At 40.2% G+C, this 528,195-nt stretch overlaps 1 protein-coding gene and 2 long non-coding RNA genes across 32 annotated transcripts; 2 read left to right on the forward strand and 1 right to left on the reverse strand.

Moving 5' to 3' along the window:
* Positions 1-40,044: 40,044 nt before the first annotated feature.
* Positions 40,045-41,678, forward strand: LOC130164755 (uncharacterized). The gene is made up of 2 exons (XR_008826655.1): positions 40,045-40,456; positions 40,823-41,678. It is a non-coding gene; the product is annotated as an uncharacterized LOC130164755 (long non-coding RNA).
* Positions 41,679-44,438: 2,760 nt separating this feature from the next.
* On the forward strand, positions 44,439-46,476 carry LOC130164718 (uncharacterized). The gene is made up of 4 exons (XR_008826650.1): positions 44,439-44,564; positions 45,168-45,282; positions 45,455-45,551; positions 45,719-46,476. It is a non-coding gene; the product is annotated as an uncharacterized LOC130164718 (long non-coding RNA).
* Positions 46,477-74,823: 28,347 nt separating this feature from the next.
* LOC130164064 (receptor-type tyrosine-protein phosphatase delta-like) lies at positions 74,824-430,672 on the reverse strand. Of its 30 annotated transcripts, none has more exons than XM_056368462.1 (45): positions 430,505-430,672; positions 430,221-430,333; positions 430,053-430,088; positions 327,779-327,802; positions 291,120-291,192; positions 287,418-287,527; positions 277,636-277,679; positions 258,837-258,884; positions 226,897-226,934; positions 171,562-171,747; positions 147,264-147,409; positions 145,118-145,259; positions 125,210-125,398; positions 124,017-124,025; positions 123,259-123,276; positions 121,148-121,258; positions 119,867-119,878; positions 116,241-116,510; positions 114,479-115,060; positions 113,828-113,973; positions 112,999-113,143; positions 111,055-111,360; positions 109,965-110,158; positions 109,554-109,580; positions 108,983-109,100; positions 107,955-108,539; positions 107,416-107,513; positions 107,025-107,281; positions 105,751-105,844; positions 103,623-103,832; positions 102,402-102,562; positions 99,464-99,576; positions 97,398-97,439; positions 96,727-96,824; positions 93,517-93,640; positions 90,562-90,737; positions 87,897-88,016; positions 87,627-87,781; positions 81,929-82,214; positions 80,751-80,929; positions 80,369-80,495; positions 80,046-80,171; positions 79,146-79,300; positions 78,725-78,860; positions 74,824-78,178 (listed from the first exon to the last, which is right to left on the reverse strand). In XM_056368462.1, the coding sequence occupies exons 10-45, from the start codon at positions 171,662-171,664 to the stop codon at positions 78,110-78,112; spliced, it is 5,829 nt and encodes a 1,942-aa protein (XP_056224437.1). In that variant the 5' UTR covers positions 171,665-171,747; positions 226,897-226,934; positions 258,837-258,884; positions 277,636-277,679; positions 287,418-287,527; positions 291,120-291,192; positions 327,779-327,802; positions 430,053-430,088; positions 430,221-430,333; positions 430,505-430,672; the 3' UTR covers positions 74,824-78,109. The 30 variants fall into 30 exon arrangements, with proteins under 30 accessions (XP_056224437.1, XP_056224435.1, XP_056224438.1 ...); XM_056368460.1 differs by having other exon boundaries at positions 107,416-107,516; XM_056368463.1 differs by lacking the exon at positions 124,017-124,025 and having other exon boundaries at positions 107,416-107,516.
* Between the last annotated feature and the right edge of the window lie 97,523 nt (positions 430,673-528,195).

Below are 528,195 nucleotides of genomic sequence, written 5' to 3' on the forward strand. Positions count from 1 at the left end.
ATCTTTGCATTTTGGAGCATGCTCTTTGAATAACTTAATCATATTCCTTGGCATGAGAGACCTGCAATGTTTAGTCTAAAAAAGAAGTAATACTATTTTGCTGTTAAAGGAAGGCAGCAGCTTTCACTCATGAGCTATAATAGAATGGCTACTGTTGGTACTTCTCTTTAGTATTATATAGTACATGATTTTTTGGGAGATTGTGACTTTCTCCTGTTTTCAATACCTCATCCATTGCTTTTGGCTGCTGTTGGATATTATTGATACAGACTAGTCGTGCGTTGCTAGAAACTGAAATAAAGGGCAGTTTGCGGGTCCAAGTTGACATCCACAGTGTTCTGCCAAACCTGCAGTATTGAAACAAACAGTTTAAGGTACCATTTCCTTCCTCTACAATTCTTTTAAACATGTTCACCTTTTTTGTTGTCTGCTCAAACTATTAAACAGGTTGTATTCTTCTCTGTTCCTGCTATTTTTTGTAAACAAAATAAATCCACGGAAATTAGGTTTTTTGAACTGCAGCGAAGCTCAGACTCCCGCTAGCCAGTAATTTGTATTTGACAACTCAAGCAAGCAGTCACAAGTGTACTTTGTGTACAGACATTGTAGGAGCAAACTATTGGCCGGCTGAATGTATGGGCTTGGAAGCCAGATGCTTTGCAAGCAATGAGAACATTGTGCTTATGTGCCCTCTGTGGAAGCAAGATAGTGAAAGTGCAAAGAAAAAAGGACAGCAGAAAAGGGTAAGATGGAGGAAAAAGAGTGAATTAAATGAGGTCGAGAAGCAACATATGAACTGAAGCTGGGGAATAAAAGAGGGATCAGTCAAGAGAACAAAAGTCAAGTTAACAAGGTGGGAGTAGAGAAAAATGATAAAAACCAAGGACCAATAGCACACATCCTCAGCTCTTTAAAAATCTATAGTACTCATTACAGCTGGAAGGCAAAAGTTCTCTTGTGCAGCTCGACAGTAAGTTACTATACAATGCATTGTGTGAAGTAAAGAAGAAGTAAGAAAATCACATGAGAATCCTTTATTATGCACCTAAATACCACAAGTACATAGGGAATTACATCTTTGCGGTGTAGTGCAATTAGTTTACGTACCAGAGCCACCCTAGGCTAAGTTGCAGCTTGTTTTGAAGGTTGTGTTACCACTGTTCCTAAGGTGGCAAGTTTACACACATTAGTCAACTATAACTTGATTGAATGGTAGACTGAATACATGAATAGTTTTCATTTCCATCAGGCACCGTGGATGCAGCACAGTGTCCAAATTCAATAGGCTGGCTTTGTAATGTTTCTTTGCAAATGCATCACAAATCAAGAAACCATCATGCGCAGATGACGAATGAAAGGATGTTTTGCTGCATTTCCATCTTTACTAGTTGAGGATAGCTGATAGAAAAAAAAAAAAAAATTCATTCACTGTGCTGCTTAAAGGCTACCGGCAGCTACAATTTTTTCCTGTGTGTTACTCAATACATGAGTTAATGTTGTGAATCAATCAAAACACCTTAAATGTCAATATGACATTTCTTTTTATTGGCTCCCTTGCATGACATGCACTTTAGTGATGATTGGACCTTCAAGTGCTTAAAAAATGTATATGAATTTCAACCGCATTATGCAAACCGTCTATATTCTATTTCCTTACTTAGAGAAAGAAAGTGGTGACGTGTCATTCGCTACGGCAGCAGTACACCTTTTTCGTGAGCCCAGTCGCGGGATGTAGACACTGCATACTCTCATTTGCACCCCGACTGACGTGCACAAAGGCCAAGAAAGACTGAACATTTTTTTCCAATAAACTTGCATGTTCACCGGTGTAGTTAGAAGTTTGGTTCATAATAGGGCTGTCTCTTAAAAGGTGATGAGTCGATGCATCGGTCGAGAACACACTGAGTTGACTCGTGTTTTGTCTGCTCTTTGGATGACAGCTTTATCAGCAAGCTAGCAGGGACAGAGACACTCTGTGGTGTGGTAGGATTTCATAACTGAGCTATGACAAAGACGCTACCTTTCATGTCTGTATTTCTGTCTTGTGGCAAAATTAATGCTTTATACTATAGTAGGCCTGCCTGAAATACTAGTGGCTTCAGAGAGTATTCAGACTCTATTCACTGTTTGCACACCTTAATGTGTTGCAGATTTAAGTTTAAATGGAAAAAATGCCATTTTTTCCCATCAATGTATACTCAATAATTCATTATGCTTTGTTGTGGCACTCCAAATTGTAGTCAGGTGCATCTTGTTTGCTTTAATTATCCTTGGGATGTGTCTAGAGTTTGACAGGAGTCCACCTGTGGCAATTTCAGTTGATGGGACATAGTGTAGAAAGGCACACACCTATGTATATAAGGTCCTACAATTCACACTGCATGTCAGGACAAAAATCAAGCCATGAAATCTAACAAACTCTCTGTAGACCTCCACGATAAAATGTTGTGGCAAGGAATAGATCAGTGCAAGGCTATGAAACAGTTTCTAAAGTGTTCCCAAGAGCACAGTGGCCTCGATAATTGTGAAATTAAAGATGTTTGGAACCACCTGGACTTTTCCTAGAGTCTAGTATCAGGCCAAACTGAGCAACCAGCCAAGAAGGAACTTGGTCAGTGAGGTTACCGATAACACAATAGTCGGTCTAACGGAGCCTCAGAAGACCTCTGCAGAGATGGGAGAATCTACCAGAAGGAGGACCATCTCAGCAGCACTTTATCAATCAGGCCTTTATGGTAGAGTGGTTAGACAGAAGCCACTGAGTAAAAGTCATATGACATCCCACTTGGCATTTGGTGCTTAAAAGACTGAGAGCATGAGGAAAAAGATGATGAGACAAAAATTGAACCCCCTGGACAGAACCCCAAACACTGTCTGGCAAACATCAGTTCATCAATAACTGGCTAATACCATCCCTACGGAGAAGTGAGGTGGTGGCGGCATCATGCTGTTGGGGGGGAGGGGCTTCTCAGCAGCATTGACAGGGAGACTGGCCAGAAATGAGGGAAGAATGAATGCAGCCAAACAGACAATGCTGGAGTAGCTTCGGGACAAGTCTGTCTGTCCTTGAGTGTCCCAGCCAAAGCCCAGACTTAAACCCTATAAAACATCTGTGGAGAGGCCTGAAGATTGCAGCTCAAATGCTTCCCGTCCAGTGTGATGGAGCTTGAGAGCATTGTAGTGTGAACACCACAATTTAGAATTTGCTCTTGTCTAAAGGGGGCACCAGTCCTCAGGGAGGACAACAATGAATTACTTCATTGATTAATGTGATCAGAAGCCATGACTTCTCGATTCAATGGATCTCGAGTCTCTACTTCAAAAGAACACAACAGGACAACGATTGAGTGCAAATAAAGCAGTTTATTAACTAATCCAGGGTTTTTCCTGCATAGAGAATTGTGAGGCCTACTTGTTTTCCATTTACATCCGAAATTGCCAAAAAAGAAGAATACGAACGCGCTGGATTTTCTGCCTGCAGAAGGAGGCGGCGACCTGATTTTGCTGCTTTTCAAATAAGTGAATATTATCTTTTACACCTAAGCACACCCAGCTTCTTGAAAAGTTTCCCTAAATTAACGTTATATCCTATTGTAGCGCCTTCAGGGTCAATCAACAGTAATAATAAGACACTAACATCTATCTAGGTCCGATGAGCAGTTGTCTTGAATAATTCAGGGAGTGAATTATTGTATAGTTGAACAGCGACAATTTATTGCCTCAAACTGTATACACAGTGATACACACACTGTAATTCTTTTGAAAAGAATGGAAAATAACAAATAAAATAAATAATCAAAAAAAAGGAAATCAACAGAAATAGTCTATTATGGAAGTGGAAACCTCCAATGAAATGTCCTTCAGTCTATTTGTTGTTCGTTTAATCCACAGGTACTCCTTGTGATTAAAGAGCTCAAGAGTTCAGTTCAAAGTTGTTTGTGTAATATCTGTTCCAAGTGTTCACTACTATTACTACTACTACCCGGGTAGGATAAATAGTGTTTGTGTATCTTATCTGTAACCCATGGACTGGGTATAACTTTAAATCAGATGTCCTCTGTGGGCAGTTCCTACGGTTGGCCAACACCGTTTCTCCAACCGTCCACAGGGTCACGGGCTGGGCTCGCCATCTTTAATTCTATCTGGTCACAAAAAAACCAACCTACACAGATAGTGCAGGATAATAAGTTATTCGGTTCTCTTTATGTATCTTAGATGAGATCTCATTAAATTCTTTTCTCTCACAGAATACCATACACCATATAACCAACAATTAAGGGTATACCTGTACTACAATAACCTTATTTTAACAACTAGTAATTTTAACATGAAGCATTTACCATGAATTGTCTTTTTAACTTAATGATAAATTATTTACAATGAATTTCCTTCTGCCACATCAACATTTATATTCTTACTGTAACATATTACTTATTATACATTTCTTACGGCAAAACAATTACTATTTTAACATTCGACTAAATTATCTCCTGTACTCTTACATTTTTATGCACCATTTTAATGTAGTTTTAACTCAATCATGAATATTAACTAAATTATACCTTATGATTTTCTTAGTATGTACTTTTAACAACTAAAATCAGTTAAATTACCATTAAATGGCATTACAAAGCATTAAAGTAAACAATCCAATTCAACCATAGCCGAATGATAGTATTGTAAGAAAACAACGTAATTGTCCTTTAAAGTTTAGACACAGTGTTAGTCACTCCGTTAACAAGAGCTAGCAATTAGCTTATCCATTAGCAATTAGCGGTTATCGTTTAGCCGCTAGCGATCTTTTCAGATCATAAATATAATGATACACTTGCACCGAAGCATTTAATAAACATTCAATCACATGTGACAATCACCGGTTGGTTTTTATGAGAGATATCTTGACTCATCTGCAATTTTAATGCAACTTCTTACACCATGCTAACAACAAAATGCTAGTATACACTGTGGCAACTCACCGGAGTTTCTCAATAATATTAACGGGACAGAAGCTGTTTCCCTCTCGTTCACAGTTGGACTTCTATTGAAAGAGCATCTTATTAGCGTTGTTACAGGGACATTAATTTGACTTTGATGACTATTTTGCGGTGTTTCATACCAGGAATTGCTTATTTATTATCCGCCTGCTCGCACGTCTGCGGTGTTGAGAGAGCTGCTGCGGTGAAAAGAAAGAGGTCACGTAGCCCCTTCAAAATAACAGGTGTATCAATGTATAAGCGCCCCCCTGTGGGAACAATATGTAATTACACCTCTAAACCACATATATGGGTTTTGTAGCCCTAAAATCCATGTGGGGGTTACACTATCATGTATGTTTTTTGTTTTTTTTGCAGAAATGTCTCAATTCACCGATTATTTTGAAAAGAGTTCGCGAGGAGGATAATTGTGAGCAAAGGTGAAACAGTGCAGAGTGCAGACTTCATGAGTTCTTCTAATATGGGGAAAAAAATTCATTACTTAGTTACTGACGAGATACGGTTAATTTGTCAGGACAAGTGGAACACACACACACACACACACACACACACACACACACACACACTATGGTTATACAGCTAATTATCACTACTTCTACCAATGAGATTTGATGATTGAATATTGTCATTTTTTCGACATCAACCCAGTCATGAGCAGAATGTTAAGACTGGCCTACTGTGAGTTTGTGATGTAGCTGGAGACCCTTGGCTGGAGCCCAGGTGGCTGAGGTTGCTGTGGTAACCTTGGTGACGCGGGATCTAGGTGGATTCTCCTGGAGGCTGTGTCCTGTTATCATGGAGATGGATTTTGCCAGTGTCTCAGCTAATCAGCTCTGGTGGAGTTTGCCAGGAGACTTTCTGTCTCAGGCACTCTTGATTTCTGGTAGGCTTCTCTGCAGGCGGTCATGGGCAGATGTGTTACCTGCCGGCGTCTCTGGCGGGTTGATGCGAAATAAACTAATGCACTTCACTTTGGCTGGATAACAAAAAGGAAAATGTGATAATATTTAAAAAGTTACAAAATTACTCTGAGGCACTAATGTTGTTTTGGTTCAGCTGGTCTTGACTTGGTGTATAAAGATAGAGATCGTGCGTGTAGACAAAAAGAAAGTTATTTGGAGCATGTGACAAAGACAGAATAAAGGACGTGGGCATAACATATAAAAATGGCTAAGAGTAAAGAGTTTGGAGCTACAGAGCTATGTGTGAATTGATCACAACTGTTTTATCCCCTGGGGGCTGTAGCACGTTTCAAGGGTTTCACCTGCCTTCTCCTGTGTTTCAACTTGGAGAAGAGAGTAATTTTCCACAGAACTTTTGAATAGTTTAATTCTAGAGTTAACCTATAAACTCGCACATCCGTCTACCACCATGACCATAAAACATTAAATGAAATAACATATAAGCCTAATGGCACTAATAATGACAGACAGGAATAATACAAATGTGGATTTCAAATTACATCTTTTAAAACCTGAAATTAATAATAACACAAGTGCTTAACTGATCAAATAATATAAGAAACATTTCCTAAAGCAAACAGTCTAATGTGGATTACACAGCAGTTCTTTGAGTATAATAGTAATAATATTGACATTCTGGATGTCATGTAGTGTGTGTTACCTTGTGTGAAGGCTGCATTTGTTGATCCTCTGGAGCTGACCCTTTGACCCCATGGTCTGTGTATCCCTCCTACACGCTAAAAGCATGGTCTATCAGTGAGAGAAAGATCCTTTGTCTCTGCTTCCTATCAATTTGATAATTTGATGGTGGGAAGAGTAACAAAGTGTCAATTTTGGGTCCATAACTCTGTATGTCCTTACAATGAACTTGTTTAACGGCTTGTGACTAATACCAAGCCAGGTATATCAGCTAAAGCATCATCCAGGAATATATAGACATATATACTTTATATATATAATGGGATAAACTGCCCAAATCCAGGTGTGCTGCCAAATGGGCTGCCAGAGGGGTGCTCAGTTTTAGCCACAATAAAACAGTGTTTTACACTGTTTACTAGGATGTAGTGTTATCAGTTTGTCATCTTCAAAGTCAAAGTGTTTTGGACACAAGTCTCATCTATAAATAAAGTACTTGGTGTACAGGCAATTAGACTTGTTCTTAGTTGCCCAAAGATACAGATATTAATTTCACATTTCACAGGGCATTGACAATGTCTTCAAGAAAGTCAGTCCACTTTAACAAGCTTTGAGATAGGGGGACAGTAAAGTATCAGATGTTCTTTAGTGCCTTAAATTTTAATTAAAAATACTCGACAATAGGTTCTGGTAACAAAGTTTTCAAAATAACAATATTACATCCTACTCGAATCCTTTTAATTTGTGTGCCCATTGTGAGTTAGGAGTGTCAGTGCTCCTTGCTCCTCTTTTGGCTTTATTTAGAGCTTGTGTATACAGTATACTACTACATACGACTACACACATAAACAGAAGGCAGACACAATTTTGTATGTAGACAAATAAATACAACCACCAAAGTTTCCCAAGATGAATCAACAACTCTTTGACATTCACTGAATTATTTTCAGTACACAGTGTATGCAATGGGTATACTTTGATGTTAATTGATACCTTATCAAAAATGTAGCATTGAAATAATTAAAATATATATGTATATATAAAGTATAAAATATATGGCAAACTGTGAATATTATTCACACACTTTGAGTCCTATTCCTAAAAATCGTTCAACACTATGCATTCCTGATCCAGGAATTCAAATCTCATGTCCTTCCAGTCAAATCCTAATGATTCACTGACTGATTATTCTTCAGGCTCTCATACCTGGCTGGAGTCTGTCCCATCATCATCTTTTTTCTTTAATAGCAATTCATATGATTAATTGAATCTATTTTTGTTTTACATCACAGGTGACATGGTATGGCCGCTTATCAGTTTTCCGTCATTAGGTGGTGGGACTTGACAATGGGTCTGCTGGCTTAGGTTGACATGACTTATCGAGATAATATATGGCCTCCGGGTTTCAGGTTCAGAATCTTTCCCCAAAGGTAATATTTCTTCATTTTTGCTGCCATGGTTGGTCCGACAGTCTACGGGGTCTCCACTCTAAACTGCAACGCTATCCCACTGGGCCGCAAAGCCACTAAAGACCTGATCAGTAATTTTTTTTACCCATAGATTAGTTATATTCGCACATTTGTGAGAGTGTTAAGAATTGTACGTGTTTATGAAGTTATATAGACCTGGGTAAGACTTATATTTAAAAAAGCTGTAAAACCTTCAACAACACCTGAATTTAATAATAACATTGATTATAATGTTGTCTTCGTGCTACTATGTGTATCTATAGACATATCAATTTTTGTAATAGGGTGATTCTCTCATTTACATTTTAATATCAGATTTTGCATTTTAAAATGATCTGTTTTGGCATTTTTCACTTTCAACAGGCAAGTCACTTTCATTATATTGAAAAGCGCTAAAGTGGAGACACTTGAGCCTTGTGCTTTTACCTGTAATGAATAAACCTGACAGCAGGATCAGACTTTATACTCCCTTTGTACTGATGGCCTAGAAGTTGTCCCCGCACCAGCTCAAAGACCTCGTGACGAGCCTTGTCGAAGCCAAGGTACAAACTGACTGTGAGATTAGCCAGACATGACATGCCAGGGAAGGTGGGGAAGCGGGTGATAATGCCTTCAGCAGCAGCCTGGGTCAGCTCAGTGCCAGGATAGAGCTTTGCAGGACTGGCATCCCTTACATTCTGCACAGAGATGCCAGGTACCTGTGGGACAGGTGATTTGCAACCAGTGTCACTTCTTCACTTTGTATTTAGCGAGGGCTGTCTGATATAATGCAACATAAAGTAATGCATCGCAAAAGTCGGAGGCAGTAATTGGTGAGAGACAATTTCTTGCCATCCCACCTGTTTTTGATTTAGTTTTGCTCTGTGGGTGGGTGGATAGAGAGATGTAGCTTGAGCCATTGCATGCACACTCGTGTTTGCCTGTAAGCCTGGGTTGTGTCTTCCAGCCTCACACGACTTTCCATACAGAAACTGTAACATCTATCAGGTCCAAATGAATTCTATCCATTTATTTTCCAAGACCTCCTTCAAACATAACCTGCACGTGTGATGGTGTGAAACCTGTCATGTAACAGGTGAAAAATGACTGTGTTGCCAGCTCACATAATGCAGTGAGGTTTTTGAAAGCTTTCGCATGAACGTTGTATGCCATACAAGGTGTGTTTACCAGACCGCAAATAATTCAAATGGATGGTGCACTGCATAGAAAAGCTCAAGTGAGCAGGACTTCATTTTGTGAGCCATTTCACCACATCACTCAACATTATTCTTTACATTGCCTGCATGCGTAGCCATGTGACAGGTACCTTTCAGATGTCTTGCTGTGACATAAATACAGGTATTAGTGATGAGATGCTCATGATACGATACAAAGAACATTTTTTCTGTTTGATGACAAGTTGTATTTTCTTCTCTCCCCCTCCCTACACACACAATAACATTCATCCTAAATTTTCAGCCTCATTACTAAAATAATACTGACATGTCAGGTCTTTGCAGCCTTCTTCAGTTGTATTTTTTTTCATGTATAACTTTAACAAACCTGTAATGCTATCCAGGATCCCATAAGCTATAACTACATCTTGAATCTGATCTTGACCCTGAAAAATTGGTGTTTTATTTTGAATTAAAGGGTCTTATGATACATAATATTTTGTGCTTTCCAACTATAGCACACCCTCATCTGTTCCATGTAAAGATTTAGCCACAAACAAGATACAAGCTTCAGGGTCAGGAATTAAGTCAGAAAACCACACAGACCATACATTATGCATTAAGATCTCCCATGCTTCTTGGAGCGAAGATTCATTCACAGCTGCATTTCTGCAGAAACTAGATCTGCTTTTCTCTCGGTATAGAGCGAGTTAGGTGGTTGGTTGGGTAATGAGACAGATGGGCAACACAGATTGCTGACATTAGCCTGCTCTTGCTCTAGATCATGATTCCTCATCAAGCTAATCATTTATCAGAAGAGTCCATCTTGTTTTTTGGAGGGGGTAGAAGACAAGCTGTGCAGCCTTGGCTGTTTCACCAGTTGACCACATGGAAAAATGGCGTCATGGAGCGTGTTGAAATGACAAAACATTAGGGGTCTTTCGCAAATGCTGCATTGACTGAACACATCCTAGCATACTTTGGAGCTCAAGAAAGGTGGCCTCTTTTGAAATGTTTTCCTAATTTCTTGTTATACTTTTCCATGTCAAGTACACTGTTGCACTTGTGTTTAGTTTTTATCGCATTTCTTTTTTTATTACTAATAAGGATGAATTTAAATTAAAAAATAATGACCACAAAAAAAAACATTTGATCATTACCAGTTAACAAGGCCATACCAGAGGTGCATTGCAAATTTCTATAGACATGTGGGTATACAAGTCATAATACAAACATAATGAAGTATTAAGTGGGAGAAAACAGATGAGGAATATGTTTTTTGACAAATTACTGCTGTGGCAAAGAGTATGCATATGGTTAATGTACAATGAGGCACAATGTCCACAAAGGTGGATAATATACTGCATGTTGGTGTTTAATTGACTGTTACTTAGCTCTACTCCATCTAATTAATGTTGTTATGCCTGTCAAGTTTCTTTCCTCACATGACATACGCAGTTTACTGTAACGGTGGCAGATTATAATATTTACAATGCTCAAAACTCATTATTTGATACAGTGGGGTCTTGATTTCATACAGGGGTAGACAAGAGCAGGTTCTTGAATTTTAGAGGGTGACTGTCAATTTTAGCAACTGATATGACTGTTGCTAGCCAACTTCCTGAATATCTTAAGCTCTGTGTGTTGGTAAACCTGCAAAAAAGTCTTCAGTATGCAATTGATACAGACGGTACATGTACACATGGATGACAAATGAAAGGAAAAACCAACAAAGTGTCTTTGTAAGGTGTTGGGCCATCACTCATTCAGTGTGATCACATCCTACATTGACATTCTCAGTCATTTGAGGGAAAGTTGCTCTTTTGTTTTTCCTTACATATCACACTAATGCACAAGCGTCAGAGACATCAAACATGTGCTGTCGACCACACATTCCCGATCTACTTACTGATGTCTTCCCCATAGATCTTAATGCAGATTTCACCTCAGTCAACTGCTCCTATTGACACACCAGCCAGTCTTTGTGAATGAAGCTCCTGCCATATTTACCCAAAAATGAACCCTCTGTCAAAGTCACTTAGATCTTTTCCTTTTGCCATCTTGATACAAAATCAGAATCAACTGGGCCTGCTAAGCATTTTTACAGATGATGCTACAGAGCATGATTGGATGTTAATTGCTTAATTGTACTATGCAGGGCGCATGTGCGGAAGCATCTACACTTGAGCCAAGGGTAAATTGAGTGAATTTGATTTTAAGCTACCTGAAGTACACGTAAATAAATAGTTTGGTTCTGTGAAAATTGTTAGTATGGATTTTGTGGCAAGAGACCTCAAAATACTTCATATACAGTGGCATGGAAAAACTCAACTTTGACAGTTTTAATTCGCCATCATAACTTAAACACTCGCTGTGATTGCTTTTGTTAATTTTATACCTCTCTGTAGCATGCTTTCAGAAACAGTTGTTCTGAACAAATATTCAGCAGTCTCCCTGGACTCAAAATGGATTATGTATCGCCACCACCTACAAGCATGCTGGTTTCTCCACTGGATAAGCAATGTGGTACAGTCAGTCAAAGCATATTTTGTCAAGCATAAAATATAAAGAGGGTTTTTGGTCCAGAAGCCACTTCTTTCTAGGCATGAGCACAGTGTACAGTTTATTGGGTAGGAGAGCAAATATAATAATAAAAAACATGATTTTAAGATTGACAGCACTGTAGTATCAGCAGGCTATTCAACATTTTGTATTTAAAATGAACACTATGTCATCAAAGTTATTTGAATGGGCCCCATTCTCTGGATACTGCATATCCAGAGTACACATCTGTGTAGAGTGCACATCCAATCTCTTTACTGCATTCACTGAATCTGAACTGAATACACCACACAGCAAAGTCTTCATATTTCTTGCAATACACCATCAGGCCTGACATATTGGCCTGCTCTGTGCCACCCATCTGTTCACAGCTGGGCATAGTGGAGGCAGCCAGTGCAGGCCGTAGTCAGTGCCACAGGGGTAGAGGACTGGAAAGGGGGGGACTGCTTTAATGAGAGGCATCCACACAGCCTCCCTATCTACGGAAATATAACAGAAAGCAAACCAGTGTTTCCCATCTCTTTTCATGACCTAGTGGGAGATGAATGGCTTCATTTTCTTTTGCCCTCGGTTAAAGTGGCATCTTGTCCACTCATTGCCCCTCTCACCAACTGATGTTGGGAGAATAAGGAGAAACATGCTGGTCACATGCCAGGGATAGAAAGAGATATCTTTTTATATGTCAACAGAAAGACACATGAGCAAAGCAGGCAACATAAAGGCTTGCAGGCAAATTGGATTTGAGTAATGACTCACTCTGTCATGGCACACAGATATGTGAAATGAGAACCCAGGACTTTACCACACTATGGCAAACTATAGCGGAACAGGGTAGTCAAAACAAAGCTGGATTATTTAGTTTGGTATTTGTCTCAGTGTCTGGAACCTCAGGCTTGAGGGTGAATGTCTTTTTGGTCCTTTGTGTTGCACATTGCAATGATTAATTAGTCGCTCAAATAATGCATTAGCTCCCTGACTCCATGAACATGAACTTTTTCAATAGGTTTGTTTTTTCTGCAGCCATCACTTTAAAAAGATGTAACATTATGGTAAATGTAAACTAAAAATAGACTGGTTTTCTTGTTACCTTTGAATTCAAAGCATTTCAGTTTTCTTTTTTTTCCTTTTTATAACGTCAATGGATACCACCACAGCCTAGGGGAGAAAGTTGCAGATCCTGGCAGCGTTAGGACATGGACAAACAGAATTTAGGATTAAAGAGACTCGCTAGCTTAATGTCAGGCTGGATAAACTGACTTGTATACCAGAGGAGAAAGAAATTGTTTGTTAAAAACAAAGACAACAAAGACAAACCATAGCTCACTATATCAGTTATAAGCTTTAATTTCAAAGCTTAGTCTTGCTTAAATTACTGTACAGTTTATGACTTGACTTTTCTTTTTTTAGCTTTTCTATGTGTTTTGGCCAAATGGCACTTGTCGTGGACCACTGTGCCATCAGGTCCAACAACAGTGTTTTAATTGCATCTGTTTATATCCATATTAATTTTGTTTGGAGGTTGGCCAAAGTGATGTGGTGAAATATAGGGAATCACTAACTCAAGTAGAGGTATATGCTTGCAGGAGTGTGGGTAAACAAGAACATAAATTACATCACTTAATCAGAAAATAAATCCTAAAATGCAATAAATGTCACTGACTGGTGCTAAAGAACGTAAACGTATCTGAGGGGGGAACAGTTTTTAATGATAAACCAGTTCCTGTCAGATCCTTATGAAAAATACGAAAAATCTAAAGTGTAATTTTTCTTTGCTGCAGGTAAATTATTTATTCTAACTGCAACAGTAAATGTTAGACTCTGCAGTTTCTGATGATTCCCAACACTACTAATGGGAAAGTTCAGTAAACATTGCATCCTCTAAATAGGTCGAAGGGCTGAACTCATCTCATTTGCATGATCTCATATTGTTCACTTAGATTAAGGACCCTGACCTAACCCCCACCCCAACCTTTTTCATTCAAGTAGCACTGGCTGAGAGTGATGAAGTGGTGGCCATTTCCACATAACAGAGAAAATGGGAAACCTCCTCAGATGCTATCATGGACTGAGTTATTAAGTGCACTGCCACTCCAGAGGAAAAGACGAGATTAATTTTCACATTGAGTGTGGTGTAACTCAGGTAGTTATGCAACTAATCGGATTTCAATCATGCCCTGGAATATTGTTGTGGCATTTAAAGATACAAGGAGCCACCATCCCTCTAACCTCTGTCACCTAACAAAATACTGTGCATTCCTTTAGCATTATCAGCAACTTCTATTAGATACTGTGAGCATGTCCCCTTGGTATTTTTGAAATTGTATGTTTTTAAACTATGTACCTAAAATACTGCAGCACTTGGCTTTAAATAAATATGGAAAATGCATTTGAGTAAAGGGTAATAAGGAGTCACACTATGCTAAAACAGTTTAGACTGAGTAGATACAGAATAGTAACTACTTGGGAAGGGGCTTCATTGTCAGTGGCAGCCCTGTGAAAGTTGCCAGCATTGATTAGTCATAATCACCTCCAACCACACAAAGGAGAATAAATGGCAAAAGCTCCTTACTTCATCACTCCTTTTCTGTCTGTAGCAAACAGCCTTCTAATCCAATTATGGTCACACCATGCTCAAGGAATCTTGCCTGAAATCAGCCTTTGTTGTTTCATTCATAAAGGAGCTGCCTTTACTTAATCAATGTTAGTACCATATTTCTAGTGCCTCTAATACATGATTGGATGAATCATTTTGTAGGATTGTGCTGTAATTTAGATGCAGATAATAGACTATATTGACAATTTCAATCTAGTAGTAGCACCGATAGTAGAAAATATAGGTGTTATATTGGTGGGCAGACGGTTAAAAGACATATTTACCAATGTTTACCACTGTTTTTTGTTAATGCAAATTCGCTTCAATCTGTTTCAATATAAAACTTAAAATTGCACCATCATCCTGCAGGGGTTGATGTTGATCTCGGTTTGAAAATTGTCTATTTTGAAAATGTATTTGTGTTATGACCTGTATGGATAGACTTAAAAAAAATTTAAGGAGGTATGAGCACAAACATAGTGGCCACAGTAGTGCACTGTTTAATCCTCCACACCAAAAACTAGTCACCTTTTTTTTATTACCAGATTTGAAAGTGAAAGGTTCTGCTAAACAGAGGACCAAAAAACTCATATAGTGAAGGCGATTTAATTCCTTTAAAGGTTTGTTACTCAGCCCATGATAGTGTTGTCAGTGTCATATGACAGTATACAGTCATAGTTATAGGGGTAAGTATCTTCCCTTTTTGATACGAATCTAGACACATGGCCCACAATGGAATACAGAAATGGTAGAGACATTTGCAAGATGTTGCATTTGTAACAATAGAATAAATATTATAAAACATATGAATTACATAAATATGATAAATACTGTATTGAACAGTTAAAGATGACAAGGACAAAACCTTTCTGTAAATTTATATTTGTGACATTACTGTTATCAAAATGTTTTTTTAAGGTTACATGATTGTTAAATAAAATTAGCTTAAGGAAAGTTACGATAGAGCACATTTTGCTTTTAATCAAGTAAAGATTATTTATGCTTTTAGACATCTGTTTCCTTAAGGGATGTGTAGTTATATTTTCAAATAGATTTACTAGGGGGTGTCTTTGATACACCAAATAAGTGTGACAAAAACTGTATTCCTCACATTCCATTGGATATTATGTTTATTAAATACAACTGCCATTATCAGCTATTTTAATCTGGCCAAGGTGTTTAAATTATTTATTATAATTATAAAGTCTGTTGGGACCCCATATGCTTCCCCTCTCTGGAGCTAAATCAAGAAAGTTGAGACATTTCCTTTGAAGGACACTGCTCTGTCTGTCGCAGTCTCTTCCTCTGCTGGTGTTTTATCTTGACTGTCTCTGCCTACAGTGTGCTCACAGAAGTGTTCAAAAATCATCCCTAGGCAAGAAGTTTTACTCTAGGGAAGAAAGTAAATTATCACAGTGTCTGTTCATATTTCACTTTGAGGTATAGTTGAGACAAAAATACTTAGGATTTTCAATGAAGTGCACTAAGAAGTTGTCTTTATGAGTAATGATGGTCTAATTAGTAATACAGCAAAACTGTACATCCAACATAATTGTAATGCACTGCATAAGTGCATAAGTGCAAATAGCATCGAGTATGTTGACTCTTGACAGTGTGAATGGAAATTTAAGAAATGGCCCATTCAAACGGATGCGAATAGTTAGCTTCGAGTAGTGTGGCTTGAGGTGTGTGATCATCTTGCAAATTGTTTTAATTGAACCAATGCTTAACTTCTATAATATGGAAAAAAATATGCATGCGGCAGATTAACAATGTAGTAGTATTTATAATTCTCATCTGATGTGCAAATGCTGATAATTTTTCAATGGATAAATCATCATAGTTTGCCTACTACAAGGGAAGCATGAATATATTTTTTACACCTTAGACAGAGATAAGAGCTAAGGACACAAGTTAAAAAGAAATCGTTTGGGGGACTGAAAGCATTTAAAGTACTCTACGTAATTTTAATAAATTGATGGATTCATTAATGTAAATTGTACATTCACCTTGCCCGTAGAAAAGCCAGGGAACGGGATACTCTTCTATTGCAGCTGATAAGATGAGCTGTATTTTAACATAAAAATCCTGCATAATTTCCACATTATATTTAGAACCCCAGTTATCTTTGTCCAAAATGCTCAATGGAATCAGCCAATGATGGTGTGCTCTAAAACTGTGGCTTTGTGGTTTGGTGAGCCAGCTATTGTAGCACCATTCCCTTCATATGAGACCACACAACACAAGACTCAAGATGTATTTCTCTTAAACCTGTCATGCATCGTCTGAAAGGGGTCTTTGTGTTTAGATTTGTACTTAGATGCACACAACTTTAATCATCATATTGACAGATGGAAAGATCCCTGGATCAAATGAATAGCTGACCAGCCAATGGCACTCTTTCAGTCTTTTTCTTTTTCCTCTAAGGAACTGCCATTTGAGGAGAAGTATTGGGTAATGTTACACAGGAGCTTACAGCTACAACACATCGCAACAGCAATATAAGAAAATGCTGCACCAAAAGTGGCTGTAGTACTGCACTGGCCACTGTTTTTTATTTAAATTGAAGTAATTTTGGTAGATTTTTCATTTACAGTAATCTTCCAGAGATCATCTCATCTATCAGTCAAGTTTCAGTCAAGGGTGAAACAGTCCTTTACATAGAAATCCCAGCTGAGGCTCCATCCATTTTTAGATCACTGAAGATTGACTTCAGTTGAAGGGCAAGGTGCAAGTGCAGAATTTCAGTATTTACTTATCTCAAAGTGATTGCCAAGCACATGCCAAGGGGAAACGATGTCATTTTGAAAGACACATACACAAGTAAACAGAAACATTTCATGTATGAATAAACTGTAAGTAAAACTCATGGCTCTTCTTCCTATCTTGCTTCTCCAATGTATTTTTTTTCCTTTAGTATAAAATTTCTCTCTGCTCAAAGCTGAATGTTAGCTAATTATTTTTGTTATCTTTCACTATGGCTAGAGGCCCTATCAGACTTATATGCATGCAGTACAGATAAGGGCTTATTGGCAGAGAGAAGCGGACGATTTTTAATCATAAATACAGACAGCTCTGCTCATCAAAGTAGCACTGTCTGTAGTTTGTCTAATCTGGTCTGTCCAAGCTCACCCCACTTCCTATGTTTTACTAACATGATTTTATTTCTTCCCTACTCCTACCCTTCCTCTGTCACTCTTTTTTCTACTTTATTCTCCAGTATTTTTACATTTGTATGTTATTACCAGCACAGATTCATGTAAATGCTGTCTGTGTGTAGATGGTAGCTCCCCAGAAAAGACCGGTTCTTACCGGTATTCTAGTACCAGTTTCGGGTTGTTCGCCCCACCCTATTAAAATGGTTTGTGTGGCTGGCATTTAATCTAAGAATGCACAGGAAGCAACTGGCCTCATATTTCGTGGACGATGAAAAGAACCTTTCAAAAGTATTTCATAAATTCTTAACGGCTTTCAAGTTTTTTTAGGCTTTCTTGTTGTGTTGGAGGTCAGATTAGGTTGGCTTTGTCTGTATTTCAAAGCATGTCTGTGAGAGATGGCAAAAGGTACAGTGAAAACATACGTGAGGGAAAACAAGAAGCTGCTCAACTTTCATTGAACTTTCAGCCACCATTAAATACCATAAATAATAAAGCAATAATCACACTAACAAAACAGTAACACTTGTGTTCATCACCAAATGTCATCCTGCAGGCCTTGTTTTACTGCTTATTAAAGCTGCCGTTGCTAATGTTTGAACCAAAGAGCCAAAGACCCTTTCAATCTGCAGGTGTGGGATGCTGTGCTATTCCTACAAAAAGCCTGATGAAGTTGTTGGCCAGTGGAAGGTGCTTTTATATTATCATCAAATTAAGGGACTTTCAAAGTTGACCTGATAAGGCTTGTTTCCACTGACTTTCATTATGTAAAAATGAACCTGGCAAGCTTTTGCAAGTTGCACATAAAAGTGGTCATGGGGCTTAAACACACAACACAAGTTGTGATAAAATTATTAAACCAAGAATTTTCTTCAAAATGTTATCTCTTAAAAAGTTTATTTTCTTGATCGTTACATGCACTATTTTACATACATTACATCCCTGATTACACAAATGAATGACTGATGGCATCGGCAATAACTTTTTCCTCGCCTAAATGTAATCAACTGGAGGGAAAGCTCCCTCTTTATGATTAGATATCTAGACACCTCAGCTAAAATTTACATTCTCTGCTGAATATTGACTCTAGCTGGAAGAGATTATTTCTCAGTTAAGCCAAAGAACTCAACAGTATTTTATTTCATTTTTCTTCCTTCCTGTCTTACCTTTTTATAGCAGCTTTATGCTGTCCCTGGAGGGCATGATCATCAAACTTAGTCATCAGTTACATTGAAATATCCACATAACATTGTAGAGTACACCCACATGCAGTGTTGTTCAAAGTATATTCTGTTTGGTTAGTTACATGTAGTAATTGGTATTTTAGTCTTGTTTATGTGTTTATGCTCGATGCAACAAATGCATACATTTTGCTTTAATGCTGTTTTAGTAAATTAATGATTTCAGGATATATGATTGGAGGAGAATGATATAGAAACAGAAGGGGGCAGCCTTTATGGTCTATTATCATGTATTATTGGCTGAATTTTACAAATTTGAAACAAATATTTTAAGTAGTTCCGAATTATTGTGCGCCACAGGCAGGTCTTAGACATGCAGAGTGAGCAATAAGAGTTTTGAATTTAGAAATTGTGTATTTTGTTGTGGAAAGCACAGACTACTGAAAAATCTGTGGCATATAAAAATGATTTGATGTCGATGTCACAACAACTAGAGACCATCTTGCGATCACATCAGCCGTGACGCCCGTCAACATGCTGACGTTCTGCCCTAAGAGCACCCAGTAGTCAGTAGTACATTATCACATGGGCACTGGGTACTCATGGGTCAGACCACACCCATCTTTGAACTATGCTTTCATTTTACACACCAGTAATGTATTGTGACTGTATCCTGCATGACTGATACAGTGTTATGTGCAGTAAGTTGGAAGTAATACGTTTTGGTGTTCTTAGGTTTCTTAATATATTTAATTCTTAGTTTGTGGATTTCAATACTTTTGATATTTCATCTTTTGCCATGTGTCCATTAAGATCTGGCTACAGACAACAGCTGAAAATGATCCCTCTTGGTTGTCTCTTTCCATGTGACAGTTATTTTCTGTTCATGCTGTAAATGGGCACAGTCCGTATATGATAGACTAATGTTTGTTGTAAACTGTGGGTGCTGATAGCAGCCTGGTCAGGCAGATAGGACGGATAGCATACTGTAGGCCTGTTGGTGTCAAAACTTGTCAGTGTGCCTGGGTTTTCTTTTCTGTCTGTGCTGATGCTGACATTAGGACGAACAGTGCTGTGAATGCAGACACTCTTTCTTGGCTTGTATCTGCACAATGTAATTGTTGTCTCGCCAGCTGTCATCACTGTTGTTGACTGTAGTTCTCTGTGTGTTGGCTTTTACGGGGGGCAGCAGCTCCTGTCTCATTTTACTTGTGGTTCTGAGCAGATTTGTCTTATTGGCAATTAGTTTCTTGGCCAGGGAAAGTGACGTAAAAAATTGTCCATCATGACATTCCTTCCTTTGTCTGTGAAGCAAGATATGAGATGCATCACCACACAGTTTTTGATCAGTAGAGCAGGGTCTCTCTGTGTAAAGGAAATGTGTTCAGCGTGTATGTGGTGTCCAAAACTTGATGCCAAATTGTTTTTTCTTGCAGTGTACTGGGTGAATTGGCATCGACATGTCATTTGGCATAACTGTTCATCAACGGTTATGTTTCTTTCTGGCTTGAACCATCCAATGTGCTTCTGCACAATTTGTTCCAAGTGATTCTCTTGTTATATCTCTGTCAAAATACACAAAAGTGTGACTTAACATTGTCCCCTTTGACATATGGCAGATCAGAGTCTTTTGACCAGTGGCTTTCTTTAACCATATCCAGCACAGTTCTGGAAGGCAGCCACTGCACACTAGGGTTGCACGGTATACCGGTACCAGTATAGTACCGCGATACTAGAGTTTTGAAAATGGTACTATACCAGCATTTAAAAACAAACGGTACTTTTATTTCATTTTATTGAATGCAAATGAATTGGTAAATTGGAGCCTGTCTCTTTAAGCACAGCGAGGCCAGCGAGTGTGACGTAGTTGCCCGAGCGGATGTAAGCCGCCTCCCACGCGCACTCGCATGTTTAGACTGAGGAGGAGAGAGAAACGACAAGTCACGTCTTAGACAGACGGAGCGGGTTGAAGAAAATACAGTAGATAGAGATGGCAGCTGCAGAAAAAACCGTACTTGTCGACAAAATGGGGGCCCGAGGTACGGTGTGGAAATATTTCGGGTTCAAACCGAACGATAAAGGCGAGCCACTGAACCCAGAGGCACCGCAGTGCAAGCGGTGCTACAAAGTGTGTCTCGCAAAAGCAGGCAACACTTCAAACCTGTCGAAACATTTAAAGGACAACCATGCGGACTTGTTCCGAGACTTCAGTCAAGAACGACAGGTGATAATGTTGTTCACCAGTTCACTGCACTGTAATGTCAATGAAAGAAGTACAAAGCCCCTCCCAGCCCGGTAGTAAACCTACAGTAGCCTGCAAACAGAGAGCTAAAACATGTCCATGGTTAATAAATACATTGAAAAATATATTTTTAAAAATTAAATTACATTCTTTAAATATTTAAATAACCCATTAAGGCAATACATAATATAATGAAATATTTTTTACAAAAAGTATCGAAAAGTATCGAAATACATATTGGTATCGGTATTGAAACTGAAATTTGGTATCGTGACAACCCTACTGCACACAATATGTACCCAGCTAATGGGGATAGAGTTCACAGTCAAGTTTCATGTTAGTAAAGTGTAGTGAGCTATAGCAAAGAAAAACAGTACAGCAGTCTGTGAGGTGTGTTGGTATATCCATGGTGCAAAGGCAAAGAAAACTGCTGGGTCTCTGCTGCTGTTTAGATAACCCACATGTACCACATTATCCTCCTAGGACCTGGCGTCCACATATGTGGACCTCACATTTTGGGTTCTCTAGACCACAATACTAACTTTTTCTCAACAAGGGTCTGGTGACCACATATGAGGATATTATACTGCCACTCAGTAATCGAAATTTAAAACTAATGTCCTCATATGTGGACATCATTTTTCTCAGGTCCCAATCAGCCTATATAGCAAAGAATAGAGCTCGGGTCTTAGGAGGTTAATGTTGTATTTTTTGCAAGATCTTTGCTACCACTTGAAAAATTAACAACAAAATTAACATTTCATTGTTGTTTCATTGATCTGACTGTAAGTATTGACACCTTTCATCAAGAAACAGGGAGGTTTTTCCTTTGTAACTGAGTGAATCAAATTCTGTCTCTACAGTAGCATGATGTACTGTAAGAAATATGATTGTGTTTTCACTTTGTTCTTTTATTTCATCTGAAGGCAATTTCAGTGTTGCAGTGAGGTTGGTAAATCACTCAAACATAATATAACTGTTGCACTTTATCTGCATGTGCAGTTTTCCAGTTTTTCATCTGATCACATGCTAAAATTTGTCTCTTTTGTTATGAGTTTTGTGTCTGGATGTGTATGGATGACGTAGAAGAATAAAGATTGGAAGGGTACTCTGTTCGCTGTGTATGATCTGAAGCATTTTTTTCATATCAGTAATATTCAATAATTGATGATGGTGAGTTGTCTAAATTTATTCCATAGCCCTGTACCTTGGTCTTTATTTGGGGCATGTCTACTTAGTGGAATATCTGTGAGTGGGCGGGTGAAATATTTGGAAAAGAGGGATTTAGGAGATACAGTGAGCTTGAGTATGGAAGAAAGGCCATTTGAAATGTAGACAACGTTTAAATGCTTATATTTTATCGGGCTTGAATACATTGTTAATGTTTGTGAGGGTCATATTGGGAATTGGCAGGATGATTATTCACTTGTCACAACAGTTGTATGGAGCTGGATGGGAGGGACAATGAATAAATAATCTTAAAAAACAAAAGCTTAACATGGGGTGTATGTTGGATGTGTAGTTTTCAGAGAAAGGACAGTCCTTGAAAATTAAAGAATTTTGACACACAGTAAGCAATTATAAGCATGCTGTGGTTCATGCTCAAAATAAGGAGTTGTCGGAAATTGTTTAGTTTAGGAACCCCTATTAGCTCTACATCTTGAGGCAAAAGTATTAACTATGATGGTAGTGATGTTGTAGTGCGTGAACTCCTGCTCACCTTCCTTCCTGTCACTAAAAACCTATTCATTGGCAGCGGGTGCAGATAGGACCTGCACACACACTCCCACACTCTCACACTCATCTATGGCTCCCGTGGATCCGCTGGAATTGGTAATGACACGATCCATCTCTAACCCATTTCCAATTCAGCTCTGGGAAATGAGATAGGATGGTAATGGAATCTCATTGATCTGAGTTTGCTCTCATGTTTATAGTCCATAAGTGTGGAAGTCATTTCTAATGTTCTTTCCCGCATTGGAGCTTTTTGCATGCTACCATATTTGAGATACGTAGGCTCCCATCAGCTATAGAGTTTATAGCAAACTGTATCTATAAATAATAATTTATTATATCATTTATAATTAATATTCAGGCACAGGTAAAATGCTAATTGTGTTCTCGAGCATACAAGCTGTTTAATCACTCATAACAATTAGGTCATACTGTGGTGTTATTATATTTTATATTGCAAAACACTTGGATCTGCATCGTAGAATCAAAAAGTACATCACAATTTCAAGTTAACCCCGTAAATTGTTCATTTATTGTGAGCAGTACATAGACATAGCAGAGCATTGCAGTGTAGATTTATGAAAGTTTGTGTCCTCTCTCAGTTCAAGATGAGAAAGCTCTATTTAGATGCAACGAAAAGTCAACGTTTGGTCCCAAGCAGTCATTGGATGACTTCCATGACTGATGTTTGCTGTGACAAGCAGAAACTCACTCACAATTTTCTCACATTGTCCTCCAGATCTCTCAGGTCTGCTCCTGCTTCTGTATATTCAGAATCACACAACGAAGAACAAGCGGAAAATTTTTACCCAAGTTGAAATGTTTTTAACTGAAGTGATGTGAAATCCATACAGTGGCTTCAGAAAGTATCCAAGGTATCCCGAAACAAATTATGGTGCTGTTGATTTAATTGTAAAAATTTGAATCATGAATTTCCCGTAGGGCATAAATAAAGTATCTATCTATCTATCTATCTATCTATCTATCTATCTATCTATCTATCTATCTATCTATCTATCTATCTATCTATCTATCTATCTATCTAAATTTTGGAGCTTGGAGTCTTCTTGGGTAAGTCTCTACAAGCTTTGCACACCTGGATTTAGGCAGTTTATCCCATTCATTTTGGCAGCTCCTCTCAAGCTCTGTCAGATTGGATGGGAAGCGTCTGTGAACTGTCATCTTGAGGTCTCTCCACAGACGTTCTATGGGGTTTAAGTTGGGAATTTGGCTGGGCCACTCAAGGACAGTCAGAGACTTGTGCCGAAGCCTTTCCAGTGTTGTCTTGACTGCATGCTTCAGGTCATGTCTTGCTGAAAGATTGTATGAACTGTGGAGCAGGTTTTATTCAAGGACCTCTCTGTATTTGGCTGCATTCATCCTTACCTCATTTCTGACCAGTCCCCCTGCTGCTGAGAAGCACCTCATAGCATGATGGTGTCAACATGCTTCACCATAGGGATGGTATTGGCCAGGTGATGAGTAATGCCTGGTGTTTGCCAGAAATAGTGTTTGGAGTTTTGCCCAAAGAGCTCAGTTTTTGTCTCATCAGACCAGAGAATCTCTTTCCTCTTACTCTCTGAGTTCTTTAACTGCCATTTGGTGAATTCCAAGTGAGCTGTCATATGCATTTTACGCAAAGTGGCTTCTGTGTACCCACTCTACTATAGAAGCCTGATTGATGGAGTGCTGCTGAGATGTTCATCCTTCCGGCAGGTTCTCCCATCTCTGCAGAGGACTTCTGAAGCTCTGTTAGTGACCGATGGGTTGTTGCCTTTCCTGTGGCAATTTTTTTAAATTAAATCTACAGCAAAAAAAATGTACAAAAAGAGTCTGAATACCTTCTGAAGTCACTGTGTACCAAATCTGTGTCTGCTCTCAGTTGACATCTTTACATTAAATTGTGCATCAAGCAGTCAAGATATTAATCACTGTCACGTTAAAAAAAATTGCAGTCAATGACAGCATTCACCACATTTTGACGCAGTGAGAAAAACTATTACAAAACTAAGTACTCCACCACTCCAACATTTTATTGCAGTTGATAAGAAAGTGTAAAGTCAATTAACTGAGATGCATTTTGGCAGAATTTCCAGACACTGAATGCCAAATACATACAGTGCATTTGGAAAGTCTTCAGACACCTTCAATTTTATGTGCAGCCTTCTGCTAAAATAAAAAATAAAGATCAGTTTTCCGCCATCAGTCTACACTCAATACCCCATAATGACAAAGCAAAAAAATCTTATGTTAGAAATCTTATTAAAGATTTATCAAATTTATTAAAGAAGGAAAAACTGCTACCTTTGCTATGACACTTGAAATTTAGCCTTCCATTTCTCTTAATGGTCTTTGAGATGTTTCCACACTGGTTGGAGTCCACTTGTGGTCAAATCAACTGATTGGACATGATTTGGCAAGGCACACACCTGTCTATATAAGATCTCGCATATCACAGCAAACATGCCTCAAGCCATGACGTCAAAGGAGACAGGATTGTGTTGAGGTACAGATCTGGGAAAAAAAAATTCTGCTGCACTGGATATTTATGTCTGTGATATTTCAGTTTTTCCTTTTTAATAAATTTGCAGAATGTCTAAATTTCTATTTTCCCTTTGTCATTATAGGCTATTGTAGCTTGATGAGGGAAAAGGGTTTTGAACACTTTCTGAATTCACTGTAAATGTTTATAGGGTGATAATACAAGTATGGAGTAGAGCATAAAATAATCAGAATCCCTGTGACCTGCTTCAAAGTCAGTTGCACCAGAAGATGAGCTGGCCTTTTCAGTTATAAAATCATGTGATTGTGTGATAAGGAAAGTCCTATTACTCTGGATGTTTGGTTCTCCCTCCAGATCAATCCAACCACTGTCTTCAAAGATGCTCGACACACACATACACACACACACATACGCACGCGCACACACGCATGCATGCACGCACACACACACACACACACACACACACACACACACACACACACGCGCGCACACACACACACGCTTGTACTCACATATGCACACAATGTGCCCTTACATTATCTACCTTACCCTCTACTTGCTGCAGTCCAAAAATTATAACACAATGGAATCCGACAGCACATTCAGTAATTCCAGCAACTATTTTACATACTCATCCACTTCATATTCTTGGTGAATACGGTTGGGCTGACTGTGCAAGACCCCAGCAATATGGCTTCCCATTACATCACAAAGTGTCAAGTGAAGTGTGAAATTAACTGATGCGATGACATGTCAAGATTGCTTACCGAACATGAAGAGTGAAGAGAATGGTCTGCATCAATCCATAGATAGTGTAGTCTACACATTGCATCCATTTCAGCAAAAAGGTGAATATGGTATAAAACCATGAAAACCATGTGGGTATAGGGGTTGACCTTTTATAGTACTGGAAATGTGTTAACACTGTCTGGTAGTCCCTGTCTCAGTTGTCTTTCATACAATTAATGAAAAATGCCAGTTGGAAGTCTGTTCCATTTTCTGTTGTGGTACAGGGAGCTTGAGTCAGTGTGTTTGTACACAGATTCCATTGTTTACTCCACTGTGGCCACCTTTTGGCTGTTTAGTTTGGTGTTGTTTGGCTGAGTGTATTATATATTCTTTCCAACCAATACTGCAATAACAGCACAACACTTTGCAAACCTACATAGAAACAGAATTACTCCAGAGAGCAGCATTAAAAAATAACAAAACCTAACATGTTGACAATTGTTTTGTTATGACAAATCAGTTTCGCATTCTGCAGTGCAGTGTAATTTAAAATAGACAAAATCTGCTGGCTGTGTGCGCCTGCCACTCAGATACACACATAGGCACAGCATCCCCTGATAAGTGCGATGTGTGGTCCTTTTGTGGTTCAAACCAATTTGTATACAAAGAGATAAGTGTGTTCAAATGGGGTCCATTGGCAGATTTGAAGGGGAAAATGCTGGGACATACCCAAGAGATTCAAGGGCAGATGAACATTCTCAGACTGTCTCAAAACCTTGTACTTGTTAATGGTGGCATAGGGAGAGTTGAATTTTCGATGCAGAATACTGTAATTATTCAACTGGTCACTTGAGGCACTGTCCTAGTCACGGTTCCTTGCTTTAGGGTTGAAGCATCCTGACTCCCTTTAGTGTCTTTGATCAGAACATCATGACCACTGCTGCTTTCGCTTTACTGCACTGCAGTTTTTCTTTCTTCTGTTAATATTTATCCTCCATTTCTTTTTATCTCAGAGGCAGGTAATTTGCTGTATCTCATCATCTTCATTTCTTTAAATTTTTGTATTTGGGTTATATGAAAAAAAAATGGAAAAATAAATATCCACAATTTTATTTCAGATTTGCATGATGACAGACCAGGCTTTTTATATTGACCATGGTGACATAAGGTATGCAAATGTAAAATGTGTAATAGGGTTGCACGGTATACCGGTACCAGTATAGTACCGCGATACTAGAGTTTTGAAAACGGTACTATACTAGCATTTAAAAACAAACGGTACTATTTATTTTATTGAATGCAAATGAATTGGTAAATTGGAGCCTGTCTCTTTAAGCACAGCGAGGCCAGCGAGTGTGACGTAGTTGCCCGAGAGGATGTAAGCCGCCTCCCACGCGCACTCGCATGTTTAGACTGAGGAGGAGAGAGAAACGACAAGTCGCGTCTTAGACAGACGGAGCGGGTTGAAGAAAATACAGTAGATAGAGATGGCATCTGCAGAAAATCCCGTACTTGTGGTTAAAATGGGGCCCCAAGTTCGGTGTGGAAATATTTCGGGTTCAAACCGAACGATAAAGGCGAGCCACTGAACCCGGAAGCACCGCAGTGCAAGCGATGCTACAAAGTGTGTCTCGCAAAAGCAGCCAACACTTCAAACCTGTCGAAACATTTAAAGGACAACCATGCGGACTTGTTCCGAGACTTCAGTCAAGAACGACAGGTGATAATGTTGTTCACCTGTTCACTGCACTGTAATGTCAATGAAAGAAGTACAAAGCCCCTCCCAGCCCAGTAGTAAACCTACAGTAGCCTGCAAACAGAGAGCTAAAACATGTCCATGGTTAATAAATACATTAAAAAATATATTTTTAAAAATGTAATTACATTCTTTAAATATTTAAATAACCCATTAAGGCAATACATAATATAATGAAATATTTTTTACAAAAAGTATCGAAAAGTATCGAAAAGTATCGAAATACATATTGGTATCGGTATCGAAACAGAAATTTGGTATCGTGACAACCCTAATGTGTAATGACGTGTTACCACTAGTTAGTTAGTGACAGTCATCATTGCATAAACAATGGGATGAATCTCAACACTAGGCAACAATGACACATTGAAATCAAGATGCCTTCACGACCCACATCATTTGTTTAGACCTAGTTTAATGGAATACAAAGACATCCAGATTGTTCACATCTGAACAACATTGCCACAGTCTTGTGGAGTGAGTTAACTGTGTGAGCGTATTGATCCTGTTATGTTCAAGAGCTAAAGGTTAATGTGTTGTCTATTGATCTGAATAAAGCGCTTTACTTAAATCCACGGACATTGTGCTCAATAAAGCCCTGCGGGTGCTGTTTGCACCTTTGGCTCGTTTTAGCTTTAACTGCCTTTTTGGATCCAGCACATAGCCCAGGGGAAGCTACTGCTGACTTCATACATTACCTCACAACGCTAGATGTAGTCAGATGCTAGTGTGCATAAAAAAATATAAAAAAACATTGTGCTACCTGGTAAATAAAGGTTGCAAATATGTGTAATGCTTTTATATATTGATGACCATCAATTAAAACTGAATATAAATTTGTGTTAAGAAAAATAAAGTAATAAAATAAAAATAAAAAATTCAAATGAAAGACGGCAACCATGACGCTGCAGTTTTTCATTAGATCTCTTTCTAATTCTAGTGGCAAAGACCTTGACATTAAAAATGGTCATTGAACCAAGGGTACAGCCAGCACCAGCCAGCCCTTGTAATAATAAAAGCTGCATAAAATAAGATTTTATTTGGGTTTGAATGCATGGGTATTGACGTAGTTAGTGGCTATTCTTGTGTGAAGCATTCATTTGTGAAGTATTTGTGCTCATGTTTTCTTGCCTAAGGCAAGCCACTGCTATGTTGCTTGAGGTCATGGCAAAGGCACAAGGTTTCTCGCTTTAAGGTCTTTGAATATTAGTCATACTGTAAATACACAATGATGAAGTACTGTGTGTATGGATAAGACTAATATTGCACTGACCTATGATGCTAAATGTGATCCTTGACTCACCAAAGCTGCATATTACATTATTCTTTCAGTACTGCATTGGAGGATACAGAATTTCTGATATATTTGAAGGGATTTCTTGGCTGTTGTGAAATATGAAATTGACCAAACCAAAACATCAAGCTGCAAGAAAATCTATAAAATCAGTAAATCCAGTGAATAGATGATGGCGTAGGATGTTAAAACTGTTATCACAGAAAACTGTCAAGAATACAACATTCAGATTGAGTTCTCTGTGGGCCTCTTTTCCCTATTACAGAAATGAATGGTTTCAATATCTGTGCAATGGTGTGTTAAGAACGAACGGAATATCATTAACAGGAAAAGAGGCTATTAAAACATTTTATTTCTCTGAAGGCTTGGAAGTGAATCCTGCCACTGAGCAGAACTATTTTTGTTTACAGAAGTCATGGCATATTCACACCCCAACAACTGATCATAATTGAGATTATCATATTAAGTACTTGCAGATATGATTTCATTAGGAAGTGTCTTGGATGAAAGAACAATATAAATTCTGTTGAATAAGGTAGCTGAGATGCAAGTTTGACGCCAATTCCCCAACCCAGGTAGTAATGAGTGAGAAGTATAGACACACTAGAACCAACATTTTGCCAGAAGTGACTATACACTGCATATCCAAAAAGTTTCTGATAACCATATAGCTAAACAACACTTGAACTAATTCCCATCTGCCAGTTAATGGTTTAGAATATGGAACTTCTATCCTTCTGTGATAAACAGTTATTTTGGTTACATTACATGCACAGTAAAAAGTATCACATGTTTAGAAATATCACTGCCAAATAATACCATAAAAACATCCCTCACAGAAGATGGTGATGGCTAAAAAGTGATGGCAAAAATTAAGAAATATTTGTGATGGTAAAAAGGTTCCTTGAGGAATTTTTGACCTGTAGTAGTGTTATGGAGCTGTCTACACACACGGGTTATGCAATACAGAGTCCTACCAATTGTGTCACAGTATTCCACTGGTCAATAAGTCGGGATAACACACCTAAGTATGCTGTATGCTGTACACTGTAATGCGTCAACAAAAACAGGGAAGAAGAATGCTAGTCAGCATGTAAAATACTTAAAAATCTACTTTGTAAATGTTTTATGAAGGAGGAAATACACCCTTTTTTTTTTACTTCGAAGATACACTCAATGGGTTTTGGTGAACACAACTTTTTTATTTTGCAGAGTATCTTTAAAAACACTGGTAGTGTAAAGTTTTGGTGTAAGATTGCGATTCCCCTATCAGTACAAACTTATGCTTCAAGTCACCTGTGTATAGAACAAAGCATAGGACCGAATGAAGGGAGAAAAGAAAAAATCATATAAACATACAAAATAATGAAAGTTACAGACAAGGGGGGAGGAGAGAAAAGATGGAGCCTCAGTGACAATACATTAAATATCATCTGTAATTAAATGAGCTAGATTCCTTTTAAACATATGACCAGGGTACAGGACATACAGTTGAGTCAAAATTATACATTTCAAAAAGTAATTTCTAGTCTTTTCTCTTTCCTTTTTTCAGGTGTGCGCCCTGTGCCCAAAAATGAGTCTTTCAACTTTCTCACTCTACCCAAATAGTCGAGGTACAGGCCCTACATTTTATAGAATAACAAAGGTTTGTCCTTCAAAGCTGAAGAGAACCTCAAACGGAATATACTTTAAAGAAGGTGCTTTATTTGTAAGCCATAGACCCAAAGTAGGTTTTGGAATTCCATGCAATAAGATGTGCAGTAGATGCATACCCAAAAAATTCTGTTAGCTCCCACTTGAAGAGAACATTGAAAGATTTTCTCCATCTGCTTGAAAACCTCAGACCGGAAGTGCTGAATATGTGGACTTCTCATAAAGTAATTAACAAAACTGATTTATTCTTCTGGAGTGATAGAAAGCAGATGTAATATTTTGAATTGCCCTTCCCAAGCAGAGTTGCATGCTATATCGTGAGTGTGTTCACATAGATCTGTCCAGACTGCTGGATCAATAGCAAACCCAAAATCAACTTCCCACATCCTTTAAGTTTTATCTGCACTATCCAGAAGGACAACCAATTCTAAGCCACAGTTATGGTTGACCTTCTGGAGTTTCTCCCTTCTCCACACAGGATCTCTGGAGCTCAGCCAGAGTGACCATCGGGCTCTTGGTCACCTCTCATATCAAGGCCCTTCTCCCTGATTGTTCAGTTTTACTTGGTGGCCAACTCTAGGAAGAGTCATGGTTGTTCCACACTTCTTCTGTTTAAGAATTATCAAGGTCAGGTTACTCTAGGTATTGACTGAACTTACTTACAAACTTCTACATTCTTTGCCTCTCAATATCAACTCTAAGGAAGTTTAAACTGTCTGTAATTCACATGGTGGGGATGAGTTTTCTCAGCTGTAAGTCATGCAGTACTAATTCAAGTTCCCTCTGCTCCTCCCTGCTTCTCCTCTTCTGATCAGCTGTATATGATTGTCATGCCACAAATGTACCTTTGCTTTATCCCATAATAGGTTGGGTGTTTTCTTTGAAAAGGTGTTCAATTTGCTCTTTTAGGAATTTCGTTGGCGTCACAGGCCAGAACAGAGCTAAATCTCTATGAATTGTTTTGGTGAAACATATTGGAGACACTTATCTCTATAAAGACAGCTGCATGATCTGAGATAATATCACCAATAGCACAGCTAGGCCTTCTCTGCAGGGATGCCTCAGAGACTAACATTAAATCAATTTTGTTACTGGACTTGTGAACTGTTGTGAAAAACGTAGGCTATATCATCTGGATGTATTACTTGTATGTATTGGCCAATCCAAATTCACTGCACTGTGTCTGATATTGCTCTGGCTCTGCTTGATATAGTGTTCTTTGATGGAGGAGACTTATCTAATTGGGAAGGGAAATAGCAGTTAAAGTCTCTCACAATAATTTCCAGAGAGTGAGTGAATTAAAATCTTTTGACCGTACTGACTGAAAATAAACTTGCATTAAATAAACTTCCTGTCCATAGAGTCCTTATAACATCTCTGCCTGCTTTATCAGAGATGGTCTGTACCCCAAAAAGTTGAAAATACTATACTTATGAACTAAAATGACTACCACTCTACTTTACCATATACCTATCCCACCCACTTGTTTAGTTTAGACTTAATAATAATAACATAATAACTTGTGGCCAAGAGTTAATTTGGCTTTGTATGCCAAAAATATATGGTCATTCTCTGAAGCACCCATGTAAATAGAAAAATTGAGCTGCATGATTGGCTGTCCTCTGAATCTGATATGCATGTCTCAAGTATTTTGGGATTTGATTTTGGCAATGCTAGCTGAAAATGCCTTGAGTGTCTGCATAACAGGTTTAATATTCTTGTCAAAAAATCCTCAACTCCTCTGAGGATTGTCATTATCCGATGAAATAACTGTTTAGTTTTGCAAGTGTAAGCTTTCTTGACTGGTTGACTTGCTTTGTCCTTGCACTAATACAAAACTAAAAACAAATTTGAAGTTGCTAATAATACTAATATTCCACTGGTCTTTTGGAGCACAATAGCCAAGTTGGTACTTAGCGATATGTGTTAATTATTAAACTCAACTAAACTCATTTTGTTTGAATAAAGAGGTCTTTTTCTTTAATGCCATGGGCAACCGCAATCTGCTTTAATGCTGCACACGATGCGAGTAGTTTTACACATAACAGCAGGGCACAGAAAAGTTGGTTACCTTGTTGATTTGGAGCTGTGCAGCATGTCGCCTGCAGCTCTTTATCCTGCAGCTCTTTATCCTACAGCTCACTGTGGCTGCTCCTTCTTGTTCTATTACTGTCTGCAATATTTAAAACTCATCCTCTGTCAGAAAAAACGCTGAAATTTCTCTTAGCACCAAACTGTTTTGACAAATACATTGTGTTCCCTGTGGCTTCTTCACAATGGAATCCTGTGTTTCACCATTTGAATGCCTTTAATGGGAAGCAGCAGCAGTGCGATGTTTTGTTTGCATTTGCAGTAATTTAATACAGCACTGATATGATATAAAGAGAATGAACAGTAAACAGTGAGGCTGTTATCAATGAGATAAAGTCAGACTGGATTATATGCATGGTTGTCTCCTGTGAATCCCTTGTGCATGTGAAGGCAACTTGAATCCAGTGTAGAAATGACGGACTCTGCCACCAAGAATGAAAACATCTATATAGATCTATATATATCTATAGAGATAACTACTGAATATAAATACAGTGAGTGGCTGTTGCAAAAAGAAATGCTGAATAGTATCAGAGATGGGATTTTAGTTCATGAAAATTTTGAGGATTATGACTTTAAAGATAATAGGGAGAAGTAAGTATTATAAATCTGTTGTTAAAGTAGTGCAAGATTTCTGTCTTAAAATTATGGTAGTAAACATTTCCTTTTGACGTGAAGATTATAAGCTCTTATAATGAACCTCCATGAAGCATAATTGGTGAAATCTTTCCTTTTTTTGTTTCATGTGGGAGGGAATGGTAAACCAAGAGAATCGGTAAACCAGAATACATTATCATCCTGAGTAGGTGGTGAAAACCCCTGTCTCTCATGTTATTATGAGACAGAGAAAAACACCTGTTGCTGAAATCAGCGAGGCTTGCAATTTAATTTTATCAGCCCACAAACAATCACTCATTAGGTAGCTGGAATGATGATGGGACCCAGTCAGCTGTGACGCTCTGCATTCTAGACCTCTCCACATAACAAGAGACCTCTTTTTACATGGGGGAGGAACCTGCTCAGCTGAATCATCTTTGGCAGGGGCACCCTTGTGGCAACAACACTGATTATTCACAGCTAATGTCATGGTTTTTAATCTTTTTAATACCTACTGAAAAAATGAAGCAAATATATGTCCAACATTGGAATTTCCAAATTAATTAACTCAGCACTTACCATTTAATCAAACAAACAGGCATTTAAAATGAACTCAGTAGGCCAACTGTTTTGCAGACAGATACTGTATAAATGCATGGCTCTCTGTTATAATGCACCTTGCTCACCCAAATGGGGATTTGCTTTCGGCTGATTGGCAGATGTTTAACAACTGGGGACCAAAGTTCAAATCTAATATAGTAGAACTCAACACTGTGTGAATAACAAAGAGGGGGGATGTTTAGCACTGTGGCTCAATGTGAAATTTTGTTTACGTACTTTGTGTATACATTCATCCAACAATACAGTTCATATTGCTTAGCTGACATCACAACAGCCTGGCTTGTGAGGACTTGTTTGGATTTTCTTTTCCTCCATTCATCTTATGAGTCACCAAACAGGACTGTATTTTGGTGTTAATGAGTTTGCACCTATCAGGGAAGCCTTTTAACCATTTTTGCTATGTCACAGACCTCCAAATGCTCGTTGACATTAATAGACAACAATACAGCTCGTTCCAAACAAAACCTCAGACACTTTAAAGCACAACGTATATTTCTGTGACAGGGGAAGAAAAATAACATGTGTTCCCAATTTAATTAGAACCACTGATCAGTGCATATGATATTAAAATCATCCAACATCCCCTAGACAAATAAATCCCTTCTAAATTGGGCTTTAGACTCACCCACTGTTTCGAAGTGCGGCCTGTCTCAGTGTAATATCTTCCTGCACTAGTCTGACTTGACACTCACAAAAAGACAGCTGCGTGTCCTTTGAATCCACTGAAAAACACGAGTGCACACAAACACCAAAGCAGGGCCTGTCAGTTCCCTTTTAGTTACTTGTGGCAGCAAAATAAATACATGAGCTCTCCGTAATCTTAGCAAGTTGACTTGCCTGCTTTCTCCCTCACACACACAAACACTCAACCCTCCCTGAAATGAATCTACACTGCTTTTTCAGCAAAACCGTGGAGCCAGCCTGAGCAAACTGTCTGGAACATTTAAACTGCCAATATTGTGCCCTTGAAATTCTTGGGATATATTGAAGCAATAGAATAAAAATGCGAAATTTGCCTATTTAACAAGCCGTATTTATAGATTTATTTTAAACATAATTTTGTTGAACTAAGAAGAGATACATATAATGAATGTGTAATGAATATGACAACTGATGAAAATGAGAAACGGAGGATATGAGCAGAATATTACAAATAATAATAATAAATAATAATCTTTAAGATATTAGAATAAAAAATAAAAAAAAATCCCAAAAATTATTAGAGTAATTACTTTTTTGTGTATTTTCTTTATTTGTTAAGAGTGTTGCATTGAGCTCTACACCCATTAGTTTGAGGCTGCTCCTATAAGCATTTCTTTTACATTGGTCATTATGTTAAGTGTTGATTTAAAAAGGTTGTCATTTATATAATAATTAATACCTGATTAAAGATGCCCTGTGGAGTTTGAAAAAAAAAATTAATGTTTATTTTCAGTATTCGTGTGTATCTTTGCAATTTAATGAATGTGCTGACTGCATTTCCTTCCACATAAAACATTTATAAAGCCAATTTATTAAAAAAAGAAGGTAAAATTGTGTATTCAGTGTTTCCCTTATATGCATTCAGCAGTGGCCATCCGCTGCTCTAATTTCAGATGGTTCATAAATATTCACGAAACATAACGACGGCAGCTTGCGCTTTCTACACTGCACGCAGCTGACTGGGGATAGTATGAAACGAAGGGGACCCTACTACACACCCACAAACAAATACACAGTAAATCTCACCATTGAGCAGTGCAACATAAGCTGTTAGTGAGTGCATCTGCAACAGCTGGCCAATTCACTTAGGAAAGCAGCGTACGCTGTCAAGGAAGACCTTTCCTGATCTAACTTCTTTGGCATAGGTATTAGAAATACAACGTAAGTACAAGAGTTGACGTTAACAAAGTGAACATTTTTGAATGTTCATGCAAAGCTAAATGGTTACTAGTTAATCCTGTTTGGCCATGCTTTAACACTGCTGTGTAGCCTATTCTGTACACTGACATTGTACCTGCACATTTCACACAAATTAGTCTGGTTGGATGTCTAATCAGTCATCTTTTAATGTGTACATGAATGCACATTTAATTGCATTAATTGCTTAAGAGGCCAATAGCTGCCCACTATAATTAAAGGCCTGACCAAAGATCTTAGCATCACAACCTGAATTTGGCTTGAGATTGTTCTGAAAGGATTTTTAAATGCAATAATGACTGGTTTAGTTTTTAAACTAACTGCAATGGAATCAGAGTAGATTTTTGTAACTAATTGAATTTGATCTTTAGAAATAGACTGACCGGCAACATGTAATTTTAAAAACCTGACCGTGTCATGTACAGGAACTGGTGAGATTTTCTTGGGTTTTATATTACGGTTCACTTGGGTATAATGTCATGATCAGTAAACACTTTTTTTCATTTGGATGCACATTGATTTATTATTCATCTACAACCCCCCCCCCCCACACACACACACACACACACACACACGCACACACGCAAAATAATATTATTAGTGTGAGTTAGGGTCAGGATTTTAATACACCATTTTCCACGCATGAACCTCTGTAGTCGAGAACCACCATCAAATTCAGTCTATGATGCACGATAGTCACAACAGTCACAGTCTGTCTTCTAAAATCCATTGTATTTTCAATTGTCCCCGCCGATCATCACAAAAGAGGCAGGCTACAGTGTGGCTGTGTGGTAGTAAATTGAAAGTGTAATTTCTAACAATATGGGGGCCCAGTGGTAGAGATGCGATTGCCTTGTCTAGATTTCTGAGCAAATGTGAAATAAAAATGGATGTTCCATTCCAAATAAATAAGATGGGAATAATAGTGGGCAAATAACATTCGCCTGAGGTTAGCAAGGCCTCATTGGGCACACCATTTGGAAAAGGGACACTTGAACCATTTGCTTTTTATTGCCTCCATACTTTTGACAGTATATTTGCTATCTCATCTTAAAATTAATTGGAAAATAATGTGCAGTTGAGTCAGCGAAGTTAGTTTTACTTGACAGCATAGGATAACATTATACCTACACTTTAATTCTATATTTGAAGACATAATAGATTAAATTAATGGTGCTTTTGTGGTATCATTATTTGTTTACTGTAACAGAAAGTTAGTGTGGATATTTCATCAGTTTGTTTTTAAATTGCTTTATATAAAAGAAGAAAACATTAACTCCTGTAACTGCAACTTGATCTGTGATACTTCATTTACCCCCTTGAAAACTATACTTCATGCACTGCATAGTCTGTGCCATTTTTAAGACTGTTTCTACAAGTCGCCTTTCAAAAACGAAAGGAAAATACTGATTCGTGTGTGTGTGTATTACATAGACTCAGATAAATTTATGAATTTAGCTGTTAATCAACACGACATTAATATAAGTGATATGAGCATAACAAAATTTGAAAAAATAGTTCTACCATTCTTCTTTGACCCCTTTAGATATGTATTTACTTTTGTAACAATAGATAATGTCTGTCATACACAGACTTACTTCTCTGAAATAGGCTCCACACAAACTACATTTGCTCAAGTATTGTATTTCACAGTATGAAAAGAGTAATGATAGCAAATGAAGGGATCATCTCCTTTGCAATGATGGAATGAGTTAAGGTAAGCCACAATGGTGGCCATGAAAGCTAAAACAATTCGCTCCATGGTCAGCATGTGGCAAAGGAAGCAAAGGTTATTAATATAATGATGTAATTGGCACAAAAAAGACAAAAAGCAAAACCTGTAGAGTGAAGCAGTGCTGGAACCTAAAATGAAAAGAATTTTGAAACAAAAACTACTGTAAGTATTACTAGCTGGCATTTATTGTATCCATTAAGGTTTAATATTGTGTTACTGATACTACATGTACATGACAGTGACAGGCAGCTTTAGTGTCAGTTTTGCATGTTACATAACTCATGTAAAAAAATAGATGACTCAAAGTGCATTAATATTCTATCCGGTGATCCTAATAGTTTCCCCAATAGTTGTTAAGTAGTATTTAGTATTTGTGTAATATATATATCATACCATACTAGGGTTGTCACGATACCAAATTTCTGTTTCGATACCGATACCAATATGTATTTCGATACTTTTCGATACTTTTTGTAAAAAATATTTCATTATATTATGTATTGCCTTAATGGGTTATTTAAATATTTAAAGAATGTAATTTAATTTTTAAAAATATATTTTTTAATGTATTTATTAACCATGGACATGTTTTAGCTCTCTGTTTGCAGGCTACTGTAGGTTTACTACCGGGCTGGGAGGGGCTTTGTACTTCTTTCATTGACATTACAGTGCAGTGAACAGGTGAACAACATTATCACCTGTCGTTCTTGACTGAAGTCTCGGAACAAGTCCGCATGGTTGTCCTTTAAATGTTTCGACAGGTTTGAAGTGTTGGCTCCTTCTGCGAGACACACTTTGTAGCACCGCTTGCACCGCGGTGCCTCTGGGTTCAGTGGCTCGCCTTTATCGTTCGGTTTGAACCCGAAATATTTCCACACCGAACTTCGGGCCCCCATTTTGACCACAAGTACGGGCTTTTCTGCAGCTGCCATCTCTATCTACGGTATATTCTTCAACCCGCTCCGTCTGTCTAAGCCGCGACTTGTCGTTTCTCTCTCCTCCTCAGTCTAAACATGCGAGTGCGCGTGGGACGCGGCTTACATCCTCTTGGGCAACTACGTCACACTCGCTGGCCTCGCTGTGCTTAAAGAGACAGGCTCCAATTTACCAATTCATTTGCATTCAATAAAATGAAATAAAAGTACCGTTTGTTTTTAAATGCCGGTATAGTACCGTTTTCAAAACTCTAGTATCGCGGTACTATACTGGTACTGGTATACCGTGCAACCCTATACCATACTGTGTTTACATGTTGTAACCCTTTCAGAAAGCATATCTGCTTAACTGCCAATGACTGTCCAATGCGTGCTTTAGTTTTTAGATGTGATTGCCTGCTGCAATATTTGTCAAAGTCTGGTTATCATTGCTTCATAATAGATAGATAGATATTTTATTCATCCCCTAGGGGAAATTCATGAATTAATGCAGTTGTGAATAGTGAAGGGGCAGGTCTACATCTGTCTACATCTGACTACATCTACATCTGATCTTTCACTACTTTGCACAGTCCAAACAACTCAGTCTCCTGGTGCAATTTCCTGTTTTTCTCTAGTATATACTTTTGAGGTCACTTTAAGACAGTGTGTGAGACAGTAACATATTTATAATTAAATCCCAGGCTTTAGTCACTAGCCACTTGGGGCAGTTACATTATATTGCTGTCAGTAATCCTCTCAATATGATGTCAAATATGACGTCTTTGTGTAATGACAAACTTTTGAAAATTTAATATCAATGTGTGCTCATTTAAAAGCACCCACAGGTAAGACTTTTTATGGGAGGTGTGGGACACAGGAAGTGAACTGCTACAATGCCCTGAAGTCACATGCTTGAATTCATCCCAGAGATTGATATCTCTATTAGAGGGGAGATGAAGGGGTGAATTATGATACAGGAAATAGAGCATGTATACAGTTATTGTTGGGAATCAGCAAACTGAGTCTGTTTTTATAAGTATTAAATTAGTACTCTCAACTTCTTTGATGGCTTGAAGAACTGTTCTCTTTGTATTATTTCAAAGTGAAATATTTTTTTGGACTGCATACACTGCCCAAGTCATAGTTTGTAACTGGGTGTTTGTTAGTACTTTACATACACAGGCGTTTGTGTGTATTTCCATGTCTGTAGAAATCATGATATTCTGTTGCCATGATCTTCACTAAATTGAAACATTAAATGTACTGTAGATTTAAGAGGACAGTAGGATTGAAGGAAAGGAGAACATGACAGTATGTTTATATTGCGTCGTAGAATCTCGGTACAACAAACATGCGCTATTTTTGTATTTATTGTTATATATTTTTTAATGACCTTACAGTTTAGATAGATTCTACTAAAATACTTTCTTTCAACTGCCAAAACACTGAGTCTGTAGATTGAAAAATATTTTCAAGATTGATAAACTGCAGTTATTACCCACTGCAATGACCCTTTTCAAAGGAACATCTCGGGGTGTCACTCTCAATTAACATCTGTCCTCTTGATGCCACTGACAAGTTGTCACCCAAGGGAGAGGAAGTTGGTAAAGGAAGAAAATGGTTCTGTCCTCGCTCGCCCTCAAGGATCAAAAATGCTACTGACTGTTTTTTTTTGTTTTTTTTGTTTTTTTCACAGAGCAAACAGGCAATGTTTCCCTCCCCCTGTCCTCAGCCAGATAGCCCTGAGGCTGCCAGAAGGGGAGCCATTGATTATTTAGCTCACAAGATGGACTTTGTGATGTTGAGAGTGAACATATAGCATGGGAAAAGACTCTCACTAGAAAGATACATGTTTACCTCTTGGGTGTGATCCATTAAATATGGTGCTTTGATGGTGTCAGCTCAACAGCCTCCACTCCAGTCCTCCTGAAGTCAATCACAGCTTTCCAGACACAACAGCGGGGGACATGCTTTTCTGGGTAAGAGAACTGGAGTTGAGATAAATTATAGCTGAGTTAAATAAGAAAGCTTTACAATTAGCTTATTAGTATTTCGGCTTGGGTAAGAAGACATTTGTCTTTCTTATATTTGTGTACAATACTATGGACACCCTGTATCATGAGCCCCAAGTCTGACAAGCACAGAGAGCTTCAGTGCTTCACTGCCTAGAGGCAAGTGAAAACCCTGTTATTACTCTGGAGAAAGTATATATTTTTGAGCTTTTTCTGCTCTCAGCTTTTACACAAGGAAGACTAATTGATCCCTGCAGATGGCAGACAAGGCAATAGGTCATAAAGCCCAGCCACTTTGCTTTCTCACAACTTGCTATCACTTTCCTCCCAAAGTGTCATCAGCAACAGCCAGGGAAAAACTCGGGACATAATTTGAGGCCATACATCTTGGCAGACGGCTACTTTTGTCATCGTAAGTGGACTTCCAAGAAGAAAACACCAAGAGCCAGTTGTGAAGTTCTGACTGAGAACATCCCTCTTGGAGAGAGGGCATGTGAAAAACAAAACTGCTTCACCCCTATAAAAAGATTACATGCACCTTTTTAGATTTTACAGAAAACAGTAAAATCGTATTGCCAGCATCATCATAAAAAGCCTTTGATTGTCTTATGCAATTCAATTTTTAGCATTACTCTATCCTTTTTGTTGTACATCCAAGACGGAACAGAATGCATTTGTTGTTTGAAGTGAGCAGAGGGAAAAGAGGAGAAAGTAAGAAATTGTTTAAGTAGTACTTTTCTCACTCCAGCAGATTAAAGCAGAAGCGTGTTGGCAGTCAGTTGACATGTTATCAACATTTCTTGTGAGAACTTCATTTCATACTTTTTCAGGGACCTGCTGATAAGGGTTTGAGTTTCAAAGACAATCATTGATGGGACGGGATGATGATGAGAGAAGGGATGGAGATAGAAGGGAAGGATATCACACACACATAGCACATAGTATTCAAAGTGCATTGCTGATGTGACGAGGGATTAGCATTTCTTGCTGTCATAGTAACAGTATGTTACATGCATGTTGTTCATTGCAGCCCTGCTTTAAGGGCTCCTGGTTATCACACTGAAAAATGTAATCGAGATGATGACTCGATGTAGATGTCAAGTTCAGAACATGTTACTTTTTCCGCATCATTTCCATGTGGGGGTATGTCAATCATAGTAAAATCTTTGTCACACAAAATAATCTGAAAGGGTGCCTGAGAATTTTTTTTTTTTACTTTATTCACGGTTTGTACGTTATACATCCTTTGAACCTATCCTGCTAGTGGAGGATCAATAAATGGCAGTTATGTTTTATTTCCTTGTGTGATATTGCAGACATCCCCATGAACTAACTGATTTCATGGAAAATCAACATTTTGATTATTATACCTTGTGTTCACTCCGTCCAACCTTGCTATGCAATCATATCCCCCATTACTGTATATAAAAGCATTTCCATAGAGACTACATTCCTTCCATAAAGACTTCTTGGACAATATGACTTAAGGCCAGCCATAATTGTAGGTTGTGGTCGCTAAACGGTCTGGCACTGTGTGTGATTTCTCAGATGAAATTGTACCTCTGTGTGCTGTCTGAGGTAAGGACTTGGCTTTTTAACTGCAGGAAAAAGATGCTATGTTTTATGTATCTATTGACTATTAGCATCCATGCTCAGGTACCAGTTTTCCTTTCCTCGAACATGCTAAGTCAAAATATATATTTAAAAAAAAAAAAAAGTTCCACACATATCTATTACTATTTTAAATCAAAACTCCTATAAGCAATATATTTATATTAACAATTGATCAAATGACTGTATATCTGAGAGGAGTTGCTTGTAGTGACATACCCACAAAGTGGCAACTCGCCAGTTTCTCTTGGCTCTGTGGACCACTTTAGCATCTTTCTGCACATTGTTTTACAGCCTGCATGTAATTGTTGTCACCGCTCTCATCGACCATGTTTTCAGCCTCACCAGGCAGCTGTTTTCAGCAAAAAAACATTGATAAACCTACTGTACACTACCTGCTCAGCACTGAACAACAAAGAGACGAACTCGATGACGAGCTGGTGGAGCCTTTAGCTGCTGAAGAGCCAGACACAGTATTTCCTTGAGGAGTTGCTGGAGAGCTACATTTGTCTGCTTGCCTGAAACACAACTCCAAACAAATCCCCATGCTGCTTCATGTCTGCTTGATGTGTAAAAAGCCAATTGTTTGCTAACACGTTTGCAATGTCAGTTTTATGAAGTGACAATGTTTGGCTTACAGATTATTGTGCTGCCCACAAGTGGCCAGAAAATCAATTAATGCAGGTTTAGGGTTGTTGGTGTGGAGAGTAGGACAGAAGAGCATCTCCATACTTCTTCATGTCAATATGTGGTTTATTGTGTGTGCAGTATGCACCATGGAGAATATTAAAGTAAGCCAATGCATTACTAGACATATTTATGAGACTAACCAGCCCGATGTTTCACCAGAGCAATATTCTGTTGAACAGAGAACAGAGGATCCTATGTTCTCCAATTTTAACTTACACTCTCTGAGAGAGGAAGTAATATGGAATTTGCATTTGTTTTCTTCCATACTTTCAAAGAACACTATCAAGCCTGAGCTCTGAAAAGGCGCTCAGCTGTTGAAACATCAACTACAATTCAGAGCAGCAGTCTCCTGTGCTGTTGGACTCAGATAATTCAGTCATTGCATTCCCCCCCCTCCATCAGTCTCATCCTTTCCCTTTCTCATGCACTATTTCTCTCTCCATCCATCTCTCTCCCTCTCACCCTTGTCATTTCTCTCTTTCTTTCACCAAGGCCTTGGAGGGTTCTGCAATTATGTTTGGGGCGCTCAGAAAAGGGGATCACTCCAGTGAAATAAATCGCTCCATAACAGCTGCGGTGAAATGGCGCTAATTGCCGATTGATTTGAAGCAGAGGCAGCAGATATCTGCAATGCAGAGCCGCATCTGCCACACTCTCCTCATCAGTCCCCTCTCTGATTATCTATTGTTCAGGCTGTTTACTTTGTAGTGATGAGTGGTAAATGGCAGGTTAAGGAAGCTAAGGGGGCCAGACACCAAATTGGGTCCCTCTCAAAAAGACGGAGTGTAAAATTAGACATAATTAACACACCCCTTAGGCAGATTCTCCAAACCTCATGGAGATGGTAGAGATGCAAATTAGCTATAAAGATACACACTTTATATACAAAAACAGTGATTAAACAGCCTTTCATGTACAGAGGCTACAGCCTGTCTTGATTGAGAGCAAATCAACCACAGAACAACTCATTTTACTTTTCAGGACTCAGGATTTTTTTTGTTGCATTAAGCACCATGCCAAACAGCAAAGAAAGAAAGCACCACTAAGTTGAAAGCTTTGCCTTTGTAATCACACAGTAAGAATCTTTATCACTGTGTTCTCTTTTAAAAAGCATTACAGTCCAGTTAGGCATGGAATATGCAGTGATGCAATAAAGCACTGACTAGACTTAAAGGGGACATATTATGCAAAATGCACTTTTCCATGGTTTTCTATCAGTAGTATGTGTCCCTGGCATGTCTACGAACCCCCCAAACATGAGAAAAGTCCATCCTCTCCGTCTTTTGCTTTCTCCACCTTTCAAGAAATGTGTGCTCAAACGGGCGAATTGGAGATTTTCCCCTGATGTCGTCAAGAAGGGCGATGCCACCTCCCCCCGGGTGGGTGACACTCCCCGAGCTAGGTGTGTGTTCCGCCCACTGAGTCCGTGTTGCAGACGGTATCGTTACTTCCCTCGCGAACACTAGCTTTCGGTAGAACAATGTCGAAGGTACGAGCGAAACACAGTAGTTGCTTTGTTGTTGGCTGCACAAACCAACACAGAAGTCTTTTTTTAATCCCTACGCCCGTGGATCTGAAGACCCGGTGGATTAATTTTATTTTTGATGGAAATGTACCCGCTCCAACTCCGAAAGTGTTGTACGTGTGTGCTAACCATTTCACCTCGGACTGCTTTCTCAACAAGGGCCAGTACAATGCAGGATTTGCTACAAGTCTCAAGATAAAGCTTGGATCAGTACCGACTGTCCGTGACCCAACTTTGAACTTGGGAGCTGTAAGTTTTACCATTTTACGTTGCTTTACTGTATGTTCACGAGAGCCTGTTGCGTGTGTTGTTAGCATGGCAGCTAATGTGGCTAACGTTTAGCGTCGTCGACACGCAGCCGGGTATAGCGGGGTACAGATTGTATGTAATTCTTCTGCTTGGTATCGCCGTGTGACATTGATTAGAGCCACCCTGTTAAATGTATTATACTTTAAAGGCTTTTTAGCTGTCTGTAAAGTCGAGCCGGCAAAATTCGGACTAAAAATAGGCTCTGTAGTGATTAGCATAGGTGTCCGGGCTTGTTTATTAGTGCTGTGAAAGTTATTTGTGAGAGTCATGCCTTATGATGGCCGTTTTAAAGTTTATATCATGTTTACAGATACAGTGCCTGTAGGGAATATCTAGATAAGCGCAGAGTTAAGGGGATATGTCCAAGGGTATAGTCTGTAATACACATTTTTTGCATTTTGCACATATAGTGAGCTATTTGCAGCATTTACAAGCTATTGACAACCCAATTTACACATATTTGAGTGCATTTGTTGTTATCATTTTTGCACTGCTTGCAACTGTTGCCATAACTACTGCCTCTGTTTCCTCTGTTCATGCCAGCACATCAAGTGCATCTATACAGCTTCCTGCAACAAGGGATGTTGCATGCCTGACTGACCCACTGTAGGCACACAGTTATCCTTGAAGACTCTTCAGCCTCACATCAGAAGTACAGGTCTGTAGCCATCTGAAGTGCATCTACTTTTGATAAACCTAACAGTCATTTATCAGTCTTGGAATAATGTGCAGGTAAATGAAGCTGTGGTTACTTAGAACTTGTTAGATTGTGTAGGCTAAGGTTTCTGTCAACATTAACATCTTTGATTTTCTCTTTACTGTACCTCCAGACTCTACCTGGCTGCCACGTACTACAATGAAAATGCTGACCGACCACAAGCCCAAACAAAAGAAGGAGAACCACTGTTCAAGGTCCAATTTCCAAAGGTGTGTTATATTATTTTATTTTTCAACAAAAAAATGTTTTGTACACATTGTATTAAGTATTGCACGTATAATGTTATGACAGTTCCATCAACAACAAAATACAGTAAAGAAAATGTCAGGAGGTAGTTAGAAACAGACTTTCAGTCATTGTTTTGTAAAAAACACAGAAGCTGCTTTGGCCATCCCCATCCCAGAGGACCTCACTGCACAGTTTGAGCGGCCTGAGAGGAGAAGGAGGAGGTCATATCCAGCTCTGTGTCCCGGTTCTATCATGGGGCAGTCTAAAACCCACGTACTGGCATGTGGCGTCAGGAAACTCGGCATGGATGCGCAGGATCACGCAGGCTGGAATGACGACCCAGATTCTGCGACCAAGGAAGCCCCAGCACCAGCTCACAAAGCTCCTATAGGCTAGATACCTGTACTGACTAAAACAACTGGACAGGGCATTTAGTCTTGCAAACATATATCTATGATGTGTCTCACAAATTTTTTTATGGATCCAGTGAATCCTACAGTGCCTCATTTGATGTAAATAAATACTTGATTGTTACTAAAGAAATGACTCCTCTGAATTCATATATTATATGCACACTATCTGCTGATAGAAGAACTTTACAAATCAAAGAGCAGCTAAACTAATTCATTTGAGGGTGTGTTACTCTATTTGTGGTGTGTTATTACCATTGTAAAATAATGTGCACTGAAGTAAAACAAGACTGCCTAACATCTTTTATTTAGATTGAAACTATGTTTTAACAAAGAAGCAAAACGTACTGGTGTATTCCTCTCAACCATAAAGGACCGTAGTCAGCGCGGTACATGTTGCAGGGATTGTGGAGGGAGTACACATTGAGGCAGAGCAGCTCCAACCCAGGACGGTCTACCATACATGGTAAATCTTTGTCGATCTCCCATAGCCGTCTGGTAACCTACAGTGAATTGCAAATGGTAAATGCTATGGTTTATTATTAATGTAATGTAATCAAAACAAATTAGTGATTAGTTTGTCCAGTGAGAATGCTACCTGTGGTATCTCCTAGCAGCAGATATTCTCAGCTTCTGTGGGCATGGTTGCACAGTTTCCACAGGAGCACCTATCCAAAATATAGAGAAAAATGGTAACATTCACCAAAATATAAAGCTTATGAAATTAAAACACTGACAGGCAGTGGAGCTAAGGTGGGTAAGAAGTAAGCTTGGCTACATATCAAGCGCATATAACATAGGTAATTTATAACATGTCACTTATTGCATATAATGTGGAGCTTGACAACAGTGTAGTGTAGAAAACTGCACAGTTTAATCTTTAACTAAAGATTACTGTTGCTGTCAGACATGTTTATGCTGATTTACAGCTTTCATTGTAATACACAAAATAAATTTACTACATAAAGGAAGATGTCATGATGAGCATCTCTGCTCAAAACATGGAGAAAAATTATTTACTTTACATTTTTTTATTTACAGCATCTATTAAAATATCTGACTAGTACTGACATTGAACCTGTAGCAGTCCACATACAACAAACATTTTCAGACTGTAAAAGTATATCTAAGGAGGCATGACAGATAACTACATTACACAATTCACAATAGTGCTTATTTACCAAAAGAGCTCCCAGTAATGACAGACAGTAACAGTTAGCATTAGCTACCTAGCTACATGTTAGTAACTGTGTGCCGGCACTCATCAACAAACTGAAAATGTAATGTCAAAATACACAAAATTGGTTACCAACCATTCAGAAACGTCCTGCTGCAGTTGTAGAGTTTGAACTTCTTCAGCAGCCTCTCCCTCTGGGTCAGATTCTGGATAAAAGTCGTGTGGTTGAACCAAATCGCTACCGACGCCAGGTCGCCTGTCACGGTCACCGTAAACATTAGATTAGAGCATGGTGCCAGAAGCCCAAACGGCAGCCCCTTCCGAAGAGGGGCGTGGTCAGGCGCAGCTCATTTGCATTTAAAGCTACAGACACAGAAACAGCCTGTTCTGAACAGGGCTGAAAAAGAGGGGTTTACAGGCATGCTGAAATTGTAGCGTTAACGCTATATTTAATGATTTACTCTCGTTGAAATGGGGCACCAGTCCTCTAGGAGGACAACAATGAATTACTTCATTGCCAAATTTATCAATCTCATATCGGAAGCCATGACTTCTCGATTCAATGGATCTCCAGTCTCTACGTCAAAAGAATACAACAGGACAACAACTGGGTGTAAATAAAGGAGTTTATTTAACTAAACTACTATGTACAGAGTAAATGCAAGGTGTAATAATCATAAAGATGAAAATAATAATGAAATGAGCAGTGTGATGAGTTGGCAATGGTGGGAGAGAATATGTTATGGCTATACACAATGGCTATACAGCTAATGATACTACATCTACGAATTATGTTTGATAATTAAATATTGCTATATTTCGGCATCAACCCAGTCATGAGCAGAGTGTTAAGACCGGCCTACTGTGAGTTGCGCTGTAGCTGGAGACCCTCGGCTGGAACCCAGGCGGCTGTGGTTGCCGTGGTAACTCTGGAGACGCGGGATCGAGGTGGATTCTCCTGGAGGCCGTGTTCCGTTATCACGATGAGGGATTCTGCCGTTGTCTCAGCGGTTCAGCTCTGGTGGAGTTTGCCAGGAGACTTTCTGTCTCGGGCACTCTTGATTTCTGCTCGGCTTCTCTGCAGGCGGTCGTGCAGAATTTATCTGCTGGCGTCTCTTGCGGGTTGATGCGAAATAAACTCTAATGCTCTTCACTTTGGTTGGATAACTTTAGAGGAGACTGGTGTTGACCAGATGACTCTAAAGTTGTCAAAATCTTCAAAAAGGAAAACTTGATGATGATTTAAAGTTACAAAATTACTCTGAGGCACTTCTGTTGCTTTGGTTCAGTTGGTCTTGACTTGGCTTATAAAAATAAAAGATCGCGCATGTAGATAAAAATCATGTTACTTGTAGCTTGTGGCAAAGAAAAATAAAAGACGCGAAAAGTGCAAAAATGACTAAGAGCCATGAGTTTGTGGCGAGCAGCTTAGAGCTAAGAGTTTACATGGCTACAGAGCCGGGCTTTGAGCCGGGACTCTGAGCTTTGAGCAAAGTTCTCAGCTTCTAGTTTCTGCATCGTTTCTCGCTTCTCGCATCTTCTTGTCGTCCTGATTTAGGCTTAGGCCTGGTTTTGGCTTCTGAACAGGCTTAGGATAGGCTTAGAAATAGGCAATAGGCTTAGAAAATAAGCAATAGGCTTAGAAAATAGGCCTAGAAAAAAAGGCATAGGTTTAGAAATAGGCTTAGAAAATAGGCCTTTTTGGCTTCTTGGCTTCTTGGCCATGTGTGAATTGTTCACGACTGTTTTATCCCCTGGGGGCTGGCGCATGTTTCAGGGGCGTTACCCATCTTCTCCTGTGTTTCCACTTTGAGAAGAGAGTAATTTTCCACTGAATTTTGGAATAATTTAAATCTAGAGTTTACTTATAAACTTGCACATCCTTCTTCCACCATGACCACAAAACATTAAATGAAATAACATAAAACTACTTGCACTAATAATGGCAGAGAGGAGTAATAGGAGTGTTGATTTCATATTACATCCTTCAAACCTGGAATTAATTATGATACAAGTGGTTAATTGATCAAACAACAATATAAACATTTCCCAAAGCTAATAATCTATACATATGGATTACACAGCAGTTCTTCGACTGTAATAATAATAATATGCACATTCTGGAGGTCATGTATTGTGTTACCTTGTGTGAAGGATGCTGACAGTATGGTCACATGAAGGACCTTGTCTTAAAATCTACATGTTACATTTCAAACATTCTATGGGATAGAAGTTTGGGATTAAACTATTACATAGGAACATCTCATGAGTTAGAGAACAGTTAGATATTTAATTTTACATTCATCCTTTGATCTGTGTCTGTGAAGAGTGTTCTGCTGGTCACTACCCAGGATTGGAATGTGGGTTGTAGTTTATGACTCTTATCTAGAGAGGGACAGAGGAAGAGAGGTTGGTGTGTGTGTGCGTGTGTGTGTGTGTGTTCATGCATGGCACAGACAGGCCAGGATTCACACCTTAGTGTTAATCAGTCCTTTTTGTTGTTACTTCTCCTATACAAGAAACAATCAAATATCACTTCTCCAGTTATCTGGTGTCCATTGGTTGATCCTCTTGAGCTGACCCTTTGATCTTTGGTCTGGTTCTGTGTCGTTCAGCCATGCTAACAGCATGGTCTGTTTGTGGAAGAGGGGTCCTTTGTCTCTGTTTCCTATCGATCTGATAGTTTGATGGTGGAAAGAGTCGCAAAGTGTCAATTGTGAGTCCGTAACTCTGCATGTCCTCATAATGAACTTCCTTAATGGCTTGTGACTGATGCCAGGCCACGTATGTACGCTACAAAATATAGGATCGGAGTGGATTTTTTAGCAAGAAGCTTCAAAGACATGCTTTGGGGACCTCTGAGACTTATTCAAACTTGTTGAAAAGGAGCATAATATGTCCCCTTTAATGTGACAGGTGACAAATTCATCCACTTCAGTATCTGAAACAAACAGCTTCTGACATAGATATGAGCCACCCGGATTAATGGTATGCCGTTCACGTGAAACTTCAGGCTCTGTGGGTGTCACTCTGCAATGGTGCAGCTGTTTGTTTGGCCTTCTACTCAACAAATATTGCTGTCAAATATTTGATTTAAGTGCTTTTTCAGCAAGTACATTTTGACACCATGGATGTCACTTTCTCTCTGCAGTTTATAATGAAGCATCTCGGGCACAGGTTAAATTGTAGATCTTGGTACCTGTCAAATACAAGAAACCTAGTCAGTGTTATTCAGAACATAACCGCTCAAATGCCAATTTTAACCCAATTTCGGAAATGCAATCTTATTTGAGGAACAGGAATATTTTAGAAATGAGAAAGAAACAAAAAAAGAAAAACTTGAAGCAAAATTAAGCTTGAAAACTGTAGAACTTTCTTGGAGCAGAGTTGATTGAAATTTGGATCATTTTTGAAAGCCTCCAGTTTTGTGTTGATTGAACAACAGGCTTTGTGTTAGCCATGCTGAACTGCAAAGAATGGTTCCCTCATAAAGATCATATTGTTGAGTATGACATAACTTAAATATAGAAATAAGTACTGCATATCTGAAAGTCGTAGTAAAGTAGTCATATCTAAAAAGCTTGGAACAAAAAGGGCAATACTCAAAATGTCACTAGGAAATAAAACAATACAAGTGCATGGATTGTACTGTCATTGAATTGTGGAACAGCATTACAAGATAATGTATCATTTTTAGTTTATGGATTTCAGCTTGAGGATGTGGGAAACGTGTTAAAAAGGAAAAAAGTTCAGTTTAATTGTACTTTCAACATGTTGCCACTTGAGACAATATTTCATGAGGCTTGCATTTACGATGAGTGTGCAAAGTTTCAAGTCTACCCAATTTACTGTCTCATGTGAAATTGGGTGTGGAGAAAAAGAAAAACACACAAAAAACAAACAAATATGGGTTTAGCCCTGGAAGTACTGTGACGGAAAATATAAAATTTTTTCTTCAGATCATTGATAGAGTGCACATTCTCAAATTGATTTGTCATTGTAAACATGAACCATGGAGAAAGCAAAGGAGCACGATCAGTAATTACTGACGCTACACACAATATTTTCCTGCTTGACATTAAATAGATTCAATCTTATGCTTAACAGTGGGTTGAGAAAATACTTGTAAATAAGTTCATTTCATCTGGAGTTGATTGGCAAATGCCACCAGTCTCACAATGTGTTGATTATACATTACCATTTTTATATTGAACTTTCATCATAAAAATGTGTTTTATTAAGTGAGCTCATAACGGGAGTGCATTGTGGATCACGGCCCCCCGCTGAGCAGATTGTCTTTTCACAGCAGGTCCACTGCCATTTGCTACGAACTCTTGGAAATGACATCATTACACCTCAATTTTGTGATTCATGTTAGTTCGTAGGCGGTGAGATATCCCATTTCCGCAAAATTGGGTACTGTCTCCCCAAAATGTTTTTGGTAATCTTTTTTATGATTCACATTGTCATCAGAATTTAAAGTGAAATGTCGCCTCTGCTCCGACTTAGGCAAAGGGGGGTTTCTTAAGTGCTGATGTCTGGTTTGAGTAAAGAAGTTTATCCCAGAAGAAAATGCAGAGCAACAAAGCTGTTATGCAAAAAAGTGTGTTGGCGCTTGTCACCTTGACAGACTGTAGGTATACAGCCCACACTAGCTTCAGAAATAACATAATTCATGCAGTCTAGGTAGACAATTAGGTGAAATTATGATAATTATAATCAGGGGTTCAGGTTTTTCATGGTGAGGGGTTTCATGTATTGTGTCATGTTGTGGGCATGTGTGTAGTCTTAGAAAAGAATAACTTTTGAACCAAAATGGCTGCCACACTCCACAGAGATTAAACTTAGTACATAGTCAAAATTTTTATATTCTACAATAATGAGAAAATCATTACTTAATCATCTCATGGCCAGCATTTTGTTGGGTGGAAAGATCAGGTGACAGCAACATCAACATGAAACCAGTAAGAGAAATTTATAAGAATAATTCAACAGTGAAGAGTTGTGGCCAGCCCTTTAAACTTCATAGAGTGGCCCTCCTTGTCATTTTTACATTTTGTTTCTTGTACGGATTAAACAAACAAGATATAAAGTGTTGCTAGTGGCTAAATATGATGATGATATCAAAGTGGTATCTGTCTTCTCATTTGACTAGCAGCAAGAAGGCAAACAAGCGTATATCTCAAATGCTGTCTAAGTTCAAATAATTCAATTATTATTATGAAATATACCATATTTTAGTGGGGCTTTTGACTCTTTGCTCTGGCAACCTCATCGTAACAAGTTGATGAATTCATTTTTTTACACTGCAGGTTTTTAAGATTACAAAATACTAAACAGTATGAAGACTACTAATAATGTTTTACATGGTTACAAGTCATGTCAATGGATAGTGTGTTATTTGCAACAAAACCCTTTATACTTAAAAATATGAAGTGCTGAGGTTCACAATGAACCTTCAGTAGCAGGGTCTTTGTTTCAGAGTGCCACCCTGGCACTGAATGATTCATTTTTTCCTTGTTGCCAGAACAGCCCTGGATCTTGGTTTGATCCCACACAGCTTCTCCCATTACGTAAGTGTGTCCCCACCACTGGCCAAATCCGAGGACAGTGTGGTCACGCGGTAATAGTCCCTCATATAACCAAAGTGCTATGATGTCAACATAATCACATTGTTTGTACAGTAACCACCATTTGGAGGGCTGTACTGTTAGGTCAGTCCTTCCCTATTTATGGGGCTTTCTATGTGAGAAAATGAATGATGGCACGCTATATCCTTTATTCTGCCAAATGTGCCCTGCTTCTGTAGATTCAATAGTTTCACACACACACCCTCAACTTTTCATCACTAATGACCTCATGCTGAATTTGCGACAAGCTCCATCTCTCAGAAATAGGCTAATTTTAGACCACCCACAAAGTGTACACACAGGCACCCACAAAACCTAAATGTTCACCAGACATGATGCAATGCAACTGCAGAACTGAACACAAGAAATGTGGGAATTCATTCACACAATAGGCCCAAGGCCCAAGTTTCACCCTTTACAATCTTGACACTCTTATGGCTCATGAGAGGCAGAGCCACTGAATTGGCGCGCCGCTTATGAGAAAAAGACAAACGTCCTGTGGAGAGCATTGAGACTGGAGCTCCTGTTTTCATTACTTTGGTTTATCGGCTCAATAGTCACCTCCTTTCTCCCAGTGCTAAATGTCCCCTTGATTTGCTCTGCTCGTGCCTGCACCTGAAACAATTCATTAAAAATGAATGAGAAGAAAGCAAAACACTGAGGGCTGGGAGATGAGAGGAAGCAATAGACAGAAAGGGGAAGTGAAAAAGACTGTAACAGCTGCAGTCTGGAAACAGATAAAGATTATATGACTAAGATATTCAAAGTAATGTTTTCAAGTGCATAGATCTCTATTCGAACCTGTTCTATCATTTTATAGCTACATTTGCCTAATCTTGACTGTCGTATCAGTATTTGTTCCTTGTGCTTGAAGTCCGACCTTTGTGGTTTTAACATTTAAAATCTTACTTTTATGTTTGTCCATATACATTTTTAATGAATTTAGACAGTTGTTATCCCATGTGTATACATCCCTATTTTAGTTTCTTTGAGGAACTGACAGGCGGTTCAAATCACAACTGCTGACCCTTATTTAGAGTTTATTTATCCCACAGCTGTTTCTGTCATTGAAAAGAGAACAAATCCAAAGTACATTTTCAGACATTTTAGAGGGCGAAGTGATATCATTTCTCCAGTTAGTTCATAACTTCCCATTTGGTCAAAATAACCTATACTTAATAGTTCCACAATGAATTTTTGATGCTCATGTACCATTAAGCAATCACTGTGGGTGTTTTTGAGAATTTATGGTTACATACTGTATAAGTGCTATTACACTCTGCCCGGGTATTAGGGTTTACAAGTATTATTCCAGAAAGGATGATTCATGGAAAATCATACAAAAAATAAGTCTTTCTCACTTTGAAGTTGGCTTTCCATGTTGTTGAGCTCCTGAAGTTGATGTGGCAGAAAGTGTTTACTTTTGAACTGGCCACTTGTTGATTTTGTGTAATGCTTTCCTTTAAATGTCCTTTGTGTTGGTTCCCTCTAAGAAACCTTGAAAGAAACCACCAAAGCAGTCATTTTGATGCCCTGGGAGCACCATGATGAAACATTTTCACTGCTGTTTAACTTTGATCTAACATACGTAAATAGTTAAAGAAAACACATATGGACAGTGGTTATTTTAGTGTCACTAAGTCAGCCATAGTAAAACAAGATCCCCTGTGTTTACATGAATAAGCCTTCGATTTCATATGAGCAACAATGCATTTCCAGCTCTATCAGATCTATTTTCGTTTTTGTTTATCTTTCCCAATTTGCATCATTATGAGGGAGAAAAAAGTCTATAGTAGAGTTTGAATAGCTCCATAATGAGGAGGAGGAATCAATCATCCCTTCAAAGTAGGCCCGCTGCAGCAATGAGAATATAAATTCACACTCATAAATTCCACACTTTTAGGTCCCCACATCCTTCTTAATGTCTCTAGAGTTTACTGCGGCCTTGTGTGTGATACTCGACTGTCGATGGCCTGGTTGATTTAGGGTTGGTTATTCCCTTCCTGTTGGGAAGTAATGGTAGAGATATCCAAGTTAGCCTTCCCTATGTGAGCTATAAAAATGCTGTAATTGCTGTGTTAATTTTGGGCCAAGCACAAAAGGATGTTCTGCCAATCCATCCAACTATCAATCTACCCATCATCTCAAGATTTGGCGTTTGGCGTGTGTGAACCATTATTACATATGCCACATAATTGGGCATAATTAAAAGGAAGCGTAAGTACTGTAATTAATGTCAGTTGTCAAGCTCTTAAAGGCAGGCAGAGGATAACGTTTCCCTGTGGCGTGAGCAAGAAGACATTTGGATGCAGGAGGCTTCTGATTGATATCACCTGACCTTTCTGCACACATAAATGATGCAGATAGTCATCGAAAATCACTTTCACCATTTGTTAAAGATAAACAGCCAACCTCACAAGCCAAGAATGTTCTTAGTCTTTTATTTTTGTTTTTGTATTTTGTATCTCTATAGATTATTTATTGTTGTGTGTTAAATGTAGGTAATAGTGGCCAAACTGCGGAAAATGTGTCATTTATATCAAATGACTGTGGAACCCCTCCCCTGACCACTGATTGTCTGGTCATAGCTTAATAAGTGTAACTAGGTACGGCCGGCATCTCTAGCTCTGGGTTTCTCCACATGCTGAGGCAGTGTGCATGATGCTGTATTAAGGGTGATACTCAGTATAGAGCACAAAGAGATTGAGGGATGGTGTCTATATGGTGGTGTCAATACTTCTGTATTGCATCCAAATGAACTTATCTTACATTTTTCCCTATCCAACACAACTACAATCCTAGGGCTAACTAGCTCTGCAGTACAAAATCAATGCTGCTCCTTTATTTCCATGTCTTCTGCATGAATCATTAACTGGTGAGGATGCTACCTTTTTGCCTCGGGCTTTACAGTGTTAGTAACTTTATTTTAAATACATTGACTTTATATTTGTCTCTCATGAGCGTTAAAGTCATCCATGTCTGCTTTACATGAAAGGTTATAGACAGCATAGAATGAATCTTTCTGCCTGCAGAAGTCCTTTTGTACCAACAATGGCTTGGTTAAATTACTTAAATGGTGAAAATTTAAAGCTACAGGAAAACATATGGTGCCTGTTGTTTGTATTCGTGGCCATGACCTGCAGGAGGCCAAAGCAAATAGGAAAGTTTGAAATATGCAATGCCAAAAATAAGTAGGGAGCAAGCAGCAGGAAATCTGTCTAATGTGGAACATGCTTTCAGCGCTCTTTTTATTTTTTCATCTAACTCTGTTGACCCTTGCCATATGAGATATATGAGATGTGAAACGACATTGATGATGCTGGGTTAACTGGGATCAAAAGTTTCAGGAATTTTTTGGAGCTATGAATGAGATGATATTATTGATGTACACTTTCCAACAATAATCTGGGTGTTGTTGATTCAATGTTGGCAATGATATTCCAATATGTCAGGCCAATCAAGATTAAAGCACATGCAGGAAATCCATGTTGAATAACATGAGTTTAGTTTTGATTATTGCTGAAATTACCTTATGGTTAATCTTACCTCTTATGGGTGGCCTTTTAATGTATTCAGGTGGAGAGAATGAGAAAGGAAAAAAAAAACAGGATCTCCCAGTCAGGACCTCCCCCTCTCTAAAGAGTCTAGTTGTACTGCTTGATGTATTAAATGTATATCCACATACAGTACAGCGACTACTCTCTGAGGAACTAAAGCTATACCAGAAGAATATTTGGAGCACATGTCAGACTGATACTTGGAGTGACCTCTCTCCCACACCAAGTTTATTTCCCCAAGCCACCTGCCTCATCCAGTGTGGGAATACAATGCTGGATAGCACTTTCTACTGTACCACGAAACAGCCACAGTAGTAAATCATTTGATGACCTAATGCAGGATGAGAAGAGGCAACATCCTTTTTTTCCCCCTATACCACATGGGATCTATTTCCTCTCAACATTAATAATACTCTGGAGCATTAAAGCATGCAGCAAAAGCAGATGTATTCTTCCCCAGGCTGATTCAACTTGTAAGCATTTCCTCTTCCAAACCCCCCTCCCCAGTCCTGAGGCAAAGCATGATTACCCGATTTTAATGAGATTTTTAATGTGATTTTTTTTTTTTTTTTCTATTCCTGCAAGACAATCCAGCTCCCCTATGTACATACAGTGCTTAATTTTTGCAGTCTGATGGTATGTTAAGAGAACACATGTTGATGTTTTTGCTTCCCACGCTACTTTCTTTTTGATTGTGTAGGCCAGAGTTCTGCCTCTTACTTTTTATGTTTGCATAATGTTGATAAATTTCTCATTCCTGGGAAAGGAAATTAAGCAGTTCCGCAGATGATTGCTCCATGTCAATTTGAACAGTTTACACACCCGTACAGACATGTGTGATCATTAATTTACCTCATTAATATTTACTGCAATTAATATATTCAGTGGCATAGGTGTTCACCAGGTGACAAATAGGAATCTTTTGGTCTTTTCATTGTGTAATTCAGTATTATGTCTGTCTGCTTTTGAGTGCGATTTGTGTCGCTCCTGCAAATGAAAACTTCAGAAACTACTAATTTTGACGCTTGAACTGATTGTGCCAGGATAACTAACTATTTATTTTGCTGCATATCTCTCTAGATTTTTTATTACTTAATATTTTGGATGGAGCTGAGAAGATAAGGTAATTTCTACGCCACACTGCTTAACAGTCTCCCCTGGCTTTCATCACAACTAAATCATATTTCTGTTGCATACACTAAACACCAAATATGATCAATAATTGATAAGGCGTGGATTTTATTTTTTCCAATTATTTATGCTTACTTACAAATGAGATATTATCTTCATTTATTCCGCATAAAATTGCACAGTGAGAACACCACACAACTCTAGTTATGTACTCATCTTTCACCCGCAAGTGTCTGTACTGTGGACTGCAGGAAATATTCTCTCAAGTGTGGCTAAAGTAGAGAAGCCGGGTTTTATCAACTATAATAAAAAGTACACACCGAGGGATAAACATCTCTTAGGTTCATTGATCAGATGAAATCCCTCAGATATATAGCACCTAATGAAGTTGAAAATGGTGGGATTTTGTTGGAAACCTTCCACTAAATCCTCTTTGTTCTAGACGTGCAAACTACTAAATTCTTTATATCTGTCTGGTGTGATGGTCACACTGATTCAGGCAAACAGAAGGCCCCCACAATTACAGTTACTTTTGCATGGAATAATTTGTTAAAGTTTTTGTTTGAAAAATCTTGTGAACTAATTTTCTTTGATTGTTTTATGCATTTGAATTCCTCTGTGAATAAACAACTGTGTTTTTTCCCCCTCAGCTCTCTGCGCACAGGTGATGACCCTTAATTGAGCAATACAATCTAAGCCATTCTTCTTCGTATATTTTTGCATTACATTTGTATCATTCTGTTGAGCTAATTACCTCTCTATAGAGAACAGAGGCAATTGTGAGTGCAGCTCTGTACTGCTCATTTACTTGCTCTTACATGACTAGTAAAAACTGCCAGGTAGAAGGGATAATGACGATATGTCAAAATTGTTAGCACTTGTTTCATAGCATGTCTAACGTCATCGATGAGTCACTGGGCAATGTGGACCACAGCCTATTCTATGGTAGGGCCATGGAAATGTCATCTAGGTAGAGAAAAAAAATTCTGGCATCTTAGCAACTAACAGTCGAGATAATGAGGTACTGTATATTGTATTAATTTTTTGAATTTGTCATCCTTTGAGAGATACCCTGACCAATCCCTGTAGGACTATTCTGGAGTTTGGGGCTTTTTTCATCCTTGGATATTTTGTTGTTTAATTAATATTTTTTTAATGAGGAAGCAACACTCATAGGGCTCATTGGGCATATTCTGACTGTAGTCGTGCAAGCAGATTTTCAGTTTGTACAGATGTGCAAAGATAAGTGTTTCTGAAGGTTACAGGAACTGTTGGAGTAGCCAGCCAGTCTGACATTCACACCAACTTCATGGCGTGATTGTTGTGTGTAGGTGAGAAAATGAGCAGGGTTTGAACTTCTCTCTCTGACTTTCTTTTCATTTGTGAGGCAGCTATTTCTGTCAACACTATGAGTACTTCCTAGGAGGGACCGTCTCAAAATGGACAGTGTTATCCCAATATTTAAATGATATTGCACCCACCCCCTCTCTTCGACCACCAGCTATTCACCCCACCTTGGAGTGTTACTGGTTGGAACAGTTATAAACACTTTCGATTTTCACCATCAAGCTGTTGTTAGGACAGTGGTCTTTCAACCAGACTACCATGTTTGTGTAATACAAAGCCCCGTGCAGTGGTGTCTGTTGGGCTGCCAAGAATGTGTTTGCTTTAAGCCTTTCAGGATCGTACTTGCCCCAACTTTTGCTCCCCTCTTTTATTCCCCAGTCTCCATTCCTCGACAGTGGGGTCATGGTGCTCTTTAAGCATGTCATCCCAAATAACGGTGAGAGATGACAGACCCTTGGCTTCCTACTCGCATGCTTGCTTTATATTTGGACAAGATCATGACATCATAGGGCAGAAAGCCTGGTTTCCGCACCGAAATTATCCTCCCTCTCAGTTTACCTTTACTAGTTCCCACTGCATCGACAGCAGCTGTTCTCAGTCCATTTTTGAATAAAACCCAAGACTTCCTGTATTTCTTTTTAGACTGATGGTGACCATATGCTTGGACAACAACCAGAGCAATAAAAGTCACAGGATTTGAATTTATTTTCTTGAGATACTTCATCAATCAACTCTAATATGGTAGGATAGAGCAGGTGCTAAAAGCCACAATACACTACATCATGCAATTTGGAGGAGTCGAGAGCGAGCATGAACAAACAAAAGTCCAAGTCCAAATCTCTTTAGTAGAACATTTAATATTAACATAGAAGGAGGAAGCCCAGGGTATGATACTGATATTTTGTGGGCACTCATTTACACTGGATTGAGGAGCGGGTTTGAAAATGCCGTGACAAAATCAGGACAGAGTGGCTGAGCCAAAAGCACATGAACATGTATAACAGTAAGGTATTCTAAAAATAAATAATTGCCAAACTGACTAAGATAAAAAATAACAGTAATTTAAGCCATATTTGGATGGAACAAGTATTATCTGGGTACTTCATGTGATGTAGGAATTTGGCCCTTATGTCTGTGTTTTGTATGATGACTTCAGATGGGATATATTTCTTTATTTATTTTTTCCTAAGATTATGGATGATCAAATCATAAGATAATATAAAATACAGTCATCTCCAATAAGTTATACTGAACCCTTAAATGTTCCCATTAACTCTTTACATTTCAAGAACTTTTCTTGTTTGATTGATTTGAGCTGGCTTCTTTTCCAACCAGACAAGTTTCTCCTATGTGCTTCCAAAATGCAATCAGAGCTCTTAGTAATTTATATGGGAGCTTACGTAATTCTCCGCCCAGATGAGAAACAAAACATGCATAAAAACCAAGGAATCCTTGTAGTAAATGTACCTTTTAAAATGATCACTATAAATACAATAGAATACAATAATAAAAATAATGTGTATAACCTTGCAATTGGCAAATCTGTTCCGAATGGTGTTTTGGTTGATGAATCAAGCTTACATACTGAGCAGTATGTTGACATGGTTGGCAAATCTGTATGTGTCAATGGCTGGCCACCAAACTGACTTCTGTCAATAAAGAACTGGGGTTAAGTCTTCTGTTGCTTTTTTCAGGGGGATTTAAGCAAAACAAATTGCTGCCAAGATGGTTGAAGAGTGACAACATTGCAGTAGGGAGAAAAGGGGATGAAGGGAGGGATGTATAAGAAAGATTTGAGTAGGAGAAGTAGTGACAAGGCTGCCCATTAGGTCCATTGGTGCATTGGAAGGGTCGTGAGTGAGTGTATGTGTGTGTGTGTGTGTGTATCAGCTTTTATATGATTATGACACGTGAAATAAGCCATCCTTTGTTACGTTTATCCGTGACTTTACTCAACACACTGCATGAGTTGGTGCCAAAGTACTTTGGTTAAATTTTAATTAGGGGACATTTTTAAATGAGAGAATAAAATCCTCAACAAAAAACGCCCAGCCTGTTTAAGTTTTCGAGATGTTTTAAAAAGTTTCTGAAAGTGAGAGGGACGGGAGGAATGAGACAAGGATTGTGATGACTCCTGAGTAAAGATTTGACATGTTACATAGAGAATGGGTTTCTTTCTCCGGAGCTGGGAGCCACTGTAGCAAATGAACTAAGAAGCCATCATTTATTTTCTCTCTAAATCCCACTCACTGTTTCTGCTCCACTAACCTCCATTCCTTGCTCATGTACAAGACGTAAGCAGTCACATGCTCGTAACTGCAGGAATAATATTTACATTATATAGTCAGCTCTGTTTAGCGAGATTTAATTGTTGGTCATGTAATTTCATATGTATATAATTCTGAAATCTTGCTCAGAAATCTGCATACACAAAGCAGGTTTAGGTGCATAAGGGTTTTTCAGCCCTATCCCACAGTGAGGGGGGAAAAAAGACAAGTTTCTTTGCCACAGAGGATTTCCGGGAGCTGTCATTGTGGCCCTGAGACAGCTCTGAATTTATCTGCAGGCTGTCAGTGGAATTAATACAGATAAGGTAAAAATATGACAAAAGTTTGAAAGTCTGTAGTCGAAAGGAAGCTCTCTCACTGCCTCGTTATATTAAAGAATAAGGCCAAAAGGGGGAAAATATATCTCTAATGGGTTGCATTTGGAGGCTTACAGAGTTTGGACGACACCCAAAGCCAATTATATCTGTGCTTTGTCCAAACTTAATCGGCACCCAGAGGTCTTTGAGCTTTTACATTTAATATTATAACACACTACAAAAAGTGTTTGTCGTGACACAGTACCCGTGTCCCTGCTTGTCTTTTGATGGGAGTGGGCCACTAGATGTTGGGCTTTTTTTTTTCTTCTTCTTTTTCTGTCATGTTAACAACTTGAGGCTCTTCCGGGTTTAATGCTGCATTAAAATGACTGTCAAGTTAAGGAGTGAAAGCATTTCAATTCAGATGGTAAAGTCAACATCTCATTCCCAAAACTGATTACTTAGGTTCAATTTTAAATCCAAAATAACTCAAAATAATGCAAGCCAAATGTTTGTGTCCCAGCAATCTGAAATATTTATTTTTAAATTGTGAGAAAAATATTTTGAAATATGTTTATTTAAGTGGGAGTGGGAGTACTGAAGTGCTCATCACCACTGAAATAATTGGCATTATATTTGAACACGTGGCTCACAGCAAAGAAAGACTGTCGACGTTTCTCCTGAAGGGAGTTTTGGTGTTTGCTTAAGCACATAATCCAAACATCCCTTTTAAGTTCCTTGGTTGTTCTAGATAAATGAGATTGTTATGTCTGTAACCTCAAGCTTTTTGCTCATAGTATGTAAGTTAAAGTGTATGAATTGACATTATCACTTCCTGTCAACCGATCTGTAAATGCAATGCTCTGTCTCAGTCATTAACCCTGTTGTTTAAAAAACATAACACATTTCAGCAGTGAATTGTGAATTTATGATATGTAGATCTATTTTAGCCCTTCACATCAGTTGTCTAAAATGTAACAAAACTTGATCTGAATCTTATGATCCGAAATGCCAGTGGTTACTTTAGTCACCATGTAGGTAGAAGAGCAGCTTATTTTTGAATATGAAATAGGTTCCCGAATGTGACAGATGTCATTGGGTATTCAGCAAAACGTTTCACATCATGGTGTTACAAAGTCTGACTGTTCCTACAGCTTCTATGCTGCTTCTTTGCATACTTCTGGAAACATTTAACTGGCTCATCTGTTCTGGGAGTAACATAATCCAATATCTGGGTGGAATTGCTACCGTAATCTTCACAGTGTTGCGCTAAGAAGACATGACATCACTTTCAAGTTCTCATTGTTGGCAATAATTCAGTTCCTACAAGATGATCTGATAGTTCTTTGTGTTGTTCATCTGGCTCTGCATGTTAACATGAAGACTTTCTCTCCTTTTTTGGCTCAAAAATATATATACTTTTAACTTTAATATACATCTACTTATAAATACTTTAAAGGCAGGATATTATCTTCCTGAAGCAAAGCAATGGACACATTTTTCTCAAAGAAAGCATTCCTTAATCCATATTATATATCTCTCAGCCCTCGGATGGCGTGTTCAGAGGAGGAGGAATTGCCAAAAAAAACTATAAAATCAAATCCTATTAAAGCGCAATAAACAAGAAGACAGTAATCCATCCCACGCGTGCCTCTGCCAACTCTTAGCCAGGGCTCTCTTCGTAAAACACTGGCTACAGTTGTACAGAGTATTTACCCGTTACTTGCCCACTCATTCTCATCAGTGTAAATTAACTGTAATGTAGGTGTTTACCTACTGCAAAGTGGGCTTGATGCTTTCAGACAGAGCTAGAGGTGCTCGATTTTTAGTATGTCGTTATTGAGAGGGGAGGGGTTCATTAGCTTTATTATGAACTAGCCATATCACTTCTGTATATTCATGAAAAACATATTTTATGTATGAGATTGTTTTGGGATGCAGGCAGGTAAAGAACAGCAGCATGTGTATGTTTTGATGTTATAAGACAGCAGTGAAATGTTTCTAATTTTAAGTTAGAAAAAATAATATAGTAGTTATAATAGAAAAAAACAATATTTTACTTTAAGAGATAAATAGCCATTTAGCACCCCATGCTTGCGTCAACAGCATACTGTAACACAGGGTTATATTGATGAGCCTCTGCAGCTTTTGTTGGATTTTCAATAACAGTTGGGTGAGCTGGTGTGAGGTGCAGAAGGACCATCAGAGGTCTTTACCTTGACAGCTGCCCTTCTCAGTGAAATCACTATTGGTGCTGTATCACTATGGCAGCATTTAAGGCTGACCTCATATTCAGGATCCAATGACTCAGCATTATTATAACTGCAAAGTGGTCTTCCAGCAGGGTAACCCCATAGTGGACAAGAGGAAAGCTACCAATCCCATCTCATACGCATTAAGTTAATTGACTTTATGAAGAGAAACCAACCCTATATTGAGTGGATTTGTATCCATATCTGAGTTATGGTTTACATAAACTAAGAAGGGTTCTTTTGAGAGGTTATTTGCTGTGTAGTTATCAAACAACTGCTGCAAAATGTGTTTGACTGTCAACGCAATGAAGGCTGCTTGATGGTAAATATGTCTTTAAACTGTATGCTTTAGCTATAGATTGTGTAACCACTGTTATATTGGTTAATTGGACTGAGTAATTACAGAATTATTTGTATGTTGCCCAAATTAATATACTTTGCTGTTTGTGACAATATATTTTTCTTCATACATATGTTTTACAGTCTGGATACATATCTATACAAGCACAGATCATATGAGAAAAGCCGTATATTATAGGGCCAGTCTTGAGGTGTAGGATAATTGCATCTGTCATTGTGTCTTACATGGCTTCGCACACCATCTTGTCTTGGCACTTAAATTGCTGCTATTGGTGATGGTCATTCACTCGCCTTATTGAATGTATAGACATGCCACAAGAACTCTATTCAAGTGGTCCACAGAAATGTATCACTGTTATCACTCTGCACACCTGCAAAATAACCTATTAGTGTTGTCCACTTTCGTTTAATAGGTTTGTTTTGGACTGAGAGATTGTACCTGGCTCTACTTTATGGATAACATAAGGTTCTGAAGTGCACATTTTATGTAAATATATAGAAGATTCTGACTACTTCTGGATAAGTGCCATGTTGTCTCTTTTACAATCAACTACCTAGCTAGATGCCAACCACCTACAGGAAAATGACGGACTCAACTATTTTATTTGACTTTTTGCACAGCAGAAATGCACAGAGAGACTTTCTCTGCCATGTAAGCTATCTTACTTTATCTCATCTTAAGTGTAAATATTACACAATCTGACAAAAGAGCACACAAAACAGAGAGCCATCAAGTTGGCCGACTGAAAGGTATTTGTCACAGATGATATTTTCCACCAGCAGATATATCAGCCCATGATATCCACTGTCACTAGCTAAAATTTCCACCTTGTAAACAATTTTCAGATGAGAGCTATTTAAAATGAGCTCTTTCTGTTTAAAATTTCAAAGAATGCCATCAAATTGCATGACACAGCAAAAAGCTATCACAGCTATTTAAACAGTGAAGTGTTTTTTATAGAACTGAACCAAATAGGTTTTTATTTAGAACTGAAAGCAGCTCTACCAGCCCTCTGTTCTAACCTGGTAAATTAATAGGAATTTACAGTACATTCAGAAATTTTCCATTTTTTCACATTTTGTTATTTAGCATAAGCCTGCAACATAGCAATGTGAAAAAAACTGAATGGGTCTGAACGCTTTCTGAATGGACTGTACCTCTATTGTTGGAAGACTCTGATAGTAAGGGAAAAAAAGGCTAAGCAGTTTACCAAAAAAGATAGTTGCCACTTTTGAGTTTTAGACTGAATATTGTTGTTTAACGGGGAAATTGAAAGCTAAGAGCAGTGTGAAATTGGGAATTGGTATTTGCTTCAGAAATAGAGGAAGTACTTTCATGCTGTCCAGGATAAAACTAACTCTGATCCTTCCTTGTGAAAGTCTTGTGAAAGCACTAAAGCCTTCAACATCTGCTGGATACGCTGTAAACATGGTGAATGAGACCTGTTTAAGGTAGTCATTTTTGTTCCATGCCTTGACAAGAGAATAATAGCTCTTGTGTATACTTAAAAGGGGGAAATTGTGCTTCCGTATCAGTGTAACTTCAGTGCAGCTCACATCATTTTATTTCCCTCTCTCAGGTTCAGCGTTAATTCACGGTTACAACTGTCACACTGACACATTTCAATTACAGTGACAATTACACTGATAGAAACAGAGGGAGGAAGAGAGCGAAGAATGTGGGAGCTGTACAATTCAACTCACACCGCCTTAACGTGGAGTGTAGAAAAGGCTAACGTGTGTGTTCATCAGTGTGTTTGCAAGTTTGCACATAAATTTAATGAATTGAGACTACTGCTGCTTTTAATTGTGAATTCTTAATGTGATGGCCCAATGTAAAGTAATTATGTAGCCAACAGCCTCCACCTTGCTGTCTCAGCGTCATAAATAAACTAGATGGTAGGTTTTTAGAATCAGCATCACCATGGGGTGGGGTACGCAAACACACACACTCACAAACACATGCATACACAATCAAACGAGGCCTGCAATGATAGCCAGATTCCTCATCATCACTACGATGAGTGAAGCTTCTGCTGTACCCAGACATTAACCCGCATGCATCTACAATTTTCTCAGGCTGACACTTCAATTAGGCTAATCCTGCCTGCATACAAAATGCTGCACTCCCCTCCTCTCTGAACCAACGTTGCTGGAGACATGCCATGTTCATGTGCTTTTTTGCCCGCTCTGCATCACAAGTAGAGGAGCTTTTTCAGTGATGGAGGAGAGAATCCAGAACGATCGGTTCCACTTCCAGGCAGAAACACAAGAGGAGAGATGCAGGGAAGCAGAAAGAGGGGGAGGGAGGAAGAGAAAATGGTGGGCGGTTGAAGAAGGCCAAAAAAAGACAAAGTAGCCCTGCTGTGTGTTTCCTGCATTCATATATCCCACAGGCACATAGAAGACATGGAGGAAGCCTTTGGAAGCCTCCAGTCCAAGCTGTTGATATAATAAACAACTCTGTGGTGTTCCTACAGAGACGTCCACTGTCCTGGTTGGGGGTCTTAATTGTTTCAGTTGCGGTAAGGCACTTGAAAAAGGACTGTGAGAACAAAATAGTCCCAATTAGCAAGACAGGCAAACTTGAAAATTTGATCAACTACCCTGCCAGTATATGACAATGTTGATTTGTGTTTGCATGTGGTTTAACTGGAGTTGCACTTGACTGCAATTGAAATTGTCTTTGTGAATTATGTGGTATTGAGAGGGACAATACACATGTTGAAAAACCTTAATATAAAATTAGTTTACTAATGGTTCATGTCCATAATTGCTTGCAAAGACGTCTGATAAAATGTATTCCCGAAACACGGAGCAGTAGTAGCACTGAGCTTCATGTTGGGGAGGGATATTTTTGTCATTTGACTGGATGACTGCTGATTGCATGGCACTGTAACCCAGATGTAATAGACTCAACTTGGCATCTGAATTTGCCGAGACTGATTTGAGTGATACATAACATACAGTATTTATAACATGATTGCCAGTGGGTATGGCTGTGATGTTATGAATGCTAACAAGCAATGGCCTGAGAAAATGTCACAGATGGATCAGCAGCAGTTGGAGGAAGATCCACAAATATGTCCATCTGATTTAAGGTGATTTCTGCCATGTCAAGGCATGCAACATGTCAAGACAGTGGGAAAATGAGAGACAGTTTTGAGGACGGAATAAATTGTGTACCGATGCCATGCCATGATTTTGAATGTTTGTGTTAAAAATAGGATTTAAGTAAAGTTACAGAGTTCAGGAGAAGTCGCTATATTCCACCATTTTGTTTTCTCGTACTATACAGAACAGAGAAACACAGTTATTACCCACCAAGGTTGTATTCACTAATAATTTGGTTACAACTCCATGGCAAACATGACAAAGTAATCGCAACCATAGAATGCTGCTAAAATGCTAAAAAGATGGAGGCTAGGAGACTGTTTTTGTTTTGTATCACCTGTCACTCTATACTCTCAAGTGACCAAAGCTGTCAGCACTACATGGACACCCTGCCCCCACGTCCCCTTTATTTTACTCCCTCCATCGTTCCCTCTCTGGTATCTCTCCTCCCTGAGGCGGTACACTAGGACATCTAGGCCACCAGTGGGAATACAGTAGTTAATCTCTGCTAGTTAAATGCTCTTGTATGGCCCTGAGCAGTAGCAGTCAACCATCTCCTCGTTTCTGCTATACTCCCTCTCTGAGGAATCTGTTCAGGCCTATTTTAATGTATTTCATGGTAAAAAAGAAAACCTTATTTCAAGGTAATATTTAATATTTTTAAACTGAATTGATAGTTTGATTGGAAGTGTCAGTTTGTTTGTGGCTTCAGGGTTTCTAAGAAAAGAAAAAACAAGAAACAGTGCTTTCCCAGGGTGTAGCGGAGCACGTCATTTTTTCAGTGTAATTCCATTCTCTATCTGCCATCGTTTCTCATTTTACAAAGCGTAACATAGTTTTTCATGTGTCAATCACAATGTCCAGCAGGAATCCTCACACTCATTGTCGTGCACTTAATGGTTTACCACTTTTCGTGTCACAATACATTGATCGCCCCACACATAAACCATAGGCTAGCAGATGAAGGTACCACTAAATGTTTTTTAAATGATAACAATTTCTCTGCTTCAGTAGCCTCAGGTGGGAATCCCTGCCTCGCACAGAAAATGTAATCTGCCTCCGACTGCGCTGAAGGCCGGCGACTTTTAGCCTTGGCCTTCAATAGAGAATATGCTTTAACAACCTCTCTGGTGTAGGGCAAAAGAACTATTACCACTGTGATAGCAGTTGCAAGCGATGAAAGGTTGACTCAGTAGTCCTCTTGAATCAGCACTTTAAATTGAGTACATTTTGTCCACTATTCAGAGTGCTCAGAATTGCTAATGAATTGGCAAAGTTTGAAAAATATTAGCAAATGTATTGATGTCATCATGTTTTGATCATGGGGTGAAGCATTAAACTGAACTGTGTTGCGAATCCAAGTCTCAGGGGCCCAGGAAAACATACCAAACAATTCTGAATTATTCCTCATTACATCACTATACGTGCCTTTTTTGTAGCTCCTGCGGTTGAACATATCACTGCCTGACTCCAAGACTCTGCAGGACAACATGACAGCTTCATATTATCCCTGATAAAGTTTTATCCAATGTCAAAAGCAAAAGTACTGTGAACAAGACATTGGGAAAAAAAGATGGACAATATGAAAGCCTCGCTGTGTACGAGGAGCCCCCTAAAAGCACTCTTGCTGTGAAAAAAAATAGTTCCTTTGAGCAGAACTGTCTTCACTTTCAGCTGAAATTATATACACCCTGACAGTGAAATGACTACCAGCTGGTGAAGAGAAAAAAAAGGGGTTAAAGAAATATTTAATTTCATGACAGCTCTTTTTAATTACAACCCCCCCACCCCCACCACCACCTCCAACTCCTCTACAGTGTTGCATTAAAGTTTGAACTTACACTTCCTCCACGTTTTTCCCATTATATGCAGGAAGCTGAATTTTCCCATTACAGTGAGTTAGTCACAGCCACTTTCAGTTAGCGGAGCTGCCATATGCGGAAGAGTTTTATCATCAGAATGTATTATGTAAGATTGACTGCAGGGTGGTGTGCAAAAAAAAAAAAAAAAAAGGAAACTCTTGCTATCAGCTCCTGGGTCTAAAATGGAAGAATCCTGTGCAGGGGTGGTCACGGGGCTAGAACCATTCAAATGGGCCAAGAGTGCTGATGCGTCCTATTTACCTTGTGGTAATGGATTTGTTTGTGGCCCAAACCCCCCTCCTGTCTCGAAGGAATATTGGGGGCTTAGCTCCATTCACTTTCTGCTGCCCTGGCCATTTATTTTGATTAGGGAATGAAGTCTTCCACACAGCCATACCCAGAATAATTGACATTGTGTCCTCTGAGGTCACAAAATATATACCCTTAGTACTTATCCCTTGGTGAAGTGGCAGTGTATGAAAAGATTGCAGCTGAGCACCAAACTGAAGGTGCATTATTGCTTTAGGTTGCAACAAAAACCTGTCGGGGAGCTCGTAAATTAAATTTCCTGTTCTGTTTTTTTTTCCCAGCTTGACAGGATAATTGATGTGTGCTGTGAACTTCCAATTGGCTTCAACTAGCCTATATATTTTGTATTTCTCTTTTGTTGTCAATCAGCTGTAAAAGGCCACTGGGGACACCACTATTTTTTATTTTTTTTTATTTTAGGTCATATTGGAAAATAATAAATAGCTCATCATTATTTAAGAACTTTGAACTTACTTAAGTTTTAATACAAAAATGGCAAATGGCAGAATGGCAATTCCCTGGTTCTAACTTAAAGAATGTGATTTTTATTTCCTGGTTTTCTTAGTCTTCTAATAGTGAACTAAATATCTTTTGAAAATCTTTTGAAACAAGACATTTGTGTCTAGCTTGTTGCAAGTGCATTTTTTTACTCTTTGCTTACATGACATACAACTGATCATGAATCGAAATAAACATCAGTTGCAGCTGTAGAGGTAATGTTGGTAAATGTTTTGCTGCTCTCACAGGGGAGATGTATATAGGAATGTTTTTGTAGATGTTCATGTTGTTGCTCAAATGCATGTATGCATTCTCAACAGCCAACTTAATTATCATCTCATTGTCTAACTAGAAACTTAAGAGTTTTAGTTACAAGATTGAATGCCCCCCCCCCCCACACACACACACACACACACACATACACACATACACACACACCACATTCAGAGATTAGTTCCTAAAAGTGCCCTGATGCATGTCCACTCCCAGATGAAGCCAAACAGGAATGAAGAGTGCAGAGGCAGAGAGAGAAGGGGAAGCAGATGGTCGGCCTACAGAGGTTCTGATCACAGGGATATTGGCAAGATGCTGAGCTGGAGAAATTAACCTTCAGAGGTTTTTACACTGCGGCAACTGTTGGCTCATGCTGGATCCGTCTCTAGCCCTCCCTCACTATCTCTTGTCGTTTCTCCAGTCAACCTTTTCGCTGAAGTCGTCTCTGTTCTATCCCTCTCCATTTCCATCAATTATTATCTCCCTATTTTCTCTCCACCTTGTTTTACTTGGTCACTCACTTGAAGAAACCCTCTCTCTTAAGTTAGCTAGTAATAATGGCCACTTCAGAGACAAACGAAAACACACTGATAAAGGCATTCTTTTAACAGCCTTATGTGTTTGTCCTCCTTTCCTTTCCTTTGCTGTTGCGGTGGTAACTTAAGGTCAAACCTTCCCTTTGTTTCTGAAGTAGCTCTAATGCGATGTGCAGACAAAGTCAATGTAGCGTTGGCAGCAGTGTCAGCTCTTATCTGGGTTTGTCATCATTGAACTGGGGGCTCGCTGGATTGAGGATTCCCATATGGATCATCATCATCATCCTGCTGCAGGGCATGGTGCCTGTCTTTCTGCTGCACAACAGCCTCCACCGTTCTGCCGGTATAAGGCCCCTGGGTTGTGCTTGCTCGCAGACCCATAGCTGTCCATTAAATTTGCAGCACACAGTCGCTCCACTTGTTCTGCATTGTGCCTTCAGTCCAGTCAAGCCAAGAATCCGGGAAGTGCAATGTATGTTTACTCAGCTGCTTAGCTCTCAAGTTTAATATTAGCTTTGCTGGCAGCCAGCTGTGACTGTGAATTGGTGACAAGGGTGTGAGCTCTGCCCTTAACAAGAATATGAAATCACTGCTAAGATTTTTGCACTTGACATTGTAAACTCTAAACTGCTACAATATGGTATATATTCATGACGAAACTAATTTGGCTTTAGTTCACCCAGCAATTGACATTGGTATTTTTTTCCACTGCACCTGAAAATGTTATTGTGAGGCAAGCATTTGAATTTCAGTCCAAATTACAGGCCACTGAAGGAAGCTGTGGTCCTCGATATCACTGTGATCATTCTATTTATTTATTTTCGAGGTGTGGAAGGAGCTGTTTTTTAAATGCTGTAGAAAGAGCTTCAAATAAGAAACAAGGCCCTCTCCTGTTATCTTACAAATTCAAAATATGTTGCATCAAAGGACTGTAAATAGCACAACATTTTACATTTGTTGGAAGTGCAAATGTGTTTGATGCAAAATCTTATGAAGTTATGAATGAGATAAGACATAATAGCGATCCATGAATACAAATGAGGGGGTGAAAGAAAAAAATCTTATCTTCAGAATCAATTCAGATTCGAAAGAATTATTTTTTAATGATGTAATGCTGATGGTAAAGCAAAAGAAAAAAAAAATCACCTCAAGGGCACCTCATATAATGAAGCATTATCTATTATTTTATTATTATTCAGCTATCCACAGCAATGTCAGTATGAAGATAGATACACGCAGAACAAGATTCATGATTTAAAACTTTATCGAAAATTGGTCATAACCTGATCCACGAGTTGGTGAAGTGAGAGGTGATTGTTTATCAATGTAAGAACAGGGCAACAAAAAAGCAGTTAGGTGGTGGATGCTGTGAGTGTCAGGCTTCTTGATCAAAGTCACCTGTCAGCATAATTGATTTCTTTGAATAAGCAGTAATGTAATTATTTTTGCTGTTCAAGAAAATTGGGAGAAGGTTTTCTTCTCTCAGTGCTGAAAGAATAAAAAGAAATGTCTCATTCTTGAATCCCACTCACCATTGTTGACAACAGAGCCGCTCTGCTCCCCAGCTCTCATTTGGACATGTTTCATCAAATTTAGAATGTGGAAAATAAAGCATTAGGGGAGCAGAGCAAGCTGTCATTGTTTAAGGGGGGAAAAGGGATAAATGAGAAATGGCTTGTGCGCAGTGTTGTGACTGGCTGGTTGGTTTCATAATTCTGCAAAAACTGCTGAGAGACGAAGACAGAACATCTGCTCCGCACATCTGAAGTGCAGTCTTCGGTGAAAAATAAAACCTGATGACAGTAGGAGTTGCTTATTTTGTTGTATTCTTGTCTGGTCTGAAGCAAACATCTGCACCGGCATGATTGCTCAAGGAATTTCTAAATTCATTGTGGCCAATTTTCATCAGCTTGTCAGATCCAAGATGAAGCAATAAGTGCTCTTGCCACGCAGTAATCTGTGAACGTTTTCCTACGTGTCATATGCAATTGTGTAAACACAGTAATATTATACTCTAGTATTCAGTGGAGTCTGTCTATAACCTGCTTACATTTTGTTGTCTGCTGTCTCTTCGTCTTTCTTGGTATTTTCTTCTTGGGCAGTCATGCCATGAACACATGATATCAGGGAGTGAGAGTAAATGCAGATAACATGCATGTATCTTGAAACAAAAAACAAGAAGTGTCAAATATCAGTATACTACATACATTATGTAAGGCGCTTCATGAACATTTCCTTTAAGGGACACTCAAATTGCTTGCTTTGGCAGATACAATACTTGAATTAAGTTGCATGTTCAGTTTGAGGTTTAATTTTAGGAAAACAAATATCAGCCAGCATACAACAGATCACATCCTCACTGCACATCATCTCTGTAGTTGTTGTAGTATGTCATTGTTTTTGACACATAATTTCCAACAATCCACAACAGCAGTTTCTGTCTAAGACAGGTACTTGATGTTTATTACATTTCATCACAACTGTGATCTGCTATTGTGGACTAACATTTTGCAAAGCTTGTTATACATCAAAACTTTCCATGGTAGGAATAATGTTTCTCAAGCTCGGTGTCATACCTGACAACATCTGTCATTTGTTGTCATGAGGGATGATGTTTTCTAATTGACTGCATGGATAGTTTTCTGAATTCTGAATAACTTCTCCAGGCAAGCAGTTATTGACTTCCAAAGTGTTCCCCAGCTGTCATGCAGCTTAATATTGTTTTTAAATAAATCATTTTTTGTTCATGCAGTTCTCTCACTTCAGGCACTTTATTGTACTTTGAATATGGAATTTTAGGCTGTTGTTGTTTTTAGTTAGAGTAACATGTAGCCAGATTAAGAATAGATTATGTGTTCTTTTTCAGTAACCTCTGAAAAAGAATGACAATAAGTATATTATCATAGACAATGTAAAAATTAATAATTGAAAGTACAAAGTCCTAGCTATATTGAATTGCAATGGCCTGACTTCTTACATGTATATTTTGGAAAAACAGCAGAAAGCAGGAGTCTTTTTTAGTCACAAAGCAAATGTGCAGATAGATTTTCTTGTTATAAATATTTATGTTTCATATGGTAATACTAACAGTTATATCTTTGTGATGATGCTGTCATGATAACCAATTGTCCTCACCGTGTGACAATGCGTCCAGGATAGAGGCACAGTTGTTGCCAGTAATATAGACAGTGTAAATCCCAATTTATTCCGAGCAGCAGTTACTCATTTTGTTACTTGAGTGTTATATGTCCTACACAAGTTGTGTAGTTTAATAAGCAGCATATTAGCAGCCCAACAGCAGCACCTCAGTGTCTGAGCAGTTATGTGGGTCACCTGTGTTTTTGGCAGCATTCACTGTAGTTACTGTATACATGTGAAATGAAAGAAAAAAAGCTTAAAAATATGCCTTAAGCAACAACTACATATGTAAAGCACATGTTTTGTAGTGAGCTGTACTGCTTTAAATAGAAGCATTATTTTGCATAAATACATTTGTGGAGATGGTACTGGCTCTTTATATTTTTAATTTGTATGCATACTGTGTGTGTGTGTGTGTGTGTGTGTGTGTGTGTGTGTGTATGTGTGTATATATGTGTGTATAAATGTGTATGACTTTATATTGGTACATATTTCATTTACCAATGATAATGATATACATTACCAGAGAAGATGCATCTCCCCCAATAGTTTTTATCCAAACCAGTACATGTCTAGTCTATACATTCAATCATAATATTAAACACATTTAATATGATTCATGGTTGTGACCTCACTTGTGGTCAATGGTTTTACACATCTTATACTTTTATATAGTGAATACATAAACAGTAGATGAGAGGCAGAAACAAACAGCAAGAAACTGTAAAACTGTGTAACTGCACTTATTACGATTGAACTGTGGTTTTAATTCTGAGTCACAGCACCACATGACTTTGTCACTAGGGTGAACAAAATCTGTGTTAAAAAACAAGGCAGCTTTGAAAACATTGCACTTCATCTGTCAAAGGTTCCCCTGATGATTCATTGTGGCTGACATCAGTGACAGAAAAACCAGAGCGATGGAAATCTATTCAAATGTGGTGAGGCTCAATTTCCCCTTTCATGAGAGAACTGTGGATAATATGTTGGCCCCAGACCAGTAGGGGGTAAAATAGCTTCATCAGTCTTTTCGAGTCAAAGTGAGGTGGAGGGAAACAAGTGAAACGCCGATGCATAACACTGACATTTTTTAATAGAATTCATTTATAACAAATGGAACTTGTGTCAGCAAAGAACTGATTTTCATACAGACTTCTTTCGCCACCAATGGTAACCTAAGTAAGAAAATAAAAAGCACTCCTTTCATTCAGAAAAAGAAACATTTTACGCTTACAACTAATCAGAGGTAATTGTATGATCTTTTTAACAAGCCATTTTTTTTACAATTTCATTATTTAATTTTTCAGTCTATGCATCCAAACGAGAGATAGATAGAGAGAGCAGAGAACACAACGTTTATTTCTGTTAATGACACTCCAAGCTTGAATGGCAAAGCCACAAGAACAGATGGTTGTGGGACAGATTTTTCTGAAGTCATCTGCTGGAGTAACCATGGCATCAGAATGGATGCTCTTTTTCGCCACAAACTTTTTTTTGTCTTTTTCAAGAGTTGATACCTTTTTTTGTGTTATTTACATACACACAAAGTGAACGTTTAAGGAGATTTTTTTATAGATGGGTTCAAGTAATATATTATTGGGTTTAGAATCAATAGGGCAGTGCATAGTACAAAGATAGAGAAAGTGCAAATCTTCCTACCAGGCCAGCTTTGGCCATTCTGCAATGTTTCACCATGCATACGAAAAATCAATAAAAACAAAAAAAAAAGAGGAAAAACTGAGATGAGAAAATAAACATGTTCCGAGACTTGAACATAATGTAACATTAGCCACCATGAGGTTAAATAATAGCACTTATATCTCAAAATTATGACAAAAGTAATCCGTTAAGCAGTGGACAAAAATAAAACACATAGCTGCTTGAGTTAACAAGGGAAAGAAAGCACCTGGAATGCACATCCACAAAGCCATCAAAGAGGGTACAGAGAAGTTAACGATGCTGCTCAACATAAAGACTGAAACATAACCAAACTAAACCCTTAGTGTCTAACTGTTATGTCATAAAAAAGACATGGCACACTGGATTGTCAGGATAACAGAACCAATATTTTGTTTGGAGTTTATATTTCTCTATATATGCTCTCGGTAGTGACACACATGAAGTTGATAATTCAAACCTAAGGCATGAAGAAGAAACCCTTCGGTGATGACCTGTGCATTAGGCATTCTTTTTGACCAAATCAGTTTTTACCGTAGATTGACAAAGCATTTTAAGATCTGAATACGCTGTACTTTACTGTCGTAAAATCTGATCATAGTCACAATAGGTTAAAAGCTCATTAACTTTATGTTGGGCCTTGACACATGTACTATATGGACTTTTACCTCATCCGCTTTAGTTCTGAGACCAATATTCTGTTATCTCATCCCCAGCTGCATGTTAGAACATTTTAAATAATATGCATTGTAGCTATTGTGTATTCTTGACTGTTTTCTGTAGAGGTCAGTGATATATAAAGTATTTTATTCTAATTCACTCAGCCACAATAAGGCCACTGAAAATGAAAAATATGAGCTTTGAAATGTTCTTATTTGCATATATAATCTCATCATGTGACAAATGAATACTAAAGGTAAATAAACTATACAATTACAATTACATTTACACTAAATGCCTAGATTACTATAAGGATACATTTATATGTTAAATGAAACATTATAAAAACAGGCATAAATATAAGGCACTCTAAATGCAAAAGGAAAAGAAAAATGCCATTACCATCGAATGCTTTAAAGAACCACAAGAAAGTGATGTCTTTGTACCTTGCCCTATTGTGTGGCGCGAGCGGTGAGTGCGGCTGTGTGACCCCTCTGCCTCTAATTACAGACCGTATGAAGGTTTGAAAAAAATGCACCAGTGATGCTTTGACTGGCATCTGACATTCCCACTCCCACACGTAACTTGCGGGGGGAACAGCAATGTCATGAGTGAATAACATATCCACATAAAACCCTATCTAAAAACACACATATTTATTGCACAAGAAAAGATGCACTGAATCAGAATACAATTTTGTCCTACTGATGTGCATTCCAGTGAAAAATATCTTCATTTCCCCCATAGCACACAACTCTCAATTTGGAAGCTTTCATAGACATTCCATATTTTATATACTTTTTACTCATAAATTATGTACTTTATCAATATATTTAGAATGTTTATGGTTTAATATATATTTTACATATATTTGACAATCTGTACCATATATTCATATATCTATATAACTTATCCAATTCATCAGGTTCTCTCTTATCATCATTCTAACATGGAAGAACTAAGATAATCGGTAGCAGCAACTTCATACTTTGCTCATCCCTGTTGATTCCACAAAGCCCCAGTTTATCTTATGGGAGTAATTAAGTTACCATGTATGTGATCATGGACAAAAACAAACAGAAAAATCAAGACCAAAAAATAACTCTTGGACAAAGTTAGATTTTGGTAGTGTGAATTCCGTTCTGTGCACTAAGTGCAACAAAATGAGGGGAAAAAACTAATAAACAAAATAATTAAAAAAAAAAGCAAAGAGATTCTCTGCAAAACAGCACATACGTCAGAACAGTTCTACAGCTTTAAAAAAAATTAACATTTACGTAAATACATTTTATCACTTTTTTCCAAGTGATAAATTTGTGTAAAAAAAGGAAATTCACACAGTTCAAAAAAAGCACATCAGCTGTATAATAAAGTACTAAAAAACTAAATCAATAATTTTTATTTATTTCATAGATCATTCTAACTTTACCTTCTCCCAAAATTTAGATGATGAACATTGTGACAGGAAAAGGGGTATTTATTCATTATTACTTTAAGTCTGTCCTGCTGTTGTGGACCAAGCATTGTCTTCTTTTTCGATGGGTTGTCTGTGTGTACTTGATTGTGAAACAGATTTTTTTTCTCTTTACAATGTGCATCAAGTTTTTTTCCCCCGCAATTCTGTGTGCCTCCAATGCCTCTCGTAATGGTTCATAATCACTGATGCATTTCTGACGATGTCATTATTGTTCATTTTACTTTTTTGTTGTGTTGGTTTCATTCAGTTATATGAGCCCCAAAATGAATCCTTGAAGCAAAAGAGAAAGGTAATTCCATACGATGCCTCAACAGTCAGGATTCCCTCACTTTGTCTCAAGGCGAGGTTTTCTTGGGGTTGGGAAATACTTGGTCCTCCAGGAATCATCTTTTTCATTTTTTGACATGTCTCACATCCAACACTTAATGAGTTGTTAGCAAGGAGTTAAGGAGTACTTTCTCAAGCAGGAATTTATGGCTCAGAAGAGAGGCTCACTGGGTTTTCTTTCCAAAGGGCCCTCTGCTTTTTTCTTCCAATACTGGGTCTTTTACGTTGCATAGTGATCAAAGCTTCCCAGGTACTCCAAGCCAGCTCTGTAGCAGAACTGGTATTGATCCTGGAAACAAAGAAGAGAAGTCTTTAGATGGACTGCCTGTGTAGCATCTTGATACTGAATCTTCTGTATCACTTTTTGGTCCGTTGCGCTTCAATCACAACTGTTACCAGTGTATATACAAGAGCCACATGAAATGTGTGAGCTGTCATTAATATTAAAACTAACTAACTATTAGAACTGAAACATTTTCGACAGAAGTGCAGTTTCAGAGGTGTGTGAGAACACATTGGCCAGTCTTTCTGGAATGGTGAGATGAAATTGCAGATGAGAGAAGATAAAACTACTCTAGATTGGCTTAGCTACTAAATAAATCATAGTCTTTAACAGAGACCTGCTTTAGTTAATCTGTTTGGCTCAAGAGGAAACTTGGAATCTCACCAGACCTTTCAGGCAAATGGAGTACACCATCAAAATTAATATCATAGTAACTGAATCCATGTGTAGTCTGTAGTGTCACAAAACCTAAAGTAGCTTCATTACTACCTCAGTACAGTTTGCGAGTTAGGTTTTCTTTGCAAGTGCAGTGCAGTGGAAAAAATGTCTCACCTCTGTCTGCACCATAGCTGGTCTCTGTGTCCGTAACATTTTCACTGTCTGAAAGATGTCTACTACCCCCTCGTATCTCATTCGTTCCAAGACGATGCTGAGGGTGATGAAAACTCCAGTTCTACCAACGCCCGCGCTGTGCAAGAGAGATCAACAGGGCAGCAATGTCAATGTTGAGGCCATAGAAATTAGATAATTATAAAAATTGTTTTCTCTAAATCAAAACAGTCTACCAGTATGCTAATTTGATGTATGTGTACATGATTTCTGTTTTTCCTTTGCTGTTGATGGAAAATAGTCTTTTTTTTTTTTTTTTTTTTTTTTTAAAACATTTGCAGCTCAAGAGATATATGCATTTAGTTTAATTTGCTGCAGAATGTAACTGATATAATTAACAGAGTTATACCAGTTGGTCACTTACCTACAATGGACTGAGATAGGCCCATCTTGGCCAAACTGCTCTTTTGTTTTATGTACTTGGCCAATGAAATCGATGAAGCCCTCTCCTGATTTTGGCACTCCTTGTTCAGGCCAGTCTGTGAACTGAAACTGCCTTACTGTCCGTGACTGTCCATCCTGGAAAAACAGGATGGGAAAAATAGAAAGAATGTACAAATTGGACATCACTCAGAAATATGGAAAATTGGCAACAAAAAACTGAAATCAAACAGTCTGAGTTATTTTGCAGACAGTGAACCAATGGCAGTTCTTTCCATGACCATCTCCATCATAATGATTCACGCCTTTGTGGGTTTTACAGTGCAAGAGAGCATTCTTGAAAAAATCTGGGAGCGCAGGTGCCAAGTTTAAAGCATCAGAGAAAAATGTTTTGTCATTAGAGTTATTAGAGAGCCTGTCATTTTACCTGAATGTATTAAACATGAACACTAAAGATGCTAATTCCTTTGATGTGCTACCCTCGACAGGGTGCTTGGAGAATCGACTTTGAGGGTGTGCATTACTTAAGTGATATTGTATCCTCTTGATAAGGAAAGCAATCCCATTGACGAAACAGTGTAACATGCACTACAAAGGGAGCCTGCACTATTTATCTGTGTAAGCCTTTGATGGAATTAAAAACTCTGGCAGCTGACTGCTGCCGGCACCACATTTGTTTTTACACATTGACATGTGTCATAAGTCCTACAAATATATATTTATGCTGATGTTACACTTAGGGCCATAGTTTGGTATAAACAAATATTTGATAGAATGCCAAAATTCTGATCTAATAACTACTGCACTGTTAAATCAAGTCAGTGTGTTCAGTACATTCAGAAATGTTACATGAAACATGTTCTGTGAAACTATGTCTGCTTACCCTGGCATCAGTCACTTTGAACTCTCTCAGGATATACTGGGGCATGTTATACTCGGCCATGGGGTCCACCACAAAGTACTGGTATCTGGCCGACCTTTCCGCTGGCCAGTACTGGTGGCATTTTTCCTGTAGGGAGTGAAAAATAGAATACCACAGTGAGTCACAGCATTCCCTTCAAACATGAGCTTCATTCCCAGAAATCTTGTCATTGTAATCTCATGGCTGAATCTATGTATTGTACTTCATACAAGGTTTTTGTAATAACATGTTCCCTCTGTGTTGTGTTGCCAGACAAACAGATAAGAAAATAAGCACATGCATACCCTGCCCATTTCTCTAAGCTTGGTGAGCATAACGACGATGGTGGAGTTGTGCTCCCAGAGCATTCTCCAGAAATCCTCTGTGGTCTCTGCCAATGGTCCCTGCGTGGCAATATAGGCTTTCTGTTGCCTATGGGAATGCAATAACACGTGATGGAAAAAGTGTGATACTATTATCATAGAAATACATTTGAACTTCCACTATTAATGGTTTGAAGATTAAATACAGATGTAAACAGAGCCATATTTGCAATGATTGACAGAAAACATGGCATTGGCTCTTGTCTCGTATAAATCCACTGAGACTAAATCAATATTATGAATATGCAGTATTATATACTGTTGATCTGATTAGCAATGGGTGTCAGAATACTTGAGCACTTACCTGTACCCATCAATGAAACTGGCATTGATGTAGTCAGAGCCCTCAACTCCTCGAATGGGCTGAAGACACACTCGTGTGGACTCGTATGGCATTATGTTAACAAGGCGGTTCTTGAACTTGTTGCAGGGGAGATTGGCACTGATGAATCGTGATGTGTGGGCTTTAGTGTTAGCTAAACGCTGCATGGGAGAAAGAGAAGAATAAATAAGCATACTGCTGCCAGGTTAGGAGCACTGACATTTTGGTGTTTCTTTGTTTCCCTGGCGTCAGACTGTGTTTGACACTAAAGGTGGATCGTACATGATAAAGATCAGAAAACTATGAACAATCGCATGCCTTGAGAGTAGGGAAGAATCCTAAGTATAATAAACTGAACATAGCGGGTGATGAAATCCACACTATAATGGCTCATAGTGTACTGTGGTTATATGCTATTTCACCTAACCATAAAGTATGGAAATGGCATCAAAGTGATTACTATCACAGCTTGCCTTTGCTCGGAAAAAAATGGCATTTTATGATGAACAGACAGGGAAATGGATACCTAAGCGAGTCTGGGGTGGACAGAAGTGCCAAGTAATCTAACCTGCTTATCATCATCCACTGGAATCAGCATCCTTCACAGAGCAAGGAAGTAGGTGCGTGACAAGCAAGGCAATACCATGCATACAGCACCGCCACAGACTGCAATGGGCTGAATAAGGTTGGTGGAGCCTCTCATTGTTAATGCGGAGTGTATTGCTCAAGTCCCTCTGGCAACTGTTCTGTGGCTGGGAAAACCTATGTTTGGCGTTTTCATGTAAACCGAGACCCTGTTACCAAAGGAAGGGGAGCTATGGGAAGGGGGAAACAGAAAGGGGAAATTTATCCTATGTTGTATTACACAAGTGAGTGAACTAAAGGGAATAGAGAGGAAACCACAGGCCCCATGCTGTCTGGTGAGCCTAATGGTAAGTGGAAGAGTTTGGCCATTCTCTGTACGACTTCCATTCTGTGACATTGGGGCCTGCGTGTGACTTGGGACAAAGGGTGCCAGTGGGATGCTTGTAAATTCTTGCTACATATGGAAAGTTGCTTCTTTAAAACTTTACATCAGGTGTGGTTTGCAATATTCAGATTACATTGTGAAAAATTAAAGCAAAAAACATTGCTTTTTAGAATAAGTACACAGTTTGTACCTTGAACTCAAGTTCCATGCCGGTGACATTCTCTCCACCCTCTATCTGCGTCAGTTTCTGGATGTAGGCGTATAGGTTTCTGGCGGGCACTTCGGTGGTGCCGCAGTTGACGGCCTCCTGGAGTGCGTCATGTATGAAGACATACTGGTCCTCTGTCTGCACCATGTAGTTGCGCTGGGCACGCATTAGCGTTACATGCCCGTAGATGTCCACAGTCTTCTCGTGCTTGATACGTTCCAGCATGGCATCAATCACGATGAAGCAGCCTGTCCGTCCCACCCCAGCACTGTAATTAAACACAAGATCAATAAGGAATATGAATGGGATTGTATTCTCAGTTGTAGCTTTAAAAGAGAGGCTAGTTCCAAATTTTATAGAAAAACAGATGTATAGAAAGGTCCCTAATTTGACATGTTTGTGCTTCTGTATCATAACCTCTGCAAATCTTATGTGTCCGACTATATTTGATCCCCAGTGACAGACATGAAGGGCGGTTCATGTAAGGGGTTTGACGAATTCACTTTCTCCCAGTGATGAGGCAAAAAGGTAAACTCTTTGTGCCAAGTTTGCCACTGTAGGACAGACCATTTGGCTTGGTGTGTAATTAAATCTGAAGTGGCACTGTGTGGAGAAGAGGGCTTGGCAGTCAAAGCCTTCAGTGGGCTCACTGCTGGCTTAGCAATCTAGTCTCTTCCCTCTAGACCCCACCTGTGCTCTCCAACCCATCAGGGCTAATCACTTATGCAACAGCAACATTTAACCTTTATGTCATAGTTCCGAAAAGTGCCACTACAACAAATGCACACACAAATGTGGATACACAGTCGCAATTTTGAGAGCATGATTTTTTGAGGGCTTCGTTAATGTGCTGCGCAACTTCTGAGAAGTGCAGCTGACTTCAATTAATGCCATTAGATTAGCACAGTGCACCTAAATGGCATAAGAGCTTTAGAAGAGGCACTGAAAGGCAGGTCTCTTCATTAAGATTCACATCGGCAGATTTTTACATTAGTGAGAAAAATGCACAAGTGAAAAAGCACTCTGACAAAGAGAGGAGATGTTTTACTGTTTCTCTTTGACCTCTCCTTGCAGGCCAGCTTGAGACATGTGGTATAAATTTAGCCCTCTTTTGCAGACTGCTGACGAATTAAGAAAGCTCACCCTTGCACATTACATGTTTTAATAGCACAAGCCTCAGCACAGATGTTTTCTCATGACAATTTATTTACCATGGGGTGACAGGGTGGTGCTAAATCTTGTTTGTTAACTCTCCTCCCGCAAAACATGGCATTGACAAGACAACTCCTTGCACTCCAAAGTAAATAGGTTATTCAATCCATTAAGCTGACATGCCTACGAGGTGCGAGACATGCTCTCGTGCCTCCTCCTTCTGATGAAGCATTTGTTTTTCATTTGTTCTGAGCAACAGGGAAAGGTTTGAGAAGGAAAACTCAAGAGGGAGTAAAGTTAGTCCCTCAGGGACAAGTCTGGTTAATGTGCCATGCTGCACTGGAACTGTGCTGCGAATGGAATAAAGAAACATATAGGAGTCATTGGCTTTAACAAATGATCTGATGATCACTTTCAAAATGGCTGACATTGGCTGAATGAAACTTAACTCTTTTGTTTTGACAAAACTCTTCACAGCTTTAGGTCGGATTCCAAAATGTGCATGTGAGTGCAAGAGAGAATCGGGCAGCAAAGAAATGTGAAAATGTCTAAGGGATATTTGAAGAATGAATCACTTCCAGGTTTGAGAACACCTCAGCCCTTGGGCGGGCAATACAGAAAGTAGAAGAGATTTCTCCCGTTACCCCAGCTGCTTCCAATCTGAAAACATTTTACAGTGCAGACCTGAATGTGGGAGAGTGATGACCTGCGAGAGAGTAAGTGACAGGGTGACAGCACTGAGCTAGAGAGATGGAGACAGAGGAAGATGAGGAATGGGGGAGAGAGGTGTGGAGAAGGAAGGTAGAGTTGTGTGGAGAGAGATGCTGCAAGTTATCTAGAAGTTGTCGTTCTCAAGTTAGTTTTCTAAAAGACTGAGCTGCAGGAATATATATTAACCAAAAATTTTTCAAAAATGTAAGACCGGAAAAGGCTAGAAACATGTGTAATACTCCTTTTATTGACAAGTTATGGTGTGTGTAGTGGGGTGAGGTGGTGCAGAAAGCCGTCAGTACATTTGGCAGTTGAAGGGGAGCTGGCGAACTGCACTAATGACCTGACACTGCCTTTTCAGCCAGTCAAGACCAGCTGCTTTGGACATCGACACACATTAAGTGTCAGACTAATTTGCTTTCCAGGAGTTTAGGGAATGGGAGAAAAAGTGCAGTGTAAAATACAGCTGCAATGAGTACCGAGAAGATAAAGCATGAACAGCAGTGAAAGCAATTACATATGTATTGTTACCAAATCTCTTGCTGTCAGCTAACCTGTCACCATTTCCCTACTCTGCTTATTGAACACACATAGACTCACCAGGATCACTGCATAACTGCTAATGGAGTCAATAATAATTTTAGTCTTTTGCGTGTGTGAATACTTTTCAAAATGTGGTAAGTAAACTTGGAGGTATGGAATTGTTTTTTCAAACAGGCTTGCCCCAGTTAGTGCACTTTTTAGGTTTAGCCACTTTCCTTAAGAAACCCCCTGAGAATGTTGTCTGCTGATCTTTGTCCGTTGTGAGATGGCAACAGCAGTGGAAGTATTTGTCTTGCATGCACATATGCTATGAGAGAGGTGGCGTTTTGTGACAGTGCTCCTGTCCCTTTCCTTCCCTGTATTTCAATCAAAAAAGTTTAAGCCTCTGGAAGAGCATTTCAACTCTTTAAGGTTTGATGAAAATTTGGAGGTTTGATTTTTCCACCAGCCATGTATTGGGTTCCCCCCCGGTACTACAGCCTTGGTGAAGCTAGGCTTTTTTGCTGTATCAGGTCTTTGATGTTGATGATGGGGCGGCCAGTGTTTGAACATGACTTAAATCTTTTATTGTAGGAAAAGCATTGCTGCATTGACGGCTATGTGTTGAAAGGAAGTGTCTGTTGAACCTCTGAACCTCTGTCTAGACACTCAATATTGCTGGCATGTCTATTGAAATGTGTGAAATTACTCTTGAAATGTAATCCAGTCTGCTGTTGTATGTCAGTATGGACAACAGACAATGGCCTTTTGCCAGCATGCTAGTTGTTTGCATTTGTCTTCAGCAACAAATGTAAGTGAAAAGCATTAGCCAAAAAGAATACATGCTGCATTATTTGCCACCTACCGCAATAATACACAGTAAAGAGAAGAAAAACGAGGAAATATAACTTGGCTTTCAGTTGAATTCTTTGAAACTGTGGGTTGTTCTATCAAAAGTTTCCCTTCCAAGTTCAATGATATCCATGACATTCAATCATGTCCCTTTGACCTCCTCTGTGACCTCACAACGCCTGGGTAGCCCTTTAGCTGGAAGAGCAAAATGCTCCCTGACCTGTGGGTTAGTGAAAACAGTAGGAACTAGGAAATCATGAAACATGCTATAATGTCCCTGAGAGGCCAATTTCACAAAATGTACTGTGATCTCACCTTGTGAGAAGTGCTTTGTGGAGGAAACATATGAATGCATTTTGATAACTTCTCTAATAGATAACTCCTGTGGAGGGATGCATTAGCCACCCACTAAACTAAATGTTTAGAAAGTCCCATAAGCAAGTTCACAAAATGCTCTGATTTCTGCTTGTATGAAAATTTCTGAGCCTTAATCTAAGTTCACAGTTAGCTTTCTGGCACTTTGTGATCAATTCTCTGGCTTACAAGGAAAATTTTCACTGATACAAGAGAAAAAAACGATGAACGAATGATTCTTTTGACAAATTGGAGCAATTTAAGTTTGTACTACGACAAATGAAATACAAAACTCTTCTTATAACTCTTGCTGTGTGAATTGCTGAACATTGGAAAAATCTCATGCTGTAACCTAAAATGTCACATCTAAAATGTAAAGCTAAAGTCTGAGTAAGAGATGGTTCACCTGCTATTTTTTTGTCTGCATCATCAAAATGTGAAGATTAAAGAATTGTTATTGAACTCCAGTGGCGTGTGGGACACACAAGTGATTCAGGGAAATTTTGCAATAGGTTGAGTCACTTTTTGTTTGAGAGATGGATGTAGTTTATAGATGCCTGTCTGATGTTCTTCATTTTACAGTGCAAAATCCCCATGCTGCTGTGTCTATGTGGATTAAAATGGGTAAAATGAGGGGTGGTTAGATGTAAGGATCTGGGTGTCCCATTAGTCAGGAGATAATGGTATGGTGCCTATGATAAAATAACAAGTTTATAATTAGTGACTTAGAGAGCATGGAAATTATGTACAGTTTATTTTGAAATGTTCTAACTTTAAGCTCATAAGCCTTCACAGAAAACAAAAATAAGCAATCGAGGGCTCTGGATTTGTTTTATGTCTTTATGGTCTTTACATAAAGCATGTACATATGTGGTAAGCAATTTTTGGCACACCATCTGATTAATCAATCACTCAAGAGACTGTACCATGCTGTTAATTATGGACAGCAAAGGCTTTTTCATTTAGCTTTTGTTTAGTCCTTTCTGCATGTGCATAAACAGCTTCAGCAAAATAAAAATCTGTGTTGATTTTTATTGTACAAAATATCTTTATCTACAAAATATCTCTGCCTAAGCACTTACCACTCAGAATATTATTTTATAAGTGAGTAAATATAAAAGATGGCTCTATTTAAAATTGTGGTCAAACATGAAGAGAGGAAATGCCTCTTAAGGGATTTGTAGCTTGGAAATGACTGTATCTGATAGGGAGCCAGAGGAATTAAAACCTCCCATCTGCAGAGTGACATTAATTCCTGCATTCTGCTTCATTGTAAAAGTCAGGATTTTCAATTTGAAGCGATTTGGCAACTAGCTCTAATTAACTTCAGCATGTGGTAATTCTAATTCTCCAGTAATCCCCCTTCCCTTTTTGTCACTTTCTGACACAAGTTTGTATCTCTTACACTCGCTATTGCCGTTTCTTCATTTTTGCTGTCTTTTTTTTTCCCTTTCAGTCACTTGCTTTCTCTGTGCAGAGTCTCTGATGACTTCCTGAGTTGAGAGGAGCCAGAAGTCTGTCTTATATCTTTGTTCCTCTCTGTTGAGAGTCTGGCCGCATATGTAGCTGAGGGAAGTGAAGTTGGCATGAAAGTGAAAGTTATTTGTTTCAGATGCAATAACCCAAGGGATAAGCCAAGGACTTGTGGGCTGCTGATGTGCGACATGTTAGTGGTGTAGCAAGGAAGACGACAGGTCTGCGTGTGTTTATGTGTCAGTGTGTGGGAGGAGACGTTTGAGTTTGCTGAGGGCAATGACACTGGTATTCCTTGTGCTGTGATGTTGAAAACACCTTTAGATTTAAAGTGCCTTCTGTGAAAGCTAGTGGGCTGATTTGTTTGGGCTACAGTGGGCCGTAGTTTAATTCCTATCAAATACTCTCCTTTAGCCAGTATTTTTGCCTCTGTTTCATATCTGATCGCTTTCAAAAATATTTATTATTAGTACACAGATGACTCAGATATAAACCTCTAAATAACCATGAATGTATTATGCTTTTCCATATGTATTCATATATTCATTACAGCAAATGGAGAGAAAAATCAATTTCATGCTTCAGGATGTTTTTGTGAAACTATGTTGTTTCTTACCTGCAGTGTACCACCATGGGCCCTGCATCTGGAGGATTACAAGCTTTCACCCGTCTCAGGAAGGCCAGGAATGGAGTGGGGTGCTCCGGTACCCCGTGGTCTGGCCAGGCTGTGAACTGGAACTGCCTCACCTCTCTCTTCTCACTGGAGCCATTCTGAATATGGAGATGGAGAGAGGTTAGTGACCACCATGTCTAACCTCAACTACTTGACAGTTGTTACATTGCCCAAGTGGCTACTGTCGAAAAACAGCATCCAAATGCCTCTTACTTTAAAAAGTGCAAATGTCCTGACACAGTATGTAGCCAGCTCTACTGTGTCTAGCAGTGTCACTTGGATGAGACCGTAGGTTTCTGTCCCTCTGGTGGGCCAGTATTGATCACATTTCACCTGTAATAGAGATAAATATCACATTTCAGAATTTTTTTAAAACCTTCATTTGAGGTGTATTGACATAGTTTAAATGTTCTTTGTAACATTGCCCTGCTTCAAGGTTCACACGGCTATACTCACATATATTTAGTCAAATAGTGGTAAAATAAATACACAAATTCTCCTCATTCCTGCTGACTGGGTTTGATTTTATAATCAATTAAATGGCATGAGATGTTTGTATGGAGCCGACGGTGCTATTAATTGTCCTGACACACTATAATTACAAAGGTAACAACAGTTTCCAATCATATTACGGTCTCAGCTTTATTGCTACTCGAGTGTACAGCTTTGTTTCACAGTGAATGGCCAATAAAACACTGTTCCATTATAGCATTACTGCTTAGCTGACAAAGGGAAGCACTATTGGTGTTGGGGCGGAAATAACTGGGTTTCAATTCAGTTGTTTTTTTTTTTTTCATATCGTCTGTTAGAACTGATGCAGTTTTAGATTTTAGCAGTATGTTCAGCACAATCAGAATATCAGCTGGACACCGGTCTGAAATATCTGTAGTGTAGTTTCCACTAATTTCATTTCCTCAGCAGCTCGTACAACATGGGACACAAAGAGCAATGAAGTGATTGTGACAACAGGAGTAATGAAATGATTCATAACAGCATTTACTTGCAAATGCTCAAGCTTTACATATGCAAAACGTGCAAAGAGAGCCTGAGTGGTTCCCAGCAAATGATAGAACTGATAAATATGAAAGATAGGAGTTGGTAGACGAAACAAAAAAACATTATGAACTACAAATGTAAAACAACATAATGGTATGGCAGGATCGGGGGGTGGGGTGTCTTGCAGGAAGCCTTCACTGCAGAGCCAAGAAGCATATATCACAAAGCATCTATGGAGAGAAACTGACACCTGGCAGCATGGATCACATTTAGTTGTAGAATCATGCATTTTACAGTGCCTGTAATATTGAAAAACAGCCAAAGGATCTTATTTGCTTTGCAGATTGTAAGGATACAGAGTGAAAGCTGCTCTCTGGATTGAGTCAGCAACCCAGTTAACACTGTGCCAAGCTCTTAGAAAAGGCATACAAGTGTGAAGGTCACTAGCTTCTGAAGCCATTGCCAGCTTTCATGTGCTCAGTCAAACACTGTAAGATGTGCCAGCGAGGGAGAGAGGAAGTGCGTTTTGACCATGTCCACCTTAGGAGTAGTGAGTGCATACAGCTGGGCAATGTAGCTATTCAGTCTGAGTCTTTTTATCAGTGATTGTAATCCAGTGCCTTCAGCAGTGCTTGGCTAATGAAGTAAGCCACTAATCAGTCATGACTAAACAATGACGGAGTGTGTTGTTGTAAAGAGGGGACAGAGTAAAGTGTGCATCAGAATGCAACCTGGCTTTTCCTGGAGAATAAATATGAAGAGGGCCAAGGTGCAACATACTGTACAAAAAAAAAAAAAAGACAAAGAGGACAAGGGCGTCAAACGGATCATGTCACTGATGGGTGAGAAGAGTTGGAGGACTCTTTAATGCAAAATTTCACTGTCAAAGGAAGAATGGAAAAATTACGTAATTGGCTGAAAGTTTGAAAGTTTCGGTTGATATGAAAATGTCTTCCTTGACTTTGCTCAGGTGGTCAATTTCCGTGTTTGTGGCTGAACCACAGCAACCCCTATAAGTGTGAATGCTGCTGACTGACTGAGTGAACAGCTGAGTGTTGAAGTTACACCATTGGTCAGCCAAATTCCACATAACATTACAACACTAGCTGGCCAGCCGAGTGTTGGAGTTTTCCCCTTGGGTTCTTTCAAAATGATTTGGATCAAACAGGTATTGTTGCCAGCTGAGCACCTTTTATTACTATATTAACCAACTTTTTTTTTTCAAAGCAGCACCTAACAACAAATCTAGCAACTTCTTGGTCAAACTTTAGCTACCTTTCGTAGAAGAGAGTCACCAGTATCACCCACACCCGTCTATGCTGCATGGCAGCTGACGTGCGTGAGCTTCAAACTTGCACTCTGAGTGATAATTTTTCAAGTAAATATAACCAAAATTACAGCATATCTGTTGTCTTTAACTTATGTGTATGATGATTTTGTCAGACAACGTTATTTGAAAATCAGGATTTTCACAGTGCAGGGCATGGGCTGTGTTTCAGGCAGTATTTCTCCCTTTTCTGTTGTCTGTCAACAGAAACAGAAAAACAAGTAAGTGGGAACAGCTGTATTAAAACGCTGTGTATGTGAGCACAGAGAGTGGGAGAGAAGCTAAACGATAAACAACTGAAACCGGCTGTCACCAGGCAGAATGCAACTAACCTATGACGTAGTCCAGCAATATACTAGGTTTTGACTTAGTCTTGTTATGAGTTGGGGTTAAACATTTCAAAGCTCAAAATAAAACAAATGTACCCACATTTCAGTTTAATTTCATCTGATTCTTGTAGTGTTCTCTATTTAATAGAGAACACTACACTGTTGTGTTCTCTATTTAATAGAGAACACAACATAATAAGGCTTTTTCTGTATTTCTGTCACTTACCCTGGACCTCTCCTCCAGTTTGGTCATCATGACAATGATAGCACTCCTCTGTTCCCAGATCATCCTCCAGAAGTCACCAAATGTCTCTGGCAGCGATCCTTGGGTGGCAATGTAGGCATTCTGCTTTCTGTAGCCATCAATGTAGTTTGAATTGATATAGTCACTTCCAGGGATACCTATGAAGAGACAAGTTGTGACATGAGTTGTCAAGCTGAGTTAATATGGTTAAAAACAAAAAAAAAAACAAAAAAAAAACCCTAATAACATGATACCACATTCAGCCCTACATAAGAATCAGATGACACTGTTAGGCTATTCTCTGTGTTTCCTGTCAGTTAAGCCAACATTTTCTGTAAGTATTAAATGGAAGTACCATAAAGCAGTCACATTTGGAACCAGCGTTACAGTCCATTAGGATTTGTGTTTGCTATCAGCAACACATTTAAATCCACAGTTTTTGTGTCCCTCTTCCATATCTGCAACTGACTTACAGATAAAGCTTGGTCTGTTAAAGTCTATCACCTCACATGGAGAAAAACAAACCAACACAAAACTAGCAAAACAATTTCCCCCCTTCCCCCCGCACTCCTCCTTCTCTTTGCTTATATTAAATGAAAGGCACAGCAGCCTTTTCGAATCCGGGGGAAAGAGACAGAGCTGACAGCTAGTCAATGCTTTAGGACTGGCAGTTTAGGGGCTCCATGCACACATGGTCGACCAAGATAAGTCTCATCTGCATGGATGCCACGTCCCAGAGAATCCCCTCACTCCAACTGCTTCCTCTCCCCCCTGTCCCCCAGACTGCCTTTTACTCCCAGGTAACTTATTCAACATAAAAAAGCAAAGAAAAAGGAATATGAACACATTCAAAAACCCACCCACATAATTTTTTTTTGCTCTCCCCCACCCTCTCTTTTTTGCCGTTGAAGTTGTCCACACAGCCAGGCAGTTGTATATTTCCTTGATGGACAAGGGATAAATACAATTAAGCCCAGTGTGTTTTCAAATTGAAAAGAAAAAGCCAAAAGAGACATTACTGTGGTTTAATGAGAATGAGGCATGTTGTTTAATGCATATTTGCAAATGGATTTTGCCTTTATGCTTTCTGTCACTCAGGATTTGTATAAATTTTCTGTCAGTATGCTCATTAAGAAATAAACATCGCTACATTGTTGTTCATTGCTCAGTCTTCGTAAAAAATAAATAAATAAATAACTAAAAAAAGCAAAGGAATTTCAAAGAAAATACAGAGAGATTTTAGGGCGCAATAGTGTAATTCTGATAATGATGATGATTCTTAGTAGCAGTAGTGGTACTACTAATAGTATATTCATTTCAAGACATTGCAATTGCAAGCAGATAACAACACACTTTCTCAGATTCCTACACTGTCTGACTACAGAACATATTTATAAAGTTGTCACATTAGATCTTGATTAGATTTTCTTAATAAATGACTTCTTTGTAGAACAGGGTGTGAATGTCTCAAGTGTAGCTCTTGTCTTTGAATAAGAAAAGACCCGTGACAGCTTCCACACTAAATATAGAACAATGGAAAAATTAGTGACTTTAATGTTCTAAAAATAACATAGAATTCATGGAATTTGGAGGGAATGCGATCATACTGACAAAAATTAATACATTTTCTAATTGAAATTAGAAACTGTACAATTTAGCCAAATGAAGGGTAAACTAAGTTTTAGGGATTAACTTTAGATAGCAGTTTAATCCGGCTAAGCCCTTGTTTTGTGTGGTCAGGCAACTTGGCAAGAGGTTCCTTGTCAAAAGTAGAGCAAATGCAGTGATGTCCCGACCATTAAAGTCCACAAATGTTCTCGAGCATCAGAGCGCTTGTATCCCAAACATTCTGCTGATCCATCCCCGCATCAATAAATTCTGAAAGTAGCTGTCTTCAAATTCTGATGTCAAATCCCAAATCCCTTTTTATTCAAAGAACTCAATCAAAGTAAACAATAGAGGCATTGCTTGCCAAAAGGCTTTGTTTAAGCTTAGAAGGAAAAGAGGAAGTCCCTCATGTCCCCCTGGCTGAGATCTACTCACTTGCTACAGCACAAAGACTCCAGTGTGTTTGTGCAGATGTGTTTATATGCCTGGCTAATGGAGTTCCATCAACACTCAAGCTGTGTGTTGTTTCTGAGAGACTGCAAAAAAGGCTCTCTAAGTCTTTATCTATCTGTTTTTGTCACATTAGCCATTTACTACTTTTGTTTATATTATTCTGTGCCCTCCATGGGAGCAGCTCAATGGAAATGGTTAATTAATAGTTGTGTGTGTATGTGCAATTGTGTTATCATTGAATAAACTGGTTAAGGAGCCAACAATTAACTAGCCATTTCAAAATGGCCTTTCACTTCTTAGAAGCTGTACTATACAGGACAACACATCTTAAGTGTGCCAAAGACTCTGACTGTCCTGGTTCATGTCAGGTCGACAATGGGTTGGTGTGAAATTGTGAAAATACAAATTTGTCTATCAAGCTGCAAGGTTAGGCCCTGATATTCAGAGCACTACAACCACATCTTGAATGAGTTTATTCCATGTAATGCACAAACAAGTAATGTGTATAGAGTGTGCTGCCCTGTTTTTGTATCTTCTAGTGTGCTCACTGCCCTGGTTTGAAGATATAAATTACACTCAATTTAAAGGAACAGATGTTGGTGAAACTTGGCATCCTGGCATCGCTCATTGTAGAGATTGATTTATCTGATTGGTTGCCTCGGTACTTGAAAAGGGAATTGTTTGTTTTTGTAAATAATGTCTTTCTTTACAAGCACCTTAGGCATGAAAGGAAGTAGTAGTCTGACATGCTTGTGTAGGAATATCATTTAAAAGTAGAGTGTGGTTGCGCTCCTGAGGTCTTAAAGATACGGTTGTACTGGCTGTCTGTAGAATCGATACAGCAGTTGGGAGGGAAGATGCTGGTGGGCGGCATACCGTCAATAGCAGAGAGCAAGACTCTGGAATGGTCGTAGGCAATCACGTTGGCATATCTGTTCTTTGGCTTGTTAACCTCCAGGTTAGAGTGCTCCCATGTGAACTGCTGACCAGGGTCGATGGACTGTAAGAGAAAAAAAATTGTCATTATTACAATAAAATATTTTGTGCTATAGGCACATTTTACAGCAGTTGATAGCCAAGGCTGAATTTAGCTCTTTGTGCAAGATCAATATCCGAAAGCTCACTGAAATGTGCCTTTGAACACAGAGCTCACATTGGAAGTGAAAATGAAAATATTGTAGTTTACTAATGTTTAGATACAAACTCAAGCCCATACTTTTGTCCCTAAATCTATTTTTGCATGTATTTGCACTGATGGCACATTTGCTGGAGAGACAAAGCTACACATAATTTGAATGTTGTGTTCATGTCATGCGTAATATTAATTTCTAGTGCTGCTGTTGGATCGTTTCATGTGTACACAACAGAAAACATAAATGGAAAACAGAGATTGTAAACTATTGATAAAATTTTGCTGTATTGGGTTTATCTTGGCTGTTTAGTTTCCCTTCGAGGTCAAATAATGTCAGGTTGGGACTACCCTTTTAGAGCTTTACATCTTCACCAAGTGAGAAGAATAAAATTGCACAAAATCATAACATGAATTTACAATCATTCAGTATGCTTTTTTGCAGTTAACACACCATCTCTCTAAGTTGGCCACAGTAGTGCAATATCAAGAAGCTCCTCAACCTTCCATTTTTTAAATTTTTTTTTTTAAAGGAAATGGCTTTTCACTTTAAACACACCAAATGTCAAGTCTCTTAAAGTAAGTTTTGATGATGAAATGTGTCAAATTCTTGATATACAAGAGTCCCAAGGAAATTATAATTTTTTGGACTGAAAGCTGATTTAGTTGATGAAAAGTCTAACCCAGGCTTGTATTTTTCTCAGTTAATTTAAGAAGAATCTGCTCTGGCCTCTGAGCATCTTGTGGAAAATGGGGTGTCAGCCAACACTGGAATCTAAGTTGTCTCTTTTGATCTTCAAATCTCAAGTTGACAAAAAGTCAAAGAATATTTTGTGGAGCAAATTTGACTTGAGTGAATAGTTTACTTTTAAGAACTATGGGAACTGTTTACATGAAATAAGTGCATATAAAGTATTAGATTTCCAAAAAGATACATCAGAATCAGTCACAGAGGAAAAGCCCATGTTCTATCGACTTTGCTCATTTGATCAATCGGACTTTATGGCAAATGCTAGAATACCACACTTGAGAATAGTTTAACAGCATTAGCTATCCAAGTCCCCTTTTGGCTTTGTAAAGCAGAGATCGATAATGGTCCCTCATCCCAATAAATGAACTATAAAACATAATATCACAAAGGGAAAACACAAAGACATGAAAGATGGCATTTCATTTCATATTACAGGGAAAATATTGTGCCTGTGTTTTTAATGGGCACAGGTTGCTTTTATGTGTTAATCTCCACTGAAAGTAGACGAAACCAATGTGCAATAGAACAGACTGCAATTAACAGCCACATTAGGACAATGCCCTGTCTTATAATCTAGATAGATCTGAGTATGATCCTGCTTTTATGGCTTATTTAGAATAATTTATCTGAACAATAAATGCATGGAAATTATCTTTATTATTCACTATCAGACCAGTTTAATGATGTCAAACTTTAGATTACTTCTACCACCATGGAAGGAAAGACATTAGACAAGACATTTCAGCCCTGAGTTCATCTGCAGAAATCACCTAAAGCAGCAGTATGGGAGAAGGCGTACCACTGGCTGAGTATGTTACTTTATCAAAATATGTTGAAACAGTGGGCTGCATCATTGCTCATAATAAAAATCTTTATTTTATTGTACTCTCAAAATTACTTTCCACTGCTCTTGAATAAGCACAATGAAATTGGAATTCGGTGTACTTAAGCTGCAATAATGATTGGGCAGCTTGGCAGGGACCCATATGGTGACCTCATAGATTTTGGAGCCGTTGCAGGAACCACAGAGCGGCTGTTCCTATCTCATACAATACTGCAGAAAACACCCCTTGTTTGCATAGTTTTTCAGGCCCCACGGGTGTTCTTCAAACATAAGTTCATCTACAACGCAATTCCAATATAAACATTAACGTTGCCTGACTACAACCAACAAGGTTTTGAAGGCACTTAAATTGTAAGGACTTTTAAATTTGAAGGTCTAATCACACCACACATAAATACTACTAACACCTTTGTTCAGGGGTGTATTTTTATTCTGATAGTGGCCATGCAGTCTGGAGTGAGACCTCAGCTTAAGTGTAGACATAAATTAACTAGCTGTGTCAGTAAAACGTAGCCTTTGAAATTTTCAGAGTAGTAGTGCATTAGTCACACTAGCAGTTAAGCATTATGTTTCTCAAGGATAAACAATACTGAATATCGTTCTGTGTATAATATACTGTTTCATCCAACACATCTGTACTGCTAGTTGTAGGGTTGCTTCTAGGTGTTGATAGCAGCGTTCACCATATTGACCTCCGTTATGGTCACAGTATATTAACTGATAAACACTGATTTCATCCTTTAAATACTAGTATGATTCATTCGGATATTCTTTCTTTGTGCAGGTTTGGCTTCACATTGCCATTTTTACTTGGTTTAGTCATATACAGCCTTTTCACAGCAGACATTTGGACTCGTCACAGCGAGAAAAGAACAAGTGTAACTAATAACATTAATGATGGCCTGTTTTCCTTTTAACTGTCACAGTAAGTCATGTCAATGAGCCAGCAGGCACAATAACAGGGCCCTGGAACTGAAAGTGGAATGTAGCCATTATTGGTGTTATTAATCACACCTGTTTGTTTCCTGCTATGAACTGTCAAACAGCCTGAAGTCAAAAAGGTATACTGGCTAATTTGAAATCTCTGCGTTATTCTAATGAAGATGATATTTTTATGAAAGTAATTCCTAACTCCCCCTGTTGGGCTCTCATCCACCAAACCCAGTTGACACATTGTTAACACGCTTGGACAGCAATGTGGTTGGCATGGGTATGCAATGATAGGATTCAGGCTTCCAGGAAAATACCATTAAATGCAAGACTGTGGTCTTTGCCCAGCATGCTAAATAATGACTAATTTGAAATCATAGTTACTTGCTACAACATTTATCACAATCAACTCTGGGATCTGCTGCCGCTTACCTCATATTCCTGTGAAAACTTAAGGTTGTCATTGGCTTTCAGCCGCTCCAGATGATCTGCCAGGTCCATGATCGGGATTGGAGGGTGGCTTGCCATACCTGTCAATAAGATGGTCTGAGGGTCAGTCACCAGTCTTGTAACAAGCCATCACCCAAGCACAAGCCAACAGTGAATCATTAGATAAGCAGAATGTGTGTTTAACAGGGGGAATGGAAGAGTGGATCTTGTTAGGCTAGGTTGTTCACTCAAAGCAGTGGCCATGCTCATAAAGAGGATATGGACACAGAAGCCAATGAGAAGTCATCGAGCACACTTGCCCCATTGGGACTCTCCCTATTGAGAGAGAAGAAAGTTATTCACACAGAAAGCTGCTGCGGTGTGTAGTTAGCATGACAGGAAGACACAGACGCAAACATCCCAAAAAACAAACAAACAAAAAACATTCAAAATGTTAAGCCAGATGTTGACGTCTGCTTTGAGTGATGACATGTTTTCAAGCTGTCATTTCAAACTCCGCCTCCTGTGATGACATAGCATTACACCAGATGGATTAGGTGGAGATGGGAATACAAGACTAGGCAGAAAAAAAGGAGAAGAAGGGAATTGAAGCTAAAAAAAAAAAAAAAAATCAAAAACAAATCATGTCAAATGCATAATCGAGACCAACTAACTTGACAAATGGAGGTTACTGGGGTGACTGGACGCACCTGAACCTGTGGAGGAAACGGCGGTGTAATTAAGTACATTGCAGACGTCACAGAGCAATGTGATGACTATTTTTTTTCACAAACAGAAGGTAGAAATTGAAATGTGACAAGAAGTAGTTGAATGATTATGTGTACTCTAAATGGGACATTCATTAGTAACATACAAATCATCATGCTCAAAGCTTGGCTATGCCACCATGCTTATTTCATAGAAATAAGAAAGCGTACAGGGAATAAAAAGTCCTAGCAGCACAAATCAAAAGCGAACAACCATGGGATATTCATTGTCATTCCTTTTAACCCGAGGATTCTGACATGGTGTTGTACTACTTGGATTGGAGTATAAAGTTTCATCCGCAGTTAAGTTCACTTGACTTTGAAAATGTGGAATTGACATTGTTCAATATTGGGTGGTAGTTAAGGTATACGCGTCATCAGCATCTTTAAGAGCTTAGATGTAGGGAAAAGATCAAAAGTGTGCTGTTCTACAACCAAAGATCTGTGACTTAAGAATTCAGGTGCCATTTTGACACACCAGTCGGCTGAAAGTATCCCTCTCCAACAATGAGGTGATATCATTTTGGTTGCAGACACAAGTGGGCATTAGCTAATGGAAGCTGTACCTCGTTTTCCCACCCACTCTCATGTCTCTCTGAAAGACGGCAAAGGGTGTATCTATTGCAGGCCACTACTCAAAATCCATTTCCACCACTGGGGGACAATGAAAGTACCATTTCCAACACGCCATCGCTCAAACATCAAGCATCCTTAAGATGAAAATGTCCATTGAGGGGTAAAGAGGTGAAAGGAAGGGTAGAGAGAGTCGGGGAGAGAGGTGGTCTAATGTAGAAGTGCTTCAGGACTTAAGAGAAAGTGGTCACGTCGTCGGAAAAAAAATGTTTGGTCCTTTTTGAGCAGTGAAATAGACAAGATACCAGCTCTCAGAAGGGCTGATGTGGGGGGGGGGGGGGGGGGGGGGGGGGGGTGATGGCTTGAGAGGCAGATGAAATAGTGGGAGGATTGTTGAGATCACTCTGAGCCAAAAGGAAAAATACCCTGTGCCAGGATGAAACAGCCAGTAATGGTCCTAACATCACTGAAGAGCTTTCATAAATATGCATAATCTTTTTTCAAAAATGAGCCTGCAGAGATAATTCATCCTCCTTTCATACTAGCTGACCTGAAAAATATGGCTTTGATATTACAACATTATTCGCAGATTCTGAACACCTGTCCCAAAGCAATCGGTGCTAGAAGAACTCAAACGGCAGTTAAGTATGTCTCTGTTGGTCTCTCTCAGGAGCAAAGATGCATACCACCTCTTCAGGTGATGCATGAACTGTGACTCCCCAATCGTGTAACGATTACATCACTGAGCCAAGGCGTGACCACTGACCACCACTCACCTCAGCACTAAAGGTCACAGCGAGTAAACACTAGTGTTTACAACTTGTCACCACTTTTTCATGGTTATGTATTGGCTTCCTCAAAAAAAAAAAAAAAAACAACATTTTGCATTTCCCTCTCCTCCCACAACCCTGCATCCTGGGACCTTAAGCGGCAGGATACTGTCCAAGCAGGACTGTACTATTCTGAGTAAGCATGACAAGTCCTGATGACCTGGATAACCCAGGTGCAGAGGAAGATGACAGCTGCCATGAAACTGTCAAGCTTGCATTTCTGCCTCTTCATTTTCCACTGATAGGTTTCTCTAGGGAGGACACTGTCAGTTTTGACCTGCTGTACCTTCTCTAAGCACCTATCCACTGTCTACCTGCAAACTGCCTGCCTTTATTGTGCCACTCTCACCGCAAAGATGATGCGAACTCTGTAGGTCGTTATTGTATTATGTTTCAGTGTCAGCAGTGGTTGCAAATGTGGAAACAATGAATGCTACAAAACTGATTGTATATTTCTTTTTCCTTAAAGTAAGCAATAATTAGCATTGGCGACCATTTCCAGAATGCATATTCAGTTATAAATTCACAGTGAATGACATAGCAGTTACTGGCTTCATTTCGAGTACTTACCAGGCGTTTGGAAGTTGAGACGTCGAAGCTCAACAGGGTCAGTGGGATGATGCAGTGGCATTTCCTTGCTGTTGGGGAGACTGCCTTTCCTAGCTTCAGATTCTGCTCTTTTTCTGCAGAATAAACAGTAAATTATTTTTGATGATTTATTTTTGTGTTTTGTGCACAAAACCCTTAATTCTTACTGTATAACCGCAAAGTGTGCCTTCTGGTCTTAATGAATAATGAAGGCAGAAATATAATTAGGAAGGTGACAGGAGTACATTCTTACAGTACATTAGGCTACAGGGGGTGGACTAAATAACATCATCACTTCACAATATAATGCAATCCAATACTGTTGCCCTTAGCTCTTAACTACTACCTTTGTAAAGCCTGTATTGTTCACTTTTCAATGGTTGTGTCAGTAAGTACTAAGGGGCTATTGTACTTTCTGTATTTGCATTATGTTGGATTCTTATTCTTTGTTCCACTCCCTTTTATTTTGTGTTTAAGTATTTTGAATGCATAGAAAGTCTTTTTCACATTTTTAATGTACAACAGTGTCACCTCAGGTGATTTGTTCATTCATACCACACTGGTTGTAGGAGGTCACTAGTAATTGCAGCATTTTATAATGGGAAGATGATTCAGTCATTATATGGCATTGTGAATTCAGGGTTTATTGGTAGGAAAAGTCAAACCATTTGTGCTTTGATTTCCAAATAAATGCCGGCTGACAGCTGTCATAGAAACAGTGTCACATTGCTAATAGTAAGCAACATGTGTTTAACACATGTTCATTCTGATTCCGCACATTGCATGATTTCACGAATGACCTCAACTCCAGTGGGCGATCAGTTTCCATATGTTTAGATATCATATGTACAGTCTGGGGAGAAAAAGAGGTTGAAAGGGAGTTAGTTTCTCTTTAATTCTTTCTCATTCTTACCTGTCTGGTTTGCTGCTCCATTGGTCAGCAAGGAAAGAAATATCGACACAACATTAGGTGATAAGACCTTAGGCTTTAATGGAGAGTTCCAGAAACTTTCTTCAGAGTAAGTGAATGACTGACGATGTAAGAGTCAAATGATACCAATCATATCTGTTTTACTTTGTGTGCAAGATTAGTGATGCTTCACTTCCAAGATTATACTCAATTATGCCGCCTTGGGGCTCTTTGTTTCAAATACTAGTTTCCCAGGTGCATCCAAGATTTGTACATTGTATCTCTGCTATTTCAAGCAGTTTCAGCTGATTGCTTCTTGTTCAAGCATAAAAGTCATCTCTTGACTCCTAATTGCTGTGGCGGTTTTTTTCCGGCAAATAAGCCTACCACCGATGCATTTATTAAAATTAAGAATTCTGCATGTTTAAGATTTATGCATGTGATATTATAAATGCAAACAACATGTGGGATCATAATTTTTAGTCAAACATGTATGTTTTTACCCTTTTATTTAAAATATACCTGAACTTATTAGTCTGGTAGCAATAAACGGATGTGACTTCAATTATTCTAAGTGTAGGTGTGCAGTTTACTCAGATTTATGCTTGTCTCTGATGAAGATAGCAATTGTTATCCCCATGTCTTTTCCTAGAGCTAAGCATCACATGGTTGTTGCCCTTTGTTTGGCACAAGAGCAACATTCTGTCACATAAAAATTGATCTCGACAAGAGAAATATCTCCTGGTTATGCACTGAATGTTCCCTAACGTGGCAGTGACACTGGCTTGGTAGTCGATGTGTAAATCTGCCTGCCACAAATGGAAATACTAAAGCCCTCCGCACACACAATCTTTGTGCAGTTTTAATTCACCTTTTTTATTATCAAAACAGAGTAAGACAGAGCTAGAATAAAGTAGTATGCATAAACCTGACATTACTCTGTTTTTTTTTTTTTTTACTTCTCAGTATTTGTACTGATTATAGCTTGCGCTGACTCTTCAATTACTAATCTTGCATTCCCAAAATTACTTCTTGAGGACCACTGTGAAATTCTGCTTAGAACTGGATATTTGATTAAATGAACTTTGCCTTATATAATAGGTGAGAACTGACAAGATGGCAAAGGACAGAATGAAATCTGTGTGTAGATGTGTGCACAAGTGTGTCCTGGCAAAGCAGGAGGGCAGCATAAGGTCAGAGTCAGGATTGAGAGCCGAGTTCCCTTGTGGAATGAGTAGTATTGAAAGGGGAGGGGTTGGGGTGGCTGGGATGCTGGCCCAGGCCTCAGGGCCTCTTTAAAGCTGCACACACATGCAGTGACATGCAGCAGATAGTCAAAGCTCTGCCCTCCTACGCTTGACTGATGAGCAGTGACAGCGCAAGGTCTGGCTACCACTAGGGGGTTTCAGACAAAAAAGACTGTTTTGATTCGGTGTGAAAGCACACTACCGCAAGTGTTTTCAACTGTTTTACATGTGTGTGTGAGTGTGTATTTGTGTGTGCAGGGGGTAGATGGATGTGTCTGATTAACTTTCAGTCAACGCACATGTCTGTATGAAGGATTGTGGTAGTTGGGTAGCTGTGTGCCTGGATTTACTCATTTGAGATTTAGAGTGTGTTTGTGAGGGTCATGGATAGCCTGAAGATCAATGTGCCTCAGGGTTTAAGTTAAAATCTTACATTTAGTGTCTGCATTCAAATATGCTAAGTAAATTTGTGCACAGTAGCGTGTTGGTTTCATCAATGTTAAATAAATAAAGTGAATGGTCATACACGAATGTTGAGTGGCTATACATGACATGAATTTTAAATGCACATATATAAGTAATAATGTGTATATAGTGCATTTCTTGCACCGTCTCCTTGGAATGACTGTGTGCCAGTTTTGTATGTACAGTATTTATTATAAGTATTTAAGTGTTATGGTAGTTGTCCCATCTGAGGTGGATTACTGCGCATTTGTTAGACTGAAAAATCCCTTGTGTGTAGACCATCCTTTCATGTCCTTACCTCTTGTAGAGGAGGATGGCAATGACAATGCATATGATGAAGACGACTGCTAGCACAGGTCCCACCACCCAGATGAGGCCTTCTTCCTCATCGATGATTGGCTGGGGGTCAATGTCCGCTGAAACAACTGGATCAGAGTAGGGGCTGGTGGCATACATGATCTGAGCCAGGGAGAAGCAAATCAGTGATTAATATTCTGTCATGAAATCTGTGTCAAATTTTTTTTTTTCAGCCATCATATTCTACTATACGTATTCGACATCATGCTGCTCCTTTTCAAGTTGATATTATCTATCATCTGGTAATTATGAAAGACATTTTCTTGCCAGTGTATCACGTTGTGCCTTTGACATAGGCAATAACTGATCTTCACTGTAAGTTACATGAAGGAACAGTAGATCCACTCATATTTGGGATTATTCAAAGAATTACTACAAGACGTCATTTAACTTGCCCCCATTACATAGCAAATCTAACAAGACTCTGACAAACACAGCATGACCAACAATACAAATTAAAAGCCAATTCAAAGTTTTACTGTGTAAAATCTGCTAAGCTGCAGTTTGACCAATCAGAATTATCTTCACTATCTGCTCCTATGCAGGAACCTTGATTGGACCATTTCACATTCTAAGAGAAGATAAAAAAAAATGGTCTTGTGGGAAGAAAATATATGCTTCAGTGGGCAAATTAGAGAGATTTCCCTCCGTCTATCATTATCGTTTTTGCTCTACCTGAACTCAGGGTTAGTGGAGAGTGTGTGAGGCAGCACTATAGACCCTGCAGCTCATCAAATCCATCATCTCGCCTTTAGCTGCCTAATCATGTGGCTTTCAGGTCTTCCATCCAGACGGACTCATGAACACATACACACTAGCTGCAGCAGTGGAGATAAGGTGGACGGCACGTAGGACGCAATTAAAGAGGAGCCGTGTTATCGAGGTGTTCTTGCGATCGGCTAAGGTCTTAAGGGGTTTCTCTCCCTGAGGCAGCATGGGTCAGCTGCAGCTTTAAGTTTTTAAGTCAAAGCCTCACAAGGGCTGAGAGTAACACATCTGACCAGAACCAACTCTGACCCTCTGCAAAGATGTAGTGGATTTAACCCTCTGTGCCTATTAACATGTATAGTTGTTAGCACAAAGAACATGATATCACTATCAAGGGATATGCCATATGGATAAAACTGAGACATTACACGTGTGTGAGATAGAGCAGACTCACGTTTTCAGACATTTCCAGAACAGCAAGCACAAAGAAGATGTATTCCTGGCCATTCTGGAGTTGCTTATTTTCAAAGTCCCCGTAGATCTTGCCATCTCCCAAGGTGAAGTCTTTAGGCAGGACTTTGTAGTAGGCAGCAATATAGGCTTTGGGTTCTGCCTGCCTGCGGAACCGAAGGCCTCTGCTAGTTCGGTTTATCTCCTTCAGCAACTACAGTGAGGAGTAAGAAGCAGATAGTTGATAACGGATAGGGACACATTCCAGCACACACATGAAAACACATCTACACCAACCAGATCTGTCTATGTAGATTTTTTTTTCTTCTGATTGCTGAGCTGAAAATGCTGATTGCAAAAAGCAGAACATTACAGAAAAGATCAATGACTTATTTCATCTGTTTTTAGACTACAAAAGACTGTTAGATTAAAAGATTGTTTGGCTTTCCAGCATATAAAACAGCAGAGGATTATCCAACAGCTTCAAACAGTTAAAAAGACTGAATTCATTTAAAACTTTCACAGCTCAATTATTTTTTCTTGTTGATACAATCAAAAAATATTTTTGCTTAAACATGCAGACAAATATAATTTGGGGATCATTTTTGTTTGGATTTGATTATTAGTGTACAAATGTGCATTTTTCTGATTCATTGTTTAGTAAATATGAAGGAAAGATGTGCACAGTGAGGATAAATCAAATATCATGTCAATAAATTTGGTTACCAACTTATATACAAGCTATATCTTCAAAATTAAAATACCACGATGTTAGTGACAGATGTTACTCAAAAAATTAAACACTCAAATGCGAGTCTTCAAAGAAAATTATGACATATCACACCACTGTTGTAATTAATGTTCAAGCTCAAAATAACACTGTTGCTCCCCCAACCAAAACAACAATAATAATACTTATAGGCTGAAAGAAACACATTAAGTGTGTCCTTCATACAAGTCGGTATCATCCGTCTTTAAACTTCCAGTACAAAGTGTGGATCATAATTATGCTAATCAAGCCTGGCTAGTTGTTTGGGCATCTGATTACCTATCTCTGACTTGTGTGCACGAATGAGTGTGTGTAAATGCATGTGCGCGCTGCATGCGCCTGTCATTCACATCAGAGTGTGTGCGTTCTTGTGTGTGCTCTGTTTTGGCTGCTGGGCTGTTGGTGCTGCCCGATAATGTCTTCAATCATCTCTCCTGTCAACACAGCTAAATCTAGCTGCCCTTGGGAAAAGTTGTGAAAAGGTGAGTGCCAATATTGACAAACAAATAAATTCTGACAGAGGGGTGAATTTTGGACAATCGGTCAAGGCTCCAGACATGGGCCTGTAGGCATGAGCTGTAAACCCAATGGCAGATGAGACATGGTGTGTTTTCTTTTAGCCTCCTAGACATGTGATATATTGTGATGTTTGTACAATAGAAATAAATACTTTAAGAATTTCAAATTGAAGTAACCTGAAGGGGAATAGCGCTTTAGAATTCTCAATTCTTTGTACATTTCTAGGAAAGAGATTGCTGCAGTGTGTAGAAACATTAGCTCACTACAACTGACACTGCATGTGAAGGAATACCTTAAATGTAATCAAAGCTTATAATACATACCGATAAAAACTTTAGTTTTCTTACGCATTTAATAATGCATGCAATGCACAGAAGCTCCTGAATTGTCTCAACTGGCTTAATATAAAAGTTGTCAAGTGTTTTGTGCATACGCAGTAGCACTAGCTTTGCTTGCAATGAGAAGAGACGTGAAGGCCTGATGCAGCTCTTCAGGTAATTACCACAGACACAAAGAGGAGGAGGAGGAGGTGGGGATGGGGGTTGAGTTTGCAGTGCACTTGATGGCTACTTCATGTTCTCATTTCCATATGAACAGTGCTCTCTGCAGCTATTTGCGTCAATCAGTGAGACTCATCTCCTGTTCCTCCTGCCCTCAACTGCCTCAACTAGTTTTTTTCAGTTTTGAGAAAAGAAACGCGTGATATGAGAACACAGGTATGCTGTTAAGAAGCTGGGTACAATAACTTAGTAACAGAACAATAACAGGAATTTTACATGGTATACTTTTAGTATTCTTTCCTGCTAACCTGAGTCATCATAATCAGCTCATCCTTTAAACCTACCTCCTCCAAATTCATCTCATCGGGATTGTCCCAGGGTTTGAAAAACTTGCCAGTGCGCTGCTTCTTCAGAGGTACTACAACAATGTAATATCCCCTGCAAAATAAAATTTACAATAATATTGACATTAACAACAAGGTCAAATATCACTGCTATCTCTCCAAAAGACTCATATCCATCAGCTGTATTTGCAAGTCAGTTGTCACTGTTTTCTGGACAAACTCTATTTGACAGTAAGAATAAAATACAGCATTGCACAGTGCCCATACTGTCTGCTTGCATTATAGAGAGGTCTGTTTACCTAAAACCAATGAAAAAAGACATAATTGTGCCATTAGCATGTCCTGATTTTTTTATTACTCGATTAGGACCATTTTCTTCTATGTTTTCTGTGCAGTTTAAGCAGATTCAGAAGTCAGACAATACAGTCACCTAACTAGGCCCCCTTGTGGGTTAATTAAGAGACCTCTGTGAATGCAGAAAAGATACAGAATTAGAGGGATTTTCATCCCTTCATCAGGGTGGCAAGAGAGATAACGGCCTCTGCCAGAGTTGGGCTTCCTGGTTGGGCACTGCACTAGCTAGCGTTAGCCAGGAAGGCAGTGTGGCAGGCTAATGGGAAACTAATTAGCTTAAGCTCTGGCATGGGAGACAGTGGGCCTAGTGCATCCAGAAAGATCAAAAAACCCAAGATGGGTTTGAAGCGTCACTCTACAATCGGATGTGCTCCTTGGCCTTCTGACAACCCTGGGCTTTGTTGAAAGGCTATAAGAGACTTTATAGGGCTTAGAGCAGTGTGCTTAAATGAGTTGGGCTGCTTCAGTGTGTAATGACTGAGGTGAAGTGGATATTACACTGAAATGTAGGGATGAATATAAATGACTCTGTAAGAATTGCTCCTGACAAGGTCAGCTATCAAGTTAACTTGTTTATTTCCATCCACAATGCATTAGTACATAATAATAATCAGTAATATGGACAATTGATGTCTTTATAAGTCAAATCATATTATGCTTTATTTTTGCGACAAGATTTGGTTTGTTGAATTCCACAGCCTACAATATTGTTATCCTGCGTGACTTTGAATATAGTAACATAGCTAATAATAATACAAATAAATAAAAAAATATATACAAAAACAGTGCAATGATTTGACTGACAAAATGCAAGTGGACCTGAGTGCTTCTCAACTGATGACTCCACTCATCAATGTTTAGGGGGCAGCGCTAATTGCAGGCAATTCAAAATCAACTTTAGTTTGATTATCGGCACTCACCTTACTCTCTCAGATGTTTCCACTGATGGTAGCTCCACAGTCACCATACCGTCTGAGTTGGTCTTGCCGATCAGGTACGGTTTTGTGCGAAGGATGTCTGGGGCCGTCATGGTGGACACACGGTGCTGCAGTCCTCCAGCGCTGTTGCCACGGTTGGTCAGGAGGAAGGAGTACTGGGTCTCAGGTTGAAGACCCGTGATTAGCTTCTGCGTTAGTTTCCCATCCACCTCTACACTCTGGCCATTATCGTAGAGGATCTGTATGCAAATGAGTTGGTGTTTCATGTATACACTGATGTCCCAATTCTAAATGTTGTCTGAATATTGTTGTGTCACAGTAATGTGCACCTCAATACATGTGCAAATGTTATATTTATCTACGATGTGCTTACAGTGAAAGGTTGAGCTGGGTTGTAGGTGTCTGGGATTTCCCAGGTCAGCCACACTGATGTCTTCATGGCAGCTTTCACGTGAAAATTTTTTGCAAACACTGCTAAAAGAAAGGGGGAGCAGGTGATTTAGACACAAAACATCCCTTTTTTTTTGTCTACACCAATGGTCCCACACCAGTGCTTACCTGAGAATGTCTCCTTCAAAACCAGGCTGAAATCACTACTACACTGAACTCAACACTGTCTTCTTACCTTCTTACCAACACCAACTCTTAAGTTAATGACTGAGCTTTGTTTGACTGACAAGACACAAAGAGACACACATACTTACTTATGTGAGTTTCTTAAATCATGCTTATTTTATGGAGACTAAAGGTAGGGCAACATGTTAATACCAGAGTCCTCTGGTTGATTCCATACTTTTTCAACTTCTGCCATTTGAGGCTTTCTGAGGTAGCTGCTGTGGTTGGAAAGGGCTGCGCAGGCAAAGGCTGATTTTAAAAGGGGAAGGGCTAAAAAGGTTCAGGGACTGATCCTACCTTGATCCAAAGGCTGTGTCCTGAATTGGACACTTGGGCTATAGGGACCAGAGCCCTTGCTGGTGAAGGCACACATTTTAATATCATAAGTGGTATCTGCCTTAAGGCCATCCAGCATGACTGTTTCCGGGCCGGTGATGAAGAGTTCTGAGGGACTGCGGGGGCTGTTGATGTCCTTATACTGCAGAGCGTATTTCACTATTTGGCCGTTTCTCTCTGCCAGCAAAACAGGTTGCCAGCTAACCTGTATGGTGGAGGTGGTGGCACCCTCTGCTGTAATGCTCTGAGGGTAGCCACTTGGGACATCCTCATTTGTGGTGACTTCCTTGATTGTCTCTTCACCAAATCCGACCTTGTTGCGTGCAGAAAGGCGGAAAGTGTATGAGGCTCCCTTATGGATCTCTTTGGTAGTGTAGTGGTTCTCTCGCTCAGGGAACTCAATGACTGTCAGTGGTTCCACGTCATTGCGGCCAAAACGGAGGCGATAGCCTTGTAGGGGCCCGTGGGTTAAAGCTGGGGGATGCCACTGGAGGAGAGCGGTGCCCATGTTGGTTGTGCTGACCATTAGCCGGGGTTTTTCAGGAACTAAGCACCAATGGAGAAAGGGACAACTTGTTATGGATGTGAATAACCATGTTTCCATCTCATCATATTTGTAAAAGGCAGGCATTTAGTATCAGTTGATCTCTGAGTGTCTTTTAATGCAGCTTAACGCTGTAAAAAGACATGAGCAAAAGAGCTGAACAGGGCTGTCCTTTTTTTCTTGCCTTTCTTTCACACTCTCTCTACATTTGCTATTACTTTAAAAGTGCTTTCAGCCGTGCCATGTCATACCAGTGGGTAAGAGTTGCACTAAACGAGACAGCAATTAGCTGCTTTCACTCTTTTCACGCTCGGTGACAAGAATATTTGCCTGGTGCTTTTTTTTCATTTGATGCAGTGTATTGCTTTACAAAGCAAAAATGCATTTTTATATGAACATATCGTATATTAGCAGAGAACCACAGGAGATTTGTCAGCAACGTTACCTGCGCCAGTGGTGGTGATCAGTTTGGGCTTGCTGCGTGCCCCATCACCCTTTGTTGTGTAGGCTGCCACTGTGACTGAATACGTGGTCTCAGCTTGCAGCTCTGTGATGATCATTACCTGTAAAGATGCAGGACTTGAGTTGCAGGACACTCACTTTCTGATTTGCAGATATAAGCAAGCAGAAGGATACAACTGGCATGTGATGGCATAATCAGCACAAATGACACGACAGACACATTCTCTCAGCATATACTTAAAATTGAGTGGACAAGGATTGTGCTCATAAGCTTTAGTTAATATATAACTTGGTTTCTCTGTGTAATATAATAGTTAAATCAGGAAACACTTATGGAATTCAAACATTTCAGTTTAATTTGAATTTTCTCTGAACAAACTGTTAGTCAAGGAGTTCCATCTGCAGTTTTTAAGGTAAATGTCCAAAGATAGGGTTCAAGCTATTGTTAAAAATTAGGTCATAAACTCCTATTTCCCAAAAGACACATGCCATTCATGCAGAAGATGAAAGCAGAGGAAAACAAGATCAGAATTTTGTCAAGTTTAGCTACTCACATGTTCAGTTGAATCATCATATTCCCACTGATTATGATATCAGAATATGGAGAGAAAAGAGAAAATAGATAAGGCCAGGCACAGACACTACTTGCTGGTAAGAAAATATAAACACAGTTTGTCTGCAATCAATGAATAAATCTGTTGGTTGATAAAAAAAAACAAAAAAACAATTATAGTAAAAGTAGCAATAATCATAATCATACATTGACTTGTGATTTTACAGTAGAATTAAATTTAGTGACAAAACAGTTACTATTTTGCACAATTCAATTATTGATATGTCATGATGAAATATAGCTTTTTCCACTCCAAATGAAAGTCTTTGTTGTTGCACATGTAAAGGTGAAAGAGAGAAAACAATACTGTGTGTCTGAGAGAAGAAGTGGCTGGCTGAGTAGGGTGTTGTACCTGGGCATCATCAATCAGGATGTCCTTGATGACTGGCTGTCCTGTGGGCTCCCCATTAACCATCCTGACATAGTGCACCTGGTACCCTCGGATCTGACCGTGCTGCTTGGTGGGCATCGGTGAGCGCCAGATCACTTTAATTGATGAGGAGTTGACAGCCTCCACCTCAACTTTACGAGGTGGCCCACTAGGAACTGGAGGAACACCATGGGATAGAAGAAAAAAGGTCAAATTTATAGAGAACCCCTCACCCTCTTTTTAAATCTTGCCCAGAGTCGTGGCGCAAAATGCTGCAGTGACAAAAAAAATCACAAAAGTGCAGCAAACTGCAACAAGCACTGCATGACATCAATATTTCAACAATGGTAAGGGGAAAAAACAACAGCAAAAAAGGTCTGACAACTGACCTAATCTTTAAACATTAAAAATGGGTAGAGTGGATTTTAAAAACATGGAATAAAAATGTGTTTTGCCAAAATAGAAAAGTGAAGCCAAAGGGGGGCTTCAAGTGATTGAAATGCTTGAAGCACTACAAGAATTTTGGCTATGGAGCAAGGAAAAATAAATAAAAAAAATGATTCAATCACATGAGGGGAGAGAAAAAAAAAATAAAAAAATGGCCTTCAAAAAATTCTTCCACCTTTTTGTTATTCCCACTGTCCAGAACTTGTCCTTTTGCCAAGTTCCCAAAAAAGTGAGTTACATAAAAACGCTGCTGTACAAAAAAACTGCACAGAATATTTCAAAGTTTCAAAATTGACAGTTGGGACTGGAAGTTGGAGGCCAGCAGTTGAAAATGCCATACCATGTGTTGAAATTGAGCAGCTTTGGGGTGGAAAAAAAAAAAAAAAAAAAAAAAAAAGCCAAAAAAGGGGCTTTCGGAAAGTGAGTCACAGTTTTTTGGTTAAAAAATGTATAGTCCAAAATGGCTAAAAGTATCAAGTGGCGACAGTCATATTAGAAGCAGGCAGAGAAGGGTAGAAAAGAAGAGGGAATTGTAGATATAGGCGAGGTTGTTAGTATTTGTCGGGGTAGGTTAAGAGGGGTAGACTGGATTTGCAGCTGGGGCTTTGTTTTAGCGAACACATACCATCCTCCTCTGTGCGGACGAGCTCTGGCAGACTTTCTGGTCCTGCTCCGACATCTGTATGAGCAATGACCGTCACGCGGTACTCTGTCCATTTTTCCAAGTTTTCCAAAAGGTACTGGGAGATTTCCGGAGGGATGCTGGAGATTTGCTGAGTAGTTGTATCCTCCCCTTCAATCGCAGCGTATCGGATGGTGTATTGTGTTATGATTCCATTTTGTAATTCCACTGGGGGTGGCCGCCAACTTACCAGGATGCTGGTGGAGCTGGGGCTATGGCACTTGACTTCCTGAGGTGGGCCCGAGGGTTCTGGTAGGTTGGTTGGATTTTGGAGCAGGTGCAGGTTTTGTTTCGTGTGTTTTTTTTTTTTTTGGTTTTGGTTTGGTCAGGCCATTCATTGAGTTGGATATTTGTTTTAAAGAAGTTGCAGTTTTTGTTTTGATCAGGGTGATGATGGTAGAATTGACCAAACAAGGGAAAAAAAGAAGAGGAAAACAAAATGACACAAAATAAGGAAAAATCACAAGGACTCATGGATAAATGGAATACTTTAAATCAATGAAACATCACAAATAAAGATGAAACAAAAGGCAAAGACTAACACAAAAGTGTATACACTGATGATGAATGGAAGGTGTTGACTGGAAAAAGGACAGCTTTACCATATGTAACCTACCTTTGTCATGAAAAAACAATAACAAAGGGAAACAAAAATCATATATCCTAATATATTATTTCTTTAGTTTTAAATGAAAACCGAAACAGATTTCAAAGTACTTAGAAATGTAGTAATAACTAAGACAAATTTGGCAAGCAGTTACCATCAATCCAAAAACATAAAGGTTGATGTTTGAAGTAGTTTAAAATAGAAAAATGTTGTTTTTGTCACCAACCTTTCCGAAGCCTGTTGGTTTGTGGTAAAAGCCTGATTGTACAACAGAGAACTTCCCAAGGAGACATGACTGATTTATTAGATTCTGATAACATTGGCATGCACTTTTTAATTAAGTTCATCATTTACCTCAAAGGCAGAGTTTTGAAATTCAGAGCTTTTATACCCACCTGGTCTCTGCCCTCGTCTCTTAGACACCTCAGATTTATGTTTTGATGTGCAAAGTCCGTATTTATCTGACAGGTAATCAAAACGACTGAAAACAAACTTCACTGGATTCAGTTAAACTTTGTAATAAATGACACAATCTCACTTGTCTATTTCAAATTTTTACATAAATCTGAGGTCTTTTGGGTGGAAATGTCCCTAACTACAAAGACAATACTTGCTTTGAGCTTTCTATGATATTGTTACTCCACAACTTTCTTGATTCTAATTTGAATTGAGTGTGAACATCACATCAGTGCCCGTTCTTTAAAGAAATGGGAACGTCCCTTTGACGTCCAGAGATGTGGTTTTTTGGCAGTGTAGCTACATAGAAAGCTCAGCCTCAAAAATTTTCTATTCTTATTTTCGGCCAACATGCAATGTCAAGAGACAAGGCTTCCTAAAGGCCAAACATGCCATTTCCCTCATAAAAAAACTGTTGGGTAATGCAGATGTGGGCATTCACATAAATAATTCAAGGCTTTGGCACTCATTTAAGGCAAGACTGTTTTTGCACAACAAAGGTGGGGAGGGCTACCACTTATAACCTTGTCTCCTGACTTCACAGGAAAGCCTGGGTACACTGTCCATGCAACCTTTTCAAAATGAATTCTGCATGGTCAGGTAGACTTCATAACACTTATTTTCTATTTCAAATATTTACACCTCTGCTATTTTCAAATGCATCAACCCCTTTAATGAAAAACCTTATTCTATCTGTGTTCAGGACTGTCCTGACATTTTTGTCACTTTTTGGATTTTGCAGCGCACGTAAAATTTGGAATGCATTTGAAAATGTTTTCCTTCCCAAACATTGTGAACTCTGTCAGATAAGGAAGAAGACCTACGTGTCTGTGGAGTTTCTGCAGAGATCTCATTGGTGTAAGCTCCAACTCCATGTTTGCTACGAGCAGCCAGCCGGAAAGTATAAGTAGTGAAGGGCTTCAAGTCCTTCAGCAGGTATGTTGTTGTCGGCTCAAAACTGATACGTTTCTGTGAAAAAAAGTTTCGTATTGTCAGTTTTTCCATGAAAACAGGGAGTTCCAGATAATAAAAGTGATGAATATAAACATGTTGCCCTTTCAGATATAAAAAAGGAGAGAAAGAAATTGAGGGTACAGAGGATCACATTCAACTGCCAGAACTGAGATGAGATGTTAGTGCATATCATTAGAATGAGTGACAATATTTAGAAGACTTTATTTTGACAAGTTACATGGTGAACTGTATTTTACATACACTTCCTTTAAGGTTAGTGTCTGACCAAAGTCAGAGAGTTTAAAAAAGAATAATAGTTAAATGATTGTTATAACACCAAAAAAATAGATTGGCAGCCATATTGCTGCATGTATTGCAGTGCAATGCATTATTTGCCTTATATGTTGTCATAGTGTAAAAACTAACAAATGTATCATATCTAATATAGTGTTCATATTGTATTACTATAAATCCAACTAGTTATGATGAATGATTGTTCATATATATTTACACAAACTGTGTAGATATGATAGGTAAACATTTAGCATCAAGTTAATGCATACACATTACAAAATTGTTCAGAATAGAACAACTTGGATGATCTGTTAAGCAAGCAAGAAAAACAGTCTCATAATTGTATAACACTACATTAAAAACAATAACAGTAATATAATGCACAATAAGTCAGACAATCATTACCTCCTCCTTGTCGTCCCTCTTCCTATACATAAGTTCATATCCTGTGATTTGGTTTTCCTGTCCCGTCTGTGCCGGGGCGATCCATGAAAGTAAAATGCTTGTTTCTGATTTGGCTTCTCCCTTAAAGTCGGTTGGTTGGGAGGGAACTGGAATTAAACCGAAGAGATAAATTCATTTCTCCACACATCTTGCACTATTCATTATAATTACAGTCATGCACTTTGTGGTAAGAGTTATTGCCACAAGATCCAGATCAAGTTGTATTTCAGAAGACGCAGTCATTTCAGCCTCATTAGCACAGTGCAGACACACAGTACACAGTTACTTCATGCTGAAAAAAATATCTGACTTTTTCATAAGAACTAAATAACAAGACTTTTGAATTTCTTGTTCTTAGTTAACTATTCTCATAAACTATTTTCACTCTTGAGGAAGCCAGTTGAAGTGTTTGTTGACAGCCTGGAGATGTTTGTGTGTTTACAGCTCTGGTTCTCAATTGTAACCCCCTAATGAGAATCCATGACTAAAAAATTGAGCTGAAAAATTGTTTGTGACTCTCCCAGTTAAACTTTGAATTTGTTCAGTTTGTATTTTATATATTTTTTGTATTGTTAGTTTGGTTCTTGTCTGACAAAAACAAACCATTCTCACCTCCTGTCTTAGCGATGATTTGAAGGTCTGGAGAAAGGGGTCCATCACCAACTGAGGTGTAGGCCAGAACCTTAATGTAGTAGGTCTTATTGGGGATCAGGCCCTGGATGGTTACGAAGTTCGACCCCCGCACAATCTGCTTTTCCCAGAGGTTGACGTGCTGGCTGGAATCCATGGTGTAGTAGACTCGGTAGCCCATGATCTGCCCGTTAGCCTCCTCTGGCTCATCCCAGTGGATAACAGCTGTGGTGGTGCTCAGCATGTGACCTCTGACCTGCCTTGGTGCCGTGCTGGGTGCCTGCTCAGCTGTTTTGGCCTCGATGCTCTCGCTGGGTGGCCCTCGCCCGATGTTGTTGACAGCCACCACCCGGAACTCGTAGTCCGAGTATGGGCTGAGACCCCCCACGCTATACCGAGTGGTGGCTACACCATCGATCTCCTTGTACGAATCCTCCGAGTACTTGGACTTGTGTTGGATTATGTAGTAGGACACTGGCTCAGGATTGCCAGAGTCCCAAGTCAATGTTATGCTGGTGGCTGTGCGCTCTGTCACCACAGGAATACCAGGAGCCTTGGGCAATGCTGTGATGATAATTATTACATAAATATTAATAAAAATGCAAATTATACTGCAAACATTACAAAGTTATACCTCTGTAGAGTAATTTATGTTATAGTCCATAAAGACTTTATTTTAATTTGTTGATGGTTGAATAATATTGATGACATTCATTTACCAGCCCACTGCACTCGATACTGATGATATACCGTGTATCTGGAGTCATAAGAGACTCGTACGATGTGTTCTTTCTATTAGTCAGGTGGATAGTCTTACTAATATTTCACTTTCTTAGTTTACATTTGTAAAAAAAAAAAAAAATAAAAAAAAAAAAAAAAAAAGGTTTAATATTGAGTAATTTGTGAGATTAAAGCTGTGCATACCCCATGTTCAGCAGCTGGGAATGCTGGTGTCGTTAATCTCAGATTTCCCAGTGTTTATCACTTAAATAATTTAACAGGTAAATTTATTGCTTTAATTCCCCACGCCACGGCACATGGCAAAAGATATCAGGGCAATAGATTGTCTTTATATGCCATCTGAAGTGCGCTTGTGGGAGAGCTTGCTGCCAGACTGCTATATTGTGACTAATATCTGTATGTTATGTCTAGGAAAAACAACACTGTGTGTATGTGGGTCTGTCCCTTGTGTGCATGTGAACACGGCGACACCAGTCTGGGATATCTTTCTGGTACGCCGCAGTGTAGATATGATTACACCCAGATAAGTACCATGCCTACAGAGGACACCAAACAATACTCACTACGTTTCACACCCCCCTCACACCCCCTCGTCCCCACCTCTCGCTAACAGAAATGGTGAGCTTGTGGCTCTGTAGCTCTCTGGCTGAGAGATAAGCACTTCACTATATTCTCAATCTGGCATCTAATGCACTGAGGCTGGTGCCAGGGCTTGTCTAAAGCTTCAAGGAATCCTCTACAGATGACTTATCGTAGCAGTGAGGTAAATAACTTTCTTTAAAGCACTGCCAGTATTCTCTGCTTGGATAGTTTACCCTTAACATATACCAGCTGCAAACTGCAGTATATATTTTTAACTCCTTGCAGAATTAACATACATATTAAGAAAACTGCTGCAGGTGAACTCCTAATATGAAGTGCTCCTCCTGGTTTCTATATCTATTACAGAAGCATGACATTTCAGTCTTTAATTATGAAAAAGAAGAATAAAAAGCAGCCCTACCTTTGACTGTTATCTGTGCCACAGCCTCTATCACCCCCAGGGTTGACATGGCCACACAGGTGTAGTTGGCTGACTGCCGGACGTCTGTAAGCTCCAAGACGTTTCGTCCAATAGGCATGTCGTCCTCGGGTGTGAGGTCTTCAGCACCCAGCATCCACTTGACATATGGCATGGGAGAACCCACTGCCACACATGTGATATTGACACTGCCGCCTGGCATGATCTCATTGTCTGTAGGTGGAATGGAGAATCGTGGTGGCACCCGACGCACTGAAAAAGACATGACATAGTGTGAAAAACAAGCAGAAAATGGAACAACTGAATACAAACTGAAATATTCTGTATTCTCTGTTGCCAAAAGAAAAGAAATTGATCATTTTACATTTACGCTTATAATATAAGAATATTAACAAAATATTAAAGGTTTAATAGTAGCATAAAAATTAAGTCTTTCTAGATAGATAATTTATGATCATTTGATGGAGGTTAAGAAAACACATTTTTAACACATTTGATCCAAGACTTAGATATTTCGATGGCAAATGGGTTAACACCAACACGAGCACCATGCACAAAATACTGTGTCACCATCGGTACAGATATACAGAACTGCACAAAGTGCTGGAGAGTCGACAGCACTCCACAGTTGTATGCAAAGAAACAACTTTTAGGCTGCGTACTTCCAGCTGATGTGAGATAATGTGCCGCATCACATTCTCACATCACACAAACATAGATAATATTATTGAGAAGTCGCACACGCAACAAAGGGGTGTTTTTCTGTGATTTTCAGGCTTAGTTCAAAGTGGAAACTAGGGCTGTCAAATGTTATGCATTCACACTTTGAATCAGCTGTAGAGAAAAAAAAACACACACACATTAAACATGTTTCCCTGTCCTGCCTTTTGGTTCTATGCCTATTATAGAGCAATACTCCTGAAGTACTTTGTAGCCTATGTGCGGTCATGCAAGATTACATGCCTGCTATTTTTTGTGCCAGCCTACCTTTAATGTAAACAATGGCATGAAAATGGATAAGAAAGGTACACTTTTATAAGTGGCTTTAGACTTTAGAACTTTGCCAGATAGCTCAGAGGATAACAGTAAAATTGTAGACTTTCTTTATGCTTCAATGATGAATGAGAGGTCTTTAGTTTATCACAAGAGGACCAATTATTCTGGCACTTAAAGCATTAACTTGTCTCGCCATGCTACATTCATTCTATGATTGCACAAATCAATCCATGCCTGTGAATGAATTCAAATCAAGAACATTAAATTATGCTAATTCAAATTATTTCAGCAGGACTGTAGGCTTTTAAATGCAGTTTAAGAAAAAGCGCTGAAAGAGGTCTTTCAGATTGAGATTTCTGAAATTCAAATTTACCTTTACCAAGGAACAAGTGTCACATGTCAAGAATTTCTAAGAATTTCTACCAACGTCATGTGTCTTATAGGAAGGAGGAGATAAGATGCTCATCTGCTGCTAATCTGATAAAAGCTTTTCGAGACTCAAAGTAATTTAATGATTTATGTACAGTACACATACAGTAATCATTTTGCACACAAGAAAAAAAGATCCGGAGCAATCTGGAGCAATTACTGAAATGATACACTTGATCCTTACTGCTGAGTCTTAGTTAAACCAAAATTTTTGTTATGTAATATTACTTGTGATTAAGAGCTTTTGCTGATATTTTTCATTAAGCTTCAAAATATAATCACTGGATTCAAACTGCATATCATTTGACAGCTCTAGTAGATACACATTCCAAAAAATAAAAAATAAAAAATTCTGATAAACAAAAAATACAAGGCAAAAAATTTCAAAGAAAGTGTTACACTTTTGAGTGAACTTAAATTTAAAACATCCATAATGCACATGGACGGCTTCAATGCCTTTTAGAGGAGAGCAAGAGTCCGTCATGCATACGAGAACAATATGTGACTTTGCGAGGCGACCATGTAAGGGAGTCAGGGGGGAAGAGGGCTGCAGGGGCAAAATAAATAGTAATAGGGTCAGGAGGAAGATGTTTTTTGCATAGTTTAAACGAAACTCTTCGTCGAAAGGCTTAGTCTTAGTGTTACATAGCTGTAAATGTGGCTAAGACAAGCTAAAGGTCCTAGGAGAACTGAAAACTCTGAGAGAAGAAGGCAACAACATCCTAGGATAAAAGGTAGACGAATAGACAGAAAAAGAAAAATCAAGAAAATACATTATGTCTCTTCAGGTTTTACTGATTGTCTGGTATACAAAATATTCATGGACAGTTAATATGGATAAGTGAGGGGCTTAGACATAAGGGAAACAAACAAGGACTTTGATGTTCTAAAACATCTGGAACATCAGGATTGAAAGTCAGTGTTACTGCCCATGGTATTTGAAAGAGATTACTTTTAACTTGGGCTCGATTACTTGTTAAATTCTCTAATGAACCTTGAAGACAACAGTAAAGTAATATGTCACTTTTAAAAGTCTAGCTACTTGTATCTGTTGCCTGTTACTTGACCCTGCTTTGTAAACAGTCGTGTGACTCTAAACTAGTTATTTGTGCAGGTATTTGCTAGATTTGACTGCAACATTGGGACGTGCTTCCTGCTGCCTGCTACTTATTCACAAAGCCCATTCTGTTGAGCAGACTGCAGCTCTCCAGAGAGGAAATCTAGGGGAACTGCTTGCATTATTAAATACAACGTTTCTCTCACTTAATATTTAATTAATAACCAATTGGATCACGCTCCCCACAGACATAATATTATCCCGCTCATTTCAATATCATTACATTTGTCAAGTCGCATGGATAACGCTCTAAATGCATCATTCTTTCATGACTTCCTGCAATGTAAGATCCTCGTCAGAGGAAGTACATAATCTCTGAGGGCAAGGTTGTTTTTATAGCTTGGTGCTTGACTTTAGTGCCAATTACAACAAAGGATGGATTATGCTTTAAGATATTTATTCGATTGGAGTGAGAGCTAATTTGAGCAGAAAATTTGAGTGTAGTGATGCTTAAATAGCTTTATGGAGAGGTAGATTCAGCAGGCTTATGAAGCAGCTCTGCAGCTATGCAGAACAGCAGTTGTAACAGATGCCCATAGAAATCAAGTACATTGTTCTGGTCGGTTTTGTGGGCCACATTACTATTATTTTATTTCTTAAAAAATGTATTATTTTATTACTCTTTTATTCATTTTCTTATGCCATTGACCTGTTGTGTTGTTAATCATCAGAGAAACCAAGCAGGAACACTGACAGGGTAAGGGCTGGGGAAAGGGGACGAACTAGCTCAAGCATTAACAGGTGACCATGCAAATAGACTCTCAGACAGATGCAAATATTGTCCCTGCCACCCCACCTCAAAGATGCAAACATGCACCACCTGTTGGACAGTCAAGCATTCTGACAAGGACCAGGGGCATTCTTAATGGGAACATGAACATTGAATGTGCGACAAAGATAGAAATGATATCAGTAGATTAAAAAAAAAGAAAAGAAAAAATATATAAAGGCCACGATAATACATCTGTATTTTAACTTGAATGTCTGTAAGAGGCTTTTTTTTTATGGAAAACAAGTGAACTTATTTCTGTTTTGTGTTGTGCTCAAAAAGTAAAAACACACCAACCTTCTCGCAGCTCTGAGGGATGTAGGGAATTTGATGCAGAACAAAATGAAATAAGGAAAGGAGAAAAACAAGGGAAACACAGAGAGTAAAAAGGCCATGTTGTAGGTGTTCAGAAGCTACTTAAACAATTCGAAGGACCTTATGTCTCTAAAGAGCAGGGAGCCCCATGTATCTCCTTGGCACCCATGTTACAAAGCAAAAGTCTGACCTGTCAGAGCTCAAACATTTTGAAGAAAGAATATTTACTTTTAACATAAATTCTGCCCAAGCCATGTGGTTAGCTTATGATCATAATTAAAATGGATGTATTTTACATTTGTATACATTATGTTATTGGGGAACTGGATGATAACTGATTATAGTAAAAGCTAACCACAGGACTGAAGAGCATTGCAAAATTTATATGAAAATTTTGAAAAAAATTATATGAAAATTTTATATTGGCTACACATATGCATTTATAGAGAACTTATTTAAGATAATACTGAAAGAGTGACAAATCAAATGAAGCCTGGACTGATATATGCAAGAAAAAGTGAGCAGCAGGATTAACAACAGTTGCACCAATGCACCAAATATTTAGAATTTAAAAGAATGAAAGATCAAAACCTCTGTGAAAAGAAAAGATTACTAAAAGAAATCCACTGCTCCACTTTACCTATATTATATTCTGTTTACTAAAATCATAAAGCCATACATTTCTAATACTGTATAGGAACAAAAAGCTGAGACAAGCTAATTTTAGAATAATGAAATTCCCTCTGTAGTAAAATTATTTTATACCAATTTTAACTCTTGAGTTTTTTTTTTTTTTTTTTATTGTCAGTAACAAAGGTAGTCAGATTAAAGGTGTCCTTCCAATGTTGATCAATAGGGAGGAACAAAGGCCAGAGAGGATCTGTTCACTGCTGGGGAAAGAGTTGGGACTGATGGAGGAGGGCTCTCCAACCCTTTACCACCTCCGACAGTTGGGTTTGAAAGGCAATTAGTAGATAAACACAGCAAGCATTGTAGTCATTGGTGTTAGACTCAGGATAATCAACAGAAAGGACGAGAAACACATAACAGAGCAGATACTGTAGGTTCAAAACAGTGCAGGTAAGTCAAGTGCAAAAAAGAGAACAAAAAAAAATCAAAAGCAAAGCATACTTACAATTGCCTCACAGGCTACAGCCCCTGCAGACTTATTGGCTCTTATAAAGATTTCTCATGAATTTTAAAGAGAAGGTTAATATTATGTTTGATAGAATCATGCCAGTGTTGTTGACACTTTTTTCCTACCTCTGACATATAGATTTGCTGGGGCAGAGTAGCGGGTTCCATCGTTGTTGGTTGCCACACATTCATACTTGCCCTGGTCAGACTCTTCACTCTGCTCTATCTGGAGGGCTCCTGGTTGGGAATAGCAAATGGGGTAGCAGAATATGTTTGGTTAAAATAATGTTGTTCACATCACATTCACAAGCAAAAAGAAAAAGAAAAGAACTTGTTTGACCTCAGGGACGCCAACATCAGCCCCCTTCATTTCTAGTTTTGCTTTGTCCTTTAAAGCTTCAGTAGTTGGGCATTTTGAGAAAAGTCGTAATTACACAATATCCAATAAATTGCATGAATGCAATACTACATTCTTGTATCTGTTAATATAAACTGTATTTTAAAGTTTATCCCCCATCATTATCACAGCCTGATCCATTGGCTGAGGTAAAATGGAGACTGTGATATCCTACTATGGGTGAGGGATCGTTTCAAATGGTAAGCATGCAAGACACTGCAATACAAATATGTTGTTCCTCTTAACAGGCCTAAAGTAACAACAAGGGAAAAGAAAATAATACATTGTCAACCAAATCCAAAAGAAAAGAAAAGAAAAACACCTAAGTTATATTCTATCTATAGTACATTTACCTTGTTGTTGACTTCTTTAGTGAAAAAGGCTGATTATGTTTAAGGCTACAGGGTCTAAAAAGACACTCATCATAGTGCCAATATCAAAAAAATGTCATAATTTCACTTTGAAGAATAGGGGCAAGCCCTTCAATATACAACATGTCACTGGACTGGTCAATATGGGGATGGGTGATACCGCTTCAGGGAAACATGGATCAAACAAAAGAGGTTTACAGTATAAGAAAGCAGCATAACAAGGGAGGACAATTGAAAGAAAGAAATTTAGGTATGAATTTTAGCATATTCAATCACAGATCAAGTGTAATATTCGCCTAGCAGAATAATTTTGGACTTCATCTAGGTGAAGTTACTTTCAAAAAAATGCAGCGCATACAAAAAATTGAAAAATGCTGCTCATATATGTGGAAAAATTTTAATTGAAGTATTATGTAAGGCAAAACCAACATATAACCCTCTGTAACAAAAGTTTGACATGCAAATCTTAGCAAGAAATGTATGTCGGCACAACTTACAACCTTCTGACAACCCTTAGCTGAAAAATAAAATGCAATTGTATTAGAAGACAAAATTCAAAATATCAGCCTGAGCCGACAAGAAAGTAACCAACCACTGCTTTAGCTTGTGAAAGCTACAAAAGACACCCATAAAAATCCACCAATGGGATCAGCAGTGTGGTGTCACATGACCCAGGGAAAAATGGCTTTAAGCATCAACAATTCTCCAGCTCCATGTCACACGGCAAAAATGAGCCAATCAGGTCCTCGCCAGACTCTACTGTTTGCCTTCCCCAAACCCTGAAGAAAAAAAGTCAAAAAGTAAAATATTCTCCAAACCCAAGAAAAGTAAGAAAAATAGGTGAAAGAGAAAAAAAGCACCGTAGAAACTTTATCAAAAAAGTGGTTGTTTGGGCTTTTTTGTAGAGGTACAGGAGAGGAAAGCAAATAGAAGAAATGGAAAAAAAAATAGTTTGCAAAGATAGGAAGAATTCTTTGGGAGAAAAAAGCAGAGTAGAGGCAATGTTGTCTTCAGCATGCCTGCGTGATTCCACAGCATCTGTGCATATTTTTAGTGCTGAACAAGAACAGCTAAGGGGGAAAAATGCTTGGTTGTTTTAGTTGGACAAAAAGAGGGACACATGATTCGCTATGGCCAAAAAGAAAACAAAAATGAACGGAAAAATATAGTTTAAAAAATAATTGTCATTGGATATGCTTATTTGAGCCAGGGCAAGCATATCACAACTGAGCTAAACAGGCTCTTGAAACCAGAATACAAAGGAGTAAATAAAGCATAGACAAAAAAGATGGAATACAAATTTAGTCAACGAAACAGGACAAATAAGAAGGAAGGTCCATATGAACATAATGGGATTTGGTCTTGGTAAACAGGACAAAAATGGAGGTGATTCAAGTGAATGGATGGGTTGACAGCAAGAATGAATTTGTATTATTTTCATTCTGTGAACGTCAGTTCAGCACTCTTACCTCTTATTGGTGTACCACCTGGGTGGATAATATGAATGCAAATAAGATTAGAAAGAAGAAGCATTAGTACGAGTAGATAGAGGCTGGGGGCTTTGGAAGAAGAATCAAATTAGATTTAACAGGGTACGTAAATAAAGGTACTAGAGGAAAGAGAAAGGAGAGAGAAAGAGAATAAGAACTTTTCTGTACTCTACTGGCAAAGAAAGACAGGATTCATCATAGAAAAATCAATAGGTCAGAGAGAAGAACTTGTACATTGATGTACCACGGGGAAGTGCCATTTTGGAAGTGGCAATGGCTTCTGAAGACCATCTACTGGAGGGAAAGACTTTGAGGACTTTGTGTATGATATTAAGAGCAGACTTGAGATCTCTTTGCTTGACCTGAGCTGGTCACCTCCCTAAAATTCTTGAAACCTCAAACCTATGGTGCTGGTGTTAAAATTAAATAAGTGAGTAAGTGGTGAGTCAGTGAGTGAGTAACAATCATGTGAGGACAGGTAATTACCCAGGTCTGTTGGCTATATGACAATGCTTAGCTAAGGTTTTGTGATTATATCTCTGGATAAAGGTGATACTGTAGCTGACAGTGGTGGGACACTTGAACAACGTGGGGTGTGAGGGAAGAGTGTGTGTGCCTCAAGTAGTAGCCCTGAAACTAAACTATCTGTTAGTAAAATGCATGCCATGCATTTTAATAGTTGTTGGAAACATGGAAATTAGTGGGGGGTGATGTGTGCTTTAGAGCTAAGCACTTACCAAAGGATTCTGTAGATTTAAAAATATAGAGAGAAGAAAGACAGCATAAGAATATGATTATATTAAGTAGTATATTAAGTAAGTTTAGTTAACAAGGTTTTGTTAATGCTATATCAACTCTAGGTGAATCAAAGTCGCACATTAGAAATAAGGGTTAATTCTACACAATTCTGTTGAAAACAAGTCAGCAAGGAAGTAAGGTTAACAAGACCATTTAACAAAGGACAGCTGTGAAATCTGTGAAGACAGGTGGTCAAACATACAAGACTTAAACTTTACAAGTAGTTGTGCTAATGTGTTGCCATTAGCTGGCACATAAAGCTGAAAAGCTATGATTTATGTAACAATTTTAGAAAATAGAATAACCTCTTTGTATTGAGATATTGAAATCAAACTTGGGATATTCGGGTGAATGGATATATTAGGGTATGTCACAGGCAAATAAAAACAAAGATGGTATCTACACATTAAAGCAAGGGCTGTAAGTTCAAAGAATCAAGGGATAAGGGAAAAGCCTTATGAAGTTTTACGCACTACTGTGGCTGATTATTCTCCAGAAATAAATTCTTCTTTAACCTGAAGAAAGCTCTTATACAAAGCAAATATTTGTTCAAAGGAGTTTTAAAGATCCCTCTTTTGAAAGTAAAATTTCAACAAATGCACACGATTGATGATTAATTTACTTTTCTGCATGTCACCTATTTTAAAATCATGTGCACTCCTTTGCAGATTCTGAATGAAGCCAAATGTTGAATATTAATTGTTAAAAAAACATAATAAATGAAGAGAATGGATCCAAAAAAATACTGCACCAATGCAGTGGAAAAGAAATCAACACAAAACAGCAAAAGAAGTCATTGTAAAAAGTCACAGCAGTGGGCAATGAGGGCAGAAGTTAGGGCGGAAGCCAGCAAACACAGAGGGGAAACAATCCCAACAGCCCATGACAACACTGGAAGACAAAGGGAGACGCACATACAGACAACACACACCGGGGCGTACAGAGCGTAGAGGACAGGAAATAGTAGAAACAATGCCATTACCTACAAAATTAAAGCCAAATGAGAAGTTAAATTATGGGAGGAAGAAGAAGATGAAAGAACAGAGGAGACAACAGGGAGAGCAGATCAGATAGAGGAAAACAAGAAAGAAGACTCCCTTTTGTAATTAAGTTTTCAGCAGAGGAAACCTACCTGATCTGAGCTGTTTAATGCGTCCATTGTTGTTGGTGGTGTTGACAGGGAGGAAGTCTTTAAACCAGGAGATGTCTGGGTCTGGGTTGCCACTGGCGGCACAGAGCATGGTGGCAGTGCGTGTTCGCTCCACCACTTTCAATTGTGGGCCCATGTCTATGGTGGGGAAACCAGGGGGCAGTTGGTCCTCTGGAAATAGATTAGACATTGTAGCAGAGTTAAGACTGTGTGCAAGATAGTGTTCCTCCTCAAACCCTGTGTTAGTGAGGAGGGAGAGCCAATGGAACTTGTAGTCATAAGACTGCAGGATAACAGAATGAGTGAAAGCTAAAGCAAACAGGAGAGAGACAATACAATTTTGGCCATATGTAGAGGTAAGTGTGTAAGAGCAAAGAGAAATTAGAGTAGCAGAATAGGAATTTTTTTGTTACACTATTAACTCTGTCAATAAAGCAAAAATTATTTCCAAAGTCATTTTCATTTAAAAATTTTTTCCCTACCCGCGTTTGGTGTTGACAAGGACAAAATGGACAAAAAGTGAAAATGGACAAAAACATTACAAGAGACGTGTTAAGTATCTTTAAGTAAAAGGAATGATTAAAGGAAAAGTTCGATATACCGTGGCTTCAGAAAGTATGAAGACCCCTTCACTTTTTTCACACTTTAATAGGTTTTAGATTTAATTGTAAATTAATCTACACTTGATGACTCGTATGGACAAAATGAAAATGTGTTTTTAGAAATTTTCGAAAATGTATGAAAAATCTAATCATTTACAGAAATATTGAGATCCTTAATTCAGTACTTTGTAGAAAGCCCTTTGGCAGCAATTATAGCTTGGAGTTTTTTTGGTAAATCTCCACAAGCTTTGCACACCTGGATTTGGGAAGTTTATCCCATTCTTTCTGGCAGATCCTCTCAACCTCCATCACACTGGATGGGAAGTGTTGTGAGGTCTCTCCACAGATGTTCTTTGGGGTTTAAGTCTGGGCTTTGGATAGGCCACTCAAGGACAGACAGGGACTTGTTCTGACGCTACCCCAGTGTTGTCTTGGCTAAATGCTATGGGTTATTACTGTGCTGAAAGGTGAACCATCAAACAGTCTTGGGTCGTGTGCATTCTGGAGCAGGTTCTATTCAAGGACTTCTCTACATATGTAAGTGTAAGTGCTGCTGAGAATCACCCCCATAGCATGATGTTGCCACCATCATGCTTCACCATATAGGGATGTTATTAGCCAGGTGATGAGCAGTGTCTGGTGTCTGCAGTTCTGCCCAAATGGTTCAGTTTTTCAGACCAAAGAATCTTTTTCCTCATGCGCTCTTAGTCCTTTTAATTCCATTTGGCAAACTCCAAGTGAGCTGTCATATGCATTTTACTCAAAGTGGCTTCTGTCTAGACACTCTACCACAAAGCGCTGCGGAGATGGTTGTCCTTCATGGATGGTTGGCAGGTTCTCCCATCTCTGCAGAGGCTATCTATTAGAGTGACCTCCCTAACCAAGGCCATTTGCTTCAAGGCTTGGCCAAGGCCCTTGACCCTTGCTCAGTTTGGCCAGACAATTGACTCTAGGAATAGTCCTGGTTGTTCCAAACTTATTCCATTTCATTATTATTGAGGCCCCTGTGCTCCTGGGAACACTCAAAGCTTTAGAAAATGGTTTTATACTCTTACTTTGATCCTTGTCACAATTTTATTGTGGTGAACTATAGAGAGTTCATTGGATTTCATGGCTTTGTTTTTGTCCTGACAATGCACTGAATTGTGGGACCAATTCACACTGCAGGTGTGTACCTTTCAATTCAAGTTTCCAGTCAATTCAGTTTGCCACAGGTGGACTCGAATCAAGTTTAGACACAACTCAGAGATAGTTAAAGCAAACATGTTGCACCTGACTACAATTTGGAGTGCCATAGCAAAGGGTCTAAATAGTTTTGTAACTGAGAATTCTAATTTTTTTCTTCATTGTTTTTCTTTATTTTTAATGTGAAGGAGTCTAAATACTTTGGAGCCACTGCATGTTTATTTGATTTCTTTCACAACGAAACAGCTACACTCATGTCTGTCCATTAATTATCAATGAACCTGGTTATCTTAACTTAGCATAAAGACTGGAAGCCAGTATGGATTTAACAAACAAGATATAACAGGAGCTTCAGGGGTGCTGGTAGGCTAGCTGCCCTGCTCTATTTCATGTCTTTATGCTAAGCTAAGCAAATTGTTTTCTGGTGTTAGCTTCATATTTTACAGACAGATATGAGAACCGTCGCCTATTGATCTTCCTATCTAACTCTCGATAAGAAAGCAAATAAGCTTATTTTCCAAAATGTCAAACTCTGCCTTTAATTATAGAAAGGAAGGAACAGTAGCTACACTGGCTACACATGTATTCAAGAGAGGTGGAGCTTTGATGTTCTTTGATGGTGGCAGGTGGCAGGTGGCTTTGCTGTGTTGTATAAGCTGTCTTGTTCCTGCCTGTGTCTCAACTTACTGACTGAACAAGGGCGGGCTTCATCTTGCTGCCGTTTGAGATGTGAAAGAAGATAACTTACACTGCTCTTTGCTCCAAACATGTTCTTTTAGCAAAACAAAGAAAATCAAAGCCTAGAGCAGCTTTGTCTGAAGCTCACTGCTCTGAACAGGAAGTATTTTTGGCTTGCAGTAAATGATGATCTTTGAGAGGGTGCAGAGTGGAGTATTCCGTACACCATATAAACCCCATATGCAAAATGTCTGCCTCTGCGCAATGCTAGCTAAGTGTTAATCTCCAAAACAAGACCTGCTTATTCTGAATGCCAATGAGGTTTATGTGCACCTTTAAGTTTTCCTTCCCCTGCTGTGATATGGCTAATTAGTGTCTTCCGTTGCTCTTGTAAACGGCACCTTTTTGGAAACACTTTCTTCATTAAATTTTCATGAGGAGACATCAGTCTGGAAACAGCTTTGAGATGCCATAGCCTGCACACAGCCAAACGACAATCATGGCCTCATTCCAACAACGCTTTTGGGTATCTGGCATGAGAAACCACCTCAATGGATAAATCTTCTCCGAAATAGACGGTATTACAAATGAGTGACTTCAGACTGAACTGCAAAACTTTCCAATGCAACTCTGTGTCCCTGTCTGAACTAAAATGTTTTGACAGTGATGGAAGTGCATTGTTTGTGGCATGTTTTAAAACAGCCAATCATCCAGAAACATTATCTTAAGCTTTCACAAATTGGCTCAATGAATTCCAATCCTCATTTTCTGGGCAGGTGTGTGCTGTTAGTTATATCATCTTGGCCCATGCATCCTTGTACACTTCATCACTGTAAGTCCTTGAAATTGCGTGCAATATATTATGTATGCTATAGTTATTCCTTTTAGTGGCCATTAAGGTAATGAGAGATGCTCTCTCTTTACTCTTGCTTAAAGTTTGTTGGTCCCTGGCACTATGTTTGCCTGTTGTAAAATTGATGCGCTGCTCATTAAAACAATAACTACTTAGTGATTTGACCTCAGTCAGACAGTGGCCATATTTAGTTAACGTCTTAGTTAAAGTAGGAGAGTTAAGCTGGAGGACAGAATTGATTCTCAGATAAAACATTTAGAAGTTACACAAATGTGTCTTTTGTTTTCTTGTAAACTTATTCTCACCACTGTCTAAACCGTAGTTACATGGTTCAGAATACAGTCTATTCTTTTAATTTTGGATGTTGATGTAATACACTGCAAGAAATGGTAAGTATGCACATTAAAAAGGAAAATCTGATTATAGTCTGAATAAAGTGCAAATGAACACTCAAAAGTGTATTGTATTCATCATTCACATGAACATGAATTGCCATTTCTGTGTTTTTTAAATCAACACACATTTGAAGAGTGCTCAGATATTCACACATACAGTATGTGACACATTTTTAAATGTAGTGACAAAGTACATTTCACAAAGGAAACACACTATATGAAGAATATTGCAAGAATAACAACAAAAGAAGGAGAAAAAGGGTTGATTGTAACCACTTATCTATTATAAAAGCGCCACATTAACAACTACCAAGAAATGAGGGAACATTCTAATGTGAGGAACTTCACTTTCAAAGGTGCTCATTCAAATGGAGAAAGACAGGGAGGAGGAGAAAAGAATTAATTGTACAAGGTAGCTCCTGTCCAAGCTCCCTTCAGCCTGTTCAAGGTCGAACAGACAATTAGTCGATTCTACAGTGAGTCAAAAGTATACCTGATCAAACACAATAGCCAGAAGCAAGCCGAGGAGCATGGATGTGTGTTGAATATAGTAATTGGATGTGACAATCCATGCAAACTAAAAAGCAACTCCTGTGAAATTGCAATGTATTGTAAAACAAAGTGCTCAATAGATCATAATTTAGCTCTTTTAAGTCAGAATTGTTCTCATCCTGCAATATGAAATGTCCCTGTTTATTCAGCTCTTAGAGGGTGCAGGACAATATTCATTTTGAATAGTAAATGTTGAAGCCTTGGTCAACATGATATCTTTTCAAAATAAGAATCCAGTATAATGTTAGGGCAGTAATACCAAAGTATTTATGTCTGATTTACATAAACTACAGTATGAGTCACAAAAATTTTGAATAACATAAAAATGAGGATGGGTCAAGTGTGCAAAGGGCGCTTTAACCAAACCCATCTTCCTACTCCAGTAGAATGTGTGTGTTACATGATACTAGTCCGTAATTCCAGTGCAGGCAGCTGATATGACTCCAGGCAGTGCATTTAAAATTAATGATCTGTTACAAAGGTTTCTGGCCTTTTCAATGCATTCTTGCTTAGCCCAGAAATGTAATTTATAGCTGCTTACAGATGGAGCACTCATGCTCATCTAGAATGGCCACAAAGTCATGACATCAACTGCGAGGTATCTAAAAACTTTTCTCTCATACAATTTGAGATTAAGATACAAAAAGAGAATAATTCTCAAGATTCTTGCAACTCTCAGCTAAAACCTAATTTGCTTCAGAAACTGAATTACCATTGTGATAATAAATTGAGGAGCGGAATTTAACACATTTGCTAGCTTGTGCCGTGATTAACAGCTCATGTCAACAGAGCTGCTGCAGCATTTTCCTTACAAGAGACCAAAATTAAATCAGATTAATCACCATTTAATTTGAGCCACAACATATTTGTTGCACGTTTTTGGAGAAGTTGGGTTATTGGCAAACTATAAACTGTAGAGAATGAAATAATTAATCAACCAAGGGGCCGAGCAGCTACAGGTTTTTCCTATGTGCTATGTTTGCAATTCCGCAAATAGTCATGAGCTTGTTTTGTTACTTGTGGTTACATAAATTATCAGCAAGGAGGTAATTCATTTTTCTGAGCTGAATTCTAACAGGACTGGAAATTGGAAAAGTTGTGTTAGGGTTAATATGCTATATGTATCAGGTTTCCCACAGATCCTTGATATCCTTGAGAGTTTGTGAATTTGAGACAAAAATAGGCCTTGAAAGATTTTTTGGTATACATTTTTTGATATAAATAGACATGGGTCATTGAAATTGAATTGACTTAAATTGACATGTTTTCTCTTCAACTCGTAAACAAGTCTCTGTCTTACGTATACAATACTATGTTGTTTGTCTGTGCTGTGTTAGAGAAGGCAAGAGACCACAGTAGTCTGCCATCACTGTCACACAGCACAACTGGAAGTGTATTATCTGTGACTTTCTGTATAACATGCTAGTTCTCATTATAAAATTATTTGTGTTGTAACAGTAAGTAACCTTGAGCTGTGTCTCTAGCTATGCCCAGTTGGATCTCTAAATTTGAAGGAATTAGGCATTGAAAGTCCTTTAAATGTCCTTGAAATTTGACGTTTAAGATGATGTGGGAACCCTAGTTGTATGCAAAGCTACCCTGTACAATATCTGAAAGTCAAAGCTGAGAGGTGAAATTAAAAAAAAAAAAAAAAAGGGTTTTACAGATTTCCTCCACTTCCTTTCCTTACCTCGCTGAGAACTGCAATCTCAAGGACAGTCTAAGACAAGGGCAGTTTCTGCTTTACAGACCCATACTGTATATTCAACAATGGATCTACACACTAAATGAGATGGAAGGGAGAGAAATGCTGAAGTCACCTTCTAGAGAAGTGCTGAGCACTGGTGCTTGATATAAAAAGACTCCCAATGACAATTTGCACACATTAGCCACTACCAGGCTATCAGGCTGTATGAGTGTGTGGTGCCAAGTATGGGAGGGGTATAAAAAGGACATTGGCTCAAAAAGTACCCGAGTGAGCAGATTTTTGCTGGAGACATAAGGCCACTGGATGTAAACTCAACCCATTAGCAGATTATATCTATTGATCATTCATACAAAATATGAGCAAGAGTGAAATCACATTTGCGGTGTATGACAGTGGCCAATTCACTTTCTAAAATGTTGCTTAAATGCAGCATAAATTCAGCGCAATTTGTCGTCCTGCTGCAGTCACTGCCAGTATACACACACACACTCACACCCTCTGTTCAAAGTGAATTTCTCACCTGCTGCGGTGTAATGATTTGGGCAACAAACTCAAGTGATGTCCTCCTTGTTTAGGCTCTAATTAAATAAGCCTAATTGAGTCTCAACAGATAAAGGTACCATTCAGTTGTGAACAGTTAGTGTTTACATTTTTGCTCAGTTAGTGCTGCAGCTAGGCACTTGTGTGTATGAAGTAAGAGATGATGTTTACAAGGTATTACATTACTAATGCAGTTACATCTATGGAGTGGAATTCATTAGAGACAGGGGAGCCAGACAGGAAACTTTAGGCCAGGGTGTTTGCTTGAGTTTGACATATGCTCAAATAAAGACAGCTGTGTGATACTGGCTCCTGACATCCAAATTAAAAGCCTGTTTGTTTCTCCTGCATAGCACCTACACATGGTCAACAGAATCATAAGCACGCCTTTTCTCTCACTCTTTTGTTTGTTGACTGATAAACTGTACACACAGCACTGGTTTTCTCCAAAGCAATTTTTTGCGGTGAGATGTTGTTTCCAGATATTGACACTCTGTTAACACTGTTTGTACTTAAGCTAACAGCTTTACAGCTTTAAGTAGAGTGGGTTTGACAGTTTATACATACAATATGTGTTGATATTTGCAAAATGGGCTGTTGGGATGTAAAAGTGCAATAAAATATTCTAAAAGTAATTCGGAAGTTAACGCAAAAGAAATGCAATGGTCAGGAAATTAAGAGTAAATCTCATTCTGGAGTCTCATTGATTAGGTGAGCTGTATATGCTGTTTTGTCACTGAAATCCTATTTGGCTCCTACATTATTCAGTAACTACAAAATAATTTGAGAGGAAAATGAGCATTTGTTGCACTGGACTTTCCAAGTGAAGCCATAAAAACATAAACCTTTCCGGTCACATTCTGTCTTAAATTCTGTGGTTGCTGCACAAGGATTGGATTTGGTCTGACCCTTTTCTTCCCAAGCGGAACAAGGCTTTTCACCCTGCGGTTGAGGTTATTCTTTTGGGAAAATCCCTGCAGGCCATAATAAGATATATTTGTTGGACGTATTTGAGTGGATACAATCTCTTCAAAGAGGCTGTCACAGGTCACTTGTGGTGGCAGCGTAGTGGAGAAAAGTGTGTGTCAAGACGTATTGTTGTTTGAGAATCCCTCTCCAGACAAAGATGCTGGATTATGGAAGTGTGGGAATTTGGGGCAGATGTCTTCAAGTATGACACTTTTAGAATTTACACTCCTTTTTCTTCTGCCTTAAAGATTATTTTTGCACAGTTTAGGAATAAATCTGATTCTCACCACTCCTCCCCAGATAAGATTTCAGCCAGTACAAAATAAAATACAAAAAAAAACAAGCCACAAAACATTACCCATGGAGTGTGACAGCATGTGCTTATTTTTCTCCGCAGCCTGAGCCAAAGCCATTTTTTCCCACCACACCATAGCATATAATTCGAAGTTGAGGGACACTGATTAAAGCTCTTTCCACGCTCAAAAATCCAGCATAAGTGAGAAAGAAGATAGGGGAATTTAGCAGGGTTAGGGTGCTAATCATGTTAATCATACAGCACTCTTACTGCTCACAAGGACATCATTTGGAATTGACTTGTTTCATGGCTTGCTAACGCATTAGCTGGCCTAGACTGAATTAGGACTTAGCGTTTGATAAAGTAGTAAGAGGTGATTAATAAGGAAAAGATTTCAATGGCTACTATTTAAGGTGAAAGATGAAAGACTTGAAGGGGTAAGGTATACTGTACACATTTACATGACTGCAAACCAGAATTTGGGGTTATAATGAGTCCATCGTTTGTGCAGGGTTGGTGTCAAGTGTCCTCATGAACATTTGGTCTTCGTGGCAAAACCTTTTCTTCTCCTTTTTTCAAAATGAGTTTGTTGATTTGGAGCACATTAGCGTGGAAAACATTGTCCGGTGTAATTTGTTTACAGTTCTCTAAAAATTTGCTGCAAGCCTAGTTAATACATCCGTTCAGAGACGACCTGAATCCTCTTCAACAAAATGTTCTGTTCGGCTACTGTTCAACTGACGTATTCATTTTTTTTTTCCTTTGGCATGGGAGAGGGAACTGTTAATTATGCTTTTGTTTTCACACAAACAAAATTACTCAACCAAACGTAAGAGCTCTTGATTAACAAAGGCAGGCAGTAATTCCATTTTGTGCCAATTCTATGACGGCATCTGCTCTATTTTTCTCTTTCCCCCTCTCTAATGTTTCACCACTTTCACCCACATCATTGTTGATTTCCTTGCTCTACTTACAAGGTACACCTTACAATGTGGTAAAAAGGTGTACTTTTACAATCTAGCACCTCGTGATTGACGGGTTTTAAATCTGAGCCCACCCTTTGCTTTATCAGCTACCTGCAGCTTGGTTAAACTATCTAAAACTTGGACACAGACTGAGTTTCTTTACACAACACTCCATCCATCATTCTGCCCATAAACTTTAGCAGAGGTGAAACTTGTCCCCACATTAATTTTTGACCATGGGACTAGGACATTGTTATATTTTGTCTAGCTTGTATTTTTCAAACTTTTGTTTATATTGACTTAATTTACTGTTAAATTACTATTTTAGTAAGATGGTTATATTCTTTTTAGTCTTAGTTTCCACTTATGATATTGCCTCCCACAGAAGCTACGTAGACCCAGACCTGGATTAGTTGCTAGGCTCTTTTTTTTTTTTTTTTATAAGCACCACTGCACACATGCCTGGACATTGTTGTTAGCATATAGATGTCTCAGCAGTGCCTTGGGTCAAATACTTGGAATAGTTAAGAAGCAAGTGAAAGGGATGACCCTGAACATTAAGTGCGTGAGGTATCATTCGTGAGTGGCAGGTAAAGCCATAGATTTAGAGAGCATCAAGTTAGACAAGCATGCAGAGTGTATAAGCACATGTGCATCACTGCTGAGAGAAAAAAAGACGAATTGAGATGTCTGAATTTTCTCTAAATGGCCTCAGAGAATCCAAACCCTGTATTTATCCTATTGATACATCCCAGTGCTGTTTGGCACATATGTTGTCCAGTCTAAATAAGATTAGGTTTTCCCCTAGAGCTTCCTTTGAGCCAGATTTCCCAAATAAGCCTCCTGGCACCTGCAATGGGTAGATATTGCTCAAGTAATCCAATAATGGAAAACAAAATGCAGCACACTTCCGTCTAATAAAGCACACAGTAGTTTGCGGTGAATATCACCTTCCTGGGTCGTTTTTTAAGGCTTCACAGACTAGTGAACTCTGAGTCAACCCTCAAATTGGTTTAAAACATGGCATGTATTCGGACTGATATGTGGGTTTTTTGTGATTGCCCAGACTGGAAAAGACTCCTGAGGAGCTCAAATTTGAGAGAATGTCCCAATTATATGCCTGGGGCCATAGATCTTTATGTTCCAAAGCCTTAAATGAACTGTTTTGAGAATTTGTTAAGTGGCCAGGCATGACTGCCTTCAAGTTTAGGTTTACAAATGTGTCTGTACAGGACTTGCAGGTCAGAATTAATCCTGTTGTATCTAGCTGAGCGCTAGAGAGTTTACATTTGTTGTGAAAGGCCATGATCCATTTATCTCAACTAAGCATACTAATGTATGTTTCAATCTTCATAGTAAAATCAGTGAAGTGGTTAACTTAGCAAGAGAATTCTGTCAGCAATCCTCCTAATTTTGTGCGAGTGTCTGTATGTGTCAAGAAACAGAGAGAAAAGACGTTTACACAAAACCTCGTAGATCTCAGGTTGTGTGATGAAAAACTGTCACGGCTGTTCAAATGACTGCAACTCAGTTTACCCTCACTAGGGCTTTCAGAAAACTAGAACATCAGTGACATATTTTTACTGATGTGGTCTTGTATACTGCACTTAGAGCGGTGAAAAATAAGGTACTTTAGAAAAACTGAACAGTAAAAGTGTTGATGGTTTGAGGAAAATATGCTTCACTTTAGTTCATTAGTTGATTCTACAGGTATAGAGCTTGCTAATGAATATTACTGTGAATGGGCTACAGTTGGCTCAAACAGCTAATTCCAATTTACTATAATAGAGTTTTAAGAGGAACAGGCACACTCCAACACAAAGTGGCATTAAGTCTCCCTATCTTGGTGCCTCTAAAAGGTAGTTCAGTAATTTGCTGAACAAATGCAGTCTCTTTGGGAATACTCCTAAAACCTGAGGGCAGACAACGAGGGACCATCTAGTATCCACTAAAATTTTATTTTACCCTCGCTGCCTGAAGGAGCGAAATAGGAATGGACTGTGAAATACTATCCAGTGTGTTCCTTTTCTGTGATGACGAACGTTGGAACAAAATATTGGAGGAGGAAGGTGAAGGTGCAGAAAACTCTCTTAACCCGAGGTTCATGGCACTCTGTCTCGGTGAAAAATAGCATCCTGTCCCCCTTTGCCCTGCGCTGATTGTTTCTCCCATAAATCCCCTTTGAGATTGTATAATTAATTGAATGCTGCTTATTTGTCATTAACAACCCTCGCCTAATGCCTGAGATTATGAGGAAACCATTGTAGAATCAATCTATTAATCATCAGGCTTTTTTTTCCTCCAGAAAAACCTTCACAGATGAACAATCTGACACTGGAGAACTAGTTGTAAAACTCTAAGTCAACATATTGGTGTCATGGTGTAATATTTCATAAAATGGTATGACTTTTTTTGAACAATTGAAAACTTGAGAAGAGTAAAACAATAAACATTTCCTTTGTTGATAACACAATACTTAATGCAATGGGGAAAATAAGCACTTTTCACAATTCGTGTCTCACCCTGAAAGATAGAATGCACACCTGCAATTTTCATGTATCGCAACAAAGGGAGGAGCCATATTGTTGACATTCTTGTGATGCTTTTGAGATTGATTTCTGGAGTGTCCACTACTCCTTTGAGGACTGTATTGGAAAGCCTTACACTTGCATGAAGGGAGCTTCCATTTGGTTGGAATTTGGGTAGAATTTGATAGAAAGTGGTGGGCAAACTGTATCCAGGTCAGAAATGGCTGGAGTTCTGCTTTAAAAAAGACTTTGCCTTGTGTTCCTCCAAGCCTGCTATCCCCTACAGACATTTTTTATGGCCATTGCTGCTGGGGCAGATTGGATCAGCCAAGCAGAGGGCATGCAACAGAGATGTACGCCTCTTCTGGCAAGGCACCTCAACTCTCCCTAGGCCCCATGTCATTCATAAACATGACGGATTAGCTATGATATTCCTCCATTTACAACATAAGCGAAGGGAGTGGGAGGAAGAGAATGAAAGCAGAGAGAGAGTGTTAGTGTCGGATGCCCCTTAGGGGTAGTGCTAAAATGGATGGGTAAAGAGGGAGATGAAAAGGAGAGATGAAGCAGGAAGGGCGGAGAGTGGGCCTTTCTGTAAAGGCCTGGCTGGGCAGGCAGCAAGGCAGGCAGAAAGCCAGGCACAAAGCTCCATTTACGCTCAGATGCGCCCCCCCCCCCCCCCCCCCCCCCCCACAACCACTTCTTGCTTTACAGGCTACACGTCAGCTCAGCCAGATGTACTGTTCTGAGTAAAGATCACCTACGGGGAAGGTGAAGAGGGAGAGATTTCAAGACCTCTTCCACCTACAATCATGTGTTTTTGCCACACTGCCATCGTCTTTTGCGTTGCCTTACTCACTGACTTCATCTGCGTGGATCCAGTCGCGGCTCATCTGAGACTTAAAAAGATGCTTGATGTTAAAGACTCTCCCTCGATCTGTCTTTGTCTGTCTCCCGCCTTCTTTCCCTTCTGTCCCTCACCCTCCCTCTTCAGGATTTCACTTTGCATATTCCATTTGCTAGTTGTTACCTTGAGCAATGATTCCATTTACTTCCGAAAACAGTGTCCCATTTATTTAGAGTTGGGGAAGGAAGAAGGAAAAAAAAGAAAACTTCTGCTCTTGTCTCCTTATCTGCCATCAGCATTTCTTCTGTTATTATTAGGAATATTCAAAGGAGGAGGGAGAAAACTATTTTACGATGCTGTGAGCTATTTGCCAAACACAAAGCTAACATGGATGTCACTTATTCTCCTCAAAATGCACCTTAGAAAGCCTCTCTGTTTTTTTCATGTTTTTCTTAACAGTCCATCAACCCTTATCTGATTCTCTTGAGTGCATTAAGCATTCACAAATAAAGAGGACATGGCAGGGAATATATAAACAACAACACACTTCTCCTGAGAGACGCCTCCATTCTCACCGACACTCCTGTCACGTTGAAGCATATACTGCCAGACATCTGTTCTCTTTTTATATTTCAGACTTATTCTTTGTCTATTTACCCTCTTACCGCCCACTTGGGATGACTCTATGATGCTTGATGTTTCAAAGTTTAATGAAGTATATGTTTGTGTTTCATGAACATGTCACCATTTTTCTTTATGTAAAATTAAACTATTTAGGTTGATTCATTTCTTTTGTCTATGCAGAGGGCAGCTGACAAAGGCGACGGCCAGAAGCAAGAGCCAGCAGGGGCCCAGGAGAGTATCAGCAACCAGGTGAGTGTTTCTACCAGGCAGGAAAAAAGACAGAAGGCAAAACTGTGAGACATTGAGCTGCTTCATTAACGTTTATGTACTATACAGAAGCGTGCAGGTCAGTTTGATCAAATGGGTGTTTCTAATATGTTGGCCTGGATTGTCACATGACAAAAAAACATTTTTAAAAATCAGTTTTTAAAGAAATCTGTTTAGGCAATGTTAGAAAACCTGTTCAAAAAAACGACTGTACGGGGACTGTCGATGTGTATATGTGGAGGTGTGTATTATTTCACGATGAAGAAAACATCCCATCAGCTGTCAGAATGCTCACATAAAATCCTCTGAGCTTAAATCACTCTTAGCATTTTGTGCATGACTGTGCCATATATCTTTATGGGTCATGTCCCGGGACTTTTCCATTTGATCATGGTATCATCAGACTCAGACAAGTACTCAAGGAGACGTGCGGTATAAATGTCTGAGGAAACCGTCTTCATGCAAGTTCATGTTTTCCCTGAGAAAGGGAAAACCTAGCACCAGCCATTTCAATAATTTATATAGCTAAAAGCTTGTTACAGGAGCGGGGACTATAGAGATTATTCATGCTTGCTAACATCCTGCGCAGAGGACCTCGTGGCTCTCAAAGAGCCCTAATGGAAAACGGGGTTATATCAAGCTTTTCAAATTTAGAAGACAGGCATTCTACCCAAAAGTGACTGTGGGTGACGATGGGTGTCACAGCAGGCAGTGGGTGGCATTATTTTATTATGGAAATTACTATATTGAGGCCACATGTTTTGAGATTTGACAGCTGGGTTTGAAGCAGATGAAACTTGCGATGAAAATATGTAAGGTTTTGTCTCCCTTTCCCTTCATGCAGCCATAAAACATCTAATTAGCCACTGAACTCATCTTTGCTGTACTGAATGTAATAATGTATAGACAACTAATTACACCCAAAAATCAATTCTTGCCACATTTTTTTTTCTCTCAGTCCAAAGTTGTTTGGTCATAATTAGTGAGCAGCCTTACCCAGCTTGAAAAGTTTCTCAAGATCATTAGATGCATTAGGGATGACCCTGCAGTACCCAATTAATCTAGTAGAAAATGACTTGAGTGCAGCTAAGATCAAAGCTACTAACATTAGCACCCCTCGACTACCTGGCTCCGACTTATACACTCCTCATTTTATGACCTTATGTCCCATCAAGCCCGGCGAATGGAGTATTCCTTAATAAAAAATTGCTACGTGGTTCATCATGTACTGAGCACAAATTCAGATACAAGTTTATTCAGCTAAAAGAAAACATAAATGGTAAAATAAAATAAAATAAAATATTTGTTCATATGACCAGCGTAAAACATATATTTGCTCAAATGTGAACATGATGAACTAAGATGGTGAACTTGGTAAACCTTATATCTTCTAAATAGAAGCTTGTTGGAATTATCATTGCGAGCATGTTTACGTACTGATATTAGCATTTATCTCAAAGCACAAGTGCAGTCTCACAGAAGCGCTGGTGTGGCTGTAGACTGGCGGTCTTGTTAACTTTTGCATAGCAAGCAATTTATTCAACGACAAATTGCTAAATTGTATTTACTGTATATGTATGTGTACATTTATAAATGATCACACCAAATATTTTGTTTAGCAAAGAAACATTTTTCAAATGTTTAACCTTCTTTACCATATTTTTTTTAATTTACTGTTCCAGTTTATTTCTACACAATGTGAGAAACAATTTGCATTTTGAAATCACTGAGCACCTAATTACGCTGCCAGCACTGTGAGGTCACTGTGGAGAACAATGGCATCTAAGACCACTGAAGGGAAGAAAACATACACCTCATTTGTCTGAATCAATAATTATTAATTTAGGAGGCAGTGTTTACTTTTATTAAAACAAATACAGAGTCACAACATGTAAAGTGTTATCTATCATGTTCAGAGTGCAGTTCAAGTATCTTTGTAGTTCCAGGAGATGTTTCTCACACGCTATGCAGACTGTAAAGTCTAACATCCATCTTTTTGTCAGCAGTTTTGTCTTGAATCATCCTGCATACTATATAGATACTGATATAAGTGGGTGTATGGTTGGTTGTGTTTTCTGTTTTCTATTAAAGTTTTTTCTATTTTAGAGAAGAAATCAGTTTTTGGTGACAGTCAATTTCATCTTTTTAATTACAATAATGAATAACTTGTCATCATGTGCTCCATTTTTGTGAAGTATGAGAGAGTGAAGTTGGGAATTGAGAGGAGAGTTGCATCAAGCCAAACAATAATTCTGTCTATGAATATTTTATGAAACATCTAAGAAAATAATTGATAGTCTGTGAAGGTGGTTGCCGTCAGTCACTATTTGTCTCGGCATGCTGCGGTGAGAGGTTTCTCAGTTTCTGAGAAAAATGCGCTGCAAAGAACACTTAATGACTACTTCTTCACATGGAAAATGTGAGTAGAACTAGTAGATAGTGACAAGGGAAGACAAGTTTGATAGTTCAACATATTGTAAAAGGATGAATCAGTATCAACTGTGCCTCGTAGAGGACCAGCCATTTTGGTTATACAATTCCTTTAGACATAAAAATGCTGTTCCAACAAGTTCGGAGGATCCGTTTTGTGTTTACGAAAAGAGTTAAGCTCCTACAGTGAGTCAGCATGTTTCTACGGCACCATTTCTTTGAGGAAAAATGTATTTTTCTAACAAAATTGAGTGTTCCATGTGGCAGTGCAGGTCTTGCCATTTATAGAGCACCCGCCAGTAAACCAGAGAATTGTATGGTAGCTGCCAGCCCCCTACTCTCCTTTTCGCAAGCCAGTGATCACAAGCACAGTAATTTTACAATGGTCACTTGCTTCATCCCCACTGCATCCCTTGCTCCGACAGTCCGAGACAGCTGACACAGCATTTATCTTTCTAGGCAATTTGAGCACACGGACCAGCTTTTGTTCATCGCTCACTCTGTTCTTGTTAAAAGGAAGGCATTATATATTTAGAAAATGGTGCAGAAGAAGAACACAGATGACAGTGGGTAGCATTAAAGCATTAAATTTTTAGTTAGTTTTATCAGTCACTTCTCACACTTTTCTGCAGGTTTTTTGCTATGCAGGCAGGTCCAGGCAGTTTACGTTGACCAGTATTTTATGGACATCAGTTAACTATGCTTAGAATATAAATAACGCAGCTGTGGAAACAATTTTTCTCATAACAGTGACAAATAGCTGAGTGCATACATTGTCTATGAAAAATTACTTATCATGTAGCAGCCCTTTCATTGTATGTGGAAAGATCTGTCTCGGCTACACGGCTTTGACCGTGCAACTGCACCATTCCATACAAATGGAAATGATGCATTCTGTTTTTCCGTCACAGGAGAGTGGCTTCCCATTTTCCACTCCCACTGTCAAGTTGTGCACAGCTGCATAAGTTTGCACGCTTGTGTGTGGGGCACAGGAAATGGCTGTTGACAGCATAATGGGAGTATGAGGATGCAATATAAATCCTTAATCATGCCTGAATCATGAACTGCAGCACTTAAATGCACACATCATTCTGCTGCAAATACTCTCCTGGCAGAGAGTCTAGACTCTCTGAGTTGTTTTGGCTATATTTTCAATAATTTTTATTCTTTACTTATCGTTTAAAGAGTACGCAAAATTTCTGCACTGTACCAACATTATCTAGTGATAGACATTCAGACATTTTTATATGCAAATAGAATAGAATTGATAAATTAGGTCGAAAACCACTTGACTGAAATCGTATTCCTTCCATGACACTCAAAATGTGCTGTTTCTTCATCTTCTCAATCGTTTTCTGTCTTTCTCAATTACCAAACAAATAGAGACAACCTTAATTAAAAGACATGAGTCGCATATGAGTTGGGTCATCTCATAGTTAAAAGACCAGTGTATAGAATTTAGGGGGATCTATTGGCAGAAATGGAATATAATATTCATAATTATGTGTATTATTGTATGATCACCAGAAATTACGAACTGTGTTTTTGTTAGCTTTTAATAAGCCCTTCATATCTAGAAAGGGAGAGGGTCTTCTTCCTAGGAGCCCGCCATGTTTCAACAGTAGCCCAGACCGGACACACCAAACACTGGCTCTAAAGAAGGCCTTTTGTGTTTTTATGTTACCTGAAGGACACTGTAGGTTCTCCTACACATTTGGAAAAGTAGGGATGAGGGGAGGGGTATTCAATAGGTTGCTAACTGCAACTTCACCGCTAGATGCTATTAAATCTTACAAAAAAACAAAACAAAAAAAAGTAAATAAGAAAACCTGTACCTCATGTCGTGGCTTGGCAGATTTGACTTGGAACATCATTATGTTTCAGGATTCGCCTTTCATGCAAATTGCTTCTCTAAGCCTGGAAGTTCATTACTAATGGTGCTTCCCATCAAGTTGGAGGCCCATCCGAATACTAATATCCCTAGTACTTTGGATTTGTCACCTCAAGTCCCCTCTCCTCGTAGCATGGCAATTACAACAATGTGCTTTCCCTTCATGGAATTAGGCATCACTCCCTGTGGCGAACTTCCCACAACAGATGCTTTGCAGTCGTTTCCACAGACCATTGGAGCCCAAATGAACTAAACGAACAGACACTTTATATGTATTAGGTTTGGTGTAGTAGCACTTATCTTTGTTTTCTTATTTATTTATCTGTCTAATCTTGCATCAAACACTTGTGTGCAATTTTAGTTTTTCTCCACTAAAAGGACTGAAGGTGGAGAGAAATCATTTTTGCTGCTCAAGATGACAGATCACACTTAAAAAAATAAAAAATAAAAAAAGGCAGGAGCATTTTTCAACTAAAGTTTATGATGAGTAGCAAAACAGCAGTGCTGCATTTACGGTACTGTATTGTAAATAATATATGATGCGTCCTTGAGGTAACCTGGTTTAACCTGGTGTTACCTCAAGTTGCTCGTACAGGTCGCTACTCTCACAGTGCAGTGTGCCAGCTTTCGACTTCCTGAGAGTCGAAGGCGTCCTTGTGTCTTTGAATAAGGGAGGAAATTGGTAATTATGGATTTCTACAACTTGAAGTCATAACTGCTGAAGAAAAGACCTGAAGTGTTAACTCAAATTATAGTTAGAGTTATCTTAACACAGTAATCCTTGATGCCATTGTTTGTGTCTACCACTGTGCCATCATTTTATTTTTATTTATATTTGAGTTTATTTTCATCTTACTTGCTTTGCTATGACTGCTGTTACTGCTGTGCATAACAATATTTCCTTGGTAAGACTTAACAGACACCAGGTGCCTAGCAAATGCAAATGCTCAAACTGGGTATAGGTTGAATCCCTGTTGTGTCATAGCATGTGTTGACAGAGGGTAGTGAAATGAACATATGTTTATTTACAAATCTTGCAGATTATTGCCTGAATCATTCACAATGCCAATATTTTTGATTTCTAAGTATCCACAGGAGGAAATGCGACTACAGGGAGCACACCTTTTTATTTGCACCAAAGCTGAGAAAGAAAAAGCTTTATTCCTGTTTTTCTATTTTTTTTTTTTTTTTGGTCCGTGATAGTCCCCAGCTCACCTTCAATACATTGATGGGAAAGGAGAGTGAGCAGAAGAGCAAAATGGAAATGGTAATAAACATGCTAATGCTAGGCCGTGGAGCCGGGAAGAGCAGCTTCTTCCCGTCCCTCGGCTATCTGTTGGTGTGTGTGTGTGAGTGTGTGCGCGCGTGTGTGTGTAAAGGGGAAATACAGAGATAGAGACAGAGCGAAAGGAAAGATGAAATGTGCACAATACTGCATGTTAGAGCACACACACACACACAAATACACACACTTTGTGCTTCAGAGTAAACAGGAGAGAGCTGCATGTGAACGTGCCACCTTTCTCTTTCAATCGGCCTCTGGAGACAGTGCAAAGGGCCTTTTGTTGGCTCATTGGTGAGATAAGAAGCAGGGGAGGGGGGGGGTTTCAGAGACTCGCAGAGCCAGCTTTTTTTCTATAGGATGGAAGCACCCCTCTCAATAGGAACTCATTTGCCATGTTGTGTAATTGTGGTACATAATGGAGCACACCTCATTCAGGCAGCCCAAGGCTTTTTTCTAAAGCCATTTTCTCTTTTCACAGCCAAACAAGTCATGTTTTAGAGAGATATTATGCAGCCTTTTGAGCTCAGGGCCACCACATATTTGCCTTTAGAATGGAATGTTGTGTGTAATCAAGATAAAATTTTGCTCAGTGCTTATTATAAAACAGCCACTGTCACGGTCAACTTGATATTTGTCATCTGACTTTTATTCTCACCGCTCGCTGGAAGTAAACAAACTGGCTGACCTTTCCAGCCTGGATTGTTAAACGTGTGTGTAGATGAGTGCTGGGTATTAACAGCCACTGGTCACTAGGAGATATTGGCCTTGACGCAACCTGAGACTAGAATACTACCATAAACAATATATTGTATGCTTGTTAATTACATGAGAATATGCTGCTTTATTTTCTTCATAGTCAAATGGATATCAAAGCTGAAGTGCAGAGATGAAAAATGACTGATTTGAAAATTATTGCTGAGCTTTTCCATTTAACCACTGCAGGCTAGGAATGGATGGCTATTTGCATAATTTAACTGGCATCTTAATTATTGTGTCAGGAATCTGTATGCAAATGACTTAAGTCACTTAGAAATGGAAACTTACTTGGCTAAATGGCTAATGGACTAAATCTTATCAAGTTAGAATACACAACGTGACTGTAACCGGAGTCTCTAATTGGATTTGACTGTGCAGTGTGACAGTGAGAAACAAAGAAAAGAGGACAGGACAGACAAAAAACAAGTAAATGCAAGCTTACCTGGTTAGCTGGGAGAAAAAGGGCATGTTAGTGTTGTGTGGTGCATTTTTTCTTTTGAGGTTTCTGAGAAGGACCTACCACGTAAAACAGTGAGTCTGGTGGTAGCGCTCGTCTCTCCAACACTGTTGGAGGCGACGCATTCATATATGGCTTCATCTCGTGGCGTGCGCAATGGCTGAATTCTTAGCACTGAACCAGAGCCGTCATCGAACTCAATCACCTGCAGGTGCGAGAGACAGGATATGTTAAAGGAGATTTTTTTGTTCACAATGGGTGAGGGACCTTCAGCAGAGAAAAAAAAAACACATAAAGAACAATAAAACAAAACTATTGAGGACATTTGGCTAACAACACTGATGGTGACTGACACAAGGTGCTTCCTATGACATAAACAGAAGTTGCTGCCTACCTTTGCATTGAACCCTAGTGATTTTGTGTTGATTTGTGGATATTGTGGTTATATTCTAAACAAGTGCAAAGAGTAACATCAGGATCTGTGCTGTATTTGAATGCTTATACAGTGGATAATATGTAAGTACTGAGCATATTTGCTTTTTTATTTTTTATTTTTAGCTTAATTGTCGTAGACATGTACTAGATCCATTTGTCATGTGTTCACATGTGCTGTCTTCTAGTACATGAACTAGATCTGATGTGTAATTTAACTTTGTGCATTAATTGGTAAAATAATTGATGCGGCTGACTAACTTTAAGAATGGGGAAAGTTACCTTGATCAAAAATTTTTTTCTCGGATATCGGCTTGTGGAGTAAAATTTAAATCTGAATATGTCCCACTCTTAAAGTTAACACACTATCCCTTGAAAAATGCATCACACTGGATTGTGTCAATGGGACAGAAACAAGCACAAACAGTTAAAGGTGGCTTGATAAACGGTTACGGACAGTTGTACCATGGGGTGAGATAGTGGTACAAAAGACAGGACCGACTGTATTGGATGAACGACACATAAAATGCTCACAAACAGGTGTTTGTCGTAGCTTATTCAGCTATTTTTGCATGCTACATGTTGTATACTCACTGAGTTTAGAAAGCCCTGTGTCATAACTCAATCTCTTTTAAGCATAGAGGTAGATTTCAATAAAGATAGGCCTGAGACCTCTGCTTCACACACACTCGTACACACCACCACACACACACACAAACATACACACACGCACAATCACACAGAGGCCTAGGAACATTTTTAAAGTTCACAATATATCTGTGCAGGTGTTAGTTGACAGTAAACTTCAACATTTCATTGGCCAAGCTACAGCGGTGTTGGCATTCAAGCTGACAGCAGGTGATGAAAAAACAGCCTCCTTTTTTAGTCAAAGCTGAAGAGCGAATTAGAAAGGAAGTTGCGAGCGTTCGAAAAGGAAATGGGTTTTTGTTAGAAGATGAGGCTGCAGTACATGATTGAATGGGTAAGGAATGGTGGCAGCCAGAAAGCCCAGTGAGGCAACGAGTGAATGAAAATTAGTGTGTTAGCATTCACCACAACGTGCAATGCAAACGCGATGAACTCTGATAAGATTAGATTTCTGTGGGCATGAGAAGCAAATAAGAGGCGGGAAGAGGTCTCCAAGCTCTGTTAAGCCATTGCCACTGTGCAGTAGCAAGCAAATATGGCATCTCAAGCAGAGGAAAAAAAAGAAAGTGACACCATTATAGTCCCGAGGAGTGACACAGAAATTAATAGAAATCTTATCAGTGTTCTGCGATGATGTTATTTCTCATGGGTATTGAGCCCAAGTGCAGATTAAAGCTGACCAGAAATCAAAGCTTCAGCCAAAATAAGGAGGGTAGGACATGCATTTAGATAAAGATGCCACGAAGCAAAAGGATATTGCGACGTGAAAGTGCTACTTCCCCCTTCGCTTTGCATAAAGCTGGCAAATGTGGCATGATGCTAATGTAGGTATCTGGGTCACACCACAAGTTTTTTTTTTTCTTCTTCCATCCAATTGCTCTTTTCTTGTCTTTTAATTAATTACAAATCTGTCTCACGATTTTTTGTATACTTGCTCATTAAAACTCATGCATCTTTAAAAGGCTGGCCAGCATGATTATTAGAGCCTGCTAATGCATGGTGGCATGTCAGGGCGAAAAGCAAATGAGCGAGGCTTGGCGCAATGGATTATGTGCAGGCAGAGCCAAAAGCAGTGCTGAGGCATTCTCATTTTGTCGAGCATTTTACATCAGAACAATAGACCTAATACCTCAAATCTCTGGTTGCTGACTTTCTTCCCCTTCTTGTTCCACACAATCTTCGGCCGTGGATCTCCTGTAGCTTGGCAGATGAAGGATGCCACGCCTCCTTGCACGCCTGTTTGGTCATTGGGGGTTCTTAAAAACTTTGGTGGTGCTGGAGAGAGACAGAAACAGAATAAAAGATAACAAAAATAGTTAGTGAGCAAGCTAAGCATTGCAGACAGAGCAATTAATCTCTCTTATCAAGCCACACGCTAGAAAGTAACAAAGTTGCAGATTTCAGCATGTGGCTGTTAAGAGGATTGTCTTGGAGGTCAAGACAAGAGATTGTACTGACTTTATTGTGCGAGTGGAAACAGATGATCAGTAGCTGAGATCAGAAGTAAAAGGACAGAGGTCTTGGGAGCAGAATGTACAAAGCATTTTATCTTGACCCTGGAAGTCTTTCTAAAGAACTCTGAAATCTCCCTGAAGAATATTCAGTGATAAACAGGCTGGCTTTTAGGGATGAATTCTTTCTGGCAAATTTGTTGGAATTTTGTGCTAAGAAAAAAGAGGTAAAGGTTAATGGTTGAGAGGGGGAGAAAAAGATAATATAACTGATGGATTTGTTCTGAAATGTGGCAAGTTTTGGTTTTGGTGTCAGTTGTTTAGACTGAAAATGAGAAGTGGTTGGGTCGAAGCTGCAGACCTCTCTTTTAAAAAAAAAAAAAAGAAAAAAAGAAAGTGTCTTCCCTCTGTGACAGTAACAAGTGTTATTGTGGTCACTGTCATATTGTCAGGAGAAAATCAGTAAATGTATACTGGGGTACAGAAACTGTTCATATACAAGTTATTTTGTTCACACAGCCTTCAAAGAAGGCTGTGAACGAAATTCAAATTTTTAACCGTTATGCTTTGTAATATGTAATTAGGTATTTCAATTGCTAGTGAGAAAAAGACTTTGAAATTTTACTGGATGGAAAAAATGTTTAAAGTGATGGGGAAAAAAAGTTTAGATCACTCAGTACCTTCTTATAATTTTCTTAACTTTCTTATAAGGACAATTGTGTCTGAACCTGGACCTTACGTGTCATTCAACATAGAAGGCATCTATTTTAACAAGCTGTTACCCATCACATTGTTCACATGCTGTGCCACTGGCACAGGCCAACAGTTTCTGAAAAACAGGAGCTTTTCGGTTCAGTAGCAGAAAACACTTAATCTCCAGAAGACCACAATTGGAGCAGTGGTTGTACCCCACGTAAATGGGACACGCACCTGATAAGGTCCTTGCAATGCTCTGATTGGTGATGTAAGCATTCTGTTGCTCCTAATTGGTCCCTCAATTCAGCACAACAAGTCAAGTGTAAAGGCAGTGAGGATAAAAATGCTAAAAATGCTGGGGAGTGGAGGTGAGGGAATAGCAGAGTGGAACAGTGTTTGCTTTGTGTGGATGGCATGGACGTTCCCTTCTACTGTGATGATTTCACAACACTTTACAATAGCATTTGTTCAGCCTGTGATCTCCACATCAGGGAAGAACTCTGCATCCCCGTTTCTTCAGTTTCCTGCAGTTTGAATTTTAGAGTAACAATTTGTTAACTAAAATTACTCCCCAATATAATTCAGTCTTTTAACTTTTTAACTCAATTCCAAGAATTGAGCTCTGTTTTGCCTTTTTTCCCCTCTAGGACAATCAGTTCCTGCACACGAGCTGACGTTTCTATTACATTTGCCAAAAATCAAATGATCACATGAAAGTGATTAGTAATCAAAGGAACCCGTCTCTTCCTGATGAGATTTTGATTGTGAGATTTACATTCCAGCTTTATCGTGATGATCAAGGCTTATAATTTCAGTAGCAATAATGTCATAGTGCTAAGTCAGACCCCCCTAGTGTTTTCCTCTGAAGCTTGAGTGCCAGCTTCAGCGGGAGGTGTAGCTCCATCTGTCCCCCTGCGGAGCAACTGTTTGCCTTTTATCAATCACTTCAGCAGGCCATTAGTGGCCACACAGCTGCAGTAATGCCAACCGTCTGAATCACCTCATCTGTGTGTGTGAGAATGTGTGATTGTGCTTGTTCGCGTGCCTGCCTGTGTGCAGGCTGACTCCCCCTCCCAGATTTTACTGCCCAGTAGCAGTGGCGGCAGCACTGTGAGCGAGGGACAAATTAACCTGCAGGATTCGTGGAGAGGTGACATAAGATGTGTGGTCAGCAATCAAAAGGGCGAACAGATAAACAGGCAAGCAGCTGGGCTTCCACTGGGCAAATGAGTCTGGGAAATCACCTGATTGCCTCATGACATGCACAGTTTTGTGCACATACACACATTAACACACACACACACACACACACACACACACACAATTCCTAGTATCTCTCTCGTTCACCGTCTGACAGCTCCGACAGGTGGGCAGCAGAGTTGACACTGTGTAATTTGTACACGGCAAAAAGCACCATTATATCTGCATTTGCACCTTATCTCATTGACTTGGCTGGGGTGTGGTGCACATTGGCATCCAGCCAAGAAGGTGCTGATGGGTAATTGATATGCTATTGGGGCTGTTTTCGCTCCGGGGCCATCCATTACGGCTCAGTGCGTCTCCCGGCGCCGGCTGTGATTGACTGCTACGACATGTACAGGAGATCAGCACTGGAGGTGAGGGGAAGGAGGTGGATTGGGGGTGGGGGGGTGGGATTCATCGCACAATGTGGAGTGATTGAGGCGTGACATGGAGGTAATGGTGTTTTCACAGACATGGCCGCTGATATCACCATCATACCCCCATTTTAGGTCTGCCGCTGACAAACATCCATTTTGGTAGACTCCTCGTATGGCTTCAGGTAGACAGAGACTGATTGAAACCTTGGTTTTCTCAGAACAGTGCCATGACTAGCACCTTGACAACAACTAAAAGATACGGTCTATGAACAAACATTGTGCAAACTCATTCACTACAAAGAAACCTTTCACCATGAAGCTGTGATTTTTGTTGGCAAATCTACCAAAGTCTTTGTCTTTTACAGCATCATGCCATCACAACAGTAAATTGCTTGTCTGATTGGGAATTGTTTACCCATTGATCATGTTATTTTTCTCATGAAAATATTTTAATTAACATGGAAAGTAAAGATGCACTATTCACTAAATCATACACACTGAATCTGAACCACCCATTAAAAGCTCTTGTTACATCTGCTGCATGTTGGCATCTCCTTTGAGAGGTAACCGTAATCTGCATGAATTAATACAGTGGCTAGGCACCTCTTAATCCACTGCTAAACTGTTGCCAGAAAACAAATGAGAAGTGTAAAGCCTGTCACAAGCTAAAAGGTTAGTGACATGGGCCTGTGCCTGCTCTCCCTTGAGGTCATTATGTAACCTTTTTCCTATTTGCTGCCACTGCAAAGGAAGAAGCTCTCCATAGCATCCCACTGGTCTGTTTTTCATGGATCAATGCCATGCTAATAATTGGCAGACTGAAAGCCTTTACTGTTCTCAAGAACACCCATCTCCACAGGGATGAGGGGGCAGACTGTAATTGTATATTTTTTAATGGATAGACATATATGGAAATGGAAGTTTTCAACAATGTGGGTGGTACAAATACAGATCCTGAAAGTTATTGCTGTGCTACTACTGTATCCTTATCACTTTGGCCCTTTTTGAGTTCTTATTCTTTTTTAAGCATTTAAATAAAGTTGTCGAATGAATCAATCAAATACCATTATATCACTGCGCAACATTGTACTGGTCCATGATCAGCCTCTTGCACATGCAGCCGTTCTGCTAGTTAGCTAGACTTGTTACATTCAGGATCAGGGCCATAACCGAATAAATGTGCGATATCATTACAATATCAGAAGGTAAAAAAGTAAGTGTTTAAGGTCAGGCAGTTGTGTTTTTGGACTTCTACTGAAAAAGAAAAACCCAATGAAATCTCCAGGCACACCTCTATTACGTATGTCAAAGACAGAATTGTCCAACACAAAGCCAATGATACCGGACCTAAGAGGAGCAGGGAAATGGCTGTTGGCCTACACACTGCTGTGCTACACTGGGCCTCAATAAAGCTGCTGTGGTCAAGGTCTGTTTGGAGAGGCAGCATCATGACACACACTAATTAAAAAAACTACAAGGTTTTCACCTTGACTTTGCATACCCATGTTTTGGTATTTGTTTGGTTGAATCATTGGTGAATTAAAAGCCTCTGCTATGTAGAGAGTGTTGTTTGAGTACCTGTCGCAGGGCCAGATTAAGTCAAGTGGACTGCATGTAACTGCATGCTGGGGCTAATGATATATTTTTTTCTGTCGTCATTCTGAACTGAAAGGACACTTGGGTTCAGAGCATCTTGCGGATCTGCATTCATTACAAGTTTGTTTGATATTGGCTTAACTCACAGCCAAACATTGCATTTAAAAACTGTTCTCAAGGAGATCAGAGTCTGGGTTTCATTCATAATGGCCAAAACATTTCAAGTCATCAGGACTCTGCCATAGACTAAAGTTTGATCTGCCAAGCCATTAAAGAGTATGAATCAAAGAGTGGAGAGAAGAACATTAATAAACCGACTTTCAGTTGGAACCTCTATTCGGCACAGACACCAGTCCAAGACGGCTCGGTTTTCACAATTATACTGACTGACATATTCAATTTCATTTGCATGAAAGGGGCCATTTCCTCTCTGAATCTTTAACTTGCAGGGTGAGGTGGGGTTGTGGAGGGCGATAATTAATCCTAACACATTGGGTGTCACTCTGCAAATACCCTGCTCCATTTTGGACATACGGGTGGAAGAAAAGAGCATTTAAAGATGCCATTAACCTCATTCAACATCTTTAAATCCCCAGCATATCAATTCTATGATATTGATGAATTGTCACAATGGCAGCAAGTGGCACAAATTGGACTGAAAGGGTGGCTAATGTTGGGAGAGGGCAAAAGTGTTGCATCTAGTATAGTGCAGGTGCCATGGACATTTGACTTTATGGAATCCTTTAAGTATTCTGAAAGTCCATTGCAGAAATATCATTATCATAGTATTTGAATAAAGAAAAGTACAGAGAGATGGTTTTGTTGGTGATTGTCAATGCAGTTGTGTATGTGTGGTTTATAAAGCAACACCCTCTCTATGGATTAATTAACTGTCTATACACTGTTCAGAAACATCTGACCCCATGCCAAAAAGAAAACAGACTGTAGTTCTGCAGACACACAAACACAGAGATAAACAATGCAAAAAAAATATGAGGAAAAAAGAGAGAGAAGATAAACCACACATACCAATCAATGGAACAAACACGAGCATAAACCATTTTCTTGGGGCACTACACAGCTCTCTATCTGCAGCATTATGATAAAAATTTGTCTTTTGTAATGCAGAGGAAACAAACTCCACATTGTATGTGCTCACAAAGGGTCTAGGCAGAAAGACAGAAAAGGAATTGGAGCTTAATTAGAACTGTTGGCTGATTTGCATTGCATGCTCATCGGTAATCTTGCCTTAAATGGAAACTGAAATTCTTATTGCAATTAGTGATTACTTGAAAAGGGATATGGCCCCCGAATGATTGTTAATTACTGGATCAGGAATAGTACATTAATTCACTGCAGAGGTTTTAATGCAGTGCAATGATGGGGACCCGCTCTTCCATCAATATTGTGCTGCTTGTCACACATAATGAAGTTCATAATACAAGCCTTCTCCCACACTGCTCCCCCTTCCCAACTGCTTAAATGTGCTCTCTAAGCAAAATTCATAAGTCATTATGTAAAACTAATTCAATAGAATATACAAGAATGCAGCTTAATGACACATTAATACTGAGACTGCATATGGATAGTAGGGCTGCAGGTCCATTTTATGATCGGGTCAGGGTCTCTTATTTGGCTCATAAGCTGCAGAGAGTCTCCCTTGAATAAATAAATGCATTTCATCACTTAACAACATTGCTTCAAAGGCAGGAAAACTACAGCATTCATTATAATGCACAACTCACCAGTGTATTCTCCTTGCCAAATATTCAGCCCAATGACTAAGGTTGCAAAAATCATATTCCAAAGGGACTTTCTTAACCCCAGTCAATGTGTATTACTCATGCTCAGTGGCACTGCAATGCAAGGTCTCAGCTTCTGGCTATAGCTCTGCAGGAGTTAGGCCACTTTTGCACAGACAACAGCAACAGCTTCAAAAAGAATGGTTAATGCTCCTGTCCCACATTCAATGCACTGACAGATTCTCTGACAAGACGGGAGGATGGGGAGAAAAAGGCTCTAGAGGTGCACAAGTACAACCTATCATGCACATGTGCACGCATTCTCAGCCACACAGTCCCACGGGTGTTAGAATATTCTCGCTGGATGGAGGGAACATTGCAAATGGGCGAACAACATTAATAAATTGGAGAGTGTGGGACAATAGAAAATTCTGGAAGGTTCCATTAAATAAATATAAAGGGTTATTTATGGAACAGTGCTGAGCTTCTTAGCCTGTGTTTCATGGGATAAGATGGAAGCTGAAAGGCTTCCTTATTCAATTATCATTGTAGATTCATAAAGGCAAAAACCTTTCAGATCTCCAATGGCAGCTACATCAGTGATATGGTCTCTTCAGTGGTTTATTACAATGTTTGCAGAGGAAAACTTGTACCCTCTCTACCTCTCTCTCTCTCTTCCTGTGTCTGTCTCTCTACCAGACACGCACACGCACGCACACACACACACACACACACACACACACACACACCAACCAGCGACCGCCATCTCCCACGGGACACATTAGCGAGGTAGAAGGATCCAGTTTGTCACTTAATAAAACGGCCCACTCAAACAGATGGCTTTGTTCAAACGGCCCCCAACGCTTTAAAAGCTGGAACTGAATCGTTGCTGTGGCAAATCAGACACATGAAAGCCCACCTCCCTTTGCGGTGGAAACCAAACAGAAGGAAACATATAAATATTGAATTGCGCCACTGTTGGCGCAAGACCGTGCGCCCGAGGGTAAAAAAAAAAAAAAAAAAAAACTGAAAAGAAGGGGGAATTAGGTGGAAAACACTAGACCCTCCTGTCGGAAATTCTGAACATCTGGGCTGAGGTTGTCAAACGCTGATGCAAAATAATACAGAGGCTTTACTTTCAATAAGACTTCATTTTCATCTCCTCTCATTCATTACTTGTTCATTTGTGTATGAATACACAAATCTGGAGCCAATTCGTGTGTGACCATTTGAGGAAAAAACAGTCGAGCAAGAAGTATGAAATTTGGATTTGTTTGTCTTGTTTGTTTTTCCTCCAACGTCTGGAAAAAAGAAAGAACACAGATAAGTAATTCTAATTGTGCAGGCTTACTCTGTTTGGTAGTCAGCACAGTCTATTTGCAAAAAGTTAATTATCTGATAGGATAGGCAGTGGCAGCCACTAACACAGAAAGCCATTCGTTCATTCTGTTATCCACTCAGCAATGGAACGATTTATTAAATGGCAGTGCTGCAGCAAAATGGCCAGTAGTTATCATGCTGGGGCTGCACAGACTTGAAAAGATGTTAAAAATGGCAGAAGTGATAAACAGTCTTTGGCCATGTCAGCTTACTGCCAATGTAATGACGTGTAGATACTAAGAGAACATGATTTTGTATGATTCTCATGCTTCTACCACACATGTGACGTCCATGTTATGTGAGATTGATAAGAAAATATCACCATGACAGCACGTGCAGATGACAATCTCCAAAGCTGCCAGCGTTCCGCTACATGTATTATAAATCAAAAGATACGAATGGGAAAAGTGGAATGGAAAATCAAATAAGCAACATATTCAACTTGTTCTATTCACCATGCTTGGGCCTGTCCTATTTCTTTATAGCATAAACTTCACTTAATTGTCTTTGCCCTCAACCACGGAGCGGAAAAGCTTGCCTCATATTTGTCTCAGTAGGAGCAGAGATGGATTATGTAGCAAATCATTCCAGGGATTCGACATTGTATATTTAAACAGACTCTAATTTTATGGATAAGTAGTGCCAAGCCATTTCCGATAGATGCCAGTTGTCAGGCCATAAGAAGTGACACATTCCCTGCACTGTTTTCTCAGGCGCTCACAGGCAAACTAGCTCATGCTCCAGCAATCCTGCTTGATGACAACTGGCTTCCTTTCAGCAGCTCAGATATCCTGCAAAAGTTCCTAAGTTCAGTAAACCAGGTTACACCTAAATCAAGCTTTTTTGGGAAAAATAAATTGTCCTTTAATTCTAATTTTTCCACGTCTACTGTACATCCAAACATCCGAATTAAAATGCAGTTTGCCAGAACCCCAGAAAGAGGAATATGTCTGCGCAGTTTTCTTTGCCACCAGCTGTAGTCATGGCTATCCTCAAAACAAAATCCTATTACAAAGAATATGCAGGGGAGGTACCTCACTCAAGGACCAAAGTGACCTTTCACAGGCCACTAATTTTATGCAGCAGTGAAGGAAAGTATTGCATATAAAAGAGGAAGAAAAATGGTAGTAATTGAAACATTTTTTCAGTAAAAATCACCTTTTCCTTTTTGAAGCCAATAATGAGTTAGAGTAGCATAGAGACATTCTGGAAACTCTCAATGACACACTACTATTCAGTAGAAGTCAGATCAGTATTCTACAGCTTTGACACTATACATGAAGCTGCTAACTTTAAATGCTGGATAAACAGATACAAATGCAGTAATTATATATGTTTAATGACTGAAGCGGTACAGTAGCGTAATTTCCTAATCACAATGCGCATATACACTCTCTGCTCATAATGCTGTCGATTCACAATTTGCCAGCTGCTCCCTGGTTAATGTGATTTTGTTAAAGTCAAAGTTTCATAAAAGCATTAATTAATAAGAATTAAATTATTTTTTGTGGTCAAAATATTGCCTCTCAGCTACTGCATTTGATATAATATAAGTCAAAATGCCACATAATTGTCACAATTAATTACATTTAAATTATTATTCTCATTGTCAGTCTTTTAATTATATTTTAATTAGTTTGTTTTACATTAAATGAGTGACATGCAATACTGCAGGATAACACATTAGCTGTGTATTAGTGGGTTGTTTTTGTCAACTACACATTATTAATATGTCTCCAACTAAACCACATGCAGTAAATCTAAGTTGAGGTCTTTGAATTCTTAATTGCAAACCCCTGAAGAAAACAGTTCAGTTTGTGTGTGGCTATGTCTTTGAAGAGCTACAGATGGGAAACAAATGAGGGCGGGTGGTATCGGGGTCAGACTGGCGTATGGGGGTTTTCACTTGGAAACAAACAATGCAGTGTCACCCCAGGAGCAAAAAACAACAACCCTCAGGGGACATAATTAAAATAATCCAGTGAAATTAAGTGCTTCAGATCACTTTTGAAAGGTTCTTTCTTGATGTGTGTGGATGTGGGGATGATTCATCGGGAGATGAGTAGAAGTGTATCGAGGATGACTGTGTTAGTGCTGTGTCTGTTTACAGTGTGTGGGTGTTTCTAGATACTCTGGCTTTTGAGACACATTTTAAGGTGTATTCATTATATGCATTAACCTGTAAAGAAATGTTCCATAGCATCACATAGCTGATGCCAAGAGCTTTAACTTTTTTTTGAAAATAGGCTCAACTTTCCATTGAAATCCATATTTTAGTTATATAAACTAAAATACAATTGCATTAACCTTGGAAATAATATCAGACTGAAAATCTGTCAAAACTACAGATGGCTATTTGGATTGCTATATGAGAGGCAACTCACAACTCAAAAGCTGATGGCTTCATGAAAATCTTAGTTATTATGAAGTATATAAAAAAGTACTGCTCAGAATTCATGTATAGTATATATTTCCAGCTGTGTTTCCATGAGCAATTTAATTGAATATTGTGTCATTTCACAGAGGCTACATGGAAAAAAAGGGGGTAGATCTCTAAAGATGAGGATCCTCTTTAGGGTACAAGGCTGTTGGTGGCCTTTGGACTGATGGAGTTTATTACGCTTCTCTTCTTAGTCTTTTTCACCCATTGCCAAACTGAGCCTCAGTTGACAGAGTGAGAGTGTACACAAAGGCGTTGGCCTCAAGTGCAAATGTTTGCCAGCAGTAATGGGCTCTAGTCCACCGGGCACGTAAATGTGTGTGGTTCTTATGTGTGTATTAAGTGTATGTATATAAGCATGTGAAATGTGAAGAGAAACACTGTACATACAACATTTAATTGTGGGTCTAGACATTGCACTTGTGTATTTGTGAGGGGAAAGTGTCGTACTGATCATAAATTTGCTAGTGAAGGAACAAATTTCCCTGTAAAAATATAAAGACCTATTGATCTACAATTCCTTTTTCACAGTTGCCTGGATTATTCTAAAAGCACAACTGTGAGTAATGGCTGAGGCTATTGGTTTTTAATGTGGAGTAGTGAAACTGTGAGGGAGAGAGTAAAAAGCCAATGACATTGTCACAAAATGCCACAAGGTACTATTGTCCTCAGTAAGTAATGACTTCATCCGTTTTCTCACATAGATTAAAGGTTAAATAGTAAGACAGCACATTGACTCGGCATGATTGTTAACTTCATGAATATTCTACGAAATCTAGTGCACTTAAGCACATAAAGTGAACACAATGTGACTGATTTTTCAACTTGAGGAGAGTCAAACTGATAGAGAGGTAGTCGTAACTAGTTGTGAAATAAGTGTGCTTTGTTATCAGAATAATAACACAAATAGAACTCAAATAAGGTTATAAAGTCAAGTTTGCAAACTCTATCCACAAATTACCTAGATGAACACAGCCTTCTTCATGCGAGGACAACCTTAATGTGGTATGTAGATTAGTTTCTGTGAACACTTACCTGTAACTCTATCTAAAAAAGTCCCTACATCACTTCAACATATTGTACATCTTGTGGAGTCAGAAATTGTCTGTTTTATCCACGTATTCATCCCATCCCATCCCATTTTGTATAGTAATGATCGTACATTAGGAAATTGATATTATTACAATATAACTTGAATGAACATGAATCCCATCCAATGTGGTACATTTTTACCATTGAGAATCCCATAAAGGAAGTTAATACAGTACAGAAAAAAGCAGCATAATGTACTTTAGTGAAAACTAAAATAAATTTACAATTTCACCATGATTATGGTTTAACGTAAAGGGATTTTAAATCCTACATCTGTGTAATGAATTGGTTAATAGCAGAAGATTTAAGTTTATAGGAGAGTTCTCCTTGATGTGTTTTTGGAGCAGATACTTTGACTCTGGAGCATGTAAGGTGAATCTGCTGTCATTAATCATTCCACAGGTGCAGGAGCATTGTCAGAACCCATACGTCCCTTTGCCATTTCAACCTGAGAGGAAAGTGGAATGGTAGGGAGGCAACAGGGTGGGGGTAGGGAGGGTTGGGTGAACACGTCCATAAAAAACAATTTCCCTTCCCCTTCTTCTTCTACACTGAATTTGTCAGGAGGGGGAACCAAGTCCAGATTAATTAGATTCCATTTTGTGGTCATCTTCGTTTTTTCCTCCTTCCATGACTCTTTTCTTTTTCTTTGTGTTGCCTACAGTCCTTACAGCCATCCCGGCACCATTTATCACGTTGCCATCTCGACAGTGCCTTCCCCCTTCCTTGCTGGGAAGCCATTAGAGCATCTCTGCATCGTGGCAGCCAGATTGCATTCCGGTCCCCACTCGCGACATTTATCATCTTTTGTCCTAACTTTTTATCTGCCCCTGCCCTGTGTGAAGCCCTATCTGCAATGCCCACTATAATGAAACTCTAGGAGGTGAAGCTCAAGTAAATAACCTAATTAAACCTAGCAAACAGGGACAAAGGTGAAAAATGCACAAAAGGCCTTTTGTGAGAATGCCAGTGGAGGAACACTCACAGATGGTAGTGAGGAAGTCGAAGCAGTGATGTGGCACAATGCCCATACCACCTTCTCATCTCAGTATTTATAGTACTCCTAGTGGTTCTGTTGTTTTGTCCAAAGATGTCCTCTTTACGTGATTTGGAACAACATAATATGACAGTTTATATTTATTCTGACAAAGCACTGATTATACATCAAGAAAAGAGCAATGTAAGAAAATTAATACTACGACAGGGAAATATCTCTGTGATAAGGCCCAAACATTGAATAATGGACACTAAGAGAAAATCTATTCTTCCTTCTCACTCCCTTTCAGTCCTTTCTAATTCTTAAGCAAAAGTAGAGCCAACTCTGATTGGTCTCATTAGGGACAAAATGAAGAATGCCAAGCGTCATAATTATCGGCACAGCGCTGCAAACAGTATCGAGTCGATACAGCAAAATGTCAGGAGGGCATTAGTGGCCAATTATTAATCCATATCAAGCTGGGGTGGACAATTTAATTATCATCTAATCGATATTTCCAGATCTTGTACAGATGTAGAGCAGTGACCGGGTGGATAGATCTGCTTTCTGAGAAGCCCTGTGTAGGGACAAAAAAAAAAAGAGGCAGCTGGGAGCAGTATCAGGGCTGCAGTAAACAGGAACGTGCTTGTCTGCATGCATGACCAAGGGCACACTCTACAGCTTCCTGAAGTGATGGACACCAGCTCCGCTGTAACTGAATACATTATGGCAAGTATAAAAGAGCCAGATACTGTGCCTAAGCTGAAAAACTTTCTTCTCTCCTGTAGTTAAAAAATTTCCTGGGGACCCAGGAGTGCCTCGGATGCACTAGATGTTTTAGTCCCAGTGTGTGGCTACTTTGACTTTGATTTTTGCTCATTAACTGGCTCAAACCCAAATTTTGTTCTCTTTTTGTAACGCTGTCACCATAAGCAACCTTGACCAAAGATATGATTCTCTGCTCATTATAACCCGGTGCTTCTTGAACTTTGTCATTTACTTGCAAGCTTCAGAAAGCCAGTGCATGATGCAGGAGTGGTGTATTGATGAAATGGGGCTACAAAAAGATGCAGTTATTTGTGTAGCTTTTATTAGCAACTTGCTGTAATATTCTATCATTGGCAGTAATATTGCTTACTTTCAGTTGGTACTCTCTCTGTTCTCAATGCAGCCTGAATAATTACACTCATTGTACCTGAAACAAACTATCTCAAATAATGTCAGTCAAGCCTTTGTGTGAGTGATGAAACAAAATGAATGCTGTGTAACGGGCCCTTGTGGATTTCAAAGACGCCACACAAAGAGGCATGGGAAAACAAAAGTGGCTGTCTTCCATGAGATAGCAGTCATCTTGAGATAAGAATACCCTCTCATGATTCTGTTTTGCTTTTTTGTTTGCTATTATTGTGACTCCCATCTCCATCCCTGAATCACTTTAGTCACTATGCATCCAATTGATTACTACTAAATCGCCTGGACCTGGGTTATTTTCACTGCTTATTGCCTTACTGTGTGTTGCAATGGATTACGATTTTAACAGAAGATTGCATTTTCAGCTCAGTTTTTCCTATCCAGAGCACAGTATAGACCTGCATTATTCTTCAATTTTTTCCCCAATAATGCTTCAGTTTGCATTTGCTATAATAATAATAATGATGATGATGATGCGAACGACACCACCAGCCAATAGTAAAACAACCAAAGTGCTTCCCGTCGTGCACACAAATAAAAACTCTTAATTCATGTAGCCTTGCAATGTTGACTCCCCGCTTTGATGGAAGTTGGTTGAAGTTAAATTTAATGACTAATACTTTCTAGATAAAAGTTGACATTTTTCATTGTGTGTGACAAGAGACTTGAAATAAGATCAAAATGTGACATTCAATCCCAACTGCAATCTCTTTAATCTGTTTACCTTTGACTTTCATTACCAAATTTCAGATCCTTAAAAAAGGGTTGAGATCATTTCATAAGATGTCAGGAACCTAATCATATCTGTAGGATTAAAGTTGTAGGCTCCAGGATTACTTTTTGGAAATTATCTTTGAGCTCTGGAAAAAAAAAAAGAAAAAAAGATGAGTTGTGACTAAGCAGTGAAGAAACATAAAAGAAACCCCTGGAACCCATATTAGCTTTGCCTTTCCTTCATTTGTATCACCTCATCTGGTTTGAATGCCTTTGAAAGTCAGTCCATCCATTCTTGTAGTTAATCTCCATCTAAGCTCTTTCTCTCCCATGTTTCACTGTCTTTTCTATCTACTTACAACTAATCTGTCAGTGTCGCATAGTGTATTGAGATTCCAGGTCTATGGCAGTATACACACTGATTGTTGGTCATATTTTGATTGTGTTCATTTATTTTATTTTCGAGGTGTCTTATCAATAACTGTGACTGTCTTCTCTTTCATTTGTATACTATAAATGTAGCACATTACTGAGGCAGACATCATGGAATACTTATTTTTAGCATAGGTCAAAGTGGATTTTCAAGACCATCTGATCAGTGGTGCTCTTTGGCAGTAATGGAGAATGAAAGCATATTATTACAGATATGCCATATTGTCCATCTCTTGTTCCATTAGGTGTTCAGTGTGTGTGTGGAGAACAGTACTATTTTTAGACATATATATACTTCTCAAACTATGGATTTATATACAACCATGCATTGCTGCTACCGCTAGCATACATGCTGTATGCCTGAGGATCACGTCACTTAGTGTATGTGGGATTGTGTAGAATAAAATGGATGTACTTGCATGTGCACACAGGTTTGTGTACACTATCCACACATGCAAAATTATTATTATTATTATTATTATTCAACATACAAATCTCTTAAATCATAATGATTTTAATTTGTTGTCATTATCTTCTGATCTATGTGCATTTCAAAGCAAATCCATTGCTTGAGAATGAGATTTGAGATAAACCTGTATTTGATGCAGGATGAGAGCAATTTGTAGTAACAGCAGTCTCCCGAACACTTACAAGTATCTTATCTAATCATGTTTAACCAGGCCATTCAGTAGCCCTTTGCACCTGGTAACTGAGTAATGTCTCTTGGGCGTTTCCATTCGCTTCCCACTGGAGTTGGCCTAATTTGACCAAAGACACAAATAAGGCTGTCCCCGTGGGATTTAATGGCAAAACTACAGCTTATCCTTTCCGTGGACATCTCTCCTTGAATAATCACAACGGGGGAAAAGAGCAGCCAATTACATTGCTCGGTGTAATGAGAGGCAACAGATCATGCGGTGTGAAATTTCTGTCTTACCCAGGCAGTGGCACGAAGGAGAGTGACAGACTGAGAAGGAATCTCTGTGAGACTCTCTGATCATGTGTTAATTTTTCCCCTCTCTGAAGGGCATGAGGAAAAGAGTAGGAAAATCTTATTTGGAAGGTGTACTTAAAGAAATCCATGTAGGCATAAATCCTGACATCATCAAGTCTACTCAAAAGCCTTCTTCCCTCTTTCCCCCACGCCAACATCTGCACTCTCTTGAACTAACTATCAGACTGAGGGAGAAATAAAAGTGCGGAGATGAGTAGAATAACAGAGGACTGCATAAGGAGTGAATAAGATCAGTCCTAAAAAGACAAAAATCTTGTGATGAAATATGCCGGACTGCGTGTTCACCTTCACAGCGTCTTTAAGATTCGAAGGGAGGGAGGAAAACCAGATAAGGTATTGCCTTTTGAGGCAAATGACCACTCCATCCCGAATTCTGCTGTCTCAGTTCCTGTCTGTTGTACATTAATTATCTACACTTAACTTGAAATATCCTTCATCATGACTCAAGTGATGGAGGGGATTGTGGTAATTAATTAGTTGATGAGAGGATGATGAATGACATGAAAGATGGTACCAAGGGAGTATTAAAGCTAAGGAGAAACAGACTGTTCATGGATGTTATGATGGATGCTGTATAAACACCTCGTAAATGTCCAGGGACCCTTCAGTAACTGTGTGTGTATGTGGGAGAATGCATATTCCATGTTCCACGGTGTGATGGGATGGGCACTTAGAGAGCTGCACCATTAGAAACAAGGGCTTGGCTCAGTATCAACTGGAAAAGCCTATGGGTCTGGCTGTGGCGTGAGAGCACTTTCACCTCTCAACGGAGGCTTTCATTCTCATTTGCCATAACTAATACACCACACTAAAGCTGTGTGTCACAATAAATCTCGGCTCCTCAAATGGCATGACTCACTTGATGGCACAGAGAAGCCAAAGAGGGAGCGAGCATAAGTTGCAGAGTGTGTGAGAGTAAGTGCGCAAGAGAGTGAGTTAATGAGTGAGCGAGCAAGCAAACAAACAAGTGAGAGGGCGGAGTGACAGAGAAGAGTGACAGATGTAGTGTGTGAGAGAGTGTTAGGTGAGAAAGACAGCTCTCCAAAGACGGACTTTGAGCACTCACTCCATCACTCCGCCGAATGTAAATCAGCTGTGACAAGAGGAGCTTAGGGCATAAAGATTCCCAATCGGCATCAGCATTGGAGAGTGCTGTAGGTAAGAAGGTGGGGTTGTAAGCTTTCTCGCTGGGATTGAGAGATTGCCCTGAAGCACTCCATGGAGATGAATGGTTTAGTCCATTAACCCCACTGCAGAATCTCAACATACCCCACAGGCACACAAATGTGCTGTGCTGAGATCAGTGCAATGTGTCGCACTCTTAAGACCCCTGGTGTGAGACCAAAGCTCTGGCCCAGGGCCAGGTGTTAACCACACACGCACAACCACACACACTCACAGATGCATAAATTCAGAGGTAGCAAGGGTTCAAAAACACTTTTATAATGGAACAGTTACGTACTATAAAAGTGCACAAAAACACACTCCCTCCCTCCAAACATGCAGAGCAGAGAGGTAGGATTTTACTCCCTCAAACAAAGTGATGCATTCAGCAATATCCAGGTGGCTCTTATATTTTCAGGAAGATAATGAATTAATAGAAAAAAAAAAAATAATGCTGGCTCTGTCATACTGTACATCTGTCTCTTAGCTCTATAGTTTTAAATTCACTGGTTTTACTTGTGGTATATAGAATACAGACTCACACTGTATCTAAGCGAATGCCATGTGCTTAAGATAGACAGTATGTTTAAAAACCACACAGTGCTGATACTCACTAAAACTGTAATCATGGGTCTGCTTTACTAAGCAAAATCTTACTCTGCAAAATTGATTAATAAGCCATGAAGGTATTGCAGGCAAAGTCATGCTTTAGCCGAACCTGCAGTAAATGACCATTTATTCTGGGATACCTGTGTGCAGAACGTGCTTAATGAGTCAATCCACAGTCGGGAGATAAATCAGCCACCACTGCAAGAAAGCACTACAGACAATTCCCAGTCATTTTGACTTATATTCTAAATCATCATCTCTGACCATACTGTCTGTTTGTATGACTTCCCTATCTTAGGTACATAGGTATAGGCATGTGTAGATGATACGTCCTCTCGCTCTTTGTCGTACACTGCGGTAAAACATCATCAGTGCAGCGAACTCTGATGTATTTCAGACTTGACTGGTCCAGTAATCCCATTGCTGCAGCTACAGCATCAATCTATTAATTGCACTGTCACTGTGGCAATGTCATGAAACACCTGCATTGTTATACAGTTCACTGGCATAGCGTATGGATGGTGATCAGATTTAGTACATATGCCAGCAAGGCTAGAATCATGCCAAGAGTAAGCCCGGCAGATGCAAAACAGCTGGCATTGTGCTCAGCTCACCGGCTGATCCCAGCTTCAAAGGCATGCTACAAGGTACCCTTTGTGTGAGAATGTGCGTGTGAGAGAGAGAGAGACAGTGTAAGTATAGAAACCTAGTCTGGTGCAGTGTTAACATGACCGTCTATTGTTTTTCCGGCGCTTTAAATGCTCATACGACAGATAAGAAGGTGCCAGGCTGGGTGAAATCCATACCCTTTCACAGTATGATAGATCCAGTCATTCAATGTGGAGGTATTCAAATATATGGATTTAGAGAAAGGATTCTGCGATTTTGTTGATTGCTAGTCCAGTGGATTTACACTTCGGTTTATATGGTGCTTTTTGTCTTGTCACTATTCCCACCCTAAGATATGAATGGTACAGAATGGTTAAATTACCCCACCATTTTCAAGTCAATGTGTCTTGGAGACATAAGTGCACTTAGATATAGCATTAGTGGCTTGGGGCTAGCCTTTAATTACCTGCATCTGGGCCTGTACTAAATCTCCATATTGTATGTGATTATCGTCTTTTCTTGTGTGGAGTGGGAGGGTCAGGACTGTGGTGAAAATTGCTTGGCTTTTGTGCGATACTGTGGTCTAAGTGCAAGGCAAAATGACTGCAATCCATAGATGAAGCTAATGGCCTTAAATAACACACTTGAGTGTAGTTGCCAGAGAAATCGGCATTCATGGAGTTAATCATGGGCCTGATACAACCTTTAGACATAATTGCACAGCACATTGTTGACATGGAGTTGGTTCATGCATTCTCAGCCAAAGAAAATGATAATGACTTCTTACTCATTTCGTTCAACCTGCAAGCAAGAAGCATCTTGCATGGCGCTGATAACATTGTTTTATCTCAGATTCCCAGTCTTGTCAGAAGGTCTTCATCCAAACAACTAGATGGTAATTAAGTGCTGGCACACTCAGCCGAAGGTGTTTTCACCATATTTATTTGAAGTGTGAACATGATGCGTACTGTCTCCTCTCTGTAGATGTTGATGCTGGTTTTAAAGATGTACTGTACTAAGGCACATTTTGAAATGAACGAGTGGAGCCAACAATGAGATTTCCACTTGAGCAGTGTCCGGCAGAATGATAAATGAGGTGGTAGACTGTGGGAGGGGATTGCAGTGATTTAAAAGTTGGATCAAAACAGCTACGAGTTCTGCTCAACTCTTGCTTTAATGTCATTTTCTGTGGATACACAAACACGTAAGGTATGTGTTTATTTGTGTGTCTAATTCAATGTGTACCAGGCAGTGTGTGGGGGGGATGTAGGCTGCAGCGCTTAAGAGTACATAGTGTATGTTCATGTGTGTGCATGTACTTGAAATTTGTGTGTGTGTGTGTGTGTGTGTGTGTGTGGTTTGTATGTTAGCACTGTGTGGGTATGAGTGTAAAAGGGAATGGAATAGACTCAATTTAAATCAAATTAGCATGCAGGCAAATTAAGCAGAGGGATTTAATTTGAGCTGTTGTAAAAATGCTAATTCCAGTACAGCCCGGAAGCCCATATGCAAATACAACACTATTTTACAATAATTCATATTAGGCCAGGCATGCATAAAACACACATATTACAGCCTGATGTCATCTGGGGAATAGAGTATCATTAGCTTTTGGACTTGCTACAAGGTGATCCTGTTGAGGGGGTATGTGTGCGTGCGTGTGCATGTATTTGGGATGTATGTATCAACAGTGTAGCTGCTCTATTGCGTTTCATGATAACATTATCGTGTTCATAGGAATGGCAGTGTGTCTGTGTGTGTGTGTGTGTGTGTGTGTGTGTGCATGTGCATGCTTACGTATACTTTTCCATTCCAGCATGCCTCTCCCTGATTGTTTTTTTTTTGTTTTGTACCAATATCCAAAAACCATCAGAGATCGTATTTATGATCATCTGCATTCCAATCCCAAAATATTAGATCCAGATGGCAGATGCTGTTTGATTGTAACAGAGCAATACACACTCTTGGATCATAAAGGTATAACTTGCCTCTGCATATCTTACAGTGAAAAAATGGAAAAAAAAAAGAGAGTTCAATTTTAACTCAGTGACAGAAGAGAGAAAAACTTCTGATTATTGAACAAACATTCAAATGTGACTGTCTTTAAGTAGAGTAATTGTGCCCCCGCCCTACCCCATCGTGCTGTTTTCGCACTGCAATGGCTCAAAAAAGTGCTGCATCAAGAGACGACTTGCTGCTTTTTTTCTCATGTGGTTTATGTTTACTGGCTCCAAAAAGGATTGCACATACATTAAATGCCTGTGGATGCTGTGAGCGAGTGCATGTGTGTGAATGCGTCTGTATATACAGCTGCCTGTAAATATGCGTAAGTGAGAGAAAATAGGTTTGGGTGTTAACATCTCAATGTTTGGAGAGGCTGGAGGAGCCTGTCGATACACATTTGACGTGTTAAAGAGAAGCGTGCTGGTGCGCTGGGATTCGCCATGCCATCAAGCAGCAATGGGAGAAATCAATTAAAACACTATTGAGCCCAGGGTTTGACATGGTCCAGCACAGTGTGTGGTATTGCAGGGGAAGAAGTGCTTTTACATTGCTTTTCCCTACAGATGTAAATCAGCACATTGTCGATCAACATACATTTTTAATTGTATTTTTGATATGTATTTGGCCATAAAAAAAGTCCCACATTAGTGAGCAATTTTTCACTTTTGTAGTTCAGCTCTGGTAATGTACCTCAATCAATAAAGGTTGATGAATGTATACTGTAGCTCAATCATAAAATGAGGCCTGTGGGAAACATCCCAGTCACACACATTGTGAGACACTTTCTAACTTCTAACACCAGGTTTGCTTTTGCCTTACATCTATGTCGGGCTTGTGAAACAAAATCTATCGTGTTAACGAACAGCCAAGTTATTTAGTGCCGTTTTCCCACACCAAAGTTTTAGCCTGCTTCATCCCTGCCCAGGTGGAGATGTTAAATGCTTCCAGCACTCCTCTCATCTTCCGACGCCTCCTCTCTGTATTACTGTTCAGCAAAAAACACAGAGGAATTGTTTGTTGCCTCCCTGCTCTCTCTTGCGCGCTGTCCCCTTGGCTCACCAGGGACAATTATGCCCCTCTTTCAAGCTATTGCCAAGCCCAATTTGCCACACAAATTAAATGGGCTGCATTTGAAGAGCGAGGGGGACAGGGTGAAGGAGAAAACGAGAGAGAGCAACAGAGAGAGAAGGCCAAAGACAAAACAATGACAGAGTGAAAACAAACCAACAGACCAAACAGAGAAACACAGCTACACAATCCTTTTAAGATGATTTTTGAATCCATTATGTTCCTCCCAGCTACATACAGCTCTCATTTGGAAACATTTGCAGAGGGAGCACATTTGGTAGCAATTCATTTAATACATTAACAAAAATGTGTGTTTATTAGGGGCCCTGATTGGCATTTTTCTTGAGAGGGGGCTGCAGTGTCCACTGTGTGGGGTAGCGAGTAGGACTGGCTCCGAGGATCGTGCCATCTGTTGAGCAGGCCGACTCAGCCATTTTCTGCTCTCGCATGTCTCATATCCTCCACCATATCCACAGCCGGAGGCTAGCTCACACCCAAATGGATCCAGAGTGCCAACAGAGGGCAGCTTTCCCTTCGGAAATGCAGTTGGATTTTGGTGCCGAGGGGTTAGTCTGGAGCGGACGAAATTGAGTGGAGGTCTTTTTAGTCCTCAGTGCACACCACATATTGGGAGAGAACCCCAGAGTGTCTGGGCTGCTTATGCATATGCAGCGGCACAGTAGAGGAAATTAAGGAGCTTCTGAGTCGCTGGAAGGGGCTATTGCACTGCTTCCAAACAGCAAGGGGAGAAGGTGGGGAGAAGACAAAGACACAGGCGGAAAAGCAGTGAAAAGAAAAAGCCCAAATAAGAAATGAGGAGAAAATTGGCAAGAGAGTGATTAGCAAGAAAAACAATAGAAGGGAGTTGGGAAGGGGAGGAACAAACACGTGCATTTGGGAGATCAGGGAGTGCAGGAGCAGAATGGAGCAAAGATAAATCCCAGGGCAAATATGCAAGGTCTAAAGTGGTTCTGGCTATGAACAGGTACTTGGTATCGTACCTTGACTACAGACAGGACATGCACCTAATCCCAACCCCCCCACTCCACCCAACCCCCCAAGTCATTAACATACAGCCACTGTGGCTACCTCATGGTAAGTTTGTTTTGGCTTTGAAATGATGAACCAGCACAGCTGTCTAAGTAGAGTATGGGGTAACAGCAGCTGCTAACAGCCAGACAGCTAAAGGAAGGGAATTAATGGGGGGTTTTGGGATGATGGTGAGCACAGAGGCGTCAAGATTTGGGGGCTGCTGACTGCACTTGTGCAGGTCTCTGTTACAGTTGTACTCAAATGTGACTGTGGAATGTCTGGACATGCGAGAGTGGAAGTCTTGTCAAGACAGCTGTCTGAAGGAAGGTTTTGGCAATAGTATGTTTTTTTTTTTCCCTCATCAAATGCTGTTATGTAAATTCACACTAGAGTGTGGAAGATGAGAGTTTCTGCAAAGATAGCTACTAAAGAGCCCCCTCAATGCTAACGTTTATCGACCGTTAATGCCGTTTTGGGAAGGTCCCGTAATTAAATTGTGTCAATAAATCCTGGAGCTGCACATAAAACGGAGGATAAATGGAGAATACATTCCTCCATTTGCCTCTCCCCCGCTGTGAGACATATGTGGCGAGTGGAAGAGAACAAAAACAAAACACATTTGAACAGATTGCAGGGAACATTTCTCAAGCACAAAGTTGAAAATCTCACCCATCAATTTCACTTTGCGTGGCTCTGTTGTATATGACCTTGGGTGAATGATCCCTTCATTCAGAGATATTCAGCTGAACTGAGGGGATTTCAGTCGGTGGAAAGGGAGCAATAAAACTTTTATTCATCCCTCTGTGACTCCAGAGGCTAATGATTCATGGATCTTAGTGTAAAAAAAAAAAAAGAGAGGGTGGCAGAGGGGGGATGCTGTGGTGCAGGACCAGAGCTCAATGAGGTTTGAAAACTGTTGTCACACATCAATGGGCAGGTGTCTGATGTCAAGTAACTCAATTCCAATGACTTCTCATCATGAGATTCTTGGCTGAGGCTTGAGCATTTCTGGTTCACATGATAGTTTCTGCGGCAGAAAAAAAGCTGTTGGAAAATAAGGACTTGAACACATTTTTATATTTTTATGAGCTGAAGAGATGGATCATTGTAAAATATAGGGGTGTGTGTGTGTGTGTGGGGGGGGGGGGGGGGGGGTGTGCGCGTGTGTGCACGCATCCTGAGGTGTGTGTGAGAGGGAGAAACACAAAATGACACTAAGATTACTACTTGCCAACAGCCTTGACTGATGCGGGACCACAACTGGCATATTAGTTGTGATGTCATAAAATCATGCTCGTACACTGCATTCAGAAAGTATTCAGATCCCTTCAATTCTTCACATTTTGTTATGTTGCAGCCTTAGCCTAAAATAAAAATTAAAAATTGTTTTCCCCCTCATCACTCTCCAGTCAATACCCCATAATGACAATGTGAAAAAAGAATTTTAGATTTTTTATTTTTTTTGCTAATTTATTAAGAAGGAAAAACTGACAAATCATATTGACATAAGTACTCAGACCCGTTGCTTAAAAAAATATAGCTCAGGTGCCATTTGTCTTGATCATCTTTGAGATGTTTCTACACCTTGACTGTTAAATTCAATTGATTGAACATGAGTTGGAAAGGCACACACCTGTCTATATGAGGTCTCACGGCTGACAAACCAAACCATGAGGTGGACGTAGCTGCCTGCAGAGCGCAGAGACAGGATTGTGTTGAGGCACAGATCTGGAGAAGGTTGAAAGGACAGTGGGTCCATAATTTTTAAATGGAGGACGTGTGGAAAAACCAGTCCTCTAACTAGACCTGGCTGCCCGGCCAAACTGAGCAATCAGGGGAGAAGGGACTTGGTATGAGAGGTGACCCAGATGGCTGAGCTCCAGAGATCCTGTGTGGAGATTTCAAAAATTTTGTTTTCACTTTGTCATTATGGGGTATTGAATGAAGATTGATAAGGAATGTTTTTTTTTTGGTTTTTTTTTCACTTTTTTTTTTATTTTAGCACAAGACTGTGAGATTACAAAAAGTGAAAAGATTTAAGGGGTCTGAAGACTTTCTTAGTGCATTGTTTGTACACACCTAAAGATCATTTTAAGTTTAACACAAAAAACTTTCCCCCTTCAGCAGATGAATTTGAAAATGGTCTTCTAGTATCAAACTCTACTCAAACATTCAAGTGAAGTAACAACAAGCTCAATTAAATTGGGTTTTTCCTTTTTTTTTTTTTTTTAAAAACTGTATCTAATACAGATTTGGTATTTCCTCCCATTCTTCACAGAGTGGGCTTTAAACGGGAATTAACTTACTAAAACCTTCATTGAATTGAATTTTGAATTTCTTGTATTTAAATACACTTATTTTATTACTTTTGTAAGAGATGAACATCTTATACTGGTAGTGGTAATATCACCCCAGCTTATCAGCAGTGTCATGACACTGAATTATGTAATTATTTTTAGGTTGGTGTTCCATGAAGTATTTATGTGTCTGATGATTAATTAAAAGCAGAAACACAAAACATTCCACCCTTGCCTCCCCGTCCCAACCCAGCAGGACACAACACTTGAGGCCCAAGTGAAAGCCAGCGGTCCACTTACTTTGAGCGTCGGCGAGGTGGAGGAGCAGACCCAGGACAAGCAGCAGCGGCAGCAGCAGCGTGGGTCTGGCTCTGTGCATGGTGGGACAGCTTGGCACCAGCATGCTTTGGCAGCCTCGGTGGCACTGGCTCACAGAGCCCTGTGAGTCAGTCTGGTCTGATTTCTCAGATGCAGGGTATTCACAGCCTATGCAAGGCAAGGAGGGATAGGAAGAGGGAGAGGGAAGGAGGAGGGAGGAAAAAGAGAGAGAGAGAGGGACTGAATGAAACAAAGCTGTTTGGCTCCACGGGTTTTATCTATCCCTGCACATTTCTGACATACCCCCACACAGCCTCGGCTGGAGCTGACAGAGGATAGGAAGAGGCTGATGTGCTCACGGGGTATGTTCTGACAGTTCTCTAAATGGAATAGTCACTTCACACAATGCGTGTGCACGTGTGCATGAGAGGGAGAGAGATAGAGAGAGAGGGAGAAACCACACAGATGAAAGGGTGAACTAATAAGATTTTGTCTTCACAGCTTTGGTCGCGAGCACCAATTAAATACGCTGCATAATAAGAGTACATTTTAAGTCCTCCTCAGATCAGTGTTGATATCTGTTTCACATAAGGAACGCCTGTGTTGCATGTAAGAATAGTCAGGGAATACAGGAAATATTCATAAATGCTGAAAGCCATTTCGTAGCTCTTCAGTTGGGAGTTTAAGCAAATTTGTTCACTTAGAGACGGCTGAGACTTTCTTGAGTATTTTTCTATAAAGTACAATACAGGATATAAATGCTGCCTTTTAGTTACATTGTGATATACACGCTCAATAAACCAATTCATCTGAGGCACATGCTTCTTACACCACATTTAATCCACAGTAGATGCTTTAATAGCTCTAAGTGTCCAAACAAAGTGATGGAGTTGCTTAGCTTCAGCACACACACACAAACATTTTCTCCTTTATCCAGTACTGCTCCAACAACAAATAAAATCTATAAGACAGAGTGGCCAAGTGTTGCCATTCATGTTTAAGTCTTTTATCGAAGGGCCACTACATGGCTGTAAAAATCAATGTGATACAGTGAGCTAGTATTAGCTGCAGACCGGCTCTATCCCTTGTCATCCATTTGCTTAAGCCAGCGCTTGATCCTTAGTGATGGATGCTCTGCAGTAGTCTTCGGCTCGTAGCACGGCTCCCAGATAATCCAAGTGTGTGAGCTTTGATGACATACTGTACCGCTTGTTAGCATGCTAGCAAGTTTGCCTGCATTGTTCTGCAGGATGCTGTTGTTTCAGATGTGGTGACTGGTTTAGGCAGACCAGCACATGGTTTGTGTACCATGACATTTCAGATAGTTTATGTGCCATGAGATCAAACGCACAACATGTCAGATCTCTTGAGGTTTTATAATTCTGCAGTTTTAGGAACTGTCTATTCAGGAGACTGTGCGTATAAATCCTTTTGCTAGAAATAATATTTATTGGACTGTTTATCTGCAGATTTGACCGCCACCCACTAAAAGAAAAAAAAAAAGAAAAACAATCCCCCCTAAGCCCAATCAGTAGGCCCGATGATGACAAAGTACCTCATTTCCCTGTTACCAATCATCCTCTTTCTCGCTCCTAGCTCTCCCTCTTTCATTTCTGTGGGCTGTAAATGGCAGAAAAGACGGGAAGATAGCGCACCTGTCACACTCGATTTGTGCTGGGGGGAGATAGACACGACTACCTGTCTCCAAGCGCCGCGGGGCTAGCAGCAAGCGCAAGAGCGGGGGACGTGTGGCGAAGGGAATCAATTTGAGGCAATCTCATCCCTCGCTCACACCACCTCCAACACACACACACACACACTTCTTACAAACACAGATGCGTATACATATACATACATTTGGGCACGCTAGATATTAGATATTTTCACATGAGTAGTGTTTGTAGCGACTGTGAATTAGATTAGAATCAATTGGACTGGAAAACCCTGAGCAGGGTGTGAATGGATAGAAATGCAGTGTGATCCATACGTGGTGCAGGTACAGCTGTCTGTCCCCTCCAGTTATTGTTTTACGATCTACCCCTCCAAATCTAAGTGATAGCCTTTGAGTTAATTAATGAAGTGTGAATTTCCATAATGACATGACATTAAGCAGCAAACAAGGAACAGTACTCAGCAGCCCTCCCCCTCTCTTTTCATGCCCGTCACACCGGCACACCCATTTACGCACACACCCATTTACACACACACACACACACAAGCTGATAGAGGCAAACAAAACCATCTGTATGTTGTGTAACCACCAGTGAGACAACCAAGAGACCGTGCCATGCGAGTAAATACAAGGAGAAGCTAATGTAAGCACTGCCTCACCCCCCCACCCCACCCCAACCACACATACACCAAAACCTTGATTTATACCAAAATTCAGACGATTCCATATTTGGTGTTGATTTGTGGTGTTGATTTTTACAAGTAAATTGCATTGCAGAATCCTTCCTAATGTGCTGGGGGGGCAAACCACCTGCCAGACCTTGCAGAAAGGCAGCAGTTTGCCAACTGCATTGTTATCTGACAATGGATTTAGCCTAAATACTGCAGCTTTTTTTGTACGAACTCTTTTGTGCATGCATGTGTAATTACATGTATTAGCATGTACATGAGTTCAAATGGTCCTTTCCATTTCCTTTATTCCTCGTAAAAAGACTCCCTCAAAGGCGAAGCCACCTTTGCCCATTTTATCCTCAACATGGCCATTTTGCGTTGCACTCTGCGACTTCACTTTCATATATTTGGTGGCACTGATGCTTTCCATTGAACATTTATTACAATAGAAAGAAAAAACAATCTTGTCTTTCTTCCTGAGCCCCCGGTGGTATTATTGTGTTCCCATTCAGTGGTGCTTCATTCAAAGGATTTTGCTGCTGATAGCAATCATGCATTATTAAACAAAGCCTGACAACATGCACAATGTTAATTAGAAAAGGGGGGAGTGTGTGGCAAGAAAGAGAAAGGGGCTGTTGAGCTGTCTGCTCTCTCTCCTTGCCCATGATCCTTATCAGAAATGTGGAAGAGAAGGAGGGAGGGATGTTTATATTCTCCATAATGGCTGGTCTCTATTCTCATTTGAGCGTGTGTGTTTGGTATTCTGGTCTATTTAGACAAGCAATATTATTAAGAGGAAAAAAACAAAAGAATCAGTCATATTTATCTTATATTCCAGCCATACCGCAATAAACTTGTTATGGGAAAGAATGCAGGCAGAATAGTTATGAGCTCTCCAGAGCAGCAGGTTCACAACATCAGCTTCACGCCAATTGTTTCTTTCCATGTTCACTCACATGTCGTAATATCTTGGCAAACCGAGTACAAATCAGTGGAAAACAAATGCTGACATGAGAATGCTACTGATGGTGCAATTTTTAACCAATTCCAACATGGGTTTGAGCGTAGCACATGTTGTACCACATTATGCTCATCCTTCGTGCAAGTTGACTAATTTCACTGTGGCCAGCTCCAGGGAATTTTAAATGGGGTGTTTTTAATTTCAGGCTCATGCACAAACTGTATTGAGCTTCAAGGAAATAGTGTAGTTACGGTATGTTGTCCTTAACAGACCACAGCAGCCACAAAAATGCCACCAAATCTATTAAGGCCAATCCCTCTGTAATTAGCCCAACACATGCAAGGACAAAGCATGGCAAAACTACTGAGGTTGTGATCCATACTGCCTTGCGTTATAAAAACTTGCCTAGTATCATGCCCAGCCAGGCAGAGCAAATAAGAATTTGTTTCGTTTTATGAGGCAGGACTTGCTATTTCCCTTTGGACTAGCAGAGTAAAGGAATGCAGTAATTACCCCCCACATGCACACTTTCAAAATACAGCTATATGCATGGTTATGGCACTGAGCACGCAGGGTAGGCTGCTGTGTTAGTACTGCAATGATCTCTATGATCCTGCCTTTTGATTTTGCCCCGACGCTGAGAGAGACGGCCCCTGCTTCTGAAGCCCTAGCTCCTGTTGTGAAGTTAAGTAGCAGTGAGTTGACACACGGTGGACAGGAGTCGGGGCTGCAGCTGATGAGAATTCCACCACCTTCCATTTGCTTTTGACATAGTATGTAATTAAACTGTTCTCTCTCCAACATAACACTCTGATGAAGGCGTGATAGTTGACGGTTGCAGAATAAAGTTTGTTATGTTGAAGAGTTATCCGACATCTTTATTTCTGATGAACCTTTATTGAAGTTTACACTCTGTGTGTTCTCAGATAAAGTAACAAAGTACATCATTGTTGATATGCTGTTACATATAAAAATTCCTCATTGTAAGCCTTATAATAATTTTTGCCTAAATTATAACTTAAATATTATTGTTAATCGAGACTCTATCATTTTGGTAGTGTTTTCATTTTATTGTTTTGATGTATCTTCGCTGTATTTTATCAATTTATAAAACGTATTTGACAGTTACCAGGTAAAAAAACCTGCCTGCCATTAATGTGTTATTGCACACACTATCTACTGAATGCCAACGAGGTTACACTGTGGCATATGTGGTTGTGTTATTTATCATACTTGTAAAGCAAATATGTACATAATTTGAACAGGCTGTCTGACTGTCCATAACTGCTATGCTTTAAAATAGTGGGGAGTGAAATTATGAACATTATGTAAAATAATTTAGCTGCACACATTTCTCCTTTATGTAATACCTGTAGGTGTCGTTGACCAGCCCTCTGTTTTGCCCCTTGCCTTTTTCTCTCTTTGAGAATCTGGACAGCACTTGTCATGGCATCGACCTGTTGTCCTGAGAAGGCTCAGAGGAAGGCAGGGACAGGAATAAGATTCAGATGCTTAAGGCCCCAATATCACTTAATTAAGAGAAAAGCACTGTCGAGTGAGAGAGCATACGCTCCAGTTATTCCAACCACAAGGTTAAAGGGCATATAAAAGCACACAGGTTGCTGTGCACTAGTATTTCTCCTAATTCAACAGCATTGAGAACAGCAAAGCATGCCTGCCTGTGACAGGAACCCACTCATGGTGCCCCCAGGATTTTTTTTTAAATATCGTATGACCAGATTTATAAAAATAAGCTCATCAAAGGCACAGCTCCCCACCCACATACATCTACACCCACCCATTTCCTTTTTAAAATCTCCACTTCCTCGTCAGGAGAGGTGAAGTTTGGGTTAAGTCATAATGTATTTTACATGCTAACTGCAGAAATCTTTTATCTTTTTCTGCTGCTCATTCTTTAACCCCGAAGTATTAGGTCTGAGCCTCTCTTCACTGACTAAAGTCCCTTTCTTATGTGTTGTTCTTTTTTCATAACCACTCTTTCCCTTTTTCTCTTGTATACTTTTCCTCTTTTTTCTTTTTTCCTCAACCACTACTTTCTTCTTCTTCTGCCCGCGATGGTGTGATTTAAGACCGAGTGACAAGGCCGTTTCTCACACATCGCTCCCGATCAGCCGGCATGTGTAATACCATCCCTCAAGCTAAGCTAAGCTATGCCCTCGAGTGCAGCCTCCACATGAAAGACCCTGACAACCACACATCAGAGGAGTTTATTTGCTATACTTATTTATTTACTCTTTCCCCCTCCCTTCTTGCCACCCCTGACCTCCCTCAAACAAGCCTCCCACAGTCATAAACTATCCTTTGGGTGGTACCGCCTGACTTTCTGTTTGAGAAAGTCAGGGTTTATAGTTCCGCCTGCAAGCCTGACTAATTTTTGACAAGCAAATGCTGCCAGTGCTGCAGCTGATGTCTTTGGTTATATCTTGTTTTCTTATGAATGAATCACCCAACATGAAACACACAGCAGGAAGCTAATTGGGTCTGATGACATTTGTCTGTCTAATAATTGGTTTAAAAGCACCTGCTGCGGCTTTAGTACAAGGAAGCTATCACAATCCCATCTCAATTGTGTGTCCGTTTCAAATTAGTACCAAGAGATTTCAAAGCCATCCCCCCTTCTTTGTCAGGAAAATGAACTGGGCTTTGAAATGTCACAGCACAAATAGTGTAAAATAACATTTATTCACCTTGCTTGTGAACACTGTCATTAATCAAATGATATTGTTGGGCCTTTTCTTTGATAATTTCCCCACAGCAAGTAAAGGTTACACATCTTCATAGAGCATAAACTTCCGTGAAAATAACTTTGTATTTCAAAAAAAAAAACACAGGTCAAGGAGAATGAGTTTCAATTTGAAAACTGTTACCTTGTTTGGGTGCAAAGAGCAAGGTTGTGTCCTCATGAGAATTCAGCCCACCCAAACTGACCTTGAGCATACACTTCAGTAACTGAAATGACCACGTAGCATCAGCTTGCAAATACTCCTCCTCCTCCCACTTGTTCTGTGTGCTCTTTTTGTTTTCAACAGCCTCTCCTTGACTTTTCTCTCTACCTGGTGTACCTCACCACTTTCATTCTCTCTCTCTCTCTCTCTCTCTCTCTTTCTCTCTCTTCACCCATCTTTCTTTCTCATCTCATTCCTCGCACCACGTTTCCCAGCAGCTGTTGGGTTCAGATGGATGGTCCCCACAGTGCAAGACCCTGACCTGCAGTCTAGTGACTGATTATCCCGGTGCCCTGTTGTGCTGCTCCCTGAACGCATACCAACACAGAGTGCACACATACGCACTCACAAACAAACAAACACACACATGTACACACACACACACACACACACACACACACACACACACACACACACACACACACAAGGTTATGGAGCTATTGGATAAGCTTTAGCGACACTGGGGAGTTTAGAGAGGAAAAAAAGCAAAACACCAAAGCAACATTTTTCATCCTTGTCTGCATGTTTGGATCACCTCCTTTGACCTTGGTGACACTGGTAGACACACTTCCTATTGAACTCTAATTGACAGCACTAATGGCAGCAGATAAAACCACAGCAGAGTACAATCAGCCTTTGGGTAAGCGTGCGAGCTGTGTAAACTATTCAAATGATTGTCGGCTTATTGGGAGACCGTCCCTTGTGCTATGTGTTTGCTTGTCACAGTGTGGGCGGCTTCTATAGTACAAGCATGTGCCACTTGGGTCGTGCTTGACCTTGTGCATCAGCATTTAGTATAAGGAAAGAACTTGTTATCATGCAAACAGGCTGAATCTTGAGGAGTCTATTGTGTCGAGAGCAGAGAGTGTGGCAGGATGGGGGGAAAATGAGAAAAATGGTAGACGCAGCAGCAGCAGCCAACCTGGAATGGCTGGGATTAAATTTACGCCGCATGAACAGGGGAGGGCTAAATCATGTTACATATTATGAACCAGAAAAAAGGAAGGGGGAGTGAGAGGGGGGCGGAGCAGAGGGGTGGAAATATAATGGATAAGGGGAGCAACGAGGCAGAGAGGGAGAGAGGTGGCGAGAGAAAGGAGAGGAGGACAGGGGAAAGTAATGTCGAAGGAGGGAGGGAGAGGAGAGCGCACTGTAGGGTAGAGAGCGGGAGAGGTGGAGGCAGAGGGAGGGAAGCAAGGGAATGTGCCTCACTGCCAGCTTTTCTCACGCTCCGTCTGTGCTTGTACGCCTAACACAGGCAGCGTGAGAGAGGTGGAAGAGAGAGATGAGGGATAGAGCGAGAAAAGGCAGGCGCTGCTTAACAGGAGATGATGGTTGCAAGGCCACTTTGGCAGTCTAAAGGTATTGTTTCCTGAAGGGAAGGAGCTGGAGAGATGACAGCAGGTGAAAGAATGAGAGAATAAGAAACATGCCACATCTAAACCCCATTCACCCTAAAAACCACAAACTAAGGATCAGGTCTGCATCCAATCAAATAGATGCAGCCTGCAACAAACAACTCCTACACATACATGCTCACAAATGTAAACTCAGGCATTCATGTGCACAAATAGACCAATACAAGCAGAGTACAGGCACGCATACCCTTTGCACCACATGCTCCTGGCACTTTGACATCTACCCCCAACACTGCAACGATCTGTGGGAGGATGAATAATCTCACTTCCGTGAGGCACAGAAAATGAGAGAGAGGAAGGAGAGTAAGAGGGAGGTTGTTCCCAGCCTGAGCTCACGTCGTTTTATGGAAAGCTCAGAGCCCTCAAACAGACAAAACAGCATTCCACTGCCACTCGCCGACATGGCAGAAAACATCAGAACAGAGCTCTATTCAAAATAACTGAATAACACAGCACTGGGAATTGTGTTGCCCCCTAATACATATGGCATAAGTCAACAACAATATGCTTCCTTATCTTTTCGAAACAATTGAACACCAAGGTACATTGTGTGGTAGTGACATTTTAGTGGCTTTTGTACACAAGCCAGGCCGTTTGGTATGTAAATGCACTACTTAGGCGTACATGAAGGATGTAAGGAGGCGCTTGGGGCATACACGCTACACTCATAGGGCAGCAAAATAATTAAAATGCCAAGTGTCTCGCATTATCTAAATGCTAATTTGCCTCGATATACCCAGAGCTAAAATGTAATGCCACATTATGGTTTCTGTAGTGCACTAAGGCAATGACGGGCAAATTTCCCTTCAATTAGCCTAGCACACAGTGTGCTATCTTTTACCTAAGGTGATGCAGTGGATGTTTTCACAAGTGCACTCATCATAAGGCCTTAGTGTCAATCCATGTGGATGTCTTAAGTAGTTCTTGCACCTCTGTGTCACTAGTCAAAAGCTAAATTAAAAGGGGACAATGTTGTATGAATTCTATGTGTTATGTCGCTTTTATCAACAGGCTTCAAGCAATGCATAAATGCTATCCCGTTTCACTCTAGCCGAGGAAAAAGTTGGTCAAGCAGTTCTGGGTTTTCACTGTTTTATGGACACTGGTGTTTTTGCCATGACTCTGATTTGAAAAGAAAGCCTGAGTCAACAACTGAAAGAACAGACAGGCAGCATTAGAACCAGCAGCTTATCAAAGGTTTTGCATGAAAATACATCAGTGCCAACAGGGAGGGCAATGGGACAAAAAATATTATCACAGATATGAGATGTTTTTGCTGAATACACAGATAGAGGTGAAATTGTGTTGTTCCTGCTTTTCCATCTATATCCTGATAAGACTGTCAAAGGACATGCTAGGTGGGGATGAACAGCATTTTAGAAAGCTGCTTCAATATTTCAGAGGTTCAAGTATTCTTACTAAAGTTTACTGAGCACTTTGATGTGGGTACTTGCTGATTAATAGATTTGAAAAGCTAAACTTTTTTTATTTCTTGGACGCCCTTGAAAGGTGTTTTAGTCAAGCCAAGCTATTGTTCTCATGAAAGGCAGTGCAGGCTGCTTGTGCAACTCAGTCGAGGGAAAGCAATGGTTCACCCCTAAGGCAAAAGCAACAATTCCCCCTTTGTCGTTTCACTAAGACAAATTCTTGCCATTGCTATGTTAGCAACCAAACAGGAGCAGTTCCCTGTTAGTGATGGTCTACTGTAGCACGTGAACAAGACATTTTATTATGCAGCTGAATACGAATGAATAGGTCCTTTTCTCCAGCCATAGTTTGGAGATTGAAATTCAAATCAAATGCCACCTTCAAACAAATGTCAGTACAGGAAATCAGAACTGTTCTGCCAAAGCTTGGCATCAAGCAACATGCACAGTTTGACATTTGGAACTGATTTTCTCTCCCTCTGTCCTTGTTTCATATAAAATTAACTTGGTAATCGTCACAAAAATGCATATAAACCCACATCACACAAGCGGTCTTTGCTGTTCTCGCTCTACATCTAACACCCTCGTAGAAACCTTTATACAAGCTCCCCAACCCAATACAGTCCACCCCCGAACACTCACAAACATGATTAAGACACTGTCAAGCTTGACATTGCCATCTCCAATGCTGTCAGTGGCCCTCACTGGGAGTTGCTGTTGACTGACTGCCTGGATGTGCCTTATCATTAACAGGGCCGCCTGTGCCACCACAGAGGGGCTTTGATGACAGAAACTAAGGCCCCAGTGCTTGCCCCTCCCACTTTGCCTGCCCAAGTGTCATCTAAATGAGATAGGGCCCAGGAGCTAGGGGATTAGGCACTGCATAATTACCTATTTAAAGACCCTAATTGAGCATTTCATTAAGAGACTGGCACTGAGATTTTGCCAAGGAGGGCACTACAGGGAGAGAGACGTATTTGTCTGTGCATGCATGCGTGTATGCGTGTCTGCATGTGTGCATGTCTGCATGTGTCTGAGTGTGTGTGGGTAGTTGATGGTGTGCATATGCCTTTGTGTGCACTTCAGAACTGCAGCAGACTGTAACCTTGAATTCAAGGGTTACCTTGTTAGCATGGAGGTCCCTGGCTTGCTTTTATGTTTACATTGCACTTAGACTGTTTGGCACATGATCGTACAAGTAAATTAAATCATAATTCACCTTTAGATACTGACTGGTCATAAGTAAACATAGCCACTGTTCCACTGAAGAGGACTCTGCTTTTTCACATGGTTATGCTTCAATAAACAAAATTAAGTTACATATTTAGTTAAAGGTGGTGGTTTCAATTTATGTTAGGTCAGCTGCCCTTGACTGCACTCTGTGAACTGAAAATATGTGACCCCACCCGATGATGACTTTTTTGCTATTAAATCAAAATAAATCTGTTATCTTATTCTCTAACTTACTCGTGATTAACCTTCTCTCTGTGGAGTGGACATTTTCCTTCTGCCCAACAGTGAGAAAATGCAAGGGAAACCAGTTTGTCATTCTGTAGTGCTCGTAATTCATATTTTAATGCAGAATTTTATCATCATTCTTTATTTACTTTAAAAAACAGTGGTTACAGGCAATTTACTATGGCATTCACCCCTTGCTTTAGCCAATGAAAACTTGTTGGGGAGATATGTACAATTCTTGTGTTAATGTAATGCAGATTCTGCTCGAGTTGTTCCAACTTCTATTTTTGGGTAACATTGTCAATGCCAGACAAATAAAGCTTTAAACCAAATGAGAACATTTGAGAAAACTGGGCTCTGCTACACATGATAAAAGGAAAACACTACAAAGCTATAACATTTCCCATCTCTGTGAAGCTAATTGAATCCAATAGAAAGGAAATTTGTGTGCACACATTACCATTTCCTTTAGCCCAATGACAAAAGACAGCAAGCAAGTTAATGCCACTAACATTGTCAGCCGTCAAACTTGTGCTTTCATGACGCCACAGAGTGTCAGCCCCTAGGTTTCCAGTGCCACATCTAAAGCAGTTTTGTCAGACAAGGAATGAGATACAAGAGGGACATGTATAATTATGTGTGGCTTACAGAAACTACGAAGATACAATTATTCATTGTTTTGTTTACAACTGAAATTGAATTTCCAGTGGAGGTTGGATAGTATAAAAAAGAAAATTTCACATGACTTCAAAAGGAGCGTAGTCTTTAAGATCTTCAAAGCTTTTGTGACAAAAAGTACCACCAGCACAGTTTAGAGAGAACTCTGTTCATTTGCCTTAACGGCATTTTACATTTTTGGGTGGCCACAGATTCCTTTGCAATTCCACTACATGACCGCTCTTTGCTCATTTACTCACGCATTTCAGTGCTGGTACATTTGTGAAAGATTCTTAGTTCAGATCATAATTCTAAACTTCCTGATCTGTTCTATGGCAGTGGCTAAATTTAATGAACAGAGGTGGACTCCAGATGACACTGGGGGCCCCTGATCATTTCTCATTACAAACTATTTCAACAGCAATCATCAGAGCAGAATGCTAGACCCAGATACTTCGCTGATGACCAATTTGACCTAATTTCCATGACCCAGCAGGCCGTGACTCTTCTTTGCCCCCTCGTCTCTATATTTGGGTTCACTAGGGACGTTGGCAAGTCACTGGCAGTTGCCTTGCGCATGATTGACTTGTTTGCTAAATGACTAGAATCTGAAGTGGCAACTCTAGCTGGGGGCTATTGGAGTCTTTGGGGCAGACACCAGCTGCTGACTGTTACAGATAAACTGTCCCTCCCTCTGGGGATTCATGTGAGCACTATGGTGGGAATGGTGCTGAAGTCTGGCCAAAGATGCTCAGGGCTGTAATGACACTGAAACATCATGAGTCAGTCAGTGCTGTTCTATCACCAGACTCATTATTCTTCTTTGACATGATGGAGGTTGAAAAGGTTCCTGCACTGGCTGGGAAATGAACCTGGATCTTGTACATGACAGGTGAGGAATTGGTCCCTGAGCCACCAATGATAACAAACTCAAAAGTGAATCCTATGTCTCTTTCAATGTTAACTCATTGTCAGACCACTGCAAAGGCATCAGGAAATTATTCCATCTTTCCATATCACATTGTAAGCTGTCTCGAGTATTTGGCCACCTTAAGTGTCTCACGCGAAGGTGAATCCAAGCCATTTCTTTAACATTAGACACCACCGATGTTCCTAAGTTTGTGTCAGGTGTACAAGGAGCCGCTGCTGTGACTTTAATGTAAGCATGGGTAGGTGGGTAGGTTAGTTAGTGGGTAGAAGGCCTTATCCAAATCTCTCTCTTGAAAAACCATCGTCTAACTCCCTCTCTCCCTTTGTTGCCTTACAATGAAGTTGAACAATGAAGTGCACAATAAGCTGCAGAGTCTGAAATATATTCACTTGCATAAATGGCAGATTGGCAAAGGGTACACAAGAAAGCAAGACACATAATCTCCGAGAGAAAGCCTCTTTGTGCGAGAAAGCGTGCCCATGTGTGTACTCCCTTCCAGTATAAAATTTCGACGGCCTTGTCACTGCTGTGATTGTTGAGTAGAATATAAGCCTGTATGCTCTACGCTTTGAATGCTGAAGATGGGGATTCCTGACTGTACAAAGACTGTCTCAGGACTAAGGCTGTACCTTGTGACTGATTGTAATTGGCTATGGACTTAGACATTTAATTATTGATGCGACCAGTATTCATTTAAATGTTCTGTATTGTCATTGAATTTTGCAAATCCTTTTTTACCCGAGACCATTGTTACATCTCGTGGTTATCCTTCGTTGTTACAAATGCACTTGACCATGTTTTGACCGCATATGCAAGCAAACACCAGGGTGGATTTAGAAAATGTATGCAGAACAGATTTCACACACTTCTCTGCTGCCCTCTTTTAAAATTCTACTCCATTAATGGATTAGTAGGCTAACTTTAAGTATGACATAGTGTAAGAGAGCCAAACTATTGCATAATTCAACATTTGTGTGTGGTCTTGTGCGTGGACAAACTACCTACTGAGCTTGCGAGTTACCCATTTGAAAACACCCACAACAGAGTACCCTCTAAACCAGGCAGTTGCTATTCCAAGGTTCCTCAGTAGTTCTGGCAGCACTGGTGACAGTGGAGCCAATCTAACGGGAGGCCCAATGTGGGTCCTATCAGGCCTCATCTTGGCCTTGCGCATTTCCTATCTCCCCATCTCTTTTGAGGAGACATCCATCTTGATTTCTGCTGAGTGCCAAAAAGAAGGAGTAGGAGAATGAGAGGGAGAGATGGAGAGGGGGATGGAAGAAGGGTGTTCACCTGATAAGGCTGCTGAGAATCACAAGAGAGGATCTCAGGGAGCGTGGCCCCAACATGCTGAAAAGAGGAACTTCATCTTTATCTAATTACCACAGGGCCGTTTTGCCAGGGTAGATAGCATGAGCGATTATGGCGGCTGGTTGGTATCACAGTACTCTCATGCCTTTACAAGCACACGCATTCTCACGCACAAACTCAAGCAGATATGATTAACATTCAAATACACTTCCAGTGACGCAGAGAGGTACAAGCACACACACACACACACACACACACACACACACACACACACACACACACACACACACACATATACACATACATGGGGCCCAGGGCTGAGTGCCATAACAGCCCAATGAAATATATTCAGATTAGAAAGGTGTCGCATTACTCTCCAGCCGGATGATAAATACGCGGTTAGCACCATCATTAATCTTGTACCCCCTCCCCACCTTCCGCCTCCAGACACGGTGATGTAAGGGGAGGGGAGCCAGCATACACTGGATGGAGCTCGTGCCTCAGTTAGGGTTGCAGCGGTGTGGCCGGTGCATGCATGGAGCGCCCGCACCGCCTTGTTCTGCTAGATCTCACAAGCACAAGAGGTCAGGGCAGACTGACTCACTGGGCTGCTTGTAATGTCACTGTTCGTAGTGGCAGGTTGGTGGATTGAACTGAGGTGAGGCTCGTTCTATATTCAGGGATTGTTGCAGAGAAAAACATACAACCCCCCACTCGTTTGTTGCACACATTGTCTCTTTTGTTCTCAAGCTGTCGATGGACGCTCCCTGTCGTTCTCTTTACATCCACCTCTCTGTCCAATTGCCCCAGCCTTCCTCTTTCTTTCTAACTGCACTGCTTTCTGCTGCCTCCCTTCTTTCATCCCTAGGGTTTTCTGACATATTGCCCCGGACAGCATTTCATGGTAAGTGGCCATTGTCTGGCTAATGAGCAGCATGCATAAAACACCAGAGGGCTGAGAAGACAATGACAGACATACACACAGAGACAGAAACACATGCTGGGCACAAGGGTGGATTCACCACCAGTGGCTTAAGCAGCATATTTCTCCTGCAAACACCGGCATGTCCCTCTAGGGAGGCTTCAGACAGACAGTTCAGACAGTGGCACATTGCCCTCAATACAAACACAGCCCTAGGGAGGGGTCAAAGGTCAAGAGCTGAGGAAATTACTTGTGATAAATTGGCGATGGTGCCAATAGTGTTGTGTATATGTGAGTGGGGTCATCCTCCCCTTCCCCTTCACTGGTGTGTTTGATGAAGTGTATATTCTTTGAGCATACAGCCTGTGTCTCCAGCACGCTGAGAGCCAGAGTTTGAGCGGGATCCTCCCACAGATCCTCATTCAAGGGGTGCCTCTTGGGAAAAATGAGGGGGAGCACTTCATTGGATTTGGTTCAAAATGATGACTAAAAATTTTAACGCTCAACTGGAGTGAGACTGAGTCACAGAAGCTAAAGTAGCATTATGTCTTTTTTTAATCATCTATAGTAACATCTGCTCGGATGCTGATATATGGACTGTATACTGTACATTTCCATTATGATAAACTTATAAAGAGGACCTGTTGTTAGTCTATTAACAACTTAGTGAAACAAAACAAAACCTCTTCAAACTACTCAACATCACAGCAGTTTAATTTAAGCTCAGTGAAGCAGACTTGTGTATTTATCATACATTTGTAACATGAACAGGTCCAACCCAATGGCGCACTGCAAACTGTGTCCCTGAAAACTGGTTAGACATTATATTTACAAGATGTTTTGCTGATTCAGAAGTCTTGCAGGAGGAAAGTTGAGTTGATTGAAAATTCACGGCTGATCTCCCATTCCAAGGGCAATTTTGCGAGGGATGTTTTCTCATTGTTGTGAGAAACTTCTGTCCAGACTCCAGCCAGCAGTTGCCATAAATACTTTGGGCCTAATTTTTGCCTTCTCAGATTATGGCCTGTTTTTTTTCTTCTCCTGTCTGCATTCTGTAATAACCAAGACAACAACAGGATGAGTTTCACTCTTGCCAAGACCTTTGAGCTTAACAACAAGCGTACATTGGGACTATTGTGCAAGATGGGCCAATATAAACTCGAGTGTTTCATTGCAAGATGGCTGATTAGCTCTTAAGGGGGTTGTAAAGAATTTGGTGCCTTGGTTTTGGGCTTCACTCATGAGGCGCTTGTTAAATTAGGGTGATGAAAACTATTCTGCACACGCATTGCATACACTGGTATATAAAATGATACTATAATCAAGCACAAATTCCACACAAATATTGTCACGCTCACGCAGTTACCTTGTGTTGAGCCAATTGTGTTACCACATTTTTATTGAATCTCTCAGTCGCCCCCAATCACTCTGTGCTCTATAAAATGCTGGCAAGGGGATTGGGGCTACTATAATGGTGGCTCAATGCAGAAATAAACTTGTTTTACTGCTGCAAACAAAGTGATGTGACCTGGAAAGGTTGTATTTTTTGCTGGGATAATGACTGTATTTTAGAGTCAAGCCTCAGTGTGAACTCTAATTACTTGTCTGGGGCAACTGAGCTACGTTGGTCTCAAGCACTTAGTAATAAAGTCCATATTGGTTCCATGTTTATTAAACACAACATGAATGTCTGGTGAAAGTAGCTTTCCTGAGTAATCATGCTCTGGATTTATTGTTGCTTCAGGTCATTTTTTGTTTGATTATCATCCCATAGGTTTTGATACTGCAGCGTACAGTTCAAGTGCTTGTCCACCACTTCTAAGATACAAAAGTCTATCATGGATATTTTCAACATCTTACAACAATCACAGCAACCACTAAATCATCGTTTGACATGAATCACCAAATCAATGTGTTCATCACCTTGCTGAAGTCAAACTTCACCAACACTGCCACAAGGCTGACAGAGATATTTTTAAGAAAATGTCCTCTGACTTTCCCATTTTATATCATTTCATTATCCACACTCTGCAGAACTGGCTCCCAGTTAACTTAATCACTGTGACACCCATTTCTCATAAATATGCAAATACAATACAGACATCTTGACTACTTTGAGAGTAAAAAGGGACTTGCAAAGACTTGCTGAAGACCCTTTCTCAAATCTTATGTCAAGTCTTTTGAGCACCTCATGTGGGCCACTTTTGTTCAGAAATTGTGAAGTTTCTGGGTTCCCACAGCAACATGTTTTGCCAAAACACAGCATGCTTGCTTGTCACAGTAAATTTAATCATATAAAATGGGAGCACTCTGTGCTGCTCTCATCACTGCCACTTTTTTTTTTTTTTTTTTTTTTTTTTTTGAGTGGTTTTGTTTCCACTGTGGTTAGAATTGAAGCAGATAGAGTGGAGGCACAACAAAGACAGAAAACCATCCCCGCAATCTTAATGAAAATAATATTGTAAAAATGTCACAATGGAGGTCTGGTTATATAGCTAGAAATATAATTTTACACTCAGGTCCTTTGTGTCCTTCTAGACCACTGGCGCACTAGTAAAACAGTACTCCACAGACTGAAAGGCGGCATGGGTTTGTGAGATGGTAGGGAAAAATAAAAGAGACGTGAGGCAGGAAAAGGGGATTTGTAGGGGTATTAAGGCATTGCACGCCTGCTGGCTTGTGCCTTATCCCACCGTACATTCCAGTAGTGCAGTGTGCAAAACTTAACAGTCCTCAGTCAACAGAAAACTTAAGGACTTTGGTAGCCCATATGCAACTAGTGTCCCCTTTGAAGAGGATCATCTCAATCTATTGTCACCTGTCTTGTCTTGCCTCTGTGTATGTGCTTGCATTCCCGCTGATCTACTTAATCTGTGACAGAGGGGCAGAGCTTGTGGACTAACAGCTGGGAAATCTGTGCCCCCTACTGCCCCTGCACTCCTCCTCCTCCTCCTGCCACCCACTCTTTCTCCCTCTCACTGCCCTACCAGGTCGGCCTACTGACGGCTAATAAAAGAAGCGGCCCTTGACTGTTAACAGCTGGGTTCCTGTGATCTAACTCGGCATGCGGCTTGCCAGGGCTTTTTCTCTGGGAGCAGAATAGCAAAACACATAAGAATAGCAGGGGAATCAGGGCAACAAATACAGTATACAGAGAGGATTGAGATGAATGAAAAATAAGGGAGCATAAAAGAGAGAAAAGTGAGAGAACAGACATACTAGCATGCAGTGGTAAGCCAGAGGAAGGGGGCTCAGTGGCTGTCTTGTCCCTGGCTTTTCATGGCCTAACCAGCTAATCAATAGCACAGAGAAACACTATTTCAGTTGGCTCACTGAGCTCTCCGTACAGGAGAAATACTTAGACTGCCAACTCAGTCTTTCTGTTTTTTTTCCCCTCTCTCTCTCTCTCTCTCTCTCTCTACAGTGAGAAACAGCAGTTTTTCTTGTAATATATTTAGCTGATGTACAGGAAGTGATGCATCTCGTGCAGTGGTGAGTGTGCACCTACGCAGGAACCTCAGTTGGACGTTAGAGGGATTGCAGTGAGAGCAGGGAGCAGCTGAAGTATGTCATTGATATTAACGAGAGAGTTTACGTAGCAGGGGATTCAGTGCCTTGAGAGTTTGGTGAATAGAAGAGGTGGTTTTAAAAGAATTCAACAATCAAAATCCTGACAATAAAAAAAGATCAAAATAGCCATCTCATTTATCATTAATTCTTAAAACAAACAAACACTGAGCTGAGTGATTGCAAGAGGCTTTGAGGATTATTTTAGATATAGACCCCACTTTGAAACTAAATTCTTTTGGTCCTGCGGGACAGCTTTGATGCGTCATTGGGAGTGCCGAAGCCGTTGGAAATGGATGAGGTCCTGCTCTCTCTGCTGTTGGCATTCCAATCTCGAGAGAGACGTGAGAGTGGCACCGTTACTCTAAAACAAGGACTCCAGACGGGGTCATGGGTGGGGGCTATGATGTGAGGGAGGCTTAAAATGTGGCAGACTTAAATAGCTGTGCATATGACCCGTCATGCCTGACCTACACTCTCTTATCACACTGCTGCACCATAGATATCTTTTTCTAATTTTGTGTGTGTGTAGTGGGGAAGTATGTGTGTAGTGGGGAAGTTGGTGAGTATGAAAGACGACTCCAGATGCTCCCAGCTGGCTGTTGCCCAGTGAGGCTAATACACTACTGCCTGCCTAATTAGAGCACACACTCACACACACAAGCACAGTCGACCCCTCCTCGCCACTCATGTCCCGCTGTTTCAATGGGTTTATGGTAGGAAGAACATATGCCCCCCCTGTGTTTTATACAGGACACACATGCAGACAGCTAAACAAACAACCAGGGGCTTAATTACCTCATAAGGGAGGCCAGGGGTGAGGGTATAATGAGGTATAATGTAAAAGGATGCACAATGTAACACAGGAAAAAGCAATGCTGTGCTGTAAATGCAACCGGTTTGTGGATTTTTATTAAAGTGTTGACTCTGTAACAAAAATGATCTAGATTGCAAGTGGTGTGGGAGTCTAACTAGCTCTCAATATGTCTCTGTTTCGTGCAAATACACAAACTCACAGGGACCCCCTTGACTTGGCACAATATGGATATGTTGGTTCTCACAGACAGAAAGGATCATGAACTGATTAGCTTCTAATCTTGTAGGCCCTCACTGTGTTAAAACCAGCATCAGCATATTTTTCTTGTCAATCATGACACAAATTGATTCAGGATGCCATATGGACATATGTATGTCTGGATGTGTTGGCCACGCTGACCCTTTCTTTGGGCTGTCAAACAGCAACACTGTACTCCGACAGCAGCAGCACTCCCTCACAACACATCGTGTCAGACGTTCTCCTGCCAGCCTGTCAACGCTGGGCTGTGTGTGGCAGCTTGTCCCCCACCACCCCCCTTTTTTTCCTTTTGTCTTGTTGGCATAAACATATAAAACAGCAATATAAAACAACTCATACCATCTGCAGGCAGAAATCAGTTTCAAGTTAAACCATGAATTTAAAAATCACAAACAGCGTACTTTGTCTTGCTTTCTTCAATTTCTTACTTGCACAACATCTCTGTTATCATGTGTTTCCAAGGGTGTATTTCTCACATAAACCAATCAATAAGCATTAATTTAGTAGACAAGACAGGATTACAATATAGCCATTCACTACATGTACTAAATGTTGCATAGAAGCAGGAATCCAAATAAGGCATGGTGCTTGTCAGTATTTGAACATCGGTTCACAAGTCATGTCTGACCACAAAGCAAGGTCTAAAAGGGTAAATGATAGCCTCAAAACAACTCGCACGGAAACGGAGCCAAATGAGGACATAGAAGAAGGGGGAGGAAGGTTTTGGGCAGTGGAGTAACAGAGAAAGAGATCCCAAGGTCAGTGTTGTGGGGCCTGCTATAGATGAGGGGACAGAGATGGTGTGGACAGATGTCAAAAGTGATAAACGTCAGGCCTGACAAGCTCCAGCTTGGCTATCAGTTACTACTCGGAGCCTGGGGTCGGGCAAGTGCCAAGACAATGCCAACGCCTCTCTGTGACGATCAGTGCCTCCGGAGATTGTGCAAAATGGCTGCCGCCATGCCAACGCATTATTACGAGTCACTGCCTCTGCAATTTTTTTTTCTCAAAGGAAGTGCCATCTGTGAGTGACAGCGGGGCCTCAGCCATTTATTCTGAAGGCAGTAAACAAAGCTGCCATTTTTGCATTTTGAGTGTCTAGATGCTTGCATGTTACCACCGGTGAGGCTGTTTGTTGTCATGAGAGAGATTAAGGGAGGTGTGATGTATATCCTTCTTCCATCTCCATTTTTCTAGTCGAATCCATGCTCTCTTATACGCATTACTCAAGCAGCAGAACAAAATAAATCCTCATTTTCACATTTGAAAGCAGGCTGGACAAAAATCCAATACTCAGGAGAGTGCTTGGTCTTGCTTTAAGCATAACAGCTCATGAGAAGAGAGTGTGTGGGGGGGGGGGGCATTGGAAAATAAATCCATATCAGGCCATTTACTTACATATTCTGTGGTCATTGATGATCTGTCAAACCATTTATTTCAGAGTCTGAACTGCACACCAAAATCATTTTCCAAAGAACTTTCTCTACATCCAAAACAAATAATGAATAACTCACAAATCGATACAGTGTGCTTTATTGAGCTCACATGCTTGACTTGAGTCTGGCACCTGGCCTAATTGTTTTTCATTTGCCAGATATCCTCTTCTCCCCCTCCTTTGTTCTACTTTGTATCAGGCTAAATAATAACAAAAAGGCGCAGACCTCAAATGGTGTGCATATACAGTGTGTTTGTCATGAACCATAGCGCAAAGACTATATCTTTTTTAGGGATAGCAAATCTTCGTTGCACCCTGCCAGCTCCATTTCCAGAGAAGAAAAACAAACCCAATTTTAACAGACTGATTTGACTCTTGAATATATAGAAGCTCAGCAGTGTGAATCAAAAACATCCGGCACCCTCGATCAGTGCCTCTCAATGGGCCTCGGGTTTCTCAATGGAATCACTGTTGGCAATGCCACATCGACCCGGGTCACACCCTGCTGTTCTACTGAGTGGGGCTGAATAAAATCTTTGCACGCAGACTGCGAGCTCGCCAGGGTAGGGTCAACTGCTCTGACCCCCACCGGGACACCAGGCCCCATCTTCCTGAAAAAAATGCCACCAAAAAAGCGTCTGTATCAGCAGGATACCAACAAAATCACTGGAAGAGAGGTTCCGCTAAGCAGTTTTGACAGACAGGGAGACTGGCATTTTATGCAGTATTTGACAGGGACGCATACCCAGCTCTTTGAGGAGGTCTACTTTCAAAGAGAACTGGTCAAAAGCCAAATCAGTTAGCATGTGTAGAGTGTATAAGAAAGGGAAGATCTTGAAATTCAGGATGTGAGAGAGGAACATAGGAAATCAACTGTCTTATTTTAAGTCAAGAGAAACATTATGCCTCCAAGGTACTAGAGAAAAAGCTATACCAACGGGTTGAGGGCCGAGATGAAGCTTCTTTCATTTCCTGCCTTCCTCTCACCTAAGTGAAACTGGGGCATTCCTGTCTGTCTAAGCAGCACTGAACGAACGACTTCCAATCCTCACTGACCCACTCAACTCCAGCGTCTAAGGGTCCCTCTTGGGTCATGGCCTCAGTGTCACATGCCAGTGGACGAGAAAGGGATATTGATTACCAATAAACTCATTAAGAACTAAGAGAAGGACTTTCCACCCAGACACAACAATTTGTTTCTGTCAAAACAAGAGCTTAACAGTCAGATTGCTTTCACCGATTCAGTTTACTCTATGCCCTTTTGAACTCATTGTTTTGCAAATGAGCTAAGGCTCCATGCCGTATCAATAATTTTAATATCAATATCAATATTAACAATTAGGTGATTGGGCTTAATGTAATAGCTTAGTAGTGAAGATAATTAAGTGGCCATAATTCTGATAGTGCTGGCAGTTGTTTCTTGCTTAGGGACATTATGTTACAGCCATTATTTTACAGAATGAGCAATTGATAAAAATGTCATGTATCTGCTCCTGTTGTGCATCTGCTATCCCTGATGTTAGCTGGCAACCAACCACATATCTGTTTCCATCTTCTCTGCATATTAGGTTTAATATGATGTGGAGCTTGCAAGGTTGTGAAATCTGGCACAAGAAAATTAGCATGGTATCTACTGCCTATGTTTATATAAATATACAGGGTCTGTAAATGTTAAGGTTATTTCATTTTCTTCTTTCATATGTATTTATTACCCAACTATATCCCCTCTTATAAGGTTTCTGAAACAATGCAAACCAATAAGATGATTTCTATTTTACACGGTTCAAATTTGATTTGTGACCAAAGAGCGCCCTTTTGTGTCTGCCTTTGAAGCACTGGTTGGGGAACCCTGTTTGCTGTATTTGCGATGCAGGCTATTAGAAACTTCCCCAGCATATCAATGATAAACTGCCAAGTCGTTGCCCCTTTGCACCCGCTATGACACCTCCGCTCTTCAGGCCCTGGAAAGGATGTGCCAGAAGATCGAGATACCAACTCAGGACGTAGACAACTATGGTTATCGCAGCTCTGCCATTAATAAGATCGCCCGGTGGCTTGTGTCCCGAGGTTTACTGGTCTGTGTTATCATGGTTCGGGACAATCTAAAATGAAGCAGCGCTGGAAATATGGCGCCACTGTGACAGGGGGTAAAAATGGGAAGAAATGTGATGGGCCACGGTGTCAGCGTGGTTAATCGAAAATAATGGCCAGCAATTTATAGTTGCCGTCCTGACCAGCACTGGATGTACTGATGCAGGAGATCGAATTTTAATGTGTATAGTCCATCACTTTATACAGGCTACTGATGTTTAGGGCTCCGGCCAAACAGCACATGAATCTATGGACGGAGGTTATCATACAGCAGTAATAAACAGGGCAACACTCGAAAAACACCTCTGTCTGCTGTGTTTGCGTGTTCACAATTTGTGCGTGCGTGCGTGCACATGAAAGAATCTTGTTCGACATTAGGATGGTTTGACAGTCATCTGATTTCCACCTGCGGCCGTTGTAATAAATAAACAATAAAGGCAGAAGGAGGAGGTAGGCTCATGGGAGATGCAAATGAAAGCCACCTGCTGTGTTGTTGAGACCACAGGGAACCATGAGAGCCATCAGTATTTTTCCTCATTTGACAAGAGTCCATCTAATCTCCCTTCCCCACTCGTTCCTCTAACTGCGCTCCCCTGGTGTTAAACACTTGAAATGGATCCTGAGGAAAAAATAAGTCCAGATGTTGTACAGCCCTGCGGCGCTTTGCTTTACAGCACTGGTTTTGTTGTCATTTAATGTACCACAGTCCTCGAATAATTAGAATAACCGCAGCATTTGGGAATGTTTTGTCAAGAAGAACAGATCAAATTGACTATTATTTATCAATACATTTTTAACTTATCAATGAATTGATCTTCAGTTTTATCAAGAAAAAGGGTTTGCTTTACCAAAACCTTTTATAGGTATGTACATGCAAATATTTTCTCTACCGCAGAGGCAAAGCTCAGGCAAATTTCTGCAAACTGGTCAAACTGTAATCACTATTGCCCCTTTCAGACAGTGACCTGGTTAGTCAGTCTAAATGGGCCATCACATGTAATCTGACATGGCTGTGTCTCCCAAACAACAGCTGTAGAAGATTGAAAAAAAGGTTTGCTAAGGTGTGAAAATTTATAATCAAGTTAAATGCTTGCGGTAATTGAACTGTTAATTACTTTTTATCTTAATTACATACTGCACAATTAACCAAAGGCAACCAAAACTATGTCTTGTTATTTTCTCACGTTGCAAACAAAGCACCAGAAATCTATTTTTGCAGTAAGGATGATGTGTGTAATGACTAATGATTGACAGACTGACCTGAAATGGCTCCCAATGCACATGTTTTGTGCATTGGGGGTGCGTTAGTAAGAAAAAGCAAAAAAGGTAGTTATTTGGAAAGATGTTGATGCCACTTTGTTGCAATCTATGCTGTTACCTGACTAAGAGCAGCACTTAACCAAGACATTATGCTTTTTGGGACAATGCATACCTGGAAGGGCCTTAAACAGAGGTGGACTAAGTGACTGCTGCAGGAAAAGCACAAATGGCAAACGGTCTGTGGCAACCAGTGTCGTAGGCCATGGTGTGAGTGTGTGATCTGGTTTCTCTTGTGTCATATAGAAGTCAGCCCAGCTTGACTAATCAGTAAAAGACACTTGCTATGAATGTTATTCAAAAGAGCTTCTGATCAGCAGGTCTACATTGAAATACAGTAATTAGAGATCAGCTGTGACTCATGCTTTTCATTGTTAGGCATTTTATTAAACTCACTCATTAGGCTCAGAGTGTATTTTCGGTTCCCTCCGCTCCAAGCACAAAAACCAAATAACCTCCTATAGGGCATAAGAGGTGGAAATCAGCTGCATACACTGAATCATTTTCTGCATTTCACTCCTGACGTCAGCGCTCTTAATGAAGACAGCGTAGCTCACCGAGTTCTGCACAGCCAGTCTAAAGATTTTATTTCACTGCTTCCACAGCTTGCCTTATTTCACTATGGCTTAATGAGAGTCGTTTGGAATAATAGGCTTCCATTGAACGGAGGCATCTGCATCCACACAGCTCTAAATGAGTGAGCTAATTTCCAAAGATAATCACCTCTCCTGCTGTGTTTTTATGCAGAGATGCTGTAGATTTTTAGCCTCCGATTTAATGAAGTCAAAAATTACCTCCACTCCTCTGGTAAGGTCTACGGAAGCTGAACGTGTCACCAATATTTGTCTTTATATCGTAAAAGAAAGGGTGTTATTTTCACAAACAGCAGTTTAGGAAATGACTAATGTCACTATCCAGGAAAAAAATGTATATTTTAAAATCTGAAATACCGTATTACAGTTTTCTATGGACAAATTTTAAATTAGCACTTTTTTCTGTCATTTCCTCTTCTATTAGCATCACTAAAATATGGCTAAATTTAAATAATCTATACGTTTATTTCCTCAAATTACGCAGTGAGTTTCTAGTTAAACTAAAGAGCAAAAATGAAAAATAGTATTTTAATTTAAATGGGAATGTCCTTCAATTCCACTCCTGTAAAGGATGTTGCTGTAAAGTGTCTGCTGAGGACAGCCATCAGATCCATTAGCTCAGCACATAATCATCAAAACTTTCGTACTGCAAAGAAACCCCTTAGCTTTACTGACTGCTTGAAATATGCCTCTGTCTCCTCTACAGAGAAATTTTGACTTGCCCAACTGAAGCACTTCATGCTGCTGTAGAGACATAAAAAGAACTACAAACGCTTTTTACATGTTTCCAAGAGCAAACAAGTGAGATTTCTTAGGATGCCTGGGTAATGAAGTCCGCTGGGACATTCACAGACACAATTAAAGGATGAAGTGAGCACTCTTTTTCGCTGTCTTTTCTGTCCCCCTGTTTCTTCCTGTCCGCTCTCTCTTGTCTAGTCCCAGTGTGTGTGTGAACGTTATCACCGATGACACAGAAGCTGTGGCGTCATGCAGTCACTGCAGATGGCAGATATATATAAAAAAAAAAAAAAAAAAAAAAGGACAGGAAGGGAGGAATCGCTTACAAACGGCGTAGGCCATTTTGACAGAGAGAAACCCTGGCTTGTCAGAGCAAATGGGAAAGGTCACAAACTGACAATGTAGTGTTGTCCCATTCACTGAACTACACTATCCTTTATTTAACTTCCCACTTTCGCGTCAACTAGCTTGTCTTTAAAAAAAATGTCATGCCCTTTTATTTCTGTAAAGGTTGCACTAGAGACAGCCACAAGCAACAGAGACTGAGCTGTTTATCACATTCACTGTGTATTTATGCAGTTGCGCTGGAGACAAGCTGTCAGTAATTTGGCAACATTTAGAGTACTTTTCCCCCTGTGGCTCTGTTGGAGTGGCCGTTGCACAAATTTATACAATATGAAAGAAACAGCAGCAGAGGTTAATTCCCTGGTGCAGTGTTATGCAGGCTGGCAGTCCAAGCGGAGGAGCAAGACAACAATATGGCTAGCAGCTAGCCACAGCTTTGTGTTTAGCTTATCACAATAGACGGTCGGGAAGGTTTCCAAATAACGGCAGAGGGTGGGAAGATGGGAGAGAGAGCAGGAGGAAGGGGAAGGAAGGGATTGCATTGTAATGTGTTTTCATGGCTACAAAATGAACCTTTCTATAGACTGACACAAAGAGCCCAGGACTGTAAAACAAACAAACACACACACACACACACACACATAAACACACACACACGCACACATACACACACACACGCACACATACACACACACACACACACGCACACACACACACACACACACACACACACACACACACAATCTCTCTCTCTTCTTGGACTGTCACTGGAATGAAAATCAGCTCCGGCAAAAGGAAAATCCATTTGCAATATTAAAAGCTTGAGGGTTGATGGCCAGCATCAACAGCTAAATTGCCATCCATCCACACAGTTTTTTTTTTTTTTTTTTTTTTTTTTTGATGTATATGAGTTTCCTTTTGAGTTAATGCTTTTAAAATTAAACCTACTCTAATTGGTGCCATTTTCCTTGTCTAGACCTGAGGCAAGCCATCAAATATGGATGACAGTTAAAGTTAGTAAGCCATTTCACCGTAAGTCTATATTTCAGTTTCAACTACAGTCACGGTGGTAAGGTCTCAGGTGGTATTTTTCTCCTGAGTTTTCTTCAGAAAAGACCAATCATTTGTGCAACTAAGTTACTTTATAGATGTTTTGTTTTGATGTATTTATTGATGTATTTATCTAAAAATGTGCCTTTTGTCTACCTGGTTATATTTTGTTGCCTTGTCTTTATGTTTCTCCAGAACTGTTCAGTTACCCCTATCTCAACTCGTAGCCCTGCTAATCATGTGCATAATGTATGTGTGTGTGTCTGTTAGCGTCCCTAATTCTAATACCTTTCTTTGCATAATCATATCTGTACATATCCACACATGCCCAACATGCCATCCCATCTAACAGCAAACTTCTTATTAGTCTTTGTGATCTAAGGAACCAATCTAAGCTTACCTGTTGTCTTACATCATGTAACCCAAGTAGCATGTTGTGTTAAACTTTCACAGATTGGAAGAAAGAGAAGGCTGGACCCAAACATTCCAATTCCCACGCACAAACTCTCCCTTTCTTCATGTCAAACACACACAAGGCATGATGGTGTCCTGTTACAGCAATGCAAAAACTCTCCTGGAATGTTTCTTTAGGGTAGATCGACGTGAGAACACATGCAAGGACAAGGTAGGGATAGGTGGAGGATTAAGTGTGGCAGCTAGGGTTACACTGCCCTACACCTGACATGGACTTCCTTGAACAGCATGAGAAATTCAGGGGAAATTCTTTAAAGTTAGAGGTCACAGACATTCTAGTTTACTGTACCCTGCAGGTTTTGGTGATTTCATGATGGCGGATGGTATTCTCCAAACTTCGCACCTGTATGTGAGTGCGGGGTGTGCCATCGAAAATACTCATCATTAAACCAATTACCGGAAAGCTGTAATGTGGTTAGAGTGGATACTGTGTGACAGTACGACACTGTCACACTCCCATGACTTGAGCGGCTCGTGACAATTTCACACTGTGACAAATCTCAACATTAAATCATCATGATGTCGATCCGTGTTACATGTGGAGCGATGAATAACTTGGTGACTTCATGGGGTTTGGTATGTGTAGCTTATTTATGCTATCTATAACTCCAAGCTATTTGTGATATCTTGAGCCATTCTGCATGAACTTCATTTCGGAGTAACCCAAGTCTGCTAAACAGCTCTGGCTAAAACTGCCTTTCTATGTTTAACTGTTGCCATCTCATCTCCCAGTAGATTTGCGTATACACAGGTCCAAATATAGTTAATTGCCAAAAGGGTTCATGGGGCTGTAAAAGTTGGTGGATACTTATGTCTCATAGCCTTATTTGCTGATTTTGTGACTTTTACCAGGCCAATATTCTTGTCTAATGTCTGGATGTCAGAGTAAATGAACGAGACTGTTGGGAAATACATCTTTTAAAAGTTGCCCTAGTAGCACCTGGTACCTAAGGAAATTTAAACACCGGTATTAGTCTATAAATACATTGGTAGGGTCATGTGTGCCATAGTTTTCTAGCCTTACTAAATATAAACAAGGCCTGTCTGTGCAGTGTTATCTATAACAGTGTGATGCAACTCTCCGAAATCCCTCTGAAATAGTTCCTAAAATATACATGAAAAGGGAACGGAAAGATATACCCGTTCTTCTGTGTCGGCTGTTTAAAGACACAAGCACAACCTTCGTCTGTCATCCCTAAAATATCACAACTAGGAATGAAATAAAGGAAGGAAGGAAGAAGGGAAGCAACACTGAATGAAAACAACAAAGACGACTCATACATTGAATGGAGTTGTCAGCACTGCTAGAACCACTGAAGCACATCTGTATGAGCAACATTCCTATTCTAATATAATGTAAAAAATGACAAAATACCAAAAAGTTTCCTCTCAGGTCTTGGCAGGTTTGAAATAGGCAGCACAAGGAAATGCTACAACTCACATTAATGTCTAATACTCGCTCATTTCTTTCCCACACTGAGCTCTGTATTCCCCCCAGGCTACCATTTGCTTTGCAAAATGCATGCATGAAATTCTTGAGACCAGCCTCCCCACGAGTCTAAATAATAGATTACCAACACAGCATCCAGCCTGCGCTATAACTTCAGCCCCAACTGTCTGGCCTCATTAGCGAGAGAAGTGTAAAAGATAGCCAGCTGCTAGCCCAGGTGACGGCACTCAGCTCTGGCCTTTGGCAGTAGTGGCCCACCCTAAAGAGAATATACGGCGTCTCTCAGTGCAATTCATCTTGTAATCCGTCTTAAAGCTGCTAAGCTTCCGTTGATGGCAAATGAATGGAGACCAAAGGCAGGAACGATGGAGACAGAGGGAGAAGAAGGTGAAAGTTTGAGTGAGCAGCACAGGGAGGGGAGAAAAGGACAAAAATGTGGTAGATTCATCTGTGAGGAATGACAGAGGGAAAGACAATTGGTTTGAGCCGTCTGGTCAGAACCAGAGGTGACCTAAGCCATTTTCATCCACTGATTGTCCCCCTTTCTCCCTCCTTCTGCCCCTCCCTCCATCTCTTTTCACTCTCTCTTCTGTGGCTCTATCTCTCTCGCCCTCTCTCTCTCCATGTCGGCTTCCAAATGGCAGTCATTATACCGGACATGAAAAGTCATTTTAGTTCCGCCTGGCTTCTTCAAAGCAGCTAGCTATAATTGCAGATTGAGTAGAGAGAGAATGCCGGGGTTACACAGAATTTAAACATTGACTCCTAACCTTGTAGTGATGCAGGAATTTAAATCTGAGTTCTAAAACGGGAGGGATGCATGAGGAATAATAAAGAACAAATATTTACACTATGCCAATGTCAATCTGTGAGAATTTTCTGCCCTTTTTATACTTTATTCCTCACTTTGCTTGTTAGATAGCCCTACATGTTTAAACAACGCTCTTTGGACATATGGGTGCCAGACTTTGTGAGCAGACTGGAGGTACTGGATCCCATTACAGCACGTGTCACATGAAGAATTATGGCACAAATTGTGAAAACGCTTCCAAATTATGAAAAATCCTACCACTATTAAATGCATTCCTCATTCGTGAAATTGCTAGGTGGCAATGTTACTGGACTTTTTAATGGAATTTTTTCCTCTTTGCCAGCTCCAAAAGAGTCTGAGAAATGCAACTGACCATCAAATACAACTCTCAATCATTTCCTCTATAAGCTTTATTTAAGATAAACATTATTTTATTTTATATTCATTTCATGCAAATAATTTTCTGCATAACTGCTGCAGCAACAAACTGTAATGTTTGGTTTATTCTTAGGGTTAGGGTTATTATACAGTCTTTCACATGGCTGTGTGTGTCTGCACATACTTGCCGTGTGAGCATGCGAGTGTCTGTGAGCTTGTGTGTGTTACAAATTCAGCTCTGAAACAGTTTACAGTCCCTGAGGGTCATATATACGTTGCTCTTTCCCAGTTTACGAGCTAGCCACCAGTCTGAGCTGAGCACCCCTCCCTTGCACTTATCTCTTGCACCCTTCTATTTGGCACAGCAGGTAGCGTAATTGTTCTTGGAAAGAGCCTATCAACTAAAGGCTCTATTTTTGACTTCTCGTCACAAAGACCTTTATCATAATACCCATTTTTGCACGGCTCCAGGCTCTAACCTCAGAGTGCCTCCGAACAAAAGTGTTTCAGCTAAGTCATTCCCTTTTGATGGGGAGGATGGATGGAGAGGGGGTGAGTGAGGTGGGTAGATAGAAAATATAGACTGCAAAATAATTCTTCTGAACGAGACCCTCCCCGCCGTCCACTCCCTCGCCCCCCCAGCCCACGAAACGCAACCCCCACTAGCTCTCTTGCGAACAGAAACAAAACTGTCATACTTTAATTGAAATTCCATCACTTGTGTGGCTGCTATTGTGGAATAATTTGATAAAGCTGTGTGACATGAATGCACAGAGCCGCCCGCCACTTCGATTTCTTCCCCAAGCTTTTATTTCCTCATTCTGCCGGTTATTCAAATGAACCTCAGTGGATTCTGCTCTCAGCCTTTCCAAAAATTAAGATAAGAGGAAATGAGACAATGGGAAGGGCATAAAAAGAAATAATGTTTTGGGTTGCAACAAAATGAAGCCCTTAAAAATATTACCAAGGTACGTTTTTATACCCCATCATTTTGAATCTTGCGATATTTGAAACCAGAATTATTGTTTCATTTGCAGTGTTTCGAGTTCTTCTTATTGCTCCTAACTGTCTCAAAGTGCTAATAGTGGCAGGCTGTTAGTCGCTAGATGGGGAATGATCCAAAATGGAGGTCAAGGACAGTATTCCAGTCTTCTGCCAGTGCCAGTGACCCCGATCCAAATCCATACCAGCATACTCCCTCTCCTGTATGTCTTCACAACTGGCTACAGGCGTTTGGCATCCATCATATCTGCTGAAATCCAATCTGCAAGCAAAGGACAGCTGCGGCAGAAAAGCAGTCCTCCCTTTTTCTGACACATCGGTGTTTCCCCTGTATGCAAAGCCTGGAGGCAGAGCCTCAAGGCGACACGTTCTAACTGTGTTGTACCCAACGCTAAGTTGAACCGTGTTCGAAGTGACACTATGCTTTGTGTATTATAATAGATACAAGTAAATTTCACTGAGGGAGATATGTGTAGTTTAATCAGGATGGAAAGATGTGGAAGGCGGGATTTATTTTCATGATACTTCGTTTTGATGAGACCCATCTGAGACAGAGAGAAAGACAGAAGGATATAGGAAAGGAAAGACGGAGAAAACAATAGTTACAGAAAGAGAAAATAAGAGTAAACAGGAAACAAGAAGCTCAACTACAGTCCTGTGCTCCCTCCACTGCCAGATAATATTTACGCCTCAGCTTTCTGCCCTGACAGTGTGATGGACAGTAGAGGTGATTTTGCCATGGCGTGAAAATAGGCTTCTTATTATTCCAACCCAGTGGCAACTTGAATATCAATAAAAACTGCTAGCGTTCCCCTATGTGTAAAACCAATGCCCCGTAGCGGTGGTTTTTATCAAGCAACCCACCCTTGACGCTAGTTATGCAGTACTAGAGGTTACAGGAGGAAATGCTTGCCAAGTAAATAAGTGAGTGAAGCGATTGAATAGAGGGGAAAAACACAGCGGGACCAGGGCCAAAGTGAACCAAGGGTAAAGTCATGATCACTTCATTATGCTGTGGCGCAGCTCAGTGTTGTGCGAAATCAAACTGCTTTCTCGTTTGTCACAATGCATCAAGCTGGCCACTGTGAAGTGGGTTTGTAGTTGGCTGGGGGCCCCTGACGCACAGGCACACATAGGTTGAAACATGAGGAAGCTAAACCTTAAGATATACAAAATGCATACATACGTATGTTCATGTACAGTGTACAACACACATACCAACATTGATATGACACCTACACCTTGATACCCCCCCCCTGCCTTTTTTTCCCCCTCCAGTATGACCTCTACCAGTCAAACTTCTTTTGCATCCGCCAACCACCCACCCTGCCAGCTAGCCAGCCAGGCTGCCAGTCAGTGGGTAGTTGTTACGGGCCGTTGCTGGCACAAAATAAGGTAGAATACACCCACCTGATTACAGAGGGCAGGCAGTGAGGGGGGTGATTGCTAACAGACCTATTGGCACTCCATCTCCTCCAGTTCCAACACCACGGCGCCTGATAATTGTGGCCTCTATGTTTACGTATCCATTTTTGTAATGTAAGTGTTGATTTCTCATTCCACACTCGTAATAGGGTCCCTGGCCTTGGAATTCCTGAAGTACTGCTCACACACATCGGCACAAGAGTACATACACATACACACTGATAGAAAACAAACTTTTTTTTCCTGCTTCTTTTTTCTGCTCTTGGAAATAAACTGGTGAGTCAGAGCTATTTGGCTGTGCTAAGACAATGGGACTGTGAGGTGCAGGCACACTTGTTTGTGAAAGGGCTTGGCTTTGAGCTGAAGAGGGACTTGGAGAAGGAAATATAAAAGGCTTCTGCAGTCCTTCAAGAATACCTCTGTTACATTAAAGGCAATTCTGTCAATGATCTATTATCTTAACATTTGGCCAACTGTTGTAGCACCGATCGGAAAAATCACATAGACAGGTAAATGTGCATTGGAAAAGTAATACAAATAAAAAGGACACCTGAAAGACATTGTTAACTTCTCTCTAACATTCAGTCATGAAAACACCCCATTGTCCCTCCCAGTCACTGTCAGAAATGTGGGATATGATTCCGAATGTGCTTCAGGCACAAAAAACTGGAGAAAAAGGTAGATCACGGGCACACAAAAATGGCCTAACTCCCTTATAGGCACTTTCTAAGGCGTTATGTCATTTTTCAATTTAATAGCTTGCATGTCATGAATTGTTTGTAACCTTCTTTCTCTCTCTCACTCACTCACACACACACACACACACCTTTTCACAATTTGAATTAAGCTTTTGTTTTTTGTTTTAAAAAAGCTATTATATTTGGGGGACGTAAATATACCACAAGGTGAAGGATGAGGGTTTGAGAGAAGATGGCTGCGCCAGCACCGCTTTTCCATGACTGAGACACTTTGCTCCCTTCAATGACTTTGGATAGCAGCACTTAAATTGAGCACCACCTTGGTGCATATCCATTTTGTCTCTTCTTTTGAGCACTGCTGTCGCAACAGCAAAATTGGAAATCGAATGTGTGGTGACAGCATTAATTGCGCCGTGTCAAAATTGGGCAAGTGCTATTTGTTTGAGCTGGGAACTGTAAAACATGTAATACAGTGGAGGTGCTGGGGTATGCTCTCCTGGAGCGCTTACTGGCTATAACCTGGGAACTGCTTGAGCAAACACATATGCACACCAATTGGCATGCTTAGACAGACACACACACACACACACACACACACACACACACACACACACACACTCTCTCTCTCTCTCTTTCTCTGTCTCTCTCTCTCACTCACTAGCCTTTCAAACACCTCACTACTCCACCTCCTTTTTTTTTTTACATATAACATTGTGCCTTTTTAAAGGCTACACATATGCACACATAGGCACACAAAGGCACATTCAAAACACTTTCATTGAAGCTTTTTACAACATTATACCGGCGAACATGAATTTGAGATTTACAATAGTTTTCTTCATTTTCAAAAACTTCTGAAACCCCTCCCCCTATTTATGTTAAAATTATTTTATACTACTAGTCAAGTTTTTTGTGTTTTTTTGGGGGGTTTTTTTAGTAAAAGAGGGGGGTCTTGGCGTGGTAACTAAGATCCCTTCTTCATGGCTCATAGCCCCTCTCTACTGCATTCCCCTCACTGGCTGGAGAGAATGAGTCCCCTAGTGGACCAACTGGCACACTGAGCACAGGTGGTGTGCACAGCTCCGCTAGAAATAAAGGTTCACTTTCACCTGATTGACAGAATGTCTGCGTGACTGACTGACTGAATCTCTTTTTGCCTCACTGATATTTTGCTGCTTCTTTTTTTTTTTTGTATGTGTGAGCTCTTTAAAAAAGCACAGTCAACTTTAAACCCCGCGAAAATAAAATGTGTTCTAAAAATAAGACAGATGAGATGAGGGATCTCTGGAGAGTCGCAGGTATGCACTTTGAAAATTCTTCACAATCTCCTCTCTGGAAAGGCTTCCACAACTCTAAAAGGGCGCTCTAAATGAACTGTATTTACATGACAGTGCCACAGCTCAAAGTGAGCTTAAAATAACATGCTTGAGCTGGCCGATTCTGTCAATTCTGATAACATACAGGGGAGCAGATAAACTGTAGCCGACTTATATAGCAATTTTAAGGCAATCTGATATACTTATAACGATGTGTGGGGATAATTTAATGTAAAATAAACTGCTTTTGACATTGGTCGCCTCTCACACCTCAATACAAACCGCACACCATGACAAAAACACTCCACCTGCACATTCACAGATGTAGTTTAGGTGCTGCTAATATTCAAAATAGTATTGTAGGGCTTTAGTGGCGTTTTTCATACTGTAGCATAGTGTGGCTCTGAAAGCGCTGCTGTTTCTATTCAAGGTTGCGCGCATTCATAGGCGAATTTCTTAACTATGCCTATAACAATTGTTGACACACAAATAAAACGACCAGGTCCCTAAACACACCAGCCAGAATATAGCCTACATGCATGATGAGATAAAGCCAGTCCAAATATGTGTAACGGATTACAGCTAGGCCGAATATGTTTGAACCAACTTCATGGGGCTCTACGCACACCTGAAATCACTGCGGCAGCGACTTCAGTTCTGACTGTCACAACCTCAAAACTCACAGGCTCGTCAAAACAGTCTTACCTTATCACCATTTTGCGGTCAGTTTGAAACTCAGTGTCTCCTTTTGTCTTTATATAAAGAGAAGTCGAGAGTTTTTACATCCAGTAATGACAGCCGAGTCCCTGGGAAATAAAACAACGTGGAAGAAAGAAATCCGTCCTCAGGTTCTTCTGCTTCTTCTTCTTTTTCCCGTCTGTTCGCTCTTATTTCGTTTCTTTCCGCGAGTTGTCCGCCTCCAATGCATTAATGATCTTCGGGGCGATAGGATGAAAAACACGCACGTGGAGCGTGTGTAATATATTCTCTGGTTTGGGTCTGTCTGTGTTGCGCTCGTTAGATCTTCATTGAATTGAACGTGGCGAGACGGTGGTTGTGTTTGGAGAGTGCGGTGTGGCTGGGACACACAGCCCCTCGCTCACCCTCGCTCGCTCTCTCTCTCTCTCACTCGCTCTCCCTCTCTCTTTCTCTCTCTCTCTCTCCCTCCTTTCTCTCTTACTGTCTCTCTCCTTCTCTCATTCACTGTGTGTCTTGTCTGTCTGTCTGTCTCTTTACGGAGACCAGAGTGCGTACTAAAGCCCCTGGTAGAGAAAAACGGGAGAGAGAGAGAGAGCGAGCGAGAGAGGTGGATGGGTAGAGGGGTGGTTGACGTCACTCAGTGAGGTCCCACTCTCCCAACTCCTGGATCAACTTCCCCCCAAGTCCACTGCAGGAATGTGCACTTGGACATGGCTATTTTAGAGAAAGATTTGTGTTAAAGAGAGACACACTGTGTGTGTGTGTGTGTGTGTGTGTGTGTGTGTGTGTGTGTGTGTGTGTGTGTGTGTGCGTGCGCGCGCGCGCGCGCGCGCGTGTGTGGGTGGGTGTTTGGGTCTGACTTGGTAATTATTTTCAGATGGTAAATTGTGAGAATGTGAGTGCATGTGTGAGACCACAAGTGTCTGTGTATGTTAGTTATTCAACAGCTGTAGACACACTGTAATAGGCCAATATTAGAACAACTTAAACTGGCTTCATGAATATGCATAAGCAACAGAACAAAAAGTAAACTAAAAAATGAAAATAAAAATACCACACTATAAAATATTCAAATACAAGCAATAATCGTATCAAAGAATTAGGCTGTCCATCTAAAATTTATTTAATATAAAAAGTCCTCATTATGCAGATTGGCCTGTGTTAGATTATTATATTACTAGGTAATTATCATTGATGCTGTAATATATAAGCAGTACTTTTAATTTTGTAGTTGGTCAATGTGGAGCTAATTTGAACTTCTTTACATATTTTTAGGAAAATGTATTCTGTAATAATTGATCATACATAAAAACTATAAAGCAGCATAAAATGGAAATACTTAGATATTTGACAGTACTTGACTAAATGTACTCACTTATTTTTACTATGGACAATAGGTACAAACTATAGCTTTCAAATAAATGTAGTACAGTAAAAAAAAATAATGTCTTCCTCTGAAATGTAAGAGTAAAATTATAAAGAATCATAAAATTACAGCTCAAGTAAAGTATAAGTACCTGACAGTTGTACAGTACCTCAGTCAATGAGTACTTAATTACTCTTCACCACCACTGCCCCTGCAGATCAGCTGTGAGGCCTGGCTTGCATAAATGCATCACGGTTAGGCTAAATTTAGCGCAAACTCCATGAAAAATGTCGTCATGTACAATAAGGTCACTATAAACTCATCAAAGAGCCACAGACACACTCTAAATCCCTGTAGGGATATTATATTGATTTTGTTGTCAGACTGTTCTTGAATGTGTGTGCATGCATGTCTATTGGGGTGGCATAGCATCTGCCATTTTGTTTATTTTTTATCAAAGGCATTGCTTCTGTATGTAGAGAAGCTGTCGTCATGCACTGCATTATGTACTCCAAGGTCAGCCCTGTTACAGGAGCAAAGCTGAGCAGTAACCACCATAGTCCACGTGTAATGATCTCACACTTCATGTAACGATTCCAAGACGGATTATTCACATGAATGGTAATGAACAGACAATGTTGCACAATAACATATAAAGGGATAATATTGCTCTGATAAGACAGTCAAGTGCACGGTCCTCTGATGTAGGGCTACAGAAAAATAACAGCAGTGGCCCGGGGAGACAGATGACTATGACCAATTGTGTTTTGAGAAAAGTTGCTTTTGTGGCAGCAACCCAAACCTTCTGATGAACAACCTAGCCCTGCAGACACGAACATCTAACATCCAACAATAGTAGTCTGAGAGACAGAGAGACAGACTACCGCAGTCAGCAGATCTGTTTTCTTACCTGCACTCAGACATGTCATGTATCTGACTGAGTAACTGTGATGGTGATTTATACCTGCAAATTATACAGAGTTCCATTTTCTAAGGGCAGAATTTGATACAGCCTCCGCATGTAGATTTAGTGATGGTGAAAGTGATGGTTTTGTGACAATGAACAATGGAGAAACTTGATGAAATAACTGTTATGTGAACTATTGCCCTCCTCTGCTGGCTATGAGAAAGCATTGTGGGTGTGATAGTTGTGTCTAGAGGCACAAAGTACTGTAGATCACAAATGTCTGCTTATCTGACTTTCAGCACAGCAATTATTTGGAAAATATTCTTACCTATCAGTAGTATAGGCTGAATTGAGGGCAACTGGACTTGGTTTTAGATACTTAAAGACGTTTCATCCAGGAGGCTTCCTCAGTCCTGAACTCGAGAAGAACTGACGAAGCCTCTTGAATGAGAGTTGGTCTTCAGGTATCTAGAACAAAGTCCAGTTGCCCACAATTTGATGCCCTGGACAATCATGACCTGGATGACTGAGAACTATCACAGACAGTATAGGCTGATGGTTGGCATTCTGTTTTGCTTGTGAAGAACATATGCTGTTCCTAGCACATTGTAACATTGAATATCTTGGTTGATAATCCTCATTTTTCATTAAGAAAAGTAGTTTAGTTCTTTAATTGAGGCCTGCTTACATCAACCTTCGATGCCTGACTGCAGGGGGCTTTTAATTTGTAAATCTGTATTCATGATCTCTTGAATATAACTGGATGATGATACAAGTTATTGGATTTACAATGCTGCTCTGCATCTAACCTTGTGCTTTCATATTCTTGGCACCAGGTATAACAATAATACAGCAGCACTTGTTGATAAATGAGGGCAAGGGTAGGATTTATCAAGAGCCTGCCTTGCTGGCTTATTATGGCTGAACTTTGTCGCTCAGCAGGACACGGCAGTCTATAAACCAACTGTCCTTCAGTAAGAAGGATCCAAGACAGAAAAAAGCTGAGTGCCGGGCTGAGATACAGCATTACCACATGCTGCAAGTTTGCCTATTAATACTCTTGACAGTAGGGGGGCATTTATTAAAGTCTCACTTGGCAAATGTTTTCTTTGTTGTAGGACAATGACAGTACATTACAATTATGCGAGCCAACAGTGTTTGATATACTGCCTTGGGCATGTTTACATTCATACATGTGTGGGGTCACGCAAAGTGTAGAACTGATTGACATTTACTATGTAGATACAATGCAAATGCAGCTAAGGATGCTAAAGGTTATACAATATCATTATGCATTTGCTTTGGCTGAATAATGTAGGCAAATCTTTTGATGTATGTGTTTCAATGTGTACCTGCCTACACAGTAAATGTGTGGGGACTAATCTGACTTTACAAAACTGATTAGCATTGAACATTCTCTTTTATTAGTAAATTCTGTGAAATTCTATTTTTTTATTTTATTTTTTGTCTTTTCAATACTGAACAATGGTATTGGGTTGCCTTACAGGCTGCCGGAGAGTAATTTGAATGCCATATTCAGTGATGAGTTTGGTTAGGGTTAATATTTATGTGCTAAATATCCTTGTGAGCATGGATATTTAACGACTGTGCTGTTTATGAGGACAGACATTCATGGTCCCCAGAGGACAAATCCTTATAACTTTGATGATCTCTGATATTTCCTTGCACCACCACCAGAATAAGTTTCACTCATCCTGTGAAATTGCTCAACATTTACTGGATGGATTGGCACAGCATCACGGACATTAATGCCTTCTAGAGGATGAATCCTGTGGCTTTAGCAATCAGCATCACTTTTCCAAAAGGTGCCACCATGAGGCTGAAATCCTCTTCTTTGTAGTGAAATATCTTCTTGCTGAATTTTCCATTAAATTCGGTGTAGATGCTTATGTCCTCCTCAGGATAAATTGAAATAAATTGTGGTGATTTCTTTATGTTTCATCTACTTCCATCATCAAGTCAAAATTTCAGTTTGTGAAATGCTTTGCTTTAAATACCTACAATACCTTATCACATTCCCATCAAACCACATTTGCACTTTCTGTTTAGTTCTAATTAGTAAATGGTAGGATGAATACGCTGAACCAAGATGTTCATCATAGTAAACATTATAGCTGATAAACATCAGAATGGTAGCATTTAGCTCAAAGTACGGCTGTGTTAAAGTACAGCCTCACAGAACTGCTAGCATGGCTGTGGAGTCTTAGACTAGAAGTATTGTATAATGCTTTTTAACACTACAATCTCAGTCCTTGACAAGCCCTTTGTGTGATGGTGGTAGAGTTAGAGGACCTTTTGTACTTAAATGATACATTTTCTCTCAGCTCAGTTTTAAGTGGTGACTTTTTGGACTATCTTAGTTACCGTGTAAAGCAAATCAGTTTATAGATTTGGCAGAATTTCTTTTGACAAGCTGCAGTGTTTATCTCAATGGGGGATAGAACTGCTTCTCAGAGTCATACTTCCCTGTGTATCAGCTTTTAAGTCTCATTCAGAGACGGGTAGAAAATCAATCATTTTGTTCTTTAAGTTGCAAGAAAAGATATTTGCTTTTAGTCCGCGAAGAGGGGTTCTAAGTAATGCTTGTCAGATGAATTTACACTAAGGACTAGGCTCAGACTGGATTTTGTTGCTCGATAGGCTGAGGTCATTGTCCATTGTAACTCAATCCAAAAACTGCCGTATCAGTTTAACACTTGAGATTTGGGTGGGCTGACAGCTACTTTAGGAGGATTTTTTTTTTCATCCACGGACAGCATTTCAATTCCCGTATAAGTTGCGCTGTAGTTCTGATCATGCAATCTATTTACAATTCTGCATACAAAATTGTCAATTGCACATTTAATGATAGACAGACAGACGTGAAAATACAATATCTTTCACTGTCAATCTTCCTATAGCCTGAGGTGCAGGCCTTTTCACCCTTGACAAGTTGCCAGCGCTTAACAAATGACTGTCAGTCAAGTCATTACTCTCGTTTCTGCGACCCAAAGACAACATCATGTATAATACTGTGGAGAAGAGAGACAACTTGTCTGAATCGAAAACAAGGACTGTTGTTTTCAGCTCCTCACGCCCCAGAGTTGATACATTTATAGCCCCCACCTCCCCCACAGCCCCGATCAAGTAAACCAGTCATCGTAAAATTAATTTCCCCATCAAGCGAGACTCACGCTCTTTGGGATAACAATCTATCTTAAGCGGATAAATCTAATCCAATGTGTTGAGACGGATGGAGATTGACTTGTTTATGGCCGCTGCCCAAGCAGTCAAAAAAGGGAGAGAAGGGTGGGGGTAGGTGGGTGGGAGTAGGCTAAGAAATACCAAGGTGATATTAGACACATCTCCAAGGCAAGAAAAATGTAAACCAACACCTAACTCTAGTCGCTGGCCGAGACATCCGATACTTCTCTCCTTCTTAGAACCTGTCAGACATGATGAATGACTAAGCATACAGACTAAGCATACAGTCATACTTTCATAGGCAATTAGCATGTAGTTGAAACTAGGAGAGACTTAATAGTCTCAAAGTTCATCACAGACAAAACACAAGATTTTATGATGTGGTTGAAGTGATTGTAAAGTTTGAGAGTGAGATTGATTGCTCTAATTATGTACATAATGGGGAAGAAGTGGTTAATTCCCTGGTCAGATCCCATACAGCTGTATATGATGCCTTACACAATCAAAGTGATAACATCCATATAATTCACTTAATGACATACATAACTCTGGAACCGTGTCAGCCATATTACATGTCCCCCAGAGCAAAATATAGTAGCACCTCCTGAAGCCCCATTATTAAATGAGCCCTATTTATGTTTCAACATGATCCCCTTGAGAGTTACCTGGGCCTTCGATGGTTGTGTAAGCAACAATCAAAGTTAAAATGTGAGGAAAAAATCCATAGCTATTATGTGAGGCCCAAAAGACTCAGCTAATCTGCTTCATCAGGGCTATGTGGGTGTGGTTTGATTGGATTTGATTGACGATGCAGGCAACGAGCAAACAAACCCCACCATTGTCATCGCATTTTGATTCAAATGTTGCTTTGGTGCACAGAAATATATGACATCAACAACTTTGGCGGAAAATGTTGTGTTCATGTAGGGCCCCATTGCTCATAGTAAAAAGCTGAGTGAGAAAATAGTTTTCCAGCGCCTTTAAATTCACTGCGACATTGCAGTGTTGGACCAGGATAGCTAAACCTGGAGTGAGTCTTGTGGTAATACATTAACTCTTACTGGTGGTGCTGCCAACAGTTTTACGTTAGATATTAACTATATTTGGTGCAGCTGCCTGCAGCCTGGTGTCACAATAGCCACAGAGCTGACTGCACGTACTCTTAAATTCTGGTGAAGCTCTGACTACGTGTTTAGTCCAGTGTGACATTGCTTCAGATTGGAGGAGCTGACTCTCGGCTTATGTTACATGTTTGATTGGTTTTGATTAGCTTTCATGTAGCTTTTGATTAGCGTACCCCACATGGCACTAGTGTGTTAAGTAAACGCCACAGTAGTCAGGCTGTAATGCCAAAGAAGCAGACATGAATTTAGATTGTACTGTCAGGAGACAGCATACAGTATATTACTTGTGTATATCACAGTTTATAATCCACAGTTCAGTGTGAAACAATGCATAATATATTGTCTGGCACAGAAAGGGTAACAAGCATGTCGTCAGTGAGAACACAATGTGCTGTGCTCTGAAGGAGGGCAACTTGAACCCTTACACGACCTGAACAGCTCCGTCTGTCACGGGGCACACCGTGACGAGAGGCACACGCTTACTCATCTGTTCTGAGACTGCTGAGTCATGAGTAGTCAATATCACCTTATTATGATAGCAGAATCTGATTCACAATGAGGCTTGTGGATTGGACCTCGGTTTGATTTAGTTTAGTGTTGGCATGGGGTGCAATGAGCTGAAAAGCAATTAGGTCCATTAAGAGATCAACTGGGATGGCGTGAGCAGCCATGGTGTGCAGCAGCCTGCGCAGAGAGACAAAGAGAGAGATAGAGGTAGCAAGGGAAAGAGGTTTAGACAGATTGAGTCAACTCCTGGCTGACAGTCGCTCTGTAGAACCGAATTCAGGACATCTGCCCAGTGAAATAGCAGAAATTTGTATCTGAATATGGGTGTGTAGTGAATGTAAGTGTAAGTATGCACATGTAAGATAATATTTGTGTGTTTGTGCTTGAAGCACCAGGCTGGCATTGATCCTGTGATAAGCACTAGCCACTTTCCTCCATAAGCGGGAAACAGCCATCACCATGGATACTGTTGGATGCATCAACCATTCTGCTTTGGAGTTACAGTATGTCTTGTTGCCATGTAAAAGTGAAACATCCCAAAACTATGAACATTTGTTCTATGTGCTCTATGTGTACAGTTTATTCTAATCTAGCACTGAAATGTTAAATTGATAAATCTGATTTATATGATTGTAAATTGAAAACATTTGGCCTTTGGACTGCTGGACAGCACAAGCAATTGACAAAAAAAAGTGCATTACCATAGGCATTTGAATTGTGATTGAAATGTTATCTATTTTCTGACATTTTATTTCTCTAAATAGTAAAGAAGTCAGAGAAACAGATGAACAAAAATAATGAATAAAAATAATTGTTGGTTCCAGCCATTTTTACCCCCTAATCAAGTCAAGTCAATTTACAGATGTTATCTCTTAAGTAAACTTCTTTACATGAGTAGTTGTAGTGGACTTTAATATGTCCCAACCTCCACAGGATGGAGAGAGTTGATAACATGAAGTAAATCAATATGAATATTGTAAAGAGTACTGATGTGATAATGTGGCACTGTTAGGATACTTTTGTTTAAGATCCTCCCCCTCACCTTTTTCTTTCCTTTCTGTAATTTTTCCTTCTTGCCTCACTTCAAACAGGTACTTCTGAACAAAAACTATGCACTCTAGCTTTCCCTCCACTCTCTGTCATTGTCTTTTCATTTATTTAAGTCTTCCCTACTCTAAAAGCCTTTTACCTTCCCCTGCGTCATCTTATTCCAGTTGCTCATTTATTTGCCCATTCTCTACTCTACTCTACATCCACTCCTTCTGCTCTCTATCTTTCTGACTTTCCTCACCCAAATTAATAGTGACACATACCTCATCTCTGTTTGTATCTCTTTCTCACTCCCTCTGTCTCTATCCCTCTCTCTTTTAGCAGGTGTAGGCTGGCATCGGGCGTTTACGAGAAGCCTCTCAGCATAGCCGACTGATCACGGCCATTGTTTGCACTGGGTCCTCCATTTTACAGTTCAGTGTTCATGAAAAGGAGCTTTTGCCACTCCTATCTGTCACCCTCTCCACCCCAAAATATACTCTCTCTCTCTCTCTCTCTCTCTCTCTCTCTCTCTCTCTCTCTCTCTCTCTCTCTCTCTCTCTCTCTCTCTCTCTCTCTCTGTCTCTGTCTCTCTCCCCCTCTCTGGCCAGTGATCCCCCACTGACATTTTCACAAGCACACCTTCATCAATTTCACACCTCGGATGCCCTTCTATGCCAGTGTGGAAGGTAGGTGAATTGATGGGTGAGTGCTGACAAAGCTAGCTTAAATTCGAAGTCAGGTAGTGACAAAGTTCTTCAAGTGTAGGACAGGTAGGACACGGAGGGCCATCAATAACTGTCATCAAATCCCACAAAATAAACAACTGCATGGCATCAAGTGGTTCAGTCTATGAAAAACACTGTTTCATAATATACAGTGCAACTATCTGCATCTCGGCTTACGATTTGCTGCCCTCTGTAGTTTGCATCTCATTTATTCCTCCAAAGATGAGTCATGCAATATATGCTATAAATCCAACAATGCAATAAAAGGTGTGATGGAAAAAGCCATCCAGAAGGTAAACATCCTCTCTGCTCGCTTCCTCCCTTTAGTCTTGGGAAATTTGGCCATTCTATCATCAGCCAACTGGTGCATTTATGAGCTGCTAAAGTAATTGGCAGTAGCAGCAAGATCTCAGCTCAGGCAAAGGTAGCACATTCACCTCAACACAGCCTTAAGCTAAATGCTTCATTGAAATAACAGAGAGGAGATGGAAGAGGAGGAGGAGGCGAGTGGAGCAAAAGAGAGTAGCAAGGTGCCTCATTCACTGGCTCAGGGGTTTATGGGATTGCTCCCAGCTGTCACTCTGTGTAGTGAATCCGCAGCACCGTAATATCTTAATTGTTTCAAATTAAATGCTCGTAAAATGGCAAAGGAAATGAGTTTTTCTCTCTGGCTAATCCAAAGCAGCCCCTTGACTTACATCTGGGCCCGCTTTAAGTGAGAGGGGGTTTAAAAAGTGGAATGGCTCCCACATGAGATGGCTATGGATAGGCTGGTGTGGAATTAGTTTTTATAGGTTGTGAACTATGAGCCTATCAATGTGCAAATGTGAATCACGTGTCTCAGAGCATCTCTCCCTCTTTTTTATCACTTTTGTGTCTCCCTAGCATTTTCCCTGTGTCTACATCTTGATCTTTCCTTTCTTTTATTCCTCCTATACATGTGTGCACATTAGTTTATGTGTGTACTTATGTATGTTGATGTGGAGGTTGTATGCACGCAGAGGCTTATAATAATAAACAGTCTAAATATCCTGTGGGGATTCACACATTTAGTCTTCCCCCATCTCCCTCCGGCACTTCTGAGACTCAGCTCATTCCACAGCACATTCAAATCACTCAACCAGCTAAAGCGATCTGAATGACATCAGCCTTGATGTCAAACACACACACACACACACACACATATACGCTCATGCATGCATGCACGCACATATATAATGCACACGCGCATGTTGGCATACATGCAAACACAGACACATCTAAACCCCTTCCCACCTCAGTCACCAAGAATAATCGCTGAACATACTGCTATGTAACAATAGCTCAAACTATACATGCAATTTACACACTAAACATACGCCTTCTGTGTGAACACAGTACGACATGTTTCTCATGGCTTTTCTGAACACAATTCCCAGTCTGAATAGATATCAGAATTTCCCATTAGCCCCTGTTAACTTGACATCTTCCCTTCCATTCTTGTATAAATACAAGCTCAAAATGAAGCCCCTAACAGGCAAATCCAGCAGACAATTATGTGTCATTACGCCTGCAAAGTGGTTTTGTGGTGGGGGCCGTAGGTGGTGGTGACGGTAGGGGCAGTGAAGTCGATTATCGTAAAATGAAACACTAACTGAGAAGGCCTGACACCTCTCCACTTGGAACCAGAGAATGATTGAAAAAAGAAAAGAGAGGAGAAAAAAAAAAACGAAGTGTCATTATGGCCTTGCAATGCAGGGAGTGGCTTTCACTCTACTCAGTGGATGGTGATACAAGAGTGCCGTGGTAAAAGTTAAACTGACAAGTGCTCGAAAAGTTTCTGACACTGCTGCCATCAATAGTGCCATCTGCTGTTAGTAACATCTAGAGGAGAGCAGTGTGTCTACATTTGACAGGAGTAACAGTGTGTTTGTGAACTCATCTGTCATGAAGGTCCAGAGAGTTTGTTATCCTCTTGACTTGCCATTATCATTATTATTATTATATTTACTTAAGAAAAATCTTCATGAAAATGTATCAAATAGCTGAGGTTTAAAAGTTCATTATGACAAAACAATCTCACCTCAAGCTCCACTTAGCTTTCAGTCATATCACATGATCTTTATCAACAGATGGAGTTTTTTACTTACCTTCAAAATGAGGATGTTAAAATGATTTTAAAAAAAAAATAAAAAATTTGGATCAATATTAAAAGAAAAGGAAATTTGAAGAGCTGTTATTCCACGGCACCTGGTGAAATCAATCTGCTGAAGACGATCAACAGTAGAACAGCTATTAAATGGACTTTGAGGTGAGATTGTTTTGCCAATCTAATCAGATAAATTCTAACACTAAGGGCCAAAGTAAGGAACGACCTGAGTACAACTTGTCCTACAAGATTCCTCACTGCTATTTTCTTGATTAGTAGTTTCATTTATTGTACTATTATACTATAATATTTTTGTGCTAAAATACTTAAATGATTGTGTGTGTGACAGCCATCTCTCGCAGTGACAAACCCACAGAGAATCAAACACCCAACTGCACAGGTCCTCCTCGATGTATCGATCACAGTGTAAACTTACAACTGTTTTGCTTGGTCAGCTAAGCTTGAAGAGAGAGAAAATAGAGAGAGAAAAAAAAAGGAATGAGGACCACTGTTGATCTTTCTTAATTAGAAATGCCTATCTTATCTTAGACAAAGTACATGATGATTGCATAATGTTTGTGTATACTGTAAGTATAAATGTTCATATCGTACTGCCCCTTCACTGAATCCATTTTTTTCGTTTTCTCTGCCGTACTCTACATTAAGGTCCATCTTCCACTTCTTATCATTTATTTTACATGCCTGTGTGCTGTGTTGTTTTTAACGTACTGCAGAGTGTTCTCCATCCTTTCCTCTGATGCTTCACATCCCAGCTCTCCCCTCTAATCTCTACACCTGGTTCTTTCATTTTCATCTCTTTCTACTCCTCCCCTACCCTCTCTTCCCTTCTCATTCTGTTTTTCAAGCGTCCTCTTTCCCTTTTCTCCCCCTTGTCATGTCTCTCATCACCTCCACTCCACTTTGGTTTTTTTTCACCTGCACACTGCACAACTTTTCCACCTCCTCTCTGCTCCCTCATGTGCTGTTGGATACTTTCCCACCTTTCCTCTCACATTTTCTGTTTTTCTCCGTGTCTCTCCCTTTTACTATTGTTATTACCTTTTCTGTCCTGTCTGTCTGATTATCTTGTTATCACTGTTCTAGCAGCAAATTCCCTTGACCCAATCCCTTTTCCTTATCCTTACATTTTCCCCTTCAACATCTTATTTCTGTCACTTTGACTTCTTTCTTTGCACCACTTAACCAGCCTATATTTTTCTTCTTTTTCGTCTCCTCTCCTTTAAAATTAGTTGTTCCTATATTTTACACAGGAATATGGCTTATCACTGCCAGTCTCTCGGTCTGTCTCGCTCTCCCCTCTCCTCCTCTCTCTCTCTGCCATGTTTGTGGCCTTTCGCTCTGTGCACATCTAATGGCTGGGGTGTAATCCACTGGCTAATCTGCTGACAGCCTGTGTGACAAGGCATTAGCTTTGTGTCACTGCCTACCATGCTGCTTCTCAGCGTGTGTGTGTCAGAGAGAGAGTCAGAAAAAGAGAGAATAGAAAGAGTCTTTGAATGTTTGTGTGTCGATATGCATATGAAATATGTTTGCAAAACTCAGTGTATATTGTAGCATGTGTGACAGGGAGTAAGTAATGGCTTACATATGTTTGTAGCTCATTGTCAACTGGAAGCATAAAATTAGTACGGTAGCGCCTCACTTTTGCATGACCTTTCACCTTTCCATTTTTCCACTATGTACATCCGATGCTGCCTTTTTTTCCTCTATGAGTGATTGCAGTTTTAATAAGATGCCAGGTCAGAGTGCTAGTGGATGCAGCAAGAGGCAGACTGGGCAAGACAGTTCAAAATAGCCTTCTCAGGGTGTCTCACTGCTCCGTCAGGCATCCAGCCATGTCAAATAGGGCTCAGTTTGTAGCCAAATATTGGATTTTCTATTATTTCCACTATAATAGTTGCAACATAATTGTCTTTCTTTCAGCAGATGCCTTCGTTTCGTTTGGCACCGAAGACGGCTGCTCATATTAGGGCTGCAACTAATGATTACTTTCATTATTGATTAATCTTATGAGAATTTTTTCAATTATCTGATCAATTGTTTAGTCTATACAATGTCAGAAAATGGTGAAAAACAGTTTAGAAACGTACGCTCAGTTTCTTGGATACTGCAGCGATGTCTAACAAAAATTCCAAACCAAAATATAGGGAATTTACATTGATATAAAACAGAGAGGCAGAAAATCATCACATTTAAAAAGCTGGAACCAGCAAATTCCTTTTTTGCTAATTACTTAAACAGTTAATTGATGATCAGAATCTTGTGCTTTTGCATGCAGGCATGATCATGTGTGGGCATGTAACGCCATGCATATCCTGTGGCTTTGCATAAGCTGCACAAAAGTCTGCTTCTTCATCTGAACTACCAGCAGAATTTACCTTGCACTTGCCTACATCCCTCTCTTTTTAGCCTCTATTCCATTCTTTAGTGGTCCCCTCCCCCGTCTCCACCTGAGTGAACCTGTTATCACAGCTGACCCCTCACTGGATCTGTCGACAGCCAAAGAGATTACACCAAAAACTGCAGAACACATTGGGCTCCCCGTTTGAAAAGGGGCGGGGGGGATTGCCTGATCCCCTGATGCTGATAAACTGGTCGAGGCTTTGGGGATTCAAGAAGGTCCCATCGGGAATGGGGTGGTGTGAGTCGGGGAGGGGGTGCTATAGTCGACTTTAAGTCTACTTCTAATCACTGGGCTTTTCAGAGGGGATAAGGGAAAGGAGAATGGGAGCTCGGTTTGGAATGGAATTAGGCCCTGATGGAGCTGGGGATAAGGTTGTTGGGCTTTGATTTGATCACAGTGTTTGCTTGAAAGCTTGTGACTAGCATGTTTGATCAAATCTACACTGTGCATGGAACATGCTATGGGTGAAATACAATGCTAATCATAATAAAAATAATTAAAAAAAATATATACTTTGGCTCCTAAAGGGGATTTTTCATTCACCTTCTACACCTCATGCTACAGATATAGAACGGCGTATACATTCATTGCCTTGCACACCTCTTCTTTCAGCCCATGTGAGCAACAGGCATACGTCAGGCATAGTATAACCTTGCTTTTCATAGCTGCTCATGCTTGATATTATATTAGTTGTATTGGCACAGTGCTACCGATGCCTTCTGCACTGAACATTTTCCAACTAATGAATCATAATCCCTGGGGAACTGTGATTCATTTCATTCATGCTAATTTATGGGTATTCCTTGATCCATCCCTACAAACTCCCTTTTTTGACTGCTGCCACATGGGGGATACTTCTGCCATTCAAGTGAGAACACAGCACAATTATCATTGATTCATGCGCCATAAAAGCAGAGCAGAGTGAGACAGACTCTTATGAAACGCGGCTTGCCAAAATACTGTCAGAGACAGAGGTTTGATGGCTCACTCGTCCGTGGCCTCCGCATCATGTTGTCTTCACCAGCTGTTCTTTGACAGAAAGGGATTCTTCCCGCAGTGTGCAAAGACACAGCTATCAACTTAAGAGGTTTGACAGCAACACACCATGGGGCCGTTTTTCTACTGTATTTTAATAGGTATTACTGGTGGAGCATCTGCAGATGGCGTAAGACAGAACAACAGCAACAAATTATGAGGAAAGAAAATCTGTGGAACCCTGGTGGTCTCTTATAGCATAGTACTTCTTCACAATTTCCGATTGACATTGTAATGTTGTTGCACTGCTATATGTATGTTTGTAAAATACACCATAGATATTTTTTCAGCATTTTATGGTGGTTTTATGTCATAATATTGAGTGACTGCAGTGGAACAAAGACCTAGAAAATTGCACCAACTAGTGCAGTCCTGGGAAGCAGTGAAAAAAACTGCCTTTTATTGATCTGTCCTAATTACAGGAGTCAATAAAATTTATGGCTTTAAAGCTTGCCAGAAGCCACTTATATGGCATACTGAGTTGAGCAATCACTTCTAATGGCAAGTGATCAAATGATATACTGTTCTGCCAAACAAAAACAGTATGGAGCAAACATGAGTATAAAATGTAGTCTGGAGCCAAACAAGGCTGTCACAACAGAGGTGTTGTTGTTCTTTTACTCGACAACTGATAGCAATCCATGTAATAAACCACTACCTGTTATTCTGAGTGTGGCTTCCTAAACATCAACACAGTGCTATAAATATGAAAATAACTGCATCATTTTTAAGATCTTTTTTTTTTCTTTTTTTTATTTAACCTATTTTCCATTGTATACATGCTTTTCAGTTTTCAGTCTACTTTGACCATGGCAGCAAAAGGTGCAACGGAATTTCCCCATCGTTGTCATTGGGCAATTCGATTAATGCAGTCAAAACCACTGTGTGCCTATACAGACAGTAAAATTCAATGTACAATACAATGCATGCTGCTGGGCTTGTTGATGCTGATTGTGAGAGCAGGACCAAGCTCCCAACACTTAGTAGATCATCGTAATTAAAACATAAATTGGAGGTATTGAGCTGCATGCAGTCGCCAGCACAGGCTCGAGGGAAGCATTGATTCATGCATGCACTTGGAAACAACTGCTCTGCTTTGCACAGAGTAAAATATAGAAGCCTTGTAAATAAAATCAATAGCGAACAAGCTGCCTTGGCTCTTCAAATAGTAGACAGTGAATTACAATCGTGCAGCTAATGCTAGAGGCATGAGCACGTATAGCACATGGGAGAGACGGGAGAGATGCAAGCTTTACTATGAATGCGATTTGAAATACAGTACGTTTAAGGTTTGTGTCCATGAAGGAATACTGACTGATTGATTCTGATGACCCTTCAGTATGTAAAAGCATCAGAGGAAAGACCAGGATGCAGAATAAGTATGTCAGGTTCATCCTCAATCTGATGCTTCCATTTTTCTATGAGTTGGGCAGTTGCACAAAAATTTATTCTGCAGTTTTCAAGTTTAAAAAGTTAGCTTTGTCCTGTATTCAGTGTTAAAAATCAATCACACCTGCTGACAACTAACACAAAAGAGGAGAACCTGAACCACAATTTGTCTTATAATCACAAATTTGTGGAGAAGACATGAAAAGGGGGAGTTTTTTTGACACCATGGTAACCCCTATGAAATTATTTTCGACTAAATACTGAATTTAAAATGTCCTTGTAACTGTCAAATTCTTCCACCAGAAACATGTTTTTTGTGAACAGAGCTAGGCAGCATGGAGCTTTATCTCAGTCAGCCATATTTGTTTTTTGAAAGCAGTCCTAATTTACCCCGAATACATAGAAAATTAGTCCTACTTAAGATAGTCGAGAACAAGAAAGCTTTGAGCAACCAGTGGACTTTGATGTGTATCTGAAGTCTGAATAAGCTATAGTCAAAAGTCTGTCCTCTGATGATTGGTAATGGAAAGGATATAGGTCTGGAGTAATAACAACACAATCCTGATGCAATCTTTATTACACAGCAGTTATGTTTATACTGAACAATAACAAATATTCTGCGGAAATGCAAGCCTGTAAAAGTACCTAGCTTGTGAAATTGCATTTTTTTTGAAAGGTTTGTACTGGAGAGAATAGTTTTTTTCTTTTCTGCTTTTTCCCCAGCTACCTTATCTTGGATAGAAGTGGCACACAGGGTCTGCTCAGGAGGTTACCTGAGGAATAATCCAATCAAGCAGAGTTGTAAAAATCTTGCTATTCTCTGACTTTAATCCAAGTTCAAAGTTCACACTGCAGTTTTTTTTTTTTTTGTAAAGCTAATATAGCGTGATGAAAGAACAGAAACACAAGTGTGGCTATCTGCAGAGGTGCCATGTGCTGTGGCTGAAGGAGTATTCCCTAAAATGGCTCTGGGCTCGCACCTGAACCCTGTGCTCCACATTTGTAAATTTACATCTTAAAATGAGTTGCAACAACACTGCACTAACTATATAAACTATAGTTAAGTGTGGGGTGAATTTTACTATGAGAAATATGAATGATAGAGTGGCTGTGGACTTTAAATCACGCCTGCATAACCACTGATTTCTATTGGTTTTTTCATAGACTGATCATCATGCTGTGGGCAATGTCCATCACTACTGCCAGCCTCTCATAGGGAAAAGAGAGGGGTCAGGAGTGACTGGAAAAAAAAGTTAAAGAGAGAGGAGAAAAGAGAATAGCAGTAACAGATGAGTGCAGGCATGAAGACAGCTATGGTGGGGGAAAGAGGCTACAGTGAAAAAGTGGGCTGTATGTATAGGGAAAATTGGAGAAAATTGGTGAGAGGCAGGCAGGGGGAGATAGAAAGGGTAGAGTGGCAGGAGAATGAGAGAGGGTAGAACAGAGGGAAATAAAGGAGGGAGTTGAAGGAGAGAGGGAAAACTGGAGAAAAGCAAAGGAAAGTGGTGGTGGAAGAGCTTTTCCTCCCAGCCGTCTACTGTATCCTCAAAGCGGCTTTCATCCGCCCTCACATAAACAGTCTAGATTGAGAAACCCCTCTGCAAACTCCACACACACTTACACACACAGACACACACTCATCATGCCAAAAAGCGTCCTTTGACAGTAATCACCAGTCTGCTTTTTGGCATCATACAAAACCCTTTTCATGCCTCCACGCCGGCCAGAGGCATTATGTTCTTGGGTTGTCCGTCCCTCCCATTCTCGTGAACGTGGTGTCTCAGGAAAGCCTTGAGGGAATTTCTTCAAATTTTGCACAAACGTCCACTCGGACTCAACTACCGAGAATTTGGTGGTCAAACGTTAAAAGTCAAGGTCACTGTGACCTCGCAAAACACATTTTTGCAGATAGCTAAAAATGTCTAATAGGATAAAATGATGAATTGATCCAACAGGTCAAACGTCAACTTCACTGAGACATCACCATGTTCTGCAAAAACACTTTTCTGGCCATTATTCACTGCTGTAACTCAAACAGAAGGGGAGATTGTGACCATATTTCACATTTGATCAGATAAAGAATTGGTGACTCTTATCTTAGGTGCCCACCTTGAAACTGTGGCGATTGGGGTTGAAGACGTCTGTGAAGCATCCATGTTTTAGAATTTGTAGCATCTTTGCAGCAACGTCCATATTTGAAGCATTGTCTACTGTCATGGCAACAACTTTGTGTTCTATCATAATCAGCTTTATTGGCCAAGCACGTGAACGCAAACAGGGAGTTTGACTCTGTTATTTGTGTATCTGTCAATGTGGTAATTGTAAATTCCTTCAACGTCTTCACTCCATGTGTTACATAAGTGTGGGCAGACATGGATGTCTACTGCAACTTGACTGGTTGCATACAGAATAGTATCATATAGAGTAAAATAAAAGACTACTAGATACATTAAGTATGCACACGCACAGTAACGCCTGAGTAAAAATACACACTTACATTCACACAGCCTGACTAAATGCTAAGAGCAGAGAGGAGACAAAGGATTTAAAGCGGCTGACTAACAGAGTATGACATGTCCAAGGCCTATCACTAATTATGCCCCCACTGCTACAAACTGTTCCCTTACTATGATCCACTGAAACAGCAGACAGGAGAAAAAGGCTGCAGAAGGTATTGCTGAAACCACCATGAAAGTGAAGTGTGTGTCAGTCATAAGTTAGGTGTCAGGATGGGGGGAATAGTGTTTATTAATAATCTGTCATAATTCTTCAGAGATTTTGATTGCATTAAAACAACCTAAACCTTGAAAACTGGTGGCATTATTTTAGTTACATTACTTTTGTACATGCTCAGATTTGCAGACTGAATGTAGTGGATTTACAACATGCAGTTCATGTCCTGCTGGGAAGAAAAAATTCAACAGGCTTCACTGATGGAGATGAATAAACAGGACTAGGTAATCCATTACTTTCTGACAGGTATTTTCCAAACTCTAGTTCATGTTGCAAGAACAGTATGTCTCACAGACTCCAACATTTAATACAGAAAAAAAAGATGAAAATGATCACATTTTACTGATTATCTGGAACAGTTTGTATGTTAATCAGCTAAAGGAAATAGATTTAATGTAAACATCTGTTAAGCCAGCAGCAGCTATTTAAAACTGCACTATGTAAACTGAATGGTTTGCAGGCCTACAATATGTTCCCTTGTTTGGAGTGGAGACTGTGATTAGGTTCAGCCTGATGAGTTAAGTCTTTTCTGGACCCAGCACTTGCTTGCAGGTGATTCATAGTCATATTGTGTTTAACTGAGACTTTCACCACAGGCTACTAGGAACAGTCACTGTCTAAAAATGGTTGGATCACTGATCTATGTGTGGGAAATCAGTCTCTCTTCCAACTCAACTGTGTGATTTACGCTTGGTGAATTTCCATTTCTTTTTCAAACAGATCACATGCATGATTATTTGGCAGACAAGTCCCCTTTTTCACTTGTTACCATTAGCATCACTGGGTATAATTATCTTGCTATGATAGTGGTTTTATTCATGCACATGTACTATAGATCTCTCTGTACAGAAAAAAATAAAAATAAAAATCAGTGTCAAATCTGTGCCCATCTGACATGCCATGATGGTACTTGACCAATTTGACAAGATGTAGCATCTGGCTCGAATGACTAGGTAATGCATGATTTTGCATATAATGTATTCAGTGGAAGCTCTCTGTTAATCTTGTGCTTTTGCACGGATGAATAACAGTTCCCTTGTTTCAAAGACAGACCAATTTTCAGACATTTTCTCCAGAAAAATGCCCCCTTTTAATTGAATCAGTTCCAAAATACTTACTGATCAAGTCACAGTAAGTAATGCCTCATCCTCTTGTGATTGGCTCAGTTTCACTGACTAAAACCGTCATAAATTTACCAACAATTGACCAAATCTAGCCTCTGAATCTCAATCAGGTGAAAGAGAGCAAACGGATGGCATCTCAATTAGGAAACATGGGGCACTCCTCTCTATTGTGTCCGCACTTTTCTGTTAGCGCTGCTAAGAGTGTTAATTTTTACCTCAAATGCATCCAGAATGCATCAATTGGGACTTGTCAAGATGTTGAATATGTCCTCAGCCAATACACAACCATGGTTACAACACAAACACAAGCAGATCTGGTTCGTTTTGCAAACACATTGTACACACAAACTCACTGAAAACACCCACATAGATTCTTGTTATTGAATGACCCACATGCCCACTTTTGTGGCACTCCTCTACTCTTCCCACAGTGCACTATTGCATGGGTAACAGAGATGATGGGCGAGGCTGAGATGTTGCGGCATGCCATTTATCTCTGTCAGACGTGGTTGAACACAAGTTCTTATTGGCTGGGCAGGATTCGTGATTGCTAAAGCGGCACCCCAGTCCCTGAGACCATGCTAATTAAACAGTGGGGAGAAAAGAGCAAGAGACCTTCACACTCTACCCTCTGAGGTGCCGTTCTGCTGCAACCAGCATTAACCGGACAGAAATGGAAATCCAGCTTAAAATGCCATGACCCGTCTTTGTTGTTGAACACACAGTGATTGTTGCATCAGATCTGATTGCAAAAGCTTACCTTTCAGCACTCAAGCAACCTTCCCAGCAGTTCAAGAGCTGCAGGACAAAAAAAAAGAACATGTTAGATTACAGTTTATTCATGCTGTCATAAAGGCTGTTATGATAAGAAGTTGATGCCATTTGTGGGGAAGAGTTCAACAAGCATGGGTGAAGATAGCAGTAGGTTTTGTTGTTGGGAAATAATTTTAATCACAGCTACAACAGTGTAGTGATCTGCTGCCCTGAGCTGAGCACTAATTCAGTGCTGCCATTGCTTTTTATAGTGTAAAGGGCAAACATTTATTACCCACTGATTACATTTGGCAGGCATATGTGTCTGACGCTTAAGCCCTTGTAATTTTCCAACCCAGTTACAAAAACCTCCTCTTCACCACTGATATTCAATCAGTGCTTGAATGTGGTATATCTCCCATGGATTTCATTGGGGCACACATAAAGGAGTTGTGAGAACAAAGGGGAAATGGGAGTTAGGGGGGCACTGAGCAGCTTTTTAGTTTAGTACTAATTAAAACGTGGGCGGCACTCAAAAGGTCAGAGATTGACCAAAAAAGGGGTAAAAAGGGGCACGTCACTGCTGATTGTGTGTATAAGGCGCTCAAGGTCTTGTAGATTAATACCAAGTTCACTTTCAAAAGGGGAATCGAGAGAGATGGGAGAGAGAATTAGTCGTGTGACTGATAAACAGCATATCTCCATGCTCTGTTCCCTTCCCCCTTTTTTTCCAGCTGGGAGATAAAATTCAGGCTTGGCAATGGTTGCCAGCGCAATTGATTCTGGCAGAGGAATATGACTGCAGAGTATGAGGGCTAAGTATCTGAATAGCTGCTGTCAAAATGCTGAAGGGGAATTTATTTCCTAGTTTAAATGCAAGCTATATCATGGAGTTACTGAGACTAAATGGCTACAGTTTGATGTACAGTACGTTGTCATTTCACTGGCATATAATCATGGGGCTGTTTTAGGCACAGGCTTATGGGTGCTGTGCAGTGTTTCAATGAATGCCATTAAAGCAGACAGTCATTTGCTTGGATATGACAAATCCTTTACATTTTGAAATATAAAATCATCTTTGAACTATTGTTGTAATTAATATGAACTTGTTATCTCTCTACATGTCAGCTTGTTACGTGTGAAAACTGGCATTTTGCGAATCTGATATACTGATGCGAGCACAATTTGAGAGGGAACAAATGAGAGAGAGCAAAACACAACAGAGAGTTAGGAAAGAGGAAATTGGTTGCCCCATTGTATCTGATCCATCCCTCCACTAATAAGGTTTCTTGACCGGTGGGGAATACAGAAAATGATTAATAGGTACACTCCAGCAATCAGCAGGCAATGAGAGAGCCACCTGTCAGAGGTCCTACCGCCCTTAGTAGATTTATTGCTAATAATTGGCCATGAATGTAGCCACTGCGGTACTATCAGAACCTCACAGGGTCAGTTGGTTGGAGATACAAACAGAGGGAAATCAATCTGTTTGTTTTACACTGTGGGAGTATGTGGAGATGCAGAGAATAAATTCCAACTGAAAGTTCAAAGGATAGCTCTAGACAGTAATGTTCCTCCCTTAAAACAGACAGACAGTCACATTTAATGGTGCCCAAGCCTGTCTTCACTGCATAGTGTTTAAGTTGTTAGGATGGCAGACATTCCTGCTAGTCATTCAACAGTATGCTGTAAGATAGTATACTTAACGGTACTAATTGAATAGTTTGAAATAATTTGCGGCTCAGTGTACACTTCACACATTTCAATCTTAAACACTCCACAGAGATCTCCACAGAGTCTAATATGTTTAACAAGTGCTGTGACTGCTCAGCTGCAGTTTGACAACATATTGGTAGTTTCTAGATTATGTCTTAAATATCCCCAAATAATAAAACTAGCACGTGTAATAACTGGGGAAATACACATTATGACCTTCTTAAAAGACCATCTGTTGCACAGCACAACCACAGCAAAGCAGGATTAGCCAGTAAGGCTGAAAGAGTAACATTATATGACACCCACAGTGTTCCACTGCACTGTAAATGGCAAAACACACACGTTGCTTAATTTGAAATACTATGTGTGTACTATGCATTCACAGTGATTTCATTCAAACGCCAGTGGAAAACATGTCTTAGCTATTGTAATTAATAGAATGGTATGACTTGATGGGCACAAAGGCCACAGTAGATCACCATGAAAAGGAGAATGAGAGCTCTGTCTACGTCTGACATTTCCATTTGTATCTGTGACAGGCGATTAAGCTAGCAAAGAAAGTGATATTATCCCGCTCCATGTAAATATAGTCAGGGAATATCAAACTCGATCAACAGTGATGATTTGATGCCTACCTAAATAACCCTGGAGATGACAGGCCTTAGCGCTCCATTTATTCCAACATTGATGTCACCCACCTCCCCCTTTTACGTTACCAATGCCCCTCCCCCGTACATCACTTTTTCCACTGCCTTCAGTTTATATACTTCCATTTCTATTTCAGTATTTGTGACGTTTCTTTTTCTGTACACCTTGGTGTCAGGGTCACTGTCCTCCCTGCCCATCCACCCCCCTACCCCTCTGCCCATTCCCTTGGTGATCTGACTTTTTTTTCCCCCTTTCGAAATTCTCTGTCCATTGCCCTCTTGACAGCCACCCATCAACCTGAGTGCAATTTAAAAAGCCCTTCAACAGCTGCCATTCCACAGGGCTGGCTATCAGTCCAGCTGCCAAAGCCCAGACAGGGACTCTGCTTCAGCAAGCAACTTTGAACGTCAGGTTGGTTCCCCCAATTCCAAATGGACTGAAGGTGAAAGACTCTATTTCTTAAAGATTGGTTCATCTGAAGACAGGGTGACTGAGGTGGAATTTCGAGGCAGCATTGCTACTTCCTTCCTTACAGCCAACATCTTCCAGTGCAGTGTTGTGGTCCAGAGTCAAGTAGTTTGACTTAATGAAGGCCTGATGAATATGATGTAATAACACCAGAAGGAAGCATTGTGTTGAATTATATTTGTAAACAATACAAGTCTTTGGGAAAAAAAAGGCTCTTGGGAGAATTCTTTAAGGTGGAATATTTGTTGTTCTGCAGAGATTTATCACTTGCCTCTGTGTCTGTGTGTTTGAGCTGAACCACTGTGCGCCCGCTTGCCTGCCTGCCTGTCTGCTGCCTGCATGCACACATTGCATACATTGCTCGCACGTGTTGCCTGAAACGAAGTGAAAACAGCTCAGCCTTGAGGCTGGGCAGCCTGCTTCTGTGCACTTCTCTCCACCATATGTCTTTGTCAAAAATATTTGCTGTGCGCTGAATGAGGGATGAAATCAATCCAAGTGCTGTTTTCCCAGTTGCTTCTTCTTGAAGGCAGCAAAAAAAATTGTACTGATAGTTGCCAGATCAGCCCACATATAACAACTTGCCACCAGTGACATCCGCAGACAGACCATCTGGTCTCCTGTGTCCAATAGTCGTTTAGGGAAAAGAATGAAATGGTGGAATCCTTCCTGCTGTGTCAATTAGCAACTGGAAGAGATAGATGTGAGAATTGCTGTGGTGTTATGGACCAATCAAAGATGTGGGCTATGTGTCAGTTGGGGAATGTGTTGAGGTGGTCCATGGACACCAATGCAGTAAAATCTTTCACTTAGAATGACTGAACAGATGTACTTGTTGGCCTTCATTTTCCTTCATTTCACCCACTCAGCTGGACTTCTGGTACAATATATGTGCACTGCCTGAAGATAAAATCAACAGCACAGTAAGGTTGCGTCAGGGCAGTCAATAACTCTGTATATGATCTCGTTATAAATTCTGTTAGAGCTGTATTTAGTATTGAGCTTTTCAAAATGCTATGTATGTTTATCATATCCACTTTACATTTTAATATTGGTCTCATGCAAATATTTAGCAGTCGTCCGAATGCTCAGCTGCTGATGATGCAGAGGTCTATTTAGTAAAAGGCCATTTCAGCTGAATTGTGTGTGTGCTGGATATAGCTGAAGGAGTGACGCTATTTTCAACTACTGCTTCTGGACCGGTTACAGCCATTGTGTTGGGGACTCTTGCAGTCCGCCAAAGCTTTTAGTCCATTGTGTAGCAGCATCACTTTTGCCCATAGCCACAAGACAACATGAACAAAAGCTTCAGTTGGCTGGGTCACACTGCGATGTACCTGGGGGATGTACGCATGTTTTGCATGGACTGGGGAGGGTAATTGCTGGGTCCATTAACATGAGAGTGAGCTGCAGCTTCCAAGCTGAAAAATTGCCCTAAGGGAGCTGGCATTATGGGGAGGCATCTTCCCTGATCCCATTCACCAAAGAAAGTTAATCGAGTTGAAGTGGGTCGTCTAGAGTTAAATTAAATCTGCTGCCAATGGAAAGGCTTTGATCTAGCAAAGATTAACCAATTGTTGTAATTTCATGTGCAAAACCCAGACTACCATTGGCCTCAGAGAGAGCAACCTTTTTTAAGATTACTTAGTCCATCAGTTGCTTCACTCAGTTGCTGAAATACAGTAGTAACTGTTCGGCATGTCTTAAATGTAGGAGAAATATTTTTTCTTTTTGAACATGAACCAATTCAGACCAACAGCAACACCATCTAAAATGATAGTAATTAAATTGATTTTGAAGAATACCTTTGACCATGAATAAGGTTATGTATGTCAGACTTTTACCCACTTCTCTCTGAAGCTCTAAAAGCTTCTCTTTAGCCAACAAGTGTAGGAGAAGTCATGGATCTCTGGTGGGATTTATCAGTTAATGGTAGAAGTGTCCTTCCTGTGCCCTTCTGTAATAGTCAAGCATCATTAGTGAGAGGGTTAAGAGAGGGCCCAGCCATCCATATGTTTCAATAATTACCTTGCACTTCTGTCAAGGCACATACAGAAAGTCTGTGAGCCTACATTGCAGTATTACAGACAAAATAAATGATGAGAGAAATGCGTCTGAAAGGATCGCTTTTTCTGTCAAGTCTCATTTTCTTGTTGCTTTTCTGTAAGGACTTTTACAGCAGCTGAAGGTGAAAGGTACAAATGCTCAGGTTTTATCACATGGAAGAGGCTGTGGGTCAAGCCTCAGCCTTAGTTGTAGAGGCAGCAGTCTCTGCACTGTGAGTGACACATTATTTCGCTGTAACCCCCGCCACTTCCATCCTAACTCCCTGAAATCACAACCCCCAATCTATTTTCTGCCTGGCTAGTCTTATGAAACTGCATATATTCTGTCAGATTACTCCCACCATATTCCCAAACTGTTTAGTTCTTGGGTGTTATTGAGGAGCAGATTTGGAAATGAGGGCCACAACAACACAGAATCTGTGAGCCGATCAGAGACATGCTGCACCTTAGAGATTTTACCATGGACCTTTTGTGCTTAAAAAATTTAATTTATGGTTTTTTGATCCTGTGATGTGGTGAACATATTTGGAATTATATGTTTAAGGTCTCAGTGGCACATTATTACATCAGTATTATATCATTATGATGATGTACACTTTTTCAAATTTTACCATCTAATTTTACAGTTATATAGATGCATTTTGAGAAGTCTATGTGTTTATCTACGTTGCTTTCAGAAAATATTCAGACCCCCTCACTTTTTTTCACATTTTGTTATGTTGCAGCCTTATGCTAAAATCATCTGAATTGAGGTCAAACATTCATCTTGGTTTTATCAAAGCAGAGAATCTTGTTCCTGACAGTCTGAGTCCTTTATGTGCTTTTTTGAAAAGTCCAAGCAGCTTTCATGTGTCTCTCACTGAAGAAAGGCTTCTGTCTCGCCACTCTGCCATAAAGCCCAGATTGGGGGAGTGCTGCAGTGATGGGTGTTCTCTTGGAAATTTCTTCCATCTCCACACAGGATCTCTCGAGCTCAATGCAGCAGGTTTTTGTTTTTTGTAGCCTTCCCCATGTCAGTGGCTCAATACAGTCCTGCTCTGCAGGCAATTCCTTTGACTCGATGGCTGGGTTTTTGCTCTGATCTGCATTGTCAGCTGTGAGACCTTATATAGTCAGGTGTGTGCCTTTCCAAATCATGTCCAATCACTTCAATTTACCACAGGCTGACTCCAATCAAGGTGTAGAAACATCTCAAATATGATCAAGAGAAATGGGAGGTAGCTGAGCAAATAAAGTGTCATAGCAAAAGGTCTGAATACTTATGTCAATGTGATATCCCTCTTTTTAAATAAAATCTGTAAAAAATTCCAAAATTCTGTCTTCACTGTCATTATAGGGTACTGAGAGTAGATTGATGAGGGAATATTTTTTAATTTTAGCATGAGGCTGCAACATAACAAAATGTGAAAAAGTGAAAGGGTCTGAATACACTGTAGATTTTTAAGAAAGCTCACCACTCTACTATGTACTCCTGTTAAAATATACTCATTTTGAAAGGCAAACTATCAGATCACAATCAAATTAGAATGACCTTTATTTAATATTTTGCTTAAGTAGGTTGTAATATACCATTTATATAATCTTTCTTAGATAAAATATTTTCTGTCAGTGTCTTTTAGAAAGAAAAAGAATCATCTTCCGGCAAGTGTATGGACTATAACCAACTACAAAAAAGATGATGTCAGTGAAAATTTAATTTGCCGGGAAATTACCTTAATGTCGCAATTTATTCTGGGCCTGAATTGGTGTTGTGCCTAAAATGGCTGCATGAGAGACAATAGCTAATAAAAATGCACATGAAAAGAATGGTGTATCATTGCAACAAATCACAACTAACGGGGCAAAACTACTTTTATGTGCTACCAAGAGGAAATCCCCTTGGAGGCCACCACTGCCATGAGCCATATTAACAGGAGAAAAAATATAAGTAGATATTTTAAAGCTGAGACAGAAAAACAAGTTGTAAATACAAGATTGGCATATTATCACCTAATAAAATAGGTGATAATATGAATATTTTAGCCAGCAGGGTGAAATCTGGCTGTTAAGTTCCTAAAAGATCCACGATATTCATCATCTAGATTCTAACTTTGTCTGTCTACTGTTTGGTGTTTTCCAGGTACTCTAGAGTCTGTTTATCAGAGCTTTGCAGAGCTGAGAACATTATAATTTAACAAGAACATTATATGTAGTAATTTGATCCATTGTGAATATCAAAATAATGATTAGGTGCAGCATTAAATGTTTATTGTACATACTTGATTTTTGATTCTCTTTTTACCACTCTTTGCTAAAAATGTCACAATTTCCTTTTACATCCTGCTTATAGACATCTTAAAGAAGAATGCCTACAGTATTACAAGGGGAAAAATTTATTCAAATTAATTGAATCTATAGTTTTACCACCGAAAAGTTTAATGTTACAGACATACTTGAAAAGCTACGGCTCCTTTACACATTGACTAGTAGACTGACTTTTGCACGGTTATACTCTTTTTAATCTTACACTAAAATTAGTTTTACATTCCAGTAATGCTGACAATCGTGGACCTTTACACAAACCCCACTGTTGCGTAAAGGGGGAAAATGGCAAATGCATCGTTTCATAAAGCCAGTATTCCACTCATTGTCTATTGAGCAGCTACAGTGTTTGAAGCCAGATGACTAAACTGTCTGTGGTCACTGCAGTAACATATGTGTTCTTCAATGCAGTGATATTAAAATGAACTGCATTAGTTTAATGGTCATTCGATAATGTGAATTTGAATGAGATTTCCAGCTGCATTGATTAATGCTGATTGATGAATTTACTATGTCTGTGCTAATGACCCTTAAGGCAATTTATTGATGTGTTTTGAAATGAAGCTTCATTCAAAATCAAATTGAGTAGAGAGAGAAGTTTTGAGTACACATACAGTTTTTATTGTTTTGTAGAGCAGTACTATTAAAAAAAGGAAAATGAATCAGTTAAATCAGAATTCAAAGCGTGCCGTGTTGTATCACTTAGATCTTGTTGATATAGCTATCCAGTTACTCATCTGCCCTGGATTTGGTGTCAAACTTGTTTAAATATCATAGTTTACTCTAAAACATCCAATTAATTTCTCCCTGACCTGAACTAAGCACAAGATCTGTCTTAAAGGGTTTGAAAATGTTCATCTTTAAACACTTCTTTAAACACAGCAATGTTGCATTTATTTATCATGCTCTCCTGATCTTGCAGTCAGAAATAATGTAATTGGTTGCCGCCAAATCCGTCCTCCAAATGTGAACAATATTTTTCTGTGCCACCTCCAAAAAAAGATAACTTTCAGACTGGATATAGAATAAACACAGGGTACATGAATTGCATTTATTTACTCATGTCAGTGTGCTCATATCTGCCTTTACTCTAAATGTAGTACACAGCTTGTTTCTTGACGCATTCATTCAATCCCCGTCCTATCTACTCTCCTATGAATGAAAATCTCCTAACAGCACACCACAAAAGAAGTTGCTAAGCTATTTGGATCAAGAATCTCCCCAGGCAAATCAGCAATTAGAGCCTAAGCTGCCTTGTAAAACCAATTAGAAGTTGTTGTAGTACGTGTTACAGGTACAACAGTGGCTGGCACCTCTCTAAATGGACCAGGAAAAGTGGTTTAAAACTGCCATGCAAGAGAGTGTAATCATCAGCATTTGGTCACAGAACTTCTGTAAAATCTTCCTCTCTTGTAAGGAGTGGCTCTGTACTGTAGGTTTCCTGTAGTTTGCCAAGAAACTTCTAAGAAGTTTTAACAGCGATGCAGAGACAAATCATATGTGTAATACACTGCTGAAAGACTAGGAACACTGGCTTATGTTTATTTGTGATCTATCTTTTATGCCATTATAGCAAATTATCAGTACAATGCAACATAATATACATGTTTGAGATGAAGTTTAAAATTTGTTTGTGTATCTGTGGCAGCTGTATGATAGTAGCATCCTGTGCAATGTATTTCCTGGTATTGTCACCTCAAACTTCAGTTAAACCTTAACCTTAACCTTAACCAACCATAAGTTGATAAAGCGAACTCAATCAAAACACTGTTGCCTAATGACACATCAGCCACAGAGCAACATTATCTTCATTTTGGGTCATATTTCTGGTCCATCTGATGCATGCGAGTCCAATATTCACTCTCCTTTTAGCTTCTGTTTTGATTTCCACCAAGTCCTGCGGGAAACGTCTGGCTCTTAAGCCATTAAATGCTCCACTCTCTTCACTAGCTAGTTGCTAACTTGGTTCTGTCTGCCATACAGTGCCGGGAAGGTGGACTTATCAGATCTTTTTTTGCCTGTTGTCAATGAAAACCATTCGATGAATGTGCTAAAGGTCAGCCAAAACAGTAAATAGGTGGACCCTAAAATCAAAACAATGAGCTGAAAGTGGCTGCAATGCTGCATAGAGCTAAGTCAGGTGATAATTCTCTGTGGGTATGTCTCTGTGAGCGACCACTGTCTCATTACACAGACATTTGATCCATTGTTACAATACTGGCAATAGGCACTTTAAGCTTTTGACTGCACTGTGAGTATTGGAGTATTTGGTATGGAATATGATTTTGAGTTGTGGGCACTCAGGTCTGAAACTTTCCGCATGTGCTGTTTATTTCCCGATGAAAGCTGCTTCTTCAACTATCACCATGATCATTAATGAGATCGACATATTCATTTATCTGTTTCCTGCCTTTACTTGGCTCTTCAAGTGCACAGCAAACGAACAGCTGTTGGCTTCGACAGGGTAGGAAGACAGGTGATAGAGAACAAAGAGGGCAGCATCTGCCTCTTTGAAAGATAGTGTGTTATTTTTCATCAATGTCTTTGCGTGACATACCACCACCAAAGTAGATTTCCTCCAGGTGCATCTAATACAGTTGGACACGACAATATGTACCAGTATTGGTTAAGTTACGCAGCCAGACATGTGGTTTGTTTAATGTTGGATCCTGAGACTGAACTGTTGAAACAGAAGCCAATGCCGCAGAAATAACTGGCTGTTTGATGTTGTACGGTTTCCCTATCCTTAGAAATACTGCCATATATAAATATCAGTAAACCACTATTTACTGTGTAACTGTACTCTCCCTGGGGTGTGAGACAGATGTTAACTTCTTTCTCAATGTACTACACAAGCAGCGTTCATGACATCCCTGCCTATGTAGTAACTGCTGGCAAATACGGCCATTCACATTGGCCTTTCAGAGTTGTTTAATGTCTGGCAAAGATTTTACAGTGACAAAATGGGTCATAGAGAGGCATGGGGCCCTTTTTTTTTTACTTTCACCAAGGTCAGTAGGTCTCTGTTGGCTTATGGCCTATTCAGCTGGGAGCTGCAATTAGACTGTGAAACCATGTATCATACTGAGTTAGTCACCAGCTTCAGTTGCCCACTAGTACTATACATCACCCTTGGTTGCACCATGTAGAGTATTTGGAAGGCCACAGTCAGCCCACAGGGGAATCATTAGTTCATATGTAAATATGAGAAATGGATGCAGATTTCACCTTGCCTGCCTGGATTGAGAGCGTAGAAGGTTGGGGATGACAAACAAGGGTCATAAAGCCCAGCTACTGCAAATGCCTTTGGCTAGTGTTGTTGTTATGATCCTGCATGATAATTGGGGAATAGAAAACAGCGGTGATGCACGAATACCTGCCACTCAAAGAGTTTAAAAAAAATAAAAAAATAATACAAAACATTGAATGCTCAAAATAAATGTAAATAAAATTAGGCAGCAAATTTTTCGCATGACTGCGTTGCTTATTGTGTCTGGGTGCAGGTCTTCATGTGCTCCCATGAAAGTCTGGCCCCGTTTTCATGTGGTTTTGCATTTGTATAGTTTTTGTGAGAGACGGCATGCCCTGCTGTGGTGAAATAGTTTCACGCTGGGATCAGTGGAGCGCATGTAGTTCAGTGAATGCTGTTGTACATTCTCACTTTTGCACATCACAGGAGATGCAACAACTCATTCTTCCTCACTGGGCCAGAGCGAGTCAAAGATGCAAATGCAGGCGTTCAAGCATGGAACCCCTGACCTCAGTAGGCAAGTCTGAAATTACAGAACAGCCAGCACTTTCTTTTCTCCTAAAAGAATGTGAAATATGCATTGACTCATTTGTTTCTCTAGTTTTTTTTTTTTTTTTTTGGTATTATTATTATTATTTTCTTAAAGGATACAAACATCCACAGAGCTGATATTTTTTATTGTCTTGCTTGTAAGAGCAAAAAAAAAAAAAAAATATGAGAAACCTCAAAGAGAGTGACAGATTTAGTCTGAATTTCCATGCTGGCATTTCAGACAAGATTATATCTGGTCTGCTGAAGTCAGGAGATTTTACAGTCAGGTCAAACCACAGTAGTTACTCCGAGCAGAAAATGAATACCAGTTCAGATTCCAACTGTAACATTGGTATACAGGTGTGCGCACAAAGCACAGGCACATTTCACATCATGCCAGGCAGCAAAGGTTCCAGGCAGCATGTTGGAGTGTTTGAGGGAAATTTTAAAAATGTATAGCCGGAAAATTCAGTGTGACAAGCAGCACAATGACACACCTTCATGTCAGTGTATGCTGATGTCTGCGGCAATTACCTGTGGCATCACTGTGCACTTTGTGAAAAATGGAAGTACTTGGTTCATATTTTCTCAGCCTTCCAGCATGGCAGGAGGTGGAGTACATACAGTAGAATCCAAATCACCTTAAACAGGCAATATAAACAATGATTTGATTTTTATATATATCTGAATTTACCTGAGTATCAACACTGTGGGAGCAGCTCTGCAGGAAATTTGCTCTGCACAAATCATATTTGGCTGCAGAAGCGAAGACCTAGAAAATGCTCCATCAGCTCCCATAAGCATTTCAAAACAGTCAATAGTGTTGAGGAACCAATGTGTCACACAGCTGGGCAGATATTCAGGGGGCCTTGTGTTGGGTGCTTCTGGGGTAAGGGGAAAAAAAAGAAAAAAAAAAAAAACTGGGCTGAGTTTGTGCGGTCCGAGCGGTGAGCCACTCAAGTGGAACGTGCCGAAAAATAATTAGTACAATAACATGGTGAAAAAGGAAATGCAACATGAGGAAATCAACTGTTAAGGAACATCTGAGGCCGCAACAAGCTGTGCCTAAGCATATGCTCCTCCGGTGTTTTCAACAATGCAGGAGAAAAAGCCTCTATTTATAACTTTAATGGTTCTTCAAGACTAAGGCTCTGCTGTTTCATTCAAGCCACAGGTACATATATAAATCAAGTTTTTGTAATTTCCATGGATTACATCAAAAAGTAAGAAGCAAACATGTGGCCGTGTCTGTTAAATCTGTTACGTTATCAAGTTAATTAAAACCTGGAAACTTTTCGTAGACAAATCACACTTAATTTTAAACACAGATGTACCCACAAACACAACCATAAAGTCTTTGGTTTTTAAATAACCTCTCAGTAACCGTCTCAACAAAATTCCACTTACAGAACAGTTTTCAGAACATCTGGCAGGGGAAAATCTAGCTCCTCCATGCTCTGTTTTTCCTGTACCATGTAACAAATTGGTATCATAAATGTAAGATTCAATGTAACTCTGATTTTTATATACCCTGGACTCATATTGCATCAACATCACAAAACTGGACAGTCCAGGTCTGAATCTAAGAGCTAAAAAGACACTGTCCAAGCCATGTATGAAGTACCGTTCAGTTCAGATGGCACCACTATCAAAACTGTGATATACTTTAATCTATCACTCTGGTAAAGTTCATTCAGTGGCATTTGGAGACAGTATGTTGGCCACCACTTCATATAATCAGGAGTCCATAACAGTGAGTTGTAATTATCTGTACCTATACAGTCCTCCCACTCAGTCTATTCTGCTGGGGCTTACTGCAGCAGCTCGTCTGAATTGGGGGTATTTATACATGAAATTAAGGTGTAATTAAAATCGGTCTGGTGCTAAAGGGGCTGAAGGTGATTATGCTCATTTGCATAGTACACTGATTTCTTTTTTTAATGCTGCCTCCACAATTACGACTGGTTCTAGCACATTTTAGACATCCATCATTTTCAGTATTTCAAACAAAACCCAAATTCGGGGATGATTAGAAAAAGTGTTTATGTGCGATAACATTTTGCATTCTTAATGTATCTCCAGGGTAAGGCAAAATGATTGACATGCCACTGATGTTAGTTAGTGGCACAGAGTAAATTCTAAATTTACTGCTTTTATATTTAAGGTGTATAGCAGAGTTTTTTTTTTTCTTCCCCCTGAGTGAATTACCACTGCATTGTTCAAGATAAGATTAGAAATTGTAAGGAGTGAAACAAGATTCTGGTGAGAATCTGATGAGGAATCGTTGAAACTGGACCTCTGAAAATAAACATTAGTATTCAGCCCATTTTTCACAGGCACAACATTATCTAATTTGCTCCATTGGGCTTGTTTTGAAGCAAATGGGGGACTATTATATGGGCTGCAGACCAAGGAGAAACTCATTACTTCTCACATTATCACTGGAAATGTGAGGAGGAAAAACTGAGCTCTGTCGCTTCAGCCCGGTCGCAGGCTAAAGCCTCGGCGTCTCGTCCAGGTTGTAAATGGACCCCTCTCGGCTGATACGCCATTGCGTCCTAAGCCATCCCTGATATTTGGTGAGGGGATGTCATGACGGCTCCAGCTGTCACCGGCACAGCTGTTCACTTTCCCCTTGAGTGAGCAGAGCTGCCTTCGCCCTGCGGCTTGATGGCGTGTGCATGTATGGGCGAGAGTGTGTCCAAGCGCAAGCATGCAGGGATACTGACAAGGTGCACTAGCAACAAGGCTTATTCCAAGATACAGGGATGAAAACAGTTGTACACAACTAAACTGGCGGCCGCAAGCTAGGAGGCAGTATCACTACATCTTTCCCAAGTATAAAGCAAAATGATTTTTCAACTCAAGATTCATTGTGGTCAGAAGGAGATTTTTATATGAAGCTATGAACCTGAGGAAAAAGTGCTTCTGATGTATGCACTGGTACATGATTGATGCATCTCCCCTATGGCCTGGGCAAGCATTTACTTTATCGTAACAGTCTTCACACCATGACTGTGTACCTCATGAGGTCTAGGTGTCCAAAGTGCTAAAAGGGCCATATTGATTGCAAACTGAAACAGTCAGTTATGATGAATGGATACTCGCTAAATCAAATTCGGAGATTAATCGGCCAGCGGCGGTGTCATTAGGGCTTTGTGATGGGTGAATTAATATGGTGATTAAATGAGAGGTTGCTACTATGTCACCATGTCAGCTCTGACAAGCTGACCCCGGATCAGCTGGCAATGGAGTAAAAGACACTTCATCATCGTGCACCTATAGAGTGTCTCTGACCTTTGGCATTTACATTTATCATCTGGGGTTTTCACACTTGTACAGTGAGATCGCCCATCGGTCACATGAATAAAAGCTGCTCGTACTGTCTTGGCAATTGTTGATTTTAAATTTATTAGGGAAAAAAGGAATCCCGGGATAAACTGAGACAAGGACACAGCCAATTTGTTACTTCCAGCACAGCAGAATGTTAAAAGACGATGAACTGTTTTCTGCATCTATATTGGTAGTGCTAATAAAAGTATTCTTGGCTGGCAGGAAAATGCAAATGCTGACAAAATCAGTGCACCCCACTGCCAAATCCACAGACACTAGCGAGCAGATTTGGCTCATTTCGCACACATTCAATACATATACACATGCACATGTATACACACACTCTCACACACAGAGACAAATCTGTGATACACAGTGTCCCTGTGACCCTCATGCTCCATATGGTCAAGAAGAGGGCAGAGAAAATAAGCACACAGCTCTGTGGTTGACTGCAGCTTGGCAGCCAGCAAAGCCCCGAGGTCCGTGGTGTTGAAGCAACATAGTGATGGTTGGTACAACCCTCTTTTCCGTACCAATGCTCCTGTCCTGCTTCATATACTGTAGTGTATTGTATAAACATGGTGGTTGTGTGGGGGGGAACTAGTGCATTTTTCTTTTTGGGCTTAACCGAACCTGATTTGCTGCATCATAAAAAGAGCGAAGCAAAGAAAACATACATAAATCATGCATGTGCACAGTGTGTGGCTATAAGCACAGAGCTCCCACAGAGCTCCACATTGACTGTACAATAATCTAGCCAAGGAGGAAAACCAGGCCAATGTAAGGAAATGAAAGAACTGCAAATGAACAAAAACAAAAAATATGGCAACAAGGGCACACTTAAAGGCTCAGTTCACCCCAATTACAAATTTTCTCACTTACAGTACCTCTGTTGAACCATGCAGAAAACTTTGGTTTTATTTGTTCCGCTGCCATCTCAGCACAATATTGGTGAATGGAATTTCAATTACTGTGCTCAGAGTATTGAAATTTGAGCTTCTAAATTCAGGAACAATGTGCTTTTCCAGAAACATTGTCCTGGTCACTCTGCATAAATCACAGGCCTCATGTTAGAGGTTTTAATTGGAACTACTTTCTACCAAAGAAATAGTGCCAATGAAAACTGTAAAACGTTTGTGGCAGTCTGAGTGTACCGACCCTTTTCTGAACTGATCACAACTAAATTTATGGCTCAAAACATACATTAGGCTCAAGTCACAATACTATTTTGCTTATACTATATAAGCATGAACAAAGTCAGCTGTTTCTTTACTGCTACCACTTATGCTAGAAAGACGACAAATTGTATGTGTGCCATGTTAGTATACTCTCTGTATCACGTGGGATTGAAAAACAGCCTCCTAGCTCACTTACTGCTGCATTAAAGCAAAGATTGTGTGAAAATTTCAACCGAGACTAAAATTAAACCATTACCCTCATATATGAATGGCTTCCTCTTTGTTTGTGAATATCTAAAAATTTGACTAAATAAATAAATATCCATTCAAAACCTGTCAACTCAGCTGGTGTCAAAAGTACCAGATAGATGACATATGCATGTTTGAACATCCTACCCTCACCCCTCTTGCCTTATCCAGTGGTTTGATGATGGGTTGGGGGGGTGAGGGGTGGGTTAATGTCTCTTAGTGAAGCTGAAAGCACTCTCTCTCCATTATCAATGGGGGAAAAAAATATGTGCCAATCCCACTTTTGTCAAAATGCATGCAGCCGGTAGCAAAAGCTTTTATGTCTTTATGTAATTTGTGCCGATGACAGTGCCCCAGAAACATTTTACAGTGTTACTGTTAAGTTTTGCCGGTGGAGGCCATACAGTGCACTTATCAAACTACTTTAGTAGATGGGGGGCCTGCTCCAACAAAAAGATCATCACTCACAAAACAGGAGCAGTGGATGACCTCTAGATGTTTTGATGTGTGAAATAATGTTATTGTGGTACAATTTTCATAGAGTGTGATTGGCCATTCACATGTGGCCATATCTTCCAAATGGTTTCCTAATTTGAGTGGACAGGTCCACTATTGGGCCACCCGCCAGCATAGTCATGCATTTGACCAGGAATAAAGCTGAAATCAATTTCCCCTGGTCTCTCTGTGGGGCCTTTTGAATGGCCTTGTGTTTGTGCCTGAGGGAGCACTTACTCCACTTCTGCTGACCTTTTTGTCCTTTCCCCTATGAGCATATTGCTCCCATTGAAATGATAACTGCTTTTCAATCTGTGGTCAAAACAACTGGGCACACTTTTCAAAACCCCAATGGCTTTCAAAACACTTAACCACAGTTACCAGGGAAATGAATTCTAGGTAGTTATCAATATGGGGCGAGGCATAGGAACTGTCAGAAATCAACCTAATACTGCCTGAGGACCGCTTCTTGTGACCTCTCTGCTGGTTGGCCACCCACGTCTTCCTGTATGGTGATTTACGAAGATTATATAGCACACTATAAGCAGCTACCCTTCATTTTACCCATAACAGTACGTGTAGCATAATAATTTCTGTTCATATTGAGGCATCACTGAAGCATTCACTCAAGATCTTAATACATCCGACTATGTTCATACAGTATTTAGGTGAAAACTGTACCAATCTGCTGTATGCTTCAATGTTTTCATATGTGTACAAAGTTGAACTTGGGATGTAACAAGAAACAAATGGAAGCAAATACAATAATTCCCAAACTTTCTGTCATATGCGATTGTAATTCAATTACCGTACCACCAAGGAGGCCAAGAAATCTGTTGCAGAATGGCTTGTTACGACTCACTGCTTTGGGTAATGGTGTTTTCTTTGCTCGGGAAATGAAATATAATATCATTAAATAGAGATATGCAGAATGAAGTGTCGACAGATCCATCTTGGGTGCCTGCTCAATCTGTTTGTGGGTGCTGAGTGGCTCCCCTATGACAGATCCAGCTCATCATTGAAACATCCTGCTCATGGAAATCTGGGGATTTGGCTCATCCGACATTTTAGAGATTTATGGTTGTCAATATGTTGAGGTAGGAACAAAGACAGGCAATTAAGTGAAGATCCTGAGGAATGCTGAACAGTCTATTACTAAGGATTTGTTTTTAAGCTGGCGAGTCCTTTCGAAGCCAACAGATTCACAGATCAGGCTACAACCCTTCCCTGGTAATCCATGTGCACGCAGGTTCACTTGTTAAATTTCCACCTGCGCAAGGATAAAATCATCCTTGAACACGGCTATCGGCTGTGACTGAAGCCACTCACAAGAGACAGCTAGGATTTCCAGTACTTGCACTAACCCCACAGATGATATTTGCAAATGGTACCACTGCTTTTAGCTCCAAATAGCAGTTAAGCGGGGCTGAGGAGGGGAAAAAATGAAGAAGGGAGCCAATAAAGAAAAGCTTTGATGTTGTCATGCATGATTGTGCAGAGGCATCCTCAGGCTTGTGGTGTCGAGCGTGTTGATTTAGTGAGTGCTGCAAAAACAAGAATACAGATGGCGATTGGTGCTATTTGGGGCTGGGCTCTGAGAATTAGAAAAACCTCTCTGACATCCTTTATCTTGGGTGATACTTCAAATACTTCAGACACGCATGTCAGATTTTGTTCCACAAGTGTAGCACTATGTCCATTTACTTAATTTACTTTGGTGCTGGGCTGACTGCCATTAGAAAAAGCACTATGGAAAGGGGTACAGGAGCAATCGAGGGCTTTACAGCACTGACCATGCTGGATAACAATCCAGTCATCCTTACGTTTGTTGAAAAAATTAATTGATCAGTGTCTTTATTTCACAAAAGAAACTAGTTTCTTATATCATAATACAACCCATGTTTCTTTATGTATGATTTCCAGTCTAACAGAGTAGTCTAGCTCAAATATTAAATATCATAAATGCACATTTAATTGGAGCTTTGGATTTATAACCTACTTGACTGTTGTGCCACAATTTTAATTTAATTTCAAAAGCAGGTATGATGTCACTGGAACTCAAAGCAGAGCCATGCGATAGCTTGGCAATGACTGCTAATTCTGGTGGAACACATGAAGTCTCCAGGTGTTTGTGTCTTGCCTGCCTCTATTGCAACAGCAGGGCATTCCAAATGCCTAACAGGATTCTGCACCTGAGCTCAGGACTGCAGAGCCAAACAATATGGGAGTGTTTTATTCTGAAACATAGAGCATGGATCATGCGAGCAGGCACTTAGGCAAAGGTGACAGATGTTTCCCTATATCAGACCTAGGATATAAATAAATAACTGCAAAGTACAACAAATGAGTTGCGTCCACTCCATGTGGTGGACATCTGTGCTATAGACTGCCTCTAGTTGTGGCTTCGGTCCTTTTGTTTTAGTATCAAGGAATGATTTTGTTCTCAAATGTCGAATATCGTCTGCTTTTGAAATAGCAAGATGTTTAGCTGGTGGGGTGAGGATTATTTTTTGTGAAGCAGTGTGTATGTGTGCCCGTGCATGTTTGTTGAATGAAGTGACCTATAACTGTTTTCATGTTATTAATATAGAGTACAAGAGTAAATCATAATGAGTGTAATCATATGAGAAAGTGTGACTGGTGTTTCTTACCAGGTTGCACCAAGAAACTGAAACATCTCTTTTAACCTCCAGAATTTAATTTAATTTCTAAAACAGTGAATTCTTTCAAGGCCACGAGTTACAATAATATAATTAAAGACATTCATGTACTTTAAAGACCTGCAGTCACCCTGTATTAACCAGAGACATGACCGTAACTGAGTTTTAATTTCCAGTGACGAACAAACTCAACTTGAAGGATTTAATCTGCATGTAAATAGTCTGAAAGGGGACCTCTATGTTCTGCCTTTTTTTCCATTTTTTTTCCTTAATGTGTCACACCAGCACTAGCCTATTGTACATTCCACTTGCAAGTCATGCACATTTGGCTAAACACAGCTCAGAGGCATAATGTAATCAGGGAAGCCATATTCTTGTCGCACAGAATACCCAATATTTTGGAAAATGGGATTCAGCGCATTCTCATCAAACCCCTGGAATGAAATATGAAGGGGGGAAAAAATATATAGCTGTGTTATTTATTGGAATAATATGCTCGCCAGGTGAATAATCATAGTGGCTGGAAGTGACAAACCAGTGTACTGTGCCATAAATAAGATGGGAATGGGAGAGAGGAAAATTATTATTATCCCTTTAGGAGAGTGTTCTGCTGTTACTATACTAAAATATAAAGCTAGTTCTTATACATATAAATTCAAACTAAGGCTATTTAGCACTATCCAGTGCTCTAAAACTCAAAGGAGCTTTAGATGAATCACAACTGTGATGACATGCGTCCCTAAACAGTTAAGCCACTGTTTGATAAATGTGATCCACTAAATGCAGTGAATGCAGAATATAGTTGGCAGAGGATAGCTGACAGAGGATTCTGTTGGAGTAAATTCAACTATTTCTCTATACTAAAAGCTAAAACACATGTCACTGCTTCACTTTCTGCTCCAAAACCTATCAATGGTATTCAGACCTGCATATTAATAATGAGGCTAACAGTCTTACAGCTATGCCCGTGGCTCTGTGCGGCTAGACAACAGGGCTTTAGGCTAAATGCTAACAATAGAATGTTAAAATTCTTACAATAGGTCTGAGTAATATTCTATGATTAGGGTTTCAATCCTGGTTTATCATTCCGCTCTTAGAATGGATGACTCTCCATTAATTGGAAATTCAACTTCCCATCCTACCAGGGGCGATGTCAACACATTTACAACTTGGATTGCAAATCCGATAAAACCAGATTTATAAAGATAGAGATCTCATCTCTGACTGTTATTCACAGATATCTTCTGATAGTAGCATTTGAAGAGGCCACAACCTTCAAAGTCACTGCTTTGTAACGGAAAGAAACCAGTTAGCCTGAATTAGTGAACCACATTCAGAGGTTCAATAATGGACTCCCTCCACCCTGTTACTTTGTCAAAACAACAGATTGATAGGAAAGCTATATTGGTTCCCATCTTTGAAGCGCCACAAAGGGGCAGCTTGAAAGAGGATGGATTATGTCCTTGTTGAAACTTGTGATTCCACACCACTAACCTGAGTCTTAAACTGGTGGATGATTTCTGATATCTCCTTTTGAAAATAAAAAAAAAAAAGGGCAGCTCTGTCACACCAAAGAGGTCAAAGAAATCAAGTGAATCCAAAAGAGCAGTAATGCTTTTGGTGGGGTCCATTTCTTAAACTAGATAAAGTGTATCGTCGGAGTAAAAAGAAACGCCTTGTTTCTCATTTTCCGGAGGTTCCATTCAGCTATGTCAGCCTTATCTTCCATCCACAGCCAACTGTATGGTCCAACACTGCCTTGATACGACAAGTGTAAGATAAACTTGACAGATCAACTTTTTCGATAGTCACCGAGCCCATAAACAACTGGGGCCTCTAATCTGATAATCCACCAATGAAAGATTAGGCGCGGGGAGTATTATTGTGTTGTCACTCTTGCTTACAGGGTCACATGGGCTTTCGCTGCCAGGGTTAGACATCCCTCGGCAAATCCTAGAAAGGTGTCACATCTCAGCAGGTGAGGTGCGGCGATAAGACAGACTTGGGGACATTAAATGGACAAACAGCAATTATCACAGGCATTAATGAGGAACCAAAAAAAAAAAAACTACAGGAGGGCGGAAGGGTGGCTTTGTGATTAGAGACACGTTCTGTACCTGAAAGGTCACAGATATGATCCAAGAAATAGTGAATGTGTGTCTATCAACAGCTGTTTGAACTGCAAAGTATCCTCAAGCAAGACACTGAACTAATATTTGCATGTTCCCTTTTAGTATTAAGTTTTCATTTGACTTTGTAAAACATACTGTAACCTCACTTGCAGTGGTTTTCAAACTTAAATTATAGACAATGTTCAATATCTAAATCTCTCATTTATGCTATGACTGACAGTAACGCAGCCCACACCGTCGTCTTCTTCTCTTTTCAGCAGAGGAAGCAATCCTGTACATTTCTGAACCTCATATTAACCATCCAGGCAGCTCTTGCATATGCTCACTGCTATCTCACAAGGAGAGCCGGAGAGTTGGAGTAATTCAAACATTCTTCAAACTGCAATTTATTTTCCCTGAGTTGTAATTATGGTCTATTAAAATGCAAATGATGTCAATGGCAGAGCAGTGCTAATCACTCACTGTCTGTTTATGGGCAGTACAGCCACATTAGAGACTCACACAGTGGGAGCTGAGATGAACAGAGATCCTCTATCTGTAAAGAATCCAATAAATTAGGCCCCTTTCTCAATGGAGAGTATGCATATTCTCTAGGGATATAAAGATAATCTGACCACATAATCCTATTCATGTTACATACGGTAAATTATAGTCTAAGATTCTAGATGTTGGCAGCCTCGCACCACCTATATCTGCAGCAATCTGCAAACATTTTACATGACCAACATGTCCCCTCTGTGGACTGTAGATAATTAACAGATACATCTAAACTCTTCGGATACTTTGTGTTTCAACTACAGTTTCAGACAGTTATACACAATTTTACTGAGACATTTGTACTGTTCATTTGCCCATCTGCATACTGTTACACATTATTGGATATTGACACCTACTGATATATCTAGGTATTCAAATCCTTCCTTTGAATGTTATGGATTCAAGATACCTATGATACTGCCTGTTACAACTGGCACAAAGAACTGCAACAGAATTACACATTTACTTTTTATGCTATTTATCAAACATGAAGAAAAAAAAAATCTAACCTGCATCTGCAAATGCATATAGAAAACCTTAAGAAAACACAAGTTACATTATATTATACTGTATGAACTGTATGAATAAATATTAAATGAATTAAACATTAAAAAAGGAACATGCATGTATTACATGTATGAGATGCAAAAAAAAAAAACCTTTCTTACATAAATGCATAACGAAATTTTCAGTCCCATATTCACATTTTATCATTGTAAACGTATGCAGCTATTTCTTAGTCCTTATGTCACCAGCCTACTGTTTGTTAGTCTTGGCTAACATAGTTTCTCTTAACAGACAACTATTGATTTCGTCATGATTAAAAAATATTGTACCACAGCCAGTGGATGTAAGACAAAGTGCACACATCTTATAATAACTCTAGTTCATAATAAAAGACTGAGATATGGGTATTTTGTTCCTCATATTAATATAAACTAAATGACTGCAACATATTACCATGCAAATTCATGTAAATTGATATGCTCTGACTATAATTGGATAATCTAAATAACATTTAGCATTTAACAACACAGCTAATCAGCTATGCAAAGTACAGAAAAATATTGCTTACTGATTAAAACTATATGCAGTTGCTGCCTTGGAGTACTGGCATTTTTTCTTTCACATCAGATTGCTGTATGATAACATGTATATTTTCCCCTCAAACTCTCAAGAGTTTGCAACTCCTTTTTGACAAGTTTGATCTTTTCTTAGTCGACATCCATTCCTACAGAGTTAATGAGAATGCACAGCATGGTATCGAGTCATCGGTGATGTTCAAAGGTACAGATTTTCTGCTGGGTGCAGGTCAACGGTTAAACATGAGGTCAATAATTATCCAGTTTTCAGTGTTTTATTCATGAGTGCATAGCCACAGGAAGAATATGTTCATGCATGTTAAATTACACGAGTCACATGAGGGAAAGTTACACAAGAGCTGCACTTATGGAATAATCAGTGTGATGAGCATGAATTACATCCGCGTTGCAAGCAACCTATTCCGTGTTTGTCTCTGTACTGCGTGTAATTTCGGCACACTGCTATTTTATCCTGTGGCTGATGTTTACACATGTGTATGTTCTGTGCTCCCATCACTTTTGCTATGCATTACATCGAGCCTAGTGGGGATTAAAGCTTATCTATAGTACTGTTAACCATATGCCGTGACAACAACCTCGTGTCCCCCTTATCAGAGAGTTAGCTGCTGACAAGACATGGTGTTATTAATAATCAAAAACCTCTGAACTGTTCACAGAGATGCAGCCCAACAATGCAGAACGTCCGCTGAAATTATATTTTAAAAAACTCTGCTGCACAGCAAATGTAAAAAAATGTTTTTAATATTAAGTGAAAGTGTGTTTATGTTTTGATTAGTTCAGAAAGAGACATTAATTTGACAGCTGAGATATGGTGGGAGCATGTTTTGACACTGTTACTTTGAGTCTGATAGGAAATGCTGCAAGATGAGCATGCTAAGATAACACTGCATGCATATGAGGCAAACAAACTGTCACCCTCTACATTTAACAAATTGAGAACAAGCTGGCCGCAATAGTGGAGTGCTTTTGTAATCACTGGTGAGAGGATTTGTGAGAATATAAATAGCACTTTCATTAGATCAATACTGTCATCCCTCCTCCGTCGGCTCACATTAAGAGCACAAGCTGGGTAATAATGGAGGACTGGTTGGACACACTCTGTAGCATTCTGTTTGATCATAAGGGGTGGTGTCCCCTAGGGCGCAGTCTCCGGCCTGCTGATAAATTCATCTTTCTGACTGTCCCCGTGGGAGCTTGCCAATGAGTGAGGGACATTGACTTTTCATTAAGGAGATCACTGCATTGGAAACTGAATTTATTTTCTTAAGAACATAACAGAGCTGGTTGCAAGTCAGCCTGAAGGCCACAGCAGAATGCCGATACACCAAGAGCTGATGGAATGTTTTGGTTGACTAATAACGCTCCCCCTGTTCCCTCCAGTGAAATACGTACAGGTGGCAAGATAAAACATGCAAAGTTAAGCACTCTTCTTTTATTATTGGCTAGAGTGTGCTACAGTTGTGCTTTACAGTGGACAACTTTGAGTGCACAGTTACATATAGAACACATTAAGAGTTGTTGACACGCCCAAGTAGCCATTGCTTTATAACAGCATTTGTGTATGTGAGGGTTACTGCATTTGACAGGGGTTAGAAGCAGAAGCAGAATGGATTTAGCTATGCATTGATTTCATAGGCTCATTACATTTATACAGTATATTATTGTACTCTTACAGTCTCATTGCAGGGACTTCAGCATCATTTATAGACTGCATTTTACCACCTAAATTCATGAGGGTTTCAGTAAAATATCAAGGGTCAGTCTCTTGCACTGTACCTTGCACCTATGCAAAGCTTTTACACTTGCTGTAAATTTCATCAAGGTGAGCTAAAGTGTTTACCCCATTAATTTATTTCAGCTGAAGCCAGAGCGCTGACCCATAAAATGAGCTAAGATAATACTGACCTTAACATGGTCGTCTGCACATGGAGGTAATTGCTAAGGCTCCAGATCAATCAATATTGACTTGCCAGTTTTTTTTCTTTTTCCCCCCTTCCCCACCCACTATAAGTTGAGCTGAATGTGTAAAATTGGCTTTAGACGGATGGAGAACATATCCCTGATAGTTTAACCTTTATCTAGCTAACATGTTCACTTATCTGTACAATTATAGATTTTGCCAGTCAAGCTGTTTCTTGGAAATTCTGTTGAGTGTTAGAAGACTGGAGTGTCGCATTAACTAGGGTAATTGTGGACTGTGTTTAAGTTTGTCTCTCTAGTAGAATGAAAAGATCCTTACTGTAGGAAATGTAAAGATGTGTCTGTGCATCAGCATTACAGTCTTACAGAGGCTTTTGGCACATATCACAACAGAAATGAAATGGCTGATATTGAGCAATAACATTTCAACAATAAATTACTGAGATAATAAGATGGGCCGATACACGCGCACACACATACACACGCATACACATACACACGGACACACACACACACACACACACACACACACCCCTTTACATCGCGATCGCTGTGTACTGTAAGGCATTTGATTTCTCTTTAATTTTTCAAGGTAGGGGCACAGACTTAGCAGGCATTTCCATCTTGACTTGATAAATCTCACAATCTTCTTTTCCTTGCCACACTGAAGTAATTTATTTTCTATCTCTCCAAGCTATATTTTCCAGTTAATATTTCATTTTTTTTCATACAACCTGACAAAGGATGCCACAAGGGATGATAAGAATTCTGAAACCTTTGCACTCTCACTCTAGATACAGGATTTACCTTGAGAATTTTTCAAAGAAAAAAGACTTCTAAACTAACCGAGACACTTATAACATTTGTGTGTTTTTTTTTTTAGCTTAACTACAAGCTACACATTGTCTTCTTTCAATAGTTAGCTGTGAAACATTTGTAATTCCTCTTTCATAGGAGTTTTCATGCACATTTGATTCATAGATGACTGCAACTAACGACAGGGTTACAACCTGCATTGAATATCTGGTGAGAACAACAAAACAAAAACACATATGCTACAAATGTGTTTCCCCTCTGGTAAAGATCACACAGACTGGCTGACTAGAGTCTCTATTTATAGTGTCTCGAAAACAGCAAATCCTGATTGTGTCACTCAGACCTATTTTCATACCCAGCAGCTAAACATTCATCATTCATATGCTGGAAATGTGCTCTGTTTTGACTCAGGATTATGAGGGGCAAAATCAAAGTATTAATGTTATTGCATGAAAACTATGATCTCAGTGATTTACAAAGTGGGCCTGTATTCTTTGCAGGAGAACCAAATTACATGTTCCTTGAGTGATGGGTAGCAGTATCCTTCTGGCTATTCAACTCGCCCTTAATTTGAATTTGATAAGATTTCTTTTTGAGACATTGTTAGGCTAATGTAAATTTGGAGGGAGGACGAGAGTCTACCGCTGGCTTAACTTTGATGAGGTGTTAATATCTAATATCAAAAGCAGATAAAACCCTTATTAGCCCCACTGGTCTTGCTAGAGTGGGAACTTATTACACAGAGGAGATGAGACGAAAGCAGATGAAGTAATAAGACTGCCCGGGGCTTTGTTACATGTCCTTAAGCTTTCTGACGGGGTCAACTTAATTTTGTGACTTAAATGCTGAGGGTTTACGAATGCAGACAAGCTGACATTGTTTGAGAGATCTAATTCAGACTCTCATATTTCATAGACTGCAACATCTGGGGGATTACAGTGTCTCGAGCCAGAGGCAGTTTGATAATCGGTTGTCATTTTAGGAGTTGCATGCCTTTCCCAGCTTTGGCGGTTTTCTAAAGGTCTTTGGTTCAATCAAATGTTTGTGAGATTAGTTGGCTGCACTCCTTTCAAGAACTGTTTTCATGTGGGTTGGGTTTTAATGTTTGCCTTTGGACTTTCATGGTAAAACATGCTCCAAAACTGATCATTTTGGACTCTTAAAGTTATTTTTGAAAAAAAAAAATGTGGCCATGCTTTGCTGCCATTTAATGGTCGATAAGGAATAATGTACATTAAATAAACACAAACTAATTGTGAAATGTAACAGTAATATAAACACACATGGTTTAGATCTCAGATGATGATGTGTATTAAAGTGGTAAAAAAACATTTTTTTAAAACGTACTTAATATGGGGAGTACCAAGTAAATTTGTTTTGATGATGTCTTTTTTGCTTTTGTAGTCCCTTATAATAAATAATTGTGGTTGTAGTTTAACCTCTTTAAATATAAATGCGGGTTTACTGCTGACGTGTAAGGCATTGCAAACTACTTTCTTAGACCTCTCCAGAAAGCACAAAGTAAGCACACTGTTTGTAGGCCACCAATCAATGCTTTGGACCAAGAGGAATGAGCTTTTGACTCAGTGACTGAGGGACGGCATCAATACAAAACGTTCACCCTAAACAAGTCGGAAAACACCTTGGGTTCCAGCACTATGTCCCATTGATTTCTATTCAGCTCAACGCAGATTCTGCAGCATTTAGACATTTAATTCCCTTTCAAGCAAAGTCATTACACAGCCGAGCATTTAATTAAGCAATCACAGTGGTGCAATCTGAATGATTCAGTGTCTAAATGAGGGCCAAGTTGGCAGTGTCTAAATGTGGGCCGAGTTGGCGCTATGGTGGCTTAACAGTTTGTGATGAAGCTGCTTATAAAATTTTAAGTTTTAAGGAAAAATGAAATTATGAAAAATGGCATCCTTATCGTATGAATCGTACATCTCCTCAACAACATGTTAGAATCTCAGCAAAACAAAAAGTCAACACACTCAAGAAATCCACACAATTACACCCTTAATTAAGTGTGCTGAAGGCCTTTTTGAGATGGAAGGAGCCAGGTATTCATGGCTGACCTATTTCCTCCGCAAACGAAAGATAATTTTAGGGGCATGGGCACAGATGGGTCTGAGGATGTACTTTGGAGGCGTTCTCACCTCTCCACACCTCTGTGAACAGGGTGACAGTTTATCATGTCTGGATGTGGCCTCTGTGTGCTTGGTTTGCCTTTCCCCAAATGAGCTCAACCACAGTGACATTGAATTTCATAAAATGTTCATTGTCAGTCGGTCCGCACTGATGTCATATGAACTCTGCATAACTGCAAATGCAGTACTTTTATGTGTTTTAATTTTTGCAAATTTGAACAATCAAGTCCTTTCTTTCTCCTTTCTTAAAGTAGTTGATTGCCTCGCCGTGCTGTATTAGAACTTTTTATCTGAAAACAATTACCCAAATAGGAAAGCAATATTTTTGCAGTTTGTGATTCATTCACTAGACAGTGCCACCAAAAAATGGCAGAACTCCTGCAGCCGATAGAAAACAGACAATTAAATTGATGTCCCGTCGAAGCAGTGTGGACAAACAATGTGAATGAGTTAATGGTCTCAAATTACAAATTGCTTATAAATTTAAGTCTCTGGTAAATGAAGGATTAATTTCATGGCAGGTTTGCTATTGACACTGCAAAAAACCTTTTTTCAGTACAAATGCTGGGTGGTACTCGTTGTTGTCACCACCTCCGCTGTTTTTGTGTGATTCTGCATCTCTCGCCATCTTCTCTCAGCAGTGGGCAGGTGGCAGGAGCACCTGCAACTGCACCTGTGTTAGTTTGTGTCACAGTATGTTGGTCTCTTGAAGCCATTTGTTCCCAGTCATGTTAGAGTGCTCACTACAACTGCTACAAACATAAATTATTTGATTTTGAAACTGGGATTTTGCTGTGAATCATAATGGCAATTTGGAGATTTTAAAGAACATTTTGGGAGATACACTCATTTGCTGCCTTGCAGAGAGTTAGATGAGAGGAGAGTGAGGCTCACTCTTTCCCGCCTGTTGAAACAGTTTCAATTCGTGCAGATGCATCTTCATGTCAATTCGTGCTGCCCTCTGCAAATTTGCATTTAATTGCATTTTCACATCGACTTTGTATGTAAACATGCCACCACTAAAATGTGTTTTGCGATCTGTCTAAACACACAATTACACTTAAGTTTTTGTATAAATTAAACAAATGAGACTGTGTAATGTGTTAATGAGTTTACAGGTGCTCACATTGCTTCATATTTACTTTACAGATGTGAGAGTGGTGTCAATCTTCAATCTTTCGTGGTAAGAAAATGAATACGCGTAGTTCTGAAAACGTCAAACTATTCCTGAAATTGAAAAATCTCGATTTTTCCTATTTAGTGTTACCAGAGTTGTTTTATGGCTCCGATTTCTCCACTTATTTAAAAACCAAAAGCTTGTCATAATGTAATTCACTTTTCTTTTGATTCCAAATAGAAGTCTTGCTTGATAATGGCACCTAGTGCTTTTACATTTTTAAAAACTATATTTTCGCAGACGTGAACTTTGACATTCTAAACTCCAACTACAGATCTTAATCAAAGTCAAAACTTAATCCAGGCCTGATAAGATGCTCTATTTAACAGGCTCGTTTTAGCGGGGGGCTCGATCAGGTGAAATGAAGAGGAACTGATTGCTGGTGGTGATTGTGCTGATTACATTTTAAATTTAAAACTTTCCTCCTTGTACATGGTCCTGACAATGACATAGCAGGCTTAGTAAATGCCAAGGTCCCTGCAATCTCACACTGTTAGGGAAATACCACACTTCTATTTTTACTTTAGTTCAATTGAAGTTGAAGAACTGTGACCGTGCGGGGCAACACACATGGAAAACCAAACAAAAAATCTCCTCACAATGATTCTTTTTGTGTTGTTAGCACTAAAAGTAGATGTATTCATAGCTATTTTCCTACTTGACCAACTCCTTACCCCTGTCATTGGTAAAATGTATAAACTAACACTGAATTATTCCCACCAGATCCCAAAGCTGAAATTGCTGCATTATTTTGTCAGGGAAAAGCAATTTTCATATTATCCTGTTTATGTATTGCAACAGCAGCATTAATCATCAACATGTTTTCAAAGTTAAATAAAACAATCATGTTCTGTAGGAGGAAGAGTTCAGCATTCCTGACCTTCTCTTATTCTGACTGTGGGCAGTATTTACAATGACTGAGATCCATGTTGCAATTTTCCCCCTAGTCAAAACATTATGGATGCTTGTGCTACAGCTGTCATATAAATGACATTTGAAAATATACGATGAAAGGTATTTGCATGAAATACGGCACAGGATAAAGTATTAGCATATTGGGAGGGGGTATTTGCAATTGTGTCCATGCCTTCTTTTGGAAATGACAGACATACAAAAAATAAGGAAATATTAATGTGTTACGTGCAGAATCTTACACATACACAGTACTTAATGCAGGTCTAGTAGGCATTCAGTCCAATCACCGTTTATAAGCATGAATAACCTTGTGCTAATAAAAGATCACAAGAGGACTGAGACTAATCTATGATATCAAACTAATGTGAAACCTCTTTCAGTCACAAAAATGTAAGACTCCCAAATCATTTTACAAAATCACATCAAGTTTTCTGAACTTTTGTATCCCAGTGGGTTTAATATCATGGCAGAGATATCAATTTCAATGCGGAAAATCGCTCTTGATCTTTTTTACATCATTTTGCATCTTTTCCAATTCGTTCTCCAAAGATCTGTGTGTTGGTGTGACACCACAGATTAAAGGAGCTGACAGCAAACTCGCTCGCCGTCTTTCTGACAATGTGCTGCCGTTGTGAAAATTTAAATGCGAGCCGGAATATTTTAATGCCATCTCCTATGAACTTGTATTTTTGCTTAAAGCACGGGTCATGAGAAACGATATCACATGATGGATCTTGCTTATGTCCCTTGACCAGATTCTCACAGATCATTCTAGCCATATTATTAGAGAAGAACAGCACAGTTCAAAAAAAAAAAAAAAAAAAAAACATCCAATACTGTGGCATTTAATACAGTAGGTTGGATTTGTGCAGCCCTGCAGCAGATTGTCTGTGTCACGTGGTTGATATTGAGTGTAAATGGTCATAAAGTCATCTTATGAGCATGCACTGGCTTGGATCCAAACTCTCGCTAGCTGGCTTTATCAGTGTATTGCTACTACTGTTCAAAACTGTTCCTCTCCAACTCTCTCTGCATAACTGTGGAGAGGAGGGAGACAAGTACAGTAGTTGGAGATCAGTGTCAGAGCAGAGACATTTCACTGTGTGAGCTTAATCACAACTAGTCTCCCAGTGTTTTGCAAAGTCATGAGAGACTGCTAGTTCACATATCTTCATTTGTTGTCAAGTTTAGACGAGAAAAGCTTTTACGTGTTCTGTTGTTGTACATGACCTTTTGAGGTGATGGCAACAGCTCATAATGCTACATTGACATAAGGAAAGATGATCCAATTCACCTCAACTTGAACTGCACTGGTTACAGAGTCGGAGTCAACCTCTGCAAAAGAAGTCTAGCTAACACGGAGATGCAAGATTATTAAAGCAAAGTTATAGGCCACAAGGTTAATATGATATATGTGTTTGTGAATACCTTCGTACCGTGCATGTTTGTATCCTAAAGTGCACGTCTGGGTACTGTGTTAAATAACAGCACACGCATAGTGGTACTTATAGTGGTGCTTAGTTTTAGTGGTGCAAAGTGTGTGGTGTTCCAAATTTAGCTTGAAAACATAAAGAGTTGTAAAATATGCAAATATACTCCCTGCATATATCAACAAAACAACAGCAGAAAATCAGCCATTAGTTTTAACAAGGGCAATATAACAAAACATTTAATTTGTTATATAGGCAACTGCACTTATTAGTTTTCTAGTCGGACGCTGTACGTGCCTCAGTGAACATGTCAAGGGCTGTTAATTTGTTGCAGTTATGACTTGTGTTTTGTTTTACACTGACTGTAATACATTGGAAAGATGTAAGGGCCTATTCACTGTATGTGACAAACAGAGTACAAGTCCTACAGTAAATATCAGTCAGTTCATAATGAAAATGCGGCATGATTGATGCGTATTAGGAACTCAAGCCAGGAGCTGCAGCCTTGCAACTGGAACCATATTGTACATTTGATATATTTTACAAGTTTTTCCAATGTTGGGATGTATCGTTCATAGTTCTATAATAGTCAATCAGTGATTATATATTGCATATTGGGTTGCATGTGATAATAAGCAGAAGTTGATTTTCACAATTTCTCAAAACAGTTTGCTGAATATCTGACTGTAAAACAGTGTAGTGATGTCATCACGGCATTTGAATATTTAAGATATCCTTCTGAAATAACTCTTCTTAACTTACCTGTCCTCAGCACTTCCACCAATATTCAAAATTGAGTTATAATGTCTATTATAAAACCATATAGCTCTAAAAATAAACCACAGAGGGAAGATTAAAAAAAAGAGGCCTACCTTGAGGTCGAAGGTGTGAAAGTCAAGGAACATTCTCTCTCCTGAGACCTGTGACAGAGTGGGGGGGATGAGACGTCAGTCATGATTAGGCCACAGTGCAATTACAGAGCAGCTTCTCTGACAGTGATTGATCAATGAGGAACTCCCTTAATGAAGACAAGGACTCAGGGGCTCCCAGGTGCAAATTGGCAAAAGTAAGTAGTGGGAATAGTGTCCCAGATTGCTAAGGCACTAAGAGGATCATCCCGTCTGCAGGAGCACTTTGGTGGCAGAAATACAGCATGCAGGTGCGTGTCTGATTTCATACAGTTTGAACAGAAGTTAACTAAAGCAATGTCAAGACATTTAAAAGTTAGAGGTTGGTTTTGTCCACTATGGCCACTTTCCTATATTTCCTTTGATATCCCACCACACCTAAAGATTCAAATCGTGTATCTTGTATCCCTGTCCTTCAAGTATCCTGTGGATTTTTTGTTCATTAGTAGTGTTATCGAGTAATGTAAAGATTGTTGTTTTGTTTTTTAATCTTTTTTCTTCTTTAAATATTAAAAAGAAATGCAGAATGGCTGGGTTGGTATCATCCTGTAGGCTGTTTACTGGGTTGAAATTAAAATGTTTACCGACAATACTATGCCTGAGTGCACTTTACGTACGCAAAGTTGTTTAATGCTGGTTTAATTTTGAGTTTCTTAATGAACCAATGACTTTTACACAGTGTAGGCACAGCATAATACCCCATTGAGTGACATGGCAGTAAGTACAGATAAGGGCACAAGTCTTACTTGGACACAAAGCTGTGGCTCCTTTTTTAGCATGGAAAGGTTAATCATCCACTGCTCAATTTTCACTGCAGAAGCTATACAACTATACAAGAGTATACAAGAAAAGCACAACTATAGATAACTGTCATATATATTTAGTTATGTCTTTTTGCAGGGTAAGCAATCTGTAAGTTTACAAAAATGGGTTTCAATTTCTTTTTGTGGTTGACTTTTGATGCGTCTGATAAGGACTGGTCTGATAGGCATTTATTACGCCTATAAGTCCAAGCTGATCCTCTGTGGCACTTTTAACTCTGTTACACAAAACAGGCTGAACTCAAGGGCCACTTAAGCACGACTACCTCAGTTGGACTGTCAAGAACAGCCTCATTGTTAAAACACCAGAGAACGAGGAAATCAGGCCCTTGAGGCAAAAGCTTCATATGCCACTGAGTTGAAATTCAGTTTTTGATTTAGCCCTGTAATAAACTCCCAGGAAAATCTGGACTGCCTTATGGTCTGACCTACCATAAGGAGGGACACATTTGCTTTATGTTCTATTCATGCATTGTGCGCGGGTGAGGAGGGTGCTTGCCAAAAACAGCCGGGCCCTTTGAGGGAGGCATCTGACTGGTGCTTTACTTTTTTTCTTCTCCAAAATTTGCAATACATGCATGTGCACACACACACACACACACACACGTGCGCTCGCCAAAGCTTGCAGGGCACATGCAAACATGCACAAATTGATTAATACACACAGACATTCACAGGTTCCATGAAAAAAAAAAAAAAGCATATATTTCGATGGCAAAGACATGGAAGAGAAATCTTTACAGACGTTGGTTACTTGACTCAGGCAGTGGGGAACTGAATGGTGTCTTGACTGAGAATCTGGCACGATGTTTCACTGGAGTTACTAATTAATACGCAGCATGCACTGTGCCACACGCTGCTTATTAATAAGTGCAGGTGCAGTTCACATAATCTTTTAGTCAATCACAGTGTTTATAGGCTAGACTATACGAGGGCTGACAGTTCATCAAATCAGTCATCTTTACATTGTAATAATCACTATCTAAATGACCACTCAACTATGAAGGCTCACGCAGATTCTGCAAACAATCCCGCAAAAGAAGAAATTGCTCTTTGTGTATTTAGGTGATTGATTTAGAAGTGGATTGCCAGTGGATGCAAGTACTGAATACAAAGGAGGCAGACTGTTAGAAAGTGATTCCTTTCATCCTTCTAGAGGCACAGACTATTGTACCTGAGTGATGCAAAACTCACAGTGCAGCTGTAAATTCATACTGTACCCAGCTAAGATGAGTTCAGACATGATGGTCTCCATCTGCTATCTGTGTACTTCCCTTGAACATCAAGATTACAGAGCTCAAGTAATGAAAGTGGGAAAGTCAAACCCCCCTCGAGTGCACTGTGCCATGCACTGGTATTTTCCTATCCCCAGCTGCAAAACATGCATGAGGCATTTTTTGTTGTTGATTTTAAAAAACAATTGTAACTGATCGTTTTCTCTCTTTTAAAAGAAATCTGCTCCTCTTTCTTTCAATGTCTGCCTCTTTTAGTGACTGATCATTCAGATCAGATTCTCTTTCTGAACACCATAATTAGTTTGAATAGCTTTCCATTAATTTTGCCTCACAATACTTATCCTGTGAGCACAGCAGCTGTATCCTCATTTTACCTCTTTTGCCAGAAAAATCCAAGTCCAGTCACCCAATGGTGGCGAGGATAGAACACTTATGTAAGTGTCTTTGAATTGGTTAGGTTAGAATGCAATCTATTGTATAAGCAGTCTCTGTTTGGACAAAATTGCAAGTGATCAGTACTTAGGTAGTGTTTTATGCAGTACGGCCAGTGAAACTGGCTGAGTGATGCTGCCAGATTTAGATGTCGTGTATCAAGAGATTTGTGTGGACCTGGGAACATTTTGTGCCATAGAAAAGTATAGCCAGAGGCACAAACAATGCACAGAGAGACTGAAAGTGCATATTTTTATTGTGTGAATCTAAACACATGATTTCTCAAGGAATTGCTGTACACCACACTGATAAACATTTCAAATTACATACTTAAGAGATCATAATCCACTTTCTTGCAAAAGATGGGAGATAATTGTGTACAGTTAGTTGTTTTGTACCCTGAGGTGGCATGCATCAGATGCAGGAGTTCTCCTTAAACACCAAATGTACTCAGTGTACTGAGAGAAACAGCTGAAGACTGTAATTGCTTGAGGTGGTGTGAGATAATTAAATGGCTAAACTCGAAGACATTTGTGTACATCAAGGTACTGAACATCTAAAGGACTACATCATCTGTTGTGGATAGTTTGCCTCTGTAAAATTTCTTTAATATATATAAATGACCATTCATACACACTTCACCTTTTCTGCTTTGCTATTTCATAAAAGTTGTATAGAACAAGCAAACTTGTTGGATCCATTCAAAAATCTGCCAGAAAGATTTGATTTCCAGCTAACTTCTGAATGCGTATTCATACAAGTTCAAGGTACAATGCTATCAGAGAGTTTTAGGACATGACTGGAGATGCAATTACATTTTTAATACAGCAGGATAATCTCAAGTCTTGTGCTTTGACAGTGACACATTAGCTAAATCATATTTTATTGATCCCCTCCTTTATGAACTAAAATTTCACTTAGTAATTTGCATTTGTGGTCGACAAGATGGAATTAAGACCAGAGAGAGCTGTCAGTTTTGATTTCATTTATTACCAGTCTAATAATGTGGCCTATTTAGCCTTTACAGCTGAAAATGACCTTTTTTCTTTCTTCTTTAACTTTACCCTCTGTGTTTGTCTTTCTATCTATCTCTCTATAACTCTAAGTGACTGAGTATGGGGTGAATTAAATGATTTGATGTTAACAGTGGAATGGGTCCTTGGGAGCTTGAACAGCTGAAAAGAGCAACCATTTGGCTGGCGGACCTGCTTGCCTCAGCACTTAGAGGCACACGTTTAAATGTTCGGCTTTCACCCGGAATGGCCCACAAGAGGGACGTCTGAGGGGGGAGTTGGGGGGTGGGGTAGGGGACCTGATGCTGAGGTTCCAGGGAATTGCATGGTCATTCATCACATTAATGAGTCATGTCACTTTATTTACAAAAAAGGGAGACTTTTTTTTTTTTTTTTTTTTTTAACCATTGGATGGCTCCCACTATCATGATGTGGCATTCTGTTAATGTTGGCTGAAGTTAATCGAAAAAGGCAATGTAATCTACAGTAGCCAAGGTAGCCAGCTAAATCAGGCTGATTGCAGCTGAATATCACCGCGCTCAGTTGTATTCTGACAACAAAGGCCCAAAATTTGCAGGATTTTTGGGATGCAGACTTAGGGCAATTTGGGCTTGGAATCACCTCCAGGTATTAGCACTTGGGCAAGCTTTGGGCCAAAGGCGGCCCATTCATCACACCTGCAGCATTAGTCTGTGCAACCAGCTGTGCCAGATTTAGCTCAGGTCTAGGCCAGACAATTTTGGCTAACTTGTGGAAAGTAAAAGTCTCTTGGTGTTTGGCATGTGCACAAAACTACTGCTGTCTGAATTATTTGTGTTGTGCAGGTACAAGAGTTAGAGAACTGATCACCTTTAATAAACAGATGAATATTACGTCTTAGTTAAATTAATATAAGGATAAGTTAGAGGCTGGGATGGTGACGAGAGCTGTTGCACAGGCCATGTGCATATTGACAGAGTAATAGTGAGAAGTTTCAGGTTATATTGGCCACACTGTACACCAACATCAATGTGACTGGTTGGTACTAGTCAGCTGATGGCCAAACAGCTGTGAGTGAGCCAGTGATTGTGAAGCATGGATCAAACAGCGGATGGCAATCAGCTAATGGATGCACACCTTCAGTGCTCTGCCTGAATGAAGTAAGTCCACTTAAATTAAGACAAATCTCATATCTTTGATTGGTAGATGCAGTTAATGTGGACTTACAGTTTTTTTTTTTTTGACATTTTCAAGAGGCTGTTGCATTTTGTAAGAGATGTATGCTCTGCTGTTAATTGTACCTGAATTTGTTCTACAACAGGTTTTTTTTTTTTTTTTTTTTAATGACCTCATTGATTGATGTGATGAGTGTAATCAATTGACATGTATTACATGTTTATGTTCATGGAACAAATAGTAGTTCATTGAATAGCTAATAGTAGCAGTTCATAAATTACACATAATGCCGTAGCCCCACATGAAACAATGGGTGGTAAAAGGTTAAATGTTAGCTCCCGCTCCTGCCTGGAGACAAATAACCACAATGTAGAATGAAACAGCCTTAGTATGCTGCTTAAGTACAAAGTTAAATCCAACAGTCCTACAACTGTTCCTGTGATGCTGGTATACTAATATCACTGAATTCCCCCCACGCTTGGGTTCCCTCATGAAAGCTCTCACACAGACAGGGTAGGAAGATTTGAATAGAGTATGAGGATTGGAACTATATGACATTTTTCTTTGCCTAGGAAATCCAAATCTGTGATATTACCATTTCAGGGGTGAATGGATTTACAGCACGATGGATTGATAAATCTTGGGACAGGGTGAAATAGATGAATCTCAAGTTATTTACCCTTTTTAATTGGAAATGTCTGTCACAGGGCAGCAAGCCGAGTCCTCTTCCAAGCCATTATCTGTCTGCCTTGATCATTTGCAGGTATTTTATGGAGAGTGATGAGCTGAGTGTCAACGGTACCTATTGAATTTATTCCCATTGGATTTGTATAGGCTTAAAAACACAAATGCTGAGGAGTGAAAAAGCTCACAAAAGGTCGGCTTGTTAATCACGTCGCTACATTTACTGTTTCACGGATTCACCGATTATGACTGACAAGATTTTGCTGACACAAAAGCCAAATTGTTTAATTTACTTTTAAGCTAAACTCTAGAGTTTGAGAGCCCTGTGGAGTTTATGTGATTAATCTGTCACTAGGTGAGCTTCAAACTTATTTTTTGACTAACTAACTAGCAAGAATTTTTATCCCTTAACAGGGATCACAGTTGTATTTTTAATTGACTTAAACAAGTCGTAGGTTTTTTTGAGCAAGCCCTTGGGCTTCACTCATAATTGCTCCCCCGGGGTCCTGTCAATAGTTTCTACCTGCTCTTGAGCTCTTATTCGCTGGGCTGTCATCCTTGCTGCACTGCCTGTGTGGACCCCTGAGTGACACAGCAGCATCACAGGATGAGCTCTGTTGAACGATATCTCTGGCTCCAATGGAGGACACCACTGGGACACTGCCAGCCCAGCTGATGATGTCACACTGTGACAGCGGTGACTACTTGAGCTAAAAACTATTGTATGTGGACTGCCCTGGGAATGTGAGTGGACCATTGTGTGTGTGCATGAGTATGTGTGTGTGTGTGTGTGACACCCACTAAAACGAGATCCAAATGTATATCCAGGAAAACTGCCAGACATAATACTCTTTACAAGGACTGTTTAGCTGTAAGCACAGACACATTCTTGGACTACACTTTTGACCACATTGTGAATCCTTGCACAAAGAACTTAATGTGCATTCTGTACCAACAAACAATTCAATGATCTCATCTCTTATTCATACAGCAGTATAAATCTTGACACCGCCAACGTCTCAGTATGTGCTAGAAAAAAAACAAAACAGCGAAGTCATTTTATTCTGCATTTGTCACAGCAAAAAAGATGAGAACTGACAAAACACTGATTTAAGTGTTAGTAGTAATACAAGCATTAGCCTCTTCCGAAGCAGTCGCTGATGTGTTTTGACTCTGACAGTACTAAAAGCAACACTTTTGTTTCAGTCTTCCTACCCATACAAACATAGATCTCTTGTGATTGCACTTTGGCGGCCTATCCATGTTGTCTAACAGCAGCATATAAAGGCTCATTTGCACCATCTGCCAGTGGAGGTGACAGAAGCAACTCAAGTGCCAAGGGGCTATTGAAAAAAACAGTACAGCTTCCACAATCTACCTGCTCCTCTGATGTATGGAATATTTCTTGGTTAAATTGGTCTTTCGGTGGCTTTTAAAAGCCAGTGGTGATGAAAGAGTGAGACATTGTGTGCTCCCACACTGTCACAGCAGGGATTAGCGCTTGTTAGCTAATGTTGTGAGCTGTTTGAGTTGACAGGAGGTTGTGGGAAAGGTCTGCTTCATTTAGAGTGTGACTCCATTTGACTGCTATACTGTATAGTAATGGTAGATGGGCGGTAATATAAGAAGGAATGGTTTTTACCAATGCTAGCGATGTGGATGAAATATCTCAACAACTATTGGCTAGATTGACGTAAAAAATTTTTCACAGGCATTCATTGCCCCGACAGGATGAATCTTAATGATCCACTGGCTTTTTTCTGGCACCGCGACATGTCTCGACTGATGGATTGCAATGAAATTTGGTACAGATATTCATGGTCCCAGACGGTGAATCCTAATGATTTCGGTGATCGCCTGACTTTTCACCTAGCTCACCAACAAATCAAAATTTTGACATCTGATATTTAAATGTATGATTTAATACCTCCAAAAATAATGACACTGACATCATCGTTATTGTAACATTTTAGCATGCTGACGCTAGCGTTTAGCTCAAAGCACGACTGTGCCTAAATACAGCTTCGCAGAGCTACTAGCATAAAGCTGTAGACTCAGTGAACTTATTTCAGTGCAGAGCTTGATACAGCTGCTTTTTGCTCATATATCTCAGAGAGAAGAGCATGTTTTCAAAATTGGAGATGTACATCTAACAGTTGTAGACAAATATTAGTGTGTCAACCCTCTTTTTATAATGCTGATGAAGTGAGGGATTCCACTTTGATGGTAATTTGAGCACAGACATTCTTAGACAAGAATATTTCATGAGGGTTGATTCTGTCCCTTCATATCTCTCTCAGAACTCCTCACTTCCAGAAACTTCCTAACAAAGTTAGTGATCATTGGTGCAATGTGTCATGCATCTGACGGTTTGATTGTTACTGTGTTTTCACATGCAGAGGAGCGGAGAGAAAAAGAGAGCTTCATGTGTTGCTCAAGGTCCTTTTAGATACTCCCCATCCCACATCTCCCTGCACAATTAATTTTATCTTTGGGGTATTATCAAGAGGGAGCCTGGCGAAGCAGCATGACAGAAAAACGGTCCAGAACCCTGAGGCCCAGGTTGGGAATTAATCTGTTTGACAAGATCTCTCACAAACGATTTGCTTGGCTTTCCTTCAGTTGGATGTTGCCACTACCCTGTATATCTGAGGGGGTGAAGAACAAGCATGTTTCAAACATAATGCGGCCGGAGTCGACTCAAAACGTTGAAGTGAGCAGTGACAGGTCGCTGTTGATGTGTTCGAAACACAAGGAAACAATGTAGCTCTGACAGGTGTTATCGCTGTTAAGTAAGCAATAGCATTATTTAAATCAGCCATGCAGTCATAATAATGACTTCCCATCATGACCGGCTGACATTGGCTTTCTTTCCTCCACAAAGTACAGTTTAGCCCTAAATCAAGCTTCCAAAAAAAATGGTTAGCCTTGTTCTACTTGCGCTTTTCAAAACTATTGACATCAAGCAGACGTTTGATGCATTATCTGGGACGCAGAAAATTAATCAAAGTAATGATTGAATAATTATCTCAAGTGCAATTAATTAAACATGCCAATGAACTCATCTTGAACAGCTGTCCTAGCTTCACCACTTAATCACTTGTGAGAATTACCAAACACAAATGGAGGACGCCGAGTGCATGCAATAATCTCTGCAAAGTGCATTGTTTACAAACAGTAATTAATATCACACCGTGTATTAGTAAGCTAAGTGACTTCAGTGCATTTCTATAATTGTACCAGAGAGAGTTGGGTTTCTTCCCCACTCTTGCCTCAGACATGTCTTGTTAAGACAGGAGACAGATTATAACAGTGAGTGCTTATATTATAGACTACGTAGCAAATATTCACACAGATTTACAGTGTTTTTGATTCTGTGTTTTGTGGGTGCCTTAGTGTCTTATTAAAATGTCAAAAACACATCATCCTTTATAGCAAAATCTATAATTTAACCTACTGAATGTCCTAGACACCATTAACCTGATAATATATGTTGAACCCAATTTCTACACACATACTGTAAAATGGATATATTTTATGTTTCTGCCTGAGAATGCCTGCCTGAAATAGTTCCCACTATATTTGTTGGCAAAGAAGTGCCTAAAAGTGTCAGTGAGATCACGTATATTCTCTTGAAGGGATAGTTGTGACCATGCCAATGTGGGAGTCTGTGGCATTCTGCGATGAGGTAATTTCGGGCATCACATATACGGCTTTCATGGTCCACGGAGCCTGACAGTTACAGCGGACTCCAGGAAATGGTCTGTGTGGTTCTGACATATGAGGGATCTATCTTCAACAGACTAGCGTCTGGAAGCAGGAATGAAGATTGACACCAGGCGGCAGCCTATAAATGAACTGCACAAGAACAGTCACGAGCACTTCATATGTGGGCCTTCATGACTTATTGTTTACCGATAATATTAATTTAATAATATTGTAGATCTGTACCTTAGTTCAGTACATTAGACTACTGTATTATGGCATGCAACCATTATTATAATCCCTAATTACATGCACTCATTATAGCCTTCATAAAATGGTGCAATTGTCATTAGAATATAAAACCTTTGTTGGCTTCTGAGTCTAAAAAAGGATAATTAGCATATTCATTATGATTTTAATATCTTTCACGGTACTGTACACGGTACTGAGATACTACAGTAATTGAAAAAATCTCAGTGCAAACTGTGATGCTCTGCTTTTTTCCTCCCTCTGAACTTTAAAATTCACATGTACAATGACAACATGGAAAATTAAATGCCTCAGAGGCAGGGTGAGAGTTAATGAAATACTGCGCCGGTGGTCCTTCATGACACTGTGCCAGACAGGTAACCTAATAATTAATGTAAAGTTGGGTATTCTCTCTGTGTACATAGTGTATAGAATGTGTACATGAATTAAAAAGGACAAAATTACAGGCAAGGGATGTTGCTGACTGACCTAGTGCACCAATAATCACCTACTTGCAACAACTCTTATTGTAATGCATCAATTCAAATTCATGGAAGTCCATTGAAACACTTTATTTAACAAGGGAAAATCAAAAGTTATTGGTAAGACGTGGTTACAAGTAAGTTTATTACTGTTATTTTTTTCTGGGAAGACATTTTCATCGAGTTTTCTTGTATTCCATTTGAAGATGTATGAAAATAAGCAATTGATGAAAATAACAGAGGTTGTACACTGGATGTAAATCTGCATTTTGAGCCACAGTTTCTTTATAAAATGTTGCCAAATGTATCAATGAATGTGTGGAAAAGCAATTATCTTGAATTCTGACTTTGGTAGAACTCAGTGGACTTCAGTTAAAAAGAAAAGCCTTAATGGTCCATGTGTTTTGGTAACAATTGTTGAAGCTGTTATAGTTTCATCTTTTAGTCTTTGTTGATTTTTTCTTGCTTATTTTTCTGTCTGTCTTTGTATCCATGTATTCATGTCACGCTGGAGAATTATCCTAATAGCTTCAAGAATTATAGATTTTGACTGGGTTAAAAACCAAGTTTAAAGTACAAACTAATTTTGCTGCTTGTCGCCAGCAAAACATCCAGTCACTTTGATCATTTTGTTGTTTGTCCCAGCAGAGTGCTTTGTTGGAATCGATTTCCCTCCAGTATAATTGGTGTCATGCCTGGTTTGGCTAAATAAGCCCTTACACCAGAAGATATTCTGGCAGACTAAAAGGGCAATGTTGACACTTTGCTTAAGAATATGTCGAGCAATTACACTAAAAAAAAATTTGAGGGGGGGGGCATTTTGATGTACAAAGCTCTTAGAGCAACTTGTAGCAGTATTAATGGGAATTATTCACACTTAGTCAAGAAATGTCAATTATCTAATCAACAGTTTCTTTTGTGTGTAATTTTAAGGTTACTTGGTGCTTTGTATACAATGTCGGCCATGTTACTGGCTTTCAGTAGTATTGTTTTTCTCTGGTCTGGTCTCGCTTTTCCAGTTGTGCATGGCTCATATGACATTCAGATCATGGATGGCAATAATATTTGCTGTTACTAAATTCTGCAATATATCATCTCGCTTCAACTTATGTGTTTTTAGTAGACTTTTACTGTAATTGAAGCGCATTACCACAAAATGGGTTCACCTCTGATCATTCAGTCACGCTCAGTGAAAGTCTGTAAAACCCCAATTCACTGTCAGCTATCCAGAGGAGCTTAATGTATTTTTGTTAACAGAAAAGTACAAGGTTAAAAGGTTAATATCTGGCAGTGACTACAATTCTCTACGCTATTGTAGCAGCGCATCCCCTCTCTCACTCTCTCTCTCTCTCATTCGCTCTTCACAATTGTGTTATTGTGTGAGTGCACACTCACACAGATGCACACACGCACACTCATGCTACTCTCTCTCCTCCCCTCAGTGTACAAGTTGAGGCAGAGCCATCCATCCAAACCCGTAGACCATGAAATTAGGTTAAGACGTAAGGCTGTGAATGACACAGGTGTGGATACAAATGAGAACATCCGAATGAGGAAGTACAGATCCAAGACGGCTGATACTGTAGTAGTTATAGGCATTCAGAATTATATTTCACAGCTTCGTCCTTCATTTTATTTAGCCCACTTTTCCTGTTGTGTATTAGTGGTCAGGACAGGGCATTAGCATACATGCTGGAAAGCTGTGCATAAGGATATTAGGAGCTCTGTCATATTCCAAATCTCATTTCCCATAGAAAACTTTAAAGTCGGTCAAGCTTGTCTGCTCTCATCTGCTCCCTTACATAAATCTATTCATATTCAACATTCAAGATGTTCTTCAGTCTTGTTCTTTTTATTTCCCTTCATGTATGACAATGATTTATAAAGTGACAAGTGCAATAGCAATAATTGCACTGCCGTTTTTATGAAGATATTAATGTAATAACCATGTCACCAGACAGAGCTCTGCTATTGGCCAATCCTGCTAAACCTGGGATTTAATGATTGTCTTTTGCTTCATGCGCAGCATTTTTTCAAATTGATTATTTCCAAAATAGGTTTGGTTCCAGTTAGGAAGCAAAATCTGAAATTTGTATGTATGGTTTAAAAAAAAGCCAATGTAAACCACAATATTCCCTTCAGTGGCACTAAAAATGGCATTCAGTGTATAATTGCAGAAGAAACAACACATATGAACATGATTGTTACAGAGACTGGTCTGTAACTTATGCATCTGCTTTTAGTGATATAGATGTAACTGAAATCGAAATGTTAAGTGAATTAAAACACAGTTTATTCACATATTAAATGGCCTGTAAAGGAGACAGCATTTGGTTGTTGGTATTCGGAGGTCTCATACTGTAGGAGTAGAGAGAATTTTAATGATTTAACATTTGGAGTGCCACAAGGTTCCAGATTAGGGCCTTGTTTATTTCATATTTTGTTTCTGCTCCTTGTTAGCTAATTGCAGCATATATATTTATTAAGGGAAAAAATGATATATGTCTATTGCCATCTATACCAGTATGAAAAGAGGCCATGCATATTGATCACAGTGAGGATGTCATGGAATTTCTTTTGAATGTGGGGTGAATATGAGTTGTGTCAAACATGACAGCTAACATTTCATAGTTAACATTTACATTTACATTTTCACCTTAATGCAGGTGTTGCACTGCTCAATAAAGAAGAGCAGTATATTAATAGACAATTATTTCTTCAAGTGTTGTAAACTGCAGGCTGATAGAGGAATAGTACTGCATTAAGAAAGGATTGAAGAGCAATTTGTTCAAGATAATTATATAAAAGGAAGTTAATGAAGGTGGGTTTTTGAGAGTGATTAAAGTGATTTGGCAAGCCTAGGCTGCATGCAAAGGCCTGTCCAAAGACCATCACCCAGCCTATCTAGACATTAGAACAGCCAGCCATAAAATAGTTTACGCTACTTACTTTACTGTATAGTTGAGATATAACGCCCCCTCTATCAAAGTCCATCCCTTTTATTTTCTCCTCTCATAATGCAGAAAAAGAATCAATCACAGTGTTGTTAAACCATTAGATTTGTCATCAAAGTGCTGTAGAAAGGGTCACAGCTTTTGAAAGCAACCACATCTACAGCTGGTGATGTGAGATCACCATATTGAATATTGCTTTTACTATAATAGGTATTGACCTCTGCATCAGCGAGGATCTGCTGAGATCTGCAGTCCTTCAAACCCCACTGAGTTCAAACATGAAAAGTTTCTACTCCAATCACCACAGGTCTACATTGATACAAAAGACTGCTGAGCACTTAAAAGGGAATAAAATATGTGCAATGGTGAATGTGATATTAGCTGAATCTGATTTTGATTGATAGGGCCTTTGGGGGTTGCATGGGGTGCATGAAAGAGAGAGTCAAGAATGAATTTGCCAACTAATGATCCTTTCCGTTTTTGAATTATGTTTAACCCGCGTATTCAATATACCGTGACAGCGAGAATAAAAGAGTGGAAGTGTGAGTGGAATTCCAATCAAGGAAAACAAACCCTATACACCATAGCAGAAGTTTAACTAATTGCACTGGAAAGCAGAGAAATAATTATCCTCAGTACATTCCAACTGTGTTGACATGCATTATAAACAAAGATACAATACCAGTATAGCCTTAGATGCACAGTTAGTATGGAATGAGTCGACTGAAGTGGGGAAATCAGCTCATTTGCTTGCACGAACACGCGCGCACACACACACACATAATACATAAGCACTTGTGGGATACCAAGGGTCAAGTGGTTTTCAATGTGGGCTATGAAAAGTCCTGACGCTAGCTAATATTTCCTGATGTTTTCTTTTTTATTTGCATACCGCGTGCTGCCTCAGCCAGCTCCTATTGTCCGAGCTTTCTATTTGAATGTCAACACTATTATTACAGCAGGTGATGCAACAGCAGGTGTCTCTCTACCTGTCTGTCTCGTATCCTCTCTCTGAGTCTCTCTTGCTTGGCTTCCCCTAGTTTTGTTTAACAGCTGTCATTATGTGTCTGCCAAATGGAATCCACTTGGAATCCACTTTTTCTACTCTTTTGTGAGTACCTCTATTTTTCTAGGCTTGACATTCTACCACTCTTTTCCCACTCACTCTGACTGTAATGGGTGAAACAGAGAGAGCTCCTTGTTGCTGTCTTGCCTCTCTTTTCCTATTGTTTACAGCCGAAGCCCTGACAGTGTTGCTTCTGACTAGCCTGGGAAAAATGGACACTTTGACATTTCACACCCTGAAATGTGGCAGCGCATGGTATTACTAGTAAACACTATTCATTACTGCCTTGACAGCTGATGACCAAGATTCAGCCTCCTGCACCCTCCTGCACCTTCCTGCACCTTCCTCTGCCAAGACTGCACACAAACAAGACTTTCTAACTTCAAGATGATAGCAAAAAGATGATAGATTAATGACTTTTAGAAAAAAGAGAATGGCTAAATAAATAGTTTATGAGCCTGACTTGTAGCCGTGGAGTTTTGTAATAAGGGAGTTCTCCGAACAGTAGCAATAAAGGTTAAATCATATTTGTCACTGAAATATATATCCTCCAGTGTAAGGTTAGCATCATCAAGTCTGATTTTCCTGCCAAAGCAAAAGAGGTTTAAGGATGAGTCATTCATTTTGGGCCTATCAGGAAGCTTTCCATTTGAATTCACTTGGAAATGTTTCATGAACCTGTAAAATTAAATAGTAAAACTGTAAAAAATAATTTAATATCTCCACATTTGAGTATATGTTCTACCAAATGATTAAGACTGCAGCTGCAATTATGACATGGCTGTAAAAGGCTCATTCTCATATTATACACAAGAATAAATTGTAGCTTCAGGTCAAGTGCTTCTCTACTTCCTTATTCAAACTGGATCTCTGATTCATTGTTCATTCATTAAAGCATTGCTTTTTTCAGTTTGCTCAGTATGTCATTTCAAGCCAGCATAGATTTGGCAAACAGACTTTAATGAGTCTGAAGTGGTCTGGATTGCTTAGAGACCATTACTCCTTCGTGACTTACAAGAGGGAGTGAGATGATTTCATTTTCTTACAAATTTCACTGCCCCTGCACTGAGGTGCTCGGCTGTTTACGCTTACAGGAACTCTGTAGACTACAAAACATGACCAAATTATCCCACAAGCAAATGAGATTTTAGGAACGGTTTAATGAGATTGGTTCTAAAATTCCTAATTTGACACTAAATTGAGACATGGTAGAAAATATGAGTCAGAAAAAATGACTGTAAATTAACTTCCATCTACATAATGCAAAGACAGCATTACATGTATACAAAAGAAAATTTAAAGGACCCACTATACTGCCTTGTGGTTTTCCTATTACCAGAAAGGAACAGATGGTGCAGGAAAATAATTGAAGTGGTCAGAATTGAACAATGGGGGGACGATTGCTAAATAGCCACTAGTCCAAAAGTAGTAGACCTGTGCAGTCTCTATACAAAAAAAAATAATAATTTTCATTTAGTTTGCACAAAAGAGACTGTTGTGACTGTGGCTGTACTCGGTATTTAATCATTTTCATATTGCAAATGCTCATACATTAATTGTAACACATCTCCCCTTGGTTTGCACATTGATTTTCAAACTAATTTAATTTTACCACTAACAAGAGACATTTGATATCTGGATATTGCAATTGGATCTTTTTTTTCTTTTGGTACAGATTATTAACCATAGATGTTAGACTTCTAGATGGTCTATACACTCATTAAAAATATACATACAACACCACAACATACAGTATAATTATCACTAGCAATTAAGACTGTAATATGTCAATAGTAAGGTCAAACACTAACCATGCTGCCAGTATGTTCCTTACAGTATATACAGTAGAAATCTGATATCTTTATTCAGATGTGCAGTTCATGGAAGTTTTGTAAAAGTCATCAAGGATTTCTTTAATGAGGGGCAAATGCTGTGAGTGTTAATCATGCAAATGGTAGATTTATGAATGAGTTTTGAGATTTGAATAATAGATTTGACCATGAATCACTTGGCACTCATACCACCACAAACCAATGATGTAACCAATATCCAATCAGCAAAGTGCATTGTTGAAATCTGTAGCCAAAGATGATTCAGGGTAGCTGAATACGGCCAGAGTGTGTGAATTTTGGAAATTATTAATCCACCAGATATTTTATATTTTCTATGGGGATGATTTGTATAACAGATCGCTAAGAGCGGACAGTTGGATAGTTATTCAGACAGTGCTTGCACCTCAGTAATATTCAGATTTAACCACTAGAAAGAGCTGAATTGGGAATAATTATAGGTCTTTTTTTAATATGCAATGTATTATAGGAATTTTCAATACTAGTAAGTAAGAACAAAGACACAGGACACAGCATGCATACACATTATAAAAAAGAAATCCACAGGTTATTGAGTCTGTATGTAGAATTAATCTAGATAATGCACATTTTATCTTACAGTTCACCCTTGAAACTATATGTTCAATCCATGCCTATACAATAAATGTCTGACATATGAGTCTCATCACTGTATAGATATGGAATTCATTTTGGCACAACTAAGCCTTTTAATATGATTGTCACTAATATCATTCATATTGGCAAAATTTCCAGTTCAGTGGCTGAATATTCTCATATCCGGTGGGGCTGGGAACAGCACTTTTTTTCTGTAGCAATATTGCATGTCTTTTGAGTTTATGCAAAGCATCTCCCATTTTCCTCCAACAGCACTCACTCAGAGCAGCCATGGAAAATATCATTAAATGCCCTGCTAACACCCTACCCCCTCTTCACACACACACACACACACACACACACACACACACACACACACACACACACACACACACACACACACACATACACAAACAAACAAACACACATACAAAACCACCTCTCCCTTCTCTCTACCCATACTCATTTTCCCCCTTCTTTTTCTTCCTGGCTATCACTCAGCGACAGTGCACGGGGGAAAGAGAGTGCATTGATCTGCCAAAGTGAGCAGCCATTTCACAGGGCGAGTCTGCGCGGCGCTCCTGTCCCTGAATGGGAATTGCTCATTTTACCTGGCCGCCTTGCCCATAGCAGACTAGTGGGAAGCCCCGCTGGAGAGAGACAGAGGGAGGGAGGGAGTGCAGGAGTCAGGGCCCTGGTCAGGGCTTGGCAGGTGGCAGATAAGAGCTTCTCATGCTGCTCCTGCATGCACTTACCACTGCTGCTGGAGCTCAGCCTCTCTCTCTGTCTTTCACATACTTGCACACACATACACATAGCGTTTCTCCACACATGTGAGGCACTAATAATAACTTTGGCGTTCTGGTGAGTCAGCCGTCTTTCCTCAGGCAAGGATAAAAGTAAAACATGGTGCCTTTATTGAGTCTGAAATCACTAACTGTGGAATTCCCAGAACAGGGCTTTAGCTCAGCCTGTATTCCATTCACTGCCAAGATGCCATGTGTCCACAAGATCTAATAATGTGTCCAAAGCAGGTGCTGATGGACTGATAAACAAGCCAGTAAACTATTTATGACATTCACATGGACAACATACAATAAGGGAAATGTCTAGCTTTGTAGATCAAAAGACTTGTAGCTGAATAACTTGGGTCATTTGCATATAAATATGGACTGTGTCTTTTAAATTAAACTATCAATCACAGCAAGATTAAATGTTCAACATGTACTCAAATGTGAATGGGACAATTTTGCCTTATTTCCAACATTTGATAGAATATTTTTGTATCAAGAAGTGCATAAAAACATAAGGTGAGACGCAGTATCGGCATATAATGATAAAGGACACGGATCGGGATCAGGGCCAAAAATATTGAATACTATATGTTGATATGTATAGTAGGTATCCGCATCAGCCATTCTTGCCCTGTTGAAGTTGCTACAAGTGGATACTGTTGTTCAAAAAGTGTATTTCTTGTTGCAAATTTATAGTATATACATTTAATTTAAAGACTGAGTAATGGCGGGGGAATGGGATTTTCTTTGTAGTGCTCACAGCATTTTAAAAATTCAAAATCTGTAATACTAAATCAATATACCCCATTATTATACATCTGTATCTGAGTTGAAATGTCAGTGACAGTAGAGACTATAAATACTGTTTGTTTTTTTTAATGTAATTTAGCTGGACAGACCCTTTTTAAATGTGCGACTTTAATTTATCATATGGTTGCTTTTAATTTTGCATATTTTTATGTATTAAAAGATTTTCTGTTGCTTTGTCAAATATGTCAAGTCAGCTAAATCTGTCTATGCCAAACTTAACTTGCATAAAAGTGGAGCCTTCAGCCTTCCACTATCTGACTCACCTATCCGGTAGTGCTCCCCTACCCCTGCACCCCTCCCATCCTTCATTGTGTCCGAAACACATTCCATCCAGCCACTTCATTCCCCCACTTCATCCTTCACATGTTCTCAAATTTATTTCTCTATCTCTCTCCCCTGGTCAGCCCACTTTCCTCCCTCCATCTAGTCTATCTCTCTGCAGCTCTCCTTGCTCAGTGACAGTCTCATCACACTCTATCAATCAGGCTTGTGAGGACTGGGCGCTGTGCAGCACAGCATTGCATAGTCCTAGTCTGGTCCCATCAGTGCCAGTCAGTCTCCGTCACTCTCTCAGTCACTTTAAAAAGGTTTAGGTTGCCAGATATAGTCTGTTTCCCCCCGCCCCCTTGCAGGTCAGGAGATGGGAGGGATTGAGCTGGAGTCGAGATTCAGCTTAGCGCTTGATGTGATATCGCTTGACGTATTCTGTGGCCTGTCTTGGCACTCAGAGCAAGCAATTCCTCTTCGAAACAAAGACACATAATCAGCTTGAACCCTTAGTTGATAAATTTGAAAACATAGAGAAAACAGCATTTTGATCACGTGGAATTCAAGCAGCCGGGAAATGATGCAAAACGGAGGTCAGAACATTCTTGTCCTCAGCTCATCAGCTATTCAGCTATTCTTTTGAGTTTCTTACCTGCCGCAGGCCTCATCCTGTGGTTGATGTCTCAGGAAAGAGAACTGCATAAATGAGAAAGACAGAGAGGAACAGGATAGAGATGAATAGTTTAATCAACCTGTCTATGTGAAGTAAAGTCCAGGCATTTCTCTGCATTTATTACAGACAACAAGGAACACTTAATAAAATAAAGCAAGTATATTATACGGTTTTCATTGTAAAAAGACTGTTTTTGTTATATTGTTAATTTAAGACGTTCATATATTTGGCACAATTATGTCCAAAATATATATTAAGGACACACAGAATGCTTGTTTTGCAACCAAATTTCAGTTGAAAGAACAGAAAATTGCATGTGCAGCAGAGAATGACTTAACCACAGTTATCGATTGGCTTTGTGAATTATAATGAAAACAAGTGTAATTACATTTTCCTTTAAGTAGCACAACAAATTAGGCTTGTGAGTTATTCTGGAAGCAAAGGAAGAGAAAAAAAATGTCCTGCATTTAATGTGCTGGGAAGATTTTCTCAGGCTGTTTTCTTGCTAAAATGCATTAGCAGATGCTGCTGTGCCCATGCAAGCCTGTGGACTAATATTCTTGTAAATGATTAGCTACTTATTTAACCAACGGGGAGAAATGTACTTTGGGTGGTTACAACAAAAATGAGTTGGGGATAAACATTTTTTTTTTTAGCTACACTGAGCTTTAATTTGACTCATTATCTTTTAAAATGTTATTGTAGGGCTTTATGGCAGTCAAATGACATGATTAGCAATGATGATTATGAATGTCATGATTACAGTAGTCTCTGCTCAAACTGCTCATCCATGTTAATTCAGAGTTAGTTATCTGTGTGACTGTATTCGGATGATTTTTATTTAAGAGGAGAAATGGAAGCATATTTATTAAAAGGCCCTCGTAGATATTAGTGGAAACTAAATCATTTATATAGAGTTTTAAGGTCCTAACATGTAAATGAATGTAACCCAGGTAAGGAAATGGCTGGCTTCTAGCTCCTTCAACTTGACTTCACCAACAGTGTGTTTTGCTGAGTTCCTTGTTATCTGGGTTCTCTCTATACACCCTGTTCATGCTAATGAATCCACAAATTAAATTGTAGAACAGAGGAATATTAGGGTGCCTGCCGTTTTGATGTGGTGAGGAATACTCAATTAGGCTGGATTTGGCCTCCGTAATTATTACATTATAGCTAAGATAAGTGTTCAATGGCAACAAATGCTTTGATGGACTCCATTCTGTAACAAAGGCAACGGGTGAGCAAAGACGAAAATGCCAGAACAGAAGAGTGAAAGGGTAAAAAAAAGCAAGTGAGAAAGTGACAAGAAAGCTATCGCACGGGAGCCCCTGGTTGCAGCAGCCATATTTCATTACACAGCAGCGAAGCTTAGGAGGCAATCAAGCATATTTAGCCATCCTCGTCTCGCCCCCCCCAAAGCAATTATTACTCCCCAGTTTTTTACTGTGCTTTGCCATGGGGAAAATGAACCGCAGTACTTATCAGCTCAATGCATACACAAGTGACTGGGGTGGAGGACGTGTGTGTGTGTGTGTGTGTGTGTGTGTGTGTGTGTGTGTGTGTGTGTGTGTGTGTGTGTGAGCGTGAGCGTGAGCATGCGCCAACGCTTGTGTTTATGTTTTAGGGAGGGGCTGGAGGGGAGGGGAGCAGCAAGCTGACCGCTAGTGAGCAATAGGTTACCTTTTTCAATCCCATTAGCTTGGTAACATCAGCACATTTAGGAGCAGCAGGCGGAGCGAGTTGAGATACAGAGATAACCATAAACATGTCACCAAAAATGCATTGTTATTTGCATTCATATTGGAAAGAGCCAAATTGATGCGGGGTCAAACAGGGAAGGTGAGGGTTTATGACCTGTGCATAGCTCTGCTGTCAGCAGCTCTGATCTATCGGACCGGTCAGCCTTGTCAGGCTTTACGTCTGATTATATTATCATGGCTGACGATCAATGCGAATGAATGATCGTTCATCTGCAAAGGGGAGTAGAATGAATAGACCAGAATGCAAACAGTACGCTCTTTAGTAATACGGTGAATGAAAATGCATTTCCCCTCCTTAAGTCATCTAGAAAAGTGATGCATTGCATGCCAGTGTAACACAAAGCACTTTCAAAATACTTTGGCTGTTTCTTGCTCTTTTATTCAGTGTGTTTTTTTGAAATGTTATCTAGCAGTAATAGAGTGAAACAGGAGAATTGTGAAATAAAAAAACAAACATACTTTACTATTCTGTGGGTTTTGAGCAGCTAATGTGCAGTCATTTGGGTGGCACTGCCGCCAACTGCAGCATTAGTCCCCATCTGGGGACTTGTGTTTTGGTGAAAGTGCTTCTCTATTTGTGAGACTCTTCAGTTCTGGGCATCCTCCCCAAGCCCATAACTCAATGTCTCTCTATCACTCCCCTGCGACTGGCTGTCATAATCATCAGCATTATGCTACCTCAATGGGCCTGATTTACAAGTCTGGACATGGCACCAGCTCTGTGCCAAGGGGTAAACATGAGGCCGTTTGCTACCGCCAAGCCTATTTCTCCCTACTGCATTTAACAGGGAGGAGAGACCAATATTCAGAACAGAAAAGTAGCTTTTCTGATCTATGATTTGTAGACAAGGTTGCAAATAAAACCCTTACAAAGTGTTGTTCAAAATGCTACATATAAGCGTCACTTGCAGTTAAATGTGTATACACGAATGCATGCATTTATTAGGCTCAAACCATTAACTTTTAATTAAGTCAGTGGTGGAGTTTTTTTTATGGAGGCAGTGTGGTATGAATTTTTTGAGGGGAGTGGCAGATGGTCTTTTGTTTTCTCACCCTGTACTTATATTTCATTTCAGCCTTACCTTGCAAGATATATTTTTTAAAAATAAAAAAAAGGAACAAATGATGGTGGATGTCAGTGTGTAGTGTTAAATGTGCCATAGTAAGTTAGCCTAATTCAAATTCAGCATGGTACATTTGGGCCCAGTTAACTCAATCGTGGCAGTAGTAATGAAAAAAAAATGGAACGAGTAGAATATTCACCATTTTGTTGTTTCCCATAAATTAATAATTACATTTTATTGTGCAATGGATGCTGTGAAAATTACCGTTACATTAAGATATTATGGTTTAAATTTGGGTACACCAGCGTAAATCCGTTGTGCTTTGTCTCTTGTAGTTCATGATGAAATGAGTTCAACCAGTTTAATACTGCTGTATTATTTTGACACGGTGGGAGGGGGGGTGTCACAAGGTCCAATGGAAATATAAATTACTCTGAGAAAGGCCTTTCTTTTCTAAAGAAAACCACAAAAAAAAAACACTGACATAAGGTTCAGCCCCCTCCTCACCACAATTATTTCCATACAGTCCCTTATTCCAAAAAAAAAAAAAAAACTATACTTATATTTATTTGAAAATTAAAAGGAATATGTACAATCCATTAAGGATAATTAAACAGAATAAAATGGTATTGCATTCCTTCTGACTGGACAGTCTTACATTATTTCAGATATTAAAAAAGTGTCTTTCATGGAGTAAGGATATATCCCTATGTCTTTGGGCTTTCTTCACCTTGAGGCAGCACCTGGCCCTTTCCTTAACCCTCTCACTCATTCCATAATATTATATTAGCCCATATTCATCCACATATTGCGGCTGCTAAGTGACAGGCCGCATAAATCAATTTTTATATATACACACACAATAACTGTTATATGCGGCTTCCAAACCGCCTGCTGATAGCTGCCATTTCTTATCACTCCAGTTGAATATAGCACCGTTATGAAGGCACTTCTGCTTGCTGTTAACTGGAGGTGACTGAAAGAGAGGGAATGCATTTTTTTGTTCAAATTACTGAAGCTGACTACAAAGCTCTTTGAAGAGCGGCTTGGTTATGAAAATTCACTGAAAAGAAAAGGAAATCTTGTACAGTGAACACAGAGAATCACCTATATTCCTGTGGAGTTTACTCCTTCAGTGGTGTGTAAATACTATGAATCCTGGGTTTGTGTGTATTTTGATTTGCACATACAGTAAATCCATGCTGTCAAATATAATCAGGAAGCATGCGGACAAATTCACTCAGCTTCTGTACAACCTCAGGGAGGTAATGTCATTAAATAATATCTGTAATGTGCAGATTCCTTTTGCGATCACTCCGTCACAGGGCACATGAATTGGCTCCTTCCATCCCGTTTTCTTTTACTTCAAATGTCTGCCTCTAAAGAAATGGTGAGCGTAATTCTGGCATCTGCGGTATTAATTTGAAACGCCTAATACATAAGCTAATCAAGCATGTTTATTTTTCCTCTTGCTGAGTTGTAGGCTTTAACATTTGCGAGGAAATAAGTACCCTGTAGTTAATGAACTAAGCTGAAATGAGCTTTCATAACTGTGAAGTGAAATCACCGAAAAAACACTGAGCACATATTCTCCATCTCTCTCGCTCATGAGGTTCCAGCAAGAGGGAATTTGATTTTTCTCCAGATGGCATCAAGAATAGGTGTTACGATAGTAGGGGGAGCCCATCGGCAGACAGCGTGATGTTGTGAGACCATTTGATAGACAACAGCACAGCAGGAGAAAAAAAGAGAGGAAGTGGGATTCAGGACTACAGAGCCAAGAGACACTTTCTCTTTCACTCTCTTGCTCCCAACTGCTCCCAGTGCCAGAGACACGGGCCGCTGCACAGACAGATGGCGAGGAGGTGTGTGTGTGTGTGTGAGAGAGATGAGGGGTGTGTGTGTGTGTGTGTGTGTGTGTGTGTGTGTGTGTGTGTGTGTGTGTGTGTGTGTGTGTGTGTGTGTGTATGTGCATGCGCATGTATGTGAGTGGTGGGTGGTGACGCCATTCGGCTTTGTACAAGTATGAGAGATGGAGCGCGAGAGATGTAAGGGGAGAAAATGAAGGAGGGAAAAACACTGCAGCGGTGTGTGTGTGTGTGTGTGTGTGTGTGTGTGTGTGTGTGTGTGTGTGTGAGAGAGAGAGAGAGAGAGAGAGAGAGAGAGGGCAGTGACTTTCTAAAGCAAGCATTAATCCATGTACTTTTTTTTTATTATTCGACATCCAAATAGCTTGTGTACTTCATTACAGCAGCAATAAAAGTTCATTTGCGCTGTCACTTTGCGTTCACCTGTCATACTGCGCAGGGAAGACATTGCACATAGGGACCCCTCCTGATGAGAAGAGGCACGCCTACTAGGAGAGCTATGGGTGTGTGGAGGATATGGGTGGAAAGATTCTGTATTGACAGACTGCCATCTACTGGATTTTACTATAATTTCAATACATACTTTTTTTTTATCATCAGAACTCCTTGTGCATACAGTATATGCATTTGTGTATTTTCCTTGAATGATTGTGAACTACTGTAACAATGGCTGCTTTATACAGATACCCAAATCTCCATTGACAGAGAGCAACAACTAATTTACACTGAATGTTTGTAGTACATTTCTCCTTATTTTTAACATATATTTTAGAAAACAGGCAGTTTGGTCTGGAGAAAAATATAAGCATTAATCTCTTTCAGTACATGGACATGGTTAAGAAATTCATCAGTGTATTTATCATATAATGCAAATAATACTTTTTTTTTTTAAGTATTTGCATATCAACTGAATTGATGTATTCTCAGATGACATCAAATCAGTTGAATTACTGCAACCTGAAAACGATTAAGAGAATACACTTAGTTTGGAGTAAAAAAAATCAGTCAAAAGCCACTGATAAAGACTTGCTGTTATATGACATTTTGCATGTATCTATGCATCTATATCTATAATGCTCCAGTACAGCACATCAAAGCGAATGGAAGCCAATCACGGTGATGATGGAGGTGAGTCACACTGCCTCAGATGAAGTCACTCAGTTTAGTCTTGGAGGTCAAATGGTGATGTACAGCACCATCTAGTGGTTGTGTTATGCTGGATAAAGGTTGAAATAACACAACCATCTGTCTGAAAAAATTGCCAAATATATAAATTTGATGATTAAATCCTGAACCCTAAAATATATATAAAAAAAAAGATTCATATTAATATTTCTCCTTCATTCCTTTTGGGGATTGTAATCAGATTAACTTTGCAGAGGTTTTAATTGTGTGGATCAGCTTGCTTTAGCCATGAATATTAGCACTAAGATGAGGAGGAAGGAATAATGCAGTTAATCATGTCTATAGGCAATAAACAATATTACATTTGCTCCATTAGTGCATTGTTTGTGTGTATTTTTCTGTATGCCTGCAAACACATGCGCCTGAGAGTGAGATCTTATAATGCTTTTCAAAAGACCACCACAACCATTACCTGTCACATGACTAATGAGCAGCCGCTGTGCAGTTAACGGTCATGAAATATGCACCAGCCTTAAATACCCCATCCATAGTGCCTTGAGACAAATCCCTGCATTTCATTAAACATACACACACACACACACACACACACACACACACACACAGTGGCACGGCTCTGGTGCGAAATTATTCCTCCTTTGCAGAGGAAATAAAATGAATTTTCTATGCTTGTTTCCTCATAATCACAATGGGAATGTAATGTTAAAGAATTAGCACTTTTATTACAAGAAATTAGGGAAGGCTTTACGTTTGAGCCCACAACCCATCCTCTGAACAACCCTGCTGACTCAAAGTCACGAAGCACACTCTGTAGAATAATGTGCTGTGTTTAAGTAAGTAATTTGGAGGTTATAAGTTGTCACTAATCATTTAATATCGTCCCTTTTTTTTTTGTATTTTCCTGATCTATAGTACTATGGCCAGTACTTCAATCTCTAATCCTGTCTGTCTGTGGCTCAGTAGAGATTCACCCTGGGAAACCGCTATAGCTACTATCTGACATGAAACAGATTTGATCCATTTTCCAGAGCATATCTGTCTTTTTCAGACAGGCTGTTTTCAAAAGAAATATGTCAGCAGTGTGGGGATTATGCTTTTTTGCTAATCACCAAAAGACCCAACCTGCCCGACATTTCTTTGCCTCGACAACGCAGCGCGCCGAGCAAAAGTCTTTTTCCATTTAGATGCTTATTTTGATCTTCTTTTATTCTCATTGTATTGGTACAATCAGATGTATTAACCATTAACTTCATGCTTCACTGAGTTACATGATTGTCTTGTGAAAATGAGTGTTTTAGAAGGGGAAAAAAAGCAGAAGATGGACTAATTTCACAACCTTGTTCTGCTGATGTTGAGTGAATAGACTCAGCATTATTCATCCACATTTGCTCCTCTAAGAGTGAGCACGAGAAGTTGGCACAGTTCACTCTGTTGGGGGATAAACCATCTATCAAAGCATCCTGGAGGTGAATGTTCCGGTAAACATTTTCCCACTCAGTCCTGCCTCCTGACAGAACTTTCACACATGGAAAATACCAGGTCATACTCTACTACATGTCCTCATTGGGGGAATTATGTTGTAAAAAAATATGTACTTCATAATTTAGCATGTTTTTCTTCTTGACTATATATGTATATAAGATATTAGACATGTTTGCAAGCATTCTTCCCCAGACTCGGGCCTCACAGGCAATTCCTACTCCTAAGCTGTGTGTGTGTGTGTGTGTGTTTTGCTAACTAACTGTTGTTGAGAGCACTCAAGTGTAAGCACACAACATGTGGGATGAGTTTGATGGATTCCTGGTATCGTTGGTAGTTATTTGTGGCGTGTCTATAACCACAATTTCCTCGCCACAGCTTATTGCAGGTTGAAGCTGAGCGAGATATACTCTGAAGCTGGCATAAAGCCACAACACTTCGTAATAATTCATCGGCAAAAAAGCCCTCCATGTACTCACCCTGCAATATTTATACCCCACTGAATGTATTTTTTCCTGCTACACCACCGCACAGGCCCAGGGCAGGGATTTTCTCTTCTGCGAAGAGTTTTAGTATTTCAGACCTTATTTAAATCTGGGAAACAATTCAATAAATTTTTCCCATGATCACATTCTGTCCGCTTAGAACTTTGTACTCTATGTGGCTGCAGTGCCAATACCTGTTTTTAAACTTTTTAAATTTCATAATGTGTTTAATGCCTAAATCCAGTCCCATGTCTACATTTTCAGCTATCTAGTTTATTCCTCTGACAGGAAAACTCAAATAAACTGATGATAATTGTATGAAAGTGCTATATCTTAAGTGATTATTTACTCAAACATGGACATAAAACTGTGTCTGTACAGGCATATTCTGATATTTTCTATTTCTCTATCCAAACTACCCCTCTAATCCGGTCTGAACTCTCAGTGGAGTTTGTCTGTTTTTTGTTTGTTGTTGATTAGCCCTTTCTTTGTCTTTGTTTCCCTTCCCTATCATCTTTGTTGGCGTTGTTTCATTACTAATGTATTTCCTGCTTCCTCAGAGAAGCTTCACATGAAATGCAAATGCTTCAAAATTTAGTTTAAAAATCTCTAAAGCAGACGAGTGTTGAGAAGAAAAATGTTTTTTTCAATTCATCACATTATTGCTAATGATGGTGCTCTCTTAATGATGGCAGCCATTTAATGAAAACAGTACAATGTTAATCATAGCACTATAACCTTGATTAATATAACGTTGAGTTTTTAATACATGAGAGAGTTTTCTTTGTCAATATTAAACATGTTTCTGTCTGTGAATCCCAGCCAATTCTGAATTCTCACTCATCACTCATGAAGGATTCAGTCTATGATTCTGTTACTCCAAAAAAACTGGGTGGGCGTCATGTTTCTATGTCGATACAGGAGAGAGTTAACATTAAATGTATCCAACAGGGCTTTTCTATTAGTCCTCCCCCTAATATTCCCACATTCCATGAAACTCAACAACACTGACTTAACCAGCTATGCTGATGCCATCCAACTATGTACTTTCTCAGCTTCAAATATATGTCATTGTATTTGGTCCACTTTAATACCATAATTAGCTGTTGTCCCAATGAGTCAAATAACTCTTTAAGACCTAGAGGGATTAAGTAATTTTGGACAAGACGCATCTTACCTCAATAGTTCAGTTTAGGCTTTTATCAACTCATAGGAGTTGTTGATCAGTTACCTTGTGAGTGAATGAGTTCCAGTTTATCCTAACGTGGGATTAAAGTGTTGTCGATAGTTTAAATGTTATGAAAAAAATCCAGCGCCGAGGTTTTGTTTTAAATTGTTTTAAATATTTTGAGGTAGGTCCGATGGCTTTCCATTACAAGTGAGTATTTGTACTAATTATTCTGTATTAAAGAGTTGTAAAATCCTGATAAGACTACCTATTGACTTTTAGGTTTTCTATCAAAAATAAAAGCTAAAATTAAAATTGAATGAAAAAGGATTTTGAATTCCAACAGTAACTTAGTTTAACTTAACTTTGACCTGACCTAACTTTTAATATACTAAAACTAAACTATCTTGCAAATGGGTCATAGAGAAAGTGTGATAAATTACAAACAATTTTACAAAATGTTAATACAAATGTTTAGGGTCGTACACAAAATTATACCATATATAAAATATAAAGCTACAACACAATTTAAATATTCAGACTCTGCTACACTATTGTTTGGTTTTTCAATGAAAATATTATTCCAATTTATTCTGAAAGCAGCTTTTCTCATATTAAAAGCTTAAACTGAAGGGAAAAATGATGCAGCTTATTTTGCAATTAAGCTCTTTCTCTGCCATAACTGAATTAGCTACCAAAATGTTAGGTTTAATATGGAAAACCTTGTCTGGGAAAACAGCTGCTCTTTGGATTGTGTGGTTTGATGAATTTGAAAGAATACTTGTCCCACTCACCAAGAAATGAGGCTCCTCTTTTGGGTTCATGCAGGTGCCAACATGCTGCCTGATGCTGCAATTTTACCTTGCCGATACACCACTGAAATGACTGCCCCCTTTGCCCCCACCTAGAAGATTAGAAAAAAAAGACAGCAGGATGAGCTTTTCAATTCATGCAATTGAACACAAAATGTGACAAAAAGCTTGCTCTTAAAAAGTAAATATGTTAAGAATACAGACTGGAAAGACTGAAATACAGCCATGAGTTTCAACTGTTCTGTTGATAACAGCATCAAAATCAACTAACATCAATACACTGCTTGCCTGAGAGGGAGGCTTAATCCATCATTTGAAAGCAAAAGAAATCCGTGGATGAAATGTATTTCTAATATTAGCATGTTTTTCGTGGACTATTTTCAACAATGCACTTAGTTATTTCCTTTGGTAGAGAGCATCGGAGAAAGCACAAACAAATGTCAGATTTGATATGTTCAGTTTGTCCTTTTTTTTTTTCTTCTTCATCTTTTTATTGCGTTGGTTTATTGTGCCTCTCAAGCAACCAGCTTCCATTTTCTTCACTGTCTTTTGATGTTTTACAGCATATGCCAAAAGACACATGAGCGTGAATATAAGAAAACCAACGCTGTAATTAATATGTAGCTCATCACCCGCACACTTCAGCCCCACTCCATTTTCATACTTTCATTTGGCAAATTTAAGGTGACTGTATTTTTTGTCAGTGACAGACAGGGCACACCTACTTTAGCTGTATGAATTCATGGCAAGTTTGAACATGCATTTGACCATAACTATTTTTTCAGACTGCAGACTTGTGTTGGCAAAAATAAAGAAATAAAAAAATATTGTGATGAAAACCTAGCTGAAAATAATCGCCCAAGGTCAATCTAAAAGACTCAGTGGCATCCCCTTAGTGTTATTAGAAACATATCCTTTGCAATTTCCAACTCATGAGGCTGCATTTGCATAGAATTAACCTTTCAAAAAAGACATATTAAAGACAGGCCCAAATCTGACGTGCCTTTGGAATAGCTTATGTGCATTTGCATAACGTTCGCCTCCTGTGCAGGTGATAAAGCAGTATTAAGCCTGGATTACAGCATTTGATTTTGTGTGTGTGTGTGTGTGTGTGTGTGTGTGTCTGCATGTGGGTATGTACAATGAATATATACTTAGCTGTGTACCTGAATGTGTGCAAACTGGAATCTGTTCTAGCTGTTTTGGCATGCCTTCCCCCGTCGCCTGCAGGGCCAAAGAGTGCACTGTGCCATGCCTGACTCATGTGCCATGTTGCTCATATGACCTCATGAAAGTACAAGTCCCTCCAAGGGCTATAATAAATCATTGCAGACGGGGCTGGTCCACAACACACGCTTAGGTGCACACACAAATACACACAATTTTTGCTCGCCATAACACAATATAACAAATTTAATAGAAACACGATCAAGTACCCTGACCCTTTGAGGTAGCAGGATGGACCAGTAATCAGTTAGGTCATACCACACATCCCCAGTGGAAGGCCTACATTTAACACCATGGATGACTGTAACCACTGTTGTATCTTTGAACATTAGTTAACCCCGAACCTACACCAAAGCAACTTTTACCTGGGGACATCTATGCCTCAACCACAAGACAGACGAGAGATTAAATGGAAATGTATCCCTCAAAGTTAATTAAAAATATATAATACTTCCTTAAAATTAAGAGCCATCTGTCAACACAGCAGTAATGCACTGTGGCTTTTCTCCAATTTTTTAACCGTTCACTTCTCATTTAGTGTAAGCAGTATTGGGAAGTAGACTTTGGAAAGTTTTTTGGCTGCTGGACTCATTGCTATTCTAAACCAGGTCAACTGCTACTGCTGTGAGTTCTCCTTTATATAACAACTCCATCTGACTGGTGTAGGGCACCTGTGTACCCACAGTTCTTGGTAAAAATGCTCAACAGCATCATTTAACAAGTGTCTTTAAGGCTTTTCTTCTCTGAGAAAAAAACTGCAGATTCAATTTAACTTTAATGCCTTAATGGTTCTTGAACAAGACATTCAAATGGCCTCCAACAGAGTATGCCATAGTGACAATTTTGCAGCTGTCATTTACAATACTTCAGCCACAAAGTTAGTCTAACTCACTCGTCTATACTTAACTGTTTTTGTCTTGCCTTGCCACTGAAGCTACATTTGTCGCTGTCGCCTTTAATTTAAATCACTTTACCACCTGAGCCTCCAACAGATTTTCGCAGTAATTGTCACAAGGCACAAAGGGGATCATATGTGTGAAATGCTCAGAATGAAAAGTATCATAGCCTCCTAACATCTACACACTCGCTTTATATGTAACAGACATAGGAGAGCTTGGCTTAGAACAGCCCTGCCATAATTTGATCTCGAAATAGCAAACAGCAAAACTTTTCCCTGAAGGTGCATTTGATAAGTTCATTGGAAATCCTATGGACATGTAGAGGAATGTTCTGGTGTACACTGGCCTCTGCCCAGGGAGCAGTAACTTGCAGCAACACAAGCGCTCCAATTACAGCTGCACCCACAAGTCCTCTGGGGGATAACCACAGCACTACTCATTGAGCTGAAAAACAGCACTGTGATAGACTCTGGTTGCAAAGAACATGAACTGTGCTTTTAATTATCCCAACTAGAACATTATAATGAGGATAGTGATTCGTTAGCACTGGAAGTAATTTATTTAATTAATGCTATATTGAATTATTGCATTATAGTTGAGCATTTGTGATAATGTGAACATGTTGGTCAAGTATTTTCCTTTATATTTGATGGGTGCAGTAGAATGTAAATGGTTGTATTATATTCCTGTGACTGATTCTGCAGATTCACTGCCTTTCTATTTAGGTCACTTACTGTAACTAGCTTATTACTGATTATTCTCAGAAAAGCCTCTTGTTGTAGTACCTGTATGTTTGCATGTGTGCTCAAGCCTCCACAGTATGCTAAAAACACCATTCAGTCCTCTGTCTAATCACTGTGAGAGAACTGTGAGTCTGTGCCTCACCTACACAGTCTTAACATTGAAACAGAGCCCCTCTAAAAACAGTAGAGGTGCAGCAGCAGCAGTAGAGATTCCTGTACTCCAGAGGGCACCATTAGCATGCTTTATGTGTGCCATTATGCTATACACAGCACTACCAGATATCTTTCAAGCTATTAGGCATCAGTCCAATACGGTAGCCAAACAACAGCATCACCAGGACTGATCTGTAAATGTCTGTGAGTAGAATAATGCTCAAATATTTCTGGATTGTCATTACAGCAGGACAATTTACCGTGTAATACTGTAAACACAGCTAGTGATAAATGAATTTATTGTTCTACAGTTTGTAGAACATTCAGCCTGGTTCAAAAAAGGAAATCAAACTTAACTTGTTTGCCAAGCTAAAGTAGTATTTCATATCACATAATAGAAGTCAGATAGTCAAGAAACCAGTTTACTGCGTCTAAACAATAGATCATGTGCAGACATGTATACATTCATCTATACTAACAACATTTAGTTCTTGCTGTTTGATTTCTATGGGCTGTCATTATTAACCAAGGGCATTGCTATTTGAACAACAAAAGCAGGATTTTGGTCACAGGTGATTGTCATAGATGGATTGCTTTATTAAATAATACAATTTCAAGGAAGTTTTTTTTTTTTTTTCTGGATTACAAAATGTGTATCTTACCCGTTTGGAATAATCAATTGCGACTGCTGCCTCAGACCAGAGTGATGAAAGAAGAGAACTCCTCAGAATATCCCTGGAGGGAAAGAGATAGAGAGGTCAGGATGTGTCATGCTTTAGTGTATTGTACCATTGTCCATTCACCACTACAACACTTAGATCACTGTACTGTAGATCGTTGCCAAGTTGGCATACATAATCGCATATTGAGACGTATGGAGACGAGCACAAACTAACATACACTGTAGCCTCTATGAATTACTGAGTTATCACCATGCAGTAGTTCCATTAGGTTCGCAAACATGCTTCATGTAGTTTGAGGAGGTGATTTTCCATTGTGCATAAAGAGAACTGCTAAAAATAGACTCCTGCATGAATGCTGAAAGTGCCTCCACCACATACTGTAGACAGGATAGCAGGATGTTTGGTTATGTCGGCTTGTAAGTAATAATTTCTGACAGTGACTGTCTCTCATACACCCTTACTTGTGTGCAAGAAAGCATGAATATGTGCCTGATCTACATGCACACACACTGATACACACACACGCCCAGTTAAAACCATACACTGCACATACATGGAACCTTAATTGATTTTGTCAGCTGCTGGGTTCAGATTGATGACTGGAAAATAATAGGGTGGCAAGGGACCCTAAATGATGTCCGATGAGCACAGCAGCCCTCCATATTCTTGAAAGCACACAAACAGGTTTTGACAAAGATGCACACACATCACTATTAATGGCCTTCCATGTTTGCTTCACAAATTGCTAAGACCAAGCTAGTGTCAGCAATGGAAGTAGAACACATGCTTGAAAATGTCTGACTATCCTCGAACGCCACAGTGGCTCCGGTGGTTGGCAGATCCCTGAAATGTGTTTGTCTTGCATGACACTGATAATTAGATGTTGGACACCGTGGCACACACTACCTCTCCCATCTACTGTCTTCATGCAATATTCTGCATCTTCAAAGCACTACAAATGTGAATTTAGCTTGACTTTTTGCATCTCTAATCCTACTTCACATTTTTTTTTCTACTTTGCTGAAGCACTTGATATGCAAAAATCACATGTTTACTTTCAAGATCAAAGTTTCTCTCTCCCAACCCCTTCTTCATTTTCCCCATCTAAAAATGGACTCCTTTCATTATGCAAGCCAACAAAGAGCGGCGTCTGCTCACGCAGCCCATTCCAAGCATACTGATTAATTAGCTTGTATAATTAGCTTAATGATTTAGAGAAACATGGCCATGGCCACCCAAGAAGCTATGCTAATGGACCCCTGTCTATAGCAATTAAAATGCCCATAACTTAACAATGGTTGCTAAGAAGTCCAGATAACTGCTGTGAAAAAAGTAGGTGGTACAGTAATCGATGTAGCATCATATTAGCTGGTATTGTGTTTATGAACAATGTTGTACTTATCAGATTGTGAGACTGAGTTGTAAGTCATGTGTTGGTATTAAATAATATATTTCAGAAGTGCAGACACCACTGGCAGGACGAGCACTAATGAAGTGTTCTTATTTCTCACTATGACGATTAACTTTAGAGCTGGCGGCATGCTTGGTGCACTTAGACCTCAAATTAGACTTGAAATATGATGTAAGATGCTGAAAGTGTGAAACCTGATTTTAGTGTCACAAGGAGCAAATTCATCTTCCATCTATCTTATTATTCCATTTGATATATCTTCTCACCGCCAGTTATGTTAACTCCTCTGAGTGAGCACATACTGTAAAGTGCATGAGTTAGAACGTGCTGCTGTAGACTTTACAGTTTCCATTAAATGTGAGTCGAACCAGACCATATCTCTGCTCTCTGACTGTTGCATCAGCATTCCTGGCCGCGCTTCATACATTAATCGCCCGTTTATGACCTTACCCTGAACAGTAACCAACAGAGACACAAGCTCGACTCATAAAACCAGCAGGATGTTGAATTGGAAGTGAAGATATTACTTATCCATACATGACTTCTAAAACAGTCAAGTGGGAGCAGTTAGAAAAAAATCTAATCCTTATTTGTTTTGTTTTTTTTTTAGTACTGTGATTGAATGCTGCAAAGATCACACCCAGTCATAAATGACTTGTAATTTACTACACACTTTGTTGCTGACAAAGCATAGGAATTATGGTGCCATTGGGCTTGTACAAACAGCACAGGAAATGGACTGTGGTATGGAGAGATGGTTCAGTGTTTATTGCAAGACTACTGTAAAAAACAGCTCCAGGCCTGGGACAAAAAGTGGCAGTTTGATACTTTAGAAATGTCAATTAAAATACTATCTGGTTAGGAATGCAGTCTAGCACTGAATACTGAAAGCTAGTGTAATACTCGTTGGGATAGCACTTCAGTTGTTCATTCATTCTTTTGAAGTGATTAAATTCAATCATGTAAATCCTGCCTGATTATAAACATTATACTGAACCTAATTTTGTTATTGACAAAATAATAAAAATCAATGAAATATTTCAGTAAGAGGGACTAAGGCTGAAATTAAATTTACATCAACTAACTTCCTTAGTTTGCCACTTGGGATCAGCAGAAACAAGGTGTAAACATCATCACCTTAATGATGAATGGTTAGCAAATAGTTGAGTATTCAGTTTAATCAACAGACACAAAAGAGAGTCGTGTGTCTGGTTACCCAGTTAGCAAAAGCCCAGTATTCACAGTCCTTTTTATTCTGTTTTGGTTTACTGCTAATTGCTCCACTCTTGAGTTTAGCAGCTAGTTGCCAACTTAGTGTACTTTTAGTTTGGTGGCAAGCAGATAGTAAAAAAGTGGGTTCATTCTTTTGCACTGAAAGCAGCTGCCTGCTGTGACTAGAAACAAGGATGATCAGAACAGTGAGAGGGAGCCAACAGTACAGTTGCCATAAAACCAAAAGAATGAGCTGAAAGATGCTAAAATTCTGCATAGAGCTCAGGGAACCTGCAAAGTCAGGTGATAATTGGCTGTGGGTTCATCACTACTAGGAACAGTTTGAAAAAACTTTATTATTGAAGCTAAATTAAAAAGGACGAAGAGACTTCATGACAGCGCTGCTGAGACAGCATGGCACAGAAAACAGTGAGTCCTACATTTGTTAGATCATTTAAAAGAGTGGGTGCGAAGAGGTGAAACAAAACTCCCAAGACAGCAAGTCTCAAATTACGCAGGTGCTCAGTATAAATCAGCAGACTGGCTTTACTTTGCTACTTGTTTCAAGCATTAGTATTAAGTCATAGTTACAAGTTACTGAAGTAATATAATATAACAGAATTAAACAACAATACACAGCTCTGCCATTTCCAAATTGTTTCAGCAGTTCCACAATCCATATGCCATCTCCCTGAAAGCCTCTTTAATGAAAACAATGTAAGGCAAATGTGTCATTAAGATTCACAGCACTCCCAAACACGCTAATTGCACACAGAGACTTGATAACAGTCTGTTTATGTCTGTGTCTGCATGTTGCCAGCAGGTGCGATGCTATTCACTTGTGCGAGCTGAACATCATAGTCCCGAGTTTGACACCATTGTGTCAAAAACTCTGTGCTCAGCTCGTCAGCTCTGGTGCGCTGTGCCCAAACAAGCCAGCTAAAAATGAGCATTTGGGAAGTGATCTGCCTTTCGCATCCCTCTCTCTCTCTGTACCCACAGCTGCCTCAGTGGCACAGGGTAGCGTCACTGTCAGACATAGATGGAATTAGTTATATAGTACATCATATGTCTATTTAGAATTGGCGTCATGCAAACCCCAAAAAGACACGCTTTGGGTGAGAGGCGGTTTGATATTTTAGACACATTTGCATAGGTTTGCAATAGTCAGGCTGATGTTGACGGCATATCACACATGCCATGTGAGCTGTCACAGGGAGAAATGTTTTCATCCAAACTCAAAGATACAAATTCTAAAAATCACTTCATAAAGCAGCAACTTTCATTTATGAGTTATGTGCCTATTTGTCATGAAAAGTAGACATGTGCTTTATTACTTAAACTGACCAGAGATGCCTCCTTTAATGCAATTTTTTATATTCCTCTGCATACAAGTACTATTGACAGTTTTAAAGCAAGCTAGTTTTCTTGTCCATCTTTCTCCTAGAATGAAGAACGTGGAAGGCTACTGCCTTGGTGGTGAAGAAAAGGTAGTAGTACAGACTTCATCTTTGTATGGTACCTCTCTCTTTTATCAGCAGAGGTTTCTACTGTGCTGAAAACTTTCCATCAAGCTGAAACTGCTCCTCCCCGAAGGCTATCATAATCTGCTCAGCATGCATAATGTTAATCGTTGAAATATCTCATCAACACAACAGGATAAGCATGCTGTCAGTGCAGAGGGGGAGTGAGTGAGATAGTGTGTGGCAGACAGAAAACGAGGGGATGTACAGTAGAAAAGAAGGAAGGGGTAAGGTGATGAAGAGGGTAAAGGGTGAGAGATCAGATGAGATGATGAAACTGAGTACGGAACAGGAAGATGCAGTGAGGAAGGATGGGAAGAGGGAAAGCACATTAAGGCTAAAGAAGGAAGATTAGATAAAGAGAAGGAGGGAGGAAAAGAAAGGAAAGGAGCGTAGCTCCATCTGCCTTTGGCACTCTTAGGAAACTCTATGCCACTATATTCTGTCCCTTTTTCCAGTCAGCTTCGGAAAAGATGATAGCATTGATCATCTTCTTAAAAGACCGCTTTTCCTGTCGCCATATCACCTCACGTCATTAAGATGACTGGTTGGGTTGCCTCAAAAGGTTTCTCTTATGTCTGGCAAAGGCTGCAAGCTGTTAGATTGCCTTCCACATTCTTGCCTCCCTTCATTTGGTAAGACTGCTGACAAACCTAAGACTGCTTAAGTGTCCGTCATATTGATTTTTCAGCAATCGGCTCTGTTTTTAGATCAGATTCAATAAAAGGGGAGCAAAGTCGGGCAACAAAATGAATGACCCATCCAAAGGTGGTGGGCGTATTCACATGGATTGAGATTCTTTGTAATTGGAAACACATGTTCATCAATCAAAACCAGGTAATTCCATCACATTCATTTCCTCCATGACAGATATTCTATTTCTACTGTCCTGATGCATTACTTCTTTGATGCTCACACCCCCGGGTTTCCCTAAGGACTTCCCATCTGGAATCTCATGAGTACTTGGAGAATGAATAAAGTAAATAGATTTTGTTCTCCAGATCTCTCACATTTCCTCCTCTATAAATCCACTTGTCTCCGAATAAATCTTTGGGAAGTTTGGGCTGCCCTGTGCCTCAGCTTATTAGCCAACCAGGGATCAATTTATCACCTTTGAGGACAAAGAATGGAGGCACCGGGGGATTCTCCCTATCCCTTTGATTTATGGAGTGGGAAGAGAGGCAGGGCATTTTTGGGTCATGCAAATTCTTCTCGGCACAAGTACCTGCCCCTCCTCCCTCCTCTCTGTGTTGAATTAATTTCTTTGGCAGTGAGAGGGAGAGTGGAATTTGTAAGTAAATCAGGTGGTTGGAGAGTGAATGAGACGGTCACGCTTGTCTAAGAGAGGGGTAATGATGGTGCTGCGTAAATGCACTGGCCATGCATCAGAGGGGATTATCCACTTTCAGAGATGGCTGATATTTTGATTGTTGGATTTGACAGAATGTTCCTCAAGCAGACTCTGAAATCCAGAGCACAAACCTAAGACATGCCTTGAACGCTTTTATGCAATCCTAAGCTTTCACCACTAGTCTGTGCTATTGGTCTAGCAAATTCCTCCTCTGCTCTTGTGACCCATTTTTTCCATGTAAACTGCAGGAATGTGGCTGCCCCACCTCACCTGCACTAAGTGGCTTGACAAAGGGACTACCGTGCCAGGCTCCTGCTCTACAACGCCCTCATTTGTAATTGTCCTCATGTAAATGACGGGCTGGGCATGAGGGCTTGTGGGAAATGTATTTCTTGTGAAGTACACGCGGCTTCAGTGAGGTTGATGGAGTGTTGCTTGTTTTGCATAGCTGTTACAAGGCAGGTTTGAAACATTGCATCACGTTTTGTTTGGCATACAAGTCTGAATCCAGTGTGATTCAACCTCTTATCATCAGATGCTATAAAAAGCAGGGAATGGGGAAAGGAGACTCTGTTCTGAGGCTACAAAATGCACTTTTATGTCAGAACACTCATTCTCTCTGTAAGTTGTGTGTGTGCATAAGCCTTGAGTGTAAGTTTGTTTGGACACCTGACAGAATATAGACTAAAATACAAAGTATGTTCCTCTGTTTGGCAGCTTTTTCAGATATTGAAATTGGGATGTTACAATACCTCCTGTATCACATGCATTTCAAAACAAACCAAACTCCTCCTTTTTTTTTTTTCCCCCATCTGTGTCTTAACGACAAGCCGTGTGCGGGCTCCACTTCACAACTCACTCGCCACTGTCTTGGCTCTCATCCACACTCATCCCTCCTCATGACAAATGAGCCCGCTCTGGCTAGCAGATTTCTCCAACACCTACCAGTACTGCCACATCTTTGTCATCTTCTCTCCCTCTCGCTTCATTTTTTTTTCCCTTTTTTCTACCTTGTTTAGGCACACTCTAGCCTTTCTTGTGGCAGAGAGCATAAGACTCACCGCTTGCTGAGTGGGCAGCGGGGAGCGGAGGAGGAAAGAAGAGAAATAGAAAGAAAGACACAGAAGGAGGAGGGAGGAAGAGAGTTATCTAACAGGATTAAAGGAGAACAACGGAATGGAGAGCACTTAAAATACTCATGACATGAGTCCTCTTGCAAAAAGGAGGGGATGAGTAACAATGGCTGAATCACTCTTGAGGCTCTCTGTCTCTACACAATATGCTCTCTCACCTTCTTCCTCTCTCCTTCTATCTTCCCCCTTCGGCCTCATTTTCACTTACCGGCCAGGGGATTTGATGGGTCTTAGAGGAGTCATGTTAATAATGTGAGAGAGAGTGGCTTTAATTAACCAGTGAAAGAAAAGGTATTCAATTCAGATGGAATGACAAGAGCTTCCCTCAGCATAGCTATACTGTACGCCTTGAGTGGATATTGTTGAGTAGAAGGGGGGAGAAATCAGGGGGGAGAATGTGTAGAGATAAGCTGATGAGGAGGTGCACAGACATATCAGGTTTCAGAGGCAGTGGGATGTGGATCTGGTGGAGGAAAAAAAGCAAGAATGAATGATAGGCAGATTTAGTTTGAACGAGAGAATGAGACAAAATCAGAGATTTGGCAAAAGGCAGAACACTTCAGTGTATAGCCAAGGGATGGGTGGATAGATGAAGTATGTGCTGTCATGAATTGCAGAACAACTGTTTGGCCCACTTCTGTCCCAAACCAGACAGAGAAAGAGCAGATAAGAGGATTTCACAGCAAGGCCAAACAAATTTCTTAGTTACCTTTACCGGTCTGTTACACACAAGAGTGTGTGTATTGAGATGTCAACAGCAAATTAGAACAAATACCCTTCCCCTCACCCCTACCATACGGGAATCAGAAAGGTGGAACAAGATGACAAATTTCCTCGGGGCGGATCGAACTTCCGGGAGAGAATAGCACTTCAAACGATCGGCGTGCCTCGCCAGCTTCCCTGCCCGTCTGACTCGCAAAGATAGCAGCCGTCTGGCAGCTTGGCCGACAACACACACACGCACACACACACACACAGCTGCGCTCCTTTGCACACAGGTGTGGGAGCAAAGGCGTCCTCCAACTTCTGTTAAATGAAGACATGGCGTATCTGTTGTCCAAACCTTGACAACTGCCTACATTTTGAGTAGATTTTAATGTGGAAAACTAATGTGTTTACACTCGCTATAAAAAGACTCCACTTGGTGCATAATTTCTGTGGATGAGGTCTCTGGAGTTGCTGCTTCCTCTCTTTTTATATCACATAACAAACATGTGACGGCAGTAGGAAAGAAACTCTCCAGCCTTTGTAAATAGGGCACCATTTGAATATTTCACACACGGCTTGTGCTTAGTGAGCATTCATTCCTTTTGAATTGTCGCTCCTTCCAAAATGGAGAGAGGAAAGTAAATACGTACTGTATATGAAAGCATATAAATAAATAGACTCTGAGTGTGTTCGTGTGGGTGCTTGTATATGCACGCATGGTGTATTCTGTCCTTCTCAGCAAGACACGTTGCGTCCTTGGTGATTATGTAAGGGATGAATTTTAATGATGGTAAGATCATTGCAGTATGCACAAAATAATGACGACTTGGCCGCCTGGTAAATTGACTGCGAGATTTGGGTTTTGGTGCTGACTCTCCAAAGACAGGACTTAAGGAGCTTCTGGGATTTGGAAGTTGAAAGATAAAGACTGTTACACTGAGGATCTATGAGTGCCTCAATTTCCAGCTCCATGCCATGACAAGAATCATTAGGCTACGAAAAAAAAAGAAAAAAAAAGCAGATGGAATAAGTCAAAAAGCGTAATAAGTTGTTTACAATTGCAGGGTAGGGTGGAAGAGGAGGAAGGAGACGGAGAGAAACCTTCACATATGAGGGAAGGTTCAAAAAACCCTGAGAATGACCAGACGGTGGGCTCACATATTCTGAATCTTCGCTGACACACTCCTGATGTGTGACAGCGAGGGACAGATGGGAAAAGCAAAGAGAGAAATAAATGTAAAGACGAAAGGAGAGGGAGGATAAAGGAAGAGACGAACTGTTTGAGGGAGGCATATAGGAGTAAAATTCGTGAGAGGAAAGCAGTAAACGGACAGAGTATCCACATGATCTCAGAATTCTTCCACGTTTACTCATATGCCCTTTAGCAAGGCACTCTGACCGCTCCAATGAAGCTGCCGAGCAAACAGTGCACTGCTGCGCTGCTCCCATGTGTGAAGGTGTGAATGAGTACGACCCCTTTCTCTCTTTGCAACTACTCCCCAAGGCTGTTCCAGTAAATAAGAGTGTTTTCTTAGTCAACATGCCTTGTCTGATAAATGATTAAGCTTTAAAGAGAGCAACTCGGAGCTGGAAAGAGGGAGTGAGAGCAATGGAGTGCAGAAACGACAGCAAAATAAATCACTTAAAAAATGAGGAAATAGAGAAAGTAACAAAGAACGTGATATCGTTTTAGCTTGAGATACAATAAGCAACATGCATTTACATCAGACGGGATGGTAAGGCCAAGGACATTATGCCTTCCATGATTGCAGCTGATCTGAGACCTGTGACCAAGTGAGGCGCATCAACGTACACTTGCCGGTGACTGACGGAATACTAAAGAGAAAGTCGCGTCACTGGAAGGAGGGAGGAAGAGAAGGAAGGCGGGGTGGAGAGACAAAGTGTCGAGAGGCAGCATGAGGATGGATGGAAGAATATTAAAGCGCAGGGTGTAACCTGAAAGTGGTACAGCGAGACAGAAACACAGCCAGAGAAGGAGAGGCAGTCAAGAAGAAGAAGGGAAACAGTGTGAATGGATATTAGGCAGAGGGGCTATTCACACAGTGTTGATATGGATGAAGGCAGGAAGGAGGGAGGGAGGGGAGGTGGGGAGGGAGGAGACGGTCTAAGAGTGAGGAGAGTGTGCAAAAGAGAGATAGGGGTTCTTACTGTCCTCTGGGAAGCTGTGAAAAAAAATGAGAAAGACAGGTGAGATAGAGGAAGAGTGAATGGGAGCGAATGGGGAGGAGACTAAGGAGAAATGTGGGATAAAAGAAAGGAAGAGACCAGAAGAAAAATTTTGGGAAGGAGAGCCGAGATAAAAATAGCGAAGGAGACAGAAGGAGAGGCATTTCGAACAAGTCCGAACTATCGCGCCAAAAAAACACACTTATCTCCCAAAGTGCAGACAGTACATTATCACCACTGGCACTAAAAACAGCCCGAATCATCAATAAATGAAATCCGGTGCAGGTAAACACGACGCAGTGTTTCAAGCACAGAGGTACCAGTGCTGACAAGGGAGTGTGATGGTGAGAGGATACAGCCGCGCAGACAATTTCTCATTATCTGCCGTGCGTCAGTTATTAACGCAGTGTCCAGTCGAATATCTAATTAATGCAGATAGCCAAATGCCAAACCTGATGAAATACCGTGATGAGGGATTAGCTGGAATAACAAACGCTCTGACCGGCATAACTTTGTCTCCCTGATTAGGTGGCAGAGAGAGGAGGAGAGAAGCATTTCTGGATCACTTAAGTCTCTCTTCTTCTCTTTTTTCTCCCTCTTTCTCTCCTCCTACCTCCACTTCACTGTCCTTAATGAAGACTTTTTCCTTCTGCCATGTGCCCCCATTCTAGCAGCCTCCCTCCCCTCAGTCGCTGAGTGCTGTCCTAATTCCATTCTGATAGATGGAGAGGGGAAGAAGCTCATTAAAAATGGCTTTGCTGATTGTGCTGCTGCTGTTACTTCTTTTCTTTTTCTTTTTTGTTAGTGAAGAGGGATGTGTTGTGTCTGGTCAAGATTTTCCCAGGTGCTGTTAGGGGGAGTGGTGTGGTGATTCAGCATGTAGTATAAGGACAAAATGTTACTTTTACTGCAAAGTTTTGCACCAGAGTTTTGCCCTGTTTAGATTTGACACTGCATTTCATTAGGGAACAGGCCTGAGAACACTAGGATGTGGCTACTTGGAACCAGAAAAAAACAGGGCCGGATTGGCAATGACAGAGATATCACATCTTGAGCAAGGTTCGAGTGTATGTAATATTTACTTAACATCAAAAGAACAATAGGTGAAGGGGAGTTACAGGAGGGAGATGAACCAGAACAGGCAGTTGCATAATACATTTCCTTCCTGGAGGCAAGTGTCTTCCAACAAACCAAACATAACCAAACTAAGTGCCCTTTTTATGGTGGAGAACATGCTATTCTCATACTGTCAGGGAAAGAAGTGTTTGCTGCTGAACAAGGAGCAGTGTGTTCTGAGAAAGCTGGAGTGTTAACACAAGAGTCATCAGGGACTTTAAGTCAAGTCTGTAGATGAAGTAGCATCTTAAAGGAATATATTGACATTTTTGTAATTTATGTTTCTCTTTCCAAGAGTTAGATGAGAAGATCTATACTTCTCTCATGTCTGTACATTAAATATGAATCTAATGCCAGCAGGAGATTAGCCTAGCTTAGCATAAAAAAGGGGGGATGGGGGCTACAGTGAGCCTGGCTCTGTCCAAAGTTTAAAAATATGCATCTTTAATTTTATATTCTGGCTTATGTTTGGATTAAAGCAACCCTATACAACATGTTACTAAGTGAGTTTTAGAAGTGCTGATGTCCCATCTAACTCTCTGCAATAAAGTGAATTAGTATCTTTACATCTTTCCTAAAATGTCAAGTTATTACTTTAACATGTAAAGCCATCTTACTGTTAAACTGTTAAATCCAAAAAAGTAATTTCTGCAAGTGTTTTATGCACCAATACGTGCAAAACATCCCTTGGATAATTTGAACACCACATTATTGAGCAAATATGGATTAAATTATTTAAATTGGGCTTAAATACCACAACAGATGGGAAACATTAAAAAGGAAAGGCCCCACAGAGTCATTCCGGCTGAACCATAAACTTCAAAGAGCAGGTTGTGAGTCCATTCATTTGTAATCTGAGATATACTGTAGATTTTAACAGATGCAAAAGTCACTGAATAAGTCATGCTTTTTCAAGTACACATGTCTGCAAAGTATTTTAGTAATGATAGAGAACAGATACAGAGAAGCTGAGAGGATATGGGGGGAAAAGGTATATAGAAACTGTGCAAACAGGAAAATAATGATGTAGTGATGCATTAGCTCTGTCCAGTAGAAGCTTGCTGCTTAAATGTGTTTTAAAAGGCCACACTTGAACTTGAAAAAAGGAAGCGCCATGTTTCTCCAAAATACTCTGTATTTTGAAAGCCTGTGACACACGTAATTTCTGCTCTGATTACTGACAGTTTGTAATTGCTGATTTACAGTGTCACTATCTATGAGATAAATGACAAGTATGACTGTAACCAGTGCTGGCACAGTGACTGGGCTTGAGAAAATGTAAAAAGGAGAGGCCTACTTCTCTCTGTCAACCATAAAATACTATTCATCATTACTACCACTGATGAGTTCATACCTTAGTTTACAGACCAATAATAGCTTTTCATCGTGTTCATCGTTCATTGTGGCATCCTTAATGCCTTCTCAGTTCGTTAGTTCAGGATAATAACAAATATAACAATAATGACAATAATGCATAATAAAAGTTATGATAGCTCAGCTGAGATATATTAACTGTCTTGGTCAATGATGCTCCTAGAAAACAGAAAGCAGACTTTAACATGAAGGTCACCAAAAACATTTTGCATCTGCTTATGCAAAAGTAAGTTATGCTAAATTAAATCCCCATTAGCAGCATGTCAGCATGAAGAGAGGTACGACTATCACCTCTTTTTCAGAAGTGTTCAAAGCCATGAAATGCATCTAGCTGAGTACCAAGACGCTGCATAGTGTGCTCACAAATTGCAAATACCATTGTGAAATTAAAACGGTGTGTAAAACTGACCATCAGGCATTTGCAGTCGCTTAACGCGGCCAGTTATACATCATCTAAACAAGTGCAGTATGCTACGAGGTGCGCAGGCTACTACTCAGAAATTGTCTCCAAGGCCTGTGCAGAATAAACATTAACCTGCATGCACAAATAACTCCCTGCAGGATCATAGGAAGACTTTTGATAACCACCACTGCACTGCTTTCCCTCACCCAGAGAGCTGCACCCAAAGGTTGCCTTTAACACACAACATGCTTTTCTAGTTCTTGCCTATGACAGTAATGCTTTAAAGGTATTGGCAGCCATCTAGTGGGTGTTATTAAACCCAGCAATTTCTCAGCACAGTTGTAGTGTGACATGTCGGTAATATGAGGTCATTCTACAGCAGCACATTCCTGACTGAGGTGTACTTTTCTACTATGCTCCAGTATTCAAAGATAAGGTCCTCTACTGCACTATTTTAAGATAAATATCAGGATGAAACCAATGGACTGGGTTCAAAAAGTGACGGAAAGGTTCACCAGTTTAATTACACAAAAAAACTGAATCACTTAGGGCCTGCAACTATTGATTACTTTCGTTATCAATAATTTTCTGCTTAAAAAATGTCATAAATTAAACCTGGATTTTTATTTTAACCCTGGATTTCGGACGGTGTCACTTTACTCGCTCTTACATTCAGAATATCCCCTTCTGCACCTTATTCACTGTTATAATCTGTATAAATAGCCTTCAGCTCCTGTGTCCTCCCACATGAGATCCGACACGCATAATTCTCTTACACTTAAGGGCTCTGCAGCACAGACATAATCTCACACATATCACTGCTGGGGACAAGCTTCCCTTTATGCAATCAACAGGCCATGAGCTCCATGCATCTCTAAATATGTAAAGGCTTGCGACCTACACAATTGCATTTTTGCAATTCTAATGTGTGAATGCACAGACAGATTTACCATATAATAGAGCTATAATCTATGCGTGCTACGTATCAGTCTGTTACCACAGTGTAGGTGTACCGCCCCACACGTGTTTAATGGAACAGGCTATTTCACATATCCATGTGCCAGTTTCAGCTGCCTCCATCATTTTGTTGCTAAAATTACCATCCTTTTGTTCATAAAAGTGATTCAGTACACCATTTAAAGCTTTGCATCACTAAATTAAAGCAAAAAATGTGAGCGTAGACACATGGGAATTGTCTCTTCAGTGTCGGCTTGTCTTACTCAGAGTTTGGTTCACTCTCACGCTCTGGAGATGACTGTTTCCTTTTCTTCATTTTTTTTTTTTTTTCTCTTGGTCCTCGCTATGCGCACACTGCTGCCAATTAGTTAATGGTGGACAGTAAGCCTAGATCCAACCTTTTGCTTCAGATTTAATTCTTCACATTTGCAATTCAAGTCTGCACAGAAAGTGGGAAAGAACTTAACAAGTCTGTCACATATATGATTACGGCCCAGCATATGACAGTGATGGGTAGCATGGTAGGCACTGCTTGTACAAACCATACCACACATACACATATGTGCAAACACTTGAAAGCAGATTCACCTGCACTTGACAGCCAAAGCGATGCAGTGTGACTGTGGAAATGAGCACAGCAGCAAACGGGGGAGCATATGGAAGGATGTATCTCAATTCATAGTTGCTTTGATGCTTTTGTGGACAGGGCCAAAACTATTGAGAGGCATATTATTTCTTCTTTACATTTCTGAAAACGCACACACACACACACACAATCACACACACACACACACACACACACACACACACACACACACATCCACACATAGAGTGCAGTTCAAGGCACACAAAAGTGTTCACAAATATGTATTTTCCTGCACGATTACCATTGTAATCACTGAAATACCGATGTGGAAAGCTGCTTTAAATGAAAAGTGAAGGCTTCATGATGACTGTGTGTGGTTTACATGCATGGTATAGTTTGAAGGGGTTATAGAATGAGCAGGGTTTGTGCAGAGATGAAGTGCTCAGAATGCACAGAGCGTAACACACACGTCAGACCTTCCCCAACGGCTTTTTACTTCATTGCTACTGTCATGCCCAGTCCATAGATTTATCGATGACCCTTAATAAAACTGTAACATTTGATAAATTCGCTGAGTGGGAATGATCAGGGTGATAAATAAAGCTACTAGTAGACGACAGCTTTGGTATACACTGTAATTGTAATAGCAATGGTGCAAGTCTGTGTGTGGAGGGGGGCAAATGGAGCCTGCAGAGTGAGCTGCATGCTTATTGCCTGGACGGGAGCCCTAGTTAACGGCGGTAATGTATTCTTGGGCATCAAAGGCTCAAAGTTGAGAATTTTAAAGGAGCTCGTCACTATTGATTTTACACGAAGAGTAGCTTCCCAGGTTTATTATATGGAAGCTTTCAGCCCTTACTTTAGGCAGCGGGGGCCACTGCACAAACAACAGGGAGCTCGGGGTGAGCGTTGCTTTGTTGTTTAGAACAAAAACTGTCTTTCAATAATTTGCTGTTTTGCATTCACTGGCTATAAAGTATAAGCCATGGCTAATGAATACTATCAGAATGACTCCAGAGCCTGGGGCTTTTTCACAATTAATACACATTTTAATTGAGCACAGAAAAATTGGACCATTTGGTGCTTAGCAGTAAGGAAAAAAAAAAAGAAAAGGAGGATGGGGCCAAGATGTAATTGCTGAGGTTTTCTCAAGCTTGTCTCTCAAGGAGAAACTGTTTTTCTGTTTGTAGCCTTTGAGTCTTTAGATTTGTCAAAACAGCTAAAAATCTTGCATTTTCATGTGCTTTGTTTGGGTGCTGTTTGTGCTGTATATGTGAAGTGTCAAATTTAGTTGTGTGAGTCTGCTACGGTGAAGTCATTCAGCATGAAACTGCTTAAAACGGATGCATATTCATTTAGTTATTTTGGGTTCACTCTAGGTCCACTGCGTGCAGTGGGAGTATATAAAAGTATGAAAAGTATGTAAAAATGTATTAAATATGTGTATGAGTTATATCATCTGCACTACGTATGAAAACTTCCAGTTAATTCACTCAATCATCAGATGTATGTAAAGCTCAGAATGTGCTTGAACAGATGGCTGATTGTTTATAGTGGACTTGGAGAGTATTAGACAGGCAAAAGTGTAAACATCAGTGTGGGCAATCAATATCTCATTAGGGTGTCTGCTTTAGTTCATGTTTTGTCGCTTTGCATTCTCCGCACAACACTTTATCGGCTCAGTAACTACAGCCATTTGGTGGGAAGGGCAATGCAGTACATGGCACAAGATACAAGAAAAGGGACCTGCGCTGATCTCCACATGCTCTCCACACACTTGCTCCGAGTCCATCACTCCGCGATATGATCGGTGAAAAACATCCGAGCAGCACAACTTGTTCACACTTCTGAATTTCTAGCAATGCCATCACCATTTTTAGCATACTTTTAGACGGAGGGAATCAGGGACACAAGATAGCTAGTGGTGCTGGTACACTGGGAGATAATGCAGGATGAGCCTCAGGCATAGGAGGGCTGGAAGACTCCTCTTGTCACTTTAGATAAGAGGAAGGAAATGGGACCGGTTGCCGAGGGACCAGCTAAGTGCTTGTCGCTGTCCCTTTGGCTTTCCAACAGCAGGCGGCTATAGTGCATCTGGACAGACAGATGCCCATCTCGTTACAATCAACTGTGTATGGGGTTCATTCCCAAATGGGTAGTTGGAGAGCAAGGTTGATGAAAGTGTGTATAAAGTTTGGAAGGGAATTGCGCTTCAGTTGTCTCACTTAAGAATTTTTATCTCATGGAAGTGGCGGGGTAGAATAGCGGTTAGAGAACGTGTCCATCAACAAGAACAGTCGGGTTCATGCCTGTATGTGGGCTAACCTCTGTCCTGCTGGAGTGTCCTTGAGCAATGCACTCAGTCCCTGTGAACTCTTCGGATGATATCCTGTCAGAACAGTCTTTGCAAGTTCACTAAAGTAACCCATCAAGTATGATCCTATATTATTTTGGAGCACTCGACAATTTCTACACACGAAGTTCAGTTTACTTATCACGAGGACTGTTAAAACAGCTGTATAATGTCCGTTGCGGTTCTGTAGGGAGCTTTTGAAAAAGTTTGAAAAAATAACTGATGATGTCATGTTGGTGACCTCGGCCTGGAGCGGAGACTTGAAATGTTTGACAGAGACTCTGCGCTACAAACTGGAGGATTTAAAAGGGAGGATGTAATTAAAGACGCTATCCAGCTGCATTATGGGAAATGTGTTTGTGTACACTAGCGACTACAAGTCAGGATATCTGCCTGCACTGTTTTTTTTTTTGTTTTGTTTTTTATGAGTCCCACAACTACATAGAAGTGAAATACTAAATTGTAGAATTTAAACATAAGCATTGATCACTGACACTTTTTGAATAAACTACCTGACAGATTTCCCAAATAAACACTTGCTGTACTTTTGGGCCCTCAGGAGCACTAAAACTCGCACACAGAAAATGCATTTCTATACCCTTATTGTTAACTATTGATTTTGCTTGCTGGTGTTTGTTGTGCTGATGCTTTTACGGGTAGATATAAGAGATCAGCTCAGAGGGATATCTTTGTAGAAAGTCAGTCGTGGAATACTTAAAAGAGAAGTGATGCATGTCTTTCCATGCTCGGATGGTTCATCCTTCAGAGATGTAGTATTTACAGGCCAGTCTGCTTTGCCCTATGGCAAAGACAAGACCTAGGTCGAACAGTGCTGTTATCAGTGTTAGTTTGTACGTAAAGAATCATATCTACTCTAATTACCGCTGCTTAAACCCATAGTGATTACGGCGCATTTCATTATTCAATTTAGCACATGTGATTTCATCACATCACTTTCATTTTAACCTCTGTAATAATCTTCCCAGAGGGGATTTAGCTTCATAAGTTAAATGCTTCATGTTATTGTGAAATGGGCTGAAGGGTCTTACCTAGAGTCAGAAATAAAATTAGGAAATAAGTGGTGAAATGGCGGCAGGTGAAATTGCACTGAGCGTGTTTAACCTTGCGGGACATTAAAGGCTTTAGAGGAAGAGGAGCTTCATTACCAACAGACCTGACCCCACTATTCTTTACTTATCTCTGACACCTTACTCAGGATATGTTTTGTTTACGATGCAGCTTGATTGATAAATAACAACACTCACACAGGCATGTACAAGCACACAGACATCCCCGCCCACACACCTTGCTTCATTGAAAGGTCAGCTGCTATCCAAAATGTGTTTATTTTGAGGGTAATTGCATCAGATTGAACAGTGAAATACCGTCACCTCCTGTCGGTCCCTTGGAAGATTAGCACCAAGGCCATCAGCAGGATCGATCAATGCACCGGCCGGTGGCTGCTTGAAGGATGGGAAGGTCAATGGCTGTGATATTACTCACGTTGGGGGAGATCTGGTGTCAGGGGCTTTAATTTTGAAGAGGCTAAATAATAGGGATAGTTTATGGACAAGGTTGGGGTAGATCGACACCAGCGATAAGACGGCACAAGTGCAAGAGATTAAGAGCTGGAAGAGTGAGTGCTGACCCAAGAACAGTTTTGAGCTCCGCATCAAGACGGTAACAGAATTCTCTGGGATACCTTAGTCATGCAATAATGTTTTCACAAGCAGGTGTACATGATCGTCAGCTATCAGCTCACATAGAACAGGACGGGCCTTCCCTCCCTCTCATTTTCTGCCTCTCAATGAAAGCTGCGCCAATTTTTGTTTCCTTCTGTGCAGTTTTTTAATGCTGAGCACATCCTCTAGTGGACTCAGATCATCAGAGAGAAGGAGCTGACTAATCTCAATCCTTAAATTTATTCATGTTCAATAAAAGCTATTCATCAGCTTAAACCCGCCCGTAAGTTCAAACTAAATTTGAACCACCTGGGAGAAATCTAAATGACTCGAAGGCTGCATGGTTAAGCAGCCGGCGTCGAAGGATTGTGCAAGGAGGGGAAAGGAATGGCAGGAGAGAGGAGAGTGGCCCCCCCAAAGTGTGAGGCTCTGCCACACCAGCAGGCTAGAGCGCTTCTGTGTGTGTTGATCAAGGCTTGGCTGTAGTCCAGCCACTGTAAACAGTGTTACAGGTGAGTTGTCTTTGGCAGGCCACGCACATTGACTATTGATTGCTTAGAGTGATGTGAGTGGAAGTGTGTGAGGGAACGGAAAGAGGGGAGGAGAGGAAAAAACATGAAAGAGCTCAGTGAAACGATACATTAAACTACATGGATAACTAGACAGAAAACTAGGGCTGAAAGGTGAATTGTTTTTATATCAAAATCACAATTTGAAAAAAGCCATGATTTTAATTGTAACTTGCTTCGTTAACAGCGTGTTAACAAGCTGTAGCAAGTTGAAGACCGTTGATTTTATCGGCTATGACACTTGTCGCCTGCAAATTTAACAGCTACTATTAAAATTAATGTTAAATTAATGTTCAAATGAAAATGAATTTTGTGAGTTGGCAATAAATAACCTAAATAAACATAAAAAAGAAAGCCTGACTGTTGCTAAGTTACTGTGAGTGTTTCTTGAGAACAAACAAAAGTTAGCTACAGTGTATTTATCTTCAGTTTTACTCACCAAAATGCACTGTGTGTATACATGAGGTCTAACAAGCAACCTGAATGTATTTCCTTCCTCCATTAAATATTTGCAAGGACAGCTGTTTAACTAGACATGGTTTCCATCCATCTTTACTATCTTGCAGCCTTCTTCTTCACTGCCTTTGCTGGCACACCACATGACAGGTTGCCAGCAGGTAGCTTTGCAGTTGTTGAATGTAAATGTCAGACAGCTGGTGCGCAAAGTTTCCGGATCCTCCCTGTTAAACTTTTTAAGCACAACATATCGTTTTAATTTTATAACCGTAAATGTTTTTGAAACGAGTCTCTGAGGATCGAGGCAGCTCGTCCTGTCGTGTCAGTCTGTGGAGCTAATGTTAGCGTTAGCAGCTACAGTGCAGAGCTGTCATCAGTCACTTTAGGTGTCATCAGTCTGACATCAAAACATTTTGAGACTTGACTTACCAGCAGTTTATAATCATTAACATACTGTAACTGGCCTTTCATAAGACATGAGGATGAAAAGTTGAGTTTTAAACAGGATTGCAACATGATTTCAATCATAAAGATTCACAAAGTAAAGAAAAATGGGAACTAGAAATGAATACTGTCATTTCTGAAAATGAATGGGAAGAAACATGCTTGTCTGGCCATAAATTATCGACTCGTCCAAATTGGAGGGAGTTTGACTGGGAGGTCAGAAACAGATATTTCAGAACTCCTGCCATACTGACTAAACATGGAAACTCTTCAGGATTGTGTTGGAGTGGCTGCGGCCAGAGAGCTGACCTTTCACACACAATACGGGCCTGTCCAAAGCTGCAGGGGTTCTGGCAGGATACTAAAAAGGAAATTAAATTAATTTTGATCCAAAATTTTTTATCCAAGGCATCCACTTGGGAAATGAAATGATGAAAAACAACTTTTATTTTTGAAGGATCTTACTTTTAACGGCTATACAAAGATGATTAGAATCCTATGGCTATAGCCACAACTCCAAAAGACAAAAGAGTGGGGGAAAAAAAGTTGTGGAAAAGGTCACAGCTGAAATACAGCTAAACAAAACCGCATTATTGATCAGAATAATCACAATCAGATATATTCCTCAAATCACTCAGGCTTGTTCAGAGAAAAATCAAGAAAGAAAGAGTGAAAGCTTGAAGGCTCACTCTAGAGACTGTGCTTTGTCTAATGTGCACCGGACCATGAGACTGCTCTCTCCACCTCAGTCACACCCTGCTGTTCTTCTCAGGTAAACACGCAAACTAAACCCGATGGATGAAATGGGAAAACACACACACACACACACACACACATCCAAAAATATAAACCGAGCACCTTTCACGCTGTAGTTCAGAGTCTTCGTGGAGGCCTTTTGCAGATGTGGGGAAGGAAACAACAGGAAGGTGCATTTGTTTTTCTTTTACTGGTGGTTGAGGAGTTTATAAGTTGTGTAACACAAATTTGTCCATTGAAGTTTTTTTTTTTTCTTTTAGACGGCAGCTTGCTGTTGAAATAAAAGATCTGTCGCAAGCTTTTGAGAGATCATCAAATGTGCCCTGCTGTAAGTGTGATAATTACTGCTAACATCTGTGGCTTGACCTCACCACCAATTGCAGAGGGTAAGCCAAGTGGGTCTCTCTCTCTTTGTTTCTGTCTCTTCCCCCCACTGTCTGAGTCCCTTCTTGTATTGCAGGGAAAATGGGAAATCAGAATCAATTATTCCAGTAAACAAGTTTGGCCATGTAGAACATTCAATTATACATTAAACATTAATAGCAGGGGCTTATTTCACTCATCCATTAGGTTGTGTTAAACATGGATACTCAATCTTATTAATAGAGCTTGAGTGACTGGGGTGTTTTTGTTTTTTTTGTTGTTGTTTTTTTTTTTTCCGAGTTTAATCAGGGAATAATAATGATTTGATTGGGTGGCATTTTATTATAGAAAAGCCTTGTCTGAGACTCACAGTAAAAATAGCAATGAAAAAATCACAACCAATGAGAATAAGATGAGAGACAAGAAGTGGGGAAAAATATACTATAAGACAGACAGTGAGAGGGTGGGAGAGAGTATGAAGGTAAGCATTAGAGCAGGAGAGAACACTACACCATGAGCACACACCTTTTAAAGTGAGTGTTGGATGAGGGCTGTGGTATTAAGCCCCATTTCTATGTGAATAATACACCTCTGAGACTAGATCTTCACAGACCTGTGCAGGGACTCAACACCCAGCAGTGGTTAAGCAGAAGCACAGAATTCATGCTTGGAAGTCTACTAGCTGTTTGCTTTCGCCCTCTGTGTTAACACGGTTAATCTGGAGATAATGGCATTCATTAAAATTCGTTGGCACCTCGCTCGGTATAATAGTATCCATTACTCAGATTTCACATAGTATCATACTTGTAGCTGATGAGAGCTAATCAGTTAAAGAGGTCTAATTTCAGCTCAGAGAGTGTGTTGTGTTGCTAAGATTAAAACAATAACAGTTATAGGGACAACATTGCACAGACTGTTGACAGTTTATGATATTATTACCCCTGGAAAATACACTAGCGATGCCATCAAAATAATCGGTTCTAGTATCTGCAGCTTACATCTTACTTAAAGAAGTGGCTGTATAATATATATTTCTACAACATCTGCTTCATGAATGGTTGCGAATTCCAGTCTCCTGCATGAAGTCGGATGAACTACACACTCATCCACCACTTCTGACTCCACATCTGTATATTCCACCTTCATAAAAAAAAAACAGAGGATAAATTATGTCCACCAGGATGCAGAACTCTACTTTTGATCGGCTGGAGAGTCATTTGACAGTTGTCACGGACAACCTGTCCCGTATGAACTCTCCTCGTGTCCCTGTGGCACTTAGTTTGCTTAAAAAGCCACAGGTTTGAAAAATGGTATTGACTGAGTTCAAGGCCTTGCTTTGAGTTAGCCGATGTGGATATATCACACAGATGAGGCAGGTACGACCATTCTGCCCAGCACTTAAAAAGAGGATGGGGGTTCACCTCCTTCTCTTCTGACTAGCTGATACTGACTGCAACGTGGTCGGCTTCAGTTCTTACATAGGAAAAGATGTTTATATCACCAAATCGAGTATGCTTTCATTTAATCCAAACACCTCTTGTTTCTTAGTCATTTGATGTTGAGTTACAAAAGGTTTGAGTAAATATTTTGATTTCCTAATGTGGTGTAGACATTTCAAGCTATTAAACATCAAGTGGAATTTTTTGTTTAAACACCCAAATGGATATTACAAAACTTCCCCTCTGAGCAAAGAGACCATTTATTTTCCCTTTTATTATGTAAATTGGTCAAGTGCTCCATACACCCCCCCCCCACACACACACACACACAGACAATCCCTCTGTTGCCCTTTATTAAACATAAAACAAGCAAGCAACTAATTAACCAGCGTTAAACTTATCCATCCCGAATACAGTATAAACACCACGTGCCATTTCCCCTTGGCAAAATTTTCAAACCATAGTTGGCCAATCACCCCTCAGTAAACACAGCTGCACAGGTTCTACACTTTTGTAAGGTGCGAAGCGAACTTGATGACAAGTATGTCGAGCAAAGTTTGTGAGAAAGTAACAGCAGGACTGTGAGGATTAAAGCATATGGCTTATCTGGAAATTCATGGAGATGTGAGTGGGGGTAAACAGGAGGTTTACACTTTTCCGATGGGTGCAGGAATCAACATCTTACAAGAGGCACTGAAAAAATGTCCCTTTTCAGTCCTCCGCTCCACCCGCCACCGCAGCGGCAACAAGGGGATGCAATGTGCAAAGAGGCAGGAGACTTGCGTTTTCTCAAGCTGAAAGGTTGTTAATTAGTGTTCATCACACGTTCTAAATTTAAAGATGTTGCCATTGCTATTCTTGTGGATGTGTTAGAAAAGTACTTTTTCATCAACAAAAGTGGGAGAAGAAAAGTTCTTTCAGTTATGTTGAGCAATGTTTATATATGGTTCTGGTCTCTGGTACTGTATTATTCAGTATATCACTGTCACAACTGTCACCTTGTTGACAGATGTAATATCTGCCTTTACTCTCATTGCTGCTTCCTGAAGCATTCTGGATGTGAAACTAAAATGGCAGCATTAAATGTACATGTCGCATTGTGTCAGATAACCACAGTGGAAGTGTATGAGTAGAAACCTCTTAACAACCTCCAAGTGACATGTCACTGCCACATGAGTCCTGTAACCTCTTTTAAGATATTAATGTGGAAATTGAAAAATGGAGAGAACATTTTACAGCACCTCCTAGACAAACATTAAATTGAATGTAGAGAGTTATTGGTTTGGGCTTTGGGTCCTGTCTGAGCCCCTCCAACTTTGCTAATCACTAACTCTGTGATTTAGTAGTCTGTGGCGTCACCTTCAGGCAATGGACGCCACTGTTGGTAGGACAGAGACACATGGACGTTTGGTTTCCAGTCACTTCTTCCCACCCCATGCACCCACAAATGAAATTCTGGCGTTAAACCGAAGAAGTGATGGTGGAGAGTTGGCTCCCTGCAGTAACAGCTGGCCCATGTCTGAGGCATCACATTAGATAATGTCATGGATCTGACACTAATCATGTGTGTGGCTATCTGTTGGCAGTCCAGTCATCACATCCAGCTGCCTTCAGCAACACGCCACCTCTATGTCTACTGATGTCCACAGCTCAAGGCTGGGGTCTTTGTTATTACATAACACAGTAAATGCTATGCGTAAGGAGAGTATTTTTAATGGTTTACTACAATATGTATGCTAATGTCTTTGAGAGCCAACGATGAAAGTGGCAATCTCAAAGATTTTCAATTGAATAAGTGTCTGTTAAGTCACTATCTGTCGCCAAACGGGTAACAGAGTGGTGATTGAGGCCATGAAACACTGATGAAAGTAATGAAATTTCTATATTTTTGCAAAATGCCGTGTTTAGTTGCTACTAATGCAAACTGCTGCAGCTTCATATTTAAAGCTTTTAACTGGCAAAACACAAGTTCACTTTAATTATGAAGTAGCCACAGGAAATGCAATGTGCTTGTCAGTGAGTGTAGCACTTACCACTATCGTTCATCAAAACTGCATCACCAAAAGAAGACGGCAGTCATTTTCTGCATTTTTTGAAAGCGGATCAGTTTGAAATATTGCAGGGAGTAATGGAACAAGCAGGAGCAGCCACAGTGAGCGGTTAGATGAGGAGCTGCAGGCGACAGGCTGAACACCTCCAACTTCTCAGCCAGCTATCCAACTCCTTTCACTTTACCCTGCTGCTTGTAGACTCATGTCATGTGCAGCATAAAATCAGATCCCGGTTGCTCACTGAATGATGGGAAAAAGGCAAATTATTGCCTGACTTCTTTATTAAAACGACACTAGTTTGTTTTGCTGTTACCAGCAGTAACTACAGGTGTAGCCAAATCTGAAGTCTTAGAGACTGCACTTTAACAGAGAGCAAAACTTGGAGTCTACACCCATGCTAGGGCCTGTTTAAGGCTGTACTTAGGCACAGTGCTGCGTTTAGCTAAATGCCAATGTCAGCATGCTAACATGCCCATAATGACAATGTTGCTATGATAGAGGAAAAGTCAGTGATCACCAAAGTCATTAGGATAGAGCCTCTGGAAACCAATCACTTTGACCTGCTCATGGTGCAAATGGAAAAGTCAAGACATCAGCATAATCAATAAGATTCATCCCTTGGCACGATGGATATCTGTTCAAAATTGCCAAATGTCCAACAAGACCTCAAACCTAAACGACTATACAGGTCATTGTCCCTACCCTTGAGTACAACCCATAGGAGTGTACCAGTGGCAGGTATACCTGACCTGGTATACTCTCATCATCATGAAAATAGAAATAAAAAAAATAATTAAGTTTGTGGTTTGGCTTGTTTAACATACAAATATCACCTGGTTAGGTTTAGGAACAGATTATGGTTTCAGTTAAAATATGTACTTCCTAAAGGTAAGAGCACCTTTATTGTCATGTTACGATAGTAAACGTGGTTGTGGAACAACGTTGGCAGTTGGGTAAGGGTAAGAGTTTCACACAGGATATGAACAGCAGTCTCCCCTGTTGGAGTCTTGTGTTTTGTCGAGCCATCTATCCACCCCAACCTTCTCTTTATGCAGACTTTGTCGGTGTATACACATCACCTGACTTCTTCCTTTGCTCCCATAATTACTGTGGGAACATCAGGGACTCCACTAAGTTGTTTTCTACCAATATCAATGCTCGTTAAAATGAGATATAACTGTTTTGATCTATCATATTAAGGTCCTGTAGTGTCTTCTGTAGATGAAATGAACATGTCCCCCAACAACACAACAATATATCATAGGGTATAACACACTTAATGAAGACAAAGTAACATTTCTAGTTTATAGTTGTGAAATTTTTTTTGTAAAAAAAAAATATATATATATATATATATATATATACAATAGAGAAAAATAGTAGATAGTCTGTGTAGGTGGAATATCTATGTGAAACTATGAGATATAGAATTTATCTTTCACCTTTCACAATTCAGGAGATACAGCTTCCTTGGCCCATGGCCTCAGTTTCCACCAAATCTCAATGAAATCTGACAAGTTGATTTCAAGTTACAAACAAACAAACCAACAGACAAGCAGCCAAACTGGACTGAAAATATAACCTTGTTGGCAGATGTAATAAAAGCAGCATCAGGTAATCTATAACCTCTATCACAATGACAGCAGAATAAGACTCTTCCTGAGTGTGAATATTTGAGACCTCCATGATGCGTTCTCTGTACTGTGGTATGCAGTCATGACACAACTTGTCCAAGCAAGGCCGGAGTCTACAGCACAGAGCCAGTTGTACAAGCTGGGGAAATGGACAGTTGCATGTCTTGACTGTGAAATAGATAAATAGATAGATAGATACTTTATTTATCCCCTAGGGGAAATTCATGAATCCCTGACTTCATTTCATACAGCAAGGACGCGTGCTTGATGAGAAGAGAAAACACACTGTGCATGAAAACTTCTATTCCTTGACACAGACAAGTATTGATATGACATTCTTGAGTTTGAATCCTTGAACCTTTGTCTCTTCAAGTCTCAGGCAGATACACACGTCCACCTCTGTCCTACCTTCTTGAACTTGAGTGTCATGGCAGAAGAAGCCATAGTGTTGTCGTGGAGATGAATAAGCTCTCATATGGTATATTGTAATGTTGTAATAATAATACTGGATAAACTTTTGTTATATTAATAGCTGAAATGCACTGTTTTGCGATGTTAAAATACAAATAGCTGGGATAAAATTAAGAGTGTCTTAAAATTCAGATGAGTGGGCAGGTTTTTATTTTCTTCCAAAACCGAGTGGAGGCCAAAAAGTGATATTTAATGAAAACAATTGGCCTTGATAAACAGCCCTAGTTATTTTGTGGTCATTTTGTATTATGTTGCTGTAAAGACCTTAGCCTTCTTATCCGCCCTGTAATAACATGTCTTTTTAATAATCATTCTCCAGTTCTAATCTCCAAATAAACAGTATTTTTCCAATAAAGTGAAGCAGCTGCTTCCACTGGCAGTGTGAAAGGTTCCTGCACCACATTGTGTTGCAGGATCATCTGGGTTCTTTCCATTTTCCCGTTCCTGTTTCTTCTGGCAGTGTTGCACTCGATACTAACACAGACCTTCACTGGCAGTCGGGTGTACCGCCTGGGCTTGTGTGAGTTCAACCCTGACTGTCCCTCACACACCCCGGGGCTTTGTGAAAAATGAGACCATGGAGAATGAGATAATAACATTGTGGAATGGGAGTGTGTGAATCTGCGGCGGACTCGTGCACACTGGGTATCTGTATGTGCGCCTTGGCGCGTGCATGTGTACTCTGTGTGGAGCATAATTGTGTCCTCCCATGTGTAAAAACTATCAATCAGGCTCACTTAATGTTGTGTCATTATGGGTAAATTAAAATTCCACAGTGATCGATAGGGTATTGACTGTCATATTATGTGTGTGCATAATGAATAATCCTTTTTAACTCATTTCATTCCCAATTTATTCTGGATATTAAGTTTTTGTTTGTGTGTCCAATGGGAAGCAACGCGATGGGCAGACTCTCAATATTTTTGAAAGAACAGGCAGATTACAAAATGGAAATGAATTCGCTGTTCACACCTGAATTAGCATTGTGTGTTGTCAGATAGCCTGATAAGACAGTGAATGGTTCCCCTTTGGACTGCTGCCTGTGGTTCTGCATGTAAGCTTATTCACACATGCCAGAGCTGCCGAAGGTCTCCTTCTTCAACCAGGGCGGATAATTGTCATGAATCAGTGTAAACGATATGGGTTATGACAAAATATAGGCATGAGGACAGACCAGACAAAACAAAGCAACTGGAGAGGATGTATCATATCTGTAATTGGTGTACACGATGGCAATGAATATATTCATAACAGGGACTGTTTAGTTAAAAACTTTTGTTATGTAAATGCATGTTGAATGAATAATCCCCTGCCCACACACCAACGATCATTTTCTAACGTTATGTGTCATTTTTTTTTTTTTTTGGCTTCAATAGCAGTAATCAGTTATGTATGCAAATCCTCATTTTTGGACTTTTGCAATCTCTGCATTTTAATTTCTAAAGTGGCAACACATAATTTATGTGAGACTTAAGCGCTGTAGTATGATTTTATTTTCAAAACTTTGTGCTAAATCATAATGTATCAGCTGGTCTCCACTCCATGTTTCCAAAGAGCCTTATAATGATGTGTTTGAAAATCCCTCTGGCTGTATTACACAGTGCTATTCATTGGAGAGGAGTAGGCACAGAGACTGAGACTACAAGTTAAAGTGTGTTGTCTGTGTTCCTGTGTGTGTGTGTGTGTGTGTGTGTGTGTGTGTGTGTGTGTGTGTGTGTGTGTGTGTGTGTGTGTGTGTGTGTGTGTGTGTGGTTTTCTTTGTTTCTGTATGTGCCAGGTTCTGTGTAATTGTGCGCATGACACAGACAGAGTGTGTGAGTGTGAGTGAACCGAGTGAGGTAGACAGATAATCTCTACCTGCCGTTCAGTCTGTACGCTTCCTTGTAAGTGCTTCCTTATTTCTCATTAGGACTTAAGCATGAGAGGAATTAGCGACACTGAGTGAAAGCTATGCCTGCTTTAATAATATTTCTGATCCAATTTAACAAGACTGGATTATGTTAATATAATCATAATGCACCCAACTCAACTTAGCCGCCTATAAATTACCTGTTCCAGCTCATGTTCTGTTCTAGTCATTAATATGATTCAGGCAGTGATGACATGATTTTGCCATGGGAGATACTGACATAGTTCAACATCCTTTTGTATTAAACAACTACATTGCAAAGCATTTTACATTTTACAACTGCATTAATGTGAAAGAGCCTGGTGATTGGATTACATACTGAAGGTTTGTGCAAATCTTTGTGCTAAGATGGCTAAATATCGCTAGCCTCACCGCATGTGATTGATGATGTCTGTTATGAATGTGAAAGGTTATTCACAACTGAACAAACTGTTCAATAATGTGAGATGTGGGACTGTGTGCGTGACACAGACAGAGTGTGTGTGAGGGAAGCCCGCAATATAAGAACCTGCTGGAAAACATGAAACAATAGAAAACTGAAGAATAAATGAAATTCTGGTGATAGAAAAGAAGGAAAAAAAAATCAGGATAAAAATAGATAACAGACTGTGTTTATGGTGGAGATCTAGGGGGAGGAATAAAAATATGGGATGGATTATTCAACGCTGTTGACTGTGCAGTGTCAGCTTGTTATTCTTGCCTACAGTATCTTGATTTCTATTCTTTGCCTGCCATCTTTCAAGTGAGGTGATTATCATGCCAAGTGAAAGAGGAAAGTTTGAGAGCGAGAGAATAAAAGAAGTGAGAGGTGTTTGTATGGTAACAAGATAGCAAATTAATGATGGGGTGTAGTGCTGTGGTGACACATGTAACAGCCTCTTCACATCTCACAAAAACACCAAATTAATACAGCCTGGTGATGAATGACTCTTGTAGCCTAACAGTCACATTATGTTTAAACAGCACTGTGAAAGAAAATAAAATCATTATTTACACAGAAATTTCAAATAGCAGCACCTAAATACAGTAATATGAACATTTTGACAATTATTTTAGTCAATGATAAATTTAAGAAAATATTCCCTTTTTACCTCAGTGGAGAAGAAACAACACCATGCACCATTTAACAATCACAATTTTTCCAAAAGCAAAGTCATGGCTAAAAATAGCACATACAATTATGCTACCTTATTATCTGACAAGCAGTCGTGTCTCTAAAGACATTGAAATAACTTTAAGCAGCTCAATGCTAGGAGTGAACGCATATAAGTTAGCTAACTAGCATCAGCACCGTGGCAAAGTTTCATGGTCAATAATTATTCTGAAACTTTCTGCTCAGTGTGTTTTCAATCTTTTGAAATTTGTTGAATTTTATATATATATATATATTAATCTTACCTCAGCACATACTGTAAAACACACTGCAAACAAGATAAATCAAGAAAAGAACAAAAAAAGGGCTGAGGCATTATTAAAATGTTCTATCTGCAATTTATAATGTGGCTTTGTCTTATGGTGAGAATAGCGGTGAGACTACAATCCTGTTTCCTGTAAAAACACCAGCTCATTATCCTGCTTATGTGTCTCCAGCTTGAATCCAATCCTGCAATCACTGTTCTGTGCTTACCCCAAAGGATAACCCTTTAGCATCGCCTGTGGTCAGTAAAGGCCCTGAGCAAACACAAACCCTACAGTTATTTTCCTTTTTGACCTGCAGGAATGTCAGAGCACATGTCAGAGAAGAAGAAAAAAAAACTAAACAGCCTGGCTCAAATTTCCCATCTGGCTTCAGGCCTTAATCCGTAACAAGGGACAGTTGAGGACATATCCTCTCCTGTATTTACAAACCTGGATCCTCCGTATGGCAGGCCACAAAGGACTAATTAACGCAAGTTTCTATTTTGGTGTCGGTCAAGAAAGCACGAGCACTATTGTACCGGGACATGCTGAGCAGCTTTCTGTGTACATAGAGCTCTGCAGGGTAAATATGGTGCAGCCTCTGTAGATCTATGCTTTGCTGCCCCTAACTGTGGTTCTGTTCAAGGTAATTAAAAAGAAGAGACAATTCACTACATCAGACCTCTTTTAGAGACTCCAAGCCCATAGTTTGTTGTATGTATGAAACTGTGTGCACTTTATATGGAGTTAAATGCTTTATTCTGAACTATAATGAGGACACACCGCACTACATGGCAAAATATGACTAATACTCTACCAGGGCTGAACATGACTGTAAAGCATTAAAGCTAATTCCTTCTTTTATTTGATCAAATGCAAAATAATGCAAAAATGCGGCACATAAATTAACCAGTTAAAACGTTTCCAGCCCTTTCTGAAAATGACCGTTGTAGGATGACACGCCTTTCCTACCACTCCATAAGCCACATATTTGGTAACTGGCAGGAAGAATAGTTAACCCCTGCAAAATCCACACCAGTTGATGCACTCGTAGACGAAGCAGTAACATATTTTGACCCCATCGTTCACAGAGGTAAAACGGTGACACCCTTAACCTGGACTTTAAAATCAGGTAAAGTTTGAGTTTTTCTGTCAGCTGGCAAAGTTTAGCAATGGATATACAAGGTCAATATAACAGAGAAAAGGAAACAAAAGACTTGAGTTAAATTTAGGGTCAGATGGAGTCTAAATAAAATAGATAATGGTTTTAAGTTTCTTATTTTTTTCTGTTGTTTTTTACTCCAGATCGTGGTTGATGCAAAAAAAATACATTTGTAATAGTTTTAAAAATGATAGTTTGGTTTGGTACTGCATATGTGTTTGGATTAGATACCTACATAGCCCACAAACAAATTAACTGCTTTCACTTTGCTCTTTCAAAACACTGCTAATCAAACCAGTGACAATGACGTAATTTGCTGGCAGGCTGGGCTGTGATGTAGATGTAGAGACTGCATCTGAGCAGGCTATGAACACAGGCTGTCTCTGCTTAGACACCCACGAAACATGCCACTCTGTTGCTAACATCCAGCCTGTACTGTATGTGGCAGTGCCAGACCGGCAGATGGGTTGGCCACCCAACGACCTCTGACATTCAACCTTCATAGAAGCAAGGCCGTGGATTCTATCCAGTGGTCCTCATCACTCTCAAATGTTCTGCCAGAATGGATGCAGGATGCTTGAGCCAACTTGGGCCAGATGCTGTCTCAGAGGAGACCATATGACTTCAGCTGATATCCCAAAAGATTTCCTTCGTTATACAAGACATTTTAGGCTTAATACTGCAAACAGTTCTGGGCCGTAAAAACAGCCGCATCATTCCTGTGGATGCAGAGAGGAGTAAACACACTTATCACAAAGAACCTTGTCATATCTTGTTTTTCATTTGCAAAATTGCAACTAGACCTGTGTTTTTCAAGCTGAGTGTATAAAAAAAAGGGCTGCTTTGACATAAACAGCACATTTCTGTACTTGCAAAATGTGTTCATAGCACAAATTATCTAGTCAACATGAGATAACAGGATGATGAAGAATCAAGTAGATATCCTGATTATTTCTCAACCAAGTTTTGTTACGGCCGCACACTTAATCAGCGGAGCCTATTGTGTCAGTCGTTTGACTGCCTTTGTTCATTTAATGACCAAACTCCGAAGACACAATGGAAAATTATATTTTTGAAGAGCAGGCTAATTAACGCTGCTTATTAGGGAGACGTCAACACGGGAATAACAATCGAGAAGGGAAGGCTAGAGGGTTTTGGGTGGGATGCATGCTGTGACATATCAGAGGTTTTATACATGAGTTGAAACTTAGAGCATAAATAGGGGTGTCAAAACTGAAAGCAAGAGAAAGAGTACATTTAAAAAGCACTGGAGGTGATTATTACACAATATTAAGTCCTTGTTGAAAAACAATAACTTCAAAATGAGAACAAATGTAGTCAGTGTGAGGAAATAGTGCTGGCCTTGGGGCAAGGTGTCACTGGTCCTGAGGACTTATACAATTAAGTTTTTATTATAAGCAGGGGCTATAATTTAAAAACATGAGGGCATTGATGTTCATAATGAATTTAGTCCAGTGTGTTAATGTTACCAATATGTAACAATTTGTGTGTGCCTCTGGTGAGAAGCTTTTAATCAGGAGCATTTCTGCTGCTACAGTGTCCCTCCAAATCTCCACAAGAGGTGAATGAAATTTTTGTAGCTCGTTTGATTTATGTCCAACGGCACGCTGTAATGACGGTCCGTGGAAGACTGAGCCACTTGCTCAAGCAAACAAGACTATGATTGACATTCAGCTTAATGTAGGAATGCAACACATGGAGGATCTGGTAAACACGCTTTCCTTCCAATGTTGGAATCGCATGCCTTACCGAGGTGGTTAGGTTGGGATGGCAATGGAGGTTGTTATTAGTGGGAGAGAGAGGAAAAACAACACCCTCTTGACACAGACATAGTTGCTGCCTTGTGGTTTCTCTCCAAATGGATTAAAAACATTTTTTTTTTCTTTTTTTTTTTTTACCGCACCAACCATGTTTTACTCCTTAAAAATGCAAGCAAGCGTACAAGGCATGAAAATAAATAAATAACAGAGGAGTGAGTATGTAGCTAGGTAGGTAGATATAGTTTAATGAGTTTGGGTTAACCTTAACCCTGAGCATAATAATAAATAAGTAAATAAATGACTGCAGAACTTTGAAAACACATGAAACGGATCAAACAGGAAGCACAAGATCTTAAATTGGGTGCCCACTGCCCCTCGGCACTTGCGCACACGCTCAAACACACACACACACACACTTTGTCCTGTGAAGTGAAATTCTGATGCTTGGCTACAGAACCGCTCATAGAACAGGAAGGCAGGGAAAGAGAGAGACAGGACACCTTAATGTGCCTCCACCATATGCTGTTACCTACTGATGGATGCCGCTCTCCCCAGGCACCGGAGCAACTTATCACGTTTGCGGGTGACACTGCCGCAGCTGATAAAGTTAAAGATAAGCCATCTGTCCTTAACAGCAGCCCAGCTTCACTTGCACAGATAGGGGCGTCCAAGTGTACACAAATCTGTGCGATGTGTCTGCCTAAATTACTGTTGCACAACGTCTTTAAAGCATCTATTCGAGTATGGATAGTTGCATGTGCGATTATCTGCCATGATAAGCAATTATTATGAATATATTGAACAGTGCCTATCAAAAATTAGAGGCGAGGAGTGACACAGTCTGCTAACATAATGCACTGTAAGCTGATTTCTGAGAGGTGGCTGTTAAAGTGAACACTTGGTGAATCTGTCACTCAAGTCTAATTACTGTAGAACGTATGCAGAGTCACGCTAACAAGCTATCAGTCACATTTCTTATTAACAATTTACCCAGCAGTAGTTGGTCTTTAGAAAGGGGGGGGGGGGGTCAACAATACAGCAACTTTAAGCTCCCCCAAGAGCTTTTGATAATGCCAGGAGCTTTTTGACACATCCTTTAGAAAGTCACCATTAGTGAAATGGCCCGTTACCCAGAGGGCAAAGCTAAAAGAAAGAAAGCGTTAACATTAAGACCCACCACAGGAACGAGCTATGGTTGTTCTCTAATGATCTGGGGTTATGACTTTCTTGCTAACTCTCCATACAAGCATTTCTATGAGGTCTGTGAACTCGAGATCATTGCTGAAACATGGATTCTGTTACACACACCTTTGACTTATACATCCTCTATTTAGAGAAGACAGCCCATATAAACAAAACGAAATCATAGACAATTCACATAATTATTTAAAAAAAAATCTGTTTGTAATTAAGCATTTGTTCTTTAGATTTTGGACAGTATGCAACACAGCATTTTCCCAGAAACCCAGATGGAGACTTGAAAGTGGTGTATTATCTGTGAATAGCATTGTTCTTATCCTCTGAGAGATGAATAAACCAAAAACCATTTCAGAGGAACCCACTCCTGAGAATTACAAAGCTACCAGTGCTTTGGATACTGTCCGGGCTGGCCTTTTATAATTTTTACCAAGCACAGATCTACTTTTAGACTTCAATGGCGTAATGGTATTTGCTTAACTGAGCAGCCAGCAATCACTCTCTTCTCTGCCAGTGTCATATCACTGATCAAGTGTGGCTCAGTTCCTGTCTGAGAGGAGGGCTGCCAGACATAATGCAATAATAACTGGTGCACAGCTTGTCTAAGAGAAGCAAGGTCCTATTTCACTGCTGACGATACTGGAGTGAACTCTTTGTGCTCTTTCACTCGTTCTCCCTCTCTTTACCAGCTCCGAAACCCTTGAGCTTCTGAGAGCATAATGAGCCATTTGTAATAACTGGCCTATGGAAGAATGTATTAAAAGAAAGAAAAAAAAAAAAAAAAAAGTAAAAGTAGTGGACATTTCTACTCCAAGTCAAAAGACCAGGCTTCAAGGATTATCTGAGGCAGAAACATGCTTTTGAGTTATTATTCTGTGAAAGGGATAGAAACAACTGCCTGTACAAAAAATTAAAGGAGACATAAGAGGAACTTTGCAGAGGGAGATATCTGAAAATTCCCACACAAGTATAAAACAGAAATTCAGATCTATATCTCCTTCCTCACATCAGCAGAACAGCAGAATCCAGCTGCAAATTGAGTTACTGTTAATTAATAGCTACTGAATGCCTGGAAATGGCAATAAAATTAGAATTAAATGAAAAACGCTCCGCCACAGCACTTAGTGACTGCATCTGCAATGTCCACGACTATTATATGATAAACATCTTTAAAGGTTCCATTATCTGACATTATTTAAAGCGCTCACTATAACAGGTGGCTTTAATGTAATGTGGATTGCTGACCTTGAAAGAAGGTAAATGCATCAACTAAATGTGTGATATGTTAAAAATCTAACAGCTTTTAGTCTCGACAAATAGCTCTCCTCTTATCCGACATAGTGGACGTGAACCTGCACTGCTCCCCCACAGATGCCTAGTGTGATGTATGACAGATTTCTCCCTCTCCAGCTAGGCTCACAGTAAATGTCCATCTGGCAGCTTCCCATGGGTACTTATTATTCTCAGCTAGCCAGGGGTTTTCTGTTTCCGAGCAGTCAGCCAGCGCCTGCCTCAAAGAGTTGAGAGCCAGACCAGAACTGCTTGCAGATGCTCTGCCGGATAGCCAAACTGCGCTAGTGTAGTGGCATGGCACTGGGTTTTCAATTACCCAATGAGATGGCGGTCTCCCAAAACTGTCCGAGCAGGAAAAGTCAGGTACATTGAGGACACCTACAGTATGTATCTGAGACAAACCACCAGCCAAGTGAGGGAAACATCAAGGTATGCTGTTTTCTCATTTGTCCAATACACTTGCTCCACCTTGGAGATGAGAAGATTGATTTTCCCCTTATGAACAGATGCTCAGAGCCATGGGTAGCGTTGAAAGGTCCTGCTGTCCTGGTCTGAAGCCCTGCTATGGTGGATTCAATCATGCAGTTGACCTCTATCACACTCCTGCAGCCTGCTGAGCATCTCTAGAAACAGTCTGACAAAACACAGGATACTACACTCGTCTCGGCATTCGACAGCTAGGGTCGTTTTCACACTGGGTTCGTCGGCTTCCACCAGTTCAGTGGTTCCCAATTTCACTAAACCTGCTGGAAAACTGTCACCCCTGTTTACTGCTGATAGGATCTGCGGTTTGCTTCCATCATCCTTCTACAACAAAATGTGGCAATTGTGAGGAAAAGGGATTAGTGCCATTTTTGACATGTGCGGGAAATAAGGAACACTGCGCGTCCTGGAGGGGAGCCACATGAGTACAACTGAAGGCATTTCCTCTTTCACATTTTATTGCTAACAATTAACCAGAGCCGCTTATGCTATCATACACCAATATGTCTTCCTGTAGAAGACAAATTCGGCGGCGATCATATTACCAAATCGTTGGGTGAACTGCCTCTGACTTTTCGACTTTACTGCCAGTGTGAAAGTGCTATATGACTCTTGATCCTGCATAAGACGAGGCATGTTGGACTATAGCATAATGTTCCATCTTATTGCTTAATACGTGGTCATATGAATATAAAGTGAAAAGAATTATTAGAAGGTCCCTGAGAGGTGTTTGTTGAGAACAACATGTCCAAGGCTATGTCAGTGTCAGTGACCACAGTACCAGGGGTTTAACGTTGATGTGGATTTGGGAACAGCGGAAGGGTTCATAGCTTAACATATGAGATATTTCCACACGCTCTCCACAGTGTGGAACAGACACCATCCGTGCTATGCTTGTTTAAGTCAACACTGCCGGCATATTCTTTGAACAATCTGGGCCATTTGATTCTCATTTGAATAAAATTCAAATTGAAGGCACAGAGCACACAATCCGCTCACCAGAAAAAGCTACCATTGTGTATTCTCATGCACACATGTGGGAAAATGGGATGGGTGAAGATTGCAGAGCATTGCATACCTTACTGAGCACTGAGCAAACAGCAGCATCTTGGTGCCGCTTCGACCCCTCCCCCATCTAACTCTCGTCCATATTTATGCATTCACATCAGTCCCAAAGACGCATGACAACTCAAACACTCTTGAGAACAGTGCTATGTAAGATGAAATGAGTCTTACCTAGTGTGGAATAGTTGGTCACATCTGTAAGCAGGCCGTTGGGGGAAAGAGGAAGCAGGGGGAAGGGGGGGGTGAGAGAGAGAGAGAGAGAGAGAAAAGAAACGTCAGCAAATTACAATGTACACCAAGCTAAACTTCAGTGCAGGCTGAGGCTGTCACTGGCTCCCCTGAAAAATGATGGTGTCGCTGCATTGTACAGACCGGGGGTTAAGAATAGTCGCTGTCAAGAGGGGGACATCATTTATTAATCGGGGGACATGAAACGTCTGAGATAGTCCCCCCTGGGGATCCGGAGTTTGCACAACTTGCATTAATATTTGTCGGTGTTTTGAGATTTTGAGGGTGGATGCAGAGAGACTGTAAGCAGAAACCTAATCTATTACTGACAAGCCTCTTTTTTGCATTGGTGTAACATAACCACCGAACAAACAAATGTACTCGCACAAAACATACTGTAAACCAAGGTGTCCCCTTTTCTCCTTATGTCTCTGAGGTAATATAGTAGCCCTCGGATACCTCTCTCCCTGTGTGCTTTCCACCTTTGCTACATTTCCCCAAGCTTGTTAGTTTGACAGCCGATGTCCAAGGTTCCAACAGCACAATAAAATGGCAGTCCCGCGCTCCCCACAAAAGACCTTAGGGTGGCCCGGGCACAAACAGTGAACCACTGTGCTAAAAACCCCCCCCCCAACATTTAGCCACATCGTCACCGTGTCACCACTACCTGACATTCATATCTACAAAGATTTATAGAAAGGGATATTATAAGACCTCCGCTCTCCTCCACTTTCCTGTTCCACCTCTTTGGCAGCCTAAGAAATATCTACTGGATACAGTATGTTTTTTATTTTTGTTTTTTTTTTTACATTGAAAGTGGTCCCTCTACGAATGTACTCTTCTCAACTACAGTTTTGCTTTCTTGTAAATGTGCAATAAAACAAGGAAATGGATTGAACTGACAATAACTGGGTGTAGTGTGAGGGAAATAGTAGACTCAGGACTAATTCTGAGTTGCCATTGCTTACAGTGCAGTCTGGTTGTGTTGCTAAGCAGAATTTGCCAGTAATATGATTTATCACCGATGATGTCTATCCCCCCTGCATTCATTTACATTTTTGGGTGTGTATGTTACACATCCTCAAGGGGATCAACGATTGGGGGGAATGTGATTACAATATCTGTTTTGCACGTGAGAACAAATCTATTTTCGGGGAGAAGACTGGGGTTCAATCTCTTCGACGCTCATTGCCATTCCGTCTGACACACATTCACACTCGCTGCTAGTGTTGTTGCTAAACAGAGAGCTCAGCGGAGGACCTTGAAGCTTCATGCCGGGAAAATTGGACCCAGGGGAGGGGGTGGCAGGGACTGATGTCAGACTTCAAGAGCCACTAGAAGCACCTGGGTTTTCAATGACATTAGCATCAGTGTTGTTTGGTAGCGAGAGACTGAGGGACCATGACACCTGAAGGGGTGGCATTGAAAGACAACAATGAAAACAGAAAGGAGCCGAATGGGATGTGGCAAAAATTTTAATTTCACATTCTGGCATTGAGTGCAAATACTCCTGGGATGTAAAATTAAGACCAAGGATTACATAATAAACAATGATATCAAAATTCCACTCTGTCAAAAAGGACTCTTGAAATTTTCTACTGCTGAAACCATTCATGCCAAAAAAAAAAAAAAAGAAAGGTGAATAACCACTCTCAACCATTCCATATTTCTCTTCATCTAATCACATTTTGTGTTTTTAATAGAGGGATTTTTTTTACAGTGCAGTGAAGATTATTGATTTTTCCTGAGTCCTACGGTGTAAATTTGGAAGCCTGGCCAATCAAAACCAGTGGAGGTAGCGTGGGCCTAAGTGGATTAGACTAGCAGGGATGGTGGAGGGGGGACTCTGGAGGGAGAAACCAAAGCTCTGGTGGCTTCAATAAACCCACTCTGTGAACCAGGAAAAAGATGGAAGACGGAGACACTTTTTTCACCCTCTCTCACCCTCCTGTTTTAAGCAGATAAGCTGCTTCCAGGGTCTTAGTTATGCTGTGTAGAACCCACAACACGAAATGGAAACTTTTGACAAGGCAAAGAAAAGCTGAGATGTCTGCTCCACATGTTGTCTTTTTCTCTATTGACGTGAGGGATTTGGGGATGTTTGGAGTGGTCAGTGTTGGGGAGCATTACAAAAAGCCTCTGTGATGTGATATAGTGAGCATGTCACTAATCACACATGGGTTTTAGTGAAGACATGGACTCATTTTTGTAAAAGTCTTGCATTGCAAGCATTGCACTAAGGCAGAAATGGCTATGCCGGGATGAGTAACTGGCAGCCACACTATGAAGCCTTTGAGTTTGCCTAAAAGATTTAGGAGGTCTCTTTCTTGTATGTGTTGTAAGTGACAATTATGTTAGGCAATTTATTAGGCAATTGATTAATTTTAACTTTATTAGGCAATTTATGATGCTATATCTCCGTATAACAACTCTGACTGGGGGCACAGCACAGTGGAAAGTTCTAGTAGTTCATAAGACTTTGAAACTATACAATGAATTGCACAAACCACATTTACAACATCAAAAAGAGCTCCAGAAACACTGTACTTAAAATAAACAACCACAACAACACATTACACAATGACAGTAGAGACTGTGGTAGTCTGAATTAGCTAGGGATTTTGGCAACCTATTCTTTCAAAGATAGTGTCAACATTTGAAACTGTCATGCAACTGTCTCCAGCTCATCTTGATAAAAGTTTCAACACAGTTGGTGTACACAATGTCTTTTCGCCTTAAAGATGCTAAAGTGCTAAGAAAACATGGCAACAGAGATGACACTTTGTCCAGAAATTTGGATTAAACTTAAAGAGACATCATCTGCCCTTGGTGGGATATTTGGGGTGCTCCATATTCAGTCCTCTGAGACTTTGCAGCTCTCGGACAAGGGCACTGGATTCCTCGAGGGAGATTCTTTTTGACACAGCTGGCCTCATTTGTCACATAACAGTCGTTGCACCACAACGGGTGCAGCACTGCATTTTAAGGGAATCAGAGGACCTGATTTTGTTTGGTCACTGACAACCAACCACAACCACGCCTACTTCTAAATGAAGCCCCTTTGCTCTGCTGCCGCAGTCTTTTCCTTAAACATGTCATCCCTATGATAACCAGCGATATGAAATCCTTTTAAACTGGCACAGTACAATGTCAGGGCCTGTGTCTGATAATGACGCTCATAATTTGCAGGTTTTCTATGCAGTGATCGCAAATCATTCATTATCACTCTAATAATTGCTTTAAAAAGTGAATTTGATCGGGTTGTTAATCATTACTAGTGGCTCAATTATTCTTCTCCAGCCACTGGAAATTCCCTTCAAACCCTTCTTGCCCATAATCTGTTTTAGACTACTCTTCCCCTACCCACCAATTTGCAACTCCTCAGAGATATAGAACTGAGGGTGATCAGTGTGCCAGCACATTCAGCTCTGAGGTCAGTTAAGGGAAAAGAGAGAAGTCTATTATTTTGGATTTTCTAAGTATCTCAAGTATCTCTTATCTTTACTTACAGTTTGAATATATCTATCCCTCATTAACAACAAGTACCATTTTGTTAGACCTTCTTCTCTGTTTTAATGGGGGTAATTCTAAGCATGCATATTTCAATGTGCTATTAAACAAGTGTTTTATAAGGGCACTCACAGCCCATATACTATATACTGGTATTGATGGTATTGGTTTGGTAAATTACAGAGTAAGCTGGGATGGCACAAGCTGAGAAAAATCACATGTATACTACACACGCTCTCAACAGAGCCATTACTTGTGCCATCTATCCTCTTTCCTCTTGATTATACATTGCAGATTCATTTCAGCCATTTCTTTGGGGGGATTTCCGGCTCTCTTTTCTCGGTGGCACATGGAAATGTGTGCATGCACGCACACACAGAAACAGAGAGGGAAAGCAAAAGAGAGAGAGAGTCCTGTCTCTAAAACGGCTGCAGGACTGAGTGGCCACTAATTGGAAATCAAAAGCAATGAAGCTGGAAGGCAGCCGAGAAGGAACCTCCAGCGCCTGTTGTCGGTCAATTTAGACCATGACAAAAAAGACCCTGTTCCTTGTGTCACCATTTAACCTATTCACCAGTGTGGAATGGGAGCAGCTGTTTTTTTTTACAGTACCACATAATGGGACAAAATGGCTCTGGCTGGCCAGGCTCCAGCTTGCTGCAAAAAGGCCTCAATGCAGAGAGAAAAGGGAGGAAGTGTGAAACAGACATTGCAAAAGAGAGAACAGTGCTGTCATGTTATCAGCGATACTGAGAGAGTTTGCACCCTTCCATCTGAGCTGATATAAACATTACTTCTTTTTTTCTGTTACAACAAAGAATTAGAGAGGCACTGACAGAAGCTACAGATGGCCTCGGCTCACACAGACTGCAGAAGTATCTAGAAGTTTACACAAGTCAGACAAGAGACCAGATCGGCTCCAAAACTAAGGCTGTTCTTTGAGGGAAAAAAAAAAAAAAAAAATTGCTCACTTGTTTTTAATCTCTCTTCAAGTTGAGGTGTGAATAAGTACTTTGTGAGTGACAGCATGATGAGCGCCGTTACACAAACTCCAAACTTCATCAGGCGGTTGTCAGACTCAGCGCTGTCCGGTTTAAAGGCCGCTCAGGCATGACAGTGAGGGAACGAGGTATGCTTATGTTAGCACTGCAGCAGATGTTCTGTTCTTGTTGCAGCTGTCTCTTGTTTCAAAACAGGAGTGCTGTGTTTCTGTATATCTCAATCCCCAGATCCTCAATACTCCCTTTTCTTTTTTCCCCCTCAGGTCAGACTAGAGTCAAATTGAATGATGGCAGATAGGCTAATTACTAAATGACTTGACATATGAAATAATTTAGTATTGTAAACCCTTTTTTTCCCCCCTAACTGACTGGAAGCTCGTCTTTATCATATAGAGTTTAAACATATCAGCATGTTATTGAAATGATACAGAGATAATATTTTCACACCCTGATACCATCTGCTATAATGTAAGAGTGCGGATAGAAAAATATATATATATATATTAAATAAAAGAACAGAGCGAAATCAAATGCAGCCATGGTCTGATGTATCTTCCCGGGGGCCTTGCCCACCCTCTTGTGTTCGGGGAAAAAAAGCACTGAGGGGATTTAAAGGACTTTTTCAAATGCAGCTTCTTTTTTTTAAAATTCTGCCAGGCAGACCTTGATGAGTGATCAGAAGTTGGGGAGATCAGAGACCCGTGGGCTCTGTGCTGAGTTCTGACCCTGAGTTCAGCTACATAGAGGTGGGATAAAGACTCTCTTGCCTGAGGAGAAGTAGACGGAAGGACAGAATAGAAAGAAATAAATAAAAAGAGGGAGAGGCAATAGCCTTGATGCCTCTAGCAGCGCAGCACCGGCATGGCCCTTCATATCAGCCACTTGTGAAGACGAGGGACGGGGGGGGGGGGGGGGGGGGGGGGGCGGAGACCCTACAGGCAGTCGTATGTTGGCTGGCGCGATCAAGCCCGGCTAAAAGAGGCCTGGATTGGAGTGGTACCTGCAGGCTGCGTTGTGAGTGGTGTGAGAGGCAAAAACAGAGCTTTAATGATGTTTGACACTTCACTCTCTACTCACAAATCAGGTTCCTAAACACTGGCCTCTCGCAACAGTGAAACCATTAACACAGGTCACGAGGACAAGCTTTACAATTGACTGCGTTTCCAGCTGAAAATTCGTCAGGTCTAAGATCACAGTCATTTATGATCTCATTGCTCCGTAAACACTCACGCTGACTGTCTAAAAAGCTCATACAAAGGAGTCTTTTAAATCTCTGACTCAAATAGATAATTAGATATAATGAGTAAACAATGTGGCCGCAAGATGCGAGCGTGCTTATTGCTTTTTAATTGTGTTTCCCTCTGTGCGCCGAGCCCCGCTCTAAGAGCTCAGGTACCTGTGTGTGCGTTGGCCCATGCAAGGCCAGGTGCAGTCATTACCACGGGACAGATGGATCAGCAGAAGTTGCACTCGTTTCACTTGCAAGGCAACACGGTGGCTGCCATATGTAGGCTCATCATTAAAATTGACCTTTGACCTTCCACCGGGTGCCAGTCATTCTAATGGAGTTAATTAAGAGTGTCCACCAGTGTGTAGGATGTGGTATTTTCCCTGTGTTTGTGGATGTTATTGGTTTGTGAAGAAAGTAATACTGGTGTTTGTGCGTGTGTACTGTATTTCCGTGTGTGACATGCTTTATGTGTTTACATCCGTTCATGTGTATTAGAAAGCTTGGGTGCCTGTGCCTTTTATATATGTGCGTGACCATGTCATCGTGCGCATGCGTGTGACTCCGGTGTCAGACGTGTTTAAGTTTGGGAGCTCCTTTTAATATTGCCAATGCAGCTCCTTTGAAAATTCATTAAAGTGCTTCGACCCCTCTGCCATCTGTGTGAGCGAGAGGGAGAGAGGCGAGTGAGGGAAGCAGCTGGGGAGAGCGGGAAGATGAAAATTCTGACATGGGCAAAAGCATGCGGGCAAGCCCCTGGACACAGAATGAAGAGCCACTGATATGCCAGCTTTGAACTGCTATTTATTTATTCCTAGACCTTATGTGAAGCTTGGATTCAAATTTAGATTCATAGATAAAGACTGGGCTGGGATCACATCTTGCTGTGGATAAAATTTGAAAGAGGGCAAGTGTTATGTAACCGTGACACTAATAAAAAAATAAAAGAATAAAAAAAAAAAAAAAAAACAATCCCTCAGAGGTCTAATTAAAAATGCTACACACATTGCTAAGTGTCAAGCTAAAAAGTAATTAACTCCACAATTACATACGCTATATTACCAGAGAAGAATGCTGCCTGATTATACTAATAAATCTCCATTGTTGACGTGAATTGCACATATAAATAAACATAGCCGAGCCAGACCATCATCATCATCAAATACCAGAGTTTAATGACTTAACGCACAATTGGAACCTTTATGCCTCCATGTCCAACACTTACCCCTATTTGAGCTCCAATTTAATGACTCATCATCCGCGTGACTCCCCCACAACTACCGACAATAGCTGCAGTAAGGCACTTGATTATCATTGTTGCTGGCACTCTTCTTTGGGCTATCTTCAGCTACTGTCATCTTCATGCCAGTTACCTCTCATAATAAAGCAATATCAGTTGCAGTGTTTATGCCCTGTAATCACTTTCTCCTACACCTGATCTCCTCTTCATAAGCTCAGCGCGCCAACATTATTGCTGTTATAGTCGGAAATATGGAGCTATGTATTATGCATTAACGATGATCTCCCGGAGGGAAGGCACACACACTTTGATGCCAAGACACACACACTCACACTATCATAGACGATAGACGAATGTCTGTAGGTATACTGCAAATGCATGCAAGGATGTGCACACATCTCCTTACTTTGTCTTTTTGTCCCACCGACACACACACACACACACATGTCAACACATACACACTTCAACATATGCCTCAAAGCATTCGGGTCTAATAGAGGCTGCCCGCACTTTGCCTTGTCTCTCCTTCTCTGACACTAATCAACACCTCTCCTGCTATTAAAAATTCCTCTCCATGCCTTCTGATCTGCTAACTATCTCATTTACATGACTGGCGCTCAGCTACCAGGCCTGGTGCTGAAGAAGTGTGACGAGGTAAGGTAGGGCATGGAGGAGGGGCTGATGGGGGGTGAGAAGAAAGAAAGGAGGAGAGGGAAAACAGTTCGGAAAGGGGAAGATGGCTGCTCATGAATACATGTTTGAGTTGTTTCGGGATTTTACATTTTAGCAGTGATCCGAAATCTTTTGGCATAAACCATTGATATTTTCATGTAAATGTGTGATGGGCTAAAAATAACCCAGCTAAAATGAGAGTAAGATTTCAAGTTGGTGGGGAAACATCACGCCTCTACTTCCCTCCACCTTTCTTTTTTCTCCTTGTACGCTTCCCTCCTCTCTTTCTCCTCTTGGCTGACTTTGTGCAGCGCCGTGGGGCTTCCAGTGAGCCTGAGCCTCTTGGCAAGAACTGCAAGCTGAGCTGTGGCATTGAAGAGGCTGCGATGGTGCATCCAGACGATGGGTGTAGTTGGGCAGGAACACAGGGGTGGAGAGAGAGAGAAGTGGTCAGCGAATGAGGGAGAGAGAGAGAGAGAGAGAGAGAGAGGGAGGGAGAAAGATGGGGAAGTTGTGGGAACCATAGTAGGTGGTTTCAATCATTCTGATGCCATCTGTTCCACTCCATTTTTCGCACCGACAGTGGATATTTTCCCCGGTGAGATGAGAGGAGTCTGTGTGCAAGTGTGCGTACGACAATGAGAGAGCACAGAGCATAATGCATTTATCTTTCACTAACATACCGTATACGTCTGAACTGTACAACCGTGGTGTGTGATTGCGTGTGTTAAGGCGGAAACTAATGATTATTTTCAGTATTAATTAATCAATTAATGGTCAAATCCAACTATATTAGTCTGCTGCAACGATAGTGACGATAGATTATGTGCCGTTCACGTATATGTTCATGTTTTACGAAGGGTTTAACCTGAGTTATGCCTAAGGCAATGACGGCAATCATATCACATCCATACAGGGAAAGCAGTATACAGCTGTTAATCATTTTCTTTTTAACGTAGTGGTCTCGGATCAATGGCCAATAAACTAGTTCAGGTATCAGAATCAGTATCAGGAAGGAAAAAAATTGTATAGTAACATCTCTAACAATGTTTACCATGATCACCAACTTAGTTTATTTTGTTGCTAACAATTTTCTTAGCACTAAACACAAAGTACAGCTGAGGCTGATGGGAAAGTCATCACACATTTTGTAGTATTGGGCAAACAGAAATTGACCTGACGATGGCATCTAGATGAAAAGCGGGAGTGTGATCCAAATTTGAATGTCTGTAACAAATCTGCAATACATCCAAACGTTATTGACACACACACACATAACACAACAAATTTCAACCTCATAGTGGTGCTTTGTTGTTGAGATATGTCAATAGTGTGGAACAAAGTGGTGGATAGACTTAGCAACAGATATTGCCAGTGAGAAATTCTCACATTTGAGAAGTACGGCCAGCTAATTTCTTGCAAGTTGTCAAATATATTTCCTGCCATTCAAAATAGCACTAGTATATGTTTATGTATGCGCATCCTATGTCTGCCCAGTCCCGAGTGTGACTCTGCCTCACCACCCCTCTCCACTCCAGTGATGCAGTGCACCCGGTGTCATCTCTCTGGCTGGGTGCTGGTACCCACATCCTCTGGGCATTTAACTCATGTTACCTCTCTGCTTAAACATGCATGAAGTTATTACAGTGCTCCCCTTCACCTCCCAGCGCTGACTATCTCTCTATCGTTTGCTCTTTAAACTGGGTCTTTCGCCGTCGCTTTCTGCCTTCGTCTCTCAATGAGCTCAGCCTTACATTTTTTTTTTTCCCCCCTCCGCCTCCTCCCTTTCCTCCTCATCTTTTCCCTTTCATTACCTATCCTGCATCACTAATGTCTGTCTTTCTCTGTTTCTCCCTTCTGGATAAAAGCTGGCACTGAGAACCCTTCTTCATGTCACCCTGGTTGCTTATATAAAAACCCAACTCTTCAAGATAAAAGGCTACTGAAAATAATACCAGCATTAGGGGTTTCCTTTTTCACAGCGTTTCAGTTCTGAGGGGTCAGTGAATCTGCGGGAGGTAGAATATTGAATATGAAGATGGGGAAGCGCCAGTGTTTTTCAGCATGTTTGCTCAGTAAACACAGTGTTATTGGATCTACAAGGCTGTTATAATGGTTCAGGGAAAAGGCCGCCATCAGCTTATACTGCACCTCAAAAGAAATTGGGGGGGGGGGGGGGGGGAATGGAGGAAAATTCAGGAGAATGTATAGACTAAGAGTTGTGCTGAAAAAGAGAATAAACTGCAGAGGAGCACCACTTGAAAATAGAAATCAGACATAACAATGGAGATATTCATGAATATATGAATAGAGATAAAGCTTTAGGCATTTTATTACTGATATTATCATATGGTGTGTTATTTTGTTGGTCATCAGGTTAGAACTTGCCTGGCTATAGACTTGAAAAGTCCAAAGCATCAGACGAATTAAATTTTTTGATCAGAGTCTGGTGCTCGATGAAAGTTCAGGAGCTCACAGAAGTTATTACAATTCATCCTGAGGGGGGCATGACTGATTGTACAAATATCACCTTCATGGTGGCATTAGATGAAACAAGGCAGCCATTCTCGGGCCTGTTCAAAATTTTGTTTCCATTACATATAGTAGATGTTGAAATATTTGACAGGAAAAAAGGTTAACCTTGTGGTGGCAAAATTTCATGGCAATCCAACCGACTATTATTTATATTTATATGTTATACTGGACCAAAGCAGTGGACCGACCAGTGGACCGACCAGCTGGCATATCGACAATGCCACGGTGGTTAAAAATCTACCCAAAGATATGTTGCTGGCCTAACAATAACCATTGCTAATCAAACACTGAGTCAGACGCAGTCTCTACTTTTCTTTGTAAAATCCAAGCGAAGAGCCAAACTTGATATCAATAGTTGCAATACTCCAACCTCCCAACAAGCTGCACTTTCAGCAATCAGGAAGGTAAACAATAAGGCTACTTGAAGCTTAGAAGTAGTCTGCTGGGACTCAATCCCACCTAATAGTCTAATTAAAGCCATTGATTGCTTATATAAGCACACATAAGCAGTGGACGCTCCCCACTAACAACCACCCACAGGACTAGTAATTAGCACAAATTCTGAGGTATGCTTAACTCAGTCACAGTTTCTCCAAACCTCATTTACTGGGTGGTAGTGTTTTTTTCCATCGACACTCTTTTTCTTGCTTGACCTTTCCTTGTGGCGCATGCACTGTCAACTCTCCTCTGACAGTCACCGTCGCTCCTGAGCATCTGTGTTCAATCAGCATTCAAATCTCTGACCATTTTTCTTCCACATGCACAATGGCTCAGATGACTTTTTTTTTTTTCCGGGGGGAGGGGGCTAGCCGGGATACTGGGCTTTGCCGGATACCTTTGTGAGCGCTGTCTGGATTTGATGGGCCCCCAGCGAGATCCATTATCAAGATCACAAAAAGTCAGACATTTTACCTCTTTGGGCTCTCTGAGGCGTGATTTTATGTCCGACTGTTTGTGAGTTGTGACTGTTGAACTTACTGAAGGGGAACCATATTTAATGAATACTGGCTCTCCCAAGAAGATGAATAGGTTTCTTTGAAGTGAATTATGTGATATAAATATAGTGCGCTCCAATAGAGGACAACACCTGTCACCTGCCGATATATGTCTGAGCGTTTTTCTCCTGCAATGCAAGTTTTATCTTTCAGAAAGGAGAGCAACATGATGACAACTGACTACTGATGTTTTAGAAAAAGATCAAACAATCATATTTCAGTGCATTTTATTTCTTTTCTTTTTTTTATCTACTTAGACAATTGGAAAGTAAACAGAGTAAGAACTGCTACAGCCCAGGAGGAAAACGGTATTATCCAGTCATAATCCAGTGAGGTTACGCATGGCATAAGAGCGAGGGGACTTAACCAGACAGCTATCTCAGTGGACAGAAGGGCAGATTTATTTGAATGATGCAGCAATGGATCCTCACAGTGTGAGTTAAATGCTAACGATAAGGAAACCTAGGTTAAGCCTCTGTGAAAATAATAATAAAAAAAGAGGGAATATGAATTGTGAATTGATCACAGACAATGAAATTTAGTGACAGAGGTCAAGAGGATTGTTTTGGCGCAATGTGGGATGACAGTGCTGTCATGAAAATTCATTGGCGAGGACACAACTGGTTTTCACAGCACTTAAAGTGTAGAGTAAAAAAAAAAAGAAAAAGAAAAGCTGGATGATTTTATAATACAAGGAGAAATAGCTGAATAGAGAAGACAGAAGCTGAACAAGAAGTGCCTGACACTGTTTCTAAGGTTACACAGAGTAACATTATATTCAGAGACCACAGAATAGTAGAAGGTTGGTTAGGACATGTTGAATAAAAGAAAAAAGAAAAAACCCATGGAAAATAGAGGTGAGATTCTGTGGCAGCTGTCTCTGCCTTAGATTGTTTTTTTATTTTCTAATGTCACCAATGCATAGAACCACATGATGATACATACTGTACACCTGACCCCAAAGTTGCTATAGCCACAAGCAAGAACCCATCTTGGTGTGTCTTACACAAAAGAGCCCTACCCTGGCAAACCCACTGTACAATACACTATTGATTCAAACTAATTAAGTAGAAAAGTCCCCATTATGTACAGAGCATCACCTGCTGTGTGTCACACAATGCATCTTTCTGCAATTCCCATAACTTTCATCTGGCCTATGAACAGGTTGAGCACTGAATGCAGTTTGATTTTGCAAAATGCCTGCTGTAGACCAACAGTGGGCCTACACAATGCCTAATCACTTGTGTGCACCATATGAGAGAGAAGAGGGAGGTTTGTATATACTGGCAGAGAAAAGACCTGTATTACGGCTGAGCCGGGCGCTAAGCTGCGTCCAGGTGTTCGCCTCTTTCCAGGTGGCCATGTAATACTCTCGCCGACCCAGATCATGGCAATCATGGAGCTGGCAGGGATGGCTTACTGCCGACATCAGTGTAGTGCCCGGGTAATATGCCAAGTTGGCAGCGACATGCCTGAAAAGCAGGCGGGCAAACAGGCAGAGAGACTCTAACACTTCTGAAGTGGAAAGATGGTTGAGAACCTTTCATTTTCCTTTCAGAATTCATGAGAATGGCACAGTCTGGTACAAGGCCTCTGTGCTTTCTTTAACTTGTCAGTGTCACGAGTGGTGGTGGTGGCACATCATGATCTCAGCTCTGATAAGTGATTTATCATCTCTTATACTGTACCCCAATACCCTGTGCTGTCTCAGTCTTCATACATTATTTTGAAATCGTTTTGTTGTTGGACTCGTGTCATGTTTCAGTGACCCACAGCTCGGCCACCTACAAGCATATCTCCTGCCAAGGATTTTTGACATGCTATATCATGTTCACTCAAAAATCCTCAGCCAGAGAGATGATCTTTATTAGCCCAGGAAGCCAGAGTTATATGTAGCCCAACTCTGGCCTGTAGTGTCTGGGTGCTGTGTGCTCCACAGTGTAAGTAGCTTGGCTGGCAGGCAGCCATAGACAAGCGCTGTGTTTCTGCTTGCCATCCTCTCATTTGACTGCATGGTAATTACTGTCTCAATGCGGTAAGAAAAAGCAGCTTTTGGTAGAAGGATTGAGAGAGAAAAGGGAAAAATGTGAGGGTGTGTGGCTTAGCAGCTTAATGAACATGTCAGATGTATTTAAACAAATGGATTACCACATCTGTACACACTCGGCTGGATCTCGCTTGCTCCAAAACACTTTCCAGTCTGTAGTGGCAGGGTGAATGAGAAAGACATATACTGGAGATATGCAGATATGCTGAAAATGATAAGAGGAAACATTAAACTCCTGCATTAGCGCACATAAAGGAAATCAGACCTGTGCCAACCAAATCAATTCTGGCTGTCACTCAACTCTTCTGCGATGGCATCTACTGTATATGTCATTCTGTATATAATTTCCTGCTCTTAAGAGGTTGCACATTTAAAATGCCATACATTTGCATTAAAATTAAAGGTCAGAAAAAGACAAAGCCTACATTTTCATGACCCTGTTAAACAGAATTTCTACTTGTCGGTTAACTGAGATTTTCATTTTGAAACCTTTTATATCTATTCATAACTGTGTTGTTCCCAGATTCAATTTCTTAAAGCCTGTTTGTCTTTACTTTACCTCTGGGCTCACCAGAGCTGTCCATGTCAATACATTGACTAAATGAATAATAGATGCTTTTTTGTGGGATCCTTGTGCTAAGCTGTTTTCTCGGCATGCGATGCTCACACGCTGGTGAAATCTGGAAAATGTTCTTTGGCAGAATAGGTGGCAGAATTGTGACCGTAACACTTTTCTGTGTCACTTTGAGAGGCTTTTTATCGTTTTTATCGTTAGTCTACTTAATCATCACTCAGAGGGCGAAATTCTCAGAACACTACACATTTGACCTTTTCTACCTGTCAAAATTGATATGGATAGGAAAAGCTCGCTTGGTAAACTAATACAGTTCAACCAGGAAAAAACTCTTAAACATCCAGAGTTATTTCTGTATGTAAAGCAATGTGCAAGGTGCAGATTACTTAAGAGTTATATCAGCACGCTTAATACTCGCGCATGAACCTTGCTTAGGCCGTAGGCATGTGTCTCAAGCTTTGTTTGTAGCCTCAAGCGTTGTATGTAAAGACACGTTATTGCCAGTTGGCTGTCATGAAATAATCCCTTCTCTGCTAGTTAGGAATGGTGTAGCATTTTATGGAGGGCCACTTTTTTTTTTTTTGGTGAGCTCTTCATGTTGACTTTTTTTTTTTTATCATAGTTGAAGTGAGAGGTGCTGTTTGACTGCATGACTTCAAACTCTTCTCTCACCACTGATGTTTGAACTACAAAAGGACAAAAAAAAGACTACAGTACTGAATCAAATATGTGATCTGAAATGAACTTTAAAATTACATCAGACATATTTTTAGTTCATGGCTCATAATAAAATTCATTACTGCATCCTCCTCTGGTCATGTCCAACACTGACGTCTGTACTCACGAGTTGTGTTGTTTACGGTGTAACTCCTCGCCTTGACGGACATGACTCACTTGTGTTAGACGCATTACAGCAAGAAGGCCCTGACTAATCGCTGCATCATGGAGCACTGGAGTGGTGGAGTACTATTCAGTGAACATGGGGATGGTCCCCTTTACCCAAAAAAGATAGCCCAATTAAACTAACCAATTGGAATTGAGTGAGCCTGGTTGTCTACCTGTTGTGGAGGTTAGAAAATGCCACTTCTACTCATTGCTCATTCCGGACGATACAAGAGCCATTATTCTTGCAGTCATTACTAAGCAAAATGTCAATAGCTTATTAGAGAGAGAGAGACATGGTAAGAGAGATGGATGGTGGAGGGAGGGAACACAAGAGGAAGAGAGCAGAAAAAAGGAAAGAAAGGCGCCTTGAATAGAAACCAGAATGTAGACATTTTCACTCAAATACAACAAAACAAACTTTCATGCAGGGTCAAGAGTTTCAGCATACATGTGACAACAATGGATGATCAGTTCCGCGTTGGCGCTGTCATTTGTTTTTAATGGGTTGGTAATGTACCAACACCCACATCTTTCTAAGCTCTTTCTACCGTCATCCTTCCCTCTAACTAACTCAGCCGTTCAACTGAAAAGCTGTCAAAGTCCTGTGAAATATCTTTCCTGCGTCCAGTTGCATGAACATTAAGCAATATCACGTACGGCAGAGTGAAATGACTGACTCTGCTCCCTCTGCTTTCTCTCTTTCTTTTCTCCATCTCCTTTCCTTTTTTTTTCTTCCTCCCTCTTCTTCCTTCACTCTCGCGCTTTTGCTCCTCTGTCGGTTTTTCTCTCAGCATTGTACAAATGTTTTTCTTGTCTAAGGAACCGTTCCATATGTTTGCAATCACTGGCTCCCTTGCCTGCACAGATCATTTAGCAGGCTCCCTCATACATTTCAATTAGGCCCACCTAGCGCAGCCACAGACATGGGAAAGCAATATTGATTTCTTGATATCCTGTGCGTGGGTCCGACCAAATTAACGCTTGTACTGGGAAATATGATAGATCCATAACAATTCACTTGTGTTCGTTACCATATGTGTGCTATGTATGGCTCGTTAGTATACAGAGAAACGTCAGGTGTTCAACTAATTAAAACTCATATGTGTGACAGCTGTCCCGAGTGCACTCCGAGTATGGTTAACTGACATGACTTAATAATAACATAATGTAAATGTAAAAGCATAGTTCAGCCTTCCTGCCTGTAAAGAGGGCTTTACAAGGCTATTATCAAAAATGAACTAAAATAAAACCCCTGTTTTGCTGGAGTGACAAAAGGAAAGTGATAGATGCCTGGCAAGACGTAGCAGGCAGCCTCAAAGTGATGTAGGCATTTACTAAACGTTGCCTGCATCCTGAAATGTACTTATTATGTGGGTGCGGGGGGGGGGGGGGTTATTAGTCGCTGCCTGGTAGCTGTCTATCACTCTCTGCCACCTCATTCTTTCTCATGACACTGCTGGAGCCCAGAGAGAGCCATCAGTCAAAGTTCAGGAGACAGGGACGCTATATTAAAAAGCTAATGGGACTTCTTCAGACGCTGTTTACAGTTGAATTCATCTTTAACTGACAATGTTTGTTATGGTTAATATTTAGAGAAGATTGTAAAATATTGTTGGAAGTTGCTGGTTGATATATAGAATATAGTTCCACATTTTATTTGCTAATCAGACTGACACTAATATTTGTACATTGTTATAAACACAGTGGTGAAAAGTCACCCGCTGTGCTTTAGTACAATTTCTAGTAATAAGTAAGATAATACTTTCAATTCATGAGACTTTGTAGTTGTACTTCAGTACATTATTGAAGGGAATATTCAACAGCGCTTAATAGTTACTATGCAGATTAACATTTAACATTCAAAATATGTGATGAATTTATACGATATAATGCATTGTAATAGAATAAACTACTCAATGATATATTAAGCAGTTAGAATTAATGTTTCTGAACCGAGTAATATTAATGAAGTAATATATCACTCTGCATAATGAGTACATTTACTCGATATTTTAAGTAACAAACGTAATTTCCATCCATAAAAAAATCCCAAACCTGGGTGTTGGCTAACCGATATAATGCTACCCAGCCATTACTATTACCAACATATATTCTAATTCATTTTAATGCCTCCAATATCTAAAGACGCCCAACCCAGACTACCCTCTAGGTCTCATCACATAAAAGCCTGGCTGGGCTCCATGTACTCACTTTGCATACAGATTATATCAAGTAAAATATCAGTGTCTGTATTATGTACAGCATGTTACTATTTTAAGCACACTGCAATCTACTTAATAAACAGAGTAAATTCTTTTCATTCATTGTGCCACTTCCACTCTGTTACTTAGTAACTCAAGTGTTCAGTCCATAAAGATTCAATAGGGATGATTTAGAGTAACTCACAGGCATTTAATTCAGATATGGAGGCCGTTTGCAGCTAATGCTGACTAATTGTTCCAGTCAAGTAGCAGCCATGGCTTTGCCCTCTTATAAAGATACATGTCCAGCCTTGTGGTTCATTGCTGTTCAAGGGTTGGGTCGAGGGGGGGGGGGTAGAGTCTGACATTTCTAGTAATTATCTTTATCAAGATGGGAGGCCTCTCAATTAGAGTGGCACTTGATTAAAACTAATGGCTCTCCCTCTTGGGCCAGTGAGCTGGTTGACAGGGACAGCATCAAGTTCAAGGGACTCTAGTGAAAAAAGTGTGGTTTTCTTTAATTCTAGGACAATAAAATGATATATTTACTTCATCAATCTGAGGACAATGTGTGGATACAAATCTTTAGCATGTTTGGCATACATGAAAACTTAAGTCACATGACATATCGGCATGGCATGAAAAGTGAAGCACTATTAGTTTGATGGCTGCAGCATTACTTTAAGTATTCAGTTAAATGTAAGGCCATTATCATCTTTACCACTGCCGTAATTCCAAGTTCATCTAAAAACTCCTTTCTCTATATTTCACATAACACAAGACACACTCACTTGGAGGTTGTGTCTTGCCTCCCTGTGTAATGACAGCCTTAATGGAAAACAAAACTGGCTCTCTGGGGAGTGTGATGGTCAGGCTGGCCATTACAGAGTCACTCAATAGCAGCTGATTGACTCGCTCCCCTCCTCCGTTATAAGCCTGTTAAGCTGCTACTCAGCGTCAGAGCTGTGCTCTGGGCACTCTCAGTATCACTGGTCCTTGCCTTTATAGGCTGCTGGATAAAGTGCTTACCCTGATTTAGTAAAACTAAATAGTTGAAGACCTCATTTGTGATTGGTGGGGATATATATTCCATCAGAGAGGAGCAAGCACAGTAACCTCAAGCAGAGAACTCAGGCAGGGTTCAGAGTAGGAGTTTGTCATCATTGTAAAAAGTGAGGACCAACTTAACATAAAGTCAGAGCCAATTGCTGACACTGGTATTGCAGAGTATTGCAGTTGTGCGAGAAGACGGACAGTTGGTGAATGCAACATGTCACATCATCCCAGAGCATCCAGGGTGTTATCTGTCTATCAAATGCAGCATGTTTTTTTCCTCATTCCTCGTTTAATACATGGCTATTCCCTCAGTAACTACGTACACATGTGCTGTACTTGTACAAATTTGATGTACTTTACTTGCCCCAAGAATAAACTATACTTTTTATTTGATACTTGAACAGATAAAGATTTTACATTAAAAAGCATACAATAAGCTTACACTATAGCACACACTGTCAAAAGATTTAAGCTGCTCCCCAGCCTTTTTGGCTTTTGGCTAGTTGGGTCCACGTCCCCTGGTCATGTTGATGTCCATGAGCTGCTAGTTTTGTCAAAGAGACATTTTCACTTCTAAACTTCTTGCATGGTTTTATTTTAATAACTGTTCAAATGATCCAATATTTTACTAAAAAGACAAAAATAAAAGAAAAAGTCTTTATATTTCTTTTTTCTTCTTTCCTAACAAACCATTAGGAAGGGAACCGTGGGACTAAAATTCCTAACTGTGCCTAAAGTAGTTCAAACTAGCTCCACCTCAACCAGCAACAGCAGTAAAATGCTACTTACGCATTGATACGTTGGTATTAACAATCAAATAATTTAATTTATAATTATATACCAGTCACCACCCCCATAGGATAATATGTCTATATTTAGCAAGAGGAAAATGAAATGATTATACTCAATTATGCCTTTAAAAAACTTTTACTACATCATACTACATATTATTGCAATGTAGTTGCCTTTCCTATACCAGCCTCAGTTCTTTGAGGTACGTATTAAACAAGCTGTTGGATACAGCATTTTGGATGATTTCATGGTGCTAATAGAAGCATCGCAAGCTGCAAATCCCTATTAAGTGGAGGTATGGGGACTATGGAAGCTTGCATTAGCTGAATCATTGCCATGTTCCCGAAACATCTTGATGAGGAGTACTTTGTCACATGGTGCATTATCATGAAGGGATGCACTTTATCAGCAACAATGCTTATGTACGTACTTTACAAAGAAGCCTTATATGTGTCATTATACCAGCATGTGCTTCCTCTGACAAAGCGCAGGACGGATCCGTGCATTGATTCCCAATTTGAACCTGTTTTGCTGTTCACGTGTGCTAGTATTCTGCCTCTGTTGCTCAACCACTGTTGCCACGAACATGAGTTTAAAAAGTTTCGAAAAATACTTTATGTTTTTCACACCATCCTCTGGAAACTCTAGAAAGCATAATGTGTCAATATCCCAGGTATTTCTGCTGTGATCTTGTCGGGATTCCAACGATTATATCTCAATAAAAGTCAGTTTAGTTATATATCTTGATCATGACAGTGTTTATATAAAAATCATGCAAAGAAGTCAGTCATTGTTAAGCGACATGATAACCTCTTTGTGTTAACAAGCGTATAGCTACTAAAATGGTAACTGCACTGCATAAAATGTTGCCGTACCCCATAGAAACACATAGACTAATACAAGGGCATGTTCAAATGTGATTTAGTGACAAGTAATAGCCCTAATGTGCACTCACTAAGATATAAATATGTTGGCACACACATTGGGAGACAAACCGACACACACATTCTATCTTCCCTTTCTCCATTTCCCCTGTTCCTCCTACCTCAGGGAATCTGATCACCTCCTGATGTGAGGCTTAGAAACAGTAATGCAATAGACAGTCAACTTATATTTCCCCAGTGAGACAGCCACAGCAAAAACTTCATATTCTTCAGCGACCACACAGCTGAGGGAGGAGATGGCTGCAGGACATCAAGGGGAAGAGTCAAGGAGATGGATGGATGGATAGATATATAAATGGATATATACAGTACACACACACACACACACACACACACACACACATACATATATAAATATATAAACATGCCATTTTTCAATATTTCATGTTGAACTCACTAGCAGATGCTGTAGTAGGATGGTTCAATTCTAAGAGTGAAACAAGGCCAAAGATTTGGGGTGAAGGCTCTAAAGTAGAGGCAATCAATACCATGAAGCTGCCTCACTTGCTGAACGTCGGGCAAGCCCGACGGCCTGAACCGGCTAATGGCACCTAATCATATCAGTGGGAGGAAACTCTAACCACTGAGCTTGCCCTAAAATGGGTGCATCCCATCAATCTGGCCAGGAGAAAGTGAAAAAGGAAAAGCGCAAAGAGGGAGAGAGATAAGGAAGGAAAGCGATGTAGAGACAAGAAACTCTAGCTGTAGCATTTGTGAATAGATGAAATAGGCAGACAAACATAGTAGCTGTGTTTACACGCAGTCAGTCTAGCAAACAAGAACACACAGAGTCACAGATGTGATGCAGCCTACACAGTCCAGCAGTATTACACAGATAACATGAGTGTGTGAGTGAATGATCAGAATTCAGTGTGGCGCCTGTAGGCAATGCCTTCTCGTGACCAATTGGAGGCCATTACATCAACTGTGAGTGTGTTTGAATTTCTGAATTAGTGAGCTGTTTTGCATTATTTCATAGACAATACTCATTTATTTAACCACAAAAAAATCTATTTCAAGAAGTGACCTGTTCAAGCCGGGGGCCAACAACATATGGCAGCTAACACAAAGTATTCCACAAAATCCTAAGTAAAAAGAAATAACAAACATTCCTAATGCAATCATATTAAAACAATTTAATCATAGAAATCTGAGAAAATAAAAATCACTGAAGGAGTCTAAGACTTAAAACAAAATCCCAAAGCCTTAGCAGCTGCAAAACAGTCCCATAGGGAACAGCACAGATAAAAGAATATTTACATTTTTGTTGAATAAATTTATATGATTAATTCATTAGTAAAATCAAAAGGAAATTAATCCACAGTCATTTTTATGACTGATTAAAGTCATTAATGACACGAAAAGGTGAACATTTTCTGGTCTCAGCTTTGTAAGGATTTGCTGTCTTATTCTTTTTCATCATTGAAAAGTGAAGTTGGACAAAAAAAAAAGAAGCTATTTTAAGATGTTATACTTGGATTTATAGAAGATGTTATAGAATAATAATAATTAAAGATCAGGATCAAAATATTCATTACTTTGAATCACAGAGTATAGAGCAGAGAAGATACTAAAAACTAACAGGAGAGTCTGTATCCAGAGTCCAGCTGCACTTCTTCAGAGTCTGCTGAGCGGCTTCGTTGGCTGAAACATCTCTAGCTACACTTTGCACTCATTACTCAATACCGTCATGCTACTTTGTCACTTCTGGACAAGCTCAGATTCCACAAAATTACACACACAAACACACACAAAATGAGTGCATCCACACACACACACGCACAAACACACACACACACACACACACACATGTAAGATGTGCCCGTACCCATGTACGCAGCAAACAACAAACGCTTCCCCTGCACAAACACAAACTAAAACAACATCATGCTCTCTTTCCTGGATTGACGGCCATGACTAAGAGAGAATAAAACTGATTCATAGTTGGGGGAAGACAGAGAAACTCAATAAAAGAGCTCAGATTATACAATGAGAAAAGCCAGTGTGTGCATGCCCACCTGTGTGCGCACATGAAAGCGTGCATGTGTGCGCGCTTCAACAAAGCCTGGTAGTGAGGAGACGAGAGAAATGCCATCTGAGCCAGAAGCGTGGGAGGCAAGGTGTCAAATAATACTTGAGGAAATGCATCGGCAACAAAGAGGAGCCAGGTGTAATACACTCATGAATAAATATGCTGAAGGCTGGAATTGATCATTAGTGCTGTCTGGGGGAGGTAAAAAAAAACAAGGATGAATAGAGGCTTTGCAATTTGATGAGTGATATCGAAGCTTGGAAAGATCCTTGAGAGACGCTTTCTATTGTCAGTGATGATGCTTTGCTAGTTTTTGCCTGTGCTGTCTAATTACTGCTTTTCCTTGCTCTATTTTAGTACCTGTTTTCCTAAAATTGCTACATAACTGCCTTTGCTTTACAATATGAATTGTAATTTTATTTTATGTTTTGCATAAAATTCTTTGTATATCTCTTCTATTTACATTTGTCACAAATTATGATGATGCAATTCATGAAGTTAAAAACATGAACTCTTTCTGTAGACTGCGCCAAGTGTACTTTGTTTCCTGCTGTACCAAAACTGAGCTGGACATAATGCTCCGGGGCCCTTGTCTCGTAGAGTGTGATGTAAGGCCAGGGAACAAAAGGTTGTCTTGCCTGCCTCTGCTGAGGAGTGGAGCAGCACGGTTCTTAATTGGTGCTCTGATCAGAGAGGGATCTGGGCTGAGGGACCCGCAGCTCCCAGCAGCACTGTCATCCTGGGAACACTAGGGTGTTGCTCCTGTCTGTCTTGATTAATGACCTCTCCCTTTGACCCCTCCCATGAGCCCTGACAGGCACCTCGCTGGAGCAGGTGCAAGCACAAATACAAAGTGCATACACTCACAAAAGCATGCGGACACACACTGACATGCATGCTTGTATGTTGAATTACACATGTATACAGTCGTGCAGCTGGGTTTAATGAGTGGCTTTCTGAGGAAAGAGCAGGGTAGCAGCTCTAATTGAATCAAAAGGGAGGCAGCCTTATTGGCCATTGCTGACAGCCCACACACAAACACATGCACACTCTAGTTTACATTCATCATCCTGCTATGGCCGCTCAAATGAAATATAGATGACCTGAAGTGCACCTGTTGTTAGGCATTTGTGGGAAAGTGAAACGAGCACTGCACTGCATATTCCCCATGCAGCCTTATTTTGTTGTTGGTCAGCACCATTTCTAGGTGCTATTATTTAATCTCAGGCTCCGGTAATAAATCTGACTCCTTCACGCTCATGCTCTCCACTTGTAGTTTGGGTACCAGTGAGCATGAGGAAATATGCGAATCAGAAAGTCGGGGAGCTCTCTTTGGCGCAGTCAAAGGCCCCGCGATGGAACGTCCAAGCGGTAATTGCGCTGCAGGTGTCGCATTGACATTCGATCCACTTCCGGTCTTCATGGTGTCCCAGAGTTTCCGGGGAATCTTAGTGTTTTATTTTATCTCCTCCTTGCCTTAAATTATGCTAACCATACAGTTGTGGTCAAAAGTTTACATACACTTGTAAAGAACATAATGTCATGGCTCTCTTGAGTTTCCAGTTATTTCTACAACTCTGATTTTTCTCTGATAGAGTGATTGGAACAGATACTTCTTTGTCACAAAAAACATTCATGAAGTTTGGTTCTTTTGTGACTTTATTATGGGTTAACAGAAAAAGTGACAAAATCTGCTGGGTCAAAAATATACATACAGCAACATGAATTAGCAATTTTGGTCACTTAGAAAGTTGTGTCAATGAAATGAGCTTCATGGAATGACCTCTTAACTTCTTGTGAGTGATTATGAGTGACTACAGCTGGTGACTTCTCTGAGGCCATTTAAATAGGGCTCATTGGATACAAACGCCCACAAACGCTACAATGGGAAAGTCAAAGGAGCTCAGCATGGATCTGAAAAAGCGAATCATTGACTTGAACAAGTCAGGAAAGTCACTTGGAGCCATTTCAAAGCAGCTGCAGGTCCCAAGAGCAACAGTACAAACAATTGTTTGTAAGTATAAAGTGCATGGCACTGTTTTGTCACTGCCACGATCAGGAAGAAAATGCAAGCTATCACCTGCTGCTGAGAGAAAATTGGTCAGGGGGGTGAAGAGTCAACTGAGAACCATCAAAAAGCAGATCTGCCAAGAATTAGAAGCTGCTGGAACACAGGTGCCAGTGTCCACAGTCAAGCGTGTTTTGCATCTCCATGGACTGAGAGGCTGCCGTGCAAGAAGGAAGCCCTTGCTCCAAAAGCGGCACCTTAAGGCTCGACTGAAGTTTGCTGCTGATCACATGGACAAAGATAAGACCTTCTGGAGGGAAGTTCTGTGGTCAGACGAAACAAAAATTGAGCTGTTTGGCCACAATGCCCAGCAATATGTTTGGAGGAGAAAAGGTGAGGCCTTTAACCCCAAGAACACCATGCCTACCCTCAAGCACGGTGGTGGTAGTATTATGCTGTGGGGCTGTTTTGCTACCAATGGAACTGGTGCTTTACAGAGAGTAAATGGGATAATGAAGAAGGAGGATTACCTTCAAATTCTTCAAGATAACCTAAAATCATCAGCCCGAAGGTTGGGTCTTGGGCGCAGTTGGGTGTTCCAACAGGACAATGACCCCAAACACACATCAAAAGTGGTAATGGAATGGCTAAATCAGGTTAGAATTAGGGTTTTAGAATGGCCTTCCCAAAGTCCTGACTTAAATCCCATTGAGAACATGTGGACAATGCTGAAGAAACAAGTCCGTGTCAGAAAGCCATCAAATTTAACTGAACTGCACCAATTCTGTCAAGAGGAGTGGTCAAAGATTCAACGAGAAGCTTGCCAGAAGCTTGTGGATGGCTACCAAAAGCGCCTAATTGAAGTGAAAATGGCCAAGGGACATGTAACCAAATATTAGCACTGCTGTATGTATATTTTTGACCCAGCAGATTTGATCACTTTTTCTGTTAACCCATAATGAAGTCATAAAAGAACCAAACTTCATGAATGTTTTTTGTGACAAAGAAGTATCCATGTTCCAATCACTCTATCAGAGAAAAGTCAGACTTGTAGAAATAACGGGAAACTCAAGAGAGCCATGACATAATGTTCTTTACAAGTGTATGTAAACTTTTGACCACAACTGTATATTGTACACAATATACCATAAGTCTACTGTGTCTTTATTCCAGTATGTGCAAATGTGTAGTGTGTGTAAAGCTGTGTGTGTTTCCATGCTGCCAGGAGGTAACCTGAATCTACCCAGACATAAGCTGGTATCATAACTGTTGCAATCCTACAAGCTGCTACACTCTTTTAAGCCAGTACGTCTTCTATTATTTAAATATGAGCGATGATTCAATGTTAGGAGAGACAGTGCTTTAGATTTAGTGTTTATTTTTAACATAAAATATTAAAACCGTGGCACAACTGAGAAAGACACGAGCAATAAGATGTAGGAACACACAACTGTTCGGATGGTATATCAGAATATTCAGATAATATAGGAGGCGGTTTGTTTGTCTTGAAGGACTAACATGCAACACACCTATTAAACACACCCTCCATCAGGGTAACGGCAAACAGCCTTCATCTATAACGGTGTATGCCAGCTCCCCCACCTCCTCCCTTCTATCCCCTCATTGCTAATTATCCAGAAGATGGATTACATCATGGGATCTAATAGAGAGAAGCACCATTACATTGAAACCTCCCCTTACCTCAAACACACACACACACACACACACACACACACGCACACGCACACACACACACACACACACACACACACACACACAATACTCCCTAGCCTGACAAGATCACTCAGCCGATCTACCCATTTAGTTCCACATTCTCATTAATGAAATAGGGAGTCACTCATTACCATTATTCAAAAATATGAACGATATTAGCCAGGCCTTCAAATTGTAGGGAAAGATAGCATGTGATGATGAATAATAATACAAATAATTGCATGACTTTGAAAGAGTTGGACTGACACACTCAGCGCTGATTAAATTGTAGAACACAATATATGGTGTGTATATATAAAACAAGTGCTTTAAAAAGGGTGTATGCATAATGATTTCACACCGGTGGAACGTAACCTTTAAGAAAGTCCCGAGAAAACCTTTGATATGAAACCTTTTTGGGCAGCATAGGTCTTTGCAGGATATCTGCATTGACCAAAGTTACAGTATTTGATTTAGTGCAAAAATACATCCAAGGTTATAACCCACAGGTCTCTTTGCAGAGTAAAAGTTAAATCAAACAAGTGGATTAAAATGTGCCCGTCTTGTTGCTTCAGAGAAGTGAAACTGCCAGGCGCTATTGTTGGCACTGCCGCTGCCATCACCACTTCAGTACTGCTCTTCACACTAATCTGGTTATTTAAAAAAATAACTAAGAAACTGCTGGAAAAAGATGGTTGAAAAGAGGAATACACTTAATAAAAAAAAAAAAAAAAAAAAACTAACGTGGAAAGGGATCCAAGAACTTGTCTGTGAATGTTGACAACTCTTAGAAATCTTTTTTTTTTTTTTTTAACAAATCCTCAACTCCTGTAGCCATGGAAACCGAGACAGAGAGAGAGAGAGAGAGAGTGAGGGGGGGGAGAAACCCCGAACATACAAAGAACTCATTTGAAACCATGATGTTGGAAAAGTCTCTACTGTTAGACACAAGACTGAGGTTTTCTCTTTTTTTTTTTTTTTTTTTGATGCCCCAAGGCCAAAATGGCATGCATGACAAGTTGGTATACACACTTGCTTATCACTTCCGAGGCAAGGCAGAATGTATAATGTATCGTGTTTGCTCTGTGCACTTGTTAATTCAAGCTGTAACTTGCTCTCCAAAAAATCCTCTCAGAGGTAGGCAGTCAAAGCTAAGCTGTTTGCTAGGAGTCTGCTCCATTGAAGATACAGCCTGTATGAGGAAGTACTCGCTGAGATCAACTCACCGTCTCTTTGCACTTCACCCAATCTAGCATCCTTTCACTCATCTATTATCTCTCAGTTTCTCTCTGTCTTTGTGTCCATACTTTTATTACTCTCTCCTCTTTGCTCCCCTTCACTGCCTCTCCGTCCTCTCTATCCCTCTAATCCCCTCATCCCTCCCTCTCCTCCCAGATGAGGTGGTCTGGCCCTGGCCTGGCTATTCCATTCCCTTATAATCTCTGTCCCTCCCCCTCCCCTGTCGCCTGATTTGCACACTTCATGAACTGGAACGTCTCTATGGCTGGTATTCCCCTTAGCATTCGCCCAGCGTGCCGTCCCCGAGCTGTCGTGCCACCTTGAACACATCATCGGCCCCGATGACCGTGAAGACAGGAGGCATATGCATGTGAGCGAACACCAGCAACGCTCAAAATAATAATCGCGTGCTTGCCTCGGTTGGTCACACACATTCTCTCACACTTTCTGCCTCACAAAAAGAGTGATCACAGGCCTGCTGTCTCAGATGCTACATGCTCTTTCTCGCTCACACATGCGTGTACATCCTGTCAGGGGACCAGACGTAAGTTTGAAGCTTGATGATGATCAGAACAGTCAGAGATGTCTACCTGTGTGTTGGGGGAAAGTAAGCTGCCACTGCATGTGTGCCTGTGTCTTTGGATGAAGATGGACATTTATTCCCACACCTAAGAGTGCTGAGAGGAATACCGCAGCTAATCATACATGTCAAAGCGTCACACCGGCTTCTCCTCCGTCTTAAGGGCAAACTAACAGCGAAAGGATATGATTGACTTAAAGTTTTATATAGCATCACATACTATAGTCCCTTGAATAAACACCTCCCCTGAATTTCCCTCAGTGTGCAACCCAACCGGTGACCTCTGGTGCTAATTCACCGGTAAGCCATTCACCAAGGACAACAGTCCCCAGTGGACTTGGTGCAGGACGCCTGCTTGCCTTTTTGTCACAGTGGGGAGGTCTGAGTCATTGTTCACTTGGCCTAAGCCTGTTTTGGCTGCGGAGCGTCGGGGTGAAAGAATCCCGCCCGCCTCATGATCCAAGGGCTGGCCTAATTTGTAATTACCTTCTGCAGTGTTCTGGAAGACTGCAGTTTGCGCTTGTCCAGGATGCGGATTATCTAGTGTACTGAGATGGCAAAGTCGTGTACATGCACGCACAAGCACATCCACACACACACACACACACACACACACACACACACACACAACACACACACACACACACACACACTCCCTTAGTGGGGCACTGATGAGTTTCCACAACCTAGCACTTGATTGACTGAGGCAGTCGTGTTCTTAATTCGATTTTCCTGTCATGGTATTGTTAAATTTTTAATCAAACCTCTGTGAGCTACCTGCATTCCCTACACTGGATTACTTTAATTGTATAAATTGAATTTGGAGCCAAGAAGGAGTGAAAAGTAAACTTGGATCTAGGCAAGGTTACCAACTCGGCTCTTCTGCTGAAGCCTTTGAAGACGACAATTCAGTCTGTAATCCACTGGATGTTTTCTTTTTCTTTTTTTTGCATTAAAAGATGAATAAAGTTGTATAGAACGAATTGAATAAAAATGCTCTGCAGACTGCCTATTCAGTCCATACGGCTATTAAGCTGAATAGCCCCACTAAACCAATTTTTGAGTCATAAGACATTCTACCCTATTATGTGTGTGCGCATAGGGGAACTGTTATGGAGGAATGAGGCTAGGGATTAAATATGGATAAAGTAGCAGCCCTGTTAAGTTGAATGTGAGAGGGGGAAAAAGAAGAGCTGCTGATTGATCTTATCATGCAAATGTTTACCTTTGATTTTTGGTGGCTGACAAAATAAGTGACTGCACTTTAGGGAATTTAAATGTATGAGACCGTATTTATTTATAATCAAAGAATAGAAAATGACAGTAAGTTGTGCTCCTTTTACACTGATGTGTTGTACATCAAAGAATGAAGAGAAAAACAACACTTCTTTGGAAGTTAGTGTGGAGATTTTGCTGGCCTATGTCAAAAAAAAAAATCATCAGCAAGAAAGGTCAGAAGTTTATACTGGTGTCGTGTAGTTATGACTAAGTGTGCTGCAGTTGTCCTGAGTGAGATTAGGCTCCTTCCACCTATATATGAACAATTTTAGACGACCAACTGCCTTTCAGGTGGGTAGAAACAAGAAGACACTGACTTCGCAGCCTCCGGTGGCCTTACGGTGAGCGCAAATATTGCCAGAGAGAACAAAATAACAGAGGAGGAAAAGAGCAATACTTCCTGGCAGGGGTTGACTTCACACATAAGAAGGTGCATGCTGCTTTTCTGGCCCTGACCCACATAGTGGCAGTGCCAGGTCTGACCCAACCGACAATAGATGTGTACACTGGATGTGACTGCATCAGGGAGGGAGTGGGATGAAAGGAGCAAACTACCAGAGCATGCAGAAACCCAGGGCGTTTCACTGAAGGGAAGGACTCTGCCAACTGGCTGCTCGCTCTCACTGAGAGGCCTTTGTGACACAAACTAGTAGCCCAATCAGCTGTGCCACAGTGGGAGAGCTGGAGAAAGAGAGGATGGCCTGGAGAGAGGAAGGGCATGATTAAGCGTGAGGAAAAGAAAAGAGTGTCAAAAGCATGGTAACATGTTGAAGTACTGCTTTCAGGAGCGACTGACTTCAGCCTATGAATTTCGGCTTGTTTTCGAGTATCGGTTAACACGAACAACATTTGAAGCACTGAAGCAATTCTGTTCCCCATCTGGTGTCAAGAAGATTTTTTAACAAACAAACCTGACTGAGCACGGTGTTGAAAGCTTGAGAAAGGGTGCTTCATGACTGCAATCTGTCGCCACTGATTTTCACAATGAGATTACATTGCAGCAAATATGACAGAAACTTGAATCCTCTTCAGGTCAGTAGCACGCGGAATTGGGAGTACTGGGGAATACATTAGCTGCGGCACAAGTTAGCCAGGATGAGCTGGTGGCTCTTTGATTCACAGCTTCATTAAACTCAATTCTCTTCTGTGTGGAGCAACTTCAAACTGAGCCCTGGCTACCACTCGAGACGTGTTGTGGGACTGATGTTCAGAGTGCAAGATGTGCAGAGTGGCACTGAAGCCAAGATTACTTTGCTTTTATAGAAGGTGTCTGTGTGTGTGTTGGGGGGGAGGGGGTTGGCATGTTTTTGCAATGCATGGAGCTAATAAACATTAAAATTCACCACACATTGTCTTTATTCACATGTTAATTAGACTGGGCTGGTCATTCAATCATCCTGGTGAACAAGCTTTAATGAATACAAATGTTTGGATCCCTCAACAACTGCTAATAATACCACTCAAGGGCATAATTCAATTGGATGGCATAATTGGCACTCAGAGAACAGAAGCACAGGGGAGCGGGCTCCCTACAGTCCATACTGAAATGATAGTGTGACAGAGCTGGCAGCATGTTGGCCTTTAGCTGAAGCCTTCAGCCAAGATCCTGTCTGAGCTATGTAGACCCTGATGGCACCTCTGTCACTACACATCATATTTTTAAGACATGTAACGCTATAAAAACAAAATCAGGAGGTAAGTGGTGTGAGCAAAAAGAAAACACATTTTTTGTAACCACCCCCCACCCCCTGCGTGGCATTCACAATGGCTCATTTTGCCGGAGCTAGACATGCAATTATACAATGTAATCTTTTTCAGACTGCACAGCCATGGCATTAGGATTAATTCGCAGTAGACAATGCAGGGGTGTGCTCCTATTCAACAACAGTGAAATGATGTCAGCTTCAGCAGTATCCAATCTGTTGGCATCCTCTTCTAACCTCACAATTATGTTAAGGTTGCTGGTGCCTCTCAAGAGCACAGGGGTGACTTTGGACACGGGGAGGTTACAATGAGAGGTAATTGCCAAAATCCACGGCGGAATAGCATGATCTCTCTCTGACACTGATGGGAGGGAAAAGACAAAGAGCCTTATGAATATTTAAATTGCAATTTTCTTCATTTTCTTCAATTGACCCTTTTTTTTTTCTTCTTATTTCTTTATTTCTCAGAAGGGAAACGGTGGGTAGACGAGGGTGTCAAAACAAGAGCATGTGGCTCGAGGCAAAAAGCAGATCAAACAGCAAAAGAAGAAGGGATTTTCAATGTGTAAATAAGATTAGGCCTTGATGCACCAGGTGAACTCTGACAAACAAAATAATAAACAAAAAAAGGTTTTTGTTTTAGCTCATTGAGTCAGCATTCATTCAGACCAATACTGTTGCAATTATTGGTTTTAAATGCTATATACACATTGATTAACAATGGAAAATAGCTTGTTTTGAAGGATGAAATAAAGTGCTGTGATGGCTAATTAAATTGGAGCCCATAAATAACAAGAGTTTGGGAAATATATTTCTGAGCCATAGACTGCATTGCCTTTGGCCACAGGAATAGCATGACTTCTAAAAACAAGTGGCACTGGCATTTAAAAACACAGTAGATGTTGTACAAGTTAGTCCGACCATTCCAAAAATATGAGCACCTTTAAAAAGTGACTTCAAAAAGCATTATGGTTATTTTGCCTGGAGTCCAATTTTATTGGGTAATGTAGAGGGCAAGTTAATACTACACTGCAGATGACTCATGAATGAACTATTGATTCTGTGCTAAGCCTGTGTTCACAACAGTGTGATATATGCTATAAGTCTATGTGAAACTTCCTGATGAACAATATCATGTTTTAAGTCTTTAAAAAAAAAAAAAGAAAAAAAAAAGAGGTAATCCAAGATCCAGGGCACCGCTAATTTGTGTAATTATTCATCATATCATCTCTGTTAGGTGCTAATTAAAGCACATGCACAAGAGTGTAGGGGCATAGCTGATAAGACAAGGAGATTAACTCAAACATACTGAAAGTTGTGAACATAAACAAGGTAACGTGTCCATGGAGCTCAGTAGAAAATGATGCATACAAATGTAGCTCTCTGAATCAAAACCTGTAATAGTTTCTGTTCTTTCCTCTGCTATTTCTCAACACAGATAAACCAATAAATACTTGATTTGAATTTGTGAGCAGCGACAAAAAAAACATTTAAAAAAAAACTAATCAAGCATAATAATACACTATTGCAATCCTTAATAAGAATAATTATAGTAGTGCTTGTTTTGCCAGAGCAAACAAATGTACTGTGACTAATAACTGATGAAACACATGTCTAACAGTCACAGCTCAAAGAGATTTGGCGAGTCCCCTGCTGATTCCGACGGTCAGCGTGCCAGTCAGTCCCTTCACCTTGGTACACGGCATCTGTTTGACCTAACATGAGTCACAAGCGGGCCCAGCATGGCCCGGTGTGGTGAGAAACACACAATCTTTGTCTCAGTGTCACAGCTGCCTTCCTCAGTTACTAACCAGAGGCTATACTGCATGCTACTACCAAGTAATGACCAAGTCAGCCTATTCTAATATGTTTTACCTCTGGCTCCGCACATCCCGGCTTATTTAGACTGGAGAAACAAGCTCATTTGCAAACGTGTTTGAATCTTTGCATACTGCAGAGAGGGCTTTGCCCCGGGCTGCATTTACTGATCGGCAGCCCAAGCAGAATAGATAAGGAGGGGTTTCATTCACAAAATCCAAACTCACTCAGGGGAGAGTCCTTGTACTGCTGTGTTCTAAGCATATTGGCATGGCCCTGCAACCCTCGTGCATTCTGCTAAATCCAAACCCCCCCCCCTCGTATTTTTGTGTGTAAGCCATGAATATAAACCAAGAGTAACAGGCTTCATATGAGCATCTCATAAATGAAACATAGGTTGGAGAAATAAACTCTATTTGGTTTGTATTAAAGCCCCCCCCCCTGCTGGGATAACATGGTATTGTTATTCACCTTAAGACAATTATTTGCCTTCCACAGCTGTTTTGTGGGATCGTATTGCCAATCATCCTCACAGGCGCACAGGCCTTCCTATGCCGTTAACCCCGTGCAGCCTCAAATAACAAAGGCCTGGAGACGCTACAGGGAAAACTGAGAATGTATTCTCCTCTCCACCACCCCCACCACATTACGCAGTGAGATCTGACACCAAAACACCTTCCCCAAGTATCTGAAGCCAGTGTCAACGAGCTGTATAAATAATTGCTTCCTTTTTCATCTTACAGTTATGATATCTGATCATACTGGAAACGTGTTGTCTTTCTCTTCCCAGTAAGTAGATGGATGAAGGTTGAATCCAAGTGAAGGGGTCATTATCACAGTGATACTCAGGCATATTCATATTTCCTTTGAAGGTGCTCCACTCCAGTGTGTTTAGTTTCCACCTTTGTTTTTTTTTTTCCCAAGATTGTTGTTTGTATTAGTGCTCCTTTTCCATCCAGCCATCGCGGAGTGAGATTTTGCATTTTAAGCACGCTGTTTTGATCATGCCACTGAGCGCATCATTGAGGCATCTCGGCATCTTTGATGTATTGCATACTGATGGAGCGCATGCATTTTTTCCCCCCGCAGGTTTTAACAATCTCGCAGACTTCCAACTGCTTTTTCAACATGCCAATGAATCATCTGCCAGAATGTGCACCCGGGGAATAGATCTGGGCGTTGATGAAGACAACTTGCAAGAGCGATTGTCATTAAAAGTGCTGCAGCCGAGGCTAAAGATGGACATCGTGAGGCTTTTGCAATAATTCCACCTTTAATTAGAAGAGGATCGGAAGGAATCAACTCTAAGGTGTGGCCTTGCTTAAAATACACTTCCACACGCAGCTATCTTCCATGAACACGTGGCCATTAGTGAGGCAAATCAGTGGCATCAACATTATTCATTATGCAATTTCAAATGACAAGAGTGAGATCATGACGAGGGGCAGCAGCACTGTAAATGGGGCTGGTGGTTTATAATGCAGGAATCCTTATTGATCCAGATTGGTGTAGAGGAAAGGAATCGATACAGCTGATCCCTCTCAGTTGATCTTAAGAGAGCTGAGGTGCCAGGTGAAAAATGATCCATTAGAGGGATGTGAAGCAGCCTCAGTGGAGTGCATTAAGTCATTGTTCAAGGCTTTGCTACTGTCCAGTAAAGCTGTATGTGTTTAACCATTTCATTTCTGCATCGGAGGAGAACACATTCTTGCAGCTCCAAAACATCTAACTCTGATTATTTGTTATTATTGATTTTCTAATAATTATTGATGAATGCTTCCATTCAGGATCATTTATTATTGTATGAAGAATACTAGAGGATATGTTTTGTAAATAATTAGTATTATGGCAGCTGTACGTTTTCAAATTGACCTTGAGCAAGATGTTGAACTATAAATTGATGATGATATAAATGCATATACACTTGAAAAATGTAAGTCGTACTGGACAAAAGCGTCCTTCAAGTCAATATGATGTAAGTAACAATACATCAAAACCTTTAGAATCAAAGGCAATGCAACCGAAAAACATAAAAGCGCAACAAAGTTCGAACTGTGAAGTAGATATGAAAGAAAAGCCAACAGCAAAGCAAGAATATACAGACTGCATTTACAGAAACAGTGTTGTTCATATGTGATTGTCATTGTTGTTTTTGTGTGCGTGCATTTTCAGACCCTTGCAGTAATTCTGAACAGGCTGTGCACACACAGAAGTCGGAGTTAGGGATTGCGAATTTGCTCTTAGCTTATCAAAATTTTCCTGGCTAATCAATATACAGTTACATTGCTCTATTAAGCAACCATTCAAACTGGGAATGATAGTTGGTTTAAATCCTGTATTTTGAATTTTGTTGATACGTTGACCTGTTTCTCTATGTAAAAATCACAGTGTGTGCCTTTACCATATCCATGTAATGTACCAGACTGAAATTAATTTGTGACCAACCACATTTGACCATCATAAATAACTGAAATGTTGTTTATTCAAGATGAATTTGATTTTAATGACTTTCAAAAAAACACCGACAGGTAAAACTCCAGGATTATAAATTGCATGTGCTTTCAGAATTCATTTGCTAACTGATTTAAGTTGATTCAGACAACTCTGGAACTAAAAGATCCGCCAGATCATCAATAGCTGAGGGTGGAGCAGAAGGGGGTCTGTACACTGCAACCACAGTAATTGAATTATTATGTGCACAAGTCCCTTTCAGAGCTAAAAACTCAAAAGATTTTTTAATTGTGACGGAATTAAGAACAGCGCAAATAAAAGAAGCTCTTGTGTAAATGGCCACACCACCTCCCCTGGAGTTTCTATCTGTTCTAAAAAAAAAAAAAAAAAAGTTAAAATCATCCAGGATAACCTTAGATTCACTCATGCAGCATTTTAACCAGGTTTCAGATAAAACAATAAAATCAGGATTCGATTGAAATACCAGGATTTTCAGCTGGTCCAGTTTCTCATACTGAGTGATGCCCCTGATGTGGTTAAATTGAGGTAGTTATAGGTGGTGGGAATGACAGAGTGGGCTTGACCTTGTTGCAGCTGGACCTAGTGGTAATTGAGGAGTGCCTAAGACCCAAACTGTGCCTAAATCGTCATGTGGTGAATGCTTTACAGGAAAGTAGAGTAAGCTCAATGCTTTAGGACGCCTGATCTCATGTAGAAGGTGGTGAAATTGTCCACAATGGGGATCCCTGTTACAGCAGTAGTAGCCAAAACGGGGAGTGGGAAGTGGACCTGAGATACACTGTCTGTTAGAGCTCAGAATACTGTTGATAAGGCAGATGAAATCTTTTTTAAGCTCATCTGACTGCTGTAGCTTAGAATCATTGGAGCCCACATGCACCGCTACTGCGGAGACGGACGAGTGGTGACGTAGCAGTTGTGGGACGCCATTGTTAATGTCATTAACAAGAGCACCTGGGTGGCAAGAAGTGAGGCACCTGTTGATATGCACGTGCCGGAACATGGATGACCCACCAAGCAGGACTGGAGAGCAGCCGGCATGTTTATCCTCCACAGCTGCCTCGGTAGACGACTTGGAGTGCACACCACTGGAGGAGCGAGGCGGAGGCCCCGAGAGATGCTTGGCCACTGGGCAGGAGCGACGTGCAGCAGCGGCGGCGTGTTTTCCCTGGGTAGATTGCAGTGACAGGGCACAGAAGGCTGCAGGCGGTGAAGAGGCTGGGGGCAGCGGAACACTCGACGACGCAGGGGGCCGCGATCCACCAACGACAGAATGCACAGGAAAGGTCACAGATGGTCTCAGGCATAACACAGCCCGTGGAGTTTTTGTTTTGCCGACATGTGACCATGGCTCAGGGGTTGAGCAGGCTTGGGATTTGGGCCTTGCCCCAAGGCTAAGCCAAGCATCCTCCTTCACAGCTGGTGGGGCAACGGATGGACCAGACTCACTTGACTGCAAGGATGGATCCGGACCAAGGCAGGGTGTTGTCGGAATCTGCCGGGACTAAGGTCGAGGGTACAGAGCATGAGATGTGCTTAGCCCGGGAGGTGGCGATGGAAGACAGTTGCAAGAAGAGCTCATCCTTCTTCCTCATCTCCTCACGTGACCGGCGAATATCATCGGATAACCGTGAGTACTCAGGCAGACAACTTTCATACATAGCCATAATCTGTTAGGTCCGCACTTGGGCCAAGGATAGTCTGTAGCCAAGCTGGCAGTGGCAGTGTCAGTCGTGAGTCAAACAAACGCTTAAAATCCACAGTAAAGGGAAGTTGAATATTGTTTAAAGTCCCACAGAAGAGAGGATTTAGTCCTTGTTAAAATCCGTAGTGAAGGATTCTGTGTAGCCGGCAAGTTGGAGGCTAAAAACAAATTAAGCTAGCAGCTGAGGGTCGGGTGACGGGACGCAATATTTTAAAAAGATTAAAAATCCAGACGTCCGATGTCTAAAAGGTTTTACCCGTGTGAAACAAAAAAGTAAAATGATAAGACGATAAAAAAAAAGTGTAACATAAAGATGTAATAATAATATGCCGCGCATGCGCACCCAAAACCTCTGTTCCTAACCTTTTTACCAACTAACCTTTTTGTATCCAAAACGATAGTTTTCAGCTACAGTAAACATAACTGAAAAAACTGGCTCAAGACCCATCTTCAGAAAAATTGAATAATTTAACAACGGAAAATGGAGAAAAAATACTCTATATTTCTGCTATGTAAAGTTCATGAATATCTTATTGCAAAACTACAAACCAGTTAATCCACATGGACCCCATTGAAACTGGTAAAGAAAAAAATCTCTTCCTACAACTTTGCCTCCATGAAACAATCTTACTAACAGATTTAAAAAAAATAATATATATATATATATATATATCTCACAATTTATGGAAAGAAGACAAAGCCTTCTATCTTTGACAAGACAGCTCCCTGACATTGTTCCCTCAGGTGACCAGATCTGGAAACACCAGAGAACGTGAGCACTCATTCATCTGTCTACTCGCTCCAGCGCGACACATGACTTAACACTGCAACATCTGCCCTAGTGTGCAATCACCTTGTAAAGACATTTTCTGGACATTAATCTGAGATTACAGTCAAAAACTGCAGCAGGACGAGCAGGGATTACTGTCTCCTCCTGTCACTTTTATTTGGCAGGAACATGGTATGATCACACCTTGGGTATTATCATCATTCTCGCCCACTGTACTGCATCTCTGCATGTGGTACTGATATAGTGTGGGTGGTTTAAAAAAAAAAAAAAAAAGATGACTGCTATCATAACGATCGCAGATGGTACATTACATGTAATTAGGTCAAAAGCGGGAACATAATTCATTGGATTTCTTCAGATTTGCAGCCTGTCATTAAGCAGAGTTATTATGACATTTATTCTCTAACTATTGTTTGTCGTGATGTGAAAAAACCTACATTTACCATATTGCAATTGCGTTATCGTAACATTTCTTAAGATTTTAAAGTTAGATTTCTTGATTATAAGTTGTATGTTTACCTTTTTATAATTTTGTTCCACCTCATTTTGGCGCAACATGAAAATGTTACATGGCCCAAATTGTCAAGGGAGACAAACTAGCTAATGATGGCTCATTATGTTGCTGATTTTCTTCATATGAGCAGACTGTTTCATTTAACAGCACAAAATCTGAAAAACAAAACAAAATATGAAGGAAAACAACCATGCAGATCCCTAAAAGCACACTTAAGAGCCAGTTTCTGGCTCTCTGTACTCCGCAGACTGGCGGCTTAGAGAGAAGAATGGGGGGAAAAAAACACACGTGGAAGTATAAAAATTCTTTCAAGAACAATGAAGCCAAGACTGCAGGATTAACGAAGACACAAACCAAGCCAACATAAACATCATTTTGCATTTGTTCCAACCAGTTGGATCCATTGTATCTCACAACATTGTTTCCCCATCAAATCTTACAGAACAGTGAATCTCGTGTGTTGAACAAAAGTTTAATCTCTTTTAATTAAATGTATTTGTCGTTTCACCTCCGCGTTGTTATAAGTGTTGCCAAGAGTATGTGAGACAGTGCGTCACACAAGATATGACATAATTCGGGGGTGAGTCGTATAAGCAAAGCGGCCTTGGCCAGACGGTACGGTTCGAGTCATCACTTTAGATAAGGTTTCACCCTGCCTTGACCTGTGGAGATGAAGGTACAGTAGCAAGACACAGCGTCTGATGGACTGCAATTTTTTTTTTTCTCCCTGCCTGGAAAAGTTCCATTTCCAAAATGAAATGCTCCTGTGTGCTACTTTACTAAAAGATCACCCATCTTTTATCACCCACCTCCACATGGTTTTCCCAAACTTGGTGGTTAATTGTTGCACATCATTTGTAGATCAAGCATCACTTGTGTAAAGCAATGTTTTACAAAGGAAAGGTGAGAGAGTATTGATTTAACCTATTATTGAACATGTGCAGGGTGGGAAAGCAGCTACATCACAGTCCAGTCCTCACTCTGTTTCACTGCAGCACTTTCCAGCAAATGCTTTTTAAGAACAGGAAATGGCTTGAGAGACTAGTGATTTGTGCTCTTACCCCTGTAATCTTCACGCAAAGTGAGGGCAGTAGTTACTTAATGAACAACTGATTGCAGATAATAGCAAGTCTTTAGTCACAGAGTATTGTAAAAGTCAATGCAATTCCTTACATTTAAGAGGCATTTATCTGAGTGTTACACTGCTTGGTTTTTGGTTGTGCAATCATTTGAGCGCTTGCTGCGAGAATGCACAATGATGCTCTGTACTGTATGGCACTTGGGAAGCTGAATGATTTGAGTGAGTCATTTAATCTAGGATGTGACAAAAAAAAAGATTTTGAATTGAGATATAATTCCAAGTTTTAGATAACAGAAATTGCCACTGAGTAACTGCCATTTGGTGATTTTAAACTTTCTGTGAAGTGCAGTGAAATAATAGCGGACAACATTCAAGAGGTTTTTCATAACATGAAGCAGAGACTGTGTGTTCCTTCTTTTCTCTGCAACTTTATGATCAGCTTTATTTTCGCATAGTCTGAGCATTTTGATTATTTGTTATTTAAGTAAAGTTTCAGAAGTAAAAGTGTGACTGTCCCAAACTTTTGCATAGAAGTTGTACGAAAACGGCTCAGTCGATGTTTTTGTGTGTTTTTTCATTTACATAATCAATCAGCAGCCACATTTGCGTTTTATTAAACCAAAGGTAATCTCCAGGGAAAGACTACTACAGTACACACACCCCCTTGACATTAAGCCTCTGAGCTGGCGGAAGGGCACCCTCTCCTAAAATGTATGCTCCCTGCTTAGGAGCCGGCCGGCTGTCAGGGAGAAGGGCACTCACTGTATAACTGCATATAAACATAACCCAAACTGCCAAGTGTGATAAGAACGGGAAGGAGACTTCAACACCATTTTCGACAGAAGACAAATGACTGCTGGTGGACTTATCATTGTCAATTTGAGTAGCTAGAAGAGGCTTTTCTTTTGTTTTTTTTGCTCCTTCTGTGAGGGTGTTATTTATAGTCCGGGCACTCGCCGTCTTGTTTTAGTTCTTTCCAAAAAGCTGAGCGAGGGATTGAATGTGTAATATTTTAATGTGGACGTCATTAAATGTTAATGAGCGAATGTTCCCAAGTGGCTGCACGTCCACGTTAAGTACAACACCACGGGTTCAAATACGATACACCCCTCTGTTTCTGTTCTTCTTTGCTGCCGTCCGCTATACTACATATTTACTGTAGGTGAAAGCCGAGTTTTTATATTTCGAAATGGGTAACTTCACAAGCTGACGCAGGAAGGCAACTCATCATTTAAGCTTGATTTTTAACTTCAGCTCTCAACACGTCGTCCTCATCTAATGTTGTGATCTGGATGAGAATGCCAAATAAAGGACAATCACACAAGCAGAACAAGCTTACTCCTTGGTTTCCTGTATGTCCTGTCAGTAACAGTCAGCAGCTCTAGCTTTTTTTTTTTTTTTTTTTTTTTTTTTAAACATGATGTTTTTATACCAGCCTCAGTGTTTTATCTGCTTGGCCTGTCAACACTGTGCGGTTTATGCGGTGATGTAGGTAGATCGCAAACCCCCCCTACCACCACCCCCCACCCCCGAGGCTGCCATCCCCTCTGCCACTTGAGCTTCCCTTGTTGTCGACTCAGCATGTCGGACAAGCTCCCTGGGTCGCTACACTGCCACGGCTGACACATTAGGTGGTTAGTATGTATGAGTGTGTGCGTGTTACGAGGTCAGCAGTTGCCGGAAGCCCGTCGCTTGAGAGACAGCAAGGTTCCCTGTGGCCACCTGCTGGGTGGCCCCCCCCCTGCACTGTGTATTGTCACACGTTATCATCACTAAGAGAGGGTGAGGGAAACTAAAACGGGGAAACAAATCAGCAACAAAGAGGCAGTAGTCAACGGTGTGCAGAGGGTAATGTTTTGCATAAATTATTTAATGGTTTTAATTGATGTTTACAGGGTTATGTTAGGGATAACATCAACATATGGCAATGGGGGGGCGTCGTGTAGCGTAGTGGTTTAAGCAGGCGCCCCATGTGTAGAGGCTACAGTCCTCGCTGCAGTCGGCCCCGGTTCGGATCCCGCATCGGACGGCCTTTCACTGCATGTCATTCCCCCTCTCTCTGCCTCCCCGTTTCCTGTCACTCTCCCCTGTGCTGTCCATTAAAGGCATAAAAAGCCCAAAAAATATAGTTTAAAAAAAAAACAAAAAAAAAAAACATATGGCAATGGGGTGCCCTTCATAAGCATAGAGGTGCAAGACGTAACTGTTAATTTGTTATTGAACCAGTGCACTGTGATTATAGAAGCCGAATGGGTAATTTACATTGTTTTAACATCTAGAGCTGGCAAAATACTGTGAGTAGTCGACATTATATACACTATATATATACGAACAGCCTCCATTCTGAAAAGCACCTCTCGTATCTTAATGAACTACAGTAATGAACTGTGTAAAATTATGCATGCGATTAGAGTTTTGTTGAACAAGCCATTTGAGTATGAGACATAATAGCCCCCAATTTTATGGCTAGATTTACAGGCAGTAATCATCTCAGAGTCCCCTCGCCAAATCTCATTCTGTGTGACTGGTGTTCAAGAGCGATTATTTTTTGTTAATACTCCTGTAATTAAATGCATGCTTAGACTCTGAGTGATTACAGTTCCTGACGAGTAATTGCTCTGTGGCTCAGATCATTGCGAGAATGATAATCAAATCTGCAGAGTTTTGTCCACGTGTCCTGAGAGCGGCTGAATGGCAGTGAGTCACCGCTCTGGTGAAGGAGAGGAACAGTTAGACGACTGTCCTTTTCAACACTCACTGTACTGACCAGAGATGACTCGTAGATTATTACCATACATTCCCTATGTGTTTCAGTTTAAATACCCTTTTGTGATATCTATCTCAGACCAATTTTTCATATTTGCAAGAGAGAGACTGAATTCTAAAATCATACTCCTAAGCCTCTGTCTATGTGAGAAACTGCCTGGCTGCTTCATAGCATCACGCAGCACACGCTGCCCTCTTATCTGAATGCATGCATATACAGGACGCGTTGATCAACCTTCACACGCAGGTTGTTTCGTCATTTTGCATGTGCGCTATCATTCACCAAGGCTGCTATTTATGTCACTTGAGAAACAATACACAAGAAAACACATCAATAGCTCTTTAGGAAAACTCGGATGCCAAACATCTTGAATAGCTGCCACAAAAACAGCAACAAAATCCCCAAGAGAAGATCTAAATGTGAACACAAAGTGAATGTGGCTGATTAAACAGTAGTCCCTTTAGTAAGTCCCCACTGTTTTTTGGCTGTGACATTTTTCAGTAACCTGGAAATAATTGCAACTCTCAGCTGTCAGTTCGGCTCTGTCACTGCACCATTATAAGCAATGGTTTGAGTGCAGTAGAAAACACCAGGGCCTAGTAACTAGGCATCACCTTGATGGTCCTTGATGTCCCACAGCTTTATCAGCTCCACAAGGACTCAGCTGAACATCATATAAGACAGTAAAGGGGATGCCAAAGATGAGGAGTTGTGAGGGAAAAAAAAGGCCAAATGGGCTTTAAAAGAACAAAAATTATGAAAATTGATGCATTAATCCTGAGCAGTGTCAGTTGCAGAGCTCAAATTGAAGAGTGTGATCAGATTGAGGATGGAATAACATAATAATGATGTGCTTGTTAGAGGAGCAAACACAAAGACATTGTGTTGCCACAGCAAATTGCTCAGTTCATTTGCAAGAGCATAAAGCAGCAATTAGTATGTGAGAAATTTATGAAATCATCCTCTCACACAAGCATATCCATCATTGATTCCTTCCAGGGTAAAATGGGGACAAATCTGCAGCAAAATCATGAGATCATTTACTCATTTATTTATCGTGACAGGATTTTGGTACAAATTAAGGGAAAGGAAAATGCTTGAAATGAGAGTTTGTGATTAAGGGAACAAAGACAGGACACATGAAGGTTTTTCTGAGGGTTTGAATTTTCGATTGAAAGACGAGAAGATACCACTCTCATGTCTGTCAAACATGAAAGGGACAGTTAGCTTAGCATAAAAACCGGAAGCTGGAAACAGGAAGATTAAAGAAATTGCCTAACAGCACCTCTAAAGCTATAGCTCATTTGTTTGATCTGTGTAAGAACTAAAAGTTGCAGTATGTGCCGAACTTTTCTTGCCCGCGTATAGTGACCTCCTGGATTCTGGAAGCCACAACAAGAAAACAAGTTGGCTGTTTTAATGTTGTGGCTGATTAGTGAACAGCAGTACGAGCTTATTGAAAATCATGTTTGTGTTTGACTTTCAATTGCTCAGAAAGTCTCTCTTTACTCTATATTGTCACTTGGTAACAGTTCGGTTTTTGAAGTCCTGGCTTTGGTGAATGGGGCCTTATGTTCTCTCCCATCTTCAGGCATCCCCAGGGTCCAAGCCCCATCTCTTTGACCTGTCTCTCTCTCTATATATATATATATATATATATTTTTCCATCAAGGCTCACTCAGCTGTATCTGTCTTATTTCAGCTCGCAGGCCCTCTGGGATGCTCTCATTCCCATCACTCAGACTACCTTTGATATTGTTGATACCTTCCCTGCACACAGGTTCGGAGATAAATTTCTACTACGGGCGTATTGTACAGAATTTCATAACTATATCTACACATGCAGTATGAAAGCAGGAACTTGTTATTAAACACTGCACATTTGCCGGGCTGCATGTAATGAAGAGGCAGCATAAAAAAAGACATTTTCCACACAATAAATAAATGCGATTTCATGTTTAGATAAATTGTCCAGCTCCAATTTTATGCATAAACACTCCACACTGTAAAGAATTACAGTCTGAACATCACTTTATTTAGGGAAAGTCAGGTAGAAATTGTCAGTTAAAGGGCTACATATACAATGCAGAATTATTCATATATTAACCAGGGATTTTCATGCCTATTATGTGCATGGTAGAGGACGTACGTTCGTAGAGGATGTACTGTGGGTCCAAAACGTGCTGTGAATTCTAAATATGTTCGAAAATGTCTTTCATTTTAATGCACCTTATTTTGTGCAAGATGGTTGAAACCATGCAATGACCACCTATTAGCTTTACATGTCCTAAACCCTTTTAGGTCACAGAATGTAAGAGTAACAGGACTTCACGCGATATAATGTCTGGGGTGTGAGCAGCAGTGGCAGTGCATCATGATTAAACGCTTGCGTGGGTAGGAGTGAATGATCTCTGCATTTGTCACCAGAACAGAGCTTAGCGTCCATCAGAGCTGCCAGCAGAGGTGCGTCTGCCACTGAGTGGGAACAGAACAGGCCAGATTGTGTGGGGAGGGAGGCCTTGGCACGTGACCAGGTGCATCTGAAGCCTCCTCTGATCCTCCAATGTGCTGTTGAGCTGCTCTATTCCTCCGACACCGCGCCAAACACCTGCTTGGCCCGATTGTGAGACTGAAAGCTCTGTTATCGGCGTGGGCCGTCCAAATGGTGAGGCACTCTGCTTTCATCAGCAAGTAGTATTGAGCGACACGCCATTGATGTCAGTCTGAGAAGGTTTCGGGGAGATGGAGATTCATGTGGTCAGTTTGATAGTTCGATGAAGCGATATTTCCTAACAAAGCGCAAACCTGAAAATGTTAGAAATGTATACAGCAAGCAGACCTGTGTACTAATGTGAACCAATACCTCACATGTGCATAATTGGACTTGTAAGCTGTCAAACGGAAGATGCGTCCCTCTTCTGTTTCTGATTGTGTTGACTGTAAATCCAAATGCACTCTATGAAATATTGGCATCTGCTGTGGTAAAATATTTGGGACTACTATCTATGGTAATTAATTGGGCTTTAAATGCAAGGGGTGTGGGTCATCATCAAAAGCTGCACGGTCAACAATGTGAGCTGTGTGATGGAACAGAGGTGCTTCTGACTAATGAGAAATAATGAAAGGAGGCGTCGGTCAGATGGAGAACTAATGCCAGATTCCCTCTCATCACTCGCAGCAATGGCAAAAGATGGCCGAGGCATAGCGATATGACTTTCTGATTCAAGGCATATTTCAGATGAGAACAACAATACACACTGGGGAGGGGGGCATAGGTATTTCTGCCAGCGTGTTACAGGGCAGAGCATGGCAGATGAATGACTAATACAGTCTTTATGTCGTGTCTGTTGGTAAGTCATTAAATGACAGGACTCCGGTGACAGCCAAGATGTGAAGTTGTTGGGGCAGCAGACAGCTTTCAGAGTGGCCAATCACAGCATTTGGCAAGAAAGTAATTGATGGAATAAAAACAAAAGTGACGGCAGTTGTTTCGGCTCAACGGCAACGGTGAAGGCGTGTTAGACAAAGATGTCTGGAGCGGAATGGGGTTGGGGAGTAGGAGGGGTGGTGACAGATAAATGAGGCCATCGCTAGCTGAGGGAGGAGGAGGGGAGGAGAGAGTTGCTAGCAAGCTCCCTCGCGATCTGTACCTGCCAAGTCCCTACCCTGAACAGCTGCTAGCAACTCTGAGGATGTGTAGCAGCTCACTCCCTCACCACATCCATCTTTTACAGCTTCTAATCCGACTGCACTGAGATCTGTTGGAGGTGTTTGCAGCATTTTACTTCCACACAACTGCGTTATTTTAGCTTCATGACTCTCATGCAGTATTCATAGATGAAACACAAAACCCTTTTTCATGCTTACACCCTCTAAACTCAGTTCTATTGAGCATATTTAAGGATATTTCTGTGATACACCAACATGAATGTCTTCTATCCCTTTTTCTTCTCGATTGGATAACACACATCACTCGAGACTGCAAGAAAGGTTTTGTGAGCTGTTCTCACACGTCATACTCATATCCTGCCATGATGGTGCTGTGACAAACTTGTACCTGCCTTGCTGCGCCAGAAATAGTTTGACGATTATTTTCATGTCTGATTTCAGCTTCAGCATGCACAGCAATGTGCAACACTCCTTACTTGTCATGCTTCTGAAGCACCCAACCCCCGACACCCCCACTCACAAGCTGGTGGTCACTTACAAGCTGCCGCCTGCCATTCATATCCGCTCTCTACGAGTTGCACCTGCAGTGGCATGTTATGCAACAGGCCAGTCGGAGAGCCGCTCTACATGCCCTGCATGTGCAATGATGCCCTCCCATTGAAGACATTCTGTCATGCGGGGCACATGGGTGTTCTCTTATTCATAAACTCAAAAGGTTTTCGATTAGGCATTTGTGGCAGGCCTCTCAGCAGCCAAAAGTGGCCGGAGAATAGCATGCGAGAGATGATGAAATATATCTTTGTATTTATAGTAAATTTGCAGTGGTAACAGTGTTTTTGCATTTTGCATTGTGGAAGCACATTTCCTTATTTACATCCATTGGAAGCTTGAACAATGCTGGGTTTTGTGATAATCTTTGTCGAACTGCAAATATTTTTGAAAACCCTGTTGTGAATTTTATGACTGACTGCTAAACAAACAGTTAGTTATTCCTCGTGTTTGTCACCGGCAAGCTCTTGATTTGAAGTGTATTAGTTCAGGCCTCCCCCCGGGTGCTGTAATTTGGACAGAAGCCAACTCTATAGTAAGTGATAATGAAAACTCCACGTCAAGATGCAACACTAGCCAATTAAATCAACTACAAAGGAAGTAGAGCACTGCCATGACTGCGACCCAGATGTGAGTGCAGATGGAAAAAAAAAAAAAAAAAAAGCAAAGGGGGGAAAAATCAGCTATGCCTTTTATTGTGCTGCTCTTTAGGAAGGAACTGCTGCATTTAGCCCCAAGTTCACACCATCTCCAGCACACAGCTCCTTTGTAGATCCATGGGGCACTTCAAGAGAGGCTGTATTAAGTGGGATCAGGTCATCACTCTGGCTGTGATTGCAGCACAGCTCTGACCTGAATAAAGAGCGCAGACAAACTTTGTCGTGTGGAAGTAAGAAACTGTGTTTTCCGCTATGACGTCAATAAGTTTAAGATGAAGCAAAAGATCGGGTTTGATGAAATGTTGTTTCCCTCTGTAGATCCGCTTCGCTACAAGAAACATGCTTGAGATTTTGAATGAGATTAGTTTTGACGTGAGGGTCACAAGCTTTGGCTAAACCGTTAACCATTATTATGACTAGATTGATTAGCTGAGCAAAGAAATTGGTCTCAACAATGTGGTTGTCCATGAACAAGCAGACCCTCATAGCAAGAAAGAAAAGGTGAGAAATTCCCCAGCATACCATCCATGCCTTTGCAACTGCAATTTGCTGCTGATGGTGTTTCATATTCAGAAGTTATTAGAAGTCATCCTATTTATCATGAGTTAGAGAGAGAGAGAGCTTAGCCTTCTTTTTACTTACTACTTCTACTTGAACTCCGCACTCAAGAAAATATTTATTAATCGGAGGTTAGAATCTTAATTTCAATGAGAAAACCAGGTAACTGCTTATTCAACTGACTAAAGAGGCAATGTCTGGGTGTAACGTGGTCTTTATCTACATTATTCATGAAGTAAAAATTGTCAAAACCGCATTGTGGCACTTTAACTGCTTGCGGATTTTTGTAGTATGATATTAAGCATGAGCTCATAGCTTTCAGCACTAGAACATATGAGTGAAATTCCTAAACTGGCTCTGAAAGTTCATCAGCTGACACAAAGTGGAATAAGGCCATAATAGAAGGCTCAACACAGGACTACTCAAAACAAAGGACAGGTGATTTGACAGGTGGACTAAAGCGGGCTGGGATTTAATTATGGTAAAACAGATACTTTATCTGTGAAATGAACTCATCACAAACATGTCAACTGCCATCTTTTTTTGCTATTTTTTGTATCACACTGGCATCATACAGAGGCTTATGGATGACGTGTAGGAAGGTAACAGGGTTGATAGATCGAAAAATTATGTTTCGTAGACCTTTGCGCTATAATAGCATCATTGTAGTGTACAATGCGTACTGGCATCTTACAGATGCGCTTGAGCCGACCGTCTTAGATGGCAGTCCTTTATTCACGACCGTAATGTGATAGAACTCTAAACCATCAGTGCATCTGCATTTAGATCAGCCACAAACAACCCTATATCTGGATTCCACCATTCATTTGCATAATGGGAGATTGTGGCCGGGTGCTTGTTATTCATTGACATGACACCGCAGAGGCAGATAGAGAGATGTACTGAACTGACTGTTCCAGGTTCTGTCGGTAAGGCAGGCTACGTCTCTGCAACAGGGACCTGAAGAAAACAGCCTGTGAACAGCTGGAAAACAACTAAGCAAAATGAGCTCAGTTCTGCTTTCCCCAGACAAATTTTAGACTTTTAAAAAATAGCCGTGTGCGGTTTACTGGCCAGCAGGCCTCTAAATAACCTGAGGTACACGGAGCACCTGACTGAGATGAGACAGCACTGACTGACTGACACATCCATCTCCCCTGCTATCTGTCTGACTGAGGAAGGGAAGCGATCGCGAGTCTCTCATGCATGAAGAAGAGAGCGCTGCTTATTAGTGAGGGGAGACAGAGAGAGCGAGAGAGGAGGGGAGAAGGGGGGGGTGTGAAGGGGAGAAGAAGAGATTGCATCGTCTCAATTTCGGTTTGATGAAGGACACAGTGTCTTCACGGGATGAGCAGAAATCTATGTCATGTTGGCATGGTTGAGACTTCAAAAGCGTGCGGTGAAAATGTGCTGCGACTTCAAATGGCCTGCACATGCGGTTCTACAGTGATACCGAGCCAGGTTAGCTGCTACTATAGGCTCTTATATCCCCTTTATGATGACGCAAAACTAGGGTTATGTCAGTAACAGCCTTTTTTGTGACCTGCATATTGAGCTTTTTACCTATCTCTTAAAGTTTTCAACAACCTTAGACAACCTAAGTCACAACTTATAACCAACAACCTATGAAAATTATAGTGGTCAGAAAAGGGTGTGAGTATTGTAGTTTTTGTTTGAACTTTTAGCCTTCCCTTCCCGTATAGTTAATAGTTACATCATGTCCTGTTATATCAATAGATAACAGAACATGAACAACCACGTGTCCCGACGGCGGCAGGAGTACTTGACCATAGTAAACACATGCGGAGTGCGCCGACGGCGGCATTCCAGACCTCCGTCGCCATGGTTACAGTAATAAACACAGGTCTTGGTTAGGTGTAGGCACAAAAACCACATGGCCATCAGGCCTCTAAATAACCTTGTCAGATTAGACAATCTTTGTCCAATTAGTCCATTTTTGTTGTCACGGTTACAATAATAACAACTTGGTTCAGGTTGCGGAACAGAAATGATCCAGCAACCTCCTCCTAATGTGGAGTTTGTGGCTCTTTATACTACATCACCAGACTTTTTCCTTTGCTCCTGCCATAATCACTACAGCCGCTAGATGTCGTCTCACAATAAAACGTACCTGTGGCTCGTAGTAACCTGCTGCACAGACGAGCATTGGGGATTATGTTATTGTTACAGTTAGATATGGAGCTTTAAATTGGAGTGCAGGGCACAGTGAGTTACTTTGTTTGCTAGTTAATTTCATTTTAGGGTGAGGGTATTGAGGTTTCCATCTAGAGCTGCAAGAATAGGTTGATTAATTGATCAACAAAAAAATTATTTGCAACTATTTTAATAATAGATTAATAATTTCAGTCATTTTTCAAGCAAAAATGCCAAAATGTTCTGGTTCCAGCTTCTCAAATGTGATAATTGGCTGTTTTGCTTTGTCATATCTGACAGTAAATCTAATATTTTGAGCTTTGGACAGTTAATCTGACCAGACAAGCAAACAGAAGCCATCACTGTGGCGTCTGAGAAATTGTGAAAGACATTTTTTCACCGTCTTTTAAATATTTCATAGACTAAATGATTAATTGAAAAAATAATTATCAGATCAGTATGTAAATGTTGCAGCACCACTTTTTCTAAAGATGGATCCATAATAAATATTAATAACGCCTTGTTGTTTTAAAAAGTGAATCATAAGACTTAGCCTCCCTTTCCACTCCAATGATTTTCATACCGTCCCTCTGGGAAATGAAAGTCGGATATGGTTGAGAAGTTGTTAAAATGCTCTCAGTTTTAGAAAGGAGTTATAATGGTATTTATCGAGAAAGGTCTGCTTCTCCCAAGTGCATAGATGCCGCATATTCAGAAATCACACGACTAAGTGAGCAGTAAATGTCAGTTTGCACTTTTGCCGTAACATTTTATAACTGCACAGCCATTCCCATCATGCCTCTTGCTAAAGAAAGGAAAAAAAAAAAAAAAAAATTGTGAGACAATGGTAGTCTGACGTATGAATCACAAATTCTGGCGCGGCAGTTTGGCTGAGAAGGCACTTTATAATTTCAGAAACTTGAAGTTGCCGTGGATGATTTATATCACAGGTCCTCTCGGCCAACAAACCTTTCAAAGCTACATTTCCTGTAAAATTAGTGCCAGAGAGGCATTACAATCTTTACCTGGACATAGATAAAGCTCATAAATTTTCAACTGTTTGCTTTATACATGGACATAACATTTCACAGGGAGCCGTCCTAAAATGTGTGTTTATGAACAGATCAATCAATACATCTGACCTATTACCTGCAAGGGCTTGTCATGGGTACTATTTCAGGTTTACAGCCTTTCAGCTTGAGAGCCCTATTGATTGCTTGCCTTCAGGAACACTTCTGGTGTAAGGACATGAAGAAGGAGGGGGGAGCAGAGGAGGAAATGGTTCATCTCCTGTTATTGTAGTTGTGGGGATTTTGATCTGAGGTTTGCCAGAACCACAAGAGCACTAATATGTGACAGCTGAACAGTGCCCGGCAGTAGGTGAAATAGCAGTATTTACAAGCTGTTGTAACTTGAAATTAAAGTGAAAATTAAGCATAATCAGAACTGTCAACAAAGCCAATTTTTGTACAGCAATACACTGCTAGTTTCTACTAAGAACACGCCATAAAAAAGAGAGGAATGTAAGGTTCAAGATGTCTTGTGTTCTGAAAATACCAGAATTCGATCTATGTAGTTTGACAGTTTGGGTGCAGTGTGATGTTCCACACACAGGAGAAGAAAAGAAAAAAAAAACCTCCCCTTTATTTCAGAATAAAAGATGGTATCCGTACCGTCCATGCTTGTGCTATTTCACAGTGGCTCTGAACATGAAGCTGTGCACTTGAGAACAAATGTTGTTTTGTCTCGCACTGGGATGCAGGCGTTTTGATGAAATCAGCCCCAGTGTGTCTGAGGCGTCACGGTCAGAGGGATGCCTACCTATCCAGTGAAACACTAAGCAGTTGTACGCTGTCTGGCTTGGCAAACCATGTTATGTTTCACATCGCTGATTCCCACGGATAAGCATTTTATGTTTGAAGAAATCTGGACAAAAGGAATAAAAGACACAAAGGAAGCAGCGTAGCATCGGTGCACTGTCGCACATTAGCGTGTTGTTTTGAGTGGTGCATCTTACCAAACGTCACTTGTCTAACTGTAGGTATAAACTGGCATTCACAAAGATGTAAATTGCTGTGTGTTGCAGTCCTGCACGGAGCTTCACTAATTGTGCTTCCTGATATTGGATTTAGTTTAGCAGCAATTGGTTGGGATGCTAAACAACACACACAAAATAGAGGACTCAGCAAAACAGAGTGCTTAGAGCACACAGACTCACACCTGGCTCTCAGTGCTTATGGGAAATGGCGGAGGCTGAAATTATGTACACAGAGGAAACATCACGTGATGATACTGTATAGCAACTAGAAAACGATGATAGTAGCAGTATTTGTGGATGATGAAGAAATAAAAGGGGGGAAAATAACAGCCATACCAGTCAAAACCATTGCTGTCCCTTTCATCAAAATACAGCCAAAGTTGTCATCAATCAATTCCATTTTCACTCTTAGTGAAATAACTGTGAGGCAACGCCAGTGCACTGCAGAAATAAACATCGCAGACATCAGCCACAAACAAGCTCAAAAGAGATTCTTCAAAGGGTCTTTCAAGTCAAATGGATGGATGAGGAAAATTAGTCTCTGACTGAGGAGGAAGGGGGAGGGAGTTCTCTAAACAAGTGGCACTGAAATACTATTTACATCTGCAAATATTTACTCTGGCAAACCCTTGCATCTTTCACTCTCACCCACAGTTTAGACAGAAACGGTTCATGTATAAGTCCCTGTTCTCTTCATATGCATGTTTCATATGAGACATATTTAGAACATCGTAACTGAATGTTTTGTGCTCAGACTTTGATCATTTTGGTATTTACAGTGTTAAAATAAGTTTACTTAAAACACCTCATTATAAATTCACACTTTCAAACTAATTAAAAAAGTAAATATTAATTTGCAGAAATATTGGTTAAATATTTTCGTATATTTGATAACTGTGTGCCCATAAAAGAAAATGTTTGTTTTCATAGTTTAGTATTCAAAAACAGTATAAACACAGCAACATTTTTTTTTTGTTTTGAAGCAGCACATCAAGATGATTTTGCTCATCATGAAGATTCAGCTTGTGAAAACATCTGTATAATGTTTTGAGGGAGCTTTCTAAATCACATCACCTAAGTTACATCAAAAAATACAGTATATATGTATATGCTAAGAAGCAATTTGTAAATCAACACATATTTGTGTTTGGGAAAACCATTTAAAAGTTGATTATTATATCTACAGCCCAAATTTCGAAAGGGTTATGAAAATGTTTGAGATTGAAAATGCATTCTTGGCCTTGAAAACAGCAGTTCGCAAAACAATCCCGCTACAAGCCATTAGTTTAATGAGTTGAAACTGTTCTGCCAACTGCTGTTTAAGGTCAAGAGTGACCTTTCAGCCGTTACTTTTAAGCCAACATGAACAAAAAGTCCTTTAAGTGCCTGTAAAATTTGGATTTGAAACAAGGCAAATTTATCAGCTGAGAAAGTTTGGGTGATACAATCAAAACCTCCAGAACAACTACTGGTGAGATTGTTCTGCCAAAAGTGAATTATTGCTGAACGAAAATCCAGTCAATCCACCGAGCCAGCCAGACTCAAAGCTGCTTGCCAGAAAATGAGTGTTTTATAATAGGTTAGGGCTATTCCTATTAAAGCTGAATATACTCCCTCATGTAGTTTTCTTTATTTTATCTGTTAAAGAAAAGCAATGTTGTGTTGAAGGTTGTCTTCCTGCTTCATATTTTTGTACCACCACAAATAAGTTTCACTCCCAGTATAATTACTGAAGTTTATTTTATTTTCTAAACCACAGAACAGACAGAAAATTCTAAGGATTTAATTTCTCAGAAGAAAGGATCCATACTTGTGAAGTTATGCCTTCAGTGAAAATATTCCAAGTCAGAGCAAGACAACTCCAAAACATTTTAATCATGCCTGTAATTGATAGGGAGGACCGTCTCTGTGAATTAATGAATCCAAAAGGGGCCCTTTGATGTGAGCGGGACTGTGACATTCAGATTTGTGCTTGACTGAGTCTGAACCAGATAGCTCCTCAGAAATAGCTGACTTTGGCATTGGTTGGCCATCATCCATCACATTTGATATCAGACCGCAGACAGGTAGATTAATACCCCCGATACAGATTCCAGAGAGATCCAACAGAGGAAGTATGCCTTTACTTCAGGTCAGATCATGGTTTCTAGTTTTAATTAAATTCAGATTAAATCTGAACGTATAATGATTGCAGCTGCAGACCAGTGGTTAAATCACAGTAGTTGTATATATTCAGGAAAACATTTTTTTAAATAAATGTTTTAAACTGCAAAAGTCTATGATAAACATATAGTGTCATTATGCCAAAGTGCAAGTTAAGAGATCTATGTGGATCACTTAGTCCAGCATGTCCCTTCTTTTTGTTTTGATGGTTAAGTTAGATTTTTTGCCACATGATTGTACGGTAGTCTGCAACACTTTTTATGTCCACCGAAGGGAAAATTATGGACCCTGCAGTTGTTGGACCACTAGACTCAAGCACTGTGCAATATCTGGCACCATATTTAATGGAAGCGAGGGGGGGAAAAAAACAGCCCTACTATACTGTTTGTCAACTCAGAGTAATGTCTGCGTCTTGAACCAGTGCCCCGCTGTAATGGCTGGGAATAGTACGGCGCGTAGCTCCATAAGCTAACAGGCAGCTGACCTAGTAGCCTCTGACAGGCAGTGGCTGGCACTGCCGTGTCTCGTCGAGACTCCTCGGCCTTGCAGACCTGGTGTGTAGAACATGTCAACATGGGGATTCACATCGTTGTGATGAAGGTTTAGAGTCATGGGCAAGCTAAGCGCATGAACTTCCCAGGAACTTTTCATCCACCACTCATGATTTAACCTATAAATAACTTCTATTTTCTTTAGATGATATATTTACTTATAACTATACTTAACTAAGACATCAATGGCATTAGATTTTTTTTTTTTTTCCCCTCGTGAAAGTAAAGCTGCATAATGAGGCAGACGGAATGAAAAGCGGAGATTTGCCATTATGTCACTACCCAATATGATAGAATTAGCAGTTGGTCCAAGCAAATGTAAATTGCAGCAGTTGCTTGCTGCACTTGATGTCTTTAATAAGGTTAAGGGAGCGGACTCAAGGATTACTCCTGATGCAGCTAAAGACAGATGGTAATAGGACATGACCTCAATAACTGCTGAAAGCTGAGGGTGTTCTGACTGCAAAAGAGATCATCTCGCACTGGAGAGAATTCCGCAGTGAATGGAGAAATAAACAGAAGTTAATTGACTACAGAAAAGCATATTATTGCACTATGCTAAATAAGCACAGGCACAATGCACATGCACAATCATTTCAACAGGTACGCCACAGAGGGATTTGCCAGACTACTGGAGCAGGTCAGAACAAATCCAGTTTGCACACATTGCTCTTAAGGGGGACTTACATCATTAGCTGGATGAGGCTTCATGGTTTTGGACACGGTGCACCTCAAGGCAGAGAGCATTTTGGCACATTTAAGAGAGCTTGGCAGCGTGGTGTACTATATAGCCTTCGGGAGAATCACATGCTCCAGACAACATGGGCTTGAAAGTGTGCTGAGATAGACCTCCGCTCCCTTATTGGCGAAAATTTATGTTCAAAGTCAGTCAAGTGGGAAAGAAAGGTGACCTTCACACTCAGAGCTTCCTACAATAAAGTCATCTTGAACATTAACAGCACTGTAAGCATGCTCAACACATTGTTGCCAAAGTCAGGCTGTGCAGAGCATATTTTAACTCTCCGCAAACCCAGCACTTCCTCGGAGATGATTTTAGCATAGATCTTGGTTCAACTGGAAAGGAACACTTTATTTTCACCGAGATAAATCATTCATCCAGTGATTGACCTCTTTGTGGGGCAGTGATTCTAAAGGGATCCTGACCTGTCAAAGCTGATTTGTTTCAAATGTCAACAGGGCCACAAAGGTCCCCTGACTTGAACTGTATGTGATGAGAGAAGTTAGCAAGAAAGAGGGAGAGATTTACCACCAGAGATGGAATTTAGCAGTTCAGCATAAACTCAATTTATCATCAGCACATTATCCTGCCTTCTTCTAAAAGAGCAGGGGGGAAAAAAGAAAAAAGGAACCGCAGCGCTTCTTCGATTAATGACCCATTCCAAGTGCATTCAAAGACATTAAAAAAAATGCGTTCTTTTTCCTCTGCATGCCTCTCTCACGAACATGAAATAAAAAACATCCACTTCTTATATTCTCAGTCATGGCTAGTTTGCTAAAAATGTTGTCACCACATTTTCTTTACCATAGTCACAAAAATGTCGGTCTGTAATTACTCAGAATGACTTTTATTATTCTGACCTTTTGATCGTTTTGTTAAAACGAGTTAAAAGGTTCATTCCCTGAAACCCCTGAATGTCTCATTGACTTGGTAAATAAAGAATGTGGAAAAAGAAATTGTTTAAGGTTCAACTGAGGGGGAAATGCAACACACTGGACTATATGGTTAAATGAAACCCCTGCTAGCAGACCTGATAGATACATTCATTCATCCATGAAACCCACTGCACTTTGTCAAGTGTCAAATTATGCACCAGCAGAAAAAAAAATCCATCCTAAGCTGTGCAAAAACCTGAATGATCTTTTACCATGAAGTCAATTTTTTTAACCATGTGAAGAATGAGAATTGTCAGCGCAAGGGGTGGTAAATTAATTTGTGATATTTCTCAAGATCTATATCCTGGGATATTTGGTGTACCATCTGTGAAACTGCACACAAAATAACAGCCTCAGAGATCAAGCAGTAATAAATAAATACTGAAGGCTGTTACCTGAGAGCAGCGGGTGGGTGTTTTTCTCAAGCCTGGAGCGATGTTTTTATTCCAACCTTTGTAATAAACTCTAATACAGAACTTTACTGTAATTAAAAAAAAGTGAAAGATTTCGTGAAAAATATTCCTTTCAAAATGTGTCTCTACATACGGCTATTGTGAAGACAAGCTTGTTTCCTGGTCAAAAGATTTTTTCTTGTTATTGAGTTTATAAGTGATACTTCGATTCTGACTTTGTGGGCCTACAGAGGAAAAAGACAAAGAGAACATGCTTAAAATGCCAGACAAAAAAAAAAAAAAGGGGGGGAAAACATCTTTCGGGTCCCAGCAGATTTTTAAAGGCCTTGATGATCCTTCTCAGCTAAACTTGGGTTTATTTCCGGAGTTGGCAGTTCATCACGCTCGCATGCGGGAGGCGCTGAGGGCGAGAGACTTGTCAGGAAGGCATTCTGCTGCCAATTAGTATCAATCGGGAGCAAAATAAGGGCTGCACTGTTGCAATTTTTACAGGGGGCTTTTTTCCCCTTGCAGCTCCGCTCCTCCCCACACATTAGAGCGGTTTTCACCCCTTTATCTGAGTGATCAAACCTCTGAGCCGTAACTCTATCTGTGACACAGTGTGCCTGATCAAACTACTTTGTGTGAAATTATATTAATTATCACTCATTTGCTGAGTTGGAAAGAGATCTGAATCACAGTAAACTTGGAAGTAGGACTTAACACTGATATTATGCAACTTCTTTACTGGTGTCACTTCTTCCTGTGATTAGATTATTTAAAAAAGTGCCTTCACTGCATGTGAATATGATATGCATACAGCATAATCTGCTTAGAAGTGACATGATGGACAGGCTTGTCTGGAGCCTATTCTAGTGAAGGTCTTAATTTGAGCTAATGGTGTAAGGCAACACAATATCTGTAATTAGCATTGAAAATTGTTTGTATACTTATTTAATTTTATCTTACTTTGCCTTCACACTACACTAGATAAGAGAGAAATACAATTACACACATATTTCTTTGCCAGTTTGAGTACACTTTATTAAATGTGATCTGCTGAATATTTTTAAAAAGGCTTTACAAATGTTTTTTTGGGGGGAAGGAAATGCACTCAACATATTTTGGGTTATGCATTTTCATGAGGCATACTGAATGTAAACAAAAACTCTGCAGGGTACATGCAGCGCATACATTCAGTGCAGTATGTGTATGTGTTATGAGTTTATAACAAATGCCATATATCCATCTTGTTATAATATCTTCAGCTGCTTGAGCGTATTTGGTTGGTTAGAAACACAGAACATTTTTCATTCTGTGAACATTATTGTCTTTGTTATGGTTGCTCATGGCAACTTGACTGATTAATAGTCACAGACAACCGATACTGTACGGCAAGCTCCCTGATGAGGGTATACATAAACTTAAAGTAAGCCTTAATCTAAAATAATTAATCTTATTCACTACTCCTTGACTTTACAATCCTAGGCTAAGTTAATGCTAGGTTTCCAAATAATATGTAATTTTCAGGAGAAAGGGTTAGCTCATTACTTAGAGACAACGGGATATAGGTTATTCTTTGAAATAAAATAATGCAAGTCTGGGCCACAGCAGTGCATTTTTTAAATAGAGTATGCAGAGACAATCTCAGAGACTGATTTCACCAAAATTAAGTCGGTGGTTTCGCTTGTAAATAAGCACTTTAAGTCGAGCAGAATAGAACAGTGTGTGGCTGCATACTGTAGCATGAGTGTAAGGGGTTAAGCCTTGAAGTCCTCAGGAAATCAGTAGGGTTTCCACGGTAGTCAGCGTGACCAGTGTTACATAGTGATCAGGCACACACTGATTACATAACTTTCCTGCCGCCCTCACCATCTTTATTTCATTTCTACTAATAGACATAAAACCCATTTGGTTCATTTTTGCATATCAGTGGTAGCGCCCATGTTAATCAAATAATAAACTCTCATTTGTAAGTGAGTAGTTATCAATACTTAGTCCGGTGCTTCAAATATAAACTGAATGTGTCTCCATTCTGCAGCAGAGCAGAGTCGCATCACAGAGTAGCGGATCTTATCTTGTGATGAGAGGACAGTTTACCGACAAGACAATTGGTGGAGGGTTTGATGCCAAGGCGAAAAAGCAAAAGCACCTATATGGCAATATTTCAGATTTAAACCCAAAGTCAAAAGGGAAGCCGATAACAGTAATGAGGCAATCAGCAAACTGTGCCTGATCAAGGTGGCAGCATCTGGAGGCAACACTTGTAATCTACAGATACTGAGCCGACTCGCGTCTGTTCTTGTAAAATGTCCGGTGTAATCAGTAACACCTGTGTTGTCAGGAGTTGATTATTTATAATGGGGGAAAGTTCCACTCTGTGATCCTTAGAAATCAGATAGGTTAATCGAAGACAAGGATAAACCTATGTCTATTCTAAAGCACCTCTGAGAGGGCCAGTGTGAGTTCAGCTGCTTTCCAAGGCCACATTAGTCGAGAACTAGGCTTAATTTGTGTTTGGGAAACTGGACAATGTAAGAGCATCCTACTCAATTTTGAGTCAACAGCGAATGTGCTTCTGCGCTTAATACAGGTTCAAGTACACTGTCATATGTTGACATAGTCACACATTGTGTTGTTCACACTATTGCTACCCGCTATTAAATAGCGTGTTGAACCTTGTTACATTTGCAGACCCTTGAGTATTCAACTCTGAGGACACCCGAGGTGCATCACATGCCAGAAAGCAAAGGAATAAATAGCTCCAGCTATGGATGGATGCTTCACCCTCCTCTCTCCTGTGTATTCAGTGAAAGCGTCCTCTCAGTTAGCAGGGAGGAGTAGGAGGGGAGGGTTGGGGGGGGGGGGGGGGGGTGGGGGGGGGTGTCTGCAAAGAGAGCGTTGTGTAGGAGTTGGAAGCATCCCTGTTTCTGGTAATGTGCTTAACATTTTGTGCTGCTGTAATGCTGTTGTAAGCCAGACAAGAGACGATGAAGGCTTGTGTCCATTTACAAGTATGCTAAACAGCTGTACTGAGATTGACACAGTCCACCTTGTTCACAGTAGTGTTCGTCTGACAGGAAGGAGCTTTAGCCCTGTCAAATTATAGTGAGGCGTCTCTGAGAGGGCTGCTGGGACAAATTGATGCCAAGCTTTATCCAAATGTAAGTCTTAAAGGAATGATTTGACATTTTGCGTAGAGTTAGATGAGAAGATCGATACCACTCTTACATCTCGATGTTAAATATTAGTTGCTGGGGGCAGCGCCTGGTTAGCTTAGCTTAGCATAAAGACTGGAAATAGGGGAAAGTGCCAGCCCACATTTTAAGCTCACTAATTACCATGTTGATTCTTGTTTGTCTAATACAGCTGCATATATACAGTACAGATTGGTATCGATTTCCTCATCTAACACTCAGCCAGAAGGCGAATAAGCATATTTCCCAAAATGTCTAGCTCTGCCTTTTTAAAGTTTAATCGCTAATTTCTTCTGAGCCCTTGAAAGGTGGACGGTCACCAATAACTCTGTAAGTAATATGATTGAGCTCCATTATATCATTCCCTCCTTAATATCCGGCTTCTGGCAACATTAAATGCAGGGAACGGCGACTCACAATAGAAGCCATCAATTGCTGAAGATAAAGCAATTTGTTTCTTTATCTCACAAGATCAGTCTGACCTAATCCAGCAACAACTCATTCATCTGTTCATGCAGAAGCACAAATACTCAGTGTAACATCTGCAGGTTATTTTCAAGTATGTGTTCTTCAGTTCAGACCAGATACTGAGGTGGAAAAGCAGGTCGGAAAGATGTTTTTTTTATTTTTATTTTTTTATGGTAGCGTAAGCTGACAGGTCAGTTGCCCTTAGTAGAGCACCACCTACTCTATTCTGAATTTATGAAATATTCAGCCGACTGGGAGACAAAGGAAGTGGTCCAGTGACATCGACCAACAGAAGCTGCTCCCTGTGGCTCTACCTGTGAGCAGCTGTGTGTGACTGCACCTAGCAACCTTTTGAGGTATTAGCTGACCCTCACTGCCACTCCAAAACGGCTCAGGCGTTTAACAGATTATGTGACTGATCATTCATTTTCAAAATGAATATTAAGTTCAATGCCGCGAGAGCTATGGACGGCCTTGACTCGTCAAATGATGACTCTGGGCAAAGGTGAATTATCTTGTTATACTGGAGGCATGAGATTTTTTCCACAAAGAGATTTAGACAGGTTATCTAGTTTTATACTCTGCTGGATCAAAATAAAGACATTGTATCTATGAGAGTACAAATTGTTATGGAGATCGACTGAAATGGATATGTCACACAGAAAGCCATCACACGACCAGTCAGCAGCGGCAAGCAGTGTATAATTTGCAGATGTCTTGTTTCTATCAGTTTGATATCATGACTTCCTTTCTGTAATACCCACACTGACAAGAAAATATAACATCTTTCATTGTGTCACATTCTTAAGCGGAGGTGCCATCTGACAGCCTAAAAGCTAAATCCATTGGTGGTGTCACTCAAAACACTTCGCATTTTTGGGAGGCAAATACAGCTTCAGATTGCTCCTTGAGTTTGGAGCTTATGATGCATGCAGCCAGTGTTTTGGCCCAGACAGTTGATATTCTGAGACTGCTCTGCCGCGGCAAATTGTCCTTGCTGAAAAGAAGAAAAGTAGAGCGCTTAAACTGTTTTGTGCCCCTAAAAAAAAAAAAAAAAAAAAAAAAAAAAAAGCCATTGTGTTGCCTCTGCGGGAGTCAACAACACACAGTGAAAGAGAAGGAATTGATTTGTCTTTTACTGTAAGTCAACAGTAATTGACTGTGGTTGAGTACTTAAAAGATGTTTCTATCCGCAGAACTCATCAGGGTAAGAGAATTAGTAGCAGTGGGTTGCCTTCGTGTTTGTATGTGTGTTGAATGAACAAGCATAGCATTAATGGCTGATGTTTTAAACGCTCCAGTTTACCAGCAGGGTTGTCTTTGTATAGTACATTAAGCCCAATTGCAGAGGCTCCAACTTTAGAAACAGGACTGACTCATTAATCGATATTAAAGTTTATAAATACACATTTATCTGCTGATGTCTTAGACGTAAGTACCGTAAAGTATCTCCTGCTTCTCAGCCTAATTAGAAAGAACATTAGATATTTCTGTATAACACCACAATTTGTGATTACATAAGCAACAATCGATGTTAAAGTCATTCAAATTAAACGTTAACATTCATTTAACATTTAAAAAGTCAAATAATCTGCTTCGTCAGGACTGTGTGAGAAGTTAAATTCTGCTTGGAGCTTGGCAATAAATCCCTCCCATTCCAAACCAGTGGGAAAAGCTAGGACGAAAACAAACAAACAAATATACCAAATAACCAAAACTGTGCAAACTTTGGCGAACACTGAGGGGCCCATCACTGATACTAAGAAACTGGTTGAGAAAATGTTTTCAGGTCCTTTTTAAGGAAACAATGAAATCTATAACATGTTGCTCTAACAAATATTAGTACTGTACATCAGTGAATTATAAAATGAAATGACATATACTAAAAGGAGACCATGGAATTAAAGCAAAAGGCATCAACTATGCAAAGTTTTCAAAGTTAGCAAATGACAAAATGCACGCAGCCTGGATATTTCCCTAATTGTGCCTGTTAACTTTTTGTTGTTTCAGCACTCCGATGAAAACTTGAGCAATTAAAAGATCGAAAAAATAGATAGCTCTGATAAGATGTCCTTGGCAGCAACAATGACCATCTTTGATCTTCGCACGCTGCTCTCTTGGTGGAACAACTGGAAGTAGCTTGTTAATTCTGCAGCCCTGTGTTTCTGCAACGTTCGGCTGAGTGATTCATCTCTCTGCTCCATGGCTACAGCCCTTAAACTCCTTTTCTCCCACTGCGTCCTTTTAGCAAAGGCCCAGTAGTGAGCCGGCCAGTCAGGCTGCCTGTGCCTTCCTACGTTTATCATCAGTACATTATAGGGCACAAAATGGCTGCAGTCCCCCCCCCCCCCCCCCCCTTACCAGCCATTTCCTGACATTGTGTTAACCATTGTCTAAAGACTAGCGAGCATTTTGACTTTCTGCCCTCAATACAATGCAGTACTATAACTGTAATACAATGCTAATTATATATATATATATATATATATACACCACTCATATTGTTCTTTTTGTTTAACTTTTTGTCTTTGTATCTTGAAGTGTTTTCACATTTTGGCTGTGACACCACTCGCAGTTAAAAAGAAGAAGACGGAAAAAAAAAACTCCAGCTTGCTTATTACTTTGAATGTTGGGGCTGAATTGTTGCTCTTGTCAACAAGGTGATCAAAGAGACGTTGGAAATGATGAGGCTTTCTGTATAGGAGTCAAATCTCCCAGAGTCTAATTGTGCTGTTTAGAGAGAGCTTTGGAAAGGCTGGTGGTGGCATTCATTTTGTTGTTATTCATTCATGAGTAGGATGTATTCTGGCAAAATATTTATGCGCTGGGTAACATCAACATCATTTGTACTGCGCCTTTTATGCAGAGATGATGTTTGTAGTGCTCAATTTCCTCATCCAAAGCAAAATACTGTACTGTATGGTGGTGATTTGACTCAAGTAAGTTGGTTTTACTTCTGTTGAGCTTGTCTACAACATGGATGGAAACAACAGATTTTTCTTTTGTGTCCAGATATACTGTATCTCTTGTAGCATAATAAAAATGAGCATGCTTGTTAAATATCACTCCCATAAATATTACATTACAATGTCAAAAAAAAAAAAAAGGACATGATGTCGGTAATGTTTTATTTCAATTCTTCTGTTCTCCCTAGCAAAGCCGCAAATCAGTATTTCATGAAATAGTGATGCTCCTGTGCTGCCAGAGATGGGTGAAATAAATATATATATATATATATATATATATATAAAAAGAAGGGGGGAAAAAAAGTTTCTATCATAGAAAAAAAAGTTTCTAACAATTCCTCAGGGCTGTCTGGATGTGAAAGATTTTCCGTTGTTTGAACACGGTTTTTACACTGCTATCATCCTTTTGAGATACTACAACGCGCTTTGTCTTGGAGCCTGAGTCTAAATGCCAGATGCTAAGGATCCAGGTAGAACAAGAAAAGTAGAGCCGGACCTCTCACTCAGGTTCAGACCGAACCAATATCCCTGAGCATTCAACAGGGGAGCTGGCATAAATAAAAATGCTGGAGTGGAAATATATTTCCCAGGGATCACACACAGGTGGAGCGGCGAGTGAGTGTGCGAGCGAGAGAGAGCCCTTCAAAGCGGTGTCCTCTCCCCTTTCCCCTGTCACCCGTCCTCAGCGTGTCACAACAAAGTGGAAGCCATTCCATATTCGACTCCAATTGTCTTGTGAGTCATTACATTCCGCTCAACATAGGGCCTATTTCACTGCTGACATGGCTTGCTGTCACCACCGAATCGCATTGACATTCACAAAGTCTTTCTCCACTGGGATCCTTTACATAGGCTGTGCGTGCGTGCGTGTTTGTGTTTGTGTGTGTGTGTGTGTGTGTGTGTGCCTTCGAAAGACGATGCACACACGTGTCAGTTTGAATGTATCAGCGATGGGGAATACTCAAAAGGTGCCTATTATGGCTCTTTAGCAGTCACTCACTGGATGCTGTAGAGCACTCGTGGACTTAATTGAACTATTTCCACAGATTTGCAGTGAGATTCCCGGCCATGGCCATTTGGGTGACCTATTGAGCCGCGTGAGACTGCAGGAATACTAACCTATGGGCCTTTTACATGTGGATGTGTGCAACAATTAATCTATTATGCATGAACTTCCTCCTGGGATGGCAAAGAGAAACATGGCCAGAATACCAACGTTGCATTGCAGTGCTTCACCCACTGTACAGAGAACCATTCAAATGGAGTCTCATCACATCAAACAGACAACTAAATCGATCTAAAGATAGTGCTATAGTGACGGAGGTTGGGCTGTAGTGAGCTGTACTGAGTCCAAAGCTGCAACAAATGTGGCCGGGTGGTGCGAATGTAATGGTGATGCTGCCATTACGATGAGAAGCCTGAGTAACGGCTTTAAAATGTGTTCAGTTTCATTTCCACTCTCACAAAACTTGTTTTCATAATAAGGTGCAGAACATTTGACAGTGGAGCAAAAATACGAAAATACTTACTCTCTCAAAATGATTGATGGACCCAAAGTAAAACAAAATATCACCCTTTTTTTTTTATAGGTTAGTAGGTCACTGAAGTCCTTGTTTGACAAATGGGTAACAGTAACAGCCCATTTATATTATAGAACAACTTGATGGTCCATTTTGGGCAATTTTTCCTTTCTTTTCCCCACTGTTTTTCGCCTGTTTGTTGAAGTACCGGTGAATTTGCATGTTGTAGCTTATTACAAATCACTTTTCTTTTTTGCTCACCATTTTCAAATGCATGCAGATTTCCATTTTAGTCCCGTCTCCCCCATCTCCCGGCAGCCATTGGTTTTCAATCATTTCTGTACTGAAATCAATTAGCCAGCTCTGGAAAGTAGCTTGAGTTGTGTAATTGATCACGGTGCACATCTAGTCTGCATTCATTTTTGTCAATGTTACATTATTGTTCCATATAAATGCAGTTAAAGAGCAAATGGTTACTCCATAGCAATAATTCAACTTTAACAAAAAAATAATTGCAGACTTTATGAGCGTTAGAGTTGATTATATAACTCAAACAAAGTCTTAGAATTGGTTTTGATATGATGTGTAAATGAATGGAAACCTGTGTATGCCTTGAATGATAGAAAAAGGTTGAAATCTCTCAGTACACAGCAGCATATTTTGCTATATGGTTAGATCTGAAGAAATGTGATTATGTGATTCATACTGAGTGAATGGATACTTGTACATACATGAATATAACAGCATTTGGACCACAAATGGTCTGTCTAGGTTTCGAGTGAATTAATGTGAATGTTGGCTATATAGGCATCTTGAAAGCTTTGTTGAGGATTCACAAAACAACAGCCTCTACTATTCTTAAAATGGAAATAGCAAGAAAATCTATGCATCTCCTCAGCAATACTGTAAAGAGCTGCCCCACATACATGATTTCTGACGCAGGCAGATGAAGCATGTTATTCAGATGTGTGTCTCTTGAGAGGTCGTATAGGTATTTTCTAAAATCTACTGTGAGTTTTTGCAATCTTGCAACGGTACAGGGACATGCAAGACATAAATCCCAATCACCATGCTATTTTTGTAAAGGCACTGCTGAATGCCATGGGAAATGAGCTTTCACTATTACAAAGATGACTTTTCCCTTTTTGCTCTCACGGTACTAATGCCTGTAGGTGTATCGTGTTCCAGAGGAGCCAAGGGGCATCATTAAAAAGTTGAGAATTATCTATGGATCGCAATGAAAATTGTCTCCAGTTCATTTAGTTCTTCGCAGCACATCTGGACATGTTTAACCTATTCCACCGAGCACCAAGTGTAATCCGTGGGGTGTCTAAAAATGAACTTCAAAGAGTAGGGCTTTTTTTTTTTTAAAAAGAGATATCCCAAAAAAAAAATCACTCAGAACAGTATGAATCAGACACCAAGTTAGTGCAGGGAGGAAAGCATAGGGGTGAGATAGCACAAGGTTCATGTGAGTCAGTGGAAGTGGAGCTTTCCCGTGTAGACAGAGCTAACTGAGAGGTCCATAAACATTACAGAGCCCACAATTAACCACTGCTATACAAATAAAGCAACAGCTTTGTATTTACCTAAATTTCAAGTGAGATCTGTGACTATAATAATTAATTATAATTAGTTCATGATAAATTAATCTAGCTTTAACTCTAGCTGTAAGCCTCTGTCTATGGAGCCTTACCTTCACTTACATGTTCAATATAGTGGTCTTTGCTCATGTATGATGCTTAGAAATTGACAGTCACTAAGCCCCGCCCATGCTAGCTACTGTTACTATGCCTGTTTTATACCAGTTTGTAATGATAATGGTGGCCAATTTACAACTTGAAATGATTTTTAAACTATAGTTTTAAATTTAAGACAGACGAAGAAAGAATATATACCATTCAGAGAAACAAGTCTGATTCATAGAAAATGGATCTGGATTTGCCCCTTAATGTCCCATTCCTGCAAGTCTGGTGCAAATTGGTTCTGTACTTTTTGCATAATCCTGCTGACAAATAAACAGACACAGATGAAAACATACACTCCATCGTGAAGGTAATAAAGAACAGGACAGAGCTGCTAATGCTAGCCTAAACTCGGATATAGCTGCATCCAGGACAAGCTTTCACACAGTGGGAAAATACTTCAAAATGCATGTGATATTGTGAACGAGGCTTTTTTTTTAATTTTATTTTATGTGACCTATAATGCAACAAAATGCAGTTAGCTAATGAATTGCTCCTTGGCCTTGGGTGTAAATCTTGGTAGTAAGGTTGCTAGCTGAGCATGCTAACATTTGCATCGTATGTTAGAGAGGCATTCATTTCTTTTTGGTTATGGTTTTTCACAGACCCATGCACACCACTGTGGAGAAATCCAGTCCCACCATAGTTACGATTACTAAGTTCTGATTGGATAATCGCGGTTCAGGGAAGGGGTTAAACAAACGATCAGGTCAGATCGATGATTAGAATCACTCATGTGCTGCCAAATGGCGCTTGGTTTCCAGAGGAGCATAACTCTTGCTGAGAAAACTAAAGCACTCTAAAGTAAGGTCATGCAGGTCCCATCACCTGCCAATTATTTGTGTAACTGCATACAGAACTAATGTTCTTCAGGCAGTGACACCCAAAGTAAAAGGTTCATTGCCAACGGCTGAGAGGCAAGTGACATCAGCTATGTTTTCTCTTGCAACAAGTTTTCTTCATGACAAAAGGAATTGTAAAGATTTTCCAAGTTGTGAAGTCCAGTGCAACAATTCCATGGTAGCTACAGGTGATACAAAATGAGGCTGACAAGGACACTGAAGTGATGTTGCAGAATGATTGAAGTGCTTTCTGAGGAATAAGCACTCACAAATAATTCAATGCTATACACTGAATTCAATACAAGAGTTCAACTGACCTTATTTTCACTTCTATTATACTGCAGTGTGTTCCAGCACATGCACTTGTATGAGACTGACTCAAAGCAGGATGTCTTTCAATCAGACAAACAAATCTTTTGTGCCTCAGTTAGTCTTTTTTTTTTTTTTTTTGGTTGCTTCATTTACCAGTGTATTTATATGTATGTGTATTCAATTTGCAGACCGGCAAGAGGGCATCCATCCCAACAGGGGGCGGGACGGAGGTTGGGGGGAGGTGGCTAGCGTGGGGGTGGATGAGGGTTGTATTGCAGAACTACAGAGAAGAATTATTGTCGGCTCTCGCCATGTCAGCTGTGACAGTTGAGAGGCCAAAACAGCTGCGGTCTACCCACCCTCACCTCCCTCTCCCTCTCCATCCCCGCTCTCCTTCCCTTCCCTCCGCACCCCCCCCCCCCCCCGCCCCCCAACATCAAAGGCAGTCTGTGGCATGGCCTTGGCTGAGCCGGCCGACTGGTTGGAGCTGCTGCACTTAGGGCCATCTATGGTTTAATACTGTATGAACATCCCACAGTGAAGCTGGAAAGCCACCAACTTTGTTCTTTCATTTTAGTCCCGTCATCTTCCATCTGGCTCTCTCACTCTCTGACACACACCAGCATGCCTCTGGCCCCTTTGCCTCTGTCTCTGTTTCTCAGAGATCATGGTGCCACAGATTGTGTAATAGCCACTCGTCGGCACTGCTGGCCGTGCCGGCTGAGGGACAGGGATGCAGGAAAAACCTGCCATGGCGAATGTTGCCCCGAAGCTTTCTCTGATCTGCGCTAAAGAGGGCTTGTGAGTGAATGATCCTGTGACTCAACATACCCATCGAGTCCGCTGTGCACCAGCTTTCAGAAAGATTAGTCACCTGTGTAATCCCATACCTGGATACAGGATGTGTGTTTGCTGCAGCAGCAACACAGCAAATTTCTTTAGAGCCCAACTTTGAAGAAGTTGTACTTTGTCTGCTGAAGAAGTCAAAGTTCTGTCACTATGTGGTTCACATTGTTCTAGGCTTCCAGCTTGAAGGAAGGGAGGTCACTTAAGTACACTGTGAGAGACACGGTGTTTATCTGAGGGAGGCGCCAGGGCACTTGGCCAGTCAGGCACCTGCTGGGAAGATGAGAACGCACCTGGGGTTGGATTCTGGTGTGTGTGTGTGTGTATTTGTGTGTGGTATTGTGCAATACTGTGTGCACATCAGACACAGGATAGAGAAGCCTTTTGAAAGTCGTGGCTATTTGATTTGATTTTCTCAACACAGAAAAAGTATTTGCCCAACTTTGTACTTTCTGATGTCCAGATCCAGGATCTTATATCCCCATAATACAGTCTGCACAACATGTGGTGTATGTATAAAACTATTGTGGTAAAGTCCACCTTCATGTTTACCTGGGCTTGAGAATAGGAATTGCACTGAAAGTTGAACTAGAAATATTCCTGCCTAGGAGTGAAGCTTTCCTTCTAGGAGAGTGTGATGTTGCTGTTTTACGACACTCCCTGCCAAAAAATTATCATGATGTATTGTACTTGTCTGACAGCTGCGGTTTGACATATTAGAGGGTAGTAAAATTCAAAATACAGAAAATAGAACCAGACTATGTGCATTGCATATGTAGTACTTTAGGTGCTTTGCCTCAGCTGCATGACTTATCGTTTTATAATACCTTTTAGTCATGGCGCATATTGCATATATCGTGCAGCATTGCACATGCAACAGTGAAGCTGTAAACTGTCTGTGGGAATCTTCTTTTCCGCTGCCCAATCCCCCTTTAAGCAATTCTCCTTGTTAACTTACATGTTGTGCGCTAACAGTTAGGGGAAACTGATCTGTCATACCGCCCATGCTATCATGGGTGTAGGTTTGCTTATGGAGAGTAGGGACATGTTTCTCCTAATATTTTTGGAAGACAGAATTGTCTCTAACAATATTTGAGTGAACTCGCTCACACAGTTCGGAGTGAAGTCATTAGATAATTCCGTTGTGCCCTCCCAGAGGCTACGTCTCCAAGACGACCGATTTAGGCATGCGAACATTTGATTTGCAGAAAGGGCGGGGACTATTCGGAGGCACACGTACATGTACAAATATCACACTTACTGCCAGACACAGAGGAGGTGAGAGTGGATCAGTGTACGGCCAGTTATCAGTGTCAGTCCAGACCTCAAGAATGGGCCAAAATGTAGTATTTCAGATGACTCCCTGTCCTCTGCACAGATTACTTTGTGTTGTCAGTCCCAACACGTTTTGTACTTTGTGGATATCAAAAGTATGTAAGTAATACATAGTTAACTAACCAGCCAGTTGCCAGATTGATTTGAAATGAAAACCTGATAGCTACCTAACATCACCAGCCTTATTAGATTAAGATTTATGCATTATTGGATTAGCAGCATTTTACTGTTGTAGTTGGTCAAGGTGGAGCTAGTTTTAAACATGAGATCAAGGCTAAAAGGGGGAACTGCAGAACTGGTAGGACTACTGAATATAAAAATGTTGATGTATGGAAAATTATCGTTAGATTTTTTTCTCTTTTTCAATAACCAGTAACTTCTGAAAGTGTACTTTCAGTCTTTGATCTGTTGCTGTGTATAGCTTTAATTTAAATGTAAATATATAAAACCGCATAAAAAGTTGTGTCCCCACCGATGGCGAGACCAAACCCTACGGCCTTACATGCTATGAATATAACTTGCAAGTGTTCTAGCCTCGTCATCTGTAATTTTAACTAGATGAATATTGAAGCCAATATTTGAAAGAAAGAAAGATGATGAAATGCTTTTACTGCTAGACACAAAAATGGGACATCAACATGCGTAACTCTGAGAATTTGCGACCAGTTAAGATAATCACGAACCCGTGACTAAGCAGAGACATAGTTCCAACCATTGCCTGCAGTGCTTGTTGTTGTCATTTTATGAAAACAATGTGTGCTATTCAATGTAGAATCTATGAAAAAAAAAAAAAGTTCAAAAGTTGCACATCAGCAGAAAGGGGCATTTAACTCTCCGTCACTGGCCATTTTTTTTTTCTCTGACAGAGACTGTGAGGCTCTGGGATAGGAGAATCTTGCTGTCAACTCTTCTGACACTGCCAGGGATGATCGATGGCAAGGTGTAAGCTTAGAAGCCGAAAAAGACGGGTCCTATAGGCAAGACACGGGCTGGAGAAAGAAAGACATGTTCAGGGGACATTGCTCTGCTAAAGTGAGATCTCTTTCTCCTTCTCTGCAAGCGTCAAAAATGTGTCAGAGTAATGGAGTTGCTCTACCCTTTCATTAATTAAATTTCCACACCTACATAATTAAGCAGCTACTTTAATGAAATCTCTCACGCTTGGAGCTGTGAAGAGAAGAGAGACAGCATCTATGCAGTGATAATGAGGTAGAAAATGTTAATCTATAGGCAAAATCTTAACAAGGTGTTAAAATACAAGATCTTCATTTTCACTTAGAAAGAACATGAAAGGTTCCCAGAGCTTTTGCAAAGTAAATCCATTACGAAAGACATTTCTGGTCCCCCCCCCCCCCTCTTCTTACTGATTTAACCAGTGTCAAAAATGTATTTCTCAGGGAAAATAAGTCAAAATCACGTGAACCTAATTAATTTTAGCAGAGGGAATTATCCTTCTTTCTATGTGGCTTGTTCTGCAACTCTTTTATTAAATGTAATGAGTATGAGTGGGGGGGAAGAAGTGTCTGCATTAGCATGGTAATATTGAAAGGACTTGAATCTTTGCATTAGCATTTCTTTACCACATCTCTGTTAAATTAGGTACACACATGTCCCATAGCAGCTGGTGCAGTCGTGTTGCATTTGTTACTGCGTGGCAAAAAAACAATCAGATTTTTAATCATTGCAGTGCTATATAACATCCCATCATACCTTCGTGACTTCTCAGCAGCAACAAGGAATAAAAAAAAAAAAAGGAAAAAAAAAAAGATTGTCTATACATTTTCACATGCCCGTGCATATGGATCTTCAAAAAATCCCTGAGGTTTTCTTATTATCGCTGACTAGAAATACTTGAGCTCTGTCATTACTTACAGTTTAATGTATAATACACTATGTGGGATAGATAGGTGAGCCTAAGATTAGGAGCATGAAGACAGGGTGGGGGTGCTGATGGGGATGGTTGGGGGTATATAACCTCGCATATTTTCCTCCTTTACCCATTTTCAGAGCGCTGAGCGCTGCATGCCTACTTGCACCCTCACTGTCACAAACATACCTAATCCTAGGAGGGGATTGTCAGGAGTCCTATGCATAATGAAGGTGGATATTTCTCCTCATGTAAGTAGGGCGGGTGATGTCAGTTGTAGCAGTGTGTTGCAGTTAGTGCACCTCACATGGCAACACAAATAAAGCGCTGTTTGATATTAAACATGAGCGGGGATGGAGGAATGTAGGAGGCTGTACATGCAGCAGTGTTAGGGGATTATAGGGTTAGGCTGAGTGCCCATTCAGCACATTGCTGTGAGTTAAACTCAGGAGAACTACAGTGCACAACAGTGCACCATTGATGATGCCTTTGATCAATGTGATCATGTGATTCCAGGAGTATATATCCATCTTGACATGGTACTGATAGCAGTCTTCCCATGTATATCTTCACCCCTAATAAAGGGGGAGTGAAAGGGGTGAAGAGGTCACGTGGCAGTAGTGTAGATCTCTACCCCTGAAGCCTGCACTTTTAACAGAAAGACATTTGGGAGTCAGAGCGTAATGAAAGAGGGGTCAAACAGTGGAGACAGGGTTCCTCTGAGAATGGTTCCACTCCAGCAGAGTGGGCAAGAGAAATCTCTGGAGGGGTAACACTGAGATATGAATCTGCTCAGAAAATGAGAGTCAGCCTATGACCTGAGCCATGTGCAAGGTGCACACTAGGTTTCCATTTCAGGCGTGGAGAGAGCCAATCTGAAACGGCACAGAGGACTTTGGGAACACCACAAGCGGAAAAAAAAAGCTTGAAGTTTGTCCACAAAGCATGGAGCTGCCACTGACAGCACTATATTTAGGTCTATGGACAGACCCCAAATAATACTGCAAGCACAAGCACTTTGAAACTAACATGAAATGACTTTCAACTGGTAATATGAAATTTGCAAAGGGACTTTGAGAGATCAAAAAGTCAGTTTTGCATGTTTAGCACTTGCTATATAAAAATATCCAAGAGGGAAACAAGCTTCTGAGAAAACCCCTTCATTCTCATGTTCAGCATAATCATCCCACAACATAAACTTACGCTTTTACTTCATAGTTGTTATAATTTTGTATTTCTTGTTGTCCGGGAAATTCTATACATATTATAGCTTTAAGCTAATAAAGCCCTGGAATTGCAAGTGTGTCATGTTTAAGTTCAGTGAGTGTAAATTATATCAGTGGGATACAGTGGGCAATGGCGGTTTCAGCACCATGGACAGCGGCTGGGTTGAAAAATCACAGTCACTGCAATTCAGCACATTTACAGTACTTTTCCCTCTGTTCAGTCTCCTCCTCGCTTCATATCACCTTCAACTTAAAACACCAGAAAAGACAACGTGTGCTTTTTGAAATGACACGTCCTTCCCAGTCAAGCGTCATCTGAAGCGGCGTCGGTTACTGATGACGGCTGCACAGCTGGATTAAATGTCAACAGTCTTGTAACAGCTCTGTAGCACTGTGTTGCCGTGGAGTTTTTGTTTGCACAGATAATGGGATGTAGTTATTGGTGTTGTTTAGAATGTCCTTCCACAGAAGATGACAGAACCGGGTAAATTATTACCCTATGCATATTTTCCTTTGAAATGAATTGTTGCAAAAAATCTGTTTCTGACAAGCAGTTTCCCTATGACCATAAAGACAGTTAAACTGTGATGTTTGACACCCAGTACCAAACATGCATTAATAACTTTGGGAATTTTTTATTGCTCTGTTGAGTGAAACGATGCTGGGTGATACTGGGAATAATGTGAAAGAAAATGAAATAATACAATTTTACATGTAGACATTGATGATCTTATATGAGAATTTTATATTATAGCCAAAAAGAGTTGGTGAAGAATAAATGCATTTAGCCTCTGGCAATTTGTAGCAACAGCAAAGTTTTTCCCAATAATTAGCATATGCATCCATTCATCTATTTATTTATTTAGCTTTTTAAATAAATTATTTAGTAATCCAGAGTATGGCTGGTAGGATGGTTCATAATCTCCAGAAATTAAGATGCCGTTTTGTGGACAAAAAAAATAGGAAAAGAAGAAAAAAAAGTTTTTTTTAATGCAGCAGGTGTTTCACTCCAGTGTACTACTGTAAAAATTAATTCATTGCATAAAAAAGACAAACCAGAAAAATGGCCATAAGTAAAACCTTTTAACCCCTGGAATCATTTGTTCTTCCTGAAAAGCTAAGAAAGTGTTAAAGAGAAGCGAGCAGTGCTAGAAAAGTCTGTATGTCTTCTTCTGTGTGTCTCTTTAATAATTCAGACCTACCTTTATCAAATATCCATCAATTTTACTTGATGATGACTTAAAAATTGAATATACTGTTATTACGATCAAGGCGGTGTTAACATTTGTCCCGTCCATGCCAACAGATTGGCACTTTTTTACTGTTACATCAGCTGCACTCGCAAATTTCCATTAAAAGCGGTGTGTGTGTACGTGTGTCGGATGAAGGCTGTTCATACAGGAGGATCTTGTACTGTATATCCTCACTTAAGTTTCCTCTGGGAAGCCTTCTCGCCCCACAGTCCTTGTTAGAGAACTGAAATGTACTTTATTTATGACAGACCTGATCTATTTCCAGGTCATGAGAGGATGGATACATGAAATAAGAAAAAATGAGATGCATCCTAAAATGAAACGGTGTGTACTCAACTGAGCTGTGCACTGGGGCTCAGACAGGGGAGTTTCAGCTCATGCACAGCATGCTTTCTCTCATGTACTACACACTGTATGAGTGAGGCAGCAGCATGAGTTATGATTAGGGCTACACCAGTTCTGCTGTTGCAGTCCCTAAGGAGATCCAGATATAATTATCAACAATAATTTTATTTTTAATCTTTAATTTTATCACATGTTCTTTTTCCCCGGGGGCAGTTTGGTTCTTTGAAAATTCAGCGACATTAGAAGCTGTATCCAAACTAAGCAAATTAGTAAAATGACCCAGTTTGCTGTTGAACCTCTGGTCTCAGTACAATGGATACATAGTGTATTGGTGTGTTTTTTTTTTTTCATGTGCATTTACTGAGAAGGGACATTATTTTGTGAATGACTCATCTTGGCTGATCAACTTTGAATTTAAAAATAGCCAATCATATTACGTCCATTGTTATAGCCCTGTGAGACAGCTTCGGGTTGTTCTGAATGACTCTGATTGCTATGCAAACATGCTACTACAACTGACTTTTGTCAAAAGCTATTCAGTCTTTGAAAGCCTGATTGGCTATTTATAACATACATCCAAGCCCTATTGTACAGGGGCAAACAGAGGATTGAAGACGGGGGGCCATCATAATGAGAGGACACAGGAAATAGCTGATGAAAAACAGCCATAAATGGTCAAAAGAGAACATGACAGAATTAGAGGTAAAGGACTGGAGGAAAGAGAAAAATAGGGTTCAGCGAGAGCGGCAAAAAATAATGACAGACTGAGAGGAGGAGGAAGGAGCGGAGAAGTGAATGTGAATTAGTATGCAGCACTTAAGGGGGGCCCTTTGAGCCTTCTCTTGAGGACTCCCTTCCCTCCAGGTGCCCTGTGCTCCAACAAAGTAGGGAGCTGTTAAATGTGCCAGAAATTAAGAATCAGGGATGCTGATATGCGTGTACGTATCCATACAGTATAAACCTATGTGCATGGTTCAGTTAACTATGCATGAGTTTGACCATTATTATTCATATAGTACCACCATCCATTAATATAGAAGTTTGTTGAGACTACTGCACTCATTTTAAAGGAATAGTTGGCCATTTTGGGAAATAAACTTGTAATAGATGAATAACACGATCAATATGTCTCACATCAATCATTTGTTTCAACTTTTAAGCCTAAATTGCAGACCAAATAAAAAGAAAATGATGTTGCAGTGGTATAACGTAGTGCAGTGTTGTAATCGCATCGCACAGGTCCAGGCAGGAAAATGAAATCATTAGTGGCACCTACTGTATATTCACTAGTCATTCACAAAACTGTTATATTTATAAAGACAGCTCCATAAATCTAATTGCTATTCCTGCCACTATCTGCCTTTTTCTGCTGCTAACTGCTATTTACTGCCCAGTGGCTGCAGCTGTGATGCAAGCTGAAAATGCACCAATATGTTATTTGGACAATTAAGCTGTCTTTGGAGTACAAAACCTGTCCCTGTTTAAAATTCTGAGTAGAAACGACATGGAGGTAAAACATCCCAGTGCATCAGTATTGGGATAATGCAGACAGACAGTGTTAGGATTTATTTCCTTTTTAAGTGTGACAAATGCACGGGGGAAGAAGTGGTGGTAACCAAGATAACAACTGTGCAACACACTCTAGACTTACTTTTGATCAATAGTCGGAAACTAATTCAGTGGAGTAGTAAACTGCTGAATGTGTGTGGTTTGGCTTTAATAACAAGCAAACGCAGAAATGGCTGTGGGAAATTAGGGAATCGCTGAACATAAACTCTTGATTTCTTTTTTGTTTCTACACTGACCAAAATGGAATAGCTTTCTGATTGAAGCAAGGACGCTGATTTGAATGAAAGCATTACATCAAAGTCTGTGTTCTTGTTATTGAAAATCAAGAGAATGTTTTTGACTGGCTGACAATGGTTTGTAGATCGAAAAAAATCTTGAGACTTGTATATTAAGCCCCAAAGTAGCTGGATACTCTGTGGCAGTACAGTCATACTGTGTCGCATCCCAAAAACACCTTTCCCACCCCTTTCTAAGTGGCTGATCTTTTCACGTGATATCACCTGTGTTAATAATGTTAAGTGGCTTTGTTTTCGCTTGACTGCAGAGAGAGCACAACAGGTACAACCCCCCCCCCCCCCCCCCCCCCCCAGACACCTTATGATTTGTTGTGGCACCACAACAACGTGAGACCGGAAGGATAGAGCTGTGGTGGTTTGTGTATGTGAGTAAGTTTTCAGGGATTCGACTGTGGCGCAATGGGAGGTGAGGGAAGGTTATACCTTCGCTGGATAATTAGCAGTTGGATTTGAGATTTAATTAGGGCCTTGGAAGTGTGAGCTCTTCAGGTGACAGCGCTAGCAAAGTTTTTTTGCTGATGAGTGAGAATGATTGACAAGCAGAGGGAAAAGGAGACGAGGGACAGGCAGTGGGGCTTCTCGCCTTAAATCCTTTTTTTTCACTCAATTATTAATACGCGGATCATGATCCCACTGCATACCAAATGTGATTTTCCTTGTTTTCTGACAGTGTGTACACTTGATTCCCCTGGACTCACTGTGTCAAATCTACAGAATCCATTAGTACCCAAAGTTGTACTCTCTTTGTTCATATTATTTTTTATATTGTCATTTGATGTCCATGTCTAACCTTCCACTAACATTCTCTTTAAGTGACCAGACAGCAACTTGTAATGTCTATGGAAGGGTAACAGTTTTTAATTTAATATTTTGACTAATTTATAAGCACTGATTGTTACATTGTTCAGGGTACAAATTATTAATTTAAGGATACAAATTACTAATTCATGCACAAAAATCATCAAAAAATATACTCCTGTTAAATGCAGAGCTTCACAGGAAACTGACTCCAGTGAGGGGAAAAACCACAGCAAATCAAACTCCTTGATTAAAATACTACGACTACAAGGGAAATGGACAATAGAGATGCAATAAAAAAAACCTGATATCAATGCTCAGGGCAAAAGAAGCTCATAAAGAGAGCAGTGACTTAAAATGTGGGCCACTGTGTTTTTTTCTGAAGTAATGAGAGCTGTAATATAGCTGATGAAATCAGGACCCCATGGGCTGGAATTCAGAAAGCGAAGGTATAAAAGCCTTTGATTACAATGCCACTGGCGCTTCTCATAATGCAATAACCTAAAATGCCACTGAAATCAGGTAGATTTTATATTCACGGCATCATTCCTGCGAGAAGGGTCACACAAACTCAAACGGTATCATTAGGATGCCGTTCAAAATTAAAAATCACTGTGGGGTTTGTGTTGTTTGAATGCCAAGTCTGTGTGTATCCATCCTATTTTCTTGCCATAAAAACCTATTGAGAAAAGCCAGTCACAGGCTGTAGTGGTGAGAGAAGGCAGAGAGGATTGTCTTCTATCCCACACACAGCGGCCCAGCCGCTACACTGAATTAGACGTGGAATGAGATGTTTTGTTGGTGTTATTATGCTCACATTACGCGGATTGCTAGATCTTCCCCACTGTGCCCAGTGGGCTTAGTGCCTGAGAGGAAGAGGGGGGGGGGGGGGGGAGGGAGGGAGGGAGAGAGAGAGAGGGAGGGAGAGAGGGAGAGAAAGGAGGAGGAGGCAAGGAAAGCTGCCAAAAAACAGCTGCCTGGCAAAATGACAGATTCTCTGGATTTATTTAGACAGTGGAAGGAGGGGAGGAAGTAGGATTGGGTATGGAGATGGAAGGAAATTGGAGTAATCAGGTCCTAATGTGCTCAGGCTTGCAAACATCTCTGGCCCTATTACATTGAAGGAAATAAAAAAAAAAAAAAATGTCAAGCTTCTCACTAGTTCTGCCTAAAACATAAAGATGATTAAGCCTCTCCAGTGGTGGGAAAAAACAATGGCACTTGAAATAATCGGTGGCAGTTGAGCCATGGTCTTGGAATATTAATTGCAGTTTGAGCGGCCAGGGTTTCAGTGTTGTAGGCAAACAGCTGTGAAGCTTTTTATTATTTTTTTTTTTTCCTCATTTCCTTGCTCTGCTGTTTGTTGGCTTTGCCCGATTAATTCTGGTCTTCTTACTCGTGCATTTGTCCCAAAAAGACAATTTGGTTTTAATGGCTATAATATGCATATATGCAAATAATCTCCAGAGAGGATACTTATATAACTAGTTGGCGTTTTCTATGTTAATAAGCCAATAAAAAGCTCTGATTGGCTACCTGGCTGAGGTGTGGTTAGGGCTAGGGAGCACAAGTGCAACAGTATGTTTAGAACATGGCTGCATATTGGACTGGCACAGAGTTGGTGCCGAACATAATGAACTTGATTCAATACAGCATCTCTCATGTCACTCAATATTTAATCAACGCAGGCTTCAAATAACGACTTTGTCATGCAGCACAGAAACAGCAACTGGGATTTGTGCTCAGCGGGGACAGTCACACTGAGTATTATTCCTTCCAGCCAGTGACTTTGCAGGAAATGGTACCCTGTTTAGGTGAGACAGGTTATGAGTCTGATTACTCCTGAGCAATCACATCTAAAGCAATAGGCTGTGCATTCATGATAGGTACTACCATCGACGTGGGCCAGAATATTATTTCTTCATGCTTATACCTCCATGGCGTTTGTGAATGTTAATCGACATCCAAGGTGAAAGAGGTGCTTTTTGAGAAATGGAAACTAGAGCCCGTCACTGAGTGGTGACTTCTCCCTGAAAACACCTCATTTGTGACAAACGTAGACAAACACCCCCCACCCTCCTCTTCTCTTATAGCGCCAGTGCTTGTCAACACGTATGTCTGCTCCTGATAGCTATAATGTAGTGTAGAAGCTAAGTGTGGCTATGCAGTTCAACGCTAACAGCTGACAAATAGGATGGGAGGGAAGGAGAGAGGCTGTGGCTGGCTGGCATTGAGTCTGTTAGTTAATTGGAAGCTGTGCAGGCGTGCTCGTAACTTACCTGAGATTCCCATCGACAGAAGGATCCTTCAGCGGGGGAGAGTGGGGGAGGGTGAGGGGGGGTGTAGGTGGGGTGGGAGGCAGGGCAGGCGTCCGGATGCCCCGATCGATGACTGCCATCTTTTACACTGCGGGAGGGCAGGGCCCACAGTGACCAAGACCGTGAGAGCGAAATTATAGCTATTTGCACGCAAGAGAGCAATGGCAGGAGGGGGGTGGGGGAGGCGTGTTGAGAGAGACGGAGACCGGGGGAGAGAGAGGCCCCTCCTGGAAAAATCAATGCTAATGACTGGTGAGTGCTGCCACACACACACAGACACACACACACACACACACACACACACACACACACACACACTGATACACACCCGAGTGCACACGCTGATGTACACAAATGCAAAGGACACATTATGTAATTACACACGTACGCCATACTAAGGATCACAGATTCACGCACACGCTGAGATCATTTTGTCTTTCCCATACAAGCACTAGCACATAGATATAGGTCTAGGAGGGTGGCTGCAACAGCAGGGCGACTGACTGACATCCAATTAAAATACTGTTAAGGAAGCTGTAGTGATTACCGTCTCTGGAGCTCATCGATTGCTGATGGGCGCAGCTGTCTCATTACGCTACTAACTACCTGGACTTATTTTTATTTATCTATTTCTTTATTTATCACTCCCTCCTACACTCACCATCGCTAATGTTGTGGCATTGACCTTTCCAGCACCCCACTCCCACCCTTGACTTGCATCTCTCGAACTCCGCTCTCACGCTAAGGTTGCAGCATGAGGACAGAAAGTGAAGAGGAGCTTTAAGTAGCAGGAAAATGGAGCCCACCCCCTCAGTTGACACTAAGGGTGGTTGGTACAGTGAGTCGCTGTGTTGACGAATTCAGAGGAGATAGATGAGATAGCTGATGTATGCATGCGTTGCTTTCTCAGCAAAGCCTCTGAGTGAAGAAGAGCGGAGCGGAGTGACGTCAGGAGAAAATAAGAGAGACGAGAGAAAAGAACTTATTTAGCACTTCGCTCCCATATGGACAAAAATACAGATGGGGAGAATAGAAAATCTAACTTCCTTCAAGCATTCATAAATTTAATGAGTATCTCCCGAAAGATGAACTTGCAGAGAGATTGCCAGCAGGTGGTATACAAAATCTGCAGAGCTACAAAGAAAGTCTTTAATCTTTAGGAGTCTCTAAAACTCTACCATAACATCATCATTAATGTTGAAGTACAGGTACGTGCAGTCCAACTGTAAAATTAATTAGGCTTTGTATAGTGAATATTAAAACCCTGTTTTGAAGGAGCGTATGTGTGTGTTTTTCTCTCTCTCTCTCTCTCGCTCTCTGTCTCTCTCTCTCTCTGCGTCCTCTTCCTCCCTACTTTTCTTTTCACCACCACTAGTTTCTCTTCTTTGCCAAGTAATTGGGAGGAATCCGCTGTTTCTAGCACTTCCCTGCTCTTTCTACCTCAGCATAAGAAGCTCTCCAGACACAAGCCCTTTGCACTCTCCACACAGTATTCCCATGCACAAGCACCTGTACACCATTATGCGTATAGTAAGCAGGAGCCATAAACATATTTCCAGGTTAGGTACAGCTAAGATGATAGCAATACTTACACGGTGTAGGACTCTATTTTCTTGCAGGTGCTTAACTGGCAGAAGCACATGTGCAGGTGCAATGCCATTTTCATCAGGAACAAGCCAAGCAGCAGTCGCTAAAGTGATAGTCTGCAAAGGTAGCATTCCATATCTGGATGGAACAACCAAATATAGTCAAAAGATAAAAATGATGGCAGCACATTATGTTGCACTATATGTTACTGCATGACTGTAGCCTTAATGCACAGTTCTTATTGACTTATAACTCCGTACATCATCATTGTATATAGACAGGTATTTAACAGACTCCTAGAACATAAATCCAGCAGCGGATTATTTTCTACAATCAATGGATTTGTTTGGTCTTTGAAATGTCAGAAAATTCCTGACATCTTCACGTTGCTTGTTTTGTTAAAACCCAAATATATTCAGTTTTCTGTCACATCGCAGCCAGAGAGCAGCAAACCCTCACACGTGAGACGCTGGATCTAGGAGGTGCTTCACATTTCTGCGAGACGAAATGACTTCAATGATTAATCATTCATCAAAATAGTTGCCAATGAATTCTGTCGGCGCACTAACTGATTAACCTATTGTTTCAGCTCCACTGTACAGTACATATGTGTGACAAGATGACTTTCATCTCAGCAGAAGCCGGCCTGGACTCTTCTATCTGCCCATTAGGAAACTGTCTGCTGTGTTTAAAGGCGATGACAGGAGCTGAAGTGATTGGCCATTATTAAAGCCCACTGAAACCACACCTGCTGAGAGTGTATACTTTCAATATACTCATTAGCTTCCGAAACATGCTGTGTATCCTAACTGCTGTCATTGTTTACTTTTTATCTGTTTCTCTTTACATTGAAGAAGGGGGCATACACAGGCATTTGAATTCAGTTTTAACGTCGTTAACGTCATCCTCAGTTCCAAATTAATTTAATTTCAGCCAGCATGTGCACACATACAGAATTTCCAAGCACACAAACATGCACATAATGCCTCCTCTAACATGCAATTCATCTCTGCTGGCACAGCTCTGCAAGACAAACATAAGCTCACAGCTGAGGTGGCGAACACAAAGCCTGCTGGATGCAACAGTGGAGAGCTGAAGGCTTTGTGGTAGAGTGATTTTTCTTTACCTTGTCCCCTACTGTTTTTAATATTGATAAAATGTATGAACTTTAGCACCGAACTGGTATGGTACACTATACAAGACACAAAAATATGAAAATATTCAATATTTGATTAGTTTGTCTCATGAAACGAACGTGTGTGTGTGTGTGTGTGTGTGTGTGTGTGCATAGCAAACATAGTGGGATGTCTGGGGTGTGTTGTACCTTGTCAACCTGCTGCTGATCAAAGTGCAGAGTGAAAAGACCCTACCTGTCAATCACTGGACTAGACTAACAACATTAAAGTCATTTTTCAAGTACCACCACAGATCAAACAGCTAAGATTATTATTATTACATTATCAGTTTCAAGGGTTTTAAATTATCAGTACAGATCGCGACTATTTCCATTCTCCAGCGTTTATGTGTTAGTTAAAAGTCAAAGTTTTCTTAGTGACAACTTGCCTCTCTTCCATTCCTACAGAGACTTATGTCTTTGTTCCTTGTTTTGGGGGCATAAAACATAACTGCCTCATGAAAGATTAAGTCATATTGCAATTCAAGCGAAAAATCAAAAATATAAAAAAATCACGACGGAACCAATAATGTGGTTGTGTACTCTTCTTAGAGACGTTTGAATAATTTATACCCACAGAAATATATTCCGTCCTCTTTCTTGTCTCGTCTTTGTTCCCTCTTCTTCCCCCCCTCATGCGTCTTCCATCTTTCTTTTGTTCCTAATTTCCCTACCTCCCTCCACCCTCTCTTCACGTCTATCTGCGCAAGCCCAGGTACTCTGTGGCTGACTTGGACACAACTGCGATTAGTCAGTCACAAGCACACGATTATGATGCAGCAAGAAGCACACAATTACACAACCCCTCATTTCAGCATTAGCGCTCGTCACACTCGAAACTCCGACTTGGCATTCTTGGCATAACTGAATGAATATTTCATCAATTCATTGGCAGGGAGTGAAATAAGGGAATGAAAGCGTTTTAGCCCTTGTTATAAGCTTGTTGCAGAGGATGGACAGAGAGAAAACAAAGAATGCATATGTAATTAGAGGGAGGGATTGCCAAAATGGCTTTGTGAGGGAGAATGCAGCAGCGGGCTGAGGCATTAACACAGACATTGCCATTGGCAGGCTCATATCGATCAGTAAGCCGGCCCTGTGTAACCGAACCGGCAGTGGAATCTAGTGACATGCTTTTTCTCTGTCGGAAGGTGTGACTATAGACTATTTGTCTTGGGTCAGCAAAACACAGAGCTGCAGGGTTACAGGTCTGAGCGGTCACTCGCACTCATTCTGTTGGGAAAGTTTCTCAAAGTAATGGGTCAGTCCAAATACAAATGTTGCTACCGTGACCAATCGGCACGAGTATAAGTGCAGCCTGATGTGATTTCCACAGTAACTTATATTGTGAGAGAGATCCAGCCCTGGAATAAAAATGGGTTGCCATTGCCCTTAATTCTTTTATAATATCTGCTGTATTGAATCAGGCGCTTCAAACTCCTTGTTTCACACTTTTGGCTTAACCTTGGTGTTTCCCCTTTTATGTCCACCTCATTTTCTGATTATAAGCCTAATTATATTTAAATGTCTATTAAATGAAAAGACAGTCACAAAACTTCAAATTAAGCTTAAACCAAAGCAAACTCATTCGAGATGTTGCCAATATACTGCACATTAAATCACATCAGTTGCTCGTGATGCGCAGAACTGGCCACGATTCTGATAGATATTCACTAATGATGCAGTCCATTGGCCGTTATATTAGAAATGCATGTTTTAAAAATGCAAGAAATTGCATTCACTCATTAGAAGTCATCTCTTTATGCCACAAACTTTTTTCTTTTTTTCTTTTTTCTTTTTCTTAATCCCAGCTCCTGGCTTTGTTGTTGCTGTTGGCCAGCAACAGCTGTGAAAAACTTTCCAGCCTCAGCAGCTTAGCTGTTTCTCCTTCCAGCTGTTTTTTTTTTTTTTTCCCCCTGCATCATTCCTCTGGACCACATCTTGTGTTTTACGTGATTATTTAAAAATTAACAAAACGGTTAAGTGATCACACATGACGGAGTGAAACAACAGTGGTTCTGTAGTTAAACATTATCTATTTTTAATGTTCTGAAAAAAATATTTTTTGGCCAGTAGAAAAAATATGACGGAACAATTTCGATTGAATCCATCTGCACATGTGGCAATGAACAGAGTTCTAACTTCTGAAAAAATATTTACACACTTGTGGTGAAGATAACATGGTGAAGGTATCTTCTTTCTTGTTAAAATGTGTTCCCTGTACTCTGCCATCCATCTACAGTAATTCAAAGGAAGGAAACAGCAGCACAAAATAAAGGTATTTTTAAGATGTACAATTCCCTCTACAATTTTCGCAATAGCTATCCAATTTCAGTCCACTATTAACCACCGATGCCCAAGGACACATGACAGATTTCGCTCATAGAATACCACTCTTTACCCGATGCAGACATTAGCTGGACTATTAAAAATAAAGCCTTTTCAATTCATATCACGGTGGCATTAACGCTAATGAGTATATTAGTCTCAAACTGTCACTGGGAATAAGAGGCAACATTGATCTCTTGTCATCATGCTCATAATAGATACCCCTGCCCCCCACCTCCCCAATATATTAATATGCTGCTTTCCCCTGAGTTCCTATGGGAGTTGCATTCACATTTTAATCTCTCCACTTTAAGAAAAGGCAAATGCGCTTGTCTGCACAGTGGATGCTAATCACAACGGTTGCTATACTGGTGGTTTGAATGTAGTTTTAGTTGTTTGCAAATTTGTATGCACTGCAGCCTTTGAATTATTGTTTGGATTTCCATATATTTCTTCCTCGCTGAGATTTATCTCCATAAAAAAAAGTTGCTTTCACTCAGCAAATGGGATGAGCTCATACTGAAAACTCAAATCCCCCAATAAGACCAGGAAATTTCATTATATGTACTGTCTCAGCAACACCTTCCAACCCAATGCTCTGCCTGGACATTTCTTCACAATTGCTGATATTAAAACTGAGTTGGACTCAAACTCCCAAATGATTAAATGACCTGAAAAATCTATGATTTATAGATTACTGTGGAGCATGTGAATATAGCTGACAGCTTGCTTTCATTCATTTCTATTATTAAACAAACAATGCATTACATATCTTTTTCAAATCTGAATGCAATTTTGTGTATTTGTATTTTTTTTTTTTTGTCTATGTATTTGTAAGCACCTACTACTCTCTTGAAATCAGTTTAAACAGCATCCTGTAGCTCCAAATTTAAATTGGTTGGGAGTTCAAGAATTAAGAAACATAAAATGATTATAATTGATTGAGCGTTAATATTTCAAAGATGATCCCATTGAGTGTATGTTAGAGAGGTAATAGAGGGCAGGAGTGTTTCAACACAGAGTTTTCTGTATGAATAATCATTTTATGAACATCACCATCAGTGCAGCCAACCACTTAGCCCAGTCCTTGATTACAGAGTCTATTTGATAGACTGTAGAGAACAGTGAGAGTTTTGGCCTTACTCAGGGGACACACTTGGCCCTTCTCAAATCCCTTGGCCCTTCCAGCAAAAAGAGGCCACTAATGGAAGCGGCGGCCCTCGTTTCCACTCAACATTTTATGCAGGCAATCCAGGCATTTATGGTAATCATTAAGCTGGGCCAAATGGATGGCGGGGTCAGCTCTAAGCGCAGTAAAAACACTGAGTGGCGCGGTCTTGTTTACTGCTGCACGTGCTGCCACCTCTCTGTAAGTTCAGCCGCAGCAGGTGTCCATGCATGCTCGATGCACGAAAACATCTTGCGTCGCTCACCGTCTCTCAATGTTTATGAACCTCCGGGGACAGTTTATAAAAAATTCATCCACTCAGTGGGACGACAGGCAAGCTCAATGTTGAACGTTTGAGATTTTTCTCCCTGTTATGCCATGACACCACCCGTTTCTCATGTGTTTGAGCAAATGGGTTGCTTCAGAGGGAGTAGAGGTGGCGGAAGTGTCTCTGGTGAATCATTACCACACTTTATTAATATCCAACTTTAAAATGTGGATGCAAGTGTTTCTGTTCCACCATGATTGTGGCACAGCCTGGAGCCGAATGCAAATTTATTTTCTCATCTTCCCTGGCTTGAAAATCTTAGCTGGTGGCACACACTTGCCTGCCAGAAACCATGAGAAGCTGCAAGAAGTTGTCCTCGCTTTGTCACCATGGGTGAACAGGAATAATCCCCAAAAAATGAAACTGCACTATTTCAGAGGTGTGAGCATTGTTGGCGTGGTGCAACCTAGGGGTGCAGAGTTCCAGCCTGAAACTGCCTCTACTGAGCGCAAATGCTTGGGATGCACACGACACATTAACTTCTCTTAATGTGACTGTCAAAAAAAGGAGGGAGGAAATGCTTTCAGTGTGTGGGAGAAAATGTGCAACACTTAACGAGTCATTTAAGAACATAATTTTCAATTATGAGGAGGGAAAAAGAAAATCACTTTAGGTCAGGATTAGATAAAAGACTGTAGTGATGATTTTACAATGCAGGGAGCATTAAGAGAAATTGCGCTATCATACAGTTATCTGATGTAATGCAGTAGAAAAACTGAGAGGGAGGACAGAGAGTAGCTACAGTCTAGACATCCCTGTGGGCAGTCTGCTTGATTGGTGCAGGGAGAAGTTCCTCTGGATGTTACCTTCTTCATGGCTCATAGTTTATGGTTTAAACAGTGGTGAATAGTTCATAAAATTGTGAGTAGTTAAATCAAATGCGAAGGAGGTAGTATTATGAAAGAAGGAGTAAGGAGGAGATCGGAGGTGAGAGGCAGAAGTCTGCAGAGGACTTATTAAGCAAAATGGCAATCACTTTCCAGCCAATCCCCAACAACTGTACTTATGAAATTCAATCAGAGATGCAGACCTCTTTTAGATGAACAGGATTATAGGAGCACTGCTTCATTTTGCCATGCACAACAGACAGACAAGGGCAATAATAATGTGGTTTGTTACAGCAGACTCTTATCAGCTCAATTTAATCTCAGTCCACTGGAATTACATTCAGAGACCAATTCAAATATATTCTTAGACATTGTAATCCATAACCATAGCCTTACAAATCCCTCAGTGCATTAATTCATCCCATACAGTCCACAAGATTAATAGTAGGCCAGGGCACAATATGATAAAGCCAGCAGAATACATTGTCCCACTGGCCACCAGCACAGAGGCTAATTTGTATGGTACTCAATAGGAACCCACAATGGTCATTGTTAAGACTGATCAAATTTCATAGACGCTAGCGCTATGATTAGCTTGAGGAGCAAGTGTGTTCACTGATATAAACCCAGTAAGAGCATTAAGTCCTGTAGGCACTTGAAGAGGAGAGACTAAGGGATTGTTTCAGTGCTGAGGGCAGCATAGGCAGATCTCTGTGAAGCACAGGGTGAAATACATCTGCTGATAGCCAAGCTGAGGTCTGGGGCAAGAACTAATGTGGGGAAGCATTTGGTATTCAGCTCATACATGGGAAAAAAAAAACAAAACATGGATAAACGTAAGGCTCTTTGCTGACTCTATAATGTCTTAAATTTATATTAACGTAACAACAAATCTGAAGTCCCCCCCATTAGCTTATCACTCAAGTAAGCTGGCGGAGGTACCGCGAATGAACACAACAAAGAATTTATTCATTTGATGGATTTATGTGTTTGTTTTCATTTCTTATGACTTAAATAATAACAACCCTAAAGCATATACTTTATTTGTAGGGCTTTATGTACAGGGATTCAAAAAAACAGCCGGATGGGAAGAGCAGAGCTAGCAACAAACTCAGATAATGGTGATTGCATCAACTATCTAATTCTCAACAAATCAATTTTTAAAAAAAATTGAATTCAACAGATGTAATACACTGCCTGGCCAAAAAAAAAGTCGCCACCTGGATTTAACTAAGCAAATAGGTACGAGCCTCCTATTGGATAATTACTGCATGGGCGATTATCTTTCAGCTGGCAACAAGTTATTTATCCCCAACTGGTGCAATGAGTTGCCTCTCATTGCTTAAACAACCATGTCGAAAGACACATCCCGTGGTCGTGGAAAAGGTATTAGTCTGTTTGAGAAGGGTCAAATCATTGGCATGCATCAAGCAGAGAAAACATCTGCAAGGAGATTGCAGAAACCACTAAAATTGGATTAAGAACTGTCCAACGCATTATTAAAAACTGGAAGGATAGTGGGGACCCATCGTCTACGAGGAAGAAATGTGGCCGGAAAAAAATCCTGAATGATCGTGATCGGCGATCACTTAAACGTTTGGTGAAATCAAATCGAAGAAAAACAACAGTAGAACTCAGGGCTATGTTTAATAGTGACAGTAAGAGCATTTCCACACGCACAATGCGAAGGGAACTCAAGGGATTGGGACTGAACAGCTGTGCAGCCTTAAGAAAACCATTAATCAGTGAGGCTAACTGGAAAAAAAGGCTTCAATTTGCTAGGGAGCATAAAGATTGGACTCTGGAGCAATGGAAGAAGGTCATGTGGTCAGATGAGTCCAGATTTACCCTGTTCCAGAGTGATGGGCGCATCAGGGTAAGAAGAGAGGCAGGTGAAGTGATGCACCCATCATGCCTAGTGCCTACTGTACAAGCCTGTGGGGGCAGTGCTATGATCTGGGGTTGCTGCAGTTGGTCAGGTCTAGGTTCAGCAACAGTATGTGCTCAAAGAATGAGGTCAGCTGACTACCTGAATATACTGAATGACCAGGTTATTCCATCAATGGATTTTTTCTTCCCTGATGGCACGGGCATATTCCAAGATGACAATGCCAGGATTCATCGGGCTCAAATTGTGAAAGAGTGGTTCAGGGAACATGAGACATAATTTTCACACATGGATTAGCCACCACAGAGTCCAGACTTTAACCCCATTGAGAATCTTTGGGATGTGCTGGAGAAGGCTTTGCGCAGCGGTCAGACTCTACCATCATCAATGCAAGATCTTGGTGAAAAATTAATGCAACACTGGATGGAAATAAATCTTGTGACATTGCAGAAGCTTATCGAAACAATGCCACAGCGAATGCGTGCTGTAATCAAAGCTAAAGGTGGTCCAACGAAATATTAGAGTGTGTGAACTTTTTTTTTTGGTGGCGACTTTTTTTTTGGCCAGGCAGTGTATAACACCAGTGTACTTAAGAAGTACTGCCAGGCCAAGTTTGTAACTTCAGGACAGAGCCATGCTAGATGTTTAGGTGAAGCTAAGCTAACTAGCTGCTTAATGTAGCTTCATATTTACCATACAGACATGAGAGAGATGATGATCTCCTCATCTAACCGCCAATAAGCAAATTTCCAAAAATGTCAAACTGTTCCTTTAAGATGACTGTTAGTGATCAAATTTTGTTGTAATTGACTTTGCTTTGGTTTCCTCCACAATCATTTTTTGTTTTCTATTTTGGATTTTAAACTCTTTAAATAGTTATTATGGTTTGAGATTCATATTTCTTTGTTAATAAATGTAGAAATATTAGAGGAAATCTCCAGTGACATTCCAGCCTATTTCCAACACCATATGTAGGCTTCTTCACAGAGTGCAACTTCACACCTATATTACAAGTCTCTAGTAGATTCCATGCAGAAAAACAAGTCTCACAGTTTCTCCTTGGGCCTGTGCAAAGGGGTTATTTCCACCAGTACAGCTACCAGATGTAATACACCCCCACATCACACTGACTGAAAACAGTGTGCCTCACTAAGACTGTATATCACAGAGCTAGAGAAAGTAGAAATGTGTTGCTATACGAAGTTGTCGGTTCACAAGGAGAGTAACTTTGTTGCTTTTGCTGAAAAGTGGCCTTTAAAAGTTAAAGTATAATAATGTGAGTGTTTGTGTATGACTGTTCATTCGAGCATACGTTCTTTTAGGTCACGTCAGAGTGCTCTTGTGTTTAACCCTCTGACCTTTCCCTACTTAATGGACTCTCCTGAGATACAACCTGTTTCTTTCTTACGCACACACACACACACACACACACACACACACACACACACACACACACACACACACACACAGAGACTCTGAGGCTTTCTCAACTCACTCTGCCTGCTCACACACACCCATATCTGCCATATCTGAAGATTTTCTTCCACAGAAAATCTGTAGATATGGATGAGAAGAAAAAGATGAAGTTGGGATTGGGGAAGATCCATGATGAAATCGTTCTTTTATCAACAATGTTTTGACACGTTACATACTGTATGTAAGAAGAAGGTGGGGTTGTGAACTGTAACTGTGCTGCGTGTGCGGACATGTAAATGACATGGCTGCAGTTATGTTACACTGACAGGGAAGGGAAAGATAAGACGTTATTATTAAACAGTGAGTGAATGATTGGACCTTAAGTATATATATATATATATATATACATATATATATATATATACGTGTGTGTATGTATATATATATATATATATGTGTATATAAGAGAAAAACTGAAAAACTGCTGTATATATTTATTTATATAATTTTATGAGGCCCTTTGAGGTTCACAACCAAGGATATATTTTGAAATGCTTTGATGCACAGTGCAAAATGAAGCTGAGTTCCAGTGTTTTAGCCATACAAAACAAGCCGTCTGCAGTCTGAAATATCATTTACAAAGCATGAAAATGTATATGTATACATGGTTTGGCAGTCAGCCACTCAACTCTGAGATAAGCAACAAATGTCCCCTCAAGGAGAAGTAGCAGATGAACTGTTTGTGAGGTAGTTCAAAGGCAAAAACAATCCCACATTCAGACCACGCTACATAGCAGTGGGACAGAAATGCATTCAAGTTGGAGGAGAAAAGAAAGAAAAAAGATCTGCTGTAAAGCCATAAAATACAATTCATCATGTCGCGGTCCCTGCGAGGAGCGTGTAATCACAATGACACACTGGTGTAATCCATTTAAAACACTTTGGCTCAGGCCTAGGCTGCTTTGACTTCTTCTGCAGGCTTGTGCCATCATCTTCATTTCAGATACGTTTCACTGGCTGCCTGCAATTAGCAAAAATGTGTAAGCTGCCTTGTCGTCCACCTGCTCGGGCTGCCAGGCGAGCATCTTGTCCTGGATGCATTACATGACTGGCAAGAGCGTGAAACAACAAAAAAAAAAAAAACACCAAAAGATAATAACCCGCTTGTTTGAGGCAGAGGTGAAGTGCAAGTATTCGCTTGTCCACAGACATGTAATCTGTCTCGAGAGGTGCTCTCTCTTCTGGCGCCTCTGCGCTTCGACTTTCTAAGGCAGGGTAGACCCACCCAACCTGTCTAGGCAATGAGCTTAGAGTAATGGTGTCACCGGAGCGCTGAATCTCATTGAGAGCTGCTTGAGCAAACATTATCTCACACTGAACCATCGCAACAGTGTCTGGAAGGAAGGCTCTGGTGAGTTATTACACAGTGCGTTTTAATCTTACAGGAGGAAATACAAGGTGCTTTTTAATGTAGGGAGACCAGAGGGCAGCCTGGGTCCATTCCGCATGTGCTTCAGGTTTGAGGCTAATTGAACTAATTATGTACTCAGAGGGACCAAATTAAACATCTTGTTGGCATTAAACTGTGGATGATTTATACTCACCTATAAACTTTGCCCAGGTCTGCTGCCCACCACTCGTGTGTTTATGCATCGTTGGTTTAATTATGACTATTTGTTAATGGGCATTTTAAGAGGTATTGGTTGAAAATATTCAGTGGGATGAGTAAGGTGAGGAATGATAAATAGGGGTTTCACTGCAGCAATGTTTCTCATGAACAACCTTTAATGGACCTCCCAAAAAGCTGCGTATCACTCAGTGTCCTGTGTGTGATTTCTATTAATGATTGTTGATTAATTATTTAGACTTTAGATATTTAAAAAAAAAAAAAAGGCCCAAGAGCCTAAAGTGACGTAAAATTGCTTCTTCAAAAAACTGCCAATACAAGACCTTGATTCTGTACTAAGTATTATATTGCCTATGTCAAGACATGCATTTCATTTGAATATATCAATGCAAATTAAAGGTACCCTGTGGTGTTTTTGACCATTAGTAGTCCTAATGAGCAGTGTGTTTATAAGGGGTGTTCCTGTTTTGTATGTTCTCATCCACACAGCAGCAGCATGTGGCTGAACCAATAAGCACTCCTGCTATTAGTTTCAGACAATTCCACTCATCAACGGGTGGCGATAATGTGCCAAGAAACACAGCAATGCCCCACACAAAGGCAAGTGACAAAGAAAACTGCTTGCAAGTAAACAAGGAAGTAAAAACAAAAAAAAAATGCAGGTTTCAAAGAGTTTTGGAAAATATGCTTTATAACCGTGTTAGGGGGAGCAACCTGAGGAACAACAAGGCTAAACACAAAGAGAAACTTTGTTTACAAAGAAAAAAAAAAACTCCATTGGGCACCTTTAAGTTGCTAATTGCTTGTTTTGTTCAGCCAAACATATATTCCATTTAAATTGATATGCAAAATACAAAAAAGATTTGAAGAGCTGAAACAAGCAACCTTTTTTGATCAATTCTTGAGATTGCTGTTCCATTCAGTCAGTTAATTGTTTCAGCACTATAGTTGTGATCTTGTCCAGAAGATGCTAGATTGCAAACGAAACTCCAGTTTGCTATACAGCTCAATGCACAAAACAGAGCTATTGTAAACCAGTTCTAATTATATGAACAAAACTGAATTAAATGAGGGAAGCCATGCATGAGAAGATGTGCAGCACTGGATTATCTTCACACCGAGACCACAGAGCTAATATTGTCAGGCAGTGGTGACCACCAGAGAGCTGTTGTTGGGTTCTTTTTTTTTTTTTTTTTTTTCTTTTAATTAAAGTGCCAGACTTAAATTATATTTAAAAAAAAAAAAGAAGCTTCCAATCACTCTTGAGTCCTACACTGAAACTTACATGGTTTTTGGTCCGAAGTCATAAATACACTCGAGCCTAGTTGGAAATATCTTTGATGAGCCTGCCTGATAGTCAGGTAGGCCATGGTACGCCAGGTCTTCTCACAGAATAGCTCTCATCTAGCAAGCAATAATGTAAACTCCTTTTCTCTCAGAGCATATCGCATTCCCCAAGTCAACAGTTCAATCTCACCTTGCTCGCCCACTTCCCTCCGAGCTGCAGATGCCATAATTTTTCTTGCCCTCACCTCTCTTCTCCCTCACCCACCTTCATTGTGGGCCCACTAGATGGATCGGCTCTCCCTCAATCCATGCTTCCTCTGCGCCTCCTCAGACGGGGAGATTGATTTGTCTACAGGACGCCTCTGACCTTTGATATGATCCGATAAGGGACGCATGGCCCTAACCGAATTAAACAATCAAAGGGGAGGCACATCAGGAATGAGATGAGGGTGTTTCCCTTTCCCCTCATAGCATACCTCTGCTTTTTTCCATGATGGTTAGATACACCGTCCATCTCATGCCTGCCCCTATCAGACGCCCAGGGGAAAATAAAAGATGTGTTTTCAAATTGCACTTTGCCTAAAGGCTCTTTGGGCCAAATTTAATTTTCACCTTACATCGATTTTCCCCTTACTCCCAACTCAATGGATCCTAATGCTATCTATTTCTGTGCTATGCAGGAATAAAGGGAGACCGTGCTCTGGACTACTGCATGTCAGAAGAAACTGTATACAATATGTCTTCCTCGTAGTGTCTGGGGAAGGAAATGAGTAAGAGACTGCCCTTTTCACCGCGTTACTTTTTATTTGTATCTTCTCTATCATCTGGGCTATTCCTAAAATCAGCTTTCAACAGCGCGTATTAACTTGTCTTGATCCTTTTTATCAGTACTTTTACAACGAGAGAGAAATTTATGTTTATTTATGTATCTTTCACTCAATTCATCTCCCAACCTATAAAGTCCAGATGTAGCTGAGTGAAACAGCAGACTTGGATGCCTTCTGTTGTGTGAAATTTAGACACTTTTACTTCTAAAACTACACCTGGCACCCGAGGGATTGTGGGCTTCATCTTATCAGTAGCTGGTTGCAGTCATGTAGAAATGAGCCTAAACCTGAATTAGACTGGCACTTTTATGTGGTCCGGGTTAAAATCGAGGAACTCTACAACCACTGAACACTGTTCAGCAGGCATGTCTGTCCACCCGATTGCCATGGTGCTGCTTGCATTGCGTTTTTATACGCTTGATTTCTGTAGGAATTACTCCAGAGATTCAAATTGTGTTAAGTAGATCTAGCCTCTATTTATAAATCCTTAATATTTAATGACAGATTAAGAGCAACAGCTATTGCTATTACATGAGTCATGTCATTAGAAAAACTGCACCATGATGTGAAAACAGGAAATGCTGATGATAACACATAAATTGTGTTTCAGCCTCTACCTGTTTTGACATTTTAAGAACCACTGGGGTGTCAGGGCTGAGTGAATTTCTGTGGCAGCCTACCTTTAAAAAAAAAAAAAAAAAGTTGACAAGCCAGACAGAAGAAAGGATGAGTTTTGACAGATCCCAGCCTTCTTTCATTGGAACATATGAAGGGGAAAACAAAGGGAGGAAGAGGAGGATAAGGGAAGGGGGTGGCTTCAAAGTGGGCGACGGCACTGCAGAGCCAACAAATGGTGTGAAAACACACATCAACTTGCATGGATACACATGAGACCGGGTATCAAAAGCCACGACACATAACCAGGCTTGTGCATGAAGAGAGGGAGGGTGTTTGTGCGTGAAGGGAGGTTGAAGCAGTGGGGATAGCATGAAGAGATGCAATATCCCCCCCCCCCCCCCCCCCCCCCCCCCCCCCCCCCCCCCCCCCTTTGGCAAGTTGGTATTCCTTGGTACCATTTGTTTGTCATCTTAAACTGGCAGAGAGCTCAGGAAGCCAGGGTCTTACATAAACCCTACCCAGTATGGCTCTGTGCTTGGGAACTGATCCCTCCCAAAACCCTCATTGTTATTCTCTCATGATGCCGAGGGATCTGCCGAGCACCCACAGCCAAACCTACAGCAGGGCTGAGTGGGAGGTGGGGTTGCTGTGTTTACATGTGTGCTCTGTCAGGGGACTGAGCTAACTGTACACACAGGATTATAGATGGAACACTACTCTCTAAGCTTGTGCTGTTAAAAATTTCCATTATTTTATCAGCACATGATCTTTGTTTTCAATTTTAAATTCTACTTCATGTTCTCCTCTCTCCTTTCCTCCATAGCAGATTTGTTCATAAGCTGTCACACAGATAAAAAAAGAAAAAAGAAAAAAAAAAGTTATGGATTCCTGTTCATTAATCCTTCCAGGTCCGTTACACCGCAGACTTTATGCAATCATAACAATTTGAAAGACTCCATGAGACAGGTCTTCTTTGTCAAATTAAATTTTCCACTCTGTAGAATAGCTCTCCTATCACCAACCCACAGATATTCATCAAGGGAAAGGGTGAAAAAAAGATTTCAAAATGTACAATAAAATAGACTGTAGCACAATTCCAGGGGTGTCCACTTTCTCCAATGTGGAGAGATTACACCCTATCTCCCAGCCTTGGAGCCACTGAGCTAGTGAGGGGTTTGATTTAAATGTCCAAGGGAGGGCTTGATCAAAAAGTGTCCTCTTTCAGTTGGATCAAAGACGATGAGGCCTCTAGGTCGTGTGAAATCCATGCTGTGCACTCTCACCCTCCGTATTTACAGTACAGAGCTCAGCTCCATTCAATGAAATATGCATAAAGCATCAATTGCCCTATCTCTTGCATTCATCTCCACCAGTTATGCAGAATTATTTCCTCATCATCTTCAGGAAACCCATGTATAGTTTTTGATTTGTCTATTTAGTTAAGTTTGGAAGTAGGATGCAGACGATGTCTACATTTACTGTGGCACTGCATATATTTTTAAATTACAGTGAGACTGTACGTTCCCTGGCTGTAAAATACCATTAATAAATAATATGCTGTGGATACTAGCCTCACTGATCTTACCACAATAGCTGGACTCTTTCATATTTGATATAAAGAATCTTTTTCTTAATCTTGAGGGACTTGAGAGATTTTTCTTTCTATAAAACCAAATAAAGAGTTTTCTAAAACTAAACCCTGTTTAGATACAACTTTCAAAACTCTATAATACCCTACCAGTCCAACTTGTTCTGCTTTTTTTCTTTTTCAGAAAAACAAAAACCGTGGTGCCCATCATCATGTGGAAATGAAATGCTGTTCACAGTGACCTCCACGAGACTGCAGGAAGGCTCTAAGGTATGAATATAAACATAATAGTTTGAATCTAAGGCTGCTGAGACAACAGAGATTGCAGCATCCGCAGGTAAAACTAAGCTAAGGCTTCATCAAAATATTCTTGAAGGGAGCATTTTTGCCAGCCTTTCTTTTTTTTTCTCATTACTGACCTGAAAGGACAGTAAGATCGGAAGCTTTGCATCAGTATTAAAAAAGAGAGATGCGAAAGTGTCTGGAATTCTAAGCGTGAACACAGAGACTGAATGTTATCTTGAGGTCAGAGGCGGCTGATCTGACAAAGAGTACAACAAACTGCCACTCGAGTTCACTTTCCTCCTCCTGCTACTTTCTTTTTTGTTTTTTTCCAAACGCTTTGATTCGCTCTAGCCTTTCCCATGGTGGAAGTCCCTTGGATAGCAACCGAGTAGGTCTAATTGATTTCTCTTGTTCATGTCAGTTAGAGGCAGCAGCATCGAACTGTGCAGAGTACCCTGGCTCCAGCTTGCCTGCATTATTCCTTTCTGTTTGCTTCTTTGCCATATCCCAGTAGACTCTAATGCCAATACTCAACATACCAGAGCCCTCTGAAATCTTTCAGGGCACAGATCGCGGAGGAATGCCACAACAATAGCATGTGTAGAGATAAAGTATTCACACCATGGCGCTATACATGTGGCTTATAAAAAGGTCAGGATGTAAGACCGCGATGGCATTTGCCCGAAATCTGCACCAAGTCATTACCGAAGCTGCCACCTATGACATGAAAAGAGGAAGCTAAGCTGTGCTAATACATGCATATACAAGGGGTGCTAATGATATGAATGCCTGTAAAAACCAAGGGCAAACTAATACAACCGCCCTGCGTATACATAGTATAATACCTATGTAGGTAAAGAATATTCAGATGCTGTGTTTCATAGAACTTCTGATCGATCTAATGAAAATATTCCTGCTGCAGGTTGTGTTTCTGTTGTAGTGGCTTGCATTATACTGTACACGTGTATTAGATATTGTGTACACCTCAGTGCACATGGTTATTAGTTTGGACAGAGATTCTGATTCAGGGCAGCCTATCCGTAACATTCTCCTCTTGTCCTCGTCTTTTGTCAGTATCCATCAGTTCTGTGAGTTCCTGTCATGTAAGAGCAGAGAGAAGGCAACGTTGTCTGTTTTTTTTTTTTTTTTCTGTTTGTTTGTTTGGTTGTCCCCCCCACCCCACCCCACCCCACCCTACCCCCCACCCCACCCCCCTCAGCTTCACTTGCGCCATATGGATGCAGGTTTTCTTTAAGCAGTAACAATACAGCAAGTTGAGCAGAGAAGAGAAAAACATCTACCACAGCCTTCAATGCTGAGGCGAATTTCAAATCATGTATCGCCAGTTGCTCTGAACATGGACTCATGAGAACCAGTGGTGAAAGACAACACGGTTTTCTTGCGCTTGAAGACGCCATGGCTGTATCGCTCGTATCTTGAGAGTAGGCAAAGCCCAGAGTGAGAACCCGGCCAAACCAGCCCTTGGTGATTGCAGGAACAGTGAACCAGTACATGGTGAACTGAAAGATGATTAGGTCTGCCTCAGTGACTTTACGTTGTTCTTCAATGATGTCAGCAGACAGTTTCCCTTCCTCCCACGCCAGTTTGGTCTCCTCTGCGTAACCAAAGTGTTTTGCATTCTGAAGCTTCCACGAGCCTGAGTTTGAACTCCTGCTACCGTGAGAGAGAAGTTGGGTAAGGGGAAATATTAGAGCACTATAGACCACGGCACTATGTGTGGTCACTTTGTCATGGGCTCAAGGTAAAGACAGCTAAGCGCGGATAAAAAGCAGAGCACTAATGAAATGAACAATATCGCATGGATACAACTTCAACTATAGCCATCCATGATACTGCACAGTGCACTGAGCAGGGCTACTGCATGGTAGACCCAACATCCTATTTTATTCAAATGTCACAGCAACATATTTGAATATTTCATTCATATAAATATTTCATATATATATATGTATATATATTGCACTTTCCCTGCAATATGGCACTGAATACTCTGCAGAGTTAGAAGCTGATGCCAGTTTAAGCCACACAGTCGCCTAGCATGGAATACCGTGACACTTATGACACTGTTCACGGCTGAGTTTCTTTTAGAGTGTCACCAGTGAAGCAGGGCAGGACAGGGGAAACCTAGCTGACTGTCAAGTTCACAAGGAGACGACATGCTCCAGATGAAATGATATGATCAAACTGACATCATATCTGCTGTCAGACACTTAGCTACTGTTGAGTAACACCGCCACTCAGGTCCAGCCGAACCTTAGATGTGTAGTGGTGGTTTAATGGAGAGAATCGTGGTCGTTGTTGTTCTCGCTGTGTTTATTCTCATCCTGATGTTTCAAATGTTTTTTTTGTTTTTTTTTAATAGAGAAAGAAAATGGATTTGTTGTAAAACTGGTGTTAGCTATCTTTAGCTAGATATTGTGGCGGAACTGACAATACTGAGTGACTGAGCTTGTTACGTCAGGCTGTGTTTTAGCATTCACTATTATCCTGTTACTGTCAGTTATGGCAACACTGCAGCAAACAGTAGTGTACATAGACTCACTTCAAATTGCTACAGAAAAATAAAAAAAGTCACATTACAGGCAAAGCCTTTTCAGACATGCACTGTGATGAAAGCAAATGCTTGTCATTCTGGAAGAACCAGGGGAAAATATTTATTCTTGCAAACTAAATTCAACGGGCTAATTAAATATTTTTGTTTTTGTTTTGTGCATAGATTTATCAAGGCTAACTGTTGACTCAGCTCAATTTTTTTTTTTTTTAATCATGTTGATACTCAGCTATCAAGTGGCACAAAAAGTACATTTCAGCTGTGTCACTTGTGTGTATTCTGCAGTAAGCTTCCTGATAATTAATGGGGGTTTTTTCTTTATAGCCTCTTGATGCCAACTTAAATATCAGTGTTGGGCTTTTTCAATTAAGAGACCAAAGTGAAAAATGAGTGAAAAAAATCTCCTAATTGGATAACATGAGCACTCTGCAGTGGTTCACCTTCCCACTGTATCACATACATCAGGCTTAATAGCACTGATGTCTCCCGCAGAAGGCAAAAGTTGTTGTTTAATAACTTAATATGTGTCTGATTTATGACTGGAGCCATGTGCCTGATAAATAAACAGCACAGGTGCCAGGGTATCATCTCAGTCAGCGTTTTTTTCATCGACACTAAGAAAGAGACAATATGTTTAAGAGTGCGTTTTGCGCGCAGTGACCTGTGTAAATGTGTCGGTGTGCAAACGTGTGGGTGTTAAGGTGAACTCTGTTAATCATTCATTCCTTGCTGTGTTCAGTGTACGTGATTTTTGATAGAAATTCAGAATCTCACAGAACAAAAAGGAAAACACACACACACACACACACACACACTGTCATAAGATGAATTTTTCCTCCTGGTACACACCTGTACTGTTCCTTAGATGCAGACACGTGACTAGCCACATCTAAGGCTGTGTGACACACATGTTTACACAGCTTTCTGAGGAGTGATTTGTATTGTCATGCCGTTGACTCAGAATGAGATGGGATCTTATGCCGCACAGCCAAGGGAGTAGTTAAATTTAGCAGCGTCAGAACATCCAGTCTCGGAGAGCCTATGTCCACGGAGGAGGGACACTGGCACCCTCGTGAGCGAGCGGCTCACTCGGCAAGAGATGAGAAACTTTGGCATCTAATGCATCAGCTAGCACAAAATGAAGCCCGCCTCATCCAAGAGCATTAAGATGTGGATAAATAAATAAAACATTGCCACTATGAGAGGAGAGGCAATGTGACAGCGGGATATTTTTTTATTTATTTTTTTTCTGCTTTCATGTTGGCAGGCACAGATATTTTATTTTGGGATGAATCAAAATTTCCTGAAAACGCCCGCGCCAGGTGTATCTAATTATCTGACAGCGCATCCTCATTATGAAACGGCCCCTGGGAGTCGGCTACTCAGCTTGCCGAGCCTTGGACCACAATTAAGGTGTTCCGTCACAGTAAAAACACGGGGATAATATAGATGCTGCTTTTTGATAGGTGCACTGCTTTCACCCTTTTTTTCTTTTTTTTTTTGCTGAGAATTGGGTAATATTTGCTTTCTTGTAATACTGTAAGCACCTGTTTTTCCTTGTAAATCACTATACGGTTGGAAATATCATGCCTGTAGTTTCAAAGTACATGCAGTGTTCGACATATGACAAACATGTATCTATAGAGGAAGACAGTCTAAAAAATATGCAATGCAATAAAAAAAAAGAAAAGAAAAAAAATCTAAATTTATAAGCAGCTGTTATGACAGCCCCTTGCCATCTCAGCCATGCCCCGATTATGTCACCTGGATGGAGTTTATAAACCATAATTACAGCTTACTCCTGTTTCTCTCCAGGGAGATGCAGCAGGCAGAAGAAAAGTGGGTGTGTTGTCAACACGGTCGCACCAGTGCAACCTATCTTAAAGCATAATTAATGAGAGAATAGGATTTTCAGAAATGCAGCTATCTCTCTGGCACTGCAGGCTGTGGCTCTCCGGGTCACTGTGGAGGAGCTTGTGCAACTGTGAGCGAGCAGACCTGTCTTGCCTGCTCACTACTTCTAGCTGTTGCTCAAATCCCATCTAACAGTGATTGATGTGGGCTCGGCGAGTAGTTTTGGGAGCATCACTCAAAGGGGAAGGACGAGGGGAAAATTTCCAGATGTTGCCAGTTTATAAAATGGGAGTGCAGCTGGGTAAAGGATGGCAGGGGGGACATTCTTACCTGTGACTAATCCTTGAAAGCTTTGCAAGAAATTCACTACCTCACAGCAAATGATTTAAATCCACTTTTGTGCTCAGAACTGTCTTTTACACGCAGGGATAACTGGCCTAAAGGACTGCTGTAATTCAACGTTTCATTGCGTTGCATTTTGTTGTGCGAGCAGCAGTTCTTTAAAAAGGAGGAGGATGTGTATTTGTCGTCTGTTGGTGTTGGATTCGTTTATTTCCACATTACTACACGCGGCATTATATTTATATATTTTTGTTTATCATAGATACACAATCAGATTTTTGTAATGTCTCATATTTCTCAGTAACAAGCGTTAAGAAACACAAGGATGAATGATAGATAGATAGATAGATAGATAGATAGATAGATAGATAGATAGATAGATAGATAGATAGATAGATAGATAGATAGATAGATAGATGGATAGATAGAGAAAATTGTGCTTAATAAGATCAGCATCATGAAACCTCTAGCCCAAGGGCCACATTAGTGAAGTGATGCTAAATCCAGACTTAATCACAGTAGAAACATGATGCCGACACACCGGCTCAGAGCACAACAACTTCATATTACAACACAATGATTACCATAAATAAAAACTACCTGCGCTGTAGCCTTTTATTGAGCCGTGTAAGGGTGTTCAAATGTGTAAAGTTCTAAGCTGCCACATGTCACAGTTTCCTGTCCTGTGTGTGCCCTGTTGAAATGCAACAGTAGCCTATCTCTCGCTCTGCCTCATGACTGGCAGACCGTAATGCTATTTCCTCTCCTCGATGGTCATGCTCACTTAGCCCTGTGTCACTCCACACTAGCCAGGGACGACGCATCTCTGTGGCAGTGTGAGCTGTCCTTGCCCTCATTTGCGACTGCTTCTCCTTGGCTTGGCTTGCTACAAAAGACTGAGGAACACAAACTTTTCACTTCATTATCTTGCCTTATAGTGGCTTTTTTTTTTTTTTTTTCGTGCTGCACAGTATGACTGCAAATCACGGGTAATTGGTTATATATGAATCACTTGTCAGTAGTAGTCTGACAAATACTCTTTAACACAGAGAAAAGGTTGTATAAATCATGGAATTTGGTAACTTCCAAATATAGCAGGGAGTGATAGAGGGAGGGGGACATGGGCCTGTGCTGACACACTACTGCGCATGATCCACTGTCAATCACCAGTCAAATCTGACATCAAAGCCCACCAGATAACAGCAGCAAAATGGGTAAACTGGGTGAGTCACAGCCCACCCACCGTCTACATCACCTGAGTCAGGAGCCTTTGGAGACGCACGCACGCACACGCGCGCGCGCACACTCACACACACAGATTCAAAGTCAGACAACCCCAAACGTCCTCAGCTGCCAGGATCAAACATTTAAGCAAACTTTCTCAACACGTCCCAGAACTAACACACACAATAACCCACAATTTTCTAATCGTTCGCGCGTGCCTGAGCATCCTCTGTATATTTGGAAGCGGGGCAGATCGTCGTTTGGGGCAAAGATGGCTCTGGCTTTTTCAGCACCGGGCTGTGATATAAATGATGACGAGAAAAAAAAAAAATGCTGTAAATATCTCGCCACCATCTGGAGAGTAACGGCGAGCAGCAGACCGGTGCACGTTGTACGCTACATTATCCATAACGCAGCTCCAAGATATGCAAAAATATGCGCCCTGGGCACCTACTTACATCGCGGGCACGACACAGAACTTGGGAGTAGAAACCAAAGCGACACTTAAATCCACACATGGAAAACAAGGCGAGCTGCTTTCAGCTGCAATTCACACAATTAGAAGATGCAGAAAAAGTCTATACACTTACTATATACCCAGGCGGTAGAATGCAAAGCCCCGGTAACTGTAATTAAAATAGAAGAATGGGAAAATGAAGGATACGCTTTTAAATTGTTTCGTTAATAATAAACTGTGTGATAAATGGCTGCATGCGTTCTTAATCATTGAGCCTCTTGATGTCAAAATGTCCACTTACCGGAGCTGTCCGAATAAATTCCTTAGGAAATTCCAGAGGAGTCCCTTCTTTCTTCTCTCAAAGTCAGAAAACAGCAATGCTTTTCTTATTCCAAAAACAGGCCCCTGGTTGAACTGAAAGAGAGAAGAGACCAAAACAGCCACAACAAATTCCATTAGAACCGGGAGTCCCCCCCCCCACCACCACCACCACCACCCAAAAAGTGTTGACATAACATCTGTGAAGAGCAGCAAACAAAAAAAAAAGGCAACTCGTAATAAATTGGCGGAATGGACAGTTGGTACCTGCTCTCTTTATCACTGTCGACAAAGACAATGAGAGCGGCAATAAGACAGGCAGAAAACTGAGAGAGCTGAGCTTTTTCTTAGGAAACGCAGCCCCAGCGTGCTGTCAGATTATAGCAGCACACACACGCGCGCGCGGAACATACACACACTGCTCCCGGGGACGGATGGAGAGAGAGGGAGGAAAAGGAAGAGACCGGAGACATTGGGATGCTGCGCTCAAAGCTGCACTTCACAGTCCAGCCGCTTGATGGCCAGCAAGAGGAGCGGCTGACAACGGGATATTTCCCACCGTGCCAAATTTAACAGCCAAATGTCCCGCAATGAGATGCCGAAGACCTATATCCTCATCATGATAGGCCACCTCATAAAAATCTTAATATTAATGTAATCTAATCTAACAGTAGGCCTACAGTTCATTATTTATTATTGCTCCTATTGCTGAATCTGGCAGCATGGCACCTTGACAGATCAATATAGCAGCTCAGTTATAGTCTACATTTACTCAACTGCTGTACTTTGATACAAATTTGAGTTACTTCTGCTTTAGTATAGTATTTTTATTTGATGATGCTTTATATTTCTACTTTACTACTCTTCTCTTTTGTACTCTGTACTGAACTATGCAACAGACCATAACATTTTAAAATTATCTCAACATTGACCTGAAAATGCTACTTACATATGAATGCATCAGTAATAATAATGTAAAGCATAATTCTCCCAGGAGCATTGTTCCTGAATTATGAGTACCTTTAATAATGATACTGCGAGTTAATTTATCTAATAAGATGTACTTTCACATAAATGACACTTTTATATTGCAGTATTGTTGCTTTTATTTAAGTAAAGCTTCTGAATGCTTTCTCCACCAAATAAATCATCACAACTGTCCTACATTCACATTAATGGAATGTTTTCTTCACTATAAAACCTGGAGAGGCGTTGATGCTCCTTGGTGATTTTACTTTAGCAGGAAAAGCAAACGTATAGCTAATAATATTAGCTATGGCACCTAACTGTTGCTGCCTTCATTGATGTTATTAATAACACCTGTGTGTGACAAGTCAAAATGCCTGTGGTGAGAAATGATCTATTGCACTTTATACAGGTCACCTCGTGAAACTGAATTACTGAAGTAAAAAACACAATTGAAGTACAAGCAAATGCATTGGTGTGAAAATATTATGCGGTTTTGGCCTTTTTCATAGACATAACATTCCAAGTCCACAATTTATATTTAAACCCCTTGTTAATTGGGACACCACTTCTCATTTTTGAGAAGAACTTTGATAAGTTAATTTATTGATTAATATGATCATTCTATTATCAAAGCAGTGACTCGATGGATCTCCAGTCTACTTCAAAGGAACACAACAGGTATATATATATATATATATATATATATATATATATATATATATATATAATATAAATATTGTTATATTTCGACATCAATCCCGTCATGAGTAGAATGTTGAGATCTTGTCTACTGCGAGTTGTGTTGTAGCTGAAGACCGAGCAACTGAAGTTATGGTCGGTAATGTTTGACGGCAGACTCTGGATGGATCCTCCCGGAAGTGTCGTCCGTTACCAAGGTGACCAGTTCTGCCTGTGTCTCTGAGCGTTTTGAGCTTGGGTGGAGTTTGCCAGCAGACTTTCTGTTTTGGACACTTTTGAGTTCTTGTAGGCTTCCATTCAGGCGGTCATGGGCAGATCGTGTTGTCTGCATGCACCTCTTGCAGATTGATGTGAAATAAAACTCTAATGAACGTAACTTTGGCTATATAACTCTAGAGGAGATTGGTGTTGGCCAGATGATGCCAAAACTGTCAAAAATCTTCAAATGAAATTATGCTATTAATTAAAAAGTTAGAAGAGTCATCTGAGGCACTTCTGCTTCTTTGATTCACTTGGTTTTGACTTGGCTTGTAAAAATAAAAGATTTCAAGTGGTTAAACGAGATAACATAATAAATGTTTTCTAAAGCTAATAGTAAATATATGTACATTACACAGCAGTGCACAACTTAGTAATAATCACAGTCCTTTTGTAATCACAGTCCTTTTGATGTTACTTTTCCAACATAAGTAACAATCAAATACCAACATAGAGATAGTTTTATTATTACAAAATGGAGATTTTGGTTGTTTACTCCAATTTTGCCTTGTGTCCATTTTTTGATCTTCTGGAGCTGACCATTTGACCTATGGTCTGGTTTTACATCTCTCTGACATGTTGAAAGCTGGTCTGTTTGTAGGATCCTTCATCTCTGTTTCCTATCAATTTGATAGTTTGATGGTGGGAAAAGTAGAAGGGTGTCAATTTTTGGTCCATAACCCTGCATATCCTTACTATTAACTTTAATGGCCTGTGACTGATGCCAGGCCAGGTATATCCACTACACAGACATGTCACAGTAGAGAAAGCACAGGTGTAAATGATATTAAACATGGCTGATTTGGTTTCAGGGTCCTGGTGTTGTCGCCTCACTGTCACACTGTCATGGTTTAATGGAGAACTTGAATATGACGGAGTCATCATTAATGTTATTGTTCTCCCAATAGGAGTCATGAGTCATGAGAAACTGGGTTTGCAATGGAAACCACTCTAACTCACGTGAATCCAAGCAGACTACAACAGTTATTTTCTGTGAAGGAGAAAACTACAAACTCTTCAGAGCCCTTTCTTACAGAGAGCTCAGGGTGTGTCATCTATATGGAGCTTGTGTGCATTTGGTTGCCATTTAGCTAGTTGTAATTGAGACTTGATAGAGGTAGCTGACTGATGGCATTTGCATGGAAAATGCATTAGTTTAGAAATTTCCAAAGAAAAAAATAATATGATTCACAGATGGACATGATGTAGACTCTTTTCTAGTTTTAATACAATACATGAGAGGCATTTCATAAGAGTTTTGCTAACTGTCGACTTTTGGCATTTGTATCTGTCCTTTTCTGGCTGCTAACCAAGAGTTTCATATGGCTGCTGTAGAGGGTGAGGGAGCTTCTGTGCACTTGTCCATCTGCTATCTGGGAAACCTTTGTCACCACTTGTGAGGACTAATTGCTCTAATGTATCTTAATAGTCCTGTTTGGCATTTCAGATGATGCCAACATTGCAAGTTACAATACTACTATATTGTTTTTACTCTTCCAACATGCAGTTAAAAAAACATAGATATCAACAAATGATACCTCCTAAAGGACATGTCAGTCTCCCCCTTATTGTCACATTGGCTGGACATTGTAGAGTCTATCTATTTTAAAGCTCAATGTTTCATTTTGTTCAACTTTTCGTTCAACTTGAGTTACCACTGGTTGCAACCTTATGGCGATAACAAGATTTTCACTGCTTCTTTCAAGCTATTTGTGAACTTTTATTCTGAAAATCTATTAAATCGTGGACATGCATGGATGATATGAAAAAAATGACACCAGTTCAGTAAATCAGTCACTCATGTAATATTTGACTAGGGGGCGGACGATCTGACTTTGGGATACAATCTACTTTTTAGATGAATTGTACAGCTGTTAAGCTAGCCCGCTAACTGCAGCTGGAGAGTGCAGTCCTTGTTCTGCTCTGCAGCCTTGGCAAATTTTGTATAGCAGCATATGTACCTGTCCTCCACCTGAGTAGAACTAGAACCACTGCCACCAGCTGCAGTCCAAGACGGTGGAGTTACAATCTGCCTCCAGGATGACAGACCAGGACAACCTGAGGCGGTACAAGCCGGGGCTAGCTCATCAGCAGCAACTGAACTTTCAAATCAAAATACTTATATATAGCAACTCATACATAAATAGCAGTGCTGTCTAATCCAATACTCCATATGAACTTAGCAAAAAGTGTGGCTGGATGTGACACAACAGTCAATAAACGACAGTATTGTGGGTGAAGAATAGTGCTGAGCAGACAATCTTCCGAAAAAGAGTCAAAGCAGCGGAAAGATACGAATCACAACTTCAGGTCAATTTCAATAAAATCAGAATGGAAACAGAATGCAGATCATTATTAAGGTCGTGGATTGTGATTCTACCCAAAAAGATTGTTGTATGATCTTTTTACCAGATCGCCCACCCTTATATGTGACTGTGGGCCACAGCGCCACACATGTGAACAGTAACCAAGTAAATTCCAGCTGCATTTTATCAATAAACTTTCTAAAATTAGCCTTTGATTATGTTCTGGCCCGCCATTTAATGGATTAGAAAAAAATTGGCCTGAGGCCAAACTTACTTTTAATCACTGTCTCGATCTTCCAATCTATCTCTCTGAAAGAAAGCGAAAAAATTCTAATAACACGACCACTCTCAGGCCAGATATTACACTCTTACATTCCAAATAGAATGTAAGAAAAGCAAATTGGTCTGTTCAGTACTCTTGCATCGGACATTGTTGTTGGCATTGGAGTTTTATAACCACACATTGCCACTATTAGTCTTGTCGGCCTTTGAATAAATTCTTAAGTTGTCTTTAAAGGGCACCTATTAAGCTCATTTCCAACTCTATCTTTTTATTCTGGGACTCCACTTAAGTAGCTTTGCATGATTCACAGTTCAATAAAAGGCCTTATGTATCTCAACCTGGCTGTTATGCAGCCTCTGACTGAAACAGACTATATTAGTTTGGCCCTCCTTAAAAGCCCATTTTGTTTTGATTGGCCAAACATCTGAAATGTGTAAATGTCCGAGCCTGAATTTTCCAGAATATGAGAGTGGACAACATCTACAACAACATAGATAACATCAGGACAACTGTATTTAGTAATTATTACCCCCATTTACTGCTTATTGTGTGACATAACAGTGGATTTTTTTCCGTATATATGCATTTTTATCCGTGTCTAATTTTGAGAGCAGACTGATGCCTAAACCTTTTTTCTCACAGGGATTACTGTTACATTATGTTTACCTGATGATTTGAAACTCCATTTTTCATATGGACATCCAACATTGAAAAGCATAATTGACCCCCATTCAGTTTAAGTAATTATCCTAATTCTCAGAAACAACACTTCAGACCAACAGCCTTTTTGCCATCAGTTGAAAAATTGAATATAATTAACAATAAAAAATAAAAATAGAATCTTTTGTAGGCTCCTAACTCTGTTGCTGTACACATGAATCAGATTTTGACCGGGCTTAGAACAGTTTTTGATTCAGTTCAGGGAAAGGTTTGGTGATGACTCGTGTGAGCTCTGTGCAGCAGGGCAAACAGTTGGGCTTCCTGTAATGTTTCACAGAGCTCAATTTGTACACACTATAATTATGCCGTTTTGGGGCAACCTGTGAGCTCAGGAGCAGCTGTCCACTGAGAGACAGGCCCTGTAGGGAAGTGAGCAGTGAACACCAGGCTATGCTTCCCTTATGATAAACAAGAGCATGGGGATAATCGATGACTCCCTGACAGTCGCTGGACTGAACTTTCTGACACATCCAACATCCATCAACTCCTGTACAGCTGCCTAGAGGTGTGTGCCTTGAATTTGTCTTTCAGCAGGCTTGAATCAGGAGGACAGCACCAGTTTCCAATGCTGTTGTTACTGTGTTCTTGATGTGTAGAGGAGGACTATTAAATCTTCCTTGAGTTTATGTGGGTACTTTGTTATTGTTCACCTGTTGTAGCAAACTTGGCCTTAGTATTCCAAGCCCATAGGTCAGTAGGTTTGGCACTCTGGGACTGCTGAGCTGAGCATATTTTAAAGACTTTCTTATGCAAATGTAAGCTGTCCAGGCCAATTTGTTACTGATAGCATAAGTAAAATCACTTTTTTATCAAGGAAAAAAAAAAAAAAAAAAAAAAAAACTTGAATAGTGTCAGGATCATTATTGCTTCCCAAATAAAAGGTAACTTTAAGTGCAAAGTTTTTACAGAAAATACAGGAACTCCTTTAGTCCAACACAATATGTGTAAAATAAGATAATAAAAAGATACCATAACTGACATTTAAGAAGGATAACTTGAATAGTTATATATAACTATACAGTGGAGCAGGAAACGGACAGAGGTGGATAGATTTCAGAGATTCCATATATAGTGCAGGTGGCAATTGAATTGTACTGACTTTGAGATGGCAGTTTGGTGACGAAAAAGCTGCTAAAGTGTGTAGGGTCAGCAGCAGCCTTGCCAGCTCTTCTTTTCTTTGATTGATGGAAGTTCACAGCCTTCACAGTCTTTCCTTCAACTTGGCTGTCTTACATACTGCCCTTGCTGTCAGTAGGAGTAACCTATAAACAGGTGTTTAAAGGAAAAGTTAGCTGATATGTTACTGTGGAGCAATCTATGTTGACGGAGGAGCTGAAATCCTCACATGTGACCCTGACATGCACTCTGTAAGTGTCTTTGGAGTCCGTTTGAAGGAGTCCAGCTGTTTGAAGGCATTCTTTCTTTTTTGCATTATTGAGTAGGCAGTGAGCTGTGTCAGCAAAATAATAAAAAAAAAAGAATAAAAAGCAGATGCTTGAAAATGGATTTAAAGCAGAGCAAGTTTCAGATGCTTCTACATTTTCATAACCGTTGACCATCCAGGTTTTCCCTCTTAGAAAACTATCCATTGGAGTCTTTGAAGGTTGGCATTTGGTCTACAATTCCAGTCTCAGGCTGCTTGCTTACCGAGGTGGGATGGGTTTGGGTCTACACTGAAAAGAAAAAAAATGCTATTTATGAATTTTAAGTATTACTTTCAACTTCAAAATAACCTTGGAATTACACCATTATGTCTCTGTCTTGCCTCATCTTACTCATGCACTGCAATGGAGTTGTCTGGAGTGGATGTGATACGGTATTTCTTAGACATTTTTTATTTTTCTACAGTTATGCACATGGACATAGACATGTTTCCTATGTGCACAGGGTTTGTGAAAGTGATCGAGTCACCGACACTAAAATAAGAAGACAGGAAATTAAAATCAACGCTTATCAGCTTAATTTATAGCTACAAATCTTATCAGGTTTGTTCCAGTTGTAACAGAGTGGTACACTTTTTCTTCTGTAAACTATTTTACATTTTTCAAAAATGTTAAAATGAGAGACTTGGATAAATTACTTGTCACAGTGTCAGATTATCCATTGGCTTTGGTCAGTTGATGTAACCTTTGTATCTATTGTCTAGGGTTGTGCTCTCCATGTGGGAGAGCTGCATTACAAAAGTGCCCTTGACCTTTTGTGTGTGTGTTGTGACTTGTGAATATTTCATTTCCCAAGAGCCCTAGTGCCACCTGTTGATTTATTATTGTGGGATTTTTACTATTTACCTGTTCCGATGAGTGGGCATCATTAAGCGCACAAGGAAAAACAATATTACTCGCATCTCACAAACTATTATTCTTTCACACAGGGACGAACATTTTCCATTTTCCATGCATAGGTATACACAGTGCACAGCTCTCTGAGCATTTGCAGTGTCGACAGCACTGTGTGTTTATATATAGAATCCCTTATTGTATAAGAACATACAATGATCATACATTCATACTTGTGGATGAATGTATGATCATTGTTGCACCTTTTTATACATATTTGATTATAGTATATTTGGAAATTTTTTACAAATTAATTTGGGGCTGGGGTTAAAACTTCGATATTATTAGTAAATTTGAATTATCATAATCAGTGCAACCTACTGATACAGTACAGACAGTGGTACTGAAGGCATGGTATTGAAACAGTAGTGAAACCTATTGAGGATGACCAAAATGGGATTCCTCTATTTAAGCCTTATTTTGACTCAGTAGTAGATTGGGCAGAAATATATAGCTGAGATTCTGCCAAGTATGCAATATAAATAAAAGTTGTGTGGGTGAAGCTCTGCTCAGTGCTTTGTATGCGATATTCACTTTGGTTCACACAGAAGTAAGGTGATATTTATGAGTCATTGTATTATTCTGGGAGACAGGAATTATTTGGAACGTTCTCTTGCTCATACCTGTTTCAAGAGGCGCAGTTCCGTGACTCCACAGCTCTTTAGTACCTCTTATGAGAACTGCTGGATTATAAGACAGAGCAAATTTGCATATTTTCCTTTCCCCCTTTGCATTCATTTGACCATTCTCAGTACACCACAATCCAGTGTACAGTGTGCTCTGATTTATTCTCCACACTTTTGACATGATGAGATGAATGAGTGAATGTACAGTAGCAAAAGGATGGAGACTGGGAGGGAGGAAAGAAGAGACGTGGGAGTACGCTCACCTCTGTGATGCTATCATTAGCTCGCTTTAGATTAGAGAGCTAACCTCATGCTGGCCTTGCCTGAGGTGAGAATGATGAGAGAAACTGAAGAGATCAGTTGGCAACGTGCCATGCTAAAGCAGCAGCACAAATCCCTCTATGTTGTTCTCCGCTTTCACAAACAACATGTTCGTTCCAACAAAAAATTTCACGCTGACAGCTGAGTTTCGGGGGCAAGCACCAATGTGAACTCGCCTGTCACAAACAATTATATTGGACTGAAGTTCCCCTGTCCTCAGAGATCACATCTCTTGAGGCTCAGACTGAAAGTGATGGAGAACAGTGACAAAATCATTCAAAAGTCCCCAAGCTTAAACATCATCTTCATGGTGGCCTAACCAGAGCTATGCGGCCTCCAGGCAAACATACTGTAGCTCCAGCTTAGATAGGCAGCCTATAATGTTGGCAGGGGTTGCATATACATGTAGTCATGCTTGTGTGGTGAATTTTAAATATTCCTCAAATAATCATAAATTCCCAAGGCACTTAGAAATGCATCTGTGCATTTAAAATATCTACACAACTGCATGCCTCTATGTGTAGAATTTCTCAGTTATCATGTCCTCTATGGGAATGTAGGATTGCCTGCTAATGCTGTAGCTTTGCTTTATTTAGGTAAAGAATTTATCACAATTGAAATTGGTTTAAAATATAAAATGCTGGAAGGGATTCCATTACATACATCGCCATTAAATCTTTCTCAAGCCTTGGAGGTCCATGGCATAATAAGACTTCCAAGCAGAAGGATCCTGAAAGAATGAGTCCAGACTGGACTGTGATTGATTCTAATTGGGTTGGTATTTCAGGATCAGTCATCATAAAATTCCTGATGGATCCCTGAAGAACATATTCTCCTGGAAACTGTCCTGAAGTCAGAATATTCTTACCCAACACTGTAGGAGTCATGATGAACCTTGTGATATTGACATCCTAAAGACATTGTCAGTTAAACGGCAAATGAAACAAAGTTTTGCTGGAGGACTGCACATATCTACGCCAATTAGATAACCAGAGTCTGGGTTGCTGTCACATATTTTAGGCTACTTCCCACTGCAGAGTTCCCTTCTGTCGCTTTGACTCATTAAGGGGCTGCTTGATACATGTTTGGAGAACATGTTCCCCCTTAGATGAGCTCACAGTTGAAAAGGGACTGACAAAGGAAAAGTGTTTTCCAGTCCAGTATTTTCTCAAGCATTTGCACATTCAGAAGTCACAGTTGACTAAGCATTGTTAACAGTGGCTTAATGAGATGAGATAACTCATATGCCTTGCCAGAAAATGTTTACATGCTGTGTAATCTGAGCCAAACTGCACTGTACAAGGAATTCCCAAACCCAATGCCATGATCTTAAAGTCTCTTAATGTTAAAAGACTATTATTACATAATTTATGTACCTTACGCATCAAGATGAAATGTAGTTTCAAAATGATCATGTATGTGTGCAGCAAATCAGGATAAGCCGATGCAATTATGTGAGGACAAACTTATAATGTCTATACCATTCATCATCCACTTTTCAGTGACAGAAGACAAGGACAACTGGAGGATGACTTTGTCAGACAGCTGACTTCTTTCTTCTGGTCTTGCCTTGGTCGCCACTTTCGACCCATACAAGCAGTGCCTCATCTGCTATGGCACCAAACGCTCCAATACTGGTTTATAGGAACAATCAGACTTTACTGACTATGTTGCCCTGCCAGTAGCAGTGATATTTACTTCTAGAGATGCATCCCCCCGGTATAGTTTGATGGTGATACTTCAAAGCCCTTCTCTTTTGTCTCTGTCTAGACAAACTGCTGCCATTTACCCCGCTGGGGGACTATGACTCTGTGTTGCTCAGCACTGAACATGATACTATGTATTCATTCCTCACTGAGGTGGTGTCAAGCCCCTGCACTGTCTCAGAGGGGAACCCTTTACACAGTACACCCGGGAAACCCTCCTCCCACTGGATGGTATTTTTGCTGTCCACTTCAACTCTGGCTGTACCAGCTGGTCTGGAAGCAGAAACACTCCCTTAGACAAGGAGATGCTGTTAACTTGCTTCTTAAAAAAGATGTTTTCTGCCTTTTTAAGGTAGAATGATCAACAGGCAAGTCAAAAGGTGTAATTAATGCCATGGCCCATACTGTGGCTCTGGTTGTGTCCAGAGCCCAATGTCCTGTATGTTTGATTAGGTATGACTGCCCTCAGACGATGGGAAAGAAAAAAGCTCCTAGGGATGTAGAGCAGACATAGCTTAAGCATCATATTCCACTGTGGTCCTGCTGATTAGAAGGTACAGCACATTTCAGTATCCAAATGGAAAGTCAGGTCAGTGCCTTTTACTTACACTTATGCACGCCCTTATGGCTCCTTGCATGCCACTGTAAGCCAATGTCACCAGGCTACCCTGCTTCCGACTCTTACGTTACCCAACCACAGAGGTCCAAGGGGTGCTGTGGTTAACTTGCTGACTCAAAGCGATTTTCCCCCCAGCCAGTGATGAAGGAAGCATGGCACGATACAGAAGTGGCTGACCCAGCATGTGTGACACCCAGATGGCATTCCCAGACTTGTGACTGACTGCATGACTCCACACTCTCCCAGCCCTCCCAACAGATGAGATGCCCAGCCCGAGGCAGCCACGTAGATAGCTTATATTACAACCTTATTAGTAAAGCAGTAATTAACAGTGTTTCTGTTAAATTAGGCTGCCAGTATTATGATTGCGCAATTATGTTGAGCAAATTAACCGCAATGCTTTAGATGGTAGGTCATCGTAAAACTATCTGAAAACAAAAGAGTCAGCCTTAACAATGGAGCCTGTGCATTTACTGAGAAATGGTCTAATTGGTCTGCATTCGGGCTGACATTAGGTCTGCATCAAAATAACTCTGCCTACTCAATTATTTAAATGAGATGAGCACATTGAGTCAACCACATAGGGGTCCTGAATCAAAGTGCCCCACCAAAAACACCTGGCTCAGCTTTTACAGCACAGCAATGCAACATCATTTGGCAATACCAGTCAAATACAAATATACGTTTGTATTGGTTGTTGGTGTACTTTATAATAGCCTACTCCTATTGTTAACCTGATAATTTCTTGGACAGATAATAAAAAGATTGCCACTGAACTTTGCAGGGTTTAAATGCTTACTCAATGTTATAAACCACTCTGCCCTGCTGAGGCATCTGATAATCCTTCAGACTCATCAATCTATCACTCAAGCTGGACTTTCTGGATTGTATTCTATATTTCAACATATAGCTGTAATACCAGGCCAACAGAGTGTGGTTTTTTTTTATTCTGACTGCCCACTTACAGTGCTCCACTTGCATGTATTTGATGTCTTGCATCTAAGGATGAGTGGCTTTCCCACAGAACCCTGTCTTGGGGCTTTACCTGTGAATGTCGATCCTGAGTCACGGTATGTCACTATTGCTATTGCTGTGATAGATGATTCTTTCCTTTAAATCCTTCAATGTCTAAATCCTTTAGTGTCTTAAAAAAAAATAGCCTCTAGTTGTGGTAATTCACGTAACTGCCAAAGGAAGTTTACTAGGTCAAGACAAATCTTAGAAAGATGAGGGAGCAACATTCCCAGAAATATTGACGTCATGGTAATAGATCTTAGAAAACTGCAATGGGCTTAATAATAGCAAAGCCAAAATTTCACACTCCCAGCCAATGTTTGTGACTCATACAGTTGATGGCATAAATTACAAAAACAGACATTCAGTCTACCTAACAAGTGACTGAGACAGAATTAAACAGCAATTTCAGCTTATTCAACTTCTAGTTTGCAAATTATATTTTATGAAGGTCATTCTCCATCAATTATCTGTTCACTTAATCTAAAAATACCTAATCACCAACAGCAAATGCTTAGAAGTCGAAATCTCTTCTGCTCTGTGTGTTCTGTGAATACAAAATGAGCACCTGTGATGCCGGAGCTGCATTACGAATCCTGCTTTACCTACAGAAGCATCATTATCTGGCTGTCACGAGTCAGTCATCGGTGGGTATGCAAATAAGTTTGAGCCTGGCCATATCAGCCAAATGTACAGTAATTTTTTCAAAGCCATTTTTTACCCTTCATGCCACTTTTATGGAGGGGAAAAGGGGGATTTTGTTTTCCTCCACACATCCTAATGCTTAAAGCGTTTGACAGAGATAAGAACATCTGCATATTGAATCTTTTCCAACCCCTTTTATCCTCCCAGAAACTGCTAGTTATCAGGCAGCTCACCTGTGGAGATGAGTCTAAAAAAAGGAGTCTACAAGCACTTACATTTTACCTCATTTTACCAAATTAGCAACTACAAAGACTGAGATGCTATTGTAAATATCTTTGCTCAGGCTAAAGTCAATTCACACCCAAAGGAGAGTGGGTTAAGAGGCGTTCTCAAATACTGATCAATAATTTACAATCACTAATCACAGAGAGAATGCTGTTTGAGTTAAAAAGCATATAGCAAGCAATGCTTTAAAAATGCATCAGAGCAACTGCATGGCTGGGTGAGTCCAAACATAATCAAAAGCACTACAGTTCAGAAGACAAACGAACCAGAATGGGGTAACAATTAGTCAGCTGTGGGAAATGAAATATTTGAGCTGCCTCTCTTGCAACACTGCACAAAATACTTGGAACAGATAATCATGACATCGAACAGAAGCTTATAAAATGGGCGTGCAACTTTTAATAGCATAGTGTTCAAGCTTTGATAATAGCTCTCTCTCTCTCACATCCTCAACCATCACACCACACCTTTACAGTGTTTTGAACCTGGTGTTGGAAGTTTTGGCACCTTAAGTAACACTATTGAGAGATGTTTATTAAGTGTTATTTGCCCTCTTTAGCTATTCAGTCACCTCACAAAAAGTCATGCCACACACCAACATGTTTCAGTGTGCTCATCATTGATTTTCACCCAGAACAAGCACTGCTGCTCCAGTGACATTATGGATTCACTGGACAAGAGCTTTGAGACTTAGCTGTGTGGCCTCACTCTAAGACTAGTGAAGGAGGGGTTTTACTGTCTCAATAACAGCCATGTTGTTCTTTGACTTTTGCTGCACTTGGATTTCCAGATGTTTTGTTAGGACAAGCCATCAATGTGATATATACTGTAGCTGATACACCTATAACAAACTAAATATTATTTGCTATATAAAGATTCAGAATCACAAATATCATATAGAATCCAATTTGGTTCAATCAGTTAAGATGTTGTTCAGTTAAAACCCAATTTTGAGTATATTCTTCCTCGTGCATATGGACGCAGATGGACATAAACATGCACAATCTGATAGCTTTGTAAAAGTAACCATTTGTTTGCCTAATAAGGGGTTCTTAAAGACTGCGTAAATGAAAAGTGACTGCTCTTTCACAAGCACTGTGCGTAATGGAACAGCTCAATCACTCCTTGAGACAGCCCATTCAACATCCTGGCTTGCCTTGGTGGTATGAAAGAATATAGCTTTCACATTCATTATTATTCACACACAATCCAGTTTAATGTTTTTCATCAGTCAAAATCACATAGGCATGTAAAGTGGAGTATGAGGCAGAGATGATTATATTTTGTCTGATGCAGTTTCTAGATGACAGCTTTTGATGAGAGGTTTATGGTATTGAAATAATATTGTGCTGATCTTTCCCCACCGATTTATAAAAATAAAGTCCCCTTAACCAAACACATGCCCATTTTGATTCCAGACCACAAATGCTCTATGTCCCAACTGTCCTTTTCCCTCTGTCTCTCCACTTTGCTGAACACTAGCGACCTCCTGGATATCGATACTGTAGCATATATAGTTTGCTCCCTACATTGCCCCAGGTTTGCCCACTACTCCAATTAGCTTCGCCCTTGGGCCTTCAGTACCTCAACTTTGGAGACACTGCCCTGTGATACAGCCATGTCATGCAGCTCAGTAAACTTTTTCCTTGTCTTTTTGATTGGCTAAAGTACGACCACTTAGTAGTATCAGACGAACATTTGACCTTTCCTTACTAAACGCATCCTAAAATCAAAGCACTGACAAACCACGTTAGATATGTTGCTTTATATTTAATAGTGTTTTGCGGCAAAAACCTCAGATCTCTGCAATTGCTTCATCTCAAATATAGCCAGTAGGATTGAATCCCACCTACTCCCACTAACTCCTTCACACAGAACTTCACACATCTTTGTCATGCTCTGGAGCAGACATATCCATAAACTAAGGCTAGCTGCTCTTTCAGAACTCTAGCCACTGCTCAGCACAACATCTCTCCATTACTGATGGCTGATGTCTCCTAGATGTGGGCACATAAATTCAGCTTGAGTGCTGAACTGTCTCTGGATCTCTTCAGTGCAATCACTCTCACAACACTGACCAAAGTTCTTGTGCAGATCTCAAGTTGATGGACTTCTTCCTGCCAAACCTTTTGAGAGTCTCTTGGCGCATCCACAGTCCATAACCAAGCGCTGACATTTCCAACCGGCGCATGGATAAATCTAATATGAGTGCTACGTCGCATCAATTCATTCACCAGACCCTCCGCTGTGAACTGATATACTCTATTCTTTGCTGTTTGACTGTCAACGTGCATGGTGTGGACACAACAACAGTCAGACACATATGTAGGGCTCCTAGCAAGGAGCAAGGTTGCTTGTTACAACCTTGACCAAGAAGCAAACCCTCCATGGGGCACATGCATAAATTTGACCCTTTTGGCTTGACTTCGCACCAACATTCCACGATTCAGTCCTATGACGTGGGTGAAAAATCTGGACCATCTGTCAGCAATAAGCTGAATAAGATATCCAACTGTCCTCAACTTGTCACCACGACCATGATCAAGGATATTCATAAGATAGCTTAGGGTCAGAATCATTGCACATCCCCAGAGTGAACCTTTTGGTTGTTCTCGTTTACCAAGCACAACCCTGGTCGAGTATAAAATGATCCAAAAATAAAAATGATAGATTTTACATTATTTTAGTGATGTAACTGCCTGGCAGACAACAGTGATTTTTTTTTCTAATTCTCATTAAAACATATACAATTGTTATCATAATATATAAATATGATACATAACAACATTAAATACATAACGTAAAGCATAACCCAAACAAAAACGTACATCTGCTGTCCTTCGTAACATCTTCAAAAGACTTTTGCTCTTTTAGATGAAGAGCTTTGGGGTAAACAAATCCACTTGGATCTCTAACAAAAATGGCCAGTAATTTGTTTCTGTTCAGTCCAGTTAAAGAAGATGCCAGACAAACTAATGCCATCAGAGCGACATATGCCACAGAGGGTGACCACCACAGCTAGAGGCTTTCTTATTAATTGCTTGTCAGATGTGGTTCTCAGGTGAGGCCGTGGCAGATGGCCTAGGAGGCTCTCTGAAGTGGCTCCTTGCCTCACTATGCAGCACCTTTCAGTTCCATAGATATCATAATTGTGCCTGGCTGTTTTAGTTGTGCATGTCCACACACAAAAACTCAAAAAATACAGTATCTCTTGGAAATGTGTTGATGGGGAGTATCATGAAATCCTGGGAAAGACTTGTACAATGTGCTGATGAAGCCCGTTGGCAGAGGACAGATCAATTCAAAGGAAAGACAGTGAAACACAATACATAATTGAATCTGTATATCAATAAAAATGCACAGTTTTAAGACTGAATAATTCAAGAGGCCATCCACAGATCAGCTGAAAAAATAGAATGGATTCCAGGAACAGTTGATTTCAGATGTCAACTCGAAGTCTGAGAAGTTGAGATTGAGGGCAGTGATGATTGATTGGCTTATATATCTATCAGAATTCATGATGAAAGCATAGGAATATTTTTAAGTTCTTTTATTTTACTTTCTTTTTTGATGCCAAGTTTTGGTTAACAAATGCACAGTGCAGAGAGAAAAGCATAGAGAATGCTATGATTCCATAAAATTTTTAAAATATGGAAATGAAATCAATTTCACACCAATTTCATTAAACATAGAAAATAGTGGAATTAGGCCATACATGGGGCAACAATGCAATGCTGTGTTGGGTCATTCAATTGTTTGATAGAAAGGACTTGGATTTGCACTGTCTAGTTTTTCGCTCATAGGCACAGTGAGGATTTACTTTAATAATATGAGCTTATTGCCTTTTGCAATGCATTTTATTATTCCTTGAGGTCATGACCGCATCACACAACCAAAAGCTAATGGCTCATGAAAATGGCTGAAATCCAGTTTCTTCAGGAATCGGCTCTTTCCTGACCTGCGATTTCTGAATCACAAAACGAAATCCATGAAAAACTAATATTAAAATAGACTGATTACATTTTATGTTTTATAATGTCGTTGAATAGCAATTCTGGGCAAATGGCAGTACTTGAGGAGGATTAGTGAGGAGTTTAAAGGGGAATTTAGTTAATTATATGACTTTCATTGACTTGTGTTGACAACCAAGAAGTCCACATTGATGGTCAATGAAATATTCATTATGCAAGAGTAATTATTTATTATTTTAGTTTGAAAGTCCTAGTGATAAACGGTGCTATTTTTTAGTATTAGAAAAACACGTTCTTTCACCTCTTATTTTCAAGTAAGCATTTGGTAGTGCGGTATCTTCTCTCCCCTGTTTTTTTTTCAACATACCAGGTTAACAGACTTGGACAAATTTCTCCGCCAGTATAAAGGGCCACTCCACCCCCAGCACATCTCTCTGTCTTCTCTGCTTTGTCTTGAATGAGAGCATGACAGCAGGCAAAAAATCCATCTGTCTCACACATGACAAGATAGTGAAAAAGATCCTTTCATGTTCCTTGTCAACATAACCACAGGCGTTTGAAATTATATGTGACAGATATTACCAGGATTAAGGTTATTACTCAGTGATATTCCAGAAGTGGTTTCACATAAAACTATAGCATCAACTGTAGGCAGGCTGGGGCAAAAAAAAAAAAAAAGGCCATGTACTAAATTGAATACTAACCTTGTTCGTGATTGACATACAGCATCATGCGTCACTGTCACATAGTGAGTTAACCTTTAGAAAACAGATAGGACCCTTAACGTGTTTACACATCTGGCCCTCAATTCAAGACACATTGAACTGCAGTGGATACAAAATACAATTACTTCACCACACATGGGCAACATTCATTTTCACTCAGCACACTGCCCCTGCAAGTGTCTCTTCAAGGTCAGATGTACCACACTGCAAAAGGACCCCGTGACTGATATTGATATTGATTCCCTATAACCTACCTCTCACACTAGTCGCATCACTGAGCCCCCTACTAAGTATCACCTCGATTTCAAAACTGACCACCCAAGAATATCATTTCTAATCTGACATCTTCCATGAAAACAGAGCCTCTATTTACTTGTGTCAGGCAATGAAGCATCTCGCAGTGAACTAAAGTCTACAAAGCACAATATATAATACAACCGTGCTGCATGGAATGAAAAGGTAAAGTGTTTGTGTGAATCTGGTTAAAATGCCTTACGCCTCGAGCCGTTTTTGATATGACCTTTTTTTTTTCTTTTCTTTTTTTTTTCTTTTTCTGTCAACAACCGAGGTAATAGATCTTGTGTTTCCCTGCCTTTGTTCATTCTTCCTCTACCGTTCTTCAAAGGGAGTGATTTCTCCCCATGTTTAATATCTGATGATATTGGTCTGAGTGTTGGTGAAAAACTCTTAAGCAATATCTTTTCCAGGCCGCCCTCCACCCCCGTCAAAAATTCAATAACATCCCACTAAGTTGGATCTTTGAAGTGACTATATCAACTGGCAGAGGCTTGAGGAAAAAAGTTGGATGATGTGGAAGGGCTTATATAGTTTCCTCTAAAAGCAATTATATCAGAGAAATGTGTCAAATATCATGTCAGAAGATCAAGCATTGAACTCTTCTCTAGGCTCCATGCCATGCCTGTCAAACGGTTGATGTTAAGAGTTTATTCTTGCTTGTTGTTTAGAGCAGTGTTTTCATTTTTTTTTATTTTGCAACCCACTTGCCTTTTTCATATGAATATCAAAATGAAAAAGGAATATATTGTCATGCACGTATAGTTCATTATTCAAGGTTGTGCTTTGTTCCGGGGACTTTACTGTGCCACAAGCAGTGTGATCGGCTGAGGCATAGGAAATTAAATCTCTCCCCTCTCTCTCTGTCTCTCTGTCTCTCTCCCTCTCCCCTCCCTCTCTCCCCTCTCTCTCTGTCTCTCTGTCTCTCTGTCTCTCTCTCCCCTCCCTCTCTCTCCCTCTCCCTCTCTCTCTCTCTCTCTCTCTATCTCTCTCCTCTCCCTCTCTCTCCCTCTCTCTCTCTCTCTCACTCTTGCTCTCGCTCTATCCCCCCACCACACTCTCTCTCACTCCCCTTGCTTGTTCTCTCCCTCTCTGTGTGTGTCTCTCTCTCTGTCTTTCACCAAACATTTACTCTGCTGGGCACACTTTCTGAAGTGTGAACTGAATTATAGATTTCTAATTTCATCTAAACTTGAGGCCAGTAGGCCTTTGGTGAATAGCATGGATATTTTATCACAAATGAAAAAGTAAATAAAAATACAATAGCCTAAGGGCCTGATGGCAGACCATACTTTTTGAGAGGATAAATGAAGGGATTTTTGACAGTAACAAAGTTTCAGTCATTTCCTCTGGGTTCAGTCCAAAAATAATACAAGCAGGAAGCTGGCACACTTGGTTATGATGTACGAACATCAGGTCGTAGCTTAGACCTGTTCCCAAAGGCTTTAAACATTCTGTCCCAGACTAGAAACCTGCACCACAGTGCAAAGGGGAAACGTTGCTAAATTTCCTGTCCAACAAGAAACCGAGCGGGGCCGGGGAGAATCTGATGCAGGACTAATTAACTTACCTGTTATCCCACTGGGAGGTCAGCTTAAAGCAATTTCAGTGGCAGCCAATCAGGCAGGTCTTTGTTTTACACAAGCTTACAGTCTGTGGGGAAAAGGTTAGAACACTTCCACGCTGAGCAGCAGTGTTTATGGATTGTTTTACTCATTTCTTTGCCTACTGAGAACACGCTAAGGGTTGTTAGCTAGCCTGTGTCACACTACCAGCCTTAATTAGAGCAGCATACGAAAACAGGCATTAGCATACAAATATTTGTAGATGATATGGTTGAGTGTGCATAATGATGATTCCAAGGGGCTTTACAGTGAGACAGAAAGAAGCAGACAGGAAGATGGAGGGTGGAAAGAAAGAGGAAAAGGATGATGTGACAGAAATGACAAATAGGGGTAAAGAGTGAGAAAGCATCTGGTGGTGGAAGCGGGTATGTGATCAGTCTAATATTGGCGCAATCTGCATTCAATTTCTGATTGTGCTACACCTGTAAACATTTGAATTCAATAATATCAGCACTTGTTTACACGAGGCAATCAAAGCGTTGTTGCCAAATGGAGACTTTAAAGAAAAAGCCAGCTGTGACTACTGGACCACTGTCATTTTGTAATGTGTGAGTGTATAGCAGGAGTTACTTTGTAATTAATTGTTGTGATAAACTTCTCACTAAAGCCACTCTCTTTCAAGCAGGTTGCCGTTCAACCTTGGTGCTCCTTATGAAAATGTGCCCGGCTTCATGAGCACCTGAGTCGCTTATAGGTCAGACCTAATAACATTATTGGATCACTTTCCACAAGGCACAAGTCAGAGTCGAATGCCATCAGATTAATGTAAAAGCTGCAGCAGCGCAAGATTAGTATGAATACATGGAGAGAAATTGAAGGCACATCACGTTCGCCTGAGTAAGATCACTGTAATGAAAAGAAGCCGATGTAATATCAGCTCATTCGATGTTTCGCAATTTTTTTTTTAGAGAGATGCTTCTCATGTCAGATCAGTCTGTAAATCATTTTACATGAGAGACCCAACTTAGCATCTCATTTTAATTAACAGTGCTCATATTGAGGCTTCAGCAGGAAAATACAGTAATTTTTTTTTCTTCTTTAAATCCATTAGTGATTCCGTCTGTGAGAGAGGGGGAGTACGCTCTTCCTCCTTCAAATCATTTAACGTTTCAACTCACCAGCATCTGTCTGTAACCGTCCTGTCATGTGTGAATGAAGCCGTAAGAAACATTAACATGAAAGTCACATATGTCTGAATGACAGAAAGCCGTCACTTTAATGGACTTCCAAGTCATCACATATGGACATTTGGTCAGGACCCCTTAAGCGCCTTTTTTTTTTTTTTTCAACATACAGGGTAGTCAGGTCAACTTCCAATGGTCTCTGCCGCGTTGAAGGTTGACTCATGAGTCAAGGGGCGAGACCGCATTGTGGTTTGGAAGTCAAAGTGAACACCACACCTTCCCTAACCTTACATAAGTGCTGTGAATGCCTAATGATAACCATAAGGAAGTGTAATAGTGCTGTAGTGTACCCTGCATGTTGAAATATGATGCTAAATGGGTCCTGATCAAGTGTTCTTATGTATATTAGTTGGGAATGAGAACATGTCGCCTTAATAGATAGATGAAGCCAGAATTATTACAAATGCTTCGTCTTAAATGGGTTTAGGACTTGAATTATAGCCGTACGTCCAATGCCAACAACCGTATCATAGCATGACAAATATGGTATAATTAAGGTTAGAAGAATATGGCTAAGGGGGTTAATCAAAAAAACATTGAAAATGCTTGTTAGGCAAATGTTTTAATATAAAGCCTTACATTCCTTACAGGTCTGGGAAAGGGCACACACTCTGGTCTTGTGCATCAAAGTCAGATATGTCACTCCCCGGTCTCTACATGCTTACATTGGCCATTAATAACTGTGCAGGATTGTCTGATATGGAAATAACTCCTACAATAATGGGCTGCTACATTCACTTGATTTAATGATTTCTTCTGTCCCCATCCTGCAATCACCAGAGAAGGTAAAGTTCTGCATTGTATACATACAGGTGGGAAGTCCAATAGTATTTTCAGTCAAGAAAAGTGATAGGGGAGAATGTGTTGATGTGCTGTGCCAGGTTGATCAAACAAAAAGCACATCACAGAGGGCACTCTATTTCATGTGCTACAAACAACAGATAAAGGCACAGGCTCTGACTGCATTGCTACATTTTACTGCAGCTACTATCAGGGAGGAAAATTGTATCTCTGCCTTATTTCTTGTACCATTGTCGAATGGTGATGCAAACTGATGACTCGAGAAAGAAGCCCTCTCTCTCTCTTTCACTTGTTCTGAAAGGCTGATGCCAAAGCCTGACATTATTTGTTGATGTTTTGAGATTGATGAAACATTTTCTGCTACCGAGGGCCATCTTTTAGATGTGTTTGAAATATCTGGTTCTGGTTCTCATGTTGTCTACATTTGGCTAAGTATCTGTGGTGGAAAATACTCCTTTTAACATTACAATGCCATAGCGAATGGTCTCACTCTTCCTTTGGAGGTCTGCTTCACTTTGGGTTTTTCACTTGCATGTCCCACTTTAGCTCCACGTGCAGTAAGCCTCTTTGCTTTTTCCAAAAGTTGTATTTACTCCTATAACAAATGTCCCTTTAGAAACCTAATGGATGTGTTTCATGTCTTCTTTAATAGAGTCTATGTTGAACTGAGCCTGATGAACTTCTCATATCTTGTCACCAACAGCTCATCAATTTATTTTCAAATCTGTTTTTCCTGTGAACTTTTAGATTTTTTCTAGCAGTTGAAGAAGGTAGTACCTGTGTGCTACACTTTTTGGCTTTTGTCCTTTCGTATGGCTTCCACGACTTGTTCCATGACATTGACCAATAGGAGCACAGAGTGCTTGTTCATGTACAACTGTAAACATGGCTAATGTTGTTGGTGCTGCTAGGTTGAACTATGAAACAGAGGAAAGGTTGCCATGACATAGTAAAAAAAAAAAAAAAAAAAGATAAATGCTGGCGAGAAACAACAGAGCCCAGCAACCCAGTGAGTACTGCCATTAACATCAGGCTAGCTAATCATTCATCATAGCCTCCTCTTAAGAATGAAGACAAACATAGAAATATAACTTTTGGATGAGTTTGTGACCATTTTGTCAGACAAAAATATTGTGTAATCTGAATTTGAGATTAGATGTCATGGCTGTCTACCTGGCAAACGAGTCCAAAGTCACTCATTTAATATTGTGAATATGTTTTGTTATTTCAAACAAATACTGCGATCGGAATTTCAAATATTCTGTCTGTACCACATCACAGACTGCACATAGTTCATAGCTATATTTTTCATTTCAATACATCAGTTCTTGCCATATCCAGATAGATGTGATAGAAATGTAAAGATGGACAAGCCGTGACCATGCTCACAATGCAAAATATTTTCACAAGGACACATAAATTCTAGATCATTCAAAGACATTTTATATAAGACCTTTTTAAAAGCTTCCTTATGGGTTTTCACTGGCCTTTATACACAGTACAATCTGAATCTATCTAGCTATCACCTCCCACCTCGTAATGTTTTATTCCTCCATTTTCAGCCATGCTCCATTTTCAACAACTCCCTGATCGAGTCCCTTTTATCCACTTGGCAAGGAAATATAATTGCCCCCTGGCTCAAGATTACTGTTGCTACTTGCTTGCGTTACACATCATTTTATCATCTGCTTTCTTTGTAGGTCCCAATGGAGCTGCTGTGTAGCATCCCCTGGGGGCTTTAAGGGACAAGAGTATCTTGCACAGAAACGAGGTGAACAGAATAGGTTCAGTTAGATGTTAGCCAAGGTAAAGGAGTTCAGTGGTGCAGTAATGCAGCAAAGTTGCATGATAATGAGCTTAGTTCCTCTTTTGCTCCCATGAGAATTAAAGAAGAAAAGTATCATTTGCATGAGGACAAAAAAAATAATAATCATTCCAGGGTCATTGTGTCCTCAAAGGGCCATACAGTCAGACAGAAATAACTGTAGATGAGGGGAACTGTAATAATACCAGGTTCTTAGAATATCATTCATACCATTCTCTTGTCTTTTAGAGCTAAACATGAATTTGAGTGACACACAGCCAAATGCTTGCTTTTAGAGTTGACTCACATAAATACCCAAAAAGATCACTGTTGCGACAATTACCCTGGAAAGAGTGTCCACCCACCCTTTGCCATGATCAATACCTCAGGGAATCGTGAAAGCTAGACGGCTCCTTGCCCCTGTTCTATATCAACGTATGAATGCATCTATTTTAATGCTTCCCCATATTATTGATCAACTAATCCACTCGGAAGCTTGGCTCTCCTTTTCCCTGGCTCACTGACTACCATAACTTAATAGATCCCTTTGGGAATAGTATGCACTGAACTGTGAGACAAAATGTCAGGCTGCGATTGGCCCTGTGAAGGCCTGCGTAAATGAGTGGAGCATCGGTGCTTGGGTGTATATCCCTGCATGTTCGAGAAGGTGGGAGGCGGAAAGAGAGGAGAGGCAGGAAGAAAGAGAGAGGACGATTAAGGAGGGAAAGTGAGACGAAGGGAGAGAAAGAGGAAGAGATTTTAGAGGTTGAAGAGACCTCACTGAGCAAGGAAGAGCTGAGCCAGGAGCGATAAGCTGGGATGTTTCAGACATAGCTGTTTGAATTTTGACCTCCCACTGTCTCTTTCTGTTGTGCTCTGACTCTCTCCCACCACCATCTGAAAGGGCCTCTGTGTAGCATTGCATCTATGAAGCCATGTTAAAATGGTGCTCCCATGCCGAGTCCTTTGTTTACAAGTGTGATTTATATTTTTATTTTATTTTAGGGTTCTCTTTTTCTTCAGTCTGTCTGCAACATCTGTGGTACACTCTAAACAAACCTTTTTTTACGGAAATACTGCCAGTAGATCAAATAGATCACAAATATCATCTCTGACATTGGGGTTTTGTTCCAAATACTCTAAAAGCTAAGATGAATACAAAATACAGTCATTGCAATGCTGGGAATTTAACCGTTCTAGTGTACATATCTGTGAAGCCATGATCCCTCTTCAGGTTACCATAAACCACTTTGCCTCACTAATAAAACTGTATAGTGATAGATATGTGAGCTGTACATCAGAGGACCGGTATTTCAAGTAGTACATACAATTGATGCAGACTTGAGATGAAGGAAATATGAATAAGTACTTATGATGATTTCAAATGAAAATCAAGTGTCTTCTTCGACTGAAAGAACAGATAAAGTGGCTCCAGAATTGAAATGTTGAATCGCTAAGACCATAATGGATGGTAAATGGCCTCACGTTACCTGGTATTTTTTCAGTTTTGTTTTTCAGTTGTGTACATTTTACACACCATCAGTTGAAAGATGAGCAATGACTCTCATGAATTTTGTAATAAATCCTTTTTTTTGTCCATCCTGTCCAAAACTCCACAGTCCTCTCCAAAAGTGATGTGCCCATTGTCTTTCTGTTAGGATTGGCCCGCCTCTGTCATGTTTCAGCAGGTATTACATCACATAACAGAAGTAATAATTGTATGGAGCCTTTAAACACAAGCAAACAATATTTTCCTCTTCCCCTGGTCAAAGTGACCAGGAGAAGAGGAAAATATCCTTCCAGTGGCAGCAGCGCAAACAGCGCAGCCCATATGTCCTTTTCCCTTGTAGCTGCCTCCAGCTGTCATAGGTCTACCTCAGGGTCACGTCCCACAAGGTCATATCTGGATCACCCCCAAACTGGAAAGTGGCAAAAATGAATCCTTACTCAGAACCAGAACCTTCTCAACTCCTCAGTGTTATCCTTAGGTCGTAAGGTTCCCTTGAACACATGAGACACATAAGACCAGTTCTCCCCAACGGAGAAAGCTCATCTCAACTTCTTCCCGCTGTCCCTACATCTGGATTGGGAAATAAACCCACTGTCTCAGTTTTGGAGGCACAGATTTACATCTGGGCTGCATCAGTTACATCTGCACACTGCTCCACTGCATATGAGCTGTCAACCCTGACCGCTTAAAGGTATCCAATGCCTTCAGTAGTTCAGGAAGAATCTCACTCAAGTCCACTACCTTGCCACTGGGGAGCTTACTGATTACCCCAGTGTCCTGAACCATGGAGATGGACTGGAAATCCTCCAAATCTTCCACTTCTGCCTTCTGTTTAGAGGGCCTCTCTGTTGGGTTTAGGAGTTTCTCAAAGTACTGCTTCCACCTTTTAGTCATTTTCACCATTGATGACACCAATTTCTAGCTCTTACGGAAAAGCCTGGGCATGATGTGTCCCCTCACTAAGCCTCCAAATGGTTCTTCAGAACCTCTTTAAGGCCACACGAGAGTCCTGTCCTGTAGTCTTTCCAAATCACACCAAATAATAAAAGCCAATACAAATTATGGCTCCTAAAAGGCCTACACCTTTAGAAATCCCAAATCTCTGCTATGCATAGGCCTTTTCCACACTAGCCATTTTTACTTATCATAGTGGGAAAAATAGTAGCCTAAGTGTTACTAATAACATAATTACATAACACTAATAACATTAGCAATGGCTACATTCTGTTCATGTGTCCCAGCAATCTATGACAGTAAGCTGATATGCACAATACGATGACCCTTCACTAAAATAGCTAAATGGACTAAGCCATCATTGATTTTATTATTTTGCACCTGTGCGTGTCAAAAAGGAATACTGTTTAGGACTTGAACTACTGAGTATTATTAATCAATCGGTTATTTGATTAATCAAAATGGTGAAAATGTCGAAGGTGATGTCTTCAAAAGTACTTTTTTGTCCTGGCAAAAGTCTAAAACTCCAAAGATTTAAATTTATAATTAAATATTTTTTTAAAAAAATGAAAAAAAAGGTGAGCAGCAAATCATCACATTTCATTGCCTACAACCAGAGATTGGTTGCCATCTTGGCCAGAAATGATTAATTGATTGCCAAAATAGTTGCTGATGAATTTTCTGTTGATCTACTAATCAGTTGTTTCAGCTCCACTATTGTTTGTGAAAGTGTCAGCCAGGAAGAACTAACACTACGAATGCGAAAACTGTTTGGTGAAAAACATCGGTAGTGTTGATTTCTCAGTATTTTTGTTAATATTTTAATTTAATCCATAGGAACTGAATAGTAATATGTTTAAATTCTCAGATGCAAGGATATGTTCACCTCATGATCTATTTTTAAGCTAGCCAGACCTTACACTTTTCCTAATTTGCCTTAAAAAGAGGGTCTGAAAGTGCCCTGCAGCTACAGTTAACTTGGCAACAAAATGGTCCTTATCTGCGACTCCACTCAGTGAGTGTGTCTTGGCTCGAGAGGTGAAAGACAGAGAGCCATGGATCTCTCAGCCTGCTGTGCTAATTAAAGGTATCAGTCATGAGAGATGCATGTCAGTTTATAAGGCGAAGACTCAGACAGGGACCTCATTTGTCACTGCCCAGATTTATATCCAATAAGAATTCAATTGCTTGGCATAAATGCATGGTTTGATGTGTGTGTGTGTGTGTGTGTGTGTGTGTGTGTGTGTGTGTGTGTGTGTGTGTGTGTGTGTGTGTGTGTGTGTGTGTGTGTGTGTGTGTGTGTGTGTGTGTGTGTGTGTGTGTGTGTGTGTGTGTGTGTGTGTGTGTGTGTGTGTGTGTGTGTGTGCTTGGAGGAAAGAAGGGGGAGGAGAGGAGTCTCGGAAAGAGAGCTAAGAACAGCAGAGCGGTAAAACATGGCAGTATCTCCTCTCCCATCTCTCTCTCTCTCTCTCTCTCTCTCTCTCTCTCTCTCTCAGACACAAAGTACTTAAACCAACCTATAATACTGTGCACACAAGTGCTGCGCACTTACTCCGTCCATTGAAAAGACCACTCCAGCCCAGTATCAGGTTACATGGGAAAGAGTTGGAGAAGACTGGGCAATGGAAAAAGGCTTCACCTTTGTCAAGCGAACTGGTGAACATCTGCATTAATAAGTAAAGCCGAACCGATGAGTGGCTCTTTCCACTGCTGATGTGCAAAGGCTTGATCTGATTCGCAGGGAGACTACAAAGCCCAAACAGTATACATGGAGAAAAGAGCATATTTTCAACTAATGTTCATGTTATTTGCATATTTATCTCCACACTGAGTTGTACCATGGAGATGTGGTTACGTAAACAGACTGATTGTTTAAATTTTCAGGAGGAGCATCCGCTGTAGCTTCATATTGGAATAGATCCTTTTCCCTTGCCCTGTGCCATCAGGATAAAGTTGCCGATAGCTTAGGTTGTTATTTTCTGTGTCTGAGGGCGTCACATTGGTATCTGTTTAATAGCCATCTGACGAGGTGATGACAGTTTTGACTGTGTGGGTTGTGCTGCCTGTTACTTGCTCCTACTTCTGGTGGCACTTCCTCGCCATGTCTAAACTTTTCGTTTCTTTTGACATCTTGAGCTCTTTCTTTTGCTTTCTCCATCTGCCTGTCTCCACCTCTTAGTCTGCCTCCCCCAATCATGTGATGTTTGTTATATGTTTTACTTTAGTTGCAGGAGTTCCTTTCGTTGCTTCATTAAAATTTTTTGCAAACACATCAACATCTTTGAAGAAATGGTAGTGCTTTAATATTTGATTCGTTTAATATACATGATTTTACTGCTTAAAACACACAATAATTAATTGTCTAGAGAAAATAAAAATGAAATTATTTATGGAACAACTTTAATTACTGGAAACATTTAAATAGAGACAAAATTAGATAAGTTTAAATTGTAAATGCACTTGAATATTTTAAAAACGGAAGTCACTGTTGGGAAGATTTTTACTCATGCTAGCAGCATGGACAGAGGGATGGTTATGCTGGTCTGTGGTTTGGTCACTTGGTTGATCGATCACATTCGTCCAGAATGAAATATCTCACCAACTATTAGAGGGATTGCCATGAAATGTTGTGCAGACATTTATGGTCCCCAGCGGATGAATCGTACTGACTGTGGTGATTCCGTGACCTTATCTTTTGGCGCCACAATGAGGTTGACATTTGTGGTTTGGAGTGAAATATCTTGAAAGATATCGGATGTATTGCCGTGACATTTGCTACAGATATTCAAGGTCCCGAAGAGAAGAAATTCTGTTGACTTAGATGGTCCTGTGACTTTTCCTCTAGCGCCACCAGCAGGTTAAAATGTTCACTTATTCAGTTACTTATTGACATCTAGAAGGATTGGCAGGAAATACACTCATTAAAGGTTCACGGTTCCCTGTTGGCTTTGTTAAATCCCTGATTGGTTTTGAGGGAAATATCTTCAATTCAGAGCACCACTCTGCCTATGCACAGCCTCACTGAGCTGCTAGCATGGCTGTAGACTCGGTAGTCTTTAAACCTTCATTGCATAACAGTGTGTTTGTCTATGAGTCTGCCAGTGTTCACAGATTAATATATAATCATCAGTTTGAATTGTTGTTTAAACACACTTGAGTTTGCGGGCTCTCGTGTGATTAATCGTTGAATAACATTTTTATGAAGGACGCCTTATTGTATGATGCATTGTTTATATTTGGGGCCGAAATATTTGAACCATGACAGATGATTCAGATATGTCACTGGGGGCCTTTTGCCTGCCTTTAGTTTGTCAGAATATTAAAAAAAAAAAAAAACAGTCCCTGGTTATAAACAGTAGACTTGGAACTTTGTGCCTGGAAATAAACCACACAGTTTCTGGCAGTCTGAACAGCTCATTTTGTCCTTGTGGACTTGATGCAATCAGGAGAAAATCATGTGGAAACCCTACTTACTGTTTTTCACCTGCAGTAGCTTGATTCAAATGATGGGTGTTGATTTCCCCATGGGTTTGCAGTTTGCTCAAACGGCAGGTTCAGGTTTTCCTCTCGTCTATCTCCATGCAATATTCAAACGCCCATACTATATGTATATCATTGGTTGCTCCTGCCCCGACTGGCCATGAAGGAATTCCTTCCTGTTGTGATTCTGATGTACGGGTCCTTCACTGTTCACATTAATGTGTGTTTCCACTGTCAGAGACTTCTTAGATACCTGTCTGTGGTAAACAGCGCTATATAAGAAGCTAACGTTTGGTGCTCACTAAACTGAGGTCAGACTTATTCAACATGAGAATGTATGTGGGAGGTTGAGGAAGTGTCGTACAAGTGGCTCAAAGACCGAAATATCTTGCATGATTGGATGTCATCATTATCACTGGAGGAGAAGTCAAATGAACTCTAGACACATTGTCAGTCGAGTTTGACTCCAGCTTTTTTGCAGCACAGTGGTGATTTCTGCTTCTGTTCTTAAACTAGCAAATTGGCACCTCAAATTGGGTTCCCTCCCCGCTTTGCAGCCCTCTCAACATGGCCTCCTCATCTCAACCCATTTGTCTTTTGTTGCACACTCGCCAAAGTTCTCCTAGCTAGTGTGCACACGGGCTAACAACCATCAAATCCCTTCATTTGAATGCCACTCTGGCTAGAGATGGACTGTTTCTTGAATTTTTTTTTGTGTTTGTTTTGTTTTTGTTTTTACTCAGTTTTGACAGTTTGAGACGTGAAGTGCAACAAAGTGAGGAGAAATATGTGGCTATTTCATGACGTGTCAGAATCACTTGATGGCCTTGGGGTGGTCTTACGTTCTTCCCTCATGCAGCATTTGGATTTTGTGAAAATAAATAAATAAATAAATAAATAAAAAAATAAATCTATGCCAAACCCGGCAGCAACAACACACCTCAGAATGGAGTCAGAGACAGCAGGTGTCCTACACCACAAAGGCTAACACAGATAACAATCCTGCACCACTACCAGTGCAGGCTGAGAGTACACTAGTCTGCACAAAGATACTGTATGTGTTTCTGCGGTGTGTTTTTTGGTGTGAGGTAAGCAGGAGGAAACCTGTGTGTTCAGCTTGTATCTATTTTTAACAGCAGCTCCCTGCCAGCATAAAGTTAGATGGGAGCCTGCACACTCTCCCTTTACCTTAGCTCTGGAGTATCTAGCAGGCGCACATATAAACGCATGCACACTGGTGCTGAAATGAATCAGTTATACTTCTGATAATTAATGTTAACTATCCATTCATAGTCAGTTATCAATTAGAAATTCCAAACACTGAATACCAGCGATAAATTCTGGCCACTAATCAGACTAAATAAGAAATCACATGGCCTAATATAACTAACCTGTGATGAGCATTTCTCATAAAAAGTAGATAAAAGATAAAAAGATAAAAAAAATAAAAAGACTACATTTAGATAACTTTTTTTTATCCTAAGCACCTCAGTATTTGCCTCATTCAGCCATTTACACACACCTTACCTTGACCAGTGGCAGTGAGCTCCTACGCGAGCCACTGGCCTAAGTGTTGTGAGCAATCTGGGGTTTCAGTGTCTTGCTCAAGGACACTTCGGCATGAGGGCAGAAAGAGCAAGGGATTGAACTGCCAACGCTGTGACGACCGGCTCTACCTGCTGAGCCACAGCTGTTTTTTTTTTTTTTTTTCTTTTCCTGGTTTTAATTAGTTTTTTCAACTAATTAAATCTATGTCTAATTATTCCACGGAGCTCTTCAAAGTTTTTGAATAATGCAGGCTATATTAATGACACGCATGCAGCGAAAGGTACATTTGTGTTTTCATGTAAATGCCAGGATATGTGTATGTATGCGAAGAGGTGCGATCCCGTGATAGATGCATGAGATGCGTGGTGCAAGGTGAGGTATTGTGAATTTGATGCAAAATATAACAAAAGGCTGCCTCAGCTCACAACGACTACATTTTATTTAATTGGTATTGGGTGTTTTGCCTCCGATCTTGTGACAAGTTCTGGCATAAACATTAGAATAAACTTAACATAATGAGGGAGAGGGAATCAGTACCAGCCTTCACCCTTGGAGGAGCATTGCAGTAAACTCAGACAACGTAGAACAGGCTCCAAAATGATGCCAAACACTCGGACGTTGCTAGAGGCGACCATGCCAGAGGAAAAGTGATCTTAGTGTCAAGTGATGATCATTTCCAAGCTCATTTATTGACCACTGTATTCAAACGACATGTTTGATTTAGCAACCTTTTCGTGTGACTGCTCTTGTCACAGCTGAGTTATGCATTGTCAGTTCTGAAAGCTTTGTGACATGAAGAAATCTGAGACATGAAATACTGTGAAGCCAACACAGTTTATATAAGATCTGTCAGTGAGTTTGGAAGTATTGACGCTCATGTGATAAATGTAGGGTGGTAATCAAATCCTAGCATGTTTGGCCTTTCTGATCCCTGGGTCAGCATTCACGCTGTCTAACTGTCTAAGGATGTGAAATTGGATTAGGTTTATTGTTGCAATGTGACCTCTTTTACTGGCTCCTCTTGACCTTAAGCTCCCAACAGTTAGCTTTGTATATCCTGCACTTCCATAAATCTGTGCCCGTGTTGTGTTGTTCGCAATTTATGGTTGTGTCAGCGAAATTATCATGTACAGGATGTCATAAATTATAAATTGTCCTGTGCAAACACTTAAGTGTCAGGGTTAAATGTTGCCTTCATCATTCCTTGAGGGTGATGTTGTATGTTAGTGTAATGCATGAAAAACAAGACTTTCCTGTGCCACTGTGTGTATTTAATGCAACAACATATACAGTAAGATACAGTAGCTTTATTTACACATTTTTCTCTTGTCAAAAGTGACACTCATCAAGTCACTGTTTGGAAGGGGTCTCTGAGAGAAAGAAATTTTGAAGTGGTGAGAGGACACGCTGGCCAAAGAACAGGGCAAAAAGAGGAAAAATACTTACATAAACAATACCTGCTATCTTTAGCTTAGCATCTGCTATTAGCTGAAAAAACTCACTCCGTTTGTGTCACGTTTTTCCTTTGAAATACAGTCACTAATGCGACTGCCTTTCAAAAGTGAACAAATCTAATTACAAAGTGTTGAAGTCGGCAGCAGCAGTGACAATGCGAGCAGAAAGACTGACTGAGGTACATCTCAGCCCATATGGTCTGAGGTCAGTCAATAAAATCAATAGTTGTTTTTTAAGAGAGGACATTACAGTAATATTAACTGAATTTGGACAGGAATAGCCATATAAAGAATGTTACTTGCTGTTTCAGTGAAACAGGACGTGAAGAAGTGTCGCGTCCGTTCATCCACTCTTCACACACCTCATATTTGCTTCTCCCACTGTGGTTTGGAGAGGTATTATCAAAACAAGGCCTAACAACCGCAGCCTGGTAAGCTTGTGAATTATTCACAAGTCTATGGACATGTATTTTGTTCTCCCATAGTGTGTGTCAGCACACACACACACACACACACACACACACGATGATCTCATCTTGCACTCATATCTAAATTTCCAGAGCCTGGAAATAGAATTCCCTCTGTGTAATTAACTCGCATTTGACAGGTTTTTTTTTTTTTTTTTTCCCCTAACATCATTGTTGTGTCGCTGCTCCTGCTGTCGTCACACATCAGCCTTCTCATAAATGCATGTCCATTACATAAGTGCATTTTACACCCCCTTAGGATGGGTATCTTAAAAGATTCATCTGAGTGTGCCTGCAGCCTCATCCCCAGTTCTCCTCATTTAGTCTCTATGTCTTCTAACTGAATCAGGCAAGGAAGGACTGAAAAGGGCAGAATGTTGATCAAGATCCAGGATGAATTAATGACCAGTGGTTCTCGGGGAGATTCAGCGGTGACGTCTGATTCCATCCGTTCACTATTATCATGCGATATTATTGGTTTACAGTTCTCAGATGATCCCATGTACCTCTCATATTAGGTCATATACTTATATAGTATGTGCATCCTTTTTTTTTTTTCTCTTGTTTACACAGTAAATGCACAGATCATATCCTGCCACTTCTGTACAGGAGGGAATCTGATGTGATTTTCAAATAAAAGCAAATACTTATTGAACATAAAACATTAGCCCCGCCTCCTTCAGTAATCAGGTGTAAATAAATTGTTAGATTTGATCACATAACTAAAACCATTTCTGGAACCTGCCACTGTATTCAGATGTTTGAGGCCATTCTGATACATACATTAACCAAATATATGCTTTGAGTGATATATTTAAATTATTTTTCAATTTTTTTATTTTTTAATAGTAGATCAGCAATGTTTGTAAGCAGAGAAATAAAAAAAACAGGGACACTGTCTATTTCAAGTTATGGTCAGTTTTGGAACACACAAAATGAAAAACTTTCCTCTGTACCTCAAACTCATGAATAATGTATGCAGATAAATATGCATGCAGCCCACTGAGCCCCATTATAGGTTGAATCAAGTTTGAAATAGAATAATTGTTACACACAGTTGGTTATGGTAAGGCCTTTTGCAGTGCTTGGAGGAGATATATGCAGTAGGGCCACGGTCACTGCTTGGCCCGTTTATCAGGTTTTACTTTGATGTGACGGAGTGTGAGAAGAGGCGAGACTTGTCATGTATTATCCTGTTCATATGGTACAGTGGCAGTTTGATCTGAGCGGGCCTGCCTATGTCACCTGATCAGGCTTTGGAATCCTATGGCTAAGCATAGGTTGATCAATATTTGACTTTAACAGACATGAACTGAGTGTAATGCACTTAAATAGTTTTAGGCTGGAGTAGAGTCAAAAATGATAAACGAGGCATTAACCCACCACCACAGTCTTACTTGGATTATTACAGCATAGGTTTTGTGTGTATTCCCCAGCCCTATGTCACACGTCTCTTGTATTAAAAGCATATAGAAGTCTGGTCCTGTTGCCACCTTTATAAACTTGCATGGCCTGTTCTTCTTTCCTGTGGAATTGCAGTAATTGCATTATTCTCAGCCAGTTGAACTCCTTTAACATCGCTCACCAACACCATAAATGTATCTCTTCTCTATTTGTTTATAATTATACAGAATATATTAAATACATTCTACTGTACCACTTATACAGGCCCTTTCGCCCAGTACAGCCACTACAATAAAGTGCGGCTGTTACAACATAACTATAAATAGTTTCAGCAAGGGAAAAGCACGGTGGGTGCTTAACATTCATTAATGCACAAAAAAACAACAGTTATTCAGTGTCCTACATATAAATAACAGAAAAATTGCATGAATTCGATGTTTCCCAGATATATAAAAAGGGAGTTTTGTCCTGCCAATCCCAATGAGAGTCAACAGTCCAGTCTTCAGCTCCCTGCTTCTTGGAGCCTGTTGTTATTGTTGTAAACAAGTGAGAAGTGAGGAGAAATGAAAATGTAGCAAATCAAAAAGAGACAGGGATTTTTCTCAGATGTTGGATGACCAAACCCAAGCTAAAACAGCATCCCCATTTTTTATTTATTATTTTTTTATTTCTAACCGTAGCATTTTCAGTCCATGCAATTACCAGCCTCTCAATTGCGCACTCCCTTTTTTTGGGTCGCACCATTAATCCAGCAACACACAGAAAGCTACTGTTGTGTCTCCCTCCCGCAGGGGGAAGAAATATCTCTGATTACACTGATCCTTAAGCGACAAGACACCCAGTTAAGGTCTAGCAAGAACATTATTTAAGAGCGAGAAAATTTCAACCATTTCCTGCTCGCATAATTGCGATCCTGCTGTGCTCTTGTGAACACACAGAGAACTGCTTTATTCTGAATTACTAGTAGTTAAGTTACGTTTCAGCTTCATAATCATGTGAACACATAAGAAATTGGAATTACATGTAAACAGAATTTAAATGTGTTTTTGTGTATGTGTGTTATTACACATGAAAAGTTATTGCAGTCATAAATGTGGAGGCATAAACGTGGAACCTTTCTAACTTGCTCTGCATCACACTTCCGTTTGTTCATTGATAACACTGCCCCCGAGTCGACTGCAGTTGTAGTGTTTTCCATGAGGCTGCAATATTGTGGTTTTACCGATATAAAGACAGGATGTCATGCTGGAAGTCAAACACAACAATTTCACTGTGATAGTGAGTAGCTGGTGGAGCGTTATGAAACACTACGCATCCTGAAAGGGGATATGACCCACAAATGGTCTGGTTACCTTGCAAAATGGTTTCCTCTACTGTGTGCCACTCACCCGTGAAAACGCCGTCTCTTCTCCATGTGTCAATACACCCGCTGTTGACAGGTGAAATGAGTTGTGGTAGCTGCACCTTGTCAAGTCTGCTGTGATAACTGGGACATCTGACTTAAATCCAAACCTTTAGCAGACGACGGCTCCTTTCCCCGGATGAACAATTTTTTTTTTTTTTTTTCTTCAGCCACTATGGATCCCGTCAGAAGGCCTATTATGTGCAGAAGCATTTCGGGTAAAACTGACAATTTTTCGCCTCTGGGGAATATGCCGAAGAGGAGTAGTGATAGTGTGAAAAAGATCAGAATGGCAGAAAAGGGACAGCAATTATGCATGTTTTTGTGGGTTGTGTGTGTGTGTGTGTGTCTGTGTGTGTCTGTGTGTGTGTGTTTTTCATTAATGAAAGAAATGGAGAAAGAAGTTCAGCCACAAAGCACAGAAAAGGGAATGTGGCATATGACAATTTAAAATCAACTGAATACAGTGTTGTTTGAAAATAGATACATTTTTTCACCAGCTGGATCGTACTAAGGCATTCTCATGATTTAAATTGATTGTGTATGTGGATATATACGTTTAAAAATAAGCCCTTGACAGGTCAGAGACTGACTGAATGGTACTGAATGTATTTTTATACTTAACAATCTAGTGTGCAGTCTTGATAGGTAACTTGGTTTCATTAGATCTCCAGAATAAAGTTTCACAACAGCTTTTGAGAAAGCAGCTTGAACAACAATAGTGTTGATTTTCCCATCAAGGTGAACACTTCTGTGCTGCTATGTGAATCAACACCAACTCAGTGAAGAACAAACAGCAGTGGAGCCGGGTGAAGTTGTAGGTTGTAGCCTTAATCCTGCCAAAACAAGATGTCATCCAATAATCAAACAGAGGCTGGATCGATGGCGGCGGGGATCAACATGTCAACAACAAGCCGGTCCGATACCAACCACTAGTTCAACATCGAAATTGACCAATGCCGCCCTCGCGTCGTCAAGACGGGTCGGTGGAAGCGGGAGTGGACATGAGAAAAACAAGCAGCTGTTTGAGGACTAATGTAACCCTAAAACACTGCAGTGTAAGCACAATCAGAAAGTGGATACGCAGCTATGAAAGAACACCAATTCGTCCTCACTTTGGCTTTGCAGGGAGATGACGTTTGCCTACTTTCCACAAGCTACAGACCATACACATTTATTCACATCTTTCTGCTTTACAGCTCCAGATGACATTAAAAAACAAAACTCAGTCAAAACATAATTCATGGCGCTCATTATACTAAAGTGTTTATGAGTGAGCAGCTATTTCCAAACAGACCGTCTCTTTCCTCCTGTGCTCCTATTTGATATCGATTTAAACGCCATGCAGCAGCAGCAGGTGCAACACACAACAGCAGCTCTACGACATTCCACGTTCTCATAAACAGATATCATGGCCTGGCAGCGTTTTCTGAAGCCTGCTATTTTGGTCCCATCAGGCTAAAGTGGTAGCCAGACAGTCCGGGACGAAATAATCACTTTCGGTGCGTGGCACGGAAACCGGCCCTTTCCGATGTCACTGATCCAAAGATGTGTGGGAGCGCTCGAGGTCATTATATCCCACTGGAAAGTTAATCTCGCACCAATTAGTTCCAGCCCAGCAGGTACCACCGGGCACTGTGCTATGAAATGGTGGTATCCTTTGGGAACCCCCCCCGCCTCCCACCACCACCACCACTACTCTCTCCCACCTTTTTTTCTTTCCACAGATCGACTTCTACACAATGAAGCGCGGCCTTGCTTTCACACACATTTGCGCGCACACACTCTCCCTCTAAGGTTTTCCGTATTGATCCAGCCATCATTCAATTTTAGCTCTGCAATTACGTCTGGTGATATTACCGGGGGTGTTACATGACTCTTCTAATTGGTGTGTCAATAATGACGTCAGGGTTTTTTGCTTCTGTATGATTTGACCAACCAGTGAAGTGCATCTGATGTAGGTTTTTAATTCTTCTTTGTTTGTTTATTTGAAGGAAGAGCACATTTTATTTCATATCTTATCTTGTGACAGAGCTTTGCTCAAGCTAAAAGGCTGAATTTCAGTGATGGAAGATCAAAAACATTATCTTGTGGATGCGAGATGTGACAATCTGGAAATCTGTTTAAGGTTTAACCTGCTTGATAATAAGTGAGTTGTTGTAAAACGAAATCTTTTCGCTTTTCTTCATAGCTGTCTAAATTACACTTAAGATGGGGAGTGAAGATGCTTTAAATTGGAAGCTTTCTGGCCGAGCTATCAAGGCTCCTTGACAAGTTGACTTGGTGATTTTCTTTACTTGCTTCCCCATTTTTCTCTCCACATCCCTACTCTGCCTTCACTTTTTCGCTCTCTTTATTTTGCTCCCTTGTTTATCCCACTTCCTTCCGTTTCATCATTGCTTGATTTCTCACCGCCAGCCCCTGTTCCCTCCCTCATCCACTCCGCTTTTCTCTTCAACAACTATTTTCACACGTCTGTGTGACATGACCGGGGGGCCTGTAAACGGAGAGTGTGACAGATGCAGATGAGTGTGTGACAGGGAGTAGTTGAGGACTGCTCGCTTTCACATTGCCCTCCAACACGCAGGTTTGTCATGCACTTAGCATTGATATCATTGTGTGAGTGTGTTTTGACATGCTGACATGCACCCGTTGAGTCCTCTTTGGAGTTTATTTGTGGATAAAATCCTTCGATATTGAGGGTCGCCATATAAACACAGCTGATAAACATGTCTGCAGATGTCAGGAGTCTAACGCTTTAGCCAATTTATGTGTTAATCTAAAGAAACAGGACAAATAGGAACTGCAGACTGTGACTCACCCTGCTGCCTCTTCAGACTCACACCGATATGTGGAAAGTAGCCTAGGTTTTCATGTGAATGAATTTCCATCAGCCAGTAAATGGTGCTTCGTCTGACTATTGGGGGGGGGGGGGGGGGGTGGACCATATTTGTTAATGAGTCATGTCCCCTCACTCAGTCTATAATAAGGCATCATCACCTCATATTGTTTTATTAGCAACGTGATCAATGTGGCATGGGATGGGATGGCAATGTTAGTCAGTCAGTGAGTCCACCAGATGGATATATCTCTACAACTATTGGATGGATTGACATTATTTATTTATTTATTTATTTATTTTTAACACTCATTTGTGGTCCTCAGAGGAAGAAGCCTGCTGACTTTGGTCATCTGATGACTTTCCTTCCAGCACCATTTGGCTGACAATTTATTTTTTTTGAGTGAAATATCTTGACCGTCCAGCGTTAAGTCCTCTCATGTAGCATCACCAACAGGTTAAAGTTTTAGAAAGATCTAATAGATTGATTTTGAACCTCACATTGAACCCAAATTTTATAAAACAAGCACAACATACAAGTATCCTTTGTTATGACTCCATGCTGTTTAGTTGTAGTCTAGCATTAATAAATGTTAATGAGCTAGCAATTAGTATATAATTACATTATAAGTATAGAGGTAACTTTACTGTGCTCATGACAAATTATGTTTTTGGACCTATAATTAAACGTATCGATTTCTAGATTTAAAATGGTGGCTTTTTAAAAATAAGCAGTTATAGTGATCACCAGCTCATTATCATTCTTCTTATTATGTTAGTTCAGAATATAAATGATTCCTTACAAGAGCTTTGTAAATACTAAATGACCACTGGACCGTAAAATAGATGGCCACTCACTGTGTGCTCATTTCATCGATTTTATGAGACTCTGTTGTCCTTTTTCTCAACATAATTTTCTCCATGGATATAAAATAGCCTCAGCAAATTTTAACAGTAAGTGCTTACAGAAGTAGGGCTACACCTATCAGCCTAGAAACAAATGTTTGATATATGGACCTAAAAATAAAGATTTATTTCCCAACCCACCTCTTTCCAAGATTTTTTTTTACCTACTCCATTTTTCTCAATTTTCTATCCACTCCTTAAGCCTAATTTTTGGGCTCATTGCTGCTGGCTGCTTTAGCTGTGAGGACATTGGACTTGGGTTTGGGGACCCTCTGGACACAGAGATGTGCTTATGTAGAGAATTGCTCATGCTCCACTAGAGAATTCGGCTGTCTTTGCCAGCCAAGACTCCTCATGGCAGATTTGTCTTCTCACTTATTGTGTCTAATTCCTTTTGCTGGCTAAGGAGCTGCCCAGCCTGCATTAAGACCCCCTAAAGAGACAGATTTACCAGGTTTCCCTGAAGATGTAGATGACGTTATTGTCATGTAAGGAGGCCACTTCCTTTATCCCTGAGAAAAAGAGAGAGAGCGAGAGAGGCACTTACAGCTATTACCCTCTTTTTTTTATCTTGTTGTATCGTCGCCAGATGGAAGTGTGGGGAAATGTCTGACGCAAGCAGGATACTTGCATCAAATTTCACTGTCAAAAACTGTCCTGTGCAACAATCGCCACAGCATTCATACATTCATAAATATGCCATTAGTAGCTTTTGCAATTTTTAGCAGCTATGGGGACAATGACGAGCGTTGTCCTAATATACTGCAGTGCTAGACAAGACAAGTTTGTGGAGATATACTGCTGCTACTTTAAAAAAAAATGTCTAGCTTCTTGTCATACACGCTGGCAGAGAGGTACAAGTAAATGAGGATGAGTCAGAAATTTAAAAATAACACAGTTTCTCACTAATAACTTCTCTACCCCTGCTGACTCTCGCACAAACAGCTCTCACAGTTTGTTCTTTGTGTACCCATAACACTTCAGTATCACCTATGGAGATTTTTGAATAAGTTTACTCTGAAAGAATTGCTGCCATTTAAAACTAAATTTGCTTGGATTCATTGGTTATGATTGTAAACATTAGCATCAACATGACTTGAAATATGCAAGTTACATAGATTAACACATCCAACACAAACACAAGCAAACGACTCCATTAAAATTAGTTCTCATAATTTCTGAGACGTGTAAGTGAAGGCTATGCATCTCTTGATGTGAACTCTGTTTCAACCTCATCCTTGGGAGAGTTCTCCGTAATTGAAGTAGGGATAGTGTCCCCAAGCCTGGGCACCATCACCTCATCCTCTATATACAAATGGATTGTTAAATGGACAGCCAGCAAATGTTTGAGTTGATTTTTGTCACCAACAATCTGTCAGGGTGAACATTTGTCAGTGGACATATTGATTTAGCAATATGGGCGAGATTGGCCGGGAGTTAGGAAGCAGTACATCAAACCACAAATCAAGGGGTTCAGAGGACACTCAGGAACAGCTAGTGCCGCACCGAATCGTGACTGAAAATGCAAGATTCTGTTGCAAGGAAGAAATTGTGGCTGGGATGTTGGCATGAACACATTTGAGAAAGGGTTGAGAAAAAAAAAAACACTCCATGGAACATTTCAACAGTTTGTCCATATTATGTTGAACACCAAGCAGCAGCATCAGTTATTCATAGAATAGTTTGAACAAACATGGCTTTCACTGTGATTTTCAAAGCAACATGTAGCACTAGCAGAATCTCAGTGAGGCCAGCTCATCTGTACCCGAACTGCAGGCTCATCAGTCCGAAAAACTGCTAAATTAGTTAAAATGTCAATGCCAACAGTCTGGGAAATTATACTAAGTTGACATTTCTACTAATGTCACGTGAGTGAGAACATGGATGGAACAGGGGTGTCAAGGCAGATAAAATAGATTAAAACTGTGTTTGCTCTCAATACTCCCTTTCAGTTCAAAAGTGCATTGGGTAGTCTTGAAATCGTCCAGAGCGCGTAGTCCAACCACAGATACTGACGGTAGATCCATTCAGAACCAGCTTCACTTGTTCGCTCACATTCGATAAAGTGGAGCCTTGTCTTCTGTCAGTCGAGCAGTATGAGAATAATGTGCTGTTGTTTTATGACTCTTTGGCTGCATCTATTTGTGCTCATGGGTTCTAAATGAGAATACCATTTCCTGGTCCTAATTGGGTCGATTTGCCTTTGAACCTGTCACTGTGCTGCAGGCGGCACCTTCTTTGGATACATTCAAATCAAAGAAGACACCTACAAAGAGCAGGGACACACCTACGCAGTGAGCAAAAAGCTCATACACAAACACACTCAAGCACATAGGGTATATGCATACTCATTGGTTTACACACACACACACACACACACACACACACACACACACACACACACACACACGGGGAGCACTAATCTGAGGAGTTTGACTTTAGCAGATTGTCAGCCTTTGCAGACAGAGACACGTCAACATCACAGGACTCCCCCCCCCCCCCCCCCCCCCCCCCCCCCCCCATGACAGGCGTCTCCATGGCACCCCTCAGATCACTGTGGCGCCACCACGGCAGCTCCTTACATTTCAATCTCTCCTCTCTTCTTCCCCCACAACTCAAGCACCGGGATCCAGAAATATGTTTCAGAACTGAGGAGGGTTTTGCCCACACATATACACACACACACACACACACACACACACACACACACACACACACCTCCACAATGCTCACTTACAAACTTTGAGAAAAAGGGAACATCACCATTCTGCATCTATGCAGTGTTAAAATGGGACACAGCAAGGATGAGGATGCAAGTCACATCAATGTGAGTATCGTGCATTACCTCATACTGGGTCACTCCACTCGCAGCGTATCTTGCTGACAGGCCAAACCTCCATGTCTTTATTTCCTTTTTCTGCGCAGTGAAGGGGAGTAGGTACAGAATTTAAATTAAAACAGTTAATTAAATTAAAAACAGAATTAGTATCAAGATACTTTTCAAAGAATGTTCCTCAAAATACCACATGCTCCTTGTGTCCCACAGTCCAAAGGTATATGAGGTAGTTGGACCAAATGCACCTCTCATTGGCTCGCAGGTATGAATAAGTGTGAGTGATGGGTCTAATCCCAATGTCCGCCCTCACAGATACCGACACTTTGATGCTCGTTTCCGATAACTCCACAAGGGCTCAGGGCTGTCCAACTCTGGAATCAGCAAGTGCGTGAAGTCTCTTTAGGAAGACATTTTGAGCCTTTCATGCACACTTTCAGTAAGTCCTAAGAATCCTTGGAAAAAGTGGGCAAAAAGAAACTGACATGTAAATAGCACCCTAGCACTTTGTGTGGCGGTTTGTCCTTGCATGGCGTGATGACAGCTTGCAAAAATGTTTTGATATTTTTGAAATGTATTTGATCCAACAACTTACTCGCTGAACAGACAGCAAACATGAAACTGCAGTGTCGTAAAGTAAGCATGAAAGGAGCCTGACTTTACAGGCCACAGAAATTCCTCTGCCCCTGGTAACACTTGATGTCACAAAGTGCCGTCTCATTCTTCCCATTACCATTTCAGGACCTTACACCTTCTTGCACTCATCTTGCACACATAAGTGCCATTAGTTAAAGTTATTTAAAGACAGTGATGGTTCAGCAGTTCAGGCAAGCGTTCTTCATTTAGTTTCTCGTATTCAAGACCCCATCTGGGACTGGAGTTGAGCCAGGTCAGGATTACACTGTAATTATAGTAGGCAGGTTTTTCACTGGTGTGTTTCGGATTGTGTCCAAAGTTCACTAAGAATGGACCGTTTATTACCTTTGTTCAGCTTGTCTTGCAATATGTACAACAAGATATCTGCAAAGTAAGCTGCACAATTCAGATTTGATTCATTTTATTGCAACATTATTCAAGGTTGTCTAACAGTCGACAGATGACAAAACTAAAACCAGCATTCTACGGACTTGTGACAAACAAAGGGAAGTCTTTAGCTAAGGGTAAATTGCATGTTATCTTATAGCAACCACAAAAAACATTCCATATTTAAAAGAAGTCAGTGGATTAGCCAAGAAAGTAATCCCTGCCAGCATGACTTATGATGTTATTCCTCATTCATACAATACACTACCATGTAGTTAAGCAAATTAATCCCTGTACATTTGTACTCGTTTGCTATCAATTACTGGACTGCAAGAAAAGCTGTAGAGTAATATTTGATATCACTTAAATCCTTACATTATAACCTAAACAAATATAAGACAAATACTAGCATATATTACAATTTGCATGTGACTATCTCTCCCAGTCTTTGTTTTACACCTTAAATACTAACAAAATAACAAACAAATAAAAAGCAAGAAACAATACATGATGGATTTTGTTGTCATTGCAGTGTAGTAAACATATCGCACCACCCTCGGCTCTCTTGAGGTTTAAAAACATGTTATTGATTTTACTATTGCTGTTCCATGCAGCGTCATGGTGGCAGATTTCTAAGGGCATTGGTGAGTGAAGGCCATCAAAGAGGTCTCTTGTGTTGGTGGGAAATGAACCCAGCGAATAAGCTGGAGAGCACCGCTATGTTGTGACCAACAGACCAATGTATTCACGCCTGCTTTCGTGAATGTGATATGCTGTAGATCTTTGTGTGATCATTTAGTTTGGAAAGATATTTGCAAAGATTTAAGGTGTTTAAGGTGTGCTCCCTCCTGTGTACATTCCAACGCGTTGCCGTAGTAGTGGAAATCAAAGATCGCTAAGGAACATATAAGTCTAACAACAGCTACAATACTTCTTAAGGAAACCGAGGTAGAGTTATATATATATGTCTCTTAAAATGGCCTGAGAGTACTTGATAGATGTGTTAGAGGACAGTTTAATATCGAATGAGAAGTTTGTATAAATCCGTCTGTTACTTCAGCACCACGGACAGTGGTTTTATCAATACACAGCACAGTTAGGTTTTAGGCTGGAGAGGGAGGTTAACAACAGTTTGTGCATTTTGGTCTTTTTGTTAAGAAAGGGGTTAGCATCTCTTTAACAAATATAATCATAATCCATAAAACTAATGGTATAATTGAATATAAATGAAATGACAATGTCAAATACGACAAAAAAATGTATAATTATCCGCTAACTCTTTGACGTATCACAGGGTAAGGCAAACTAGTCTTTCTCCTGTAGTAGACAGTTGGGCTACAACGGTAGGAAGTTTCAACATAGAATCTACATCATCGCATCATGCCGTAGCCGTCTCTTCGACCATCACTGCTTAAAGTCCCTACAAAGGATCTACTGCACTGGCTGGCCCTGCTTTTGTCTACTCGCTTGTATACACTTGAAAATGTAGACGCATCCCAAACATCTTTATTCGTATGGACATTTATAACGGGGAGATCAATAATATTATCAAACAAGGACAACACGGTTTTTTACACCGTGTTCATTGAGTTTTAATCATTTCTGGGTTTGGAAAGCATTGATTTTTAGTGTGTTTGAGAATTGTTTACACAATGACACCGTTGGCTCCACTGTATTTCCTTTGTAATCCTTACTGCTAACAAACAGGATCATTTGTAAGGCCCACAAATGTACTGCCCACAAATGATTCTATTTATTTTCTTTATTCTAAGACATGATTTTGGATTCTAACCACAGTAGCTGGTGTCACTCAAGTTTTAGGCATGCTGTCAAATGTGTATTATCTAAACTGTTTGCACACTGTGTTCAGAATTGAATGTGTGGGATGCACCTTCATCCTCTTAGCTCTGATTTCTGTGTGTGTGTGTGTGTGTGTGTGTGTGTGTGTGTCTGTGTGTGTGTGTGTGTGTGTGTGTGTGTGTGTGTGTGTTTACACAGCTCATAATGCCACTGAACTGTCCCTCAGAGTAATTAAGCGCTTACCCTATGATCCACTTGGGAAACACAGGTGATTGGCTCCACTCAATACATCCAGGCCTCCGAGAATGAATGACACTGATGAGATGCAGCAGAGGGCCAATGAATCAGTAACCAAGGCATGTTGATTTGTATTAGGTAAACTAAGGATGAAAATAAAGGCAATGAGAGTGTGAATGACTGACCTAGAAGCTGTTGTAGCAAATATTTGAAAAGCACAAGCTCATAGTTTTTTAAAGCTTTTGCCTCCAAAGACTTTTCTTGCATAGTGCACTGAAAACTTAATGTACTGGCGTAGCCAGGACCCTCCAACTACCACCTTGTCCTAGCAACCTCTCCAGTAACTAAATTTATAAATGGACATAATGCTCAAACTTGGCATCAACTTTCTTTAACAACTAAAGAGCAACATATCAACTAAGTGGATTACCTATATGTTCAAAGATGGGCATATCTTCCTCTTAACAGAGGTGACTTGTTGGCCCAGTCTCAACTCAGAACTCTGCTTGAGAATTGAGATCTGACTGGACTGCAGGGGGGCTACGCTTCCAAGTCAAGACTCAAGAGAGAGTCTCTTGATGAAGCCGTTCTAACTGAGGGTCCTGTTCATTCTTTGGCATGCTATCTACAATGCACAGTCCCTGTCAGACATTTTGTTTCAATAAGGGCCTGCCCAGTCATTGAAACAAACAGAGACTTACTCATTGGCTATGTCATCTCATTTCACATGCCACAGCCAGCTGGCCTGGATCCTCCATGTGCCATAAGGGTACACTTCATTAGACATATATGGCTGCTCTGATAACCATCTTCACTTGAAAGTGAACAGAAGATATCTTGGACTACACATGGCCACCTTGTTTGCTTGTACTTGCAAGATGTTTTTCTGGATTGTATTCCTGGTTCTATCAGGATTTAGATGCTGCATACCTTTAGGATACATTTTTGGCTGCTTTGCCAGTTGATTTTCCCGGAGTTGGAACAGTTTTTGTCTTCCCTCACCAAAACATGCTCTCCCAAGCTCCGGGTACTGAGACTTGACATGTGTCCTTTTGGACTGCCTTCGCACTTCTTCGTGGATTTTAGCTGATAGTCCCTCCCAATGCATGGTTGGTTTATCCTGGGCTTTTTTCTGTTTCAGAGGCAGTCAGAGGTGAGGGGTTTAGGTTGTGCTGCCTGCAGTAATACATGAGGGTATTCAAGCATGGTTTGCCTGTCACTTTGTTCTTCTGTTGCCATGGTGGAAGAGCACTAGAGAGATGTCCAGTCCTTGTATGTCCAAATCTCACAGCATTGTGTTATGTCTTTTTGGGGCTGCAACCATTTGAATTTTCCTCTTCAAGTGGAGACACGATGATGACTAGGGTTACAATGCCTGAGCCATATCTTAAAGCGACATGAAAGGTGACTTTACAAACTTTGAAGCTTGCTTTTCAGTGGACGGCCATGTCTGTAGTCATCTTAGATTCATGGCGGTTTGCAATTGATTCCAGTGATGACCCAGATTCAATGTCTTAGAGAAAGTCCCATTCAAAGTTTGTAATATTTTAATCAGTGGCAGCCTCAAATCAAAGTGGATTGTTGGTTAATAATGAAGATGGATGGATCTTTGAATGGACCCACTTGTTACCACTTTCTTGTCAAGACAGCGACTCTTGTTATGAAGAACAAAGAGACAGGCATGAACACGCTTATGGCTACAGATAGATTTGTGTGTGTACAGAGACACATATACACACACATACATCCAAACTGTCCCCTGAGCTCACACCAATTTGAAACAGGCAAGGTTATTCATAAAGAGATAGATGTTGCTTTTTGTTTCTGCTGTCATTTGACGATCCATCTTAATGCATGATAATACTTGGCTGTTGGGTTTTTCCCTGTGCCAGGCTCCACATGAACGCATCCAGTTTGTCTGTTGCAGAAGGCTGATGATAAAGACAAATTACTGTTCATAGGTTAGTATAGGCTTACTGTACTTCCCACTGGCCAGAGAGGAGAAAAGAGGCCATAATATTTTATACACAAGGAGGTGATCAGGTGCTATATGGGAGATTTCCAGAGCAAAGCAAACCTGAGGTTAAAGCATTGAATATTTTTATGATATTTAATGATACAACCTCTGTAAATCCTATGAGCAGACGTAATAGAAGTACCAGATTAATTTAGGCAACTAGCCTGGTTTTTATCATGACTTTAAAATGAGCCTAATAGACCACATGTGTATATATATCAGTTGGAGTAATTTTGTTATACCATTGATTATAGTGCACATATCTGCTTTTTGCACACTAAAAGAAGAGGATTTATGAGGAACAACGTAATGGAAAGTTTATTGCTGTTCCATTTTGAGCAAATGCTTGTCTTCCTCCGCCATTTAGCGAGGACAATATACGAGACGTTAATGGAAAAGGCAAGTGCGGCATGTTAAATATCTTGCACCTTGTTAACATGGGGTGTGACTGGTATATGGTGAGGCATTAGAGTGTTTCCCCCTTGATGCCAAATCAATAAGCCGACGTGTAAGAGAACATGCCTTGACCGTAATGTCCTCTTAATTAAATGTGATGCAGTATCTGCTGAAATTGCAGTTGTGCTGTGTTCACGGCAGCTTCACTTTGCCAGTGAAAATATTGATAGTCTATCTACACCATCTCACACTATACAGGACATCTCTGTATAGTGTGTGACTTTCGACAGGCCTGTTGACAAGGACAAATGATTTGTCTCTGTGTACCGACCATCTTTGTTGCACTTGCACATGAGGTAGATAAATATATGGAAGTGACGGTTTGATTGCTTACTATTTTACTGCGGAATAATTCCCTCAGACAGTGACATAGTTTTAGCTTTGTTCTGCTGTGAAAACTACTTTATAATCCACATATGTAATTGTAATCCTGCCTGTGACAGATTTTTACATGCATGTGTAATTCGTATGTATTATGAAAAACCCAGCTCCCTGTGCAGGCTCAGCGTTCGGTAGATAAGCAGGCAGTTGTGCTGATGCCATATGTAAAGTTGGGCTTTTTTTTTTCAGGTGCACTTCTAATGAGTGACACATTTGTGGAGGCTTGTAAAACTTGCATTGTCATAATAGGCAGACATGCACTTGTTACCGTCTATGTATCTTCAGGCACAGAATGTGCTTGTTGCCAGAGGACTTGTGGGTATTATTCTCTCTGACTGTCATGTTCACTGCTGTAGAAACAAAGAATTAAGAACGCTCAAATGGAGCTAATTCAATAATGGATTGCTCCCCAAAAGCAAAAATTTTCAAAACAGTGACGTACATGGATAATTGTTTGACATGACTAATTGTTAAGCCAACACTCCTCAGCGTGAAGACTGGAGGCTCTGGATTACGATCATGCACGCGGCTCAGCTTGGCTTTAATAGCATGTTCCAACAACCAAAAAAAGGGTTTCAAAGCAGTGCAGACAAAATTGGCCATTTTTTGACTTTTTAATGATCTTTTTCTAAAATGGACTGTGTGGATATGAGCAATAGTCATAATGATTCATTTTCCCCTCGTTTGCCTGTGCAGCTTACCTTATGCGTGCCTTCATTGGCTGTGCCTTTAACCCCTTCAAATGCCCCGATGACTGAGCGGCGCCATCATCCAGCCTTCGTCCTGATCTCATTTGTCTTTCACAATCTGCACTTGTACACGTCAGGTCATCAGCCTGGTTGTCCTCCCCTCTATTGTTGGGCTGAGATGAGCCCACTGAGGTGCTGGATAAAGGCAATCCCATTTGGGATTCAGCACAAGAGTGAACGGAGTAAACGGAGATTGGAGGGCAGTTGTTGCTGTAATCCACCATCTATTTAAGTAAAACTGGATTTATTCTCAGTGTGTTGGTGCCTGCTGATTAGTTGTAATCCCAGTGAATGCTTGGATGATTAGAAAACATTATCACGTTGGAAACCCTCTCATAACATAGCAACAATGTGAATTATTCAAAATTTAATGCAATGTGATTCTGATAATTCCCCATGTAAGAATACTTATTGATGAGTGAGGTTAAGATGTTCATTGTGTAACCACTTTTGAAAAATACATGGGCCAACTGCAAACAATGTTAAACTCAGGGTTTATTTGAGCCAATGACAGAAACTTTTATTCTGAAATAAAGTATTTTTAGGAGGAACAATAAGTAATGATGCTTACATCATCTGTGGCCTGTCTGAATCCTAAATATCATAAAGAATAGGCACCATAAATATGTCTTGCAGCATACAAAACAAGCGACAACACTAAAGTAGCATTACATCTTCACGCTTTGTGTCAACACTCCACCTTTAAGCAGTGTCAGTAACAAATCCAACAGTGAATAATTCTCATCTTTTCCAGCCCATAGTATAGACGCTTTATTCTAGAAACCATGCTCATCGTCAATCACGTCACACTGCAAACCAGTCAAAACAAGCCTTACTTTTACCATTTACTTTATATAGCGATGGCTCAGAGAGAGGGACGGAGAAATTGACCCCCAGGGGTAGTTGCTCAATGTCAAGGTCACTGGCGACTTGTCAGAGCTACAAGGAAAAATCCATTACTGAGGCAAGGGAAAGGTGTAATATTTGTCATTCTCAAATGAACAGCAGCTGTTTCTTCCCCATTGGTGAGGTGTGCAGCCTTTGGGAGTTTGATCTGACCATGGCAAATCTAATGGCCTTCTACTTTAAGGAAAACCATACAGTAGTCCTGATCTTTGATTTCCTCTTTTGCATTGTGAAATACACCTGCAGGGGACATGGACTAGAAGTGGCTTTTCAACTCATGGTCAATGTGTAAACATGCCACTGCTTTGCATTTTAGCTAATGAAGAAAACGCCAAGACACAGTTCTTCAGTGTCACGTTGCAGATGCAGTTTCCTCTTAGAATCTTGTATGGAAGATTGAGATATGGAAGAATAACCATACAGTCAAATAAGTCTATAGCCAAGTCAAATATATTCACCACATAAAGACATATCAAAAACAATAATTTCCCTTTAATCTGAGCAGGACATTATACACTTACCAAATGACATATACATTGCCATTTCCAAATGAAATGGAAGTGTTTTCCCTAAATGTCCTGAAACAAGTAAAATTGCTACATTACTCTCCCCAGCTGACTTTATTTTTATTTTTTTTAAAAGTGACTCTTTTAATTCTACTGTAGGTTAAATGACCTGTTAACATGCTGATCATGTGTGAAAGGGACAGCATGATATTAAAAACACTACTGCCAGGCGGAGATTATCTCGAAATAAAAAAAAATAACGGAATTTAGTGACGAGTCTGTGACCCTTTTTATCACAGCCCTATTGTGCAATGATATGAAATGATTGCACAAGAGAGCCGTTTAAAACTGGGTTACACTGACAGTTCCCTCTGAGAACTGCTTTGACAAACATTCAAAATTTAATCTGTTTATATTTAGCTGCTTCATGATTGAATAATGCACCCCTTTTACATGCAAAAACAACTGCAGGGTGTCAGCGATAATGAAAAATGGATACATTCAACTTGGTTTCGCAAAAAAGTTCTCTCCTGCATTTCTCTTCTGCAAACTCCGCCAAACCAAATCCATCATTAACAGCACTAAATCCATAAGACATCAACCAACCTGAGGAGGAATGAAAGAAAAAGCCAGCGGAATAGCTTACGATTAATTCCATCACTAGCTAAATCTATTTGTAAAGATTTATGGATTTGTAATTAGCATAAACATGAAGGAGATCGATAACAATGACATTATCTCGGCTGAACTAATCGGTTTATTCACACATCAAAACAAGGCAGAGTAAATCTTTTGTTTAAAGACATATCATCCCTGCACTCTATCTGGGTGTTAAGATACTTTGACAACAAAGTGTGACAATGGCAGGAGCCCACACAGATTTGGGATGCTTGTATTCTGGCATGAGGGTAATCATATTTAGAATCAAGACACTAGCTGACATCAGTCTACTGTGAAATGTATTCGGAAGGGTCGACAAAGCTTAATAGTGACGGATCATTTGAGTCTGTGTTAAATACACGTTAAACCATATCAGCCGCAGCCATTTTGAAGGGTTCCCTGAGAGTAAACTCTCCTAACAGGCCAAACACATCTACAAAGTGCAATTATTGTGTCACTTTCAGGCTACCTGAGATAGTGAAGAATCACTGTGCCATCTTGTGGATTGCACCACCGTGCCGCAACTGCTTTAGGGAAAATCTCTGCACCATCTCTTGACTGACACGGTGTCATCTCCTTGTCAAGCACAGGAATGGAGCTCAAGGGTCGGATTCCCTGACGGCTCGGAGCCTGCGGAGAAATGCCAGGGAGCCGGCAGGCACTGGTGTTTTTAATAGAATCCGGTCAAAAAAAGATCTGTCATTTCCTCATTCACTATTGGGTGACTTCTAGAGGCCATTAAGAGCAACTTTTCCCTCCCTTAACATGCAACCACAAAAACTATCCAAGGCATCCAGTGACAGGAGTCAGTGCACCTGCTTTACAGGAGAGCTCCATTTTCAGCTGGTTATTAATTTTAAGGAATGACTTGCAAATGTTATGCAAAAGCATCTGTCTGCATTTACATATCACAGTGTGCATGTGTGTGTGCATGTAGATGCATGTAGCGCACAGACTGTGCAAGGAACCAGATAAATCATGTCTGAACTGTTGATTAATGAGCTTACCATGCTGAAGTTGTTTCACCTTGTTTTCATAAATTTGTATAAACTATATGATGAGGAACACGAGTTAGAAATATAGCAGCTGTGTGTGTGTGTGTGTGTGTGCGTGTGTGTGTGTGTGTGTGTAGGCACAAGGTTCTCAGAGACAGACAAAGTGAGAGAAGCAAATAAGTGGGTGAGTGATGGAAAAAGAGACTCTTGATCATGAAGTACAGTATATGCAGGTACAGTATTTCATCCTGAAATGAGAGCCACTCCATCTCTTCCTCAGCTACATAATAGTCTGTTTCACCATATAATGTCTGTAATTAGGTTTTAGCCATGAATAATATTTACTATCACAACACTTGTCAGTGTTTGAACAAGAAATGCATCAGTTAGTCGATTCGTCAGTGAGCTGAAGGGAACAATACGTCTTGGTTGAAAGGAGGTTCCTCCATGATTATTCTAATGTTCTGCAATGAACCAACAACAAACACGATGCTGTAACATGTAAACTGGCAGAAAATGCACTGTGGTTTTGATGCAGTCCTCACTAGTTGGTGCCTCTTACTGAGGTGGTGGCGGTCAGCAGACACACGTGTAATGGTCGCACACAGGAGCAAACGAGTGCCCCTTTATCCACTCCCCTCGGGACATGAAGAATAATCGTGCCTAACCGTGGTCACTGATGGCTGCCTAACATCTGGTACATATCCATGGCTCCTGTTACATAAAGCAGCACTGTAAAAAAAAAAAAAAAAACCCTGCAAGCTGTAATCTGTCGACTGTTCAATTTAGCGAGCTACCCAGAGGCTCATGCTGATGCTAAACTACTACTACTACTACTACTACCAAGGCATCCTCTACAGCAACAGCAAAACTAAAGTCATGAACTTTTTGTGAGTCATGCCCACTTCTTATTAGCATAAATCCAATTTATTGGTTGAGGTGAAATGCTTTGAGGATTCCCTGGGCTGGTAAAGTTGGTTTGAAAGTATTTGGGCTCTGTCCCACCTGAGCATGTGTAGCTGGGCTTGATACATAGAACAAACAAGTCAATCAATCGCGTAGCTACAATCATGTAGTTACGGCCTGCTCATTATTTTAAATAAGACTAGTAGTGCAAAAGTATGTTTAAGATCAGAGGATCTATTTTATGTTTACTCAGTAAGAGCTAAAGCCACAGCACTTTTTATCAACTTGTGTGCTCCATTTGTTGAATTGCGACAAGAGACAAGGGAGTTGCAGCTCTGCAATTTTAAGTGACAGCATTACTTACTAGAATTTAAATGATCTTTTTTTTTTCCATTTTATTGCCAAATACCTAATTTACATGGATTTGATGGTGATTATGGGCCACAGCTGTAGTTTTAAACACACTGTTATTAAGGGGACAAAATAATAGATAATAGATAGAAAATTCCTGAGTTGCCTATAAACTGCTTCTATTTCAATTACAGTGAAATAGTCATGGTATATACCCTTATAAGTTAGAATCTGAAAAGCACTCGAATTCCCAAACTTTCCCATCACAGTACAGTAACCCATCAACTGGCAGCACACCCTCTTGCCGGCGTGTGCACAAATTCTTTCAAACGAAGCGAAATCCATCTCCTCCTCCACCATGACTCTTCCCTCGACTTGTTGGAGAGGACGACTCACAGAGGAGATGGCAAGCTGTGGCGGCCGGCCATGAACTTGGCTGCGTTTGCTGACTCAGAAGAGGACATTAGCATACAGCTGCCATTAGCCAGTCTGCAGCTGCTACGGATGCCTTCCTTACTTTGCTAGGAGGAAGAGATAGTATGCTGGGCTATCTCGTGTGGGTGTGACAGAGGGTTCATAAGGCGTGCACTCACGGTCCGCTGAGACCTTTGCTGACGCCTTCTCTCTGTCCTGATGACTGATGTTGTGTTGCTCTAATGACACTATTGTTAAACTCTATTTGCAAACCTTAAGAATGGTCCATTGACATGATATGTGGCGCAAAGAAAAAATATGGATCGTGCTATGTAAATGTGGAAACACCTCCTTGGTTTGTGCACACATGCAGACAAAAAAAAAAAAAACAAATTTACAGATTTAGAAATATATTCTCAGCAAATAGAGTTTCCCTCAACAGCGTCTTTTGAATTGATTTCTGCTTGTTCCCAATCCACTCTGAGAGAGCCATCTTTTCATGTCTAGTTGAAGCTGAATCACATTCTGTCAGGGTTGAGGTGATGTTGCAGGCAGATTGCTTATCCGTCAGGATCACGGCAGACACAAACAGGTTGCTGATGCTGCTGCTTAAACCTGTCTCAGTCAGCCCGCGATCATCAAATCTGTCCCTGTCTCCCATGATATATTGACAGCATTGCATTTGTCTCCCCCTTCCCCTCCGAGCTGAATTCCTGACCAATCCGGTGCCTGGTTATCATGCCATCATAAAGAATGTATGACAGGACCTTAGAGTAGTGAGAGATGGCTTTGGTGAAGCCGGTGGGGCTGGTGAAAATGGAATAACGTAGGTGTGGCGGAACGTGGCAGCTTGACTTCCAGCCTTGATTCCTTTCAGAGCCACCTTGAAATCTCAGACCGTGGACACTCCTCGCACAGACTGTGTGAGGAGTTGTTGAAATGAACATGAAATAGATAGAATTTTGTCACCTGATGGTTATTAAAGTTGAAGGAGGAAGGTCAGGCAAGTTCAGATCTAATATAACACCCCTTCCATTGGCGTGCAGGTTTTGCATATTAAATAATGTCAGCTGAATCCAGGTCTTTGAACTCATTAAGATTTAATACGACTACTTTGGGACGTTTCGAAAGAGCGCTGTTGAGATCTGGTTTGAATCGGAGCCACAGATGGGTTACATACAGTTTAGTTTACGCATTCACGAGAGAGGTAGAAATCCCAGAAACTGTTGATTGGTCATGGTCGAAAAAACCTCAAACTGCAAGTTCTCTTCACAAATTGTGATCTCGAGAGATAAACCTCAGACCTAGATCAATACAATCGGCAGAACAGTGACGTCAAAACTAATTAAGATTGCTTGTGTGGCACAATGGTACCAATCTGTGCTGAGTGGGCCCAGTGTCAGCATGGGCTACAGCAAGGTTATTTTTCTTCCATTGTTTGAGGCTTAGAGACACCTCCAGAGGGATTCCTGCAGCCAAGACACTATTATCTGGCTAAGGTTTGGGACAATCACACTGTCCTTCTCTCATTTCTTGTAAAGGTCCCTCTTCAATTAATCTCAGAGCCAAATCTTTTTATGCTCTCCTGTACGGGGGCCCATGAAAAGAGACTTTTTCAAAGAAGCTTGTGAACAGATTGGCTCTCTGTGTTGAAACCGAACAAAGAAGGATTATGTCACATAGAGTAAACTGGGAAAGAGAGGATGTAGCTGGGTGACTCTGATTATGTCCAGATAATGTAGTGTTGTCACGTCTGACAGAAAATGTTGTGCTTCAGAGAGTGGGGAGTTCACAGACCTTTACATTTCGGTTCAGACCAATCTGTGAATCAGTCATCGCTCCAATGTGCAGATTATGTGAATTATACAACCAACTCGAGGAAATGTTAGCGGCGGTGGTTATCATTCGTCTGTCACTCCAGAATCCAAGTAAGACTGATTGAAAAGACTGAAACTTGCAAATGTGTGTTTTGACCTCCAACTCCTCCACTCTTGATTGAATGAGGAGTTACAACAAACAGATTGTCTGACATTAACAGAACAGTAAATAGCAGTTGCATTGAGGTCAGGATGGAAAATCTGCACACAGTGAAGGATCTTTCCGTTCCAGTTCATTTTAACTTTGTAAGACCATCCATTGGTTGTATTGGCAACTGTAACACCACTGTCATCACCGACTAAAATGCTGACTTCTGGGAATCTTCTGAAAAGGAGTCAGATGAGGCAAGAAAGAAACACAAGCATTCAGGCGATCATACAGTGAGCTTATTTAGAAAAGAAAAGAAAGGCGGAAGATAAAACCTTTTTCCTCTGCAATGTATTAATCCAAACGAAGTGGTTTAGATAATCTGAGGACCCTGTTGGTTTGTTTATCTGACCATGTGACATCTTGTTTTTCGTGTACCAGTCAGATTGCGGTGATTACCTCCAGTGAATGCAGTGTTATCATACCCAACAGACACCAGACCTGATTTGAAATGTGACAGTGAAATCCTGGAGGAAGGGGGTGCAGTTTTTGACCGCTAATATTACGACAGAGCGCCATTTTTCGCATCATGCGCATACAGGAAGTCGCAGGTATGCACATGCAGGCAATGCGATACAAGGCGTGGTGGCGGTAAAGCGCACACAAGTGCAGAAATGTGCAAACAAATGGCAGCACTGCCAGCGAGTAAGCGTGCACGTACACAATGCAGGATTTTAATTGTTTTTGGCTCTGTGAATGTTTTGTTTGGCCTCAAGGAAACATCTGAATGTAAATGTAACTTTTGTTTGTTTACAAGAACACTCCAAAGGGCACCTTTCAAATGTCCAATTTCCAAACTCATCTCGGTTTAAAAAATAATTGAATAAATACATTTTTCTCTTATTATACTTTGACCAACATCGTACCCCAACCCAAAGTTAAGATAACTTAAAAAACTTAACAAAACTTTTCAGCCTAACCTAACCCTAACCTGTGTCCATGCACAACATGTAATTTGTGTTTTTAGAATTTGTGTTTCTTCACAAACTTTTATTACACTGTGCCATCAGAAGGTCTCTGCTTGCTACGCTGCCTTAACTGATAAAATTAATTTAACTGATAAGACCGCAGTTTGTTGACAGTTAATGTTATTTCAAAAGTTAATTATCATGCAGAAAGACACACAACAACATTTGCAAATCCGTAACCTGCAGTACGTTTAGAAATGAGACAAATTGGAAGCAAATTGAAATCTTTACCAACTACATTATGAACTTAAAAAAAAACCCATCACCTTAGAAATGCCCCAGTTCAAGCACTTGAACAAAACCAACGAAACAGCTTGTGTTTATTTGTTACTAATAACAAATATTCTCTCCTTAACCAACCTTGCTTACATGGAATCAGCTCAAAATAACCTTGAAAAATGCAAACAAGGCAATTGTGTTGAGGTGATTAATTCATTTCTAAATTGCTGTGCCTGACTGCATGTGGAACACAGTAAGATTAATATCGTGAATTTATGTATTTCGCAAACGTGCTTTGGGAGTGCAAAGATGAATGTTTATTTGGATAAAGAAGCCACGATATAACGTTACACTCTGGCCCAAGCAGTGTAAGGAGCTGCACACACACAGTCAAAGTTGTTTTAAAGTCAAATGGATTTTAATAGGAACCTGAGATGCACTCTGTTCCTTACTCTGAGGATTAGGTAATGTGTAGAACAAAAGAGATATGAATAATTTATTGGCAACCTGCATGCATTGCGGTCATACACATAGAAGTCTACAAGCTTCCGACTTGGTGTGTGACTTTCATGTTCATGAGCGAGAGACCCTTTCGGGGTTTTTTAGTCCTCTAAAGGGTTAAATTGTATTTGAGGCTCACACTAAGACTCCATTTACACCTGCTATTATGTATTAGGTTTTAACCTGATCACATTTACACCTGGTATTAATGTGTCTCCAGTGTCCACATTGAGATCCGGTTGAGACCCCGCTCACTCTGTCCAGCTCACATCACATCCTCCTCTTGTTCCAAAAGCACAAACAACCAAAAAAGATAGAAGAAGAAGAAGAATAGAAGAAGATGGCAGTCATCTGTTAAGCTGCGTCACTGTGTTTGCTTGCTTTTCAAAGCGGGAGAAGAAGTCATCTTTCGACAACTGGAATGGCAGTTGTGTGCGATCATGAATTGCCACCCACGCAGCTGTTGTATAGGGACGGACGATGCAGTTGCATTTACACCTGTGTTCAATGTGATCACAGTCTGTCCTTGACCACCTCTGGAGGTGGTTTGGCTGATGACATCACAAATCCATCCTCAATGGTCAATACGCAACATTAAATCCAAACGCTCGTATCCTCCTAATAATCACTGCTCCACGCATAATTACAAAATCCGTTTTATTGACATTTTTCATCACAACATGCCAGAAAAATGCAACCGGCCACATTTGCAGCAACCCGAAGTTGCTGAGCAATGAAAAATCCAGGTGTTTCATGTGATTAATTTTATCAGTTGATTTGACAAAACACTTTTGCTGTGTGGAGAAAAGCTACATTATGATATGACTGTAGCTCCCTTGGCCACATTGAGACCCTTTTTTTTTTTTTCCTTGAAGAAGCACTGTAATGGGGACTTCAATTTTTTTTTTTTTTTTTTTCTTTTGGGGCTATTCTATAAAAAGGTGCCAGTGTCTGAGGTCCCAGTGGTACCTATTACGGCAACCTAGTAGTCATTAATCACGGACGAGTAAGCATTTCAACACAGCATCCACCCAGAGTTTCCAATAGCCATTCATTAACAGTTTCCACCGCCATTTCTTTTCTTAGCATCTGCCCCTTCCTCTCCATCGTTTCCACCTGGACTCTATGGAGTTGGTCTTTTTCTTGCTGACATACCTGCTTTTTACAGCATTTCATGTGTTATGTTGAAACTGTAGAAGAGGATGAGCTCACTGTTCAGGGCTTTTATATAGTACGGGGAAGCTAACCTTTGCAAAGTTTTCCATCTGTTTTGCTTTTCTCATCTTTCTAAAGTTGTTGTCTAAAACACATAGTATAGGGTGTTATTGTGAAGAGACACTGTCTGCTGGGAGCTGACGGCATACCGTCTTTCATTGTATTCGTCTCTCTTGGATTGTAATTAGGTCTACATGCAGCAGTGAGTCAGACATTGTAGAAATAGTTCCTTCTAAATTAAAGACACTAAAATACTTCGAAGCTGTCATTTTACATCAGGAAACTTGTCATTCTGAAACAACTCAGTACTTGGGTACCAGGTACTGCTTTTTCCCCATCTGTGAAAAACATTTGTGTTCCTGCTCTATGTCGTTCTGTTTTATGTCATTCAAGATAGCAAAATAATCTGTCAAATGTCATGCGATAGGATGGCCAGTGGGGAAATTATACCCATTATTAATGATCTCCAACATCTCTCAGGGGCTTTCCATTATAATTATTGACTTTTTCCCTTCTTGTCTCATACAGTGCTTTTACATTAAATTAGAGGGTCAGGGTCAGCATCTGCTAAAGTAGCTGCATAACAGAAAAACAAGGCATGAATAATTTTGCGCGTGGCGATGTTTGTGTCAGAGGAAATGAGACCAAAAACTGTCGAATTTATTTGGTTATATTTATCAGAATTTGTGCTAAATGTTGTTCCAAAGCATTTCACAGGAATGATAATTACACCATGAAAGTTTTCTAGGGCCTTCAACAACAAATATATTTGTTTGTCTTCATAAACAAACCAAACTGGGCTTTTTCAAGAAGTGTGGGAAAAGTCGTAGCTAAATTTAGAGCCGTTTGCTTCGTCGGAAAAGAGCAGCCAGCACTTTAAATGACTTAGTTGATTGCCCAAGAGGATGACTGTAGTGCCTCTACTTACTGAGAGGAACAGTTTACCACCAATTACAGCAGGTGGTGAGACAAAATCATAGCTATCAGGCAAAAACCTTGACCTGAAAAAATGATTTCATGTCGACTTAAAACTGCAAAACCAATATATCTCTGTGGTTTTGAGTGAGCACTTTGTTTAATAATTTCAATTTATAGTTACAGTTAAGTTAAATATTTAAAACTCATTATCAAATTAGACTTACATGGCACCAGCAGTGCACTATTTTCTGCTTTTCATTGCCAAGAAATGGAGCATGAAGCATGTTGGAGGTGGCCAAAAACCTGACTGCACAAACCTGAGTGATTTGGCTTTCTGCACTGATTGATTGGGTCGAGCTTTCAGCATGCTCATTGATATGCATCAGAGAAGGAAGCAACTTTCCTCTCAAAATAATTTAGCTACAATTACAGTGAACCTCACACCTCGGCAGCACCTTACTTAATATCAATCACCTGAGGAGGGGATAACCCAAAGTGCTGATCAGCAGATAAGTGTGGAGATCCCCCCTCCTCAGCTTTCCTCGTGTCATATAGGACATTAACCCTCAGAGTTAGGTTTCCCTTGGCAGCGGCCTAAACAAAATGATTGCTAATCATTTGACGTCTAAGCCCTGGAAGACTGTGGGTGTAAGTCTGCATTGATTAAATGGCAAGAGAGAGTGAGAATGAGAGGGAGCAGCCTTCTTCACTTGACTGATGCGGGGGGGGGGGGGGGGGCAGACAGCATAAATGGTTTAATATGAGGTCACCTTAGGTGATAACATGCATTCATAGCCCATGTGCCATGTTGTTTTTTGTGTTTTATAACAGTGAAATTCGAAATAAAATGTTGCTAAACTGAAAATTGCATTATTCACTGTAGATTTTGTATTCATGCTGCCTTAATGCTGCTTATATTAATATTAGTCCTAATACAAAGACAAAGTTAGCACAGACCTACATTGTTTGAACTTTAGAGTTTCTACATGATTAAGAAATCAAAAGTAAATACCCCCGTGGCCACATAAAGAATGGCAGAGCCATTACTCATAACCTGGAACAAAATTAATAGGCCAAAGTCTACAGTACCATACTGTGGGTGCATGAGTAATGCAGGGTCTTGGCTGCTGGTGCGTTTCTGAACAGAAGCTAACGGTACTTGCCAATTCCACGATAAATATCAAATAGTCTGGCGGCACATTTTGGAAATTGAGCTCCATGATGGAGTGGAAATTGCCATCAGGCTGATGCATTGTTAAAGACAAGCAGGAACAGCTGGTGGCCTTTTCCAAGATAATCCAACTCTTGATGTTTCTGGACATCTTGCTGGTGATAAGAGTCTTTGCCCTCCACTTTTCCTCTCAAGAATAAACTTCCCCTCCCCGGTTTATAAATTAAAACGCATTTAAGTCACATACGGACTTTGCAGTCACACACATGCTTACAATGCAGGATGCAAAGCCTCCAACCATTTGGACAAGGAGCCTTGGAGTCTGCATGTATGCAGAATCTTAACTACTGCTCCATTAACTCACAGTAATGATGCATGCCACCCTTCTGTCTGCCTGTTGGTGATTCAGAGATGGCACACTGTTGCATGCCTTATGCCCTCTCTCATTCTGGCCAGAACGTGAAGCCTCACAAATGGAGGAGTGCAGAGAAATTTAAGGTGCAACTGAGTTGCAGTGAACAAAATAGTCTCCACTGTTAGGACTTGGCTTATGAGTGAGGGAATGGCAGAAAGAAGGATTGTGTGAAAGCCCACTAGGCCTATAGCTTTTTTTCCTATTGTGAAGTATATTTGTCTGCAGCCCCTTTGGAAGGCTCACAAAGCAGCTTGACGACTGAAGACGTGTTTTCTTTATGTGAGAACCAGCCTCTGTGATACACAGGGAAAATGCTATTTTTTACCCCCAACTGTTGTTTATGGGAAGCAAGTGTCAAAAAGTACTTCAGTCTCCAAAGCCAAATTGATAAAAGTAACAATATGAAAAGTGCATGCTCTTATTTTCGATCACTCAGCGTTGTGTGAGAATTCAAAATTTGCTTGTGTGATTCTGGAACTCAACATTCCTCTTTAAACTGTGAATGTGCAAGATGTATGCAACACTCAACACAAGAAAGCAGATGGATTCTCAGCTGAATTTGCCTATTATTAAATTATATCGGCACGCTGAGTCGCGAGGTGTACGGCCTAATTACTATTCTTTTGAAAAATCCCGGTGTTATTCCAGACTCATGCAAAATGGAGGACGATGTCGAGAATAAATTTGTTTCCTAAACTCGGAATGCGGGAGAATACATTATGCATGCAAGCAAAACTTTATAAGGTTATATTCCTTTAATTATGACACTGAAGTCGTGGCATTGACTTCAATAACAAGCAGCTCTGCTCACGAGAAAGGAATTCTATATTCGAGTAGAAAAGAGGGCATCTCTTTTGAAAATATAATTCTGGTATTGCCATGTCATGTTTTCAATACCATTAACCTATGAAATGAATGTCCTGATCAGTGTGACTAACCTCCTTGTACCGCCTCAGAACCTCATCAGATACGGTCTCTACTGTATGGTGTTGTGCTTGAGCGCTGTGGACCCATTCAGCAATTTGTGCTCCGTCTATCTGCTGAACGAGTGCTCCAAATACACTTTTCCCTGGTAAGATAACGGCTGGATAATATGTTTGTTGTGTCAGTTCCTGGAATTACCTGACTCTCCTATTTGTCTCTGACTGTGGTTCTAGATACTTTTCTGGATGCTGCTCAGTATCTCTCGCTCTGTAATTAATCACCACTCGTAGTGTACTATCAACCTTCCCTACACTTATCTGGATGTTTAGCTCCGTGTAGACAAAGGCATTACATTTTGCCCTCATGATGCCCAGTGGTCAATATATGCTTGTGTGAAATAGACAAAGGCTATTTAATCACAGGACTTTTTCTTGCAATGCCAAGATAGTGTGTTTACTTTTGGGGAAAAACGGAAAGGAATTAAAGCTTAAAACCATTTTTTTGTTAAATAGAAATAATATTAAATCGAATAACTGCATTTGCAGTACTATAGAATTGTTTTCCTCATAACTAAACCACAAAATAGGTCCTTCGTTATTATCTTGCACAATGACCCATATTACCATGTTGCATATATTATTTTTTATACCTGACTTTACCCCAGCCCAGCACTGTAACAGCATCATGCTTTAATTCTGCCTTTGATTCGGAGAGAGGTGACTGTGCACAAGTAGTCATAGTTCAAGGAAATCTAAACATAGGACGTATTATGTGTTATGTACAAACACAAGTGCTGTTGTGTTTGTTTCTGTTGAGGGCAGTTTCCTTTAGCCACTTTTAGCTCATTGTTTTGGTTGTACAGTCCACACATTATCTGCACATTTCAGTCTCAGGGTTCTCATCAACCCCATTTTCACCAGCAACAGTCAGCTGTTCTTGAGCAAACTTGGGTTGATAAAACCACTGTACACTACCTGCCCAACAAACAGCAGACCGAACAAAAAGGCTAGCAACTAGCTTGTGAATAAAGTAGCACATTTGATTGGCTAAAGACCGAGTTTATTCAGAAGTTGGTGGAGGAAGGATGAACATTTGGCATGACTTCAAGCTAATGCTTATTTTGCTCCATGTAATATATAAGTAATCATTTAGCTCTTCTGCCCCCAAGTGGTCAAAAATTAATTGAGTCAGCTTTAAAAAATCATTGTCCTTGATGTCTTTAAATCATGGATCAACACACTACTAAACAGCAAAGTCACTGCAGAGCAAATGTTAAAGGTCCCATATTGTATAAAGTCAGATTTCCATGTCTTTTTTGATTATAGAGCAGGTCTAGATTCTATATTAATACTAAAGTATCAAAGCTCTCAGTCCACAGAGAAATGCACACATCCAGAAACTGTGCCTTTTAAATGAAACTTGAAACTTTGTGATGTCACAAAAAAGCAGTTGCTGCCCTGACCTGTTGTTGCTAGAGCACCATGAAACTACATTGAGATGAAACTAGCTGTTTCTTAATAACTTTATAATTTTCTTCACGACTGCTTTCCTATGGTTTGCTTTAAACTCTTTACTTTCATAGTTTACATTGAGCCCATTCACTGATATACCAGCCCATAGACTGAATTCCTAAACTAAGATGATTTGCCATTTCACCATTGCAAAATTTCGAATAATCAAATAATTTGAGCTATTATTATTATTGGAATTGTTTAATGACAACAGCTCAGTAAATAAAACCTAGAAAAATACTGAGGGTGAAACTGCCATGACATGACAGCCTCCCATTTGTGAAACGAATAGTAGAGGGCCGAAGAACTTTTAAAAGAAGAATAATCCACAGGGAGCCAAACAATGTGAAGCATCACTGAGCTGTAACATCTAATTATCAGGACCCTCTGAAGTGTATTGAATTTGTCAACCCATTGGAAAAAGCTGTTTCCAATGTTCAGTGTTTGCACCTTTACAAGAAACCAATGTAATGTTTCACCTTCCCTCAGTAGAAACAGTTTAGTTCCCAACTAAGATTCCTCCATGTCAAAGAGAGGGCAAACTTTAATCAAGACACTGTTGTGATCAGTCAGACGCATGATAGCTACACATCCACATTGTTCTACTCCAGGGTTTTAACTGCTTTCAGTTCCCAGAGAAAATAATGCAGAAATTCTTAAAACAAGACATGGCACAAGTCTTAAGTCCTTTATTCTTTTTTTTCTTTTTTTTTTGCAAGTGTTGCGTCAGTAAACTTCCCATTATCTTCAAATACATTATTCACAAGTGAGTGTGTTATGAGACAAATCAACCCACCCCCTGACCTAACACCCTAGAAATTAGCTTCAGCTACCACTGTGTGTAACCTGAGGTAACACTCATCACAAGTTGTTGTACCATTATTGGAACATCCTGCAGCATGTCAGAGCTGCTTTCTAATGACTGCTCTCCCCGCTGCGTTTGATGTGCAACTTGTCACTCTATCGTCTACAGGCTAAACTAGAATGTTTTGATACATATCAGGGAAAAAAAAAAATGACTTCAAAATGCTTTTCATTGCAACACCTTAAAACCTGGGTGAAAAGATTCAGTTGCAAACTTCTGCTTTATATCAGAGCTGAGAATAACATGCACCAGCAGGCAAGAGAGACACTGCATCAGGGACCAATTTACATCATGACACTGTCAAGATGGAGCCTCAGAGGTGTCACATCTGGAGGTGACTTGCACTGAGCATTCTAAAATTATGTGCACATATATTTGAATATTATCATCAAGTTCATTTTGCACTGATCTCAGAGAGCATGAAAATCCTGGGAACATTCACTCAACAAAAAAGGGTCCGTGCCATTCATTATCACAGTGACTGTGTTGAAATTACAGGATTTTAAAAGAGCACACTGTGGTGGTATTATGTTTAATTATCTTCACGACGTTGAGCTCAAAGAGCATATTAATTCCATAACACTGCAAAATTTGTAATTGATTATCTATCGCTCGACTGACAAGCAGTACTTAGGTTCGTTTACACATTAACAAATCAGCTTTTGAATGTCAGATCTGTCCATATGATGAAACCATCATTAAATCATTAGAGGAGGGGGAAATTCTATTGCCACCGTACCTTCTCTGAGAACATCGAGCCTCATTTTGAGGTTTCTCCTGCTCTGTTCGTGATTCAACAGCCGATTTCACATTCGACCCAGTTTTCAGCGAGGTTCTCTACTGGGACACAACCCAGAAGTGTCATACAGCAGAACCAGAATAATAAGGCCCTCCATTCTGGAAATGAAAGCAAACCGTACTCTGTTTATGCACCATAGATTTACATACAAGCACAGCGTTTTTCTGTATGGGTTATCTGCTTATTTAAGAGGCACACGCAGTCGTCAGCTTGCGTTATTGTAATCAATGCGGATGAAGAAAAGAGGCACAGGGACACAGACAGGATAAGTACAGTGTAATCCAACGCGCGAACATCTCATTTTGAAAGCTAATTATGCACACCCTGCCCCTTGGATGTTAGTTTGGTATGGAAATGACAGCCAACAATTTTATGAGACCCTTAGGAATGTAATTAGTATTATAATATAATGTAATTAGTCTTACCATGCCATGTTATCACACAAGGCTTGGGATATCAATAGTTAATGTGCAAACTGGATCACAAACAACCTGATTAAATTTTCTAACTTACTTTCAAAGAGCTAGTAGCAGTCTGCCAGCAGGTCTCACAGGGAATTTAATGTTTTTACTGAAGTTAGGGAAGTACATATTGTCTCTGAGGTGAACTCTGGCTTGCACAAGTCTAATTATAGGAAATGCTGATATTGACAGTGTAGTCTTCAGTGTGTGTTTAACCTAAAGAAGTCAGGATATCTCACCGTTTAAGTCAGTGTTGTCCTGCTCTGCCCTCGCGGCTCAAACAGTGTGGCAGCATTCTCACGAATACGTTTGGAAGAACTCAAGATTTTAGTGCTATTTGATAGCTGCCACACAGAGACACTGTACAGTAGAGCAGTCCACACATCCAACACAGCCCTGTGAAGTACATTCCCCTTCATCAACACCATCTGTCAGCGTCCAAATGTCTTCACTTGAGTCGATTTTTAACTGGATGTTATTTAACACTATTAATTATATATATATAAAAAAAGTGATGATTCCATATAACTGAACTGTCAGTGTTGAGTTTGGCATTTGTACTAATATTAGGCCAGAAGGTGCACTTATCTCTTACTTTTAGATTCATTAGCTTAACTAACGATTTCAACTGTTAACTTTTTTAAATCCGGCTTTCTATTTCAACCATTTATCCATTATTCTTTACCGCTCACTTGCGAACACATTCAGTTGCAATACGTAGTGTTCAGGTATTACAGCAGAGTCGGTGTTTTTTCTTATCAAAACAAAAATAATTTCTGTTTTATCTTCACATTAGTGGAGCTACTCTCTCTCTCGCTACAGTCTTCCCAAGTACCCCCCTGGCGACTGCAGCGTGTACCTCTGGCGGGGAGGATCATACTAAATAAGACAGCTGATTTAATGTTTTGTTTACTTTATTTTTTTATTGTAATTTAAACATATTGTTGTCTTACTTAAGAACTTGATGGGAGGCTTTCTTATTAGTTTATTGTTATTACTCGTCCTGATGTGCAAATTGTCCTGATGTGTGTACAGCGTAATGAAGCAAATAATTCCTCTCGACGCTTGTTATGATGTTTTAATCATTTCTCTAGTGCTCTCATTTTGGTGATATAATTGCTGTGGCTTAAAGAGGAGTCCCAAAAAAGTTGATGTGACTGTCAAATGAGCCTTTTCTTTCTTTTTTTTTTGGTTGCCTGACTTGCATTTAGACTGAAGCTAAAAGTGGCTATAGGTGCAAAATAGACGGGGAATATGAGATCCATGCATAAGCACAAACAAGCTGCTCTGTTATCTAGGCCAGCTTGCTGTAAATTACACAGCCTCAGTAGCTGTTTTGAGTGTCTTTGAGAGAGCGTTTTCTCTCTCCAAGCATGTTTCCGCTATCCAGTCTCCAAAGTGTTACAGTCATAATTAGCCTAGATTAATGAGGAGGCCACTTCAGAATGAAACATATGAATAATAAAGGTGCTGTTATACAAACAGTGTTTCATCTTTCATTGTAATCTTACGCAGTACTCATGTGGGACAGTGGGGGGGGGGGGCATGTTATCACATTTATTAAGGCCTCGCTGACTATTTGTGCCTGTGAATATTGATGAAGGGGAAAGTCTCACATTTTTTTCAGCCTTGTCTTGAAATATAGACAACAGACTATTTATAAATGAAAATTAAGAAGCCTTATACATTACATTATACATTTCCCTTTTAATTACTTGGCCTTGGTGGGGAAAAGGAAAACCTTACTACACCCGCCTATGATGAAGCATCGGCACCTTCATGTCTGTGTGACTGGCAGCATGAGTTGCTTTTGACAGCGGTCGGAAACGCATTAAGACTGCCCTCTTCCTACTGTTCCCAACATTTGCAGATAATTAAGCCCAGGGGAAAAGATTGTGAGTCTACTGAGAGATCAGACTGGCTAAGGGGAATAAAGCTGTGCATATCTTTGAGATGATCATTGTGCAAACACTGGCTTCTCTTCACTCAGGCAGTGAAGCCTTTAACATCTTTCATGTGACCTCTGTACTGTATATACTGTAAGGAAAGTTAAAGTGTCTTTACTGTACGTTTTACTGCTGAATTGTTGAACTACAGGCTGAGTGACTACTGACCTATAAAGATGAATTCACTACCAGAATCAATCCAACTGACACATTATTATACATACACACACAGTCAGGATATTCTGTTTCATTCCCGCACACATGAATAAATGAAATATTCAGTATTTTGCAGTGGAATATTAACACAGAGTTGCAGCTAACAGGAAACCTACACCAAACGGGATAAATGAGTAGTGGTCGCCTCTGATTTCTGAATGAAAGAGCCTACATGTTTCCCTCATTTCTACATCTTAAGAGAGCTTCCTTGATGGGCCAATGTTGCAGGAATTACTTCTGAAAATTGCTGCTGAAAAAGAGAATTAAATATGTCTCTTTTTTTTTTTTCTTTTTTTTTCTTTTGTTTTCTCTTTGTGAAGGTTTCCTGAAATGAGAAACACCGCCATTCGACTCCCTTCCAAAAAAGGTTGCTTTGTACTGTGTTAAATTTAGCATGACAGGATGAAAGTTAATTTCCACATTAAACAAATGTGCTGATCTCTGATTTTGGGGCAACAAACACAAAGCACAGTGAGACCAGTGAAAAGTGGAGAGAAAGTAGAACAAACTTTTCCTCAGAATCCAGGCCAATGCTTTACCCCTCTGCCAAGTGCCGTGTTTTTTGTTTTTTTTGTTTTTTTAAATTTTTTCCCACAATGCCAGTGATGCTCTATGATTAGGTCTTTCCGAACTGAGTAGGAGCCCACACACAAATACTTTTCTCTTAATTAGGGTTTTTAAAGCATGGGAGTGGGTGGGAAGAAGACGAAAAGCTTCAAAAAACTGAGGGAAGGAAGCTAAATTTGATCTCAGGCAAACGCAACGCTTACATCTTCAAGCCAGTCGTGATCTTACTCACCGCAGATCAAGTTTAGCCTCCTGTCCGGCCACGTAACTTCGTCCAATATGTGATGTTTTTCAGTGTGGCGTGTCCGAGGAAAATAAGTAAAACCCATTCAGGAGTTGTTGATGGTTGACCAGCAGGCATTAACAAAGACAGTTCATGTGTTTGGCAGCATGGACCCTGAGGGGCCTTGGCAATTCAGCACCAGGCCTTTTTGATCTATAGAGAACACACCGCGGATGTCAGCGCCGGGAACGGTTATTTCCCTGGGGAAGCAGCCAGTGGGGACAGCAGAATCCAAGAGGCTAAAAATATATTTGTGTGAGGCGATTACAGGTATAAAGTCGGATGTGAATAGTGGAAAGGCTTTGAAATGCTAAATTAGTGTCTGTTCCCCGCCTGTCTCTGACACTGCGCTCAAAAATAAATGATTGTCATCCTTTGCAATTTGCCCCAGTTCACACCCAGTACTTGCATGTACTGTATATACTATATAGATTCGTGCTATGTGTCCATTACATGACTAGATGGAGGAGGCTTAATTTTCTCTCCTACACCAACAAGAAAATTGTGCCATGATTAACGATGTAGCTCGTGTACTACAGTATCACAAAGGCAATGAGACTATTATCGAAAGACACCATCAATTTCATCACCAACTGGAGTCCAGGCAAAAAGATAATTTCACTGAACGGCTTTAGTATTGTCTGCAGTACTCAAGCTAAAACAGAATACATCTGCATTAATGTGCTATACCCTTTTTATCTGCCTCTCCTACACCCAAATTGCCTATCGTTTGTAACCCTGCATGTAAGAAAAAAAATGTTAAAAAGATGCTTTCCTTATCAGCAGCCCCTCCAAATTCTTTCCATGTTCCACCTCCTCTTGATTAAGAGTAGCCCAGGACACAAAAGAGCAAACACAGTTATCAGACAGGGATCAGGGAAGAAAAATAACCCTCACCGTGAAGGCACCTCTCCTCCCCCTTTTCTGTGACTTCCCCAGCCAAGAGAGGGAGGGGACAAGCGGTCGAGGAGGGCATATAAGTGTGGGGATGAGGAACAACTTGTCAAGATGGTGGATGATAAGCCGAACGCTCCATGTGGGTGGAGGAACTAAGTGATGCCGCTTGCCCCTTGGGTGGCTTTACCCACGTTTGTAACGAATGCGACTCGTGTCGCATTGGCATTCATCATTCAGACCTTTTAGGCAAGGTTTTACCTTACATAAGTCACAGTGTGTGCAGGATGTGGACTGCAAGGGCACTGCCATAGGAGCTTGACTTACTGTTGTCAGGATGCCAAAGTGCATTAACCAATTATGTTGACTAACTCTGCCATACCTACAGTGTTTGCAAATAGGTCTTTGTTGGAACTGAGCTGGAGTAAGCTACTAGGAAATATCAAGGGGGCAATAAAAACCCTGGCAAGAAGAGAGTGGCTGCCTGTATTATTCGGAGTCTTTCGGTAAACTTTAAATGGTGAGGTGAGGTAGCATAAATGACACTGGCAAGATGCAATGTGATTTCACAGATCTAAGAATAAACAGCAGTGTTGCCTCACCACGCTCGCAAGTAGAGTTGCATTGGATTTTTGCTAATGAAGTGTTGGGGCCAGAAATCTTGCTGTATGTCATCACATATCATCCATCTCCCTCCTTTTCGTTTCTTTGTCTCCCACTCTGCCGTATCGCTTTTCACATTCACAATCTCTGTTGTGCGAGATGGTCAGGGATTTTTAGAAACCATTTTTCATGAGGGTGAAAAACAAAGAAAATAGAATACATTATTACTTCAACATGTCTCACACTCTTGACACCAAAAGCAGTTAATGTATTAAACACAGGTTTGGACAATGGCTTGCACAGCTCAAGCCCACATAATAAAGAATTAATGAGCTATTTGCCAGGGTGATGCATATTAAGCTATGTTTAACAATCTGTCGGGCGAGGTGTCGACAGCCACTTGGTTGGGGTGATAGATTTCAAAGCGGGATGAGACATCAATCACTGTCCCGTGGTGATTGGTTGTTTGTGTGTGCGGCGGTGGCCCTCCATCTCGGCGAGGCGAAGGTTGGCTGATTGCTCCCTCTGCCTCGCTACATTCATTGTAGCTACCTGACACCATGTTATACACCCGGTGCTGAGCGTGGAAATGCTTATTTACACTTCGCTGGGCCGAGCCTCCACACGCGCAATATCATTTGGGTGTCTTGATGCTGAATTGGCTGGTGGACTGGTGTGAGCGGAGCAGGTTTAGTAGTCTGGTTATTGCCTCCCTCGCTGCTTTTGTCCATTTATTCCAAGATGGGTTAGATGGAAGAGTGTTGGCTGTTTGTTTTGTTGGCCAGCGTGTATCCTGGCCCTGTTGCTACGGTAGCTGACTGACAAGTGGTTAAGATGTCTCTTTGTGCTTATCAAAAAGTTGGCACATAAGGGTGAACGGCTTTTGCTCTCTATCTGCTTTGAAGCAAACAACAGAAATCAGGTTTCAGGAGCTTAAGAAGCAGCTCCAAAAGCAGCTGAAGCTACAGCATATTGTATAAAAAATACAGTGTGCACCAACATTTATATTATCATAACCTCCAATGTCCATCAGCTAGACTTAATTATAATGTGAATCAACAAATGTATCCTTATGAAATTATCTTTTCATATGTTTAATATTCCTGCACCCTTTCATTGTAACTGTATTGTTTTTCCCCTTGTGGGCTTTCTCTTTGTCTTGTTATTATCATCATCTCTTGTGCTGCACATAATTGTCTTTTCTTTTCTTTTTTTTTAAAGCTGTTCTATGTTTAGTACTTTTCCACTGGCTACCCAAATGTGGAAAATGATCCCTTAATGTTATTATTGCTTGGTAATATTCAAAGTTTGTGGCACAGCTCATATCTAAATGGTAAGCACGGTTAAAGCAGCAGCTCTAAAGTGTTATAAAATCTTCAAAGCCACTAAACAGGAGGCTGAAGCATGTTTACCAACTAGATTTATTTGCCCAGTGAGAAAAAAATGTTTTTATATCGCAGTGCTCCATTTCTTTTTTATTATTTTTATTCACTGACAGAAATGGAGCGAGAATAGGCGACAGAAGAGAGCACAGATTGAACAGGGTTTTCAAGGCAGCAGACTTATTTTGATACTACCTTCTTTTTTTTATTTATTTATTTTTTCAAACTTCCTTGTAGGTTTTCTGTCGCATGTTGCAAGTGTCATTAATTGTCTAATAGACCAGAGACAAGCCATCATGAGGAGAAAGTAAACATAGTGACTGACATCACGTTTGACTTAGTTCATTCAATTGGTCATTCACTGAGTAAAAATATATGCAAGTTATTTGTAATATATTGTGTCAAATTATTCTGTATGTTTTTACAGTAAATGAATCTGGAGCCGCTAAGCTTGGCATGAAGTCTGTAAAGAGGGGGCAACAGCTAGCATGTTGTCTCTCCAAAGGTAGAAAATTTTGCCTCCCAACACTTATTAAGCTCACAAATCAACAAATGACAACTGTTGCTGGCAAACCTATTCAGCTCTATTTAATTAACATTCACTCCCTAAGCCCGCAGGCAGAAATTAAACTCCTGGCTCTTGTGAGGTTAATATACTCACTGTCTGCATGCTGATGCTGATACATTTATGCTTGAGCAAAGACGGGTGTTGTGGAATAAGAAACATAACTTTGCAGAGTCCTGCACTGGTCCAATATTGCAAACTCGCACCCACAAGGCTCGGTACCAGAACTGACCTATTACCTGCAATTATCTTTTAACCAAATCCAGTGTTATTGCTGTAATTAAATATTATTGAGTAATGCCAATAACCATTATTAATAATAATACATGTTTACTTAGTCAATCATTTTTTTTATACACAGTATAAAACTCGGCTTATTTACTTAGAAGTGACTAACTTGAATAAAAAAAGTATTAATATAATACAAATATAAATACGTTCAGCTCTAACATGTCATGATTTGTTTTACTTAGCCTTGAGAAAGTCAGATGAGAGTCAAAAGCCAAAAAGTCCAGGAGTTACTGTATTTCACATGGCAATGCTACGCTCACTGATCCACAGTCAGCTGCACACTTCAGTAAAGACAGCCTTACTGCTACTGAGCATCAAAAGGAGGGAGAGCGTCAAACAGAAGGAGACGAAAGATGAAGTCAGACGAGGATTCCCAAACATTCTTGTCCAGATGCGATCTGTCCTGACATATCGATGCACATCCTCTTTGTCCTTCATGTAGCGAGTAGCTCCCTGAATTATGCATTTGTACCCAATATTTTGAAAGTGTTCATCAACCAGAGGGAGTTTTCTTAAGATTAGTTTTGATTTGTGTTTGCAGGAAACCGAAAACGTAGGAAAAAATGTTGCAGGGAATGAATATGCTCGAAATGTATTAAGTTCAAAGACGGAGCTTAAAAGCTCGTCAGTACACCGAAGTGCTGTGGTGTTTTTTTTTTTTTTTTCGTTTGGAACATACTTTCCCAAATGATCACATGTACCAGATCTTTTTCTTCTGGCACATTTTCTTGTTCTTTTCAGAGCATTTTTAATGCCACGATTTGCACAGTCGTGTCATTGTGCCACAGACACCAGTTAGTAGCCAATCACCTTGCCTGACTTTAATGTTATATACCATCTCTGCCTTAACATAAGCTGATGAATGACGGTGGAAAATAACATTTACAACAGCTATCATGAATCTTTTCTTGTTATATGTTCTTACATGTTATATTAATATAACATGTTTGACTAATATAGTTAATATGTTATTCTAGTCTGTAAATATCAATATAGGTGCTTGTCAGAGATGACGATAAGCATGGAGTAAATGTCTTTGCACCATCTCCTACATTAGATGAGATCGGTATGGTCTATTGTTATTGGTATGGTCTTAACTGTAATGCCTCCTCCAGATGGCTCTCCTCAATTAAGCCATTCTTTTCCAACACCCTGAAGAAAGCAGTGTGGGTGTTCTTGACAGTTACGTATATTTTGAGTGTGTTGCTGCGCCCTTCACAGAATTAACCATAGGGGTGTGAGCATTATTAGAGTCAAATTAGAGCCCCGCTGTGTTTGAAACCACATGGATAATTGTGGAATTTTCAATCATTGTTCACAACACTGAGGAGAGGTCAAATTAACCACTGACTGACCTTTCTCAGGCTTTATGATGTAAATATCATAAATATATATAAAAGAAGGAACAATGTACTCCTTGCTATCACTACTGTCATCATAAAATCAGCATTTCAGCCACACTCTGTCGTGTTGTGACTAACTTCCTCATTCCTCCATTATCATATATAGTTATAAATTTAAACATCGTGGTCCAAGGAGCAACAGCAAAAATGTTAATCGTGGCAAAAAAGACACCTATTTACCTAATTTTGACTGAAGCATATCGAGGACTTATGTGTAAATCAATAGCTAACGAGACATTTTCCCAGTATTTTCAGCATGTCTGACATTTGAGTGACAGATATATAGTGCTTGGGAGAGCACCTGCATGTCTGATCACGCCTCAACAACCCACCCATAGAGGGTTAAGTGAAAATGAAGCGCTAATATCCCCCGGGGGCCGAGCTGTCTTGCTGCGCACAGCGTGACTGACAATATGACCAATAGATTCATTTCAGTTTTGTTATCATTCACAGTATTGATGATCCATTGGAATTAAATCACTGTGTGTTGCCTGCTTGATTACAATGCCCTTTCATTCTGACAGGGGTCAAAAATAACGACTAGATTAGTTGATCACACTCTCTCTTTGATCATGTTTACATGATTAAAGCACAATATTAAATACTTACATTACTAATTTGTGTAAAATATATAAATGAACCAAAGAATTAAGAAATAATTTTGGAAAATATTATGAAATGCTGTTTCATCATTACTACAATATTTTTTAAAAAGTTAATGTGTTTCATTAATTAAATTTTTATTTAATGAAAAATGCCCCTATTCAAAAGGTAGTTTTATTTTATTACACATTTTTTGTGTAACCCTGAGGCTATCACTGCCTTTTCACAATTCAGCCAATCACGTGCTCCCTGCATGACACTGACATGACATAAAAAGTGACATTATAAAATAAAATGTCTCTGAGTGAAGAAGTGTCATTGCAGGGGAGCCATTAATTAATAAAAACAGACTTTTTAAAATGAGTGTTTTGAGATAAAAACAAAGCTAAATAAATAAAAATGAACTCCAATGAAACTCTTGCTGTGAAAATAAGAATAATAAAATAACTTTATTATAATGAGTTGAGTTTTATCAATTTTATTTATTAACTCATTGGTTCATTGGAATTCATTCATTCATCAACTAAATTATACAGTTTAGATGGTGTTCATTTATTTCTTAATTTCTTATTCGTTTATTTAATATTGAACACTTTGGGACTCCATACGTGACCAGTTGATTTGACAGTGTTGAGAATGTATCCCCAGAGGAAGCTTTAAACTGATACCTTCAATGGATCATTCAGCAAAAGTTAATGACTTTGCACTTCAGCAGACTGGTTCATCAGGCGTTATTTGATGATATCATCTTATAGGTGCGCAAAATCTTCTTGCATGCAGCATATGAAGAACCATCTCAGTCTGAAGGTATTCCATATCAGATAACATACATAGATATAGCTCAATATAATGAATGTGAGCAGAGATCAAGTGCATATTATACAATTCATCTTAATCAGGATCATTATTACAGAGGAAGCATTTGATGGTTGAATTTCAGAATAGTACACATCTCTTTGACATACCCAAAGCAGCCGATACAGTACTTTCATCTTGTGAACTATCACCTTTCAGGTTGCCTCATTACAAGCCTTGATCTTTTATGCAGTCGGGTAAAAACAGGAGCCTTGCAACGCTTTGATCTCCAGTATAATAGCTCCCCAAGAACTGACAGTGTTTCAAGATGGAAACGACGTTAGATAGACCACGTTAGACTAAAATATTGTTTGATATTTCAATGCATTATTGACCATGAAACAAAAAGAAATATATTGACCTCATCAAATATTGAAGGGGGTGTGACCAATTGTGACAAGGCTGTCCAAAATGTTGCCTCCTTTGTGTGTGTGTGAAGACATTTATCTGAGTCAGGGCCAACGGGTTAGTGCACTAACATTTGCAGGTAGCGTAACACTGCCACTGAAGAGACACTATTTTAGAACACATCTGAACTGCATTCAGGCCAGCTGCGTTAAGAAAAAAACTATTGGATTTTTTAAAATTAAGAATTTGTTCAAAGACATCAGTAGCTGTTGGAGGCTTCCTTTTTATGCACGGTTTGCTGATATTTGCTCCCTCTTCATCTCAGTTGTTCAGACTTGTGTTTGAACAGTTAAACATCAGCTCAAACAGTCCTCCATTTGGGAATTACAAACTCCTAAGTGACTTCAAAAGCGCTGCCTTCATTTGTACCAACAAAGAACAGAATGTGGCGAGTCATTCACTTTTCTTGTTTTATTTTTTCCTCTTTGGACACATTTTGGGTGATAAACAGAACCCCCATATGGCCATCCAAACACACAGTGGAAGGGAACATTTGACAAAAACACATATCTATTTAACAGCCAGACTTTAAGTGCATATTTATAGAAACTACTGCCAAAATGTTTTAGAAATTTATTCCTGTTCACTGCAGTCTATGAGCTTGTGACAGATTTGGACTTATATTATCTTGTACTATCTGTAGCAGTGAATCTAGACTCTGGGTGGTCCCAGACAAAGAAGCCCATCCAAAGAACACCCCCACCCCCCACCCCCCACCCCCCCAACCCTCACATGCAGACTATTGTTAGAATGCACAAGTAACCGATATTCCTTGAACACCTCACATGCAGGCTATTTGAAACAGGCTGTCAGCAGATGCTAGCACATCATCGGTGGCCTCACTTAGGGGGGGTTTCGGGCAGCGGCAGTGCACATTATAGCGCCTTAATGGAAAGTTTAAGGTGGTTAACAGTTGTCATTGTAAATGTGCCAATATAAGAGGCCATCAGGGGGCCCTTTTCCCGTTGGGGGCCCCAAACATTTGCCTGGTTTCACTCACCTGACATAGGTCACGCAGGTGTTCATAATCAACGCTGGTATTAAACATGCAGCGCTTAATCAACATTCCATTACAGAATAAGAATAACTGGTAATGTCATGGAAATCAAGGCCCTGGCAAATTTGGGATTGGGTTCAAATCAATGAAGCTGCAGAATTGAGCAATACAGATAATATACAGTGGTACTGTATGAATATAAGGCTGATACTGCTAATGGCATCAGAGAATTAATGCAGCAGATTATTTCATTTCAATTTACTCAGCAGATTCCTCTGCGGTGATGACATTATCTAATTAATTCATTCTCCAAGGCAACAAATTAAGTCATCTATTGAACTTTGAACAAAAAAAAAAAACAAAAAGAAAACTGTCACATCCCACATGTGACCCCCTAGACAGTGAAACTAATGACCTGCAGCCAGGAGCAGCAGTTTGTCATGACATAATCAGCTTAGCCACACTTTAATATAGCAAAATATTGAAAGCAGGGTGAAAGTAATACAAGATGAAGCACTTGTGCTGACTCCACCAAGAAATAAAAGGTTCATTAATTCTAACATAACTGTGATTATACTTCCCTTACCATAATGTTAGCTATATCCCAAAAGAGTGAAGGACAAAGCTTTCTTTAAGGATGCTTTGCACAGCGTGGATCCCAGCACGTGCTCATCTCCATTTTTGCAATTTGTAAGCGGCTGTAGTGTACTACACCGGAGTATCATATGGTGTTACATTAATTCCCTTCTATTAATGGTGTAGTGTTCCAGATTCAGTCGTATGCACAGTGTCTCTTTAATTGTTTACCTTTTCTTCTCCATTCTGTTTGAATATGCATGCAGACGAAGAGCACTTGTACTCCCAAGGATATACGTATACTGTGTGTGAGAGTTTGGATCAAAACAGAACTGGCTTAAACTGGATGATGCTCAAAGAGGAGTTAACCTCATTTTCTGCCTTGATCTGATTTGACGTGTTTTGAAAAGGAGGTGAAGGTTTTAAAACTTTAACATATAGCGAGTTCCACCTGTGGAATGTTTAGGTGCTGGAACTTCACTCAAAGTCTATCACCAGTTCATGCTTTTTTGGTTATATAGACCTAAATGGCTAATGAGGGAGGAGATCATGAGAGGTAATAGTGATTGATCTTCACTTCCAATGTCACAAAAATGAATAGGTTTCTGCCCACCTGCAAATTAAATAAGAATGAGCCCATAAACCTGCTCTGTTGTAATGGAAATTTGCTATGACATCAACAGTGCATTAGGGAGAATGATCTGTTTTAGCCAAGCACAGGAAATGAAGTTGATCTCAAGCTGAGTTTGCTTTTAGCATGTCTTTCTCCAAACATGATGTGACTGACATGAATTGCCGCCATGGTTCTCCAAATCCTCCTCACTTCTATTTGCTTTCCAGTTTAAAAGCAATGTTTTAATAGCATAGTTATATAATGTGGTGACTCAAAAGGAAAATCCACCCCAAGAACAGAATCTGCATATTCTTGTCTTGTTTGAACTTGAACACGAGCACGAACATGAACACAAAACACAGATTTCTTCCCTCTGCTAGAAACAACACACACATACAAGGCAAATCTCACAGGTGTTGCCTTGACAATGAACCAAAGAATGTGGCTTTGTGACAAAAAAAGCACCACCCAAACGGATTTTTTCATGCCTTTTATGTGGAGCTGTGCTTTTGACAATAACACAGATTAGTGTGTTGATCTGAGGTTTGTTTATGTCAATTAATTGAGCAGTCTGTGATCACACCAAATTGTATTTTAGGGTGGATTTTCTCTATGTAGCAGAATCTGCTGAATTACTCTCTGGGATGAGTCCATTTCATTTTTAAAAATAACTCGACAGCAGGCTTACGATCAGATAATTATTGCTGCTCTGATCACTGCTACTTTGCGTAGGGCATCTACCACCCAAGGTATAAGATGACATTTAGTTCAGTGAAATACTGATGAACCAATACAGACAATAGAAGACCGAAACACTAGAAGAAGGTGAACTGAATCTGGAACTAATTTGCAAAGAAATATACAATCACCGGTTTGCTCCACAGTTGACTGTAACCATCCTTTGAAGATTCATAAAACAAAGTGAAAATAATGGTTTGAACAGTTCTTATTTGTGAAGCATTTCTAGACGTCAGGATGGGGAAAATTAATGGTTTATACTCCCTCCCTCAATAGCTAGTGTAAAAATGCCATCGAGCGAGATACTCAGTCCCCCCAACTGTTCCCGCGGAGCTGTGCAGTGTCATACATTAGAGCTCTGTGGCTGAATCAGGCACCTCCTAAGTGAAAATGTGTGTAGCTGTGTGACCCTGTGATGCTGAATCGAGCTCTCATGCTCTCCAGTGTTCTCTGATTGAATGCAACCTTAAAAAAAGTTGGTCCTTTGACTTTGATTTTTTTTTTTTTTTTGTAAATCTGGGTACTTTACAAATATTTCTTGAGAAGGCGGGATTTACCACTGATTCCAGTCCCAGTTCCATTTAAGACCCAAATGATTCCGCTTTGGGTTGTCACATTGTACAAATACAGAACAGCGATGAATTACTTAACATGTTGGAACAGTTATTTTCAAAGCCTCTTGGTAGTTAAGTGCTGGCAATGTCAGATGAGTCAGCTAAATGCACTAAATATTTTGCCAATGTGTGGAATGAATGGTACAATTACCCCCGTGATATTCTGGTCAATTTTCCATGTTGTTTCCCCAACAAGTCCATACATAAATGTCATTTGCCATTGTTACACCATTGGTCTGCCGGTCAAGTGTTGGAGTTTCCCCATTGGTCGTTGCTCGTTGCATGTACAAGCAGTGTTGCCAAGGTAGCGCCTTTGTCACTATATCCCCTTATTTTTCTGACCCTTAGCAACTAAGAAAAAAAAAAAGCTAGCAACAAATCTAACGACTGTTTGGACAAACCTTTACCTACTTTCCATAGAAGAGAGTCGCCAGTATTGCTCCATGAGCACAAGGTTGGACTTTCCCTCTGCAGGCACACCTCTTAATGCTGACTGCACAGCAGATTACGTTTATGAGCTTCTAACTTTCTCTCTCAGTGATGGTTTTTACAAGGTAATATAGTCAAAATCACAGCACAGCCATTGTCTGTAACTTATGTGTATGGTGATTTTGTGATACTGATTGGTTTAAGGAAAGACGGGCATTAAAGGCTCTGTGTCCTTGCTTGGTAGAACCCTAATATGACTCACCCCAAATACTGCCATTTTTAATCATGGCTTTTTGATTATAACTGCGCCTTAAAGGGACTGAGTGTATCTATCAATTCAGATCAAAGGCAGATGTCCGAGACATTCAAATACCTTGTCTGTTAGTAACTGGTAGAAATTCTGAAATTTCTGATCATCATTATCTGCTTGTCTTTGTTCTATGGGCAAAATGTGCCTGGAATGCTTCAAAGGCATGTTAATCAAGCCCTGTGTGAAGATGCCAGGAGACCAATTACACTTGTGAGCTGCACTTCAGCTTTCTCATTTCCCCAAATCCTGCTGCTCAAACATGGTTATAGCCCAGATTTCTTTGCCACACCGATGAAATAGTTGACCTTGACAAATAGCAGAATGCAGAGCAGAATTGGTAACATGGAAACAGCATGGTACTGCTTCAGCTTCTCTGCTGCTCCTGAGGAAAGCAGCAGTATCCACTGTGTATGAGCTACGCCGGTGTGTTTTTTTATGACAAGAAGATAGAGCGGTACTGTTGCTCAACACTTTTATGAATGTGGCTTGAGATTGAATTCGCAGAACATTCTAAAGGCGATTGGAGACTCATCACATTTTGAGCAATTTAACCTGAACTTTTTTTCTTTCTTTTTTTTTACTTTCATAACTGCCCAGGGTCATTTCAATCAAGTGCCATAGCTCTGCAATCCAAAATGTTTAGGCAAAAAGTCAGACTTCCTTCAGAGGTGGAGTTTGCAGAGACTGATGCGGGTTGAACAATGAGCTCCCCGTGCCTCCAGCTGTTTTCTGACTCCGCTGTTGGGTGGGCTGAAAAGCAGCAGAAGCTCTGTCCAAGTTGAACTTACAAAGCCACAGCCTTGTCCTAATCATCGTCCGTCCATCCATCTGCCACAAGACTGATGTGCCCCCGGATGTTGTGAAAAGCCCCGGCATGCCCCTTTGCACCCACCAGCCAGCGAGGGCCTGTCTCTGCTCGGCTGGCATTGCGTTCTGTTCACACCAGGACAAACTTGATTTGGCCAGAGGGAGGCTCTTGTGATTGATGATTCCACCATGTATCTTCAGCAATCTGGCCTGACACTACTGCTGTGCAAATGTTTGTGAGTGTGGATACTGGTGTGTGTGCGAAACTGTCTGTGACGGTTAAGGAACAAAAAAAAAAAAAAATGCATTTGCGAGAATATGCAAGAGTTTAGAGGGTGCACATGTGTATATGGAAGCATCCAAACTGGCCAGGTTATACACGCAGCCGTAGCAGCTCCAGTTGTTTGCTTGTTGTTTGTGGTGCAACATTTCCCAAGCATGCGACAAGCTGTGAGCCCACTCTATCCAGGCTTTGTTAAAGAAAGCTCAAAATGCCAACGGGTTCTCCCTCACACCCACAGGTTTCCTCAGCTGTGGCAGTAATCAGCACTGAGAAGTGCCGTCCATGCCTCAGTGCCCAAGCCAGAAGCTTTCCACACTGCTTCTTCTACTACTACTTCCTCTTTTTTTTCTTTCTTTCTTAAATGTCATCTCCCATTGTGTTCATCTCCCATAGCGGTCCTCAGGCTAACAAACAACGAAGCACCAGAGCGCAGTCGCTATTACAGTACAGTGTGGATCAATTACTGCTCTTTATTTTGATAATGATAAAAGATAGATGCACTTTGTGTGGAAATACAGGCACATACGAAATGATGTAAATGCCAATATGCAGCAAAAAAGATGCAATCATGTGAGGATGAATATCAATTAACAACTTTGTCAATCTACAGCATTCAAATAACCTGCACAACGATTCGGTATTGATTCAGTATGGCGACATAAATCCAAATTATTTGTGCCAAAAGAAAACAAAACATAACAAAAAAAAAAAGAAAAGAAAAAAAGGAAGTTAAATTATGTAATATGTCAGAGGATGCAGTTAGGAAAATCATGACAACATATGCCCCAGAAGCAGATAAACTGCTTCAACTAAGAGGGACAGCGGTCAAAAGTTGAATCTAACTTACCCCAGGGGATCTGATGGAAAATTACTGTATAAATTGGGGATGACAAATACAACTAATTGGCATGCAGCCTATGACCCATATTCGTTCTAAAAGTCTTTTAGCTTTTTGAAAGTAAGCTCCTTTTTCATAACATGCTCGTGCTGTGTTCTGTGCTCCTCGGTGTGGAAAACCAGAAGCGGAGCGCGCATACACACACATGCAGAGGCCCACAAACACACACCAACCTTAATGACATAAATGGCATGTAATGGTGATGATACAGAGCTGGAGGGGAAAAATAAATCACTGATGTAATGTTTCTGGGGAGAGCGAGGCTCACGCTGCAGATGAAGCCAATGCGACGGGCTCCATCTACTGCTGGGTCATGTGAACTTCGCCACTGCGTGCTCTGACAATGCTCCAGCTGACTCACTTCAGCTCCCCTGCCCGTAAACGAAAGGGGACAGCCAGACTCGGCAATGAGAAAGAGGCAGTATAATTTATGCCTGTGAATTATGGATATACCAAGCAAGTGAAGGCCAATATATGTTTTATACCACGCTCCCCTCCATTTATTTAAGCTGGGGTTATGACTTGATAGCTGGCGGTTCTATTGATGATGGACCCGACTGATTTATCAGCTCAGTCAGGCAAGACCATCAATTAAGGCGCGTTGTCAGGACAGACATGCCAAATGTAGTCACCTGTTGTTTATGACTGACTGACTGCGCCCTCGCGAGTCAGCCTCCTGCCGAACGGGGCGGATCTCCACTCATTCCGCTCGCCACTGTGATTACTCCCAGATACGAAGGCAGTCAAACAATGTGCATTACACCAGCTGCAATTTGCGCAGCCTCTGAACCGACAGTATCTGCTCTCCGGCTTCAGTAAAAACTTGACTTCTTTTCTTTTATTTTTTCCCCCTGATGATCACAATTACAATCACTGTAAACGTGTTCGGCAACCCCATACATTGCGTTGTATTATGACCTCATTTCATAACCTCAGAGAAGTCGCGATACATATAATTTCTCACTGATAGACTGAGATGTATATACTATCCATTCCCCTGGAAGCCATCGCCGGCAATTTCCTTCCTCTTTCATCATTCTAAATGCGCGTAAATGGTTTGGGTGGGGTGGTGGGGTTGAGCAGCAATAACAGCAACTTTGTGTCAGGAGGGGAATTTGGAATCTTTGATGCTTTCCCTGGCATGAAATGTATTTACAAATACCTTTGTGGGAGCCAATAAAAGGTTTAATATTTCATTAGGCCTGAGGGCATCTCACAATAGCGGGTACATTTCTGATCAAAGGCATGATGGAGGAGTCTTCCCTCACTGTCCGTCTGTGTGAGGAGAAAGGCCTGGCTTCCTCCTTTTAAATGTTACTACGGTTACTTACACGCAGACTGCACTTCGGGGAGCGCAGTTAATCATCGAGCATTTACGATACACTTCCTGGAATGCTGAGCAGCCAGTGGAACCACTGGAATCATGTTTGTATACGTTTGTGATTTTTAAGGCTTCTGACCTCAGATGATTACCATATGAATGATGGATGTCGACTGATGATGAAAAACGTATTTAGGTTCCCTTTGTGCCAATGCTGATGAAAATTTCATGATGCCTGTGGGGAAACCGGGCATGTCGTAGTGCACAATGAGATCGTAGTGTATGATCAAGACTATTAACTCACCGTAGCCCAGGGGTTGTTTTTGAAAGACACACCCCCCCCTTTTTTTTTTTCTTTTTTTTTTTTTTTTTTCCCTCTTGTTCTCCATTTTGAGACTGTGATAACAAATACCACAGAGGTCAGACATGCAGGCCTGCTGTCGACTGCCACATTCAGGGGTCTACATTTCTCACATTTGAACTTGAAGCGCAACATTCTAATATGGGCTTGCTCAGCAGAGTTATTATAAATGTGTTTATCTTTCACAAAAGCAAATGGAATGCCATGGTCTTCCAATCTTTACAAACTTTTCCAGTGCATTCCACAGCGCTCTATCCGCCAGAAATTGCAGAAAAGCGCAATTTTTTTCCATTTACGTTGTTGAGAATAGAGTTTTCAACTAGAATAGTTTTGGAGCAAGCTTTGGTATTATGAAGTGATACCTTTTTGAATTCTATATGACATTTTGCCCTCTGTAGACTAGACCTTCTCATACAAGAAGCCTCACTGTTAAAGCATTTTTTTCATAAGAGTAAAAAGAAACATTTCTAATTAAAATCTCTCGTGGTTTTTCTTTTTATCGTTATGTTTAAATGATACTTTAACCTTAACACTTGATGGAGTGTTCTTTACTTTGTCCATGATTACCTTCAACTGTACATCACTGCGCCTCACTGCATACAATATACTTTAACTAAATAAGGATTCAGCATTAGATTGAAGCTATAGTGTTATGATGATGGCTTTGCAAATGACCCTGGGCTTTGCAAATGTTCTCTGCTTTATTTTCCCAGGGAGCATTTTGAGACACCTAGGCTAATTTAGCAGTGACATGACGTCAACGCACAGCAGCAAGCATCAGAGGAGCATTTTTTTTGTTTTTTGACTAAACCTCACTGTGGTGTGAATTAGCACACCTGCTCTGTGGCAATAAAGCCTTTAATGTAGCGCTATCAAAATACACAAAGCTTAACAACAGCTGTCAGAGCTTCATGACAGCTGTCACAGAGTCAACACACTTTAGTGTGCTTCCCCCAACTGCACGATTTTTCTGTGAAACTTTCCGAGTGCTGGAAAAAGCAGCATGTCACAATTTTTATTCCCTATGACAGGATGAAACCTCCTCTGCTTTAGTTTTAATCGGAGAGATTCAGGCTTTACTCTTGAGCCACATAGCAATGAGGAGAAAACGTGTGCTCTGCTTTGGAGACTTTCCTTTTGCTGCCACTGAACTCACGTCAGAGAGCGTTGATACAGAGACAAGGCACAAAACATATAAATGCCCAATTATAGTGGCTTCAAAGAGAGAGGCATTTAAAAATTAATAATGGGGGGGCATTGCATAATTCACGATTGTTGCTTATGTAAGCGTCCTAAATAGGAAGAAGAGACAGGGTATTGTCTCTTACTCAAATGGCAGTGTGTGTGCCTGTTTGTCTGTCACTGCGACCACCTGCGTATACGTCGCCACATGCTCGCCCGCCTTTGTGCGCAGTTCACCATACGTGGCCCCATGTGTTTTTTTTTCCTTTTTTCTTTTTTTTTTTTTTAACATCTTTCTGAAAGAAACACGAGGAATGAGGACAAGAAATTGTTGAAGGCAGTGAGCAGACTCAGTTTAAAAAGTCAAAGTCGCTTCTGTTTCAAGGTGCGTTCGGTCTGCCGCCCACCCAGCTGATCTGCTCTGTTCACGTTCTCCTTGTGGCTTCAGTTCAGCATCAAGGCTGCTCTGTCTGATGTATGAATGGCAGAATTACTCACAGTATTTCCCTCAAAACCATCATATATAAACAGCGGCTGAAGGCTTGATGAATTACTGTCCCTACATGCCTGTTTTGTGACTTGCACGCAGGTTTGGATACCAACCTCCACTAAGTACCTTGTGCCTTTACTGCTCTTCTTCTAGTCTGATATTGTCAACATCAGTGAAGATGTTAAACATATGTTTCCCTTCAATATCCATATCAAAAAGGGATAATTTATTCACATTCGTCTTGCCTACGCAAGGGGAATAGAGGAATTGTTTGCTTTTCAGAAATAGCTATGGGACATGATAAAACTGCAGACTGCAGTTACTGTGAGACAAGAAATAGTCTGCTGCTGAGATAAATCGTCTCAGTGCAGTGTGGGCTCTGTTTGATTCTCTTGCAAATAATTGAAATAATTAACAGCAAGAGCTATTTAGAATTTCCCAAATTGCACTCAATGATTTTTGAATAGTTTATAAGAAGATGAGGGCAGATACGTGGGTTTTAGGATTTGATGCGAGTTTATGCACCTATATAGAGGTTCAAAGCATCTTGTTCTTACCCAAAGCAATGAGTCTTGACAATAAGCAAAAGAAAAAAGCCTGGGGGCCCTGAGGGTGCAGCATTCGCTTCATGGTAGCTGCAAATACTTGCATAGACTAATGTTGCAAAAGATAAAAAAACATTCTGAATCTGTAACTTTCCCCCAACAGATAAAAACCAAATCTTAAATCTTTGATTAAGCTCATTGCTTGGTTAGTGCTATCATGTGGGTTAAAAAGAACTCTACAAAAATCATGTGCTATGTTGGTCCCTAATTAGCAGGAATCCCAGTTGTCACATGTTTGTTGTCTCATTTAAAGTCTAAGGGCTGAAATTATTTCCTTTTTCACTTTTTGATCACTCTGAGCTCTTAATGTAATTCATCTGGATTGTTTTCTGCGGCAGTCTGCATTTCTGGGTTCATATTCCAATCCTGTGCTAGTTCCCTCTTGTTTCATTAATATTTGACTCAGTTTCCTCTGAGGTGTGTGCGTGCATGCACCTGCTCTAACTTCAGTCATTTTTAAAGAGCCTTTAATTTAACTTATGAGCACTTTTGCTTTGACCAAGTTAAAAAAAAAAAAAAAAGAAATAGCAGAAAAAGAAAATAGCAGACTTTACAGACAGCTCAGGTCTAGCCCAAAATCCATCCTGTGACAGTACATAAGCTCCTGTCTACCTAGAAAGGTAAGAAAGCAGCTTGATCTTTTACTAAGGATTACTGAATGGATGAAAGGTAAAAAAAAAAACTAAAAAAAAAAACTGATGGATCGCGCTCCAGTTATCTCTGTAGTGATATAACTGCAAATCATGTGTTAATCAGTGATTGAGAAACAGAGCTGAGGAATAAGCTTTAAAGGATAGTTCCATCTTTTGAACAGCAACATGGATCTGTTTTTTTTGTTGTTTTTTTTTTTTAAGGACCTGTGGAAATGACATTTTGTTCACCAAATTAATTGCTTAGATCTCTGAACAAAGCGCCTTTGTCAACATACACAAGCCGTCAGATGATCATATAGACTCATACAGGTTAGCCAAATTTACTTGGAAGAGAAGATGAAGGTTTAAAATTATTATGTGCAGTATCAATTATCATTATCAATGCTAATTATTTTCCCCCGCTAATCAAATAGTCATTTAGTCTTTACAGTGTCTGACAATATAGACCAAGCTGACATCTTCATTTTGCTTGTTTTGTCGAGCCAGCAGTCTAAAACCCAAAGATATTAAATGTGCAGGCAGGGTTTGAATTACAGTGGGGGGGGGGGGGTCTGATCCCCCTGATTAAGACTTGGACCCCACCACAAAAGAGGTAAAAAAAAACAACAGTTAAAACATTGATGTTATCCTTTTTACCTGTAATTGTAAATATAATACATTATATTACTTATATTCTTGCATTGAGGGATGTTGTAATATAATTTCAGACGCCCCTAAAGTGGACCATACCATTTCTTTACCTTAATGTTAGTTGAACATCTTGTCTGCCTGCCTCACTCCTATCTGGCTCGCATTAGCCTCTGCTAATGTGCGTCGCGCAAGCGAACCTTGTTGGTAAATGTAAGTAGTGGTGAATAACTACCTAGCTTGTTTAAAACACTTTCTCACCTTGAGAGTTTCTGAATTCCATTGTGTCAAAGTATCTATGGATGAATGCTAATGTTAGCTAGTTTCTAACTTTTACCCTAAGTTCTAGCTAGCTAATTTGACGAAGCTGACAGTGCGCCCTTCTTTTCCAATGCTGGCTTGGCATTCCATTACCAATATACTGTAAAATGTCACATATTATTTTCGTAAACAAGGGTCATGAGCAGTGAGTCAATAGATGATTAATTGTTCTAGAGGTATGTTTTGACATCAATATCATTTATTATCTCATTTTGATAGTCTTTTCTGCAGCTGTGGTGGTTTAGTTAGTCTTGTACATTTTGCTGTTTCGACACTCCCTTTGTTTTCACTAAGGAAATCTTTTACCTGGTTGGGGAATTGAACAATTATCAAATCCATGTATGCTGAAGACTAAATAATTTCATTAGCAGTGGTGGAAAGTAATTAAGTGTATTTACTGCTGAAGTAAAATTTTGAGGTATCTTTACTCGAGTATATCCATTTTATGCTACTTTATACTTCTACTCCATTACAGTTGAGAATAAAATATTGTACTTTATACTCCTCATTTATTTTTAGTTTGTAGTTACTTCTAAGATGAAGATTTTACACAAGGGATAATGTAACAAACTTTTAAAATACAACACATTGTTAATGATTAAACCAGTGGTTTCTAACCTTTTTGGCTTTTGACATCTAATAAGAAGCAGTGTTTAATCTGGGTCACATTTCAGATGTATGAGTTGTTAACAGCTCCACCAAATAGTGATTTCTCCCACAAAAGGTCTCACATGAGTCCATTTCAATAAATGTTCAAATGATCAAATATCTCACCAGAAATCAGAGTAGAGAAAATCATCATCATCTCCAAACCGCAGACATTAAACATTAAATAAGCAAGACTGAAGCACATGCCTCTGCTGTACTGGGTTCCCTTTAGTCCTGGAGCCAAAGTTGCCCCTCCTCTTGATTGTCACTGTATAATTTGCACACTGTGTACAGTGGTATACAGCATCAAAAGCAGCACTGACACATTTGAGAAGCTGGAACCAGCAAATGTTTTGTGTTTTTGCTGCGTTTGCTGCTGATGATGTTGGGGGACTTGCAAGAGACAGATGAGACAGAGACAGAATGGTCAAAACTGATGCAGCAGAGGTCAAGAAATCCCGACTTTTAGTCCCGAGTGTGGCTCAAACTCCAAAAACACTAGATCCTACATTTTCCCATAAAGCAACTCAGTAGTGTCTGTCAGACCCTCTCTGTCGCCTCCAGAGCCTCCAGTTTGCAACACAGCTCTTCTGTTAACATTTAAAAGTCTCAAGCCCAAACTTAGATGACCCTGATGACATCATCAGTACAGTAGATAACCAAAAAAATTGATCAGTGATCAAATTAATTTTTTAATATTCTTTCAATTAATTGGCTAGTCCTTGGAGCGCATTAAATGTAAATTGTTATAGCTTGTTGCAACAACAGCAGTTAATTCCCACTTATACGCTTGTGTTTTATTGCTGTAATGTAATAAAAGTGAAGCCGGTCCCAGATTCATTATGGTCCACTGATGAAGGCCCGGTTTCCACAACACAAAAACAGAAAAGTGAGTCCACTGTGGTGCAACATCTTTTTGTTTAGAAATGCTGCTGTTCAAACGGATTCACTGCTACAGCTGTAGAAGCGCATCCAGTTGTACGAAAGCAACACACCTTTGCTGAAACTCAAAGTGTTTAATGGCTTGTTGCTGTTACTTGTGTTTTGCTCATGCTGTGCCAGCATATTAAGTAGTGAAGCATCAATTCATGTTTCAGCTCATTAGTTATGCACGAGTTGCCGCTACAGCTGTATGTTTTTGTCTTGGCTTGATGTATTGGTTTTGTCCTCACTGCTTGAGTGTAAGTGGGCTTGTCGTTCATTGTCCTTCACTCTGCCACAACCACACTGTAAGTCATTCATGTCATCCTGCCTGCAGAAATGAGATAGTCTTTTTTGTTACTATGTCCCAAAGTTTCAAAGTGTTTTTTTTTTTTTTTTTTTTTTTTACAAGCACAATCAAACCCTCTCCGGTGCACACCTCAGCAAATCCCTTACGGTTCCCTGAGACATCCCAGAAACCCCTTCCTCCTCTAGAGACTAACTGTGATTCCAATTATGAAGAAATATGTACAGGAGATGGGCGACTGTCACAGGTCCCATGGAAATTTCATTTTAATTAATTTTGGGCAGAAATTGGCGGCTCGGGCATCACGACACTCATCACGGCTCCCTGAAGTAGATCCAATTTTCTGTCTCAATAGGCATTAAATTAGCAAGAACATTTCCACCTTCGTCACCCCAGCACGCATAACAAATGAAATACATTTGGCTACGTGACATAATGGAGTGCTAATAAATGACTCGCCAACCGAGTGAGGTACAGGGAGATGGTGGCAGGTGAATCGTGTTTGCCGGCACCTCATCACGTCTGGGATTGTTAAAGAGAGACGAAATGTGCAGCAAGGCAGATTTAGGGCTGTGCAAGTGAGGATACAGACATTTTTGCTTTCTGTGTGAATTTTGTCTAATAATCCTGGATAGTTTTGAGAATACTGGAAAGTAAAACATTACTGAATTCTTCCTTTGAGGTTGGAAACCTACCTTGACTCATTACACAAGTCTGGGAAAATGACAAGCTAGTTATTATTGCTAAGAAGTTTTGCTTTTCTTTTGTGTGTGGAGGTTAGATTGTTATCAAAGTTAAAATCAAAGTCAAAAATAAAATATGTTGCAGCAAAAGCTCAAGGCAAGTCTATATTTAGAAGTTCTACCAAATTCATTTCCTTTAGGAAAGCTCTAGCACATACTTGTGGAAGTGGAAGTTTATTCAGTGTGAGCACAGATAAACATGTTGCCAATGCGTTTTGGCTAAGTTTCTGAAAAGTTGGTATCAGTCACAAAACTTTTATCACCTCACATGTGACATAGCACTAAGGGAATATGACGTTTTTACAGAGATGTACAAAACTCTACTATGACTATAATCAGTAGAAAAGGAGTCAGGAGCTCATTTCAGTTTTATTATATCGTTCATGTATGCCTCACCCTGACACGCAATGTACCTCCATCTCTCTAAGACATCAGTGTCTGACTCTCATCCGCCCACAGACTGAGGTGAATTTCTCCACATATACTGCACCTATACTGCACATTATAAGAAATATCTCTCTTTAGCTGAGAAGGAAAAGTCTGAAATGTTCTTTCAAAGAACATTGGCCATACATTGTGACACACAGTGAATGCCATCCGTCCAAAAGATTCTCAGTAGCATCCAGATCTGGGAATTCACAAAGCCTTCCCCACTACCTTTGATCTCATGTCCCTTTCTCCCAACTCTATTGTTCAGGGAGACTGTGGGCTTTAGGTAGCTGTGAGAGGGGACACCTAATGTGGGTATCAGTGGGACCAGCATTTGAAGAAAACAAGGTGATGACAGTATTGGGTTTATTAAAGGAAGTCATGTGCCAAAATGATGACAGGTTAATGGCATTAGAAAGTAGGGTTTGGCAGTATGTAAACAGTAACACCTGACTACCTGTTTGTTCCATAATTGTAATGGAATGTGCAACTGCTTTGTATTGGATGGTTTGAATCGATGGCTGGCTTCTAGCTTCACCACAGTTATTTGATTAATTGATAAGTTAGTTCATTTGGACATCCAGATTCATGCTATAAAAACAGATTTTAAATTAAGTTCAGGGGGTGATTCCCAATGCGAAGTTATTTTTCTTTTTTATTGGTGGTGTTGATGGTAAGACAAATACTGTTTGGCCACTTAAAGTTGATCCACACCTTACAGCCAATCAGAACTGAGAATATTTTCAGTGGTAGTGATGTAAGGGATGTGAGAATGTACAAATTTGTCAACCATTAAGCAATTTCACCAATATTTATACCATGTTACGGTTTTTATCCCTTTAATGTCTCCGAATTAATCAATGTGATGAAGTACCTTGATTTGTGCGGTATTTCCTTCCTTGGGTTACCCAAAAACAAAACAGTTTCTCAATTGAATTTCCAGGAAATGTGCTGTATCACAAAATACAGATTGGTGACAAATGAAAGAGAAGCCAACAAAAAGAGTCTTATTCAGGTGTTGGACCACCATGAGCCACCAGAATAGCTTCAGTGCTCAATGCTGTCTAAGATGTCTGTCTAAAATCTCCCAATGGTGGTTAATTGGAAAGAGGTCTGGTCACTGTGAAGGCCTAGCTGCAGAGTGTGCCTCTCCATTACACTTCAGTCACAAAGCTAAGCTCCCTATCCATAAGTGCAACTGAATATGGTCAAAATTTCAGCAATGTAATGACAATCGTTTCACCATTATTTCTTACTGTTTCCTTTTTCCAGCATTGGGTTATTGAAAAGTGTTGTGTTTCTCCAGTAATGATGAACAGACTCCATCCCTGTCATCATCTACTTCTATGCAGCGTTTTAATTGGATGAGGCTGGCAGAACCTTCCAACCCAGCTGTTTCCCCTGCTATATCCCCGAGCAAGACTAGTGTTCCTCACTAATTACCGCTGCTGTCTGCGATGATCTGTGACACATCCAACTCCCATTGAACTACCCTGACCTCTCCCATTTACAGTACCTGTCAATATCCTCCACGTTTTCATACATCAGTGAAAAAATCTGTGAAGGAAAGCAAAGGATTGACCGAAAAATGATGCCCTTTCAAGAGGCTCCCGCAAGACTAATGACTGTTAAAAAGCAATCAAGTGGTAGCAGCAGTCTGGGCGGTAGATCTCTGTGTTTTATTGCTTAACGCTCGGTCACAGCACCTCTGCTGTTTAAATTATTGCTATGTAAATCACCTGAAGTGCTTTGGTATTGGAAAGCAGCAGATTTAAGGTGCTGGTGCATGTGCTAAGTAGACAGTATCCCGATATTCACGGAGGCCTTCATTTGAGGGACTAACTTTTGCTATTCATCAGCGTGTCAGTCTCCCCCGAGCTGGCACTACATTCTGAGAAGTTCACTGGCGGAACAAATGAAGTTCTCTCTGACTCACACATGAAATGCTTATTCTGTATTTCTGCAAAACTGGTGTGAAGTAAGGCGCCTAAAAAGTTCTGACCCAGCTTGTAGGGGAAGCACTTTTACCTCACCTCCTGTCTCCTTCTCTCATTCACAAATTTATCTTTAACCAACCTTTGCACACTTCCAGTGTTTCAGTGCAAAAGTTGAAAAGGTGCTGGCAGTGTGAATATGGGAGTTACAATGCTGTAACCATAAAGACTTTGCTTGCATCATAGTGTCTGTAAACTTGGGATTTGGACATTTTTAATCATGATGATTTAAGAAAGGCATTGAAAGAGTTTTCATTTAGAAGTGAAATTCTTCAAAAATAAAAGGTTGTTTACAGCTACATGAAGGCTTAAAAAGGAGACTGATTTTGTGTCTATAATGCACAGTGTGTGTTTGTGTACAGCAGATGGATGTTCACCCAGAACTGCTGCAAACACAGGTGGGATCTTTGTCTTAGTGCAAATCTTTACATGAGATGTCACTGTCCTCTGCTGGTTACTATACTGAATTACACTTACGATGAGGAGATTCAGGAGACCGGTTTTTCAAAAATAAATTTAACAAAGTTTTACTCATTGTTTTATTCAGTGCCTATTCAGAGGTTTTTATACACCATAGTCAAACTAGTTGCATTCTGTCACATCCACAGCTACGGTTTCCCCACTACAGAGCACAGCTAATTTGTGTTAGAATCCAGGCTTGTGACTGTTAATATGCTTATCACAGAAGAAAACACCATTGTGAGAGTTAATTATTTTATTGTTCAAAAGTCTCTGTTGTCTTTCCCAGCACATAGGCTTATACGATTTGCGACAGAAATGCATTCCCTTATTCCCCCGGCTTATTTTTATTCCTGCACCAGATACAGTGTGAACCTTAATAGAGTGTTTTCTTTTTCATTCAAGGATCCAAATTGATTTCTCCTCAGCATAAATATATCAGTCATGATCACTGCAAATTTATTTAAGAAATGTTATCACTATGAGGTAACAGACCTACTGTGTATTTGCATCACACATCATTGGTCTTTGCCTTAGTCTTGGTATTTCATTTGAGATGGCTGGAAAAATAAAATGCACATCCTTCATTGTTTTGTGCCCAGAGGAGAGTTTTGCGGTTCTAGCTGCTGGTATATACAAATTATGATGTGCATGCAGTTTAAGCAATGAAACAAAAAAACTGTGCAGTGTGCAGGGAGATAAGAACCCCCCCCACACACACACACACACACTTACACTGCCCCAGCCCTATACCCCCAGGGCTCTGGTCATGAGCTTGCTCCATTCCCTAAGCAGAAGGTCCCTCAGGACATCCATTCACTAGCAGCTCAATTAGGTGGTGAACTTTCAGTGAAACTTTCTGTAAAACTCATATTACGTGTATGTATTTTCAGCATAATACGGTTTTCACACTCTGTTCATAAAGGAATAATTACATTTTCTACGATTTGGAACATGGTATAAAATAGCAGCCCAACCTGTGTGAAAAACTAATATAGAATCATTTTCACCCTGCCTTATCTTCTGTATACACAATGTAGCTATCATACATCAGAGAGAATATTGTCTCTGAGATTAAAATCTTCTATTGAATTTGACTTTTTGTGCGGCCGCACACTGCTGATTTGTTTTTATCCCTGCTGGCAGCCTGGCTCTGTGGTTGGCAGCATTGGCCTTTTGGTCAGTCCACTGCTTTGTTCCAGACTGGAATATCTCAACAACTACTGGATTGCCATGAAATTTTGTACAGACATTCATGCTCCCAACAGGATGAATCCTACTGATCATGAGGTTTTTGTTTGTTTGTTTGGTTTTTTTGGGGGGGTTTTTTGTGATGTCTCAACAACTGTTGGACAGATCACATTTAGTGCACATATCCATGGTGGCCAGAGGATGAATCCTCGTGACTTTAGTGATTGTCCCACCTTTCATCTTGCACCTCCAACAGGTCAAAGTGTTAACTGTCTCAAACATCTACCCAATGGATTGCCATAAAAATTTACAGACATCCGTGGTTCCCAGAGGTTCATCCTCACCATTTTCAGTTTTGAGTAAAATCTTTCAACAACTATTGGATGGCTTGCTGTTTGAAATTTGGTACTCAAATTCATGCCCCCCATCAGGATTAATTTTAATAACTTTGGTTCTGCCCTGACCTTTCATCTAGTGCCATCCTCACATCAAAATTTCAGTTTGTCCAACACTTTAGCTAATTAGTGAATATCTGCAAAAGAGCCTCAGCTGTACTTTGTCTTAAGTGCTAATTTGCGAACGTGAGCCAGCTAACATGCTAAACAAAGATGGTGAGCATGGTAAACATTATGCTAAGCTTCACCATGTTAGCGTTGACATTGTGAGCTTGTTAGCATTCTGATGTTACCATTTAGCTTGAAGCACTGCTGTGCCTAACAACAGCCTCACAGAGCTTCTGGCATGACTGTAGACTCTTAGTCTTGTTATACCATAGATGCCTGAAGCTATAACAGTGTGTCCACATGGGACTCCTTCTTTGAGATTGTGAAATCTCTTCTTTTTTTCTTTTTTTTTTGTTTTTCCCCCATTTGCATAGAAGCAAATGAACATGAGGGAAAGCAGGGGCTGAGATGAAATGAGTGGCATGAATGCAACCTGTGATGTCAAAGTGAAAGAGAATGACAAAAAGTTGCCGGCATTGTCTTAGAAGACGGGAGAGAGGAGAGGAGAGAGAGAGAGATAGTCAGACAGTCATGTGAACCGCTTGTATAGCTCCCTCTTAATGACTCCCACTGTGCCATTTTCACCAAAGGCAAGGATTACCATTAAGCCCGAGTCACATCTTCTCACATGATCCTCTATCCTGCCCAAGGTTTATTCACACACATGCACAGACGTGAGCATGCACAGAATGGTGGCGGTGGGGGGGTGGGGGGGGGGATGAAAGGGAGGTCGGTTGAGTGATGGTCACGGGATTTACAGAGGAGACGTGTACACGTCTAGCACCCATGGCAAAATAATGGTAGTAGATTTATAAACGATCCTGCGCCAGGATTTTCTTATTGTTGTACATAGTTGCAGTTTGTGTGCATTTGTTTTCAGCTATAAGACATAAGATCTTATTTCAGCCATAATATTAGTGTGATATTTTGTAAATATATTTTTACATTTGTCGATCTAATCTAATATGCATGAATTTAAAGATAATTGACAAACTTAGCTTTTATAGACTACATTATTTGATAAATTCTCGTACGACAACAAAGGGAGTTAGTTTGTATTACAGTTAATTGCCTCACTGTTTCTAATGTAAAGATAATATGTTTGTATTAGATCCATATCGTATGCATGTACATTCATTCGACACAGTTATGGTGAATTGTACGTAAATGGCTGGCTCTTCCTGCCCTGAAATGTGACCTTAGAGACACTGCAGTGCCTTTTCAGGTCAACAGCACCTTGAATTATTAAATACCCACAAGTTTGTTGTGGTGATAAATCATAGAAAAGTCATTTAGAGCCAGTATAAGATTGGAAGGTCAAAATAACTATAATTCGTTCATTCAAATTTAGAAAAACTAGATGGAGACTGCAGACAAATGATGTTTAAATGGTCATAACAACCTTGACAGGCTAATGGGCCTCCTACCAGCTCTCAAGGGGAACATGGGAACTGCACATACATGAGGAATGTGGCTGTATTTTCAAATGTACTCCATGAGAATGAGCTTAGTGCGTAGCTTTGTGTAATCCTCGCCGTCACGCCCCAATTATGAAACGATACATCCCGAATGGAATTATGATAATCAATGTGAAACACATGTGACTGGGTTAAGAATCTTGCCTTTTAGTGCGTTGAATCACACTGGATAAAGTTGCTCCTTTTATAAAAGTACAGCATTGTTATCATGTTTTTTTTTTTCTTCTATGCCTGAGGAGTAAATTTAAATGATGAATGTTTTCAAGTTTACAAGCACTTTGTTTTCCAAAAGCATTGTTCACAGTTGGCAATTTTGCTTCATAACTAAAAATCTTCATTCTAGAGCAAACTGCATCAAACAACACATTAGATCTGATAGAGTATAAATCTTTTATTAAGTAAAAGAACCAGAAGAACAATGTATAAATATTCCAGTAAAAGTCCAGCAAAAATGTACGTAACTATGAAAAGTGTAAGTAGCCAAACTGGGTAATTGTCATATTATGATTTATTATGCAACAACGCGTAAGCAGTAAGTGTAAGTGTTGTAGCTGGTGGAGCTAGTTACTTATGTTACTAATGTTAGTTTAGTGCAATGGTTCCCATTGGGGTGGAGCCCACACCAAAAGGTCACAGGATGTATATGAAGGGTCATGAGATGATTAATGGGGCAGAAAAGTTAAAGTAAACCTCTTTAAGCCTCAAATAGTTATTTGAATCAAACCATCCCATAAAGAAAATCACTCTTTGGTGGAAAAAAAACAAAACAAAAAAACTCGGAAACATGACGAGAGGCCTCTTTTCTTGAAAGGAGCTTGAGAGCACCGGTTCTTTAACAATTTCTCATCTTATCCTGTTTTTAATCTAAAAATCTTAATCGGAAAAGCATGTAGTAACTACAGCTGTCAAACAAAGGCAGCTGTGTGAAAATGCGATAGTTACCGTTCCAGTAGAAGTATAAAGTTGTTTCCCACCTCTGTTTGTTTTCAACGTGGCTGTGTCTAATAGGGCCATTTAACTGCTATTCATGCTGCCTTAGTGGCTGTTCTGTTGTTTTAAGCAACACTGGTTATCTGCTGCTTCGCTCTTGCTGGAATTCCGTTTTCTTTGAAGTGACAAGAGCTGAAAACCTGACATCGATTTGTTCTTTCCTTTTCCTGAAAGACCTTCCCCATCGCCTTCATGTGATGAGCGAATTTGTGAAACATCCGCTTGCTTATTAGTGGGCGTTGATCCCCTTGAGGATATCTGATATACATGTCCTAGTTTTTATGAAATAATTTCCGATTGCTAATTAAAAAACTATTGTTCAAACTATCCGCTGGCCTCTCTGCAAACCCAAGCCATAGTGAAGCCTGCAGTGGATGTAAGACTCTGGGTGTTTTAGAAAAGAACCTGCCTCACTGATCCTGCCCTACATTCTGGCTCCTTCGGGGGTTATAGCTGCAAGTTTTGTCAACAATAACAGCCAATCATTTTCCTTACCCTCACAACAGCCTCCAGGTTAGAGTCGCAGCAGACCGAAATAATCAAGATTTTGCCACTGGTATCATCAACTCATTTAAACTAATCAAAGCTTTTTGTTTTCAGCCCAACTCCTTCACCTGCACAACAGTGAGGCAAATAAACAAACGGGGCGCTCGCTGGAGGGGCAATCCGGAGGGAGAATTCAAATGAATGCTGCACAGACGATGCATAAAAAAGGTAAGTGGGGAGCAGAGGAGAGAGGTAAGTTTTAACAATAATTAAACACATTTTTACACTCGCTGACTCCACTTTCACTCGAAATTCATTACACTGCTGGGTGAAGTGTTATTTCTAAGGCCGACCACTACATTTTACACATGGAGATCAGTTTACTGTCGTCAACAGTACTGCTCAGCATGGAAAAACCGAAAGAGAAGCTACATCAAGTCTGAGGAAATAACCCTGATGACATCGTCTTCCGCAAGGAGGCTAAAAAAAAAAGTGTGCGTTACCAATTGGATGAGTGGCGTTTGAAAGATGTGTGCATTTACAAGGCTTATGGTGCTTTTATGTCATATTGGAGCTGTTCGGGGTTG

Source organism: Seriola aureovittata, chromosome 23 (assembly GCF_021018895.1).
Source record: "Seriola aureovittata isolate HTS-2021-v1 ecotype China chromosome 23, ASM2101889v1, whole genome shotgun sequence".
Taxonomy (NCBI): Eukaryota; Metazoa; Chordata; class Actinopteri; order Carangiformes; family Carangidae; genus Seriola; species Seriola aureovittata.

Excerpts from the sequence above, each read along its gene's own strand:
- LOC130164064 (XM_056368460.1), bottom strand. The coding sequence starts at position 171,664 with ATGCTGGTGCCAAGCTGTCCCACCATGCACAGAGCCAGACCCACGCTG. Across the intron at positions 145,260-147,263 it reads TCAGCAACCAGAGATTTGAG|GTGATTGAGTTCGATGACGG; the intron begins GTATTAGGTCTA and ends TCGCACCTGCAG. Across the intron at positions 97,440-99,463 it reads TCTCAACTTCCAAACGCCTG|GTTCAGGTGCGTCCAGTCAC; the intron begins GTAAGTACTCGA and ends TTTCCTCCACAG.